Raw genomic sequence first — 438,560 nt, forward strand, 5'->3', positions numbered from 1 at the left:
AATTGAGTTAAACTGTAGAACACCCAGCTGGTGTCAGAGAATTGCTTGGTGTGGGGAAACCCCCCATACATCTGGTGACCAGAAATGTCAGAAGTGAAGTAGTCTGTGTGAATGTAAAGGAGAAAGACATAGGAAGAGAAAGACTCAGATGTTTCCAATATAGAGCATGCTAGTTTAGTGGGCTGTGAATTTATTTGGTGGATAAACCGGTAAAGTAGGTAATCATGGTGGGGAAGGAATGACAGAATGAAGGCATGCACATGTGGATGTATTTGATATATTCTATTGCCCACCCTGAGCCTAGCATCCTGCCTCGTACTGCCATCTTGGTCCTTAGCTCAGCTGTGGATGCACTACAGGTGGATACTATCGTCACCATTTTCCAGGGGTGGAAATCAAGGTCAGAAGAGATAAGAATCCTCCACGAATTAGTGGCAAAACTGCAACTGGACTCTAATGAGAGTTTCTTGGGGTTAAAATTTAAAAGAAACAAAAAGAAAGAAGAACACCATGGCTACAAAACAATGAGATGATTTTCTAGTTTGGCTCCATGAACTGGCTCTGCAGGTCACTTTAAACCAATGAATCTAAAAATGTTTTGAGAAATGGTAGCATCATCATAATAAAACTAAAGTTCCCAAGGAGACCAGTATGATGGGAACAAACACCTCCCTTGCCTGCCTCTGCATTATTTTTGTTTCACGTCAGAGAATTTCCTAGTCACACCTCCTTTAGAGAGTTCTTTACAGCTCTGTTCTTTAGAACCCAGGATCTTGGCACCAGAACAAACCCTGGAGACCTTCATCAGCACCCTCATTCCAGGCAGGTGGAGCTCGGCTCCAGAAATGGGGAGTTACTTGCTCAAGTTCACACGATGAACATGGGCAGAGCTTTGACTAACACTCTGGTGCTCAACAATGCAGAGGCGTCTCCTCACAGCACGCTGCTTCCTCCCCACTGAGCCCACCCCCACTGATACATCTGCCTAACGACAACAGTTAACATTAAAAAACAAACAAACAAAAACCAACCAACTCTCTGTGTCAGATACTAAAAGTGCATTATCTTATCAAGCCTTCAAGGAAACCTTATGGGTGAGAAGTATCATTTCCATTTCACAGAGTGTAAAACCAAAGCCCAGAGAAATTAAATAATAGGGTCAAGTTACAGAGTTAGGAAATAGAGGCCCCAGGATTTGAACCCAGGTCTGCCCTCCTCCAGGCTCCATGCATTTAACAACCCAGGCTTCTTTTGTCCCAGTTCCTTCTCCCTCTTCCTCTGGTGTCCCTCAGGAGCTTGTGATAAGGCACATTCCACTTAAACTCACCCTCCCTCCAGCTAGTCACTTCCCCTCTTTTAGTGTTTATCAACACACATAGCCAGTCCTCCTTGCACGTTTGTTTTGTTGGAGGCCTGCCTTATTCCCTGGGAACCCGGAGGAACAATGAGCTGTGGCCCAAGCCCTCTGGGGCACCGCCCCCATCCTGGACCACTTCCTCAACTTCCCCTGCTCACGTGTGACCCCAGCAGAGACTGCGTGGAGGCCCCTCCAACTTGTCTACCAAGTGCGTCAATCACTTGTTTACTTGCTTTTCCTGCCTGGCCCTGGGGGTTCCGCTGGCTATTTCTTCCCTCTGGAGGTTCTCCTGAGGTGAGCTTTGATCTTCAGAGGGGAAGGGGCAACAGGAAGATGGCAAGAGATGCTAAGAGTCTGTCAGCATCTGACTCATTCTGTGAGAAAAAAAAAAGCCCTCTTTTAAAGCAACTTGAGGATGCTGATGAGAACTGAGCATCCCTGCCAGTGTCTGGATGGAAGTCTTCCTTTTTTCTGGGACAGAGTTGGAAAAGGGATGAAAATTCCACAACTCAGAAGCAAATTCTCTCAGGCCTTTCTATACTTAGCTAGCAGTATAATTCACTGAATAATAAACCAGTGTGAAACCTTTCCACAAAAAGCCACAGCTGCAGACCACCCCCTCCCCCCACCCACCATTGGAGGGAGATGTTTTTAGTTGTGTAGCTTCCCTTGGACAAGACTGCTTGTAAAAACAACCTGCAACACAGTTTGATCTGAGAGCTGGCATGGAAACTCCTCTGGAATACTGCCTGAAATACAACCTATTAGACAGCGACTTATTTGGGCGTCTGAGGGCTTTTTTGGTCCTCAAAATCCATACTAACATGAAAATGTATCACTGGGCAGGGATGTCTACATATTAAAATATCAGTCAGTGTCCCAGCACAGAAGGGACGCTCAAAAAGGTTTAACTGAAGGTTACCAGTTAACTGAAGGTACGTGATTTCATTACTTTGCAGCGTGGCTTTGGTTGCTATGTAAATTTTTACCATCAAGTATATTATATGTATAGAAGAGTATTTTAAATATATAGTACATTTAACACCTATGCATTTAACACAAAAACTGAGAAGTAGAACATTAACTGGTACCTTACACGTTCTCCAAATTCTCCTCTCTAAATAAAACTTCCAACCTCTTCCTCAGAAGTAACCAGCATGTTGACTTTTGTGCTAATCATTCTCTTGATTTTTGTTATAGTTTTTACTACCTAGGTATATATTCCTAAACAATGTGTATTGAGTAGAAGCACAAATCTAGCTAGGGATGGCAGGGCAATGTTGCCCCTGTTTGATGAAGTGGTCTGGGAGAGAGATAAACTAAACAGAGTCTCTGGGTCAGTCTGGTTTCAGTTTCTCCAAGAGTTTACAAAAGCCCCTTCTGGGGAGGCAGGTGGACAAGGTCATGCATGGGTCTTGGGAAACCAGAGTTGGGCATCTGCAGACATCTGGTAGGGCTGCAGTGGGGGCCAGGCACTAAGTACCAGAAGAAATGTGGTCCAGAGAGTGGGCTGCTCTGGGTTTTCTGCTTCACTATAGCCTACCTTCAGTTCCAGAAATAGATTAAAGCAGAGCACTTCCATGGGGTGAAATGAGCATCCTTAGTTGATCTAGAAAACAGGATATGCTGCTGGAAAAGCACCAACCTCATCAGAAATTATTAAGGCAAGTCAAGAACAGATCATCTCAGCTAGACTCACCCAGGAATTCTGTCCTCAAGTTTAAAAAAAAAGGATCAATAGCAGTAGGGATCTGGTGATGACAGTTCTCAACCTATCTACCTTTTGAGGCATTCTAATCTGGACTTGTTGTCCTCTATGCCTGGTACACAACTGTCAATCTGAGATCACTGTTTACCATCCTTCTGGATATTTCTTTCACCCTTCTCCAGTGTTGGAGCTCATGTTTCCTGTATTTAATGCTTTTCTCTGTCTTGACTTACTTTTTGTGGTGCGTATACTCTAGTAACTCCCTGAGGAAGGATGCATAGGAAGAGAAATTTGTTGAGAATTTCTATACAGGTCGAGAAATGTTTTTATTCTATAGTCCTTGATTTATAGTTGGGCTGGGTATAGAATTCCAGGTGGGGGATGATTTTTCCTTCAGTATTTTGAGGGCATTTCTTCATTGTCGTTTTGCTTCACATATTGCTAGTAAGAAATCTAAAGCCATTCTGATTCCAGATCCTTGGCATGTAAGGCAAATTGTTGAAGGTTTGCCCCTTTTTTCCTTCATTTTGCAGCTGAGTAAACAATGACCACTGAAGATTAAATTACCTGACCTGAGGTCAGACAGCTATTAAGTGGCAGTGTTAGGATTCACACCCCAGTCCTCTGATTCCAAAGCTCTTTATTATTTTATTTTAAACGATATTTTTCAGAGTAAAGAAATACACGCTGTCATAGATATCTTAGAAAACATATAAAATTCCAATAAATAAAAAAAAAAATAAGGTCACCAAAACTCTGTGTACTATTCATAGGGACTCACCATAATTTATACTTTATAGTAATTTATCATTTATTTGTTTGTTTCTTAATTTGAATCATTTGGGTTGATAAACCTATTCTTTTTACACTACATGGCATCAGCCAAGGGCAGCAGGAATGGGTAGGAGTCAGAGTCTGAAAGGAGCAAGGTTCTAGGCATGTCCCTATGTAGAGAGCTGCTGTTCAGATTGATATGGTTCAGTACCCTGGAGAGCTCCACAGCAGGGACATCCGTTGGAGACTCAGCAGAACAGTGACTAGGAGTTCTTTAGGGTTTTGAACTCCTTTCCAAGACAGGAATGTTAAAAGAGACCATACACAGCTGGGATGGAGGTGAGGGATGGAGGTTTGTCTGATTCATCCTCACATCTCCCCAGTCCAATGAGTTTTGTGAGAGTAGGTCATTGTTCTCATCACTATGCCTTTTCTCAGGCTCTCCCCAGCTGAGAATGCCTTGCTAATTTCTACTCATCCTTTAATGTTCCATTTAATCATTAATTTCTCCAAAAAGTTTACTGAGCTCCCTCTGCCTTCCCCCTCAAAAAATTTCCCCCATTTCTTCCTCTGAATCTCTCTTGGTCATTACATATGCCACACTAGATTATAACTGTCTGTCCTCCTAACTAGACTATGAGCTCCTTGAGGACAGAGACTGTGTCTCAGTTATCTTTGGTCTTAGTAAATACTCAATAAATAATATTAAATACTTAATAAGTGAATAAATTTCCTGTTGGCCATAGGGAGCTGTTGAAGGTGTTTCTCAACAACTTTGCCCACCCCCACCCCCCACGAAGGACATTTGGCAATGTCTGGAAATAATTTTTGTTGTTGAAACTCGGGGGACAGGTGCTACTGGCATATAATAGGTAGAGACCATGGATGCTTCCCACATCCTAGTATGCACAGGACAGCCACCACAACAAAGAATAATCTGGCCCCAAATGCTATTCGTGCTGAGGTTGGGAAACCCTGTTTTAGAATAATGAAATGGATTTAATCAAACTCTTCTTTAATCAATTTAAGACTCTTCAGAGAGCAGTGAGTCCAACTGGCTCACTTTACAGATGAAAAACTGAGCTAGTTGGTTGTAGGGTAGGGCAAGACCTTGTACCATGGCACCCTTTCCATATGGTTGCACCTGGCTAACATTATTTTTTAGCTATTCAGTATTCTAAGTGGTAAAGGGATAGAATGGTTTTATTAATGTACCTTATCTGGGGCTCATCAATTAGGTCTGGGGGACAAGGATGAGATTGTTCAGACTGGAGAAAAGTTTTTGGCATCAGAGAACAGGTCCAGCCAGCCTCTTCCCACCCCATCCCCACATCAGCCTCTTTTTTCTAGAAAGATGTGCCACAAATCTAGGGCTGAATGAGAAGCGTTCTCTCAATGGCTCATTTCTGAACAATTCAATCTGCTCCGGGAAATGAGAGATTAGCCTGTGGAAGAGTGAATCCACTTTAAGCCACTCTACATTAGAACCAAATAAAGCTCTGGAGGTCCCAGCCTGCCACAGGAGAATTCACTCTGTTACAAACCGAGGGGATCCAGTATAATTTTCCTCCCATCAACAAATAATAGCATGTGGGGAGATGAACTCAATCTCCAAGGGAAGCTTTGAACCAAATGTGAGGTTATCTCCCTTTTCAAGTGCCTCAGATTTAGAAGGCTCTTGATCCCAGAGTGCCCCAATCATACCTCTCATGAGGCAAATCCGCCATTTTCCCAGCAGTAATCACAATGCCTGGATTTCTCCCATTCAGCTCAGCTGACTTAGAAAAGCCAGGTGATTCAGACACAATACACAGTGAATCAACAAAGAAAGGAAATGCAGAAAAAAAACCCCAATCTGTGTGTCATCTTGAATAAATGTGCCTTCCAATAAATTTGGTGAATTGTCTTCAAGGGAATCAGCTGAAAATGTGTTCACTTATTGTATATCATAACTGTCTGGTGCATATGTGATTAGCTGGAAATGATATTTGTGGGTCCACTGAGGCTCTGAAATGATGCAGAGGGGTAGCTTTTTTCTGCAGAAATAGCTCAATTTTGTTTGCTAAAGTTTGCCTTGGAGCATCAGAGGCTGTTCCTGTGTTGGCTGCTACTGGCATGAGAATGTGAAGGGGGGGGCACGGGGACAGAAAAGGACACTTGGCAGCAGGTCCCAACAAGAAAAAGCTGTCTCTCCACCTCTATTCCTTGTCCTCTTCCTCTGTCCTGCCCCCCGCCATACAGTGAACACCATGGGGAGGAGGAGTTCAGTAACTCAGAATTTGTACTCAGATCTAGGTTTGAATTCCAGTTCTACTTCTTTCCTGAGCCTTAGATTCTTCACCTATAAATTGGAACTAATAATGCTAATATACCCAGTTTGTCAAGGGGGTTTACATGAGATGATGTATATAAAGCATATGGCTCATGAAGGCACTAAAGAAGTGTTCTATTATCATCACTGGGCTCAGTCTCTGCCCAGGTAATTTTCTAAAAACAGAAAGTTTGGTCCAGGGGATTAGAGAGAAGAGAATAATGGGATATGGATGGTCAAGTGTAAGAAAACAAATCTCTATCAGGGGGCCACTGGAAGTTTTGCAGTCTAATGATTTTCCAAACCTCTTTACAAGATGTAAAATGGTTGGGTTTGTGGTTAACCAAACTTTTGATTTTTTGTTTTTTTTAAATATTATTTTATTTCTAGCTTATCATTCATTTCAACTACTCAAACTTTTGAATTGCTCAGCTCTGTGTTTAAGTTTCTATAGAATAGGTTTGGCACTGGGCAGGCTTGGAGAGTCCAAAACCTTTTGGACATTGCAATAATGTAGAGTTCAGAGTTTAGAGAGAATGTCAAATGAGAATCACCCTGCCATGGGTCCAAAGAGAGATCAATGCTTCTGCCATGAAAGAAAAAGGGATTCCGTTGGTGACTCTGCAGTTAGCATAAATATAGGGTGGTAATGGGTCTCTTAAGTGCAAAGGTGCCCACAAGCACCTCGTCAACAGAATAACTGGGGGAATACAGAGATTCCTGAGCCCACCTTGGAGAGTCAAGGGCCATGGAGGGGCTCAGGATCCTGTTTCTTTTCAGTTAAAGTGCCAAGGTGATTCTTTTTTTTTTTTTATAAATTTATTATTTTATTTATTTATTTATTTTTGGCTGTGTTAGGTCTTCGTTGCTGCACGTGGGCTTCCTCTAGCTGCGGCGAGCGGGGGCTACTCTTCGTTGCAGTGCGCGGGCTTCTCATTGCAGTGGCTTCTTTTGTTGTGGAGCATGGGCTCTAGGCACACAGGCTTCAGTAGTTGCGGCACGCGGGCTCAGTAGTTGTGGCTCACGGGCTCTAGAGCACTGATTCAGTAGTTGTGGTGCACGGGCTTAGTTGCTCAGCGGCATGTGGGATCTTCCCGGACCAGGGAACGAATCTGTGTCCCGTACACTGGCAGGCAGATTCTCAACCACTGCGCCACCAGGGAAGCCGTGCCAAGGTGATTGTGATGATCAGTCAGCTTTGGAAACAGTTCTGAAGGTGGATGGCTCAGGTTGTGGGCTCCTGTTTTAGAAGTGATTCACTGAGTATTAGCATCTCTACTCCATTTACCTTTGCAAAGATCTGACCCATGTCTCTTCAAAATGATGTAAGAAAGGTTTAGGAGAGTCGTAAGAGGCACTTAGAGATGACTCCCATTTCAGATGCTGTGGTTGTGGACTATGTGCCTGAGAAATGACACTATCTGACAACAATCATCAAATGTATTTTTTTTTTGTTTATAAATTTATTTATTTATTTTTGGCTGTGTTGGGTCTTCATTTCTGTGCGAGGGTTTTCTCCAGTTGCGGCGAGTGGGGTCCACTCTTCATCACGGTGCGCGGGCCTCTCATTATCGCGGCCTCTCCTGTTGCGGAGCACGGGCTCCAGACGCGCAGGCTCAGTAATTGTGGCTCACGGGCCTAGCCGCTCCGTGGCATGTGGGATCTTCCCAGACCAGGGCTCGAACCCGTGTCCCCTGCATTAGCAGGCAGATTCTCAACCACTGCACCACCAGGGAAGCCCTCAAATGTATTTTTGACATTCAAGTCTTGCACCATAAGACCCAACCTTCAAGATATCAACTCCTGGGACTTCCCTGGTGGTCCAGTGGTAAAGAATCCACCTTCCAATGCAGTGAATGCGGGTTCAATCCTTGGTCGGGGAACTAAGATCCCACATGCCATGGGGCAACTAAGCCTGCACACCACAACTACTGAGCCCCCGCACCTCAACGAGACAGCCCACGTGCCACAAACTACAGAGCCCATGCACCCTGGAGTCCATGTGCCACAACTAGAGAGAGAAATCCCACACGCCACAACTAGAGAGAAGCCAGAGCGTGGCAACAAAGAGCCCAGGCACTGCAACAAAAAAAATCCCTCATGCCTCAGTGAAGATCCCACATGCTGCAACTAAGACCTGATGCAGCCAAAAAAATAAATTAAATAAATAAATTAAATAAACAAATATTAAAAAAAAGATATCAACTCCCATCAATCCCTACCAGGCACTCAAAGTATCTCCCAATATACCTTGAACTTTTCTAACTTTTTCATATCTTCCTCCCCAATCAGCAACGAGCTCAGCTCCACTAATAGAGGCAGTATGACCTGGTGTTTAAGAGGCTGGCTTTGGAATAAGGCAGGTTGGAATTCTAGTGTGTTTGTGAGCCAACTTGCACTATGCTGGTCAACACCCTAGGGATGCAGAGCAATAAGATAGAAGGGGCCTGGGTCATTGCCCAATGGCACTCTCAAGTGATGCCTAAAAGGAAAACACAAACTTCTATCTTGTTCAAGCCACTATTATTTTTGGTCATTATTCAAAAATCTGAAACTACAGCCTACCAACCAGTAAACCAGCCACTGTAATACAGGTGATAAGGGTTGCTATAGGGGATGCACTTGGTGCTGCGAAAGCATACCTGAGGGAACCAAACCCTACCTGGGAGGCAAAGCCTAAGAGGCTTCCTAGCAAAGGAGATATTTAAGGGAAGTATGTAAGATGAGTGGCACTTAGGTAGGTGAGGAAGGGAGAAAAGGATGCCCCAGATAAAAAGAAAAAGTGTGAGCAAAGTTACAGAGGCAGGAAACAATACAGGATGTTTGGAAAGTTGTAGTTTAGCACAGCAAAGAGTAGGGTTTGAATGGGCAGTGGGAAGAAATGTGCTGGGGCTTGGGAGTGGATTTTGTATGGGAAAAGAAGATGGTGTGGTGACATGATGAAAATCCCAATCAGAGAATTCCTCACCATGGAATCTCTCTCTGTATTTAGCAGCTGCTGGTGAGAAAGGAGACTGAAAGTTAAAGATAAGTACTATATGGTTTCCCCTGTTACTAACTTCCTAATGGAGAGCCCAGATTCACAGAGGGGCTCAGTCCATTGTTCCTAACAGCTGGATTTCTTGTAAGGCAGACAGGAATCCCCAATGGCTCCTACAAACAGACTGTGGGAGGCTGGCTGATTGATAGGCCTGTCAACACCACCTCAAAGTGACCTCAAAGTGAGGTCAATGGCTGAGTAAATTTAACCCAAGCCTATCAAGGTAATGGCAGAAAGAGATTTATTTTGGTTCAAACAAGCTCTGGACAGTGACAGGAACCAGGAAGAAGGCAGGAGCAAAACTTGTGCGTCAGTGTTTGGATATGGAGACAATTTCAATTCAACCATCTCAGATGAATATTATCTTCCTTAGTCTAAGAACCTACTAAGGTATCAATTCTCCACATGCATTCCAATATGTCTGGGTTAGGAAGATCTTCTTTCCTTCCTCTGTTTCTTCCCAGGTCTTTGGTTACCCACTGAGTATGGACCATACTGGTTTCATATTCTTAGTTGCCCATGTTGACTAAGGGTCTACAATAAGCCAGGTACTGGTGGGCACTTCCTATCAGCTCACCTCATCTTGATATCTGCCTGTGAGATATTATCCCCATTTACAGATGATGAAGCAGAGGGACAAGTGCCTTGCCCAAGGCAAAATAAAAATTAGGAGCTAGGGGGTTTTGTTTGTTTTACTTCTACAGCTCAATGGATTATCACAGTAATTACTCATGGAACCACCACTAAAGTCAAGAGGGATCTTTGTCAACATCCATTACCCCTCAAATCACTACCTACTCCTTCCCTACTTCTCTGAAGCCTCTCCTGGTTCCAAACTTCTGCTTTCTCCCTGACTCCATACCCCTTCCCTTAGCCTTCTGGAGCAATAAAGAAAATGAGGGACTTTCCTATGATTGCACAGATGTCAGACCTGGGACTTGAACCCATGTGTTTGAAGTCCGCTATAGCTTGGTTGATTTCCTCCTCTCAGCTTACGTAAGTCCTTTCCACCTTTCAAGGCCGATCAAATGCCATGCTCCTCCATGGAGCCTTTTAGAACACTCCTGTCCTCTCTGGTCTTTTCCTCTACCTGGTGAGTTCCTGACTGTCTGTTCCACTGATAGGACACTTAGCAGATAGTGTCTGGCATTACTTAGCATTTCACATTCTTGTTTCATCTTCCCTATGAGTCTGTAAGCTTTTCTGGAGACTAGGGATCACAACTTACACCTGCTTTTGGTTTTTTTGGTTTTTTTGCAGGCAGTGTGCTAAGTTGTTTTTTTTTTTTTTTTATCATCTTTATTGGAGTATAATTGCTTTACAATGGTGTGTTAGTTTCTGCTTTAGAACAAAGTGAATCAGCTATACATAAACATATATCCCCATATGTCCTCCCTCTTGTGTCTCCCTCCCACCCTCCCTATCCCACCCCTCTAGGTAGTCAAAAAGCACCGAGCTGATCTCCCTGTGTTATGCGGCTGCTTCCCACTAGCTATCTATCTTACATTTTGTAGCATATATAAGTCCATGCCACTCTCTCACTTCGTCCCAGCTTGCCCTTCCTCCTCCCTGTGTCCTCAAGTCCATTCTCTACGTCTGCGTCTTTATTCCTGTCCTGCCCCTAGGTTCAACAGAACCATTTCTTTTTTTTTTTTAGATTCCATATATATGTGTTAGCTTACGGTATTTGTTTTTCTCTTTCTGACTTACTTCACTCTGTATGACAGTCTCTAGGTCCATCCACCCCACTACAAATAACTGAATTTCATTTCTTTTTATGGCTGAGTAATACTCCATTATATATATGTGCCACATCTTCTTTATCCATTCATCTGTCAATGGACACTTAGGTTGCTTCCATGTCCTGGCTATTGTAAATAGAGTTGCAATGAACATTGTGGTACATGTCTCTTTTGGAATTGTGGTTTTCTCTGGGTATATGCCCAGTAGTGGGATTGCTGGGTCATATAGTAGTTCTATTTTTAGTTTTTTAAGGAACCTCCATAATGTTCTCCATAGTGGCTGTATCAATTTACATTCCCACCAACAGTGCAAGAGGGTTCCCTTTTCTCCACACCCTCTCCAGCATTTATTGTTTGTAGATTTTTTGATGATGGCCATTCTGACTGGTTTACACCTATTTGTATTCATAGAACCTTGAAAGTGGTCTGCACGGAGGAGGAAGCAGAATAAGTGGATTCCTGGGCTTTGGAGTCAGACTCAGGTTCAAATCCTGGTCCTGCTAGTGGCTTGCTGTGTAACATTGAATTACTTAATCTCTGTCCCAATGCCTTCCTGAAGGGTTGTTGAGAAAATTAAAGTACATAATGATTTTCAGGGTGTAGCATAGTGCCTGGCACACATTAGTCATTCTGCAAAGGTGAACTATTATGGAACCCAACAAGTATTCATTGTCGATAATTATTCAACTGGTCCTCAAGGTTAAAAAAATTTTTTTAAAGAAAGAACTAAGATAGAAAATCTCTTTTCCATAGGATACAAGTCTAGAAAAGCAACACACAAGTTGGAAGGAGGCCGGATATTGGGTAGGAATAGCCTCACTTCCCCTCCATCACGTTCACTTACTACAGAAGCAATAATGGCTCCCCAGTGTGCAGAGCATTGAAATGACTAACAGCTGAGCGGTGACAGCCAAGCAGAGTCAGGGGCCCTGGCCGTGTTCCTGCTGCTAAGTCATGCAGAAGAGGCCAGCTTTACCTCCGAGCCTCAGCAGCAGCTTATGCTGTTAGGATGAAAGATGGGTCCATTTGGGCCCTAAAGTTTGGTGTTCAGGCACTCTAGAAGGTCAATGGCTGGAGAGAAAATACAAGGGCCGAAGCAGGAGTTTCCAGCGAAGAGGCTGAGCCGCTGTCAAGAATCAGGAAATATACCACTCTGGGTGCATGCAAAGTATGCATACTTTAACCAAACAGTCCATTTCTTCAAAGGACTTTAAAGGGCAAAAGCTTGCCTTCCTTCCAACTTTACTCCCATACATAACCACGCAGGAGACAGCTGATCTGAAACACAGCGCCTATTGCTTTCTTTATGCCCATTCTCAACTTGCAAAGAGATTCTTCTCCAAATACTTTCCGAAAATATTAAGGAGAGTTTTGGGGTGGGATTTACATACAGATTATCTTTTCTGTAATTCTGTGGGCTTTGTCTGATCATCTGTCCTGCAAGTCCGTAGGAGGCATTTCTCTGAGCATCAGTTCTAACCCAATAGAACTCAAAACGGAACAATGTAAGGCACGTCAGGTGGGTGGGAAACTGTGATAGCCTGAGATTTTGGAAGCTAAATGGAGTTAAGGAGATGCAGAGGAGGGTAATGAGGAAGCTTCAGATAATGGGATCAGGCAGGACTGACTCAAAAAACAGCAGAGACTGCTGGGCTCTTTTGGACCACAGGATCCCTGTCGTTGGGTGGGGGGTAGGGGGCACAAAAAGGCAAAACTCAAACCAGCAGTAGTTGTCAGGCCAAAGCAAGTCGTGACCTGTGATCACACTGTGACTTGTGATCAAGCCAAGAGTGGGTGGGGGCAAGGGGGTCAGGTGGCGATACTTTCCAGAGCAAATGCAAAAGATAGTGCTATAAAGGAATGAACTATCACCAGAAATATTCATTGTCTACAGCAATGCCCAGGAATTACATAACCTCATCAGCTTTCCTCCACTGGCCTCGGTCTCCCCATATTTAAATCCGAAGAAGTCGTACTACTCCCCAGTCTGAGTTAGTGACCCTCCTCTGCTCCCTCAGACCTCCATGTATAATTGTCTATTAGTGAGTCTGCCTCCCCAACTAAGCCTTAAATTCCTAAGGGCTGGGACTGTATTTTATTCCTCTCTGCGTCCTCAAAGCCTGGCACACGGCCTGGCTTATAGCAGGTGTTCAATCAACATTTACCAACTGAATGGTCTCTAAAGTCCTTGGAGGACAGAATCATAGACTGACTGGATTGGTTGTTCTGATTCTGTCCTCTACAGAGCTCAGCATAAAGTGTGGGCCAAACAGCCTCCCCAGGAGCTGTCCTGATCAGGCTGCTTCAGTTGAAGTACCGTGGCCTCTCCTCTCCTTCCTTTCTCTTTTCTTAACTTCTTTATTCCCATCTTCAAATATCATTCTCCTTGGACTGTACCACTCTAAAGCCATTGTGCTTGCTTCAAACTTCAAGACTGGGGGGTCTCTTAAATGTGAAATACCAACCAGCCCTCTCATTTACTTCCCCTTCTGCAACCAACTCCATAGACCTTCCTAAGGTCTTACCTAGGTCTGACCTTAGAGTCTCTTGGAAGAAGATCCTGAGATAATTTGAATGGAAGAGGCTTAACTGGGGAAGTGATTCCAGGGAGCACTGATAGTGGAGCAACGAAGGAAGTGAGACAGGAAAGGGAAGAAAGGTAATATAGGATGCTTTAATGAGCAGCTATTGCTGTGGGCAACTGAGGTTCACTCCTCCTGAAGACCCCTGGGAGAGTCTGTGGAATGCACCTCAGAGTCATCCCGATGAGGAGTGAGGGAGCTGGGGTATGTATCCACCAACTCCCATCCAAAATTGGTTGAAGGCTGTTAGAGGGTTAGGGGGAATAATCCCCCACCACTGCTAGTCTGCCTCATGCACTAGTTAAACACACTCCTGCAGTCAGAGAAAGCACCCAGGGGCTTGTAGAAACAAGCCATCAGCATGTACAGCAATAGTGAGATCTGAGGGGATCTGGGCAGGGGCACCAACACCTTATGCGACACATTCTAGACTGATGCCCCAAAGTCTTCCATCTTCTCATCCCAGTTTGCTCTACTATGGAGTAAAACATAAAGTTCTCCAGTTGGAAGAGACTTGGTAATCATCTACGTTAACCAAATCCCTCTTCAGTCCAGAATCCCCTCTACAACATTCCTGACAAGTGGTTGTCAGCCTCTGCTTGAATACTGCTAGTGTCAGGGAACTCACTGCACTGAAATTATTCCAGCAACTTGCTATTTCTGGAATAACGGAGTTGCTGAAAAATCCGCCCCCCACTTTTTTTCTTTTTTAAAGAGTCCACATTAGTCACCTTGTAATTTCCAACTGTTGGCCTTAGTTCTGCCTTTTGGAGCCACACAAAATGATTCTGCTCCTCCATTCACAATAGCCCTTTTAGTTAGTTTCTAAAACTAACTGGTATGTTTTCACCATGACTCTTCTTCTCCAGCCCAAATCATCCACTGCCTTTATTACTCTTACTAAGATATGGTCTTTAGACCAGTCATTCTCAACCAGGGGCAAATTTGCCTCCGAGGGGACAAATGTCTGGAGACATTTCTGGCTGTTATAACTACCAGGAAGCACTACTGGCAAGTATGGCTTGGGGTCAGGGATGTTGCTAAGAATCCTACAAGACACAGGAGAGCCCCCAAGACAAAGAATTATCTGGCCCCAAATGTCTAAAATACCAAGGCCAAGAAACCCTTTTCTAGAAACATCATTATCCAGGCCACTCTCCTTTGGACATTCCTACGGCTTGTCATATAAAGCACAGTGCTCAGAACTTGACACGTGGCGCCTGCAGGGACAGGACCAAAGAAAGCATGAGTATGGGCGTCCTCTCTCACTCTGACAATGGGACTGACTAGAGCAGCTGAAGCATCCACCATATACTCCCTTCCTCCCCGGTCTGGGGTCAGGAAAAAGCTCCAAGTCCTATTGAAACAAACTGCTCTCAAGCCAACAATTAGGAAATAAAAACAAAGCTATAAAAACATAAATGCAAATCTAGGAAGTAGCGTTCCCTCTGAGCATCTACACAACACTTTAATCATGACAGATTGAATCAAATTCGTTTTAGTTTTTTTTTTTTTTTTACCCGAAAGATATAACTGTAGATTTCTCTGTAAAATTTTTGTTACCTGAAAACATGATAAATTATCTTTTGTATTTTCATCCATGCCACTCCTAAAAACATCAGACAGGACAGACTGATGTTGATCCACTTCTTAACTCTTTTTGGGTAAGGCTGTGTTGACCAGCTATGAAGTCACTTAACTGTAGCTTGCATTTATTTATCTTATCTAAGAAAACACCAGGTCTAGATGGTTTTACTACTAAGTCTTATCAAACATTCAAGAACCAGTTAATTCTTATTTTATTCCAACTGTTCTAGAAAATGGGGGGGGTGGGTGGGAGGGAGATGGAGACTTCAGCTTATTTCAGAAAGCTAGCATAATCCTAAAGCCAAAACCTTTCAAGAACAGTGCATGAAAAAAATTTATAGGAAAATCTCATTAATGAACATAGATATAAACTTCCTTAAAGATTACCAAACTGGATCTAGCTTTGAATTTTATGTTTCATAAAGTGGCTCAGTTTTGTTTATTCCGGAAATGTAGGATGATTTAACAGAAAGTCTATTAATGTAACTTACTACATTAATAGATTAAAGTGGTGGGTAGGAGTCAGGAATGGACCACAGGCACACAGAGGAACGTTCTTTCTTTATTTTTTTTTAAGTAGCTTTTTCTGTGTTATAAAACCCACAAAATTTCTGTGATATAAAATAAACATTTATTTTTCATACATCTTGGGTAAGCCAGGGGCAACTATTTTGGGCTGGGCTCAACTGGTCAGTGAGTCAGCTGGGTGACAACATCCACAAAACTCTCATTATTCTTGGACCAGCTGGCTAGTTGTTGCAAGTTCATCTCATGGCAGGGCAGAGTATTAAGAGGGTGAACTCAACAGGACAAACACACTTCAAGCCCCCCTACTTGTATAATACCTGCCATCACCCATCTGGCAAAAACAACTTGCATGGCTGAGTTCAAAGTCAAAGAATGGGGAAGGTATATTCTCCATGGCATGGATACTAGGAGGGCATGTGGATATTTTATTACTTATAAGTTACAAATATGATATACATGTATACACATTATATATATGTTTACTATGTGTCCAATTTATATATATGAAATTTGGTATACACAAAGTATTTCATAATAAAGCTTAAATTCACACATTAAGTACACTTTGGGACCCTTCTTACTTACTAGTCTCATAATCTTATCCAAAAAGGAAAAGGAGTTAGTTTGGCATGAGGTGTTCTTCATGATCATCTCTTTCATCTTTACTTTTTCCCATTTTTTCAGCCTCTTCCAAAAAGAACTTAAAGAGGTTTACAAAGCACTGAGACAAAATAAATTTATCATCAGAAAACAAAGCAAAGGGAAAATAAGGTTACTGAAACAAAATGGAGCTAGAAATGCCATTAGCACTTGGCTGGATATTCTCTGTTTGCTCCCCTTATCCTCTTCCCACCTTTCTCTACCTGTTTAAGGGTTCCTTCGTCTCGGGCTTCTCCTATAGCTACAGGTCTCACTGAGTTCTGATGACCACTCTCTCCTCTTCTGCTTGAGGCCCAGAGGCTGGTAACATTTCCTGTGAACTTCCTTGCTGGCTCCCTTAATTTTGCCACATCTTTGTAACACGAAGCTCTCCTTACTTAACATTTTTGAAGGTGCCATATTTCCTGCCAGAGACCCTGATTGCAATAGCCCACACAAATCGTATGCCTTAAGTCTAAACGCCTACTAGAAGTAGATGATAGATACAGCTCTAAGGTCTCAGTGTGATTATCAAGTGGGAAAGACAATTGATAAAAGAGTCACCAGTCCCTCCAGAGAAGCAGATCTACTCTGGACGCCATGATGGGCAAGAAATTTTTTGTGCCTTCTCAATGACAGGTCATTGTGGTATAACACCCCCATGTCTTTTCTGTCTCACAGACCATCTCTAATTATTCAGGGCCCAGTCCTCATATATCCTCTTTTTATCCACACTCACTCCTTAGTTGATCTCATGGCTTTAAATATCACACACATGCTGATGACTCCCAATATGTAGCTCCAGTTCTCACTTTTCCCTGAACTCCAGTTTTCACTATCCAATTGCCTACGCTGTTTGTCCAATAGGCATCTCAAACTCTTGGCATGTCCAAAACAAAACTCGCCAAGTTTATCGAATAATCCTCTCTTCCTAGTCTTCCTCCATCTCAGTAGAGGGCCTTGGCATCCTTCACTTGGGTGCTCAGGTGTGTGGACTGGTGGGGAGGGGGCCTGGCGGAAATCCATCATCCTTGATTCCTTTTTCTCACACTCCACATCCAATCCAGCTGCACATTCTGTTGGCTCAGATATCCAAAAATATATTCAGAATCTGACCAATTTTCACCACCTGCATCACTTCCCACTCTAGCTCCAACTTCCCAGACTCTCTTATACCACTGTACTTGCTCCTAACTTGTTTCCCTCCTTCTATACTTGCCCTCTTCCAGGGTCCCACCTCCAGCAGCCAGTGTGATCCTTTAAAAATACATCAGATCATGTCATCTACTCAAAATCCTCCAGTCGCTTACCATCACACTCAGAATGTAGTATAAAGTCTCCACCATGGCCTGTAAGGCCGAACTGACCCTTGATGTTCTGTGAGCAGGTGAAGCATAGTACTTGAGGTCTTGGGACCTTTGCACTTGCTGTTTCCTCTGATTGAAACACTCTTCTCCAGATATCTACATGCCTCCACCACTCATTTCACTTAGGTCTCTGTTCAAATGACAACTCCTCAGAGAAGCCTTCCCTGGTCATTGGCTCAAAACAGCCCCACCATCCTTATTCCTTACTTTACTTTTCTTCACAGCACTAATCAGTACCTGACATTACATTAAATATAAATATGTAATTACGCATTAGTCTTCCCATTTAGAATGCTAAATGCTATGAAAACAAGGGTTTGTTTCCTTCACCCCAGCATCCCTGGTATGATACTTGACACGTAGAGGGCTCTCAATAAATATTTGCTAAGTGAATGAAAGACTCCATTCTAGGTCATCTGATTTCTTGACTCACACTCAGAAAGATCAAAGAAATATTTGAGCCTCAATTAAGTGAGTGGCACTTAGCTAGATGCTTAGAGCTTTAAAAAATCTAACAGTTCCTGACCCGAACTGTGACCTTCTGGGTGAGTAGTGATTGGGAGAGGACACAAGGGAGTCCTCAGGGTACTAGAAACGTTCTTTATCTGGGTAACAGTTATATAGGTGTACACCTAATTACAGATCTACTGAGCCAAACACTTCACATTTGTGTATTTTAAGTTGCACCCCAATAAAAGATTTGTTTTGTTTTGTTTTAAGTTTCTGGCCTATCTAGACACATCAACAGGTAGTTTCCAGCGCGGCAGACCAATGAGAGGTCTGCACAGACTGCCTGCCATATGATCAGTGAGAAAGCCACCCTCCAAAGTGCTAAGATTGGCAAACCGGCTAAAAGGAAAAGGTAGGCTGTATCCTGCCTTCCTTCTGACACCAGAACATCCCACAGATCACGGGCCTTCTTCAGTGCCCCAGGTCCACTTTCTCAATCTGATGCTCAACTGCTAGAAGATACGCCACCTGTTAGGGAGCAGATCCCTGAAGTGAGATGGAGCACGGCAGAGCTTAGACCGGGGCAAGAGAGAGGAACAGTATGGCAGCCTTTATGCTTTAGATTCTTAACCACATAGTTTGAGGACGTGAACACCGCGTCCACGCGTTTGGAGGGAACAACTAGCTGTACACTCGGCTCACCGAACGTCACAATCCCAGCGAACGCCCGGCCTGGGCCCCAGGCCCCCAACGCGCACGCGCGGCATACAGCCACCGCTACGCAGGCGCACTGCAGCCTTGTGCCGGGCAAAGCGGGGACAGGTGCCCCTGCGAGCGGGCGCGCGCGCGTTCTCGGGCGCGCGGGAAACGGGGTGCGCGCTATGGAGCAGCGGTTAGCTGAGTTCCGGGAGGTCCGGAAGCGAGCCGGGCTGGCGGCCGAACCCAGCACTTCGAGCCAGCGTGCACAAACCTCGGGAGAGAAGGCGGAAGCAGCTGCGACTCCAAAGGCAGCGCCAGGCTGGCTAAAACGGTTCCTGGTGTGGAAACTGAGGCCCGCGAGTGCCCAGGCCCAGCCCAGCCTCGCTCAGGTGAGAGGAACGAGGCCTCACCCCCGGGTCCCTGGCTTCTGAGCCGCGGACTTGGCCTCTCGGGCAGCTCCGCCGAGGCCCCGCCCCGCCACCACGTGGTGGCAACCCCCCAGCCCCCCACCTCGCCGCGTCAAGGAGCGGCCCGGCCCGCCAGCCAGGCTCCCTCCCCAGCTTTCCAGCCGGGCCTTCGGTGGCGGGGCGGGGCTGCTGGCGCCTCCCGCCAGCTCGGGGGCGGGCCCTTGCGTCTCCAGCCTCTCGCATGGGCCCTGATGAGTGGCTTCCACATTTTCCTTCCAGCCCGCGACGCACGCAGCTCCGACTCCAGGCTTGAAGCGAGGGTCTAGGATCCTGGAAGAAAGGACCTCTGCCCTTGTGTTATTCACAGCGAGTTGAGTTATCGTTGTGCCCCCGGTGGCTTTGGGAAACCTCTCCACAATGGTGTTGAGTCACAGCCCTCTGCTAATGGAGGGTAAAAGGTCTAATTGAATTGTGATAAAAAGTGGCAGTAATTAAAGCTTCATTTGATTTCGCACCTGGGCCACATGCAGCCAGTCGCCCAAATAGCCTGCGCTTTAGAAATGGCATTTGAATACAAAATTCGCAAAAGTGTGGTAACTGTAACTGCCCGTGGTGGCATGTACCTTTGTCTCACTATTGAACTAGCAAGCCCTATTCAAGTTTAACAATGAATGTTCAAGGCGAAGACAATATATAGATTAGTATGATATCCTTTTCACTCTGTGAGTCTTTGGTAATTTCCTATTCACGTCTCAGTATCTTCGTTTTCACTCATGAGTAAGGTGGCAAGGTGATGACTTGAGTGTGAGATTGGAGCATCTATGTGGGAATACAGGACAAAACATCAAGGGGATATCTGTGCTGTGAGGCAGTCTGTGACATGGCCTTTGTCCCTCCTAAGTGCAGTAACAGCCAAAAATTCCTTTTGAAAATTAAAATGTACCTTACTCCTCTTAAAATTACTTCAGTTCATCTATCATTGCACCACATCTGGTTTTAAGGAATTTTTAGGAGAGCATACTGTTACTCAGTTTGGATTAGATATTATTCTCCATGACACGCAGGGTTCCAACTGACTTGCAGAAAGAGAGTGCAGCAGGTTTCAAACAGTCCATTTCCTTGCATGCAGTTTGTCTCAGGATGACTTTATTGTTGATTAGAACTCACTGAGCACAACTGCTTAGGATTTTATTTATTTATTTATTTTTAAATAAATTTATTTTATTTTATTTATTTTATTTTTGGCTGTGTTGGGTCTTCGTTGCTGCGCACGGGCTTTCCCCTGTTGGGGCGAGCAGGGGCTACTCTTCGTGGCTTCTCCTTGCGGTGGCTTCTCCTGTTGTGGAGCACGGGCTCTAGGCACGTGGGCTCAGTAGTTGTGGCTTGCGGGCTCTCGAGCACAGGCTCAGCAGCTGTGACGCATGGGCTTAGTTGCTCCGTGGTATGTGGAATCTTCCCGGACCAGGGCTCGAACCCGTGTCACCTGAATTGGCAGGCGGATTCTTAACCACTGCGCCACCAGGGAAGTCCCTGGTTAGGATTTTAGAATCCATTTCCTCTACCTCTTTTCCTCTCCCAGTTACAAAATAGTATCTAGTCCACACAATGAGTTTTTGACTGTATGTCTCATTTCCAAAGGAATATGAGATCATTGAGTTGAATCTAGAGAAGCTGAACTTGGAGAAAGTTTTCATTATTAAAAACCCAAAAGCCGATGGCCTGACAAAGGGATGAGAGGAAATGCCGGACCTCCAGTGCTTCTTATTAATTACTCTGTTTTTCATAAGGAACTTTGAAGCTCATTTTCATTGGCTCAGCTACCATTCCTGGGTTTGTTCTGGTGTGAAATTCTCATTAAACTGCTTTTTTTCTCCCCTAATTTATAATCTATCTCTACCTAATAATTTAGGTGGCACACAGTGGCTTGTCAGAGATTTCTTTAACCTTCTGTTTCTAATTGCTCCTTTTTGCTGGCCATTGACAAGGAAGCATCCACCTCCTCCTTACCTCACTCTCGAATTTAGCTTGCAGAAAAGCAGTCCACTAAAATAAAATATTTCTTTCTGTGACAAGCGTCTACCACATTAGGACAGAAATGCCTGTAACTTTTAAAAACTCCTGCCAAGCCCCCCACCCCACCCCCGTCTCCCTCCCAGGCCCCCAGTGCACCATCTAGCCCCAAGGTCCATCGCCCACACTCATCCTGCAATTCCTCCCCTCCAAGCCTTGGCTCAGGTTGGCCCACTTCTCAAATGCTCTCCTTCTTTGGCGTCACCTGGCCAAGCACAGCCTTTGCATCACCCCCTCAATTCCAGGAGTCATCTTTTAACTTTTCCCTTTCCCCCATCAGCATTCATTGATTCAGTATAATCCTATCATGTGCCCACTGTGTTCCAGCTGCTTTCCTGTATCCCAGGAGACAGTGTGATAAAGACAAAGCCCTGCTCTCACAGAACTCGCCTTTGAGTTGAAAGAACAGAATGATGAATGCTACAAAAAGGTGGGGGGGACCCAGGGTGCTGTGATAGTGAATCGGGGGTGAGGGATGCAGAGTGCCACTTTAAATTGGGTGGGCAGGGAGGACTCACTGAGGAGGTGACCTCACCATTTTCATAAGAAGGAGCCACTTTTGCAGAAACCTGGGAGAGGCCAAGGGTCCATGTGGTGACATTTTTACTGAGGTTTGTAGAAGAGGGAGCCAGCCAGGTGGTGTGAGGGGAAGGGGCTTTCCTCTCAGCGGGAACCACAAGTGCAAAGGCCCTGAGGTGGGAAGCAGCTTGGTATTCAAGGAACGGAATTCCCGTCCCTAAACTGCACCATATGTGCTGTGGTGACTGTGGTGACCACAAACGCTTCCACACACAGCTTTTACAGCAGAAGGCACACTGGTTCTAAAACAAATGCCAAACGAGGCAGAGGAATTTCCTTATTCCCCCCTCTTTGTTCCCTTTGCCAGTTCATTTAACCCCCTACCCCACCTCATCTCCTTCTAGCTCTCTAACCCTTCCCCTTACCACCCCCCATAAAGGCCCTAATTAAGTAAAAAGGGCTTTGGAGGGAGATCATCCTAGGATGCTAGACCAAACTCATTTCTGCCTGTCACCAGCCGTGTGACTTTAGGGGAGTTGCTTACACCTCAGCGTTTTCTTATCAGTAAATTGGGAATAATAATACCTGCTTGCTGGATTACAGGAGATCAGGCATCTTGAAGGCACTCAATAAATGGTGGCCATAGCATTATTCTTGTTATACTCCTTCAATAATAAAATAAATTCAGTCTACTGTGAGTTTCAGGTCGTACACATTTAAGATGTATTCTGTAGCCATCATTTCTCTCCGTCTTCCATGTCACCACCCTAATCTCTGCCTGGTCCTGTCTTGCTGGGCCTCCTGCATGAGCTACTAACAATTTCCTTTCTTCTACTTTTGCAGCCCATTTTCTGCCTGGCAGCCAGAATAGTCTTAAATATTAATCAGATTGTGTTAGTTCCCTGCTTCAGTGATTTCCCTATTGTGCACACTGGTTAAATCTGAAAGGGACATTTATTTGTTTAATAAGTGTGTGTGTTTGTGGGTGGGGGTTTGTTGATTTTATGTTAAGAACCTTTCCAATCTAATTGAAAAGGTAATAATTACAATATTGATACTAAAAATCAAGGGTTTAACAATATAGAATTTCTGAAGCAACATAAATCAGATGACCTGTATTTTTAATCAGGATCAAATAATATTTGTGGTCCCTTTTAAATTGCCACGTGAAGAATAAGAGATATAATTGAATAAATGAACTAAAAGTCTACTATGTATTGAGAACTTATGTGTGGGGTACTGTGTTTGGCTCTGGAGACACCAGAAGATAATAAATGGTAGCTTGGGGCCTCGTGCAACAATCTAGGGACACATGTGACCTATATTAAAAGAGAGACACTTGAATGAGGAATAGTTTGGTGCTCAGTGAGAAACAGCCAGTCAGAGCTTTAGGTGGCAGAGGGGACACCCTCCTTGATGGCCCAGGAGGTCGGGGCATATACAGTTCACCATGCTTGCCTGGAGGAAGCAAGTTGCTGAAGAATGGAGAGGAAGCAGAGGCTATTCCTGGCCACAGAGGGACAATGTCTTTGGGTCGTAAGACCAGTTGAACTGGAGTAGAGGGTTCATTTATAGAGCAGTAGATGGTGGATCATGTTGTTCAGAAACTTTTTAGACCACTGTTTTACAGACTGCAAGTCATGACTCATTAGTGGGTGGTGAAATCAATTTAGAGGATCTAGTCCTCTGTTAAAACTAAATTTAAACAAATAGAATAGAAAATCAAAGCTTCATATGTAAGGAAGGTATTTGTTGATTTGTGACCTTTTTTCCCCCTGATATATGTATGCGGGGTTGCAGTACAAAATGTATTTTTTATTGTGGGTCATACCCAAAAAAGTTTGGAAAATACTGGACTGGAGATCAAGCACCCTAAAGCTCCTTAAGTACCTGTGTCTCCCATTAGCACACAGCGCAGGGGCCTGTGTACTGGCATTTCTGTCTGTTGAGTGAATGCAAGGCCTTGGATTCCAGCCCAAGGAGTTTAAATTTTAACCCGTAGGCAATAAAAATTTGTCAAAGGTTTGTGAGCAGGGGGTTGATGGGTGTTGTAGCAGATCCATTTAGCAGCTGTACATAGGATGGTTTGGGGAGGGAAGAGTTAGGAGGTGGGGAGTCCAGTTAGGAGATCCTGGGGGTGTGTAGGATGGTCACAGGGGATGGAAAGGTTGTGGCTATAACAGTGACTTTCTTTTTAATGTGTGGAAGGGATTTTTGTTTCCCGTTTCTGGTGTAGTCTTCATTTTAGAATCATGTCACTCAACAAAATTTTAGCTCCTCTAGACAAATCAGCAAACATATATTGATTCTGTGTGGGAAGCATGTGGTCACTGCCTTATCAATTACGGGGGAGTTTCTGTACCAGGCACAAATTAGCTCCTGTTAGCAACAGATTAATCTGAGGAAATGTCTGCCTCAGATGGATATCCCTCTGAACGCTGTAAGGATTTCATCGGGTCACATCTCACTGATCAGTTTTGATTCTGTTGGAGCAGAATGCATAGGAGCTCTTTGGAGATGGTTGTCCTAGAGAGCAGGGCAAGAAAATAGACACAGATGAGCCGGAAGCCTTTCCCGAGCAAGGACAGCTGTCTCTCCAGATCGGTTTTGATCCTCCCGGCCCCACTGCCTATTATTCTTACTTTGGTTTGTTTGTGTGTGTCCTAGGGAGCGGTTCGGCTTGGGGGCCGCGCGTCACAGCCACCGGGGAATCCAGCCGAGCCTCCGCCGGCCCCGCCCCCGCAGGACCAGTCTCTCCTGACCAACATCACCTTCTTGAAGGTGCTCCTCTGGTTGGTCCTGCTGGGACTGTTTGTGCAACTGGAATTTGGCCTGGCTTATTTTGTCCTGTCGCTCTTCTACTGGATGTATGTGGGGACACGAGGCCCCGAGGAGAAGACGGAGGGGGAGAAGAGCGCGTACTCCGTGTTCAACCCCGGCTGCGAGGCCATCCAGGGTACCCTGACTGCCGAGCAGCTGGAACGCGAGCTGCACTTGCGACCCCTGCAGGGGAGATAGGACCAGCCCTGCTGTCGGCTGGCCTCCCAAGGTCCTTCCACCCCTGGGGCACTGACTTGTGGGTTTGACTTAGGACAGCTTGCGGGTCAGTTCTGTGACCCCGCAGTTCCACACTCTTTCCCCGGTCTCCTGCTGCAGTTTTATATCAGAACTTCTTTTTGGTTTTGGTGAAACTCCCAGGAAGGCGCTCACTGTGGGTCTGATGCAATTTATAAAAATTACACGCTTAAGAAAGGAGACCTGTTTGTCTCTTTATTTGAGAGAGGTGATTTTTAGAGCACTAAGAGGGCATTGGGGAGATAACTGTTTAAAATATCCAGCTGTTTGTAGTAATCGTTTGGTACATCAAGACTGTATAAAGTAAATACTCTCTTTAAATCTTTTTTTAATTAATTTATTTTTCATTGAAGTATAGTTGATTTATAATGTTGTGTTAATTTCAGGTGTTCAGCAAAATGTTTCAGATATATATTCTTTTTCAGATTCGTTTCCGATATAGGTTATTATAAAATATTGAGTATAGTTCCCTGTACTACACAGTAGGTCCTTGTTGTTTATCTATTTTATATATAGTAGTATGTATCTGCTAATTCCAAATTCCTAATTTATCCCTCCCCCCCGACCTTTCCCCTTTGGTAACCATAAGTTTGTTTTCTATGTCTGTGAGTCTGTTTCTGTTTTGTAAATAAGTTCATTTGTATCATTTTTTAGATTCCACATATAAGTGGTAGCATATGGTATTTGTGTTTCTCTTTCTGACTTACTTCACTTAGTATGATAATCTCTAGGTCCATCCATCCATGTTGCTGCAAATGGCATTATTTCATTCTTTTTTATGGCTGAGTAGTATTCCATTGTGTGTATATATATCACATCTTCTTTATCCATTCCTCTGTTGATGGACAATTAGGTTGCTTCCATGTCTTGGCCATTGTAAATAGTGCTGCAGTGAAGAAGGGTGTTGTGCGTGTATCTTTTTTTTGTTGTTGTTTTTGTTTTGTTTTGTTTTGGTTTTTTTGAATTTTATTTTATTTTTTTATACAGCAGGTTCTTATTAGTTATCCATTTTATACATATTAGTGTATATATGTCAATCCCAATCTCCCAATTCATCACAGCACCACCACCGCTCCCCACCGCTTTCCCCCCTTGGTGTCCATACGTTTGTTCTCTACATCTGTGTCTCAGTTTCTGCCCTGCAAACCAGTTCATCTGTACCATTTTTCTAGGTTCCACATGTATGCATTAATATATGATATTGGTTTTTCTCTTTCTGACTTAACTTCACTCTGTATGACAGTCTCTAGATTCATCCACATCTCTACAAATGACCCAATTTCGTTCCATTTTTTTTAAATTAATTAATTAATTTATTTATGGCTGTGTTGTGTCTTCGTTTCTGTGCGAGGGCTTTCTCTAGTTTTGGCAAGCGGGGGCCACTCTTCATCGTGCTGCGTGGGCCTCTCACTATCGTGGCCTCTCTTGTTGCGGAGCACAGGCTCCAGGCACGCAGGCTCAGTAATTGTGGCTCACGGGCCCAGTTGCTCCACAGCATGTGGGATCTTCCCAGACCAGGGCTCTAACCCGTGTCCCCTGCATTGACAGGCGATTCTTAACCACTGTGCCACCAGGGAAGCCCCAATTTCGTTCCTTTTTATGGCTGAGTAATATTCCATTGTATATATGTACCACATCTTCTTTATCCATTCATCTGTCGATGGGCATTTAGGTTGCTTCCATGACCTGGCTATTGTAAATAGTGCTGCCATGAACATTGGGGTGCATGTGTCTTTTTTTTTTTTTTAGAAATTCACGTTCTTTTATTTATTTATTTATGACTGTGTTGAGTCTTCGTTTCTGTGCGAGGGCTTTCTCTAGTTGCGGCGAGCGGGGCCCACTCTTCATCGCGGTGCACGGGCCTCTCACCATCGCGGCCTCTCTTGTTGCAGAGCACAGGCTCCAGATGCGCAGGCTCAGTAATTGTGGCTCACGGGCCCAGTTGCTCCGTGGCATGTGGGATCTTCCCAGACCAGGGCTCGAACCCGTGTCCCCTGCACTGGCAGGCAGACTCTCAACCACTGTGCCACCAGGGAAGCCCGCATGTGTCTTTTTGAATTATGGTTTTCTCTGGGTATATGCCCAGCAGTGGGATTACTGGGTCATATGGTAATTCTATCTTTAGTTTTTTAAGGAACCTCCATACTGTTCTCCATAGTGGCTGTATCAATTTACATTCCCACCAACAGTGTAAGAGGGTTCCCTTTTCTCCACACTCTCTCCAGCATTTGTTGTATGTAGATTTTCTGATGATGCCCATTCTAACTGGTGTGAGGTGATACCTCATTGTAGTTTTGACTTGCATTTCTCTAATAATTAGTGATGTTGAGCAGTTTTTCATGTGCTTCTTGGCCATCTGTATGTCTTCTTTGGAGAAATGTCTATTTAGGTCTTCTGCCCGTTTTTTGATTGGGTTGTTTGTTTTTTTGATATTGAGCTGCATGAGCTGTTTATATATTTTGGAGATTAATCCTTTGTCCATTGATTTGTTTGCAAATATTTTCTCCCATTCTGAGGGTTGTCTTTTCGTCTTGTTTGTAGTTTGCTTTGCAGAAGCTTTTACGTTTCATTAGGTCCCATTGGTTTATTTTTGTTTTTATTTCCATTACTCTAGGAGGTGGATCAAAAAAGATCTTGCTGTGATTTATGTCAAAGAGTGTTCTTCTTGTGTTTTCCTCTAAGAGTTTTATAGTGTCCAGTCTTACATTTAGATCTCTAATCGCGTATATCTTTTTGAATTATTGTTTTCTCTGGGTATATGCCCAGGATTGGGATTGCAGGATCATATGGCAACTCTATTTTTAGTTTTTGAGGAACCTCTGTACTGTTTTCCACAGTGGCTGCACCAATTTACATTCCTAACAACAGTGTGGGAGGGTTCCCTTTCCTCCACACCCTCTCCAGCATTTATTATTTGTAGACTTTTTGATGATGGCTGTTCTGACTGGTGTGAGGGGATACCTCATTGTAGTGTTTTTTTTTTAATTTTATTTATTTATTTATTTATTTTTGGCTGTGTTGGGTCTTCGTTTCTGTGCGAGGGCTTTCTCTAGTTGTGGCAAGCGGGGGCCACTCTTCATCGCGGTGTGCGGGCCTCTCACTATCGTGGCCTCTTTTGTTGCGGAGCACAGGCTCCAGACACACAGGCTCAGTAGTTGTGGCTCACGAGCCTAGTTGCTCTGCGGCATGTGGGATCTTCCCAGACCAGGGCTCAAACCCATGTCCCCTGCATTAGCAGGCAGATTCTCAACCACTACGCCACCAGGGAAGCCCCGTCATTGTAGCTTTGATTTGCATTTCTCTAATAATTAGCGATGTGGAGCATCTCTTCATGTGCCTTTTGGCCATCTGTATGTCTTCTTTGGAGAAATGTCTTTTTAGATCCTCTGCCCATTTTTTGATTGGGTTTTTTTGATATTGAGCTGCATGAGCTGTTTGTATATTTTGCAGATTAATCCCTTGTCAGTTGCATCGTTTGCAAATATTTTCTCCCCTTCTGGAGGTTGTCTTTTTGTTTTGTTTATGGTTTCCTTTGCTGTGCAAAAGATTTTAAGTTTAATTAGGTCCTGTTTATTTCTGTTTTTATTTCCATTATTGTAGGAGATGGACCTAAAAAGATATTGCGATTTATGTCAGAGAGTGTCCTGCCTATGTTTTATTTTAGGAGATTTATAGTTTATATATCTGGTTTTACCTTTAGGTGTTTAATCCATTTTGAGTTTATTTTTGTGTATGGTGTTAGAGAATGTTTTAATTTCATTCTTTTACAGGTAGCTGTCCACTCTTCCCAGCACCACTTATTGAAGAGACTGTCTTCTCTGTTGTACATTCTTGCCTCCTTTGTCATAGATTAATTGACCATAGCTGTATGGATTTATTTCTGGGCTTTCTATCCTATTCCATTGAGCTATATTTCTGTTTTTGTGCCAGTACCATGCTCTTTTGATTACTGTAGCTGTGTAGTATAGTCTGAAGTCAGGGAGACTGATTCCTCCAGCTTTCTTTTTCTTTCTCAAGATTGCTTTGGTTTTTCGGGGTCTTTCGTGTTTCCATACAAATTTTATTTTATTTTTGTTCTAGTTCTGTGAAAAATGCCATTGGTAATTTGATAGGGATTGCATTGAATCTGTAGATTGCCATGGGTAGTATAGTCATTTTGACAGTATTGATTCTTCCAATCCAAGAACATGGTATATCTTTCCATTTGTTTGTGTCATCTTTGATTTCTTTCTTCAGTGTCTTATAGTTTTTGGAGTACAGGTCTTTTGTCTCCTTAGGTAGGTTTATTCCTAGGTATTTTATTCTTTTTGATGCAATGGTAAATGGGATTGTTTCCTTAATTTCTCTTTCTGATCTTTTGTTGTTAGGGATAGAAACGCAACAGATTTCTGTGTATTAATTTTGTATCCTACAACTTTACTGAATTCATTGATGAGCTCTAGTAGTTTTCTGGTAGCATCTTTAGGATTTTCTGTGTATAGTATCATGTCATTTGCAAACACTGACAGTTTTACTTCTTCTTTTCCACTTTGGATTGCTTTTATTTCTTTTTCTTCTCTGATTGCTGTGTCTAGGACTTCCAATACTATGTTGAACAAAAGTGGTGAGAGTGGGCATCCTTGTCTTGTTCCTGATCTTAGAGGAAATGTTTTCAGCTTTTCACCCTTGCGTATGATGTTAGCTGTGGGTTTGTCATCTATGACCTTTATTATGTTGAGGTAGTTTCCCTCTATGCCCACTTTCTGGAGAGGTTTTTTTGTTTTTTTTTAATCATAAATGGATGTTAAATTTTACCAAAAGCTTTTTCTGCATCTGTTGAGATGATCATATGGTTTTTATTCTTCAACTTGTTAATGTGGTGTATCACACTGATTGATTTGCGGATATTGAAAAATCCTTGCATCCCTGGGATAAATCCTACTTGATCATGGTGTATGATCCTTCTAATGTATTGTTGGACTCAGTTTGCTATTATTTTGTTGAGGATTTTTGCATCTGTGTTCATCAGTGATATTAGCCTGTAATTTTCTTTTTTTGTGGTATCTTTGTCTGGTTTTGGTATCAGGGTGATGGTGGCCTCATAGAATGAGTTTGGAAGTGTTCCTTTCTCCGTAATTTTTTAGAATAGTTCCAGAAGGATAGGTGTTAACTCTTCTCGAAGTGTTTGGTAGAATTCTCCTGTGAAGCCATCTGGTCCTGGACTTTTGTTTGTTGGGAGTTTTTAAATCACAGATTCAATTTCAGTACTTGTAATTGGTCTGTTCATATTTTCTGTTACTTCCTGGTTCAGTCTTGAGAGATTGTTCCTTTCTAAGAATTTTTCCATTTCTTCTAGGTTGTCCATTTTATTGGAATATAGTTGCCCATAGTGATCTCTTATTGTCCTTTGTATTTCTATGGTGTTGGTTGTAACTTCTCCTTTTTCATTTCTAATTTTATTAATTTGGGCCCTCTCCCGTTTTTTCTTGATGAGTCTTGCTAAAGGTTTATCAATTTTGTTTATCTTTTCAAAGAACCAGCTTTTAGTTTTATTGATCTTTTCTATTGTTTTTTTAGTCTCTACTTCATTTATTTCTGCTCTTATCTTTATGATTTATTCCCTTCTACTAACTTTGGGTTTTGTTTGTTCTTCTTTCCATCGTTGCTTTAGATGTAAGGTTAGGTTGTTTATTTGAGACTTGTTTCCTGAGGTAAGCTTGTATTGCTATAAACTTCCCTCTTAGAACTGCTTTTGCCGCATCCCATAGGTTTTGGATTGTTGTGTTTTCATTTTCATTTGTCTCTAGATATTTTTTGATTTCCTCTTTAATTTCTTCAGTGACCCATTGGTTATTTAGTAGCATATTTTTTAGCCTCCACATGTTCGTGTTTATTGCAGTTTTTTCCTTGTAGTTGATTTCTAATCTCATAGCATTGTGGTCGGAAAAGATGCTTGATATGATTTCAGTTTTCTTAAATTTACCGAGGCTTGCTTTGTGCCCAGCATGTGATCTATCCTGGAGAACGTTCCATGTGCACTTGAAAAGAATGTGTATTCTGCTGCTTTTGGATGGAACTCTCTATACATATCAATTAAGTCCATTTGCTCTAATGTGTCATTTAAGGCCTGGGTTTCCTTATTGCTTTTATATCTCGATGATCTGTCCATTGATGTAAGTGGGGTGTTAAAGTCTCCCAGAATTTCTTATATATGTTAACATTTGTCTTATATATTGCCATATATAATTTACACCTTATGTATTGAGGTGCCTTATATAATATATGCTTTATATGTTGAGGTGCTCCTATGTTGGGTGCATGTATATTTACAATTGTTATATCTTCTTCTTGGATTGATCCCTTTATTATTATGGAGAGTCCTTCTTTGTCTCTTGTAACAGTCTTTATTTTGAAGGCTCTTTTGTCTGATATGAGTATTGCTACTCTTTTGGTTTCCATTTGCGTGGAATACCTTTTTCCATCCCCTCACTTTCAGTCTGTATGTGTTTCTAGATCTGAAGCGGGTCTCTTGTAAACAGCATATATATGGGTCTTGTTTCTGTATCCATTCAGCCAGTCTATGTCTTTTGGTAGGAGCATTTAATCTGTGTACATTTAAGGTAATTATCGATATGTATGTTCTTATTGCCATTTTGTTAATTGCTTTGGACTTGTTTTTGTAGGTCTTTTTTCTCCCTTTCCTCTTTTGTTCTCTTGTGATTTGATAATTATTTTCAGTGTTGTGTTTGGATTCCTTTTTCTTTTTTGTGTGTATATTACAGATTTTTGGTTTGCAGTTACCATGAGGTTTTGATATAGAAGTCTATATAAATACATGATGTTTTAAGTTGCTGATCTCTTAATTTCAAATGCATTTCAAATATCCTGCATTTGTACTCTGTTCCTCTCATGATTACTGGCTTTGATATCATGTTTGTGTGTGGATGATTTCCTGCCTTTACTGTATGTTTGCCTTTACCAGTGAGCTTTCCCATTTCGTAATTTTCTTGTTTCCAGTTGTGGCCTTTTCTTTTCTACCTAGAGAAGTTCCTTTAGCATTTGTTTTAAAGCTGGTTTGGTGGTGCTGAATTCTTTTAGCTTTTGCTTATCTGTAAAGCTTTTGATTTCTCCATCAATCCAAATGAGAGCCTTGCTGGGTAGAGTATTCTTGGTTGTAGGTTTTTTCCTTTTATCACTTTAAATATATCGTGCCACTTCTTTCTGACCTGCAGAGATTCTGCTGAAAAATCAGCTGATAACCTCATGGGGATTCCTTTGTATGTTATTTGTTGCCTTTCCCTTATTGCTTTTATTATTTTCTCTTTGTCTTTAATTTTTGTCAGTTTGATTACTATGTGTCTCAGCATGTTCCTCCTTGGGTTAATCCTGCCTGGGACTCTCTGCACTTCCTGGACTTGATTGACTGTTGCCTTTCCCATGTTAGGGAAGTTTTCAGCTATTATCTCGTCAAGTATTTTCTCAGGCCCTTTCTATCTCTTTTCTTCTTCTGGGATCCCTATAATGTGAATGTTGGTATGTTTAATGTTGTCCCAGAGGTCTCTTAAACTGTGCTCATTTCTTTTCATTCTTTTTTCTTTCTTTTGTTCTGCGGCAGTGATTTCCCCCATTTTGTCTTCCAGCTCACTTATCTGTTCTTCTGCCTCATTTATTCTGCTGTTGACTCCTTCTAGTGTATTTTTCATTTCAGTTATTGTATTCTTCAACTCTCTTTGGTTCTTTATATTATCTAATTCTTTGTTAAAATTTTCTTGTAACTTCTCACACCATGCATCCATTCCTTTTCCAGGGTCTTGGATCATCTTTATGATAATTACTGTGAAGTCTTTCTCTGGTAGATTGCCTATCTCCACTTCACTTAGTTGTTCTTCTGGGGTTTTATCTTCTTCCCTCATCTGGAACATATTCCTCTGCCATCTTATTTTGTCTGAATTTCTGTGTTTGTGGACTCAGTTCAACAGGCTGCCAGATTGTAGTATTCTTTCTTCTGGTGTCTGCCCCCTGGTGGGTGAGGCTGGTCTAGAGGCTTGTGTAAGCTTCCTGGTGGAAGGGGCCGGTGCCTGCCCAATGGTGGGTAGAGCTGGGTCTTGGCCCTCTGGTGGGCAGGGCTGTGTCAAGGGGCATGTCTAGAGGTTGCTGTGGGTTCAAGAAGTCTTTAGGCAGCCTGTCTGCTGATGGGTGGAGCTGTGTTCCTGCCCTGTTGGTTGTTTGGCCTGAGGTGTCTCAGCACTGGAGCCTACAGGCTGTTGGGTGGGGTCAGGTCTTGGTGCCAAATGGTGGCTTCCAGGAGAGCTCACACTGATGAATAGTCCCTGGTACCTCCACCACCAGTGTCCTTGTTCTCACAGTGAGCCACAGCCACACCCTCCTACCCCACTTCTTCAGGAGACCTCCAAGACCAGCAGGTAGGTCTGGCCCAGGCTCCTATGAAGTCACTGCCTTTGCCCTGAGTCCCGGTATGACGAGACCTTTTATGCACCCTCCAAGAATGGAGTTTCTGTTTCTCCCAGTCCTGTGGAGCTCCCGCAATCAAGCCCCGCTGGCCTTCAAAGCCAAATGCTCTGGGGGCTCCTCCTCCCAATGCTTGACCTTTAGGCTGTGGAGCCTGGCATGGTGCTCAGAGCTCTCACGCCCACTGGAGAACTTCTGTGATATAATTATTCTCCAGTCTCTGGGTCGCCTTCCCGGGTGGTATGGGATTTGATTACATTGTGAGGGCGCCCCTCCTACCATCTCATGGTTTTTTCTTTATGTTTTGGATGTAGAACATCTTTTTTTGGTAGAATCCAGTCTTTTTTATCGATAGTTGTTCAGCAGTTAGTTGTGATTTTGGTATGCTTGTGAGAGGAGGTAAGCTCAAAGTCCTCCTCTGCCATCTTGTCCCTCTTTAAGTCTTTTCATATCATATTCATTTTTCCTGAAAAGTTTAAGTTGGAAGTGTCTGGGATTTTTGGTTTTTGGGTTTTTTTTTCTTTCTGCCGTAAGTCTTGCTTTTTTGGTCATCAGTGCTATTGAAACATCTGCTTTTCAGAAACAGGCCCCCATCGCCCATCACCATTTTTCCATGCTCCTCAGTTATTCTGCTGCTACACAGTGAAGGAAGATTAGAGAAGGCAGGGTTCTAAGTGACAAGTGTGGGGAGTAATTTCACAAAGTCAATATTTGTAGATATGGTAAGTGGCTATTAATGATGAATTCAGCAAGAAGAAATTCTTGAGTATGTACAAAGGGGAGCTCTGGAAGTGGAACTCCTGATTTTTGGCTGCTTGGGTTGTTTCTTATATTCTAAAGACTTTAGAGTGAGCAGTGCCTTTGACTGTGGGCCTCTGGTGGGAAATTATGTAAATAGTGGTAATCAGCCATGCTTTGTGTTCCTGCCTCTTCCAGTGTGAAGTTAGAGTTTGGGCTCATTAAAATTGGGCAAAGCAAACCATTGAATACTTTTTTTTTTTTTTTTTTTACTAGTCATACTGATTAGTAAGAGGACTCAAGCTTTAAAGCAATAGTTTTTTTTCCAAATTTCAGATTTTAAGAAATTAATGTCTCCTCAGTAGGTTTTCAGCTTCAGAATTCAGTTATTAATTCTTATATTGTGAAAGTAACTTTATTGTCTAGGAGATGTTACTAAATAATGGTGGTCTATTTTCTTTTTTTATTCTTGCCTGATTTACTTATAGTAAAATCTTAATTTAAATTTAACTTTTATTCATTGAATGCCAACACTCTGCTAGGTGCTTGAGATATAATAATAAAAAAAAGCAGGCATTTTCCCAGTTCTTGGAGCATATAGTCTAACTGGGAATGGGGTGGTGGACAAAATAAAACAAGCAATGCCAGTAATTGAGTGAGATGTTTTAGTTGTATCAATAGAAGGCCTGCAGAGCAGATGTTCTCATGAATCACACTTTGTAGACAACTAACCCCATGTGTTTCAGCCCATGTTGAAAATTTACATGCATTGCTCCTCTCTAGCCCCTTGCTGATTGGGAGTTTGACTGTCTTTCAGAGTCATCCCTTGAGCTGAAGTTTCCTTTAGCTCATAAAGAAGTCTTTTCTTCTGTGACTCCTGTGTGAACTGGACCTGTAGAAAGTATGGGAAACAGATGAATCCCTATTAAACATGCAAGTTTCTATTTTATTTGCAATATGTGATTTTGTCTCCTGATTTATTTTCTCAAGGCTTTCTCTATCTCCTTGATATTTCACTTGGACTTTTCCATTTCATAAAAGCCAGATACCAAGAAGAAATATCCTTCCCTGATCAAAGGTTCACTGCAAAGCCCAGGGCAATAAATACCGTTCTAGAAAAGAATTAATTTGTATTTTAAAAAATGTATAATTCAAACTTTTACCTAAAACGAAGTGCCCGTAACTCTGAATTAGGAACATTTGGTCCAATTATTAATCCCAGCAAAGTAGAGACTTCTCTTAAGGACAGAAGAGACTCAATTTAGGAGCGGCCCACTCTAGCATTCTTTGAAAATGTAGCCATTTATAACAAGATGGAGCCTGGATTGCCTTAAGCCCACCTTTCATGGGATTTTCTGTGAGTGATTTGTCAACTCTCCTTGCTCACCTCTTCCCAGAGGTTGCATGTAAGGACAGCATTGACTTCTAGGAAAAGTGGGGTGTGAACCACTTAAATGCCTGACAGGGAAGAAAGGAAAGGATGGTATGTATTTGCTCTTCTCATAAGCCCATTAAGCTTTAGGTGCAGTCTTGATATCCTGAATTTAGAAAGGCCTATTGATCTCAGAATTTCCACTCAGGGCCTGACCATTAGCCCAGCAAGCAGCTTCCATTAAAGGCTGCTTCTGTCATCAGGGAACAGAGACCCCAGAGATGCATTCAGTCTCTATGACAGCTGTGTGCACGGATGAGGTCATCTCTGTCTGAGTCTTTCAAGTAAACTGGTTTTTGCTTTTATTTACATTATCCCATCTTGCCTAATCACAGGGACTGTTAAATGAGCCTCTAACTACTTATAGGGCTAGAAGAGCCCCCAAAATGCCATCAAATGCACCCCCCCACCTTAGGCAGGTCTGCATTTATTTTTTTTCTTTTTGTTTTTGCCACACCATGTGGCATGTGGGATCATAGTTCCCTGAGCAGGGATCGAACCTGCACCCCCTGCATTGGAAGTGCATTATCTTAACCACTGGACCACCAGGGAAGTCCCTGCATTTATTGCTGACTAAAATTTTTTTCCCTAGTGATCCCTAAAGAAGAATCCAGGTACAAGGTTCAGGCACTTCTTAGGAAGTTCTTTACTGAAGGAACTCAAGCCACCCCAGGTTATTTTTTCTTATTCTAATCTCAGTGGACACAGAGCATCCTCTGGACTGGTAAACCGTTACTCAGTTCTCACTTAGTCCTCTCTGTTCTTCGGGCTAAATCATCCAATTGTACCTCTGAGACAATCACTTTCAAGCTAGCCCTGACCCATTCTGCAGGTGCAAGGTCTGGGTGGCAGTAAGTGTCCCAGTTGGTGGGTGCAGTGACTTTTCTCAAAATGTCTGGCTTTTTTTTTTTTTTTTAAAGAATTCCTTTATTTTTTAAAAATTATTTATTTATTTTTGGCTGTGTTGGGTCTTCGTTTCTGTGCGAGGGCTTTCTCTAGTTGCGGCAAGCGGGGGCCACTCTTCATCGCGGTGCGCGGGCCTCTCACTATCGCAGCCTCTCTTGTTGCGGAGCACAGGCTCCAGACGCGCAGGCTCAGTAGTTGTGGCTCACGGGCCCAGCTGCTCCGCGGCATGTGGGATCCTCCCAGACCAGGGCTCGAACCCGCGTCCCCTGCATTGGCAGGCAGACTCTCAACCACTGTGCCACCAGGGAAGCCCATCTCTGGCTTTTTACCAGTGATGATTTATGCATGTATATTTTGTGCTATTGGGATTGTGCTGTGAGTCTAGTGTTTTCCACATTTTCCTTTTGACTGATCTGTGCATTAAGATTAGGCTCACAGGCTCTGTGCTAAAAAAACAAAAAAACTAGGAAGTTACACAATTGGCAGAATCAGTGATCCTCAGTTGGGCACAAGAAAGTAAAATTCTAACTGTGTTTTTGTTTCCTGCTACTCACACTATTAACCTATTTATCAGCAAATATTTGTAGGCGCTCAGAGCCTGGTGCTGCTGGGGACACATACATGAGCCTCTCCAATCTGTGTCCACTGTAAGAGCCAGCATGCAGGGTGGAGCTGGGATGCCATGGAGCATCTTGCCACCAGGGGGTAGCATAGAGCTGCTGCTCTAAGTCAGTCCCTTTACCTCACAATTTATGTAATGTAGAAAACCCATTGGGATATTTATCTGAACCATTTGCACTGCTTTTTCAGACTTTCTTTTCACTTTAAGATTCACAGAGGAAGGGGCTCATCAGAGGTCCTGGGAAAGGCACAGAAAGCTATCAGAGTGATTTATATGCATACTTTAAAATAAAACATCCCCTCTCTACACTCAGCAGGCAGCACTGCAGTTGAGGGGGTCAGCGCTGGGCTTGTCCACATCTAAGCTTTGTAGGGGGAAGAAGACTAGGAACTTATACAGTTGGCAGAGAAACTTGATCCCTAAGCCAAAGGAAGTCAAATTTGAACTGTATGCTTTGGTTTCTGTCACACATACTTTTATTTCACAACATTGGAGCATTGGGTGGATAAAGACTTGGATCTCACTCTCAAAAAGCTAGAGAGAAGAAGACAAGGTGAGTACACAGAGAACCACATTATAAGGCATATAACATAATACAGATGTTTATAAAGGTATAAGTATGGGCATGTGTGTGTTGGGGGAATAGTCATCAAAAGGAGAGACCACTTTCAAATCTGACTTCTACACTACGTAGGACTGTCACTTTTTATGAAAAATACTACGTTTCCTCAAGTCATGAATGAATGTTTTGGAAAGTGTGGTTTGTGGACCACCTGTATTGGAATCTCCTGTGGTAATGTTAAAATGCAGATTCTAGGGCCCCAACCAGACTCATGACTCAATGTTTGGGGGTAGTACCCCAAGAATTTTCATTTCAACAGCCTCCCTGGGGTTATCTCCAGCTTACTAAAGATCAAGAGCCAATGATATAAATCATAAATGTTAAAATAGGAAGAAAACAGTGATTATTAGAACCAAGCAAAGACAGATGGGTGTGTATTAAAAGGGGGCAACAGGCTTGCCATTTTTTCGAACTGTTCATTGGAAAGCAAAACTAGAGAAAAACACACATACGGCTTTTAAACGATTAGGAATTAACTCCCAAGACTATATAATAATTAAAGGTGCTTTATATTTTGAAGTTTTAAAAACAGTTATTACAGAATGAAGCATATGCTTATTTTAGAACACTTTCGAAATATAAAAAGGAACAAAGTATTTAATTTTTGTACTTCTATGCATGTATTCCAGAATTCAAGAGGTCCACAGGATATACAATGAGAAAGCCTCCCTCGCTCCATCATGTTTGTTCTTTCTCAAGCCCACACTTGATAGCACACTCTACAAACGATTCTGCCCTTTGCTTTCCTTTTTAGGAGTTTGGGTTTTATTTACATGCATTTGAAGTTTTATGTAAGAGAATGGCATGATCCAATATCCATTTTTAAAAGGTCACCTGGGCTATCATGTGGAGACGGGATTTTCTGTGTCATTCATTCATTCATCCATCTGTCCACCTACTCGTCCATCCATCCATTCATTTATGGAGCACCTTATCTTTTTTTTTTTCCTATTGGTGAAAACATTTACATAATGTTTTATTCAGCCATCTTTTAAGATTTTCTTAACAAATATTGATGTTATGGCAAAATTATTGGCTTATGAAATATGTTCATACATTCTACTTTTTATGGTTAAGTGGAAGATTTTTTTTGAGATACATTTTATTGAGATACATTTTTTAAATTTCATTTTTTTTTTTAAGTGGAAGATTTAATTGGGGGAAACCAATAATATTAATGATCATGATAATTAAAAACTAAAGCGTAATATCCTAAAAGTCAACACAACAAAAATTACAAATATTTTAGAAAAGGAACCAAATACTATCAGTAACCATTTGTTTCTAGAACAGATGCACTTATGCATTCATCGATTTAACAGTTTTGGACAGCATTTTACTGAATAAAATTTAACAACCTACTAACCAGCACCTGCTTTTTCAACTTATATGAATCTATCATATCTCTGCTAATCTGTTTATCCATCTGTCCATCTGTCTACCTTCCATTTAGCTGTCTATCTGTCTTCGGGTTATGATTTCTTTTTTTAAAAAAATATTTATTTATTTATTTATTTATTTATTTATTTTTGGCTGTGTCAGGTCTTAGTTGCAGCATGCGTACGGGATCTTTCGTTGTGGCATGCAGGCTATTTCATTGTGGCGTGCAGGCTTCTCTCTGGTTGTGGTGTGCAGGCTCCAGAGTGCGTGGGCTCTGTAGTTGTGGGGGTCATGATTTCTTATGAAGAGAATCAAAAGCCTAACACAGTATCTGCTGTGGACTTTGATGGAATACCTTATCTTTGCAGGCCTGGTGCTGGGCTCTCAGCAAACAGAGAGATAATGCAGGCAAAGTTCCTTTTCTCAAGGAGCTCACAGTCAAAGGGGGGAGGCAGCCAATAATCAGACAGTTACAGTAATGCGTGGCGAGCCCTTTGAGGGTGTGCTATCTAAAGAAGGGCCAAAGCATAGAAAAGGGATATCAAAACACTTATGGGAGCAGGGAGGGCTTCCTGGAAGTGGTGACATGATGCTGAATTGGAAGGAGCATCAGGTACTCTGAAGGGAAAAAGGGAGGGGAAAGAGGTAGCATTTCAGTCACAGGAAACCACCTGGGAAAAAGGTGATACTCATAAAGGAGAATAGCATGCTTGGGAAAAAGTGATGCATCCTGAAGACTTCCATTATTTCTTCCAACTAGTTGTTACATAAGTATGAAAGCTATTGATTTTGGTCTATTAATTTTGTACCAGCTCTTGCCCTTTACTGAATTTTCTTACTAATTATAATAGTTTTTCAGTTGATTCTCCTGGACTTTCCACATAAATAGACAATTATTTTCTTTTCAGATAATGTAAAATTTAGCTCTTTTCCCAATTTTTATACTTGTTTTTTCTCTTTGTCTAATGACATTGGCTAGAACGTCCAGAAAAATGTTAAATCAGAATAAGAGTCAGTGATATCTTGTTCTTGACTTTAATGAGTATGCTTTAGTAGTTTCCCGTTAAACATACTGCTGGCTTTGGGGTAAGTGGATGCATGGATAGACAGACATATATCTTGAGGAATTATTCATCTGTACTTAGGTTGTTAATTTTTTTTTTCCTTAAAATAAGAATGGATGTTGGATTTTAAGAAATCCAGTATAGTAGACATTTGATTATGTGATTTTTCTCTTTGGTCAATTAATGTAATCAATTATGTTATAGATTTATTCATATTGAACCATCCCTTTATTCCTAGAATAATGTGCTGATAGGGTCTGTTGCTAATATTTTAATTTATATTTTTGTGAAATTTTCAATAATTTTCATGAGATTACAGTATTTTTGACCAAGTTTTGAGATTTTTGAGCAATTTTCTAAAATTCAGATTTTGGAACACATAAAAGCATACTTTTTAGGTCTTTAGTACAGATTGTCCCCTTTTACCATTATAAAAAGCCATCTTTGTTTTCTTTATTGATTTTTGCCTTGAATTCACCCTTATCTGATATTAAGACTGGCTCACCTGCTTTTTTGTTTGCATTTGCTAAGTATGCCTCTGTCCATACGTTGGTTTTCAGCCTGAGTTATTTTTAGTAGGTGTATTGCTTGTATATAGAGAATAATTGGGTTTTGCTTTATCATCCACTATGAGAATATTTTTCTTTTAATAGGTGAGTTTAGCTCATTCATATTTATTGAAATCTTATTTATCTTCTTACATGTATTGTTACACTTTCTGTTTATATTGCTTCTTTTACCATATGGCTTCTCTTTTTTGTGTGTGTTTCTTTGGCTAATTTGGAGAGTTTAAATATCTATTCCAAAGTTGTCTTTTAACTTTAAATTAATTACTTAATCCTTCATATTTGGGGGCAGTATTTATTAATATCCTATAAAAATTAAATGTAATAAGTTTTTGTTTTTTTCTTTTTATTTTGAATTTTATTTTTATACAGCAGGTTTCTATTAGGTATCCATTTTATACACATCAGTGTATACATGTCAATCCCAATCTCCCAATCCATCACACCACCACCCCCACCCCCTGCTGCTTCCCCCCCTTGGTGTCAATACGTTTGTTCTCTACATCTGTGTCTCTATTTCTGCCCTGCAAACTGGTTCATCTGTACCATTTTTCTAGGTTCCATATATATGTGTTATTATACGATATTTGTTTTTCTCTTTCTGGCTTACTTCACTCTGTATGACAGTCTCTAGATTCATCCACGTCTCTACAAATGACCCAATTTCGTTCCTTTTTATGCCTGAGTAATATTCCATTGTATGTATGTACCACATCTTCTTTATCCATTCGTCTGTCGATGGGCATTTAGGTTGCTTCCATGACCTGGCTATTGTAAGTAGCACAGCAGTGAACATTGGGGTGCATGTTTCTTTTTGAATTATGGTTTTCTCAGGGTATGTACCCAGTAGTGGGATTGCTGGGTCATATGGTAATTCTATTTTTAGTTTTTTAAGGAACCTCCATACTGTTCTCCATAGTGGCTGTATCAATTTACATTCCCACCAACAGTGCAAGAGGATTCCCTTTTCTCCACACCCTCTCCAGCATTTGTTGTTTGTAGATTTTCTGATGATGCCCATTCTAACCGGTGTGAGGTGATACCTCATTGTACTTTTGACTTGCATTTCTCTAATAATTAGTGATGTTGAGCAGCTTTTCATGTGCCTCTTGGCCATCTGTATGTCTTCTTTGGAGAAATGTCTATTTAGGTCTTCTGCCCGTTTATTGATTGGGTTGTTTGTTTTTTTAATATTGCATGAGCTGTTTATATATTTTAGAGATTAATCCTTTGTCCATTGATTCATTTGCAAATATTTTCTCCCATTCTGAGGGTTGTCTTTTCATCTTGATTATAGTTTCCTTTGCTGTGCAAAAGCTTTTAAGTTTCATTAGGTCCCATTTGTTTATTTTTGTTTTTATTTCATGACTCTAGGAGGTGGGTCAAAAAAGATCTTGCTGTGATTTATGTCAAAGAGTATTCTTCTTATGTTTTCCTCTAAGAGTTTTATAGTGTCCGGTCTTACATTTAGGTCTGAAATCCATTTTGAGTTTATTTTTGTGTATGGTGTTAGGGAGTGTTCTAATTTCATTCTTTTACATGTAGCTGTCCACTTTTCCCAGCACCACATATGACTGTCTTTTCTCCATTGTATATCCTTGCCTCCTTTGTCATAGATTAGTTGACCATAGGTGTGTGGGTTTATCTGTGGGCTTTCTGTCTTGTTCCATTGATCTATATTTCTGTTTTTGTGCCAGTACCATATTGTCTTGATTATTGTAGCTTTGTAGTATAGTCTGAAGTCAGGGAGTCTGATTCCTCCAGCTCCGTTTTTTCCCCTCAAGACTGCTTTGGCTATTTGGGGTCTTTTGTGTCTCCATACAAATTTTAAAATTTTTTGTCCTAGTTCTGTAAAAAATGCCATTGGTAATTTGTTAGGGATTGCATTGAATCGGTAGATTGCTTTGGGTAGTATAGTCATTTTCACAATATTGATTCTTCCAATCCAAGAACATGGTATATCTCTCCATCTGTTGGTATCATCTTTAATTTCTTTCATCAGTGTCTTATAGTTTTCTGCATACAGGTCTTTTGTATCCCTAGGTAGGTTTATTCCTGGGTATTTTATTCTTTTTGTTGCAGTGGTAAATGGGAGTGTTTCCATAATTTCTCTTTCAGATTTTTCATCGTTAGTGTATAGGAATGCAAGAGATTTCTGTGCATTAATTTTGTATCCTGCAACTTTACCAAATTCATTGATTAGCTCTAGTAGTTTTCTGGTGGCATCTTTAGGATTCTCTATGTATAGTATCATGTCATCTGCAAACAGTGACAGTTTTACTTCTTCTTTTCCAATTTGTATTCCTTTTATTTCCTTTTCTTCTCTGATTGCCGTGGCTAGGACTTCCAAAATGATGTTGAATAATAGTGGCAAGAGTGGACATCCTTGTCTTGTTGCTGATCTTAGAGGAAATGCTTTCAGTTTTTCACCATTGAGAATGATGTTTGCTGTGGGTTTGTCGTATATGGCCTTTATTATGTTGAGGTAGTTTCCCTCTGTGCCCACTTTCTGGAGAGTTTTTATCATAAATGGGTGTTGAATTTTGTCAAAAGCTTTTTCTGCATCTATTGAGATGATCATATGGTTTTTATTCTTCAGTTTGTTAATATGGTGTATCACATTGATTGATTTGCGTATATTGAAGAATCCTTGCATCCCTGCAATAAATCCCACTTGATTGTGGTGTATGATCCTTTTAATGTGTTGTTGGATTCTGTTTGCTAGTATTTTGTTGAGGATTTTTGCATCTATATTCATCAGTGATATTGGTCTGTAATTTTCCTTTTTTGTCGTGTCTTTGTCTGGTTTTGGTATCAGGGTGATGGTAGCCTCATAGAATGAGTTTGGGAGTGTTCCTTCCTCTGCAATTTTTTGGAAGAGTTTGAGAAGGATAGGTTTTAGCTCTTCTCTAAATGTTTGATAGAATTCACCTGTGAAGCCATCCGGTCCTGGTTTTTTGTTTGTTGGAAGATTTTTAATCACAATTTCAATTTCATTACTTGTGATTGGTCTGTTCGTATTTTCTATTTCTTCCTGGTTCAGTCTTGGAAGGTTGTACCTTTCTAAGAATTTGTCCCTTTCTTTCAGGTTGTCCATTTTATTGTCATAGAGTTGCTTGTAGTAGTCTCCTAGGATGCTTTGTATTTCTGTGGTGTCTGTTGTAACTTCTCCTTTTTCATTTCTAATTTTATTGATTTGAGTCCTCTCCCTCTTTTTCTTGATGAGTCTGGCTAATGGTTTATCAATTTTGTTTATCTTCTCAAGGAACCAGCTTTTAGTTTTATTGATATTTGCTATTGTTTTCTTTGTTTCTATTTCATTTATTTCTGCTCTGATCTTTATGAGTTCTTTCCTTCTGCTAACTTTGGTTTTCTTTGTTCTTCTTTCTGTAGTTCCTTTAGGTGTAAGGTTAGATTGTTTATTTGAGATTTTTCTTGTTTCTTGAGGTAGGCTTGTATAGCTATAAACTTTCCTCTTAGAACTGCTTTTGCTGCATCCCATAGGTTTTGGATCATCGTGTTTTCATTGTCATTTGTCTCTAGGTATTTTTTGATTTCCTCTTTGATTTCTTCAGTGATCTCTTGGTTATTTAGTAACATATTGTTTAGCCTCCCTGTGTTTTGTGTTTTTACATTTTTTTCCCTGTAATTGATTTCTAATCTCATAGCATTGTGGTCAGAAAAGATGCTTGATGTGATTTCAATTTTCTTAAATGTACTGAGGCTTGATTTGTGACCCAAGATGTGATCTATCCTGGAGAATGTTCCGTGCGCACTTGAGAAGAAAGTGTAATCTGCTGTTTTTGGATGGAATGTCCTATCAATATCAATTAAATCTATCTGGTCTATTGTGTCATTTACAGCTTGTGTTTCCTTGTTAATTTTCTGTTTGGATGATCTGTCCATTGGTGTAAGTGAGGTGTTAGAAGTCCCCCACTATTATTGTGTTACTGTCGATTTCCTCTTTTATAGCTGTTAGCAGTTGCCTTATGTATTGAAGTGCTCCTATGTTGGGTGCATATATATTTATAACTGTTATATCTTCTTCTTGGATTGATCCCTTGATCATTATGTAGTGTCCTTCCTTGTCACTTGTAACATTCTTTATTTTAAAGTCTGTTTTATCTGATATGAATATTGCTACTCCAGGTTTCTTTTGATTTCCATTTGCATGGAATATCTTTTTCCATCTCTTCACTTTCAGTCTGAATGTGTCTGTAGGTCTGAAGTGGGTCTCTTGTAGACAGCATATATATGGGTCTTGTTTTTGTATCCATTCAGCATATATATGGGTCTTGTTTTTGTATCCATTCAGCAAGCCTTGCTTTTGTATCCATTTTGTGTCTTTTGGTTGGAGCATTTAATCCATTCACATTTAAGGTAATTATCGATATGTATGTTCCTATGACCATTTTCTTAATTGTTTTGGGTTTGTTTTTGTAGGTCCTTTTCTTCTCTTGTGTTTCCCACTTAGAGAAGTTCTTTTAGCATTTGCTGTAGAGCTGGTTTGGTGGTGCTGAATTCTCTTAGCTTTTGCTTGTCTGTAAAGCTTTTGATTTCTCCATCGAATCTGAATGAGATCCTTGTCAGGTAGAGTAATCTTGGTTGTAGGTTCTTCCCCTTCATCACTTTAAGTATATCATGCCACTCCCTTCTGGCTTGTAGAGTTTCTGCTGAGAAATCAGCTGTTAACCTTATGGGAGTTCCCTTGTATGTTATTTGTCATTCTTCCCTTGCTGCTTTCAATAATTTTTCTTTGTCTTTAATTTTTGCCAATTTGCTTACTGTGTGTCTCAGCGTGTTTCTCATTGGGTTTATCCTGTATGGAACTCTCTGCACTTCCTGGACTTGGGTGGCTATTTCCTTTCCCATGTTAGGGAAGTTTTCGGCTATAATCTCTTCAGATATTTTCTCGGGTCCTTTCTCTCTCTCTTCTCCTTCTGGGACCCCTATAATGCGAATGTTTTTGTGTTTAATGTTTTCCCAGAGGTCTCTTAGTCTGTCTTCATTTCTTTTTATTGTTTTTTCTTTATTCTGTTCGGCAGCAGTGAATTCCACCATTCTGTCTTCCAGGTCACTTATCTGTTCTTCTGCCTCAGTTATTCTGCTATTGATTCCTTCTAGTGTATTTTGCATTTCAGTTATTGTGTGGTTCATCTCTGTTTGTTTGTTCTTTAATTCTTCTAGATCTTTGTTAAACATTTCTTGCATCTTCTCGATCTTTGCCTCCGTTCTTTTTCCGAGGTCCTGGATCATCTTCACTATCATTATTCTGAATTCTTTTTCTGGAAGTTTGCCTATCTCCACTTCATTTAGTTGTTGTTTTGGGGTTTTATCTTGTTCCTTCATCTGGTACATAGCCCTCTGCCTTTTCATCTTGTCTATCTTTCTGTGAATGTGGTTTTTGTTCCACAGGCTGCAGGATTCTAGTTCTTCTTGCTGCTGCTGTCTGCCCTCTGGTCTGGACTTGCTTAGTTCTGGTGACTGGGAAGTCCAAGATCAAGGCACCAGCAGATGTGGTGTCTGGTACCCACTTCCTAGTTCATGGAGGGAGAGCAAATGTAATAAGTTTATATTTCCACCTCTCCCTACTTCTTTTCATCCCTCAATAATCAAATTATATTGACAGATTGGTTGGTTGATTTTACATCTTTAAATATATTTATAACTTATTACTTGATTTATTACCCTTAAATGACATTTTTTACCTGTGGTTATGAAAGATGAGGAAATCATCAAACCAACACCTCTTTACTCCTCCTGTCCCTTTTCTTTTCTTTAGTTAAAATTTCTACATTTGATTTAGTATTAGTCCTACCTATAATTTTTTTTCTCTTAGTGATAAACTATGAATATAGTCTCATGTTGTTCTTCTATAGTATTGATTTTGACAGCTACATAATAGTTTTGTATGGATAAATGTATCATCATTTATTTAGCCAATCCCCTATTATTGAACATGTAAGTTGTATTCAGTTTTCACTAGTATGAATAGTATAAACCAGGCTAACCTCTTTGCAGTTTAAAACTCTGTATTTCTGGGCTTCCCTGGTGGCGCAGTGGTTGAGAGTCTGCCTGCAAATTCAGGGGACACAGGTTCGAGCCCTGGTCTGGGAAGATCCCACATGCCGCGGAGCAACTAGGCCCGTGAGCCACAACTACTGAGCCTGCACGTCTGGAGCCTGTGCTCCGCAACAAGAGAGGCCACGATAGTGAGAGGCCCGCGCACTGCGATGAAGAGTGGCCCCTGCTCGCCGCAACTAGAGAAAGCCCTTGCCCAGAAACGAAGACCCAACACAGCCAAAAATAAAAATAAATAAACAAATAAACAAATAAAAAACAAAACAAAACAAAAACTCTGTATTTCCAACTCTTGGAAAAGGGTAATTAGAGGCCAGTTCCTATCAGGACAGTGGTCTCAGACCTTAGTGACCATCCACGTCTCCTGGGGATCTTGTTAAATGCAGATTCAGATTCTGATTCTCAGGCTAGAGCCTGAGATTCTGCATTTCAAGCAAGCTCCCAGGTGATGCTGATGCTGTAGGTCTTCCGACCACACTTTGAGTAGCAAGATCTTTGAATACATTTTATATCTGTGGAATTTTGCTTGAATGAAAAAAGTGCTAGGAAACATACTCTGTAGCAGAGATTCTCATTGTTCACACACTGTAAAATATTAGGTTCATATCAGAGTAATTTGTAGCAAATCATCATTATCTGTGAATGTTCATTTGCAATTTTATTAGTGCAACTGCAAGGTTACCCTTATGCTGTAAATCTCCTCACTTGCTTGGGCCTATTGTGGATGTGTCCACAGGAGCCTCTCAGATATGCACATTGCTTTCACATGGGGAAAAAAAATTTGAGTACCTGGGGACCAGCAATTAAGCAGAAGTCAGATCCTACCCTGGGATGAATTGGTGAAGAGAAGCCTTTGAACCCCAATTTGTCAATGATATCTGCACTCCTAACCCTTGGAGACGTGTCTTTTGTTTGGTGGGTGGTTGTTTAGGTAGGTTTATCCTACCAGACCCTAAGTGATCTGGGCCCCTGCCTGCCTCTCCCAGTCACATTCACCTCCTTCATGTTCATTCTACATGGGGTTTGGCATACTTTTTCTGTAAAGGGCCAGACAGTAAATAGTCTTTGTTGGCGTACTGTCCCTGTCATGACTACTCAGCTTCGCCATTGTGGAGCAAAAGCAGCCATAGAATGATGTGAACAAATGAGTGTGCCAATAAAACTTTATTTATAAAACCAGGTAGTGGGCCATAGTTTACTGACTCCTGCTCTAACACACCAAATAGGCTTCTGCTTTAGGGTCTTTGCTTAGAACTCACTTCCCCAGATGATCCTAGGACTTGTTCCCCCACTCTGTTCAGGTGTCTCAGATATTATGTCATCAGAAAGCCCTTCCCTAACAACCCAATCTAAAACAGAACTCTGCTCCCATATCTCCATTTTTTCCCCTCCTCTCTCCTATGGTAAATACTTCATTTAGTTGCTTTACTAATAATATTGATCACATTTTGGTAACTCCTAGAGAAAAGCATATGTGTTTATAGACAGAATATTTTTTTATACATGTAGCAGTCCATTTACAGTGGACAATCTCTATGGACAGAAATAGCTTTATTATGCAGAGTTTGTTTTTATTGTATTCCTCTCATGACTTTTCCCCTGAGATTTAGACTGAGTTTGGCAGTGCCAAATGTATCATATGGTGAATTGGCACAGGGCGATATGAAAGAATTGCTTTGTTCTAGATCCCCATCAGTGAAAAAAATAATGTATTTGGCTCTTTTGGCTCTTCATATAGATTATAAGTTCTGCTCCATATGTAATTTTCAAAGAACTGTTTATGGAAAGAGAATTTCCTAGATGATTTGCCTGTTTCCCAGAAGCAGAGGAAGCCACAAGGCTGGTCAGTGCTGTTTCCCAGAAGCAGAGGAAGCCACAAGGCTGGTCAATGCAAGGCTGGGAATTGGGAGATGATCAGATAGGAAATTCATGATAGGATCTGATGGCTTTGGAGGATGCAGCCCCAGGGAGGAGAGAGAGGTCAGATCCTGAAGAGTTCACACCAGGTGTCCGTGACCTCCCTGCTGTAACCTTAGGAAATCTACATTAGTGCACCACTTTGAGTGCAGCTGAACAAGGTCTCTCTATGTGGGTGGCTGATGCAGAGAGTGTGTGCCACATGTCATGGCGATGACTCCAGTACTGGAATTTGGGTGGCGTGGCGTGTTCTCAAGGGGTCTACACCATGGATGCAAAGTATCTCAAGAGCTGTTGCATTTCTGATGTGAAGAGTGACACCAAAACTAACCCAGTGAAGGTGCCTGAAAGGCAAGGGACCCCTCCTGCTAGAAGAGGGGCTGTATGTGAGAAGCAGACGGAGTTCAAGACCGGGAGAATGTGAAAGAATTGCGGTTGCAGCTGATGCTAAGACTCTATGATGTGGCATCTTTTCTGGACTTGTGGCTCCATCATGCTGTGGTTGGCAGGTTTCATGATCTTTACCAGTTTCTAAAAGAAGGTGTTTTTGTAAATACCTTATGTAAAGTGTGGTGTTAAGGATGTTTTTCTTGATTGCTAAGAAATTATACTGAAGAATTATACTGTGTTCTTAATGTAACATGATTTGTTTATATAATATGAATGCACATATCTTTTCAACTGTACTTTTAACTATCTTTCCAAAGGATGTTGTTGGAAGGACATTGATTTAGCATAACCAGAGTGAGATGCCTTTACTTGGGTGTGTGTCTCCTGCGTTTTGGTTCTCTACTCTCTGCCTCATATACCAGGATTTGAAAGATGAAAGACCTTGAGGGTAATTTCATTGTAAAGTGACATCTAATTGGTGGGTACCAGTGGGGTTCAATAAAAATGTAAATTCAAGCTACTAGGAGTTTTGAAGGTTCTGAAACTTTCTGGAGGGCAAAATATATGGCATTAAAACACTTGTCTTTTTAAGCCAGAAATGTACGTAAATGGTTATAGATTGTTGAAGATTGGACCTAAAAGGCGGAGTAGCCATGGTCTTTTTGTTGTAGCTATTAAACTTGTGTAGTTATGTTTCCAAGTCCTGAACTGTGTTTCTAATTGCACCTTAGGTCATTGGCACTGAAAAGGCTTCTGTAAACATTATTTCAAGTCCTTGTTCTTTCACCCTAGAGATACGGAAAGTTAAAAAACAAAACAAAACAAAAAAACTGCTTACCAATCCCCTCCAGGTGTTACCAGCCTGCTTCAGCCCCAAAGAGCTTCCCATCCCTTGGCATGGGACTGCTCAGCATTTATAATTCTCAGCTATTGATTTTATTCTTGGAGGTTGTAACACCGATAAATTCTGAGGTCTATTGGTCCTACATGAGGAAGAGCCACAGTAATTCATTCTAACACTGGAGCCCTGTATCAGTGGGGAAAAATTTTTTTTATTGGATTTGCTCTAGGCTGTGAGTCTTATTCTCTTTCTAAAATCATTATGTTAGTTAAAATGAGCCTTTGTACCAAAGAAAATAATCTATCACAGCTTGGGATTAGAGAACTCTCCAGGGGAAGAGCTCAGATTTATGGAAGAAGGCGTTAATAACATTGACTAGAGACAGGCTCCCATCTTGGCCCGCTATGGCTCGCCACTTGTAATTCTCATTCTTTTTTCTACCTCTGCAATTTCCTCCCCTCTTTTACTACAGCTCTTTTCACATTTAAACAGCCTGCTGTTTTTCATTATTCACTTTGCTTATGTTCTGGCCTCTTCATCGTCTCTTTCCCACCTATCCTTCCCACCTTTGAGGACACTCAGTTTCTACTCCTTCCTTGTCCCCATATTGAATCTATTTTCCCATGTTCTCCAGCTCTCCGGCTACATTTGTCATCTATTCCAGTTTGTACTGCTGGGGTTTTTTCCCCCCACTATTTCTGGTAAGGGAGACCTGTTTTCAGTATTTCTCTGTAGAGAAATGTGTGTGTAAGAGAGAGAGAGAGAGAGGGAGGGAAGGAAGGAGGGTGGAGAGAGATTGAAAGATACTGAATAGCACATGTTCATGGCTTAGGCTTTTGAGAGGAGAGTGACTGAAGATTTTGGGTTGGGGGGAGATTCCGACCCCTTGGGAATGTCAACACACATGGCATATGAGTGCGATCCTTCACACCGGTGGGGCATCAGTCCCTGGAATGTGGCTTTACAACGCGTGTGAACATGGGTGGGTCTGGAGGCCAGCAATTCTCAGTTATTTCCTCCGTGGCTGGCCCTCAGTAGAGCAGGCAGCTCCGCTTGCCGTTTCTTCAAGCTGGGGCTAAGCCCCATTAAGCCGCAGTGCACCTTTTTCCCTGAGGTCGCCTCTATCTGACTCATCCGTTGTACAAACGTGGTGGTCGTTACTGGTTTGGGCAGGTGTTTTCCTGGAGGTGGGGAAGGGAGAAGAAACCTCCTGGCTCCGTCCTGCTCCTGCTGAGTGGCAGAATGAGGACCCAGAAAGGCGAGACTGTGGACAGGGGAGTGAATGAAGCTGAAAGCAGGATGGGTACCGACAAACCAAAATGCAGATGTTCCGTCTGCACGTCTCGGGAATCGGCTGTATTTGTAGTTTGCTCTCAGAGTAAGAATTACGATTCTTATGTCTGAAAGGAACAATTCCCACAGCTTGTCTAAAAAAGAGGTGTGGGCTTCCCTGGTGGCACAGTGGTTAAGAATCTGCCTGCCAGTGCAGGGGACACGGGTTCGAGCCCTGGTCTGGGAAGATCCCACATGCCGCGGAGCAACTAGGCCCGTGAGCCACAACTACTGAGCCTGCGCATCTGGAGCCTGTGCTCCGCAACGGGAGAGGCTGCGACAGTGAGAGGCCCGCGCACCGCGATGAAGAGTGGCCCCCACTCTCCACAGCTGGAGAAGGCCCTCGCACAGAAACGAAGACCCAACACAGCCAAAAATAAATAAATAAATTTATAAAAAAAAAAAAAAGAGGTGTGTTTAAGGAGACATTCAGGTAAGTACAGTACAGTGATCTTCAAACAGGGGTGACTGAAGTGGTGGGGGGACTAGGGAGAATCTGCAGTTCCTCTGCTCTTCCGTGAGAGTGAGTTGCAAATCCGGAGAGCGTGCGATTATTAAAACTGGAGAAAAGTTCATTTTTCTGAAGATGAATCTCTTAGTGGCAGCTCCATTCAAATTCTGTGGCTGCTTTGCACACAGGGTTCGTCCTTTTATAGCATTTTTTAAAAGATGGACTTAATGGACTGAGTTCAGTTAGACAGGAGATCAAATGAATGAGTGGAATTAAATACCCATCCATATGGCTTTCAGTCATTGTGTAAGCCACTCGACCACCTGACTTCCCTAATTAAATGACAGTGCGGTCCCTGCACAAAGGCTGCGATGGATAAATTAGTACTTGGTAAGTGCTTTGAAGATGAAAATGACGATATGAGTAATGAGCAAGGATTCTTCCCCACCTTGGGCTGGAAACGGCATCTTTTGTGTTTTCCCGCCGCACCATGAGTCACCTGGGCCAACACTGCGGAAAACCTCCTCCTCCCAAGGAAGGGCAGGAGAGACACAGTAACGACAGGCTTTTATTTGACTTACAAGGCAAATTAGGAGAGAGCCTGAATCCATTCACATCTGTACAAGGAATTATACACCATACACATTTGCTACCTATAGACGCAGGTCATATTTTACATGAATTTATACATTAAGAAATCACATGAAGATTATCTTGTTTAAACATTCGTGAAGCGCAGACATCCCCCGAGAGCACTGAAGATAAAATTCAGCTTTGTCCCTCCTGAGAGCTTGGCTCACATCTCTCTTGGTGCATCTAAGCTCTGCATCAACCCCCCTCCAAAACTAATGTTCCAGTTTATCTGCTCTGAGGGTGTGATTATTTTTAGTGGGAGGAGCTTAGAGGAACTGCAGATTTGGAAGTAAAGCGTGAACCATTTGGCAAGATCCAGCGCTGTCTGTCTGTCTGCTGCGAATCTTGCCCCTTCCTGACCACCCCCACTGGTTCCCCTTGCAGAAAAGCCTAGACCCTAACTTGTTATATGTTCCAAACTTTGCTGGGAGCTCTTTTTTTCCCACCAAATCCAAACACTTTCATTTATATATGTTTTTCTTCTCCTGGATTGCTCTGACACAGAGATAATTAGTCACGCTAGATTGTCGGGGCTGACTGACGACTGATAGTTTTGACAGGCCCTATCCGAAAGGTTGCATAACCCCTATGTAAGTTAGGATCCACGCTGCTGGCTGCAATGCTCCTCACTGTGCCGGAGTGTGGGATGTGGGGCATCACTTCAGCCCTGGCAACGCCTCACTCTCAGCTGCACCCCGAAATTGGTCACAGCCGAGAGCACGGCATTCCCAGCACAGCTGGCAGGGTCACCTCTTACTGAGGCAGCCGGGGGAGAAGTGTGGGAAGCTCACCTCAGGGATGGGAGGTGAGAGGGGGTAAATGTGGGGCTGGGGAGGAGGTCGGATGCCTCAGGGGAGAAATGCACCCCTGCTGGATGAGATCCCGAAAAACTGGTTGGAATGGGAGAAGGGGAAGAGAGAAAACTCTCTCCTCTGACAGATTCAGATATAGGCCAAGTCCAAAAGACTTTGGGGAGTTAATTGGAAAATGATTATGCTTATCTGCTTCCTGCCAATCTGTATCCACAGAGCAGAAATAATTATAGATACTGTGGACACACTGTGGCTTTAAGTGTTTGCAATTATACTGCTTAACAACGCTTCCTTGATATGGCCCTCGGCATGGGGCAGGAGAGCTGGTTTGAGACAGCAGGTGACACTGTAGGGACAAGGTGACGTTGTTTGCAGGAGTTTCTCACACTGGGTCATTTTTTTTCCCCCCAAGAAAATTCGCTGCAGCTGTGAAAAGGAAAAAAAAAGAGTTGATACTAATTTGGTTTCTGTTGAGTTTTAGCATGTCATTCACATAGCTGTCTTAGCAGAGTAAGCTGACATATTTTTTACAGAGTTTGGCTCTTTGGAGCCAAAAGCAGGGTCAGCACTGTAGATTATAATCAATTCAGTGGAGGGAAAATAACCCTTTGGAGTATATCTTGCCTTCCCTGAGCACGTCGCAGGCATTAGCAATAATGGGAGCCCTGTCTGCGCATGGAGAGGAAGCATCTATCGTTCAGGCTCCCACCCATCCTTGCCCCAGGCTGTGCGGTCCCCTGACCTTCACAGTGGGTGGGATGATTCTGGATTCATCATCTCCTAACTTTAAGCTGCTATGCACAGGACAACACACACACACACACACACATACACACACACACACACACACACACACACACACACACACACACACACACACACAGTGTTCTTTGCTTCTGGAAGAAACAGGAGGGAATGGGGACAGCAGCTGCTGAAACATGGCCCACACCGATGAGGGGACCAAGCCTTTTGGGACGTGGGTGTGAACTGTGTTTGCCCTCCGTGGAGGCTGTGCCATCTTTGCTAGGCTAAAGTTGCCCAGTTTGCTTGTCTTCTCCAACTTCAGGGAGTACTAGAGAGGCAAAGAAGAGGGTCAGGTTTTTAGGTTCTTTTTGTCCACTATGTGTGGCTATCAGTACAACTTCTCAAACAAGCACAGATCCATCAGAAAAACATTAAGCCAACCCATCAAAAGAGTGCTGGATTTGCTATCAAAAATGGCTCACCTGGATTAATCTCCAAAATATACAAGCAGCTCAGGCAGCTCAATATCAAAAAAACAAACAACCCAATCCAAAAATGGGCAGAAGATCTAAATAGACATTTCTGCCAAGAAGATATACAGATTGCCAACAAACATAGGAAAGGATGCTCAACATCACTAATTATTAGAGAAATGCAAATCAAAACTACAATGAGGTATCACCTCACACTGGTCAGAATGGCCATCATCAAAAAATCTACAAACAATAAATGCTGGAGAGGGTGTGGAGAAAAGGGAACCCTCTTGCACTGTTGGTGGGAATGTAAATTGATACAGCCACTATGGAGAACAGCATGGAGGTTCCTTAAAAAACTAAAAACAGATACCACATGACCCAGCAATCCCACTGCTGGGCATATACCCTGAGAAAACCGTAATTCAAAAATAGTCATGTAAAAAAAAAAAACATGTACCACAATGTTCATTTATATTGCGTAGCACAGGGAGATCAGCTCGGTGCTTTGTGACCACCTAGAGGGGTGGGATAGGGAGGGTGGGAGGGAGATGCAAGAGGGAGGGATATGGGGATATATATATATATATATATATATATATATATATATATATATATATACGTATAGCTGATTCACTTCGTTATACAGCAGCAACTAACACAACATTGTAAAGCAATTATACCTCAATAAAGATGTTAAAAAAAAAAAGCTCACTTGCTGTTTCTATGTATACATGTGCTCTGATGCATTTCATTTCTTAATTTTAAGACAAGGATGAATGAGGTACTAGAGTAGGTAGTAAAGCCCACCCTCCCCCTGTTCTCAGCTATATAAATCATTGAGGAGATGGCACCTGTGCCATCTGATTTGTCTATTTCTGCTGCTGTGTTTTCTCTTTAACTGAAACTCCAGATAGCAATGCCAACTTTCACTTAGAGTGTCTTGAATGGCCATTTATATTTTTCACCTATCCTTTCCAGAGGCTTCATTGGACTGGGAGGTGGAAGTTGGCCTGGGTCCTAGCCCAGCTCAGCCACCATCTAGCACTGTGACCTTGGGCAGATCACCTCTGCAAGCTACCCTCCTCAATTCTCTAGACCAGAGCAGAGAGAGCTCCAAGATCTTTCCCCGCTCTGAGTCTGAGAATTCCACTGCTATGGTCTTCAGCATAAATTGCATTGAGGCAATTGCAAATCAGGCCTGCAAATCAGGAAAGTTGTTTTAAAGGGAAGGCAACTTTGCATTGTAAGTGGTTTGTCTCAGTTCTGTGATTTAGTGGCTCCAAAGATTCATATGAAAAGATGAGTTGACATGATTTAAGCCCCTTGCAAGTTCAGGGGGGAGCTGGCCAGAGTGCTGAACTCAGCCTCTCTTCATGACAGTGATGCGACCTGACTGCACAACTCACAAAACACCTAATCCTGCTGGTCAGTGATAGTACCCCCAGGACAGAGGCAAGCAGGAGTGTTCTCAGCAAGCTCCAGACTTATGGCACCAGGCATGGAAACAGCTAGTGGAATTTCTGAGTACATTGCATTCGATAGTTCCCAGATCTGTTAGAGTGCTGTATTTAGCTTAGGAGAGTTTGGGAATAGCCTTGGAGGGAGTGCACTGCCACTCAAATGAATATTAATAGTGCAGGTCTTGGAGCAAAGAAAATATTTCTTCAATTCAGCATCTGGTATGTATCTGATAAGGAAACCGTTCCTCGGTGTTAAAAGGCTTGGGGCAGGGGGGTGTGATGAGCATTCTGAAACCAGGAATCAGTACCAATTGGAAAGAGAACTTACAGTGTAAACCAAATGGTCTGAGCGTCCCAAGCGCCTAACTAAGTACTTTCTCCCCACAATTCTTCCCCTCAAAAATTTATTTCTTGAAGATATCAATCGGTCTCTTTCTTTGTTGCTGTATAGCGTATTAATGATTCTCAAATGTCTTCAGTTTATCCCAAATGGAAACACTTGCACCAGAGCTGTGTTCCCCCCAATCAACCCACCAGCACTTTTCTCCCCCACCCCCCCCCGCCACTCGCCACTCCGAAGAGAAAAGCAAATGCGAGATGCCTATCAGGGAGTTTGCCCTTATTCTGGGGAAGCAGGACTGTCCCTGCCCCCACCTGTCTACATTTTCTCAGTCAAGGAGGCAGTCTGCACAAATCCTTTCTTTAGCCTGAGGTTCCACTTCCCTATTAACATAGACACAACACTTCACTGAAGCTGGAGTATAAGAAATTTTCTGCTTGATGTGTTTTACGTCCCATTATTATTTTCCCTGCACATCACATGCCTCTCTGAGGGGCAGAGGAGAATGTGTCTGGCACAAGGCTTTGGGGGAGGGTCCCCGCCACTCAAAAAGGAGGAGGGAAAGATCAATTCATAAAGGAATTCATCCAGAGAGTCTCCCTCTGCCCTCCCAGAAGGTCTGGACTCCCAAGAGTTCTCTTCTGCTCTGAGTTCCACATCCATGAACTCAATTGCCAGCCTCTGCGGTATGGCTGTTCCCCTTTTGTCTCGGTCTCTGCAGTGGTGCTACATGTCTGCTTTTCCCCTGTGGCTGGGGCAGGATTGCTAGGTTCTCCCCCTCTAGCCTCTCTGATGCTCATTATTTATGGGATGAGGCTGGAGGCAGGGCAAACATTCAGTAGCTCAAAGCATGGATGAGTCAAATCAATATCTACCCCACAACCCCAAGCAACATCAAAGCCACCACAGTGACTTAGTACTTAGTGATTTAGTATGTAGTGGGAGAAATCGGAGTTGCACATTTGCACGTACAGACTATTCACAGCAATAGAGAAAAATGAGCAAAGTACATACAAGCTCCCAAGTGGGGGAATTTCAAAGGGCAGGGGAAGCCCGCCTCCACGGTCACAGTGGGGACTGGTAGAGTCCCCAGAAGAGTCTCTTCTTGGTCACATCCCCTAAAGTTAAGAGGGTGCACCTAAACACCCATGCAAGATACATAATCTGTTCACAAGTAAAAAGCAGGCCCATGGAGAGGTGGAGGCAATCTCTCTCTGCCTTCCGGGTTCCCAACAGTAGCAAGTAGTCTACACCCCCAGCATGGACATTCCCAAAGTCCCCTAGATGAGCCCCACAGGATTCCTGAGCGTCTCTAGAATAGAATTCAGAGCTCATACCCAGGGCTGGACTCCTGGGCGGCGGGCCTGCCTTGGTTCCCTGGGCGTGGTGGGCGCAGGCACCAAGGCAACTCAAATATCCAGGGAAGAAGGAAGGACCAGAAAGGAAAACTTTCAGGCACCTTCTCAATGTTCATTCTCAACACCATCTGGTGGGGCAGTGGATGGTGAGATGAGGGCCCAGATGAGGGAAACGAGCAACCTGGACATGTGCCCAGGCTCCCTTAACGAGGAGGCAGGTCGGGGGTGGCTGGCGTTACCCAAGTTCCGTGCTTGGCTGAGGTTGCATCCGCCTCCTTCAGAGCCGCGTCCTCTTAGAAGCCCCAGTCCCGCTAATAAGCCATTGACCTTGAGTTTGAGTCCGGGGGAACCCCAGGGGCCTTGTGACTTAACAGGAAGAAATCCTCCTCGTTTCAGCAGCAATCACTTTTTCTTCTCCGCCTGCCACAGTGATCAAATTAACAGGCCGCTTCTCCTCGGAGAAAATGTGTCCACAGGTCCCAGGAGGCAATGCCCATTTCCCTGTCTGATGGGCTTAGGGAGGGAAAGCAGGGAAGTATGTGTGTGTGCATGTGTAGCTCCCCCTGCACCCCCTTCCCCCGTTCCCCGGGAGGGTCTCTCCCACCTGGGATGGCTGCCCAGCCGGCGGCGAGACCACAGGGAGGGCAGGTGCTGGAGTCTTAGCTGCAGGAGGCCTGGCAGGAGGCTGCGTACACACTGCTGCCCACTGTGCCCTCACAGCTCAGGCTGCTGGTGGGACACTTGAAGGGCTTCATGCTGCTGTCCCTCTGGATGTGCAGGTGCTCGAGCCGCCAGCGCTCCCAGCTCTTCCGAAACTCCATCTGGACCTTCCGTGGGAGAAGGAGGGAAGCAAAGGCCATCATGCAAACCAACTGCCCACAATACAGCCCCATTATTACATTAGTAGGGAAGGGAAAAAAATCCACCGCATTATATTAAGAGACACAAGTCAAGGCCTCCGGGCGCCTAAATTAATATCCCAATAAAATTGTTTATTGTTGTCTCCTATTTTCTGCTTCTTCTCGGGAAAGAGCCAGGCTTGATGATCTAATTGGTCTCTTCCATCTCTAAACTCTGTGACTCAGCTAAGTACCTTTTACAATCCATCACAGTATTATTTAACGGAAAAGAAGGAGTGACAGAGAGATGCGGGGAGACAGAAGATGGGAGAGAGAAGAAAAGGAAAAGAGAGAATCTGACTTCAGAGCAAGCACTCTGCCGATTTCAGCTTGGATGACTGAGAATAGGGACAGCCCTCCCTGCCCCTCATGGTGTCCACACCAGACCCTTCTAAACTCCCCGAGGGCTTGTATCCAGGCCCCAGTGCCTCGTGGGGGAGGAAGAGGAGACGGGGAGAATGAGGCTGGGACTAGTAGCGGCAGTGAAGAGGGGGCTGTGGACAAGGGCTTCTCAGCCTGGATTTGAACTAATACCATCCAGGAACCGGTCCCAACCCATGGTGGGTGCAGCCCAGGTGAGTTCAACCAACCAGAATCCCTGCTGTGCTGGGCTCAGCCTCCCCATCAGGAAAAGCCTTCTCAAGAGAGCTGATGCTTGGGGACCAGGTTGTGGGAGGAGAAGGATACAAATCCAAGTAACGCTGCAGAGCCCAAGTCACGTGAGGGCTTGTGGCAATGCCGTGGTTCCTTGTGATGGCCCATGATTCTGGTCCCCCAGACAGGCTGCTGGAACCTGCACAGCCAGCCCAGGGCACCTGGAGTGCCCTGCGAGGGGATGTGCCCTTATGTTTGCTTTCCAGAGCTTCTCTGATGCCCCCCCCCACCCCCCGCCGCCTTGCCACCAGGCCTCTCCACATCAGGATATCTGGGGCCTGGGCTCTCTCTCTCAGGCCCCAGCCACCAGGACGGCCAGCTGTCAGCAGCTGTGGGTAAGAGGCTCACTGCCAACACCCCGTCAGTCCCTGTGCAAACACCCCGCTTCTCTTCCTGCAGGGATGCCATCCATCTAGCTAAGCCCAGCAGGGTGCCTGGTTTGGCCGCATGCCATTCCTTAAAAGAACTTTCTCTGAACTGAGTGAAGCTGAGATGGCCCAGAGCCTGCCTGCCAGGATGGCCCCAGTATCCCGGCCAGCGTCACCGAGCCCAGGCTTGGGTGAGGGAGGGAGGCTGAGCAGACACCACCCATGGCCCCCCCTGCTCGGTGCCAGTTCGATACCCGGCTGAGTGTGTGACGCGTGTGTTGCCAGCTGGGGTGAGGATACCCGAGGCCAGTGGCGGCCTCTGCCTGTGCAGCAGCAGGCAGGCCAGTCTTGTGGCACAGCCCTTAACTGGGGAGGCGGGGAGAGAGATGGTAAACTGAGGCACACCCATGGGAAGCCACCTCGGGGACAGGAGAGGTCTCACGGATACCAGCAAGAAGTCGGACAGGACCAGGACTGTGTCGCCTTCCGCCTCCCTCTCCCTCAGCACTTTTCCTGAACCTCTGCTGTGGCCCCCGTAATGACAATTGTCATTAGAAACCATCATTCACGGGACGCTTACTATATGCCCAGCACTCTCCATAGATTATTAATTTTCACAGCAACACTGTGAGGCAGCTCCTGTTAGTCCCTGCTTAAAGGTAAGGAAGCTGAGGTGCAGAGATTTAAGTATTTCTCCCAATCCCAGCCAGGACCTGAACCTAGATCTGGGCTGACTCCAAAGCCGGTGTCCTAACCCTTGGTCTCCTGCCGTTCATGACTCTTTTTTTTTAACTTTTTTTTTGGCCACGCCCTGCGGCGGGTGGGATCTTAGCTCCCTGAACAGGGATCGAACCCACACACCTTGCACTGGAAGCACGGAGTCTTAACCACTGGACCGCCAGGGAAGTCCCCGCCCATGACTCTAGGCCACGCTTGTTTCTGGCTGTGTCTCCCCCAACACACACACACACACTTGGGAGGTGCACCATGACGGCCGGGACCCCACTTTCCTTCCTGGACCTCGCACAGTGCCCAGCATATATCAGGTACTCCCGATACATGTTTTTTTAAATGAGCCAAATGAATAAATGACTAACTAAACGAGCACCTGACATTGGGTTTCTTCTATTAAACTGAGCTCTCACAGTGAAACAACAAAGACGACAACATGAATCCTGGACCCCTGTCCTAGCACTCCCGTCAGCATGCCTCCTCACCCTCAGTTTACCCTCATTTCTGCCTCTGATGTCCTCGGGCCGGGCACCACGCCAGGCTCTGGGATTTGGGCTGAGCTGGTAAAGCTCATTCACCTGCATTTATACTTGGGGAGAGAAGCAGTGACTGCCCCGGTCACACAGCCGGGTAGGAGCAGAACTCAGGACCAGCACTTAGGCTCTTGAGTTACAAGAGCCACAGCAAAGCCACCCCCAGGCCTCCCCTCCCCTGTGCCCACTCCCCGCCCACTGGCAGCTGGCGCAGGCCTTGGCAGCCACGCAGGACCAATGCCAGGGCCATCTTTTCTCCTTGAGTCACAAGTACCCGGCATTGCCAAGGCAACCCTGGGTCTGGAGAACAGCTCTTATGGACAGAGGTCTCAGCCCAGGAGCCACGTGTGTTTTTGTGACCCAGTGATGGTGACACGTCTGTCCGTGGGCCTGGAGGAGCCAGGGCGTCTGCAGAGGGTTGAAAGGAACCAGGCAATGCGCCTGAACAAGGCAGGCTCTCTGGGCGCTCCGAGCGGGGTCTCCTGGGAGAGCCCGAGGGGAGAGGCCAGCTGGGGATCTGCTCAGCAAGAACCCCCGACCCCGACCCCAGCCACCAGGAAGCCACGGGAGGCACGCATCCCTTTCCTGTGGTGGACAGGGTCCTTGCCTGCACGCACAGAAGGGAGCTTTCTCCTTCCAGTCGGAATTCATTTCAATCCTGACTCTGCACTGTTTCCAGGCCAAACCTGGGGCGTGTCTCTGACTCTCTGATCTTCAACGTTCTCATGTGTGAGAAATGAGAATATCGACACCAGAATTTTAGCAGGGGTATTTTTTGCGGGGAGGCAGGGACAAGTAAATGAGATGGTGATTTTTAAAGCCCCAAGCATGTGACTTGTAACAGTCACCACCACTGGTTCACTCAAGACCCCCTTAACATGAGGCTGGGTCTTCCCCAAGTTCATAGATGGTTAGGGCATCCTGCACATGTATGTGTGTGTGTGAGAGAGAGAGAGAGAGAGATGGAGAGACCCAGGCACAGGAAACCATACAGGGACAAGGTGCCTCCTCCACTCCAGTGCCTCAGTGGGGTGAGTAGGGATTTCAGCTGAAAAGACTGAACAACCCCACTGCACAACCACAGGACAGCCAATGGTAGCAGCCCACCAGGGCTCCACGTCCCTCCGCAGGCCTTACCTCATTGTTGACAAAGCAGTACAAGATGGCCACCATCAGCCCCTGGAAGCAAGAGTCGTGTCAGCAGGAGGAAGGGGAGGGAGGCGCCCGGCAGGCAGGCCTAGTCTGAAGCTCCTTGGGGCTCTGCCCCAACATCCCCCTCCTTAGACTGGGCAGCCCAGTCAGGCCCAGAAATGGGGGCGGTGGGTTCCTTCTCCTTTCCTTTCTGGAGGAATGAGAAGACCCCTTGCTCAGAAACTGCCGAAGTTCTTCAACCACCAGCTCCTGGAGGAGGCCTGAGCTGAGAAAGTACATCTCTGACCACACGGAATTTTCCCTGCCTGGCCCTATTTGTTCACTCAGGAGCCCCGGTGCTCCAGGCCTGTGATCTATTTGTGTGTGTGCACATGTGTGTAAGTGCACACGCATGGACCCACGTGCTCGTGGCCATCCCATAAGACATTTGAGGAGCTGGGGCCAGTTTCTTACATTCCTACACCCCCATTGACATTCACACCCCCTCAGCATCATCTAATACTAGCGGAGAGGCTCAATTCTTGGCTTTGGAAACTATGTGACCTGGAAAATCTCATTTTAACATCTCTGAGCCTCAGTTTCCTCCTTTGGAAAATGGGATAATCCTGCACACCTGGGATTCTGCGAGGATTAGCTGCACAATGTATGTAAACACCTGGCAGGGTACCCGCCGCCAGCTAGCAGCCCAGTGGACAGCAGTTGCCATGCCAGGCTGGGTGCCCTCAGCGACATCCGGGAAGACTTCCTGTCCAATGTGCTCATACAGAAGACTGTCCCGGGTGTCAGCATACCTGGGGACTCTGGCTCTGCTCCAACCACATAACCTGGGTAAGGGCCACTTTCCCCCCGGGCCTCAGGCTGCCTATCTACATGATACAGGCTGGTCCCCGCCCCATCCCCACCCTGGGACTGCTCGAGGGAGGCGGTCACCTGGAAGGAGGTGAAGGAGAGCTCTGTGAACAGCTTGATGAAACGCAGCATCCCCCGGGCGTGCTCGTCCATCACGAAGGCGAAGATGACCTCGTGGGTCCCCAGCAGGGGGATGAGGGTCAGCGTGGACTTGGCCAGCCTGGGGGCAGGGTGGAGGTGGCATTCTGGACCTCTCCCGTGGACTCTCCTCCCTGTTCTGTGCCCCCAACCCCCGCCAAGCCCTGGTATCTCGGTCACAGACATCCTCCCCCACCGAATACACTGGGACAGGCTGCCTGGAGGGGAGGAAGTAGAGGTGGAGACCCCCAGAAGCCCAGGAGCTGCCAAGGTACAGGGGTGAGGGCAAGGCTTGGGGTCCCAGGCCAGGCCTGGGTGGAGGAAGAAAGATCACGTAGGGATCCAAGCTCAGCACCCCAGGATCTCTGACTCTGCCGGAAGGAAGGGCTGAGGGTGCCCAGCGAAGGCAGCTCAGTTACATCACCTGCACTTGGTGTCTGTCTTGCACATGAGATTGGCCTTCAGTTTGGACACCACAATGCAGATAACCCGGACAAAGATGAGGAAGTTCACCTGCAGGGCAGAGGGAAGGGCGGCTGGAGGCCCTCTCAAGACACCCTCTCTCCCCCCTCCTCCGCCCAGTGCCACCCGGGCCCACAGCAGCTCCCACTCCCACCCCACAGCGTCACTCACCCCGATGGCAAAGAGAATGGGCAGCCGGATGATGAGCCAGTAATTCATGTTGGAGTTCCTGGTCCAGCAGCTGCAGAGGAGAGACACACGGGCACCCGGTGGGACACACAGAGCCCCCAGCTCCCAGTGCAGGCACAGGGCACACAAAGACACGTGGGCATGCAAAGTGACACACACAGACCCACACAAACACTGCCATCAGGAGCTACCAGACAACCAGTCCCAGGACTCACACACACTCAGAGTCCTGAATACACATTCACACACAGAGATACGCACAGCCCCTTCATTAACCTACAGTCACACTCATGTGTGTACTCAGCATCAAACACAAAATAGCAGAAACGTTTCACTCACAGTTATTACAGAAGAACCTGCAGGGGGGTACCATGTACCCCACAGACCCAGCACTCTCGTCATCATACAATCCGGGGAGGGGGAGGGAGGGGAACTAGAGAACTAAATTCATAAATTTAGCTCCTGGTCCCTCAGTTTACCCTCCCAACAGGCAGCAGCTGCACACACCGGGGGCCAAGGAAACCCATGGGGTTTGAGGACAGGGACCTCAGCATACCCCTCACCCCCGTAGAGCAGGAAGGACACTCACCCCTCGTCCTCATAGAGGTACTTGACAATGCCCCAGGGGATAACAAACAGCAGGGGAACACCTAAGAGGAGAGAGGGAAAGAGAGAGGGGGGAGAGGGGCTGGCAGGCCAGAGCCACCGCTAGGCACACCCAGAGGCCTCTCCTACCAGGGCCTCTCCCGCCTCCAGCCCCTCTCCTTGCCTGGCCCCAAGCCACGCTTTCTGGCAGGTATGGAACTAGGCTGGTCTGGGTGCTTCGGAGAAGAGGCGGCAGGAACCACCCACCCCAACTCCCCAGACTCTTCCTTACAGGTCCCCACCACACTGGGGCTATGTCACAGTCCTCACAGCCCTCCCCCTCCCGTGGGCCAGGCACACTGTCAGGGCTGGCCCCCAGAGTCCTGGCTGAGACACAAGGACAAAGACACCCAAGTAGCGAGAGACGGGGCCAAAGAGTGGGGTAGGGAGGACATGCTGGACGAGGTGGGAACAGGCCAACTCTCTGATGCCACCCACCCCTGCATCGGTCCACCTGCCCATCTCAGTCAACTCCTCTGGGCACTGAAGCCCCTCCAGGCACCTGCCCCTACCCCCACGCCCCTGCACGTGGCTGGGCGGAAGCCTGGACAGGAGCCCTGTCCTTGACGCTGACAGCACAACTGACTGCACAGTGGCCACAGTAACAACAGCTACCACAACACTGCCCGCATGGCTGAGGCTGCATGGTGTGGTGGGCACCCTCTAGGATGGCCTCCAACCACCCCACCCCTGGTATTCCCACCCAGGTGCGGTCCACACTGTATCCAGATTGGTCGGTGTGACCAATAACGTACAGCAGAAGTGATGGCATGTCACTTCTGAGATTAGGCTATAAAAGACGGTCTTCAAAGGTTATAAAAGGCATGTCTTGGGCTCTTTCTCTCTTAATTTGATCACTTGCCCTGGGGGACACCAGTTGCTGTGTCATGAGGGCACTCAGAGATCCCCCTGTGGCAAGGGATGGAGGCCTCCAGCCAAAAGCCAGCCTGGACCTGAGCTTCCTGCCAACAACCTCGACAGTGAGCTTGGAAGTGGATTCTCCAAACTGTTAAGCCTTGAGATGACAGCTACCCTGGCTGACAGCTGAACTGCACCTCTCTTAGAGATCCTGAGCCCGAGGCACACATCTCAGTTGAACCCAGAATTCTGACCATAGAAACTGGGAGACATAATTGTTGTCTGAAGCAGCTAAATGTGGGGTCATTTGTTACACAGCATAGGTAACTAATACACTGGTTTCCAGTTCCTTGAGGACAAGGCCTCATTCATCTCCAGAGCCTCAGTGCTCATCTCATCTGGGAGTTCAGTATGTGTTTGTTGACTTAAAATTGGATTGTCCATCCTCGTGTGACAGATGAGAAGATGGATAGGCAGCTTAGGAGGACACAGGTGGGACTAGAACACAGGACTGCAATGCCACCACCCTCGATGGCATTCCGCACCAACTCTCTCCATGCCTGTCTCTATCGGTGCCTCTCAGGGATGGAGATGTGGGTGTCTGAGACTAGTAAGAGCGTGCATATTAAGGTGTGTGGACACGATGTGTGTGTGGTGGTAGGGGGTCCATGTGTATACATGTGTGGCTTCAGGGATCTCCCCCAGGAGCACATTTCCAGGGCAGAACCCAGTTAATTGCCTTTCCCATCACCATCACCCACATCCTCAGCACATGGATGTCCACTCAACATCAGCTACGGAGCAGCTCGTTCGCCTGGAGCTACTGTGCTTGACGGTGCAGACAGCTGGGGGAAGCAGAGCGGCTCACGACTGACCAGCGCTGTCATCAGATAGCTCTCTCCTTGGCCATTTATTTCTATATAATCCTGACCTCTCAGCATCCATGATGCTTTAGTAACAGGCCTTCATGAGACTGGACAAGAGGCAGATGGCCTCCAAAGGCTCTAGCACGTAGCGCAGAGCCTGCCACATAGAAGATGCCCAGTGAGAACGGAATGCATGACCCTGAGTGGGTCAGTGTATCAATGAGAGGAGGGAAGCTGTCCAGGCAAGAACATGCCAACACCCTGAGCCACCCACATGTCCGGAAACCTCCATCTTAGACACTCCCAGGCACCTGCTGGCCTTTCTCTGAGACCCCACTCCAGGACTGGGGAGCACACTCACGCTATCAGCCAGACCTGGTGAACTTCACTCATTCATCAGCATCTCCTTAACAAAGTCTTTAAAAATGCAGGTACAGGGAAGCCCTGGTGGCGCAGTGGTTAAGAATCCACCTGCCAATGCAGGGGACACGGGTTCAAGCCCTGGTCCGGGCAGATCCCACATGCCACGGAGCAGGTAAGCCCGTGCACCACAACTACCGAGCCTGTGCTCTAGTGCCCACGAGCCACAGCTACTGAGCCCACATGCCACAACTACTGAAGCCCGCGTGCCTAGAGTCCGTGCTCCACAACAAGAGAAGCCACCACAACGAGAAGCCCGCGCACCGCAACGAAGAGTAGTCCCCGCTCTCCACAACTAGAGAAAGCCTGCGTGCAGCAACGAGGACCCAACACAGCCAAAAATAAAATAATAAAAAAAAAATGCAGGCACAGCTCTGCCACCTGCAAAAATGACACACTCCCTGCTGGCTTCATCCTTCTCCTGTTTAGAAAATAAACAAGACAGGCTGGAGAAAAAAGCTTGAACTAAGACACACAGAACTGGCTCTGAGAAGTAATGATTCCCTCGTCCATCACTTGCCTCCCTCCTGTGCAGCCTCCTTGTGGTGGGTTATGGGGGCACCCGGCCGCCCGTGGACGGCAGCAGAAGCTGACATGCCTTTTGGGGGTTCCCCCAATGTGTCAGAGTCCTAATTTTAATTCTTACATTTGCATATGAAGCTAAAAGTTGTTTCCTGAGCATCCCAACTTGGGCCAAGCCTCTTGACATCACAACAGAGTTCTGGGCTCTCTGTGAGTCTCTCTCTCTGTCCTTCTGTCTTTGTCCCTGTGTCTCTCTCTGTATCTCCCCATCCCAATTCCTCAAGAAAAGGACATTATGATTGGGAAGTGGGGTGTCCCCTGGGTCCTGCCCTTTTGCCTCCTCAGACTCTTGAGCCCCCAGCTGGGGCGTGAAGTGGTGGGAAAGGACTGGCACCCCCTTTCCCATTTCCTACTCAGAGACCTCCAGGACACTGCGTCCCCCACCCCAAACCCTCCACCAACCACCCACATGCCTCTGCACACATCACACCATCCCTTTGATTGTTCCTGCCCTCAGGTCACCATGGTGACAGCACTACAGTGCTGATGCTGTTTCCCAGAATGGACAGACATGCCCCCACCCTGAGGACAGCCTACCCAGGGCTCCCTTCAGTGGCCTAACTCCGCCCCCACCCCTAGCTAGCTGCAGGGCTCTCCAGCTGCCCACTGCCTGTTTGACGGCCCTAGCAGGATGAAGAGGCCTGGGAGGGGAGGAAGGCCAAGCAGGGAAGGGCTGGGCCCTGGTGGAGGAGGGAGGAAGGGTAGGAGCAGAAAGCTGTGTGCAGAGGCCAGGCCCACCTGCCCACCTGTGCAGAGGCCTGAGATTGCTCGGCCAGGCCCTCAGGGGCTAAAGAGATGCAGTGCAGCCCAGAGAACCTTGTGTGACAGGCGATGGGGCCCAGGGCCTGGGAGTCAGGAGGCCTGGTTCCAATGCCTGCTCTGTCTGTAAGGCCCTGCCGTCAGGACACTGATCACGTTAAAGCCCCTTTCAAGGTACTCTCAGTGGGACCGTACAGAATGAAGTGGCCTAAGAGCGTCAGCAACAAGGGATGAAGTGTGAGGACAGGGACGGGGAGGCCGAGAGGGCCAGAGAGAGCACAGAGCCAGGGGCCAGGCAACCCGAGGCAGCTTCCCGAGGGGGTGGGCTTGACCGGGCACAGCCTTGCAGAGGCTCAGGGGCAGGAGGCGACATCAAGGGAGGAGCATGGAAGTCCCCAGAGGTCAGGGGGCAGCCCGAGGCAGGCAAGAGGAGTGAGTGAATGTGTGGCAAGCGGGAGGAGGAAGGCAGGTCCTGTGGTGTGGGAGGCCCAGAGACGGGCCCGCTCCTGGCTCCATCCTGGGTGGGCACCCGTGGGCCCCTCAAGAGGAAGCGCTGTTGCATCTGCTTCCGGGGTAGAGGGTGGAGGTGAGGGGCTGCTAGGGTGGGTGTCTCGGCTCTTGCCCCATCCTACCCCTGTTCTCATCGGAATCCCACATGGCGAGAGGCAGAAGCACAACCAGAAATGTTCCAGCAAAAAAAAAGACACAATGGTTCTTGGCAGACTTTTTCGGCTAGAACACTTCCAGCCGGGCTCCAGGCACATCCAGGGTCCACCCTTTCCTCAGCTGGCTTCCGGCCGACCCCCCTGCCTTACTCGGCTCTCCTCTGAGCCATCCTCTTCATCATCATGTGACAGAGTCATAGCCCCTCAGCCCGCACCCCCAGGGACCCCCCCCGCCCCGCCGTGAGGCTCAGGACCCTCCATTTCCCTCAGGGGCTGGGTTGCCCAGGACTGGATGTGGGGCTCTATCCCCAAAGAGTCTTGGGAGGGGGGGAAAATCGGGTGAAGGCCTCTGCTTCCTTTAAGGGAGGAGAGTCAGGCAAAGGCGTGGGAATGGGGGACAATGGCTTGACAGCCCCATGGGCAGCGAGTCCTGTGCCCAGGAGGGGGTTCTCCAGTGGGCCCCATACCTTGGCCCAGCAGTGTCTGCTGAGTACCAAGTTGGCCTCCTGGGGTAGCCTGAAGGCAGCAATTCCAAGAGGGCTCAGGGTCTCCCACCCCCCCATGCTCAGTCGGGGCGGGGGAGTGAAATGAATGACAGCTGGCCTTACCCCAGCCTATGCTCAGGTAGAGCCTGAAGATGCGCTGCTCGGAGAAGACGGAGAGGGCCAGCAGCGTGTACAGGTACACGCCCTCCACCAGGAGCCAGTAGTAGTTGGCCGCCACGCAGTACTGCATGAGCAGGAACACCAGGCGGCAGCCCAGAGAGTCCTGGGGGCAGAGGAAGGGTCCCCAGGGGACAACAGCTCTGCCCCTGCCTCTCTTGACCCCGCTCCCAGTCCTGCCCCAGCTGCAATCCTGCCGTGGTGAAGGCAGGATGACAGAGCTGACAACTTCCAGCCGGAGCCGGTGTTAAGAACTCGACCTGCTTTAGCTCATCGGATCCTCACTATCCTGGATGGAGGAAATTAATATTATCCCCATACAGGTGAGAAAAACTGGAGTCCAGAGAAGTTAAATCACTTGCCTAAAAATTAGCTAGTTAAGAGGCAGACCTGGAATTCAAACCCAGGTCTGTCTCCAAAAAACCACTCGCCTGAGTCAAACAGAACTCCCTAAGGGCAGGGCAGTGACTCCCGTCTTAGGCTGGGGGCTCCCCAGGGTGGACAGCCTCTCCCATCAGACTGGGGGCTCCCTGAGGACCAGGCCTGGGAAGCTCTTGCCTTTCTTTGTACCAGGCCTGGGTGGGGTGGGGGAGACCAACTTTCAGGGACTGTCCACCCCCTCCCCAGGCCCTCCATGGACACACCACACACCTGGTAGGAAAGGAGCCCATCCCACTGGTGCTGCTGGGCGGCCGTGCTGTACATCCACTTGAGGGCTGCATCCTTGACGAAGACGGACAGGGCTCGGAGGATGAAGGATGCAAACAGGTTCAGGTGGATGTAGTTCCGGGTACAGTGCAGGTGTCTGCAGGAGAAAGCAGGGCCCCCCCCCTGGCACAACGGCCAACAGTTCTGCTCCACAACCCCCGGTTCTCAGGCCAAAGCACACCTCAGGCATGTGTCCAGCTCTGGGACCATGCTCCTGTCTTTCTTCCTCTGGATGCCCTTCTTCCCCATAACCTTGAAAATCCTTTGGGTCCAACTCAAATCCTGCCTGGCCATGAAGTCTTCAGCTGTGTGGTTACTGCCACCCCCAACCCTGTCCACACCCTATCTTTTCTCTGCTGCATCTTCTCTTCTACAAAGTCACGTGTAACCCAAGTGATTTGTGTGAGGACCACTTTCCCCACCGGGGACTTGCTTGGCTTCTTGATGACAGCCCATGTCTAATATGCCTCCAGGCTGCCTTACAGAGGCAGAGTGGGGCTAAGCATATGGCAGGAATTCTAAAAGTATTGGATACAACTTCAACATCCTTTCAGGTAAAAACACATAGCAAACTGGAAATATGAGGGCATTTCTTAACCCAATAAGGGCTATCTAGCCAAACAAGGAGCAAACATCACTCTTACCTGAAAATTTTTAGAAAGATTCCCTTTAAAATCAGGAACAAAATTAGGATTATCTAGCTGTAAGATCTACTTACATCACATCTACTCAACTTTGTACTACAGATCCTAGCTACTGTAAGAAGGCCAGGAGAAAAATGCGTAAGAATTGGAAATAAAGACACAAAACTGTCATCATTTGTAGATGACAGACGATCTTCATAGGAAATCCAAGAGAATCAACACACAAATTATTAGAACTAATCAGAGTTCATTCAGTACAGTTGCTGATATGTATGTTTATGTATATCAGCAATAAACAATTAAAAAGTAAATTTAAAAAATTCATTTGCACTATTTTTAATTGGCTACCTAGAAATAAGTCTAACAGAAGAAGGCACGATTTCTATGGAGAATACAGTAAAACTTGCTTAAAATTATTAAAGAAGATGCAAATTAATGGAAGATTCACCAGATTCATGGATAGAAAGACTATCTTGAAAATGTCTATTCTCCTCACAATAACCAATAAATTCAATATAGCTGTAATAAAAATTCCAACAGTTTTTTGATGGAAATGTTAAAAACTTATAAAGAAGAGCCAAGGGCCAAGAATATTCCAGACACTCCTAAAGAACCACAATGTAGGGGCCCTTGCTATAAGAAAACCAAGTTGTTTTTGTTTTTTGGCCACACCGCACGACATGCAGGATCTTAGTTCCCGGACCAGGGTTTGAACCCACGCCCCCCTGCAGTGGAGGCGTGCAGTCTTAACCACTGGATCGCCAGGGAAGTCCCAAGAAAACCAAGGTTTTTGGTGAATCTGTAGTGGTTAAGGCACCATAGCATAGGCAAAGGGACAGGTAACTAGACCAATGGAAAACAATCCACATGACAGAGACCCACTCAGGCACACATGATGCTTGCTGCATGGCAGAGCAGGCATTGCCATCAGTAAGTGGTCCTGATGCAATTAACTATATGTATACATGGAAAAATGAAATTAAATCTCTTGTTTTCACTACAGACAAAAATAAATTCCAGGTTCACCAAACCGCCATAAGGGATGTGCAAAACTTATGACCCTGAGATAAGGAAAGCTTTCTTAAACAAGACCATAGAGAAATTTGGCCTTTGGGAAAAAAAATTAATAAAGTTTTTTTATCAATGGGAAAAATGAATTTTTATCAATTGATAACACTTACTGATAAATTTTGTTTATCAATAAAATCAGATACATTGATATATTTCATTCCATTAAAATTAAGGACTTCTGGGCTTCCCTGGTGGCGCAGTGGTTGAGAATCTGCCTGCCAATGCAGGGGACACGGGTTCGAGCCCTGGTCTGGGAAGATCCCACATGCCGCGGAGCAACTAGGCCCGTGAGCCACAACTACTGAGCCTGCGCGTCTGGAGCCCGTGCTCCGCAACAAGAGAGGCCGCGATAGTGAGAGGCCCGCGCACCGCGATGAAGAGTGGCCCCCGCTTGCCACAACTAGAGAAAGCCCTTGCATAGAAACGAAGACCCAACACAGCCAAAAATAAATAAATAAATAAATAAATAAAAATTAAGGACTTCTGTGCATAAAAGGCACCATAAAGCGAGTGAAAAAATAAACCACAGCCCGAGAGGATATATCCTGGATTACTATCCAGAATATACAAGGAATGCCTAAAATAAAAAAAAAGCCAAATAAGCCAATAAAAAAGTGAGCAAAGGATATGAACAAGCAATTCACAGAATGAAACATAAAAAGTATGCTAGATCTCTCTAGGAATCAGTGATATGAAAATTAAAATCATAGTGAGATATTTCACACACTTCAGATTACCAACAATTAGGTCTGAAAATAGGAAATATTGGTGAGGATGTGAAGCCAAGGGAACTCTCATGTATTACCAGTAGGAGGGCAAACTGGCATGACCACTTTGGAGAATAACTTCACAACGCCTGATAAACTTGCAACAGCACGCTGTATTCAGACCAGGCAATTCTACTCAGAGGCATGTGCCCCTGGAGAAATGCACAAGGGGTCATGAGTAAGAATGTTCATTGTAGCAAGGTTTATAATTCAGAGAAGAAAAAAAAGAGAAACACCTCAAATGTCCATTAAAAGGATAACAAATAAATAAACTGTAATATATCATACAATGGAGTGACACTTAAAATGAATGAAACAGAACTGCCTGTATCAATGTGAATGAACCTCACAAAAACATAATGTCAGGCCAAAAGTAACTGCTGAAGAATATGTCCAACATGCCATTAAAATATGCAAACCCCACACTATATATTTGTATAGATACTTAGAAATGTGGTAAAAGTATAGAGAGGTGCGTGGGAATTATAAGTGGCCCCTCAGGGGTTCCCTCTGGTGAGGAGGGAGCATTACTCGGGGAAGCTTAACCACGCGGTGGGCTTTAGTTCTTGGCCTGGATGGTGTGTGTGCACAGGTGATCATAGTATCAGCCACTGTATTTTCAGATCTCTGAACATTTCATAATAAAAGGGGAGAACATTCTCAGTGAGTGCATTTATTAAGCACTGACTGTGTGCCCAGCCGTGACTGTGCCAGAAGCCATGGGGACCACAGGAGGAATGTCACCTCTCCTGTTCCTGCTGGCTGGTGTCCTGAGCTCCCTACCCTCGGAATCCCTCCTGCCCTTGAACCCAGCCCTCCTGGCCCACCGCCATCAGTGCAGAGGGCATGGGAAGAGCCTGGTACTCTGGAGGGAATGGCTCATCTAGGTTAGACCTAGGAAAGAAATTTTCCATGGGAGCTGACAAGCTCCAAAGAGAGCAGAATCTCTAACCCCCTGAGGTCTTGTCTAAAATCACACTGAATTCCCAATGATTTGTTACATATGCTCACCAGAGAGGACCTCCCCTACTCTTATCACCCACTGTTAAGGTGTGGGGCATGTGCTTTGTGTGTGCATGTGTAGTGTTTGTTTTTCCTTTTTTGCAGTATTATACGCACACATTTACACAGTACAGATTAGACTAAGTACACAGTGTCGTAGCCTGTGTTTTCAGCCTCATAGTCTATGGTGTGGGTTCTCTGGACATCTCTTAGGAGAGGAACCTGCTGCATTGCTGCTTCGGCTTGGTGCCCCCTCTTCCATTTGGGGACTGAACAGCAGGTAAGGCTGAAGCAGCCCCCTTACCTGAAGCCCAGGAGGATGGCTGAGGCGATGACCAATGCAGAGAAGGAGAGTGCGTAGCCCACCGTGTAGATGATGTAAAGGGACAGGAGCTGCTGCTCCGGGGAGTTCTGTGTGCACACGGGGGACACAGTGTACAAGGGGTGGCCCACAACCCTCCTCTCCCACATTCTTCTTTCCCACAGGACAGGGGCAGAGGTGGGGCCCCAACTCAGCCCCACTGGGATCCTGGAACTAAGAAAGAGAATAACCTATGGTGATGGTCCTCGGATTTCTAGGGCCCTGTTCCAAGGCCGGAGAGGTGAATGCACACCACCTCTGTCCAGAAAGCATGGTGTGCAAAGCCCGAGAGGCAGGGGGATGGGCAGATGGCCACAGACCAACTCGCCAGATGCCCAGGTCCCTGCTCCCATGAAGCTGGCACCCTGCTGCCCACTAGTTCGCCGGCTCAACTCACTCGGTCCCCTCGCTTGGACTCCTCGCACTCAGACAGGTCCCTCCAGGGCAGGCTCGAGTTGTCCTTGTGCAGCCACAGGCCATCGGTGGTGCAGAACCGGTACACGTGACCCTGCAGCACTGGGGCGGAGACACGCAGGAGCTGAGCCTCGGCCCAAGGCCACCTGCCCCTCACCCCTCTCCACCCTGGGGGCCACCCCAGCTGCCCCAGAACTGACCCCTCTACACACACACACACACACACACACACACATACACACACACACACACACACACTCGGGCCTTCCTCTCCTGCCATGTGCCTGTTTGGCCCACCCTCAGCCTTTCCTCTCAGCCACCCTGGAATGCAGCTTGATGAATTCACACTATAGAGATGAGACCACGCTAGCCCATTTCCACACCCTTGCCTCAAATCGTGGTACGGACAAGGTTTGGTGCTGACGAGCAGTGGCCCCAACAGACCCACAGCCACCCTCTGAGACTGCTGATTCACAGAACTCAGGCCCCACCTTCTTGGGCAGAGCAGACCCCAGGAACAAAGTGGGCATAGAGCTCTTGAGAGAAAGAAGGAGACCCAGCCCCATCCTCAGGGAGCCCCGGTCTGAGGGGAGACACAGCCCTGCCCTTAAGAAGTTCTAACCTGATGGAGGAGACCCAGTCCTATTCTCAAAGATCACCTGATTTAAAAGGAATACATAGTCAATGGCAGAGACATAGCCCTTAGAGACCCTCTGTTCAAAGGGGTAGTGGTGGGGGGAGGGAAGACCAGCTCTTCCCTTCAAGTAGCTCCAAGTAGCTGGAGATGGAGACTGTCCTTGGAGACCTCCCAGTCTGAGAGTGGGGAGACATCCAGCCCCTGGCCTCAAGGAGCTCCCAGTCTGAAGGAGGAAGGAAGCACAGTCCCTGGCTTCAGAGAATCAAGACTCTCACAGAAAACAAAAACCAAAAAATGCAGAAAGGAATAACATAAATGCAAACCGAGAGAGATCAAACACAGGCCCAGCAGAGCTGGGGGTGGGATGTCCCTGTGTCCACTCACATCCCGCCTGGGCACCTGGCGCTGAGGCGACCACCCTGCCGTGCCTCACTCTCCACCTACCCAGGGAGGGGGGTGGCTTGTGGCCCCAAGTTTGCAGGGAGATCACAAGAGGGGACAGGGGATTACCTGTGTCTGAGAGGAAATGTAAGTCTGACCCCAGGGCCAGGAAACTGGGGACAAAAGTGGGGAGAGATTTAGCACAGGGGGATCAAGGAGGGGAGCTGGAGCCAGGACGAATTTTAAAAGATTTAAAAATTCCAAAGGGCAAAAGATTTTAAAGACCAGCCTCCCAGCTGTGGGAAGAAGGCTCAGCGTGAAGGAGGGAGCACGGAGAAGCCGCGAGGCCCTGGCTGGCAGTGGCTGCTCAGAAGTTTCCAGGTGGAGAGGCAGCAGTAAGGACAGGTCTGTGGCAGAGAATCATTAACATGAGCGCCTGACGGCAGCAGCATCAACCCCAGTGCCCACAGCACCAGGGCCGGGAACGGACGCACCATCTAGGACGGGGCTGTATTTCACAGATCACAAACCATCAGCCTGCCCACTGCTGCCATATGCCAGGACACCTTCACTCTAGGGGCCAGGGACAGCTCTCTGCCCGCACGGTCAGGCACCTGCAGGGCCTGCCAGTGGGACCCTTGTCCTCCCTGAGCCGGTCCCTGGCTCCCGGCTCACTCTCCCCTTTCTCCACTCCCTTTCAGAGACCCTGACCCGCTTCAGGAGACAGAAGTTATCTGGTAATACTGTGGGGTGAGTCAGCTTGCGGCATCACTGCTTCTAGAAGAAACTGCATTTTAAGAGACTTCCCCAGGAAGAGGAACAAAAGCCTGAAAATCTAATGATGGGACTTCGGGCAGCGGGAGGAGCAGTGTCCCAATAGCCCCCTGACGCATTTATGAACAAAATCAGGAAAGGCCAAAGGCAGAGAAGGGGAGGTACCAGGTCTGACTTAAGCAACTAGAAGGGCCCCCAAATGTCTCTCTTATCTGCTGCGTGGATGCCTGGAATTCTTCACCAGGGGTTGAGTCTTCTGATGTAAGAGCAAAACCAGACTTCAGGAGTCGATGACCCCAGAGCAGTGATGGGGATCTGGCCTGACTCCATGGAGAGTGAGACAGATATCAGAACCTTCTCTGGAAACCCGTTTAGATGGCAGGAAATGGGGAGAAAAGAGGAGGCAGAGGGGCCAGGGGGAAGGGAGAGGACATCGCAAAGGGGCCCAAACTGTCGAAGCACCATGTACCCAGGACGCAGCCCACAGCAGTGTGACCCTAGTAACAGCCACTTGCCACAGCTGGCACAGGGTCTGGCATACAGGAGGCACTCAAATTGATGTTTTCCTTCCTACATGCTCCTTTTGAACCCTCTCTGCAGGCTGCTCACTCACAGATATCAGGTTTTGAACACCTGCTGTATGCCTGACACCTTTGAACATCACGACCACCTTACAAGGTAGGCACAGCAAATCCCACTTTACAGATGAAGCAACTGAGCCTCTGAGAGGCCAAGTGACTTGCCCAAGGTCATCCAGCCAGGAAGCGGCAGAATCAAGATTGCAGCCCTCAGCTCTTGGCCTCCAGAGGCCAAAAGTCAGCAGCCAAATTCACTGCTAACAGTCCACAATGGCCATGTGCCATTTATCTGCCCTTCCTCCAGGCTTGGATTTGCCAACATTCAGCATCCTCCCAGCAGGTCCTCTTGCCAGTTTGGGCCCCCGGCACCCTGCCACTCCTGGGCCCTCTGCTCAGGGCAAGCTGGGAGGGTAAGGAGGCAATGTGTGCACAGATGTATGTGTTACTGGCACAGTGTCAAGAGATCACTGCGTCCCTACGAAGCTCAGTGAGCCTATGTGAGTGCGTCTGTCAATTATCCTTCATTAGCAGCAAATATGAAAAGCCAGGGCTGGTTCCTGGCCAGGTTGTGGTCCCCAGGTGCCCATCTTGGCTGGAGATGGGGTGGGTCTGGGCACAGCCCGGCTTATCAGCCCAGCTTTATCTGGCCCAGGTGCTGCTGATAAATCATAGCCAGAGGCTTGGTTCTGGTCTTGTCAACACCAGGAAGCAGCCGGCCGCATGCCAGGAGGCCTAGGGATATTTCATTAAGTCAGACCCTGGTGCTGGAACTAAAACCCCCAATTAAACACTTCCCCTCCCGGAAACCGCAGCGGCGTCTGTAATCAAGCTAACAGCCGCCCTTCCACGTGGACGCGGGCACACAGGGCTGTGGAGAGCCACTCATGAATCCATTAGCTCCTGCATCCTGGCAACAGCAATGGCCAGCACGGACTCCTGGGCCCCATCTCCTGGGCCGGGAAGCCAAGATTCAAAGCGGGCAGTCATAGGCCCTCCCCAGAGTGCTGGAATGAGGGTCAAAGGCAGGGCTCGAATTGAAGGTGTCCACTTGGAGTGGGGGTGAGGGGCAACGCATCACATCACGGCCTAGGAGAAGGAGCTCGGGTTCTGAACGACAGACTCAAGGTCAATCCTGGTTCTGCCCTCAACCAGCTATGGGACCTTGGGCAGACCTCCCCATGTCTCAGCTTCCTCATCTGTAAAATGGGAACCATATAACTTCCCAGGTCTGTGGTGTGAGGATTAGGAGATAAAGCATGTGAAGTGCCTGGTACCTGGTTGGTCTTCAAAACAGAGTCACAGTGAAAGACCTGCTGCCACCCCCCCGCCCCCACCAATTCCTCAAAAGAGTACCCCTTCACTGGGGGCGGGCTGGAGCTTAGGACACCACCTCAGCCGGAGCTCCTCCAGGGCCAAGCTGGGGCCTCAGTTTCCCTCTAGCAACCCCAGCCTGCTGTAAAAGCTCAAGGGAGGCACCTGTCAGAGTTTCCAAGAATTGTGAGTTATAGACAATTTTTAAAACATTTTATGACTCTCCTATAATTAGAACCAAGCTAACATGTAGGGATCAGGAGAGGGTGCAGCTAATGAGACTGGAATGATTTGTAATGAGCAGATCAGCTGTTTGTGGTTAAACAAGGCTGCTGGAGGGCCCTTGGGTGGCAACAGGCTCTCTGAAGCCACTCCAGCCTTCTGGTTTACAGAGAAAATCTTGTGGACGCAAGGCATCTCCTTTGAACACCTTCCTTCCTTGACTCACCTGTTCCCACCCTCCCTGTGCAATCCCCAATTCTGAATTAGAGGGGTCAGAATTCAAGGACTTGGCTGGCTTCCCTGGGACACTGTATAGTTCTGAGGCCTGGCCTGGCCCCATCTCTGAGTCTGACATCCTCCCTCCCTGGAGGGCACTCTTTCCCCCTTCTCCATCTGCCTGTTCTTCCAGGCCTGGCCCCGATATCACCTCCCTCTGGAAGCCTTCCTGGTGCCACACCCCAGGCAGAAGAGGTGGCTCTGACCTCCCTCAGCACCACTTCCCAGGCCCCTGAGCTGACCTCTTCAGCCCCATGGGGAAGGTCACCCCTTCTCCCCAACGCCCACATACTCACACACCCCTAAGGTCTCACTGACATCCCCAGCTCCTGACACAGACCTGCCCCGGGGAATTGTTCTGAATTTAATTCTTTCTCTAGTCACTCATTCCTCTGCCCTGCTCTGCACCCCAGAAGGCTGACCCCTGTGGACAGCATCGCTTGGGTGCTTTGCCCTCCGCTGGGTTTGGCCACTGGGAGGCACCAGCAGAAGGTAGGAGGGCGGAAGGAGAGAGAGGCTGGGGTATTTCTCCCTTGCTCCCTTCTTGCCTTGATTCTGAGGTTCTGGCAGTGGCTTTGCCCCTCTGTGGCCAAGGCCCTGACCTGCTGGTGGCCTCTCCATCACCACGACCTCCAGCTGTTCCTGCCCCACTTGGGTCTAGGGATGCTAAAGCACTTGGATCTAGGGACCACTGTTGTGGTCCTTGGCGCTTTATGTACCTTTTTGGCCCCTTAACCCTGCCCAGCCTCTGAAGTGGCCCCTCCATTAAATTCTTTACAGATTCCCAGCTGAGTGTGTTTTCTGCCAGGACCCTGCCTGAGACCTGTCCCCCTTGCTTCTCCCCACTTCAAACTCCCACTATGACGTTTTTCCACAGTCTACCCCCTTGATCAGCCCAAGAAAGTTCCAGAACTGTCCCCTTCCTGCTCCCCCATGCTCTGGGAGGGGGTGAGGGAAGCCCCTAGTGCCAGCTTCTGCCAAGGAGAACAGCCAGGACAGCCCAGAGACAGCAATTATGCTGCAGGAGCCCACGGTGGGTGTCTCTGCAGGTCCCTAACTCAGAGAGAGGGGAGAGGGAGGCAGAGTCTGTGATCCCATGTGTCAGCAAAGGGAGTGAATTAGCTTGGTGAGTCAGGGGAGGGGGGCGGGGGCTGGCAAGGGGCCTGCACAGTGGCCGTTATCTTCACGGAGAAAGCAATAAAACCGTGTTCGCTCATAAACGGGCACCACCAGGACCTATTTCCTGCTCAAATAAAATTAAAGGTGATGGATGGAGCCGCGAGCGGCAGGCAGAGCTGGGGGCAGCTTAGTGCTGAGTGATGGGCCCTGTCCTGCGCCTGGCTCCCTGGGGTCTAGAGGCCCGGCCCCAGCTGGACAGGCAGCCAGTCCCAAACCACTGGGGAGCAAGGAAAGTGTGCGTATTGCGGGAAGTGGGCGAGGTAAGTCAGGCAGGTGGAAGAAATTAACAGCAACCATTTTTCAAGAACCTACAATCCTCCCAACACCCCCATCACCTGGCTTTATCCCATCTCCCACACGGCAAGCTGAGGCACAGAGAGGTCTAGAAATTCACTCAAGCTCACACAGCCACTCAGAGCAGCCTCAGGCAGAACCATAAGATTGTACAACTCAAGTTTTTCAACTCCAGGGAGAGGGCAGGCAGCTCACTGCCCTCCCTCGGGGTGTGCCCAGCCAGCAGAGGCCCAGGCCACTCGCCTGTCCCCATGCCCAGAGCCACGTGCACAGGAACACACACACATGCACACATACGTGCCCGCACGCTGGAGGAAGCCTGGTGTTGCAGGGAAACATGCTTACTCTAAATCAGACTCCTCGGCTTATTCCTGGGTCTGCTACTCACTCGCTGTGTGAGCTTGGAAAAGTCACTTAGCATCTCTGTGCCTCAGTTTCCTCCTCTGTAAAAGGGGAGGGTCACCAGAGTGCTTGCCTCGCAGGGTTGTTGTGAGGATTAAATGAGCGTAGGTGTGTAAAGTGCTTACAGCTGGCCGCGGAAATGCTGCGTGAAGGGCACTGATCCGCTCTGTGTCTTACGCGGGTGCCTGCCTCTTTCCAGGCCCAGGCTCTCCCCGTGCACCTCAGGGTGGGGTGGGTATACTGGGAGGGAACAGCAGGAGAGAGTCTCCTCAGGACTCCTGCCTGGGCTTCATCTGACTCCAGTCCTGTGTTCTGAGGTGAAGCTCACACCGGGCCCTGCCAGGTGCCCTGATGTTCCACTAAGGGGCTGCCTCTCCCAGGAAGCCCTCTAGCTTCCCAGAGTATGACCTCAGTCTCACACTTGCTTCTGGGCCAGTTTCTGCTTGGTCTCAGGCCCCTTCAGTGCACTGTAATTAAGAGCACCAGCTGGCTTCAAATCCTGGCCCTGCCATTTACCACGTCATCTGGAGCGAGTGACTTAAACTTTCTGGGGCCTCAGTTTCCCTATCTGTACAAAACAAGCATACCCACGGGGCAGTTGTAAAGATTAAATGAATACTCGGCTTTTAGGGCAGGACTGGGCACATAGCAGGTACTTAACATCATTATTATAAAGCAGTACCCTTTCTCCCTTCCTGAGACTGTGGGCTCTTTGAGGCGAGGGCGCTTGTCTCCTGTTAGCCTCCCTGGTGCCTGGGACAGGTGGGTGGGTGTCGGGGGGCACATTAACTCCCCCTCCAGTCAGAGCTCCCCCTGCAGCCTCTGTAGATCTCTGTACTCCAAAGAGTTACACCTTCCCCAGTGCAGGCTGTCCCCTGCAGACAGGAGTGAGCCGGGGAGGGCTTGGGGGGCAACTTCACCAAGGCCCCGATCACTACTCCCTTCTGGGTTCATCTGAGCAGTGAATCCCTGAAGAGTCAGGAGGTGGCTACAGGCCACTACCAGGTGGGCGGCACCTACAAACACACACATTACACACACACACACACACACACACACACACACACGCACGCATCAGAGCAATGACACCTCTGAGTAACCCCACCCCACACTGAACCCCCAGGAACTGTTCCTACCTGACTCCTTTCCTGATGCAGGAGGGTGCGCTCATTTCTTTCTTAAGTCAGACGCCATGATTTCCCCGCAGACCCCACCTGCCAGGACGGGCCTCAGGCCCAGGTTACACCTGATGCCACCCCCTACTGCTCCCCACCCCCAAGGAAAGAAAGGCAGACCACCACGAGGAGGCCCAAAGACCTCCTGGAGCCGGGAGGCTGTGTCTCAGGGGAAAGGAGGCAGCACGAACCCCGCGCCAACTTCACTCCCACCCCGGGCGGGGCAGGGGACTCACCGCTGCTGGCCCAGGGCAGGTACCAGGGGCAGCTGACGTTCACGAAGGAGCCCGGCGGCCCATCCGGCCAGCAGGCATAGTCATCGAAGGTCCGGTTGCAGAACAGGCCTGGTGCAGCGGGACGATGGCATCTGAGTCCCAGGCTGGCCGGGGCACTTCCCCCCAAGTTCCCCACCAGAGAGGGTGCCCGGCAGAAACCTGTGCTCGGCTCACCTCCACTGAGGCTTCCTACCCACCCAGCATATTCTCACCCAGCAGGTGCCACTTATCAGCAGTGGGACTTGGAGCAAAGTACTTAAGTTCTCTGCTTTCTCACCTGGAAAATGGGGTTGATCCCCAGCCCACAGGGCTTTGTGGGGACAAACAGCACAGCTAGCATAGATAACTGAGCATAGTAAGTGCTCAATAAATGATCCTCGTGGGCCTGTTATTAAATTACACACCACGGATGAGGGGGACGGTAGCTCTCCAGGCTAAGATAACCCTCCTCAGGTGACTGGGTCATGACTGCAGCTCAGGACTGGAACACAGGCCTATCAATCCTCTGCTCTTTTTTTTTCTTTTTTTTAACATCTTTATTGGAGTATAATTGCTTTACAATGTTGTGTTAGTTTCTGCTGTATAACAAAGTGAATCAGCTATACGTATACATATATCCCCATATCCCCTCCCTCTTGCGTCTCCCTCCCACCCTCCCTATCCCACCCCTCTAGGTGGACACAAAGCACCGAGCTGATCTCCCTGTGCTATGCGGCTGCTTCCCACTAGCTATCTATTTTACATTTGGTAGTGTATATATGTCCACGCCACTCTCTCACTTCGTCCCAGCTTACCCTTCCCGCTCCCCGTGTCCTCAAGTCCATTCTCTATGTCACTCCCCCTAAACATTCATTACTCTAAGTACGTGGGTTGGGCCTCCTGCCCTGGCACAGGCCGGGAAGTGCTGAGGAGGAGGCAGAATAGAAAGGCCAGGTGTCTGCTCCTGAGGGGCCCCAGTCAGGGGCGAGGGGGGACACAGCAGCAACGAGGCCGCACCCCAAGGCATAGGGTGGATGAGGGGTCCTAGAGAGGCAAATGATGCCCAGCCAGGCGTGGGACCTCCCAGCGCCATGGGGAGCTGGTTGGGTGCACTCACCTGTGGCTGGGGGCGGAGCCTCGGTCAGGAAGCGCTGGCACTGGCGTCGGTATTCTCGCCATTTCTCCACTGTCTCCGAGAGGGACACGGTGGCACCCTGGGGAGAAGAAAGAAAAGGGGGCCCCTTAGGTCCAACCGACCTCTCTTTTATGCCCAATCCCCCCACACACACACTTGGTTTCTTGATCTCCAGGGGACCTTAGAGCCCCAAACTCCACAGGCTTTGGCCATCTCTGAAAGGGGGTGACAACACAAAGAGGGGCTCCAGGTGGATGTTTTTATATCTTTATCCCTCCCAGGGCATAGCCTGGGGTGTAGTAAATGTCCAGCCAGTGGCTACTGAAAGGACACTGTTGGGGGTGAGTGGGGGAAGGGCCACCGGCTGGGCGTGTGTCTCATTCATGGTTTCATCTGCCCTCACCCAGCAGAGAGAGTTCCTGAGGGCCCTGGGCTTTGTGACTGCCACGGGCTCCTTTCCAGCACCCAGTCAGCCTTCCTGCAAGGTTCTCACACTTTCGTCCACCTGTCTTGAAGGCAACACGCAGGCCCAGAGTGGGAGAGGGGCTCAGTCAAGGTCACACAGCACCCCAAGGAGCAGAGCTAAGGCTAGGACCTGGAGTCTCCCAGATCAGTGACTGTGACGGAGCAGTGGCAGGTGTGGGCTGAGGTGGGATTCAGTGCTGGTAATGCCGCCCACTAGCATCCCTCCTGCAAAATGCAGTCATGTTACCTGGGAGGTCAACATGACCCCCACCATCTCCTTGTAGCATAACAACACAGATCAAATATTCAGCTCTATCAACTGCAGGAGAAGTCCTGAGGACATGGGGTGAAGGGGTCAGAAAAGTTCCAGAACACAGAGATTGGGTCTGCAATGGGAGGGGTCCTCCTCTCTGTGAGTAGATAAGGTAACAGAACTGGCTTTTTAGCTGAGACCCAAGCAGATACACCCAAGTGAGAATTATCCATGTCCAGACATTTTAGTGTACTTCTTTAGATATGTCTGGGCACTATGTTTCCTTTTTATTTGTATTTTTTCCTGAACAGGCTTAAGATTATAAATATTCCTCCTTTAGAGCCTGCAGACACACAAATGACCAGGGAGCCCCTTGTACAAAATTTAGGACCTATACATAATTTAAAACAAAATTTCACTTTTTGAAATCACAAAAATATACATGCGTGCTGAAATTAAAACAGCTTCATTTTGGGAGCTTGCACCACCCTTGATGGGTGGTGCCCTAAGTACACTGGATCTGATTTCTGGGTAATTCTGCCCAGATTTAAGCTGCGTTGGGGCTTATAAGACACTTCCCATAAAGACACAGGTTGTCTTGGGCTCATCCCTGGTGGCACAGGAAGCCCTAGGGAGGGGACAAAGCTTGCTTGACAAGCAAGGGGACAGTCCTGGAGTGAGTGTGCTGAGGCCACAGGCAGAGCTACTTAAAAGACAGTGCTCTTCTGAGCGCAAAGGTCAAGTGTATTTTTTAAACAAATAAATAAGGAATCAAACCCAACAGCGAAGGCAGTCTCAGTTTTAGCTACAACTGAGGGGTCAGCACAGTTTTCACTAGCGCCAGTCCTGGTGGATCCACGCCCCCGACCCCTACCCGCTTTCCTTCTCCTCCACGGAATGCAGCAGCTGCTGGTGGTCAGGGCAGGGAGACCAGGGAGAAATCCCACCTGATCTCTCTAGGAGGAAAGCAGGCAGCAAGCAAGGTCGCTGCTGGGAACTGGGGCAGAAGGTGTGTCTGGGGCAGGGAGCGGGGACTGGGAAGCCCACGGGAACCAGAAGTCTCAGGGTGGGGATAAAGGCAAAGGACAGCACCAGGAGGGCCAGCCTGGCCAGCAGCACCCCAGAGAGCTTCGAGACAGAGGCAGCCCTGTCACCTGCTCGGAGCAGAGCCCCGGGCAAGAAACTATCTTCAGGGCTTCCCTGGTGGCGCAGTGGTTGAGAATCTGCCTGCTAATGCAGGGGACACGGGTTTGAGCCCTGGTCTGGGAAGATCCCACATGCCACGGAGCAACTGGGCCCGTGAGCCACAACTACTGAGCCTGCGCGTCTGGAGCCTGTGCTCCGCAACGGGAGAGGCCGCGACAGTGAGAGGCCCGCGCACCACGATGAAGAGTGGCCCCCGCTTGCCGCAGCTAGAGAAAGCCCTCGCACAGAAACGAAGACCCAACACAGCCAAATAAATAAATAAATAATAATTAAAGGTGCAAATAATTTAAAAAAAAAAGGTCAGGGCCTGATTGGTTTCATGCCCTTGCACCTGGCTCCCTAGATTAGGTATAATCTGTCTCCAAATCCAGAAAAAAAAAAAAAAAAAAAGAAACTATCTTCAGACGGGGGCTCCCTGAGGGCAGGGCTGTGTCGCCCTCAGGCTGGGGCTCCTTAAGAACAGGGGTTGTGTCCCCCCCTCAGATAGCTTCCTGACAATAGGGGTCCACCGTCTGCCTCCTGCCCCAGCTGAAGTTCTCCAAATACTGCTCACCGCACCCGCCTGCCCAAAGACACAAACTACCAGACCTCTGGCCTCTCCCCACCTGGCGTTTATGGAAGTAATACTGTGCCAGGCTCTGGGTGGGGGGACGGACTCGGGGGACATGGGGAGCGCAAAGATGAAGGCCAGAGCCCTGGCCTTAGAGAGTTCCCAGGCTACTCGGGGGTGGGGTGGGAGCAAATGCTCTTCAGGACACAGCAGAGAAGGCGGCGGTGAAAGTGCTCAGGGAACGGCTGGGGCAGGGCTCGGTGCAGACTTGAGAGCCCTGAGGGACGCCGGGGACTGGGAGCTGGGGTTGGCGGAGGGAAGGGGGGTAGGGAGAGACGGGGCCCAGCAAGGGCAGAGGGTGGGCATTTCAGCAGGAGGACCCAGCAGGAACGAAGGGGCAGAAGTGGGGACGTCGGTGCTCTGGTGAGCAAGCAGAAGACAGCCTTGCACTAATGTTCAGGAGAATTTTCTGGGCCAGGGAGAGAGCAGTAGGCAGGACCTGGGACAGATTTGAGGCTCCGGTCTGGAACAAGGCTGGGGTCACCCGGTGCAGCAGGGCCCAGGGGCTCAGGGGAACACAGTTACACAGAGAAGTTTGAATAGCCCTGGCTTTGGGCTCAGAGCCAGGCCTGATCCTGGCTCTCCCATAAATTAAGTTTGTGACCTTGTGCAAGAGTTTTAACTTCCAGCCTGAGCTCACACCTGCACAAATTGGGAATAACAATAGTCCCTACCTCCCCGTGAGCATTAAGTGAGTTAATGCTTAGAAGGGCGCCTGGCACGTGGAAAATCCACAGCCAACGGCAGCTGTCTTCGATTTCTGCTCTTGACAGGAGAGGACAGAGCAGACAGGGCAGCCAGACTTCCTGGGGAGTCCGGGTCCCACCCCTCCCTCATTTCTGGGATCAAAAAACTCCCAGCAGGAGGAAAGGAACATATTTTCCGGCCAAGGACCGATCATTCTGCTTAATTTGTGGCATCTTCCAGCTGCAACATAGCCATTAGCAAAGCCTCCATGCCCGAGGGCAAGGAACTGTGAGGAGGGGCAAGGCCCTGCCCACCAGCCTCCGCCCCATTTCATCCTCCTGTGACGTGAGTCCCCGCTCCAGGCCTGGTGAGGAGGGGCTGGGGGTGGTAAGTGGTGGGGAGGATGCAGTGGTGGAGGCCCCTGCCCCTCAGAGGCAGCAGAGCTGGCCGGGAGACCAGGGCAGCAGTGGGGGGCCCAGCGGACCAGGGTGAGGGCAGCTTGGCAGTTTTTAGAATCAGGACTCACCAGGCTTCATGGGAGTTCTCTGATGGGGGGGGTGAAGGCAAATGGGGACAATGCCTGGGGCGGAGTTTACAGTTAGGAGAGGGTGTCTCTCAGATTCAGGTGTTTGGGGAGGAAGCAGGAGGTGACAAAGAAGATGCCAGGAAGGAGTGGTGGGCAGGAGAGAGTACTGGACAGAGAGACACGTCCTTGGTTTAAATTCCAGCTCTGTCTGTTAACGTGGGACTGATGAGACAAATTTTAATCTTCTGGGACCTCAGTTTCCTTATCTGTAAAATGGGCATATCGTTCTTTTCAAAGAGTTCCTGTACAGATCCAGCAAGATAAAGTAGTGAAAACCTTTAGGAATTATCCAGCCCTGTACGAGTGAGCAATGTTCTAAGGAAGAAGAGCAGGAAGAGAAGGATGTGGAGAGGGTGAGGGGCTTTCCAACACCCTAGGACGGCACGCCTTCTCCAAACACTGGCTGCTAATGTGAAGAATTCCTCCGGCAGTTTCATTTCTCAGTGCATCAGATTCTTTCCTTTTCTGGGAACCTTTTTGATTGAGGGGAAGGAGGAAAGAGAGGCCACTAAGGTGGGAAAAATGGGAGAGGGCCTCCCCAAAGGAAAAAGAGGGCTCCAATGACAACTCTGGCGCCTCCCAACAGATGCAGCCCTGCATCTTCCCTGCAGCTCCTCCCAGGACCCCTGCCTCCTTCTTCTCTGCCCAACTTCCAGAGCCCAACCATCCCCGAGGCCCTCTGAGACCTGGAGGGATGGTGCTGCTGGACCCCGGGCTCTTGGCCTCATTTTTTTTCCTTATAGACTCCAGATACATGAGCAGAAGGGCAGGGAAAGGAAGACCACACACACATTCTCACGTGCACCAGACCCCTCCCATGGATACACTGTCACACACATTATCACACGTGTGTGGAGCACATGCTTACATACTAAGACATGACATGGAGTCTCTCTCCCACACATGAACACATAGACTGTCAGGTACACACACACACACACACACACCCCTTGACTGACATATACTCAAGTCACACTGTCACATGCATAGATACAGAGAAACAGACACACATTCTGTCACAAGCACACTTTTCTCATCCACACACAGAAACACACTGGCAGACACTCATTCACACACTAAGATGTCTCTCTCTCATACACACACAGACCTTCCCATAGATGCAGTATCACACTTGGAGTCACAAACACATACACACTGTCAGACACACAATGACATGCTGAGATGTTTCATACACGGGGACTCACAGGCAGGCTGTCACACAGAGGGTCACATACAAGTACAGAGGAGAAATAGGGGTTCATACAGCCCACACCCCTCTCCCCCTGGTCCCTCTCTCTCTGTCTCTCTCTCTACCTGTCTCAGTCCTGCATCTTTGTACCTCTGTATCGCTGTACCTCTCTATCTCACACGCACACAGAAGCATCTGTTCAGGGGCAGGCGCAGCTAAGGAGCAGCCTGCTTTTCCTCAGAGCAAGGCATCCAAGGGCAGGATGTGGTTTCTTGGTTGCTCCTGCCCTGGCACCCACCAGACTCCATATCTGTGAGGGAGCCCAGCTCAGGACAAAGTCCACGGTGACCGCCGCGCACCCTGGACTCCATCCACCCTTCACTAGAGTGCAGAGGCACGGGGCCTCCGACAGCCCCCCTCCCAGCCCTCTTCCACTGCCCTGGAGAAGGCTTCCAGATTCCCGAGGACAAGTGGGTCAGATCCCCCAAGCGACTAAAGCTGCCATTTCAGGGCGCCAGCGTCCCAATCCTCTCTGTTACCCCATGGGGCAGGGCTCGTGATCCCTATTTACAGATGAGGAAACAGAGGTTCCGGGTGGTCAGATGTCCTGCCCAAGATCACCAGCTAACGGCAGACCTGATATTTGAACCCAGTTTCGTCTGGTTCTAATTTGGAGTGTCAAAGTCTTGCCCGTCTCCTCAGTAGACCAGCTCCCTCACAGGGGTCTTGCGGAGGAAAATTATAGGCGAGGGGGTGGTCCTTCCCGGCAGCAATGAAGGAGTAGCCTAGGTCCCCTTCTTCAGAGGTCAGTTCTGCCACCCTCCTGCCTGCACCCCCTTCCAGCCTGGCCAGCCTGACTGTGGGCAGCTCACTCCATTTTCCCTTCAGTCCCACCTGGGTGAGCAGGTATTAGGCACCAGCCCAGCCCCGCACCCCTTTGTCCTCTCTGTTCCTGGACTGCTGGGTTCACCTTACACAGGGAACCCTCCTTTTCTGAGGTTTGTCCCCCCCCCGGCAGTGACAGGAAGGGAGCAACCTAGTCTTGCTGATCTCATGAACAGAAAATAGAAAACAGAATTCACCATTGTTGAGAGTCACACGCGGGCATGAGGTTGTGTCGCGATTACTGCAGTCTGACCTCAAAGCCTGTCACTCAGGTCTCCACGGGTCAGGGATGCTCACAGCAGGGCACCCCCCGACGCTCCCCCTCTCTGCTCAGAGCCTGGCTCATCCTGCCCTCCTCTGTCACCCCAGGACTGTTATGGCCCCAGGATATTGGGCTTTTGGCCCAGGGCTGAGGAACGAGGGGTGGGAAGAAAGGGCAGGTTCAAGGAGCCTCACTCCTCTGGGCAAAGGAACTCTGGGGAGAAGACAGGCAGCACCCAGAACCTCTCCTCTTCCCTTAATCCAAAGCCGGTCTGCAAATGGCCTGGAGCAGGATGGGACCAGGCAGCAGAGCCTTCCACCCCAACCCTGTCCCAGCCAGAGGAGGAGGTAAAAGTGAGCGAGAAGCAGGTAGTGGGTCTGCAGTTCTGGCTCCCAGAAGATCCCACGCACACCAGGGAAGCCAAAGTCTGGTTGAGCGTCGGGGGGACACTGCTGTGGAAGATGTCTCCTGCAGCTAGGGGCAGTAGCTGGGCTGGGGACACGGAGAGGGAGGGAATGAGTCTGGAAAAAAACGTGGGGGCTGAAGAAGGGCTGGCACCTTAGCTGGGAGGCACATCTGTCCACATCTGGATTCTCAGCCAGGGGTGGAGTCGGCCCTCATCAAAGACCCCTCCTCCCGCCTCCCACCTGCGCTGGGACAAATTTCAAGGCCTGTAAAGCCCCCTCCCCAAAGCTCTTCAGGTCTGGGGGTAAGAGCGGGAGGTCACGGGAAGACACGTCTCTCTGGCACAGGAAAGCCTGCACCTCCTCTCTGCTCAAGCATCTCTCAGCATCTCTGGACAACTCCTCTCTCCTAAAGCAGGCGCACCACAGCCCCCAGCCTAGGAGCCTGGAGGCAGGAAAGGCAGAGAGGGGCTGCAGGGGTCCACCTGTGGTCAGCCCTCCACGGGCATCCAGGAGGCCAAGGTGTCTCCACGTGTCCCAGTATGAGCTCTGGTGCATGTTGACCACGAAGGGGGTCAAAATGGGGGTGTGTCAGGCGAGTGTGTGAGGGGAGGCCTGCCTGCTTCTAGAGGAGCAGGGAGTCTTCTAGTGTTTGCCTTGGCGCGGGGCTGGGGACGGGGGTGGCTCTCGAGTTCCAGCTGGGAGGTCAGGGGGAAGGACAGAAAGCTGCCACCGCAGGGTCCCTGGGGCTATGAGTCAAAGGCTGTGCTGGGGGGCTGGTGGGGGGGCGGGTAGAGCTGGGGGTCCACACCCAGGCCTCTCCGCCTTCCCAGGGGGTCTTTGATAGTGAGCAGGGGACGGGTGAGGGCGCGGGCACGGCGGGGAGGGTTCTGGGGCACAGTGGAAAAGGGGAGGTCGGGGAGCTCGGGCTGTGGCCGGGCCGCTGGCACGGGTTTGCGGGAGACGGAGTTGGGAAAGTGGTCGGGCGGAGATGCGGCACAGAAGTCGGCGCAGGGCGGCCGCGGGACAGCCGGTGGCCCGGCAGAGGGGCCCGGGCGGCCAGGAAGGGGGCGCCTGGCCGGGGCTGAGGGAGGCGTCCGCCGTCCGAGCCCCCACCTCCGCCACCCAACTCTCCAGGTCCCACTCCCCGAGGCTTGGGTTCCCGCCGCCCGCGGTCGCGGAGTTTCGCTCAAGTCGCGGCCGCCGCTGCCCGGACGCCGCGCCCGCAACAGCCCACGCCGCCGCCTCCCCCGCCCCGGGACCCCCGGGTCTCACCTGGGGGCGGGGGCCGGCCCTGCCCACCGCCCCGAGCAGCAGCAGCGCCAGGCGGAGCGGCCCGGGGGCGCCGGCCATGGCGGGGCTCTCAGGACTGGGCCATCGCTGCCACCTGCGGCACCGCGCGCGCCACTGAGCCCGGGCGGCGCGGGCGCGGGGGAGGAGCCGGCGCGGGGCCGCCCCGCCCGCAGGAGGGGCCGGGTGGGTTCCGGCTTTCCGCCCCCGCCCGCGGAGGCCCCTGGGCCCGGCCACCTCCGGACCGGAGGTCCCCGGCCCTGCGCTCCGGGCTGGCGCCGCTCGGGTTCGGGCAGTGCAGGAGCGGGGCCGCCCCCACCCCACAGCTGGCCTTCCTCCCGGATCCCCCCGCTAAAGAAAGCCAAACCACCCCCCAGCTGTCCAGAATACCCCGTAGGGAACTGAGGCGGAGAAGCGCACGGGACTTGGCCAAGGTCACACCGCCAGTCAAACCCCTTCCGGAAAGTGTAACCCCAAGAGCTGCGAGTGGCTAGTAAGACAGATCCACCCGGCGGGGTTACCCCGTCCCCAAGTCCTCTCCTCATTCCCGGGTTCTGTCCCGAAGGCAGCCCTGGGACAACCAAGGGTGGGGGGGACAATGACAAATGGATCAATGGAACCCTGCCGGTGGGGAGGGTCTAGAAGGTCCCCCGACTCCCGCAGCCCCCATGGCCCCTGCTCTGAATCACTGGGCTCTTATAACCCCTGTATCCCTGGGATAACGTGTGCCCAAGGCTGTCCTCTGTGCCTCCTGCGTCTCTGTGTCCCTGCTTCGTGGAGGCTCCGTATTATACCTGCCTTTGTAACACCCCCTCACCCCCCAGCGCAGTGCAGGCCAGGGAGTAGGGTGGGACACAGGTTCACCCTCACCCAGGCTGTGGAAGACAGTGCTAAGAAGGCACTGACTTTCTGTTCCCTAAAGCCAGTGTGGAGTGCCAGTGGGAAAAGGGAATTACACCCCTCCCCCAAAAGAACTTTGATGTCACTATTAGGAAGGGGGGCGGCAGCAGCACTCAGCTTTGACCTACCATGGGGCATGTCTGGACCATTCCAAAGGGAAAGGGAGCAGCTGTTGGAGTAGCTGCTCCTCAGGGAGAGAACAGGACTTCTCAAATCCCAGAGCACGAGGAGGGGAGGGGGGGGGGAAGGGGGAGGGGGAAGGGGGGAGGAGGCCTCCAGTGGGAGGAACCAGGGGATCCCATTCGCCAAGAGACGTCTTCCTGTCCTGCAAGCTCCCTCTCACTACCTGAGAGTCATTTGTTCCCTCCTCTACCCAGAAGTCAGTCTAACAGTCACCTTATGTGCCACTTAGGCTGCGAGTGACAGAAAACCCCTAATAACAGTGGCATAACCAAGGGCTCTGTTATGTAAAGCAAGGCCAGAGGTTCAGCCCAGGGCTGGAGCAAAGGCTCCCTGACCATTAGGGTCTCCAGCTCTTTCAGTTTCCACCATTCTCATGGTTCAGGGCTTCAACCTAATGATCCAAGGTGGCTGCTCCAACTCTGGCCATGATATTCAAATTCCAGCCAGCAGGAAGGAGTAAAGGGAAGATGGGTGCACCTCCACCAGTAAGGACACATCCTGAAAGAGGCAGCCATCAACTCCACACCCCATGGTCCCCACTCAGACACATGGCACACTTAGCTTTGAAGGAGGCTGGGAGAGTACACTTAATTCCAAACAGTCACTGACAGGGTTAAATATTAGGGCTTTTATTATTCTAGAAGAAGGCAAGATAGATAGATAGATAGATAGATAGATAGATAGATAGATAGATAGATAGACAGACAGACAGACAGACAGACAGACAGACAGATAGGCAAACGACTTGCAGGCTCTGCTATATGAGGGCTGGGGGTTGGGGAGAAGAGGAGAGGAGAGAAGAAAATTAGGAGCTAGAACTGAGTCTTTACCATGAAATTATCAACCTCCAAATTACACTTAATAAATATCAGTTGAACACCTGCCATGAGCCACACACTGAACTAGGTCCTGGGAATAAAGTGGTGATGCAGTCTGTATCCTCAGAGGGATAGGAATGGAAGGGCTGGAATACCGCTCTCTAGACTAACACTAACCATGAACAAAAACAATAGCTATCAATACCACGTACTGAGTTCCCTCTCTGGGCCAGGTGCTGCCGAATTCTTAGTGTGCCCTGATCTCCTCAAGTCTGATGACCAAGTACTATTATACCTGTTTTATGGATGAGGAGACTGAGGCTCAGGGATAATAAATGAGCTTCCCAGAGAGCAATGCTGGCGTTCACCCCAGGTCCACCTGCCCCCAAGGCTGGTGCAGGAGAGGGGACAGGGTCCAGCTCTGCCAGCCCGTCTTGGGAGCACCTCCCCTGTGGATCCTTCCTCCTCAGCCCAGACCTCTGGGTCTGGCTCCTAACCCCTACGCCCAAAGCTTCTCCCATGACACTAAAGTGGGGTACCCTCAGCTTCCACTAAGAGAACTTGGTTTTCAGATTATTTTCAGAAATGGGAATGGGAGCAACTGATGTGTGCACCTGAAGAAAAGATGCTGTAAGGCCCTGGACCTGTGGAGATAGACCCCAGAGCAGGCCCCCCACCTCCTTTGCTCCTGGATGAGGGGACCCTCTCCTCAGTGGGAAGACCTGGCCAGTGGGCAGAAAGGAGTCTTTCACTTGGGGGAAGGTGAGGAGGGAGGGAGGGGCTAAGCAGAGGGAAAAAAGAGGGGGGGTGGGGAGAAAAGAAAGAACTGCTAAGAAGGACAGGTGTCTCTTGTCCATATAGTTCAGGTTCCTTTCCAAGCTCCAGGTTCCTAAGAAGCTTGTTTATTTTCCAGAGTTCAAGACCATATCCCCATTCTGGTGGATCAGATGAGGAAAGAGCCAAAATCTTCTAGCCTAGTATAAATACACATGCGCGCGCACACACACACACGCACACGCACACACACACCTACACACAGATCTTAGGCTCTGTCAGTCCTGGGTTCAAATCCAGCTCAATCACTCACTGAACATCTCTGAGCCTTGGTCTCACAGTCTGTAAAATGGGGATAATAATAAAGGCCAATGTTTACTGAGTACTTGCCTTGAGCCGGGCAGTGTTCCAGGAGCCTCGTGAGTGTTATTCCATTTAACGCTCACCATCGCCCTCAACCTAGTCATTGCCTGGAGAGTCTGAAGGTTTGCTAGGAGGAGACAGAGACCACAGGAGCAGGCCCAGGAATCTGTTCTGCCAGGAGCCAGGGGGACGTGGCTGTTGGCAGCTCCCGGAGTGAAGGAGAATGTCACCAAGGGATGCCCCGAGGCAAGGGCTCCACCCCTCCACTTCCTGCTTCTCTTCTTGCAACCCTGTCCTCTGCTCCCTGATCCGGTGCTTCTCGGAGCAACCCTGGGTTGTGAAGTGGGATCACTTTTGTCCCCATTTTACAACGGAGGACCCCAAAGCGCAAAGCAGTGGAGAAACTAACGCAAGATAGGTCAAGATAGCCTGAGAGAGCCTGGATGCGACCCACCCAGACCTCCCACACTGATTGCACAACCACAGTCACACCTCGCAGGATTGTTGGACGATCAGAAGCAGCACTTGCCCAGAATCCAGCACTCCTAAGTCCTCAGTAAATGGCAGTGTTAACACCGCCACCACTGTTATTCCCCATGGCCCTCCATCTTCCCAGTTGTCACTGCACCAGCTGAGCCAGGTCTCAGCAAGGCAGCAGGTACGGCTGCTAATGCCCAGGGCTCCAGCTCAGTCCATCCCTTCCCGGTCCAGGTGGCTACAGCCCAGTACCCCAGGTCTGGGGGAGGGAGGAGGCTAGCTGGACCCACGAGGCCCTTCCCCCTGTGCAGTGCCTCTATCACTGCCCCCCATCCTCCAGCCCAGCCGAGCCTCCCAGGTGCTGGGTCCTGTTCAGCTCTGGGCAGTCAGCTGGGGAGGATTTATAGCCTCTTGAGCTACAGTGATTATTGCTCTCTTGGGCGGATGCAGCACAAAGTATCACAGCATCGGTTTCCTAACTGACTCTTCTGTTGAGGGAGAAGTCAGTGTGATTGCTCCCACTTTACAGGGAGGGAAACTGAGTCCCACAAGAGTCAGGGGATTTGCTTGAGGTCACTTAGCAAGGTGCGGGCAGGGTTAGTGGAGCAAGGAAGAGAAAGCAATTGAGGTGAGAACAGCAAAATTCCTCTCTCTTCTCCACTTGGGGACTCCGGCCAGAAATGACTGGGGCTCCTTCTGTCTCCTCTGGGAGGGATTAGTGTCAGCAGTGGGGAGCAGGTGAGAAAAAACCCAGGGGAGGGAGAGGGTCATGGGGAGAGGGGCTTAGTGACAGTGGTAGAACCAGTGAGGGGGCAGGTGTTGCCCTAGGAGCCATCTGTCCCCTTCCTTTTAACAAGAAGCTTGCGTAGCAGAGCTGGCTGGACGCTCCCCAAATCTGGTGTGTGTTTGTTTCCTGGCGCTGCTATAACAAAGCACCACAAACTAGGTGGCTTAAACAATAGAAATGTATTGGCTCACAGTTCTGGAGGCTGGAAGTCTGAAATCAAGGTGTCGTCGGGGTTGGTTCCTTCTGAGAGTTCAGAGGGAGAATCTGCTCCAGGCCCCTCTCCCAGCTTCTGGTAGCCTCAGGCATCCTTGGCTTGTAGATGGCATTCTCCCCGTGTCTTCACATTGTCTCCCCTCTGTGTACATCTCTCTGCGTCCAAATTTCCCTTTTGTATAAGGATGCCGGTCATATTGGATTAGGGTCCACCTTAATGACCTCATTTTAACTTGATTACCTCTGTAAAGACCCTATTTCCAAACAAGGTCACATTCTAAGGTACTGAGCATTAGGACTTCGAGATACCTTTTGCGGGAGGGACACAATTCAAACTATAACACACGGAGACCACATTTCCCAGTCTCCCTTGGTGCTTAGTGCGGCCAGGGGATTGTGGAGGAAAGTGGTATAGGTTCTCTCCAGGCTTGGCCCATAAAACCTCCCACACGGTCCTCCACACCCTCTCCTCCCCCATCAACCAGCTGGACACAGAGGATCCAGTGGAGAATTCCAAGGCCCACAAGACAGAAGGAGCCTGGGTCCCTGGATGACTGCATGGAGCAGAGTTTCCTGCTGACCTGCCCTGGATTGCATGGTGTTAAGCCACTGAGATTGGGGAGCTGACTGTCACCGCACTTAATCTACCCCGACAGACACAGCCGGTGTGTGCCCCTGGGGGCAGGGCTGGTTAGTCCAGGCAGAGGCCTTGTGGAGGTCCCCTCTTTGTGGCTGTGAGTAGGTGAATGAGACCCCTCACTCTGGGCCCATCTCCTCCTCCCCTTCGTCAGTGGACGGCAGCATCGCAAAGGGGATTCTGGATGGTGTGGCCGTGGCTCCTATTTGTCTTATCCATCTGGCTCCTCTCTCTAGCCTTCGCCCACAGCTGTTCCCACCTGTTTGCCTTTTCTCCTGAGAGAAGGTGGTGGGGGGTAGGTTATGACAGAGCCCACACTGCCCCTTCACAGAATTAAAGCTCTGCAGGGAAAGAGGAAACGTGCCAAATTTCACACGTTTGGAAATCAAGTGAAAAGGAAGCATCACACAGGCCTTCTCACCGTAGCCTCTCAGCGCCTCGTCATGGCGTCATGGTGGAGAAACCCACTGTGACCAAAATGAGAAATGAAACTGTCAACCCAGGTCTAAAATAAGAGGTGTCCCCAGCTGACAGGCTACCTGGCCCACGGGCAACAGCCTCTTTCTTAGAAACTCTCCCCAGCTGGTCCCCTCCCATAGCATCCTTCAAACAAGCCAGTCACGGGTCTCAAAGACCGGGGCAGGAAATGCTCCGTGGAGGGACCTGCAGGCCCCAGAAGTTCTCTCTGAAAAGAATGGCTCCGAGCTGGGGTGGGGAAGCTGCCACTGGCTTTCAGGAGCCAGGATCACCTCCAGGGCTGAGTCAAGGTCACCGTAAATCCTGGCAGAGTCCCCCAAAGCAGGGAAGGACGGGCAAAGGCCCGACTCTTATCCGGAGCCTTCTGGATCGCACGCTCTCTGACACACTCATCGCCCTCAGTTTTGCATGATAGGAATGTGGTACCCACTCACGCCCTTCTCCTGAATAATAGAAAACAAATGCAAAAGGGAAAACCCAAAAGTCTCCGGGCCAGCTCCTCCCAGCAACCCGCACCACCACGCCTTGAGTCTCTGAGTGCCAACTTGGTGAGCACCTCTGCTGCCTCCTTGGACCTCACAGGTCACACCTGGGGTCCAGCTTGAAGTGGCTGCAGCCCCCTAGGCCTGCAGGACTGTAGGACCTCTGACCCTGCCGATGTCTCCTGCACCTCCGCAGGATCATAGCCCAGAAATTTCTGCTCCCATTACTGGTCGTTCCTCTTAGCTCTGTCTGACGAGTGACACGATAACACTTCAGGATTCGAGACTGGCCTATGGTTGGAGGAAGCTCACAGTCTCCCTCTGTTGTTGTGGCCTGATCTCTAGACCCGGCCTCAAGCGGACCTGCGACTTGACCCGGCAGGTGACATTTTCTGAGGACCCAGTCTATTTCATTTTTTCCCTCCCAAGGCCAAGAGTCACTTCCTTCCCTGTTCCAAAAGCTCTCACTCTCCATGCACTCAATCATGCTCTGGTTTCTGGCTCATTTGCTAAACGGGATGGCAAACAAAGCTGATGAGACGATCTGGCACCTAATGGCTCAGATGTCTAATCCTCCACCACCCAGGTGCTCTCAGGGGGAGCTCCTTGGGGTGGGGAGATGGGCTCACAGAATTAATTTCAAGCATGGCAGTTTTGCCATATAAAAAGGCACAAACACTTCTCCGAGACAAAAGCTGATGCCGGTGCTGCAGGAGGGGCTGGAGGGCCCAGGGGTCCTGGAACGGGAGGCTATGGGGGCTTTGGCAGCAGCTGGGCTGCGGTCTCAGTGTGGTCAACACCAGGGTTAAGGTCCCTGAGCCTGTGAAGGCAAATCGAAGACAAGGAGTGTGTCCGCATCATCAAGCCAGGTTGCCTGTGTCCAGGACACGAACATCAAGTCTCTTCTCTCTGTCCTTCGAGGAATTTGAGATCTTTGACACTTTTCTGGGGATGCCCCTCAAGAACAAGGTTCTAAAGATCATGCTTGTTCAAAAGCAGACCTAGGCTGGCCAGGAGACCATGTTCAAGGTGATTGTAACCATCAGGGACTACAGCAGTCCTGTCAGTCTGGATGTCAAGTGGCCCAAGAGGTACCCACTGCCATCCACAGGGCCTTCATTCTGACCACGGTTTTCGTAATCCTGGTGCGGTGGGACTGCTGGGGGAACGAGATCAGCAAGCCCCACACAGTGCCACGACACTGCGGCTGTGTGCTAATGAGCCTCATCCCCGCCCGCCCTGCTCCGCCCTGCTCCGCCCTGCCCTGGTCATTGTCTCGGCCCCTGTGTCCAGGAAGCTGCTTTTTGATGGCAGGTCTTTGCCAGCTCTGTCAGCTTTGTCGAGGCCACTTCAATATCACATCCAAGAGCCATAGCTGTGACCTCTGGAAAGAGACTGTTCCCTACGTCTCCCAATCAGGAACTCACTTACCCACACCAGAATATCCGGGGGTGGCCACCTCATGGTGCTTTTACACAAGAAAAATCAGTGAATTAAACCTGAAAGCAAACCAACAAACAAAAGTTCCACGAACGTACAGGACTGTCAGGTACTAAGGAGCAAGTTCTCTTGCAGGCTCCCTATTACTGCCTGGTTTAGGCGAAAAGCCCCGGTCAGGTGTGGGAAGTCCTGGGCTCTCACCCTGGTTCTTCTGCTATTTTCCTTTGTGCCCTAAAGCAGATGGCCTCAACTTTCTGCGTCTCAGTTCCTCATCTGTATAATCATCCCTGCCATTGCCCACCTACAGGACTGTTGCGAAGATCAGATGAGAGGATACATGTGTTAAGAGCATCGCAAACTGCAAAGCCTAGACATGAGGGAAATTCACGGTCATTCCCACAACGTTCTTGACCCTCCCTGGTCCCCCCAGCTGTCCTCAAGTGTCCTGTGCTGCAGCCAACCCGGATTTGTTGTCATGGCTGCTGTCACGTTGTCAGCCTGCCTTTATCCACATCTGGCCTTTGCTCCTTCTGTGCCCTTCCCCTAAAATGCTCTTCTATTTTATTTCCTTTGGCCAAATCCCATCCATCCTTCATGGCTCAGCCTAAATTCTACTTCCTCCAAGGGCCTTGCCCAACTCTTGACTTGAAAAGTCCAGTCTCCCTCCTCTGCGCTCCCACACCCACTCCACCTTTAACCATGATCACTCTCTGGCTGGCATCGTGACTGTTCCTGTGCAGAGTTTGTGTTCTCTGCTGCGGCACACACCTGGGGACAGGGTCCCTCTTGCATCTTAGCTGAGGGTTAGCGTGGAGCTTGTGTGCAAAAGGTGCTCAAAATCATCATATTAATTTGCAATGAGTTGAAACGGACCTCAAGAAGTAATCAATGTCTTTGGGGCCTGGATGCAGAAGATGAGTGGCCCGGCTCCAGGGAGCAGGTCCATAAACATCATTTGACAGAAAAGCCCAAAACTTTAAAGCCTAGCAATTTTAGATTATGTTTGCATGGAAGGCTTTTAAAATAGCAAAACTTTAGATGTATGTCTCCGCGAACAGATGTGGAAGGGAAAATCAGTTCCTCATAGGATTGGCTTACTTGTTTTTTTTATCGCAGTGCTAAATATTATGCACCAAGTGACAAATTAATACATAAATTGACCTAGAGACACACACTCTCACTCCCTTGGACGAGCATGGCGTGAGGACCTGCAGGACCTCCTCATGGCTGGACGTAGCGGATATCTGCACATCATGTGTCGGCCAAGTTGGAGTTTCCCAAAAAGATGCTGGAGGAAAAGACTGCTCTAATCAAGACAACTTTAAAAGAGTCCAGACTTTTCCTCAGAGGAGGGGAAACGCTCACAACATTTGTTTCGGGGGCACGTGGTATGGAAGGCTGCTGCCACCTTGCCATTGGCTCCGGAGCCTTTCTGGGGCTCTTAGAAGATGTCAGGAGAAGAGCCGGGCAGCACTCTGGCTCCTTCCCGCCCATGCCCTCCTCCAGGGTGAGAGGAAGAGACAGACCCGCGAGCGGTGCCCTCCCCTGGCATGACCCCCGGAGCAGGTAATGTGAGCAAAGCAGTGCGAGCACCACCTTCCTTCTAAGGTGTCAGTCCCCGCCCGCCAAGGAGCCTGGAAGGCAGAGCAGGCACGTGAGAGGCAAGGACAAGGCCAGATGAGGAAATGCATCTGCTCATCCCCCGGGCCAGCTGTCCCACAGGGTTCCGTGAGCAGGGCAGGGACCTGGGGGTGCTGTCGGATCCGGAATCCGCCAGGGGATGCCACTGGTTGTGCCAGCTGACTGCCGGCAGCCAAGGACGGGCTTGGGCTTCTGGAGAAAGCAGACTAGGCAGAAAGGGCAAGTCTATCCTCTAAAAAAATTCCATAAACATGGAAAAAAACTAAAAGTGACTGCTTTCCCCAAGAGAGGGAATGACACATAACAGGCAAAGCTTCTGACGTGGTCTAGCTAAATGCCTAACAGTTGGTTCTTAGCTCCGGAGAGAAAGCGGGAGAGAGAGAAAGAGAAAAAGAGGGAGGGAGAGGAGGACTATTAGGAGTATCTTCTATTTGTCTGGCAGCCTCTCATTCAGGTTCTCATCATGATGGACACTGGATGTCCTTTGCGGGGACAATAGGAGAGGAACAATAGAGAGAGGGAGCATTTGCATAATCAGGAAGGAATATGTGGAAACCACGAATGACAGACGGATATCCTGACCCCTCAGACCCGGGCTGAAGTCCCTGATCACATGTCTGGGTAGGGGGCTGGGGCCTCAGTGACAGAAACACCTGTGAATCTGTCATTTGGGAGACAGGAAGAGAGCCCCCCTTTCATAAACACCATCTTGAAGAGGCTGTGAAGGTGCCAGGAAATTAGAGGCTTAAGCATTGAATATTCTGCACTGGGTCAAGTGAGGATTTTGCCTGGAAATGAAGAGGAGGTGCTTTAATTAATCAGCCCCAGCCTGAGTGAAAGTGAGAGGAGAGGCAGCTTCTGTCTTGAAAGGCAGGGAGCTGCCAGCACGACATGTGTGAAGTGAAGAGGAATTTCCCTGCTCCCTGAGGACACCTGTTCAATTAAAACTGTTTATAAAGAAACAACTGTAACCCTGTCAGCCTGCCACATCCCACACTCCCAGGAAGGGTGGTTATACAAGCACCAGGGGATGGTGCAGTACGAGTCCCACTGTTCCCTGGCTCCTTTGGGGGGAAAAGGAACAGGTTGGGAGGATCTGCTATAAACCAACAGCTTCTAAGGAACTGGTATTGATTCAGGGTAGACGAAAAACATTTTCATTCTTGAGCATGACTCCAAAGTGTTTATATTCATCTCAGAATATTGTGTGTAAACCAAGACTTGAGCGTTCAAAGAATACAGTTCCTTTTTGCAGTCAAAGCCAGATGCCAGAAGATAGAAGCAATGGAGTGGACTTTTATCCATGTGCTTAAGGTACAAAAGTCATTTTTTTCTAAGACTGAATACAGTTCTCTCTTTCAAAAATTCTTAGAGGGACTTCCCTGGTGGCGCAGTGGTTAAGAATCCACCTGCCAATGCAAGGGACACGGGTTCGAGCTCTGGTCCAGGAAGATCCCACATGCTACGGAGCAACTAAGCCCGTGTGCCACAACTACTGAGCCTGTGCTCTAGAGCCCGCGAGCCACAACTACTGAGCCCGCGTGCCACAATTACTGAAGCCTGGGCACCTAGAGCCCGTGCCCTGAAACAAGAGAAGCCACTGCAATGAGAAGTCCGCGCACTGCGACGAAGAGTAGCCCCTGCTCGCCGCAACTAGAGAAAGCCCACGCACAACAACGAAGACCCAACGCAGCCAAAAAAAAAAAAAAAATCCTTAGAAATTTAAGGCTGTGAGCAAAATAGTCATGAAGAATTGATACTTTCAGATTTCAGTTGCTTTTTGTGTTTTGAGGGTTTTTCAATATCTGTCCGGTGGCTCCACTCAGCCCTGGGGGCTCCCTCAGGCAGGGACGCCCCTCTTCCCCAGCCACTCAGAAGGGATGGGAATCACACCCCCTCAGGTCTCCTTCTCACCACTCCAGGCACTCGGAAAGCTCCCTGCATTTCAGGGATGTGGAGTTGGCATGCAGATGTCAGAAATACTCTCACTGAAGTTGTTAAGATCCTCAGAGGAGAACATAAAGAGGAAGCCAGAGAAAACATGTTCATGATTTGTTTTCTAATCAAAGGAGGTAAAGAAAGAGGATGAGAGGAGAAAAGGAAGAGTGTGGAGGGAGAAAGGTAGTCCACGGATACCCCACGCCTCCCAGGTCCCACCCAAGTCCCAGGCTCTCCTCCCCCAGCTGCCAGGAGCGTAGGCTGCAAATACTTAATCTGCCCAGTCTCCTTGACCCCCCTGGCTCCTGTGCAGCTGCCTGCAGGGCCATCCCTGCTCCACAGTCCCCGTGGGGTGGCTGGGGCCTTTGCTGTGACCGCATCGCAGCCCAGTTTCTCCCTCTGCCCAATCCTGCCTCCTTCCCTCCCCCACAGATGCTGTTCCCAAGAGCTCTTCCCAGGAAACCTGCACTCAGATCTCTAGCTCAGAGTCTGTTTCCAGAGAACCTGACCTAAGACAGGGAGGGAGCAAAATGTTTAGTGTTTCTAACGGGTGGACATGTTTTTTTATCAAATGTAGAAAAGGTTCATAAGCCAATGTCTATACAGCCCTGGATAACCCGTGGTGGATTCCTTCTCCATTCAATATGAGGCATGTTTTGGGATGTACGCTACAGGTCCTAACTTTTCCCAGAATGCTGTCTTGTGACATCTTTTTATATCTAAAGCAGGATCATTTTTTAAAACCTTTATAAACGTTAGAGATTCCATTAGGCACCTAGGATTAAGTCATTGAGTTACTTTAACCGTGAGTGGCTTTTTGGCTAAAATGGAAAGGACCTCCATAGTTCCCTAATGTTTTTCATTTAGGATGGTGAATTATTTTTCATACTTTTGCTCTCTTTTACACTTTGCTGAACTGTGTTCTTTAAAATAACATCTTATGCTCAACATTGTTAACTATTAGAGAAATGCAAATCAAAACTAATCTCACAACAGTCTGAATGGCCATCATTAAAAAGTTTACAAATAACAAATGCTGGAGAGGGTGTGGAGAAGAGGGAACCCTCCTACACTGTTGGTGGGAAGGTAAGTTGGTGTAGCCACTATGGAGAACAGTATGGAGGTTCCTCAGAAAACTAAAAACAGAATTACCATATGATCCAGCAATCCCACTCCTGGGCATATATCCAGACAAAACTCTAATTCACAAGGATACATGCACCTCTATGTTCACAGCAACACTATTCACAATAGCCAGGACATGGAAACAACCTAAATGTCCATCGACAAATGAATGGATAAAGAAGATGTGGTACTTATATATGTAGAGAAATACTACTCAGCCATAAAAAAGAACGAAGTAATGCCTTTTGCAGCAACATGGATGCAACTAGAGATTATCATACTAAGTGAAGTAAGTCAGCAAGAGAAAGACAAATACCATATGATGTCACTTATATGTGGAATCTAAAATATGACATAAATGAACTTATCTATGAAGCAGAAAAAGACTCACAGACATAAAGATCAGACTTGTGGTTGCCAAGGAAGAGGGGAATGGGGGAGGGATGGACTGGGAGTTTGGAGTTAGTAGATGCAAACTATTACATATAGGATGGATAAACAACAAGGCCCTACTGTACAGCATAGGGAATTATATTCAATGTACTGGGATAAACCATAAAGGAAACAAATATAAAGAAGAATGTGTATGTGTCTCTGTGTGTGTGTGTGTGTGTGTGTGTGTGTGTGTGTATACACACACATACAAACATATCTGAATCACTTTGCTGTACAGCAGAAATTAACACAACATTGTAAATCATCTATTTCTATACTTCAATAAAAATAAAATAACGTCTTACTTTTTCTTCTTTTGCATGCGGACAAGGAAGCTGCCCTACAGGAGGCATGTGTCCCAGGACCGGACCTCGAGTCTTCTCACTTGGAATCTAGAGCTAATTCCTCCAGCTCCTTCCTGTTGACAATGCATCTGCTGGTCTAGAATGTTCAAGAAAGCCCAGAAAGAGCATGTTAAATGAACCTACTAATTGCCTTCAAAATTCCTGAATTTTAAATGTACCTTTGTTTGCACACCATACAAATGCTGTTATTTGCCTAATAGTCTCTCTCCTGTGCCCGTTATCCTTTCCAGCCAGACAATGAAAGCTGCTCAAATTAACAAGTCAGAGAAACATAGATGTTCTATTTTCTATGCACAATTATGAATTTTAGAGGTTTATGCCATTAGACTCTGGCTTCAAAAAAAAAAAAAATCCAATACTGCCTTGCAAAGTTCATCAGAGCATAGACTGGAACCATCCAGCCTGGATTCAAATCCCAGCTCTGTCACTTACTAGCTGGGAGAACTCGGGCAGATTATTTAGCTTCTCTGGTCCTCAGTTTCCTCATCTGTGAAATGGAGATGATAATATCAGACCTCATAGGGTTGATATAAAGGTTACATAAGTTAATTCATGTCAAGCGCTCAGACCAGTGCCTGGGACACAGTAACACGGTGTTATTAAGTCACAGACCTCATCGTAAGCAACAATGAGCACCCGGATCTTTGAGTCTTTCTTCAGAGACCCTGGCGGTTATTCATAAGGACTTGGCTAGGAAAACAGCTCTTTTCCCCAAATTGTAATGATAGAAGAAACATCCAACTAGACTCTCCAGGCTATAACCTGCTATGTCTTTCTTTTTTTTTCCATTATGGTTTATTACAGGATATTGAATATAGTTCCCTGTGCTATACACTAGGACCTTTTTGTTTATCCAGTCTGTACGTAATAGTTTGCATCTGATAATCCCAAACTCCCACTCCAACCCTCCCCTGCCCCCCTCCCCACTGGCAATCACAAGTCTGTTCTCTATGTCTGTGAGTCTGTTTCTGCTTCGTAGATAAGTTCACTTGTGTCATATTTTAGATTCCACATATAAGTGATATCGTATGGTATTTGTCTTTCTCTTTCTGACTTGCTTCACTTAGTATGGTCATGTCTAGGTCCATCCATGTAGCTGCAAATGGCATCATTTCATTCTTTTTTATGGCTGAGTAATATTCCATTGTATATATGTACCACATCTTCTTTATCCATTCATCTGTCAATGGACTTTTAGGTTTAAACTGCTATATATTTCAACCATCCCTGCTTACTGTTCATCTCATCAACTTAGTTTCTGAATGCCCCAATTTGGCCTCCATACCATCTTTCACATGACTTGTTTTACTTCCATTCTAATGGTCTCTCTTGTTCAATGCCCACTTCACCTTGTTGGGTGTAGGGCAACAGCCTCCCCACTTCCGTTCCTGTATCAGTCCAGAACCACCAGTGGTTCCCCACTGTCGTTCCATCATATTCCCAACATGCCCCCCTCCCTCGACATGCCCTCCTTTCCCATCATTTGCTTACACTTACCAGTCAAATGGGGTCACTTGCTGTTCATTCCTTCTTGCATTCAGTCAACACTTGCTGGGGTGCCAAAAGCCAGACTCTGCTTTCAATAAGCTTTCTATAGAATGAGGAGCCAGAGACACATGTTATTAATTCCCAGGGTGAAAATCCCTAAATTCAGTTTCAATCAAAGTGCAGAAGGAGCAGTAAATCCTACCTGGGGGAGTGGAGAGGGGTCACGAAGTCCTCACGGAGGATGAAGAAAGGATCAAGTGGTGTAGGGAGACCTTTTATTCACAGCTTTATTGAGGTATAATTGAGGTACAATAAACTACACACGTTCAAAGTGTACAGTTTGGCACATTTTGACACATGTGAAATCACCACCACCATCAAGAGAATGAACACATCTCTCACCCCCCAAAGTTTCCTCCTGCTCCTTTGCAATCTCTTTCTCCTGCCTTCGCCCCACTCCCTACCCCAGGCAACCACAGATCTGTTGTCACTATAGATCAGTTTGCATTCTCTAGAATTTTGTATGAAAATGGAACTATACATTATGCACTCTTCTTTTGTCTGGCTTTTTTCACTCAGCATAATTATCTTGAGATTTGTCTATGTTCATCCATGTCTGTTCGTCAACAGTTTGTTCTGCGTTACTGATCAGCAGTATTCTATAGAATGGGTGTACATAGTCTGTTTACCCATACAGCTGTGGATGGGCATTTGAGTTGTTTCCAGTTGTTGGCTATTACAAATAAAGTTTCTACGAACATTCATGGGTAAGTGTTTGTAGGCACAATGCTATTATTTCTCTTGGGTAAATGTCTAGGAGTGGAATGCCTGGGTCATGTGTTCAACTTTTAAGAAACTGTCCAACTGTTTTCCAAAATGGTTGTACCATCTTACATTTCCTCTAGCAGTATATGAAAGTTCTGGTTGTTCTGTATGGGAAAGTATTTCTTGATAAGGGAACAACATAAGGATGAAAATATGTGTGATGTTCAGGGAACATCAAATTGTCCTAATGGCAATTGAGCAAGTTGAGTGATGGGGTGGGCAACAGGCAGAAATTTTATTTTAGTCTAGCTCACGGAGGGCTTTGGTATTTGGAGTATACATTCCAGGAGACGGAAATTTTTTGAAGGCTCTTGAGGAGGACTTTACATGGTCTGGTCTCTGTCTCTGGACGTTCCATGTAGTTTCCCATCTTTATACTGTTTTTTTCCCCTCACACTGTTCCCTTCCTTAGAATATATCCATCTACTGTCTTGGTACCATCTTGGTACCATCTATGGAAAGACAAAGACCCAACTGAAATGCTAACTTGTCTTCAAGTTCATCCCTCATCCCTGAGTTTAACTATTCCTTTGTACTTCACCCATGGCCCTGAGTCACACCCATATCACAGGTGAGTCCCCTATTCACCTGAGGTTTCTTTGACAGAAGAGAGTGGGGCTTGTTCATGCAACGTCATCCTCAAGACTGGTCCCTTTCACAAGATGTATCTTGAGACACTTCTTTTTTGGTCTTATTTTTATGCAAAATCCAAACTAAAATAACATTTTAAATCAGCAAAGGTATAAATCTCATTGCTCATTTTGCCGAGACCAAAATAAGAATATGTGGACTGACTCCAAGGAGGACCAAAAATTACTTTTTTCTCTCTCCCAGCTTCAGTCGGTTTAACCACTTAGTCTCTGATCTCCTTTGCTCTTTTATGCTCACTAGGTCTCCCTCACTCAAGTGTGGAAATTATGTAATTAGTAAAAGAGTTAACAATTTTTCTGAGAAAATGGTTATGTGCTTATGCAAGTTCAATGGCTCAAAACATCTAAGGAAACCATTAAGCAAGCCTGGAGAAAGCAAGCAGATCTGGACCCCAGCCAGCTCTGCAGAACTAGGGAGAGCTGAGAGGTACCCACCGTGAGGAAGATCATTTTCTGAGGCACCGCTTGGAAGCCAGGTGCCCATCCCTGAGGAAGACTCAGCATTCATCTCTCTCGCCTCTGTGTTGACACACAACAAAATAATCAGCAACCACGGAGAGTTCCCAGGAAATGCGACGTGTGTAGCCTTAAACAGTCTGATCCATGATCTTTGCTAGATTCACATCCTTCCCGTCTCTTTCCCAAATTTTCCATAGGACATTCAAGTCATTAGAAAACATCAAACCTGATTGTTATTCTCTGAAAACCTACCACGACATCCAGGGGTTTAGACTATGCAATTTACCTTCAATAATTTTGGCAACTGGATAGGAATAGGAATAAAATATGTTTTATTTGGGAACCTGTAGTTTGGTTTGCTATAATGTGTTTTACTTCCACTCTGCTCACCCAGACAGGCAGTTGCTTCCAGATTCTAGCTTCCGTTCAGGACATTGTTTCCAGAGGATGCCATCTTTTCCTTTAGTGTGACTACAGGCTGAGGGAAGTGCCAAAACACTTGGGCCAGGGCCTCAGTTACTTGATTTTCTTTTCCCTTTTCCTTTTTTTTTTTTTTTTTGGCTGCACAGAGCAGCTTGCGGGATCTTAGTTTCCCACCCAGGGATTGAACCTGGGTCACCACAGTGAAAGCACCGAGTCCTAACCACTGAGCCACCAGGGAATTCCTCATTTACTTGATTTTTTAAACTGCCCTGGAGGGTTCTATGGCTTTGACATGAATCAGTATCAGAAGCACACCAGAGGCCACGGCTACAATTTGCATCCTATAATATATTTTCCACTGTTTGAAAATACACTAGACTATGGTGGAATTTCTTCTGGGTTCTTCCCTGGACACCTCTCTGGGCTATTGCTTGGCCGTCTCTGATCAGGGTGACACAAGGATGAGAGGGGAGCAAGGCAACTTGAAACACCCCCTTCCTTCAGAACAGACAGAGGGAACGAAGCTTGTGGATTTAGCTGGGGACAGGCAAGAGGATTCTGGATGGGAAAACCAGTAGAGACAATTCTTCACTATCCAGAAGCTGCATGAACATTCAATATGAGACCCCATCTGTTTTGTTAAATTGACAATTTCCTTCAGCAGGAAATAAAGGTTCATATCGAGTTTCAGACTAGCTACAGAGTAAGAAATGGCTTCACTTTTTAAAGACTTGGCTTTTTAAGGGATTCAGCATGTAACCTAATTTTATTTGATGGAGTTTGTTTTTCTTTCTCCATTCGCTGCCTAGAAATGTGTGCTTCGTTATCTCCTGCGGAGTTGAGGTTGGGAAGGGAGAGCTGGAGACTCAGAGTTCTCTGGGGCTCAAAAGCACTTAAAAAGATAATATTAAATAAAATTATAATAAATTGCAAGAGCAGCCATCCCAGTGGATTTTCTGTTTCAAATACTTCACACCACCAGCTATAACTCCTAAGGCGGTACCGACTGGACCCCTCCAGTTTCCATTTCACGAACACAGAGAGAAGACCAAACTCAAACGAGCAAAGGATAACACATTAGCATAAACTCACACATGGGTCCATTTTATTCAAGGGAAAAGTGGGTTTTATTTGAGAGAGACGATTGCATCTGCTAGACTCCTTTTAGGATGCAACAAATTAATACTTATAGTTTTTAAAAATTCAAACATTCTGAAGTGTTCTAACATGAAGATAGGAGTTTACCTAAAAATAATAATAATTATAATGGAATATGATTGCCTGGAATAAAAAACCTTACTTTAGAATTGTCTTTTTAAATATTGATATGAGGCTAAATGTCCATCGACAGATGAATGGATAAAGAAGATGTGGTACATATATACAATGGAATATTACTCAGCCATAAACAGGAACAAAATTGGGTCATTTGTAGACATGTGGATGGACCTAGAGTCTGTCATACAGAATGAAATAAGTCAGAAAGAGAAAAACAAATATCATATATCAATGCATATATGTGGAATCTAGAAAAATGGTACAGATGAATCTATTTGCAGGGCAGGGATAGAGACGCAGACGAAGAGAATGGATGGGTGGACACAGAGGGGGAAGGGGGGGGTGGGATGAATTGGGAGATTAGGATTGATGTATATACACTAACTACCATGTGTAAAATAGATAGCTAGTGGGAATCTGCTATAAAGCACAGGGAGCTCAGCTTGGTTCTCTGTGATGACCTAGATGGGTGGGATGGGGGGTGGGTGGGTGGGGGGGAAGTCCAAGAGGGAGGGGATATATGTATACATATAGCTGATTCACTTCGTTGTACAGCAGAAATGAACACAACATTATAAAGCAATTATACTCCAATAAAAAATAATAATAAATAAATATTGATATGAGGGAAAACACATACACACAAGCGATTGTAGGATATCAACTTTTTAATTTAGAAAGAGTAATCAAGCAATTATCAGGGAGAAAAGATATGCCTCCCCAAGTCTCTCAATAGCACTGGCCACCCACGTGGCTCCTCTGCCCTCAGCAAGTGGAAATGAACTTACTTGATGTCACACAAAAGGGCCACACCTCTCAAGATCCAGTGATCTGGGGACAGGACTGTTCGCAAATACACCACGGTGATGAAGGTCAAGTCAGTTCGCCTCGGTTTCTTGTAAATAGGGCACACATACAGCTTGGGGTCCTTGGGCGCTGTGGAATTCATGGCGAAGATGTGCAGCACGGGCAGCTGCGTGAAGAGCACCTTGGGGGTGGATTCCGTGAGCTTCCCGTTCCGTCTGTCCCAGGCTGCTCCATCCAAGTACAGCCCATAAATATACACACCTTCCTGGAAGAACCAAGCGTAAGGTAACATGAATTTTTTTTAAAAATTAGGTGCTGTGAGATGGGCATCCAATGCTGTAATAAAGGTTGTCAGTTTGGAAAGAAAATGTACACCAATCTTAAAACACTACCAGAAGAAGAAAACACCACTGGACGCATTCCGTTAGCGAAATACTGAGCCCAGTGTTCCCCTGTGGCATAGCCTGAGGCTATGAGCGCTGTTGAAATGTTCCTATTACTGGAGATTTGAGCCTGGGGGTGGCCTGCCTGGGACTGCGAACTTAGCCAGCAGCACCAAATCGCCTCTGCAGGGAGATGAAAGTCTCTGACAGGGGTGGTGGGAGCACAGAACAGGATTCAGAGCTGGATGCCACTCGGGATCTCAGCCTACGCTGGCCAAGCCAACATGTGGCTCTAATTTCATCTCGGTTGTCGGATCTAGTGAGACGAGCAGCCAGGTCTGACAAGCAGCCAGGTCTGGCCAGCAGGGGTTCGAGCAGGTGTGATGGAGAGAGCAGGTGTGATGGGCGGAGGGGGGTGGTGGTGAGGGCGGTGAGAATTGGTCCAAGGGTGGCTGACCTCATCCTTGTGTCTCTGTCATTCACACAGTAGGACCTGCCCTCAAGGGCCTCATCATTAAATCAGGAGACAAGACACACACACACGCACATACACACACACACACACACACAGAACAAAATGTAAAAGACATGACTTGAATACCAGCACATGCTTGTTAGAGGGGCTGCCTGATGAACAGCACTGACTGAGGCTAAGTGCAGTGACTTGAGGTGAAAGGACAGTAAGGGCTGGAATGCTCGGGGACCCTTGTGGAGGAGGTGGCCTTGAAGGGTGGGCTGCGTTTGGAAAGATAGAGGAGAAAGGGTGGGCATCCCAGGGAGGAGCAATACTACAAAGAAAGGATAGGCAGCAAAGCCCAAGCATTTTATAATATTTAGCAGCAGGTTCAATGGTTATGAAAAATAAGTTAGGGCTTAACTGTGGAAGAGTGTAGATGCCAGACTGAAGAGCTTGAACTTTATTCTTTATAGGCAGCAGGGAGCCATAGAACATGTACTCAGTAAGAAAAAAAGTCTAAAGGGAATCACGGTGGAGACTCCAATAATCACGTAAGATCATAAGATATACTTATGTAGAAGATGGTGACCATTTTTCCATTTCCAGTGAGGATAGGGTAAGGGGAAGTAAAGGTAGATTATAATAAAAGAGAGGGAGATTAGCTGCAAAGTGTTTTCTGGAATCCCTCATGTGAGCTAACAGTATAAGAACCATACTTTTTGAACCAAAACCTGAAGTACATGATTTGACAGTAAAACCATGGGCAATCCCAGAAAATCAGGACATATGATACCATCATTAAGTCAGTAGGTGACAATTACCACATGAAAATACAACCACTTAGGCATCATCCAATAGTAAACTGTATCCTTTTAGGCTCCTTTCACTCTAAGAACTTTACAAAGTCGTAGTTAGAAGGTGTTGTGGATTGAATAATCTCTTGCAAAAACTCATGTCCACCTAGAAGCTCAGCATGTGACTATTTGGAAATAGAGCCTTTGCAGATGTAATTAGTTAAGGTCATAGTGGACGAGTATATGACAGGAGTTCTTATAAGAAGAGGAGAAGATACACAGAGATACACACAGGGAAGGAGGCCGCATGATGAGGTAGGCAGGGGTTGGAGTGATGCAGCTACAAAGTCAAGGAGCACCAAGGTTTGCCAGCAGCCACCAGAAGCTAGGCGAGGGCCATGGAGCAGATTCTCCCTCAGAGCCTTTAGAAGAAACCAACCTTGCCAGTGTCTTGATTTTGGACTTCTGGCCTCCTGAACTCTGAGAAAATAAATTCCTGTTGTTTTAAGTCACCCAGTTTGTGGCACTTCGTTACAACAGCCTTAGGAAACTAATACAGATCTTGGTACCAGGAAACAGGATGCTGCTGTAACAAATACCTGAAAAAGCTGGAAGAATTTTGAAGGCATAGTTGAAAAACCCTGTTTCCTTGAATCTAGAGATTGTTGGTGGAAATATGGAGGTTAAAGGTGCTTCTTCTGGTGGGATCTCAGACAAAAATAAGGACCATGTTATTGGAAACTGGAAGAACGGTGATCCTTGTTATAAAGTGGCAAAAAAGGGCCAGAACTTGGAAATCATCTGGTCCAGCCCCCTGATTTGACAACCGAGGGAATAAGAATCAGAGAAAGGGAAAAAGGAACTAAGATTTACTGAATATCTATGTGGGGTCTGGAACCAAGCCTAAATGAGCCCATTGAAGTCTCACAGCTATCTTTACTGAGGTTGAATTATCATCCTCATTTTACAGATGACGAAGTTGAGGCTCAAAAGAGTTAAAGAACTAGCCCGAGTTCAAAGGGCAGGTAAGTGTCCCAGCAGTGGCTCCCAGGGGTGTCTGCTTATCTTAAGAGCCTCTGCCCTTCCCCCACCCAGGTGTCCTTCCACACAGGATCCTGCAGCTCTTGTCAATTCTGTGAGTACCCCACAGCAGTGGATGGAGACGGGTGGAAAATCCTTTTCAGTAAACACAAGTGTAACTTGTAATTACAAAGAAATGCAGTCTGGGGAGTTCCCAGTGCTTGTCGTTCATTCCCACTCTGGCAAATGCTGGAGGTGTTGGCATGGAGGTCTCCAGGTTACAACCGAGGAAACCCTCGCTGCAAAGCCAAAGGACTTAACGGAGACACTTATAGGTCAGTGTTCAGCAGAACTTGAACTTTGAGCTCCAGCTCCAAGACTGTCCCTGCTGTTGCCCATTGGCACCTACCGCCGGGGGTGACGTGATCTCCTCCTTGGTCTGCCGCAGAACTTCGTTGTGGATGGTCACGGAGTCCAGGGCCCAGCCTTTGTGGGCGCGGGTCACTTCTTGTCTCATTGCCGTGAGGAAGCCTTAAAAAAAGAGAAAGAAATGATTTTGATGCCTTGGTGCAGTCCACTCTAGAAACAAGAAGGGGGTCATGTTAGTTGCTTATCCATCTCCAGATGCGTGCCCACCCAAGAGGAGTTGAGATCAAACCTCAGGGGGGATATTTCTTTCAGTGTTTTGTTTCAATGAGCTAAATATGCCTTGCCAGCTGACAGCAGGAAAGCAGCACCTTCTCTGCCTCAGACAAGGTCTTGGTTTAAAATTCTCCTGGGATTTCAACCACTCAGGTCTGCTAAGGGTTGTAACCCAGTGCTAGCTTATAGTCTCTGTTTGAAGATCCAGTATCTAGGAATAAGACTGAAATGGTCAAATATTCTGAGAACAGCATTCCAATTAAAACTTGAATCAAACCATTATCAGCGTCTATTTGCTATCATGGAACAATTTCATTTAGTCTAAGGAAATAAGGCATAATGCCAAAATAGAAAGCCCGACTTTCAGTTTGATCAAACAAAGCAATCACAATGGAAAGGAAAGCTCCATGTTTTAATGTGCATAATACAGTTATTTTAAGACAATACATGGTTCTGTATATTGTGGCCTTTCTTTAAACTTAGTATTTGCAAATCATGCCATTCAATTCAATAAGAGAAGTCTATCTTGTAGAGCAGCATTTGATGTTTAAAAAGTATACCTTAAACTTCAACATGGACTTCAAAATCCTAGGAAAATTTATCTGTGACCTATATATTATATTTTGGCCTCCATGTTAATACTGGAAATCATGAGGCCCTTTACTCATAATCACGAGTAAATTTTGGAACCTGTGTGTCCCTACTACTCCTAGATTTGTGAACTCTGAGAACTTTAATGCACAAACCACCACATAAGTGATAATATTTTATCAGGTTTGAGTGGAGTGGAAAGAAGAGGGGAAGTTACAAGGCATAATGGCAGGCGGTGAGTTAATATCCCTTGGAATTAGAAAGAAAGAATAGGACCCTAGCCTGCTTAGTGAGAAAGTCAAGTTCTCTCCATTCTCAAGCCCCTCCCTCATTATTAAATTAGACACTTGGGGAGGAACTCATTCATTCATTCATTCATTTGTTAAATCTCTTAGGAGTGGCCACCATGTACCAGGTACTGCTCTAGGTGAGATGCCCACAATGATGAAGAGGCCATCCATGAACCCTGCATTCAAGGAGCTCAGTCTAGAGGGAATGTAGACATACAACACGATGTCGTTATGAGTAAAGAGGTGAGAACAACGTGGACCACTCGGGAAGACAGCTCAGGGAAGGCTGAATTGAGAAGATGAAGTTGAAGATGAGTCTTGAAAGGATACGTAGGAGTTTTCCAGATGGGACGATTCCAGTTAGAGGAACAGCACATGCAAAGGCATGCACGTCTAGGCTAAAGGTGAGGAAATGATGGCAGATGAGGTTAGACAAAGGTAGAGGCAGGATTTTTCAGGGTCAGAGTTTGAACTTGGTGACTTTGTGGATGGTGGGAAGCCACTGAATATTTGAAGCAGGCAAATAATTTGGTTGTATTTGCATCTTATAAAGTTTACTCAGACCCCTCACTAAAACAGGATTTGGGTGCTCAAGAAGAACCCTTGCATTAATCCAAAGGAAAAGTTGGTCAATCAACCAGAGTAGCTGATTGAAGGACTTTTATAAGTGATTCTTATAAGGTCGTAGTTTCATAAAACCAAGAGTGCCTAGTAGGAAAGGATGATTCTACGACACAAAATGTTAACTACAGGGAATAGGAAACATGGTGGAAGCTTGTCTGGCAGCAACTGCTGGTCAAGGCCTATCCGTTACTCTACGTGTGGAGTCAGTTGAGGTGATCTGATCAGTGTGATTATGTTGACTTCCATTTTAAATACTGGGGATCCCATTTTTTAGTAGTTAACATGTTGTGTGTTTGGTAGTCAGGTATATATGACCACAATAATAAAATCCAATTCTCCCTTCTAAGTGACTCTATGAAAATGTCATTTTCATCACTCAACATTAAGCTTGCATTCATGTGGAGTATCAGACACTGTGTATCCATGTAGAGTACCTGGAATTAAATTGACCCTATTTTATGATATTTTAAAATTCGTCACTGATCTATGAATCTATCAATACAAGGTCATAATGCACAAGGCATGAAACCTGGTCTTAACCATCCATCTGCACTAGTTGAATAACTGGATTTTTCTACTATATTTTAAGTTCCAAATAAATTGCAAATTTGACCTCACTCCACATGGCACTCAGGACAATGCCATAGGTGCCAGGGGAGGGATGAGAGGGATTCTCTCTTATGTAACACAGCCGAGACAAAGATTTCAGTCACTGACGGAGAGCTCTGAAAAACTCTAGTGTGATTAAGGAGAGACCATCTTCTCTCTTCTCCCTCCTGGGGAATATGCATGATGTTGCCTAGCTGACTTCAACAATAAGCCTCTTAATGTTTAGGAAGCACTCTTGCCATGTCAGTAGATGAAATCTAGAATACATATTACCTTGAGCTATTAAGAAAGGAAAATATTAAATAAATAATTTGAGGCCTGAGAGTGGAGGGTAGGAAACTGTTCCATGGGTCATTCCCACTCAGAACATGGAGAAGATACGTATTTTTTTCTCAAGTCTTGATAGCTATTTTTGGCCTCCTAAAAAGAAGAACATGATCTTGCAGAATTCAAACCGTAGTGAATCCACTGAATTGCTCTTTATTGAATTTAAAAAATGAATGACCATCTTTCTTGTAGACTGATATCAAGTCTAATGGAAACAAAATCTCTTGTTTTCTGAAGCCTATATAATTTTAAAAGACTATTGATATATTTTTCTTTATAAAAGCTTGAAAAGTGGTACTATTGTCTTGGCATTAATTTAATTTTAATAATTCTTAAAACAAACTTCAATCGTCAGTGGTGGAAAAGTGATTCAGATGTTCATGTGTTTGACTCAGAAGAGAGAAACAAAAAGTTGGGGAAAGTCCTTAACAAAAACAACATATTCTTTATGAGATTTAACCACCCACACGAAAATGGGTGATTTAACTATTCAAACATCTGAGTGACATGTGGGCTAACTGAGGTGCTTTAAAATTTTTTTTGCCTTCCAACTCATACAGCGTAATGAATTCTTGTCAAGCTTGTTCTTTTAAAAAAAACACTTTAGGGACTTCCCCGGTGGCGCAGTGGTTAAGACTCCGCACTCCCAATGCAGGGGACCCGGGTTCGATCCCTGACCAGGGAACTAGAGCCCACATGCATGCCGCAACTAAGAGTTTGCATGCCACACCTAAGGAGCCCGCTTGCCACAACTAAGGAGCCTGCCTGCTGCAACTAAGACCCGGCACAACCAAATAAATAAATAAATGAATAAATAAAACATCTTCCCAGCAATCAATAAAAAACATTAAAAATTTATATATATATAAAAAACACACTTTAAATCTTGGATCATACTTTGGAAACTCAGGTCTAAAATAACACTTGTTATGTCTTAATTCCTACAAGAGTCCTGACCCAACGTTTCAGCAAACACATTACTGTTGTTTGACATGTGCAATCAGTTGGCTTGAAGAAAGCCGTAGAAGGCTTTCGGTATCAATTCAAACAACGTCTTGGAAGAGACAAAAGAAATAACTAATCAGGAAGTTTGCTCTTCTCAATTTTACAAGGAGTTGGTTGGTATTCTGTAATGATGGTCCTACAGGCATCGCTTTTTTTTCTTTAATAAATGAACCAGTCCTTATGTAATGGGCTTATGGTTGTTCAGTATTTCCTGTCTTATCAGTTACTAAGCCTCCCATTAGCATCTTGGAAGATGAGGACAAATGTTGTTCCTGTCATAACTTTATGACAGGCAGTTTTTTTCCCTAAATGAGAGGCAAATGTGGTTCATCGGTAAGTTAAATAAAAGGTCAGAAATCATTAAACAAAGATGGGGATGATCCACCCAGTTGAATAAAAATGCCCCAGGGACCCTTCCTGACGCTTTGCTCGATGCTGTAAGGCAGGAATCTTAAACTTGGCTGAAAATGAGAAATATCTGGGAAGTCTTTAAAATTCCCGCTTCCCAAGCCATAGCCCGGATCAATAAAATCAGAATCTCTAGAGCTGGGACCAGGCTTCACTACTGTTTTAAGGCAGGGCTTCTCAAACTTTAATGTTCATACTTATCACCAGGGGAAGGAACACTTACTAAAACACTAGTTCTGATTTGGTAGGTAGGTCGAGGGTAGGTCCTGAGGTTCTGCATTTCTATCAAGCTCCCAGGTGATGTCGCTCCTGCTGGCTGGTGGACCACATATTGGGTGGCAATGGTCTAAGGCCCAGGTTCCTCACACATTAAAATGACCAAAGGAGCTTTTAAAATTAACTGTAAAGAGTCTAGAGGTCTTATCCCCAGAGGTTCTGCTGTTGTTGGTCTGGGGCCCCAGGGATTAGCATGTATTAAAAGCTCCCCAGTTGATTCTACTGTGCAGGCAGGGCTGAGAACCTCTGCTCTGTAAAAAGATCTGCATGACAGGACAATGAGAGATCACGGACCCGTATTTGTTTTCAGAACAAATTTGACAAGTGGGAAGAGGAATGCCCCATGATACAAGCAAAATATTAGGAAGGCTGTCAGTAATACGAGCCGACTCTTTCCAGAGTCCCCTGAGATGCATGTATTCTCTGAAATGTCGTTAATCCAGGACACAGTTGGCTCCGGCAAAACTTGAGTACAAGCCAGAGAGCTGGGGCTAATTCTCTTGGCCAGGTTGGGATCAGCTAACCCCGCCATGTCTCATGTGCCAAAATGTACTTCCCTGCACTGCTTTACCTTCTCCATCCCTTCTCTGCTACTTTATGCTTCCTCTCCCTCTACCCAACCTCAAACCTCTCCCCTCCCTCCCAACCTTTCCACTGTTCTCTCTGGAGTGGTTCTGTGGTTAACAGACTCTCCCATATTTTCCACCTCTTCACAGAACATTCTCTCCATCTTCTTGCCCTTACTGGAACCTGTCAACTCTGAAGACACTGTCCTCCCCAGTTGTCCCTCCACCTTTGATGAAAATCTTTGCAGCTTTAACAACCACACCCTCTGGCCCCATGCTCCTCCCCTCACTGTCCCTGCCAAGTGCCCATCTGCCCCCAGTCACTGAGCCTCCTGCCACCTTCTGGGTCTCTTCAGTATCCCACTCAGCATCCTGACCTCTCAGTTCCTTGACCTCATCATTTCTGAAGACCTCCTCAACTCCACCCCCTTTTCTTCACTTCCTTCCCTGTTTAGTCTAGACCCATCCCTTTCATCACTTGCTCAGCAAACCCCCAGTGCCAAATGAATCCAAATGTCCTCCTTCTTATACCTATTCCAGGCTGCTGAACAATACTGAGACCATCACACAGTTGCCACCATGGTTTAGCCATCACCAGCCTCGACGGGATTGTCAAAGTCACTGAGCAATCCATTCCTTAGCCCTCTTTCTCAAGTTTCTGCCACTCTGCTTAAATCTCTCCTCTAACACCTTCTTGCTCCTGAGGTCACTTTGCCTCCTTAGTCAAAGAGAAAATAGAAAGCATCAGATGGGAATTCCCTCAACTTCTTGCCACCAAACCAACAAACTCACTTGCATTCTTTCCTTGTTATCCTTATTACAATGGGTGAGGTGTCCCTCCTCCTGCTTGGAGTGCATCTCTCCACTTGGGAGCCATCCCCTCCTGCCTCTTTTACCCCTCTCTTGTATCCTTGTTCTCTCTCTCTCTCCTGGCTCCTTCCCACCAGTATTTGAATGGGCTCAAGCCTGTCCTATCATTAAAAGAAGACGGAAGAAAATGTTTTCTTCTTACAGCTGCTCCTCCAACTTGCTTCTCCTCTTCCAAGCCAAATTTCTTTTTATTTATTTATTTATTTATTTATTTATTTATTTATTTATGGCTGTGTTGGGTCTTCGTTTCTGTGCGAGGGCTTTCTCTAGTTGCGGCAAGCGGGGGCCACTCTTCATCGCGGTGCACGGGCCTCTCACTATCGCGGCCTCTCTTGTTGCGGAGCACAGGCTCCAGACGCGCAGGCTCAGTAATTGTGGTTCACGGGCCCAGTTGCTCCGCGGCATGTGGGATCCTCCCAGACCAGGGCTCGAACCCGTGTCCCCTGCATTGGCAGGCAGATTCTCAACCACTGCGCCACCAGGGAAGCCCCCCCCCCAAGCCAAATTTCTTGAGAGAATTACCCATGTTGTCCATCCTCGTTCTCTGTCTCTGCATTTCCTGGTCTCTCACTCACCCTGCAACCTCATTCCTCCACCTCCCCACCCACTCCACTGAGACTTCTCTTGCCAGTAGTCTCCTTGCTGATAAAGCCATCTGACCACTTTTGGCCCTATCTTACTTGACCTCTGGCAGCATCTGTCCTTCCTTCCTCCCCTCCCCTCTCATCTTGCACCACACTATGCATTCCTGGCTTCCCTCTTTCAAGCTGTTAGGATGTTAGGGGACTTGCTACACGAGTCAGGGTGATCTGGAGGGTGGTGATGCACAAGCACATATAGCAGAATCCTGGTGAGGATGGTTTGGGAGGAAGATGAACAGATGGTAGTACTGGTGAGGTTCACAGGAGGATGGAATATTCTACGATGGCAGTTGGAAGTAAGAATCAGAAGCTAACACTGGAACTTTCGATGAATCGGTCCATAAGTAGAGACAAATAGTTGCATCTATGCGAATGGCTGAGGTCATCAGTGAAGGGACCAGGGCCAAGGGCAGAACTTGCCTGAGAAAAGTCCACAAAGTGGGCTGAGAAGCAACCCCTTGAGAGGTAGGAGGAGAACCGAGGAAGGTGATGGATGGAAGCCAAGGTATGAAGTGAAGTTAGCAGGAAGGTCACTAGATTTGGTGGCCTTGGAGAGAGCAGTTTCAGTATAGTGATGAAGCTGGCCAGATTACAAGGGCCTAGAGGATTGGTAAGGAAAGTAACCGTGGGCAGAGACCAGAATTACAAGGGATGTGGTTGAGACTGAAGCCAGTGCATCTAAGTGTCTCCCCCACAAAGGCAAGAAGGATGGGTTGTCATTCACTTGGAGGCATTTCTAAGGTGTCCACAGTCCTTCTCTGGTTCTGGGATTCGGGGTCAGGGTGGTGACTGCTATCACCCAAATTGAGGTTTGGAGGCCTGAGAGGTCCCTTCAGACATTAGGGGCAGCTCTGGTTTGGCAAACGGCAGCTCGGGTACACACTTAGGATTGTTACAAGATTAGAAGAAATCCCCAGACCCTTCCAATCCTAAAGTTCTATTAATAACCCTGGTGCACTCTTCTGTCCAACAAACATCAGGCTTTTATAACTATCCTCAAGGCAAGCATTCAGAAATTGCTGGTAGCTGCCGATGTTGCCCCGAAAACAAATACACAGGCAAGAGGTTGTAGGTGATTTTTACAGGAACAAAAGATAACAGGACAAAAATTATCCATCTCCTTGCTTCAGTAAAATCTCCTCTAACTGAAAATCTTGATTTGTAGTAGTGAGTACTAAGTTGTCACTGATTTCTGCCGCAACAGACTGGCGTGGCTGGTCAAGACACTGAGGAACAAAACAAGAAAAACTAGCACAGTCTGGTATCCAAATGGCATCAAGCTCCACATTGAGTTAAACATTTGGAAAATAATGATATTGCACCGTTCAACCTAACATCGAGGTGTGAGGCCTCGAGAGCACATCCAGCCTCTGCCGCCCTTTCCTTAGCAGCGCCTGTGAGTCATGCGGAACATCGACCGGCAAAGCGAGGACACGGGGAGGGGGAAGGGTAAGCTGGGACAAAGTGAGAGAGCAGCATGGACATATATACACTACCAAACGTAAAATAGATAGCTAGTGGGAAGCAGCCGCATAGCACAGGGAGATCAGCTCGGTGCTTTGTGACCACCTAGAGGAGTGGGAGGGAGGGAGATGCAAGAGGGAAGAGATATGGGGATATATGTATATGTATAACTGATTCACTTTGTTATACAGCAGAAACTAACACACCACTGTAAAGCAATTATACTCCAATAAAGATGTCAAAAAAAAAAAAAAAGGGGTTCTGGAAGTGGAACGCAGGCAATCCCCTGGCTTGAAGTCAGGCTCATGACCACTCATAATCTTTAAGTTTAAACACATCCCTACCTATGACACAGACACACACACACACACACAAATCAGAATCTAAATCATGTGTGCATGATGCTCTGAAAAGGTACACCTGTGGGAACAAGAGACCACAGAAACCCTTTGAGAACCCTGAGCAGCACAGCCTTAAACAATATGTGAACGTGTGTGCCAGTGACTGCTGGGAAGCCCCAGTGGAGCACAGAGGTTCCCCTGGGCCTGAGTTATCCGCTGGGAGGCAAATCCATGCACTGCCCAAAGCTGTGCCATTGAACAGATGTCTCAGGGTCATGGGTACAGAGAGCTTGACCACTTTAATAATCAAATCTAACTGCCACCTGATTGAGCTCATCATCTGCTACAGAAATGATTGTGAAGGGGGCTGAACGTACCAGATTAGTTCCAGGGTGGCTGGCTGACTCAGTCTCTTCAGTATGACAAAATATCAGACTACCACAAGGCGACGGAGCAGGGCTACAAACAGCGTGAGCTCAGGCACAGACTAGGGGGCAAACAAGGCCTGCCACCTGTCCCTGCGGTGGTGTGGGCCTCAAAGTGACTTAGGCCTGGGGGCCACTCACCGGAGGCATGATGGGAAACACACATCAGATTGTATCGGATGCCACATAACATTATGAGAACACAAAACAAATGGTCATAAGTGAAAAAAACATTTTCAAGTGTTTTAAAGTCTAGGTAATTTTGACTATACATATTTGTGATGAAACTATGACCTCTTTGGAAACTGCATTGTGTTTTACTTAAATATGGTTTTTTTAAAATTAAATAATTTACTTAAATGTTTTGAGCCAAAAAAAAAAATTATTTCATTGAAGGGGACTGGATTAGAAGGTATAAAACCCAGGAGATACATCATACTGAGAAATCAATCACGGGTGTCAAAAGGTGATCAGAGAGGCTTGCTGTCATCTCTATGCTTTCCAGATTTGGCCAGGTGATATGGAACAGAAAGTGATTTGTCTCTCATGTCAAGAGAAGGAAGAGGAAGCAGAGAAGTGGTTAGTATGTAGGGAAATTTGACCTCCACTCTTCTGTGCTACAAACAGAAAGCAGTCACAGATAAGGGTATGTGTCGTGTGTAAAGATAGGATGCTTGAATAAGTCCAAGACTTTCCGAGACATGGAGAGCCATGAGAGAAAGAATCAGAGCTCAGTTTAAAAACAGAAATGAAGAAAAAAAAAAAAAGAGAAAGGATTAGTATTATTAACAAGTAAAGACAAATAAGAAAACTGATTTGTATTTATATTTCTTTAAATGTTGCTCTGGTTTGTAGTATTTCTTAAGAAATAGTAACAAAGATTAGTTCATATTAATACTTTGCTATTGAGAGTCACATTTCTAATGGAAAAAAGCAATCACTCAGAGAGATTGTGTGCTGTGATATACGACTTAGCTATGTCTATGGAAAGCCAGGGATGAATCAACCCCACTCCCTTGGCTTCTAAATATCAAAAATACACTTAATGATCTCACTTTTTAAAAAAATCACCGATCCTCACCCCTTTGCCAAACCCCAAGTCTGCCAACACACCTCCCCACCTGGATGTCCCACCAGCACAAGCTGACAAATCCAGAGCTCCCTGCCTTTCCTCCCAGCTGGCCCCTCTACCAATGCTCCCTATCTTGTACCTGGCCTTCAACCTCAGCCATTGCCACTCCCCGCGCTCTCAAAGGTCCCCATTTAATCACTCCAGCAAATCTGCCTCCTTCTCTGCACCTGGTTAAGGTCTCAGGCTCTCTCCCCTGGATCCGGTAAAAGTCTCACTGCTGTGGACATCTTTCTTTCAGTCTACACTCTGCCTCCACCTGGGGTTATCTTGTGATCTTTGGTGACTTGCTGTTGCCTTTATGATGCAGCCCAAACTCCCCTGGAAGACTTCACACCCCAGCCTCACTCCCCGACACCCCTGCTCCTGCTTCCCGAGCTTGGGCCACACTGGGCTTCTCTCCCTGGACGTGCCTTATCTCTGCTCGGGCCTCTGCCTGGGATGCTCTTGTCTCCAGTCCCTGCCTCTGCAGACTCTGCTCACTGCCTCCCGTGTGAAGCTCTTCTCAAGCCTTGCCTCGGCAGAATTGATCTCTCTCTCCTCTGTGCTGGTGTGGTGCTTCGTCCTCTCTGGGTGGAACATTTATCAAATTATGTTGCCCTTGCCCAGAAACAAAGACTCAGCACAGCCATAAATAAATAAATAAATAAATAAATAAATAAATAAATAAATAAATAAATAAATAAATAAATAAATAAATAAAATTATGTTGAAGTTGCTAATATTTCTGTCCTACCAACAAGATTATGGACTCCTTTAGGGCAGGAATTAGGTCTCAAATCTCTCTCTGTTGAAAGCACCTAGCAGAGGGGCTGGCAAATGAAAGGTGGTTGAACAATCCTAATTAAGTTAAATGCTATTTCTTCAGACTCCCAAGCCAGGAATTCCCTGGTGACAACTTACTCAAACTGAGGGCTGGTAAGGAGGAAAGAGACTCATAAGTAGACACACAAAATCTGAGAACCATAATAAAAAAATTTCCTCCCAAAATTCAATGGAAATTCTGGGAGAAAAAGAGATAAGTGAAATCTGGGGGCTGTCCTTCACAAATCTAAAGTCTTTCGACATAATAATATACCATGTATAATTTAAGTTCATAAAAACCACCATGGTTAGTGTTTTAAATTTAGAAAATGTTAAGGCATTTGAAAATGCATGAAGTGAATGAATGTATGTACACAGAGGACAAATAAATGTCTATTTATTGAAGTATTATTTATACAAAGAAAAGTGCACAAATCATAAGTATACAGCTCCATGAATTTTCACCAAGGGAATACAGCCCTGCAACCAAGATCCAGATCAAGAAGCAGAACATTTCCAAACACCCAAAAGCCCCCTAGTGCTCTTTTGCAATCACTGCCCTCTCCCACAAGGGGAACCATTATTCTTACTTTTAAGATCTGTTTTGCCTCTTTCGATTCCTTGTGTAAATGGAATCATACAATATGCGTACATTACAATGTATACCTATGTGTACACTGTATACATGCTTACAATGTGTTCTGTTTGACTTCCTTCACTTAATATTATTTTATGAGATTCAACCATACTGCTGTGAGTAACAATAATACACCCTAAATCTGTAAGTGTGAATGCTTCTTAAATTGTATAACTAATGGAGCTATAAGGTGCTGAACTGTAAGGAACCCAGCATCTCTTCATTCTAGCCAAGAACTACTTAAAAAAACTATCCATGTTGTAGTAAGACCAAAATTTATCATGTTTCTAAACTTTTATGAACTCTATGAGATCTAGTCAGAAACTTATTCAGTAAATATTTCTAGAATGGAATGAAGGAATACATGCAGTGGAATCACAAAGCACTTTTTCAGGGGAGAAAAAAAAAAAGCTGAGCAGGGACAGACTCCAGAAGTTCACTGAATAAAACTTTTGCCACATGATCATTTTTTAAATCAGTCAATTTTCTGAACTCTAGGCACATTTTTTTGCATATTTTGGTGCTTCATTTTTGTCATTTTCATAAACATTTAAAAACAGGTTTGAACAAAACTTTTCCACTATTTCACATTGTCCTAACCACGGACTTGCTTGCTGAAGTGGGTGAGAAAAAAAAATGGAGTTTTGCCCCCATATTGTAGAAGCAATATGGCAGAAAGAATTTCAGACTGAATTTGTAAAACAAATATAGCAGAATCATCTGTTGGTCTCCAACTCTGAAAGCACAGGTCCAGCATGCAGCAAGCTGTACCTCTATGTTGTTTTGTATAACATACATTTATCACACAGTGCTACTATACAACTATCCACAACTTCCAAGTTTGCCTACTCTCCTATGAGCACTTACCTTGGGGATTAAAGAAACCAGTCATCCAAAACACATTGGGCCTCCCTTCAAATATCCAGGTGGAAAACTGAGCATTTCTTTCCAGAAGTTCAGTAAACCAGAAGCCCAGTGTGGATGAATCCCAGGACACTCTTTTCCAGATCTGAGGTATACGAGCATCATACATATTGTCCAGAGCATCTCTCAGGTTCTGGAAAAAAGGTAAAGTTAAAATCCGAGAAAAAGAAAAATCAACAAAAGAGGGAAACAACTATTGAGACAATAATAGCTCACTTCACTCATAATGATTGTTCCTTCAATGGCCAATTTTAGATCACTCAGGCTACTGCGAAGTATTGAGATGACTTTTTGCATTCTGTCAATTTCTTGTCTGAGAAATATGTTCATTGAATTAAGATGTCCCATCTTCATCAAACGAGCTTTCACCTAACACAAAGCATACAACACAATGACAGAGATTTTTAAAACACCATCTGCCACTTCTTTTCCAATGACCTCTCCTTTCTCTATTCTTTTTCTTCCTCTGGATGTATCTCTACAAGCCCAAATGAACTCTAAAATATCTCTTGCAGCACCAAATTTGCCATTAAGTTCCCCATTTTCTGGGCTTCAAAAACTGCTGTTCAACTAAAATGATTTTTATTTCCTACTGATTGTACTTAGTTGATAATTGGAAATGTACTATGAAAAGCTGAAATAAAATTGTACCTTTTTTCCCTTTCAAATGATTAAGTACTAAGTTTCAATTAAATATCCTTTTGCAATCTAACCTTTATAAGAGCACAGTTTGGAATACTATTTTTTCATAGTGCCTGCAGAATTATTATCAGAAATGTCACAGACAGTTAACATAGCCAAAATCTTTACAGAACAGGTACCAATAAATATGACTGGCTGCAGTTTCCTAAGATCACTGTTGCCCTTGCTAGGGTGACTAAATGGAGTCTTTCCTAATCTAATCAATGAAAATATTTGACTTTGTGGGAGGGTCATTAAGCACCTGTTCCTTCTTGTATATAATTTATTGGCCATTTTGAAGAGATCAATATAAAAGCATCTGGTTGTGGGAACAATAAAATATAACAATTATTTGGAAATAAGCCAATATGTATACACATTTCAATTTAGTGACATATGCCCAAGAAAAGATTGACTACGAATACTGGCAAGAACTCATAAAGAGATCTGAACTTTCTGCTGGCCACAGTCGAAGAGATGCCAGAATAGGAAGGGTAAGGATAGACACACGGAGTGGGAGAAAATTTGGAGTGAGGTACCAGTCCACACAATCACCAGAAAGCCAGTAAACTGTAGCGTTCTCTGCTAGAGATGCCCACTGCCTCTTCTTGAGTCATGGAGTGTTAGAGACAGATGGGCTTCAGGCTCATCTGGACCATCCTCCTCATTTTACAGAACAGGTTTTCTGTCATGGTGCTGATGTTTCCTACTCAGCAATGGACACCACTGCTTGACTGCAGCTGGGCAACTTCTAGTGTGTGAGGGATGAGAGGGAAGCAGTGATGTAAAACTGAACACCTGGACGGGACTACCTGTGCAGGTAGAGCAAATGACCTTGAAATCCCAGTCAAACGTGCCAGTGGAGGGCCCTGACTCAGTCTGCCACACCAACCTTCAGGTATTCACCTAAATTCCTGATTCTAGAACTTACATTTTTGCAGGCTCCGCTGCCCTGTTCTCATCTTGAGCCCTCCAGTGGCTAAAGAGCCTATATATCATTCTCTTTAAATCAGGACTGCTTTGTGGAAATTCACACTTTAAGGAAAAGGGAAATTATGGAAACACTTTTGCAACCGGCATTAGAAATTAAGCCCAGGTGTTGGCTACACTATCAAATCAATAGCCCGGGTAGCTTTTAGTATGCTAACAGCCCCAAACAAATCTCCTTGCCCTACTTAGGGTTTTAAAAGAGAGGCTTCCCTTGCAATAGACACATGCTTAATGTGTCTTAAAACTTAGACTCTAGAAAATCTAATTTTAGTACTGATTTTACTTTGAGTATGCTTATTGTTCCAGCCTAAAATTGTCTTTCTATTAATAAGTGAAAGATTTGCTGTAGTCTTACTTAGAATTTTTATTATGTTTCTGAAACCAGGTAGTCTTTTCTACACTAATGTTTTTAAGTCAATAGTATAATTACATTTCAATTAACTAAATTCACTTTACAGCCACATTTTTAAAAACACATCTCTTCTGTAGAATAAAGGACACTAAAAAGTAAGTGATCCTGGAAGAGGAAGCTGTTTTAGATGTCTCTTGGTACAAACTCCCTCCCATCTAGCAATCCGCTCACACTCAGTTCCTGCTGGGATGTTGCCAGAACGGAGATCTTGGTGAAGTGGCCCCGACTAACCCTGAACAGCTCAAATTACCCCAAGGTCTTGAAATCCTCTTCTGGTAATACCAACCTGCAGTCTAGTCATAGAGAGTAAATTTTATCTCACTTTCACGTGCCGGTTTTTAAAATCTGTGAAGACAGGTATTATGCCTCATCTGTCTTCTGAAGATCATTTACAATGAACCACAAAAGTATGTGCTTACAATACCTATCCATTTAAAAAATATTTTCTCCCCTGACTATAAACGTCTCTATGTGAAGTCATTGATTTCAGTATCTTAGCCAAATCCTCGGTACCCATCTACACAACGGAAGCAAAAATTGTTTTAAGAAGCAAGAAAACGTTTTTTGTTGTTGGGGGCACTCACTGCAGGTGGGAGGGCTGTAGCCCAGGTAGCCTCGGGGCTCCCAGCTGATAAGTGCATTTCTCCCAGACTTGGCGATGCAGGACAGGGTAGACACAGGACCATAGTCATACCTGCATTAGGACATGAGCCTCTCACTTTTTGGTTGAAAAGCTAAACTTGCCTCAGCCCAGCCTAAGGCTCAGGTGAAGCTCTAACGCTCAGCAGTGAGGGGTAGAGGCTGAGAACAGGAGAGAGGGGGCCCTGGATGGCCAGAGGGCGCCACCCTGTTTTTCTTGCGTGAGGAAGGATGGTGTATTACAGAACTTTCAGACCGTCCAGAGATTTTACCACAATTAAAGATTTATTTAGATGAGTTCTCAAAGTGCGGCCTGGGACCCCGAAGGCCCCCAAGTTCCTTTTAGGTGGGGTCCACAAAGTTGAATTTTTTTCATAGTAATACTACGACATTATTTGACTTTTTACTCTCCTTCTCTGGGGAGTGTACAGTGGAGTTTTCCAGAGGCTACATGACCTGTGATACCACAACAGACTGGATGGAGAAGCAGATATGAGGATCCAGCCGTCTTCTATTAAAACCAGACATTAAAGAGATTTGCAAAAACGTAAAACAATCCCACTTTTCTCTTTAAGTGGTTTTGTTTTGGAAAATATACTTATTTTTAAAATATAAATGTTATGCTAACATGTGATGGGTTTATTAATGTTATTTCACAATAAATTAATAAATATTTTTGAAATTTTTTAGTTTACATTTCTAATATGTTAAATATCGCTAGTTACACTCCATATAAACAAGAGCTATTTGGGGTCCTCAATCATTTCGTAAAGGGGTCTTGAGATAAAAAAAAAATTTTTGAGAAAAACTGATGTTGACTAACAAGCAAACATCTGGGAGGTTCAAGAAGTAGAAAATTATTGCCATCCAAACTGGGTAGTGAATTCATGTAAATGGCTTGCTTTCCTATTACCTGGCTGAGTGGATTGAGAGAATGAAAAGTATGGAGGGCAAGAGACAGAAAAAAGGGCTAAATTTAAATAATGGACAAAGCAGGCTTGGGTAAGAGAGGTGGGGAGAGATTCCCAGTCCAGAGGATTAAGATATCTGGAGACCCAAAGACAGAGGAACCCAAAGATGGGGAAAGGGTACAGAAAAGGCAATTGAGAGAGAAAGTGGAGTAGAAAAGAAAAGTGCAGATTGTAATTTTGCAAGATGCTTGAGCAAGGGTAAGAAAGAGAAGACCAAAAGGTAAAAAAGAAGGATTGAGCAGAGAGAGGAAGGGACTGACTGAAACTTACTGTGCTCAGCCTTGTGGAACCCAAAGACAGCCCTGTGCGCCAGGCGGAAAGGGTACCTCACCTCATGTGGAATGTAATCAGGAGGCAGCTTGCTCAGCATATCTTCGGATAACCTATAAACAATGGCTTCCCGGGTCTCTCCCATGCCACCTCCACTCTCTTTGGGTTGAATGTTGGTAATTGTTTCAAGAACAGCAGAAGCAGTGTTACTCTGATACCTGACAAAAAGAACTGAACTGTTCAGAATGTGGCATGGAAACGTATCTTCAGAGATAATTATCAACGTGAAAATTAAATTATGAATAACTTAAATCAAATCCAGCCAAAAAAGGGGGAAAAAGGAAAACTTTACCATCAACATACAGGAAGGAAAAAACTAGAGGTCCATTCTACTTCCTCCTATTAGGACATCAAGAACATCACAGAAATGAAAGCTCTCCATCTTCAGGGAAAGATTCCATGAAAGTCCGTAATAATCCAAAGCAGTGCTAGCCAATCTTGCTTGTAGCTAACCTCACGCTGGACAAGGAGCCCACCTCCTTTTATTCTCCCCTGCTTATGGACTAGTCCTAAGAATCTGCCATTATATGACAATTTGTTAGCTTGAAGAGCACTGCTCATATTTCTTCACTGAATTATAAATTATTAAAATTTCCTTGGTCTTTTCTGTTTTGTTTTCTTACTTTCCCACTTGTTTTATGATTTCCAAAGTGTTCTATTGGCACCACTTATCTAAATGCAGCTACCCATCTTTAAAATTCACATATTCAATAAAGATTTACAATGCACCAGGCACTGAGCTAGGTGTTAGGATATGGTAGTGAATAGGTCCCTGACTTTGTCCCTTTCTTTAGTGGAGGAGGGGGACATTGGTCAATACCACTGTAATAATTGCTATGGAAAAGAAGAACAGGATGCTTTAAGATAGTACAGTCTCTCTCTCTCTCATTCTCACTCTCTAGCTCTTTTTTTGAATTGACCAGATGCTCTGAGGAGCCCGAACTTAGTTTTGGTCCCAAAGTTGCTGGGTCGACCAGCAGTCTGAATACACAGATTATGGGGTGTGTGTGTGTGCATGTGGTGGTTTACTCTAGAAGATCAGGGAGGTTCTCTCTTAAAATGTCACATGTAAGCTGAGGCCTGAAGAATAAGCAGGTCAGCCAGGCAAAACAGAGTGGAAGTGGGAGGCAAGAGAGGACATTCAGATAAGAGGTAAGGCTTGGAGGCGAGAAGGACTTCACTGCATTTGAGTAACAGAGACAAGGCCAGCGAGGCTGGAGCCAGTGAGTTAGAAGCAGAGATGAGGATGGAGATAAGGTCAGGGCCAGACCATGCAGGGTCACGTGGGCTGCTTTAGGCAACCACAGAAGACTTCCCAAGCAGGGGTTCAGCATGACCAGATTTAAATTTTTCTGTCTTTCTTGAACTCCTAATTTACCATCTATAAACATTTCACAGTTAAACTGTTTTGAGTTACCGTTTTGTTTTGTTTGTAAATTTTGTCTCTTGTTCAGATGTAAACCACATTTACATTTCCTTTTGTAGATGTTAGAGGCAAATTTAAAAGGAATCCAACAAATGCTTGAGATTAGTGATTTGTTTTTCTGTTTTATTTCCTTGGACATAAAATAAACCTTGGTAATATGGCTATATGTATAAAAATTTTAATGTGCTTACCTTTTAATCTAGCAATTCTATGCCTAAGAATCCATTCTAAAGAGAGAATCAGACATTTTAATTTCTGACAGTACAGTGCAATTGTTACCCTGAACAACTCTTGTGAAAACAGCTAAAAGTGCTGGATAAGATATGAAAAACATTACAGAACTGGCAAGAAACTAAGAAATCCAGAGGGTCAAACAAAATATACAATGAAAACTGGAATCCAGAAACATAAGCCAGATTTCACCAAGGGGGCATCAACTGAGCCCTGGTGTTCTTGCGTGTCTGTTGGGATGGTACAATGAGAGAATAGGTAAGCCATATGCCCAAGGAAGAAAGTCTAATAGGAAACTCCTACATAAATCTGGTACTTCATAGGGCTAATCACTTAGTATAAAAGTCAACTAGAAATAACCCACCTGTCAGAAGGGGATGGTAGGTAAATTGTTCTACCTAGCTTGGTGGGAAAAAAAAAAATCTTTCCTAAGAATTCTTAATTTGTGACAATAATTAACATTCATTCATTTACTTGTGTGATTTGAAAAAACTCAGCCAAAGATTTATTTTCAGGTGGTCCCAGGAAGACACAGGTGGCATCTGGCGGATGCAAACATGAATCTTTCATGGAACAATATGCTTTCGACCCAAGTCTCAAAGAATCCAACAGTTAATTTCCAATAAACATGAGCTCACAGTCAGGAGTTAAAAAACTCATAGAGGAACAGGCACTGTGAGCAAGAGCCAACTAAACAAAAGGAAGCAGAACCAGACCTGCAAAGATCTCAGATAGTGAATTTTCAGATGCACATTATGTTTTTACTATACTGAAGAATAAAAAGGTGATTGAAAATATAAGTATGAAACAGAAAACTATAAACGTGAATAGCATATTTGAAAAAGAGCCAGATAGAACTTATGAAAATTTTAAAAATTAAAACCTGCATTAGTTTTTTTTATTGATGCTGTAACAAATTACCACAAAATAAGTGGCTTAAAACAACATAAATGTGGGACTTCCCTGGTGGCGCAGCAGTTAAGAATCCGCCTGCCAATGCAGGGGACACGGGTTTGATCCCTGATCCGGGAAGGATCCCACAAGCTGTGGAGCAACTAAGCCCCTGCGCCACAACTACTGAAGCCCACGCGCTCTAGAGCCCGCGTGCTGCAACTACTGAAGTCTGTGTGCCTACACCTGGTGCTCCGTACAAGAGAAGCCACCACAATGAGAAGCCCGCGCACTGGAACAAAGAGTAGCCCCTGCGCGGCGCAACTAGAGAAAGCCCGCGCGCAGCAATGAAGACCCAGTGCAGCCAAAAAACCAAAAAACAACAAAAAAACCCCCACATAAATGTATTATTTCACAGTTCTGTAGTTAATAAATCTGATATAGGTCTCACTGGGCTAAAATTAAGGTGAGCAGGCTGGGTTCCTTTCTGTAGGCTGTTGGGAAAGACCCATTTCCTTGCTCATTTGAGTTGCTGACAGAATTCACTTTCTTGCAGTTGTTGGGACCATGGTCCCCAATGAGAGACCATTGCTAGAGGGTGCTGGCTGTCAGGTAAGGACCCTTCCTAGATTCTAGGGTCCATCTGCATTCCTTGGTTCATGGTCCCCTTCCTATATTTTAAAAGCCAGCAATGGCAGGTCAAGTCCCTCTCTTTGAATCTTTCCTCCTTGTACCATTTCATCTCTCTGACACACTCTTCTGCCTCCTTCTTCCACTAAGAGCTCATGTGATTAAATTGGGCCCACTTGGATAATCTAGGATAACATCCCCATCTCAAGGTCCTTAACCTTAATAATATCTACAAAGTCCTATTTGTCACATAAGGTAACATATTTACAGGTTCTGAGGTTAGGATGTGGACATCTTTGGGGGAGGTGTCTACCTAATAACAGTTAGTGATGGCTTAAACAGCAGATTAGATATAGCCAAGGAAATAATTAGAAAACTGGAAAATAGATCTGAAGACCTTATCTAGAATGCTGCAGAAGGGAAAATAAATGGGAAATATAAAGAAGCGGTTAAGAGGCATGTAGGCTAAAGTAGTAAGCTCTAACATACATCTCAAAAAAGTTTCAGAAAGATAGAAAAGGGAGAATAAAAAAGAGATAATAACTGATGAAATAATGGCTGAGAATTGATGAAAGATTTGAATCCTCAAGTTCAGGAAACTCAATGCATCCTAAACAGGAAAAACAAACAAATAAGTAAATAGAAATCCATATGTAGACATATCACCATGAAAATGTTGAACATCAAAAACAAAGACAGTATCTTAAAAGCAGTCAGAGAGAAAAACAAATTATCTAGAGGGAAATGACAATTAGACTGACAGCCAATTCCTCAGCAGCAGCAATGAAAACCAGAAGAAAACAGAGTAGTATATTCTGTGTGCTAGGATAAGATAACTGTAAATCTAGAATTGTATACCAAGCAAAATTATCTTTCATGAATTAGGGCAAGGCTAAAGATTTGAACATACATTTCACCAAACAAGGTAGCTATACTTATGGCCAATTGTACATGAAAAGATGCTCAACCTCATTATTTACTAGGAAAATGTAAACTAAAACCACAATGAGATACCACTTCACATTTACAAGAATGGTTATAATCAAAAAACAGATAATAACAAGTGTTGACAAGGATGTGGAGAAACTTAAGCCCTCATACATTGCTGGAGGGTACTGTAAAATGGTGCAGACTCTTTGGAAAACAATTTAGCACTTTCCTAAAATGTTAGGGGGATAGATTAATCATATGACCCAATAATTACATTCCTAGTTATCTATTCAAGAGAAATGAAAAGACATGTCCACACAAAATCTTGTCTGTGAATATTCCAACAGCATTATTCATGATAGCCAAAAGTGGAAACTACCCAAATGTCCATTAACTGGTGAATGGATAAACAAAATGTGTTATATTTGTATATTGGAATATTATTCAACAATCAAAAGCAATGAAGTACAGATACATGCTACAATGTGGATGAACTTCAAAAACATTATGCTAAGTTAAAGAATCCATACACAAAAGACCACATGCTGTATGATTCAAGTTATAGGAAATGTCCAGAAAAGGCAAATCTATAGAAACAGAAAGTAGATTAGTGGTGGCCTGAGGCTGGGGGTGAGAGTGTGAGTTTATTACAAATGGGCTCAGGAATTCTTTGGGAGTAATGGAAGTATTCTGAAATTAGAGAACTGTCTACTTAATATGAATGAATTTATGGTAGGCAAACTATATCTCAATAAAGCTGTTTTTCAAAAAAGGAGGGCAAAATAAGACATTTTCAGATAAAAACAAAAGAGTTTACAGTTAACAGGCCCTCAGTGAAGGAAATTCTAAAGTGTATATTTCAGACAGGAGGTTAAATATTCTGATGGAAGATTTGAGCTGTAGAAAAGATGCATCAATGCATGGGTAAACATTATGGTATAAAACAATAATTATATGCCTCATTGTGGGGTTAGAAAAGAAACAAGATAAAATTAAAACCCTAAAATTCCAGGAGAGGAGTAATATAGTTAAAGTTGCCTAAGAGTTTTAATTGAGAAGAGGGTAAAGATGTTCATTTTAGGTTTAATTAAAAATGGATGTTGGGACTTCCCTGGTGGCGCAGTGGTTGGGAATCCACCTGCCAGTGCAGGGGACATGGGCTTGAGCCCTGGTCCAGGAAGATCCCACATGCTGTGGAGCAACTAAGCCTGTGCACCACAACTACTGAGCCCACGTGCCACAACTACTGAAGCCCATGTGCCTAGAGCCCATGCTCCGCAACAAGAGAAGCCACTGCAATGAGAAGCCCGCACACTGCAACGAAGAGTAGCCCCCGCTCACCACAACTAGAGGAAACCCGCATGCAGCAACAAAGACCCAAGGCAGACAAAAATAAATAAATAAAAAATAAAATTAAAAAAAAAAAGGATGTTAAAATATCTAGAGTAACCAGTAAAAGAAGAGAAACACAGTACATAACTTCCAAAGTAGCCAAGGGGGAAAATTACAATGAGAAAAATTAATATTCAGCAAAAGTCAAAAAAGAGGAAGAAGAAACAAAACATAGAAATAGTGGTGCAAAAAAGGCAATGTTTTGTATTTATTCTTTGCATTTTACATGTTATAAATGCTCTTGTATTTATTCAACATTTAATAAATCAGTTTAAAAAATAATCAGACAAATATACAAAGATGTATGTACAAGACTGTTTATAACAGTATTTGTAATAATAAATCCTGAACAAGCTCTATAAAAATCTATACATCCAGGAAAAATGGTGATGTAGCTCTATATTAATTGATAAGGTAGAATTATTGAATTAAGATTATTCAATGAAATAGCATGGTACAAATCCATATAGTATAATCTAATTTTTTGTTAATAATATTGTATGTATAGTCATAGAAAAAAAGTCTAGAAGAGTATTTTCATTGTGGGAATTTGGTATGAGTTTTTGCTGTAATTATTACTTTTTGCTTTTCTATTTTCTGTATTGTTAATTTTTCTCAATGAAAAAGTATGATTTTTATAATAAAGAGTATTAAAACCATTTTCATTCTGAAAAACAGAAAAACAAAGAAGCCCCCAGATGCAAAGACCACCACAATTGTCAAGAACTCAACAGAGATGAATCAGTGAGAAATGTTTTACGTTCCTTGAAACACATCTTAAGAAACTCCTAGTAACATTTATGTCCCATAAAAAGGACCCCTTCTGCCTTTTCTTATAGCATATGGAATGAGAGTATTACACCTCTCTCTCTCTCTCTTTCTTCATCTCTAGGTGTGAATTAAACAAACTTTTGTGCAAACTGCCTTACTAACAGGCAGAATCTTAAGGAGTTACTGCTAAAATTATCCAGGCTTCTTTGCTTATGAAAAAACTGCATTTTGAGAACAGAGGGAAATCTATTCAACTGGCCTTTAATTAGTTCATTTAGGAAACCAGCTGAAGAATGTCGGAGATGCTTTTTTTTTTTTTTTAATATATTTGCTTTTTTTTAAAACATCTTTATTGGAGTATAATTGCTTTACAATGGTGTGTTAGTTTCTGCTGTACAACAAAGTGAATCAGCTATACGTATACATATATCCCCATATCCCCTCCCTCCCACCCTCCATATCCCAGCCCTCTAGATGGTCACAAAGCACCGAGCTGATCTCCCTGTGCTATGCAGCTGCTTCCCACTAGCTATCTATTTTACATTTTACATTTGGCAGTGTATATTTCACATTTGGTAGTGTATATATATCCATGCCACTCTCTCAGCTTACCCTTCCTCCTTCCCATGTCCTCAAGTCCATTCTCTACATCTGCATCTTTTTCCTGTCCTGCCCCTAGGTTCTTCAGAACCTTTTTTTTTTTTTTTAGATTCCATATATATGTGTTAGCATACGGTATTTGTTTTTCTCTTTCTGACTTACTTCACTCTGTATGACAGACTCTAGGTCCATCCACCTCACTACAAATAACTCAATTTCGTTTCTTCTTATGGCTGAGTACTATTCCATTGTATATATGTGCCACATCTTCTTTATCCATTCATCTGTCAATGGACACTTAGGTTGCTTCCATGTCCTGGCCATTGTAAATAGTGCTGCAATGTACATTGTGGTACATGACTCTTTTTGAATTATGGTTTTCTCAGGGTATATGCCCAGTAGTGGGATTGCTGGCTGAGTCATATGGTAGTTCTATTTTTAGTCTTTTAAGGAACCTCCATACTGTTCTCCATAGTGGCTGTATCAATTTACATTCCCACCAACAGTGCAAGAGGGTTCCCTTTTCTCCACACCCTCTCCAGCATTTATTGTTTGTAGATTTTTTGATGATGGTCATTCTGACTGGTGTGAGGTGATACCTCATCGTAGTTTTGATTTGCATTTCTCTAATGATTAGTGATGTTGAGCATCTTTTCATGTGTTTGTTGGCAATCTATACATCTTCTTTGGAGAAATGTCTGTTTAGGTCTTCTGCCGATTTTTGGATTAGGTTGTTTGTTTTTTTTGATATTGGGCTGCATGAGCTGCTTGTGTATTCTGGAGATTAATCCTTTGTCAGTTGCTTCGTTTGCAAATATTTTCTCCCATTCTGAGGGTTGTCTTTTCATCTAGTTTATGGTTTCCTTTGCTGTGCAAAAGCTTTTAACTTTTATTAGGTCCCATTTGTTTATTTTTGTTTTTATTTCCCTTTCTCTAGGAGGTGGGTCAAAAAGGATCTTGCTGTGATTTATGTCATACAGTGTTCTGCTTCTCTTTTCCTCTAAGAGATTTATAGTGTCTGGCCTTAGATTTAGGTCTTTAATTCATTTTGAGTTTATGTTTGTGTATGGTGTTAGGAAGTGTTCTGATTTCATTCTTTTACACGTAGCTGTCCAGTTTTCCCAGCACCATTCATTGAAGAGGCTGTCTTTTCTCCATTGTATATTCTTGCCTCCTTTATCAAAGATAAGGTGACCATATGTGCATGGGTTTATCTCTGGGCTTTCTATCCTGTTCCATTGATCTATATTTCTGTTTTTGTGCCAGTACCTATGTCTTGATTACTGTAGCTTTGAAGTATAGTCTGAAGTCCGGGAGCTTGATTCCTCCAGCTCCGTTTTTCTTTCTCAAGGTTATTTGGCTATTTGGGGTCTTTTGTGTTTCCATACAAATTGTGAGATTTTTTTGTTCTAGTTCGATGAAAGATGCCATTGGTAGTTTGATAGGGATTGCATTGAATCTGTAGATTGCTTTGGGTAGTATGGTCATTTTCACAATGTTGATTCTTCCAATCCAAGAACATGGTATATCTCTCCATCTGTTTGTATCATCTTTAATTTCTTTCATCAATGTCTTATAGTTTTCTGCATACAGGTCTTTTGTCTCCCTAGGTAGGTTTATTCCTAGGTATTTTATTCTTTTTGTTGCAATGGTAAATGGGAGTGTTTCCTTCATTTCTCTTTCAGATTTTTCATCATTAGTGTATAGGAATGCAAGAGATTTCTGTCCATTAATTTTGTATCCTGCAACTTTACCAAATTCATTGATTAGCTCTAGTAGTTTTCTGGTAACATCTTTAGGATTCTCTATGTATAGTATCATGTCATCTGCAAACAGTGACAGTTTTACTTCTCCTTTTCTGATTTGGATTCCTTTTATTTCTTTTACTTCTCTGATCACTGTGGCTAAAACTTCCAAAAGTATGTTGAATAATAGCAGTGAGAGTGGGCAACCTTGTCTTGTTCCTGATCTCAGCGGAAATTGTTTCAGTTTTTCACCATTGAGAATGATGTTTGCTGTGGGTTTGTCATATATGGCCTTTATTATGTTGAGGTAAGTTCCCTCTATGCCAACTTTCTGGAGGGTTTTTATCATAAATGGGTGTTGAATTCTGTTGAAAGCTTTTTCTGCATCTATAGAGATGATCATATGGTTTTTATCCTTCAGTTTGTTAATATGGTGTATCACATTGATTGATTTGCATATATTGAAGAATCCTTGCCTTCCTGGGATAAACCCCACTTGATCATGGTGTATGATCCTTTTAATGTGTTGGATTCTGTTTGCTAGTATTTTGTTGAGGATTTTTGCATCTGTGTTCACCAGTGATATTGGCCTGTAGTTTTCTTTTTTTGTGACACATTTGTCTGGTTTTGGTATCCAGGTGATGGTGGCCTCGTAGAATGAGTTTGGGCATGTTCCTCCCTTTGCTATATTTTGGAAGAGTTTGAGAAGGATAGGTGCTAGCTCTTCTCTAAATGTTTGATAGGATTTGCCTGTGAAGCCATCTCGTCCTGGGCTTTTGTTTGTTGGAAGATTTTTAATCACAGTTTCAATTTCAGTGATTGTGATCGGTCTGTTGATATTTTCTGTTTCTTTCTGGTTCAGTCTCAGAAGGTTGTGCTTTTCTAAGAATTTGTCCATTTCTTCCAGGTTGTCCATTTTTTTGGCATATAGTTGCTTGTAGTAATCTCTCACGATCTTTTTATTTCTGCAGTGTCAGTTGTTACTTCAACTTTTTCATTTCTAAATCTATTGATTTGAGTCTTTTCCCTTTTTTTCGTGATGAGCCTGGCTAATGGTTTATCAATTTTGTTTATCTTCTCAAAGAACCAGCTTTTAGATTTATTGATATTTGCTATCATTTTCTTCATTTCTTTTTCATTTATTTCTGATCTGATCTTTATGATTTCTTTCCTTCTGCTAGCTCTGTTTTTTTTGTTGTTTTTCTTCTTCTTTCTCTCTAATTGCTTTAGGTGTAAGGTTGGGTTGTTTGAGATTTTTCTTGTTTCTTGAGGTAGGATTGTGTTGCTATAAACTTCCCTCTTCAAACTGCTTTTGCTGCATCCCATAGGTTTTGGGTCATCGGGGTTTCATTGTCATTTGTTTCTAGGTATTTTTGATTTCCTCTTTGATTTCTTCAGTGTTCTCTTGGTTATTTCATAGTGTATTGTTTAGCCTCCATGTGTTTGTATTTTTTACAGTTTTTTTCCTGTATTTGATATCTAGTCTCATAACATTGTGGTCAGAAAATATACTTGATACAATTTCAATTTTCTTAAGTTTACCAAGGCTTGATTTGTGACACAAGATGTGACCTATCCTGGATAATGTTCCATGAGCACTTCAAAAGAAAGTGTATTCTGTTGTGTTTGGATGGAATGTCCTATAAATATCAATCAAGTCCATCTTGTTTAATGTGTCGCTTAAAGCTTGTGTTTCCTTATTTATTTTCATTTTGGATGATCTGTCCATTGGTGAGAGTGGGGTGTTAAAGTCCCCTACTATGATTGTGTTACTGTCAATTTCCCCTTTTATGGCTCTTAGCATTTGCCTTATGTATTGAGGTGCTCCTATGTCGGGTGCATAAATATTTACAATTGTTATATCCTCTTCTTGGATTGATCCCTTGATCATTATGTAGTGTCCTCCTTTGTCTCTTGTAATAGTCTTTATTTTAAAATCTATTTTGTCTGATATGAGAATTGCTACTCCAGCTTTCTTTTGATTTCCATTTGCATGGAATATCTTTTTCCATCCCCTCACTTTCAGTCTGTATGTGTCCCTAGGTCTGAAGTGGGTCTCTTGTAGACAGCATATATATGGGTCTTGTTTTTGTATCCATTCAGCCAGTCTGTGTCTTCTGGTTGGAGCATTTAATCCATTTACATTTAAGGTAATTATCGATATGTATGGTCCTATTACCATTTTCTTAATTGTTTTGTGCTTGTTATTTTAGGTCTTTTCCTTCTCTTGTGTTTCCTGCCTAGAGAAGTTCCTTTAGCATTTGCTGTAAAGCTGGTTTGGTGGTGCTGAATTCTCTTAGCTTTTGCTTATCTGTAAAGATTTCAATTTCTCCATCGAATCTGAATGAGATCCTTGCTGGGTAGAGTAATCTTGGTTGCAGGTCTTTCCCTTTCATCACTTTAAATCTGTCCTGCCACTCCCTTCTGGCTTGCAGAGTTTCTGCTGAAAGATCAGCTGTTAACCTTATGGGGATTCCCTTGTATGTTATTTGTTGTTTTTCCCTTGCTGCTTTTAATATTTTTTCTTTTTATTTAATTTTTGATAGTTTGATTAATATGTGTCTTTGTGTGTTTCTCCTTGGATTTATGCTGTATGGGACTCTCTGTGCTTCCTGGAGTTGACTGACTATTTCCTTTCCCATATTACGGAAGTTTTCAACTATAATCTCTTCAAATATTTTCTCAGTCCCTTTCTTTTTCTCTTCTTCTTCTGGGACCCCTATAATTCGAATGTTGATGTGTTTAATGTTGTCCCAGTGGTCTCTGAGACTGTCCTCAATTCTTTTCATTCTTTTTTCTTTATTCTGCTCTGTGTTCATTATTCCCACTGTTTTATCGTCCAGGTCACTTGTCCTTTCTTCTTCTTCAGTTATTCTGCTATTGATTTCTTCTAGAGAATTTTTAATTTCATTTATTCTGTTGTTCATCATTGTTTGTTTGCTCTTTAGTTCTTCTAGGTCCTTGTTAAACGTTTCTTGTATTTCCTCCATTCTATTTCCAAGATTTTGGATCATCTTTAGTATCATTACTCTGAATTCTTTTTCAGATAGACTGCCTATTTCCTCTTCATTTGTTTGGTCTGGTGGGCTTTTATCTTGCTCCTTCATCTGCTGTGTATTTCTCTGTCTTCTCATTTTGCTTAACTTACTTTGTTTGAGGTCTCCTTTTCCCAGGCTGCAGGTTCGTAGTTCCTATTGTTTTTGGTGTCTGCCCCCAGTGGGTAAGGTTGGTTCAGTGGGTTGTGTAGGTTTCCTGGTGGAGGGGACCGGTGCCTGTGTTCTGGTGGATGAGGCTGGATCTTTCTTTCTGGTGGGCAGGACCACATCTGGCGGTGTGTTTTGGGATGTCTGTGAAGTTAATATGATTTTAGGCAGCCTCTCTGCTAATGGGTGGGGTTGTGTTCCTTTTTTGCTAGTTGTTTGGCATGGGGTGTCCAGCACTGGAGCTTGCTGGTCATTGAGTGGAGCTGGGTCTTAGCGTTGAGATGGAGATCTCTGGGAGAGCTCTCGCTGATTGATATTATGAGGGGCTAGCAGGTCTCTGGTGGACCAATGTCCTGAACCCGGCTCTCCCACCTCAGAGGCTCAGGCCTGACACCCGGCCGAAGCACCAAGACCCTGTCAGCCACACAGCTTAGCCTTCTAAAAATGCATCAAGCATCCACTGCATAGAAGTCTGATTTTCTCCTGTTGTAATTCATTCAGGAAAGTTTCTAGAGATCCAGTGGTGTGGGCATGTCAAGCTCTCCCTTTTATAGCCATGAATAAGTTGCTGTATCTGGCCCTTCCTTTCCAGTCCTTGCAGACTGGCTCTATTAGGTCACTCTTCTGACGCTCAGCAAGGCTGCTTACCGCTGCAGTCAGCAGCTCATTTCCCACCTTCTCCTCTGCAGTCAGGATGCCTGGCACCTCACAGGGCAAAGCCTGCAGCCGTCCTTGTTTGCTTCGTCGTGGAACTGAAACACTAGCTCTTCTCCGTTCTCAAGCCGGCTGAGTTCCCAACCTGAGATGCTTCTGTCTTCAGCATTTTTATCGACTGATTGGCAGGTAGAATCATTTTTATTGATTGATTGGCATCGGGACTCAAACCTGCATGTCCAGACAACCGCATCCTTTCCAAAAGTCGTAGCTAAGGTAACTGCAACTGCCACCAGGCTTTACATGCTGGATTTTGGGTCGGATATGGTGATTATGAGGGTCCTGTGTCAGACCAGTAAATGTTTGTAACCCAACCAGAGTTGGGGTATTAACTCCACATGACCTTTAAACATATGAATTACACAATAAGGGCAACAAGATAAAAGGTGATTTTTAACAAATGAAAATTGATTTTGTGTAATTTTACATATAATTTTAATTTTTAAATTAATTTTTGGTGAGTAGCCTCTATTCAGATGTTGCAGTTTTAGAGTATCCCAAAAGACATTTATTTTAAAAGTTGAAAGATGAATATGTCAAGCACACACACAGTTGAACATATGAATAGAAAGCAAAACATTCTGGTAAAATGGCACCAAAGGCACTTGCAACCCATTCCTAACCCATTCCTGTTATCCCAGTTTTAAAAAGTCATACAAAGTATAAGAAAAATGCAAATAACTCTAAGCGGGGAAAATCCTATGAAAATAGCTGATGGGACAACAAAATGAAGTTATCAAAGGTGAAGGATCCACATGCTATTATATGCAATTTTCAGAAATCTAATTTCTATGTGATTCATAATATTCCATGATCTCATTGTAGCTTTAGATACAGTGAAGATAGAATATATGGGTGAATTGCTGTATTAGACAAGATGTAGGTGCCACCATCACTGACATCTTACTGAGTATCATGAAATACAACATTAAATCTCTGACTTTATCATGAACTCCACGTACCCACATTTCCATTGACTCCTAGGGCTCTCTGCTTCCTAAGTCAAACAAACCCCAAGTCTAACTCATTGTTTTAATTCTCTCTTTCCCTTCACCTGAACTGTTTCTTGCCCCATCTCCTTTAACAATGTCTTTGCCCAGCTGCCCAGCTTACGAATTCAGAGATAGCCTCCTCCTGATATCATATTCCCCAGCGCTGCTTGGTTTCCAAGTCCTACTTCCAAACCATTTCTAGCATCCATCTAGAAAATTTCAGCATCTTCATCCCACTGCCTTCAGAACTGCCCCAAACTCTTTCCCATGACACCCAAAATCTTCAAAAGCCAATCCCTGCATTTGCATCAGCCTCGAGGTCAGGTGACACCTCTCTTCAAGCCCCTCCCCCACCATGCTCTAGGCACATTGGACTCGGTTCCCCACACACATCATACACTTTTACATCCTCATACCCTTCCTTGGATTGGCCCTTTGTGTAGGTACCCTAATCTATGTCTTTTTTTCTCACTGAGCTTAATTGTTTTATTTATTTATTTTTAATTGTACATATTGCAGGTGTACAACTTGATGATTTGATATACGTACACATCCTTCCTGCTCATTATCTTCCTCTGTCCTTCTTGCTGCTGTTCCCCCACCCCCATACTGCAGTCACTTCCTCCCCACCCCTTCTCTAGCCTGAGAACTCCTGCACATCCTTTAAGGTACCACTCAGATGTGGACTGTCTCACTAGCTTAGTTTGATCCCTAAGCTGGAATTTATTACTCCTTTGCCTTTGCTCTCACAGCAGAGTGTATAATCCCTCCTGATTTTAGAGTTTACCGTATCGAATTGCACAACTATCTGTCACTCATCTATCTTCCCTAATAGACAATGAGCTCCAAGGGCAAGAACTGCCTCTTACTGATATTTGTATCCCCAAGCTGGCTAGAGAGTATGTTCTCAATAAATATTTGTTTATTGAATTGAGGCCAACTGGCTTGGATTTTATTAAACCTCAAATATAAAGGAGAGCAATTCTCCAATATTTAAAGGGCATGAAAATTTAATTATTTGTCCTTCTTATGGTAAAAGTATAGTATGTTATCATTACTATCCGTTTCCTGGCACCTTTCCACATACAAAGGGAAATATATACATATACTCCTCAAAACACAGGCGAATCGGATAGATATAATTTAAATATGATTATATTTAAACACAGATCTTTAAAGTTTAAAGAGAAAAAAACGACAGTAAATTTCCATTCATCCTAAGAAAATCCTAGCTCATTCTTCCTACCTGTTCTAGCTACAAATAAAAAAGGAGAAAGACCCCATATCTGGGATTCTCAGGAGCTCTCTCGGCTCACCTCCATCTTGAATCCTTTCTGGAAACACGCTCTGCACCAGTGACTGGGTGCCAACAGCGCACACCAGCATGGAAACGACCCGCTTGTTCTTGGCTGGCACTGACCACGTTCACCAGCGCTTCACGGAGGGGTTGATGGGTATGCTGCTGCTAGATTTCACCTAAGAAATCACTTTCATGAGGGTGATTTTATTTTTTATGAGGTGATCTGAAAACAGTCCTCAAGCTATGGATGGGGGCACGAAGCCCTGAAAAGCTGACCCATCTTGCATAAGAACTGGACAAGCTCTCCAGATCGTGTCTCCACCGCATATTTTATTAGGCACAGAATGCCAGGGCTGTACAGCTTACCTTTCTTTTTTCCACAAGGTGGTTTTCTGTTTGCAAAGATAGGAAAGGCAGAAGCCTAGTTAGCTAGCTATAACGGAAAATTGTGAATATCTCTATGTGCCTCAAAGCCCAAGGGCTTTCAAGAAAACAGTCCCCATAGACACTCTGAGATGAAGAACAGGAACTATAATACTCCATGAGCTTTGGTCCCGAGATACTTCTAGAAGAAAATCTCTCTTTGGAGTAAATATGGGAAGCGGCTCATATTGGACTTGCAGCTTTATGGTTCGGGGGAGATGTCTAAGTCATCTCTGTTGGGTGGGATAGTCGGGGTTAAGAATAATAAAATGCAAACTAACTAAAAAACAGAACGGTGTATAAAATAAACAATTAACCATCTAATGAGATATTAGTGCACTATCATATCCAAACCAGCCTAGATTTATATACCTCTTCACACATGAAATATCAATGAGCATAAATTTTTTAATAAAAATCTGAAGCTCAAAAGTCAGCTAATACTAAAAGGAATACAATTAAATTCATCCTGTATAGAAATGAATATAAAAGTTTAATAGGACACTTGCTAAATTTCAGAAGGTAGAAAAATATGCATAACTGCTAATGACCAAAAGTGAAAATAAATAACTATTTTCGACACTGAGGTAGTTGAATGTGCAGAGCCCTTGGTACCTTATAAATCTAGATAATAAAATGTGAATAAACTATGCATTTTTATGGTCCCTGTCACCAAGGCATCTAAGCTCTTGGGAGAGATTTTACTTATTTTAAAGCATTTATTCAGATGGATTTCCCCCCTCTACTTCATGGATTCTGCATTCTTAAGCAAGGATCGAGGAGAAGGACTTGTGGTCCCCTTCCCCAGATTCCCCTCCTCTCTCAAATTTATGGATGCTAACTTCAGAGTGCAGATTCCGATCAGCAGGAACAGAGGGTTCTCCACCACGGCCCAATTATAGCTGGTGGGCCTGATTGGAAGCCCCATTGTTGAATGGGGTGGACAGTCAGGGAAATTAAGGATTCTTCTAGCTGAGGACATTCATTCACACAGATTTAGCCAGTGAATCTTAGAGAGGTCACCCCCCTCTCTGGCTTCAACTCTTATCTCTGCACAAATGTGCTCAGACCTCTCACCTGGGCTCCAGTCCACGTGATGATACACTCTATCCCCACTCAGATACATCCCACTGTCTTTACCAACTCAACAACCCAAACGGGACTCTGTAATTCCCCCTCAAATGCACTCCTGTTCCCAACTCCTCCACCCTCCCAGCTTCCAGACCAGAAATAACAAGGAATCCTTTAGTTCTTTCATTTCACATAGAAGTTGGAGAGTCACTTCTCCCCGGCATGGGAAGGGTGTAGCTGGGAGGAGAGCAGGGGTAGGTTTTAGCTGGGAAACTTCGTCCGTTATTGCTTACTGCCTCCTGGTGGCTGGTGGGGGAACAGCGAGGCGCTGGAGCACAGCCCTCCGAGAAGCCAGGCTCAACTGCCAGGAACAGGGAGGCTAGGATTACAGTCATCACGTACTTGAGAGACCAGAGGAAAGAAGAATCAAACCTAGGACAAAACTCACTCAGAGGCCAAGAAAATGACCAAACATGGAGCTTCCGAACAAAGGCTACTACCTGAGCAGGAACCAGAAACAGGGCAAGGTCCCTGGAAAGAGGGGAACCCTCAGGAAGACCCTAGGACAGACCAAGGGGGAAGTTAAGAATGAAGAGAGATTAGAGGAAGGTCACAGGTCTTACAGGCCAGCTAGTTATTTCTAGCAGAAATAATCCTCATTTGAAGCAGAGGTACCACACTTTTTACTTGACCTCACTTGGTGTGATGAGAGATTGCAAGATCCCAACACTCTACTTTGGGAAAAGACAGCTTATGGCATCTGTAGCATGCCTGCCAGTGATAGCATGTAAGTCTTTGGACAGAGCTGTGAAGAGAGACTTGCCAAAGGACAAAGAAGGCTCGCTGTGCCCTCTCTATCCAGCAGGCAGCAACAACAAATAGATGAAAACCACAGAAGATTCTCAGCCATTGCTCTATATTCACTAAAGCCTATCAGTGCCCTTGTGGGACTGGTCCTGCAGTTTCACTCTAGCCTCTCCACCCCATCATCTTCCTTAGTCTCTGCCGGTATCATTGCACACCTGGGTTTATTCACAGGGTCTCCAAGATGGTATCTTAGTCCAAATAGTCCTTAAGTGTAGGAAAATGTGCTCAATTTCACTTAAAATAAGAGGAAATAAGTTAAAACTATGCCGAGATGCCATTTCTCACTTGTCATATTGGTGAAAAATAAGCTTCACCAACACTCTGTTGATGAGACCGTGAATCATATTGTTGATTGTGTGACACTGTGCGTGCCATATTGTTGGTGAGAGTGCAAAACAGCATAGCCTTCTGTAAGGGAAATTGAAAATATTCATTAATCCTTGATCTAGCAATCCCACCCATAGCAATTTACCCTGAAAAATACATCTCCAATAATATGAGAAACCACAAGCATGAGATTATTAATTGAGGAATTACTGGAGATAGCAAAATATTGGGAACAACCTACATGCCCACCCATGGGAGAATGGATGAATAAACTATGATGCATATGAACAATGGAAGAGCATGCAGCTGTAAAAAAAAAACATCCAGGCATACCTGTTTTATTGTGTTGCGGTTTACTGCACTTCAAAGATACTGCAGTTTTTACAAATTGAAGGTTTGTGGCAACCCTGTGTCAATCAAGTCTATTAGCGCCATTTTTTCCAAAAGCATTTGCTCATTTCATATCTCTGTGTCACATTTTGGTAATTCTCACAATATTTCTAACTTTTATTTATTATTATTATTATATTTGTTATGGTGATCTGTGATCAGTGACCTTTGATGTTACTACTATGACCTGCTGAAGGCTCAGATGATAGCATTTTTTAGCAACAAAGTATTTTAAATTAAGGTATGTACATTGTTTTTTAGACATAATGCTATTGCACACTTAATAGGCTTCAGCATAGTGTAAACATAACTTTTATATGCACTGGGAAACTAAAAAAATCATGTGGCTCGTTTTATTGCAATATTCTCTTTATAGTGGTAGTCTGCAACCAAACCAGTGATATCTCCGAGGCGTGCCTTTAATGAGGAAGATACTTATGAACATATAGATGATTATAGGATGCACTAAGTGAAAAAAGTGAGACACAAAATAATGTACATATATATATATATATACACACACACATATATATATGGTATGGTAATTTTGTATCAGAGAGAAAGGATAATAAGAATATACATGGTACTTACGTATGAGCAAAAAGAAACACAGGGGAGATAAACAAGAAACTAATGCATTTGGTTGCCTGTAAAGGAAGGGGAAGTGGGTTGGGAGGGCGTGAGACTTCTCTAAGAACCTTATTATCTAGTTGTGGCTTTTGAGCCATGATCATGTTTCACATACTTAAAACAATCGACAATTTTTTTTAAAAAAACCTAAAATGTAATACAAATAGAAACAAATGAATGTACCTATACATCAACGGATAGCATAACCTCCCAGATTTAAAACAATCTGAGTAACTTTTGAACATAGTGCTCTGTACAGCCTCAGTGGGATATATTCTAGGGACAAAAAGAATTGCAAAGAAATCTTGACCTCCACTTAGTACATTTGTTGTTGGTCATGGTATTGGTGGTGAAACGGAGCAGGACCCTAGGGTCTTTGCCCCCCATGTCCTCAGCTTGCCTTTTGTCTGTGGAAAAACTTTAGCCAAAGAATAAGTTTAATCAGAGAAGTGAGAGAATGCAAAAACAAAGCAAAACTGTCCAACTAGACTAAATAATAATAGTGTAGTCATTAAGCGTAGTCAAGGACCTTTAGCTCCTCCTCAAGGGCTGTAGATAATATTCTGAGCCGTATCCTGTGAGCTGTCTTATAGATACTGAAACCCCTACCAGGTGGAAGAAGTTAACTACATGATGATGAAACTGTGGCCATGATATAAGCTGCCACAATTCCGAGAAATGAAAACAAAACGACCCTGGAACTGAAGATTAGCCATACTTAGTCAAGATGACGCTGGTCAGACCACTACATGACCGATTTCAAGATGACTATCAGAGCTGACTGTGCTGTTTCTGCATGTAGCCCCCTCCCTCTGTCTATAAAAGCTCTTGCCCACTGATTGTCAGTGGGGGGAGTCGGCCTTTGGATAGGAGTCCGCCCTCCCCACTGGCTGCCAGCATCCGAAATAAAGCAAACTTTCCTTTCCACCCACTTGCCTCTTTACTGGCTTTTGAGAGGCGAGAAGCTGGACCCCACTTTCAGTAACAGCAGTGTAATTTGGAGCAAATGAGTAAACATATTGAAGCTGCTGGGAACCAGAGTTCTCCCAGAGGGAGAAAGGAGATCACAATATGAAATGAGGGAGGACAAGGAAGAACCCTGAGGTGTACACTTGGTATTGGAGTTACAGTATGAGCTCATAATGTTTTAAAAAATACGTATTTCCTAGCTCTGTCCACTCAGAGGGTCTATAAGCTCACACACACACACACACACAGAGAAATAGATGTGGTTATGTATGGATATAGCTGTAGATATATAAATATACAGAGATGTAAATATAGAACAAGAAAAAGCTAATGGAACAAAATGTTAACAATTGGTGAACAAAGGTGAAGGGTATATTGGTGTTCACTGTACTTGCAACTTTTCTGAGGGTTTATAATAGTTGAAGATAAAAATCAAGGGAAAAAAATAGTTTGTCTTTATCATTGCCTCCCATCTGGATTACAATTTGGTTGCCCTTCTCTGGACTTTTTCTAGCTCTGGTTTATCTCTCTTGAGAGCTGGTTACCAGAACTGCCTACAGTAATCCAGGCACAGGAATGCCAGCCCTGTAAGTCAGGGTGAGGTGCTTCCAACCTTGTTTCATATACTCCTTGGTAGGATCCTGTAGTACCAGACAGGATCAGATTCTCCAGGTACCAGCTATGGTGACTCCTTGGGCTCTTGCCAAGGATGGAATCAAAGTTTAGAGCCCTCATATGTGAACCACTCCAATTGCTAATTTACAAGTGCATTAAAACTTATTAGCCATTTTTCTGCCCACTCGCATGAACTCATGAGATCTTTCCACGGACTATCCCCATTTATTAGATTCTCCGCAGCCTAGGAGAATTTAGTATTGCTGATGCATTCAACAAATATTCCCCGAGTATCAGGCAACATTTAGCACTGGAGGTAAAGTAGTGAAAAAAGACAAAAGTTTCAGACATAATGGAGTTTATGTTAATGATGGTAGATAGATGATAGCAAATAAATAAGTAAAGAGTTGGTGATACAATCGATAGGAACAAAGCAGGCAAGGAGGATGGAGTCTGGGGTGGGGGTTAGGGAGTCGTTTGCAAGTTTTAAATAAGGTAGCCTGGGAAGGCGTCATTGAAAAGGTGACATTTAAGCAAAGACCGGAAGAGGTGAAAAGGTGAGCCACAGTGATACCTGGGGGAAGGATGTTCCAGGAAGTACAAGTATCCTGTGGTGGGAGCCGTCTGGCCTGAGTAACAGGAAGCTAGTGGAAGTTGGAGCTGAGTGGCGAGAGTGACGGAGAGGGCAGAAGGAGACCAGGCCATGAGGGGCGGGGCAGATGGTATTACCAGGCCTTGTAGGTCACCTGTAGGTCACTGTCAGCTTTTGCCCTTGACTTGAAGACAGGAGCCTCAGGAGGGTTCTGGGCAGAGAAGTGATGTGGTCTGACTCACATTTCTAAAGTCTTAGCTAAAGTAAAACTCCTTCTCTGTGTGTTCTCTTTCAGATAATGTTGATTCAAGAACGGATCTCTGAGGACGCCTTTTTATTTCTTCATTTCAAAAGTCTCCTGCTAACTGATGACAGCCTCTTCAAATAATAGCTAGAGCCGCCACCAAAGTGCCATCACGGTTCTGCCAAGGGGTCTGAAATGAGCGATGGCCATTCGTGGGTCTTTGGGGGTCACGCCCACATCTTTGAAGATGAAAAGAGGCGTGGGAGAGATTAGAGGCTATGAAAAGTGAGAATGAATGTGGGGGACAAAGAGGCCAGGAGGCCAAGCCTCGTGCTGGGGCAGGGAGCATGCTCGGGGTGGAGACACAATGCAATGGAAGCAAACAGGACTCTGATGTTGGGCGAGGGCAGAGAACTAGAGGGTGGAGATGTCCGTGCCCCATTGCAGCGCTGCTGAAATGGCCACAGCAGGTGAGTGGCCAGGAGAGAGGCACAGTGCACTACTCTCAGTTGTCACAGCTTAGAATCTACCACAGGAGTCTTGGTTTCTTCCATTTCCTGAAACCAGCCAGTCTGCTGGACATAAACTTTGTGGTCTTTGGCCAGTGAGCCCAAGGCATGACCATCCAGGGAGACTCTCAGCCGGGGTTTCTTGGAGCCCTCTCTGTGGAGCTGGCTGGTCTTGTGTTCAGGTAGGGGTCACTGGAGAGATGAGGGGTGAGATCTCATCCAAAGGACGGGTCTGAGAAGGGGCCTGGGACTTGGAGGCATGTCTTATCTCTTCCCTCACCGCCTCTTACCACAGTGACTGGAGCAGGGACATCACTTTGAGCCTTCCCTCCTGGGCTCTGTGTCTGTGTCCTGTGCTCCTGTGCTCGCTGCGTCGTGCCCTCCATGGGCAGGTACTTACAGAAGGATGCAGGTGAGCAAGTAAGGGGAGAGGGACCATCAAAGCAGAAATACAAGTCCTCCTCCTCCTCTCTCTACCCTCCTGGCCCTTTACGGTTCTGTTTATGACCATTATTTTTAATAGATTTTTTGATGTAAAAGGCAAAGAACTGGGACGCTACTGTCTTATCAGACCAGTGGCAGCAAGACCAATAACACCAACTGGTTTTATGACACGACAGAGGAGAAATAATCAATGCATAAATTAGAGCTTTTAACATTGTCATAAACTCTGGAGCAGCAGGATTTAGTGACCAGGAACAGGCCAAGATATGACAAAATTGTAATTGGGAGATAGGAAGTGACACTATTTTTCACAGTAAAATAAAAAGAAGGGAAAGGAGAAAATGAAATACACAGTCTTTGACAGGCTGGGTTACAAACGATCCTTTCAAATTAAAAAATGCCAGGAACTTACGTGATATCGGCATTAGGGTGAAGCCCAAAGACTTCGGGGTTATCTAGGGATGGCAATGACTGGATGTATTCAAAATACTGGTCCAAGGTTTTGCACACGGGGATTTTATATCCGGTATAAAAACAGAATGACGGTTCAAACATCTTCTCACTGAACCAGACCTATATGCGAGAGAAAACAGGAGAAATAAAATTGATGAACATCTAAATGAAAACCCAAAACTGCCACTATCAGGGAGATAGGGTCACCTTATTTCCATCTTAATCATTTTTTATATTGGGTTTGAAAGTACCTTAACAAAACCACTGATAGTATAATTAGACATAGATTAAGAAAAGAGAGAGGCCACAACACAAAAACAATGAAACCTGGTCTCTGTTTAACACCAAAGAAGATACTTTCTAAGGGTGAGGAGGAGAGAGCCAGCCTTGCAAGCCCACCCTCTGCTGAAGTAATTTGATGACCCTTGAGCTCACTTTAAAGAGACGTGAGAATGTATTGCAGAAGCAATAACCACACACACGAGAGAATATCTGGGCATTTTCACCGCCTCCTTTCTCCCCCCAGACAGGGCTCATGCTTGTGCTCAGCGTGGCTCACAGTGGCGCTGAGCACTGCACACGAGCAGGAAAACTTCTTACAAACGTCTCCCCTCCCACCCTGAGCTGGAGAGCTCCCTCTGTTAATTAAGTTATGTCCCTGGACACAAGAACCAAATATATCCAACCATCTTACTGTTTTCCTTTAGACATCCTTTTCTCATTCCATATGAACTGATTATCTGTAAGGTAACAGTGAGAGAACAGATATATACTTGGTGTGAATAGACTTATTCTGAAGAGGAAAAAAAAAATGCTGAATACCTGTGAGCCTCATTTGAGGCAATAACTTCTGTGTCTAACGGAGTGATTTTCCCAGTAGGGAGGGAAATAATGGGATGATGGGAGGAGCAGAAATGCAGGCAGGATGTCTGAATCACTCAGAGGACTCCACGTGAAAAGAGAGGGGGATTGTGCCTTCCTTCGGTTGCTCACACTTTCTCTAGTATCTTCCTCCATATCCTTCTTCTTCCAGCTCTTTTTAGGTCCAGTGATTGCTCTGAAATACCCTGTGTACTGGTTTTCTTCATTTTTTACTCATCACAGTTCTATCCTATTCAACTCCTGTCCACAAGGCCTTGAGCTTAGAAAAGGAACGGAATGCAAAGATGAGACACACACAGTCCTTTCCTTCAAGGAGCTTGTGACATAGTAGAGAGATAAGCCAGTTACATAATAACCACAAGATAAAGTGCACTAAGGTAAGAGACAGAGGAAATAAAAATAAGCAAAGTACTAAGGAGGCTTAAAGCCAAGAAGAAAGAATAGCCAGAAGGGGGCTTCCCTGGTGGCGCAGTGGTTGAGAATCTGCCTGCCAATGCAGGGGACACGGGTTCGAGCCCTGGTCTGGGAAAATCCCACATGCCGCGGAGCAGCTAGGCCCGTGAGCCACAACTACTGAGCCTGCACGTCTGGAGCTTGTGCTCCGCAACAGGAGAGGTCGCGATAGTGAGAGGACCGCGCACCGCGATGAAGAGTGGCCCCCTCTTGCCGCAACTAGAGAAAGCCCTCGCACAGAAACAAAGACCCAACACAGCCAAAAATAAATAAATAAATAAATAAATAAATAAACAAATAATAAAAATAAAGGAATTCCTTTAAAAAAAAAAAAGAATAGCCAGATGGATGTCAGGTAAAGCTTTATCTAGGAGGTGATTTTGGAGATAAGCCTTGAAGGATAGAATTTTGACAAAGGAACTTGTGATTGGGGAGAACACACACACAAAAAAACTGATGCAAAAATGTGAGGCAGGTTGGGTAAATGATGAAATCACTGTATTTACCCTAAGGTAAATATAATGCAGTGGTAAGAGATCAGACAGAAAAAGTGAAGTGAGGTCACATTGTGGATGACTATGGATATCAGGGTGAGGACTAGTGATTAACTTAAAAAATGGGGAGCAGTTGAAAAGTCATTAAAGAAAAACAGTGCTATGATTATGGTCATTATTTATAAAGATTAGGATTTTAGTGATGTGGATGACTAGGGGGGCAAAGGCCCTGGGGTCTTCAGCACACAGACAACAAATGACCACACTGAGTTTTGTGTTGCCAGATGACATATGTGTATAAAAGGAAAATGAAGTTTCCTCTTGTTTTCCCACTACTTTATTTATAAAGTACAAAAGTATAAATTGTAAATCCACAAATAGCTAGACTCAAAAACACAAAAGTAGTTGAGTTTTACCAAATTTGGAGGACGTTTTTGGTGTAATCAAAATACAGAGTATGAAGTCTACATGGAATTACTTTGGGAGACTCTAGAAGGTACCCTACAAAAATAAGCAGTCATCCTCCAAGGACAATGAATGAGGTTCTACAATTATTGGTTTTAAGGGAGACATACCATAAGATGCTGAGAACAGAGAAAACAAATAAGGGTTCAGAGATAAGCCCCAAATTGAAAGTCATAGGGACAGAGGATCCCATCTGAAGGCACTGGTTTACAATTGAAGTGATTTTCACTCAGGCAATTCTGGATAACATGGTCGGGGTAAAGTGGCAGCAGAGGACAGGTCTTTGCCTCCCTAGTCATTCACATTCTACGCCTATTTGAAGAAATTTATTAAGCTGAATGTTTATGCTTTTCTATACTGGGCTATCTTACATATTTTTTTAAAGTAAGTTAAAAAATGTTTTTTTTATTTATTAAGCAAATACTAAGTAAAGGTCAATTCCCTTTCCTCATCTTCCTTGACCTCTCTCAGTTGACATTTCTTCTTTCTCAATACATTAAAATACTCAGGGCCTTGTCCTTAGCTTCTTTTTTTTTTCCTTCCCTTTCTCTACACTTTCTTCTTAGATGATGATCTCATCTAATATCTTGACATTAAATGCCATCTGTATAAGACAAATTCCAAATCTTTTTCTCCAGCCCTGAGCTCTCTCCTGAGCTCCACACCTGTAAATCCAACTGCCTTGTTTATCTTCATTCATTCTCTTATTCAACAAATATTTACTGAGCGCCTACTATGTGAAAGATTCCATTCCAGGTTCTGGGAATTTGGCAGTGATGTAAACAAGCAAAGTGCCTGCCCTTATGGAGCTTACAGTCTTAGACAACTGCACTTGGGTGTCCAGTAGGCATCTCAAAATTTACATGATCAAAACAGAATTCCTAATTTCTACCCCCAGCCAATAAAACTCATTCTTTCCCGGCAGTTCTTTCCCTTCTCTGTAAATAGTCCCATTCTCCATCTAGTTGCTTAGGTCAAAACTAGGAGTGATCCTTGACCACCCCCCCTTCCTTCCCCCTTCCTTCCCCATCAGCATTCTGCTGGTAGTATCTGTACAATATATCCAGAATCTAACCGCCTCTCACAGTCTCCAGTGCCAAAACTCCAATTTTAGGTACTTGTACAGTTATTCTAACACAAAGTATGCTTACTAAGACATCTTTTTTTTTTTTCCTCTTTTGAACCTCAGATACAGAGGTGAGTTTATCATACTCCTGCATTTTATTATTCTCATGACTCTAGACCCTTTTTATTTTAGTTTTCCCCTCTTCAGCCCTGATATCCACTCCCAGTCTCCTTCCTTTTGAGGGCTTCTGTTTAAAGATATTGATGTACGTCCTTGAATTCGTGTATTTATCCTTGAGAAATATACACGTACCACTTTATAGATCTCATTTTATTTTTTAAAGCTCTGCGCTCAACACTATGTTCCTAAGATCTATGCATGATGTCATATGGATCATTTCTTCCAAGCGCTGCATTGTATTCCATGATAGGCATCTATAACATTTAACTCATCTATTCCTCTGTGACAGACTCCCAGGTTGCTTTCAACTTCCCACTATCCCAAACAATACTATGAATAATATCTTTGTACATGTCCACAGACTTGTCTGAGAATTCCTCTGGGACATACACTCAAGAGTGGGATTCTGGTTCAGAGGGTAGTCATATCATACAAGCTTCTTTTTTTTTTTTTTTTAATCTTAGTTTGGCCATGCCACACGGCATGTGGGATCTTAGTTCCCCGACCAGGGATCGAACCTGCTCCCACCCTGCAGTAGAAGCGTGGAATTTTAGCCACTGGACTGCCAGGGAAGTCCCCATACATGCTTGATATGACTAAGTGTCACCAGATTGCACCCTTGAAGGGTGTGCAGTTGTATTACATGTGCTCACCCACTACTGCTTATCTATTCTCTTAGGCTTCTTATCTATTCTTTTAGGCTTATTCAGCCTCTCAGTGGATGCTGTAATGCTCTACCAGATCCTTCTCCAGGACCTAGGCACTCACTCCCCCAGCTGTCTGGAGTACTGGCTACTGAGGGCTCACAACATTGTCCCTCCCAGGAATTGCCCTGGCAGAAGGGAGCTGCCTCAACCAAGATCATGCCCTGGGGGAAGGGATGACCCACAAGCAGATCTCCATCTCAGAGTCTGTTTCTGGAGAACCCAACCTATGATGGTCGCCTGCAGCTCCACACACAATATTGCCATGACATTTTTATACATATCCATTCATGGACTTTTTCTAGAAATGTTCTGGTATGTTTACCTAGGATACTTAGTTTCAGTAAGTTTTGCCCAATTGCTTCCCCAGAGATCTGTACCAGATCTGCCTCCATACATCCTTACCAACGCTTATCATCCACCTTTCTCCACATTCAGCTTTAAGAAAAACTTGCAAATATTAGTAAGGGTTGAAAAAAAATTCAGATTTCTGGTCAACCTCCAGTTTACCAAAATACCCTCAAAGCTTATGACTTGTTGTTGAGGTCTTAATTTTGTTAACAGGGAAAAAAAAATCAAAGAATTAACAACTTAGATCCTAATATAAAGAAATCAGATAACCGTAAAGTACTCCTATATCTGATTTTTTTCCGCTCAGGTAATGTATTTTGCTTCTTTAACGTGTAAAAGTTTTAGGAATAACTTGAATCTGGTAGATGTACTTATACTATTCACCCTTGATGTGAAAGCCAGAATTGCTAAGAATAATATTCTCTAGAAAATGTTTACCCACATGATATATGCAGATTTTACTGGGCACAGAGGAAAAAATGAACACTTCATCAATTTTCAATTGTCTGTCCTAATGGAAAGAGATGAGAAAACTCAAATTTTGGCTCGTTCTCCAATCACTTATCTTGGGGCTTCAAATTGCCCTGAAGACTTGCAATCAGAGGAAAAGGCAGAGATATCATGTCCAGTATTTTTATAGGAGGGGAAGTGGGGAGAGACCGTGGACATGAGCAGCTAATCTATACAGGAGAAGATTCATAGACCATTCAGAGTTGACCTTTGTTCTGTCCTGGACCACAAGTAGATTGTTAGTTGGTTTGGTTTTGGTTTGGTTTGGTTGGCTGATTCTTTTCAGCAGCTCTGCTCTATATATTTTTTTCCCTTTAAGTTTGGCTTACCTGCTACAAACAAAAAATATTCTGTTTAATAGGAAGATGCAATGAGATGTACATCCATGCTTTTTTTTTCTAAACTGACTTACTCTAGCAAAGCAATTAAGCAGACGTTTATCAAAGTCGTCCGTGACTCTGCCCCCATATTGTACTTCTCCGATCATGTACCGAACAGTACTCCATGACACGCCCTTTATTAAAAACAGAAAAGAATTATTCATTGTCAACCCAAACAAATAGTTCTAAACATTTTGGATCTTCCTCTAAAAGAAAGGTCTGGAAAAGGAAGCACAAGCTAGACTGCATTTAAAATTACTCATTATCTTATATTAATAACTCTTTTGCTCTTACATGACTGGAACTTCTATGGTTTGTTCACCAAAGAAAAATCTACAGTACTAAACGTTGGTGAATATATTGCTCATTGATTATTTAAAATAGGGGGAAAAGAAGACTATTTTTCAATCTGTGGATGTAATTACCTGTAATACTCATTATAGTAATGCCAAGCTGTTAGAGAAGAAAAAAGTCACGTTTAGTGAAGAAAGGAGAAAAATCAAGTAATCAATGCTTTAATATGCTTTGTTAGTAATATATTTTCTGAAACAGTATAAGAACAACTAGAACATTATTCACAAGATTTTTCTACAATGCAATCCTTTCCTGTTTCATTATGTGAGCTATGACTACATCAAAGTATTTATTAATTTCCATAGCACTCTTATACTAGCAATACATTTCAGATATTAATAGTTTTTTTATTTTAAAAAATGCTTCAATACATTTGGGGTAGGAGAAGTAAGGATGCTTAATTTTTATTTACTTTCTCTTGGTTAAAATTTTATTTTTCAGCTTCATTGCCTTTCAAAGCAACTATTTCAAGGTAACTGTCATTTGTATATACCAAAATGATAAACAGTACCAGAATATGAACCCATATGATATAATTTTTCATCAAAATGTCCTACTCAATTTAATATCCCTTTGTAATTTCTAAGAAAATTATGGTTTGATTCTAGATTTCCCCCCTACCCATGTAATAATTCATCATGGTTCACTGTCATCATACTGATACTGCAGAATGTATGATTATCTTCGAGATCTACTATGAGAAGGAAGAGAGGGAGAGTCGATAGGAAACTTGTATTTATTGAGCCCTGATTATGTACCATACACTGTGCTTTCACAAATGCTAACTCATTTATTCCTCACGGAAACCATGGCCGTTTTATAGATGAGGAAACAGGCTCTGAGAGGCTCATAAAATTCCTCAAGATCATGGAAAAAACAGATTTCCAACTCCTTGCAACACTTATGTGAAAGGACAACTGGGTTTGTGTTCTTAGCTCGGTGACCTGGAGGAAGTCCATTGTCTTCTCTTGTCTAGTACCTCATCAGTAAAATGGGAATCATAGTAACACCTTGGGTATCTACCTCACTGAGTTGTGAAAATAAAAATGAGACCCTGCACATGCGAGCACTTTGAAAACTGTGAAGTGTTACACAAGGACCAGTGACCATTATTCAAATCATTGTTATTTATCTGCATAAGCTTAAGCATCTGTTAAGATGTGACTTAAGGTACAAAAGAACTTTTACATGGGCTGGGAGATATTCTCATTTCTGAGGAAGCATGAGTGAGATAAAGGAAGAAAAGTCTGATTTAAGGTATACATTCTCTTGAAGTGCACTGCGGCACTTGGATGTGACATGAAGAAGGCTGTGGTGTTTCTCAACACAATGAGTTCCTTTGTCAGGGCTCTGCCTCTGTTGTGCATGAGCTCAAGAGAGAGAGAGATGGGGTGGAGGGGGACACAAGTGTGAGATGGAGAGTCCCAGTGCGCTCCTATGGGCAGTAGGGGTGTGAGTGGAAATGGCTGGACCAGTAAACAGGTGATTGGAATGATTGGTCCCCTTTGGGAGAGCTGGGGGGAACCTCAGCAGGGCCACTGCATATCCCAGACCGGGAATGTCTGTTGAACTTTGATTTAAGGATGGCAATGAAGACAGAAAAAAGAAACAATTTCACTCACTTTCTTAATATCGCATTCATCAAGGTGATTCTGAATAAACTGAACGCTGGCTGAAAAGTCAGCAGAATTGAATTCATAAGGAATATTCCATCCTAAGGGACCAAATTTGCGTCGCTCCTTAAAAACAACAGAGAAAAGTAAGTATTGAGAGAGCTTTAAATTGTATTGCAGCTGATACCTGTTTTTATTATTAAAACATAAAGTACAGTAAAAGTAAGGCATGATATTGAAATAAGTTGACATCATAAAAGAACAGTATATGATTTTGGATATAGTAACAATTAGAGATATTACTCCTTGGTTCTAGAAGGCTTACAAGAGCAAATCTCCAAATATTTGCCAAATTGGAGTTCTTGGGTTTAAAAAGTGTAGGTCTCCATTGTCAACTCAAAAAGTGCAGTAGGTGCTCAATAAATATCTGTTGAATGAATTAATTTATTCTAAACTGGACTGTTGAAAGTTTCAAATGTTAAATGCAAGGGTTTGAATTTTAGTTTTTTAAGGTGAATGACTTAAGCACTCAAGGGCATTTAGACTCCCTGCTAGTTTCACTTTGTAATCTTGCAGTTTCAGATTTTGAAAACTAAACATTTTCTATGGTAAAACATGACATCTCTCTCTTAAAACATTCATATTGCCTTCATTTGTTCTCTCCTGTGAAACAGCGGCTGTTTCAAGTCGCCAAATTACTCATAAATAATCAAATGGGGCTCAGGCCAAATGACTCAATTGCTTTGATATTCTAGAAACCATTTTAAAGGTATGTGAGTGTTAGAACTGATATTTCCAGGCCCTCATCACCTAGCAAACAACACGGATTAACTCAAACATTACCATACTATCAGCTTTCCCTGACTCAGCACACAATCAGTCTCTCTAAGAAAGGTCCAATTATTTATTCAGGTTAGCTCCTAGACCCTTGACCCTAGTGCCTCTCCAAATGGAGAGTAGAATTCTAATACATCTATGGGAAGATGTAATTCTACTTCTCTACCTCTAAATGTATACTAACTTTTCTCTCTTTTGCCTTCCCTAACCCAACACACACACACACACACACACACACACACACACACACACACATTGTTTTCACAAGCCATTCCAATACTTCTTCTTGCAGCTGTTCCATGCTTTAGATCTTGAATAACACTACCATTTAAAGGAATCTAAATGAATTGCAGTTTGGACATATTCATGGACAAGTCAGAAAAGAAATTGAGAATGTGCAAAGCTTTAATTACTGATTTTTTAGGATATGCTTTTAAGATTTTTTTATATAAATTTTATTTATTTATTTATTTATTTTTGGCTGCGTTGGGTCTTCATCGCTGCACACGGTCTTCCTCTAGTTGCGGTGAGCAGGGACTACTCTTCTTCCTTGCGGTGCACGGCCTTCTCATTGTGGTGGCTTCTCTTGTTGCGGAGCTTGGGCTCTAGAGCACAGGCTCAGTAGTTGTGGCACACGGGCTTTGTTGCTCCACGGCATGTGGGATCTTCCTGGACCAGGGCTCGAACCCATGTCCCCTGCATTCACAGGTGGATTCTTAACCACTGCGCCACCAGGAAGTCCTCTTTTAAGATATTAAATAAAACATCAAAATTAATCTGGGTCCAGATGTCCACCCTGGGAGGTCAGACTGAGGGCAAACAACCCTTAAAAATGTCAACTACTAGCGTTATTTCTAGAGCTGTTCTTCTTTAGGTTAGGCTGTCAGGTGTTAGACATTTGCATGGCGTGACTCCCTACTCCTTAGCTAATTAGACCAAAGGTGAATAACCAGCCTAAGAAGAGCCAGCACTGTCCCTTCTCCCAGGAATTTGGACTTAGAGTTCAGAACAGGTACTCAGAGTTTGTCCTAGTCAGAGCTTAAACTAGAGAGGTTTGTAAACTCGGGAGTTGTGAAGCACCATCTTCCACCTTGAACACAGAGAAGATGAGGAGGAGCCACGGGGTCGGGAGGAGGCCTTGACAGGAGGAGACATATCTCCCATTTTTGTCTCCCCTTTTGTACCTGCGCCTCGGGAGAAGGATCATGGTTGTCTAATAAACAAACATGTGAGTTGATTATTATCAGAATGAAAGGCACTCTCTCTCACTCTCCGGAGGGTCAATTAGGAAGCTGACATGTGGTTTTGAATTTCTTGCGTGGGTCCCAAAAAGCACTGAGGTGAGCCTCCTCCAGGTTGCTCTAGGAGCAAGGGGGGCCTGGAGGGTCTATGGGGTGCTAACATGAAAATGCATTCAGCTAACACTTGAGGCTCTGGGATTTCTTCCACCTTGAGGCCTTCAAAGAGAAGAATGCTAACCACTTACAAACCAAACACAAATGTTTTCCCATTGTTTAAAAAAAGAGAATCAACTCTAAAACAGTTTTACCTCTTTTGACTTAGTTTTTAAAATTTACTGTTCAATTAGGTAGGAGACTGAATGAAGAAAAATTCTTTCTTTCCAATTACTGAAGCTGCTTAAATTGGCTCTGTGGAAACACTCCCCTTTACATGCACTGAGCAATTACAATTCAGTTGCTCCTTAAAATGTGATCTTTGAAAATTGCCCTAATGCTGAGGTTTGCTTCATTTTATATTACTTACTATCAATTTTTATTTAAAATGTTCAGTTTTTAGGTTGGTTCACTAAAGTCATAAACTGTTTAACTCCTTTTAGAAAAAAAGACAAAATATGGTGTCTTTTCTTTCATAAATGAGGTCATTTCACTTTCTTGCTATTGTTTTTTTTTTTTACTCACTGACCCCTATAAGTGACAATAAAGAAAAAAACAACCCCTAAGTATGATCTTGGAATAATATCAGGGTAGACTCAAACCACTGGGACCTAAGAACTCATTTGGCAGCTCAAAAACAGAGGACTTTGCTAGAATTTGGAATATTTGGCATATTGAATCTCTCCAATCCAATTAGTATTTTTGAAACTATAGGATGAGTCTTATGTTTAGAAAAATATTAGGATGAGTCCAATAATAGAAAAATATTAGAATCAGTGTATTTTCAAGAAGTTTTAATCTAGTTGAGAAAATAAGACAAAACAGGAAAGGACAACACAGTAGTAAATATAATTAACTGTCAAATTTTCACAGGTGATAAGCTTGAAGAAGACATTCAATCAAGGGCTCCTGGGAAGAATGAAACTGAAGCTGGTCTTTGAAAAGAAGGGAGAAAAGAATCCCGGGTTTGGCAAATGTCATGAGCAAAGACAGGAATGCAAAGTTCACGATTCGTCCAGAAGGAGGCTGCAGGACTGTGCCACTGCAGCAGAGGACAACCTCTGGTGAGTAGCTGCAACTACATCCCCACGTGATGATTCAGGGATGAAACGTAGACAGATTTGATGTCAGGAGAAAGAGCTAAAACCTGACTCAACAGAAGGGTGTTATTATCTATTATTAAGTTGGAGAGTGATGATTTTAGGAAGACTAGTCTACTCCCTACTACATTGAACCAATAAGGTTCCTTCTTTTCATTCCAAAGAATATCTAAAACACAACTACTAGTGAAATATAGAAAACTTGGAATCCTCCTTAGAACACCGAAGAGAAGCTGTTCAATGGAGTCATCATTTTAATGATGTCAAAGCTATTTCCAGTTTTACGTTAGAATCTACCTCAGTCCAATGATCCCCCCCTCCCACAGTCCAGTGAAGATTCACTTCAGTCCCATCTTCAAAGCAAAGCTCTCTTTGGAGCATCACAACCTATTTATTTAATAACTGGAGTTAACATAAGATGAAAAATGCCATCTATACTAGACAATATAAGGGAAACTTGAATAGGTAAAAATAATTAACAGAAATGGTCAGAACCACTGGGAAACACTACAGAGGTACGTGTAAAAGATCTTTTCAAAAATCTGTATCATGTTACTGTAATTATTTTGAAGAGATCTGCACTAAGAACTTTATAATCACGCCTCCCCAAAGGGAGAACTGGTATACACAGTATTAAATTTGAGGGGAGTGTTTGTCAAGGCTTAAACCTAAAAAATATGTCAGAGAAGTGAACACTTTTCTGAATAAGGAACTGTTAACAGTGGTACTCTCTGAGCCCCATAGATATGGCCATTTTTATTAAATATTAAACAAATATTTTAAGAGCCATGGGAAAATTTCCAAGTTTGCAACTGCCATTGCAGGCCCTTAGAGCTCCTAATCAAAGATTCTTGCAGTAAACCTCACAAAGTTGTGTATAAGCCATAAGAAAAGTCCCAAATGTGGGCTTCAATGTGGGTGAGCCAAGGTGCGGGGGAGAAATAGCCAAACCATGAAAAGGTCATAAAAATGACTAAAGACTCCTCCCTGAAGGGCAGTGGCTCTCTGGGAGTTATTCTCCACTCTCATTGCATATTAGCATCACTTGGGAAGTTTTTAAATGGTCTGAGCTCTTCACCCTGATGCCTCCTCCAGGGGATTCTGGGGCCCAGGCAATGGCTGAGGACCACTGCTTAAGATGCTCACGGGTCCAATGTGCTGCACTACAAGGGACAGTACATTGACTATCAATAGGAACAAAACAGGAAATGTTATCGTGACCTGCAGGAGGTGTTGGGAGGAGACTACAAATGGAATTGTTGAAGAAGAATTGTTGAATTTCAGAAGACCAAGACTTTGGAGGAAGGTATATTTAAAATTAAAATCCTGAAGGGTGAGTGTGGGCTTGCTCTGAAGGCCAGAACAGTGCTACACTGGAGTTTCTGGCAAAATGTAGAGAGAGAATATTGAGGCCAGAGGGAAGTTTCCCCCTAGAGTCATCTTCAAGAGGATGCAGGAGGACTTCCCTGGTGGTGCAGCGGTTGAGAATCCACCTGCCAATGCAGGGGACATGGGTTCGAGCCCTGGTCTGGGAGGATCCCGCATGCCGCAGAGCAACTGGGCCTGTGAGCCACAGTTACTGAGCCTGTGCTCTAGAGCCCGTGAGCCACAACTACTGAGCCCATGTGCCACAGCTGCTGAAGCCCACGCACCTAGAGCCCGTGCTCCACAACAAGAGAAGCTGCCGTGGTGAGAGGCCCGCACACTGCAGAGAAGAGTGGGCCCTGCTCGCTGCAACTAGAGAGGGCCTGCACACAGCAGCGAAGACCCAACACAGCCATAAATAAATAAATAAATAAATAAATAAATAAATAAAAGAGGATGCGGGAAACGTTCTCAGGAAGTAGTGGCCAAATAAGCGGAGGCATGCCCCATGGTGCTGGGGGTGAAAGGCTCCCATGGGGAGGGCAGGAGGGCTGGCTGGCTGAGACAGAGACATCAGCCGACTGCAGCAAGAGCGGCTGCTGCCGCAGTAACCTCCTGGCCAACGTGGATGTCAAGTTCCTGGAGGAGAGGGGAGGAAAGCCAGGGGGAGTAGGAAGCAAGCAGAGCTTAGTGCAGAAGTGGCTGGTGCAACTATGCAGGTTCCCATGGCAGCACCCAGCGCACCCCCTCCTACTGGGTAATCCTGCTCCCATCCCAAGACACCCTCCACCACTCTCCTACCCAAGAAAGTTGTCCTTGACCAGCCAAATCTATTTCCCCTTCTTATAGGAGAGGAGGGATGCTCACTTTGTCCTCTGCAACAAGAGTAGGGTCCACATAACACGTGATGCTCTTGAGCTAGGGTGAGTTGATGGCATGATGCCAAACTTTGATTCAGTAAGAGAAACACATTGGAGGGCAGGCAGGGGTTGGCTATTTTACCACTAGATCCTGCATTCTCATGTGTTATGGATTCCAGCATGAACCCCTTGTAACAGAGCAGGAACCTCTGAGGCCTTCCCAGGATAGAACACCCCACCCATGTCCTCCGCCTGCCTATTGTCTGTAGAAAAACTTCAGTCAAAGAATAAACTTAATCAGAGAGGTGAGAAAATACAAAAAGAAAAGAAAAAACAAGACAAAATAATAATGCTTTAGTCATTAAACAAAGTCAAGGACCTTTAGTTCTTCCTCAAGGACTATAGATAATATTCTGAGCCATGTCCTTTGAGCTGTCTTATAGATACTGAAACCCCCACCAGGTGGAATAGGTTAACTGTATTCTGCCCACAAGCACATAGACCCCAGACCAGCTGGAACCAAACGATTGATGATGCTGACTCCCAATTACCTCACCACCAACCAATCAGAAGAATGCCCATGAGCTGACCACGCCCTGTTCCTTGAACACTATAAGACTCCTCACTACCCCCTCCAGGGTGGTACACACAGTTTTGAGGGCATTAGCCTGCTGTGATCCCCTCTGCCTGACAAAGCAATAAAGCTATTCTTTTCTACTTCACCCAAAACTCTGTCTCCACATTTCTACTCAGCAAGAGTGAACAGAGGCTGAGTTTCAGCAACACTCTCCCCAGCCCAGAAGCTTCATATTATGTGCCATGAACCAATTTCCTCTTCTTTTTTTCAATCTCTGCAAGGAAAAAAGTATATACATCGTGTTTGTATAAATCAAGGGATATCCAGGTAAATTTGGAGGAATCAATTCATCGATTAACAAATCAGGAAAAGACCTGTATGCAGAAAACTATAAGACACTGATGAAAGAAATTAAAGATGATACAAACAGATGGAGAGATATACCATATTCTTGGATTGGAAGAATCAACATTGTGAAAACGACTATACTACCCAAAGCAATCTACAGATTCAATGCAATCCCTATCAAACTACAAATGGCATTTTTCACAGAACTGGAACAAAGAATTTCACAATTTGTATGGAAACACAAAAGACCCCGAATAGCCAAAGCAATCTTGAGAAAGAAAAACAGAGGTGGAGGAATCAGGCTCCCTGACTTCAGACTATACTACAAAGCTACAGTAATCAAGACAGTATGGTACTGGCACAAAAATAGACATATAGATCAATGGAACAGGATAGAAAGCCCAGAGACAAACCCACCTTATCTTTGATAAAGGAGGCAAGAATATACAATGGAGAAAAGACAGCCTCTTCAATAAGTGGTGCTGGGAAAACTGGACAGCTACATGTAAAAGAATTAAATTAGAACACTTCCTAACATCATACAAAAAATAAACTCAAAATGGATTAAAGACCTAAATGTAAGGTCAGACACTATAAAACTCTTAGAGGAAAACATAGGCAGAACGCTCTATGACATAAGTCACAGCAAGATCCTTTTTGACCCGTCTCCTAGAGAAATGGAAATAAAAACCAAAATAAACAAATGGGACCTAATGAAACTTACAAGCTTTTGCACAGCAAAGGAAACCATAAACAAGACGAAAAGACAACCCTCAGAATGGGAGAAAATATTTGCAAATGAAGCACCTGACAAAGGATTAATCTCTAAAATATACAAGCAGCTCAGACAGCTCAATATCAAAAAAACAAACAACCCAATCCAAAAATGGGCAGAAGACCTAAACAGACATTTCTCCAAAGAAGATATACAGATTGCCAACAAACACATGAAAGGATGCTCAACATCACTAATCATTAGAGAAATGCAAATCAAAACTACAATGAGATATCACCTCACAACGGTCAGAATGGCCATCATCCAAAAATCTACAAACAATAAATGCTGGAGAGGGTGTGGAGAAAAGGGAACCCTCTTGCACTGTTGGTGGGAATGTAAATTGATACAGCCACTATGGAGAACAGTATGGAGGCTCCTTAAAAAACTAAAAATAGAACTACCATACGACCCAGCAATCCCACTACTGGGCATATACCCTGAGAAAACCATAATTCAAAAAGAGTCATGTACCACAATGTTCATTGCAGCACTATTTACAATAGCCAGGACATGGAAGCAACCTAAATGTCCAACAACAGATGAATGGATAAAGAAGATGTGGCACATATATACAATGGAATATTACTCAGCCATAAAAAGAAACAAAACTGAGTTATTTATAGTGAGGTGGATGGACCTAGAGACTGTCATACAGAGTGAAGTCAGAAAGAGAAAAACAAATACTGTACACTAACACATATATATGGAATCTAAAAAAAAAACCAAAGGAAAGTTCTGAAGAACCTAGGGGCAGGACAGGAATAAAGACGCAGACATAGAGAATGGACTTGAGAACACGGGGAGTAGGAAGGGTAAGCTGGGACGAAGTGAGAGAGTGGCATGGACATATATACACTACCAAATGTAAAATAGATAGCTAGTGGGAAGCAGCCGCATAGCACAGGGAGATTAGCTTGGTGCTTTGTGTCCATCTAGAGGGGTGGGATAGGGAGGGTGGGAGGGAGATGCAAGAGGGAGGGGATATGGCGATATATGTATAGGTATAGCTGATTCACTTTGTTATACAGAAGAAACTAACACACCATTGTAAAGCAATTATACTCCAATAAAGGTGTTAAAAAAAAATCAGGTACTTGACTATTATATCCAACACTAGAAACATATAAGCCACAATCTGTCTATTCAGAACAGTCCTTCCTGTAACAGTTGTGTGTTAAACTCTAATGTGCACACGAATCACTTGGGCCTCTTATTACAACGCAGATTCTGATTCAGTAGTTCTGGGTGGGGCCTGAAATTCATCTCTTACAAGTCCCCAGGTGATGCAGATGGTGCTGACCCAGGACCACAAGCCCCTAAAGAATTCTGGATTTTTCTATCAAGCTGGCTTTATCCTAACCAAGAAAAGAATATGTTTAGGCAATATCACAGTAAACATTTCTGAAATTGATAAAACTAGAACCAAGGGAAAAATGTTTGAATTATTTGCACTCCTTGTATAGTTATAGAACTGGACAACAGAATGTTAGAAATGGGAAAAATCTTGAAAGATCACCTCCTTCTGCCTCTAAACACACAGATGGGGAAACAGAAGCCTCAAGAGGGACGTAACTTGACCAACCTTACGTAGCTTATTGATGTCACAACAGGTCTAAAGTCAGGCTTCCTGACTGTCCATGAAGTGCTCTTTCTAACACACTATGATTGGATTTTAAGAGATCTTCACAACCTTCTTTTTCATAGACATGCCACTGTTAGCTTCACGGCCTTAGCAGTCGAGAATTTTTTCTGTTTTAACCCAAATACAAGCCACGTTAAGTGTAAGCACACTTCGGCCCCATGACCGGCCCGTGGTCCTGTTCTTCTTTTTAGCCCTTGGATAATGGCCACTAAAAACACAGGTTGCCATGTTGACCATATGGAAAATACCCCCCAGTCATCTGTCTGTGATAAGCACAGTGGAAGAGTTGAATCATCACTACTAGGAAAAGAATCATAAAATTTATTATTTGTGAATTGGGCTTTAAATAACAGAGTTTAAAGCAATATTTGTATTAGAGTGTGATAAGGTCTAGCAAACCCAACAATTCCCAGATAAGAATATATGAAATCGGCTTCAGTGACTTTAAAGCTGTAATTTACCATCAATCCAAAGGCCACAATGGAACTTAGCAAAAATAACCACCCGCAAAGCGTTTAACCTGATTTTAAGTCTCTCAGAGTTGGGGGACAGATAAACACCAGCTGTCCCCTCTAAACAGCCCTCTCTGTTGGGCAGCATGAAACCTGGTAAAGTGGTGGCGACAAGGAACCTACGGGTAAACAAGCCCAGTATTTTCTGGGGTGGGCACCAAATTCCCCTCCACCTTTGGGCAGGGTGGGGAGAGATGAGGCCAAGCTGTGCCGGCCGCTGTGCACAGCTGAACCATGACTCCTGGTTTAAGCCAGTTGATTCATTTTGTCCTCACTCCAACCTCAGGGAAAGAAGAAACGTAAGAAAGAGTTAAAGGAGTCCCTTTATCTCTCTGTGAAATCAAGGAGTGAATCAAGTACATTAAAATTATACAGCTTTCGAATACAGAACAAAATACAAAATTCAAATATAGAACAAAGCAACAACAAAATGAAGATAATCCCATAGAGATGTTGCTGGGCAGCCATAAAATTATTAAATGACTATATAAGTACACAGTAAAAGCAAAGAGCAGACAACCTGAAGAAGACAGGTGACCCTTGTGACTCCTCTTCCCAACACCACCACTACTGTCACCGGTGGGAGGAGGGTTGAAACATACTTGTATCCAGGGCAGGCAGCATGGGGCTTGACTCCTAGATCTACTGTTTAGGAAGGAACTTAACCTCTCTGAGTCTCAATTTCCTCACTTGTAAGATGGTGATAAATCCTACATTGAAAGGTGGCTGTTAGTATTACATGAGATGGTGTACGTAACATTCCTGGCCAGCACAGGCACTTTCAAGACCAAGCTCCTATCACAGTAATCCGTTTGTTCATCCCACAGATATTTATTGAGCTCTGGCAATGCCCCAGCTGCTGCTGTCACAGGGGGAGACCCAGCAGTTACAAAAGAACAAAGTCATTGCCCTGGAGAATCTTATATTCTAGGGGCCAAGGCGGTGGGGTGGTCCGGAGGACACATAAATACATGAACAAATATGCATGTCCTGTGCCAGGTGGGGAAAAGTGCCATGAAGGAAAAAGAAAGCAAGGTGAGGCGAGCAGACAGTGCAGCAGAGAGGCAAACATGACATCATTAGCATCCTCTAAATGTGCAAACTGCTCTCAGAAGTTACCTGCACAGTGGAGTGTAAAAATGCTACAGTGTAAAGCATTGGCTTCCACATGGGTAAATTACTGATATCCAGAAGGTCTTGATTAATTCCAGCAAATGTTCTTTTCAAACCTGCGCGAACACCTTGGGGTGGCTCATTAGTGAATTTGAGAGAAGTCTGTCGTAAAAAGCAAATAGTAGTTTTGTTTCTATAAATTACTGTGAAGAATAAAATAGAAATTACAACACATCAGCCAACAATATGCTTATGGTACATAAATGAGCACCGTGTAAGCTACTTACATTGATCAGAGCTAAAACCCAATAAATTAATACTGAGTCTTATAACTCTTCTGTGGGAATCTTTACCATATAATCTTGATAATTATAGTCAAGATTTTGACGATAATGGCATAAGATTTTGCAACGCAGCCTCTACTGGACCAGAAAGCCCTGTTATGTTTGCCATCTTTCCATAACCATAACTGTGCCATCTTTATTTGTATAGCTCTCAAGGAAAAGACACTTATCTCACAGTAACAAACCTGAAGCAATGTAATGGGAAACCGATTGTGGGGCTCGGTAGTTATCCACACTCGGAAAGTATCATCGCTGGCTTCAGCGGTAGTTAATGTCTCTAGCAATTCTTCCATGAATTCTAGGCCAAGGTGACAATTCTGCAGTAATACCCAGCCACCCTGTATTCAAAAATGATTTCATATTAATTCCTTATAACTTTTTTGCTATCATTTTAATAAAACAAAACGTACAAGCAAATTTTTTAAAACTTTTGCTCAGGGCATAAGAATACTCTGTTTTGAGCACATATATTTTAATGAAATTGTTATATGTCAATACAATCTTCTTTTTTCTGTTAGTTGTAAAGCTGGTTACTTGGAATCAAGTGGGTTCAAAATGATTGTATCCTGCCACCCCTGGTTTAGAAGGGAACAAAAGTTAAAATTTGAAGTCAGACTTGTTTAAGTACAGTGTGTGCACCATCTAATGGTGGGAATGGGTATTTTGGAACTTGTAACTTAAATTGTCCTGCCTAAGGTAAATCAGAAGGGACTCACCCCGAAACCAAGTCGTCCACTGTCACAAAGAGAGATACACATTACCTCATGAAAGTTGGAGGTGTTGACGAAAATTCATTAACAATCAAGTTAGGAAGAAAAGAGAGAATTTTATTTGAGACAACTGAGGATTATAGCCTGGGAGACAGAAGCTCTGAGAACTGTCTTGCCTGTTAGAAGTCAAAGGCAGAGCCATATACATTTTCGAGACAAAGGATCATACATCAAAATGACATGCTGACAAAAATGACATGCTGACATTACACATGGGGTTCACCAAAGATACAAAGCCAGCAACAAGTCACCATGACTCCCTGCAGAGTTGGAAAAGCATGCTAATCTTTTAAGAAGTTACCTGGCTAGCGTCAGAAGAAAGGGAAAAAAAATTGATCTTTGCATTTGAGCAGGCATTCCCACCTTTGAGGAGGTCTGGTTAATGCGTGATGCAGATGCACACTGTACACTAAAAGGGGAGGGAGGAGGCCCAAATGAGCAGAGAGAGAGAATTTTATGCTTCAGTTTTCTTCTCCTGACTTAAAATACAAATTTTATTTCACCAGAGGCAATAAAATACATTTGGTGACATTTGCTACCATAATATTAATGGTATTATTATTTGTCATCACTCCTCCCAGATATTCCTGAAACCACAAAACTTTCTAAGCACTATCTAAATACTTGTTAAAACCTTCTTTAACAATGTAAGTCACATGACCGTCACAGTTCTATAAGAACACAGTTTATTAGCCAGACAATATCTTGATATACTTATATAATGAGATCAGATAAATACAGCTACAAATTATTGAGCTTAGTGCATATATAGTAAGGCCTGTATATACGCCTTCTACTGCAAGAGAAAACAGAACTCAGACTGGCTTAAGCAGCAGAGGGGACTTGTTGGTCTAGACAACTGGGGTGTCTAGACCAAGATGGACTTCATGGTTGGTTTGTGTCATCGTGGATCCAGTTACTCTCTGATTCCCTGCTCTGCATTCCACAGTGTCAGCTTTATCCTAAATCTTTCAAGTGGCAGTGTGGCTGTACCTATTCATGGGTTATTGTTATTGTTTGTTTGTTTGTTTGATAATGCCATTATTATCAATATTTATCCTACCTTAAGACACAGAACATGGAAGTTATAAAAGCTAATATTCCAAAGAAGGTTAATGTGAATGCTGTACCAAATTTAGAAGTTTCTCACTCGTGGAAACTAAAGAAATTATTTAAGGCCCAAAGTCAAACTGTCAAATCACTCAATAGAGTGAATCACTTGATCTGACTAAAAATAATTATATAAAATTTCTTCGATATATATAAATTAAATACAATATATTATTGAATTTAATTAAGCGGTAAAGATTAAGGCTTGGCGCACTTGAGAATTAATGACTAGCCTGAAACTTTGATGAACCAAGCAGAGTTTTAGCCCATTAACCCTCTCCAGTCATTAATTCCCAGGGAAAAGCTGCACCAAAGTTGCTACAGACGTTATGAGGTCAAAAGCTTAAAAATAAACCGAGATCTTATTTTATTTTTATAAATGGTGCAATTTCTTATTGCTGCTGAAATTGCTATCTACCATTTCTAGAAAATTAATGACCTGTGTATTTATTAGGTGTGATGAAAAATAGTTCTCAACATTCCATCCAGCTTGCAATTTTCAATAAAAACCATTATCAATATTTAAACATAACACCCTCAAATATTTCTTATTTGCCTGAAACTATCCATTAATGAAAAATGAGTCTCACTTTAACTGAAAATTGAAATTTGACTGTCTAAATCTGTCACTTCTTAAGCACTATCTATTAATATTGAACATGACATTCCAAGACTGCTAGAGCTGCATCCTTTAGGAACCAGAAAGTGTGGCTGCCAAATTATCAAAAAATATTTAGTGAAAATAAAATGGAGCATATACTATAGAAAATGGAACAAGTATTTTGTGGGGACGTCAGGAGCAAACTAGCTGGAGGTTTAAAATTTGTAGGAAATCAAAGGTTGATTCTATATACATAAATAAAAATGAAAAATAATGATTGAGCATCACAGGCAGAACGCTTTACCCATCACTGTGGTGGTCCTAAGTAGACCAGATGGCCAGAGGAATAATATCAAGAATGTTGCATGAAGAGTAGTTGTCCATTGCTACATACCTGCTGCATTGACATCTGAATCAGCTTTCGAGCATGTACTTCTTGTCCTTGCCCCATTGAGATAGTTCTGCATTCTGTAACATAGAAGGATCACTATGATAAAACATAAATTTTATAACAGGATTGGGACAAAAAGTTAATTCCTGAATGGTCATAGCCTCCCTCCCTCCGTGGCTTCTAAGGAGACTTTGTTATACAAACAAGTCTGGCTTTCAGTTGTGTTGATGAGAGAAATGAGTGGAGCAGAAACTGGAAAGGGAAGGACAAGGAAAGAGAGACAAAAGGCACACGGCAGGTCTTTTAGAGAGTTCTGGGGTCTTTGGAGATAACGAGGAGATAGATTGATGGGGGAGAGGCAGCTATAATGCTATCATAGGCATTAAGAGGGAAAGAGGATTTTTGAGTTTTGCTAAATTTTTTAATTAAATTTTATTGGAGTATAGTTGCTTTACAATGTTGTGTTTCTGCTGCACAGCAAAGTGAATCAGTTATACATATACATATACCCACTCTTTTTTAGATTTCCTTCCCATTTAGGTCACCACAGAGCACTGAGTAGAGTTCCCTGTTCTATGTTTTGATTAGAATATTTTTTCGGTGTTTTATCAGATGCTTCAGTAAAGATTTAGTTGGCTTTTTATTCTTTTACAATGTCAAGTATGCAGTGTTTTGTCTGTCTGTCCGTTTGGGTTTTGTTTGCATATTTTTCCATTTTCCAAGATGGAACTTGTGGCAGCCCATGAGGGCTACATTCAGGGATAACTGCTCCTCAGGATTAAATCACCATCTTGTAACTGAGCATGAAGAAAAAGTGGAGACTGCTCCAAGATTAGAGGTGTGATTATAATTCAGCAGAATATACACTATTTAGGCTCATTAGTGAATTTGATGTCCCAGGCAGAGAACCACACTTGTGCCTGTCACATGAATTCACTAAATTGCAGAAGTCTCTAAATCATGCTTGTGAAACTGGAATTGTAAATTAACTTTTAAGCAAGTCTTTGTGGACCCAGGTCTTCTTGAATTTTAGAGGCATGATCTCTAGATCTCTAGAGGCACAGGGAAAGGAGGTCAATGGAGACATTGTGAAGCAGTGTATGCTTTTGCCCTACTCTACTGGAGGAGCCTGAATCCTCAGAAAAAAGGGCTGCTGTAGCTGGGCGAACAATGAGGCTGATTTGGAAACTCCTGGTAGAAGGTACAGAGGATGAGAGAAATTCACAGGGTGGAGTTAGAAGTATGTCAGGAACCAGAGAAGAAGTTGCCAGGGCACACCATTTAAAATATAGCACCATGGGGTTAATGACCAGAGATTCTGTGAGGGTTCGCAGGGTGCAGCATTAGGATTATTTGTGGACTCAGGGTCACAGGGTGAAACTCTGCAGTGGGTGCCTGAGAGAGGATGGCAGAGCACTGTTTGAAAAACTGGGAACTGCAATTGTCCAAAGGTCACTGAACAAAGCTGGATTTTCCCACCAAAGCCCTCATGAATGTCTCCTGCTCAAGGGGAACCAGGCACTGCTCCCAGGGCATCTGAGAAGAATCCACACACCCTATAATAGGAGAAGGAAGGAGAGGTGGAACTTGAAAGGGAGGAGCCTCCAAACTGTACAAAGAGATAGAGCCCCTCTTGTTTCAGGAGAACCCACAAATGTTAGGTAGGTCAATGGAGGAAAGTTTGATAGGGACAAAAAGTATTAACATGTGAGCATGAGCCACAATCTATCTCCCCTGTCCTTCCAACTCTTCTGAAATACACCTTTTAAAAGGAAGAACTGGTTTTTGTTGAGGTGGACTGAGTTTCTTATCTTGACCTGGGTAAGTGGTCAAGAGGAGACTTAGAGGCATTCCTTCAAAACAAACCCAGAAACTGACCACTTCTGGACATCTACACTTTTATTCTCCGGTCCATCACCTCTTGCCTGTATTCTTGCAGTAGCCTACTAACTGGTTACCTCTCTCCCACTCTTTTTCTCTACTAGTTAGTCTTCCCATGGCAGACAGAGGAATTCTGTCGAATCCTAAATCAGATTCCGTCCATCCTCTGCTCAGAAACATCCGATGGCTTCTCATTTCATCCTGCACAAAATCCAGAATCCAGTTCAAATTCTTACCTCTAAGACCCTACACAATTGGCTCCCATTGCTGCCGCACTCTACACACACACACACACACACACACACACACACACACACACACACACTTTTCAGGATCTCACCACCACTCATTCACACTTCTCCAGCCACGCTGGCCTCCTCCCTCCTCCCCAGGCACACTCCAGCCTCACCTCTATTCCCTCTGCCTGAAATGTGTCTCCTCAAACACTCCACTGACTTAATTCCTTACATCGCAGGTCTTCCTCGCCTTCTCAACAAGGTCTTCCTCACCTTCTCAACAAGGCCTTCCCTGACCATCTGATCTAGTACAGCATACCTATCCCCGTCACTCTGCCCCTTACCCTACTTTTTCTTAGCATATTATATACTTTTTGGCATATTATTTACTCACTTGTTAATTAATTACTGTCTGTTTTCCCCCGACACTAGAACATCAGCTCCACAAGGGACTTATATCACAGTGGCTTATCCAGCACCTAGACAGTGCATAGCACTCAGTAGATACTCAATAAATATTTTCTCAAACTTTAAAAACAGATATAATTCACATATCATAAAACTTACCCCTTTAAAGTCTACAATTCAATGTTTTTTTAGTATATTCATAGAGTTGTGGAACCATTACTACTGTCCAATTTCAGATCATTTTCATCAACCCAAAAAGAAACTCCACATCCATTAGCAGTCCCCATCACCCTCTCCCACTCTAGCAACCACTAATCTACTTTCTATCTCTATTCTAGATATTTCATATAAATGGAATTATACAATATGTGACCTTTTGTGTCTGTCTTCTTTTACTTAGCATAATATTTTCAAGGTTCATCCATATTGTAGCATGCATCACAACTTCATTCCTTTCTATGGCTGAGTAGTAGTCCATTGTACAGATGTACTATATTTTGTTTATCCATTCATCAGCTGATGGACATTTGGGTTGTTTCCACTTTTTGGCTAGTATGAATAATGCTGCTATGAACATTCATGTATAAGCCTTTGTGTGGACATGTTGTCAATTCTCTTAGGTATAGACTTAGGAGTAGAATTGTTGGGTCACTGCAATTCTATGCTTAACTTTTTGAGGAACTGCCAGGCTGTTTTCCAAAGCAGCTGCACCACTTTACAGTTCCATCAGCAATGTATAAAAGTTCTAATTTTTCCACATCCTTCTCAACACTTGCTATTGTCCATTTTTTTGATTATAGCCATCTTGAAATGAAGTGGTATCACACTGTAGTTTTGATATCCATTTCCCTAATGATTAATGGTGTTGAGTAACTTTTCATGTGCTTACTGGCCATATGTATATCTTCTTTGGAGAAATGTCTATTCAAATCCATGGCTCGTTTTTTAACCGGGTTATTTGACTATTTTTGCATTGTAAGAAGTTCTTTTTACATTCTGTATACCAGATCCTTATCAGATATATTATTTGCAAATATTCTCTCTCATATTGTATTAATAGGTTGTCTTTTTCACTTTCTTGATGGTATTCATTGAAGGACAAAAGTTTTCAATTTTGTTTAAGTCCAATTTATCTATTTTATCTTTTGTTTCCCATGTTTTAAGTGTCATATCTAGAAAATTACTGCCTAATCCAGTCACAAAGATTTATTCCTACATTTTCTACTAAGAGTTTGATAGTTTTAGCTCTTACATTTATATCTCTGATAATTTTGAGTTAATTTTTGTATATGGTGTCAAATAAAGGTCAAACTTTATTCTTTTGGAAGTATTAATAGATATTAGTTTTTCCAGCATGGTTTGTTGAAGAGGCTGTCCTTTCTCCATTGAAGGGTCTGGCACCCTTGTTGAGAAGCAACTGACCATAAATGAGGGTTATTTCTGGACCCCCAATTCTATTCCATTGATATATATGTCTATCCTTATGCCAGTACCATTCTGTCTGATTACTGTAGCTTTGTAGTAGGTTTTAAAAATCAGGAAGTGTGAGTCCTACACCTTTGTTCTTCTTTTACAAGGTTGTTTTGGCTATTCTGGGTTCCATGTATTTCCATATGAATTTTAGGATCAGCTTGTCAATTTCCACCAAAAAAAGGCAGCTGTGATTTTGATGGGAGTTGCTTTAAAGCTGTTAGATCAATTTGGAGAGTGCTGTCATCTTATCAATTTAAAGTCTTCCAGGAATTCCCTGGCAGTCCAGTGGTTAGGACTCAACACTTTCACTGCCGTGGCCCAGTTTCAATCGCTGGTCAGGGAAGTAAAATCCCACAAGTTGGGCAGCACGGCCAAAATAATAATAATAATAACAACAATAACAGTAAAAAATAAAGTCTTTCTATCCATGAACATGGGATGTCTTTCTATTTTTATCATCATTATCATTATTATATCTTCTTTAATTTTTCAACTATGTTTTGTAGTTTTCAACACACAAGCTTTGCACTTCTTTGTTAAATTTATTACTAAGTATCTTTTATGATATTGTAAATGAAATTGTATTTATAATTATATAAATTTTTGGTTTGTTTATATATTAATTTTTGGTTTGTTCTTGCTAGTGTGTAGAAAAACAATGGATTTTCGAATAGGATCTTGTGTTCTGCAATCTTGTTGAACTTGTTTATTAGCCCTAGTACTCTTTTGGTGGATTACTTAGGATTTTCTATATACAAAATCATGGCATCTTCAAATTGAGATGGTTTTACTTCTTCTTTTCCAGTGTGAATGCCATTTATTTCTTCTTCTGGTCTGACTAAAACCTCCAATACAGTGCTGAGTAGAAGTACAAGTAGACATTCTTCTCTTGCTCCTGATGTTTGGGGGAAAATATTCAGTCTTTCAACATTAAGTAGGATGTTAGCTGTGGGGTTTTGTACGTGCCCTCATCAGGTTGAAGAAGTTCCCTTTTATTCCTAGTTTGTTGAGCACTTTCATCATGAAAGACTGTTGGATTTTTTCAATGCTTTTTCTGCAACTATTAAGATAACCATGTGGTTTTTGTTCTGTATTCTATTAACATGGTGTATTACATTGATTAATTTCCATATGTTTAACCAACCTTGCATTCTTGGGATAAATCCCCTTGGTCATGGTGTATAATCCTTTTTATATGGTGCTGGATTTGGTTTGATAGATTTTGTTGAGAATTTTTGCTTCTATATTCAAAAAGGATATTGGTTTCCTTCTAATCTCTTTGTCTAGAATTGGTGTCAGAGTAATATGGTCTCATAGAATGAGTTGGGAGGTATTCTCTTTTATTTTTTGGAAAGATTTGTGAAGAATTGGTGTTATTCATTAAACATTCAGTAGAATTCACCCATGAAGGCATCTAGTCCTGGTATTTCTTTTGTTGGGAAGTTTTTCATTACTAAATCAATCATTTTACTTCTTTTTATTTTTGAATTTTTGAATTTTATTTCATTTTTTTTATACAGCACGTTCTTATTAGTTATCCATTTTATACATATTAGTGTATATATGTCAATCCCAATCTCCCAATTCATCACACCACCACCACCACCACCCCCACACCACTTTCCCCCCTTGGTGTCCATAGGTTTGTTTTCTACATCTGTGTCTCTATTTCTGTCCTGCAAACCAGTTCATTTGTACCATTTTTCTAGGTTCCACATATATGCATTAATATACGATATTTGTTTTTCTCTTTCTGACTTACTTCACTCTGTATGACAGTCTCTAGATCCATCTATGTCTTTACAAATAACCCAATTTCGTTCCTTTTTATGGCTGAGCAATATTCCATTGTATATATGTACCACATCTTCTTTATCCATTCATCTGTTGATGGGCGTTTAGGTTGTTCCATGACCTGTCTATTGTAAATAGTGCTGCAATGAACATTGGGGTGCATATGTCTTTTTGAATTATGGTTTTCTCTGGGTATATGCCCAGTAGTGGGATTGCTGGGTCATATGGTAATTCTATTTTTAGTTTTTTAAGGAACCTCCATACTGTTCTCCATAGTGGCTGTATCAATTTACATTCCTACCAACAGTGCAAGACGGTTCCCTTTTCTCCACACCCTCTCCAGCATTTATTGTTTGTAGATTTTCTGATGATGCCCATTCTAACTGGTGTGAGGCGATACCTCATTGTAGTTTTGATTTGCATTTCTCTTATAATTAGTGATGTTGAGCAGCTTTTCATGTGCTCCTTGGCCATCTGTATGTCTTCTTTGGAGAAATGTCCATTTAGGTCTTCTGCCCATGTTTTGATTGGGTTGTTTGTTTTTTTTAAATTGAGCTGCATGAGCTGTTTATATATTTTGGAGATTAATCCTTTGTCCGTTGATTCATTTGCAAATATTTTCTCTGATCTGAGGGTTGTATTTTTGTCTTGTTTGTAGTTTCCTTTGTTTTGTAAAAACTTTTAAGTTTCATTAGGTCCTAATTGTTTATTTTTGTTTTTATTTCCATTACTCTAGGAGGTGGATCAAAAAAGATCTTGCTGTGATTTATGTCAGAGAGTGTTCTTTCTATGTTTTCCTCTAAGAGTTTTATAGTGTCCAGTCTTAAATTTAGGTCTCTAATCCATTTTGAGTTTACTTTTGTGTATGGTGTTAGGGAGTGTTCTAATTTAATTCTTTTACATGTAGCTGTCCAGTTTTCCCAGCACCACTTATTGAAGAGTCTGTCTTTTCTCCATTGTATATCCTTGCCTCCTTTGTCATAGATTAGTTGACCATAGGTCCGTGGGTTTAACTCTGGGCTTTCTATCCTGTTCCATTGATCTATATTTCTGTTTTTGTGCCAGTACCATATTGTCTTGATTACTGTAGCTTTGTAGCATAGTCTGAAGTCAGGGAGTCTGATTCCTCCAGCTCCGTTTGTTTCCCTCAAGACTGCGTTGGCTATTCGGGGTCTTTGTGTCTCCATACAAATTTTAAGATTTTTTTGTTCTAGTTCTGTAAAAAATGCCATTGGTGATTTGATAGGGATTGCATTGAATCTGTAGATTGCTTTGGGTTGTATAGTCGTTTTCACAATGTTGATTCTTCTAATCCAAGAACATGGTATATCTCTCCATCTGTTTGTATCATCTTTAATTTCTTTCATCAGTGTCTTATAGTTTTCTGCATACAGGTCTTTTGTCTCCTAGGTAGGTTTATTCCTAGGTATTTTATTCTTTTTCTTGCAGTTGTAAATAGGACTCTTTCCTTAATTTCTTTCACATTTTTCATCATTAGTGTATAGGAATGCAAGAGATATCTGTGCATTAATTTTGTATACTGCAACTTTAACAAATTCATTGATTAGCTCTAGTAGTTTTCTGGTGGCATCTTTAGGATTCTCTATGCATAGTATCATGTCATCTGCAAACAGTGACAGTTTTACTTCTTCTTTTCCAATTTATATTCCTTTTATTTCTTTTTCTTCTCTGATTGCCATGGCTAGGACTTCCAAAACGATGTTGAATAATAGTGGCGAGAGTGGACATCCTTGTCTTGTTCCTGATCTTAGAGGAAATGCTTTCAGCTTTTCACCATTGAGAATGATGTTTGCTGTGGGTTTGTCATATATGGCCTATATTATGCTGAGGTAGGTTCCCTCTATGCCCACTTTCTGAAGAGTTTTTATCATAAATGGTGTTGAATTTTGTTGAAAGCTTTTTCTGCATCTATTGAGATGATCATATGGTTTTTATTCTTCACTTTGTTAATATGGTGTGTCACATTGATTGATTTGCATATATTGAAGAATCCTTGCATCCCTGGGATAAACCCCACTTGACCATGGTGTATGATCCTTTTAATGTGCTGTTGGATTCTGTTTTCTAGTATTTTGTTGAGGATTTTTGCATGTATATTCATCAGTGATATTGGTCTGTAATTTTCTTTTTTTTGTAGTATCTTTGTCTGGTTTTGGTATCAGGGTGATGGTGGCCTCGTAGAATGAGTTTGGGAATGTTCCTCCCTCTGCTATATTTTGGAAGAGTTTGAGAAGGATGGGTATTAGCTCTTCTCTAAATGTTTGATAGAATTCACCTGTGAAGCCATCTGGTCCTGGTTTTTTGTTTGTTGGAAGATTTTTAATCACAGTTTCAATTTCATTACTTGTGATTGGTCTGTTCATATTTTCTATTTCTTCCTGGTTCAGTCTTCGAAGGTTGTACCTTTCTAAGAATTTGTCCATTTCTTCCAAGTTGTCCATTTCATTGGCATAGATTTGCTTGTAGTAGTCTCTTAGGATGCTTTGTATTTCTGTGGTGTCTGTTGTAACTTCTCCTTTTTCATTTCTAATTTTATTGATTTGAGTCCTCTCCCTCTTTTTCTTGATGAGTCTGGCTAGTGGTTTATCTTTTCAAAGAACAAGATTTTAGTTTTATTATCTTTGCTATTGTTTTGTTTCTATTTCATTTATTTCTGCTCTGATCTTTATGATTTCTTTCCTTCTACTAACTTTGGATTTTGTTTGTTTTTCTTTCTCTACTTCCTTTAGGTGTAAGATTAGATTGTTTGACATTTTTCTTGTTTCTGGAGGTAGACTTGTATTGCTATAAACTTCCCTCTTAGAACTGCTTTTCCTGCATCCCATAGGTTTTGGATCGTTGTGTTTTCATTGTCAATTGTGTCTAGGTAATTTTTGATTTCCTCTTTGATTTCTTCAGTGATCTCTTGGTTATTTAGTAACATATTGTGTAGCCTCCATGTGTTTGTGTTTTTTACGTTTTTTTCCCTATAATTGATTTCTAATCTCATAACGTTGTAGTCAGAAAAGATGCTTGATGTGATTTCAATTTTCTTAAATTTACTGAGGCTTGATTTGTGACCCAAGATGTGATTTATCCTGGAGAACGTTCCATGTGCACTTGAGATGAAAGTGTAATCTGCTGTTTTTGGATGGAATGTCCTATGAATATCACTTAAATCTATCTGGTCTATTGTATCATTTAAAGCTGGTGTTTCCTTGTTAATTTTCTGTTTGGATGATCTGTCCATTGGTGTAAGTGAGGTGTTAAAGTCCCCCACTATTATTGTGTTACTGTCGATTTCCTCTTTTATAGCTGTTAGAAGTGGCCTTATGTATTGAGGTGCTCCTATGTTGGGTGCATATATATTTATAATTGTTATATCTTCTTCTTGGATTGATCCCTTGATCATTATGTAGTGTCCCTCCTTGTCTCTTGCAACATTCTTTGTTTTAAGTCTAGTTTATCTGATATGAGTGTTGCTACTCCAGCTTTCTTTTGATTTCCATTTGCATGGAATATCTTTTTCCATCCCCTCACTTCCAGTCTGTATGTGTCCCTAGGTCTGAAGTGGGTCTCTTGTATACAGCATATATATGGGTCTTGTTTTTGTATCCATTCAGTGAGCCTGTGTCTTTTGGTTGGAGCATTTAATCCATTCACGTTTAAGGCAATTATTGATATGTATGTTCTTATTACCATTTTCTTAATTGTTATGGGTTTGTTTTTGTAGGTCTTCTTCTTCCCTTGTGTTTCCCACTTAGAGGAGTTCCTTTAGCATTTGTTGTAGAGCTGGTTTGGTGGTGCTGAATTCTCTTAGTTTTTGCTTGTCTGTAAATGTTTTGATTTCTCTGTCGAATGTGAATGAGATCCTTGCCAGGTAGAGTAATCTGGGTTGTAGGTTCTTCCCTTTCATCACTTTAAATATATCATGCCACTCCCTTCCAGCTTGTAGATTTTCTGCTGAGAGATCAGGTGTTAACCTTATGGGAGTTCCTTTTTATGTTATTTGTTGTTTTTTCCTTGTTGCTTTCAATAATTTTTCTTTGTCTTTAATTTTTGTCAATTTGATTACCATGTGTCTCAGCGTGTTTCTTCTTGGGACTCTCTGCGCTTCCTGGACTTGGGTGGCTATTTCCTTTCCCATGTTAGGGAAGTTTTTGACTATAATCTCTTCAAATATTACTCGGGTCCTTTCTCTCTCTCTTCTCCTTCTGGGACCCCTATAATATGAATGTTGTTGTGTTTAATATTGTCCCAGAGGTCTCCTAGGCTGTCTTCACTTCTTTTAATTCTTTTTTCTTTCTTTTTACTTCTTATAGATGTATTCGGGTTTTCTATTTCTTCTTGAGTCATTTTCAGTAGTTGTCTCTTTCTAATGATTTGTCCATTTCATCTAGGTTATCTAATTTGTTGCATAAGTGTTCATAATATTACGTTATGATCTTTTTAATTTTTGTCAGGTCAACAGAGATGTCTCTTGATAAAAGAAAATTTCACATATTGAGATATGGCAATGTCATTCTGGCTTATACATGAGTTTACTTGAATGTTATGCTAACTAAAACAGCCTGTTTGTGGCCTATCAAACATACATTGTACATCTGCCCTAATTATCAGAGAGAAGGACAAATTGACCAGAATTAAAGAATGTCTATGTTAAAAATAAAGATTTTATAAATGCCTCCCTTCCTGGGATGCCAATGCTTGTACTCCTTTGATGATAAGACTCCCTTCCCAGGTGCCAAGGCCACACTGACTCACGATGTACTTGCTGATCTGTTTTTCTTGAAACCTTGAAGGAATGTATCTCTGACTTGTTTGGTGTTCTTCGCTCTGACAAGACACAAAACTGTGCTGAAAGCCATGTTTCTCCAGAGCGGGTCCTCTGAGTTATCTGAGAGGCTATTCTGGCTTTAGTCCTCAGTTTGACTCAAATAAAACTCTTTTCTATTCTTATTATAGATTGTTTATTGATTATTTTCATTGATACCCCTCTTTCATTCCTGATTTTAGTTATCTTAGTCTTCTCTCCTTTATTCTTCGTCAGTCAAAACAAAAGTTTGCCAATTTTGTTGATCTTTTCAAAGAAGATACTTTTGGTTGGATGACTCTCTATTGTCTTTTAATTCCTTCTTGCATTTTTTTCCACTCAAATATTTATTATTTCCTTCCTTTTGATTGTTTTGGGTTTGCTCTTCTTTTCCTAGTTGCTTAAGGTGGAAGGTTAAGTTCTTAATCTGCAATCTTTCTTCATTTTTAACATAGGTTGATAAATATTTGATAAATTTCTGAATAGTCTGGAAACACTAGATTGATTGATATTGGAAAAGTGAGGAAGCTTAGTACTTAAGGAAGGAAAGAATCCCAAAGGACAGAGGCCAGTGAGATAAGAGGCAGTGCAGGCTGAATTTCCAGAGGGGGTGGGAAAAGCTGCCAGAACATCATGATGGGGACTACCAAGAGAAGGAAGGATGCAGAGGGTGTTGTAGGAATTATTTTGCAGGTAATGCAGCATGATTATTCTTTGGTGGTATGGGATTTGGGGGGGTTTTGTGTGTGTGTGTGTGTGGTTTAGGGGTTTTTTGTTTGTTTGTTTGGCTGGTTGGTTATATTTCAGAGACTTTAGTAAGATTTCAACTGCCTTTCTATATCTTCCCAAAATTAGGCTTGAGTGTCTTTCACTTTTCCTCTTTCTTTTTAAAACTTTAAAAAATCTAATTAAATAATATAGGCTTATAGTGAAAGCTTTGTAAAATATAGTAGACTATAAAGAAGAAAACAAAAATCACCAATTTCCTTCCATAGAGACCTTCATTCTAATCTTTTTAGTATGCACAGTCCACAACCACTTACCCTCATTTCACAATTCAAAACAATCTGAAAACTGACAGTTTTGCCACAAAATCACTTTGGTGGCAAAAGCTGACCTGAATGGATATGAGCCTATTTATAGTCTTTATTTATCGCTATCTTTATGAATATTAATACTTTCATCTGCAATGTATTATATAATATATGAAATACTACCTTTCTAAAAGGTGGAAAATTCTGATTTCTTCAATGTGTCTGACCCCAAGGGATTTGAATAAGAGATTGTAGACCTATCTATATGAAAAATTATATATACATATTATAATACATATATATGTCATTTTATATCTCTACTTTTTAACAGTACATTGTATTTTATTGTCATTAAATATTATTGGGAAACAGTTTTTAATGGCGGCACAATGTTCCATCATGTTGATGCATTCTTGTCAATTCAGCCACTATCCTTTTGTGTATTTAAGACACTTTCAATTTTTCAATACTATAAATAGCACTAGATTAAACATCCTTGTATATGAATCTTGATGTGTATCTTTCAGTTTGTTTTTATGATAAATTAGTACATGTAGACTAGTTGGGACAAAGCATACAAACATTTTTTAAAGATTTATGATATATATAAAAAAAGGACTGCCAGTGTCTCCAGCTGAAATAAGAATGCTGTGATTCCCAACCCACACTTCTATCTTTTTTTTGAAACCAAACAGATAACAGAAGCCTTTCTGTGTCCCCCATTTCTTGTCTGTAGGAAAAATGCTTCAGTCTTCTAGACCTTCCCTGAGTTCCAAAGGGCAGATTCCAACAGTTAATTAAGGAAGTGAGGGAATGCAGAAACAAAAGAAAAGCAGTCAGGAAACAGTAGTGCAGAGGGGGCAGAGTCAACATGGCATACTAGGAGGATGCGGAATTCACGTCTCCTCACAACTAGGGCACCTACCAGGCACCGGTGGGGGACCACGGACACCTAAGGAGATGGGAGGAACCCCCAGTGACTGGTAGGATGCAGGGCTTGGGGGGAGTGAAGGGGGAGGAGAAGTGGAGGTGGGACAGGACTGGCACCCCTGAGGGGCGGCTGGGGAAGGGGAAGGGATCCCACGCACGAAGGGGGAAATTGGGGAACCATTGGGAAGGCAAAGGATCAAAAGGGAGCATGGCCAGGTTTCCCCTGCCCGCTTGGGCCCCCAGGAACCTGCTGAGATCCTGGGCCTGATCCTCTGCCCATTGAGGCCCCCTCTAGCCATGTGGATCCTGAGGTAGTGGGAGGGAGGAAAGGGGGAGCAAAAGTAAAGGCCAGACCTACAGGACCAGCACCCCTGAGGGGTGGCTGGGGGAGGGGAGGAGTTCCTACACCCAGAGGGACCAACCCACGGTTAGGGGTCCAGCGGCGACAAGTGAGACCCTAGGGGGGACAGTGGGGAAGGGTGCAAAGAAACAGAAGGGAACGCAGCCAGTGCTTTCCCTGTCCACTTAGGCACCAGGGAGCCTGTTGGGCTCCTGGGCCTAATCCTCTGCCCTTGGAGCCTCCCTCCTGCCATGCAGAGCCCAAGCCCCGCCCCTACACCCTCACCCAGGGCCCTACCTCTACACTCGGAGACTCCCTCCAACATGCTGGGCCTAAACACCACCCACACACCCTCACTCAGGGCCCTACCTCCAAACTCCGGAATTCCATACTCCAGAGGCCCTCCTTTCCACGTGCTGCCTCTCCCTTTCCCCGCAGGTCCTAAGCAGAGGCCCCACCCCACTCTTGAATATCGCCTGCCTAGGCCCCACCCCAAGACCTTTTCTGGCTACATGGATCCTGAGCCTAGGCCACGCCACACACAAAAACATTACCCCCTCCACTCGCCTAGGTCCGACCCCACCCGAAACCCCACCCCTGCCTAAGTTCCACCCCCACCTAAACTCTGCCCCTATAGCCAAGGCTTTTATATTTTTATTTATTTTTTTTTCTTTTTTCCCCTTTTAGATTGGGGTTCTGTTTTACCTTGTTGATTCATTGTTGTTGATTTTTTTATATTTTTATTTTTCCTAATAAATCTTTTATTTTTCTAATTTTATTTTATTCTTTATACTTTGTTATTGTTCTCTCCTTTTGGCTTGTTCTGCCCACCCACATCATTTTTTTTCTTTTTTCTGTTGTAGTTTTATTTTACCTTGTTGCAGTTGTTTCAATTATACTTTTATTTTCCTAATATATTTATTATCTTTCTAATTTTATTTTGTTTCTTATTCTTTGATATTGTACTGCTCCTTTTTCTCTTTCTTTTCCTTTTTTTTAACCACACCACAAAGCTTGTGGGATTTTGGTTCCCAGGCTGGATGTCGGGCCTGAGCTCCTGTGGTGGGACCTCCAAGTCCAAACCGCTGGACTAACAGAGAACCTCAGACCCCAGGGAATACCAGTCAGAGTGAGGCCTCCCTGAGGTCCTCATCTCAGCACCAAGCCCAAGCTCTATCTAACTGCCTGCAAACTCCAGTGCTGAACGTCTCAGGCCAAACAACCAGTAAGACAGGAATACAGCACCACCCATCAAAAAAAAAAAAAAAATGAAACGACAAAAAATATGTTACAGATGAAGAAGCAAGGTAAAAACCTACAAGACCAAATAAATGAAGATGAAATAGACAACCTACCTGAAAACAATTCAGAGTAATAACAGTAAACATGATCTAAAATCTTGGAAACAGAATGGAGAAAATACAAGAAACATTTAACAAGGATCTAGAAGAACTAAAGAGCAAACAAACAGTGATGAACAACACAATTACTGAAATTAAAAATACTCTAGAAGGAATCAATAGCAGAATAACTGAGGCAGAAGAACGGATAAATGAGCTGGAAGATAAAATGGTGGAAATAACTGCCAGGGAACAAAATAAAGAAAAAAGAATGAAAAGAGGACAGTCTCAGAGACCTCTGGGACAACATTAAACACACCAACATTTGAATTACAGGGGTCCCAGAAGAAGAAGAGAAAAAGAAAGGAACTGAGAAAATATTTGAAGAGATTATAGTCAAAAACTTCCCTAACATGGGAAAGGAAATAGTTAATCAAGTCCAGGAAGCACAGAGAGTACCATAAAGGATAAACCCAAAGAGAAAAACGCCAAGACACGCATTAACCAAACTATCAAAAATTAAATACAGGGGATCTTCAAGATGGTGGAGGAGTAAGACGTGGAGACCACCTTTCTCCCCACAAGTACATGAAAAATACATCTATTTGTGGAATAACTCCTACAGAACACATACTGAACGCAGGCAGAAGACCTCAGACTTCCCAAAAGGCAAGAAACTCCCCACGTACCTGGGTTGGGCAAAAGAAAAAAGAAAAAACAGAGACAAAAGAATAGGGATGGGACCTGTACCTCTGGGAGGGAGATGTGAAGGAGGAAATGTTTCCACATACTAGGAAGACCCTTCACTGGCAGAGACAGGGGATGGGTGGGAGGGGAAGCTTTGGAGCCACGGAGGAGAGCGCAGCAACAAGGGTCCAGAGGGCAAAGCAGAGAGATTCCTGCACAGAGGATCAGCACCAACCAGCACTCACCAGCCTGAGAGGCTTCTCTGCTCACCCACCTGGGCAGGTGTGGGCTGGGAGCTGAGACTCAGGCTTCCAAGTTCAGAACCGGGGAGAGGACTGGGGTTGGATACATGAACACAGCCTGAAGGGGGCTAGTGTGCCACAGTTAGCCAGAGGGAGTCCAGGAAAATGTCTGGAACTGCCTAACAGGCAAGAGAACATTGTTTCAGGGTGCACAAGGAGAGGGGACTCAGAGCACTGCCTAAACGAGCTCCAGAGACAGGAGCGAGCCGTGGCTATCAGTGTGGACACCAGAGATGGGCATGAAACGCTAAGGCTGCTGCTGCAGGCATCAAGAAGCCTGTGTGCAAGCACAGGTCACTATCCACACCTCCCCTCCCAGGAGCCTGTGCAGCCCGCCACTGCCAGGGTCCCGTGATCCACGGACAACTTCCCCGGGAGAACGCATGGAGCACCTCAGGCTGTTGCAATGTTATGCCGGCCTCTGCCGCCACAGGTTCACCCCACATTTTCTACTTCTCCCTCACCCCAGCCCAAGTGAGCCAGAGCTCCCTAATCTGCTGTTACTTTAACCCCGTCCTTTCTGGGCAGGGAACACATGCCCTCAGGTGACCTACATGCAGAGGCGGGGCCAAATCCAAAGCTGAACCCCACGAGCTGTGAGAACAAAGAAGAGAAAGGGAAATTTCTCCCAGCAGCCTCAGGAGTAGCAAATTAAATCTCCACAATCAACGTGATGTACCCTGCATCTGTGGAATACCTAAATAGAAAACAAATCATCCCAAAATTGAGGTGGTGGACTTTGGGAGCAACTGTAGACTTGGGGTTTGCTTTCTGCATCTAACTTGTTTCTGGTTTTATATTTATCTTAGCTTAGTATTTAGAGCTTATTACCCTTGGTAGATTTGTTTATTGATTTGGTTGCTCTCTTCTGTTTCTTTTTATATACGTATATGTATATATTTTTCCTTTTCCTCTTTTTGTGAATGTGTATGTGTATGCTTTTTTGTGTGATTTTGTCTGTATAGCTTTGCTTTTACCATTTGTCCTAGGGTTCTGTCTGTCCTTTTTCTTTTTTTAGTATAGTTTTTAGCGCTTGTTATTATTTGAGGATTTGTTTTGTGGTTTGGTTGCTCTCTTCTTTCTTTTTTTTAAATTACTTTTAATTTTTTTATTATTAATAATATTTTTTAATTTTAATAACTTTATTTTTTTCTTTCTTTCTTCGTTTCCCTTTCTTTCTTTCCTTCCTTTCTTTCTTTTCCTTCTTCCTTTCTTTCTTTCTTTCTCTCCCGTTCCTTCTGAGCCATGTGGCTGACAGGGTCTTCATGCTCTGGCTGGGTGTCATATCTGAGCCTCTGAGGTGGGAGACCCGAGTTCAGGACATTAGTCCACCAGAGACCTCCTGGCCCCACATAATATCAAATGACAAAAGCTCTCCCAGAGATCTCCATCTCAACGCTAAGACCCAGCTCCATTCAACGATTGGCAAGCTACAGTGCTGAACACCCCATGCCAAACAACTAGCAAGACAGGAACACAAACCCACCCATTAGCAGAGAGACTGCCTAAAATCATAATAAGTTCACAGACACCCCAAAACACACCAGCAGACGTGATCCTGCCCACCAGAAAGACAAGATCCAGCCTCATCCACCAGAACAAAGGCACCAGTCCCCTCCACCAGGAAACCTACACAACCCACTGAACCAACCTTACCCACTGGCACAGACACCAAAAACAATGGGAACTACGAACCTGAAGCTTGGGAAAAGGAGACCCCAAACAAAGTAAGTTAAGCAAAATGAGAAGACAGAGAAATACACAGCAGATGAAGGAGCAAGGTTAAAACCCATCAGACCAAACAAATGAAGAGGAAATAGACAGTCTACCTGAAAAAGAATTCAGAGTAATGATAGTAAAGATGATCCAAAATCTTGGAAATAGAATGGAGAAAATAAAAAAAACTTTCAACGCGGACCTAGAAGAACTAAAGAGCAAACAAAAAATGATGAAGAACACAATAAATGAAATTTACAACTGTCTAGAAGGAATCAATAGCAGAATAACTGAGGCAGAAGAACGGATAAGTGACCTGGAAGATAAAATAGTGGAAATAACTACCACAGAGAAGAATAAAGAAAAAAGAATGAAAAGAGTTGAGGACAGTCTCAGAGACCTCTGGGACAACATGAAACGCACCAACATTTGAATTATAGGGGTCCAAGAAGAAGAAGAGAAAAAGAAAGGGAATGAGAAAATATTTGAAGAGATTTTGGTCGAAAACTTCCCTAATGTGGGACAGGAAATAGTCAATCAAGTCCAGGAAGCACAGAGAGTCCCATACAGAATAAATCCAAGGAGAAACATGCTGAGACACATTAATCAAACTATCAAAAATTAAATGCAAAGAAAAAATATTAAAAGCAACAAGGGAAAAGCAACAAATAACATACAATAGAATCCCCATAATGTTAACAGCTGATCTTTCAGCAGAAACTCTGCAAGCCAGAAGGGAGTGGCAGGACATATTTAAAGTGATGAAAGGGAAAAACCTACAACCAAGATTACTCTACCCAGCAAGGATCTCATTCAGATTTGATGGAGAAATCAAAACCTTTACAGATAAGCGAAAGCTAAGAGAATTCAGCACCACCAAACCAGGTCTACAACAAATGCTAAAGGAAGTTCTCTAGGGAGGAAACACAAGAGAAGGAAAAGACCTACAATAAAAAACCCAAAACAATTAAGAAAATGGTAATAGGAACATACATATCGATAATAACTTTAAATTTAAATGGATTAAATGCTCCAACCAAAAGACATAGACTGGCTGAATGGATACAAAAACAAGACCCATATATATGCTGTCTACAAGAGACCCACTTTAGACCTAGAGACACATACAGACTGAAAGTGAGGGGATGGAAAAAGATATTCCATGCAAATGGGAATGAAAAGAAAGCTGGAGTAGCAATTCTCATATCAGACAAAATAGACTTTAAAATAAAGACTATTACAAGACACAAAGAAGCACACTACATAATGATCAAGGGATCAATCCAAGAAGAAGATATAACAACTGTAAATATTTATGCACCCAACATAGGAGCACCTCAATACAAAAGGCAAATGCTAACAGCCATAAAAGGGGAAATCGACAGTAACACAATCATAGTAGACGACTTTAACACCCCACTTTCACCAATGGACAGATCATACAAAATGAAAATAAATAAGGAAACACAAGCTTTAAGTGACACATTAAACAAGATGGACTTGATTGATATTTATAGGACATTCCATCCAAAAACAACAGAATACACTTTCTTCTCAAGTGCTCATAGAACATTCTCCAGGATAGGTCATATTTTGTGTCACAAATCAAGCCTTGGTAAACTTAAGAAAATTGAAATTGTATCAAGTATCTTATCTGACCACAACGTTATGAGACTAGCTATCAAATACAGGGAAAAAACTGTAAAAAATACAAACACATGGAGGCTAAACAATACACTATGAAATAACCAAGAGAACACTGAAGAAATCAAAGAGGAAATCAAAATTACCTAGAAATAAATGACAATGAAAACACAATGACCCAAAACCTATGGGATGCTGCAAAAGCAGTTCTAAGAGGGAAGTTTATAGCAATACAAGCCTACCTCAAGAAACAAGAAAAATCTCAAATAAACAACCTAACCTACACCTAAAGCAATTAGAGAAAGAAAAACAAAAAAAAAAAACCCAAAGTTAGCAGAAGGAAAGAAATCATAAAGATCAGAAATAAATGAAAAAGAGATGAAGGAAACTATAGCAAAGATCAATAAAACTAAAAGCTGGTTCCTTGAGAAGATAAACAAAATTGATAAACCATTAGTCAGACTCATCAAGAAAAAAAGGGAGAAGACTCAAATCAATAGAATTAGAAATGAAAACGGAGAAGTAACAACTGACACTGCAGAAATTAAAAGGATCATGAGAGATTACTTCAAGCAACTATATGCCAATAAAATGGACAACCTGGAAGAAATGGACAAATTCTTAGAAAAGCACAACCTTCTGAGACTGAACCAAGAAGAAATAGAAAATATCAACAGACCAACCACAAGCACTGAAATTGAAACTGTGATTAAAAATCTTCCAACAAGCAAAAGCCCAGGACCAGATGGTTTCACAGGCAAATTCTATCAAACATTTAGAGAAGAGCTAACACCTATCCTTCTCAAACTCTTCCAAAATATAACAAAGGGAGGAACATGCCCAAACTCATTCTACGAGGCCACCATCACCCTGGTGCCAAAACCAGACAAAGATGTCACAAAAAAAGAAAACTACAGGCCAATATCTCTGATGAACATAGATGCAAAAATCCTCAACAAAATACTAGCAAATAGAATCCAACAGCACGTTAAAAGGATCATACACCATGATCATGTGGGGTTTATCCCAGGAAGGGATGGATTCTTCGATATACGCATATCAATCAACATGATACACCATATTAACAAACTGAAGGATAAAAACCATATGATAATCTCAATAGATGCAGAAAAGGCTTTCGACAGAATTCAACACCCATTTATGATAAAAACCCTCTAGAATATAGGCATAGAGGGAACTTACCTCAACATAATAAAGGCCATTTACGACAAACCCACAGCCAACGTCATTCTCAATGGTGAAAAGCTGAAACCATTTCCACTGAGATCAGGAACAAGGCAAGGTTTCCCACTCTCACCGCTATTTTTCAATATACTTTTGGAAGTTTTAGTCACAGCAAGCAGAGAAGAAAAAGAAATAAAAGGAATCCAAATCGGAAAAGAACTAAAACTGTCACTGTTTGCAGATGACATGTTACTATACATAGAGAATCCTAAAGATGCTACCAGAAAACTACTAGAGCTAATCAATGAATTGGGTAGAGTAGCAGGATACAAAATTAATGCACAGAAATCTCTTGCATTCCTATACACTAATGATGAAAAATCTGAAAGAGAAATTATGGAAACACTCCCATTTACCATTGCAACAAAAGGAATAAAATACCTAGGAATAAACCTACCTCAGGAGACAAAAGACCTGTATGCAGAAAACTATAAGACACTGATGAAAGAAATTAAAGATGATACAAACAGATGGAGAGATATACCATATTCCTGGATTGGAAGAATCAACATTGTGAAAATGACTATACTACCCAAAGCAATCTACAGATTCAATGCAATCCCTATCAAACAACCAATAGCATTTTTCATAGAACTGAAACAAAAAATTTCACAATTTGTATGGAAACACAAAAGACCCCGAATAGCTAAAGCAATCTTGAGAAAGAAAAACGGAGCTGGAGGAATCAGGCTCCCTGACTTCAGACTATACTACAAAGCTACAGTAACCAAGACAGTATGGCACTGGCACAAAAACAGAAATATAGATCAATGGAACAGGATAGAAAGCCCAGAGATAAACCCACGCACCTATGGTCACCTTATCTTTGATAAAGGAGGCAAGAGTATACAATGGAGAAAAGGCAGCCTCTTCAATAAGTGATTCTGGGAAAACTGGACAGCTACAGGTAAAAGAATTAAATTAGAACACTTCCTAACACCATACACAAAAATAAACTCAAAATTGATTAAAGACCTAATGTAAGGCCCGACACTATACAATTCTTAGAGGAAAACATAGGCAGAACACTCTATGATATGAATCACAGCAAGATCCTTTTTGACTCACCTCCTAGAGAAATGGAAATAAAGACAAAAATAAACAAATGGGACCTAATGAAACTTACAAGCTTTTGCACAGCAAAGGAAACCATAAACAAGAAGAAAAGACAACCCTCAGAATGGGAGAAAATATTTGCAAACGAAGCAGCTGAGAAAAGATTTATCTGCAAAATATACAAGCAACTCAATATCAAAAAAACAAACAACCCAATCCAAAACTGGGCAGAAGACCTAAATAGACGTTTCTCCAAAGAAGATATACAGATTGCCAACAAACACATGAAAGGATGCTCAACATCACTAATCATTAGAGAAATGCAAATCAAAACTACAATGAGATATCACCTCACACTGGTCAGAATGGCCATCATCAAAAAATCTAGAAACAATAAATGCTGGAGAGGGTGTGGAGAAAAGGGAACCCTCTTGCACTGTTTATGGGAATGTAAATTGATACAGCCACTATGGAGAACAGTATGGAGGTTCCTTAAAGAACTAAAAATAGAACTACCATACGACCCAGCAATCCCACTACTGGGGATTTACCCTGAGAAAACCGTAATTCAAAAAGAGACATGTACCACTATGTTCATTGCAGCACTATTTACAATAGCCAGGACATGGAAGCAACCTAAGTGTCCATCGACAGATGAATGGGTAAAGAAGATGTGGCACATATATACAATGGAATATTACTCAGCCATAAAAAGAAATGAAATGGAGGTATTTGTAGTGAGGTGGATGGAGTTAGAGTCTGTCATACAGAGTGAACTAAGTCAGAAAGAGATAAACAAAACCGTATGCTAACACATATATATGGAATGTAAAAAAAAAAAAGGTTCTGAAGAACCTAGGGGCAGGACAGGAATAAAGATGCAGATATTGAGAATGGACTTGAGGACCTGTGGAGGGGGAAGGGTAAGCTGGGACCAAGTGAGAGAGTAACACTGACATATATACACTACCAAATGTAAAATAGACAGCTACTGGGAAGCAGCTGCATAGCGCAGGGAGATCAGCTCAGTGCTTTGCGACCACCTAGAGAGGTGGGATAAGGAGGATGGGAGGGAGACACAAGAGGCAGGGGATATGGGGATATACGTATGCATATAGCTGATTCACTTTGTTATACAGCAGAAACTAACACAACATTGTAAAGAAATTATACTCCAATAAAGATGTTAAAAAAGAAAAAAAAGGAAAAGAAACAATAGTGCAGTGATAAAGTGTCCTAGTTCCTCCTAAAGGGATATACATAACAATATATCTTTGAGTTCTTCTTATAGGAACTAATGCCCCCACCTAAGTGGAGGATGGTAACTTCAGGCTAAGTACCTGATTCTTGGAACACCACCCTGTTACCTCACCACTAACCAATCAGAAGAAAATCCCACACCCTGCAGCCCTCACCCCAAGTTTTGCCTTTAAAAACTCTTCTTCAAAAACTATCAGGATGTTTGGGTCATTTGAGCATGAGCCTCCCCATACTCCTTGTTTGGTCCTTGCAATAAACCTTTCTCTGCTCCAAACTCCAACATTTCAGTTTGTTTGGCCTCACTGTGCATTGGGCACACAAGCTTGGATTTGACGGCAATTTGTGTTTTAATTTTATTTATGACATACAGAAGTTTTAAAACTTCATCCAGTCAGACTATCTTTTCCTCTGGTTTGGGATTCTGGTATTATGATTAAGAAAATCTTAGCCACCCCAATAGTATCAATATATTCTTTTTATTCTTTTATAGTTTAAACCATTTAAAACCTTAATCAACCTAGAATGTACTTTAGTTTTATGTGAGGTAAAATTCTTTCTTTCTTCTGAAGTTAACCTGCAATGCCAACACTCTTTATTGACTAATTCATTTTCCTTCCACTGATTTAAAATGTGAATCTTATCACAGTCTTATCACAAGCTATTGTATATACTAGAGTCTAATTTGGGGCCTTTCATTTTGCTCTATTGATCTGTTTATCTCCTCTGAGCCAGTTCTACACTGATTAAGTTATTGTCATTTGATAAATTTTTAAAAATCTGATTGGGCTTGTTCCACATTATTCTTTTTCCTTTTCAAGCTTTCTTGGCTATTTTTGTCCATTTATTGCTCTGGATGATCTACGATCCCTCTACTATCCAATTAGGGGAAAAAATGCTATTGGAATTTCAATTAGACTTGCATTCAATTTATAGATTAATTTAGAGACTACTGACATCTTTACAATATTGAATCTTTATACTGGGAATGTGGTTTAACTCTCCATTTATTCTAGTCTACTTTCATGTCTCTAAGAAAGTTTTATAGTTTTCTTCTAATAGGTATTTTAAAGATCATTTCTCAGTTTTATTTTTATTGAGAGAGTGAATGGGATTTTTACATTTTATTTTACAAGAATGCTCCATTGATTTTTAAAATATATTTATTTTGCGACCAGCCACCTTACTGAACTATCCTGTTAAATCTAATAGTTTTCCAGTTGATTCATTTGTGTTCCTTAGTTAGACAATTATACTATCTGAGAATAATGATGATTTTTGTCCCTCTTTTCCAGTAGTTATATCTTTTATTTATGATTCTTACAATACATTAGCTATATCCTCCATAGCAATACTAAATGAAAGTTGTGATAGCAGACATCTTTATCTTGTTCCTGACTTTAACGGGCATGTCTCTAGTTGTTCACCAAAAAGCATGAAGTTGTTTGAAGTTCATATTCATTGTCATATTATTACAATATTCTTCTATTCCCATTTATTTATTTATTTTTGGTTCAATTGGGTCCTCATTGCTGCACACAGGCTTTCTCTAGTTGTGGCGAGCAGGGGCTACTCTTCATTGTGGTGTGTGGGCTTCTCATTGCAGTGGCTTCTCTTGTTGCAGAGCACAGGCTATAGGCATGTGGGCTTCAGTAGTTGTGGCACGTGGGCTCAGTAGTTGTGGCTCGTGGACTCTAGAGCACAGGCTCAGTAGTTGTGGTGCACAGGCCTAGTTGCTCTGCTGCATGTGGGATCTTCCCGGAGCAGGGCTTGAACCCATGTCCCCTGCATAGGCAGGCAGATTCTTAACCACTGCACCACCAGGGAAGTCCCTATTCCCATTTTTTAAAAACCAAATACGAATGTTGAATTTTTATAAAATGCCTTTTTAGCATTTATCAAGGTAATAATATGATAACTTAAGGAAAAGTCATTCACTTATTCCTGTGATGAGATTTCTTAATACTGTATCTTTCTCAGATTTGTCTATGCATCCTACTTGGTCAAGGCACATTATTAATTTCTGCATGTTATTTTAATGTTACACAGAATTCTTACTGCTTGCCTTTTGGTTAAGGTCCTTACATTTATACTGATAAGTAGGATTAATCTGTGGTTTTCTTTTTTTTATACAGTGAGTATCTTGGTCTGTTTTTGATATCAGGATAATGCTATTCCCTTAAAATAAAGAGGAAAATGTATCCTCTTTTTCTGTGTATGGAATGGAATATAGCAGTCAAAGTTTTAAAGGACTTAGCAAAAAATCATCCAAGCCTAGTGTCTTTGCTGAGGTAATAATTTTAAAACTTCTAATATTTTTCATCTTGATTATTCATCTATTCAGGTTTTTCAACCTTTTCTGAGAAAATTTTTTAAATTTATATTTTTCTACAAATGTCCATTTTAATGAGATTTTAAAACTTTATTACCATAATTATATACCATTATTTAACTTTTTTCATCTGTATACTTTGTTATACCCATTTTCTCATTCCTACTTTTATATATTTGTGGGTTTATATTTTATTTGTTTGTTCTTTTTCATTCATGTTTGGATTCTATTTTCAAATCCATCCTTCCTTGGGACCCAAGCTCCTAGTATGATTTTCTAATGCTAAATCCATCTGTTTTCTCCCTCTTTCCCAGGCACCCAGTGCTTTTGTGCAGACTTTATCTTCTCTGAATCGCTCACCACAGAGCCTGACAGGTTCCACAGTGAGAAGTTTTCCTTCTTCTCTTTTCTACAAAAACCTATTTGATTTGGTCCCATCCCTCAAATTGCTGTCGGGTAACTGTTTAGTTCATCCACTAAAGGCAGTGAGAGGGAATAAAAGAGAAAGACCACTGAAGTGGAATTTGGAAGCCCAGAGATTAAGTCCTGAATCGGATATGCCACCAACTAGCTCTTTGGCCTTATCTCCAGACCTGACTTTCCCCAGCTGTAAAATAAGGTACTTTGATTTCAGGATTTCCAGAATCCTATTCACTTTGAAAATTCTATGATTATCTATTATCCAGTTATCCAAATAAAATATCTCTAGTTGAGATGAGATTAATATGTCATTCTGTCTACATAATACTTTCATTTTCACAGCTATTTGGGGGATGTTTTAACCCAAAGCAGTGAACAGCATGATGCTTCCTAACATTCCTTAAAAATGAGTGAAGAGTTCTTTATAAAATTCACTGGATCCTTCAGTGTCAAAATTAAATCTACTGTGCTTCCTAACAAAGCAACCAATAGAAGCTTGAACAATTTCTGGAAAAACTAAAGTAGTACCAAGAAATGGAATCACCACATTGCCAAGCAAAGCAGTATGATAACATATAATAATACTAGGTGATTGATAGCACCATTCTGGCCTTATGTATTTATTTAAAGTTATAGTTATAGTTATAATTTCTCCCAAAGGACACCTTGAGTTAATTTCTTAATTCTGTTCTTAAACCCTTGTCCTAGACAACAGCATTATTTTGAGGTAAACTTGAAAGGGTAACCCTAGTGGGAACTGCCCTTCTTCTATGAACAGTATCCCATTTTAAGAAGTGTCCTCCACACTAGCTCCATATATGTGGTTCTTGCTATGAACTCATTTACACAGCAGCAGTTCACTGATTGGCCCAGAAAGGAGGCATGACCAAAGCAAAACCAATGAACTTCTTCCTTGGATATTTGGACCTGGGACCAAGAGTAAGGGGAATTTCCCTGGTGAAACCAAGCAGGACCCCATGGGGCCATCCCAGGTACAAAAGCCCCTCTGCATTCCCTGTTTTTTGAAAAATGCTTTAGTCTCATAGGCCTTCCCTGAGTTCCAAAACACAGACTCAGGCAGTTACTAATTAGGGAAGTGAGGGATACAGAAACAAAGGAAAAGCAGTTAAGCAAGAAAAATAACGACAGCTTAAACAACAGTCAGTGATAAAACAAAGTCCTAGGTCCTCCTCAAGGAATATACATAACAAGGTCTGATGCATATCTTTGAGTTATTAGGAAGAAACTAAGACCCCCATCCAGATGGCGAATGGTGACTACATGAAGACCACAAGCATGGAGACCCCAGCCTGGCTGGAACCAGAGGTTGATGATTAAGATTTCCGAAACACCACCCTGTTACCTCACTATCAACCAATCAGAAGAAAGTCATGCATCCTGCAGCTCTCACTCCAAATGTCACCTTTAAAAACCCTTCCCTGAAAGCCTTTGAGCATGAACTGCCTATTCTCCTTGTTTGGAACCTGCAATAAACATTGTACTTTCCTTCACCACAACCTGGGTCAGTAAATTGGCCTTGCTGTGTGGTGGGTGAGTGGACCCAAGTTTGGTTCGGTAACACTGGGAGTGCTGAACGTACTGAACATTTAGGTAGTGAAGCTCATGAGCCAACAGAAGCCATGAGTTCTGTCACATGGAGATGGGTTGTGGCAAGACAGAAAAAAGGAATCTATATGCAGAGAGAAGTGGGGCATAGAAGCAACTGGACAAAGATCCATGGAGGAGTCGATCTCAGAGAGATTTGCAAACTCCAAGGCTATGAGAGAAACACCACTCTTAGACTAATGCAGATGATTGGCAGACTGCAGTGAATATCAGAGCAAAACAGCCTACTTTAAAGGTGGTTAATGAGACTTAACCATGAGTACTTGCCAACAGAACATTGGAGCTCTCTGCACTGGGTGTCAGTGTTCAGACAGAAGAAAGCGGCCATTCAAATATGGATCCATATAGAACATAGAACAGTGTGGTGCCAATGAACAGAGCAAAGTCAGATGAGTAAAGAAGGGGTGAACACAGACCATGCTACCATAAGCTAACAGTTTACAGTAACTTCTTAGTGAAGAGGGACATGTGGCAACTACTTAAAGATGACTAAATTAAATTTGTATCATGTTTACATTAACTAGATAATAAGTTCAAGGTTTTATTTCATACAGTAGATTTAGGGATTCATAATCAATCACTTTGATAATCTTTATAAAGACATAAATGAATTAACCCTACAAGGTATAGTTATAGCGAGCTGAACCTGGACAATCCCAAATGGCAATTCCAACAACATTCAGATTTTCAGCACATTAAGAATAAACTGCCCAATTCTATCAAACACTGAGAAAAGAGCTAACACCTATCCTTCTCCAATTCTTTCAAAATATAGCAAAGGGAGGAACACTCCCAAACTCATTCTACAAGGCCACCATCACCCTGATACCAAAACCAGACAAAGATGTCACAAAAAGGAAAACTACAGGCCAATGTCACTGATGAACAATGATGCAAAAATCCTCAACAAAATACTAGCAAACAGAATCCAACAGCACATTAAAAGGATCATACACCATGACCAAGTGGGATTTATCCCAGGAATGCAAGGATTCTTCAATATACGCAAATCAATCAATGTGATATGCCACATTAACAAATTGAAGGAGAAAAACCACTGACATATATACACTACCAAATGTAAAGTAGATAGCTAGTGGGAAGCAGCTGCATCGCACAGGAAGATCAGCTCGGTGCTTTGTGACCACCTAGAGGGATGGGATAGGGAGTATGGGAGGGAGACCCAAGAGGGAGGGTTTTGGGGATATATGTATACGTATAGCTGATTCACTTTGTTATACAGCAGAAAGTAACACACCATCTTAAAGCAATTATACTCCAATAAAGATGTTTTAAAAAATTAAAAAAATAAACCTCCCGCCTATATACAGCCATCCCAGAGGAAGATGGTTCATTCTTGATAAGACGTGCTCTGCATCACTCAGGTCCTTGTTCTTTAGTCCTGCTGACTCACAACTTATGGGTTTATAACTCCTTGCCCTACCTCCTCCCCCTGGAATAACTTTCCTTCTCTCCACCACCACCTCCCAATTTTTATCTATTTTTTAGATACTACTCAAAATATCATCAATATGATGCTTTCCTCTATACCCCATGCAGTCTGGCTAGGTCTGGATCTTATAATCAGGCATGTCTATATAACTTTGTTACAACAGTTTGTCAAATTGTCTTCTATTACCTTTTTACACATCTGTCTTTCCCAGCTATGTTGTATTCATCTCTGTACTCCCTGAATCTAGCACACTGCCCCTACTAAGGGGTTACTGAATGAAAGCATGAATGAATGAATCCCTAAATTACTATGCATTACAATAAAATGGTTACAGTTTTTCAATTTGTGATAAAACAGGCGTTGTTATAAATCCATATAGACATGGCAGTAAAACTTGCTCCTGAATGTTCATTCTTGCTACTCAGTTATCCATGTAGTATGGATATCTGCTTACAACTTAAAAGAAAACCAGAGGGCCGCCTTCAAGATGGCAGAGAAGTAAGACATGGAGATCACCTTCCTCCCACAAATACATCAAAACTACATCCACATGTGGAACAACTCTTACAGAACACCCACTGAATGCTGGCGGAAGACCTCAGACTTCCGAGAAGGGTCTTGATGCTCTGGCCAGGTGTTAGGCCTGAGCCTCTGAGGTGGGCGAGCCGAGTTCAGGACACTGGTCCACCAGAGACCTCCTGGCCCCAGGTAATATCAAATGGCGAAAGCTCTCCCAGAGATCTCCATCTCAATGCTAAGACCTAGCTCCACTCAACGACCAGCAAGCCACAGTGCTGGTCACCCTATGCCAAACAACTAGCAAGACAGGAACACAAGCCCACCCATGAGCAGAGAGGCTGCCTAAAATCATAATAAGTTCACAGACACCCCAAAACACACCACTGGATGTGGTCCTGCCCACCAGAAAGACGAGATCCAGCCTCATCCACCAGAACAAAGGCACCAGTCCCCTCCACCAGGAAACCTACACAACCCACTGAACCAACCTTACCCACTGGGGGCAGACACCAAAAACAACAGGAACTACGAACCTGCAGCCTGCGAAATGGAGACCCCAAACAAAGTAAGTTAAGCAAAATGAGAAGACAGAGAAATACACAGCAGATGAAGGACCAGGGTAAAAACCCACCAGACCAAACAAATGAAGAGGAAATAGGCAGTCTACCTGAAAAAGAATTCAGAGTAATGACAGTAAAGATGATCCAAAATCTTGGAAATAGAATGGAGAAAATACAAGAAATGTTTAACAAGGACCAAGAAAAACTAAAGAGCAAACAAACAATGATGAACAACACAATAAATGAAATTAAAAATTCTCCGGAAGGAATCAATAGCAGAATGACTGAGGCAAAAGAACGGATAAGTGACCTAGAAGATAACACAGTGGAAATAACTACTGCAGAGCAGAATAAAGAAAAAAGAATGAAAAGAATTGAGGACAGTCTCAGAGACCTCTGGGACAACATGAAACGCACCAACATTTGAACTATAGGGGTCCAAGAAGAAGAAGGGAAAAAAAGGGGGGCTGAGAAAATATTTGAAGAGATTATAGTTGAAAATTTCCCTAATATGGGAAAGGAAATATTCAATCAAGTCCAGAAAGCACAGAGAGTCCCATACAGGATAAATCCAAGGAGAAACATGCCAAGACACATATTAATCAAACTATCAAAAATTAAATAGAAAGAAAAAATATTAAAAGCAGCAAGGGAAAAGCAACAAATAGCATACAATAGAATCCCCATAATGTTAACAGCTGATCTTTCAGCAGAAACTCTGCAAACCAGAAGGGAGTGGCAGGACATATTTAAAGTGATGAAAGGGAAAACCTACAAACAAGATTATTCTACCCAGCAAGGATCTCATTCAGATTCGATGGAGAAGTTAAAACCTTTACAGGTAAGCAAAAGCTAAGAGAATTCAGCACCACCAAACCAGCTCTACAACAAATGCTAAAGGAACTATTCTAGGCAGGAAACACAAGAGAAGGAAAAGACCTACAATAACAAACACGAAACAATTAAGAAAATGGTAACAGGAACATACATATCGATAATTACCTTAAATGTAAATGGATTCAATGATCCAACCAAAAGACATAGACTGGCTGAATGGATACAAAAACAAGACCTGTACATATGCTGTCTACAAGAGACCCACTTCAGACCTAGGGACACATACAGACTGAAAGTAAGGGGATGGAAAAAGATATTCCATGCAAATTGGAATCAAAAGAAAGCTGGAGTAGCAATTCTCATATCAGACAAAATAGACTTTAAAATAAAGACTATTACAAGAGAAAAAGGAGGACACTACATAATGATCAAGGGATCAATCCAAGGAGAAGAAATAACAATTGTAAATATTTATGCACCCAACATAGGAGCACCTCAATACATAAGGCAAATGCTAAGAGCCATAAAAAGGGAAACTGACAGTAACACAATAATAGTAGGGGACTTTAACACCTCACTTTCACCAATGGACAGATTATCCAAAATGAAAATAAATAAAGAAACACAAGCTTTAAATGATACATTAAACAAGATGGACTTAATTGATATTTATAGCACATTCCATCCAAAAATAGCAGATTACACTTTCTTCTCAAGTGCTCATGGAACATTCTCTAGGACAGATCATATCTTGGGTCACAAATCAAGCCTTGGTAAATTTAAGAAAATTGAAATCGTATCAAGTATCTTTTCCGACCACAATGCTATGAGACTAGATATCAATTACAGGAAAAAATCTGTAACAAATACAAACACATGGAGGCTAAACAATACACTACTAAATAACCAAGAGATCACTGAAGAAATCAAAAAATACCTAGAAACAAATGACAATGAAAACACGATGACCCAAAACCTATGGGATGCTGCAAAAGCAGTTCTAAGAGGGAAGTTTGTAGCAATACAATCCTACATCAAGAAACAAGAAAAACCTCAAATAAATAACCTAACCTACACCTAAAGCAATTAGAGAAAGAAGAAAAACAAAAAAACCCAAAGTTAGCAGAAGGAAAGAAATCATAAAGATCAGATCAGAAATAAATGAAAAAGAAATGAAGGAAATGATAGCAAAGATCAATAAAACTAAAAGCTGGTTCCTTGAGAAGATAAACAAAATTGATAAACCATTAACCAGACTCATCAAGAAAAAAAGGGAGAAGACTCAAATCAGTAGAATTAGAAATGAACAAGGAGAAGTAACAACTGACACTGCAGAAATTAAAAGGATCATGAGAGATTACTAGAAGCAACTATATGCCAATAAAATGGACAACCTGGAAGAAATGGACAAATTCTTAGAAAAGCACAACCTTCTGAGACTGAACCAAGAAGAAATAGAAAATATCAACAGACCAATCACAAGCACTGAAATTGAAACTGTGATTAAAAATCTTCCAATAGGGCTTCCCTGGTGGTGCAGTGGTTGAGAATCCGCCTGCCAATGCAGGGGACACGGGTTCGAGCCCTGGCCTGGGAAGATCCCACATGCCACGGAGCAACTGGACCCATGAGCCACAACTACTGAGCCTGCGCATCTGGAACCTGTGCTCCGCAACAAGAGAGGCCGCGATAGTGAGAGGCCTGCGCACCACAATGAAGAGTGGCCCCCGCTTGCCGCAACTAGAGAAAGCCCTCGCACAGAAACGAAGACCCAACACAGCCAAAAATAAAAATAAATAAATAAATAATAAAAATCTTCCAATAAACAAAAGCCCAGGACCAGATGGCTTCACAGGCGAATTCTATCAAACATTCAGAGAAGAGCTAACACCTATCTTTCTCAAACTCTTCCAAAATATAGCAGAGGGAGGAACACTCCCAAACTCATTCTGCAAGGCCACCATCACCCTGGTACCAAAACCAGACAAAGAGGTCACAAAGAAAGAAAATTACAGGCCAATCTCACTGATGAACACAGATGCAGAAATCCTCAACAAAATACTAGTAAACAGAATCCAACAACACAATAAAAGGATCATACACCATGATCAAGTGGGATTTATCCCAGGGATGCAAGGATTCTTCAATATACGCAAATCAATCAATGTGATACACCACATTAACAAAGTGAAGAATAAAAACCATATGATCATCTCAATAGATGCAGAAAAAGCTTTCGACAAAATTCACCACCCATTTATATAAAAACCCTCCAGAAAGTAGGCATAGAGGGAACTCAACTCAACATAACAAAGGCCATATATGACAAACCCACAGCCAACATCATTCTCAATGGTGAAAAACTGAAACCGTTTCCTCTAAGATCAGGAACAAGACAAAGTTTCCCACTCTCACCACTATTATTCAACATAGTTTTGGAAGTTTTAGTCACAGTAATCAGAGAAGAAAAAGAAATAAAAGTCATCCAAATTGGAAAAGAAGAAGTAAAGCTGTCACTGTTTGCAGATGACAGGGTACTATACATAGAGAATCCTAAAGATGCCACCAGGAAACTACTAGAGCTTATCAATGAGTTTGTTAAAGTAGCAGGATACAAAATTAATGCACAGAAATCTCTTGCATGCCTATACACTAATGATGAAAAATCTGGAAGAGAAATAAAGAAAACACTCCCATTTACCATTGCAACAAAAAGAGTAAAATACCTAGGAATAACCTACCTAAGGAGACAAAAGACCTGTATGCAGAGAACTATAAGACACTGATGAAAGAAATTAAAGATGATACAAACAGGTGGCGAGATATACCATGCAGACGTAGAGAATGGACTTGAGGACATGGGGAGGGGGAAGGGTAAGCTGGGACAAAGTGAGAGAGTGGCATGGACATACATGCACTACCAAATGTAAAATAGCTAGCTAGTGGGAAGCAGCCGCATAGCACAGGGAGATCAGCTTGGTGCTTTGTGACCACCTAGAGGCGTGGGATAGGGAGGGTGGGAGGGAGATGCAAGAGGGAGGAGATATGGGGATGTATGTATATGTATAGCTGATTCACTTTGTTATACAGCAGAAACTAACACACCATTGTAAAGCAATTATACTCCAATAAAGATGTTAAAAAAAAATCAGTATGTGGTAGATGAGTGTGTTCCTCTCTGCACAAAGGTATCTGTATCACACACTCACTCCAGGAGATCTGAAAGGGGAGGAAAGAAGGAGTTTAATAGTGTTCTAATATTTATGAATTTTATCAATGTATTTATAAGACTACACTATAAAATTATGAAAGGCAAAATTGGAGGCAACAATATGGAGGTTTTGCTAAATTTCATAGGTTGCTGATCATACCCAGCTTCAGTTTCTTGGCCAATGCGTCAACTTGAACTGTGGGATCAGATCCCATGGACAGAAAACATATCAGAGGTGTTCGTGTATCACTTTCTTCCCAAGTTTTCTCCAGATTTAAGATAACTGGTTCTGTGTACTTTTCCTCCAAAGAATCTGCAATATACTTTCTTGCTTGAAAAACAGTACGGTCTGGGCACCAAGACCTAGAAATGCACACATGTTAGAGGAAATAAATTCAGGTTTTTAAAATTCTATCTAATGCTAAACACATAAAGAACACATAGTTAGTTAGCAAAAGGATAATGAGCTAATCTTCCCTTATGCAGATATGTGTAAGATGGATGGCAAGGTTTTCTATCCTTGAATGAATGCAAGTTTATTCATGTAGTTTTGATGCTAGGCATTGGCAAGGAGTAGGTCAGAGCCAGTTCTGTTGCCAGTCTAGAAGAGAACTTAGAAGTCAATTGATCCAAACATCTCATTTTCAGAGGAAACAGCAACTACTCTGAAGCTTTAGTTATTTTCTTTTTAAAACACATCAGTGATTATCCCTAGTAACTAAGCTATCAGCTTCAGGTAAGCAATTCCTCATTCAAACTAATACACAGGAGCACATTCATTCTTTGACAAATATTTATGGAGTGAATACTATACATCAGGCCCTGGTCTTGGTGCCAGGGACTCAGCAGGGATGCAAGGGGAGGTGTTCTCTGCCAGGTCCAGTACATGATGGGGGCTGGCCTGCTGCATACTCGAGGTTCTGCAGTCTTCAGAGGGAGATAATGTGTCAACGGTGTTAGAAGTAGCTTGATCAGCAAGCATTTATTTAATACCATCTGTGTAGCCTACACTGTAGCAGGTTCTACACACAATGACACATTAAATAAATATCATTTGATATTTTTAGATCACAGACAAGCTCTATGGATTCTTATTTGTTAGTAGATTGCATTATTCATTTGACATAGATTCAATTTTAAAATGATGGATATAAGACACATCTATTCTAATAAAAACAAATAGCCCTTTTGCAGTCTGCAGGTCCTTAGGTCATCACTGCTGACAGCTCTAATCACTCTCAAAGAGTGACAACAACCAGGAAACAACTTTTCTAAGAAAACTCAGGGATATAACATTAGGAAAGACAAAAACAACTCCAACATAATCCGACATCTTTTTGTTATTCTCTTGGTGGTTTCATCTCCCCCAACTCTACCCTTCTGTCTTGCCCACCACACACACACCCCGCCACACACACACACACATCTTCCAATATAGAAGCCTTCTTTGAGCTACTGCATGTTGAGAAAACATGAAAAGTGAGAAAGAAAAGGAAGAATATTCTTCCTCAACATCACTTTCAAACTTTTGCTTCCATTTTAATAGCCAAAACAGCATTTAGATGTTTCAATAGCACAATATTCTTGGTTTTAGCTTAAAATCTAATTGCCTTGTAACTCTGTGAGATCTATTCTTTTACAGAAGTAAATTCAACAATAAACGATTCACTCAATGGTAAATGATGACCAAAGTGAATAGTAAGAACATATTTTTCATACGTGTTTTGCTAAAAGCACTATCATTAACACGTTATCAAAATATACCTTTCACCATTTTATTTGCCATCCCAAACTTCAGTTTGGAAGCACATACATCTATTACAGTAACTAGTGGGACATAGTGAAGTAAGCTCACTGAGGTGGGATCTGTAATTTGACACTATAAAGTGATGCTCTAGGTCTGATAATACCTATTCTCACCTGATAAGTAAAAGCTTGTGGCAGGTATCTAGTGAGTCATTATATCCATCAGGGATGATTTCCTCCTCTGGAGCATCTTTATCAAACCAGATTTTCCATCCCTTCTCATTACGAGATATCTAAAGTAAATAAGCTGATTAGCAAGCCCCAGGAATATACGCAATTAAAATTGAATAACCTGAGAAGGTCATTCTTTATAGGCAGCTAATTTTTTAAACATAACCACACTGTTTACATTTTTCTTCAGAACCAGTGACTCAGATAGATTGGATATTATCATTCCCTTTCAGTTTTTCCATTGCTCTTCTACGTTATTTGCTAAAATTAGGACTCTGTATCAATTACACTAAACGACCGGGCAGGAAGAAACATAGACCAGGGTTTCTCAACCTCCGCACTATGGGCATTCAGGGCCAGATTAATTTAGTGTTGAGAGAGGCTGTCTTGTGCATTTTACGTTGTTTAGCTGCATCCCTGGCTCTATCCACTAGTCACCAGGAGCACCTCTGCCCCTGATGTGTGGCAATAAAAAAGGTCTCCAGAATTGTCAATGCACTCTGGGGTGTGGCACCAGGTTGCCCTTGGATGAGAACCACTGACATAGACCACTTTGATACCCAAACCTCTACATGTGGACCTCGACTTAAACTAGTGATAGATGACAAAATCAAAACTTTTATTTTCCTAGTCATCCCCCCACCTTGAGACCTTAAACCTAAGAATGGATGAAGTCTCTCCAACAGCTGGTCTCAAACACCTGTTCTTTCAGAAGCATGGAGAGAACCACAGGTTTTCAGAGGTATTAAAGGATGCTCCCTGAAGTCCGAGTGATGTCAAAACCAATTACAGAAACTATAGATCGGTGAGCCTGACGCAGCTCCTCAGCAACAATCAGGCTGGATTATTTAGACAGTGTCTGAAGCATGTTTTAAAAGCCATGGCAAGCACTAATAGCAAATATTTATATAGCAGATACTATGTGCCAGACCCAAGGACTGTACTTTTACTTCTCTTATCCCCACTTTTGACTGAGGCACAGAGAGGTTAAATAACCGCCCGAAGTCCACACCATACAAGCAATTCATCATCTAGGATACAGACAGGGTGCAAGTTAATAACAAAACAATCGCTCTGTAAATCAGTTGCTCCAACTTTGTCCCCGGGACACTAAAAGATGGAGGAGAATTTCTGAAATGTTTCACAGCTGCCATCTTTCTCTGAAGATTGCAGCGGCTCTCCCTAGTTGGCTGCTGCCAAAAGAATCTGCCTGGCAGAGGGCTTGGAGGGCCTGGGTGCTGCTGCAGCCCCACCCTACTGCACTGGTACCTGTGCTCTGCTACCCAGAGCGCCCCCTGCAGGTCTCCTCCACACTGGCTGCTAAAGAGAAGGAGTTCCAAGAAGAAACAGGGTGCGTATTCTCAACCTACTGGCCTTCCATCTGCTAATTTTGACTCTACCATATAAAGCTTTCAGGGCGAGCTGCATCTGTGATGGGATAACTCCCAGCCCCTTGCTCCTGCATTTCCCATTCCTGGCCCTCGCTGCTAGCAAAACCACCTCCAGGTGTTAAACAGTTTGGCCTGGGATGCCAAGGCAGGGCAGCTGCTGTTTGAGGCTATTTTTGTTTCAATTTCTGACACCCACTCAGCTGGGAGATTGATCTCCTGTTTCCTCCCTTCCTCCCACAGACAGGCCAAACTCTTGGCCATCTGATGGCAGGTCCCCCTGACGGCAAACTTCTGCAAGTTTCCGGAGAACAACTCTTCCTCTTCCCTTCTGGCCCATCCAATGGTGTAAAAGAAGTTGGACAGAAATAACTCATGGTGTCATGAGCATGGGGTCAAATTACAGCTTTACCATTTATGGGCTATGTGGCCTTGGGCAAGTGCTTAACCTCTTTGAATCTCAGTTATCTCATCCATAAATCGTGTCAATAATACTTCCCTTGCACAGTTATTATTGTTGCAAAGTACCTACCCATAGTAAGCAGTAGTAGCCACCAGATTCTACACCAAGGGTACTTAAAATCTAACTGACCGAGGCAAATGATACTGTATATTCTTATATTAATATAACCCGTCAGCAGAGGGGTGATTTTTTCCAGTGGTACTTGAAGGCTGCCTTTACCCAGTCTCGGACCAGACCCAGACCACTTTTTTTTTTCAAAGTATTTGTTTGGGCTTGGAAGACTCAACTGTGGCTGTAGTAAAAAACAAAGCTTACTGTCCACCACAGATATAGTCCAGGGACTTTATCCAGTTGACTCTGACCCAACCATGGTGAATGGGTAAAGAATACAATATGTTCCAGAAGTACCCCTAAACAGACACACCTAGTGTACTCTTGGGTGGGGGAATAGGATGTCTGTGGAGGGGAGGGAATCACATGGTAACAGTGTGAGGCTTCTGCCATCCTCAGCCTAGGGGTAAGGCTACCAATCACTCACTTTGTCCATCACCAGCAACCGCAAAAAAAGATGATTATCAGCATTTGACACTGGGAAACTGCAGGCCCTCCATTGGTGACACACAGTTGTAACCAACAGACCTCAGTAATAAACAACTGTCTTTATTCTGAGTTGCATAATTGTTTTCCGGTGAGAGCTGAATCAACAACTAATCCACAACAACCAATTTACATTTTCAGATAAGAAAAACGGGTAAATCGGGGTCTGTTTCACCATTTTCACGATTATAATGTCACCATTTTATAAATACTTTCACCATTGAAATGACTGATTTTTTTAAAAAGGACCTCAACCTCTTCACTTGCCTCAAATTCAAATTTGCACAAATTATTTAATCATAGGCAGTGAAAACATCGAGTCTACAATAAAAGGGTCCACCCACCCAGAATAAAAGCGTTCTGATTCTGACAGCAACTCAAGCAGGTTATAAATGATCCATGCCCACCACACAGAAGTAAAGGCAGTTGCCTGCACCTGTGAAAAGGTTCCTTGGGCTATCCTTCTGTCCACCGCCCCCAACCCCCCAGGAGAGCCACAGCGCCTTAAAGCTACACAAGTGTGTTGACTCCTCTGGGTGAAGCGTTTGTCACCAGGAGGCCCCAGTTTAAATGGCCCAGGTGTGTTTGGGTTTACAGATCTCTACTTTTTTCCAACCCTTTATTACCTGGTTCATAATTTCTGCAAATTGCGGGAGTTTACTCAGTTCCACAAGATTCAGCCAGGTCATATCAAGGATCCAGCGAAACGGTTTGGGAGGGCAGGCTTTCAGATCTAGAGCTGCTCCCCCTGGGGAAAGGTGTCAGTGGGAATCAGGTCAGCTTGTGCTCTATTTTTAAGAAATTTATTTTCCAAATAATAAAAAATGAGATAACCATATCACACACAAAAATGGGAAAATTGGAAAATAATCACGTTATAGAAAATGTGGTTACCTTTTTTTGGTACAGTTCCTTCAAGTGTTAGTGATGTATACCATCTTATACAGATAGCAACTCCCTGTCATTTTTCCCTGCAAAGAATTTTTCTCAGGTGGTAGCAGATGTTTGCCTTTTTATTGTTTTTTAACTATCTGAAATTTATAATTTTGATATCAATGAATCGGTTGATCTTTTCATGTGTGATTTTAAAAGTCATTTCTTAGTCATCACTCCTCCAGAAGTTTGATATTCAATACTACTGAAATATTTTTTATCAGGTCAAAAAGATGGATAAATGGATAGATGAAGGGATGGAGGGAAAGAGAAGAGAGGAGTATAATACATCTGTGGGTTTTTAAGGTTTTTAAGGGGGTAATTAATGTTCAAATCATTTATTCATTCATTTATTCAACAAACATTCACTGAGCCACCGCTATGTATCCGGCATATTCCAGGCACTGGGGATAAAGCAGAGGAAACCCAACAGGGCTCCTGCTCTCACCGAGTCGAGTGGAGAATGTGAGTGATAGCACTGGATTGTATTTTGAAGCAAATCACACGTCAAATGAGCACATTCAGTGTGACAATCTCCACCAAGATGTGTGATTATATCTGCACTTTCAAAATTCCTCTATTGCATGTCTTTAGCAATGTTTTATCATAATAATTCCAGCTCTGTTGTTTAATTCAGATGTATGCCAAACAGTGGTTCTTGAACTTTTAAATTCTATAACCCTCCTGAAGAACTCATCAAATCCCTCCACTTCACTTATCAACCCGGGGACAAAAACAGGGGACGTGGCGGGTGGAGGGGACTACAGGTCTCTGTTCTCCCCTCCAGCATCTTCCTGAGAAGGTGAATGAGCTGAAGTACTTCTTTCGTGTAAGTCCCTTTGCTCCACCGTGGAGTCAGGGGCTCTGAGTGCCACTACACCTTTAGAACCTGTAAACCTTCCTCCCACACGCCCCCACCCCCCGCAGCGACCAGGTGAAAGAGGAGACCTTATTCTAGCACCATTTCTGCTAACACTGAGTTTACCATAGGAGAAGCAAGCCCTAGAGAAAGTCACCTGCAGATTTAAGGGATTCTCTCCTCTAACACGGAGGTAGACGTGTACCTTTTCTTCTTGGTTGTTTCCCCCTCACAGTGATTTCATGTAAACATATACCTCAAAGACATCAGGAGAAGATATTTAAGCTACATCAGTGTTTCCAACATACCATGCACCTAAACTAACCCAGAACCATCACAGCCCATCCTATTCCCCCAAATATCCTGGCTCTGCCACTTGCTAGCTGCATAAACTTGGACAAAAACTCAGTTTCTCTCAGTTCTCTCTTCTGCCAAATGAGTGTAATAATAGAATCCATCAGATGGATTGCTGTGAAGATTAAATAAATGAATGTATGCAGAAAGCCAACAACAGTCATGGCCCAGAGTAAGATCTATGTAATCATTAGCTGTTATTTTGACATTAACTCTCTGTTTTGGAAGGCTCAGGTCCAATCCAACCTGGAAGGCAAGAGAAGACCCTCTAATGTGTCTTTCTGCCCATGGTTTACAACAAAAGAAAGATGATATCTTTCTAAAATAACCAGGCAGCAGAAACAGGTATATCAATTACTCTACAGTGCAGGATTGCCCCTGGTATCCATTTCATTTTTCAAAGTGTTCTGACATTCTCGGTTGAAGAAGAAAAGTCAAAGGCACCTTCCAAATATTGCAGAAAACTAGTAGGAATTAATACAAAGGGAAATCAAACATTTCTGCTATGACAAATAAGTCTTTCTTCTTTCCCCCTTAAGTACTGAGTTCAAAATGATAAAAAAATATCAATGATCTAAGGGCCATATTTGTTAACTTTGTAAAAAAACATTAAAAACAAAGTCCTACCATCTTTTAAAAAATAATTTGGTCAAACTGTAAGCCAGTTCAAAACTAATACAAACTGTACAATAAACCAGTTTTGATTTTTTTTTGAACTCTTTTACTGTGTTGTGCTGACTGTACTGATAATCCACCCGTCATAAAATCCCAAATTAATCTTCTAAAGCATTGCTCATACTACTCCCCTGCTCATAAAACATTCGATGGCTCCCTATCGCCAACTCAAATAAATCCAAACTCCCCTCACTGACTCTCCTGATCCTATACAACCCGGTTCTCCCTGACTCTCCAGTTTCATGAAATGGGGTCACAGATGTGCTCTAACCACAGCTGAGATGTGCAGCCTTCTTTATTTTTCTGTGACAAATCAAATCCTCCTCACAAATTCCCTCCCCACTGTGTTGCTGCGTTTCTCGGTCTCCTCGGATTTAAAGACTTTCCAAGAATCCAGTCTCTTTCAAGGAATAGCTCTGGCTTGGCTGGGTGTGCTGGGTAGGGAGAGGTGAGGTGGGGTGGGTTTGTGTCTTGATGGGGAGGATACCTCAGATCTACATGCTGCCCCCTAGGCTTCACTTGTTCCAGTCACAGGCTGGGATCCTCTGAGCCACGACAAATCCTGTCTGACCTATGGGGGCATTAGGCTGCAGTCCACAGAGGCTGGTACTTTGTCGCTACTTATAAAGTCCCCCTGTCCTTCAACTTCTTGGTTTGAACCCCAGACCCTCACTGTGCACCAGCCCTCTCCGCATTTCCACGTCCACACTCCCGCCTGCCGAACCTTAGGCTTATCCATCTATCCACTACCCTCCACCAAAGCTGTGATGCAGCTTCCATGTTGGATGTGGCTCTGGGGCACTTCCCTGCTCTCTTTGAATTTAGATGTGGCCATGCATCTTACTTTGGCTAATGAAATATGAGTGTGACGTGTGTCACTTGTGGGGTAACCTTTAAGAGCCAGCACACAATTTGCCACATCCTGTCCCTCTTCCATAGTAATTATGGAAGCAATTTGGATTCCTGGGCGACCATGACAAGCATGTCAGATAGAGAGTAAAGGAGAAGTATACTTTTGTTGTGTTGAAATTTGAGGATTGTTTTTATGGCCACAAAACCTGGCCTATCCTGACTAAAACTAGGTCCCAAAATCACTTTCATTATGCCCCCACTCTGACATTTCTCAAAGTAGCTCTTCTTTCAACCATCCAGACCAGAAATCTTTGCACAGAGCAGAAATCTTAGACTCATTTCTGACCCTCTCTTGGCTCTTACACCCAGTCCTTTGTCATTTTACTTTCATGATCTCTCATATTTGTGTCTTCCTTTATATTCCCATTGTCTTCACCCTAGGATGGGAATGCATTTCCTGTGGTTGGGAAGATATAACAGACTCCCTTAAACCACTTTTCTCTAATCTACACATGTCTGCCAGAGTAACCTTCCTAAAGAACAATAAAAGGATCACATCACTACCTTATACAACTCCTTATTTCTTATCAGATCAAGAAATCTTTCCTCTAGGAACCAAGGCTCACCAATGTACATACTCCACTCATTTCTTTTTCCATGCTGTTCTGTCTTAGCATGGAAGTTTTCTTCATTTCTACCTATCATCCATGGTCCATTTCAAATGTCACTTTCTTCTTTTGGGGGAGAAGGGCTGCCAGAAAATGATTTATTAAACTACTTATAAAGATAAAAAAAAAATAAGAAAAAGATTGGACCATTTTCCCCAGGTATCAAATAACCTGGAAAATTCATGGCTTAACCTGCAAAGGCATATTTTCCAAGGAGCTTCTCTTGATCTCACCAACCACATGTAATCTCTCCCTCCTTTTAGATATAACACTTTGTTTTTAGCTCTCTTATAACACAGGTTATTCTGCCTTATTTTGCAGGGGTTTTTTTCAATTATCCTTATTTGAATTATGAGACTTTATTTCTTTTAAAGCAATGTCTGGTTTTTCCTTGTATCCCAAACACCAGTATGGCAGGTTTGCATAGTATATGCTCAATAAATACTTGTTTAACTGAATTGAGTGAAAATACCACTCTTTTGTCTCCTTAATTATACTTTTAACATGGAGATAAGCAATGAGCAGGGTCCTCTTCAAATATAAAATACAAGTGTGCTTTTTGTTACAGTCTTAAACATCATTATAACCCCTTGCTTAAGGAATTGATCTCTTGCAGTAGAAAGCTCACTATTCTCCCCTTTGGCGTTTGGGTCTCCTAATCATAAGCAACAATGCTCAAACTTAATTAAGTAACTAAAAACTGCAGAGTTAACACAGACCTGAAATCAATCATCTTGAGTAACCAGAGTAAAATGAATGGAAATCGGCGTGGGTCGGGGGGGACGTGGGGGAAGAGGTATACATAAAGAACTTCACTTCCATTAGAACTTAATTCCTCTGGGTATTACAAGAATGGGTCTACAGGACATCAAAGAGCATTCCTAAAGCAATCTCCTTTACATAGCACATCCATATCCCAAACCCTTCACCTTTAATGAGAGCCTGAAACTCTCTGTGCTTCACTGTTCCTCTCTGAAGATCGATTTTTAAGGTCATGAGGAGTACAAAGAGGAACTTGTGGTTCTCGTACAAGCCTCTGACAGAATATGTAAAAACTTCATAGGTCAGATATTCAATAATATTTGTAATTCTCTTTTGAGGCAGTGGAGACTTCTCAGACCTGCAATATGTTTCAAAAATCAAAGAGGTAAAAATCCATTTCTAAGAGAGTAGGTAGGAATACACACAAAATTTGGGGGGCAAGGTAGTGAGGCCCCACCTGGCCATGGACTGGTCAAATAACTTCAAGAACTGGGCCAGCGAGGTCTGGTACATGATGTTGACCATGCTCATCTCTGTGATGAGAAAGTAGAGGATGCTGCCTCGGGTGGCCGCGGGCCGGAACTCCTCCTGGGCCGTGTTAATCTTGATCTCTGTTTCCGCGGCCACGTGTAGTTTTTCACTTACTTCAGCTGCTGTCTGCTTGGTGGTGTGGAGGACACCGATGAGAGATTCGTCATCTACCAAGGAACCTAAAAACCAAACAGGAAAGCTGTGGAACACAAGAAGGGAAAGCCGCGGAAACGAGATGCATCACTTCTGAAATCACCGCGTTAATTTTCAACTTGACTTCTTCAAAGCCCACAGGATGGAAGGGCAGAATCTTAAGACAGTGAAAGCCTTCCAGTCTAACCAGGCATCCGACGCCTGAATCCGTTCTAAACATTCCTGCCTAGGGTTTGTCCCCCACTCTGCCTGAAAATCTGCAAAAGGCAATTCTCAAGGCAGCCCACAAATCTGGTCTTCAAACGTCTGAAGAAAATTCACATCTCCCTCCAGTCCCAGTGGTTTCAGCTGTTCCTGTGATGTGGCTTTCACCTCCATTATCATCTTGATGGTTCCCCTCACAGTATCACGGGCTTTTCCTTCCCACTTGTCTCACAGTGTGAGTTACACACCAGCTTGCAGGTGAATCGTACTTTCTCTACTCCTGCTTTAGTTCAACAGTCCTTGACATTGAGAACTCTGGTCCTTCTACGTCTCTAACGAGTTAGGAGATAGTGGAAGTGTCTAACCAGGAAGAAAAATCCTGATTTTATTTTTAGTTTTACTCTTCATTATTGTTTTTAACAGACATAACATGTCTATGACGATAAACATAAAAATAAAAATATCTCAATTTTAGGACACAGAAAGGTGCTCTGGAGGTGCTGAGATAATGGTCACGATATCTGCAGAGAGTGGTGCTCTGGCCTACCTAGAAGCAGGTGGGTGCTTCTGGAAGGTGCTGAGTTACTTGCTCTGATGGGCACGCTAGGTCTGCTAGGGAAGTCCAAATTGTGACTAACCTCACACTCTTGGCTGGATCCTCAGTCAGTCCTCCTTGGTAATATTTACAATGCCCAGAGGCATCAAATGGCTGGGAGATGTCATGGACCAAGAGACAGACAGCTTCGTCGGCACAAGCAGTGCAATGAAGGCAGATAAAAGGCCTTTTCCATGAGGTCACCTTAAAGTGCGCGAGACTGCTGTGAGAGTAACACTTAATGTACTTCTTGGAGGTTAAGTTTTTTTGTTTTTTTGTTTTTAAATCCAAGGGTTAAAGTGCTTTTGGGAAATATTCATCATTAGATTGCTAATGAATGGTAGAATTTAGGTTGCTGTAATTTGCCTACTACAGAACAATATATCCCAGGGGGTGGTACAATGATCTGACTGCCCAGAGGAGAACCTATCCCTGACTTCTAAGTGGGAGGTCAAGTCCAGAGTGACTGAGCCTGGGCTGCTCAAATGTCTCTGACAACATTACACACATCATAACCCACTGTGGCAATTGCATTTCAACTCCAAATGAAAGAGTCAATCTAAAAAACACAAAATAGATTGAGCACATTAGTTTCCTTTCGGCAAGCAAATTAGCCTATTGTGAGTTACCTAGCTCTATTGGGAGCCCTTATTTTTCTCATGAGAGAGCAATTATATCAAGAAAACTGTGTTATTATCAAATGCTCAGACGCCGGTTGCTAATTCAGATATCAGATTCTCTGCAGTCCCTCTGTAATGTCTAGATGGAAATTGCCTCGCTTGTTTTTGTGTGGATAACTCAATGTTTCCTAACATCTGTAATCATGAGAGCATTGAAAAGAGGGTACAAGAAATCCTTATTCACAATCCATTATGTGATTATTTCTTAATAACACAATACCTTTTGTAGCACTTAATTTGTAGAGAAGGTTATCTTCAAGTTCTTTCATCTTCCGCTTATTAAAAGTCACATCCTCCAAAAGTTTAACCCTCTCAGACTCTAACTCCTGTTATTAAAAAAAAAAAAAAAATCAGAACTGTAATTACCAGTTATTATGGCAAATGCAAACTACTAGTGTTTATTATTCATTTTTAAAAGTTTAAACCAAAGTGCCATTCAAATGACACTATCGTTAGTCAAATCTATCTATTTGTATTTTTGTTTCTCTGGACAGTTTTTTAAAGATTCTGCCACTAGCATTAAGTTTCCATAGCACTTACACTGGCATGCATGAGATAAACCTGCTAAAATAATTTTGCTCAGCTCTCTTCCTAGCTTTAAGTTTTTTTTAATTTAGAGTGTCCCATTCTCTTGGCCCTGTTCCCACATACCGCCTCAGTGAGAAATGCTAACTTCATTTGCATTCAGAAGGGGTAGAAACAAAGAAGCATTAATACCAAGTAACCAAGAGGCTACTCAAGCCAAATGGAGCTCCTGATCTGGGACCTGACTATAGGAACACCAGGTACCTGCTTTGACATAGCCAGCTGCCAATACAAATCCATTTTCCATTTTTTTGCATATTCTACCAGAGGGGCTAAATTGGATGTCTGGAAGGTATATTCTTTCCTACATAAATAATATAGTTTTAAAATTATACTTTAAAAAAATTTCAAACTTTCAGAAAAGTTACAAGACTGGTACAATGAACTCTCATATACCCTTCACCTAGATTCCTCAAATAACATTTTGCTTTATCACTATTTCTATATAATACTTTTTATCATTACTGTTATTATTATTGCTGAACTGTTTGCATGTGTCATGATACTTTATCTGTAAAAACTTTAACACATCTCCTAGGCAACAGAACATTCTCTTATACAACCATAGTGCAATTTTCAAATTCAGAATATTTAACATGGATATAATACTCTTGCTAAATATAGAGTAAATTAAATTGTCTCAAAAGCATTCTTTATAGCATTTTTTGTAATATTACTTTTAAAAAAAATTTTTATTTATTTTTGGCTGCATTGGGTCTTCATTGCTTCACGCAGGCTTTCTCTAGTTGTGGCGAGGGGGGGCTACTCTTCGTTGCGGTGCGCGGGCCTCTCATTGTGGTGTCTTCTCTGGTTGCAGAGCACAGGCTATAGGTGCGTGGGCTTCAGTAGTTGTGGCACGTGGGCTCAGTAGTTGTGGCTCACGGGCTCTAAAGCACAGGCTCAATAGTCGTGGCACACGGACTTAGTTGCTCCGCGGCATGTGGTATCTTCCCGGACCAGGGCTCAAACCCGTGTCCCCTGCACTGGCAGGCAGATTCTCAACCACTGCGCCACCAGCGAAGCCCTGTAGCACTCTTTTTTGATCTTATACAGAATCACACACTGTACTTAGAATTGCATTAAAAATGTGTTTTTAAACTACTTATTTGAGAAAGTTTCTTGAAAAACTGCTACAGAAATACCACCACTTTCAGAAAGTCTTCCTAAACCAGTTTGTCAGTTAAAACCCACAGCCCAGCATTCCTCTGTACATCTGCTATGGCTTGCGTCACAATCTATGTGTCGGCTGTATCCCTCCAACTAGATTCTGTGCATCTAGAGGGCAGGAACTTGTCCTATTCATTTTTAAAAATTGAAGTATAGTTGATTTACAATGTTGTGTTAATTACTGCTGTACAGCAAAGTGATTCAGTTATATATATATATATATATATACACATACATATATATACACGTATATATATATATATTCTTTTTTTATATTCTTTTCCATTATGGTTTATCATAGGGTATTGAATATAGTTCTCTGTGCTATACAGTAGGACCTTGGTGTTTATCCCCTATTCATTTTTGTATTCTTGACAGCACTTATCTTGATGCTTTGCAGAGAAGTGACTCAACCTAATAAATATTCATTAAATTGAAGTGTACTGAATTTAGTTCAACAACTTTATTTTACATCTGGGGAAACTGAGGACCCAGAAATATTAACTCCAAATAACATGGCAATATAATAGACACAGCTAGTTACTAGCAGGGATGAGCCTAATATCCTTGTCCCCCAACTCCAAGACTAGTATACTGCCATTGTACTAGTGGCTTGCGGTATTTGATGGGGTGGTGATGAAGATCATGGCTGTATTTGCAGAGAATAGCTAATGAATTGTCGTCATTAAAGCAGTCATCCCAACAGTGGCAGTATAGAAATATGTGGACAAAATGAAATCATGTTAGTGTCCTTTTCAGTGTGATATGGAAAAACAAGCATCACGGTACAGTGGACAACTTGTGAGTTTTACAGCATGACCTGTAGAGCTTATCTACGAGGCTTGGCAGAGTGGAAAGTCTACATGCTCTTACGGGTTAAGACCTTATTCTCCTTGGTCTCCATTTGTTCATCTGTAAAATGGGGGTGTAAGAGCAGGATTGTTAGGAGGGTTAAACATCACAGTTAGGATGTCCTCCTGCAGATTAAGTGTGCACTTTGTTTTTTCCAGCAAGGCTGGCGTTAGCATCCTAGCGCATCTCTTGAAGAGGAAGCTAAGGCCTGGAAGAGTGGGCATGGGGCGCTCTGGGGACGTGCAGTGTACCTTAGATGGTGGTGTGGGCTGCTTTACAGAAGTTAGTGTAGCCTGCATGGGGTATCTGGACCAATGAGGCACCATCTCAGAACAGACCAACAGCACCAGGTAGACCAAGAAGGAAGGACTAATTTTCAACAGTTGACACCACGTGGCCCTAAGAGGTGATCGAGGCAGTGAACTGAGGGGTCCATGCTCTCTGCCAGACTGTGAAAGTGAGACGATTCCCTTTCTAGATTGCATAAGCCCTGGGCAGTTTCTTGGAAACTAAGATCAAACAGCTAATGAGGGGGGACTTCCCTAATGGTCCAGTGGGTAAGACTCCATGCTCCCAATACAGGGGGCCCAGGTTCAATCCCTGGTCAGGGAACTAGATCCCGCATGCATGCCACAACTAAGAAGTCTGCATGCCGCAACTAAAAATCCCGTGTGCCGCAACGAAGATCCTGCATGCCCGCAACTAAGACCTGGTGCAGCCAAGATAAATAAATAAATACATAAATATTAAAAGAAAAAAAAACAGCTAATGAGAGTGGAAGCTGGAACTGGGCTCCTTTTACTCCACCAGACTGTCCGCCTTTCAAGGGCCTGCCCCGAGTTAGCCATTTCTTATTAACCAGGTAGGATTTTACTTCTCTTTTTACTGAGCCCTCTATTTCTTTGGTGTCAGTATCATTTCTCTTTTCCTTTTTGAATCTTCCTCTGTATTTGTAGCCATCTGTTCATATCACTTCCTTTCCTCCTTTCCTTAAGTCTTCTTCTGCCATTCTTTCTCTCACCCTCCCATTTTATGCATCTCTGGTCTTATTATTTCTAACCTTGCCTTTTCCTTGAAACCTTAATACTAACGTTAATTATATTTTAGCAAATATAAACTTTCTCAGATTTTATGGAAATATATGTTATACAATACAAATATATAAAATTATATTTTATACATAACATTTAATGTTTTCTGAGCTTTATCTTAAAACTGAGTTTAATCTATCAGTCTCTTAAAATCTTCCAGCCTTAACGTTTTCTTTGTTTTATCAGAACCCTCAATTATACTTAATTTCTCTGCTTCAGTGCAAGTTTCATTTAATTAAGATAAAAGTATGGCTCTCTAGATCATTAGATTATTAGATTGTGGTGTTATCAATTACAATCAAGTACTATCAATTACTATTGCAGTGTAGTAGTTGAAACTACTATAGTGGTAACAATACTCTTTCAGAGCAAGTTCTTCTTTTCCATTATTTTATTGAATTTTCCAGGTGTATCCAAGACTATTCATCCATAGGGCGATAGATATGAAAGTCAACATACCCAAACCTTTAAAGTCAGAAGTAGAAGGAGTGGTGTGTGTGTGCACGTGTGCTTTTGGTATTGGAGGAGAGGTGAGTCACATGATTTCTCAACAGGACTTGAGACTACAAAACAAATACTTATGCTAACAAAGGTAACTATGATTTGCTCAATTTTTTCTTTTCCATATACTCAACAATTTCCCAATACATTTAAAACGTTTATTATAATTTATTATAAGTAGAAGTTCTTTACCTTGAGAAATTATTACCTGTTTCTCTGTTAGAATTACCCTCCTTAGTAACTGGTTCTCAAGTCCTTTCATGGTAACAGTAAAATCAATGACTGACGTTTTAGCATTGATCTCAGGGGTAAAGGCAGGGTTTGGTAACTTTGTTGTAATATAAAGTTTAAATGTATCCATGATATCACATTCCTTATCTCCGACTTTCACCTACATCAATTCAAATATTAAATTACAAACAGCTTAAAGGACAAGACAAGAAATTTGGGTTCAATTTAGGAGAGAGTTTATCAAAAGTCAGTGCAGTGAAACGAATGAATTACAAAAATCAGTTGTAAAATTTTAATCAGTGATCTTAAATAATAAAGCCTATTCCTTTAGAATAATTTAGACTTGTGGTCCTGCCTGAAAATGTTTTTAGCCATGACACCAAGCAAATTAAATAAAAAATTTGTCCAAAACAAATGCTGAATAAAGGAAAACTCAGACATGCCTCATATTTGACTGTTTTTTCCCACCTGAGGAAATTGTTTCCTGCTATGGAAATTTGTTGTGTTTATAAGAAGTGTTATTTCTTTTTTCATTTCACAGTCATATCTGAAGCATATTTGACAAGAGAAAGGGTTAATGAAATTTTCAGAGGAAAAAAATGCCAACTTTTTTTTCCCAGAAAGATAACACTTATCTTAAACACCACAATTTTCAGTGTATTAAAAACAACTGGGTTTGCTACCTAAAACTCAGGTGGAAATTATAACATTTTAAAATGACAAATTTTTAATTAATCTTAATACTTCATGTGATTGAAAACCACATTGCTAAGGCACTAATTCTTAGGCATCATGACCTTCACATTGCAGATAAGAATCTGGGTCTTTTAAAAGGCCTTCAGGAATGGACATACTACAACCTCTTTTAGCATATTAAATATGGCATATAAAAGAATTATGAAGAAAATTTTTCTGAATAAATCTGTCTTTGTTTAATGAGAAAATTGGCATTCTTATTCACTGATATTCATGAAATTAAGTTGTCCAAAGCAAAAAATCTCAGTCAGAAATGCTGTCATTCAATAAAACCACAGAAGCCTAAAAGTAAAGAATGAAACCAATTAAAAAAGAAACACTTGTATTGAAAACAATTCATGTTATCACCAATGATCAGGAACCATATTCCACTGCTTCCAGCAAAGTCTGTGAGTTTGGATTGCAAGTTAATAAAGAGAGAAATAAAATCGTTGTCCATAGACTTAACTAAAAATGCCATTTTATCCAGTGAGGAAACACAGGCTTTATTGTATAGATGTATACATGGCTTGAAAACCAACTTTCTCAGAGCTGCTAAAATGTACATATTTTGTGTGTAACACTAATATATTATTATTATGACAAGATGCCTTTCCTTAATACGTTAGTTTTGGATAAATGGCTATTGTTACCAAGATATTGTTCTCCCCTTGTATTTTTTATATACTATTTTTTAAAAAAGGAACACTGAATATGAGTTTGGAAATAATTTTTTCCAGTGTGTCAAATAGTACCACCTGAAGGAAATTGTCTTCACTGCTATGCTCAAAAAGATAAGTAGATGTCACCATTGTTCTTTTCTTCTTTTCCTTTTCTTTTTTTTTTCTTTTTTTTTCCTTTTTTCGAAGCTCACCTTGAAAGTGGTGCCTGATTTAATGAAATTCTTTTCTAATACGTTATCCAGGGCTGGATCCAGCTCTTCACGAATGTCCTCAATGAGAAGGGGTCGGCCCAAGGAAAGACTGTCCTCCAAATGCGTGCGGAAATACTTATGGTTCAGAGAGGTTACCTACAAATAAAGAGTTCATTGCTATATAAACGTTACAAAGAATGTGCCTGTTCCTGAGTGGAAACCAGAGATATGTTGGATAAGTGACTAAGAATTCTAAGGACTGTATAGGAAGCCTTACTTATAAAAATAAAAGGAACAAACAAAAATTAATTTTCAAAACTTGATGGGTCATGACTTTGTGGAAGCCCTGGGTGCGTAATGGGGGTCTCTCAGATCAAAAGAGGAGAATCAAGTGGCATTCCTTAGATGGAAGGTCAGAGCTCTGTTCCAACAGATGGAAGAGAAGTGATCAAGGATTAATCCTTTAAACTTACATAGCTACAATCATTCAGAGAAAGCAAACTAACTTGCATTTTTGTGATATTCACTTATCTTCTCAGGACACCTATGAGATGAATAAGTGATTAAAAAATAAGCATGGAAATGTCAAAAATGATACACTGAGTCAAACTAAGGGTCCATCCATGTATTCTGTCTCTAAGAGTGACATAACATAAGAATATGATACTTTGCATAAAATCAACCTGAAAGACTTATACATTCACTTTTTATATTTTTACATTAAAAAAAAATTAGAATTCTGAATGCCTGGTGGGGTCCCCCAATTTTAGATCAATGTTTGTTATTAGTTAAAATAGACACACTGGGCTGGTTGATCTTTGCATTAGCCAATTGGCTTTGAACTCTTTACTTCTCCAGTGATCCCTCCCCCTGCCTAAGTGTGAGGATTCCCAAAGGTTCAGTCCTCATCTCTCTACCTTCTTATACGCTATCCTCTGAATTCAACTATTGCCTTTATGCTACTGTGAGTGCTGATCCTAAGACGCAAGGAAGATCCACTGGGACAGCAGGTGATTAGGAGAGTGAAATTAAAAAATATTATCTCCCACTTGCAACGAAGAAAGGTGTGGAATTGAAAAATTAAATAAGTCTATCTTTGTCCTGTTTTGGTTAAAAAGGAAATAACTAAAACAAAATATCCTGCACACGAAGGCATTTTTTCCCCCAGACGGATAGCTTTATTTATATAAATGATGTGCTGTGAAAGACCTTACTATGAGTTGATAAGGTAAATGAATCTAAACAAAGAGCTTTAACTAGTTTACTTAAACAAGATGAAACAAGGTCCCAGGAAGACTAAACGTAATTGTCCTACTCTATTCCCCAAGACGCAAACTCTATTTTTGTGATGTCCTTCCCAAGTGTGATGGTTAATTTTATGTGTCAACTTGACTGGGCTAAGGGATGCCCAGATAGCTGGCAAACATCTTTTCAAGGTGTGTTTGTGAGGTTGTTTCTGGAAGAGATTAGCATTTGAGTCGGTAGACTAAGAAAAGAAGATGGCCCTCATCCATGTAGGTGGGCATCATCCAACCCATTAAGGGCCTGAATAGAACAAAAAGGTGGAGGAAGGGCCAATTTGCTCTCTGCTTAGGCTGGGACATCCATCTTCTCCTGCCCTTGGGACTTCAGACCCGGACTGAGGCTTACACCATTGACTCCCATGGTTCTCAGGCCTTCTAGGGTTTGCACTGGAACGACACCACTGGCTTTCCTGGGGCTCTAGCTTGTAGATAGCAGATCTAGGACTTCTCAGCCTCCATAATCCCATAAGCCAATCCCTCATAATAAAACTCTTTCTATATATCTATACCTAGATATCCTTTCAGTTCTGTTTCTCTGGAAAACCCTGACTAATATACCAAGTAAAAAAATAATTTTCAAATTGTCAGTTTATTAAAGATTACCTTTAACCACCTTCAATATCTTTTGTAAACTTGAAATAATATCTTAGAGTCATAATTACAGGTTTAATTCACTTGATTTTTCTCATGGAGGAATGCTTGTGGTAGCCACGACAAGAGCCTGTATCTCCTGCACGGATACTCTGGCATTCGGGCTTTACAAAGTAGTCAGTGAATTCTTTATAGGGGAATTAAGTGAATACATTCTCTTTCCAGAGGTCAGAGCTGTAGGTGCTGGAGATGGCATTGAAGATGGCCTTGATGCAGCCCTGGACATATAAAATATGTTTTGTTTTTCATTTATAAAGTGTTTCATTTTTCATTTTGCCTTCCTTCCCAAGCACAGAAATAATAGTTTTCTTTCATTTTGTTTTATTTTATTTGTGTTTGTGCATGTGCTTATCCACATATTCAGAAAAATAATGTTTTCTGAGTAAAAAGGATGCAGTTCAATTTGCTTACATCCTAGCAGTTGATGGTTTTTAAAATAAGGAAGTGTCTCTGGCATATTTCTGTTACTTCCTCAAGAAGCTTCTTGGGACAGGGTTGCATCAGGAAGGACATGACTGAAGGCTATCAATGAGTTTAATGCCGAAATGGAGAGATAAAGACACAATCAGGAAAAATAAGAATAAGATGAGCAGGGAGATCAACAGCCAAGGGAGACAAGAGGAGTGAGGAGGGGAGCAAGGGACAAGTTATAGCTGAGGTGGATCCAGGGAGCTAAGTTCAGGAGCAGGAGTGCTCCAGTACACGCCACTCATGCACTTCTGTGTATATAGCTCCTCAGGAACTGCATTCTCATCAACCCCATTTCCCTTAACTCTTCCCTTCCACTTATGCTCACTTCCCAGGATTTTTCTGGGTTTTCTAAGTAAACATAGAGTGGAGTCTTAAAGAGGTGGGAGTATCTTGAGGTGATCTATAGTGCCGAACAGTGTCCACGTGCCTGCAAAGCCCTGATCTCAGAAGGAAATCTTTCAATATTTCACCATTAAATATGGTGTTTCTTGTAGGCTTTTTGTAAATACTCTTTATCTGATTAAGGAAGATCTCTCCTAATCTTAGTTTGCTGGAAGTTTTATCATGAATAGCTGTTAAGTTTTACCAACTGCTTCGTCTGCATTTATCAAGATGACCACATGATTTTTCTGGGTTTGTTTTCCTGTAATGATGACATACTTTGATTAATTCATTTAATTCAATAAATATCAGAATTACTACCCTATATAAAGAGCTGTGCAGAAAATACAAAGATGGTGTAAAACCATAAGCCTTGCTAACAAAAAGTTTATGGTACATTAGAGATAAAAGACAAACGTGCAAAGAACAAAAATTTAAGGCAGGCTCCTAGTCCATAACAGAAATACAAGATGCGTGAGGAGTCAGGACAGGCTATATTAAGCTGGGGACTCAGGCAAGTTTGGGTAAAAGTAGCATTGGATGTGGACTTTGAATAATGTTTAAGATTTTTATCTGGGATGTAAGTAAAGTGGGCAGTTGGGTGGAGAAGACATTCTGTTAGCAGACACAGTACAAGCAAAACTATGCATCCAGAAGGCTTGGAGCTAGGAACAGTGTTGAGGAAACAATGAATAGTCCATATTGTAATACTGAATTGAAACATCAATGTAACAAGATCTCCAAAGGAGCCAGGAATGTTGGAATCCTGCCCTTGTCTACCTCTACCTTAGGATTAACACCTTGGTAGAATCCAACTCCAATACTGGACTCTAGCATGCTATGTGGTACTACCAAGTGCCTGAGCTAGGTTGGAGGAAATGGCCTTAAACTGAGGAATCACAAGTCTTATTTTTGTCATTTTCTTATAAGCCCAAACTCAAGGCCCAGAATAAAGGCCACATCCAACATGGGCAAAAGCAATTGAGCCAGAGAAATGGACAGAGAGAAGGAGAGTGAGCTCAAGAGAGAGCACAAAAGAGAAAATAATCAGAGCATTTGCCCCAAATCACTGTTACAAAACTCAAGGGTGTAAAGTAGCAAACAATTATCATCATAGAGATGACAACTTTATGACTGACAGGTTCAACTGAAATTGTGGGAAAACACCATGATTTCAAGATTACTTTCCCATGCACCAAATGGTACATACCTGCAAGTCATTTTCTTTTTCCTTTGATTTAATCCAAGTTTTGCCTTGAGTTTGTGGGTCTATGAGGAGTGGGTATCTGGTGGCCTTTGTCACAATGATGCCGTTCTGAATGGAGAGGTCATCTCCTGGTAATCCCTGCAGCCCCCACTCACCAATCTGAATAACAGGAAATGGATGTGGCCATTCAAAGGAACACAGGAAGGCTTTCGTTAGTGATTAACAGTGCCACGATATAAAAGAATTTAAAATTTGGACATATTTTTCCCATTGAGACTATGCAACAAGTACCTAGAAATAAACCAAACTCGTAAATGTGAACCAAACAACATCAAATTAAAACAAACAGATTTATCATCTAATAAATCCTTTCTCTAGTAACCCAAGACTAGGTTTAGTCCTTTATATTGTGTTTTCATACTTATGAGGAAATATTGTAAATTGATTGCATATTAAACCTGATTTGGGGATTCTGAAGCATGGTTGCTGAACATTCAGAGAACAGCAGGGACTTGAAATATGGTGAGACTGGGCGGGTGGTGGGATCCAGATGGGCTGGAGGTGGCGGAGATAATGAATATTCTGAGACCTCAGAGTAGGTAAGCCCTAAGGGTTAAGTCTCTGAAACTTCCCCTTCCTGCCCTCTGGTGCTGCTTACATGGGGGAAGGGACATTGCATAGCTGGAGGCAGAGAAATTAGGGGAGATGAAATATTATATTGGTAGGAACTCATTAATGATGTTTTTCTTAATATTTCCTTTCAAAATCAAGAGGGAATTGCCAGTCTGGCTCCACGTGGTCAACAAAATCATCCAAGATCCAATGAGCCAACCAGCCTCCACATTCGTTAGATTATCCCAGCTCCACCAAAAGCCACAATCGACAAAGAATATCCTGGCCCACTTCACCTCACCTGTGCCCAGTGCGTCTCCAATACATTACTCTTCCCTGTAAGGACTAGTTGAACACTGTTTGAATTGAAAAAGATTATTTTTTGACTTTTAAATAGAGGTAACTTGAAATTAATAGTTTGGCTTTCCTAGGGAAACTGCAACTGGGGAACATATTTACAAATCAAAAAGCAGCTCATGAATACAGATTGCCTGGAAAGCATTTCATACCACAGGAGCTCCAACAGGTATACTAAAAATTGACGGTGGAATCAAATTCCCAGCAAGGAAGGTTAGTACAGCAGTGCATGCTATTACTCAGTGATGGCAGATCATGCTATTGTATTATACTGTTGGACATTATAAAAAGATGGTTAATGACCAAAAGAAAGTTAATACCAGTACTTACGGCCAGCTAACACCTACATTTTCCTAGAATGTTTGTAAGAAAATGTGATTTAATAGGGCTGGTGTAAATAATGGAGGGTTATTAGAAGAGCTCAGTATTAGCAAGCCTATAACTCACAAATGATCTTTTCACTCATAGCAGTGCAATTGGTATTAATTTGAAAGCAAGATTTCTTAAAATGCAAAGGAACTTTTGTATCACAAAGGAAAAAAATTTTTGTAACACTTTAGCATTTTCAAAACAATCTTTTCAATTAAATGCAAAAAGAAAAAATTAGGTGTACCTTAATTTCGTAGTGAGTAGGAAATAAAATGAAATTCAAATAATGCTGTAAGGAAAGTAACACTTACTGTTGGAGGATCCACCAACATTGAAATAAGATTCAGATTTTCAGTGAAAGGAATCTTCCGTGCTTTCAACTCTGCCTCCCATCGATCTTTAAGCAAATAGTTCCTAAATATCTGATTGAAAGGACCAAGATAGGAAAGGAATCCAGTGCACAGCAGAATATCACCTACAAGTCTGTTAAGAAAAAACAAAGTGAATCACTAACACATTTTAAGTTCTCCCAGTAAGGAGTCTGAAAGGCCACCAGGCAGTTTTGTTACTAGGTGAAGTCCTTCTTTGCTCCCAGTTTAACACTTGGCAGCCAGACATGGAGAGACCATGCAAAAAGGAGCCTAAAGGCACAAAACAGGGTAGGGGTGGCCTCATTCGGAGTAAGTCAGGGAGCAAGAAAGAAGGCTCCTTTCTGAAGCCTACAGGTCCTGAAGCTTGACTTCCAGATGAGGAAAGCATCCTTTTCCCATCCCATGCCCTGGTCTTGTTCAGATTCAATCTTGATTTAACCACTACTTCTTCTTCATCCTCTTTTTTTTTTTTTGCCATTCTCCTACTCCCCTCTCATTCCCTCTCTTTCAGTCTTCAGAAGACACCAGCCCAAGGTACCTTTCCATTTAGAACAAACTGTTGATCCACACTTTCAAAATCCTTGAGGTGAACAGTATAGAACTGGAACCAGTAACTAGATTGTTCTGGCAAATCCAGACAATATTAGAAGCATTCTCACACCGAAAGCCCACATTGTTGAACCAAAATTGAGGTTAAAAATATTTCACCAAGTTTTCGTCCTTCTCCGTTTTACTGAGAGTGTGGGACTCAAGGTCTAAGCACTTTCTTAGATGATGGGATTCTGAGATGGGGATATGGAAACAGAGGAGAAAAGCACTTCAAGGAATGAGACTTTATGTTCCCCCATGCCACAAAGAGGTGGCCTTTGGGGTGATGATGACTAAGAAGGAAAGCAATTATATCAAAGACCAAAATTTATACCTATTAATCTGAGCTTTGAACTCTTTGCTTTGCTGAGTCCATCGGACTTTTTCTCCACTCAATCCATCGATGAGGGTGGAAGCTGCCTGCATCTTTTTCCGGCACATGTCAGCATCATTAAGCAAATCCTACATTCATAAAGGGAGAATGTCTCAAAGAGCTTCTTAAATTGCTTAATCAAACGTCCATTATATTCACACATAAAAATACATGGAGGAATTTCTTAATTTGTAAAATAAATATAATCTAAAAATATAGTGTCAGCAAAATTTTACATATTAAATTCTTGTAATTCATTCATAATATAGTTATTTTACCATATGAAATTTCAAGAAGAGCCATTTTGTAAGAGAGAATCCAAATCACATAACTTAAACAGTATTTCTATTAAATATTCTCAAAACAATAAATATACCTTTTTCTTGGATTTAATAATAATTCTGAGTCCTTTGCAGTTTACAAAGGATTTTTTTCCCCAGAAAAATCCTACACGACAATAGTATGCTGAAGCCAGCTTGTATCAGCTCAAAAGAGTCAGCTGTCACATTTTTCAGAAAATTTGTGAGCTGGTGTTAAACACAGCCATTATTAAAAATTAAATTACAGTATTAAATTAAATTACATAGCTCACAACTAAATTACATAAACTTATGTTAAAGGTAATAAATAATCAAAATTCATCAATTCCTAGTTATTTACTACATTTTCATATTATCTATACTCTTGAGGTTAAGTTCATTGAATCTGCATGGTGGAAATAGTATATAATGGCATGCTGCATCTTTTCCCATACCTGCGTCGTCTTGTCACATTGACGGCTTAAAATGGACAGTGGCAGGGGGTACCTAGACCACAGAAATCAGCAAACACTGCAAATCAAGGCTTTCTTCTCCCCCTAGCCTCCACCCCGACAAGCTGATTGTTGAACGTTTACCAGACCACCACTGCTTACAACCTATACCATGAGGCTGTAGCTTTATCTGTATTTAACAGATAAAGTTAGTCAATCACCCCCAAGTGCACAATTCATCAGTGACTGAACTGGATATCAAACCTAGTTTTCTGACTCCGAAGTCAATGCTCTTAGGTATGATATCACAGCTTCTTCTTATAGAAAATAATTACTAAAAACAGAAAAAAGAATGTGGAGTGTTGAAAATCCAAAATAAGTAGACATAGCCAGTGAGTAAGGGCATTCAGGTAAATATTTTTTCAGTGTAAACATTTGCCTGATTTCTAAACACAACACGTACTTGTGTAACATTTCAGTACGTCATATTAGTAATTTCTGTGTATTTAATCTCACCATTTTCTCATTCACTGCAGCATCAAATTTGGCTTGCACTTTATCCAGCTCAGCTTGTTTCTCATCCAACAGTGCCTGGGCCTTCCCCAGTTCAGCGTTGGCAACTGCTAAACGGCCCTCCTGCTTGGCCAAGTTAGCCTTAAAAGGAAGAAGATGTGATTAGTGTAGAGGTGTATTAGTGCTACAAAACATTCGTGCTTTTAATTGGTAAATGATAGCATAAGTTACTACATAATTTTTGCCCTATTTGGAAGTCATCTGTTTCATTGTCTTCAGCTGGGGAAGCAGAGAAATTTCATTAAAGTTCATTTTTTTCCTTTTAATTATTAATGTTCAGTATGGAAATCGCAGAAATGTATGGGAAGGAGAAAAAAAAATTACTCATGATTTTACCCAGAAAGAGTCTGTGAGTATTGTGTCAAGAAGTGGATAACTAGCATTTTGATTTTTTTTTTTTCACTTAGAGTAATATAATTTCCTCACATCCTTAAACACTTTTTCATGAACATTAGTTATATGACTACATAATATCCCACAATTTGGATATATCATAATTTACTTAACTTTTGCCTTACTTTTAGACATGTCTTTCTCCCCTCCTCCCCATTTTTTTATTATTATTATTTTTAATTTATTTTTGGTTGCATTGGGTCTTCATTGCTGCATGCGGGCTTTCTCTAGTTGCGGCGAGCAGGGGTTACTCCTCGTTGTGGTGCGTGGACTTCTCACTGCGATGGCTTCTCTTGTTGCAGAGCACAGGCTCTAGGCATGCGGGCTTCAGTAGTTGCAGCACACAGGCTCAGTAGTTGTGGCACATGGGCTTAGTTGCTCCACGGTATGTGGGATCTTCCCGGACCAGGGCTCGAATCCCAGTCCCCTGCATTGGCAGACGGATTCTTAACCACTGCGCCACCTGGGAAGTTTTCTGCCCATTTTAAACTATTATAAATAATGCTGTGATGAATACTATTGGGTATGTAAACATTTAGGATTGTTTTCTTGGTAAAGATTTTTTGAAGTGAAATTACTATAATAGTAGTTTTTCCTCTTTCTCTAAGTCCTATAGCATGATAATTATGTTTCTTATAAATTTAAAGTAATTAATCAGTAAAGTAATATAGCCCTAGAGCTTTCTGGGATTGAAGTTCCTTTGTAACTTTCTTATTTTCTTTCTCAATATTTGGTTTTTTGAAATTAGCTCTTTTTCTCAGGAAATTTTAAGTTCATTTAGATTTTCTAATATATTTACAAATAACTTTAAATTCTGCTTTTTAATTATTTAAATCTATAATCTGTAATTATATGGATTTATCTTTTATATTCATTACGTAGCTCATATATATATTTTTTGCAAAGCACCAATTCTTTAATTTTACTACTTTTTTCTAATTTTTAATGTTTTTTTATTAGCTCTTTCTACTTTCCTTAAATTGTCTGTGTGTGTGTCTATGCTTTTAAGTGATTTTATATATATATATATATATATATATATATATATATATATATATATACTGGAGTGTTTAGTTTCTTTGATTCACTTAAAGGCTAAGAAGGTAGCATTTTGGCTGCATCACAAAAGCTTTGGTAACTAGCTTTTTGTAATCATTTTCTAAATAGAAGTGACTAGCTTTTTTTAAAAAAACAAGCATTTTATTTTTATTGTTATAGTCAGAGAATGAGGTCTCAAAAATTTATGCTTTTGGGAATTGAATCAAAGTCTTCTTCTAGAATGGAATATCATCAATTTTTGTAAATGTTTCTTGGACACTGGAAATAATTTGATATTCTTTGTTCATATGAAGAAAGTTCAATGTAGCTATTCAACCTTAAAAATAATATAGTGTAAAATCTCTATATAATTATTAATTTATGCCTACTCAGGACTGGCTACATAAAAGTGCAAAATGAAAATGCAGAGCCCCTTGTTTAAAAATTAAGAGGGTGATAGCAGAGCATTAAGCCAAGCACGGGCCCTTCTAAAGCTGGCCCTCTGCCTACCAGACCTGTTGTGGATTGATAGTGTATGCCACAATATCAAATTACAGGATTTTCTTTTTTGTTAAAAAACTCCACTTAAACTATTAATGGGTTTTGCCTTATGTAACTTGATGCTATTTTATTTATCGCATAAAGCATTACTACAATTAAGTCTCACTGTGGATCATAATTTTTATCAATAAAAATAGCTGTTCTTCTAAGTGCTTTTTTTTTCTTGAATTCTACATTTATAGTAACATTTCTCTCTTGGTATCTTTTTGTTTGGGTGTGTTTGCTATATTTGCTCATCATTTCCCTTTGTTAAAACTTTATTTTCTCAAAGCTACCTATGTGCAGAATTTAAAGAGGCAGCCATTTCTATAAGGCTTGTTAGAAAACAGTAACCCTCTGCCGCCTGCCCGCTCACCACTTCCCATGCCACTTTCAACAAAGTGGAAAGAGCAACCACTTTCAACCCTTTTAGCTTTATGGGACAGGCTGGGGGGCGGGGGTTGGGGGTAGTGTGTGTCTGGGTGATATATTTTATGATCCTTTGTACTCCTGAGAATGTATTTCTGTTCTCTCAGACATAAAGGACAATCTGGCCCAGTATAGATGGGGTGTGTGTTTGTGTGTGTGTGTGTGTGTGAAAGAGACAGAGAGAGTGTGTGTTTATCCCTCAACACTTAAATCGCATCCTTAAGAATGTCTTTTTGTCTTTTGTTCCCATTAAGGGCAGCTTGGCCAGCGACTGAATTCTTGGGCCCCAGTAATTTCCTCCTCAGTACTCTGCATGTGTTTTCCATTATTTTCTAGGATTTAGTGTTGTGGCAAGTCTGTGCACATCCTGATCTCTCCTCTTTTGCAAGCAACCTTTTAAATTTTGTTTCTTAGATGCCTATAAGGTTCTCTTCCTGTCTTCCAAATTTAAAACATTTCTAGGTGTTGATCTTAATTTTCATAAATTTTGTTTGGAATATCGTAATCAAATTCAGTCTCCAAACCTAATCTCCAAACTTTAAAGATATGGCCAGTTTTCTTTCATGATAGCTCAATTATTATTCCCAATAAGTTCACTTCTAGTTTAAGTTAACAAGTTGAGTTTGGTTTCTTGTCTGCAAGGCCAAGAAACATGTAACAGATATAAAAAGAATGAGAACTTGTGAGAGGACATACAGAGAAAAAGAAAAATTTGGTAACGGAGAAACCTACCTTTATTAGACTACATTATGCTTTGTCTATTAATGGCAGCAATAACGATGAATGATTTTATTAAGAATTGATTTACTGGGAGAAGAAGGGAAACTTTTACCTTCAGAGGCAACACTTCTCTGTTGACACCATAAAATGTTGCCATAGCAAGTGTCCAAGACAGCAGACCAGCCACATTCCCACAGACTTTTTTGGCACTTTCAAAAGTGTAATCATCCATGTTAAAATATGGCTGTAGTAACTCAACAGTCTCTTCATTTATTGTATCCTTGGGGAACTGCTGAAGGCTCCACAGGAATCCCGTCGCACTCATCAACTGAAAAATAGTATTACAGCCTGTAAGCTCTGGAAGAAAATGTATACTTTCTTCCTGAGTTAGTACGTACTTCTAAATTGAATTTTTTTCAAAGAAGTAATAATTGATTTGCTCTAAACATACAAATTAAGACTATGGCAGTAGTCAACCTAAAGCTGTAAATTGCAGGTTGTCTTCCCGTTTCTATAGTGAAGAGTAAAGAAGAAAAACAATGTAAGTTTCCCATCTAGTGAGTGCATCTAAATGCCACCAACCACACAAACCCCCCTTTGGAGACTGGGTTGGGATGACATCAAGACTGTGCCAATACTACCTACAGGTTCTGGACAGATTTTATAAAAAGAGGGCATTCAGCTTTAAAATCTTTCCCCACTTACATTTTTGGAGATGCAGTTTAAGATAAACTCTTCAGTACACAATGATTGATTATTGTCTGCCAGTGTGTCTGGTCTATATTGAGTGTCCTGGGATGTGGACATCTGGTACACCTCATAGGACTTACAGAGATAGATTTTACTTACTTTTAATGACTCTCCCCATGATGGCTTGCAGCAAGGTTTTTCTGGATCCATAGTGACAGGGTCAATTTTCTTTTGAAATAATAACAGAACACAGTCCATGATTCTCATAATAAGATGAGGGGGCTTTGCAAGTTTCCTGACTGTGGCAATATCATTTGGCTTGATAGTCTGTATTTGGGGTTAGGGATCAGAATAGTTTTTGTTAAGTAGTATTCTTAGTCATGTGGAAATCCCATACTTTTAAATAATTAAAGTGGAAAACTTTAAAACATATTTTCTCCCCAATCCCTGACATTATCTCCTCAAGGGTTTGCATTCCAAGATAATGGCTCTTTCATTGTTTAAATTGGGGTTTCTGTTTCTTTGTTTTCATTTTTATCCCCTGTAGCCCTCAATGAATTGCTTTAGAATATCACTACCATTCATTGCCCACAACCCCAGACCTCTGTTAGCAACAACTATCATTAATGTGTAACATTTAGATAATTTGCATCTTCAAAGCACAGAATCTATATTATATGGATATTAAAAGAGGGGCAAGGTCCTGAATATCAGAAACCTCACCTTCAGCTTTCATTTTGAGGGCTGCCCTGTCCATGGAAGGGAGAGGAATTCGAAGGAGACAAGAAAAGTTATTGTAACATATGGCTCATAAAAATATTTTTGGAAGTTCTATCTGTGAGCTGGGTTTGAAATAAGATATTACCTGACATTCAAGTCAAGAAGGACTGGGACATCATATGATCAATAAAAAACTCGTAAGACTTGTTTGATCCCGTGATTAGCCTCTTGTGTGTTATCATAGGACCCACAAAAGGAGTGAGGGTGGAGAATGTGTCCTGGTCATTGTCATGATTTTATTAAATGATGATCCTAAATCTATTCATTTATTTAACAACTACAAGCATTCTCCCATATAAAACAAAAGCAAACCAAAAACAGCCCTGTCCTCAGAATCCTCCAAGGAAAAGACAGAGAAAACACAATTACCCTAAACTATGATTATTTGCCATGATAGAAGTATAGGAGTGACAGGAAAACAAAGGAGGTCCAGAAGAATTGAAAACTTTCTGGAAGGGGTGAGATCTCAGTTTGGTCTTGAAGACTGACTCTTACTAGTTAGTGAAAGTTAGGAAAAGTAGAAAGCGTTCCTGGCAGAGGGAGAGACCCATTTAAAGGTAACAGACCATGATTACTGCAGAAGCCTGTAGCTGTTTCTGTATGGCTGGATCATACTGTGTGCAGGGACAAAATGAGAAGAGATAAAATTGAAGGGGTAGACAAGGAGCCAGGTTATCACAGCAGTAGCACTAATATTTATTGAGTACTTCCTATGTGCCCAGCAAACTATTCATTACTTTTAATGCTTACATTGATCCTTCAAGGATCAATGCAGAATTAGAATCCTGATTGAGACCCAAGAGAGTTAAGTAAATTTTAAGCCAGATGATCTATCATGTGGTCATGAGAGGCAAATGGAGATCTTCTTGCCTCACAGCTGTGGATATCTAGCTCGGGACTTTAATCCTAAGAGCAATGGGAACCACAAGGGGATTTTTTTAAAGGTTAAAGGCTGCAAGACATAGGCTAGTTGGGATGCTGAAGGAACTGAGAAGGCTCTCTAAATAATCTGAATCCCTTAGGCTACAGTTTAAGCCAATAATCACTAGCACTATTCCTCGGTTCTCTTGGAAAGCTGATTTGAGAATGAAAATAAGTTATGGGAAGTAAAGATTTAAAAAAGGTAGAACTAAGGATATGTAATCAACAGAAACACTTGTTTCAAGACTCAGAAATTATAAATCACATGAAGAATTCAATTCAGTTTTCTGATTACAAAAATTCCACAGTTAATTTCATGTAACAAAACATGGTGCCTGCTAGGACTTGTGTTGGGAGAGGTAACAATGCACTGCTCACATTCAGGGCTGCTTCTGCTTCTTCCAGCGCAGGTCTAGCCGCCTCGAGCTTGGTCTCAGCTATTACTTTTTCACTATCAATTTCATCCACTATTTTTTGGGCTTTGTCTTTTACTTCCTGCACTTCATTTTTCACTTTGGCTGAAGCCTGAGCACTTACTGTGACTTCTGCTAATACCTGTTAAATTGAGAAAACATATGAGGGTAAATAGAAACCTTTCCAGCACAATTTACAGATTTGAGTAGTGAGAGAATATTTATTCAATATAATGTAAAACAAGAATAAGAGCAAATTTATTCCCCATCTAAGTTGTCTATATTTTAAGGTGTATTAAAGTAACTCCTTTGAGCAGTCTTGCAGTCTTCTATTTCCTAAGCTTCTCTCAGGCATGAACTATATAAATAAATATTTTAAGCTTTCAGAAAAATGATATTTCTACTCTATGTAATTTCTAGAAATTTAAAACTATTTAACGTCAGTGCAATAGAATAAGGTCAGAAGTCATATTAAGCCTCGTGTAATAACAAAAAAAATAGCTAATATTTATTGAGTGCCTACCATATGTCATATGCTAAATGTCTCTCCTATGCTATCTCTCTCATTTCAGTAACTGGCTAAGGGTCAAGACTTAAGTATCCATTCTTAACTGACTCTCAGTGAAAGCTGAAAGCGGTCTGAGACTAGGGGGAGGAGTTGTAGATAAAGGAGCAGCGCACATATATCCCTATCACCTTGGGAGGAGTATCTTTAAAAAAACAAACAAACTCAACCAACTCTTCTTTTTATCCTTTTCCTTCCTCGACACAAACTTCAGATGGGACTTGGGTTATCCCAGAAACCTAGAGCATGCAGGGAACTTAAAGAGAAGACCAAATATAACTTGCAGTCAAGCAGAAATTTCCTAAACAGATGACAGAAAGCAAGAGAGACAGACAGAACCAGGGAAGAAAAAAATAGTCTTAGACCAAGTAGAGGATATAATAGTTTAGGTATGTCTTGTTATAAGTTAAACAAAAATATATGGGCTTCCCTGGTGGCTCACTGGTTGAGAATCTGCCTGCTAATGCAGGGGACATGGGTTCGAGCCCTGGTCTGGGAAGATCCCACATGCCGCGGAGCAACTAGGCCCGTGAGCCACAACTACTGAGCCTACGCATCTGGAGCGTGTGCTCCGCAACAAGAGAGGCCGCGATAGTGAAGAGGCCCGCGCACCGCGATGAAGAGTGGCCCCCGCTTGCCGCAACTAGAGAAAGCCCTTGCACAGAAACAAAGACCTAACACAGCCAAAACTTTAAAAATTTAAAAAAAAAAAAACTAATGGTCTTTGTAAACATTATCTTACCAGAAATAGTCTGTAGGCTTATACCCTGTTTACTTTTTAATAACGTTTTTAAACAATGTTTTTTTTTAATATGGAAAAATATTCCTCACAGTAGTGATAAAATAAGTGCCAACTCACTTCATCTGCTTTTACAGATGCCACTGCCAATTCCTTCTCCTTGACTGCAAGATCCTGAGAGAGTTTTGCAACAGATTCACTTGCCTCCATCAGCTTATCAAGACCTTTACAAACACACACATATACACTGAGTATATGACTATCCCCTCATCAAACATTTATTCAATATTTACTACTTATAAGGCACCATAATTTGTACTATAACAAACACAAAATAATCATGGACAAAATGCTTTAAAAATATACATATTTTAGGAGCAACAATACTGACCATATTTCTGAGAGTTTCATCAGGAAATGAAGAAAATAGCTCTGACTGAAGAATATCATCTAGTTACATTTAAGGGAAAGTCACATTGCTATAATGAGTAAGCTGAATTTAGCCAGGGAACTTATTTGACAAACTTATGCTTTCCTTGGCTTTGTAACTATCATTGTTTTGCCTTTGAATCATATTGCAGCTGACATGACAAATGAGACAGATAATATATTAACGTTTTTTGTGGTTCTCTGCTATAAAAATGAAAATAACTGCTAAAACTTCTGCAACTGGCTCTGAGAATCTCAGTGCTCTAGTGAAAAATAACTGGTTAACTAAATTCTCACATTCCGACTGGGCTCTAGATGGAGGTGTGTTGGTAAACATTTAGCATCAGGGTCTGGGGTTAGGGCACTTATTTGTATGGTTTCCAGTTTCTGTGGTGTAAATACTCCCACCATGTCTGATTTCAAGCTACCAAGAGGTTCTCAGTAACACACCATTATATAATATTTCTACCACACAGATAGAATAGAAATAATAATGTTCCTCAAGAACATTAATAAGACTAAAATAAAGTAAAAATAACTAAGAAGTAATGAGTTTTGAGTATTTATTGCCCTCACTTTTAACATAATTAATTTAATTGTAAGTTAATTAATTTTTAATAAAGCCTGCGTTAGCAACCAGATCATAAAATTCCTAATTTAATCATCAGTTCTCATGAGCCAGTGCCAAGTAGCTTCAGCACACCCCTGAGTCTAGAGCATCATATAGACAAGCTTCAAGAAGGTGAGCCATTAGAAAAACAACAGCAGAAAGTTTCTCTCATAGGGTTCTTATCACCATAACTTCACAGACCTTTATGCTTTGTGACCACGTTCTGTGTAGACGTGAAAAGACAGCACTAAGGTGTTTTGGATTATTTGGGCCAAATGCTTTCTGGACATAAAATCGGTCCCCATTTACACTTTTCCTGCTTATGCTACATATAGTAGACACTCATAAAATCATTGCTCACGTAAACTCTCTTTTTGTTTTTATTTATTCATTTTTGTTTCTGTTTTGTCTTTTTCTTTGTTAGAAATTTGAGAAGCATTAACACGGCAAAGTTTACACAAATTGAGAGAAATTGTAATGAAACCAAAAACTGAAATTGTGGTGTTCCCAAGAGCTGGCTTTTCCCCATCTGCAAGCAGCAACTCAGCGACTGTGGTGACTCGCTGACCAACAGGGTGGACCCAAAGTTGAAGGAGTTGAATAAAATGGTTCTGGAAGAAAAACAGCCCACCTCTATCACAGCAGCCATAAATAAAATGTGTTAACTATAATATAGAGAACTGTCTTCCCTTATAGCTGGTGAAATTAGTTTTACTACTTTACAGTCAGTGTCATTTGTATTTGTGTGTACACAGTGGTCACATACATGGTATATACGAACAGAACAGATTCTTTTTTTTTTAATTTTTATTTTATATTGGAGTATAGTTGATTTACAATGTTGTGCTAGTTTCAGTAGTACAGCAAAGTGATTTAGTTATACATATACATATATCTATTCTTTTGCAGATTCTTTTCCCATAAAGGTTATTACAGAGTATTGAGTAGAGTTCCCTGTGCTATATACAGTAGGTCCTTGTTGATCATTTTATATCTAGTAGTGTGTATATGTTAATCCCAACCTCCTAATTTATCCCTCCCCTCCATCTCTTTCCCCTTTGGTGACCGTAGGTTTGTTTTCTAAATCTGTGAGTCTGTTTCTGTTTTGTAAATAGGTTCATTTGTATCATTTTTTAGAGTCCACATGTAAGTGATATTATATGATATTTTTCTTTCTCTGTCTGACTTGCTTCGCTTTGTATGATAGTCTCTAGGTCCATCCATGTTGCTGCAAAAGGCATTATTTCGTTCTTTTTTTATGGCTGAATATAGATTCTTTTTTTAAAATTATCATGTAACATTATATTAGTTTACGGTGGACATCATAATGATTTGATATATGTATGTATTGCAAAATGATCACCTCAATAAATTTAGTTAACAGCCATTAAAAAAAAAAAAATCCCACCTCTGTTTAGATTTTTTCTGCCCAGAGTTTCTTGACAGGTCAAAAGACCCATAAGGGTAGCCCTCAAAATAATCTATTACTAACAAGAAAATCAATATTTTGTTTTCAAATACAACAATATCCACCAAACAAAATATTGGGATCCCTATCAGACAAGCCCTAAAAGATAAGATTCTGTTCCACTTACCAATATTCATACGTTCAGCTTGTTCATTAATATATTTCACCTTTTCAGCATAAATGTTTTTATAACCATTTATAAATGAGAGGTAAGACTTGGGAGTCACGTGTGCTCTTCGGCGGTATCTGAAAGTAGAAAAGAAAAAAGATCTTCACCTCTATCATTCTGACATACTCTCCTAAAATGTCAATAGAGACGCTCTTCTCACTGTGAAATCAGTGTAATTCTGGAGAGTGATTCACTAGCAAGAGGGCAGGAATTGTGAATGGAAACCTAGAGGTGAGGCGGAAAGAATACTAAATCTCTAACTGATGTTTTGACTTGACCCTATGCCCATTCTGGGCTTCTGTTTCCTCATCTGGAAAACTGAGAAAAGAATCACTGCCCTACACCTCCCAGAATTTTGTGAAAATCAAAAAATAAAACAGCTTATGTAAACACACTTTGTAAACTTTAAAATTCTGTACAAATATTAGGGATAAGTGGTTGAAATGAACTTGTGCTGAGATCCGTTTTCATTCACCTGGTATTTGCTACACACCTCTTCTCTGCTAGAAACCCAGCTGAATAGGCTTACAAAGGTGAAAACCAATCTCTCCCCTAAATCGCTGGATAGTCCTTGAAATCAGGCACACTCGATTCAAACATTCAACTCACTATGGGCTTTAGTATAATAATTACATTTAACAATAGAAGTAAATAAAAGGAATAATTTTATACAGGAGAAACTCAAGTCAAAGAAGAGATCTTCACATACTATAAAATTATATTTTTATATTAAATTAAATTTATTTTATATTAAAATTTCACTTTTGGAGTTCTGAGGATTTTTAACATTAAAAAAATTTTTAAGGACTTTGGCATATATACGACTATTTTTAAAGCATTATATAAATATTGCTTTCAGAATAAACTTCTACAACCTAAGAGGATATGAAAACTTTGGAAAATACACCAAAATTTAAAAAAATAAAGATGTAGGTTTTTGTAGCTCCACAGTTGATGGTAGTAGGGGTGGAGTTCAAGTTAAGTAGAAAGAAAATCTTCCCAGCAGAGAGGATTAATACACACGGATTTACCAAGAGAATCTGGGAGATTATCTAGAATTATTTAAGAGGATGGTCCAAGTATGGATTTAAATAAAGAAAACGATACAGGATAAACAAACTTGTGAGATAGGAACCCCCGCCCCCCTGGAAAATCGATTAAAGTGTTACCCAGACTCTCTATGCAGAAAAATAGGCCTAGTCTTTCTGGGAGGTTCTGCACTCCCTAAAGCCTCTGCATTAACCCTAAGGAAGAAGCCCACTGTTCTAGAGACCCAGGGTGGCCCATCTTTATTCAGAGCAATAGTACGCAGTGACTATCACACTTTGGGAAAAAATGCTATATTCTTAAACTGCCAACACCAGCTTTCACATCATGAACACCATTTCTGCTTTTAGGGACTGGACTCTTCTGCAGTCAATTAAAATTTAGCTTCATAATTATTTCGCATGAAAACATGGATAAGATTAAATGATGCAAACACAAAACCTAAATGTTCTTAGCATAAGGCAATAATGAAACTTTAGAAGAGTGGACTTCTTTAATCAAAATAAATAATGCACTTGAATAAGAAACTAATTTTAAACAGTTTATAATGAATTATTTTCAGTCATTTCCAAAAAAAATTAAATTAAGCAAATGAAATAAAATGATTCATTAAGCGTCTGTTACTTTGCGGTCTGGAGGGAAAGAGATACAAGTTAATTTTTAAATCTCACTTACTTATCATCGTTTCTATACATAATCACTAGACCATCAAAGCAAGGAAAAATATCTAAGTGCAGCTGGGATTTTGTGCTCAATCACTATGACGAGTCTCTTACATTTAATTCCTCTTTGGAGTGAACTTTGTGTTTCTGTAGTTATCGTGCTTATGTAATGTCACTTACCTTTGGAAGTAACTTTCACAGCTCTCTGAAACCATGTCGTGAAAGAGGCCCATTGTTTCTACAACTTGTCTTTTGGTGTCACTAGAGCAGACGATACTATAGCCTGAAATGAAATAGGAGGACACCGCAACCAGAGCCTCCTTCGGCCAGCGACTGAACCAGTCCATGGTGCAGCCTGATATCAAGCCAGGAAATTTCAAAGAGCGAGCACGGAACTTCTCACCAACCTATCGACAGAAAAGTCAAAAAGCATTAGAAACACGAAAGGATTGTAAGTCAGCCAGAGGGACATTTATATATTCTGAGCCAATAGTATATGACACCACAAAATTTTTTCCACTCACCTTCTTGGGCTGCATTAATATGTAAATTAAGTGTCCAGATGAAAGGAAGTAATATTTCCAGACCATGAAAGGCCTGGACACTAGGGCACATGAGAACAGCAGAAGGAACGGGAGGTGTTTGGTCTAAAAAGGAAACGACTTAGGGAGTCTGCAAAAACTTTCTCCAAATATCTGAAGAGCTGTATGTGGGAGAGGGATCGGGTTCATTTTATAGGACAAATAGAATCACAGGGAAGGGACTTCCTTGGTTAAGAATCCACCTGCCAACGCAGGGGACATGGGTTTGAGCCCTGGTCCGGGAAGATCCACATGCCACGGAGCAACTAAGCACATGCGCCACAACTACTGAGCCTGCGCTCTAGAGCCCGCGAGCCACAACTGAGCCCACATGCCACAGCTACCGAAGCCCGGGCGCCTAGAGCCCGCACTGCACAACAAGAGAAGCCACCGCAATGAGAAGCCTGCGCACCGCAACGAAGAGTAGCCCCTGCTCGCCACAACTAGAGAAAGCCCAGGCACAGTAGCAACAAAGACCCAATGCAGCCAAAAATAAGTAAATAAATTAATAAAAAAAAAAAAAAAAAAGAAGAAGAATCACAGGGGAAAAGACAAAGACAAAATTCCACTGTTTGTAAAGAAGAACTTTCTGGCTATCAGACTATCTAAAAATTAAGCAAGTTGCCCTATAAGTTAGTGAGATACCTTCCCTTCCCCCCAAGAGCAGAGCTGCCCAATAGAACTTTCTGTGATGATGGAAATGTTCTATATGTGTGCTTTCCAGTATGGTAGCCACTAGCCACAGGTAGCTATTGAGCACTTGAAATGCAGCTAGTGGGACTGAGAAATTGGATTTTTATTTTTACTTTATTTTAACTGAGCACAATTTAAATGGATAGACATGGCTAATGGTTACTATAGTGGACAGCACAGTGAGACAGAGACATTCAATCCTACATCAGGGACATTCTAGACGGTATGTCTATATTGGAGGTAGAGCTGAACAAGACTACATCACCAAATCCCTTACAAATCAAATAATCTCTGTCTCTAGGTAATGAAAGTTCTAGGCTAGGCAATAATCACTGATAAGATGAATATTTTAAATTTTCACACTTTGGCATGAGATTTTGGTCAGTGAAGATTGGTGTTAGTAAAGAGTTGATTTTAATTCAATGTAACAAGTGTTCAGTTCTGACAAATCTCATCAGAGAAAGTACATCCAAAGAACTAAGTACATTCAAAGAAGTAACTCCTCCTACATAGAAATAAATAAAATAAAAACTCACTGGAGAAAAGCAGAGAACAACATGCAAGTTCTTCCTTGATCTTGAAATGAAGTATTCATACAGATTATCAAAGGTGGGAGGATGGCGAGGTAGCTCCCTCTTCATCACTGATATCAGCCCTTGGGTGATTTCATCCATTTCATCTCGTGCAAACAAACTGGAGATCTTTGAGGAATAGACAAGAGAGTGTTCAGTATTTTAAGAGTTCCCAACAGCCAATGCACTGCTGAAGTCTGGTCCTTCCGCTCCCCTACCCTCACATGTCACCTCTTTTCATATTTTTTCCTGCATCTCCTCAATCAAATCCCTAGTTTGCCAGCAATTACAAGAGAGCAACTTTTTATTCAGCAGCTCAATCAGGAGCAAATTATGTTTCCTTTGGCTCAAACAGCTATTACCAAAAAGCCATCTCCTCTACCATTCCAATCATCTCTTTAAATGTCCAGTGATGCCCTCTGTTCTGACTCACAGTCAGTCTCAACTCTGGTTCCAAAGTAGTTAACTAGATCATGCACCAGTAAGCATCAATACACACCACTGTGAAAGGAAGAGAGTTCACACGGCAGGTCTGATCTTGAGAAGAGTGTGCTTGCAGGGCTGGCCCTTGCCTGGCATCTGGGAACTGGGTTTTTGGAATGTCTCCTCCAGTACTAATTGATAAGGTTGTTCCACTGTACCTAGACTATTTATACAAACATTGGGATAGATGGTGAACATCTGCTTTCCTTCTGGGAGTCTGGAATTTTGGCAGTTGTGGCTAGGCAGAGAATGACTACACAACCACCTCCCGAGAAGACCTTGAATTCAGAGTCTCATATGGGCTTCCCAAAACAGAAACAGCACATGTGTTTCTGCACTTCTCTTCATGTGAACAGAAAACACATTCTGTATGGACCCTTTAGTGAGAACATAGTAAGCGTGCACATGGATTTCCCCAGACTCCCCCGATGTGTCTTTTTCTTTACTGATCCAGCTGTGAATCCTTACTGTGTTGCTGTAATAAATCTTAGCCATAAGTCCAACTATGCTGAGTCCTGTGCATACTACTAATGAAGTACCAGCATGTGGGTGGTCACAGAAGTGCTGATACAAGTGGTGTCAGCAGTGGTGACACAAACATCTACTTACTTACAGTTAGTGGAACTCTTTCAACCATTCTATACTCCTGATTATTAGATAGATAGATAGATAACTTTGCTTCTCCTAAAATAAATTATAGGATCAAACTGAAGATTGAAGCAACAAATAAGGAACCATATTTAAAATGGAAGAAAGCATATAAAATATCTGGAGATGAACAGCATTAATTTCAGAGAAACTTCAAAAAATCTATTGAACCTTATACGTTAATCATTTCTAAAATGAAAAATGTGTGCTAAATGGCCTCACTTCCGAAGGGTTGCTGCTTTTTCTATTCGGATTTACATTTTTAAAATACAAGCTCTTTCTCTACTTTTGAGACATACCTCCCCTGAAGACAGCAGGTTGTTGAGATATTCTAGAAATGCCTCATCTTTTATTTCATTGTCAGTAAAGATAAAAGTGATGCCTTTGCCATCAGCACCAGCAACTTTGTACAAAGTTTTTAAATCCTCTGTTAGGTTACTCACATTATAAGACCTAAAAAGAGAAGTGGCAGGAAGTTTTAAATTAAATATATATATATATATATAAAATCATAATTTATTTCAAAACACAATATAATCCATGATAATTAGGGCATAATCTGCACCTGCTCCAATAGATACTAAGTAACAGTGCCTGCTAGAAAACACAGAGCTAAATAGCTATATGTTACCACTCTACATAAACAGGTTTTATTTAGTTTGAGAAGTGAGAAATGGGGAATTTACCAGAAGTGGCTCAGGAACAATAACTGGGAACAGGGAAATGAACTTTTATTCTCTACAACTGGACAGTCCTCAGTAACAGACTTTTTTGCCCAAGTGAATATATGTATAATATTTGAAACTAATCTGAAATTTCGGTGAGCTTAGACTGGTGAGAAAATCAAGATAAATTACAAATAAAATTAATGATGAATTACATAAAGTGGTAATTTGCACATCTTACTAAATGGCTAGATTCAGAGAAAGCCTTCAGAAAAAGATGCATCATGCAATGTGATATAAATAATAGAAGTGTTACAATTATGTGGTTACAGATTATGAAAAGAGAAGATCTTGGTCTTTTGTTTTTTTTTGTTTACTCTGTTTCCTGCAAAAGGAATGTGTTACCAGAAACGATGCAATGTGTAAAAATAAAGCAGACATTTTCTTAAGTGTTGCATATAAAGCCCTGTGGGTAGATCGATGAAAGGGATTATAAAGACACCCTTATTTGAAGGAGGTTTCACAGTGCAGGTAATAGGGAGTTTTGTGTAAGCCATAGGGTCTAGTGGAAAGATTATGGGCATTGAAACCAGAAAGACCAGGGTTCAAATCCCTGCTCTGCAGCTTTAGAAAAGTTCCTTCACGTTTGTCAGCTTGTTTCCTCATTTGCAAAATGAAGATAATTACCTATTTGCAAAGGTTTTTGTGGGCATTAGACATGATGTAGCATACGTACATTTAAATGAATAAATAGCCTATTTTTAAACTAGGAGTGCCTTAGAAGTCCTTCTGGGTGGCACTTTAGTTAAAAACCTTGTAGACCTTGGCAAAAGGAATGCCATCAAAAAGAGACCATATGTCCTGTCAAATAATTCCCGAGGGGGAGAATTCATTGAAATGGGAAACTGGTAAGTTAATTTGCTGGGAAGTAGCTGCACCTACGAGAGCAACACAGCCCACATCCTTCCTCAGAGGTGGTGTGGTCTGGTGCTGTTAGGGTTACCCTCTCACTGACCAGTCAGTTAAGTCACAGCCATTTTGCTCATTTTTAAAAATTAAACTGACTGTTAGGTAATTGCTTTTGCAATATATAGACACAGTCACAGCACACCCCTCTCTAGGTCCTGACCTCTCTCACTTCTTTCTTTCATAGCTAAGCTTCTTGAGGAGTTTCTAAACTTATTATCTCTGCTTCTTCACCTCCTTAATGCAACGTGGCTTCTGCCCCCATCCAATGCACTGAAAGTTTTGAAACATTAGTTGCCACTTTTCATGCTTTAATTGAATCCACAGTTTCAGGCTAATTCTCTACTTCCTGGGTTTCTGGAAACCACTCCAGGTTTCCTCCTCTGTCTTGTCTCCTCACTCACTCCCCCTTGCATTATTATACCCAGCACTTCTATCTCTAGGAGTATACTCAGATATGTACAAAAATATTCATAACAGCTATATTTGCAAAAAGAAAACCACACAAATGTTTATCAACAGTATAATGGATAAACAAATTGTGGTAATATGTGGTAAAATGGAAGGTTCCACAGCAATAAAAATGAACAAACTAGTGCTACATGCAGCATCATGGATGAATCTCACAAACAGGGCAAGCAACAGAAACTGGACACAAAAGAGTAAATCCCATATGATTTGACTGACATAAAGCTAAAAAATAGGCAAAATCGATCAATGGGCTTAGAAATCAGAATATTGTTCCCGTTGGGAGGGTAGTGACTGGGACAGGACCCTGAGGGGTGCTTCTGGGTGCTAGTGATGTTTTATTTCTTTATCTGTGAGCTAACTACATAGGTGTACTTACTTTTTGACACCCATGATTTGTGTACATTTCTTTATGTATGTTACACTCAAATACAAAGTTTACTTGAAAAAGAAATACACCGAATTGTAAATTTTTAAGTAAACATTTTACTCCAGTGAAATTAACCATAGATAAAAACATACCGGCGTGTTTCATTTTATCTTACCTGGTTAATGTTATCTGGAATATTTGATACCCAGCTATAAAAGAAGCCAATCTTGAAAGACTTTGTTTTCCTGAACCACCGACGCCCACCAGCAATGCATTTCCACATGATGTTCGGATTATTCGTGAAATCTGTTTTGAAACAAAATAGTATATATTCGAAAATAGAATTCAACTGTTTACATTTGCTTGCACTAAATGGGTCCAAGGTTTGACCACATGCTTCTAGACTACATTAGACTTTTTCCTTTAATGCAAAAGGTTTCATATTGATTTATTCAATTCCAGTTCTTTCCTTGCCCATCTATATTTACATCATGAAAAAGAGAACAAATTGGCTTTCCCATCTCCTATTTCAAAACTATTTTCCCTGTGTGTGTGTGTGTGTGTGTGTGTGTGTGTGTAATTTTATTATTTTCAGACTCAGTGGATAATGGAACTGCTCTTCCCAATCTGTAGAAAGAAGTTTAGAATTGTTTGCTTATTATCATCAGTCTAACACGCTGACTTATGTAGACACCTAGCTCTACAACAAATACTACCTCTATCATATCTCTGCCAATGAAAAATTTTTTAAAGTACCAAAATTCTACTTAAAATGGGGAAGGAAGACATTTGTAGAAAAAAAACTTAGGGAAACAGACTTTAGCCTTGTGTTGCTTTTCTATGGTTGATTCCTTCAGGGAGGATAAGGCTCAAATTGTGGCTCGAATCTTATGCAGGCCAATTGGAGACATTGCTAAAAAGCTGCCTTTTACATTAATGTCACTGATTAGGAAGAAAGTCTAGACAGATTACTAAATTCATTATCACTAGTACACAGAATTTTTTTTAATTCAAGTTTTACAGATGGCAGACACCTTGGTATGTATCAATTCTATTATATTTTAAATATGTTAATCACTTATGTGGTTTTACACCTAGAACAGGGTTCCAGGCCCCCAAGATCTAGCCACAGTGGGTACTCGATAATTACTTGCTGAATAGATGAATGTGAAACAATCCTAGAGCACCTGGAAATTCACTAGTTTTGTAGAAGATGATTCTGTAATAAACACAGAGTTAACTGTCTCCTCTTCATGAAACCTCCCTATCCTACTTTGCTGGAGAAACTCCTTTTTTGATCTACAAATTATACAAATAAACAACTCCTTTCTGCAGCCCTTCAGACTTGGATCAAGCCATGCTCCTTTTCTGGTGCTGCCTCTAGTTGGTTTCTATTTTTTATCAGTCCTATACACCCATCCACCTTTCCCCTTTCCCCATCAGTTTGCCCATAATCTGTAAGCCAATCATGAAATTGACATTTTTTAAAGCATCAACTTTTCCTCCATGGGGAACAGGATTCCCATCACATCAAAATGTAATTTGAGGAGGGAATATTTTTTTCATAGGGTTCTCCAGGTTACTGTCTAGGAAAGTAAAACTCTTTGACTCAGCGAGTCAAAAGCTCTGAACACAAAACCCATCAGTTTGCCCTTGAAAAACATTTGCTTTCATGTAGGCGGATTCAAATAAGCGGTTTCTGATTAAGCCATTGTTTTGTGAGACAGTGAACTGACTCAACCTATAGACTCTCTTCTATACACTACCCGATACTATATATTTATTCTCTGAAACAGTTTATCTGTGAAATTTACCAAGCTTTTATATGATCTATTTATATCAGTAAACAGTCAATAGTTAGAACCTTAATAAGATGAGTCATTGCATCTTTAAAAAACACCAGATCAAGAGATGTTCCTCTAATGATATCATTGAACTGTCTCTGGTAAAACTGGAGTTTTTCAGACAGAAATTCAAAGGATGGTACCTATGGGTGGGGGGGAGAGAGAAAAAAATAATATTTAAGATGCAAAATTTAGGAAAGCAGCAATTGTAAAGACATTCAAAAGTAATTCTAAAAAAAAATGTTTTAAACCTTACAGATTTCCAAAAATTTGTCATGGAGTAGTCGACTTTTAGTTATTTCCATTTTCAGAGATCTGAAACCTAACTGGTTGGTTTCCAGTATGAAGTCATTCCTGACCTCTTCCTTCAAGAACCCTAGCACTTGGGAAAACTGGACAGCTACATGTGAAAGAATGAAATTAGAACACTTCCTAACACCATACACAAAAATAAACTCAAAATGGGTTAAAGACCTAAATGTAAGGCCAGACACTATAAAACTCTTAGAGGAAAACATAGGCAGAACACTCTATGACATAAATCACAGCAAGATTCTTTTTGACCCACCTCCTAGAGAAATGGAAATAAAAACAAAAATAAACAATTGGGACCTAATGAAACTCTTTTGCACAGCAAAGGAAACCATAAACAAGATGAAAAGATGAAAAGACAACCCTCAGAATGGGAGAAAATATTTGCAAATGAAGCAACTGACAAAGGATCAATCTCCAAAATATACAAGCAGCTCATGTAGCTCAATATCAAAAAAACAAACAACCCAATCCAAAAATGGGCAGAAGACCTAAATAGAAGATATACAGATTGCCAACAAACACATGAAAGGATGCTCAACATCACTAATCATTAGAGAAATGCAAATCAAAACTACAATGAGGTATCACCTCACACCAGTCAGAATGGCCATCATCAAAAAATCTACAAACAATAAATGCTTTAGAGGGTGTGGAGAAAAGGGAACCCTCTTGCACTGTTGGTGGGAATGTAAATTGATACAGCCACTATGGAGAACAGTATGGAGGTTCCTTAAAAAACTAAAAATAGAACTACCATACGACCCAGCAATCCCACTACTGGGCATATACCCTGACAAAACCATAATTCAAAAAGAGTCATGTACCACAATGTTCATTGCAGCACTATTTACAATAGCCAGGACATGGAAGCAACCTAAGTGTCCATCGACAGATGAATGGATAAAGAAGATGTGGCACTTATATACAATGGAATATTACTCAGCCATGAAAAGAAATGAAACTGAGTTATTTGTAGTGAGGTGGATGGACCTAGAGTCTGTCATACAGAGTGAAGTAAATCAGAAAGAGAAAAGCAGTAGTATGTTAACACATATATATGGAATCTAAAAAAAAAAAAAAAAAGGTTCTGATGAACCTAGGGGCAGGACAGGAATAAATATGCAGACGTAGAGAATGGACTTGAGGACACGTGGAGGGGGAAGGGTAAGCTGAGACAAAGTGAGAGAGTAGCATTGACATATACACACTACCAAATGTAAAGTAGATAGCTAGTGGGAAGCAGCTGCATAGCACAGGCAGATCAGCTGGTGCTTTGTGACCACCTGGAGGGGTGGAATAGGGAGGGTGGAGGGAGGCACAAGAGGGAGGGATATAGGGATATATGTATACATATAGCTGATCCGCCTTATTATACGGCAGAAACTAACGCAACATTGCAAAGCAATTATACTCCAATAAAAATGTTATTAATTAATTAATTAATTAATTTTAAAAAATTAAAATTAAAAAAGAACCCTAGCACTAACTCCGATCTGTGGTAATTAAGGTTGTAATATAACAAATATATTTCTCAGTTTTTATTTGCTTCTTAATATTGCTTATGGAGCTTTAAAAATGGATAGAACTTTTACATTGTTTATGTAGTCAAATTATTCTGAAGTCAATATTCACGTATTTGTTTTGTAAATTGTTTCTCTCCATTTAATTCTTTGACCTACATGCACTTCAGAATTACTGTGTTATGTGACCCTGTTTAAAAAAATCTCTTTGGAGTCTTGTTTCAAGCTTCATTAAACCTATACGTTAATTTAGGGAAAACAATGTGTTGCCATTTAACCAAGTAAAGTTTTATCACGTTTATTCCTAGATATTTTATATATTTGTTGCTGTTGAATGAAATACTTTTATGTTGTATCTCCTGTCTTGAGATTGTTTGGCAAGAGATGGCAGCCTTTTTCTGTAAAGGGCTAATTATAATATAATTTATTTTATATATAATTTTCATGTCACACAATATTATTATTCTTTTATTCTTCTTTTTATTCTTTTTTTATTTTATTCTTTTATCTTTTTAATTATTATTATTCTTTTCATGTTACACAATATTATTATTCTTTTGATTTTTTTCTACCCATTTAAAAATATAAAAACCCTTCTTAGCTCATGAATCTAACAAAAAACCAGCGGTAGGCTGGATTTGGACCACTGGCTGTGATTTGCCAACCTCTGATATAGACGATAGTTACGCAGTTTTATATTTATATCATACTTGGTCATCTAGCTGAACTCTTAGTAGTTGAAACAGATTTTAAATTCTCTTGGATTATATTAAGAGATAATCATATCATCTGCAAATAAGGATATTTTGTTTTTTCCTATATGATAATTACATCTATTTTCTTTTTTGTCATTTTTGTTGCACTGCCTAGAACTTTCAAAGCAATATTAAATAACTGTGATAATTGTATGCGTACTTGTCTTATATCTGACTTTAATGGGATTGCTGTTAAATTTCATTGAAATTAATATTTTACTTGGTGTATGATAACACGAATCATAACATATAACTATCGTACAAGTTATGGCAAACATCTGGTTAGGTGAGTGATCCAAAAAGCTGAAAATAAATACCAATTCATAGATTCTGGGCACTTCAAACACAGTGTCTTCAGGTTCATCTCCAGTTGGTTCAGGAATCTCACAGAGAAAATCTACAAAGTATGGTTCAGGAAGAATATATGATCCCACATCTGGGCTAACATTTTCTTCAACTGCACGAATAAGATGTGCATTAAACCACTGCTCATCATCAGGAGTTATAAATCTGAAACAAAAATACAGGAGTAAAAATGCAAAATAGGAAGGCATCTTTTCTAACTGAACATTGTTTCAACCCCTCTCCACCTCCTCTCAGCCCCCATCCTGTATCTCCATTACCTCAGAACAGGGAAACAATATGTTCTGCCTTCTGACCAGAGGCAGATGTAACCCCAACCAAGAGAGCTATAACATTGATAGTATCACTTATAGAAAATACTGACAGAGTCTCTCCTTGGCCAAACTTAGGCTCCTCTGAATCCTCTTCCCTATTAAGCCCCAATTTTGGACTTCCATGTCCTTCTTTGCACCATCTAATTTTAGCAAGAATCCTGTTAAATCTGTTTAGCCAGAATCCTCCCAGACACCCCTTATTTCCTCTTAGAACTTTTGCATCCAACAAACTCCTCCATCCTGTTCCTCAGTTATAAATTCCCACTTTTTCCTTGTTGTATTTGGAGTTGAGCCCAATTTCTCACCCCTACTGCAAAACCTCACTGTATAGGCCCTATACCTATCACGATAGTCTTGAATAAATTATGAGAGTCTTACTGTTTCAACAAGTATCACAAATAACTTTTTTCTTTAACAATATAGATGAGTCCCGTGGGTGAGGTTCAGGGTCCCTAAAACTTGCAATAGAAGCATAGAATTGACAGTCAGTAGTGGGTGAGCATCTTCTTTCTAGGTTTGTGGGCACACAGTGTATGAAGGTCCTTTTCAGACTTATAACTTCAGAGGGGTAAGGCAGGAAGGAGTGGGACTAACATCTGACAGATACCACCTACGTGGGACATTGTGGTAGGCCCTTTACAGCTTTGTAAGACCAGCATTGTCATCTGTATTTTATAGAGGAGGGAACAGAGGCTCAGAAAGATGACTAAGCTTATGTACTAGATGTCACCACGCAGCAGAGCTCTCACTAGACAGACCTCAAACTTTTTAGAAACTATACATAACAAAATTTTCCTTTGAATGTTATCAACGTTCTGATAATGCGGTTATTTTTTAAAATGTCCTGTTGAAATAACACTCAAGGAACTTAGCAGAGCATTTTCCCACCAGCAGGTGGGAAATGACATCCATGCTTCACAAGCCCCAGAGCAATTTAAGATAATACTCCTTTATTCTACTTATTTGAGCAGATAATGCAGGAATTTTTTTATTAGTATATACTTATATAGTACATTTAAACTCAAGCGCTGTAATATACACCTGTCTGCAATTACTCTGTTGCACTCATGTTTGAAAAGTGACAGGAGAACAGGAATTGAATCACACTCCTCGGCTTTTATGGTTAACATTCCTTGCCAAATTCTGGAAAGATCTCGCAGATTGAAAATGTAATGAAATTTAGAAGGAGTAGGCAGCATCTTCACCTAGAGTTGGGGAAAAAAATGTAATACTCTCAATTTACTTCTCAGATAAAATTAAAAGCACAAGAATGGCCACCATCAAAAAATCTACAAACAATAAATGCTGGAGAGGGTGTGGAGAAAAGGGAACCCTCTTGCACTATTGGTGGGAATGTAAATTGATACAGCCACTATGGAGAATAGTATGGAGGTTCCTTAAAAAACTAAAAATAGAACTACCATATGACCCAGCAATCCCACTACTGGGCATATACCCTGACAAAACCATAATTCAAAAAGAGTCATGTACCACAATGTTCATTGCAGCACTATTTGCAATAGCCAGGACATGGAAGCAACCTAAGTGTCCATCGACAGATGAATGGATAAAGAAGATGTGGCACATATATACAATGGAATATTACTCAGCCATAAAAAGAAACGAAACTGAGTTATTGGACCTAGAGTCTGTCATACAGAGTGAAGTAAGTCAGAAAGAGGAAAACAAATACCGTATGCTAACACATATATATGGAATCTAAAAAAAAAAAAAATGGTTCTGAAGAACCTAGGGGCAGGACAGGAATAAAGATGCAGACATAGAGAATGGACTTGAGGACACGGGGAGCGGGAAGGGTAAGCTGGGATGAAGTGAGAGAGTGACATGGACATATATACACCACCAGTTGTAAAATAGATAGCTAGTGGGAAGCAGCTGCATAGCACAGGGAGATCAGCTCGGTGCTTTGTGACCACCTAGAGGGGTGGGATAGGGAGGGTGGGAGGGAGACGCAAGAGGGAGGAGATATGGGTATATATGTATATGTATAGCTGATTCACTTTGTTATAAAGCAGAAACTAACACACCATTGTAAAGCAATTATATTCCAATAAAGATGTTTAAATAGTTAATTAATTAATTAATTAATTTTTAAAAAAACCTAAAAGCACAACTGCTTTTAGAATGATTTTATTTCACAGTTCCTATTTCAAATAAAATAGGCTGAGTAAATAAACTAAAATTAAGTTTATATTTTTGTCACAGCATTGATGGGGAAAAAAAAACACATCATAAATAAACCAGCACAGAATTTAAAAGACCCTAAGACCTTGAATAGGATGGACTGAAGAATAATGCACTGGATGCAGATTCCAACTCTTTTGTTCTACCACCATGAGTAGGCTTTGAACAAGCCACTGTCCCCTGAGTTCTTAAAGATGATGTGAATTGTAGGAATAAGCATTCCTAATCATTATTAACCTTATTAGTGTGTATACGGAAATACGTCATAACAAAAAACTGAGTGTGAGCTGGCTGTCATTCAGTTAAGAATAATGAATGTTCACGTCTAAAGTCAATAATGATCATCTTCTATAGATGGCTTTGATTAAGGTCCTGAGTGCATCTGGATTTCCACAAATACATTCGTTTATCATAATCTAGATTTCACTTATGGATCCAAACTCAGTCAACATGCTTTCATATATCTGTATATCTGCAAGAAATGGGCAGGCAATTCTGACATACTGCTGTAATTACTTGGTGGTTTTTGTGAGTTTTGCTTGTTTGTTTGAACACAGTTTACTTATTATTTCTACCCACTTCTAGAATCCAAATAGGCAAAGCTATAACATGACACAGTCCACATTCTTATAAAGAGAGGTACCAGTTAAGGGATAAATTTGAGGTGTTAGGTGTGGGAAGTATTGCTGGCCAAGTGTAAAGATTGTAATTGATACCATCAGCATCATTTTTGAAAGTGAAACAATGATAACTCTGGAGATACAAAGCAGACTCCCTACATGACTAATTCAGGAAAGCAAATGCTTTCTTTAGTACCTATTCATGGAATATGTCCTTTCTATATGGAAAAAGTACCCTATTGAGTTTGTAGAGTAATTTCTACAGGCTAATTCACAGTGTAAGTTAAAACAGCAGGTAGCAAGAGGAGTTATAGACTAAAGAGAAGTGTTATGTTAGCAATCACCTTTCAATTTCCCTCTTTGCTCTCAGTTCCATTCCAAGCCAAAAAGTTCATTCTACTCACCAAAATGTAAAGCATGCACTTATATTACAAATATGCAAAAATAAAGGGATGAGGCTATGTGAATATTGCTTTTTTTTCTTTCCTGTAAAAGACTGCAGCTAAGATGGCAGCTGTTGGCAACTGAAGCAATTATTCAGGAGAACTAAATAAAGTCCTTTCTTTCCCTTTTCTTCTCATTTATTAACCTGCTTCTTTCCTTATCTTCTAACATTTCCTTTTAACTTTTGTCAGCTTCTTTCTTTTCTCACCTGCTTCTGCTTTAAAGCTATGTAAAGTAATATAAAGTGATATACAAGGCATGAGTGGATTAAAGGAGTGCTTTGTGAAAATGAGAAATTTGAAGAAAAGATACAAAGAAGGCTGCTTATTTGGGGTTGGGGAGAGGAGGAAGATTCATTCATTTTTTGAGTGAATGACTGTTTTTGAGCACTTCCCACTACCCTTACAAAGATACCATGGTAAATAGCACAGCTAAATCTGCTGCCATCAGGAACCTTCTATTCGAGTGGGAGAGCCTGACAATAAATAAGAAACAAATATATTGATAAACAGATAGGCAAATAATAATGATAAAAGTCATGGTTAGAAGAAATGAAGTAGAGTCAGGAGACAGATAATGCCTGTGATGGGGTCGTGGACAGTTATTTTAGAGAGAATGATCCGAGAAACCCCCTCTGAAGGTAAAAATGATGAGAAAGAGTCAAACGAAGTATAATGGCCCAGAGGCATGAAAAACTTGAGGTGTTCAAGGAACAGTGAGAAGGGCAGCATGGCTGGAGCAAAACGATGGAAGGGAAGAGGAGTAAGCAGGGGCCAACTCAGGGTGAGTTTCACAGGCCAGAGCTAGGCACTGTGTTTCACTGCAAGTGTAACTGGGAATCTACTGGTGGTTTTAAGAAGGAATGATGATCTCTGATGTGCTTTTTAAAAAACATTTTAGGACTGTGTAAAGAACAGATTCTAGGAGGGCAAGAAGAATACAAGGAGACTGGTTAGGAAGTCGCGACATGGTCCAGAGGGCAGGCGATGGACCATGCAGGGTGATCACAGTGAGATGGCAATAAGTGCTCAGCTTCTGTATATATTTTGAAAGCCTGGTTACTTAGACTTGCTGATGGATTGGATGTAGGGAAGAAGAGAGACAAATCAAGGATGGAATCCTGTATTTTAGCCTGAGAAGCAGGATAATTAAGATACAAAATTCTGAGGGAGGATCATACTTAAGAACATGTTAACTTTGCGATGGTTATTAGACATCGAAGCGGTGGTGTCTACTAAGCTGTTAGAAACAAGTCGGGGGACTTCCCAGACTTGGGTCCAGTGGTTAAGACTCTGCACTTCCAATGCAGGGGGCGCAGGTTCGATCCCTGGTCAGGGAACTAAGATCCCACATACTGCGCAGTGAGGCTAAAAAATTTTTTAAAAAAGAAAGAAACAAGTCTGGAGCCGGGCAAAGAGGCCTGGGATGGAAGTGCTGATTTTGAAGTCATCAGCACAGAGATGGTGTTTAAAGCCATGAAGCTGGATGAGGTTACCTGAGTACAAATGGAGGTAGAGATGAGGTCCCAACATGGAGATCAGGTGCACTCCAGTATTTAGAGGAGGAGAAAGAGTGGGGACTTAGAAAAGGTAGCCAGTGAGGTAGGAAGAAAACCAAGAGCAAGAGGCCCTTCTGAAGCCAAGTGAAGAAAGTGTTTAGAGGGATCCTTTACGTCAAATGCTGCTAAAGAGTCAGGTCAGAGGAAGAAGAAACCAACCCTTGGATTTGGCAAGACTGAGGAATTTGGTGACCTTGATGAGAGCAGTGGAAATGAAAACTCGTACAAAACGGGTTAAAGAGGTAAAGAAATGTGAGGAAGTGAAGCTGATAAACATTCATAAAACAAAAGAAGATTTGATGGAAAGATACCAGGAAGGCCAAAGCTTTCCAGAAAAATATGTGTATGGGCACATTAAATTGAACAATAGCCCCACTGGAAAATAGATGGACCTTACCACAGAAAATTATCTCAGACACTCAGACCTTCTGAAACTCCATGCTGGAGCTTCCCCAGGACGTAAGCTTCTGCCCAGATGGTGTGTAAGTGGCCAAATGAATGTAGAGTGAACTATGACAATTAATCCTCATCTCCTTCACCAACTTTTTTTAGCAAATATATCAACCTTGTTTTGTTTTTTTTTTTTCAAATCTCAGACCTACCCTTAATTGCTTTTTCATGAGTCTGCCTTCAGACATCTGGTGACAGCCTCAATGCTTACTGAGTTTTACTTAGGGCATTGACCTCTGTATTAAAATCTAGACTATTTTGTTGAGTACATTCCATCCATTTACTAATTCATGCTCCACCTCAGAGAAATCCACAAGTTGGACTTTAAGTCTTGGTTAGCTAAGAATATCTGGAAATCCATGTATTCCCTCAGTCAGTGAACATCTGAGTATCTGACACAGTTTGGTTGTTGGCAGCAGGTAGGGAAGACAGACATACAAAGAGTTACAAATCAGAGTAACAAGTGGAAAAGCAGTGTTCTCATTTCAGCAAAACTCTACTTTATCCTGGATGCCATGTCTGGTTTACAGTAATATCTCATACATATGGAAAGCATCATTTAGTCAGAATATTTGCTCCCTGGAAGGAAAAGGTGTCATAAATCTACTTCAGCACCTAATTTGTCTTTTCCAGAAAAACACTACTACCCATGATGTGATGATAACTTCATGAGCCATGAAGTCAGAACTAGGCTGAATAATTGTTGACTTTTTTTTTCTGATTATTGACAACGGATGATTCTGTACCTTAGTCCACTGCCACAGCACTCTGCTCGCTGAAACCAAATTCACAATCATCTCACATATTTTGGGTTTGAACTTTCTGCAAGGATCAAAATACCCGCAGCCAATAACTCCTGAAAAATAAACAAGATTGAAGGTACGAGCTTACTATAAGATCACAAGGTACATGTTTATCCCAGTGAATAAATCATTACAAGATGACTAAGCTAGGTGATGTGAAGAATTTCCCTCAAGGAATCCGCTAAGACTGGCAGTCAGCAGTGGGGCTAGCAAAGCTTAGTATGCAGTGATAAGCATTTTATATGTATTAACTCCTTTAATCCTCCCAACATCCTATGAGAAAGAATCTGAGGTAGATATTACTATTATTCCCGTTTTTTTATATTTTTATTGAAGTATAGTCGACATATAATATTTTGGTATTTTCAGGTGTACAACATAGTGATTCAAATTTAAAACATCACACTGGTCAGAATGGCCATCATCAAAAAGTCTACAAATAATAAATGCTGGAGAGGGTGTGGAGGAAAAGGAATGCTCCTACACTGTTGGTGGGAATGTAAATTGGTGCAGCCACTATAGTGAACAGTATGGAGGTTCCTTTAAAAACTAAAAATAGAGTTACCATATGATCCATCAATCCCACTCCTGTGCATTTATCCAGGGAAAACCACAATTCGAAAAGATACATGCACCCCAATGTTCATAGCAGCACTATTTATAATAGCCAAGACATGGAAGCAATCTAAGTGTCTACTGACAGATGAATAATAAAGAAGATGTGGTATGTATATACAATGGAATATTACTCAGCCATCAAAAAGAATGAAATAATGCCATTTGCAGCAACACAGATGGAACTAGAGATCACCATACTCAGTGAAGCAAGCCAGGCAAAGACAAATAACATATGATATTGCTTATATTGGAATCTAAGAAACATGATACAAATGAACTTATATGCAAAACAGAAATAGACCCACACACACAGAAAACAAACTTAAGGTTACCAGGGGGGAAATGGGGGGGAGGGATAAATTGGGAGACTTGGATTGACATATACACACTATTATATATAAAATAGATAACTAATAAGGACCTACTGTATAGCATAGGGAACTATACTCAACATTTTGTAATAACTATACTCAACAGTTTGAAAAGAAATAGAAAAAAATAGATACATATGTATGTATAACTGAATCACTTTGCTGTACACCTGAAACTAACACAACATTGCAAATCAACTATACCTCAATTAAAGAAATGATCACCACAGTAAGTCTAGTAGCCATCTGTCACTGTACAAAATTATTACTATATTATTGACTATATTCCTAATTCTGTATATTATATCCCTGTGACTTATTTATTTTATAACTGGAAGTTTATACCTCTGAATCCCCTTCACCTATTTCACTCAATTTTCCCATTCTCCTCCCCTCTGGCAACCACCAGTTTGTTCTCTGTATCTACGAGTCTGTTTCTGTTTTGTTTTGTTTGTTCATTTGTTTTGTTTTCCAGATTCCATGTATAAGTGAGACCATAGGTATTTGTCTTTCTCTGTCTGACATGACTTGCCATTTGTGACAACACAGATGGACCTAGAGGTTATTATTATTCCCATTTTAATATGAGTTTAGTAACTTGCCCAAGGTCACCCACCTTGTGTGTGGGTGAATCTGAGGTTTGAACCCAGGAAACCTGGCTCTGGAACCTGTAAAACAGCCCTCAGTCTGAAGAGTAGAAGAGCTGGAAAAGAACTTAGAGACTACTTCCTCATCTTACAGATAAGGAGACCAGGCACAGACAAGTAAAGCAAACTGTTCAAGTTCACACAGATTGGTTGTTGACAGAAGTGAAATCAGGATCCCCATATCTCCTGACCTGCAGTCAGTCAACACCCTGGCCTGGGTGGTGATGTAATGGTTCCTAGGAAACACCCAACACAGCGACAATCTGACATAATCACCCTCAGGAACTACTGTGTTATAGACTGTTCCTGAAGTCCCAAAATGTGTTTGGTGTTAGACTGCAAAAACAGATTTAACTCTACTTCGTCCCTGTGAGACTATATGTTGAGCAGTATGTTCAGTTCTGAGCATGGTATTTTCAGAGGAAAATGAATACGAATATCTGCTCAGAGACACATAGCAGGTTTATGAAGGGTGGGTCAGCTAAAGAAACTGGGCTTCATTCACATAGACCAAAGAAGAGCAGCCTTGAGGGAACGTGAAATTGTCCAACGTCATGGTTGGTTGTGCTAGATGCCTGTAAGGCCTTTTTGCTTCCTGAAATCCTATGATTCTAGACCTCCAGCTTCCTGTGGCACAAATGTGTTATATATGAAGCATGGGATGTGGAATCAGAAAACAGAATCAGCATCACACGTTTGCCATGCACTAGTTATATGGCCTTATTTGGGCAGTTATTTTACTTCTCTGAGCCTCAGTTTCTGGTTTGTTTCCATGTCTCATTTTCAATATTAATCATATCAAACAGTGTATAAAAGTTTAACAAATAAGCAAACACTCACGTACAGCCACTAGACTGAAGAATACAACATTGTCCTAGCACATTAGAAGCCTCTTGTGTCCAATTCCTCCTCCTTCCAGAGGTAGACAGGGCTCTGACTTGGTGAGAATCAGTAACTTGCTTTTCCAAAGAAAAGCTTTGGCACTTACGTTCTTGAACTTTAACCTTTTCCTTTTAACTTTAATTTTTGAAATTTAATTTAATGGAATCATGTTATATGCTCCTCTGTGATGCTTTTTTTCCCTTAACATTGTATTTCTGGGCTTCATCCATGTCGAAGCATGTAGCTGTGTTTGTTCACATTCACTGCTCTAGAGCATTACACCATGCACCCACGCCACAATGTATTTATCCGACTTTACTGTCAATACATAATTGGGTTACTTCAAGGTTTTTGCTGTCAGGAACACTGTTCTATGAACCATCTTGTGTAAGTCTTTTGGTGCACATGTGAAAAATCAACTACAGATGGGTTAAGGACTCAAATACGGAAAGCAAAACTATATAACGTTTGGAAGGAAACATAGGCAAATACCTGTATGACCTCTGGGTAGGAAAGGACTTCTTAAATGAGACTCATAAAGCACAACCATAAAGGAAGAAAATGGTGAAAGTGGAATGGCGGAGGGTGTGCACATGTTCTACTACCAGTAATAATGTCCAGTCATTATCAAGGGCTCGTAGCAATTTATACTCCCACCAGCAGGGGAGAGAGTCTCAGTTGCTTTACATTTTCACCAATGCCTGATTTTTTGTCAGAATTTTTCAATTTTGCAAATCTAGTGGTTATAAAATGGTTTTTTCCTGGTGTTTTAAATTTCCATATTCCTGAATTTTAATGTTTATCATCTTTACCTTTGTTTATTAGTCATATGGTTTCCTCTTCTTAAAGTTCCTGGCTGTTGGTCCATGTTTATATTAGGATGTTTGCTTTTTATCTGATTGATTCTTTGGATTTCTTGAAGTATTCAGATTACTGAGTTTTTTGCTTTGTTACATGTGTTGAAATTTTTTTTCTTCCACTTTGCAACTTGTCTTTTTTCTACTCTTTTAATGTTGCTTTTTTAAAATATAAATTTATTTATTTTATTTATTTTTGTCTGCGTTGGGTCCTCATTGCTGTGTGCAGGCCTTCTCTAGTTGTGGCGAGCGGGGGCCACACTTTGCCATGGTGTGTGGGCCTCTCATCACGGTGGCCTCTCTTGTTGCGGAGCACAGGCTCCAGGCACGCGGGCCTCAGCAGTCATGGCACGTGGGCTCGGTAGTTGTGGCTTGCAGGCTCTAGAGTGCAGGCTCAGTAGTTGTGGCACACGGGCTTAGTTGCTCTGCAGCATGTGGGATCTTCCCGGACCAGGGCTCGAACCCATGTCCCCTGCATTGGCAGGCAGAGTCCCCAACCACTGCACCACCAGGGAAGCCCTAATGTTGCTTTTTAACTGAACAAAAGCTCTTAATTTTAATCTAGTCAAATTTATCATTTTCTTCCTTTATGGTCTATGCTTTCTGAGTTTCATTTGAGAGGTTCTTTCCTACCCAGAGATCATTCCAATATTTTCCCATATTTTCTTCCATTGTTTTACAGCTTTGCCTTCCATATTTAAATCTTTAATCCTTCTGTATTGATTTTATGCTTGGTGTGAGGTAGGGGTCCAATTTCAATTATTTTCACATAAGAATTACTAAATATCCCAGTACCATTTCTTGAAAGTTTGCCTTTCTCTTCTGATCTACAGTACTTGCTATGTCAAATAATTAATGACCACATATGTATGGGTCAGTTTCTCTTATATGTCTTCATGTACATAATTTTGATGGAATGGTTTATGTGAGCCTAAATTTGGTGTCAAAATATCATTTTCATTAACATAGCAAAGTGCTACATTTGACTTAGTATATTATGTTGTCAACCTCTGATCAATGGGCTATCATTCATTAGCCCAAATTTGTCTGATTAATCGTGTCAAGAAAACCAAAACACAAAGGTTTGCTTACCTCTAAAGCCAACCTTCAACAAGGCTATTTCTAAATATCCCTGAGTCTTACAATAAGCTATAAACATGAGTCTTCTTAGTATTTAGTCCCTGGTATTTAGCTCTCCATTTCGGATACTTAATCCCTACTTCAGACAGGGCCTTTTTATCTCTTAAATAAGGTTTTGCATGGTTTTATGTCCATTATGTAATGCAATAAAAAATTAAACACCAAGAATAGTCGTACCAAAAATTTTGTCTATTGAAGCATTTGAAGGCAATGTGCAATTAAACACAGTAAACTGTCTTTTCAAACGTTGTGGAATATCATTTCGACCGCCTCCAGGGTGGATCATTGCTGCTATGAGCTGTACGTCAACAATAGTAGTGAAATCTCCAGGCTTATCCAAGCTGTACATTCCTTGCATTTCCATCATTTGTCGCACAATCTCGTTAGTTATCTGGAATTTTATATAGTAACATTTTAGTAACACATCGTTATCATTTCCTCCAAAGCTCCTATAAAATAGTACAGATGAGATCAGAAGAAAACGCTCAACTTTTATCAATGAAGTGTTTGTGAATGTTGCCTTCAAGGCAATTTGACTTAAATGATACCACCCATAAACCCTAAACTGTAAGTTGAATATGCCTGGTGCAAATGCAATGTACTCTTTACCACGCTGATAAATCTAGATAGGAGAGTTACAGAATATTTGGTACAATTACAAGAGTTCTCAGAGTTACAAGTTTTACTATAGTTTTATATCTGTCACACTCCACATTCAACTGTTTAAAATACCTTAAATCAGAAAATGGGATAGTTTTACTCCTGAATGTTTTGGTATTGGATTTTACATCCTTATCTTTCTTCTCTGTAGCCTCTACCACTGCTAACATTCCCTCCGTATTGAAATTTTTTCCTCTCTTGTTTTTAGAGGCTCAGTTCTTTCCAGGCTCATCTTGAGACCTTGGATCGCTTCCCAAGCCATTCTTTCTCCATTCATCCCTCAAATGTAACTCTTCTACAGGGTTCCATCCTTGGCTCTTTTCTATTTCAGGGAATGCCATCTCAACCCTATATCTTAAAGAATCTCAACTCTGTAACTCTAGCTTCAGATTCTCTTCTAAACTCCACACCTGTATATCCAAATTCCTATTGGGCATCTTTGAGTGGAAGACACACAAGCCCCTGTAATATGAAACTCTTTCATTCAAGAAACATTTAATGAATCACTACTCTGTGTCTGGCTCTGTTGTAACATAGACAAAAATCCCTGTCTTCATGGAGCATACGTTCTTGCAGTGGGAGACAAAATGTACACGTGCATGCCTGTATGTATGTATGTGTGTAAATAAAATGGTGTAAGTCCTTTGGAGAAAATAAAGCAGAGAAAGGAAATAGGCAGTGCTCAGGGATGCAACTGAATATGGAAGCAGGAAAGGCTTCACCTCACATGACATATAACCAAAGACTTGAAGGAAGTGAGAAAGCAAACCACTCAGATATCTAGGAGAAAAGCATTCCAGGCAGAGGAAACAGCAAATGAAGAGGCTCTTAGTGAACGTTATACCCAGTGTGTACAAGGATCAGTAAATGTGGTTGGAGAATCATGGGGAGATAAGATCAAACAGTGTAGGGTCTTTAGACCTCAGGAAGGATTTTGGCATTTATATGCTACATGTCTCACGGGAGGATTTTGAGCAGAGGAGTGTGACACACCATTTGACACATTTATTGTTTGTTTGTTTGTTTTGGCTGTGTTGGGTCTTTGTTGCTGCGCATGGGCTTTCTCTAGTTGCGGCGAGCAGGGGCTACTCTTTGTTGCAGTGCGCAGGCTTCTCATTGTGGTGGCTTCTCTTGTTGCGGAGAATGGGCTCTAGGCGCGCGGGCTTCAGTAGTTGCAGCATGCAGGCTCAGTAGTTGTGGCTCGTGGGCTCTAGAGCACAGGCTCAGTAGCTGTGGCACACGGGATTAGTTGCTCTGCGGCATGTGGGATCTTCCCGGACCAGAGATCAAACCCGCATCCCCTGCATTGGCAGGTGGATAAATCACTGTGTCACGAGGGAAGTCCCCCGACACATGTTTTAACTGGTTGCTGATATGAGGATAGATTGAGAGGGGCAAGGGAAATGGGGAGACAATGAGGAGGCATGTGTAATGATCAAGAAGACAGATGGCGGCTCACACCAGGTGTTAGCAATGGAGTGATGAGCAGCAGTCAAATCTTGGATATAGTTTGAAGATGGAGCCGACATGATTTCCTAACAGGCTGAATGTGGAGTTGCTATTTCTTGAGATGGAGAAGACTGTTGGAGGAGCAGGTTTAGGGAGTAACAGGAATTTAGTTTTGGACATATTAAGTTTGAGATCCAACAAGACATCCTTAATTGGATTAAAAAAGTCTGAATTCAGGAGCTTTTCATCTTATAGATGATATCAAATATGCCTCCTCTCTCCTCACCTTACAGGAACTGCTGAGAGGTCTATCTGCCCTGGATCCCTGATGAATGGGAGAGGAAAAGGGAAAGAAAAAAGATAAAGAAGCCTTCCCTGGGAGGTTGTAGCCTCAGAATGACACTTGCACAGACTTGCACCATGGGTATGCATAGCCTAAGTGGGCCAGAGACTTTCAAATATTAACCTTGCTTTGAGATGATCCTGACTGAATAAGCGCTTAAGGATCTGACAGAAGAAAACTCAAACCTGTCTGGTTGAGGACACATTCATCCTAGGCTTTAGGAAACAGCCATAGGTAATTTTTTAAGGGCAATGACCTGGCAAGCAGTCAAAGGTACTTACAGAAAACAAGACAGTTTGAACGTGAACAAGAACTGTTAAAACAACAGAGAGCAGAAGCAGACCCATATAGACTTCAGATGCTGAAATTAACAGACATAGACTTTAAAACAACTATGCTCAACATGTTTAAAGAAATAGACAATGATTTGAAAATACATGCAAGGAATAAAAATGACAACGCACTTGAAAGAAAATAAGAATCAAATAGCAACTGAAATTAAAACTCAATGGATGAATTTGACAGCAGATTGGACAAAGCAGAGAAAAAAATTAGTGAGATGGATGACAGGAGAGGAGAAATTATCTAGACTAAGTATTGGAGACAGAAAAAGTTGGGAAGTATAGAAAAGGAGGACAGAAACATAGAGGGCAAAGAAGAAAGTCTAATATACATTTGGAGTTTGATAAGAAGGGAAAGAAAGTGAGGCAGAGACAATATTTGTAGAGATAAGAACTGGGAATTTTCTAGAACTGACATGAGACCAAACCACAGATTCATAAGTCCCAGTGAATCCCAAGCAAATAAATACAAATAAATCTACACCAAGGAACATAATTCAAAAAAGAAAAAATCACAGGAAATTAAGGCAACAAGTGAGAAAATGCAGATTAATTTCAGAGGTGCAATGACTAAGTGGTAGTTGACTTCTCAACAGCAACAAGGAAAACAGAAGACAGGAATCAGATATTTAAAGTGATGAAAGAAAATAACTGCCAACCTACATTTTTCTATCCAGCAATGTCTTTCAAATAAAGAGGATGAAATAAAGACTTCTGCAGACCAAACAAACAAACAAAAAAACTAAGAGTTTGTCACTAATAGATTTTCTCCTAAGGAAGTTCTAAGAATGAATAAAGAGTAAAAAAAAGTGGTAAAGAAGTATGTAATGCAACCAAAGAGTGAATATATAAAACAGTAAAAATAATGCCTCATGGGAGTTCACTTTAAAAACAGAGATATATTGGGCTTCCCTGGTGGCGCAGTGGTTGAGAATCTGCCTGCCAATGCAGGGGACACGGGTTCAAGCCCTGGTCTGGGAAGATCCCACATGCCACGGAGCAACTGGGCCCGTGAGCCACAACTACTGAGCCTGCGCATCTGGAGCCTGTGCTCCGCAACAAGAGAGGCCGCGATAGGGAGAGGCCCGTGCACCGCGATGAAGAGTGGCCCCCACTTGCCGCAACTAGAGAAAGCCCTCGCACAGAAACGAAGACCCAACACAGCCAAAAATAATAAATAAATAAATAAAATATTAAAAAAAAAAATAGAGATATAGATGACCAAAAAGCACATGAAAAGATGCTCAACATCATTGATTATTAGAGAAATGAAAATCAAAACTACAATGAGGTATCACCTCACACTGGTCAGAATGGCCATCCTCAAAAAAAATCTACAAACAATAAATGCTGGAGAGGGTGTGGAGAAAGGGGGAACCCTCCTACACTGTTGGTGGGAATGTAAATTGGTACAGCCACTATGGAGAACAGTATGGAGGTTCCTTAAAAAACTAAAAATAGAGCTACCATATGATCCTGCAATCCCACTCCTGGGCATATATCTGAAGAAAACCATAATTTGAAAAGACACATGCACCCCAGTGTTTATTGCAGCACTATTTACAATAACCAGGACATGGAAGCAACCTAATTGTCCATCAGCAGAGGAATGGATAAAGAAGATGTGGTACATATATACAATGGAATATTACTCAACCATAAAAGAGAACAAAATGATGCCATTTGCAGTTACACGGATGGACCGAGAGGTATCATACTGAGTGAAGTAAGTCAGACAGAGAAAGACAAATATCATGATATTGCTTATATGCAGAATCTAAAAAAATGATACAAAAAACTTATTTACAAAACAGAAATAGAGTCACAGACGTAGAAAACAAACTTATGGCTACCAGAGGGGAAATGGGGGGAGGGATAAATTGGGAGATTGGGATTGACATGTACATACTACTATATATAAAATAGATAACTAATAAGGACCTACTGTATAGCACAAGGAACTCTACTCAATACTCTGTAACAACCTCTATGGGATAAGAATCTAAAAAAGAGTGGATATATGTATATGTATAACTGATTCACTTTGCTGTACACCTGAAAGTAACACAACATTGTAAATCAACTATAATCCAATAAAAAATCTTTTAAAAATAAATAAAACTGGCATAACACAATATAAAGGTGAATAATATAATTTATGCTAATAAAAAATAAAAATAGAGACATAAAATACAAGTCAACAATAAAATTATAAATCAGGAGAAAGATAAAGGAAATTAAAGTGTTCAAAGGTCACTGGATATACAAAATGGGAAAGAAGTGTTAGATTATCTTTATTTTTGATTATGTATGTAGGATGTACTGTCTAGGGTAACCACTAGAACACAGAAATTGACTGCAGTAAATGGATAGTAAGAAAAGGAAAAAGGAAAAAAAAATCAATCAATGTCTTCAGTGGAATAGGAAGAAGGCTGTAGCACTTCATGCTCAGCTGGGGGCAAGGAAATGAAGGTGTCCAAGGTCTGAGAAAAAGATGGTGTGAAAGGAACCTGAATGTAAATGCAGGATAGGAATAGACAGGATAAAGATAAATAACACAAAACATGCAGTATAATTGCTGGGTAGTATTATGAGCTCAGTTGAGGTCCATAATCATGATTTTAAAGTGATTTTAAGCAGTATTGTGTGTTTTTCTCCAGCCAAGTTTGGCTGCATAGGTGCAGGTGGCTGGTGAGCAAAGAGGCTTAACAAGGATTTAATGTGGTTAAGGCTTTCACAGATGAGTAGAGGGTGCATGCTACCGTGATTATAATGATGGATTATGGAATTTTAGCTGGAAAGGAAGGAAGCGAGGAAATGAGAAAAAATGAAGGAGAATTTAATGATGGTAGGAACAATGGCTGGTAGCTCCATCTGTAGTCTGGGTAGTAGAGGGAATGAGCTACAGAGTGTGGACATGGTGATCAGAGAATAAAACGCTTGAAACTGAGATAATGAAGGGATCACAGTTACTGATAATGACAAGGTGTAGGGTACGACTGCATGAATGAGTAATTTCAGAAGGAGTGGAAGACATGATCATTGGAGGAGTTGAGGTCAAGGAACTAAGAGGTCAAGATCATGTATGTAGATATTGTTTGGCATCACTGAGAATTATGACAGGCAGGACTGGCTGCATAATTTGTGAGGCTCAGGACAAAATGAAAATTCAAGCGTCTTTATTCAAAAATCATTATTAGGAATTTCAAGACAGTGACAGCAGAGCATTAAACCACGTGCAAGTTCCTCTGAAGTGTGAATCCCTCTGCAATGGCACACTGGCACACTGTGCACACCATGAAGCTGGCCCTGGAGACTGGGACAGCCCTGGAGAGAGTAACAGTCAGAAATCTTCGGGGAGGGACGGGTGTGACCCAAGGGTCCAAGATGACTGCAACAACATGTGGGTGTGAGGTCAGAGTGATAGGTTTTCAGGGAAGAGGGCAATGAGAAAGGAGAAGGACATCTCCCTCACCTCCAGGTGAGAAGTCTGCAGGGAAAGCAGCATCCTGGGTTTCCATTAGAGCCAGAAGGTGAGGGAAAAGCTCAGAGAAGAAGCTGAATTTACAGGGGATTTTGTGGATGAACCATGGCTGCCAAGGGCACACAGAAAGCTTTCAGGAGTGGGGAAAGTAGGAGATGAGGCCAGACAAGGGCCAAGCAGAACTGTTGGGGATTAGTGTCAGGATGAGCACGGACAGACCTGGGAGTCCTGACATCCTGGTGATGGCTGAGGTGAACCAGGATAAAGGGTGGAAGGGATGTGACGGGTCCTGGTGGGCTCTAGATGGATGGTGTTGATGAGGCAGTAGACGGTGGTGGGAGGACGTGTTGGGGATCCCACCAGGAACAGGCAGAACCCTGGCAGCAACTGTGAGGTCCTCTAAGGGGAGTGAGTCTGGGGATGACAGACGATCACAAGTAGGACAGTGGTGCATGGCAGAGTTTTGGGGTTTTTTTTTTTAATTGTTTTCTGGGAATTCCCTGGTGGTCCAGTGGTGAGGACTCTGTGCTTCTACTGCAGGGGCACAGGTTCAATCCCTGGTCAGGGAACTAAGATCCCGCCTACCACGCGGCGCAGCTAAAAAAAAAAAAAAAAAGTGTTTTCTAAACTTCAGGTACTCCTGGGAGAGAGTATATAGAGTGGGAAATCAGAGACCAAAGATAAAACCCTGGGGAAAGGAAGAAAGAAGCCAGAAAGCACATTGAAATCAAGCAGCCAGAGAGGCAGAAGGGAGTGTTGGGGGAAAGCATATAGGGATTTCAAGAAGGAAGAATGTCATCTATAACCAAGAAGCCAAAGAAGACTGAGAATTGTTACTAGGCTTAATAAAGTGACAGTTATTGATCTTTTCATATATAACTAAGAATACTGATTAAATATAATCTACATGAGGTATTTTAGTCCTACCTGATCTCCCCATTCATTAATCACGGGCATATTAATATCATCAATAAATATAGTCATTTTTCTGCCTCCGGGCGGCCCATATGTGCTTCCCATCCTCTTATCCACATAGCTTTCAATTGTTCTCTAGAGAAAAGGAAATGGTCTGTCTTATGCATTACATTTCAATCTATTTCTAAAAGTGATGAACATGCTTTTCAGAGTAGAATACAATTGACTTATTTGTTTAATATGTGTAAATATTGTTATTAAAATAAATATTGCAAACTTTAAAAAATAAGTTGGAATATTAATCATTAATTTATATTAAAAGACACTCCAATGCTCAGCTTCAGCTTCAGTATTAGGCCAAAACATGCTATTTGGATTTGGCCTCCGTGTCAGCCTTAGGAAGGTTAAACAGCTGAATGCCAACTTCAACACCAATTCTTTTGATATATATATATATACAGTCAGCCCTTCATATCCATGGCTTCCACATCCTTGGATTCAACCAACTTCCATCAAAAGTATTTGGGAAAAAAAATCCCAGCAAGTTCCAAAAAGCAAAACTTGAATTTGTCTCACACTGGAAACTATTTACATAGCACTTACATTGCATTTACAACTATTTACATAGAATTTACACTGTACTAGGTATTGTAAGGAATCTAGAGATTATTTTGGAGTATACGGAAGGATGTGCACAGGTTATATGCAGACACTACCCATTTTATGTAAGGGACTAGAGCATCCACAGATTTTGATACCAGCAGGGATACTGGCACTAATCCCCCATGGATACTGGGGGGCAACTATATATATATATATATCAATGTTTTATTTGCATACAGATTTTATTGTATAACCACTTAATATATTTAATACGATAATGACTACAGCAAGTGATGGGTTTTACCTGAAACATCATTGGTTCTGTGGCAGATGAAAAGTTTAGACTTTTAGATAACTGTATTTCAGGGTCATATTTTTTCAAATAGGCCTTAATCATTACAGTTTTTGCAGTTCCCTGCTCCCCCGTGAGTAAAACAGCCTGCAATCGTAGGATAATCATGTTGAAAGGTGTTATAAGATGTTTAGTTTTAAATATATTAAGGTTCTAGTAGCCATTCTTTCATTCTATAAACTAATACAACTAATTTTTGATTACTTTTAAGAATTAGACCTACATCAAAATAAATCCTAGTGGAATTAAAGATTTAAATGTAACATATATGCTATAAAAATGCTGGAAGAAAGCGTGGGTGAGCAGTCACTTAACCATGGGAAGGACTTTGTAAGCAGATACCCACTTTCCTTAGCACGCTGGAAGTCAGCATTTCAGGGAAGATTGAGTTGGAGTGAATCTTGGGACCTGGAGTTCATTTACCAAACAGGTTTCCCTGAAATGACACCACCTCTGGCCCCTTGTACTTTAATTTTTCCACCAATAGTTGTAAAAAGGGATGTGTTTCTTACATGGTTTGCAATCATCTAAGAAACTGAAAACTAAAATATTGCCTGCCATATCAGTAAACGAGGATGTTGCAGCCATCAAGCCATTACATTACAGCCACCCAGACAGTGCACCCTGAGGAGACTCAGGAAGAGAAAACACAGGATACTGGCCCCAGATAGCTGAGGTGCGTACCAAAGGGATGATTTCAGTGAGCCCAGACTCTTGCATCTTCCCATACCCAGAAAAGCGCTAAATTCCATAACTTGAGATATCTGGGCTTTTTTTCATTAACAGTAATTCTTTGATGTTCCATCTACCTGGTCTTCTGTTGCAAAAACTTCTGTATATTCTGGCTTCCCCCCACCCGCCTTGTCTCTTTGGAACATTTTTCTGAGTGCTATCTGAGATGCTGTGTCCCAGGCTTGAAGTCCTAAGAATGTCCACCAAATAAAACATAACTCTCAACTTTTAGGTTGTGCATTTTTTTTTCAGTCGACAAAACTATCAAACTTACTTTATGCTGTTTTGCAATGGTGTCTACCAAAAAATTTGTTCTAACATTGTCAACATTTGGAACCAAAATTGATGAATATTCCGGAACACTGTCAGTTGGATAATAATATGGCTGAAGTTTCTTACTCCAATGCTCCCAATCACCTATACAATAATTAAAACTGATCTTAATAAAACTGCATTCTTCAGAAGTTATCTCAATACAAAACACAAGTGCTATAACCAATTAACAGAAATATATAAACATTTAAAACATTTTTGTAAAACACGTTAACATATCTGCTTATCTAATGTATGTGGCATTTGATAATTTAAGTTTGTTTTTGCCTCTTTACAAAGTCAGCTTTAAATTGCTAATTATTTATCTAGAGAGCTCTTGGTCTGAAATGGAATTACAACCAATGATATGTTTAGTATCTAGTAGGAAAACCACATTAACTAAAAGGATGGGAAAGACCAAAAAAGGGATTGTAGATTACTGGACATAGGATGTTTGCCATGAGAAATGGGAAAAAATAAACCTGGCCCTAAAACTAGTGTTAATAATGTGCCCAAATTCCTGACTTATAGTCACTGCTAATTTACTGACTGATATTATTGTTATAATAATTATTGTAAGTGCATTTCATCCATTCTAAGAAAAATATTTTATTTACATTTTATCATCTCTGGAACCTCCTTTCAATCTATTATGTCAGAATCGCTGCTGGCTATGCAAACTTGATGAGAGATGTTCATACTGTTGCCATTTAAATTGAATGACTTGCATTGTTGGTATTGCATTCTCGAATTTAACTGCCATTTTAAAGATATTCCAAAAGATACCATGATTCAGAATTGTACCAAAAAAGTTACTGTGTATACAGAATGCATGGAAAGAGAGCAGAGGAGCACACATTTGATAGTAGCAAAGCAAACATTCATCATTGGGGGAATAACCTCAATTTCAACTTTCCTTGCAAATTATGGAGTTCTATGGTTAAGTGCATGTTTAACTTCTAAGAAACTGCCAAAGTGTTTTTCAAAGTGGCTGTATATTGTGTACCATTGTGTAGTTAGCAAAGTGGATATACTACTGGATGTGAGAGCTCCACTTGTTCCACATTCTCTCCGATATTTGGTATTATTAACCTTTTAATTTTAGCCATTAAATTAATTAGACTTTAGTCATTCTACTGGCTGTGTAATGATTTGCATTTCCCTGATGACCAGTCATGTTGAATATCTTTTCATGTGCTTTTTTCACCATTCATAAATCTTCTTTGGTGTAGCATCTATTTAAAATTATTGCCTATTTAAGAAATTTGGATTTGCTGTCCACTTATTATTGAATTGCAAGAGTTCTTTATGTATTCTGGATAAAATTCTTTTATCAGATATATATTTTTCAAACATTTCTTCCCATTCTGTGGCTGGAATGGGAATTTTATTTTCATAGTGACTTTAAAATAGATTTTAATTTTAATTTTAATGAAATCAGGATGTATGAGTGCTCCAACTTTGTTTTTTAAAAATTGATTTGGTTATCCTAAATCCTTTGCATTTCCATAAAATTTTATAATTCAGTTATAAATTTCAACCAAAAAAAGTCTATTGGGATTTTCACTATGATTGCACAGAATCTATAGATCAATTTGGAGAGAAATAACATCTTAACAATACTGAGTTTTCTGATTTGTAAACGTGATTTATCTTTCCATTTATTTAGGACTTCTTTAATTTCTCTCAGCAATTTTGTGGTTTTCAGTATACAAATCTTACACATATTTTGTTAAATTTATCCCTATATATTTCATTTTTTAATGCTATTTTAAATGGTATATTAAAATTTCAATTTCCAATATGTTGTGAGCATGTAGAAATACAAATTATTATTATATATTGTTCTTTCATTCTGTGACCTTGATAAACTCATTTACTAGTTCTAATTTTTTCAAGGATGGTTATATTATTTGCAAATAACGAGAGATTTACTTGTTCTTTTCCAATCTATAGGTATTTCATTTGTTTGTTCATGTTTATTTATTTACTGCCTTATTGCACTGGCTAGAACCTTTACTACAATGTCTAATAGAAGTGGTGAGAAAGGAATATTCTTGTCTTGTTCCTGATCTTGGGAAGAAAGTATTCAGTCTTTCACCATTAAGTATAATGTTAGCTTTTTTGCAGATGTTCTTTATCAGAATGATAAAGTTTCTATTCCTAGTGTACTGTTTTATCATGGAAGGATGTTAAATTTCATCAAATGCTTTTTTTAAAAAATATTTATTTATTTATTTATTTTGGCCATGCCAGGTCTTAGTTGCGGCATGTGGGATCTTCGTTGTGGCATGCGAGCTACTTAGTTGCGACATGCAGACTCTTAGTTGTGGCATGTGGACTCTTAGTTACGACAGGCATGTGGGCTCTAGTTCCCCAACCAGGGATCAAACCCAGGCCCCCTGCATTGGGAGTACAGAGTCTTACCACTGGACCACCAGGGAAGTCCCCAAGTGCTCTTTCTGCAATGATTCAGAGGACTATATAATTTGTTTGGTTTTTAGTCTATTAATATAGTGAATTACATTGACTGGTTTTTAAATGCTAATCCAACCTTCCATCCCTAGAATAAATACCCACTGGAACTCAATATGTTATCCTTTTATATACTATTGAATTTCATTTCTTAAAATTGTATTAAAAAAGGTGTGTCAATATTCCTGAGGGATAATGGTCTATAGTTTTCTTTTCTTGTAATGTCTTTCTCTGTTTTTGGTATCAGGACAGCACTTACAAACCCTTATAAAGTGGGATGGGAAGTGTTTCTTCCTTACATTTTCTATATTTTGGAAGAGTTTATGTAGAATGAATTGGTATTATTTCTTCCTTAAGAATTTGATGTACTTCACCAGTGAAGTCATCTGGGCCTGCAGTTTTCTCTGTGGGAAGGTTTTTAACTATAAATCAAAAAATTTTAGTAGATATAGGGATATTTAGGATATCTATTTCTTCTTGATGAGGTTTGGTCGTTTGTGTCTTTCAGAGAATTTATCCATTTCATTTACATTGTCAAATGTATTTTCATAACGTTGTTTCTAATATTCACTTATTTTTTAATATCTTTAGGGCTTGTAGTAATGTTCCCTCTTTCATTCTGAATCATGGTAATTTATGTCTTCTCTTTTTTTTTCCCTGATATCTCTGGTAAGAGATTTACGAATTTTATCTATCTTTTCAAAGAACCATCTTTGGATTGGCTCTAGATTCTAAGAGAGTTCATAGCTAGATTTAAGGGTGCATTTAATTGTTAGTTTCTTTTAGGGAGAGGTGAGCTGGGCCCTACCACACACAGGAGGCTAGGGGGCTGAGGTGACAGCACTGGACTTTGCCGAGTCTGCTACGTGTAAGTAGGATCCCATCTGCTTGGTTCATTCTCTGCTTATTCTGACATTTCCAACAGAGAAGTTCTAAGACTGATCTCTCACGAGCATTACTATGCTCTACAACATGAAGAATCTGTGTTCTCTATACGGCTACCCTTCCTCTTCAAGCAAGAGAAAATAGATGCTGTAAGAAGTGTTGCTAACTTATTTATGTTAGATTTCACTGAGACCACTGCAAAAGAAGCAGAAGTCAAGAGCCTCTATAACTGTTCCCAGCCTGGCCCATATGCAAAATCCTACTGTTCCTTGCATATATGCCCTTTAAAAATGGTATTAGCAATTATGTTATTCATGATTGGTTTAATATTTCCCCACAGAAGAGTTTATGGAGTTTATCTTTTTTCCATTAAAAAAAATGTCATTTTATTTCAGGTATAAGTCACTGTGCTTACCATAATCAGTAACATAAAACTCATACATGGTTTGATTCGTGCCCTTAGGTATTTCTGGTAAGTCTAACTTGCTTTCATGATTTCGTAAAAAGGCTTCAAGCTTGTCTCTGCTTTCCAATTCCAGAAGGGCTCCTAAACTCCACATTACAGCAAACACAAATAATTTATGAAGATGCTCGACACATGAAATGCCACCTTCTTCTTTGGAGGGAATTAAACCTTCCAGAAGATTGAGAGACTGAAAATATTTAAAATACAATAAAATAAAGTTTTATATTTAGATATTTTAAATAAACATTTTTAAATGATAATAAATTTAAAAGGAGAGAAAGAGAGAAGAAAACAAATATATCTCCAGATATTGCTTGATCAGTGTCCTACAGCTAGCAGCATTTAGAAGAAAGGCCATTCTGCTTTAGGCAGACTGCATGATCTAGCAGAAAGGACACCAAACTGGGAATCTGGAGGTGCCCCAGCTCACGCCACTAACATCTCTGAGTCTCAGTTTCCTGATCTAAAAAGCAAAAGGCCTAGACTAGATGTTTCCTAAGGTAGTTTCTGGTTCTAAAGTTTGGTTATTCCAAATTTTATAGATCAAAGATTTTATTTATTTTAACATGTTGTAAGGCTCAGCAAATTGTGCCCCAGGGGCCAGCCACCTGTTTGGCAAATAAAGTTTTACTGAAACCAGTCACACTTGTTCATTGTGTCTGGCTGCTTTTGCAATGCAACAGCAGAGCTGAGGGGCTGAGACAGAAAGTCGTGCAAAGTCTAAAACACTTATTTGCCCCTTTAATAAAAAGTGTGCCAAACCCCATATGGCATCAGAAAGAAATGTATCTACAGTAAGACATCCTTTGTCTTTCATAACAAAATTATTTCAAGATAAGATTTGCACTTACATTTGGGCCTCATGTATCAGTTCTAAGCTACCCACCCTCCCTGACTGACGTCCCTCACACTAAGAGAGAATCAAAGCACTAGAACGGGATAATGAGAGATCACCTATGGACTAGAATCAGGAGAGCCTCTGAAAAATCTATGATTAGTTCTGTTTCTTCCAAAGACTAATAAGAAAAACTGAGAAGAGGGGGAAAAACATAATTCTACAAACTACTTGGAGATTGTTCAAAGGTTTTCCCTATCTAATATATATAGTAAATTTGCAAAGCCAAGACTGCCACCCAAATTTTCCTTCCTGCCACCAGCTCATTGTTGTGCTTTTCTGTAGAACTTCCAGCTTTATTTATTTAGTCTACTCTCATTTTTGGACACTCTTTCTGGGAAGGTTATACTAAGCTTGACGGTGGGAAAGACAGTTCATTCCTCTTCCCCTGACAATACCCCCCTAGGAAGTGAAACTCATGAAGAGATGGCAGTAAGAGCATCAATAAGATCTTTAATAGGAATCAAACTTCTCAGAGTCTTCACCTCCACATCACAAAAAGATTTTGATGGGACTGTGTGAATTTTCCATTTCAGATACGTCTAAACTGCAACTGAGTGGTAGGGGTGGGGGGGAATCTCACATCTAAGTAGTGAATGTACAAAGAAAAATACTTACTTGCACAATATAGTTGCACTCTAAGAGTTGCATTTTCGGATTGAGGTTCAGTTTCATAAATGTATATATATCCTCAAATATTTTATCATACAGGCTTAGGAATACAGAAGCTTCCTGTGTAGTACGCTTCTTCAACCACGCCTGCAGCAAAAAAACAGAGTCTCTGTTTATAAGAGAGTGAGACGTGGAAATACACTGAACGCGCTTCTGCGGGTCTGTCGTCCCCACCTGCAGTATTGGCCTCCAGCTGAGAGCAGAGCTGCTGATGTAGACCATGCCCATCCTAGAAACCGTGGCCGGAGAGGCGTTCTCAATATTGTGGACTTCAAACAAAAGCTTACAGTTAGGGGCCATGGGGATGCGATCGCCATTGGCCAGTGTGAGGGTTTTGTTGTCATCCAACACGGAATTTAAGTTCTCGATCCAGATGGCATCAACAGGGCCGTCTAAAATGAGGAAAATGTTTTCACCTGCCAGTAATGAAAACAGAAAATCACTTTTCACCTGCAGATAATCAAAACAGAAAATTAAACCAATACTGTGTTATTGATAAACTGGCAGGGGGAAAGAATGATCACCAGAAAAGAGTTTATGTGTACCTTTTTTAGCTTTTAACGTTTTTCTCCACAGAGTAGAAAAAATCCCATCTGTCCAGTCATTGGTCGCCGTGTCCAGTCTGCCAAACATCTGAGGAGCCGTAATAGCTTTTGGATTCATTCGCATTTCTCTATGAGGCCTTCCGCATTCTGTTAGTGCCTTCATCAGGATTGTTATAACGGTTGTCTTCCCAGAACCACTGGGCCCAAGAGTCATCAAACCATGGCGTACCAGAGACGTCTCATATAACTACACAATGAGATAATCAATTGAAAGATGTGACTTATGAGTCTCTTGCTGACATTCATAGAAGTTGTGTGCAGAAATTTTAAAAGCTTTAAATAGGTTTTTCATTAAAGTAACTTGTTCACTATTTAAAAGAAGAGAATATGCCCCCCAAAAATGTTTTTTTTGTTTTACTAGAGGTGGATAGCAAATGAGGGGCACGTTATAAAACGATATAAGTGATAAAGTAATGACAATGTGGAACTTTAATTACATTTTGGAAATAATTAATTCAGGATCTAGTTTTGGGGTCTCAATCTACTGTTCCTTGTGATTTTAGTTTGCTGATGCATAAGAAGCAGTTTGTGTGGTGATATTGCCCCCCGGTGGTGGAAAGCAGCAATACAAACCAACTCAACCAAGACCCAAGTTAAACACGCACCAGCCTTCTGGTTCCCCAGAAGCACAGCTCGAGGTGAGGGTTCCTGTGCAAGTGAGTGTTCACCAGGGAAACTTTTAATGGAGTAAAGGAAGCAGGAAAAAATGGGGAGAGGTCAAACAAGGTGTGATTGAGGACAAAATCCTGTAGCAGGGAGACTTAAGACTGGCCCTGCGGGGCACTCTGGAACATAAGTTACACCTCTGTGTTTGTTCCATCTGGAAGCAGGAGAGCTTGACTTTCCTACTGCATCAACCACAAGTCCTTAACTAAAGAAGGTTGTTTCGGGAGCAGGCGAAAATAAACTCCCATGCACTGCCTGCGCTTTGTGCCTGCCAAAAAATGTGGGGTTGGTGAACCCTCCTGCAGAGAGTGGTATATTTATGTGGGATTGGAATCACAGTGTTAGAAGCCGGGGAAGGGGCGCATGGATATGGTAAAAGAGATTCAAGGAGACATAGTAAGAACATGGACGGTGTCTATTACAATATCCTGTCTATCTTTTCTTTTAATAAAAATAACAATTCAAAGGTCTCACAGCTGATCAGAGGTAAAATTTGAGTTATTCTCCTAACATTTTAGGTAGAAATGTATTACCTCTGTAATCCATAGTTTAAAAGCAGCAGAGGCACTGGCCATATTATACTCAACAGTAATGTGTTTGACATTAAACAAAAACACAATATTCTAGTGCCCCACCAACTGAGGTGACTAAGATTTCAGTACTCAATATACTGTATACATATCACATGTAAAATGATGTCTTCCCAGAAATTTTAAAAAAATGTTTAATGGTTTCCAAAACATAGATGATGAAAAATACTTCGATTTTTTTTCCCTATATATTTCCTTGTAAGATTTGGATCTGTCTCATACACTTGAACTGCTTACGATGTGGCAAGAAGAGTAAGTTAAAAAAAGAATCGCTCTTTTTCAAATGCAGTTTTTAACACTCTCCACAATTTCGGCACCTTCATTTTCCAAAAGGCCTGGAAAATACCCCCAATGCATCAAGCTCATGGGGATTTAATTCAGCGTCTCTGCTACAGCTTCTTGGCTCTGCTTGGTAAAATCATTGGTAGGTTGTCACAAGGATGAAATGTTAGGGACAGAAACACACCAAGAGACACAGGCAAAGGATTGAGTTTAGGTGTGAACATGCCCACACACAAAGCAGGAGCAAAGTACCACCCCCAGATTCCTCAGGCTCCATGCCCTATGAAGGCCCCCAGCTATGGGAGATGCTGCCCGACTGGCACAAGAGCCAGCTGGGTCATTCCATCTCCCTGCGTTTTTATAACCTACTATCCCCTCCCAACTGTTCTCGAGATTCTGGTTACCACCTAACCTAACCTCATCAGGTGTAAGTAACTTCAGTAACTGCTTGATTAGTATAAATCTACACTAACACCCCTGGGACCAACACCTCTCACTGAGGACTCTTCTTGCAATGATGTGTTTTAATTTAGTTTCAACGTTTACATTAAGTAAGACTAATTTCACAAGTTCTTCTCTTCAAATGACAGTCTTTAACAACTCCCACTGCGCATCATACTGATAACAGATTAAAAATGTTTTACCTGCACAAGTTTGAGATTCCAGGGTGGGTGGTTAATCAAACCTTCCAGTTGAACCTGGTTGGTTATTGCAGCTTGCAGTTCCACGTAAGTATTACTATCTAGTTGTAATCCTGGAAACAGGTCATTGATTAAGCTGAGGAACAGGGGTTCATCTTCATCAATCTAAGGTGGCAGAGAACAAATTTACTCACTCAGTCAACAATGAAGCTTGTAGCAGAAGCTCACAGCACTTATCACTTCATGCCCAAAGAACCATTTTATTACTCTCCTAGCCACATGTGTGTGCTCTAGTACTTTCTTCCAAACACCACCACGGAATCCACGTTACCTACGGCATTGCACCCAAAGTTCCCTGGCATTCAAGGTCTTCTCCAGTCTACTGCTCCAAGGTCTGATCTCATTTCTTTATCCTATGAATGTTCTGCTTCCCACAGACAGGTATATGCACTAACCTTAAAAACATGCAAGTAATAGTCCCAATCCCATGAGAAGAGAGTATTAATACTTCACTTAAATTAGGAAAAGATCTGTAACCCTGCATGTTACAGGGTTACATCTGGCTCATCCAACACTGGCTGGAAAACTGCATCAGAGCAGCGTTCTGTCTCTCTTGAAAGCAGCAGGTTGGAATAAATGGACTCCAATCCTTATTTACCACATCTTTAATACCGAGATAACCCCATGCCCAACTGCTGACCCCCTCTGCATTTTTCCTTATTCTCTGGTGGAGGAGGGTCTCTGGATGCTTTCTGGAACTCTCGTCTAGAAGTTTCAGGAGTACCATTATTAATGGAGGCAGTGAGCTATACTCTGGGGGCAGCAGAGGATTTAGCCATCAGAAAGTCTCGTGGACTTTTGTTCCAGCTTATCAACTGACTGTGATTATGGGTGAGTCCTACACATGTGCCTCTCCCATAAGGAAAATGGCAATAAGCAAGATAGCCGCCCATATCCCCCAGAGTGGCTGTAAGACTCAAACAAGACAATACCCCTGAATAGGTTTTGTAATCGTCATGAACTACACGGATGTTAGTTGTTAGTTTTGTAACTAGAATGCGAGCTCCTAAGATCCATTTCTTTCTCAACCTTGTACTCCCAGGGCATGGACATGATACGTAGCATATAGAAGCCCCTGAATAAAAGCCACATGAACCTGTCCGTCAACCAGTTTAAAACAACCTGGCTGTAATTGTGACAAGCATGAAATCGGTGAAATAATTATTATACTCTCTACAGCAAACTTTTAATGCATATTTGGAAAACAGAAATGGTGTTGGTGTTTTGGGAGAGACATAGCTAGCTAAGCTAGTCACATACAGAGAAAGCAAAAAAAGCTTTCATGGTTCCCTATGAATCCAGATTTTCATATTTAGAATCTGTGTTACGTTATGAATAATGGACTGACATTTGGGGGCTGGAGCCCACTGATGAAGCCTGTTTCATGGCACACAACTGATAAAAGGATGCATTTGCAGCCCATGTGGGTCATACAAAGCCATGGGGTTTTTTTGTGGGGGAGGGGGGTTGCCTTCCTCTGAAAGCTCAGCTCAGTGGTAACTTCCCTGCAGTTTTTTTTTTTCTTTCCACGCCCACACGGCATGTGGCATCTTAGTCCCCAACCAGGGACTGAACCTGTGCCCCCTGCAGTGGAAGCGTGGAGTCCTAACCACTGGACTGCCAGGAAAGTCCCACTTCCCTGCAATTTTTAATGTTAACAGCTTCACATGAGCCAACCCCCACTTGTCAGCCAGGTCAAAATCCTGAAAGAGAAATTAATTCAGAGAAGAAAGATACCAATTTAGAAAGGTTCATATCTCTTAGTCCTCTCATGACGGTGCTTAATTCACTATCTTCTGGTCTGGCTCTTTTTTGAGATCCAAGTGTCCTCAGTACAGATAGAATATTTCTCAACCCAAAGTCATAATGAACCTAAGATGAGAAAAGAAAGAAAAAAGATTATTCAATTGAAAAATTCTAAATGTAGACTCACTATGTATTACATATAGGTAGATATTCTGATACTTATATACTATAGTTTTGGAGTGGCTGAGTGGCAAAGTTTTATTAGCTCAATTCTCCCGCCTTTCCTTTGACTGAAAAATGATCACTCCACTGGAAAGATCAAGCTGTATGATACAGTGTTCACACCTTAAATATCTTTTGAGAACAATACAGTCTGATAGTCTGAGTGGCAACCATTTAAAATGCATGACCAACAGGTTACATACTATGTGATTCCCTTTATGTAATATTCTTGAAATAACAAAATTATAGAGATGTAGAAAAGATTAGGGCTACAAGGGGCTATAGGGATTTGGGAGAGAGGTGAGTGTGGCTATAAAGGGGTAGCAGGAGGGAACCTTGTGGTGATAAACAGTTGTGTATGTTAACTGTGATGGTGGTTACATGAATCTACACATGTTTGCATAGGACTACACACACACAAACACACACACACACGAGTGCATGAAAAATTGGTGAAGTCTTAGTAATTTCTGTTTATTGTACCAATGTCGATCTTCTGGTTTGGTTATTGTACTATAGTTATAAGATGTCAACACTGTGAGAAGCAGGGTGAAGAGTGCACAGGACCTCTTGTACACTTCTTTGCAACTTCCTGTGAATCTATAATTATTTCAAATTAAGAAAGTTTTAAAAATACGTAATTAGGGGGCTTCTCTGGTGGCGCAGTGGCTGAGAATCCACCTGCCAATGCAGGGGACACGGGTTCGAGCCCTGGTCCGGGAAGATCCCACACGTCGCAAAGCAACTAAGCCCGTGCGCCACAACTACTGAGCCTGCGCTCTAGAGCCTGCGAGCCACAACTATTGAAGCACACGCACCCTAGAGCCCATGCTCCACAACAAGAGAAGCCACCGCAATGAGAAGCCTGTGCACTGCAACGAAGAGTAGCCCCTGCTCGCCACAACTAGAGAAAGCCGGTGCACAGCAAAGAAGGCCCAATGCAGCCAAAAATAAACTAAATAAATAAATTTTTTTTAAAAAAATAAAATAAAAATACGTAATTAATAGGTCAAATTAATTATAAATATACTTTAGAAAAGAGTCAAGGAATTTTTTAACTCCCTAATTAGCATGTATCAAGGTAAAATTGCAAAGTTAAAAAACAAGTTTTCAGCTAGGGGGAAAATAGATATACAAAGTTACCTGTTTAGTAAGTTGCTCTTCACAGAGTTTGTAAAGTACATAAAACTTTTGAGCCAAGATAACATTTTCAAGAAAACCACAGCTTGCAAGTTTAACTCGCATAATGATCTGAAAATTAATACAGTGAGATTTTTCAACTTTAGTGAAAAACAGGTAAAGAACATAAACTGTATTATGCTTTTAAATCCTGATGCATACCTGTCTATCAGGAACCATCATAGCAACAGTTCTAAATTGAATTTTTAAGTTCTCTGGTAGTTCCTGGCGCCCAGCATATCCAGGGTTCTAAAAATTAAAATTATTTAATTTTAATTGTTGATATAATTTTCATTTCATGAATACAAATACATTTCAAATCCCTAAGTCAGATTCTAAGAGGGTATTGAAAAACATTAGATTCGTAAAATGTCCCTATTTTCACAAAAATGTGTACTGGATCATCCGTATTTATTAATGTCACATCACTCCCTCTTACATAGTTCCATTTTCGTTATACTAATAAAGTCACACACATGCACACACACACACACACACACACACACCACTCTGTGTAGCAAAAATTAAGTATCTGTGTATCTATTTATTAAGAAAATAGAAAAGGAAATAGAAAAGAAAACTGAATAAATACTGGGGTAATTATGATCTAAAATATGTTATCGAAAGAGAAGGAAAATTCAGGATTTCATACTAATCAGTTTACTTAGGTAATTTTTATTTCATCTCTTCAATTATCCTTTGCAGTCAGAATTATAGAGTTCTGTGGCTGACAAAGTACCATTTAAAAAAAAAAAAAAAACATGGGGAGGAAGGGAAATAAAGACAGGAATGTTGAGAAAAACATTGAAAAGGACAAAAGTAGAGGTGGAAAGGAAGCTAATAAGTAGCAAAAGTCTGAGGACAGGTCAGAACCAAAAGTCCCAAGGGAAAGGTTAGAGGGTTCAAAGGCAAGTAAGGCAAAGAGGAGGCAGTTATTTTAGGAAAGTGCAAGAAGAAACCTTCAGTCCCTGAGCATTTACTGGACACTGTCAATAGGCCAGATAACTTGCTAGGTGCTGGGAATACAAAGATTACTGGCTGCCTCTCAATACTCCTTTTTTTCATCCTTAGGCACAGAACCCCAGTTGCAAGCTGGGTGCATCACCACCCAGGTTTAAAACCACATTTCCCAGCCTGCCTTGCAGCTGGTGTGATTAAATTCTACACTGTGAGTCACAAAGGGACACAGTGTATGAAATATCCTTGATGTCTGTTTGAAGGCAGTTGATTCAATCAACTGGCTGCAACAGAGATGCTTCTGTAGCATCTTGGATTATGAGGTGGCCTTGAAGATGGAAACCATGATGGTGTAGAAATACTGAAGGATCTTAAGAGAATACATCCTTAGATGTTAAGCCATTATTTTTCATGTCTCAGTTATTCACAGCCTAATGCAATTATCTAATTGATATTTCCAATAGTATTCTTAATCCAAAGGGAACATTAAGATTATTTTAAATTCTTCTGAGCCACAGCATCACACTGAGTAAACTTCTTCATCTAATTTCCTGAGTTATAACTGATCACGTCAGGATTATTAATATTTACCCCCAACTGCTTAACTGGCAGAAATTAGAAAATCTCTTGATTTTTCTTCCTATAATTTATCTTTATCCACTCAGGACACTTAAAACTCAGAGTACTTGTATTATCTTGCGACTTAGAGACTTAACAGAATAGAGATCATTTAAAAGCATTAAGTAAAACCAGTTCAACATTAACTTCACTTCTCCAATTTATAAACACCTCTATTTATTCATGCCTTTGGTCTTCTGTCTTTACAACATTGTATCACAGAGCTCTGCCCTCAATCACACGGTAACTGAATTTGTTACAATTCTTTGGTATAGGACCTTGTTGAATTATTTTGGAAATTTTAAATCATTTCCATCATCCTTTATTAAGTGTCAGAGAAAAGCCAAGTGTAGAGGTTAAGTAGTCAGGTTTTTTTTTTTTTTTTTTAATTTTTATTTATTTGTTTATTTATTTATGGCTGTGTTGGGTCTTCGTTTCTGTGCGAGGGCTTTCTCTAGTTGCGGCAAGCGGGGGCCACTCTTCATCGCGGTGCGCGGACCTCCGTGGCCTCTCTTGTTGCGGAGCACAGGCTCCAGACACGCAGGCTCAGTAATTGTGGCTCACGGGCCTAGTTGCTCCGCGGCATGTGGGATCTTCCCAGACCAGGGCTCAAACCCGTGTCCCCTGCATTGGCAGGCAGATTCTCAACCACTGCGCCACCAGGGAAGCCCAGTAGTCAGGTTTTGATGTTAGACAGACAATAACATCTTTCTCTAACTAGCTGTGTGACTTGAGCAAGTTTTTTTAATTTCCCTGAGCCTCGGGTGTCTTGGTTATAAAATATCCGCCATACAAAATACTACGGGACTATACCTCACTGACCCTTCAAAGTTAGGTGTGGCCAAGTAAATTGTTTTAACCAATGGTTGTGACCTGTGTCACTTCTGGACAGAAACCCTAAGAACCAGAGCATAATTCTTCTTGTTCTCTTTTTCCTTTGCTACCACAACCAGTAACGATTGAGACAGTACCAGAGTAAGGACGTGTAAAGCATCCCCTGCCCTCCCCACCCTGACACCGTCAACCCAAAGTGGACATGGGGCATGAGAGAATAATAAATCCTTGAGGTTTTAAACCACTAAAATTTGGGGGATTGTTATTGTAGCTTTCCCCTGTCTGATACAATATACAAAATATTTAGCCCATCCCCTTACACAAAATTAGTGCTCAATAAACAGTATCTATTTTTATCTTTAACATATCACTATTTTATCTTCTGTCTGGACTATTTTTACCACTCAAAAAAAAAATCATATAACAGGGACTATACTCTGACCCCTGGATTGTCAGTCATTTACCCACTAATATATGCTTACTTTTATTTGAGTCTATAACAATTAAACCAATAAATTGCATTTAAAACCTATGTTCTTCAATCCCTTTTAAAATCGCATCAAAAAGTATAAAATACTTAGGAATAAACCTGACCAAGGAGGTGAAAAGAATGAAATAATGCTGTTTGCAGCAACATGGATGGGCCTAGAGATTATCATACTAAGTGAAGTAAATCAGACAGAGAAAGACAAATATCATATGCTATCACTTATATGTGGAATCTAAAATATGATACAAATGAACTTATTTACAAAACAAAAACATACTCACACAGACACAGAAAATAAATTTATGGTTACCAAAGGGGAAAGGGGGTGGGGGAGGGATAAATTAGGAGTTTGGGATTAGAGATACAAACTACTATATATAAAATAGATAAAAACAAGGTCCTAGTATATCACAGGGAACTATATTCAATATCTTATAATAAGCTATAATGGAAAAGAATATGAAAAAGAATATATACATATATAAAACTGAATCACTTTGCTGTACACCAGAAAGTAATACAACATTGTAAATCAACTATACTACTTCAATAAAAAATTTAAAAATATATAAAACCTATGTTCTCACCATTGTTAAGAAGATTCCAAATTCTGGATTTAAATCAACGCAATCACCATCAGAAAAAATGAACTGTTTTTTTCTCTCTTTTCTTGCTGTCAAAACAATGTAAATTTGTTGGGCTGCTACTGATAATACAGGCAATTCAATTCTGTTAAACTCATCAAAACAGCCCCAAGAACCAGACTGTGCAAGACCTGGTATGAAAAACAGTTAATCTGATAAGTTTTACTTTGTAATATACCTTCTTGATGGCAATCATTTCTCCAAAGCACTCTCAAACAATTTTATATTGAAATACAATTTATGTAAATTTCATACCTGGCTGTTTACAAAGACTTAGTTAATTCCAGTGATATACAAAGGTTTAATTATTTGTACATCATCACCAAAACAATGAAAACAGTACACTGCCAAAATGAAAGTATAGACACATCATTACACCAGGGATGCTGAAGGGTGACAAAATTTGATTCAGTCTGGATGTGCCACCTCCAGTGGGGATGGGGGTGAAGCAGCCATAATATTTGGGGAAACTAACAAAATAACGGATGCCCCGTCTGGGTCAGACCACTCTGTTCCTTTCTTGTTGCAATGAGAGAAATGCCAGGAAGCTAGGTGAGACAGGGAATGGTCAAAAGGATGTTTATTTATTTCTTACAAAACCCAGCATGAAGGAAGACCTGGATATTGGGAACATTGCTCCTGTCTATTCTCTAAGGATGAAAACCTTCATTATCTTCAACTGCATGAAATGCTCTTCTTTCTTTTATTATTGCTTCCCCCCACCTACCACCCCCCCAAAACACACACTTTTTCTTCTCTCTCCTTTGGGAATTTCCATTACGTGGATATTGGAACTTATATATCTATCCCTATGGCCCTTAAATTTTTCTTTCAAACTTTCCATTTCTTTTTGCAATGTACTCTCTTGGCTATATATTCCAACTCAAGAGAGGTTTTTTGTTTCTGTTTTTTCTCAATTTTTATTTTCAAATTCTGATTAGTCCAATTGTTATTCTTTTCATAGCAGCTTATTTTTTCTTTAATTGGTTGTATGTGGTAAATTCTTGAATCTCTCTGAAGCCATTAATTTTAGTTACTTTTGCATTTTCTTTGGTTTCCTCTATTAATCAGTTAAGTGGTCAGTAGGTCTCTTTGCTGTTTGTGAGTGCCTCCTTAATGCCTTCAAATATTTTATGATACTTGGTTATCTCTTCATATGTGTGTATTTCCTCATTCCAAATGCAAATTCCTGTTTGCAGGATGCATGGCTGCCTCTGGTGATGTGGGGGAAGGGATGAGAGAGGCAGGAGAGCTTACCCTCTGGGTCTGGAGCATGAGGTCTGACCTGGTGCAGGGCTTGCCTCTCTGGCACAAGCCTCCACCTGGCACTGATCTTTGTCAGGACTCCCACTTCAGACCTTTTACATGGAGGAAAAATACTGGAGACAGCCACTTCCTTTTCTTTTTCTCTGCTTTCTGCTATAGTTTTGGCATTCTAGGATTTACCTTGTGCTCTAGTCTGCTTCTCTCAACCATCTTCAACCCTTAAGCCAGGAGTGATCCACAGAAGAACTTTCTCTTTGATTAAAAAGTGATTCTTTGGGTTTAATTTTTTTTAAAGGACAGGCAATTATAATGAATAATATAATGAATACCCATGTACCCACCTATCAAACCTTAACAATTTTGCTTCAGATTTCATCCTAAAGAATAAAATATTAGAACTACGGTTCAAGTCCATGTATGTCTCTCTTGGATCCACACTCCCTCCTTCTCCAGAGGTAACTTCTATCCTGAATTTGATGTCAATGGTTCCTATGCATGTTTTTAAACTACTGCTCTTATGCATGTATTCACAAACGCTACGTACTTTGCTCGTCCAAAATTTGTTGTGTGTGTATCTATTTTTCTATATATCTATAAAATACTATACATATACAGTATAGATACATACAGTATATAATCAAATTAATAAATTTGATTTATTTGCTGTTCTCTGAAGCAGTGCTACCAACTTACACACACAGAAGAAGTACCAAGGGTTAGTTTCTACACACCCTTACCAACAGTGGTTTGTCAGACTTGTCCATTCTTACCAATTGGCAAGAGTGAGAATGCTATCCCATCATTGTTTTGTATTTCTTAATGATTTGAAGAAAATCCTTCTTTCTTTTTCTTTCTTTTTTTTTGTTTTTGTTTTTTGGTCACGCCATGCGGCATGAGGGATCTTAGTTCCCCAACCAGGGATTGAATTGAACCCCGGTCCCCTGCAGTGCAAGCGCAGAGCCTTAACCACTGGACCGCCAGGGAAGTCCGAAGAAAATCTTTCTTAATGCTGGATATTAATCTTTTGTCAGCTATACATGTTAAAATATCTTCCCTCAGTCTGTAGCTTATTTTTTTCTCCTTCTTAGAGATGTATCACAAAAGACTGTAAAATTATATATATATGTATATACACACAACACACGCACAACTGACCCTTGAACAATGCAGGGGTTAGGGGCATGGACATTCCACACAGTCAAAAATCGATATATAACTTTGCAGTCAGCCCTCCCATATCCATAGTTCCACATCTAGGTATTCAACCAACCTGAGATCGTGTAGTACTGTAGTATGTATTTAGTTTAAAAAAATCTGTGTAGGGTTTCCCTGGTGGTGCAGTGGTTAAGAACCCGCCTGCCAATGCAGGGCACGCAGGTTTGAGCCCTGGTCCAGGAAGATCCCACATGCCGCAGACTAAGCCCATGCACCACAACTACTGAGCCTGTGCTCTAGAGCCCAAGAGCCACAACTACTGAGCCCGAGGGCCACAACTACTGAAGCCCGGACGCCTAGAGCCCGTGCTCTGCAAGAGAAGCCACCCAATGAGAAGCCCGTACACGGCAAGGAAAAGTAGCCTCCACTCGCTACAACTAGAGAAAAGCACGTGCACAGCAAAAAAGACCCAGTGCAGCCAAAAAATAAATTAAAAAAAAAAAATCTGTGTATAAGTGGACCTGCTCAGTTCAAATCTGAATTGTACAATGTATGTATATCCAACAGGCAGGTAATTAAAGATAGGAGCTGGATGAACAATCCCATGGTATCTATTAAAGGGATATTCTCTTACCCTGTTTAAATGTATCAATCTTTTCTCTATAGTTTGTAATTTTTGTATAAAAAGTCCCTTTCTACTCTGAGAACAAAGATATTTGCCTTTATTACCTTCTAAAAGCCATATATGTTTTGCCTATCACATTTAAGCATTTAATCCCCAGAACTGATTTTTATACATGTTATAGGGATCCAATTTTTATATACATAGGGATCCAATTTCCCTTGTTAAATATTAATCATCTATTGTACCAGAATGACTTATTGCAAAGTCTATCTCTTCATCTGGTTTTCAATACCACCTTTTTCCATATGTCAAGTGTCCCTGGCCTATTTCTGCATTCTCTACCATATTCCACTGGTCTATTTATCAACCCCTACCACACTCTCTTAATTATGTGCTAAATGATATCTTTCTGAAATTTTCATTTTCTTTTTTTTTTGTGCGTGGTTAATTAAAATAAAATTTATTTTGTGTATTGACTTCATATTCAAGTAAACTTGCTAAATTCGACTTTCTATAGTTTTGTTGAATTTTCTTTACTGTCTACCAAATCATTTGTAAATAACTATATTTTATATTTCTTTCTTTCCAGTCTTTGTATTTTTGTTGTCGCTATTGTTGTTGTTCCTTACTGCAACTGGGCAGGATACATAATACAGTGATAAGTAGAACTAATAGTAATGGAACTCCTCATCTTATATCTCATCTCAAAGAAAATGCTTTCAAATTTTCAATAGTGTGATGTTTGCTGGGGATGCCCTTTATCAAGTGAGCTATGTGGATGGATATCTGGGGGAAGAATATCAGGAATAGCAATCATATGGAGGAGGGAGTGTACTTCAGGATGTTTGGGAAACATCACAAAGGTCAAAGTGGCTGTAGTAGAGAGAGTGAGGGGACAGTATCGGGAGATGAGGTCAGAAGGTCACAGCCATGCAATGGGGAAGGAGCAGGTGTGACTGTATAAAACAATACAGGACCATCATAAGGATTTCGGCTCTTATTTTCAGTGAGGCCAGTGCCCAGCTTTCAGCAGAAGAGTGTCATGATCTGACTTACAATTGGAAGGAACCAGTTTTGAGATTAGAATGGAGAGCACAAGGGTAAACTCAGGGAGACCAATTAGGAGGCTTATTGGAGTAGCACTGGTGAGAGATGATGATTGGCATGAACTAGGATGACAGCAGTGGGGATAATAGAAGGTGGCTGGTGTTGGATGTATTTTGAAGGTAGAGCTAATAGTGTTTGCTGACAGTTGGATGTGAGTATGAGAGAAAGAGAGCTGTAAAGGATAAGTCAAAGATTTGTGTGTAAGTATCTGGAAGAATGGAGTGGGTGTTTAGTGTGTCAGGAAAGGCTGAGGAAGAAGTAGATACAGGGAGGGAAGACCAGGAGTTTGGTTTTGGATACAGTGAATCGGGACCAGTTAGATATTTAAGTGGTGATGTCAAGGAGTAGATATCAGTTGTATTATGTGAATCCAGAGTTTCAAGGGTAAGTCTGAGCTAAAGACGTAAATTTGATCATTTAGATAGTATTTAAAGTTTGGGTCTGCATGCGATCACCAAAAGAAGACCACAGAGCACTGAGTTCTGAGACTAAAGTGCTCTCTAATCTTTTTTCTTTGTCCATCTGAAACCACCTGCTATCTATCTTTCCAGATATTCTCAAAATGTCCCATCTGCTGGTGCCCCCCCTTCTTGTTTTCTAGTGTTACCATCCTTTTTAAAAATCTTTCAGGAATTCCCTGGTGGTCCAGTGGTTAGGATTCCATGCTCTCACTGCAGAGGGCCCGGGTTCGATCCCTGGTAGGGGAACTAAAATCCCATAAGCCACACAGCGTGGCCAAAAATAAGTAGATAAATAAATTTTAAAAATCTTTCATTTCAATGGGATTTAATGCAGGAAGGGAAGTCACATGTGTAATCAGTTTGCTATCCTGATCTTATCTCCTCCACCATTGTTTCAGGCAGTAATAAATTGATTCCATTTTCATAATCCAATACACATTCAACTCATGGACTGTAATGCCAGCAATAGTACTGAACAATATTAAACTGATGATATCCAGCCATTCTGACCCAGAAAAATGGCAATATCATATGCATCAACCTATATTAATTTTAGTTATGTGGGACACTATCATTTTAGACTTCTATCAGAAAATAACATTTAATTGCAATAAAAATAAATTCACCAAAAATAAGTGTTTGACACTTGCCTTTAAAAATCCTTCCTAGCCCCCTGAAATCCATTTGATCTGAGCAGTTAAACACGACCACATATTTTCCCAAGCATCTTCCCATGTCTTTCGTAGTTTCTGTTTTGCCAGTGCCCGCAGGTCCTGCTGGAGCCCCTCCCATGTTCATTCCCAAAGCCTGTGCCAAAGTGATATAACATCTGCGAAAGTGAATGAAATAAAACATTGTGAATATGGGATAACACATGTTACAGTAAAGCACAAGCAAAAGTCCAGTGTGATTGGAATGAGCTTGTTTGTTTTAGAATTTGAGCAGCCCACATAAGAGACAGGCAACCAAACAAAGCTGGAGTATCTGATATTCATTATAAGTAATACAGTGTTTGCAAAAACACTCAACTCTGACGTAAAAAACCTGCAGGGCTTCCTTCCATTGTAGTCACAATAAATCCCAAGTCAGAGAACCAAGTAAGCAGCAGTGTACTGGCAGATGTTTAACAATGGGCTCTCCAGGAACAAAAAAAAAATCTGATTTTTTTTTTGGCCATGCCACATGTCATGTGGGATTCTAGTTCCCTGACCAGGGATCGAACCCGTGCCCTCTGCAGTGGAAGCATGGAGTCCTACCACTGGACCGCCAGGGAATTCCTTAAATCTGATTTTTATGTCCGCTGATTTCTGTGGCATAAATACTTCCACCATGGCTGATAACAAGCTACCAATGTGATAGCACAAAACTGGGAAGAGATGCATGATGTTGGCTCTTGCAAGCTGGTACAAGCCAGCTCCAGCACACCACTGCAAGTAAATCGTTTTACTATGAAATGTTTCACTCATTTAGCCACTTGTAAAGAACAATTTAATGAATCTCCTTGTATCCCTAATCCAGCTTCAGTTATATTTACTTCAGATATAAGCAAACTTAGTAAAGCTTCGTAAGACATGAAGCTTTACATGTAAACATCGATTGAAGGGAAAACACCCTGAAAAATTTACGTTGCGATGGGACTGGGCATATAAAGGGAGGTTGGATGAGTCTAGAGGAGATTGAAGATATAATTTGGCTGTATCATAATTTTACCTGGAGGCAGCCCTATTTAAAGTAACAGCAGAATTCATTGTTCTATGACCCAATTTAAGTCAATTCTACAAACGTGTATTGTCTTCTATGCACAGCATATGGGACCAGGTAATTGCGGGACATATAAAGATGAAAAAAACCCAGCTCTTGTCTAGTGTCCTATATTGGAAAGAATGGTGAGGGGATCTGCCGTTGACTGATTATTCAGACCTGGCCAAGAAACATCACTTTAGGTATTAATTTCCACATTGGAAAAACCAGGAGACTAAACTAGACCACCTCCAAGGTCCTTTCCTTCTTTGCAATTCTAATGACCCCCTTTATGGTTCTAGAGACATTTGTCCATCTTGCAATCTAAACTTCATTACTAAATTACTCATAGTCAACATTCAAGCGTCCTTTTATTCTTTTATCTTTTTCTATTTCATAAAAATGTAATGTATATGTGCATTTAACTAACAATGATGGTTGTTTCATTGTTAGACTTTGATGAGCTAGCACGGACCCCACACGACAGCAATGCTTTTGTTAACATTTCAAATGCAATTTTTTTAATTAATTAATTTATTTATGGTTGCCTTGGCTCTTCGTTGCTGTGCCCAGGCTTTCTCTAGTTGCGGCGAGCGGGGGCTGCTCTTCGTTGCGGTGTGCGGGCTTCTTATTGCGGTGGCTTCTCTTGTTGCACAGCACGGGCTCTAGGCGAGCGGGCCTCAGTAGTTGTGGCTCGCGGGCTCTACAGTGCAGGCTCAGTAGTTGTGGTGCACAGGCTTAACTGCTCAGTGGCATGTGGGATCTTCCCGGACCAAGGCTCAAACCCGTGTCCCCTGCATTGGCAGGCAGATTCTTAACCACTGTGCCACCAGGGAAGTCCCTCAAATGCAATTTTAAAACAATTTTAAGCACATGACTTAATTACAGAAATGGAATAATAAAAATGGAGTTTTCTACCTATCTGTTAATGGAGTGATAACAAGACGATCAGTGCATCCCAGAAATTCATTCTGGTAAATAAAATCGACATCTGTAATAGACACCACTGTTTGATCCAAATCTTCCTTAAAGTAAAATCTACTCTGTTTTAGCCATTCAAAATCAGTAACTGATTTGATATGCATTTTTACCTTAAAAACATGAAATACAGAGATTAGTACTGAACTGCAGTAGCATAAAACACAAGCATATGGGCAGTTTTTATTCACTCATTCACAAATTGATTCTCATTCATTTAATATATATTTACTGAGTCCCTCCTTGGGCCTGACACTGTGCTGGGTGAACAAAGACAGACATGGTTCCTGCCTTCTGGAGCTGACAGAAGAGGACAAAAGACAATCAGATAAACAAGTAGTTGCAATAAACTAGGAAAAGAAACTCAGGGTAATGAAATTATGTAGCAAGAAGACCTCACCTAGTCTAGAAGGTCTGAGGGGGATACTTGGAGAATGAAACATCTAAACTAAACCCTGCAAAAAATAGTAGGAATTAGCCAGGGAAATAAAACAGCAGGGGTGATGGAGGTATGGGAGGGCAAAACTTTCTAGATGAAGACCCAGAAGATCTGACTGGCATGTTCAAGAACCTGAAAGAAGTTCAGTACAGCTGAGGCATCCAGGACTCTGGAGAAAGAGTGAGAGCTGAGGTTTCACAGGGCAGAGGATAGAGGTTGGGCATTGTTCTCATGGCAATGGGAAGCCATGAGAAATGGGAAGGGATTAAGCAGAGAAATGCATGGTCATATATGCACACATGACTTCTTGCACCAGCATTGTGGCCAAACCAATCAATCTGCCCAGTCATCAGCTTATACCCATGGGGCAAGAGGTACCGGGCTCCCACCACCATGGATGCAAGAGATAGAAACCGGGTGAGCACGTTTAGGAACAACATCCCACCGCCACCACAGTGCTTCATGACTTTGCATCAGCAAACCTGGAGAAACCCCAGTCCTGCCCACTCAGGGGAACCAACATAGGAAGTGGCAAGTGGTCCCCTTCACTGCTCCGCAACCCAGGGCCCACTTCCGGGTCATTCGACACTAAAAACAGGACTCTGGCAACTGTACAATGCTCAGTTCTCCATCTAATCAAGTCTTCATGCTATTTACCATCTTGCATTTTGTTGTTGTTTCATTGTTTATGATCTTGCTTCTCCCTCCAGTTAAGAATTCCTATCTTCCCTCTTAAAATACAGTTTGCATTCATCATCTTAAAAGAGCTGCTTTCAGGTAACATAGTCCAGTACCACCCCCAGGGGCTCTGTTCTCTAACACAGGACCCTCAGCCATGGAGATGCGGTCAGCTAGCTACTTTCAACAATCCATAAGGTGGTAAAGAGGGGGTGGAGGAGGAAAAAGTAAAGAAGAATAGCTAATATTTACTGAGTTGTTACTGTACATCAGTCTATTCTAAGCATTATACATGGAAAAATAATATGCTGGCCATGAGATCTCATTTTACTTGGAATGCAAACTGACCATGAGTTCAGTAGCAATTAAGACAAAAAGAAAACAGTTTCATAGTCTTAATTGTGTGTATATTTTCTTTTAAAAAATCCATTCTGTATAGAAAGTAAAGATGTGCTGAGCATTTTGATTTTAACAAGAAATTTCTTCCATGAAACTTCAGCTTTAAGAGTCAGTGAGAGATGTATAGATATCCTCAATAGTACATTCACAGCAGGTATAGTAATGGATTCCATATGAACGTTTCTTGAAGTGGACTTCAAGGAAAGCCAAAGTATAATGGTAATTGCAATTCAGTGAAAGCAAATCTGTAGAAGGCCAAAGCAATATGGTCTAAGTATGCGGCTTTTTGATGGTTAGCTTGAACCAGAGAAATCCAAGAACAATGTTTCCTGAACTTTAATACACATATGAATCACCTGGAAATCGTATTGAAATGCAGATTATGGTTCAGTAGGTCTGGTGGGGGGTCTGAAGATTCTGCTTTTCTAACAAGCTCCTAGGTGAGGCCCAATGCAACTGATTGTCATACAACACTTTGAGAGAGAAGGATCTAGATTACAGGGGAATAGGAGGACTACATGTCCTTCAATCTTCAATAAATACAACTTATCTGATCAGAACTTTTGCTACAAATTTGGAACAGGTAGCCTGGGATCATAGTCTCTAAAAAGGCACCCCAAGTTGCATGAATTATGTGTCTCTGATGAAGGAAAAAGATGCCTAAAAGATAGATAAAATCAAATAGAATAAAGCAGTGGTAGTTGAAGACAAAACTAGTCAAATGGTGCAATATCAAAGCCACCTGGGGCCCCTACCCCATAATAGATAACTACTGCTCAAGACCACTGGTTAGGGTTCTATTTCCAAAGGGAATTCAAATATCATCCCTCTTACTCCCACCCTGCAGAACTTTGCCCAAAGCAAGCCCATGATGCCCTGTTGGACACTATCAATTGAACAGCCATGAGAGTTCCCTGAAGCTTGGTTCTATTCCATCTGGACTTCTTTCACAGTTGGCTCATCTGTTGGAAGAGGTAATCTAGAAGACATGACCGCAGGTTGACCCACGAGCTGGATAGACAGGCAATTGGAGGCTCCTCATCCCCTTCCCTGTCCTTAGAATGGGCATTCTGCCCACTGTTCCCACAGTGGGGTTGTTTTCAAGGACGCAGCCTTGAGAGAGCAATGTGTTGTTGAGATCATCTGGATGGTATATGTGACAGTTAAGGCCTCTATATAAACTTAGAAAATTTTGGCAGACAAATGCAGAGATCTTCTCCTCTGTGGCTGCCCAAGACAAGCCTCATGAGTAAACTTCCTGGCTTATTAAAACTTCCACCTACCAACCTGGAGTAACATGCCTCTCTCTTCAGGCTCTCCTTGCCCTCTCTGTACAGGGGCCAAGTTATGAACTAACATCATCATAACTCATGACCAAGCCCACCTAAATTATATCACATCCCTGGTTATTGGTTTAATGAAACAATTAGTTCAAATCACATCAGTTGATTCCAGACTTTCAGAATGCCAAAGGTGAATATACACATATGATTGTTAAAACTTCCAAATATAGATATTTGTAGACATTGTATAGTTGTCTACAACTATACAACTATACTGGATAGTTGTGAAAAAGGACCAAGCAGATGGAAGGTTCATATAAGTTAAGAAATACGTATAATACTTAACTGTTCATTATTAGAAGCACTAACTTATTAATTAGAATACTAAATTATTTTAAATTAAGAAAAAAATACTTTACCAAGTCATCAAAAATATCTCTCTGATGCACATGGATGGTAATTAGAGTTTCAAATTTCACTCTATCAAACTTGCTCAGGTCATGTGTTGTCTGACCAATTAGAGTATTTAGAATATCCAAAAATTTCTGATTGGTCACTTGCATGATTTTCCTGTCATCTTTTGCATTATTTAAAGCCTCTTCTGAATCATGTGTCCACAACATCTGAAGTCCCAGAAGCCCAACCTACAAATCCAGAAGACAAATAAATTTACCAAATATTTAAAGCACATCTGCAATAAAATTTAGTGGTCACTTAGTCACATAAAGGTGAACAGTCTTACTGATTTTAAACTAAAAATGGGACATGCATTTCTCTACTCACAAAGGGTAAAAACATTTAAAGTTCAAACTACTGATTATTTAATTATTTCAATGTCGATAGATAAATAATAATTTGAACAATTGCTATGATTTATGGAATTATATGTGCGTTAATGGAAGATGCTTGGGAAATTTTTCTACAGAGGGCCTGAGACCCATATACCTTCACACAGTGATTTTTCTTTCTCAAGAAAAGAAATGGAATTAATAGACTACTGTGTATTATTATACAGCAGGGTTTTGCAAAGGTTTCTTTGCATCTTCTAAAAAGGATATGCTGCCTATCTCTTTTCTTAATCTTACACTCTCTCTAATATCCATATCTTTATCTACATCTACTTCTCTGTCTATATATTTATCTATGAGAGAGAGAGAGAGACAGAAAGTGAGAAGGGGAAAAGCTTGTCCTTTGTCTCCTGATGAAGGCATAAGGAAACTGTGAGTGGACTGTCACCTTACCTACAATTTCTGCTGCAGAAAAGGAAATAAAAGTGGTCAGAACATGCCGTACCCTCACCCCCTCACTGCAACAATTGTCCCTTTGGGAGCTTTTGTTCATCCTCAGAGTCAAGCAACAGATCCAAGATCATTTAGACCAAAAAGGAATTCCACATCTGGTAGGGGAAGGAAATTCTGTGAGGGCATGTGGGTACTGCAGGCATGGCATTCGATGTAGGTAAAGCAGGAATAAAACCCTTTCCTTATCCCTGCTTCCTCTGGAACTTCAATAATTTTACTGCTAGAGTAGTGGCCAATCCTGGGGTTTGTAGGTAAAGATAAATGAAGCACCTGGCTGAGAGGAGTAATGGGATGCAGAGGAAATAGCTGCTGTCAGGAAGCTCCCAAGAGCAAGCAGATTCTCTTTGCACAAAGCAAAGAGAAACAATACAGAAACAGTAGTGTAAGGCTTTCTTGATTTAAAGACCAAACAGACCTGCAGACCCTGCAAAATCACTACATAGAGGTACATTCTAAAAACTGATCTTTAAAATGATAACTATCCTGATATCTTTTGCACCCGTGGCCGCTGGCTTCCCTGCGCATTTGGTACTGCTGGGGCTCCCGCAACCCAAGCAGCCGTACCACCTCTGCACCCTGTCCTCACTGGGGCAGACCCAAGTGCTTTAGGGCAGCCCCAGGAGCAGACTCCTGTGGATGGCCCACACACAGAGGTGGGATAAAACCAAAGCTGAACCCCAGGGGTGGGGCGGCCAAGGAAGAGGATCGAAAATCTTCCCATTAGCTGCACAAGCTGCAGATTAAATCCCCGTGATCAGCTAGGTAGAACCTGCGTCCATGGAATATTTGAGTAGACAATGAGAGTTCCCACATATGAAAACGGTCTAGCTCTGGCAGCTGTGGACTTTGGGGGCAGCACATGCAGGAAATGGGCCAGAACAGAGTCTGAGTGGTCCCCACAGGGCACACAACAGGTCCAGAGAACAGCCCAGAGGTAGTGGAGGGCCTCTTGGGGACGCGGAGGTGGGCTGTGGCTCACAGCGGGAGCAAGGACACTGACAGCTTAGATAACATTATTATTGCTATTATTTTTATTATGTTTTGATTCATTCTGTTTTTGGTTCTTTTTTTGGTTGTTGTTCTTGTTTTGTTGTTATTAGTCTTATTTAGTCTTTTGGGATTTTCTTGTTTTTTAACATATCTTTTATCTTTTATTAATTTTTTTATATATTTCTATTTTTACTTTGCTTTTCAGTTGTTCTGTGTTCTTTTCCCTTTTATTCTTCTTTTTCTTTAACGTATTTTTTATTTTTTATATTTCTATTTCTACTTTGCTTTTCCTTTGTTCTGTGTTTTTTCCCTTTTTCTTTTTAAATCATTTTTGTCAGTTTTTGTTTCTTTGCTTTATTCTTCAGTTGGCACTCTGCTCTGGCTTTGTTTTGGGGCTTTTTGTTTCTGTTAGTTTTGTTTTTAATTGTTTGATTTTATTTTCAGGTTCTTTTATTTGTCTGGTTGTTCTCTTCCTTTTTGTTTTATTTTGTTTTGTTTTTGTTTCTTTTGTATGTGTGTGTTTCCCTGTTTCTGTTTGTTTGATTTTGCTTTTACCATTTGTCTGGGGTTTCATTTGTCTTTTTTATCTTTTTTTTTTTTTTAATCCCCTTTATTGGCATAATGAGCAACTTCCAGTGTCTTATTTCCCTGACTGGAAGTCGGCCTGAGCCTCTGGGGAGGGAGCGCTGAGTCCAGGACGCTGGACCACCAGAGAATTCCCAGTCCCAGGGAATGTTAAGCGGTGAGAGCTCTCCAGGAGGCCTCTATCTGAATACAAGACTCCATTCAACTGCCTGCAGCTCCCAGTGCTGGTCACCTCAGACCAAACAACAAACAAGACAGGGACACAAACCCACCCATCAGCAGACAGGCTACCTAAAGTCATACTAAGTTCACAGACACCCCAAAACACACCACCTGACATGGCCCTTCCCATCAGAGGGAAAAGACTCAGCTCCACCCACCAGAATGCAGGCACCAGTCCCTCCCATCAGGAAGCCTACACAAGTTACTGGACCAACCTCAGCATCAGGGGCAGAGAACAGAAGCAAGAGTAACTTACGATCCTGCAGCCTAGGGAAAGGAGACCTCAAACACAGTAAATCAGACAAAATGAGAAGACAGAGAATTATCTTGCAGACAAAGGAGCAAGATAAAAACCCACAAGACCAAAAAATGAAGAGGAAATAGGCAAACTACCTGAAAAACAATTCAGAGTAATGATAGTAAAGATGATCCAAAATCTCAGAAATAGAATAAAGGCATGGATCAAGAAGATACAAGAAATGTTTAACAGGGACCTAAAAGAACTAAAGAACAGACAATCAATGGTGAAATGAAAGTACACTAGAAGGAATCAATAACAGAATAACAGAGGCAGAAGAAGGGATAAGGGAGCCGGAAGATAGAATGGTGGAAATAACTGCAGCAGAGCAGAATAAAGAAAAAAGAATGAAAAGAAATGAGGACAGCCTCAGAGACCTCTGGGACATTAAGCACACCAACATTTAAATTATAGGGCTCCCAGAAGAAGAAGAGAAAAAGAAAGGGACTGAGAAAATATTTGAAGAGATTACGGTTGAAAACTTCCATAACATGGGAAAAGAAATGGTCAGTCAAGTCCAGGAAGCCCAGAGAGTCCCATACAGGATAAATCCAAGGAGAAACATGCCAAGACACAAATTAATCAAACTATCAAAAATTAAACAAAAAGAAAAAATATTAAAATCAGTAAGGAAAAAACAACAAACAACATACAAGTTAATCCCCATAAGGTTAACAGCTGATCTTTCAGCAGAAACTGCAAGCCAGAGGGAGTGGCAGGACATATTTAAAGCGATGAAAGGGAAAAACCTACAACCAAGATTACTCTACCCAGCAAGGATCTCATTCAGATTCGACAGAGAAATCAAAAGATTTACAGACAAGCAAAAGTTAAGAGACTTCAGCACCACCAAACCAGCTTTATAACAAATGCTAAAGAACTTCTCTAGGCACGAAACAGAAGAGAAGGAAAAGACCTATAAAAACAAATCCAAAACAATTAAGAAAATGGTTATAGGAGCATACATATCAATAATCACCTTAAATGTAAATGGATTAGGGACTTCCCTGGTGGCGCAGTGGTTAAGAATCCACCTGCCAATGCAGGGGACACGGGTTTGATCCCTGGTCCAGGAACATCCCACATGCCACGGAGCAACTAAGCCCGTGTGCCACAACTACTGAGCCTGTGCTCTAGAGCCCACAAGCCACAACTACTGAGCCCACATGCAACAACTACTGAAGGCCATGTGCCTGAAGCCCGTGCTCCACAACAAGAGAAGCCACTGCAATGAGAAGCCCGCACACCACAATGAAGACCCAATGCAGCCAAAAATAAATAAATAAATAAATAATTTTTAAAAAATGTAAATGGATTAAATGCTCCAAACAAAGGACACAGACTGGCTGAATGGATACAAAAACAAGACCCATATATATGCTGTCTACAAGAGACCCACTTCAGACCTAGGGACACATACAGACTGAAAGTAAGGGGATGGAAAAAGATATTCCATGCAAATGGAAATCAAAAGAAAGCAGGAGTAAGCAATACTCATATCAGACAAAATAGACTTTAAAATAAAGACTATTACAAGAGACAAGGAAGGACACTACATAATGATCAAGGGATCAATCCAAGAGCAAGATATAACAATTGTAAATATTTATGCACCCAACATAGGAGCACCTCAATACATAAGGCAAAGGCTAACAGCCACAACAGGGGAAATCAACGCTAACACAGTAATAGAGGGAGACTTTAATGCCTTACTTACACCAATGGACAGATCATCCAGACAGAAAATTAATAAGGAAACACAAGCCTTAAATGACACATTAGACCAGATGAACTTAATTGATACTTATAGAACATTCCATCCAAAAACAGAATACACTTTCTTCTCAAGTGCTCATGGAACATTCTCCAGGATAGATCACATCTTGGGTCACAAATCAAGGCTCGGTAAATTTAAGAAAATTGAAATCGTATCAAGCATCTTTTCCGACCACAACACTATGAAACTAGGTATCAAATACAGGAAAAAAACTGTAAAAGAAAAAAAAAAAACCATGGAGGCTAAACAATACGCTACTAAACAACCAAGAGATCACTGAGGAAATGAAAGAATACCTAAAAGCAAATGATAATGAAAACACGATGACCCAAAACCTATGGGATGTAGAAAAGCAGTTCTAAGAGGGAAGTTTATAGCAATACAATCCTACATCAAGAAACAAGAAAAATCTCAAATAAACAACCTAACCTTACACCTAAAGCAATTAGAGAAAGAAAAACAAAAAAAAAACCCCAAAATTAGTAGAAGGAAAGAAATCATAAAAATCAGATCAGAAATAAATGAAAAAGAAATGAAGGAAACAATAGCAAAGATCAATAAAACTAAAAGGTGGTTCTTTGAGAAGATAAACAAAACTGATAAACCATTAGCCAGACTCATCAAGAAAAAAAGGGAGAAGACTCAAATCAACAGAATTAGAAATGAGCAAGGAGAAGTAACAACTGACACTGCAGAAATACAAAGGATCATGAGAGATTACTACAAGCAACTATATGCCAATAAAATGGACAACCTGGAAGAAATGGACAAATTCTTAGAAAAGTACAATCTTCCAAGCCTGAACCAAGAAGAGGTAGAAACTATGACCAGACCAATCACAAGCACTGAAATTGAAACTGTAATTAAAAATCTTCCAACAAACAAAAGCCTGGGCCCAGATGGCTTCACAGGCGAATTCTATCAAACATTTAGAGAAGAGCTAACACCTATCCTTCTCAAACTCTTCCAAAATATAGCAGAGGGAGGAACACTCCCAAACTCATTCAACGAGGCCACCATCACCCTAATACCAAAACCAGACAAAGATAACACAAAAAAAGAAAATTGCAGGCCAATATCACTGTTGAACATAGATGCAAAAATCCTCAACAAAATACTAGCAAACAGAATCCAACAACACATTAAACAGATCATACACCAGGATCAAGTGGGGTTTATCCCAGAAATGCAAGGATGCTTCAATATATGCAAATCAATCAATGTGATACACCATATTAACAAACTGACCGATAAAAACCATAGAATAATCTCAATAGATGCAGAAAAAATTTCTGACAAAATTCAACACCCATTTATGATAAAAACTTTCCAGAAAGTGGGCATAGAAGCAACCTACCTCAACATAACAAAGGCCATATATGACAAACCGACAACAAACAACGTTCTCAGTGGTGAAAAACTGAAACCATTTCCTCTAAGGTCAGAAGCAAGAGAAGGGTGCCCACTCTCACCACTATTTTTCAGCATACTTTTGGAAGTCATAGCCATGGCAATCAGAGAAGAAAAAGATGTAAAAGGAATCCAAATGTCAAAAGAAGAAGTAAAATTGGCACTGTTTGCAGATGACATGATACTATACATAGAAAATCCAAAGGTGCCACCAGAAAACTACTAGAGCTAATCAACAAATTTAGTAAAGTCATAAGATACAAAATTAATACACAGAAATCTCTTGCATTCCTGTACACTAACAATGAAATTTCAGAAAGAGATACTAAGGAAACAATCCCATTTACCACTGCAACAAAAAGAATAAAATACCTAGGAATAAACCTACCTATGAAGACAAAAGACCTGTATACAGAAAACTATAAGACACTGATGAAAGAAATCAAAGATGATATAAACAGATGGAGAGATATACCATATTCTTGGATTGGAAGAATCAACATTGTGGAAATGACTATACTACCCAAAGCAGTCTACAAATTCAGTGCAATCCCTGTCAAATCACCAATGGTATTTTTCACAGAACTAGAACAAAAGATTTTACAATATGTATGGAAACACAAAAGACCCCGAATAGCTAAAGCAATCTTGAGAAAGAAAAACGGAGCTGGAGGAATCAGGCTCCCTGACTTCAGACTATACCACAAAACTACAGTAATCAAGACAGTATGGTATAGACAGAAAAACAGAAATACAGATCAATGGAACAGGATAGAAAGCCCAGCGATAAACCCACGCACCTATGGTCACCTTATCTTTGACAAAGGAGGCAAGAATCTACAATGGAGAAAAGACAGCCTCTTCAATAGTGGTGCTGGGAAAACAGGACAGCTACATGTAAAAGAATGAAATTAGAACACTTCTTAACACAATACACAAAAATAAAGTCAAAATGGATTTAAAGACCTAAATCTAAGGACAGACTATATAAAACTCTTAAAGGAAAAAAGAGGTGGAACACTCCTTGACATAAATCACAGCAAGATCCTTTTTGGCCCACCTCCTAAAGAAATGGAAATAAAAACAAAAATAAATAAATGGGACCTAATGAAACTTAAAAGCTTTTGCACAGCAAGGGAAACCATAAACAAAACAAAAAGACAGCCTACGTACAGACTGGGAGAAAATATTTGCAAATTATGCGACCAACAGGGCTTAATTTCCAAATATACAAACAGCTCATACAGCTCAATAACAGAAAAAGCAAACAACCCACTCAAAAAATGGGCAGAAGACCTAAATAGACATTTCTCCAAAGAAAACATACAGATGGCCAATAGACACATGAAAGGATGCTCAACATCACTAATCATTAGAGAAATGCAAATGAAAACTCCAATGAGGTATCACCTCACACCAGTCAGAATAGCCATCATCAAAAAATCTACAAACAATAAATGCTGGAGAGGGTGTGGAGAAAAGGGAACCCTCTTGCACTGATAGTGGGAATGTATATTGATACAGCCACTATGGAGAACAGTATGGAGGTTCCTTACAAAACTAAAAATAGAACTACCATATGACCCAGCAATCCCACTACTGGGCATATACCTTAAGAAAACCATAATTCAAAAAGAGTCATGTACCACAATGCTCATTGCAACACTATTTACAATAGCCAGGACATGGAAGCAACCTAAATGTCCATCAACAGATGAATGGATAAAGATGATGTGGTACATATATACAATGGAATCAGCCATAAAAAGGAACGAAACTGAGTCATTGTTAGTGATGTGGATGGACCCAGAGTCCGTCATGCAGAGTGAAGTAAGTCAGAAAGAAAAACCAAATACCATATATTAACACATATATATGGAATCTAGAAAAATGGTACTGATGAACCTAGTGGCAGGGCAGGAATAGAGACGCAGACGTAGAGGACAGACTTGTGGACACAGAGGAGGAAGGGGAGGGTGGGACGAATTGAGAAAGTAGCATTGACATATATACATTACCAAGTGTAAAATAGATAGTTAGTGGGAAGCTGCTGTATAGCACAGGGAGATCAGCTCGGTGCTTTGTGACGACCTAGAGGGGTGGGATGGGGAGGGTGGGAGGGAGGCCCAAGAAGGAGGGGATATGCAGATATATGTATACATATAACTGATTCACTTTGTTGTACAGCATAAACTAACACAACATTGTACAGCAATTATAATCTAATAATGATGAAAAAATAAAATGAAATGACTATCCTAAGTCACCAAGAAAAGTTTAAATTATGTTTTTCACTAGGTTAAGAAGGCAGCAGACTTCACGGTGAAAACTGGAGGATATTTCATTACAATAAAAAACAAAATAAGAATGCTCATTCTCATCAATATTATTTGATGCCTATAATAAGCATATTAAAAAATACTGGAAGGGAACACATGAAAATATTAAGTCATCATTTCCAAGTGGTGGAAAAACGGGAAATTTTTATTTTCACTTTCATATTCTTCAAATTTTCCCCAATTTTTGCAACAAGGATCCATTGTGTTCATAATCTTAAAAACGTGTTTGAGAAGAAAACAGAGGTGAAATTTTAGATAAAAAATTAACATTGTAATAGGCAAATTTATTTGGGAAACCTGCTTTTTAAAATGCAATTTAGGGACTTTCCTGGTGGCACAGTGGTTAAGAATCTGCCTGCCAATGCACAGGACACAGGTTTGATCCCTGGTCCAGGAATATCCCACATGCCACGGAACAACGAAGCTCATGGGCCACAACTACTGAGCCTGAGCTCTAGAGCCCATGAGCCACAACTACTGAGCCCGTGTGCCACAGTTACTGAAGCCCGTATGCCTAGAGCCTGTGCTCCATAACAAAAGAAGCCACCGCAATGAGAAGCCCACGCACAGCAATGAAGAACAGCCCCTGCTCGCTGCAACTAGAGAAAACCCGCACGCAGCAATGAAGACCCAACACAGCCAAAAATAAACAAGTAAATAAATAAATAAATATTTATTTTAAAAATAAATAAATTAAATTAAATGCAATTTAAAGAGTAATATATATATTGAATGAACATATTGACTATATATTGAATGAATATAGAATGAATGAATATATTTATGCATTCATTACTCTTTAAAGCAATTTTTCCAGAAAACTGAAATTTGCCCACTACAACGTTAAGATTTTTATCTAAAAATCGTTGTGTGTGTGTGTATATATATATGTATATATACACACATTAAACAAAGTCCTAAAAGTTAATCAACTTTCCTACTATATCCTGTTCAACTTCACTGCTACTTTAAATTTGCTTTTCAACTTTTCCAACTTTAATCCTATATCTCCTTCAGAGTAAAAAGGGTGATCAAGCTTTCCTGAGAGAGGGGAAAGTATGTTGATTTAGTCTAAGGAGCTATTTTTCTCAGCTTATCAAATAAAGTATTTTATAAAGCTTTATCACAAATGCTAATAAGAATATTAAAGTTTACCAAGGATATTATACAATACAAAAACAATATTAAAATATTCTCTCCAGTGAAGGTTGATTTTATGTCTGTACTTCTGTCATTTGAATAATTTCATATCATTTCAGCTGCCTCAACTGTGTGTGCAGTAACACAGGATTTGGAGTTCAGGTTGGGAGGAGCAGCTGGGGAAGCAAAACCTGCCTATATTTTCCTTGGCGAGCTCTTGCCTTCTATCCCACACTATCTCTGACCCCGATCACAAATCATCACTTTTCATTTATCTTGGCTGAAAATGTAATGGAACTGTTAGCTCTTCATTTTCTGTGTCCCATTTTAATAATACCTGGCACCTGACAATGCACTTCTAAGAGCCAAAGGGCAGGAGAGTTGTTCAAGAGAACACCTGCTCCAGCCTCTTCAAGGTATTCTCTCTTTAAAAACTTGGGCACATTTAACGTGGGACTTCCCTGGTGGCCCATTGCTTAAGAATCTGCCTTCCAAAGCAGGGGACGCAGGTTTGATCCCTGGTTGGGGAGCTAAGATCCCACATGCCACGGGGCAACTAAGCCCGTGCACCACAACTACCGAGCCCACGCACTCTGGAGCCTGTGCGCCACAACTAGAGAGAAGCCAGCGCGCCACAATGAAAAATCCCACCTGCCGCAACGAAGATCCCACATGCCACAACTTAGACCCGACACAGCCAAATAAATTAATTAATTTAATTAAATATTTTAAAAAACCTTAGTCGTATTTAACAAATTATGCCAATTTTTAATTATTTGAAGGCAAAATAAACAAAAGGCAAGGTGGATTTCATTTCAGGAAAAGATATGCTCCTTCCTTTTATATATGTCCATATCCATATCTATATCTGTGTCTATATTTATGTATGAATAGATATAGATAGATGGTTTTTATTCATAGATAGGTGTCGTTTACACATAAGATGAAATTTCTCGTTAGTGCTTTAGTCTCAGTGTATATCCTCAATGATGGAAGAATAGTCGCAAATCCTCTTCTCGGGGATGGGATGGGTTGGCCTAGAATGGTGCAGGTGGACAAGCAAGTGGTCAGGCAGGTGGTTGGGGGCTGAGGGTGGGTGGGCCTCTCTTACTGGTTCTAAGCTAGAACAGCCTCCACATCATCAGGCTAACTGCCTCCTGAATATCTTTCCCCCTTATTTCGCTATTTAAATGTCATGTATTCTCACCTGTGCTGGAAAGTGATTGAGGAAAGGTAAGAGCTGAAATCCTGAATCACTGATTTGATAGAATGCAGATCTAATTATATTATGTAAGGACGACATCTGCATTTTTAACAGGTCCAGAAGCCAAATCTCCACGGGACCTTTGGCCATAACAGGATTATCCAACTAAAAGATATATTACAAATATATTACAAGTTGATAATAATTTGGTATTTTTACAAATGTCATAAATCAAAGTACCTCAGGCAAAGCAAACCATTTCACACAAAATATTTAAAACATGAGTAAAATCAACTAATACTGTATGTGGAAAGAACTATAAAGATCATCTGGTCTAAAACTTTCATTGTGTAGATGATAAAATGAGCCTCAGAGAAGTTAAATGAGTTATCCAAACTAGGCTGTTACAAAGCCAGGGCTACAGAACTAAAACCCGACTCCACTCCCCTCCCTTTCTTTCATAAGAGAATTGCATTCTCCTCAAATCTAAATTTTTAAAGAAATCCTAATAAAATTTTAACCAAGTTAAATTACAATAATTTTTTCTCCTTCTCTTGATATGACAGCCATGATACGATCATAGTCTTTTGCGTGAAAGGTCACCTCATTTATGTTGTCAGACACTGCAGGGAGATGTGGCTATAAGAAAGCACAAGACAGAGCAAACACATCATACATGAGGTTAAACACAAAAGTCACTGAGATGTTTTTAAAAGCTTTACTATTTTTTATATTTGTAAGAGATTAAGAATGTACTTCATTGTCTCCAAAAAAAAAAAAGACTCTTCTTTGACCCTTGACTGACTTGGAAGCCCACTTTTTAAAATCCAGCCCTACAGAATGTTTCCTCCAAGACCTACAAATGCCCCTCTTACGTTATGGAGATTCGACTAGTAACTGTCATCTTCCTCCCGATGGACACTGAACCACATGGTCCCTGGCCTCTTCCCTCCCAGGGACAGCTCAGTCCTTCTCTCTTGGCTCTATGTCTGCCTTACACAGCTTCTACTTCCGTCCTTTCCTTTCTCATCCCCGCAACTCCCTGGAAACCAACAAGGAAGGTATTACTAGCTGTTTCCCAGATTCCCAAACCAGAAATGGTCCTGGGATGGGTGTTCCAGTGCCTGTCACACCCAGTTCTCTGTAGTTTTCTCTTCCTCCTGGAAGTATTGCCCTTGGAAATGGCAATAAAAACATTTGAGAAGCACTTGGGACAAAAAAAGGACAAATCCAAACCACAATCCCTGTTTGATCTAAGAATATTTAGATTAAAATACTCATAACAATGAATTACATTTAGTGAGCACATACTGTGTGTCCAGAACTTTTCAATGAATTATCTTGTGTAATCCTTATGACAATCCCATGAGGTGGAAATGATTAATATCCTGATTTTACAGACAAGGAAATTGAGGCACAGGAAAATTAAGAAGCTGGCCAAGGTCACCCAGCTGGTGAGTTGCATAATCGGTGACCCTTGCCTCAGGCTGATGGGCTCCGAATACAAAGAAAATAAGACATTTTATAACCAACATAATTTTTAATACTCTTCTTTCCTGACTGCACTTTTAAGACATTAACTTCATTTTTATTTTTTAATACATAGGCTGTGGAAAAAAAAGGATTTAGGTAACAGATATTTACATACTTGTATGGTATGGGAATCACTGGCTTGTCCAAGAATTTCCAGGAGAACTGGATCAGATACAAAGAAGAATCTTGGAAATAGTAATCGCTTCTTCTCCAAATACCTTTAAATAAAGTCACATTACCAAATAATTTTTTCTGAATTATTAATTTTTGGGTTTTTTAGCCAAGACGCAATCACTAATATCAATAAGATAGTAGCAAACACCTACAGTCATTTCCCATTTGCCTCTGAAATGTTTGGTTAGAAAGAAAGTCCTGCTGCACCGTGGATGGCACTTGGGAAAACAAGTGGAAATAAGAAAGTGATTCAGAGCAAGCCTGCCCCATCCTATCTTCTTTCTCATCAAGAGCCCTCCTGCAACCTTTCTAAGAGTACTGTGAACCTCGCGGCTTAAACCCAGGGAGAACACATAATTTATCTCCAAGCCAAGATATTTTGAGAGTGAACGGGGGGACAAATAGCCATTCAGCCAGGACAGAGGCATAAATTTGGACAAACCAAGATATATCGTTACCCTATTTCAAATAGAAATTGAGAATGAACTGCCTTTTAAGAAAACTGTCTGTGAGTTTGTCTGGTTAATTGTTCTCTGAGTGCACATCTCTACTCCATGCCTGTAGTGTGTTGACTGGTAGCTCCAAAAAGATATGTCCACGTCCTATTCTCCGGAATCTGTGAATGTGGCCTCATTTGCAAAAAGGGTCTTTGCAAATGTACTGAAGTTAAGGATCTCGAGAAGAGATAATCTTGGATTATCCAGATGAGCCCTAAATCCAATGACAAGTGTCCTCATAAGAGACACACAGGAAGAAGAAGAGAAGGACATATAAAGACAGAGACAGAGATTGGAATTATATAGCCACAAGCCAAGAGCCACCAGAACCTGGAAGAGGCAAGGAAAGATTCTCCCTAGAGCCCTCAGAAGGTGCTGCTAACTTGATTTCAGACTTCTGGCCTCCAGAACTGTAAGAAAATAAACTTCAGTTGTCTTAAGCCACCCAGTTTATGGTAATTTGTTACAGCAGCCCTACAAAACTAATACAATGCTGTAAGTCACCCACCCTCAACTTGAAGGTGTCTTTTTTTGCAGAGAAATTAAATTTATGTGAAATGCTAAATTCCTAACACCACCTCAACCATCACTACCAAACCAAAAATGCAGTCAATTCTATTAACTTGTTTGGGATAAAACACCGTCACATATAAAATGATAGGTAATTTAAAAATTAAACTCTTACCCTGTAAGTGACTTCTGACATACTTCTAATTGTTCATGTAAATGAGGTAAAAGCTGCCCCATAGTTTCATCTCCAACACAGCAACTAATCACATTGGGATTCTCACGAGCTCGCTGCATTATCTTTATCCATGACTTGTCAATATTCTGAAAACGTTTTGCTTCCTAAAAACAAAAGTAAAAGTTGGCATGTGGATAATCGAATGAAGCCAAGTCTTCACTTTGGCATCTCCTATAGTTCCTCAAACCAGCCTATTAGTCTCCAGCTACATAATTTAAAGGGGCAACTTTTTTTTCATCTGAATTAACTCTGGAACAAGAGAACTGCTTATTGAAATGCTGTTCTATCACAATGAGGTTTATCACTGATTTTTTTCCTTACATTTAATACATTTTTCAAAGTGCCACATGATTAATTTGCAGAGCTATCAACTTAAATCGCAAATCTAGTCTTTCAGTACTCCAGGTGTTTTGGTTTGATGAGCAAACTGAAGAAGCATGAAAATAATTTGATCTCAGTATTTTGGAATAATTAAATCTTAATAGTACCCCAGGAAAAAGAAAAAGAAAACAGTAAAAATCCAAAACAAAGCTTCATTTACATTTTTGCAAATGAAAACTTTCTGTTTACCATGGATGATATTAAGCTTTGCATTCAATTTTTTAAAATGCTTTTAGAAATTGGCATAATCTTGCCTCTATTAAAACTTTTAAGTGCACTTTTAAAAAATAAAACTTTCTGATTAAAAATGAAAGATTTAGGTTTTAAAAATGTGTTACAAAGGGAAACCAGCTATTTTCAAAATGCTTTATCCTTGATTTTTAATCAATAGTGATGCCATAGGTATGGAAATTCAAAAGAGTAGGCTTAGGGGACTTCCCTGGTGGTCCAGTGATAAAGAATCTACCTTCCAATGCAGGGGACGCGGGTTCGATCCCTGGTCGGGGAACTAAGATCCCACATGCCGCGGGGCAACTAAGCCCACGCGCCACAACTACTGCGCTCACACACCTCAACGAGCGAGCCCGCGTGCCGCAAACTACAGAGCCCACACACCCTGGAGCCCCTATGCCACAACTAAAGAGAAGCCCCGCGCCACAACAAAGAGGCCCCGCGCCGGCAAAGAAAGATCCCGCACGCCTCAACAAAGACCCCACGTGCTGCAAATTAAGACCCGATGCAGCCAAAAAAAATAAATGTTAAAAAAAAAAAGAGTAGGCCTAATTTTATAAGAGGAAAATTACCTTCATAGAATAATTATTAGTAAGTTACTGGCATTCATTTAAAAGGTCCCCATAAAGCTGTTTTGAAGAATTTGTTACAGGTTTCTAAGGCTCAGTTTCCTTGCCTCATGTTTCTGATCTACTATTAGTTAACTTACTGACAGTTAATTTGTGTTTACAGAATACAGATTATTTTAACTTCTACTCTCAGAGGAATAAGTCTAATTCTAAGAAGAGATGAACTATTATAATTTAATAGTATCATATTCAAATGTACCTCACCTCTTCAGACAACCCCAGATTTGAAAATTATGTGAGTTTCTTGTTTCTACTAATGTAAATCAAAGGTCAGCACTTTTTAAAATAAACTTCTTTGTAAAGGGCAAGATACTAAATATTTTAGGCTTTGTAGGCCATATGGTCTCTGTTACAACTACTCAACTCTGCCATTGTAATGCTAAAGCAGCCATAGACAGAACATAAATGAATGGACATGGCTGTATTCCAATAAAACTGTATTTACAAAAACAGGTGGGACTTCCCTGGTGGCACAGTGGTTAAGAATCCGCCTGCCAATGCAGGAGACACGGGTTTGATCCGTGGTCTGGGAAGATCCCACATGCCGCGGAGCAACTAAGCCCGTGCGCCACAACTACTGAGCCTGCACCCGAGAGCCCATGCTCCACAACAAGAGAAGCCACAGCAGTGAGAAGCCCGTGCACCTCAACAAAGAGTAGCCCCAGCTTGCCGCAACTAGAGAAAGACCGCGCACAGCAACGAAGATCCAACACAGCCAAAAATAAAATTAAAAAAACAAAACAAAACAGGTGAGTTGGCCATAGTTTGCAAACCCCTGGTGCAAATAATCAAGACATGACTATATGTCTTTCTGAAGACTTTTACAGAGACATATAAACAACATACACTAAATTATTCTATCCGCAGTTACAAAAACCATATTTACCTGAGGTAGCTGTTTGGCAATATCCCCACCTACAAAGACAGCTTCAAGATAAACCCAAAGGTTCTGGACTACTAGCCACTCTTCAATTATATCTGAGGAAGTGGACAATTTATACACCCAATTCTGGATATTTTTTTTAAATGGAGCATTATATCTAAAAAGTAAGAATGGAAAGATATTACATTTTAAGGAAGATTCAGAAAATAGTATGGCTTATAGCAAATAATAGGAGAAACATTCCTTTGACACTGAACATTTTTTCCTAAAAAAAAGGCAGCTCCTATTAAATTTCATACAGTTAATGAGATGTTTGCATTTTTATGAATGAAACATATAATTATAGTGATTTCACTTAATGTTCCCATGTATCAGTGATAAACTAAGAAGTTCACCAAGTTTTAAGCCACAGAGGTCCAGTAAAGGAATTGTGCTGGTTGCTCCTCTGAGTAAAGGGAAAACAAGGAATAAGATGGCTTTCCAAGTCTTTTGTGAACCAAATCCAAGTGGAAAATCACACAGAGGGTACTGTTGTTACTGGTCTATGGAACTACAACCACAAGGCCAGGGTCAAGCTTGAGGTTTGATGTCTACTACAGATGTGCTCTTCCCACCCACACTCTGCTAATTCCACCAGGCACTACGCCTAGATTCTGCAGCGTTAACGATCCAGAATTGCTATCCCCCAAAAGCCTGGTTCCTGTGTTTTCACCATCAGGGCTAGCTGAAGTGTTTCTGGACACCTGAGAATACAAGGTGTCCAAAAAGCTGGGCACAACTAAGAAAGACAAGAAATAGAGTGGATGCTATGAGGAAGTGATGGGAAGATACTGGGGAAAGACCTAATTAACTACAGTTGAATTAAGAAGCTGACTTCAGTTTGCGGCAATGGCAAGTAGCTTTGAAGTTGTGTAGTGGAATTTCCCAGTGAGTGGCATTTGTTGAGTACAGTCTTAAAACTTTTCTTGATCCAGGACAGGATGACTTGAAGGGGCTCACATGAAGAATGGGGTTCTTCTGGGAATAGTCTGATGCCTAAGTGTAACCCTTCACTTCTATGGAAGACTATGTTATACATGGAGGTATAAAGGGGTTGTACAAAAACTGCCCCAAGGAGGTAGATGAGTTGATCTGGCAGTAAGAGGCATTTTTCTCAACTCCCAATTTATAGTGTCCATCTGGCCATCAGTCTAGAGCTGAAAGGCAGTCAATATGCCAAAAAACCCCTTCAAGATCAATACACACAGACCAAGATGGTATGGAAGGGCATTTCAGGGAGTTGAAGCACTTAGATATTTGGAGCCAAAAATAATTTTGCACAGAATAAAAAAAAATCATCTTTGATGGTATGTAACTTCCCAACAAGAAAAAGGGAGATTTGAAATAAAATCACTAATGACCAGTTTTTGTCGTTTGGTCAGGTACTTGCATTGCACAGCTTTGTGGAACCTGTTCACAACAGGTAGGAAGGCCCTTGGAATGCCAGGGAATCAGGCACCCACCAGGAAAGTGTCACAATCCAGGGAATCCAGCTGAGTGAAGCCTCACCCATGAAGATACACAATTTCCTTCTCACATCCAGGTAGCCCTAGAGATCCAGCTGGTACTGCCTTCTATGAGATCAGTCTGTGGTTGGCTCTAGAAGAGGTTTTCTGGATCCACTTGATGCTGCAAAGTTCTCTAGGAGGACAATCTACTGAAGTGTTGTGACTTCTTAGATATCCTTATACTCCTTCTAGCAGGGCCTCAACATTGAGTTTACTAGTACCATAAATAAGTACTATAATATTCAGGTTATATGCAAGTTAAGAATGAAATTAAGAAAGGCTTCAAGTCCTGAATTCTTGGGCTACACACCAGGTTCAGGTGAATCTACAGCCCTTCTTCAAGAGGTCATCATTCAGGAAATCAAGATGGTAAAATTTGCAATGAACCATGGGGAAGTAGCAGCCTGTGAAGTCTAGGAACCACTGAATTGCCTATGGTCACCTTTGCCAGGTTATTCAGATTCCCTGAAAGCAGAGGACATACCCTAGGAGTTTAACCCCAGCAACTTCAACCCAGAATTAGGAGCTTTGTGAGTTAGTACATTACCCAAATACAAGCCTGCCTCTGAGCCAGAGGTCATTCAGGATGTTATTCATTAAACAGCAGTCCCAACCTGGAGGTAGGGTATTAGAATCCCCATGGACACTGACCTCTGTTAATGACCTCTAAGATAATGTGACATATTTCTTAGGTGTGTTAGGGTGAAGACCAGTTAAGAATTACTGGATAGTCAGCTAGGGGATTAGAGGTTGCTAATGCCAAGACAGTGTACTTAATCTGGGTACCATTTCCTAAAGCTGCTTTTGAGATAACAGTCACTTTCAAGTGGTTCAGTAGTCCAGTGATGGACATGTTGCCTCGTTTAGGCTGCAGTGGACCCAGCACAGATATGGCCACTTTTCACCATAAAAAATCCAAGTGTGTAAGTGTCAAGCCCTTCACTATATTCCTTCATGTGTTGACAGCATACTTTTCCTGGGCCATTGGTTGAACACTTGAGCAGGTTTAGCCAAGGAGGGCCATGATGAAAAATCAGAGAATGAAAAGAGAAAGGAGATAAAATGAAGATGTCATCTTGGTGGGGAGTCCAGATGTTCAGGAGATAAGCTGTCAATTTGAGGGAGAATAATTATGATGGGGCCCATCAGGAAACACAGGAAGGGGAGGTGAGTACCATAGAAGAGATGGAGGCCATGATTAGTAGGCAAAATAGATAGTTCATGTAAGGACAGACAAGAGTCAACACTTTAGGTCAGAATCTTGTGTTGTGCCACAGCTACAAAACTGGGCTTTTATCTCAAATTATATAACCCTAAATACCAAATCAAAACCTTCCCCTGAAAATTATAAAATTACCTGTTGCTTAGTAAGGAACCTAAGACCATTAAACTATCCTCCATCAAGGTGATAATCTCTCCCGATTCAGTTCCTTTGAGCAGCAGCTCTCCCTTTCCCTTAAATGCTGCAAAACTCAGGTTCTGGTTGGTCCAATTCTCAATCACCTGAGTCAGCTTGGCTTCAATATCCTTCTCCTTAATGGCAGATATGCAAACATCCTTCAGAAGGAAATCAAAGAATATGTCATGACATTTTCAATTACAAATTAAGTGCATTTAAAATCAGAATCTTTTAGCTTGGCCCTAGAAGTCATTGGGTCATTTTACGGCCAAGAAAACCAAGGATCAAGATGATTGTGTTGCAAGTTCAAACCAGAACCTTCTGACACTCTGACTACTAATTATTTTATTGTACCACCTACATGAGATAATGGAACTTAAATCATCATGTTCTTATTTATATTTTTAGTTGGTGTTTTTCAGCCAAAATGGATATAATCACAGCTGCTCTATCTCAGCAACTTGCTATGAGAAGCAAATGAGAATATATGTGAGACTCTTTTGAACACTTTAAAGTAACATATAAACATTGCTATATTCCTGCCTGTTCTGGCCCTAATATGAATATCTCACTTGATTAAAAGTTAATTCTATTTTTAATGGGTTTTTCTGTTTTTTCTGAGAATCTTCGATATGAAAGTTTCACAAGGGAAAATAAAAGTAAGGTATTTTCTGCAACATGCCTCAATTAATTTTCATAATTAGAATCACAGAATCTCAGAGATGGGAAGGAATATAAAGGTGCAAGGAATTTCCACAAATGATTATATTACAAATTAGTGTGTAGTAAGTGTAATAAGAGTGGTGTGAACTGTTGTGAGTTCTGAGGAGGAGAAATGACTTTTGCCTGCAGCAAGGAGGAAAGGCTTCATTGAGGAGGGAGCATCTGAGAATAAGTGGAATTCCAACAGGGGGAGGGAGAAGACATTTTACAGGAAGGGAAAAGGCTTCCTTTAGAGGCCATGAATGAAGTAACAGTAAGAATCCAGCTTGGCTAATAGAAGGGCATATGGGGTAAATAAAACAGAATATACCAGTGTAGACAACACTGAGAGTCTGTTTTGGGGTAAGAATAGTTAATAACTGAATCCCAGAATCCCTTGGACTTGCAAAATCAAGTTTTCAAAGCACAGCCTATGAATAGCTATACTCTTAAGTGTAAAAACCTACTTATATAAGAATGAGGTGGTCACCAAAGTTTTTTAAAACTCTTTATTTCCCTCAGTAGTATCTGAATGGCATTTATAAATAGGACAAAAATGCTTTGAAAACAAAACTTGTGGCGTGCATGTTGCTAAAAAGAGGCAAGGAGGCGGCAGAAAACTCAAAACCATACATTTAGGGGATATTTCTGGTCATGGGGTGCAGTTTTCACCTCCAAAAACATAGAATAATGTACAAAACACAAAAAGAGAAGGTAACAGTAAGACTTAAAAACAAGGTAAACATCTCCATGAACTAGAAGTGAAAAAGACATGCAAACCAGGAGGTGGAGGTGAAGCCCAGGCCTGAGGGCTCTGGTCAATGGGTACCAACCCCTTGGCTCCTGTGGGACAGAGGAGACTAAAAGTGGCCTGTATGAAAGGGACCATCAGGACTGTGGTCTAGATCCCTCCACTGTGGAAGGAGGCTGCCTGTAGCTGCCATCTGGTCATCTAGAGTAAATGAACCTAGGGATGTGGCAGATTGGGTGACAGATCCAAGTCCACAACCAGGACCTAAGACAGGTCAGCTCTGCCTGGATCTGCCCCACCACAGCAGAATAGGGGATGTAAACCACTATTGTAACAGCTGGCTCTGGACTTGAGGAGATGGGGGATGCAGGAAGAAGCCACAAAACCACTAGACTCCTAAGGAAGGCTAAAATGCAGAAGGAGAAAAACAATTTTAACAAATTATAAAAGCCACATTTTTTAAAGCTCGCCACTCAAAATGAGTCCTCTAAAAAATAAAAATTGCAAAACCCTTGGCAGTTCCCTGCCAGCTGTGGTTAGGACTCCACGCTTTCACTGCCAAGGGCCCAGGTTCAATCCCTGGTTGGGGAACTAAGATCTTGCAAGCCGTGTGGTGCAGTTGAAAAAAAAAGTGAAAAAAAAAATTGCAAAACCCATGAAAAGAGATCCGATACTCAGAGAGATAGCCAAAATAAAAAACAATCAGAGTAAAACTCAGTCCAGGTGAAATTAATTTTATAGAAAAATCTGAAAAATAATCTTTAATTATGGTTAATCTGGGGGTCTTGGAGTATGGGAGGTAGAGATGAACTTATATTGGCCATGAGGTGATAATTTTGGAAGCAGGAGGATCTCTACTTTTCTTTGAAATTTTCCATAATAAAAAATTTTAAAATAATTATGTTTAGCATGCTCAAAGAGATAAATGAAGAATTCTAAAGATTTGAGATTTATAGGCTTGAGAATATATAAAATATTTGAGAATATATGTAAATTTAATAATCTATAGATCTAAGAATCTATAAAAAGGACAGAAAAAAATGTAGAAATGAAAAAAGAACAGGTGGTCACAAAAGAAAAAGAACTAAGTTCTAGTTCAAGATGGTGACATAGGAGGATACTGAACTCACCTCCTCCCATGGACACACCAAACCTACAGCTACATATGGAACTGAAAGAAACCCAAAAACTAGTTGAGCAACTCTTACACATTAGGTGAACAAGGAAAAACTCACATCAAAACTGGTAGGGGAAGCTGAGACAGAATCTCATGTTCAGCCCCACCCCTGGCACAGGGACCCACAATCGGGAAGGAACCCACAGACCAGAGGTTCTCCCTGAGGAGCAAACGATTTGAACTCCACATCGGGCACCCCAACTTTTAACACCTGTACCTGAGAGGCGAGCACCCCAAAATTCAGGGCTTATGTCCATGAGACCCACAAGGCCATAGTAAACTGAGAAATAGTTCTTAAATGGCTTGTTTGTACTCACCCAACCCAGGGCCCAGCACAGAGACAGCTGACTAAAAAGCACCTAGTCCTTCTGTGAAAAAAAAGGCCCATTTGCTTAATACGCAGATATACCCAAAGAGACTCACAACAAAACACGTAATTAAAGTGTCAAAAGTTAAAGACAAGGAGAGATCTTAAAAACAGCAAGAGAAAGACAACTTGTTACATACAAGGGCACCCCATGAGACTATCAGCAGATTTTTCAGCAGAAACTTTGCAGGACAAAAGGGAGTGGCACAATATACTCAAAGTGCTAAAAGAAAAAAAATGCCACCAAGAATACTGTACATGGTGAAGTTGTCCTTCAGAACTGAAGGAGAGATCAAGAGTTTTTCAGACAAGCAAAAGCCTAAAGGAGTTCATCACCACTATATGAGTCTTACAAGAAATGTTAAAGGGACTTCTTTAGGCTAAAATGAAAGGATGCTAATTGGTAACAGGAAAATATATGAAAGTATAACTCTCACTGGTAAAGGGAAATAAATAGTAAAGTTCAGAATAGTCTAGCCTCAGGCCGGCAGGTTGCAAGTCTCCAGGAACGGGCAGCCAGTGTGTGTAGGAGTGAATCTGCGAGTTTGCCAAGCTGATTGGCAGAAAAAGCAAGCCTGCACCCTCCAAGCTGCACTATTACAATTGGGAGACAAGCCTCAACCATAAGTCCCTGAAGAAATTCTACAAAAGCCATGTGGCTGACAGGGTCTTGGTGCTCCGGCTGGGTGTCAGGCCTGAGCCTCTGAGGTGGGAGAGCCGAGTTCAGGACATTGGTCCCCCAGAGACTTCCCAGCTCCACGTAATATCAAATGGTGAAAGCTCTCCCAGACATCTCCATCTCAATGCTAAGACCCAGCTCCACTCAACGACCAGCAAGCTACAGTGCTGGACACCCTATGCCAAACAACTAGCAAGACAGGAACACAACCCCACCCATTAGCAGAGAGGCTGCCTAAAATCATAATAAGGTCACAGACACCCCAAAACACACCACCGGATGCGGTCCTGCCCACCAGAAAGACAAGATCCAGCCTTATCCACCAGAACACAAGCACTAGTCCCCTCCACCAGGAAGCTTACACAAGCCACTGAACCAACCTTAGCCACTGGGGGCAGACACCAAAAACAATGGGAACTACAAACCTGCAGCCTGCAAAAAGGAGACCACAAACACAGTAAGTTAAGCAAAATGAGAAGACAGAGAAGCACACGGCAGATGAAGAAGCAAGGTAAAAACCCACCAGACCAAACAAATGAAGAGGAAATAGGCAGTCTACCTGAAAAAGAATTCAGAGTAATGATAGTAAAGACGATCCAAAATCTTGGAAATAGAATGGAGAAAATACAAAAAACTTTCAACAAGGACCTAGAAGAACTAAAGAGCAACAAACAATGATGAACAACACAATTGCTGAAACTAAAAATTCTCTAGAAGGAATCAATAGCAGAATAACTGAGGCAGAAGAACGGATAAGTGACCTGGAAGATAAAATAGTGGAAATAACTACCACAGAGGAGAATAAAGAAAAAAGAATGAAAAACAATTGAGGACGGTCTCAGAGATCTCTGGGACAACATTAAATGTACCAATATTTGAATTATAAGAGTCCCAGAAGAAGAAGAGAAAAAGAAAGGGACCGAGAAAATATGTGAAGAGATTATACTTGAAAACTTCCCTAATATGGGAAAGGAAATACTCAATCAAGTCCAGGAACCACAGAGAGTCCCATACAGGATAAATCCAAGGAGAAACACACCAAGACACATATTAATCAAACTATCAAAAATTAAACACAAAGAAAAAATATTAAAAGCAGCAAGAGAAAAGCAACAAATAACATACAAGGGAATCCCCATAAGGTTAACAGCTGATCTTACAGAAGAAACTCTGCAAGCCAGAAGGGAGTGGCAGGACATATTTAAAGTGATGAAAGGGAAAAACCTACAACCAAGATTACTCTACCCAGCAAGGATCTCATTCAGATTCGACGAAGAAATTAAAGCTTTTACAAAAAAGCAAAAGCTAAGAGAATTCAGCACCACCAAACCAGCTTTAGAACAAATGCTAAAGGAACTACTCTAGGCAGGAAACACAGAGAAGGAAAAGACCTACAATAAAGAACCCAAAACAATTAAGAAAATGGTAATAGGAACATACATATCGATAATTACCTTAAATGTAAATGGATTCAGTGATCCAACCAAAAGACATAGACTGGTTGAATGGATACAAAAACAAGACCCATATATATGCTGTTCAACAAGAGACCCACTTCAGACCTAGGGACACATACAGACTGAAAGTGAGGGGATGGAAAAAGATATTCCATGCAAATGGAAATCAAAAGAAACCTGGAGTAGAAATTCTCATATCAGCCAAAATGGACTTTAAAATAAAGACCATTACAAGACACAAAGAAGGACACTACCTAATGATCAAGGGATCAATCCAAGAAGATGATATAACAATTGTAAATACTGATGCACCTGACACAGGAGCACCTCAATACATGAGGCAAATGCTAACAGCCATAAAAGGGGAAATCGACAGCAACACAGTCATAGTAGGGGACTTTAACACCCCACTTTCACCAATGGGCATATCATCCAAAATGAAAATAAATAAGGAAACACAAGCTTTAAATGATACATTAAACAAGATGAACTTAATTGATATTTTTTATAGGACATTCCATCCAAAAACAACAGAATACACTTTCTTCTCAAGAGCTAATGGAACATTCTCTAGGATAGATCACATCTTGGGTCACAAATCAAGCCTCGATAAATTTAAGAAAATTGAAATCGTATCAAGTATCTTTTCTGGCCACAACGCTATGAGACTAGATATCAATTACAGGAAAAATATCTGTAAAAACTACAAACACCTGGAGGCTAAACAATACACTACTTAATAACCAAGAGATCATTGAAGACATCAAAGAGGAAATTAAAAAATACCTAGAAACAAATGACAATGAAAACATGATGACCCAAAACCTATGGGATGCAGCAAAAGCGGTTCTAAGAGAGAAGTTTATAGCAATACAATCCTACTTCAAGAAACAAGAAACATCTCAAATAAACAGCCTAACCTTACACCTAAAGCAATTAGAGAAAGAAGAACAAAAAAACCCCCCAAAGTTAGCAGAAGAAAAGAAATCATAAAGATCAGATCAGAAATAAACAAAAAAGAAATGAAGGGGGGCTTCCCTGGTGGCGCAGTGGTTAGAGTCTGCCTGCCAATGCAGGGGACACGGGTTTGGGCCCTGGTCTGGGAGGATCCCACATGCCGCGGAGCAACTAGGCCCGTGAGCCACAATTGCTGAGCCTGCGCGTCTGGAGCCTGTGCTCCGCGACGGGAGAGGCTGCGATAGTGAGAGGCCAGCGCACCGCGTTGAAGAGTGGCCCCCACTCGCCGCAACTAGAGAAAGCCCTGGCACAGAAACGAAGACCCAACACAGCCAAAAATAAATTAATTAATTAATTTAAAAAAAAAATCAATAGGACTAGGTGACAGGGATGCCTGGAACCAGTCCTCTAAAAAAAAAAAAAAAAAGAAATGAAGGAAGCAATAGCATAGATCAATAAAACCAAGAGGTGGTTCTTTGAGAAGATAAACAAAATTGATAAACCATTAGCCAGACTCATCAAGAAAAAAAGAGAGAAGACTCAAATCAGTAGAATTAGAAATGAAAAACAAGAAGTAACAACTGACACTGCAGAAATACAAAGGATTATGAGAGATTACTACAAGCAATTATATGCCAATAAAATGGACAACCTGGAAGAAATGGACAAATTCTTAGAAAAGCACAACCTTCCGAGCCTGAACCAGGAAGAAATAGAAAATATCAACAGACCAATCACAAGCAGTGAAATTGAGACTGTGATTAAAAATCTTCCAACAACAAAAGCCCAGGACCAGACGGCTTCACAGGCGAATTCTATCAAACATTTAGAGAAGAGCTAACACCTATCCTTCTCAAACTCTTCCAAAATATAGCAGAGGGAGGGGAGGAACACTTGCAAACTCATTCTACAAGACCACCATCACCCTGATACCAAAACCAGACAAAGATGTCACAAAGAAAGAAAACTACAGGCCAATATCACTGATGAACATAGATGCAAAAATACTCAACAGTGTCTGGAGCCTGTGCTCGGCAACGAGAGGCCGCGATAGTGAGAGGCCCGCGCACCGCGATGAAGAGTGGCCCCCGCTTGCCACAACTAGAGAAAGCCCTCGCACAGAAACGAAGACCCAACACAGCCATATATACACACATACATACATACATACATACATAAAAAGAATGTAAGCAGACAAGAATAGCATTAAAAAAATAAAAAATAAAAAAAAATTAAAAAAAAACAAAAAACAAAAAAACAAAAATACTCAACAAAATAATAGCAAACAGAATCCAACAGCACATTAAAAGGATCATACACCATGATCAAGTGGGGTTTATCCCAGGAATGCAAGGATTCTTCAATATACACAAATCAATCAATGTGATACACCATATTAACAAATTGAAGGATAAAAACCATATGATCATCTCAATAGATGCAGAAAAAGCTTGCGACAAAATTCAACACCTATTTATGATGAAAACCCTCCAGTAAGTAGGCATAGAGGGAACTTACCTCAACATAATAAAGGCCATATATGACAAACCCACAGCCAACATAGTTCTCAATGGTGAAAAACTGAAACCATTTCCACTAAGATCAGGAACAAGACGACGTTGCCCACGCTCACCACTATTATTCAACATAGTTTTGGAAGTTTTAGCCATAGCAATCAGAGAAGAAAAAGAAATAAAAGGAATCCAAATCGGAAAAGAAGAAGTAAAGCTGTCACTGTTTGCAGATGACGTGATACTATACATAGAGAATCCTAACGACGCTACCAGAAAACCACTAGAACTAACCAATAAAGTTGGTAAAGTAGCAGTATACAAAATTAATGCACAGAAATCTCTTGCATTCCTATACACTAATGATGTAAAACCTGAAAGAGAAATTAAGGAAACATTCCCATTTACCACTGCAAACACAAGAATAAAATACCTAGGAATAAACCTACCTAAGGAGACAAAAGACGTGTATGCAGAAAACTGTAAGACACTGATGAAAGAAATTAAAGACAATACAAACAGATGGAGAGATATACCACGTACTTGGATTGGAAGAAACAACATTGTGAAAACGACTATACTACCCAAAGCAATCTACAGATTCAATGCAATCTCTATCAAACTGCCAATGGCATTTTTCACAGAACTAGAGCAAAAAAATTGCACAATATTTATGGAAACACAGAAGACCCCGAATAGCCAAAGCAATCTTGAGAAAGAAAAACGGAGCTGGAGGAATCAGGTTCCCTGACTTCAGACTATACTACAAAGCTACAGTAATCAAGACAGTATGGCACTGGCACAAAGATAGAAATATAGATCAATGGAACAGGATAGAAAGCCCAGAGATAAACCCACACACCTATGATCACCTTATCTTTCACAAAGGAGGCAAGAATATACGATGGAGAAAAGACAGCCTCTTCAATAAGTGGTGCTTGGAAAACTGGACAGCTACATGTAAAAGAATTAAATTAGAACACTCCCTAACACCATACACAAAAATAAACTAAAATGGATTAAAGACCTAAATGTAAGGCCAGACACTATAAAACTCCTAGAGGAAAACATAGGCAGAACACTCTATGACATAAATCACAGCAAGACCTTTTTGCCCACCTCCTAGAGAAATGGAAATAAAAACAAAAATAAATAAATGGGACCTAATGAAACATAAAAGCTTTTGCACAGCAAAGGAAACCATAAATGAGACGAAAAGACAACCCTCAGAACGGGAGAAAATATTTGCAAATGAAGTAACTGACAAAGGATTAATCTCCAAAATATATAAGCAGCTCATACAGCTCAATATCAAAAAAACAACCCAATCCAAAAATGGGCAGAGGACCTAAATAGACATTTCTCTAAAGAGGATATACAGATTGCCAACAAATACATGAAAGGATGCTCAACATCACTAATCATTAGAGAAATGCAAATCAAAACTCCAATGAGGTATCACCTCACACCAGTCAGAATGGCCATCATCAAAAAATCTACAAACAATAAATGCTGGAGACGGTGTGGAGAAAAGGGAACCCTCTTGCACTGTTGGTGGGAATGTAAATTGATACAGCCACTATGGAGAACAGTATGGAGGTTCCTTACCAAACTAAAAATAGAACTACCATACGACCCAGCAATCCCACTGCTGGGCATATAGCCTGAAAAACCATAATTCAAAAAGAGTCATGTACCACAATGTTCATTGCAGCTCTATTTACAATAGCCAGGACATGGAGGCAACGCTAGTGTCCATCAACAGATGAATGGATAAAGAAGATGTGGCATATATATACAATGGAATATTACTCAGCCATAAAAAGAAATGAAATTGAACTATTTGTAGTGAACTATGGACCTAGAGTCTGTCATACAGAGGGAAGTAAGTCAGAAAGAGAAAAACAAATGCCGTATGCTAACACATACATATAGAATCTAAAAAATAAATGGTTCTGAAGAACCTAGGGGCAGGACAGGAATAATGACGCAGACGTAGAGAATGGACTTGAGGACACGGGGTGGGGGGAAGGGTAAGCTGGGAAGAAGTGAGAGAGTGGCATGGACTTAGATATACACTACCAAATGTAAAATAGATAGCTAGTGGGAAGCAGCCGCATAGCACAGGGAGATCAGCTCAGTGCTTTGTGACCACCTAGAGGGGTGAGATAGGGAGGGTGGGAGGGAGACGCAAGAGGGAGTAGATATGGGGATATATGTATACGTATAGCTGATTCACTTTGTTATACAGCAGAAACTAACACACCATTGTAAAGCAATTATACTCCAATAAAGATGTTAAAGGGGCTTCCCTGGTGGCGCAGTGGTTGAGAATCCGCCTGCCAGTGCAGGGGACGCGGGTTCGAGCCCTGGTCTGGGAAGATCCCACATGCCGCGGAGCAACTGGGCCCATGAGCCACAACTACTGAGCCTGCGTGTCTGGAGCCTGTGCTCCGCAACAAGAGAGGCCACGATAGTGAGAGGCCCGCGCACTGCGATGAAGAGTGGCCCCCACTTGCCACAACTAGAGAAAGCCCTCGCACAGAAACGAAGACCCAACACAGCCAAAAACAAACAAATAAATAAATAAATAAATAAATAAATAAATAAATAAATAAATTTAAAAAAAAAAAAGATGTTAAAAAAAAAAAGAATAGTCTAATGTTGTAAAAAGTGGTGGGTTAATCACTTATAAATCTAGTATGAAGGTTAAAAGACCAAATTAGTAAACATAACTAAAGCTATAGTAATTTGTTAATGGATACCTCAGATAAAAAGATGTAAACTGTGACACCAAAAACAAACTGTGATGGGGGGAGTAAAAATGTAGAGATTTAGGATGCATTCCAACTTCAGTAGTTAGCAACTTAAAATAGACTGTTATAGGAACTTCCCTGGTGGCACAGTGGTTAAGAATCAGCCTGCCAATGCAGGGGACATGGGTTCGATTCCTGGTCCGGGAAGACCCCACCTGCCGCAGAGCAACTAAGCCCGTGCACCACAACTGCTGAGCCTGTGCTCTAGAGCCCGTGCTCCACAACAAGAGAAGCCACCACAATGAGAAGCTCACGCACCGCAATGAAGAGTAGCCCCCGCTCGCTGCAACTAGAGAAAGCCCATGCACAGCAACGAAGACCCAATGCAGCCAAATAAATAAATAAATTAAAATTTTAAAAAAATAGACTGTTTTAAGTTTTTATATGTAAGCCTTATGGTAACCACAAAGCAAACCCCTATAATAGATAGTAGATACCCAAAAGATGAAGAGAAAGGGATCTAAGCATACCACTACGGAAAAATCATCAAATAACAAAGGAAGAGCGCAAGAGAAGAAGAAAGAAAGAAAGGAATTACAAACAGCCAGAAAATAATTAGCAAAATGACAAGTACATAACTATAATAATTATTGTAAATGTAAATTGACTAAATTCTCCAATCAAAAGACAGAGAGTGGCTAAATGGATAAAAAAACAAGACCCATCTATCTGCTGCCTTCAAGAGACTCACTTCAGATGTGGGACACACATAGACTGAAAGTGAAGGGATGGCAAGAGATATACCATGCAAATGGAAACCAAAAGAAAGCTGGAGTAACTACACTTATATCAGACAAAACAGACTTTAAGACAAAAACTATAGTAAGAGACAAAGAAGATCATTATGTAACAATAAAAGGGTCAATCCAAGAAGAGGCTGTAACATTTGTAAACATTTATGCACCCAACATAGGAGAACTCAAATATATAAAACAAATATTAACAGACCTAAAGGAAGAAATAGATGGCAATGAAATAACAGTAGGGGACTTTAATGCCCCACTTTCATCAATGGATAGATCACCCAGACAGAAAATCAATATGGAAACATTGGCCTTAAACAAGTTAGATCTGATGAGCTTAACAGACGTATACAAAACAGTCTGTCGAAATGCAACAGAATACACATTCTTCTCAAGTGCACATTAAGCATTCTCCAGACAGAGCATGTTAGGCCACAAAACAAGTGCTAATAAATTTAAGAAAACTGAAATCACGTCAAGTATCTTTTCTGACCACAGTGGTATGAAACTAGAAATCAATTATAAGAAGAAAACTGACATATTCACAAATATGTAAAGATTAACCACATATTTGGTTATAAACAACCAAAGAGTTGTTCATATTGAACAGCCAATGGTTCAAAGAAGAAATCAAAAGAGAAATCAAAAAATACCTTGGGACAGATAAAAATGGAAATACAGCATACCAAAACTTAAAGGGATGCAGCAAGAGCAATTCTAAAAAGGAAGTTCATAAAGATAAACCTTACATTAAGAAATAAGAGGGATCTCAAATAAACAACCTAACTTTATACTTCAAAGAATTAGAAAAAGAAGAACAAACAAAGCCCTAAGTTAGTAGATGGAAGGACATAACAAAGACCAGAGTGGAAATAAATGAAGTACAGACTAAAAAGACAATAGAAAAAATCAAGGAAACTAAGAGCTGGTGTTTTAAAGGATAAACAAAATAGACAAAACTTTAGCCAGACTCACCAAGAAAAAGTGAGGGAGAACTCAAATAAAATCAGAAACCAAAGAGGAGGCATTACAATTGATACCATACAAATACAAAGGATCATAAAAGACTACTATGAACAATTATACACACACGAATTTGACAATCTAGAAGAAATGAATAAGTTCCTAGAAACATGCCACCCACCAAGACTGAATTATGAAAAAATAGAAAATCTCAACAGACTTATTAGTAGTAAGGAGATTGAATCAGTAACCAAAAACCTGCCCCAAAAACAAAAGACCAGGATCAGATGGCTTCACTGGTGAATTCTACCAAACATTTAAAGAAGAATTACTACCAGTCTTCTCAAACTCTTCCAAAAAAAAGAGAGAGCACTTCTTATTTTATGAGGCCAGCATTACCCTCATACCAAAACCAGACAAGGACACCACAAGAAAAGAAAATTACAGGTCAGTATCCCTGATGAACATAGATGCAAAGATTCTCAACAAAATATTAGCAAGCTGAATTCAACAATACGTTAAAATCATACACCATGATCAAGTGGGATTTATTCCATGAATGCAAGAATGGTTCAATATCCACAAACTAATCAATGTGATGTACCACATTAACACAATGAAGCATAAAAATCATATGATCATCTCAATAGATGCAGAAAAAGCTTTTGACAAAATTCAACATCCACTCATGATAAAACCTCTCAACAAAGCAGTTGTAGAAGAAACATACCTCAACATAGTAAAGGTCATATATGACAAACCTACGGCTAACATCATACTCAATGGTGAAAAGATGAAAGCTTTTCCTCTAAGATCAGGAACAAGACAAGGATGCCCACTCTCACCACGTTTATTCAACATGGTATCTAAAGACCTAACCAGAGCAATTAGGCAAGAAAGAAATAAAAGGCATCCAAATTGGAAAGGAAGAAGTAAAACTATCCCTATTTGCAGATGGCATGATATTACATATAGAAAACCCTAAAGATGCCACCAAAAACTGTTAGAACTAAAAATTCAGTAAAGTTTCAGGATATAAAATCAATATACAAAAATCAGTTGCATTTTTATGCACTAATAATGAACTACCAGAAAGAGAAATTGAGAAAACTATCCCATTTACAATTGCGTCAAAAAGAATAAAATACCTAGGAATAAATTTAACAAAAAGGTAAAAGACCTGTACACTGAAAACTATGATACATTGATGAAAGAAATTGAAGAAGCCACAAGTAAATGGAAAGATAGTCCATGTTCATGGGTTGGAAGAATTAATATCATTAAAATGTCTACATTACTCAAAGCAATCTACAGTTTCAAAGCAATACCTATCAAAATTCTAACGGCATTTTTCAAGAAATAGAACAAAAACTCCTAAAAATTTTATGAAACCACAAAAGACCCCATAGAGCCAAAGAAATCTTGAGAAAAAGGAACAAAGCTGGAGGCATAATGTTTCCTGATTTCAAACTATATCAAAGTTATAGTAATCAAAAATGTATGGTATTGGCATAAAAACAGAGACAATGCAACAGAATAAACCCACATATATATTTAATTAATTTATGAGAAAGGAGCTGGGAATATACAATGAGGGAAGGACAGTCTCTTCAACATATGATGCTGGGAAAACTGGATAACCACATGCAAAAGAATGAAACTGGACCACTATCTTCTTATACCATACAAAAAATTAACTCAAAATGGACTAAAGACTTGAACATAAGACCTGAAACCATAAAACTCCTGGAAGACAACAGAGTTGGTAAGTTCCTTGAAATCAGTTTTGGCAATGATTTTTTTGGACTTAACACCAAAAGCCAAGGTAACAAAAGCAAAAATAAACAAGTGGGACAGCATCAAACTAAAAAGCTTCTTACAGCAAAGGAAACCATATACAAAATGAAAAGGTAACCTACTAAACAGGAGAAAATATTTGCAAATCGTAACTCTGATAAGGGGTTAATATCTAATATATATAAAAAACTCTTACAACTCAATAGCAAAAACAACCAATTTGATTTTAAAATGAGCAGAGGATCTGAATAGGCATTTTTCCAAAAAAAGACATACAAAGAGCCAACAGGTACATGAAAAGGTGCTCAACATCACTTATCACCAGGGAAATGCGAATCAAAACCACAATTAAATATCACCTCACATCTGTTGGAATACCTATCATCACAAAGACAAAACTTAGCGTTGGTGAGGATGTGGAGAAAAAGGAACCCTTGCATGGAAATGTAAACTGGTGCAGCCACTATGGAAGACAGTATGGAGGATCCTCAAAAAATTAAAAATAAAACTACCATGTGATCCAGTAATTCCACTTCTGGATATTTATCTGAAGAAAACAAAAACACTAACTTGAAAAGATATATGCATACCCATGTTCATTGTAGCATTATTTGCAAGAGCTAAGATGTGAAAACAACCTAAGTATCCATCAATGGGTGAATGGATAAAGAAAATGTGGTATATTTATATAAAAGGAATATTATTTAGAAGTTAAAAGAAGGAAATCCTGCCATTTGTGACAACATGGATGAACGGACTTTGAGGGCATTATGCTAAGTGAAATGAGTCAGACAGAAAAAGACAAATACCATATGATCTCATTTATATGCAGAATCTAAACAAAAACAAAAAACCAGAAACATAGATATATAGAACAGACTGGTCATTGCCAAACAGAGTGGGTAAAATGGGTGAAGGTGATTAAAGAGTACAAACATCCAGTTATAAAATGAATAAGTTCTGGGGATGTAATGTATAGCATAGTGACTATAGTTAATAATACTGTATTGTATTTAAAAGCTGCTAAGAGAGTAGATCCTAAAATTTCTCATCATAGGAAAAAAATTGTAACTATATGTGGTGATGGATGTTAACTAGACATATTTTTGTGATCATTTCACAATATATACATATACTGAGTCATTATGTTGTACACCTGAAACTAATATGGTATAGATTATACCTCATTTTAAAAAAAGGATTTGATGCAAACACTAAGCATAGAAAAAGGAAAAGAACCAATTAAAAATCTTGAAAAGGAAAAATATAATAATTTAAAATATTTAATAGACTAATAGTAAAAAAGCATAGAATTAGAAGTTTGAAAAATGTTCTGACGAATTCACCAAGAACACAATACAGAAATAAACAGAATTTTTTAAATGGCGGTTTAGTTAAGGGACAAGAAGGATAGACTGAGGAGCTCCAAAACCAAAATATTTCAAATAATCATATTATCTTCTTGAGTTACAGCATTATTTTGCAAAATCAAGGAATGTTCAGGATCATTTCAAATTTTGAGGGTGCATTATATAGGGCAATCAATACACCCTCGAATAACATGTTTATTTGTACAGTTTTCAGAAAAGAAAAAGGAAAGATTCTTTAATAAATCATTTGTAAGACCTTATAATCTTATGTACCTCAATGTCATCCTTATTTTTAAGGAGTGGTGCTTCCATAATATTTCTAAGACAAAAAGAATCCGATTCCACATCAAATGGGGTTCCAGTTAACTCAGAGATTCGATCCCAGTGTCTCTGTTTCATTGCCTTATTGGTCATCATTTCTAGTAGAGGACATGACTCACTGAAATCATCAATTCTTTTTTTCAGATCCAAAAAAGCTTGCCAATCTTTAAGTCCTTTTGGCAGTTTACGACATCTTTCAGAAAAAAAAAGAAAAAATTATTTCATCTACACATTTCTTTGAAGAAGGTGTTATGAATATACAGCAATATATCAGAGGATAAATTCATTTGTGAAATACCTATGGGATCCTAAGATAGGCACTATAAACAGTTAAGTTTAATTCAATTGAAACTCACCTGTTTTGAAACTCCTGCAGTTCTGCATTAATTTTTTCAATGTCTACATCTCCCCAAAGTATTTCATAATAACCACTAATATTTCCCATTACAGTATCGTATAGTCCATATAGCTTCTGCAGCAAGTTGAGTTCCTTTCTGGAAACCAAATAATTAATTCATTACATAACATATATTTAAAGAATAAATTCCATTATTGGATAGGCAGAATTCACCTAGTCAAATTATTTCACATATTATGTGTATCATATCTTATATACACCAACACGCATACACTCCTGTCAGTTTCCAAACACTTTATTAAAAGCTCCGTCAATTAAAGTTTATAGCTTTCAAATATTCCAAATTATACTATGACATGACATTAACAAATGGTTTGATTATTACAACCATACCAATCATTGCAAACAATCTGACCAAAATTTGTTAACGTGATCAAAGCTAAGGCTAAGGTTTTATTTGACTTTTTTCTTTCAAACGCAAGCTAGATTTTTATGATTATGTCTGCCTTTTAAGTCTGACTTTAAACATCACTTTCCTATCAAAAGCTTTCCCTCATGTGCCCAGATGGAGTTATATCCAAAACAAGAATAAAAGGAGGGATTCTGGGTCCAAGTAAAGGAAAATTTCTTCAGTGTGTAAAACACCAAAAATTGACCACTCAACAGAGTTTGTGGATTCTCCTAGGAATTCCTCAACCCTTAGCATACCATGAGGGTCCATTGAATCCAGTTTTAGTTTTTTTATTTCTTGAGTAGTTCTAATTTTTTGTAAGGATTGAGAGTTACAACATTTATTATTTATTATAGATAATCAGCAACCAAAGATAAATTTGCTTATGTTTTTGATGGAGTAAAACTCATTCTATCTTGTGTTGACCTAAAACAAATAGATTGCCAGTTATTTCTCCAGAAAAAATGTGTTTACTCAGGATCAGTAGAAAATTGCAGTTCTGGGTCTGCAACCATGTTGAGCCATGTGCAAGTCCCCAAATGGCAAGGGAAGGAGAATTCTTTTATAGAGGGGAATAGGAAGTTGGATGGCTAGAGTAAACAGAGTCCATGGGTTTTCACCGGCTGAGTTGTTGCCAGGAGAGAAGAGTCTTTCCTCTTGTTGGGCTCTGCTAATGTTGCAGAGCATGAAAGCTCCCCCTTCTTGTCTCCTGACTCTATTTAATTGAGGTTTCTGTTTATTAATTTTTTATTCTTGCAATTACCAAGGTGCACAGGACCTTTTTACAAATCTAAGATACATTCTGGAATCTTAGTTTTTTTTTTTTTCAGTTCTTGTTTCATTTTTCTAATTCATCATCCTAGAAATTATTTCATTATTAATCACTGATTATTCCCAATTAAACTAAAAATGACTAAAATAATAAGAAAAATGTATGATGAAATCTCTTATAAAGAGATGATGCAACAGTGAAAAACTAATCACTACTGCATCGTCCTTCAAATTTCTTATTGTGTTGCTAAAACATTGCATCATCTTTCAAGAAAGTATAAAAAGGAACTCTGGAGACACCATTTTTGTAGTCTTTTGATTTTTGTTTATTTAGCTTTCACTTAATACAGTTAAGAATTCAGTACTTTTCATTTTCTACCTAAAACAGCAAAAGAATAAAATCGACAAAGGAAGGTGCTTCCCAAGTATTGAACAGAAAAGAGACAGAAAGCAATGCTCTAGACTCTAATTTTGACAGTGAAACTGATTGTGTAAGTGAAATCTCAGACTTTTGCGTCTTTAGATGATAACCTAGATGGATTTTTTTAAAATTCAATAATGTATGAGTGAAAGATATATTTCAATAGGGGCAAGGGCTGTATCATGCAGTATTTTGCACCAAGAACCTAGAGCATCCCATTTTGTGAAAGATAAGTGACAGTGTTCTTTCATTATTTATATGTTTACATAAATTTTATTTGATATATTCCACAAGAAGAAAAATGTTGAAAGGAGATATGTATTCAAAGGAAATAGATGATGCAGAAATGAAAAAGTTAATTGATCATTCAAATTTAAAAGTAAAGATTTTTGTATTTATAGTGCAAAAAAGATGTTGAACAAAATTATGACTGTATGAGTTTTCAACAGTTTTGAGTTTTAACCATGCAAGTGCAAGAAAAAACATAAGTAATGAGAAGCTAGAAGTTATTGAAGATGGATTTGAAACCTGGAATCACTGTTTACAGGATGGATATGCTCCAGGTTCATGCATGACAGCTAATGAGCTGCATTCAAAAGTTGGTCTCCATTTCGTGTACATACGTCTTTAAACCAGGACATTATGGAGTAAAAGTTTGGGTTTTCTCTGCTTAAATTCTTATTAAATTTTCTAATAAAACTACTTTTCACCATTCCTTTGTTCTTACTTCTGAAAAGTATTCATAATTACTTAAAAACATAAAAAATTAAAAGGGTCCATTGGTCCAGAAGGTAAATGAGAATGATTAGTTTTCCTAGAATACTGCAGGTCAAAATAAAACACTGATTCTCAGACTGAGTGTGCAAAAGAATTAACTAGAGAGTTTAGAAAAATGCAGAATTGCTAGGACCCCATCCCGGAGATTCTTATTTAATGTCAGGGGAAAGGACCAGACATCGGCAATTCTAACACAATTAGTAATTGGGTTAAGCTTAGCAAAAGCCTATTTTTAGAAAAAAAAATACAAACCATCTTCCCTAAATGGCTGAGGAATTCATTTATCTTCAGACAATCTTAGGTACCTTGTGCCATGACATTTTCATGCTAGGACTTTGAAACAAGTCAGCATAAAGTTCTAAAGCCAAGATCCTAATAAGCTAATACCACTGTTTTAATTTTGCCTTTGAAGAAAGTTATATTTAACATTCTACCAAAATATACTTGGTTAAATCCTAGATCCACTGTTTAAAAGCAACTGTTACTCTTTAAAATCATTTAAGTTCCTTGGCCTTCAATCTCAATGAATTCTATGCCTACCCAACGGGGAAAAGCACTTAGCATAAATGCAGTAAGCAGGAAGCAAGAGCTGAGGACGGCTATTTCTCTAAGCAAACAAAAGTTATCCGAAGTTGCAATGCTTCTGCACAATTATTGACACTATTCAAAATCACGAAAAGGAAAAAATAAAGCACAGGCTAAATATAGGCCATTAACGCCCAGAATTTTTGCAATGTATTTTCTACTCCCCTAGAACATTTATTTTGTATATGGAGACTGTGCATCCAATGGGTCAGGAATAGCCAGGAATGAGGGGACTATTTAGGAGTTTGCCAAGCCAGACTCTTCTCTGCATGATGAAGGATTTAATGATGACATGATTCTTCTAATGGACAGTTAATTATTTATAATAAACTTGTCCAGTTTCTAAACTTACCTAATTTTGTGTAAAACCTCATAGTCAGTCACAGGCAACCCAAAAAGTTGTTCACCAGATGAATATGTAACGAATTTCCTCCACAGATCATCAAAATTGGCCTATAAAAGGTTTTAAAATTATAGTAAGATGTAATAAATTCAGAGCCCATTAAAGTAGAATTCATTATAATCGGAATAAAAGCTACATTGAAGTTTATTGAATATTATCTATGAAACAAGGATTTGTGAAGCAAATTTATGCTGATAACAAGCTATCAGAGGAAAAGTTAAGCACTTAGGAAAATTAACTTTCAAGCATTCTGAAAGTAATCATTTTATGTAAAATTATTTCCTTAATAAATTAAGTGGTCCCCAGACTTACATTTCAAGTTCCCATAAATACATCTGAAAGTAATGAAACTGCATTTTAAAAATTCTATAATTCAGACTTTTCTATTATTTTAGCCTGGTCATCTCTCCTACACGGTTCAAACGAGTGAAGCATTGGTATAATCCATTCAACCTTCCTTTCTCTACAAGCAAGTCTATAAAATAAAGGATTCCATTTTAACACCATTTGAAATAACTCTAAATTTAAATCAGCAAAGTTAATGTTCAGGTCTTTTGAACTGGAATTTGAATCTCCTATACTTAGAATGCTAAGTATTAACAGTGTTAAAAGCACAAAAGCAAACAGAAATAATTCACTTGTGACAAGATATGTGTGCTCTACATAAATGGTATAACATATCAGTAAGGATCCTAAATTCCCAGTCCTGGAAACTGTCTGGCATCAGACCTCACAGTGCTCAGATAATGATACAGATCTGACAGATACATTAGCACATCTTACAGGAGCCAAATCAGGAAGGTGTGAAGATGCAGGAGGAACTCCAACGAATTCTTCGTTCCTAGAGAGGAAGAGGCATTTTGCACTTTTTATATTCCTTGGTGGTTAGTATGGTGGTTACTCAATAAATGTACTGAACGAAAAGTCCATGGGACTATGTGGACATTAGGAAAGGAGAAACGAAAACTTCAAAGTTACCATACACTTAAAGGATGACATTTCAAATCTTGGGGTTTTCTTCGTGTTTTTTAAAAAATTTATTTATTTATTTTTGGCTGCATTGGGTCTTTGTTGCTGCGTGCGGGCTTTCTCTGTTTGCAGTGAGCTGGGGCTAGTCTTCTTTGCGGTGTGCAGGCTTCTCATTGCAGTGGCTTCTCTTGTTGCGGAGCACAGGTTCTAGTCGCGTGGACTTCAGTAGTTGTGGCACGTGGGCCCAGTAGTCGTGGCGCACGGGCTTAGTTGCTCCGCGGCATGTGGGATCTTCCCGGACCAGGACTTGAACCCACGTCCCCCACACTGGCAGGCAGATTCCTAACCACCGTGCCACCAGGGAAGTCCCTAAAATCTTGTTAATGTGATGAAGACTACTGATGAATGCCAATCCCTCACTCCTTTTTCCACTCAGGTCCGAAATAATATAAAAAGCACCAGCCAAACAGGAAACAAAATGTCAGCTTTGTCAGCAGCCAAGTACCCAGTAACTCCTCAAATCAGAGTAAAGTTGCATCAGAAAACACCACTGGGACCTGAGATGAGGCTCCTGCTTCTTCCCCAGATCTAGATCTTGGGTACCTGCTTTGGAGGGGGGGAGGGAGAACACCTGTTTTTGAGAAGCGTTAGGTCTGCAAATCTGACCCCCAGCCAAATATCCAGCCAGATCCTCAGCAAACAGGCTGCTCAGCTTACAAGCCCAGGCACAGGCAGAAAGAAGGTACAAGGAGGCAAAAGATGGGCCCTACATTGCCTTTTCAACGAAGTGAACACACCCCTAGTAAAAGGGTGGCTCATTAAAGTCCCAGTTGTTGACTGATACATTGATAACTCCCGAGGGAAAGACAAGGAAGGGGGGCGTCTATCTTCAGAATATACCCAGGCTCCAACCACTTTTCATCAACTCCAATGTCACCACTCTGGTCCAAGTTACTATCACCCCTCCCCTGGAATATTGCAATAGCCTCCTAATTAGTCTCCCTGCTTTTAGCCTTAACTTCCAATAATCTATTCTCAACGCAGTAGACAGGCTGGCCCATGAAAACATAAGATCATGTCACTCATCTCACTCAGAGTCAAAGCCAGTGCCCCTCAGGGGCTGGCAAGGCTTCTAACAGTCTGTCCTCTCCTTAGCTCTCTGGACTTAGTGCTACAACTATCTCCTTGCTCATTCTGTTCCAGCCATACTAATCTCCCGTTGCTTCTCTTACATGCTCTTACTCAGGCCTTTTGTACTGCTCTTCCCCTGCCTGGAAAACTGCTCCTCCAGATCATCTGCCTGGCTCATTCTCTCACTTCCCCAGGTCTCTACTCAAATGTCACCTCTCAGGGAGGCCTTCCCTGAAGACCCTATTTTAAATTTCACCTCTACTTTACATACACACAGCCTAGCACTTTATGCCCCTTCCCTGCCTTTTCCCTTTTCCCTTGGCACTTATCACCATCCAACATTACTACCTATTGCTTTTACTGCTGAGAGGTTCTTGGCTCAGCAGGCAGCCACCACATCAGTCTTAGTCCTGGCTCCTCCAGAGAGGAAGGCCTCTCCCTGGGACCCTGGCTCCAAATCTGAGGACTTCAGGTAGTAAAGGATCAGAGTTTCCTCCAGGGTCCAGCATAAAGAGCTGGCAAGGGTGATGGGAGGAGCTGGTTTTAGTCAAAGAGTGACGGCCATAGTTCTGGAGAACCCCAACAATCACATGGGACTAGCCTTTTTATCTGAGGAGAACATATCTAGGTGAAAGGCTTGTGCCTGCTGCATCCCACGAAAACCCTTGCCGGCACAAGGGTTATCTTACAGAAATCTGCTGGGCCAGACCTACCCTCCTGCAACCAGGCAGCAGACAGATGGGCTCAGGACAGATGATTTTGTCTACTTTGCATAAGTTTATTCCACTAGGGACCAGCTGCAATTCCTGCTTGTTCCAATGATCCTGAAGAAACACTTTTCTTATCAGGGTATGGCTTTTCTGTTTTAAAACACTCAAATCAAGGGAGATACTTGAAAATTAGATGTCATATGAAAAATTCCAGTTGGTTATGATGGAAAAAGCCTGAACGACCCCTACCAATCTCAGGAGAACCTGCAATTTAAGAGGTTTCATCCAAACTGACTGAACCTTTCTGGCAAAAGTGTGCACGGAACCAAGCTGAACCATCCATGGACCCTACATACAAAGCAACAAAAACAAGATTACTTGTTACTCCATTGGTTTGGTTTGGGGTGCAAAACCCAATCATCGAGTGATATGAAGTAACCTCCGACATAGGTAAAGGAATATTTAGAAATATCTACCCAGTATGTGGCAAAACTAAAGCATAAATTACAGAAAGCCTTCATATGGCTAGATTTGCTGCAAAACTTGCGTAATCCTAGTAAAGAAAACACTGGTTTTTGGACAACAGCTCTATATTTCCTGGTGGGATGACCGTGGAAGCCACCTAAGTATAAATGCAGGGAATGTAAATGTAACCAAAAAAATGTAGTTTTACCTGAAATATCTGTAACCTGTTGCTAGCTTCTTGGGGTGGTATATTTGGAACCATGGGTCCTTCCTGTAATGAATAACATAATCTGCATTTTAATTCCTAATCACATGTATTTATCTACTTATTAGGTTTATCTATTGTTTCCTTTTAAACAAATAAACATGATTTTTAATTTACATGATCTACTTTTGTCCTGTACATGAAGTTTTCATTTATTTTTTGCAACAGTTTTATTGAGATATAATTCACATATTATACAATCAACTCATTTAAAATGTACAATTCAGCTCGGTGCTTTGTGACCACCTAGAGGGGTGGGATGGGGAGGGTGGGAGGGAGGGAGATGCAAGAGGGAAGAGAAATGGGAACAAATTGTATATGTATAACTGATTCACTTTGTTGTGGGGCAGAAGCTAACACACCATTGTAAGGCAATTATACTTCAATAAAGATGTTTAAAAAATAATAATAATAAAATAAAATAAAATAAAATGTACAATTCAACGGTTTTTATTATATTCACAGACTATGATAACACTCAGTTTTAGTATATTTGCATCACTGTAACTTCCATTCATTTTTTAAAGGACCTTGACACAGCTAATAAAAAATGTGATTAAATTACATCCTATATGAAGTTCGTAACACAAGAGCTCTGTTTCATTTCATTTATGATTATAAATGATGATGCTGTGGTTGTGCATTAGAATAACTGAGAAAGGGCTCTGAGAACAACCTCCTTTCACGAAGAGTCCAGCCCAATATGGAAACAGAGACACACATAAGGTTGAATACTTGGAAGAAGCAGAAGGCGGTCTCTGGTGGCCATGAGCCAGAAAACAGTTGCAAAAAAGATCCCAAAGGGTCTGTACAATCATGAATATTATGGATATGCTAAATAATATGCCAGATTGCCAGTGTAATAGAATAATAGAGCAATAAAATGTTGACTAATCAAACCTAAAAGAGATGTTTAGTACACGTTAAAAAAAAGTGTTATAAAAGTAGTGCCAAGGGCTTAAATTATCTTATGATTTCAGATCTACTGTGACCACTAAAAGAAAGTAGAATATTTTAGGGGACTATATCCAACTTATGAGTTTAACTTCAAAGAGGTCGACCATTAATCAGTCATTATACCAGGTTGAATAGTCTGTGGGACTGACCAAGGATGACATTTATTATTTATGTTCAGTGACCCTTTTGGTTCTCTAAGAGTTAGTGGGAAAAAAATCAGTTGCATAACCCTGGCATTAGGGCATTTATAGTTTCTTACAGCCTTCCAACAACTGTATTACATTTTTAGTTATGAGTATTCTGGTCTTGAGAAAGGACAAAAGCAGACTTTTTTCCTTCCCCAATTTCCAAAGTTGTTGCTCCTTTTAGCAGTTAAATCTTCTCTCTTTCTACATGAAACATGCTTAAAGGAAGAGCTATCCCCCCTTTTTAATAGCTGCAAATATGCAAAGATAGCCTCTTACGTACAATGTACAAATCACAGTGTATTTCTCAGGGTTCTTTACTTTCATCTCATATAAACATACCACCAAACAACTTAACATACAGCATGCAACACTTCAATTACCGTCTCATATGCTTCTGCAAAATTCATTACATCCTCACGAAAAACTTCCACGGATTCAAGTAGATTACGTTTAAACTTTGGCTGCACTTGAACTAGTTCATCTTGTACGGAAACCTGGAATAAAAAAGAATATTCAATGTGAGAGTGAAAGTAATGTATTTAAATGAAAACTACAATTTTACTCCAGCAAGTTTGTTATCTCACAGATGTACTGTATGAACAAGGATGTCTCTGCAATGTTATTTGTTAAAAAAAAGAAAAACACAGAAATAAACAATCCAAATGCACCATCAAGAGACTCAAATCATTCTAGTTCATGACCCAAGAGGCAAAGCCATCTAACTGCAGTTAGGAAAACATTTTCTGGCTGACCCAGTTCAGGCCAAGGAAACAGTTACTACTATGGGCCCAGTCTGAGTCACATGCTGTCTCTGGGACCAGGCCACAGTCTGGGATTAACAATTTCTAGTAGGTTCACATGGTTCCAGTAATTGGAGCAGTTCCCTCTAAGAAAATGATATTACTCTAGGCTTAAAAAAAATGCAAATGTCTTCCACAATGGTCTTCAAAGCTTCTGCTTAAACCTGCAATCATAATAGTTAGCACTTAATTCATGCTTTCTCTCTGCCAGGCTCTTTACATATGTTAACTCATTTAATGCTCACAACCATCCTGCGTGGTAAATACTAATATTATGCCCATTTTACAAGTGAGAAAACCAAGGCCCACAGAGACTAACTTCCTCAACGTCCTAGCACCAGTATGGGACAAGGTCAAGATTCAAAACCTGGCAGTGTGGTTCCAGGGCTCTTGCTCTTAACTGCTCTCAACAATAGCATCTTTCTGGGTTGGAACATATACTGCTTTAAGCTTAATGGTGACTGTAGTAAAGACTGGGTCAGTAGGTTTAACACTAACAGAGAGATGGCAGAAAAACCCAAATGAATCTGTTAAATTGAACAATAATAGAAAACTGGGCTTCACTAAATCTCAACAGAGGGCTCCCCATTTCCTTCCTAAGACTCACTGTCTAGACTAACCAGCAAGCACTTTTCAAAATAAGTGATTAGTCAATAATGAACTTAAATAGAAATAAGTATTGAAAAAGTATTTTATGTACATCATCTCAAGCCTCATAACTGCATTTTTAAAAGCTTCTAAAATATTCCTAAAGGACCACATGAAGAAACTGAGAAACAAAGGTTATTAACTTGCATAAGATCACCCAACTGGCTGGTGGCAGAGCCAGAATCACAAGTCATGACCCCAAATTCAGCTCTGTGTCCTTGCTACTGTGCCTTGCTTCAATCTCAGTGACAAATCTTTCCATAAACAGGAAATTTTAAGCCAACATTAATTAATTAATATTCAATAAAATTTTTTAGTATAATTAAAGAATCTGGACCCTCCCTTGGGGTTTACTTTTAATGGCTAAATATTTACCAACTTCAAAAATGCTTAGAGAGAGATTTATAGCTATAAATGCCAACATTAAAAGAAAAAAGACCTCAAATCAGTAAGCTAACCATCCACCTTAACAAACTAGACAAAGAAGAACAAACTAAACCCAAAGCAAGCAAAAGGAAGAAAATAATTTAAAAAGAGCACAAATAAATGATACAGAGAATAAGAAAATAGAGAAAATCAACAAACTAAAAGTTTCTTCTTTGAAAAGAGCAACAGAAGTGACAAAACTTTACCTAGTCTAACCTAGAATAAAGAAGAAAGGACTCAAATTACTAAAATTAGGAAAGAAAGAAGGGACATCACTACTTACTTTATAGAAATAAAAAGGATTATAAAGATACAATCAACAGAGTGAACAGTCACCCTATAGAATGGGAGAAAATATTTGCTAATCATATGTCTGATAAGAAGTTAATATCCAGAACATATAAAGAACTTCCACCACCCAACAGCAACAAAAAACAAACAACCCAACTTAAAACTAGGCAAGATATACAAATGGCCAACAAGCATATGAAAAGATGCTCAACATCACTTTTCATTAGGGAAATGCAAATCAAAACCACAATGAGATACCACCTCACCCATTAGGATGCCTACTATCAAGGACACAGAAAATAACAAGTGTTGGTGAGCATGTGGAGAAATTGGAACCCTTGTGCACTGTTGCTGGGAATGTAAAATGGTGCAGCTGCTATGGAACACAGTACGGCAGTTATAAAAAAGTGAAAATAGAATTACTATATGATCCAGGAATTCTATTCCTGGGTGTATCCAAAAGAACTGAAAGCAGGTCTCAAAGAGATTTCTGTACACCCATGTCCATAGTAGCATTATTCACAACAGCCAAAAGGTGGGAGAAACACAAGTGCCCATTGATGCATGAATGAATAAACAAAATGTGGTATATGCTGCATATGAGGGAATATTCTTCAGCATTGTAAAGGAAGGAAATTCTGACATACGCTACAACACGGATGAATCTTGAGGACATTATGCTAACTGAAATAAGTCAGTTACAAAAAGAAAAATATTGTATGATTTCACTTATATGAGGAAACTGAAGTAGTCAAATTCATAAAGACAAAGTAGAATGGTAGTTTCCAGGAACTGGGGAAAGGGTGAAATGGGGAATTGTTGTTTAATGGGTAGTTTCAGTTTTGCAATATGAAAAAGTTCTGGAGATTGGTTGCACAACAATGTGAACACACTTAACACTACTGAACTCTACACTTAAAAATGATTAAGATGGTAAATTTTAGGTTATGTGTATTTTACCACAATTTTTTTAACCTTAGTACAAAGCTACTATAATCAAGACTGGCATAGGGGTAGACATATGGATCAACAGAATAGAATTGACAGTCCAGAAATAAACCCTTACATTTATGGTTAATTGATTTTCTCCAGGGTGCCAAGACAATTCATTGGTGAAAGGATAGTCTTTACAACAAATGGCACTGAGACAACAGGATATCCACATGCTTTTACATGATGTTGGACCCCTAACTCACGCCATATACAAAAATTAACTCAAAATGTATCAAAGACCTAAATGTAAGGGTGAAATTATAAAACTCTCATAAGAAAACACAGTAGTGACCCTTCATGACCCTGGATTAGGCAATGGTTTCCTACATACAGTACCAAAACACAAGCAATGGAAGAAAAAATAGACAAATTGGACTTTATCAAAATTTAAAATTTTTGTACTTCAAAGGACACCATCAAGAAAGTGAAAAAACCCAACAAATGAGAGAAAATGTTTGCAAATCCTTTGATTAAGGGACTTACATCCAGAATATATAAAGAACTCTTACAACTCAAAGAGACAACCCAATTTAAAAAATAAGGAAAGGATTTAAATTCACCTTTCTTCAAAGAAGATATACAAATGGCTGATAAGTACATGTAAAGATGCTAAGAATTATTAGACATTAGGAAAATGAAGTACTGGTACGTGAGACAATATGGATAAACCTTGACGACATTATTGTAAGTGAAAGAAGCCAGTCACAAAAGACTACATAGTATATGATTCTATCTATATTAAGTGTCCAGAAAAAGCAAATCCATAGAGACAAAAAGTAATGGCTGCCAGGGGCTAGGGTAAGGAGGAAAATGAGGAGTGATTACTAATGGGTATGGGGTTGCTTTTGGGGTGAAGAAAATATTCTAAAATTAGATAATGAAGATTGTCATGCAACTCTGTGCATATATTAACAATCACAGTATTGTATACTTTGAAATGGTAAATGTTATAGTACGTGGATTATATCTCAATAAAGCTTTTAAGGTAATATATATTGAGCTTTTTAAAGGTTTGAAATGTATTTTTTTCTGGAGATAGTGACTTAATAAAAAAGTAAGAATTGGGACTTCCCTGGTGGTCCAGTGGTAAAGAATCGCCTTCCAACGCAGGGGACGCGGGTTCGATCCCTGGTCAGGGAACTAAGATCCCACATGCGGGGCAACCAATGCCACGCACCACAACTACTCAGCTCTCCCGCCTCAGCGAGAGAGCCTGCATGCTGCAAACTACAGAGCTCACGTGCTCTGGAGCCCACACACCGCAACTAGAGAAGAGAAAACCCGCACGCACGCCACAACTAGAGAGAAGCCCATGCGTCACAGTGAAGAGCCAGCATACCGTAACTAAGACCCAACACAGCAATAAAAAAAAAAAGTAAGAATTAAATTTGTACTTACAGCTTTACTCTGCAATTTGTTGAAAGAATATCTCAAGGTATCAACTGCTTCTGATTCTTCTTTGGTTACTTCAACTTCAAATCTGTTTAAAATAGCATAGGCTTCCTGTGGGGTGGGGGCAGAGTTCAGAAACATCACAAGGAATATAATTGCCAAATGACTTAGATGCCTTCTAAAGACACATTCTTATGTCTTCAAAGACTAGAAGAATGGGTCCCAAAATTAAACGTGTATAAAAAGGTCCTTTAGATTATCACTTACATCAGATATTGACTCTAGATCCCAGGCCCTGAAATCTGAACCTAATAAGCACCAAGGTGATTCTGGTGGAGAGTAGGCAAATCGCTTTGAGATACTATCCTAGGAAAAACTCCCTGGAATAATTTTCTGCCTCTCTCCTCCTTGATCTTGTGACAACACCATGCAAAATGTTTTCTCATACTCTATTGAAATATGGGTTGGCTATATAAGGAATGGAATGAAATGACGATGTGGGGGATATTCTGAAGAACAGAAACTAATGAACAAACAAAACAAAACAAAAACAAATTCATAGATACAGAGAATAGATTGGTGGGTAACTAGAGAGGAAGGGGATTGGAGGACGGTGAAATGGGTGAAGGGGATCAACTGTATGGTGATAGATGGTAACAAGACTTACAGTGGTGATCACTTTATAGTGCATACAAATATTGAATTATAATGTTGTACACCTGAAATTTGTATAATTTTATATACCAATTTTGCCTAAATTTTTTAAAGTGATGAGTTGGCAATTGGCTTTACCAAAAGAATTTATGCTGAAAAACTGAGCTTCGGCAGTCAGGAAAAAATGATATGATAATTTGTTAAATCTTGAGAAGCGAGTGGTCAGCATTCAAAATACCCAAATACTAAGATTTAAAGAAGTAGTAAAGGTATGAATTTCATTAGCCCCCAAAATGTATAAACTCTAAATGGGTTCAAGAAAGCAATGCACAGTCATGAACACTGGGTACCAAAAGGAGTCAGGGGGAGTGCCAATTCCCCAGGTTTGCAGGCAATAAGGGAGTGCGTTGTCCACAGAGAATTTAAAAAACAGTAATAAAACGAACTGAGTCTGATTTTTATTATCACCATGAGCCAGAAATTCTAAATATTAGTCATAAGTACTTGTGAGAGACAGAATAACAGCCTCCCCAATGTTATCCACACCCTAATCTCCAGAATCTGTGGATATGTCACCTTATGTGGCAAAATGGACTTTGCAGATATGATTAGTAAAAGAATTTGACATGGGGAGATTATCCTGTATTAGCCATGTGGGCCCAATGTAATCACAGAGGTCCATTTAAGGGAAAGAGGGAGGCAGGAGATTCAGAGTCAGAGACATGGTGACAGAAGCAGGGGTAGGAGTGATGGCACTGCTGGAAGGGAGCCAGGAGCCAAAGAATGCAAGCAGCCTCTAGAAGCTGGACAAAGCAAGGAAAGGATTCTTCCCTACAGCCCCTGCTGACATGTTGATTTTAGCCCCGTAAGACCCATTTTCATACTTCTGACCTCTACAACTATAAAAAAATTTGTTTTAAGCCATTAAGTTTACGGTAATTTGTTATAGGAGCAACAGGAACTAAAACAGTACTCTTCCCTAAAAACATCTCTTGTTGATATAAATTCCAACAATTTACTATTGAGCCTAAGTGGACCACTCCCACCACCTGCCCATGGTATGCCACTGGTCATAGGTGAGACACATAACTGGTTTCTAAGGAAAGCCAAAGATATTTGGGGAACTTGCCTAACATGTCAGGACTGAAGTGAGAGAATACCACCATTCTTTTCTGTAAAATGTAAGTGCCAGCATAAAAAAAATGAACACTGTCTAGACCAGTACATCATTATGAATATATTAATATTCCTTCGTATATTGTTCACTGTTGATAATTGTCAAAATCCCTCCAAGGACATCAACATCAGAGAGGAAAAATAGGCAGACTGTGCCATAAAATAGATGAAGAAATCAACTTTTTAGTGTTTCTCTATTTTTTAAAAAAAATGCCATTTCAAGAAAGAAAAATGCAATCATTTCTTACTTCAATTGGTCCCAAAGTCATGTCCATTTGAATTTCATTATCACGGATACAAGACAAGGCTTCCATTGCAAACCTGACATCATCTAAATCACGAATAGGTCTAGATAACTTTTTCAAGTATTCATTGATAAATGCTATCATGTCTGACATTTTCTTTTTGTATTCTTCATTCAAATATCGACAGAGTAGCATCTTCCATGCCTTAGCCTCAACTGATAAGGCCAATTTCATTGGCTCTGGTGAAGACAAGAAAAGGTCAAAATAAAATACAACTGACATTCTGAAACAATTCACTTTATGTGTAATCTGAGCATCTATAACTGCACTGTCCATTTGATGTCCACTAGCCACACTGAGCACTTGAAATGTAGTTAGTCTGTAGTTCATCTGAATTAAATGTTCTGTAAGGATTTTGAAGACTTAATTCCTATCCTGGTGGAGTATATTAAGCCATTCATGAGAAAGACACTGAAGTCGATGGAGAATTTTGGAAATTAGTTCTAGCACTATCCAATGTGAACCTTGCTCTGTTTCTGGCCATCCCATTAGAAGCCTTCACTCATTTCCCCAATTTCCTCTAGGTAACCCCTATATGAGACCAGCAGCCTACACTGTTGAGAACACTGTGCCTGTCTAATACAGCTCTCCCTCACTACAGTTAGCAGTAGAGTCAGCTTGGGCTTTTGATTTCAGACATTAAGTGGTTGTCTCATAATCCTCTGATACTCTAACCCCAACTGGACTAACTTCTCAGGAGACCTCAAACTGTTTTGACTCTTATCCCATGTACACAATCCCCTCCTCGCAGTAACCTGTAGTTCCCCCTGTAGTTTTAGTTGTTTGAGTGCCAATTTAGTATCAAGTACATTAAGTCACTTTGGTATAATATTATATATACGTAATATATGACAATATATAATATATATAGCATATATATGAACAATATTGGTGGTCCAGAAATACTTAATATTTATAATATTGTACCAAGGTAGCTTAATAACTGCTTTCTAAATGAAGTAACATTTCATGTGAAAATACAGACACTTTACATAATATTTATAAAATACCTGTATGCAATTCAAGTGCTCCTACAACTATAATAGGCTTCAACTCATCAATCTCCTGCTCAAAAGTAGCATAGTGTAGAATTTCGGATCTGATTTCAGTCAGAGAGGGGTTGTTAGCCAAAAACTCCTGTAGCAAGGAAAGAATCAACATTTTCTTTGGCTTTTTGACAATGTAAATCTTACGCCTCTAATAGTTGAATTAGAAAACTGCATCTGCTTATATATTTTTCCTCTTGTATGTGCTATCAGGCCAGTGGCTCGGTAGAGAAAGGGATGAACAGTTAGCACTGAAAGAGAAAGCCATGTGAGGGAATTTCACATTTCTGAATGGTAATTCAGAGTTCTAAACTTTCCTTGAATCTCTAACCAAATATACAGCTGAGCCTATGTAAGCTGGACACACCCTTGAATACCCGGCCTCTGGGCATGTCTGGAACATAATTAGTACTCAAATGTTTAAGCAAATTAAACAAAATCTGCCTGAACCTCATTATTATCAACTGCCCCAGTGTCAATGTGAGAATTATGCAAGACATGATGTGTTAGGTGTGTGGCATTTACAGGTTCTCGGCCTCTGTTCTTGAGTTCTCATCATTATCACTGATGTTTTCTTGGTCCTCCCACAGGAGTTAGAGATAAACAATACAGAGTGAAGTAAGTCAGAAAGAGAAAAACAAATATTGTATGCTAACACATATATATGGAATCTAAAAAAAAAAAAAAATGGTTCTGAAGAACCTAGGGGCAGGACAGGAATAAAGATGCAGACATAGAGAACGGACTTGAGGACACGGGGAGGGGGAAGGGTAAGCTGGGACGACGTGAGAGAGTGGCATGGACATATATACACTACCAAATGTAAAATAGATAGCTAGTGGGAAGCAGCTGCATAGCACAGGGAGATCAGCTCGGTGCTTTGTGACCACCTAGAGGGGTGGGAAGGAGACACAAGAGGGAGGGGATATGGGGATATATGTATACATATAGCTGATTCACTTTGTTATGCAGCAGAAACTAACACAACATTGTAGTGCAATTATACTCTAATAAAGGTGTTAAAAAAAACACCAAACTGCATCACAAGTAGCGGAAACATACCTTCACTTTCACGTCTCGGTCCTCTGTCCAGAGCGTCTTGTACTTTTGAAAGTCCTGCAGGGCCTCATGAGCCACCTTTCTGAGAGAATTCACAGAGGAAGAAAGGAGGAGGACCAGCTTGGAAATATCTTTGTGCTCTGCCACACCTGGATAAAAATTCTTCAGCTTCCGTGCGGGGATAATTTCTTCAAAAGATTCTGAAAACAGACATTTTTATCCTATAGATAACTCCTATATTCAACTTTAAATACTATCAATTGTAATATTTATAGACTTTTTAAACTTTATTTTCTTAAAGACCCCCCCCCCACCCCGTTCCAAGTAATTAAGAGCTATTCTCTCGCTAGCTTCACTTACTCGTATTAAACTACTGTGTCAGATTTTGAGGTCTAGGTTTCTTTAAAATGGGGAAACTGTTATTCAGAGGAGAGAACTGAAAGACACTGATTAACCACTCCCCCAAAACAAAACGTCCTCCAAGGAAAGATCAGAAGAGTTGAAATTGCTACCCTACAGAACAGGCTTGTGGTTAAAGGAGAGCCACTACGTTTACTACCCAAATGACCTTAAGCCAATTATTTAATCTTCATGGAAATACTTGTGAGGATTAAATGAGACAACATATGCTTGTCTTCAACTCAGCATCTGGTATATAAAGATCACACAACCACCATAAACATCTCTTGCCGAAACCTAGTCATGTCACAGCCTTGACTGAAACTCTAAAGTATTCTCCATCAAGCAGAGACCATATGGATACTTTTGTTTGCCCAAACAATTCCTTACTTTTTTAAAGCAGTTGTTAACAATTAAAAAATCATGAGATTTCATGAAAAATTCCAGATTGCCACCTTCTCTTTTAAAATGGTTTAATCTGGTATTCTTGCATGGCAACAGTTAGCTGAAGTATCAATAAATGATACTTACTTGGGGTGGGGTGGAAGAAAAGTGGAGATGTTGATCAAAGGGTACAAACTTTCACTAATATGATGACTAAATTCTAGAAACATAATGTGTAGTATGGTGACTATAGTTAATAATAATGTATACTTGAAATTTGCTAAGAGAGTTGACCTCAAGTGTTCTCACCACACACACAAAAAATGGTTAACTATGGGAGGTGATGAATATGTTATTTACTTTGATTGTGGTAACCACTTCACAAAGGTATACGTACATCAGAACATCATGCAGTACACCTCAAATATGTATAACTTTTGTCAAAAATAAATAAATAAAAATGTTAATGTGGCAGAACAGCAAAAAAGAAAAAAAGAATTTGGCTTCCTATACAAGAAAGTATCCAAAAATGTCCATGGAATTTTGGGTCAGTGTCATATCACACTCATAATTATTTAAGGGAATAGCTTATATATATTTCATGTACAAAGAACACATGACCCAGATTTTCTAAGCACCAAGTTCTAGCAAACTAAGTTTATCAGATCAAATACAATGCTGAAAATAGAATTAGTTCTAAGGTTTATTTTCATTTTTAACTTTGAATCTGAGACTATGGTAGTAGAACAGTGATAAATATCCTTGTTCACCCATGATCAAAATCTGAAATGTCTGCATGCTATGTTTAAGATGGAAGATGGAGAACACTAGTTTTTTTTAATGTAAAATTTAACCAATCCACATATAAAAATGAGTTTAAAAATACTTATAGGCTGTCATACCCAGGAAGAATCAGAAAGAGCATTTACTAACTGTTATAGTTCTAAGACTCTATTCATCTGAGATTTGTTTTAACATTCTTACTGTCTTCCTTCTTCAACTGCTTTCCTGTGCTCGGATGGGTCCCATCAGTAGTGGTATGGGAGGGGCTGCTAATGACAGTCTTGATGTGACGGGTCTGCTGTTGCCCCCAGTGAGCCACTCCTCTGCTGACCTCCAGGGTTAACTGGATCATACGGTTAATGGCTTGTTGAATGTCATCCAAACTAGGAACCATTACCTGTGGAAAGAAGAAACAAATTCCTGGTGCTGCCGACACATACAAATCCATCCCTCTGATTCTCACCACACCTGTTCCCCACTGAGTGGGGAAAGCCTCTGCTGGCCCAGTGGAAGGCTGCTTCGAGGAGAGGGATGGTAGAGGGAGGTAGGCTGCAGACTTTACTGATCTTCAAGCTTTCCTATTCTACCAATTCCTGCAGGCAGAAAGGTCAAACATAGTACTTGCCATCCTGTGAGGGTGGCTGGATGCAGCCAAATATTGTGGGCAGGTGTTGGATGTCCATGAAGCAGAGTAACTGAAGAAACTATACTGCGAAGATTTTGACCTCAGTTCTTTGAAATGCACCAAATAAGCCAAGAAGTTGTCCTCCAGGAGGCCAGACTGTGTAGATGTGGTGTCAGGTGAGCCATAGATTGTCCCTGCCTGGCCTTAACCCTTGGCTCGTCACAGAATGCACCTCAGTCATCCTGTATGGCTTGGTGTTCCAGATGCCAATAAGCAGCCAGAGGGGTGGTAGAGAAAAGTGCCCTAAGAAGGCACAAGGGACCCATGAACTCAGGGCACAGGTTCTCTCTTTCTTTCTTTGTTTCTATTCTGCCATGGGTTGTCTTACAGTTGGGTGTTCAGTATAGGGATTTGGACTTCTGAGATGGCCTTATTTAGATAATTTAATGTCTGAAGTAAGAAAAAGCAAGATGATTTGTAGGGTACTTGCTAACTGATAGCCCAACAGATACTTAACTCTAACAGCAACCTTCAACACACCATGAGCTCTGCAGAAGTAATTTTTATAATAGATATAAATGATACACTTTTATTTTTGTTAAATACAGAGGTGAAGTCAAAAAGCACAGAGGACCAAGAGATTAAATAAAAGTCCAGTTCTAATGCTATACTTCTTAAATACATTAGCAAAATATCACTGTATTAACCTGAATATTTAATACTTACCACATTAGGAATCACAAGATGTACTTCAGATTTTAGAAAGGAAATAACATCTTCTGACCGCTTTCGTCCATAAGGGCTGTAATAAGATGGACATTTAACTTATAAACCTTAACCAAAAATTTCATAAATAGCTTGGTTATGCTACAAGTTTCAATTCTAAAAAAATAAAGACAATTTTCAAAATACTGAATTAATGAAGAGAATGTTATTTACAATGGAACCATAAATTTCATAAACTAGTTCGTAAATTAAGAACACTGAATGATTTAATATTCTTTGAAGTGAAATACTAGTCTCCTACCCATTTTCTAGTATTTTAACGTTGCTTTCTCTCAGTAAAGTACCACCTAATAATGTTTACTAAAAGCACTCCTTTTTCCCAGCCCCACAACGGATGCTGAAAATCACCAACAAAAAGCATATGACTTCATATACTTTATTTTTTTGTGTGTACAAGATTAAACAGGAGGTTTCTAGTCAAAACCTTCTAAAAACTGCCTTTTTAAACAATATCAGTTATGCTCAGACAGAAGTACAGACACACAGACAGACACATGAGTGCAATTAATGAATGACACATATCAGCGCTGCAAATTAGTTTGGTTATCTCCCTCTGCCTGATCTCTGTCCCTATCCCAGACAAAATTATAATAAATGTAAACTTTCCATAGCAAGAAATGTTATCATTACTGAAAAACTACACCTCCATTCATAACTACAAGCAGACTGGGGGGAAAAATAATCACAAGAAACATAAAGCCTCCACATTCACAGTGGAGACCCAACTTTAGCATTCAGGGTCAATGGTTCCCAGATAAACATATTATTGCAAGGAACTCTTTGAACTAAAAGCAAGCAAGCGGAGGAGAGCTTAAAGATGGCGGAAGAGGAAGACGCGGAGATCACCTTCCTCCCCACAAATACATCAGAAATACATCTACATGTGGAATTGCTCCTATAGAACACCTACTGAACGCTGGCAGAAGACCTCAGACTTCCCAAAAGGCAAGAAACTCCCCAAGTACCTGGGTAGGGCAAAAGAAAAAAGAAAAAACAGAGACAAAGAATAGGGACAGGACCTGCACCAGTGGGAGGGAGCTGTGAAGGAGGAAAGGTTTCCACACACTAGGAAGGCCATTCGCGGGCAGAGACTGCAGGTGGTGGAGGGGGGAGCTTCGGAGCCGCGGAGGAGAGCGCAGCAACAGGAGTGCGGAGGGCAAAGCGGAGAGATTTTTTCCACCCGCACAGAGGAATGGTGCCGACCAGCACTCACCAGCCCAAGAGGCTTGTCTGCTCACCGGCCAGGGCGGGCGGGGGCTGGGAGCTGAGGCTCGGGCTTCGGTCGGATCCCAGGGAGAGATGGCAGGGTTGGCGGCGTGAACACAGACTGAAGGGGGCTAGTGCGCCACAGCTAGCCAGGAGGGAGGCCGGGAAAAAGTCTGGAGCTGCCGAAGAGGCAAGAGACTTTTTCTTCCCTCTTTGTTTCCTGGTGCGCGAGGAGAGGGGATTAAGAGCGCCGCTTAAAGGAGCTCCAGAGACGGGTGCGAGCCGTGGCTATCAGCGCGGACCCCAGAGATGGGCATGAGACGCTCAGGCTGCTGCTGCCGCCACCAAGAAGCCTGTGAGCAAGCACAGGTCACTCTCCACACCGCCCCTCCCAGGAGCCTGTGCAGCCCGCCACTGCCAGGGTCCCGTGATCCAGGGACAACTTCCCCTGGAGATCGCACGGCGCGCATCAGGCTGGTGCAATGTCACGCTGGCCTCTGCCGCCACAGGCTCGCCCCGCGTGCGTACCCCTCCCTCCCCACGCCCTGAGTGAGCCAGAGCCCCCGAAGCAGCTGCTCCTTTAACCCCGTTCTGTCTGAGCGAAGAACAGACGCCCTCAGGCGACCTACACGCAGAGGCGGGGCCAAATCCAAAGCTGAACCCCGGGAGATGTGGGAACAAAGAAGAGAAAGGGAAATTTCTCCCAGCATCCTCAGGAGCAGCGTATTAAAGCTCCACAATCAACTTGATGCACCCTCCATGTGTGGAATATCTGAATAGACAACGAATCATCCCAAATTGAGGAAGTGGACTTTGGGAGCAAAGATATACTTTTTCCCCCTTTTTCTCTTTTTCTTAGTGTGTATGCTTCTGTGTGTGATTTTGCCTGTATAGCTTTGCTTTTACCATCTGTCCTAGGGTTCGGTCAGTCCGTTATTTTTTTTTGTTTTTTTACTTTTAAAAATTTTTGAAATTATTTTTTATTTTAATAACTTTATATTATTTTATTTTACTTTATTTTATTTTATCCTCTTTCTTTCTTTCTTTCTTTCTATTTTTTCTCCCTTTTATTCTGAGCCGTGTGGATGAAAGGATCTTGGTGTTCCAGCCAAGAGTCAGTGCTGTGCCTCTGAGGTGGGAGAGCCAACTTCAGGACACTGGTCCACAAGAGAATTCCCAGCTCCACGTAATATCAAACGGCGAAAATCTCCCAGAGATCTCCATCTCAATGCCAAGACCCAGCTTCACTCAACAACCAGCAAGCTACAGTGCTGGACACCCTATGTGACACAACTAGCAAGACAGGAACACAGCCCCATCCATTAGCAGAGAGGCTGCCTAAAATCATAATAAAGCCACAGACACCCCAAAACACACCACCAGACATGGACCTGCCCACCAGAAAGACAAGATCCAGCCTCATCCACCAGAACACAAGCAATAGTCCCCTCCACCAGGAAGCCTACACAACCCACTGAACCAACCTTAGACACTGGGGACAGACAACAAAAACAACGGGAACTACGAACCTGCAGCCTGGGAAAAGGAGACCCCAAACAAAGTAAGTTAAGCAAAATGAGAAGACAGAGAAATACACAGCAGATGAAGGAGCAAGATAAAAGCCCACCAGACCAAACAAATGAAGAGGAAATAGGCAGTCTACCTGAAAAAGAATTCAGAGTAATGATACTAAAGATGATCCAAAATCTTGGAAATAGTATGGAGGAAATACAAGAAACGTTTAACAAGGACCTAGAAGAACTAAAGAGCAAACAAACAATGATGAACAACACAATAAGTGAAATTAAAAATTCTCTAGAAGGGATCAATAGCAGAATAACTGAGGCAGAAGAACGGATAAGTGACCTGGAAGATAAAATAGTGGAAATAACTACTTCAGAGCAGAATAAAGAAAAAAGAATGAAAAGAACTGAGGACAGTCTCAGAGACCTCTGGGACAACATTACATGCACCAACATTCGAATTATAGGGGTCCCAGAAGAAGAAGAGAAAAAGAAAGGGACTGAGAAAATATTTGAAGAGATTATAGTTGAAAACTTCCCTGATATGGGAAAGGAAAGAGTTAATCAAGTCCTGGAAGCACAGAGAGTCCCATACAGGATAAATCCAAGGAGAAACATGCCAAGACACATATTAATCAAACTATCAAAAATTAAATACAAAGAAAACATATTAAAAGCAGCAAGGGAAAAACAACAAATAACACACAAGGGAATTCCCATAAGGTTAACAGCTAATCTTTCAGCAGAAACTCTGCAAGCCAGAAGGGAGTGGCAGGACATATTTAAAGTGATGAAGGAGAAAAAACTACAACCAAGATTACTCTACCCAGCAAGGATCTCATTCAGCTTTGATGGAGAAATTAAAAACTTTACAGACAAGCAAAAGCTGAGAGAGTTCAGCACCACGAAACCAGCTTTATAACAAATGCTAAAGGAACTTCTCTAGGCAGGAAACACAAGAGAAGGGAAACACCTACAATAACAAACCCAAAACAATTAAGAAAATGGTAATACGAACATACATATCGATATTTACCTTAAATGTAAATGGATTCAATGATCCAACCAAAAGACATAGACTAGTTGAATGGATACAAAAACAAGACCCATATATATGCTGTCTACAAGAGACCCACTTCAGACCTAGGGACACATACAGACTGAAAGTGAGGGGATGGAAAATGATATTCCATGCAAATGGAAATCAAAAGAAGGCTGGAGTAGCAATTCTCATATCAGACAAAATAGACTTTAAAATAAAGACTATTACAAGACACAAAGAAGGACACTACATAATGATCAAGGTATCAATCCAAGAAGAAGATATAACAATTGTAAATATTTATGCACCCAACATAGGAGCACCTCAATACATAAGGCAAATACTAACAGCCATAAAAGGGGAAATTGACAGTAACACAATCATAGTAGGGGACTTTAACACCCCACTTTCACCAAAGGACAGATCATCCAAAATGAAAATAAATAAGGAAACACAAGCTTTACACATTAATCTTGAGAAAGAAAAACGGAGCTGGAGGAATCAGGCTCCCTGACTTCAGACTATACTACAAAGCTACAGTAATCAAGACTGTATGGTGCTGGCACAAATACAGAAATATAGATCAATGGAACAGGATAAATGGCCCAGAGATAAACCCACGCACATATGGTCACCTTATCTTTCACAAAGGAGGCAACAATATACGATGGAGAAAAGACAGCCTCTTCAATAAGTGGTGCTGGGAAAACTGGACAGCTACATGTAAAAGAATTAAATTAGAACACTTCCTAACACCATACACAAAAATAAACTCAAAATGGATTAAAGACCTAAATGTAAGGCCAGACACTATAAAGCTCTTAGAGGAAAACATAGGAAGAACACTCTTTGACATAAATCACAGCAAGATCCTTTTTGACCCATCTCCTAGAGAAATGGAAATAAAAACAAAAATAAACAATTGGGACCTAATGAAACTTACAAGCGTCTGCCCAGCAAAGGAAACCATAAACAGGACCAAAAGACAACCCTCAGAATGGGAGAAAATATTTGCAAATGAAGCAACTGACAAAGGATTAATCTCCAAAACATACAAGCAGCTCATGCAGCCCAATATCAAAAATCAAACAACCCAATGGGCAGAAGACCTAAACAGACATTTCTCCAAAGAAGACATACAGATTGCCAACAAACACATGAAAGAATGCTCAACATCACTAATCATTAGAGAAATGCAAATCAAAACTCCAATGAGGTATCACCTCACACCAGTCAGAATGGCCATCATCAAAAAATCTACAAACAATAAATGCTGGAGAGGATGTGGAGAAAAGGGAACCCTCTTGCACTGTTGGTGGGAATGTAAATTGATACAGTCACTATGGAGAACAGTATGGAGGTTACTTAAAAAACTAAAAATAGAACTACCATACGACCCAGCAATCCCACTACTGGGCATATACCCTGAGAAAACCATAATTCGAAAAGAGTCACGTACCACAATGTTCATTGCAGCACTGTTTACAGTAGCCAGGACGTGGAAGCAACCTAAGTGTCCATCAACAGATGAATGGATAAAGAAGATGTGGCACATATATACAATGGAATATTACTCAGCCACAAAAAGAAACGAAATTGAGTTATTTATAGTGAGTTGTATGGACCTAGAGTCTGTTACAGAGTGAAGTAAGTCAGAAAGAGAAAAACAAATGCCGTATGCTAACACATATATATGGAATCTAAAAAAAAAAAAATGCTTCTGATGAACCTAGGGGCAGGACAGTATTAAAGATGCAGACGTAGAGAATGGACTTGGGGACACGGGGAAGGGGACGAGTAAGCTGGGATGAAGTGAGAGAGTGGCATTGACATATATACACTGCCAAATGTAAAACAGATAGCTAGTGAGAAGCAGCTGCATAGCACAGGGAGATCAGCTCAGTGCTTTGTGACCACCTAGAAGGGTGGGATAGGGAGGGTGGGAGGGAGATGCAAGAGGGAGGGGATATGGGGATATATGTATACATATAACTGATTCACTTTGTGATACAGCAGAAAGTAACACAACATTGTAAAGCAATTATACTCCAATAAAGATGTTAAATAAGTAAATAAATAAAAGAATGAGAAAGTAGATAGACTTCATGCCAAGGCCCTTGTAGTTAGAAATGAGAAAACTGAAAAAACTATACACAGTATTTTTTTTTAATAGAGCTAAATATATGTATTCTATATTTGAAGGTAACTACTGAAAGAACTTAAGTATAGGAAGGAGAATAAAAGGGGAAAATTATCCATTCCAAAGATAACAGATAATAAATGAACCGAAGAAAAAGGATAGTAAGAAACCACAAAATAAAATGTCATAAATTAAGTGTAACTATATTAAAAAATCACAAAAATGTAAGCAGATTAAACTCTTTAAAAGGCAGAAATAATCAGATTAAATAAAAATATCAGGTATAAGACTCATAGACATAGAGAACAGACTTGTGGTTGCCAAGGGTGAGGGAGGGAGGGAGAGGGATGGACTGGGAGTTTGGGGTTGGTAGATGCAAACTACTACATTTAGAATGGATAAACAACAGGTCCTAATGCATAGCACAGAGAACTATACTCAACATCCTGTGATAAACCATAATAGAAAAGAACATAAAAGAAGAATGTATCTATATATATGTGTATAACTGAGTCACTCTGCTGTACAGCAGAGATTGGCACAACGTTGTAAATCAACTCTATGTCAATAATAAAATATATCAGGTATATTATGCTTTTAAAAGGTAAAACAAAAAAGCTTCACAGAAAAAATTAAATGAAGGGATAGAAAAGGTATACCAAAAAATCTGGGAAAGTATAATTAATGACAGACTAAAAAGAATTTGAGAAATCAAGATTAATATGGATAAAGAGGCTCATCAAATAAAAATAAAATAAACAGTGTTCTAGGCAGACTTAACTATACGACATCACATGCACCTAACAACATAGCCTTAAAAGATTTAAAACAACAACTGAAAGAGAAGGAAAATTTGACAACTTCACTATCACATTGGGAGATTTTAATAGTGCAATTAAATTAAAATTCAGCAATGAATAACCAAGGAATAAACCTAACAAAAATGTACAAGACTTTTACACAGGGAATTACAAAACTTCATTGAGAAATAATAAAAAAGACAAATAAATGGAGAGGTAATCCATGACTCTGAATGGAAGACTCAGTACTGTAAGGATGTTAATTCTCTCCAAATTTACCTATAGATTCAGTGTAATTTAAATAACCATTCCAAAAGAAAAATTAATTTTCTTTTAACCAATTAACCATATGGAAAAAAATATACTGGTCTCCTACCTCACACTAAACACAAAATAAATACCATGTGGATTAAACCCCTAACTGTAAAAGATAAAACTTTAAAACTTTTAGAAGATATTACGAAGTACAGAAAGATTTCTTTTAAAAGACATAAAAATCACAAACTACTAAAGAAAAGATTGATAGATTTGAATATTTTTAAACGCAGCAAAGAATATCATAAATAGAAGTTTAAAAATATCATCAACAAAATAATATATTGAGACCATCCATGAATAAATCCAATCCAATAGAAAAACAGGCAGAAGGAAGGAAGAAACAAGGGAGGGAAAGAGGAGGAGGGAGGGAGGGAGGGGGAAGAGAGGGGGAAAGAAAGGGAAGGGAAGGCAAATTTTTAAAAAGAGAAAGCACAAATGGCTCGTAAACATGAAAATATGTTTAACCTCATCAGTAACCAGGAAAATGATTTAAATCCCAGTGAGACGCCATTTCACACCCTATATGCTGGCAATAATTTTTTAATTGAACGACATTAACTGTGTGCAAGGATGAGGCTCTATGGGCACTCTCATGCTAGGCACTGCCTGGTAAATTGAGGCATGCACACACCCCAGGGCCCAGCCATTCCACTCTTAGCAGGTGCAGCAGGAGACATGCACAAGAATGTTCACAATAGCCCAAACTGGAAACAACCCAAACAACCACCAACAGTAGAAGTGATAAAACAGAATGTGTATACTCGAGCTGTACAGCAGTGAAAATAAAATATATCAGCATAGATGTATCTCAAAAACAATACTGAACACAGTTCAAATACAGGCAAAATTAAATGATACAAACATGGGGTAAACTGTCAGGCAAACCAAGACACTGATAAACATCAAGTTCAGGATAGTGGTTACCTTTGGGTGAGCAGAGGAAGGACCAGTAAGGGAACTGGTAGTGTTCAGTGTTCTTTGTCTTGGCCTGGGTGCTAGGAACATGGTTGTTCATTTATCACTGTTCTTGCAGTATTACACGCTTGTTTTCATACAGTCTTTTCATAAATGCCATGTTTTAAATTTTACAATTATTAAAATTAATTAATAAAAATAAAGTGCTTTAGCATTATGTTGTGATAGTATTACCAGACATATTTAGCATATTTTCAACTTGCCTGCCAACAAATATTCTTCTTTTCATTGTGTCCAAAGATAACCGTGTAGCTTTTTGAAGACTGTCTAGTAATTGATGAGAGAAAAAAGCGTAGACCTCTTTACATTCCTGTAATGAGAAATCATATTAAATTTGGTACAAAAAATAAAAACTCTTAACACCCCCAAAACAATAATACAATATTAGAAGTGACATGCGAAAGATGAAAAATAATAAACTATACAACTTCAATTATATTGTAGAAATAAATTCAATCCTAAATTACTTGTTTTTAAAAACAAATAAGAATATATGAAAAGTGTGCTTTCATAAACACCCTAGCAAATTATAAGGCCTTACTCAAAAGCCAAAATTCAAAACCAGCTAATTGAAAATAATCCTGGTTTGCTCAATATTCAATAATTCAATCAACAAAACTGAAGCACTTAAGTGTGGTACACTTTTCAATGCTTAGAGGTGTGGGCACAAAAGGATATGTAGTCTCCAACCTCAAAAATCTCAGCTTGGTGGATAAACATATTTTAAAATGTATGATACCAAAATATATGGGACGAAACTTCCACCGTCCTGGCACCATGGTTTGTCCCTCTCTGGAAGCCCTTCTTTCCCACCAGAGAAGAAGTAGCCGCATTTATTGGTCAGAGCACAGAATAAATATTGAGCCTGGGCAGGAATCTGGGCACTATGTCTTGCTTGCACAGTGATTCACACATCCGGAGCCAGGCTCTGGCCACACTGTTCCTCTCCACCCTACACCCTGACCCTCTGAGTCTGGGTGGGCCAGTCAGGTTGAGTCGGGTCAGAAGGGAGGCTTATCGGGTGTGAACAAAGAGGAATATGATCGGGTTGGTCAACTACCAGGCTAAAGTGCAGGCATGACATAATCAGATGTTTACGTTAGACCACTGTGGAAGCGATGTGGAAGATGGATTTGAGAGGCAGAGGCTGTTTAGGAGATGTCTGCACTGATGCAGCTCTAAGTGATCCCCCATTTTGAGAGTCTCCGATGGTACTCAGTCTTGCTCTAAGGACCCCAGCCAGTGTTAAAGGGAATGCAGTTGGACGTGAAGAACTCTCCTGCTGACCCCCACCAACTGATAGTGGCTGCCTGGTGCATGGTACTGAGAAGCAATCTACAGCTAAAATCTAGACTCAGCGGGAAAGTGTTTCCCAATCAATTAGTGATAGCATCCTTAAGCCAGAAGGTGAAAGTGAAACAAATGTGTGCTGTTTATTTCCAAGACTGTGTTAGGGTGTGGGTTAGAGAGTGTAAAAGAATGTAAAATGGAGAAAGAATGAAAAGATGAGTACGGAGGATTAAAAGAAAACTGATGGGAGCAGGAGAAAGCAGAAATTAGTACAAATGTGGGAGTGGCATTTAGAGTTGATGCACAACCAGAAGGCCTAAGAAGGCCTAAGAAGGGTGAAGAATCCCCATGTCTCCTTCTCAACTTTCATTCTCAACACAGCTCAGCTAATGTGAGAATCTGCCCACCTGGGGTTTCTCCTGCAGGAGAGTCCACAGTGTTAATAAAAAATGCAGATCCCTGGACCCCAAGTGAATCAAAATCCAGTCTTGCAATACAGGTAATTCTATTAAAAAGAATAAATGAGAACAAAGTTCTCCACTTTGAGTCAAATGGATTGGCACTACAATCCCAGGTGTGACATTTACTACATAAGAAAACACGGTCAGTCACAATAGGGGGAGATAACTATAGAAACTGTAATTGACAGAATAGCATTAAAAGTTGACAGTGCTGGGGAAAACTGTAAGGATTGCTGTATCTTGTCAGATGCTACAGTATAGAATTGAAAATTTTATTTTCTGGATTTTGTTATAAATCCAATTGGTAATAAATCCACACAGACTGCTTGCAGAACTGCCTGGGGAAAAAAAAACCACCATTTGGGATTATCTACAATCCTATGAGTCATAATTCTGTGAAATTGCACAAGGTTGTTTTACAATAAATACCTTTTTAAATTCATCTTCTTTATCATTAACATCAACCTCAGGCACAATATTAGTCTCATAATCAGCACTTTCACCCTCTTCTGTTTCACTTCCAAAAATAACATGTTTTCTCTGTTCTATAGATAAAAGATAAAACAAAAATATAACAGTTAATACTTGGCATTTGGTTTATTCTATATAACCAAACCTTCTTAGGAAGCTCCTTCTTAAAAAAATTCTTAATTTAAAAAGTAAGGGGCTTCCCTGGTGGTGCAGTTGTTAAGAATCCGCCTGCCAATGCAGGCGACACGGGTTCAAGCCCTGGTCTGGGAAGATTCCACATGCTGCAGAGCAACTAAGCCCGTGAGCCACAACTACTGAGCCTGCGCATCTGGAGCCTGTGCTCCGCAACGGGAGAGGCCGCGACAGTGAGAGGCCTGCTCACTGCGATGAAGAGTGGCCCCCGCTCGCCACAAGTGGAGAAAGCCCTCGCACAGAAACGAAGACCCAACACAGCCAAAAATAAATAAATAAATAAATTTATTAAAAAAAAAAAAAAAAAAAAAAAATTAGGGCTTCCCTGGTGGCGCAGTGGTTGAGAATCTGCCTGCTAATGCAGGGGACACGGGTTCGAGCCCTGGTCTGGGAAGATCCCACATGCCACGGAGCAGCTGGGCCCGTGAGCCACAACTACTGAGCTTGCACGTCTGGAGCCTGTGCCCCGCAACGGGAGGGGCCGCGATAGTGAAAGGCCCGCGCACCGCGATGAAGAGCGGTCCCCACACCGCGATGAGTGGCCCCCACTTGCCGCAACTAGAGAAAGCCCTCGCACGAACCGAAGACCCAGCACAGCCAAAAATAAATAAATAAATAAAAATAAAAAAGTAGCTATAGAAACGAAGACCCAACACAGCCATAAATAAATAAATAAATAAACTAAAAAAAAAATATTAAAAAAAAAAAAATTAAAAATTTGTTGCTGGGGGAAATCACCCTTGAATTCAATTTAAATCACCCATCTCAACAGAATTGACATTCTATTAAGAAATACACTCTTTAAATATACTGTACTGTGTATTAGTACCTAGAATTAAGAAACATTTAAAGAGGGGTGTTTTTACAGGCTCTCTTTCTAAAATACCTGTTCACCTTTTGGGTTTGCCATCTTAAGCTGACATGTTCGTGTTTTTGATACTTCTGATGAAAACTACTTAAACTAAGTGGAAAACCTCTCAGAGAAAGAAGAGATGCGGCGAACACTTGTTTAAGCTTGGGGTTTCTCAACCTCAGCACTACTGACGTGCTTTGTTGTTGCGGCTGTCCTATGCCATGGAGGATATTCAGAAGCATCCCTGGCCTCTACTCACTAGATGCCGTCCCCACACAGTGTGACAGCCAGCATGGTAGAATGCTGTACCAAAAAAAAAGTTAACATAGCAGGCCAGAGACTGCTATCCATGGAAAGGCCTGCTTGCAAGGCTGGTCCCCAGTAAGTATCTATGAACTTGGATTTCAGAGGGGTGCCCACCATTCCCTAATTCATAAAAAGGGCTCACTGTGCCTAAACTGCAAACGGTGTGGTTTATGCTGAACATCTGCTCTCCTTCTGGGAGTGTGGAATTTTGGTGCCTGCCAAGCACAAGGTGCCTACTTGAGAACGTATCTGTAACAACTTGTGATTCAAACATTGTAACCAGCCACATTACCTGGTAACTGTTTTGCTGTTTTCCCACTGTATTTAACTTCATAAATAGTCTCAAATATTGATAAAAGTTCTTTGACAGCTTCTTCCACATGCTTACTTTTGTGGTTTAGAACCTCAGCCCATTCTTTTGTGTATGTCTATTAAATAAAGAAATGACTATTAATTTCCAGATACTTAAAACTACTGTGAAAGTTATTAATATGACTTCAATTTATCAAACTCTAATGCCATTTGAAAATACCTAGAGAGAGTGGCCAATAGCATAATGTTTCAGACCCCAAAGTGTCAATGGCTAAAAGCAGCTTGAGATAGCTGCTAAGTCTCAAGCAAAGAAAAGGAGAAAGAAGAAAAATTTAAAGTTTTTTTCTTTTTTTTTTTGCCGCACCACGTGGCATGCGGGATCTTAGTTCCCCGACCAGGGATCGAACCTGCGGCCCTGTAGTGGAAGCGTGGAGTTTTAACCACTGGACTGCCAGGGAAGTCCCAAATTCAAAGTTTTTGACCTTACCTGACTCATTCACACACAGAGATCTACACTCCCATTCATATGGGCAAAAAGAAAGAAGCCTGAAGGCCTAGGAGATGAAGATGTCAAAGTTGAAAATGAGAAATGGTTTTTAAAAAGGACAATCCAGGGACTTCCCTGGTGGCTCAGTGGTTAAGAATCAGCCTGCCAATGCAGGGGACACGGGTTCGAGCCCTGGTCCAGGAAGATCCCACATGCCATGGAGTAACGAAGCCCGTGCGCCACAACTACTGAGCCTGCGCTCTAGAGCCCATGAGTCACAACTACTGAGCCTGCGTGCCAAAACTACCGAAGCCTGTGCACCTAGAGCCTGTGCTCTGACACAAGAGAAGCCAACACAATGAGAAACCTGTGCACCACAACGAAGAGTAGCCCCTGCTCGCTGCAACTAGAGAAAGCCCCAATGCAGCAATAAAAGACCCAATGCAGCCAAATAAATAAATAAATAAACTTATTAAAAAAAAAAAAAGAAGAAAAAGAATGAAAAGGACAATCCAAAGTGTCGTTTTGAGATTCAAATGTGATGAGGTTTTTAAATGAGCATGATGTTGTATGCCAGGCATCAATTTAAGAGCTTTATGTGTATGAACTCATTTAGCTAAACGACAACCTCTTGGGATAGGTAATATTATTGTACCCATTTCACAGATGAGAAAACTGACTCTCAGAAAGAATTAAAAATTTGCCCAAGGTCACACAGTAGGTGGTAACAATAGGGGTTTGAAACCAGCTTTGTGTGATTCTAAAAGCCTGTGCTTTTTGCCTTTTGAACTTTTCTAATAGTCAGCAAAGGCTTTAGGAAGAAGTGGAGAACTAAATTCAGAAAAGAAAACTGGATTATAAAATTGAATAGGTCCTTTGACATACAATGTCCATGCGTCTTAGGAAAGAGAAAAGTAAATGGTAGCAGCCAACTTGGGCCTTCAAAATCACCTCTGCAAAGGAACCCGAGCCTATCTATGCAACCTCTCCCCAGATAAGTCTTGGGAGATCCCATATTCCCTCTGTACTGCCTTCACGTGTTCCTTTCTTGGCTACTAGATTGAGAGAGAGAGACTTGCAAGTTTGTCCCCCCGATTTACACAACCTCATCTGTATCTGAACCCATCTTCATCTTTTCTCAGTCTCAGGGGAAACGGTGTTCCTCCTCCCACCTGAAGACACTCTCTGATCCTCCCCACCCCCACGAACTCTTCAGATTTTGCTCCATCATTCGCTCATTCCACCCTTTCTAATTTATTCAGCACAGTGTTAAACTTTGGAATGACAATGGTGGTTGAGAGCCACTTCAGTCTAGCAAGGAAAACAAGTGTTAAGCAAGTGGACACTCACAGATGATCATGGAAGATTGGACACACGTGTCTATTTACACACCCCCTCCACTTGCTTTGAAATCCCCTAAGAAAGAAACCAGACTACTAGTCAAACATGACAGATTAAACACATATGTTTATCTTGGTACTCCCATGATATCTCTGGAAACCTCGACAAAATAACATAAAGTCAGCTTTTATGTTAAAAGAACAGGGTCACAGGAATAAGTGGGAAGATGCCACATAAATTCTTCTGTATGTTTCCGATACTGTATAATAATAAAGTTAATGGAATTTGATAATTGGTGCCAGGACCACTGAATATCCACTTGCAAAATAATGAAACTAGATCCTTAGACCATATACAAAAACTAACTTAAAATGAAGCATAGATCTAAATGTAAGGGCGAGGGACTTCCCTGGTGGCACAGTGGTTAAGAATCCGCCTGCCAATGCAGGGGACACGGGTTCGATCCCTGGTCCAGGAAGATCCCACATGCCGCAGAGCAACTAAGCCCTTGCGCCACAGCTACTGAGCCTGTGCTCTAGAGTCTGCGAGCCGCAGCTACTGAAGCCCGTGCACCTAGAGCCCGAGCTCCACAACAAGAGAAGCCACCGCAATAAGAAGCCCACGCACCACAAAGAGCAGCCCCCACTCGCCACAACTAGAGAAAGCCCGCGTGCAGCAATGAAGACCCAAAGCAGCCAAAAATAAATAAATATTTTTTAAAAATAAATAAATGTAAGGGCAAAAACTATAAAACTCTTCAAAAAAACATAAGCATGGATCTTCATGATCTTGGATTAGGCAAATTTTTCTTAGATATGACACCAAAGCAAAGCAACAGCAAAAAAATATATAGATGAATTGGACATCATCAAAATTTAAAACTTTGGGGCTTCAAAGGACACCATCGAGAAAGTAAAAAGACAACCCACAGACTGGGAGAAAAATTTTGCAATCTGATACGGGACTAGTATCTAGAACATATAAAGAACTATCACAACTAAAACATAAAAAGACAGATCATCCAATTTTAAAATGAGCAAAGGATTTGAATAGACATTTCTAAAAGAAGGTACATAAAAGGTTAATAAGCACATGAAAAAGTGTTCGACATCACTAGCCATTAGGGAAATACAAACTTAAGCCACAATGAGATACCACTTTACTCCACTAGGAAGGCTATAATCAAAAAGACAAATAACAAGTGTTGGCAAGGATGCAGAGAACTTGGAACCCTCATACACTGCTGGTGGGAATGTAAAATAATGCAGCCACTTTGGAGAAGTCTGCCAGTTCTTCAAAGGGTTAAACTTGGAGTTAACATATGACCCAACAATTCCACTCCTAAATATACACCCAAGAGAAATGTCCTTGCAAAAACTTGTACATTTATGTTCACAGCAGCATTATTCATAATGGCCAAAAAGTGGAAACAACCTATATGTCTATCAACTGATGAATGGATAACTAAAATGTGGTCCATCCATACAATGCACTATTATTCAGCAGTAAAAAGAAATGTAGTACTGATACATGGGACAATATGAATGAACTTTGAAGACACTGTGCTAAGTGAAAAAAGCACCAGCCACAAAATACCACATACTATATGATTCCCTTTGTATGAAATGCCTACAATAAGCAAATCTGTCGAGGCAGAAAGTAGATTAGTGGCTGCCCAGGGCTAGAAGGGTTGAGAGGAAATTGGTAATGACTGCTAGTGAGTATGGTATTTCTTTGGGGGTGATGAACAGTTCTAAAATTGACTGTGGTGATAGCTGCACAACTCTGTGAGTATACTAAAACCACTGAATTGTACACTTTAAGTAGGTGAATTATATGGTATGTGAATTATATCTCAATAAAGTTGTCAAAAATAATAGCTAGTACCAGAAATAATTTGAAGCAGGAACTGGGGGGGAAATGGAGCAGGGAAATGAGAGATGGGAAAGTGAAAGCAGCATGTGTGAGCATTTGGAGAAGTTTAGTTGTGAATGAGAAATGAAGAAGATATGCAAAGGTTTTTGTTTGTTGGTGAGGAAAAGGGGAGAGTATATTAGACTACTGGTGGGAGGGGTCTCGTAGAGAGGACAAAGCTGAAGACCTAGAAGAGGAAGAAAGACTGGTGGAATAAGGTTGCCAAGACAGCAAAAAGGCATGGAATCTAGAGCCTGTGTGTGAAGGACCTCAATTTTGAAAAGAGGCGGGAACTTCCTCCATGGAACCAGAAGGAAAGAAGAGTTGGATGCAGAAGCAGTCAGCAATGTACCAAGAGCTCTGGCTGTGCAAGCTATTTACATGACTTTAATTCAGAAAACTATAAATAATCCCTGCAACTCTGTCAAGGCCATCTTGCCAGGCACTCCAGGTGCTGGTTGTTCTCCGTTTGCCCCCTGCAACCCATTCTCAGCTCTTCTCTGCCCTGCTCTGTGCAGAGGGAAGCTGCCTCCTGGGGCTCCTTTATTCTCTGACTTCCAGTTGGGCTTGACCCAACGGGAAGCACTAGCAGAAGATTGGAGAGCTGTAGGGCGGGTAACTCTCACTCCCTCCTTGGTAGAGGACAGTAGGGCTGCATCTCTGGTAGAGGCTGTGTCTCTTCACAAACTCAGCTCCTACGGGATGAGCCCTTCCATACGGTTCCCACTTTTACTGGCTTCTGAAAGCACTGTTTCCTTCTTTGGTACCTTCAGCCCCAGCAGTGCTGATGACTCTCTCCCTTGCAATTCCTGAGGCGTCTCACCTTGCTGGGACCTTCACTGGCACTGTCGCATATACAACATTCCCAGCTCCATCCTAGTACCTGAACCCTGATCAAAGAACTCACATTTGGTCCTTGGTGAATTAGATCATCTCAGATAACCATGACAACTCACACTGCCATAAAAGCCAGGAGTAAGAAACTTAGTTGTACACATTCCACTGCAAAGAAATTTCCTGTCTCAGTTGGTGACCCAGTGGCCCAGCCATCCTCTTTTGTTTAACAAGTGGCAAAATAATGCCATGGCACAACAGACTGCAAAAACTGCCTCTATATGGTGCCACTACCAGCTGGGGCCACACAAAGTAAAGCATCTCTTCTTGGGAAGACCCCATCTCTTCTTGGGAAGACTAACTAGTCATTGAAGATTAATAAGACCATTCTTACAAGTCAGTGAAGAACAGACTGCAACGCCGAGGAGCAGGCCGGGGATGGACCGGAAGGCAGCCAAACTGATTTTATGGGTGGGGAGGGGGTGTTCTTATTTTTAAAAATTGAGATATAATTCATATAACACAGATTTACCCTTGTAAAGTGCACAATTCATTGGTTTTTAGTATCTTCACAGAGCTGGGCAACCATCACTGCTATCTAATTCCAGAACATTTTCATCACCCCAAAAGAATCCCCATACCCATTAGTCACTCCCCACTCCCCCATCTCCACCGCCCTGGCAACCACTAATCTACTTTCTGTCTCCATGGAGCCAGGGTGATTTTGCTGATAGAATTTTTAATACCTTTTCATGTATTTCCTGGTGTTTTCCTCTCATAACTTGGATCATAATATTTCCCTGAGTTTTCTATTCCATTTGTATATCTACCAATATACAGGTATGTTAATCAGGGTCCAATAAGGAAAACAGATGCCACACCAGCTATTTTAACAGACAGAATGAGAGAATTTAATATAAAAAAATTGGTTAAACAACTATTAAAGGACCAAAAAGGCAAAAAGGGACACAGAGGTCACAGAGAGACAGTAACCGCAGGAAGCAGTGCCCGTTCCGGGGTGCGGGGGAGCCCACGGAGGAGGGTGCAGTTACTGGAACGTGGAACTGGGAAGTGAGGGAGGTGCCTGCCTAGCGCTGCTGGCCCAGAAGCTCAGAGAGGGACCTCCTGAAACTGGTACATCTGAGAGGCACACAAGGTGGATTCCGGAAAGGCTGGAAAAAGCTAGGGCCTGGAACTAATGGCCACTGCCAGGGTGAAGAGCTATAGCTCATGTAAAAGTGTCAGCAACAAGAGGCAAAACAGGAAAGAGCAAGCCCATTCTCTCTTGTCCAGCCTCCTATCGCCCACACTGCAAAGCATAAAAGGGAGCCAGCTGGCCAAGGATAAATGTAATTTGCAGAGTCCCATCCTCAGCATCATAGAGTAGAAGGACAGATTTGAAGCTAACACAAGGTAGCTTTTTAATAATTAACATAATCTGCCCTACAACCACAATTAGGTGCTCCAAGATAAGGAGGACTTGCCATTACTGCAAATAGCCCTGGTTCCCAGTATTGTCTGAAACCACTGGTTAGTGCAAACTAAACTTGTCCCCCAAAATTAGCATTATATATAGCATGTTTCCAAAACTGATTTCTGCCCAAAGTGTTATCCAACTTGCTTTGTCATTACAAATGTTTTTCTGTCTTCACTGTAATGGTCCACCTAGTGATAGGCTTGTGGGAAGGCAGCCCATGTGTTACTAGATCTTAGATCCCTCTAGGGCAAGTGACTGGGGCATACTGATTGACAAAGGTGCTCGTCAAAGGTCCACTTCCTGTATTTTGACTTGTGCCATCAATGTAACCACCACATTCACAATCAGTCGCCTTTAATCTATCCTAATTTGCCTTGTTTATGTGATTTATTTCTTTTTCTATGCACGTGAACGTTTTTTGTTCGTATGTTCAAAGTAAATTTTCTTTGGTAGTGTGAATTTCACCCCACTGAGCAGTGGATAGTGTCAGAAGTTATGTGCACATACCAATAGAAATGATTTTCATTGTAAAGGGGACAAAATGAAGGAAACCAATGTAGAAATTTCCCTACTCCTTCATACGCTGTTCGTTTATAAGTAAGACCTGGTATGAAGTATATACAGTCAGATTCTAGAATGAGTGAGAAGAAAATGACAAGGAGGAAATTACCCTTCATCCCCAGGCAGGAAACAGGAGACTTTTTGGAAAATTTCAATTGGTGAAAAAAGACCCATACAGCATTTGAAGGGCTCTCCCGCCTAGAATAACACGGAGCCCAGGAAATAGGGCAGACTCTATTTGCCAACTCAAGAAATAGTACCCCAAGTATATTAGTTAGAGATGCAGAAATAATACTATAAGAATAGCTAAAAGTTAACAATGAGTGCTTTTCCTAGCACCTAGGTTGTGATCTCCAAATATCATTTTCCACAAGTAACACTGAAAGGAATGAGGGCTGACTGGAAAAATGAGTAATACCAGATCTGGGGCAGGAAATGTGCAAGATAAGCCTAAGATTTCCTACGGTTCCAGGAAGCAAGAAAGCTTTCAAAGACTACTGGAGTCATATCAAAAACATAGAAGCCAGCCTTTAGAATTCCACTGGACAAAGATGAGAAAATTTAAACCTAAAAAAGAATAATGACTGCAATGGACTGAATCCCTCAAATATATAATAATCCATATATTCATAAAGATCTTTAAATAATTTAAACCACAATGGGTATTTTAGAAGTTGCTAGTGAGCCAACTCATTATTTTGAAAACTGGTATATAAAATAAGAACTGAAGCACTGAACTTGACTTTTCTGTACAAACATTATTTCACAGTAACCAACCAGATAATGAGGGAAATTTCTTCTTTATAGAAATATTTCATCCATAAATGCTAAAATTAGAAAATCAACATTTTGCAATCTCTAGGCAACAATAATGGCTCTAGGCAATAATAATCAAAGGCTGCTAAACTCTTCAGGTGAAAGGTTGGTGGGAAACTTTATAATAATGGATAAAGCTGACTGCACCTCAGCCCACTAATTAATCTTAATATCACGAAAAGGGAAACAGCCTGATAAAATGTGCCTCCTGATGTGATGCAATAGGAAGTACACAGTGTCACCTGTGAACTCTTCAGTCAGGAAAAGAAAAAGTAATTGAACCTGAACTGAATCAATCCTCCAGAGCTAATTAAAATATACAGGAAACTCAGGGGATAGAAGAATATGTTAATATGTTAAATCATACTATTAGGATATGATCAGCAAAATTTAGAACATGGAAAATTCTATAGGACAAATGACCCCATTTATTCAACAAATGAAGAGCATTGAAAGAAGGAAGATGGCAAAAACAAAACAAAACAAAACAAAACTTGAATAGACATTTCCGCAAAGAAATATACAAATGGCCAATAAACACATGAAAAGATGCTCAGCATCAGTAGTCATTAGGAAAAGGCGAATCAAAACCACAATGAGACTTCATACCCATTCAGATTATTATGAAAAATGCTTTAATTTTTAAAAATGGAAAATAACAACTGTCAGCAAGCAGGTGGAGAAATTGGAACCCTTGTTGTGCATTGCTGGTGGGAAGGTAAAATGGTATGGCCACCGTGGAAAAATATCTGGTGATTTCTCAAAAGCTAAACATAGAATTACCATGTGATCCAGTAATTCCACTCTGAGTATATACCCAAAAGAATTGAAAGTAGGGACTCAGATAATTATACACTAGTGCTCATAATAGCTTAATTCACAATAGCTAACCCAAACGTCTACCAACAGATGAATGGATAAACACAATGTGGCATATTTATACAATGGAATATTATCCAGCTCTAAAAAGGAATCAAATTCTGATACATGCTACAATATGGATTAACCTTGTGCTAAGTGAAATAAGGCAGACACAAAAGGACAATGTTGTATGATTTCACTTACATGACATACATAGAATAGGCAAATTCATCAAGATAGCAAGTAGAATAGAGGTTACCACGGTTTGGGGTGGAGGGGAGGGAAATGGGAAATTATTGTTTAATAGGTACAGAGTTCCTGTGTAGATGATAATAAAAAGTTCTGGAAGCAGATGGTGGTAATGGTTACAGAACACTGTGAATGTACTTACTGCCACTGAACTGTACACTAAAAAAATGGTTAAAATTATAAATTTTGTGTTATGTATATTTTACTGCAATAAAAAAGGTACAAGCAAAGAAAGGGGAGATGATAAAAAGAAACTTAAGAGGTATATGAATCAAATGCAATGTGTGAACCTGTTTGGTTCCTAATTCAAACACATCAACTCTAAAAAGAAAGTTTCTACGAAAGTTAAATATATTCATGATCTATGACTATGACCCAGCAATTTCACTTATGGGAATATACCCACCAAAATAGGTGTTTAGGTTCACAAAAAAAAACCATGTACAAGAATGCTCAGTGTAAAATCAAAAGCTATGAACTATCCAAATGCCTCCAACAGTAGAACAGATACATAAATTGTAATAAACTCAGAAATTTAAATACTAGTCAGCAATGAATGAGAATGAAAGAACCCACTATTGCACACAACTACACAGATGAATCTCACAGACCCTGAGCAAAATAAGCCAGACATAAAGAATATGTGTGGGACTTCCCTGGCAGTCCCGTAGTAACGACTTGCCTTCCAGTGCAGGGGGTGCAGGTTCGATCCCTGGTCGGGGAAGCTAAGATCCCACATGCCTCGTGGGCAAAAAACCAAAACATAAAATAGAAGCAATATTACAACAAATTCAATAAAGGCTTTAAAAATGGTCCACATCAAAAAAAAGAAAATAAAACTTTGGAAAAAAAGAATATATGTTGCATGATTCCATTTATGTGAAGTTCAAAAACAGGTAAAGCTAATATACAGTGACAGAAGCCAAAATGGTGATTACTTTGGGGTGGAGGCTGTTTGTTGCCTGGAATGGAGCAGGAGGGAATCATTTGCAGTGACGGAAATGTTCAATATCTTGCTCTCGGATTGGGACTTCCCTGGTGGCCCAATGGTAAAGAATCTGCCTTACAATGCAGGGGATGCGGGTTCGAACCCTGGTCAGGGAACTAGGATCCCACATGCCATGGGGCAACTAAGCCCACGCACCACAACTACTGAGCTCGTGCACCTCAACTAGAGAAGAGAAAACCCACATGCCACAACTAGAGAGAAGCCTGCGCGCCGCATGCCTCAACGAAGATCTGTGTGCCACAACTAAGACCTGACGCAGCCAAAAGTAAATAAATTAATAATAAATAAATCTTTAAAAAAAAATATCTTGCTCTTGGAGAAGGTTACAAGGGTGTGTCATATGTAAACATTCACTGAATAGTGCACTTAAGATTTGTGCAATCTGCTGTATACACATTATATCTCAAAAAAAAAAAAAAAGACATAGGCCTAAAATGAAAAGTAAGCTGAAGCTATAACTTTTGTAGGTTTTTTTCCCATAACCAAAAAACCACATGAGGCCTTGGATCCCTTCACAAGGGTAGGAGGTTGGAACCCTTCCCCTCCCCCCACATGTCATCAGGCAAATCAAGGGGTGCGGTCTCAAGCACAGTTAGCGATCTTGGTTGAGGCTCTGGGGTAGACGGACAACGTCTCCCTTGGAAATTTACAACCACTAGCTCACCTCACACAGGTTTAGGATTTGAGATTATATCTATACTACCTTGGAGTTTTGGAAATTCTATCGTCTGAGAAACTAACTCAAACTATCGACTGAGTTGGTAAAACTCCTAGGTACCACACAGGAGCAAATAAAAAGAGACAGGTTCTCAACTAAACAGACATGTGCAAATTAGCTCACAATCCAAAATATTAAAAACATGAAGACACAAGCCATCCTGAGCAAGATTTGACAGAGACAGCAAAGAGCAGAATTAGACCTCCAATTTCTTCAGATAATGGGACTGTTATAAAATATATTTTAAATATCTAAATGAAGAAGTAGAATTTAAAAAAGAGAAAGGAAGAAGATTATATAAAAGACCACATATATTTGAAAAAGAATAAAGAGTAACTTCAAGAAACAGATAAGTAAATTTGGGTAAATAGAAAATTCAAAGTAAGAGGGTAGAGAGTAGAAGTATACCCAAATATATTGATAGGATAAATGTGAATAGACTAAAATTACCAATTTTTTAAAAACAGAGATTTTTCAGAGTAGATTAAAAACAAAATCCAGCTAAATGTTCTTTACAAGAGAAAACCTAAAATAGGAGAACCCAGAAAGGTTGAAAATAACAGAATACAGAAAGATATATCTGGATAATAATAACCAAAAAGAGCTGGTGTAACTACACTGATAACAAACAAAATAGACTTTAAGGATAAAAAGCTTAACAATGATAAAAGAGAAAAATGGCCAGGAAGATATAATCATTTTAAACTTGCATACTCTGAACACAAGGTGTTAAAATTGGTCATTTAGTGCTCTCTCCATTACAGCCAAGGCCCCAATGCTGAGAATAAATTCTTTTAAGATCCTACACATTATGAAAAAGGCAGTTTATCCAAAGGTAGCAGGGGAGGTAACCCTCAGCACATTGCCCACCTTGAGGTTATAGAAGGGAAGTCTGATCATTGATAGAGATTTGGTAGAAATAAGTGAAGGGAACTTCAAAAGAGCTACTCAGAGACCTTGATCCATGACCTCTACAATCGGGGAATAGAGGGGCTTCCCCATGCCTAAGTAGTCCTGAAACAAGAGGCTGGCTGGCTGCCCAAAAGGCACAGAAAGGTGTCCTGGGAAGAAGAAGCTGCATTTCCATAGAAAGAGAGGCAAAGGCACCTGTTTCCCATGGGTCAGGTTAGATCCCTTGAGATGGAGCCATCCTTGGTTGTCTTGAAAAGGACATTAGCAAGGTGACCCAAACCAGCAAGGTGGGTGTAGCTGAAGCACAAGGCAGGCAAGAAAGAAAAATGCCTTCGCTTTATGTTTTGAACAAAACATAAAGTGAGTGCTTTTGAGAAAGGCTATGTGCCAGGCCTCAAAAATGATTAGACAGGGTTCCTGTCTTTGTGCTTTTGAGCCAATGGAGGATAAATGGGTAATCCAATAAGATCACTATAATGTGATGCTGAGGAGGTTAGGTGGGTGCCACTGCCATTGAAGGATTTAAGCTGGGGAGTTTCCACAATCAGCTTTGGTGGCAAGGTGGAGGATGATGGATATGACGGGGCCAAATATGGGGGCAGAGAAACCAGTAGAAACAACATCACATGCTAAACTCAAATGAGCATTAAAAGCCTGATCTGGAGTTCAGGTTTTCTGAGCATGAGCTACACGTTCTCCTTGCATGGCCCTTGCGATAAACCTTTCTCTGCTCAAAAAATAAATAAATAAAAGCATGACCTAAGAAAAGGCTAGTAGGTATGGAAAAGAAGAGGCAATTCAAGCAGAATCTTAGTAAGAGGCAACACCTGACTAAGCCCTAAAAGACTGACTGGGTTTGGGGATGGAAGTGAGGAAAGGAGGCCGGATGACGCCCAGGTGTACGGGTGACTTAAGGGGAAAGGATGTGGTGGTTAAAACCATGAGTGTAGATGATATTGCCCTGGGAGCATGCACAGAGGAAGAAGAGCAGTGAGCACAGACAGGACCCAAGGGGACTCCAGCATGAGGCTGAGGACATTTTTAAGATAATGTCTAAGGTGTGACCCTGGGCTTGAGCTGTTGATACCTTATATGTCTCTGGAGCTGAGGATGTCCAAAAAGCCCCCAGAATGTCTAAATGCCATGGACAGAGATTTCTACTTGTAGACTGCAAATTCACATTTTAGGTTTATGAGCCAATACTTCTATGAATAAAATATAACACATAAATGCATACCTCATTGAGTGTCAACATATCTTCTACTTTGGTAGCACCGCTTTCCGGCAGGGAAATTAACACCGTTTTGGCTATCTCCTTTAGAACTGTATCAATATGCATTTCACACAAGTCATTGATCTACCAATGAGAAAACACACATAGAAGAAAACTCCTCTTTCATCCAAAATGCCCTTGAGTTATAAATTGATTTAGAGGGCTATATCTGGAAACTTGCATCCTGAGCCAAGCATAATTTGGTGGGAATTTTAGGAGTACATCTGTGCTTGACATGGAACTGAAGTTTAATTGAGCAGCAACATGTGCCATAACCTCATATGCGTTATCTCCTTCAGTCCTCATTCCAGCCCATGAATCATTACTATCCCAGTTTTACAGCTAGAGAAACCAAGGCTCAGAGAAGTCAAGTAACCCAGGGAGGAACACAAGCTGGTGAAAGTCGAAGAATCCTACTTCGGTTTATCTGACTCCCAAGCCTCTGGGTTTTGTCTATAACACTATGCTGCCGCCACAGACAGACTAGCACATCTAAAAAGATATGCATGTTTCATGTAGCAAACATATCAGAAATCAATAGACAGTCTCCAACTGGATGACTACCTCATCTACTTAACATTAGATGCCTTAAAATGTAAGCACTCCATCCTGCCATCTTCCACAGTCTACAACTATTCGATTTTCTAAACTACCCTGTGGAGTTGAACCATCATTTTAACATATTAAAGGCAAGGTAATTCGGGAACAAGAACAAGGCAACCCTAAATGAAAAGGTCCCAAATCAGTTAAAGAAACATAAAGCTTTTTTTTTAACATAATGAATGTCCTTTTAGTTAAAAGTCACACCCTTTAAAGAGCTTTCATAGATAATCAAACCATTACTTACAGCCTGAGTATTAATGTATGTAGTTTTTAAAAATGTATCCATCATACCTTCTTTAAGAGTTGATTGAACATATCCAAAACTGAGTCAACTTCTTGAAAAAAGCTTTCTAGTGTTAAAGATGACCATGTCAATATTGTGAGCCCTTGTCTCAACACAGATTCCACCTAGAAAAAGAGAAAAACAGTTTCCATTATTAAAAAGGAGCATCTGCATTTATAAAAAAGGCTGGCTTTTATTACCTGGAAATATTATAGGCTGTATTTCCTTAATTCTATTTCCCCTCCATTATACCTAGTAAAGGTGACTTTTTGTTTTTAATCATCTTTGGCTGTCCATAAAGCAATCATGGATTCTTAGAAAGCGCTCATTATTTAGATTGATTTGTTTTTCAAAGGCAACAAAACTTAGACAAGAAATCATCCTGTAGGGAAAATAGAGCTATAAAGTTGAACTAGAAAGAGGGTTTTGGCAAGAATAGATGTTCTAAAATCCATAATCTATAGAACTGGAATCTAATTTTAAACGACAGGGAAGTCAATATAAACCTTCAATATTACCAACCTTTTTCACTTTAGGGGTCATCAGATTGACAAACACAGGAGGCACTTCCTGACATAACTCATCATAATACTGCAGAAGACCCTGTTAAAAGTCAAAATGGCATGTTTTACTTTATTTTAAAACAACAGTCATATTTTGATTCATACCCGGAAGGTTTCATTTTACCTGTTTCCTCATAGCCCTGAAAGATGGAGGCTGACTATTTGTACTAATTTGCTGTACTTTTTCCTCACCTGTAAATTACCTGAGCATCCCCTTTAAACAGTAAGTCTTTGGAGATTCCTAGATTTACATTTTTCATAATTATTATTTGTCTTTCTAGATTTATGCCATTTTAAATGGTTTGGACAATTAGTTTTTCATTATGTCTGTCATTACACATTTTCACCCTTTCTGTTGCCTGTCTTCTGACATATTACAGCATACTTATCACTGATGCCACACTTGTTTTCTTGAATCAGAATAAATGTACACACAAAGCTATTCTATTTTCTTTTAGATATTTTTTACAGATGAACCATGATGATCAATTTTTTACCATTTTGTAACTTATTGCACTGTGATGGGAGATGTGGTTTCAAGTTAATTCTTCCCCAAATTAATAATATTAAACTGTAGCAATGATTACTTAATAGTTTCAAAGTTATTAATTCCTTTCCTCCTTTTCTCTTACTTGTAGTTGAACTTTTATTTGCACTTGACACTTGGCAAAGGACTTTGACTTTCATAATATTATTCAATACTAAGTAAAATCCTGTAAGATTCAATGCACGTGATATTAACCTCAGTTTATAAACAGTACTTTGACATTCAGTCATGTAAAGTTGCAACTAACCAGTACGAAAACCTAGGGCTTTTGATGCTGAAGCCAAGTTTTCACAATGCCAACGTTCCCCTGAGGTTTTTTAAAGGAACATTTATTTATTTATTTACTGGCTGCATTGGGTCTTCCTTGCTGCACGTGGGCTTTCTCTAGTTGTGGTGAGCAGGGGCTACTCTTCATTATCGTGCACAGGCTTCTCATTGAGGTGGCTTCTCTTGTTGCAGAGCATGGGCTCTAGGCGCGTGGTTTCAGTAGTTGTGGCTCACGGGTTCCACAGCGCAGGCTCAGTAGTTGTGGCGCATGGACTTAGCTGATCCGCAGCATGTGGGATCTTCCTGGACCAGGGATCGAACCCGTGTCCCCTGCATTGGCAGGCGGATTCTTAACCACTACGCCACCAGGGAAGTCCAGGTTTTTAAATATATATATATGTGTGTGTATATATATGTATATAATATTTTGGTAAGAGCTAAAACTATTAAACTCCTAGAACAAAGCATATGCATACATCTTTGTAACCTTGGATTCGGCAATGATTTCTTAGAAATGACACTAAAATCACAAGGGACAAAAGATAAAGTAGATAAATTGGACTTCATCAAAATTTTAAAATGTTTGTGCTTCAAAGGATACTATCAAGAAAATGAAAAGAGGGGACTTCCCTGGTAGCTCAGTGGGTAAGACTCTGTGCTCCCAATGCAGGGGGCCCAGGTTTGATCCCTGGTCGGAGAACTAGATCCCGCATGTAGGCTGCAACTAAGAGTTCACATGCCACAATTAAGGAGTCTGCGTACCACAGCTAAGAAGCTGGCAAGCTGCAACTAAAGAGCCAGTGAGCCACAACTAAGGAGCCCTGGAGCCACAACTAAGGAGCCCGCCTGCTGCAACTAAAACCCAGTGTAACCAAATAAATAAATAAATATTTTTTTAAAAAACCATTCTTAATTTGCTTGGCTTATAAAAAAAAAAAAAAAGAAAGAAATGGGGGCTTCCCTGGTGGTGCAGTGGTTGAGAGTCTGCCTGCCAATGCAGGGGACACGGGTTTGAGCCCTGGTCCGGGAAGATCCCACATGCCGCGGAGCAACTAGGCCCGTGAGCCACAATTACTGAGCCTGCGCGTCTGGAGCCTGTGCTCCGCAACAAGAGAGGCCGCGATAATGAGAGACCCGCGCACTGCGATGAAGAGTGGCCCCCGCTTGCCGCAACTGGAGAAAGCCCTCGCACAGAAACAAAGACCCAACACAGCCATAAATAAATAAATAAATAAATAAATAAAATTTTTTTTAAAAAAAAGAAAGAAATGAAAAAACCCACAGAACAGAAGAAAATATCTGCAAATCATATATCTGATAAAGGATTTGAATGTATAATGAATTCTCACAACTCAATAATAAAAAAAACAACTCAATTTTTAAATGGGTAGCAATTCGAATAGACACTCCGCCAAAGATCTACAAATGGCCAATATGCACATGAAAACATCCTCAACATCAACAGCCATGAAGAAATGCAAATCAAAACCACATGGAAATACCACTTCACATCCAAATGATGTTTAAACGAAAAAGACAGATAGTAACAAGTGTTGGAGAAAGTGGAACCATCATCCACTGCTGGTGCACATATAAAATAATGCATGCAGCCTTTTTGGAAAACAGAGTGTGTCAGTTATTCAAAAGGTTAAACATAGAGTTACGAAGTTAATGAAACCCAGCAATTTCACTCCTAGTTTATATTCCTAAGAGAATGAAAACATATGTCAACCCAAAAGCTTGTATACAAATGTTCACAGCAGCATAACTCATAATGCAAAAAAGTGAAAACAACCCAGATGTCCATCAACTGATGAACAGATGCCTAAAATGTGGTATAACCACACAATGGAATATTATTTAGCCATAAAAAAGAATGAGGTACTGACCCATGGAACAATATGAATGAACTTTGAAAATATTGTGCTAGGTTAAAGAAGTGAATCACAAAACACCACATATTGAGTGATTCCATTTGTATGAAATGCCCAGAATAGGCAAACCATAGAGACAGTAAGTAGATTAGTCGTTGCCAGGGGAAGATGTAGAAAGAGTTGGGGGAACATGGGGAATGACTGCTAATGGATATGGGGTTTCTTTTGGGAATGATGAAAATGTTCTAAAATTGATGATGATTGTGCAAGTGTGTGAATATACTAACACCATTAAATTGTACACTTAAAATGGATAAATTGTATGGTATGTGAATTATATCTCAATAAGCTTGTTATTTTTAAAAAATGGTTTTGAGAATCTCTATTCTAATACTCTGATCTTTTTTGTCGTTGCTCCATTTTACTCCACAATGTTGAAAATCATTTTCCACTCATGTAATTTTACAGTCATCCTACTTCATTAATTTATATCTTACTAGTATCATTAAACATATTATAAAATATAATGCACTTAATCTATAAAATTATAATATTAAGAATTTTTTAAACTCACTATTCATCATTGTTGTTATCCAGAAGTCTAAATCTGATTCCTGATAATCCTTTCACTTCCTTCCCTTTTGTTTGCATGTCAGTATTTTAATGCTATCAAGAATCAACAATGGAACAGAATAGAGCCCAGAAATAAACCCATGCATATATGGTCAATTCATTTACAAACAACCAAGAGTATACTAAGAAGTCAAAAATATTCAATGGTGAAAGGATAATCTCTTCAGTAAATGATACTGGGAAAACTGGACAGCCACATGCAAAAGAATGAAACTGGACCACTATCTTATACTGTACACAAAAATAAACTCAAAATGGATTAAAGCCTTAAATTTAAGACCCAAAACCATAAAACTCCTAGAAGTAAACATAGGGGGTAAACTTCTTGACATCAGTCTTGGCCATGATTATTTTGGATTTAACACCAAAAGCACAAGCAGCAAAAGCAAAAACAAATAAGTGAGACTACATCAAACTAAAAACCTTCCTCATTTTGTTTTCATCAACTAAATGAAAAGACAACCTATGGTAAAATACTTACAAATCATATATGTGATAAGGGGTTAATATCCAAAATACGTAAAGAACTCACAAAACTCAATAGCAAACAATCCAGTTAAAACATGGGCAAAGGAACTGAATAGACATTTTTCTGAAGAAGACATAAAAATGGCCAATAGGAACATTAAAAATTGTTCACCTTCACTAATCCCCAGGGAAATGCAAATCAAAACCATAGTGAGATACCACCTCACAACTATCAGAATAGCTATTATCAAAAAAAGATAACAAAAAAACAAATGCTGGTGAGGATGTGGAGAGTAAGGAACCCTCAGGCACTGTTGGCAGGAATGTAAATTGGTGCAACCATTATGGAAAATAGTATGGAGGTTCCTCATAAAACTAAAGTAGAACTACCATATGATCCAGCAATTCCACCTCTGGGATTTTATCCAAAGAATATAAAAATACTAATTTGAAAATATATATGCACTCCAATGTTCATTGCAGCATTATTCACAATAGCCAAAATATGGAAACAACCATCCATCAGTGGATGAAGGGATAAAGAGGTGATATATACACAACGGAATATTATTCAACCACGAGAAAGAAGGACATCCTGCCATTTGTGCAACATGGATGGACCTTGAGGGCATTGCGCTAAGTGAAATAAGTCAGACAGAGGAAGACAAACTGTATATTATCACTTATATGTGGAATCTAAAAAATCCAACACAGAGTAGAAAAGTAGTTGTCAAGGGTAGGGGAAATAGGGAGGTATTAGTAAAAAGGTACAAACTTTCAGCTATAAGACAAATAAGGTATGAGAATCTAATGTATAACATGGTGACTAGTTGATAACACCGTTATCGTAAAATTGAAATCTGCTAAGAGAGTAGAACTTAAATGTTCTCACCAATATATATATAGTGATGGATGTGTTAGTTAACTGACTAGATGGAAGGAATCCTTTCACAACATATATGTATATCAAATCATCACGATGTACACTTTAATTATCTTACAGTTTTATTTGTCAATTAACCCTCAATAAAGCTGAAAAAATTAAAAGAATCAACATAATAACAAATTTCTCCCCAATGCTGCGTTAGCACAACTGCAAAGGTATCTTTTTCTTTAAAAAAAAAAATACAAAATACAAAAAAAAAAAAAAACCTCTTTCAAAATAACTAGAAAATAGAATCCATCTTACCTGCAAGTACAATTTATCTCCTTTCAATTTACTTTCCAGTTTTAGCAATCTCTTTGCCTGTTCTGGTACATCCAGCTTCATTTTTATCATGCATTTAGTTTCCCGAACAACTTCCAAAATTTTGGGATCAAAATTAACCAGCAACTTCCCTGTTTCTGGATGTCGCACAAAAAGTGTGGCTTGCAAAGCTACAAATAAACAATTATTGACATAACTTATTCTAGATTTCTGCTTCCAGCCCTGTTTACATGCCTGTCTTCACCATTGAACTACTGACTTCTTAAGAATAGAACAATAGTTTTGGATATCCCAGGTGCTAAGGCACAGTATCTGATACACAGTCAGTCCTCAAAACTTAGATAAACGAATGCAGAGTATCTGCAAACTATAAAATCAGATCCAGAGAGGTAAAAATGGACCAAGAATGGTTAGCCTTTGTGGTATGAACTGCGATACTTTTCTGAGTGGGTCTAAAAGGGCTATAATACAATGTCAGTTTATTTTTATGGATTGTGATTTAACCTCTGGGAGAGAGATCTGGAAGATGTGCCCAACTACAAAATATGACACACTTCATAGATTTCAAACTCTTTTCTACACCTAACTCCAAAGTGGCTTCTTTAAGGAGGTTTATCTGACTTAAATCGATAACTAGGCTCAATATCAGTAAGAAATATTTATTAAACACCATTGAGTTGTGAACTCCTAGAATGTAGAGGAAGATATTTTTTAGCCTACATCTGAGTTACTACATGAACATCATTCATACAAATAGGCACTTTCAGATATGTTTTTTACTGAGAATTGAAATACATAATCCCAAATGGTTCATGCTGAATAGCCTTAGATCATTTGTTATCCTAACATGAATTACTTCTAGAGGCATAATAATAACATACTTATAGACTAGAATGTGCCAGCTTGAGTTGCATTTTATATTAACAAACACTGCTAACATGAGAATTTGACATGTATCTTCCAAGCCTCACATTACTTCACAGACTATGGCTGCATCAAATTTCTAGTAAAACAAAATAGACTGTATATCCCTTTGAAGTTAGTTGACTTTTACTCAACAAATAAAATTAGTCTTGATATGATTCTTAACAATGCTGGTTTCATGAAGATTTCAACTAAAAACTTTACCCAATTCATTTGGAATCTTTTAAAAATTTGGCTAGAAATCATTTATCCTCCCTAGTAAATTCCAAAATAATGTTGGGACATTCCAGTAATGAAACTTGTGTTCCTCAAGGCAGTACTGAGCTTTCTTGACAGGACAAAACGGTCAGCAAGACCACTAATAATAATGACAGCCAGGAAGTCTGCTCCGGGACTGAGTGAACATTCTATGTGAATCATGATTAGAGAAACTTTATACAGCAAATCAAAAGGAGGCCAATACTAGTTCTCCAATTATTATTCCAAGTTTCTATATGGTTAAGTATAGTTACATCAATATAACAACAAGAAGCCTTCCGGAGCAATTCATTTCCACTAGCCTGTGTTCACATGAAAGGCATGTTTGAATCCTGGCCCTGCCACTTCCTAGCTCTGTGATCTTGGGCAAGTTACTTAACTTCTCAGTATCTCAGTTTCCTCATCTGTAAAATGAGGATAATAATAATTCCTCAGAGGGTTGTCATGAGAATCAAAGGAGGTTGTATATGTAAAGTGCTTAGACACAGCCTGGCATATGATAAATATTATATAAATGTTAACTATGACTGTTATTGAAAGGACACAAAGATGCAACAGACACAGAGAGTATTCCTGGAATGTGTAGGGGAGATAAGACAGATCTATAAAGCAACAAATGTCATGATAAAGTGTGGGGGGGCCTCTGGAGGAGGAAGACATTATTATCAGCCAGGAAGAATAAAGAAGGGCTTTATAGGTCAGGGGATTGTTGAACTTTTTATGGAATGTGTGCAGATAAGAGGAAAAATCAGCAGGACAAAAACAATTTAGAAAAGTGCATAGTATTGTAGAAGCAAAACAGTACATGCTCCATATTTCAATTGCTAAAAATGTTCTTTGTTCTCTTCTATAATGTGAATTTTAACCTTCTTTTAATGCTCCTTTGAGATCGTTGCTCCATTAGCAGGTTTTCATTAGGCTCCATAGGGACCTACCATGTGCATTACCCAGAAACAGCTCGCCTGATAGAAGTGATGTATTTAAGGCTTAACTAAGGTGCCAGTTGGGAAGACATCCTGCAGGGTTGAAGCCCTGTCCTCCAGGATACAGTCATGCAGTGGATCAATGGCCTGTATATAGTGCTGTGTCCCCAACAGCTAAAGTACATGGGTCTGGAACCAAGAGTCAGAACTAGGAGTGGCCCCTCTCACCATCACTCCCAGTGACCCGACCTCCGAATTTGTGCTTCCTATGCCTGCAATTCTGTGTTCTGCTGAAGTGGAGATCCTGGTGTGGGAGGGAGAAACTTTCCTACCAGGGGACACAGTCAGGGTTCCACCAAGGTTACGAATAAGAGATTAAGGTAAACATGAGACAAAGCAGGAACTTGAACTGACCAACAACTGAGCCCACACAATAACAACAACATCCCAGGTGATGCCAGCATAGACGGATGATGGCTTAAAACCATCCATCCCCCGCCTCACACTTAACTCTTCCCAACACCTTGGCACCCCTCAGAGGTCCTTGAACACTGCCCTAATACTCTTAATTTAATGGAGATCAGAACTGAAGTTAAATTCAGTTACAGGAAGAGAAAGAAAGGGAGGGAGGGAGGAAGAGAGGAGGGGAAAAAAGGAAGGGAGGAAGGGAGGAAAGGACGAGAGAGGGAGAAAGGAAGGAAGACAAGCAAGCTGCAATTCCTTCTCCTCTGATTAGGACTGTGATTTGAATCTATAGCATGATAAAACTGGATAGGAAAACCTTCCCAAATATATGGAGAAATATCAATAAGGAGTCTTGTTATTTACTTTTAAATACTGTTTTTCAGGAGAAAGTCATAATCTTAGTATATCAACTTTAAGCTCATGACAATTTCTGCTTATAAAATCAGAATATTATTAACTGTAAAGAAATAATTGTATCCTCCCCAAATCTAAGTTTAACCATCATACAGTTATATAAAAAGGATGTAAAAATTCTCCAGACCCACAAACTCATTCAAAATCTCCTCACACCCGCTCTGTAGTGTCACGGCAGTCGTACACACACCGTACTGTAACTGCGAGATCTCTTTGATCCAGGCCGTATGATAGACCACCTCAAATTCCACCAGGACGTAGGAAATTTTATTATACTGACGAATGACAGCTTTGCCTTCCGCACTTGACAAAATTTCCGAGTTTTTCTGTTTTTTAAGGGAAAAACAAAGATTTATTTTTAAAAGTCTGCTGACTGTTTTCTTACCCAAACCGTAAAGCTATTTACATTTTAAATGACATCAAATAATGACACTACCCATTTAGGTTTTACCTCAGACAAAAATCAGAGATGAGGAAGGCCAGACAAGCTAGAGATGGAAGTAGGGAAACCTGATCAGTAGAAAGGGGAAACTGGAAAAGGAAATAAAGGATTTAAAAAGACAGGTCTCTAGGCCTACAGCCGGTCCCAGGCACTGAAAGTCTCCACCTCCAATTCTCTGTTCCCTCCCCACTTTTCTGGGCAAGATACAATGAACTGATTTTCCTTGAACTGTGAATATCAGGGCAAATTCCTAAATTCCAGTACCAAAAAAAAAAAGTAAGTATAGATTCCCTCCCTCCCTCCCTCTCCCTCCCTCCCCGCCAAATTAAAAAAAAAAAAAAAAAGTAAATGTATATCAAAGAACAGAAACCAAATTTCTTTATGAAGAAATTGAACATTTTTTTGTTTTGATTCACACATTATCAAAAACAGGACAATCTCTGCTCTGTCACTATAAAGTCAATAAACAATTGAGTCCCCATCCTGGCCTCTTGTCTTAAGGTCACCGTTTTAATTTTTTTTTAATATTGAGAACAATAAAATAAATGATAGCAGCCAAACGGAAACAACAAAAACTTAATATTTGATAATGCTTAAATAATAAAATTATTTGCAGGACTACTGTTTTGTAGCTATTTTGTTCCATGTTTAGGCCTAAGACATAACACCAGGCAAACCAACTCTGCTTTGCTACTCTGTCTTTTTAAAAAACAAAGCAAAAAAAGCAAAACAAACAGAAAACAACAACAACAACAAAAAACAAAGAGAAGACAAACTGGCAATTTCAGAATGCCAACAAGGCTTAAGACTATCCTGGTGTTTTTCAGAAATCTAATAGTCTTAAGGACACAGAGGATGAATGTACTCTATTATACTCTGCTCTTGGTCTCGGTCCAATACACAGGAATATACTCTGAGTGCATCCTAACCTTCACTAATATATATCAGTGACCTATTCGTCCACACATAGAAGTAAGTTTCAGTACTAGGCCTGTGTTCTATTATTTTCAAAACAATTATTTTACAAAAGAGAGTGTCCTGTTTATTAAGCGTCATAAATTTTTAAGATTCGTCCCCTTAGAGATTAACTATAATTAAATGGGATTATCTACCAAGCATGAAAGAATTGGCTTAGTCTCTCTCAAGCATATTTGTAAACTAAATTTCCTTTGCCCAGTAAAAGAATTAGCTCTAGCTACTTTACTGGACACAAATGTTACAGGATAAAATATATTTCTTGTATTAAAACCCACCATGATCCACATACTGTAAATTTAACTATTGGCTTACAAAAAAATAGTTGATGGGCTCACTTATCCGGCGATAGAGCTGCCTCACCCAAAGGATCTTTCCTGCTATAGGAGGCATGTTGCGAGCAAGAGGTGGGTCATCTTTTTGAGAATGATAAAGCTGTAATTAAAGGTCTGGCATTAACGTTTGAAATTCAGTACAATGGAAAAGGCAAAAATATATACAGCTATATTTGTATTGATGTTTTACTATTATTCACATGTTTTATACACAAGACGTAGTCAATAAATACGTAAATGCACTCCAGAGATATCAACCTGAGGCTCAAAAACTACGATGATTACAATATATGACACTTAATTCTCTCTTAACCCTTACTTCCCATTACATGCATACTTTTTTTCTGCCTTTTATCCCCAATTTTAAGGATGTATTCAAAAGCTGGAGCTTGGGGTTGACATATACACACTACTATACATAAAATAGATAACTAATAAGAACCTGCTGTATAGCACAGGGAACTCTACTCAGTACTCTGTAGTGGCCTATATGGGAAGAGAATCAAGAAAAAAAAAGAGTGGATATATGTATATGTATAACTGTTTCACTTTGCTGTACACCTGAAACTAATACAACATTGTAAATAAACTATACCCCAATAAAAAAAAATTTTTTTAAAGTAAAATTTTAAAAAAAATGAGGAAGAAGGTGGTCTTCTCCCCCTCCCAACTTTTCCTTTAATTATAAAACTGTTGCCCACTAAGTTCTCTGTGCGCGGCACCCTCTGGCCCGCCCACCTGTAAGCCTCACAAGTGTCCTATTCTAATAAATCACTTCTTTTCTTTTTTATAAATTTATTTATTTTATTTTTGGCTGTGTTGGGTCTTCGTTGCTGCGCGCGGGCTTTCTCTAGTGGCGGTGAGTGGGGGCTACTCTTCGCTGTGGTGCGCGGGCTTCTCATTGCAGTGGCTTCTCTTGCTGTGGAGCACGGGCTCTAGGCGCGCGGGCTTCAGTAGTTGTGGCACGTGGGCGCAGTAGTTGTGGCTCACGGGCCCTAGAGCACAGGCTCAGTAGTTGTGGCACACAGGCTTAGTTGCATGCGTGATCCGCGGCATGTGGGATCTCCCCGGACCAGGGCTCGAACCCGTGTCCCCTGCACTGGCAGGCGGATTCTTAACCACCGCACCACGAGGGACGCTCTAATAAATCACTTCTTATCTTAAAGAAAAATTAAAAAATAAAGCAGGAGCACACAGCTACATTATATCTGTCATAATATTCTCCAGAGCCCATATTTTGATACCCAAAAATATTAACTTAAATGGGCTTTCCCATGCATACATGAATGCTGTCATAAAAAGACAGTTCTTAAGAGCAAAGGGGTGTGATCTGGCTGTCCAGGGACACACACTGTCAGCACCTTCTCCCATAGAGAGAGGAGCATCAAAGATACTCAGCAGTGAGAGGATTTGTCTGATAAGCTTGGCACAAGATAATGATGGCAAATACTTCCAGAATATTTTTTCTTTTTGTACTGAAGTACCATTCTATTTATAAACATGATACTTGCCTTCTTAGTAGCTTCAAGTTCAGCCACATAATACTGAAGAATAAGCTCAATGGTGTGGTTTATTTCTAATTGAAGACAGGGAATGTTCAGTTTTTGGAATCTAAAAGCAATTGAGGGTGAGTAATTTAAAAATAAATGAGAAACACACTTAAGAATTGCTGCAATCCTAAAAATCCATTCACTCATTTGACAAATATTCACACCAGGCCTCATGCGTTGCCCTAGGTTACAGTGATGGACAAGACAGGTGTGGTTCCAGCCCTCTTGGAGCCAATGATTACCTTACAGAAAAGGTAGAGATCGGTCAGGAGTGACATAAATAATTATTTAAATTACAAGGGTGCCAGAAATGCATGTAACAGGGGAACCCAGCCAAGTCTGGGAAGTCAAGAAAGACTTCCCTGAAAAAGTGACATCTGAACTGAGATTAAAGAGATGAGCGGGGAGCTGGCTTAGCAAAGATGGAGGGGAGCTCATTGACTGTCCCCCTGCCAATATTACTGCTCACGTCATCCCAAATAGGCATAATGATATAATGATTTTGTCAGCCAAATGTCACTTCCACTAAGAGACTAAGTTATGAATAGGAAGTACTAGAACCATAACTTTCTGATAATAAAATGAGTTGACACCAGCATACCATAGGTAAAAAGAGAGAGACAGAGACAGATAAATCGCCAAGAAAATGGTACTGCCATCTGTTTGTACAGTACTGTCACTCATCAAAATCATTTTATGTCTGTTTCGACTCTTATGATGGTCTCATGAGGTAAGGTTTCACAGGTATGATCCAGCATTAGAGAGGTGGGAAAGTCAGACCCAAACCCAAAGTCAGACCCAAACCCAGATCCACTGGCTCTCAGGGGAGAATTTCAAAACGGTCCCTAACATGGGTAGTGAACCCTCCCTGAGCTGCAAGAAAGCTTCTGGTCCAGCCCATCCTTCTAATCCAGGCTTTCCTGCCCTTTAGGGGAGCACCGCTGTCAGGACTAGAAGGAAAGGAAGCTGCAGAAGCACTCAGGAGGGAAAACAGAAAGTTTGAGGACCTACTGTTCTTAGATAATTTCACTGTTAGAAATCCTTTCAGTATGCAGAATTAAACATAATTTGTTCCCTTTCCAATAACACTTACGAAATTAACCTTAACATATTACATAGCTGGGGGAAAATGTGAAATCATTTCCTTATTGAAAGACTTTACCCTACAGAAAAATGCAATGAAAAATGAAAATGAAAATGAAAAGTATCATACTATATTTCAATTTTCACCAGTCTATTTAATGGTAATTGGAAGATTACTGTTTATAAGTTTTAAAGTTTACATAGGAGAGATTTCCAAAATTTTATTGAAATTGTTATTTTCAGATATAAAGTTATCCCACCTAGAAAATATATTGCTTAATGCATTATAAATACCTTTGAAGCAGCTGAAGAGCCTGCTGAGAAGACAAAATTTTTCCAAAAGTACTGCTCATAAATGCCTGTATTTGTACCTGAAATGCAATAGTAATGTTTGAATGATTTTTTGAGTTAAGGAGAAGATTAGTTTTGTTTAACAACAATGAATGATTCTCCTACAGAATTAAAATACGAGCCTTAAATACATCTACCATCTAAGCATCTAGAACTGCACTGTCTGGTATGGTGGCCACTGGCCACATGTTTCTACTGAGCACTTAAAACGTCACTACTTCTAAGTGAGGTGTGCTATAAATGTAAAATACACACAAAACTTCAAAGACAGTATGAAAAAAGAATATAAAATATCTCATAATGGTTTTTATTAGTGACGTGTTAAAATGATAATATTTTGAATATGTTGGGTTGAATAAAGTATATCATTAAAATTAACATCACCTATTTCTTTTTACTTTTATGTACGTGGCTACTAAAAAATTAAAATTATATATGTGGTTTGCATTTGCCGCTCATTATTTATTGGATGTTGACCTAGAGAATTTATGAAAGGAGTGAAAGTCCCTTACGAAGTACATTTTTTTGGGAGATTTAGGATTTCTTAGCATGTCGGTAGAGCAGTGTAATGACACTAGAGACACCCAGGGTGAACAGGTGTCATTTTCTAACACTGCTGCTCTCAGAAACCTCTTTGTCATGCTAAGGAAGAATAAGAAGCCGAAAATGTTCTTCCAAGACTCCCACCATCCCGAGCAGTGAACTCCAAACTCCTGGTGCCCAACTGATGGAACTGAAGCACTCCGCAAATTACTTTCACTTATAGATTATATTGGTACTGCCTACAAATACATACTACACCCATTAATCAAACATTGGAAAAGGAAGAAAAGTTAAAACACTGACATATCTTTTTAAATACTAAAAACTTAATATGGCCTCTAAATTTACTGAAAGCTAAACTTGTATCTAAGACCACAGTAAAGGCTTTATAACATATAATCTTATTAATGAATCATAAAAATAATTTAAGCAATACGTTTTTTAAAAAACACAAATTCCCACCGCTATCAAGATATAACTCCCAAAACCAAACACTAAAAGTAAAAAGTAAAATATATCTTCCTATCAGAGTCTAACTTTCAAAAACTGAAAGGAAATCTGTGTCCAAAAGAAAAAGTGTTGTTGCTAGAATTTTAGGATCTTTTTAATTTGTATTGCACAAATTACATGTAATATAGTTTTTAGAGAGTCTTTAAAAAAAATAAATGAGAAAAAATACATCATTCTCCTCACCTTCTTGGCAAGGATTTAAGACTCAGGAAGTGGACAGGGTATATTCTTGTCCCTCTCTGTGTCTCCAAGACATTCTGCAGCAAAGAGGAGACCATTCCCTGGGGCTACACCTGGGTTAACAGTTTTCAGTAAGAGAGTAACTGAGGTCATATTAACCCAAAAGGTGAGAAAGAAACCTGTTACAGTCTCATGCCTCTGGTGTCCCTTCAGCTACGACAGACAGGAGGAGGGTCTCTTCAGAGTCGTCCTCTAAGCTGCAGAGAGAATGTGGCCATAAAGTGCAGTGCCAAAGGAAGAGTGTTCCATCATCCTAATCTGCTCTCAAATCTTCTCACACTGAACAAAGAACAAGGCCTATGAATTCTCTCTTACACTGGAAAAGTGACACTAGTCCTTGGCACAACAAAAATCGAATATATTTTTTAATGCACATTAAAAATAAACCCAACTACAATAAGCCCTTTGGGCTTCTGGTTAGTTACTGATATCTTTTATTGAATAAGCTCATTTTTCATTTTAAAAAAAAAAAGATAGAAAACATTGTGTGGACTGGTTAGAAAATTATTCACACTGGCAAATATTTTTGATCAATTTGCAAGAGTAATTTGTAATAAATAATAAATATGTGAATTTCAGTACTATTGATTACATTTCAGCTTTACTAAATCAAAAGTATGTATAATTATTTACCTCTAAAGCCTTGATTTTTGCCGTGAAATCTAAGAAATCCATGTCAAATTCTGTCCTTCTTGGATCCAAAATATCATACTGCTTTTTCTTAACCCCTTGATATATATTTTTGAATTTTATTGCCATAATGTCTATTCCTTCTATGGGAGAATTGCTCAAGGCTGAATATGTTTGCACAATAGTTATCATTTCTGTAATCTTAAAAAGAAAAGTGTTACTTTAGTTTAAAAGTTAGAAATTAGCACCCTTCCCTAGAATTAACTCTTAATGAATCAATGATTTTTAAAAAACAAGCCAATAAACAGGCTTTAGAATTATTTAAGGTAAAACCAACCAGAGGAGATAAAACAGAAGACAAATCTCTGTTCCAGTCATTACTACTCTTAGGCTATTTAAGACAGAAGATGTTCTGCCATAAGTAGAGAGAGTTTAGAGCCTTTCTCAGAATCTGATCACCTTGTCTTCCAAGAGGAGGTGGGGTGGTGAGGGATAGTGAGTAAAAGCCTTTGCAGATGTCTAAATAGTTTCAGCTTTTTGTCCTTGAGAATGTTCTGAAAATCGTTTCACTGGATCACTGGATTCAAAAGTGTTACCATTTTTCTGGCCCTCACCATAGTTCTGATATGTAACACTAGCATAATTCCACATTCAGGTAAAGGAAAGGTCCCACAATCCTGAAAGATGACCGCAGTCACTTCTGACCCCTAAAGAACCCTGGAAAATCCTCACAGTGAACTTTATTTCAGAAACAGCTGGCTCCATCTCAACGTACCAACACCACCTACTTCACCAAAAAAAAAAGTCTTTCATGTCCACAGGCTACTCAGTTCCTTAATATTCATCAGTGATTCCCCATTTTGATTCCTGCTCTGGAAAACAATACTCAAAGCTTCCCACTCCTTCGCTTCTCTCCCACAAATGTTCAGGGTGAGAAGAAAACTAAAGACAGAGCTCTGGGAAGCCAAATTCATCAATATTGGGAAACCAATATTCACCAAAATTTACATGGCAGGAACAGGAAGAAGAAATAAGGGATATTATACACACTTAATTCTGGTTCTTTAGGGCAGACTAATACTCAATGCACCAAGTCTCCACCTACCAAAAAAGATGAATTTCAGGCACCCTAAGCTGACACACTAGCACTTTCCTCCTCACTTGTTCCTTAAAGAACCCCAACATCTCTGCCCAACTCTGAGGTCTTGGTTCTCCAACACCAAGCTCAATCCTAATTGTCCTTTGACTTTCGCACTTGGTCATCCTGACATCTGAATCTGAGCTTTCCCTAACAGGCTCTGGCTTAGCCTGCCCTTCTGTCTCTCCTCTTCAACTATTTAAGAGCTCATAGGGGTGGTCCAACAGTGGTCCCTGCTGTGCCCACTCAGCAAGGGAAGCCCACCAAGGCAGTTCAGTAACTATCTCTAGAGGATTATAAAAATTCTGGCCACATTTCAGGGTAACCCCATCTTTATGAATCTGGACACCAACATCCACCAATTACACCTGGGAGAGATGCCAGTCAGCCAAGGAATTCTTAGCACAGGGGAGTTGGAATAACCTAGTAACCAGGATGCACTTCAAGTAAGGCCCCTAGGGAGTGCTGCGTTGGCTCTGATTGCTGAACCTTTGTGGCATGAAGTTGTATCCTTAAGACTACAGGCAGGGCTTCTCCAGAGGTAAGGCAGGGGGAGTAGCTAATGTAGCTGGCCATTATTACCCACTCCCTCTAGCATCAGGAATGCTTGGGCTGCTGCTTTACAGATGGATGTTCATTATGCCCAGCATTAGACCTGCCACCAAAGATCTTTACTGCACACGGGCTAATAATTAAGGTCCAGCCCGGAAACTCTACCAAATGTAAAACTGCACCCAAGTTAGCAAGGGCCCTCACTCCTGGAAAAATTAACAGTAACCAGGACCCACCTCCAGGTTTACATTCTAATGGTTTCAGAAATGTTAAACATTTCTGTGGAACAGGTCCTGACCAATGGGGCTTATTATTCATTTGACCTATGCCAATATCATTCTAATTGGACATTTGTCCCCAAGAAATCCTCACTGTTCACAAAACAGCCTCACACAACATCTTCCCAGATGCGTCACCAAAAGCACAAGCAACAAAAGAAATACTTGATAAATTGGACTTCATCAAAATGTAAAACTTCCTGCTTCATGGAATTCCCTGGCGGTCCAGTGGGCAAGACTCCTCCCTCCCAATGCGGGGGGCCCAGGTTCAATCCCTGGTTGGGGAACTAGATCCCGCATGTATGCCACAACTAAGAAGTCCGTATGCTGCAACTAAGAGCCAGCATGCTGCAATGAAGATCCCACGGGCTGCAACTAAGACTCAGTGCAGCCAAAATAAATAAATAAATATTAAAACAAAACAAAACAAAACTTCCTGCTTCAAAGAACACAATCAAGAAAGTGAAAAGATAACCTGTAGAAAGAGAGAAAATATTTGAAAATCATATCTGATAAGGGACTTAAGACCCAGAATGTATAAAGAACTCTTATAAACTGAACTACGAAAATACAAATAACTAAATTTAAAATGTGCAAAGAATTTAAATAGAAATTTCTCCAAAGAAGAAATACGAATGGACAATAAGCATTTAAAAAGATGCTCAACACCATTAGTCATCAGGGAAATGCAAATCAAAACGACAATGAGATGTCACTTCACACCCACTAGGATGGCTAAATTCAAAAAGACAGGTAATAAGTGTTACAAGGATGCAGGGAAATTGGTACCCTCATACATTGCTTATGAGACTATAAAATGATGCAACTACTTTGAAAAACAGTTTGGCACTTCCTCAATAAAGGTAAACATGGGGGCTTCCCTGGTGGCGCAGTGGTTGAGAATCTGCCTGCCAATGCAGGGGACACGGGTTCGAGCCCTGGTCTGGGAGGATCCCACATGCCGCGGAGCAGCTGGGCCCGTGAGCCACAATTACTGAGCCTGCGCGTCTGGAGCCTGTGCTCCGCAACAGGAGAGGCCACGATGGTGAGAGGCCCGCGCACCGTGATAAAGAGTGGCCTCCACTTGCCACAACTGGAGAAAGCCCTCGCACAGAGACGAAGACCCAACACAGCCATAAATAAATAAAAATTTTTTTAAAAAAAGGTAAACATGGAGTTATTATCTGACCCAGCAATTCCACTCCTACGCATATACTCAAAAGAAATGACAACATATGTTCACACAAAAACACATACAGATATATTCATAGCAGCATTAGTCATAATAGCCAAAAGTAGAAAAACCCAAATGTCCACCAACTAATGAATGGATAAGGAAAATATGGTACATCCAAATGATGGAATATTATTCAGCAATAAAAAGGAATACTACAACATAGATGAACCCTGAAAATATTATACTAAGTGAAAGAAGCCAGTCACAAAAGACCACACATTATATGATTCCGTTTATATGAAATGTCGAGCATAGGTAAATCTATAGAACAGAAAGTAGATTAGCAGTTGCTTAGGGCTGGGTAGAGGGGAGAATGGGGTATCACTGCTAATGGGCACAGTGTTTCTTTTAGTGGGAATGAAAATGTTCTAAAATTAGATGGTGGTATGGTTGCACAATCCTGTGAATATATTGGAAAATATTGACTTGTACACTTTAAATGAATACATTATATGGTATGTGAATTATATCTCAGTAAAGCTGTTAAAGAAACAAACAAAAAACAGCCCCACTCAGTAACTTGGTTTTGTTCATCACCCATATTTTCCTATCCTGGCATGTATAGGAAATGCCCTTCAACTTGTGAAATGCCCCCCACCAATTTCCAACAAATGGTGAGCAGACTCCTAACTGTTATCAGGACCTAGGGAGTTGGCAGAATGGTGGGGCCGTAGGGAGGGTGGTACCTAGATGATATCTTTGTAGGCTTTGCAAAGGTTGACTAGAAGAAGCCTCTGATATGGGCTGCCTTGTATCCCCTGGAAAAACATCACTCCTCTCCAGCCAGTCCTAATCAATGAATGAATCAAAGGTGCTGAAGTTTCTAACCCATATCCGCCCAGCAAAGACATCACCCATACAATGTCTATGTTTAGACCATATATACTGGCCTAGAAAGAGAAGGTGCTCACACATCCAGATATGACACAACTACTGGGTTCTGCCAGATGTTGCAGATATGTCACCTCACACCTTTACTCAGCCTGATACAATGGTTAAGAGCAGAGGCTTTAAGTTCAAGTTCTATAGGTAAAGATAGAATTGAGGTCTCAAGAGAAGTGAAAGTCTGCAATAGCTTTTGTGCGACTGGCAAAAGATAGTAATTAGGAATGAAAAAATAAGTTATAATAAAATGCAGTAATCTATGAGTAATATTGGATGAGTCAGATCAATAGTAAGACAAGAGATCTGGAAAAATAATTCTCAATGATGCTACATAAAGTATGAAATAACTGGAAAGGTATGGTTGGTGGTGGCAACTGTGGCTGCACGACGCTTACCTTCTCCAGTCTTTTGCAGAAAGCTTCAAATTTTCCAAATATATACATTTCTGAAACCTCAAAAGATTTTTCCCCTGAGGATTCTAAAATCTGTTTCCTTGTTTTGTGAAAAGATGTCTGATATTCCTTGAATAGAAAAATGCAGTCCTACGAGAGATTTAAAAGGGGTATATAATACATAGTGAGACACTTGTTTATGAGTGAAAAATTCAAAAATTCTATCCTCACACAAAACTGATCACATCAACTCCTCAATAGGGGCTGCTGCTGTTAACATTAAAAATTCAAGTTCTCTGCCCACACATTGAAAGGCCTGTGAAAATCAACACAGTTTTTTTTTTCTATTTTACAATATAGTCTCATCTTCTTTATTCTCATTATTATTTCCCCTTAACTCTTATCCTTATCAAAGTTACCACATACACTATTTGTTGTCATGTTTTCATGGCTAATCAGAGCTCCCAGGAGGCCAAAAATTATGTATCAATTCTGTCTATTTTCAATTATCTATCTAGTCAGTTGGCATCTTTTAATCAGCATTATTCACATACAGGTATAAAAAACATTAAGACTGTGCAATACTTATTTATCATCCAACTGTCATTTCTCCACGAGGAGATCATAAAGTCTTTGATGGGTGCATTGCTGAAATCCTAACATTTGACTACAGCTATACCAGGTCAGTTCAACCAGGCTAAAAAAAGAGGACATTGTCACTAGGCTCCAGTAGGAACTCACTGTCATGTCCAGCTAACCAAACCATCTTAAAAAAAAATAATGTTAAACTTTTTCAAAGCCACCAATGGCCAGTCAAATCTTTAACATAATGCCAGCTCCCTGGTTCTGACTCTTCCATCTCCCTCTTCACTCTATAAGGACCTTTGTGATTACATTGGTCCCACTTAGATAATCCAGGATAATCTCCCCATCCTTAATTCCTCCTGTAACCTTAATTCCCCCTTGACATTTAATATAACATATTCACAAATTCCAAGGATTAGGATGTGGACATCTTTATTCTGCCCACCTCAGCCACTAAATTAGAATTTCTGTGAGTAAGACTCAGGAATCCATATTTTCAACCAGTTTCCCAGGTGATTCCTATAAACATTCAGGCTTATATAACTAGTCTCATACCTACTTCTAGCTATGATACACCTCCCCACCTCTCAATCTCTAAAACAAAATCATTACTCTCTTTGAGGTCACTGATTATTTTTCACTTATTAAACAAAAATTTAAGGACTTCCCCGGTGGTTAAGACTCCAGGCTCCCAATGCAGGGGGCCCAGGTTTGATCCCTGGTCAAGGAACTAGATCCTGCATGCCGCGACTAAAAAGATCCAGCATGCCACGATGAAGATCTCGCATGTGCCAACAAAGATGCCAGCGCAGCCAAATAAACAAATAAATAAATATTTTTTAAAAAAGAAAGTTTATTGGTGCCTACCATATGTTAGGAACTCCTTGAGATGCTAGGAGTACAGATAAGATCCCTACCCTCCTGGAATATGCCATCTAATAGGAATTACTTTCTATTACTTCTTCTTCACCAACCAATTCCTTCCTGTTGGACAGATAACATCCTGAATAACAATTCTTCTCATTGCTTCCTCCAACTCATCTGAAAATTATTCCCCAAAACTATACAGTAAAAGTTTCCTGGAAAAATTTCAGATGTAGTAGAAAGCAGGTTAAACTAGAATGCAGAAAACTAAGCTTTCATTTCTAATTCAGTAAGTAAATGGCTAGTGACTTGAAGCATATTAAAACAATTATGAGAATAAATTGCTAAGTTCTATGTCAAGAGTCCTGGTTTCTGCCAATTGGTCAATTTGGGGGGAATGATTTCTCACTCCCACTCCCAAAATTAACCCTGGAGAAACTGTAGAGGGAAACATGGAATCCAGCAAATAACAATAACAACAAAAACAGAAGTGATAAACTCCTGGGAGGAGGATGGGTTGTTCTGAATCTGAGGATTGAGTGAGCAAGAATGAGGAAGAAAACAGAGAAGATAAGTAATATTGTTAATGAATAAGGGGACATACTACATAACAAGGCAAAGATTAGTAAGAGAATATTATCAGCATTATGCCAATAAATTACAAATTTTAGAAAAATTGAAGAAATTCCTCAAAAATATAAACTTACAAAAACTGTCTCAAGAAGAAACAGAAAGAACAGTCAAATAACTAGTTTTTTTAAATGAAGCAATATGTATTTATAAAGCATATATATAAGGGATTAATATCTAGACTATATAAAGAACTCCTCCAACTCAACAAAAACAGAACCCAGTTCAAAAATGAGTACAGGATTTGAATAGACATGTCTCCAAAGAAGATATACAAATGGCCAATAAGCACATGAAAAGATGCTCAACCATCACTAGCCATTAGGGACATGCAAATCAAAACACAATAAGATACCATTTCATATGCATTAGGATACCTATTACCAAAAAAAGAGAAAATAACAAGTATTGGCACAGTGTGGAGAAACTGGAATGCTTGTGCATTGCTGGTGAGAATGTGAAATGGAAGAGCTGCTAGGGAAAACAGTTTGGTGGTTCCACAAAAAGTTAAAAACAACTGCCATATGATCCAGCAATTTCACTTCTAGGTATATACCCAAAATAATTGAAAGCAGAGACTCAAAGAGATCATTAAACAGCAATGTTCATAGCAGCATTATTCGCAATAGTCGGAAGGTGGTAACAATCCAAATGTCTATCAAAAGATGAATGGATAAACAAAATGTGGTATATCCATGCAATGGAATATTACTCAGCCATAACGAAATGAAATTCTGATACATGCTACATCTTTCAGGTATATTTACTGGATACATTTTCAAAGCTCATTCCAAAAGCTTCTGTTCTTCTGTTGTCAAGAGGTGAAATCTGCACATGGATTTTCAAATTGTTCTGAGGTGTTATATTGACAGTTTGAGGCTCTACTCCACACAGTATGTCATCTTTTTGATAAGGGCCAAGTTTTGGGAGACGGTTCTTTGCCAATAAAATCTTTGGCAGTTCTTTTGACTTCCAGAAGTAGAATGTGTGTTCATGTACTTGGCAATAACTTCCCATCTTGAATTTGTCCCAGCAAGAAAGAGGCTCACAGTTTTAATTAGCAACTGCAGATCAATTCTCTTCTGACCAATTTTTACTGCCATTTCCACCTTCAACAGTTGATGTCTCTGCATTCTTAGATACTTGGCACACACAAGCCTCAATGTCCTCTTTCTCTTTTCTAATTTGCTCATTAATTTCTTCTGTTTTGGCAGAGCAGCAATTCTTATTTCTTTTGTAGGTGATGTGAATGTTTCATTTAAGTACAGTAAGCTTGCAAGTTCAAGCCTACCACAAAGTTTTTCCACTTCTTCCATCATTTTAACCAGCTTTATCTCATCATCAGGAAAGTAATTCCAGGTCTTCCATGAACTTTGAAGTTTTTGCTACCTTTCTCTTTTCTTATATAATTGACATATAACATTATATTAGTTTCAGGTGTACAACATAATGATTTGATATTGCCTTTCCCTCTTAATGGCTTTTTTTCCTGGTTATCCTTTTTCTTCTTTGCCAGTAATACCTTTTGTCTAACTTCCTTTTTCTCTTTAGCTATCCAAGCAGCTCCTAATTCACCTCATCTCTGTTTTTCTTTAGTTTCTTTCTTCTTCAATTTTCCTTCTGCTTTTGCTTTTTTCTCTGTTTCTTTCTTGGCTTTTTCTTTTTCTTTGAATTTTTAAAATTCTTGCATCACAGTTATATGCATTATCAACTAACATTCAGTTTATTTCTTCTTTTTTCTTTGTGCCCGTGTTGCTCTGTTCTGCTTTTCAATCCCTCTCCTTTCATCATGACATTCTGCTTTTTTTCCTTCATTTAAATAAGAAAATTCTCTCCAATAATAAAAATTATGCCAGCAGGAATAAAATGCTTCTGCATCGTCAAATGATAAATTCATATCACCAAGTTTAGGAACTTTTTCTTTTTTACCACCTGTAACGCATTTCAAACACTTGGGAAAACACTTAGAAGAAACTGTCCTTTGCTTCACTTTTCAAAGGAACTGAGTTATCAAAAGCAAGATCTACACTGTTAATTTCTCCTCTTTTCACTGACTCAGACATTTCATAAGTTTTAGTTATGCAAGTGAAGTTGTCATTATCTCCTTCTTTAACTGATTCACCAGCTGCTTTTGGTATTGTTTAGAACCACTGCTTTATGTGCTGCTTTGGTCTCTCTCTGCATAACTTTGTATTTTACATGAACAAATCCAAGAACTGCATAATGATTCTGGTTCTTCCAGTCGTTGAGATCAAGTGTTTTCAGGAAGAGAAACTATCCTAACTGCAATTCCTCATCTTCTGTTTCCTCTGACAACTCTTTCTTATCCTCCAGTTCCAGAGGTCAGAGAGTGGTGATGAGAGCGCTCAGGGCCAACCCTGCGAGCACGGCAGTTCACGTCCTAGGTGGAGGGCACTGAGCATCCTTTCTTGCTCTACCTCAACAGTCCCAGCCTCCCACCTAGGCTCTACAAAGCCCAGGAACCAGCACATGAAGAAAGCCAATAACCACTTCCAGATGGAGACTTGCTGGTATGGCCATTTCTTTCAGACTTTCAAAATAACAGATTGCTTTGATTTTCTACAAACTCTTCTAGAGGCCAGAAAAGAGGGGAGTACTTCCTTCCCCTCCTCCAGTCATACTCATTCTGAGACCTTAGTGCCAGAAACACTGACAAGGACACTATGCGAAAGGAAAAATTACAGGCTATCTCTCTCATGAATATAGTTGCAAAAAACCCTAAAGAAAATTGTAGCAAAGTGAATTTAAGAATGTTTTTAAAAAGATAATTACACCATGACTAAGTTGAGTTTATCCTAGGGATATTAGAATAGTTTCATTTTAGAAAACCTAAAAATGTCATCTATAACATTAATAGATTGAGGAGAAAAATCTTGTAAGCTCCTCAAAAAATATGTGCTGAAAAATTTTTTCAAAACCCATTCATAACTTTTAATAATATCTCCTAGTACTAAAACTAGGAATAAAACTTCCTTGAATCTAATCAATGATGTATTAAAGCATCAAACTAAATGGGGAAATGTTAGAAGCATTTTCTTCCAAAAGAAGATCAGAATCAGATGCCAACTATCACCAGGTCTATTTAAGGATACATGGCAATACTAACAAATGCAAAAAGGCAAGAAAATGAAATTAACAGGGGCTGGAGTAAAAGATGGGGGCCAGAGCATATGAAATGGCACATGAGAGGTGTCTGATACAGGCAGCCATGGACAAGATGAGGATTAAATTATGCCCTAACAGGAGCACTAAGCATAAAGGGAAGTAGATAATTTTAATGAAGTTCTTTTTATATGCTCATGCTACTCTGTACAATGTTTTTTCAAAGTTAACATGCTTTGTCAATGAAAAAAGTAAGCAAAATTGGGCCAGATGGTAAAAGCTTTACTTTATGAAAATAAAAATACTTATACAAACCTGAATTTTCTTTAGTACGACTGGTATTTCCTGATCCCATACATGGTTAGTTCCCCCATCAGTAATATATGCTTTACATGCTGTCACCATTTGATTTGTTACCTAAAATAAATATAAGTCCAAAATAACTATAGGTAGAGAAAGAAATAAAACTTAAGTTTTTTAAATCACAAGCATAAAAATATGATAAATAGAAACCTTACGGAATGAATTAATTACAGAATATAAAATACAAAGAAATATACATTCCAGGTAAAACAAAGAAAACCCAAAGTCACATTTACCTACTGTATTTAAGTCTACGTCACTGAGGCCATCAATTTCAAAGTCAACTATATTTTCTCTTTGTCTAGTTCTCCTCTAATTAGGTCTTGATCCAGTCCAACTGTGATTCTTCTCCATCCTTCAACATGCAAACTAAATATTAAGTTAACCACCTCTCACATCCCCCAAAATAAAGAAGGAAAAAAAAAAGCAAGACAGCCATTTAAATGGTCTGGAAGTTAAACCAAGATGGCAGGCTGACACACAGAAATTTTGGAGAATTCCTAAAATATGGAAAGCACACAGTACCAAATCTACAGAGAAAAAAAAAAAAGACTAGAGAAAGCCAGAACCCGGTTCTGGAGAAGGTTACTTGAAGGTAGAACAGTTATGGAAATTTTTCAAGATGGGAGACAATGTGAGGTAACCTTCAGTTGTAACCCTGAACACCGAATTTAGAGTAACTTGTACAGCAGGCAACAGTGACATATGCTGAAAGGAAAAAGGTATGAGTGTGGACCACAGTCTTCGAGAAGTGTGGCCTAGGTAGCTACTGCACCCCCAGGAGGACATATCAGAGAAAAAACTATTCCCATTCCCCTCCCAACAGTAAGTTATGCTCCTTACTCACAAGAGACAGACAAAATAAACAGAACAGGGAGGCAAATCAGGAGTCTCAAACACAAAGATGGGCAGACAACCAAGAATCACCAAGCAATTGAAGAAAACAAACATGGTAACAGAAGCATTAAATTCAACAAAGAGAGAAAGTACAGAAAAGATATATGTAAAATCTTTTAAAATATCTTTTATTAACTAAGTTTATAAGAAAGATATGAGAGGATTTTTACATCATGAAAGAAAACAACTAAAGAACTCGGAAATTAAAATTTTTTTTGATGCACCGACCAGCAATTGAGACATAAATGAACAGTCAATGAGTGAGCTGAAAGGTCAAAGGACAAAGATGGACCAAAAAAAAAAAAAAAAGTTAAGGAACATGGATTTTAGATTCAAGGGGAGAGAATAAATTGAATAGGTGGATAAGAAATAATCAGAGGTAAACAGAAAAACTTCCCAGGAATGAAGAGAGAGGAACGTCTTGGGAATGAAACAACCCAGCAAGTATAGAACAAGATAAATGTAAAAAGAACCACATCACTTTGAAATTTTAGGAGTTCAAGAATGAAGAAAAAATCCTAAAAGCTTCCTGGGAGAATAAAATGGTTTCCCACAAAGGAAAAACAATCAGATTAGCATCAAATTTCTTATCAACAATTGTATATAGTATACAACAGTATGTTCACAGTTCCAGGAAAAAATTAAATTGAACTTAAGAATCTCACACTAACGTTTGAGTGCTAAGACAAAATGAAGTGATTTTCAGACATGCAGGAATTCAGCGGGTTCACCACAGAACTACTGAAGAATTTTTTTCAGCAAAAGAAATAATAAATCCAAGGCAGAGGAAGATGTGGAAATCAGAAAACAGAGTTGATCAAAAAAGCTAGCAATACTTAGATTTTAGTCTGATCACTTGTTGATTCATAACATTGAAAACACAGTAACAATAATACTGAACTAGAAATCTCAATGTGGAACATGTAGCAAGGAGGAAGACAAGTGACAGGGAAGAATCCTAAGGTTCTTGCCTTGCTTGGGCATAGACAATGATTAAATCTATTCTTTGACCTAAAAGAAAGTTGAAATGTGACTGTTATGTTCTGCTTGAATCATTTATAAGTAAATTCTACTCCTGTGTTTCTTGGATGATTTTTCCAATTATTTAAAATAATTAATCATATGGCACTAAATGGGAAGATTTTACATAAACCACCATGTGGGTGGGAGTAGCTAAAGAAGCATTATTTTTCCCTTGATCATTATGTAGCGTCCTTCTTTGTTTCTTGTAACAGTCTAGGCACAATTCTTAGCTCTTATGCAAAACTATTTGGAACAAATAAATTAGAAAATCATCAGTTACTTTTAAACAAAAACCTGGGGGTTTACCTCTGACAAACAAAAGGCCCCCCTTCAATTAAGTACAACTGACTCCAGGCATGCCTTTCTTTTCTTTTCCACGAAGTATGAAAATCCAGAACTCTGAGAGGCACCCAAAGTTCCCAATTCCCTTCCCTGGCTCAGACGGAAAGCATTGTTAACTTTTTCACAGGGTTACAATGTGATTTCTTCCCTTGGAAACTTACCTTGATAAACAGTGAGGTCATTCTCTCCGAAGTATTATAATACCTTGACACACTGTGAATCATTTTGATGGCATTTATCAAATTTTGTATTCCATGTGCCATGGAAACCTAAAATTGAAATATATTAAGCATACATTTATATTTTTAATAATCCATATCCTATAATATTCAAAACTCTAAACATACATAAAACAGTGTAACATTTTAATCTTAAAAGTCAAATTTTACTAAAAGCAATGTGGTATCCTTGACTGGATACTGAAACAGAGAAAGGACATGAGTTTTGACAAATGTACCAAGGTAATGCAAGATGTTAACAAGAGAAATTAGATGAAAAGAATTCTGTACTATCACTGCAACTTTTCTGTACATGTAAACTTAAAATTTTATTTAAAGATAAAATTTTGGAGGTGAAAGTGATTTTAAGTATTAATAGCTTAACTTGCTCTTTTTAAGGATGAAGAAACTGATATCTTAAAGGGTAAAGTGACTAATGTATGGCCAGAAAGCTAATTAGAAACAGAGATCAGACTAGAACTCACTTCCTCATTATTCAACTCAATTCACCTTTCAGCAAACCTACTAAGTACCATGAAGTTCTGAGAATATTGGGAGAATTCCAAATATAAGGAAACTATCCTGGAGGAGGTCAAGGCAGGGTGGAAATGACACACACAAAGAAGTGAAACAAGTAGAACAGCCTAGAGCCATCAAGTAGAACAGCATAGAGCAAGCAGAGCAAGTGCATCCGAGATATCAAACTATTGCTAATGTATATTGAATGATTACTATGCGCCAGGCACAAGGTAAGAGCTTCACATATTATCTTAATTTATGTTGATAATGACCATTTTTTAAAATATTTACTTATTTATTTGGTTGCACTGGGTCTTAGTTGCAGCATGTGAACTCTTAGTTGCAGCATGCATGTGGGATCTAGTTCCCTGACCAGGAATCGAACCCCAGCCCCTGCATTGGGAGCGTGGAGTCTTATCCACTGCACTACCAGGGAAGTCCCAACAATGACCATTTAAGGTAGGTTTGATTTCATCAGATCTAAAACATCACTGATTCTACTGAGGAAGGGAAAAAAATGCTCAAGATGGGGAGTCTAACTCCTACAAAAAACTAAGCCACCAAACTATGCATGAAATTAGCAAGCCATGGAGAAAAAGACAGGAACAAAGCCTACCTGTCCCAATCCTGCTCCTTGGGGAGGGATAGAAAATAAAATATCCTGAGAATCTGTTCCACAAGCTGGTGCTCACTCACTGTAGTCTGAATTCACACCCATGGTACCAAAAACAAAACAAACATTAGTTCTTTCCTTCCCCCACAAGGAAAGAACTAATAATCTCAGATGGTGTCAAGTCACGTTCACAATGATTCATAAAATCTGACTGACTGTAAGTTGTGCTCTGAATACAGAGATGTTAAAATGTGAAAAAAAAGAGTCTTAGAATCTATAAAATAAAGTGTTAAGATTATTCCCATTTTCCAAATGAGAAAATACAGATGTAGAGAAGTTAAGTACCTTGTCCAAGGTCCTAGAGCTGTAGCATAACCACAGCTATGTGCCTGAGATTTTGAGATCCTGCTTTTAACCTTGATGTAAATCATAAATCACTATGGAAGAACAACAGAAGGTCAATGGCATTCCCACCCTCAAGGAGCTAGCCTTTTAATTGCTAGGACAATTTAAAATATATAAAAAGATTTTTTAATAGTGGTGGAATAAATAAGCCAGGAAGAACAACTACTGATGAGTGTACTATATGTCCTAGGTATGAGGTGTAACCATGACATAATGAAATCAATTTTATGTGGCTTATGGAAATTAGTATCGTCACTTTGTAGTTAACCCTGTATGTCAGAATTCATATTGTATGTGTTATCTGTAGACCAAAAAGATTCTAATAAAAATACGTCTAGAAGGAGTCCCTTCCACCCTCAATAAGGCAACTCTACAAAGAATGAAAAAGGCTTGGGGACAGTATCAAATGGGCCCACCGGGGAAATGCCCTTCATCTGAATTTTAAACATCATTATTTATAATAGTAGCTCCTTGAGTGCACAGTTCTTATCTATACATAGTGTTTGGACATTTTATGCATAAAATATATTAGTTGATATGCCTACAGCACAATACCAAGATGATAAAATGAAACATGAAACACAAAATTCATAAAATTTTATCAACAAGAAATGGAAGCATGAGTCCTCTACACTTTTCCTGCTCAACTGACAGTTACAAACTAAACAGCAACTTCTGGTTTATTTTAAGGAGAATAAAGAAAATGAGAAAAAAAGAATTTTTGAAACTACAGAAATAGTTGGTATATGAGGGGGAAGAAATTATAAGACTTAATACTAACAGTACTTCTCTAATTTCAAAAGATAATGTTAGAAACATTCCTACATCAGAGAATGTAAAAAGCTCAGTGATAACAATAATAATAAAGTACACGCATCGCTAGAGGAATTGAACAAAGTTTTTTAAATTACTAGGATGAAAAGAACTAAAACCAAAACTAAAAGATTTGAAAATTATATGAATTTAAATAAGTCTTTTGAATCAAGAAGTTGAAATCAGTATACCTTAAAACTTATAGCTCTTGGTAACAGCAAAAAGCATTATATCTTTCTTCCAAGTTTACTTTTTATAGTGAAAAGCTTTAAATATATTTTAAAAGTACAGAGATGTTATAATATTCATATACATTCTCTTTTTTGCATGTTTATTTATACAATTTTTAAAGGATATGTATTCTTTATTATGTTGAGGTACATTCCTTCTATACTCAATTTATTGAGAGCTTTTATCATGAAAGGATGTTGTATTTTGTCAAATGCTTTTTCTGCATCTATTGAAATAATCATATGATTTTTATCTTTCATTCTATTAATGTGGTGTATCACATTTATCCATTTGCATATGTTGAACCATCTTTGCATCCCAGGAATAAATTCCCCTTGATCTTAGTGTGTGATCCTTTTAATGTGCCGTGGAATTTGGTCTGCCACTGTTTTGTTGAGAATTTCTGCGTCTATATTCATCAGGAATATTGACCTGTAATTTTATTTTCTTGAGGTGTTTTTATCTGGCTTTGGTATCAGCGTAATGCTAGTTGGGCACTTTCTCTTGCTCACTCCTGGGTCACTCACTCTAGGGGAAGCGAGTTGTCCTGTGCAAAGGTCCATGTGGTGTGCAATAGAAGTGGACCCTCCCCAGTCAGCCTCCCCTTCAGAAGAGACCACATCCCAAGACAGCAGCTTGACTGCAGCCTCATGAGAGACCCTGAAGCAGAGGTACTCAGCTACGCCGTCCCTGAATTCCTGACCTACAAAAACTGTGATATAATAAATGCTTATTGTTTTAAGCCACTCGGTTCTGGGGTAATTTGTTATGAAGCAATGAATAACTAATATATTTGTCTTCCTCAATTCACAAATGAGGTCATAGTTATGATAATGCTATATATTTAAATGTAGGTTAAAATAATAAATATAGTTTATAATTCATTACAGATATATAATAGGAAAAGATATCTTTTAAATAACTTTTCTGCAATATGTTTTTCCCAATACACACATATTAAATTGATTTTATGTGCTAATTTTTATTTTATTTTATTTTTTTAACATCTTTATTGGAGTATAATTGCTTTACAATGGTGTGTTAGTTTCTGCTTTATAACAAAGTGTATGCGTTAATCTTTTAAACTACACTTTAAAAAGAATACTTACTAGGTCATAGTTATAGAGAGGCTGACATACTTTTTCTAGAGTGTACAAATATCTGACATTATCTTTTGACTCATTTGCTGTATCTGTGATTCTTGCATCCAAATCACGCCAATTCTAAGAAAAGAAAGTATAAGAGTCCTATGAAACATCCAAATATATCACTGTGCTAAGGTTTCATCATGAAATTCAAGCTGTCTTCCCTAATCATACATATACTAAAAGAGTAGATACTTAAATGTGATTGATATATCTTTTTCTTAGATTATTTAAGACTTAAAGTTATTATAAAAACCTTAAGTGACTTACTAAAACTGAAGACTCATTCTGTTTGTAATTAACATTCTGTCTGTTGGCTTAAACCAGACCTGCTTCTACCTGGAGTGACTTTTCTAGGTTAGAAAAGTGACATTACATTATTCTGGGTCTTCAGGAAAGAAAATATTCCCATCAGCAAAGTGTACTTTTCATATCCAGCAATAATGTGCAGAGATGCTCAGGGACCATGGCGGTTTGCCTCATCCACCATATATAACAATTGATTAATAGCCATAGTAATAAAGGACTACTAGAATCAGAACAAAACAATATCTGAAACTTTCTGAATGAGGGAAAGATATAAACAAACAATTCACAGGAGAATAAATGCAAATAGCAAATAAACTTTAAAAGATGCTCAACTTCATTATTAATAAGGAAAAGGCAAAATGCAACAAGCCATTTTCCACATGTTGGACAGGCAAACAAAAATTTTTAACTGATAATAAGTATTAACAAAGTTGTGGAGTATACACCCTAGGGAAATACTCGCTTGTAGGCACGCAGAGGCTTTAACTGTAGTAATGTTTGTGAACATATAGAAAAGGAACAATTTTCCTCAAAAAGTTAAACACAGAGTTACCATTTGAGCCAGAAATTCCACTCCCAGGTATATACAAGAAAAATGACAACATATGTCCACACAAGAACTTGTACAAGAATGTTCACAGCAGCATTATTCATAATAGCCAAAAAGTAGAGATAATGCAAATATCCATAAACTGATAAACAAAATGTGGTGTTATCTATAAAATGGAATATTATTCAGCTGCGAAAAGGAATAATTACTGATACATACTACAACATGGATAAACCTTGAAAACATTATGCCAAGTGAAAGAAACCAGTAACAAAAGACCACATATTATATGATTCCATTTATATGAAATGTCCAAAACAAGCAACTCTATAGAGATAAAAAGTGGATTGGTGGTTACTTAGGGCTAGAATGAGGGGAAGGAGACAGATGGAGATGCGAGGTGATAGCTAAAGAGTACAGGGTTTCTTTTTGAGGTGATAAAATGTTCTAAAATTGATTGTGGTGATGGTTGCACAACTCTGTGAATGTACTAAAAACCACTGAATTTTGCTCCTTAAATGGCAGAAATGAGTAATATGTGAATTATATCTCAAGACTGTTGAAAAAAAGAAAGGAAACAATTTGTCTAAAAACAAGAAAATGATTAAATAAAACCTGATGCATTAACATTATGGAAAACGAAAGAGCCTGATCTGATAGGTATAACTCTCCAAGATATGCTGTTGGGGGGACCAGGGAGTTAAAGAAAAATAGAGTATGATGCCATGTAATTTTAAAAATTTAGAAACACAAAACAAATATATATATATATATATTTTTGTTTGTTTGTTTGTTTGTTTTTAGGAAGAAACAGAAAAGGACCTGGAGAGAATCAAGCTCAACTGTTAATAAATATGACCTCTAGGAAAGGAGATGGAATAGTGGGGATGAGATGTAAGATAGAGGACATTTTTGCTTTTGACTTTCTATATAGTTCTCTAATTCAATAAGCCTCTATTGATTTACAATTTCAAAAACAATTTAAAAATAAATAGCAATCACCCTATAGTAGTACTGTCAAAATTGGTGTGTGAAATATTGAGAAATAAATTTTCATTTCTATACTCCCTTTTCCTCTTCTGGAAGTAACGATGGTACATGAGAAAGCCTTACTCAAAGTTTTAACACTTCTAAATACATGATGCGAAGTATATGATGCAAAGAAGCAGTTCAAGAAGGGTAATTTTCCAGTTCATTGTTCTGAAGTAAACTTTAAAATACAAGGTCTTTTACCTTTAAGAGTTTGGAGTGTGCAACATTAAGCACATTTATAACAGCTTTACAACTTGGCCCTTTAATCTGTTCAATGATATAATTGAATTTGGCTGACACGCGTTTCCAGTGTTCCAATTCAGTGAGAGGACCTGAGTCATCAGCTTCTTTTCTCATCTGCTCACTCTCAATAAGTACCTGCAATCAGAAAAGTTCACAGAGTATAGAAACGTTACTTTCTTCTTTTAGAACCTCATTATTTGCACCTTTTCAAAGAAAGTTAAAAGTACAAATAACATTCAACACTGAATAGTATTAAGAACTCTCAGCAAACTAAGACTAGAAGAGAATTTCTTTACCATGATAATTATACCTGCCAAAGGTCTGCAGCAAACATCATACTTTTTTTTATAGGTATATTATAATTTTTTAAACATCTTTATGGGAGTATAAATGCTTTACAATGGTGTGTTAGTTTCTGCTGTATAACAAAGTGAATCAGCTATACATATACATATATCCCCATATCTCCTCCCTCTTGTGTCTCCCTCCCACCCTCCCTATCCCACCCCTCTAGGTGGTCACAAAGCACCGAGCTGAGCTCCCTGTGCTATGTGGCTGCTTCCCACTAGCTATTTTACATTTGGTAGTGTATATATACATGCCACTCTCTCACTTCGCCCCAGCTTACCCTGCCCCCTCCCCATGTCCTCAAGTCAATTCTCTATGTCGGCGTCTTTATTCCTGTCCTGACCTTAGGTTCTTCAGAACCTTTTTTCTTTTTTAGATTCCACATATATGTGTTAGCATACGGTATTTGTTTTTCTCTTTCTGACTTACTTCACTCTGTATGACAGACTCTAGGTCCATCCACCTCACTACAAATAACTCAGTTTCGTTTCTTTTTATGGCTGGGTAATATTCCATTGTATATATGTATCACATCTTCTTTATCCATTCATCTGTCGATGGACACTTAGGTTGCTTCCATGTCCTGGCTATTGTAAACAGAGCTACAATGAACATTGTGGTACATGACTCATTTTGAATTATGGTTTTCTCAGGGTATATGCCCAGTAGTGGGATTGCTGGGTCGTATGGTAGTTCTATTTTTAGTTTTTTTAAGGAACCTCCATAATGTTCTCCATAGTGGCTGTATCAATTTACATTCCCACCAACAGTGCAAGAGGGTTCCCTTTTCTCCACACCCTCTCCAGCATTTATTGTTTGTAGATTTTTTGATGATGGCCATTCTGACTGGTGTGAGGTGATACCTCATTGTAGTTTTGATTTGCATTTCTCTAATGATTAGTGATGTTGAGCATCCTTTCATGTGTTTGTTGGCAATCTGTATACCTTCTTGGGAGAAATGTCTATTTAGGTCTTCTGCCCATTTTTGGATTGGGTTGTTTGTTTTTTTGATATTGAGCTGCATGAGCTGCTTGTAAATTTTGGAGATTAATCCTTTGTCAGTTGCTTCATTTGCAAATATTTTCTCCCATTCTGAGGATTGTCTTTTCATCTTGTTTATGGTTTCCTTTGCTGTGCAAAAGCTTTTAAGTTTCATTAGGTCCCATTTGCTTATTTTTGTTTTTATTTCCATTTCTCTAGGAGATGGGTCAAAAAGGATTTTGCTGTGATTTAAAACATCATACTTAAAAATGAAATTTTAGAAAATACCACTTTAAAACCAAAGACAATACAATTTTGCCACTATCACCACCCACTTCTATTCAACCTGGTCATGGAGATCATAGAACAAGATAAGGAAAGTAAACAAAAGGTATAAGAATTGGAAATAAAAAAACAATGGCATTATCACGGAGGGAATGGTTGGCCACATTTTAAAAATTCAAGAATATCTAACAACAAACTTTTACAATTAATAAAAGTGAATAATTCAGTAAGGTTTTGGGCTGTATATATAAATATCAGTAGCATTTCTTTACAAGCCATCTAGCAATCTGAAAATGTAATTTCTAAAATGATAGTTTGCTATAACAAATAATAACAATTAAGATATCTAGAGATTAACAAAAAATGTGCAAGACCTTTTTGGAGAAAATTAGAAAACTTACTTTCAGCACACAAAAGAAGACCTAAATAAGTGGAGAAATATACCACGTTCATGGATGGAAAAATTCAACAATATAAAGATGGAAATTTTCTCTAAATTAATGAAATGAAATTTATTTCATTCAATGAAATTTCCAATCAAAATCTCAACAAGGTTTTCTTTTCATGATACTTAACAAACTAGTCTTAAAATTAATTTGGAAGAACAATCAACCAGAAATAATCAATGCAATTTTGAAGAAAAATAATGAAAGGGACTTGCCATACCAAACGTTAATTTAGTAAAAAGCAACATAAATTAAAGCAGTATGGTATGAGTGCAAAGAACAAATAAGTAGACAGGTGGGATAGATAAAGGGGTCTAGAAACTTGATAGATATTACAAATTTGCTGGTAAAGAATGAACTACTAAATACACTTCTGAGACAATTGGCTAACCATATCGAAAAAGACAAAATTAGATTCCTACCTCACATTATACACACACAAAAATAATTCCAGATAGATTAAAAGCCTAAATGTTAAGAACAAAATGGTAAAACATTTAAAGAAAATATAGGAGATGGGGGTAAAACTATAAAGAAAAGCATGGAACTGAACATCATAATTGCCAAGAAAATGGTTACCACTAGGGAGAAGAAAAGGGAGTTAAAATTGGGAAGAAAAATGCATGGAGATTGCAAGGTGCTGGTAATGCTCTATTTCTTGTGCGAAAGTTACACAGGTGTTAATTTTACAATAATTTGTTTATTTTATTTTTATTCATTTGTTGTTCATTTCTGTATATTTCAGGATTTAAAATAAATAAATAATTTAGGAGAATATCTTCACAACACTGAAGTAGGAAAGTGTTTCCAAAATACAAAAAGCACAAAGCTTCTAGTCACTGGAGGTAGCTGAATTGAGGCTGGATTACCATTTTTAACTAACATATTTACATTAAAATGTAAAACTTCCACATGACTAAAGACACCCATACCAAATGAAAATGCAGGACACAATGGGGACCAACAAAAAATTAACAGCCGGAAAATATTATTCAAACTCCAACAATTCAGTTAAGATATCATCAAGCAATCTGAAAGAAAACTAGGTAAAGGATATGAACAGGCAGTTCAACAAGGAGGAAATCTAAATAGCCATTAAACGTGCACAGCCTCAACAGTGTTCAGGGTAATGCAAAATAAATCAAGATACCATTTCACATCCAACATACTGGCATCCATTAAAAATCCAACAGTCCCAAGTGTAACGAAAGATATGAAGACATAGGAACTCCCATTTACTTCTGTAAAAAAATATAAGTTAATATAACCACTATTTGGAGGGCTTTGTAGTACCCAATAAAAAATCCATACTACTTCTCTCAGCCATTCCCTGGGAAACTCTTGAACATGTGCAAACGAGACCGGAATAAAGATATTCATTGAAGATGTATTATTATTGTTTGTAACAGGAAAAAAAGTAGAAACAACTGCTTTCTGAGGGAATAGGTGAGTTCTCTACCTCCTTAAACAGAGGATACTAGACATAATTTGAATGTCTCCTAAATGTCTGGAAATCTACAGAATAAACGGATTCTTTCATAGAGGAATACCAGACAATAGTTAAGTGAATGAATTAAATTTACTTGTACCAACATGGATGAAAGAGAATGTTAAATAAGAAAAACAAAACTGTAAAAGGATACCATTTATGTAAAGATTTTAAACACAAATATATATTCTGTATTTTCATATATATAATTTATTTATATATAATATAAAGCTTATAAATATGCAAATGCAATAAAAGTATAAAACTTTCAGGGGAATGGAGGAGACAATAACATCAGAATGGTGGTAATATACACGGAGGGAGAGGAAAGGGTTGGAGGATTTATTGAAAATAAGAGATCTGAAGCAAAAATAGCAAATGGTTAGTATCTTTTTAATCTCAGTGGTACTTACAGGGGTGTTTCTTATTTTCTGTACCTTTTTTATGCTTATAACTTTTCATAACTACAATCGTGATGGAATTAAGAATACAAACGAGGCAAAATACACAGTTGATTTTTCAAACCTATGAAGCTTCTCTCTTTAATCCATGAAATGCCTTTAATTTTTACCATGGTTTATGGAACTCTTTCCTAATCTTATTATAAGTTTCTCCACCTCCTTAAATAGAGGATACTAGACATAATTTAAACTTTTCTTAGTGGCTGAAAGTCTATATAATTTGAATCACTGAATTAAAGAATGAAAATGGACCTTAAAATTAACTAAATCAAGCAATACTTTTGATGTTTAATTCCTGCTATAACATTATTCATAGATGATAATCCAACCTCAAATCGGATACTTTCAAGGATACAAAACATTCCATTTTCGGGGGGGGGGAGGAATTCTGTGAGAAAGTGATCCTAATAAAATCTCCCTCCTTATAACCATCACGCTCTGCTCTTAATTCTGCCTGTTAGGGCCATTACAGTACAAGTTTAAGTCCACATGAAATACCATCAAATATTTGAAGACATCACGTCACTCCTAGGTCCCCTTCTTTTCCCAGGTCAAACATGTCCATGTACTTCCTTTGAATGACATTGTTCATATCCTTGGCCAAGTTTTCTCTGAAATGCCCGTTTCTTAATGATTTATAGACGTTCTTTACATATTATGGATACTAACTCTGTTACATATGCTGATAATATTTTCTCCCAGAAGGTCAATTATCTTCTAATGTTGCTTACAGTGATTTCTGCCATATGGATCTTACTTTAATTTTTTTATATAGTCACATATGTCAGGTTTTTCTTTCATGGCTTCTGGGTTTTGTATCTTAATAAGATATTAATATAGTTCTACATTATGTTCTGATTCAAGTATATTTTTTGTTCTATTTTTCACATTACTTTTTTAAGGCTGGATTCGTTCACTCAACATGTTTTTGAGATTCATCCGTTGTTGTTGCATGTATCTCTTTTTTTAGTTTTAGCTTTCATATTTATGTCTATGATCCATCTTGAATTAATTTTTGTGTATGACAAGAGGTCAAGGTTTATTTTAGATGTAATTTTTTTAAAGAAGTCTCCCACTTCTTGCACTGATTCTGCTTAACTGGAGACCGTTTGCTACAATTGCCCAACATGATTTTCCTTTTTTTTTTTTTTTTTTTTTTTAGCTGCGCGGCTTACAGGATTGCGAGATCTTAGTTCCTAGTTCCCCAACCAAGGATTGAACCCATGCCCTCAGGAGTGAAAGCGCAGAGTCCTAATCACTGGACCACCAGGGAATTCCCCCCAACTTTTCTTATTTCAAGTTGCCTAATCTTCTTATGTTAACCTATTTCTTTTGCTTGCTCACTTTTATAAAAGAAGATCTATTTTGATTGATCATGATAATTGGAGGAGATCTCCTCAGCCACTGTGTAGGACACAGCTTGAATTCCACAATGGCTTACAACTCCCTCTTCCTATGCCTACTGGCATAATAGGCAGGTGCAGGAGTCCTTGGTGGACAATTACTTCGAGTACCTAGTGACACCTGGGAGCAAATTTTGTGGCCAGCACTCCAGGCCCTGATGGAGTTTCCAAAGTCCTCCAATTTTTCCACTCCAACTACACCTCCCTCCTTCTAACAGTTCTAAGAGAGGTAAAATCGGAAATGCTTTTCTCTAACTCTTGCTTGCTCAAGATTTTTCTCCCCTAGTCCTCGTTCAACTGAAGATTTTCTTCTCCAGTTTCACTGTCCTGTGCTCATGAACGAGAGATCTGTGAGTTGACTTCTAGAGTCCTCTTTCTGTTTAGAGCAATTACCTAATATTTGGTTGTGGGCAACGTTTGTAGTGTAAGTTGGCACCTCTCAGAATGTTGACATATACCCTGTTCCCATCACTGCTTTTCTTACTGTCAGAGAAAATGTATTTGGCCAGAGAGCTGCAGACTTGCCACTGCAGTACTGATAGGAATGAGCCTAGTTTGAACCTCTCTGTCAACACAGACAATTCCATTGATCAACCAAGAGGTATTTATTAAGTGTCTAGCATTGTGGCTATAGTCTCTTCACTGTGTACTTTTCCTCTCTCTCTAATGAAGAGCATAAACAATACATAAAATATTGGAGATAAATACTGGCTATTTCTGTTTCTTCATTATTCCATTCTCAAGCCATAATGTTATGGTTTCCTCCTTAAAGTGGGAAATATCTTAAAGTTGATATTAAGTGGTCCAAAGAGAACAATGATTTTGCACTAGAATCAAAAATAGGCTGAATTTCATAGTAGAATCTGGAAGGCTCCTCTTCCCTTTACTTTTAGGGACAAAATGCAGTGACTAGGACACAGATAAGAACTATGACTCATATCTGGTGAAATCACTCAGGTCAGCTCACCTGTTCAATCTGTCTGTACCATATCATCAGCACGTCCTCTAGCTGACGAACAGTTTCTGAGTTGCTCGCTGCGAGTGTCACTTCTTCAAAGGTATGCAGTTTGGACAAATCAACATTGCCTATCTTCTTTAACTTAACTGTTCCCTCAATACTTATTCTAGCACCTAAAAGGGAAAAAATAATATTGACAAGAGGTGTTTAATGTCAATCTGTTAAATGCCAATGTGTGGTTTCAAGCTGTAATTACTAAAATGTTAGAGATCTAACACTTTATAGAAATATAATTCTAGTTGATCATTAGATTGTGACTATGATTTATTAATAAAATTGCATATTTTAACAATATGAAATAATATAATTTATATTTTAAAAAGAGTTCATAATAATGTATAATTTTTAAATATGGTAAAAATTTTCTCAAATAATATAGGAAGAGAATCCTCCTTCTACAATGGGAGATATAAAAGAAAATGTATCTTACGCCTTCAGAGATCCATGGAAAGAGAAGTTCTAATGATTTGATATCTTATCTCTAGGTCTCATAATTACTTTGATTAACATCTTCTTTTAAGATGGAAATGTTTTCTCTAATGCTTATTTTTAATAACATATCTTATAGTTAATTTGCTCATTTGTAGTAACTGATTAAACATTAAATATTATACTTACCATCTAAAAATGAAAGGTATCTGTTGATGGTTTCAGTGAAAATGTGTTTTTCAGATTCTCCTTGCTGGGACTGGTTTAAAGCACCCCAATTATTTGTCGCAAGAATAGCTGGTAGAAATATATTTGCCAGCATATTCCTAATCCCAACTAGGAGTCCTTCTGATACATCCAGAAAAGTAAATAGCACTTCCTAAAAGGGTAGTGTTCAAATGTTATTTTACATGCTGATCCCATTAAAGAACTGAAAATCATAACCTATTTTACATTACAATAAGTATAGACAATATATCTTATAAACTATTAGGAAAACTTAAGTGGTGAATATTAAGGTTCTAAAATCAACAAACTTATATTCTGCCCGCATTTAACCATTCACATACTTGCTCATCAAGTAAACACCTTCCCTGGTGCTTTAATTTCTGCATAGGGAAGGAGATATGGCCTGGAGTCCATACAATGTGAGGAAAATGAAACTGAGCCTCCTACATAAAGAAAGTTCTAGGTGGACAGTTGCCCTGTCCATGAAAAGGGGACAAGAAAAACTCTGTCAGTTGAGGTAAAAAGTAATGAAACTAGCCCTCTGCCCAGAAATTTGGATGGAAAAAACATTGGTCAAAGGGTACAAACTTCCAGTTATAAGATGAATAAGTTCTGGGGATCTAACGTACAGCATGGTGACTGTAGTTAACGATACTGTATTGTATACTTAAAAGTTGCTAAAGGAGTAGATCTTAAATGTCATTACCAAAAAAGAAAAAAAAAGGTAATTATGTGAGGCAATGGAGGTGTTAGCTAATGCTATGGTGGTAATCATTGCACAATGTGTTAAATCAATTCTTTGTATACCTTAAACTTACATAATGTTATATGTCAATTATATCTCAATAAAGCTGGCAAAAATGCTTAACCATATATTTGAAAAAAACATAAACATACTTCATGAATATTTTTAGTATTTATAGGGACATCATTGCGACAGCGAACAAAAACTACACACACTCCTTTTAGTTTCTCTGGGGCTGCGTTGTCTATATACAATCTCATCATTTTTGCCCCTTTGGTTGCTCCAGCAATAGTTCGACCACATTCTGAAAACAAAAGTCAAGAACTTAGCATACGATCACATGACTGATCAAATGTGATAAATTACTGTGGATCTTACACCCTTGTTCCTTGCTTTACTTTAAGAAGTTTTCAATATAATTATGGAATAAAATTTTTTGTCTACAAAAAGATGTAATTGCAAATCTTAAATTGCAGCCTCCTTGGGTGCCTTTCACTGAGTTCTGCACTTTGCTCCTTTTGGCCTGGCCTCAGGCAGGACTTTCACGCAAACCCTTCTCTTATCCCATTCTCAACCCTTTGCCTCCTTAATCCTTGCTAATCTTTCGTATCTCAGCCAAAATGCCACCTCTCAGGTAAACTTTCACTGACTCCCCCAAGAAGATCCTGTCCCCCACTAAATACACTCATAGCACCCAACTTATATTAAATCCTTCCTTGAATTAATTTCAATGAAAATGTATCATTAGAAATCTTTCTTCGATGTTTAAAACTATTAAAAACATGAGAATTCTGTTAGATAGCTGGCTGTAATATTTTTTTTCTTTATTTTAAAAAAAACTTTTTTTGGCTGCGTCGGGTCTTAGTTGCGGCACACAGGATCTTCGTTGAGGCACGTGGGATCTTTTCTTTGCGGCGTGTGGGCTTCTCTCTAGTTGTGGTCTGAGGGTTTTCTCTCTCTAGTTGTGGCATGCGGGCTCCAGAGCACGTGGGCTCTGTAGTTTGCAGCACGCAGGCTCTCTCACTGAGGCGTGTGAGCTCAGTGGTTGTGGCATACGGGCTTAGTTGTGGGATCTTAGTTCTCCGACCAGGGATCGAACCCACATTCCCTGCATTGGAAGGTGGGCTCTTTACCACTGGTACCACCAGGGAAGTCCCTGGTTGCAATATTAATAAGCAAAAAATCAACAGTCTTCCTGTTCACAACCATAACCAATTTGAAATATGATCTAAGAAAATTTTACATCCCTATCACAAAACCATAAACATCTTTTGTCTGCCCAGCCCTCTTTCCTTTGGGTTTGGGGAATTTCTCCCATCCTGTGATTCTGGAGGACACCAGTCTCAGAGCCCTGCAGGGGTACACATGTGAAAACTATAGTAATTAGACTCTCTGCAAGACTGTAAATCTTGAATGCAGAGACACAAAGATAAAAAGGGATCTGAGCAAGGTCAATCTACTGATGAATCCAAAGAAACTGCCCTGAAATCCATGGAAATGCTCTATTCCTATTTTTCCCAAGGTCTGATTGTTCAGCTAGTTCTAAATTTTGTGAACTACTCAAATGTTTTAATTTTTTTACTTACCTAAGCCAGAGTCTGCATCTTGCTTGCAGCCAAAGAACCCTGAGACATGATATGCAGCAATGTAGAGCTCAAATGCTCATTCATGGAGGTTGGCAGAATTACCTTTACCCTTAATATTCTCCCTTTTTTCCTTGAAAAGTGAACCTGAATTTGTCCCATTTAGCAATCTGTACATACTTAGGAAGACAACTGCTTTCTCAGCCTCCCTAGCCCCTCGGGTAGTCATGTGACATAAGAAGCTTGGGCTTTCCTGATAAAGGGGAGAGGTGTGACTAGTAGGTCCCTTTCCTACATGATGAAAACCTGTACATAATGTCTAGAGCTTCATCTTGCAACCATGTGGAACAAATATGAACACAAAGCAATGTGTTAAGAAGGGCAGAATAGGGGACTTGCCTGGTGGCACAGTGGTTAAGAATCCATCTGCCAATGCAGGGGACACCGGTTCGATCCCTGGTCTGGGAAGATCCCACATGCCGTGGAGCAAATAAGCCGTGTGCCACATATACTGAGCCTGCGCTCTAGAGCCGGTGCTCTAAAGCAAGAGAAGCCACCACAGTGAGAAGCCCGTGCACCACAACAAAAAGTAGCTCATGCTCGCGGCAACTAGAGAAAAGCCCGCACACAGCAACAAAGACCCAATGCAGCCAAATAAATAAATTAATTGAATTAAAAAAAAAAAAGAATGGCAGAACAGAAATAAAATAAGAATCTGGGTTTCTGATGGCGTTACTGAGCACTTGAACCACTGCTAGCCACTGCCTACCCAGTTATGAGAGAAAAATAGACTCCTTATTTGTTTAAGCTACTATTAGGATTTCCATTACTCACAGCTGAACATATTCCTGGCTTCTAAAAATCCAAATGCAGCTACACTATAGAATACTATACAGCATCTTTTAAATTAGATAAATCTACATTTAATAACATAAAAAATGTCTAGGTTATACTGTCAAGTCCAAAAAGTAAGTCAAGAATAAAACATGTTACATGATCATATTTTTTAAATGATAATAAGTGTCTACATGTTAGCACATGCATATAAGAAAGACATGTAGAGGAATACTTACCAAGCTGATAAATGTATCATTTTTGGAAATAGCAAAAATAATAATTAAAAGTGTGTCTACCCTTTCTTCTGGCAGTTCTCCTGAGAATTCTTCCTAAAAAGTCTTCCTAATCCACGTAAAATTAGCTTCAATGATATTCATTGAGGCATTGTTTAAAGGAGAAAAAAGTTGTGAACAACATAAATTCTAATAATAAGTTTTGAACCTGATAGTTGTATCAGCCTAATGAAGTACAATGCAACTGTTTAAAATTTAATTGTGGAAATGTATCAGTGGCATGGAGAAGACAATATTATCAATTTTTAAAAGCTACCATAGAATAATATAAAGAGTTGGATCCCATTTTTATAAAGCATCTATAAATTGGTTTTTATTAGTTCAATTAAACTGAAAAAAAAAAAAAAAGGAAGCATATCTTGGGTGACATGGTCCCCAAACAGGAAATGCAATCTTTTTGAAAATAATTAAGAGAAGGCTGAACTAACTCTCATGGCTACTGAGTTCCTTTTTCTTTCTGAGACTGGACTATAATCTTGGAGGACAAGACTTTTTTTAGGGAGTGAGGCAAAGTTTACATGGCACTTGCCCTGAGCCCAGCATACACCACGGTCCTCCCAATCCCATGAGGTGAGTTCCATCACTGTTCCCATTTTACAGATGAGAAAACCAAGGCCTGGAGAGGTGAAATAACTTTCCCAGTGTGACCCAGCGAGTAAAGAGTGGAACTTGTCTTCACCACCTCACTTCTGACCCTCTCCAGAACCGACCTTTAAACCAGTGTGCCAAACAGTATCTATCTGTGATCCCCTCCTCCCTGCAAGCCCAGGGGTCTGCACACCGTCAATGGAGGGTGTGATAAGCTCTGCATTTTAAGAAAACAACATCTGGTCTGGGATACTCTCACCCATATACCAGGACACACAGGATAACCTGTGTAGAAGAAATGGAAAGTTTCGCACTGTTGGCACTGACTTGAAATCCACCCTGAGCTCCAAAGTTTGGACCAAGGCTCTTTAGAAAGATAATTGTTAGGGCAGAGGGGGTCTTAGAATCCAGCAGGGCACTGAGTATGGGGAAAGTGGCTTCCTTCTCAGTCCCACCTTGGCCCCTTACACTCTCATCCAGTACCCGCCTACTCCCCATCAAGCTTTGCCTCCTCAGGACCCACAGGGCTGGTGGTCTGAGTGAACAAGGCGTAGGCATAGGCGCTGTCTGGAGGAACAAGTCATTGGGCTGCTGAAGTTTGCAGTGACCAGCGCGATCCAAGGATGGGCAGCAGTTTGTAGTTACTTGGTCACTCTTCCAGCTGAAGAATGCACGTCCCCCTTCTCATCTGTCTTGTACTTTCATAAATTTTGACAAAGAACGACCCAAAGCACCAGAGTGGGTACAAGGTCAGCAAACCACAAAGCATTCCCAGCCTCCAGCACATTTGGAATAAGTGAGATGCTACTTGTGAGCCATAAAAGAGGTGATTACTTTCCTGGTTAAAGGCAGCAAGAATGCCGTAGGCTGTGGAAAGGTGGAGGCACAGAGAGCCCGTCTCAAACTTACCTTGTCATCCAGAAGCATCTTGGGGAGCTCTGTCTGTCTGGTGTTGTAATCTTGGCACAAAAGTAATATTCTCACTAGCTCTACATTCTTGTTTTGGCCCAATATGTTTGAAAATGACACTTTTTTTTTTTTTTTTCTGCTGAAAGCTTGAGAGTTTCATTATTATTATTTATACTATACTCTTCCAAAGAAGGTTTGAGGCAATATACAATAACAATAAATGCTATGGACTGAATGTGTCCCCCCAAATATATATATGTATAGCAATATATATATATATATACTGCAAAATAGGATCCAACTCTACATATTATATATGCAACTCTGGATGTCAAGGAGTCAATGAACTGTGAATATGTCTTAGACTTGCAGCAATACTTATAATTTGGGTTGTTAAAAACATCTAAATTAGTGATCAGAAGATAAAACTAGCAGAAGATAAAACTATATACATAGTGGTATATATACTGTGTGTATATATATGTACATACCTCATACATACTGTACATATACATATCAAAATACATAGAGAGAGGGAAATACACACACACACACACACACACACACACACATATATATATACCAAAGAAGTTACAGAAGGAAACTCATCAAGGAGTTAACTTGATTATTCCAAGTGAGTGGGAATCTGGGTGGTAGTTTTAATTTTTCTTCTAATTGTAGTTATTTTCTCACCTTTCTATATTTTCAGCTATTGTTTTAATTTGTAATGAATTATGAAAATTTGGACCTTACAGTAATGTCCCAGCATAAGAATTGTGAGAGACAGAAGATCAATAGAGCAGACATAGTCACTAATCATGAATCTACATATTTTGTTGGTGAAGAAAGACTTATATATATTAAACAATTAGATGAAAACAGAAGAACATGATCAAGTGGTGTATTTTACAATGCAAACTTTAAGAGACAGGCGTTTGGAGGATAGTGATGGATGTGGTTTGGAACACTCTGGGAAGGCTCTGAAGTAAAGAGAATGCCTGAGGCGATCCGGAAGAGGGGTAGGATTTGGCTGGGTGGAGACACTTAGGGGGTGGAGAAAAGGGCACGGAAATGACTGGTGTGGACAGACAACCATGAAGACTGGCTTAGAGAGAGCAGCAAGTTCATGTTTGGCAGAATAGGAAATCAGACTAAACAAGTACTGTGTGTCCAGGTTATGACAGGCCTTAGTGGAATAAATGAAGAGTTTGGACTCAATCCAACAGCAGGACAATGAAAGATTTACTTGGCAGGAATAAGTAGTATGGATTTCAGAGAGGAAATCTGATAACAGAGATACTGGTTTTCAATCTGGAATACTGGGGCAGGCATGAGATAGGAGCCTAGCTTAAAGGCAGCAGAGGAGGAAAGCAAGAAAGAACCAACAGAGGGGACACGGTAAAATCAACAAGATTTATAAGATAAGTAATCTAAAACCAAAGGATGATCCGTGTACCTAGTTATTAAGACAAAAGTTTAACGACCTGGTAAAGTATCAGTTCTTTTTGGAAAAACGTGAAAAGTAGGGAAAGCCAGATATTCCACTGCCAGCTGCAGCAAACACAAGATGCTGACCCAGGACCACAGGGAGTGACTGCTGTGCTTTCGGGTGGTTTCATGACTATTTCTAGTCATCTGACAACACGTGTACAAAATGGCTCTGCCTGTTTCAAGGAAAAGGCAATGAAATTCTAGTGAAAATGTGTATTCCCAGGAGAGGTCAATGACTTCTATAAGGATGCTTTCTTCTTCAATCATTATAGCAATCTTGTAAGCTCCTGGTAAATTTTCTTTATAAATATAGGATTGTCTATGTATAAGAGAAAAGATATGCTGCACTTTAACATTCATTCATGAATAGCTGGCACCTTACCATTGCAAAACATCCTTACCAAGACCAGGTACATCTCCTTCCTGGTACAAAAACTTCAATGTCTTACAACCATCTTTCATAAAAAAAAGAGTAAATGCTTCCAGCTGTTAAACAAAAGAGAAAATGATAATCAATAAAATGACTAAGAAACTATAATCAAATGAACCAAGTCCTGTGCTAGGCATTTTACATACCTTAGTCCTCATAGTTTTGTAAATAAAGAAAATGAGGCTAAAAGAGTTTATTCAAGGTACACAGAAGCAGGTACATCAGAGGCAGGATTAGAATCCGAACTAATTTAACTCCAAAATTATCACGGAATATAGGGTGAATTCTATTTCCAAACCTACATTACTGATCTACATATATAAGTGGGCCTCCACTTACTTAACCCTGCCTCACAGCATCTTATAGGGGTAAATAGGTGAGTCCAGCTGGAGGTAAACATAAAGAATTATTATTAAGAGAAACTACTCTTTTTTTTTTTGGTTGCACTGGGTGGCTTGCAGGATCTTAGTTCCCTGACCAGGGATTGAACCTGCGCCCTTGGCAGTGAAAGCACGGAGTCCTAACCACTGAACCGCCAGGGAATTCCCAAGAGAAACTATTCTTAAAAGTTGATTTGTGGAACAGTGAAACTTGCCTTATTAACTAACTGTTTTGTTTGACCAGTTATTTGAGTAATTACATTTTCAGCAATTATAATTTGACCTATATTGTAGCCAAACTAATATAAAACAAATTAATATAATGTCTTCCATATTTATTAGCATGAATTTAATTACTTATGAGTCAGTATAATTATCTTAGTAAGTAGATATCTAGGTCACATAAACAAAAACTCTCACACATCATTAGGGAAACACAAGTTTACTGACCCCCCTTCACCTAGTCCCACTGATTTCATACATAAGTGTCTCTCTTGGGCAGTGGGTTTCTCTTCACTTACTGACCAATTCCTGTAGGAAGTATCTCAGGTCTGGCAAAGCCTCTCACCCTTGGACAATGGTTCTCAAACTTTTGTGTGCATCAGAGAAGCAACTAGGGGACGTCTTAAGAATACAGAATGCTGGGCCTGAGGATTTGCATTTCTAAAAAGTTCCAGGCGATGCTGCTGGTGGTCCTGGGACCACATTTGGGAACCACCACCCTGGGAGATGAAATGGAGCCACGGAGATGCGCAAAATTCTAGCCCTTCATCTTCTACTCTTCCATCTCACACGTAAACTTGGCTCTCTTGCATAATTACCACCTAAAAGGTACAGAAGCTGTCAGCATAGCTATTCTTGCCCAGTTCCACACTTTCATGCTGTATGTGACTTCTATGACCCATCAGCTTTGAATGCATCCAAACTCTCAAAAGTAGACCACATGACTGTGATAAAAAAAAAACTCAATATCAAGGATAATGAATTCTTGTTTTTTAGACATGTTGTACTCCTGAGGCCAGCAGAGTGAAAACCGTCATGGGCCAAAATCATGACTGTGGTTAAAAATTCACTTATAATAGGTAATATTTTACAAATACTTCATCTGAGCTTCACCACAACCTTGCACTAGGTAAGGCGGCATTATTATGCCCCTCTTGCAGAAAAGAAAATTAAAGCTAAAAATAATTTGAGGGGACTTCCCTGGTGGCACAGTGGTTAAGAATCCGCCTGCCAATGCAGGGGACACGGGTTCGAGCCCTGGTCCAGGAAGACCCCACATGCCGCGGAGCAACTAAGCCCGTGCGCCACAACTACTGAGCCTGCACTCTAGAGCCCGCGAGCCACAACCACTGAGCCCATGTGCCACAACTACTGAAGCCCGCGTGCCTAGAGCCTGTGCTCCGCAACAAGAGAAGCCACCGCAATGAGAAGCCCGCGCACCACAACGAAGAGTAACCCCTGCTCGCCGCAACTAGAGAAAGCCCACACAGCAACAAAGACCCAACGCAGCCAAAAATAAATTAATTAATTAAAAAAAAAGAATTTGAGGACTTCCCTGGTGGTCCAGTGGTTAAGACTCTGTGCTTCCACTGCAGGGGGCACAGGTTCGATCCCTGGTCAGGGAACTAAGATCCCATGTGCTGTGCGGCCCAGCCAAAAAAATAATAATAAATTAAAAATAAATAAAAATAAAAAGAATTTGAGTGAAGGACCCAAAGACACATAACCACAAGTGCAGAACCAGGAACTCCAGATCTGCTCTCTTTCCACAGAACTGTGCTGCTGCTGTCTTGACTTTGGAAAACACTATCATGTAAGCCAGGAAAGTAATGTCTGTGACTATCATGAGCAGCGCTGAATGAAAGTAGCAGGAACACATGAAGTAGCAAAGGCTTGAATGCCAATGCAGCAGAAACCTCTGTATTGGTTAGGGTCCTGGCAAGCAAAGGAGTCATAACAAAGAGGTTCTGAAGAAACCTTATAATAAAGAGGCTACTTCCAGAGGCCAGAGCAGGGTGAGGGAAGCTGTGGCACTAGCAGCAATACAGGACTAGCAACAGAGGAAAACCAGTACCACCTCAAGGCCTGGAAGGGAGGGCGCTGGGGGGAATGGGGTAGCGGGAAGCAGGCTGAGAGCTGGAGCTGGGGGAAAGGGACTGCTCGGGAGGACACTGGCAGAAACGTGGCCAAGTGGGGAGGGATCAGGCTTCTTTCTCTTCCGCCCGCCAGTCTCCTGCTGGTGGCTCCCAGAAGCCGAGCCACGTGGAAACCAGAGGATGAGGGAGCCCATGTGGTAGATTCAGGAGAGGTCAGCCTTCCAGGCCACAGAGCAGGGTGGAGCACAGTTGGGAATGGATCTGAAGGCAAACAAAATAACCACCACATCTTCCGTTGTCTACCCTTTTGCGGAGCCTTTAACGAACTGTTTTCACTCTGGATTGTCCAACAGGCCTCACATAAAAGAAAAACTTTTCCGTACACCCAGTTACCTAAACAACAACAACAAAACATACCACCCCTTGCTCCAACTTCTTACTCACCCATCCATTAATCATGATGCCAATTTACTACATGTTCTTGCTTTGTCCATGTAATCAAATGAGCACTCTAATCTCTCCCAGATTTTGACACTGGTTTCCATCCTAGATGTACTTACTATCTTCCCTCCACTGTGGCTTTGCAATTCACCAGCAACTCTTAAGGAAACACCTTTCCTGGCTTGATTCTTCCCTTAATCCCAGATTTCCCATTCCTTGCAGCCTAAGCAGTGTCTGGCCTGGTCCATGATAGCCTTAAAGGAAGAAGCTAACCACAAAGACCCAAAGTCCAAGACACGCCCCAGGAATGACAAGTGGAAGGGTTTGCAGGCATTGGGCACTCCCACTTCCTGGTCAGCATGCTAGCCAGTGAGAGAGACTTCCTCCAAGTAGAGAATGCCAGCCCAGAAAACCAGGTGGCAAATATTTAAGGGTGATAATACCACCTCTGTAGATACCCATCTCCCCAACTTAGTCCTAGCAGCAGTCTTCCTCTGAAGGCACTGCCCAGTCCCCACGTCTATGCCTAAATCTTTTGCAGAGCTAGTGGGATTCCGATTGTGAAGTTAGCCAAATATGTGGCCTTGAAATTTTCAGGTGCAACAACATTGATTACCTATATGGTTTCTTCCCTAACCAAGCACAGGAATGGTCCTTGGGACAGGCCTGAAGCCTGGGCCTACTGAGAATCACATTTTTTAGAAATTGGCCTTCCCTTCATCTCTTGGTCATCTGCTCAGTGATGTGTGCAAGGTTGTTTTGCATCACTTTCTTCTACCTAGAGAATAGGCAGACACATAACCAGAGGTACCAGAGGAGCCAAAATAGTAGAGAAGAGAGGCCAGGAGAGATGAAAACAAATGAAAGAACAATACAAACAAACAAAAACAACTTGAGAGTGGCAAAGAGAATCCTGTTGCCATTGGGTGGTATCATCCATAGCCAGGACAGGTTACAGAATTTGTGAGGCCCAGTGAAAAATGAAAATTCAGAACCACTTCTTTAGAAATTCTTAATCATTTTAAGATGTCAAAAGGAGATCATTTATCCAAGGGCAGGGCCCTTCAGCACAAGGTCCTACTCAACTAATAGCCCACATGCCCGTGAAGCCATCCTTAGCCACACACACATTCCCACAGGGAACTTTGGTGACCTGGGAAACCATCCTACTTCCAGTTGCTTGCTGTGGCACCTCTTGTTTTATGTACACATCTCCAAGTTTGTCTATCCTTTGCCATTACAATAGCTCAGAGCTATTGATCTCTCCGCATCAATCACATGCCCATGTCACTGTAACACACTAAGGGAACGAGAAAATGATCAATCCCATTCAACTGTCAGGGGCCTGCCAGTTCTAAAGCTTTATAAGGGTCCTGGAAGAAATGAAGGGCAGACAACTTCCAGAACTTGGCAACATACTGCATCAAGCAAGGGAGAGGCTCTTTTAGGAAACATTCCACAGACTCTTCGCTCCTAGAGCAAGCTAAAGAGTTTTGCCCAAGTTCACTGGGCAAGAACAGGGAGTATGGACCCTGATAATGGCAACCTCACCACAGTGCCGCCCCCAATGCAACTCTCTCACCCTTGCATTCAGTGGGACAATCGGCTCACCACCAGCATGTACCTGCTCACTGGTCTTGTAGAAGCTCCAGCCCAGGTCACTCCTAGACTTGATAAAAAGCTCAAGCAGCTAAGAGTAATTTTGTTGAAAATTTAGAACCTGAGCTATAAGGAAGCTATGACAGTGCTTCCAGGAGCTGCTATGAAAGTCACAGTTTATCATATATTACTATAATTAAGGTGACCATATAAATTCATCATCCAAAACTGGGACCCTTTTAGGAGAGAAAGGAGGAACTGTTAATAATTATGCTAGAAAAGTAGGCATAATCCAGGGCTGTCCCTGGCACGCAGAGACACATGGTAATCACCTCGTTGTTTTCGACTATATTCATGCAGTAGTCACCTAGTACCCTAGCTCTATTTCTGCAGTTTGTTTTTCGACCCAAATGATTTGCATGTGTAGTTTATATAACCTGTACTTTTAAAATATCACTCTACCTGTGCTTGACTATCCCTCTAACTTCTGAAGCCATTTTGAGTTAGAATCTTAGCTCAGTTCTAGTTGCCAACTCTTTTTTTCCCTTCCTCCACAATAGTAGGCCAAACTAGAAATATCATCCAATTGGCTATTAACTATGTAAAATAAAGCTTCTTCTCTATTCAGTTAAATCCCAACCGTCTCTTTCTAAATGCTTTGTTGTTCACAACGATTCAAGTTTCTTCAACCAATCACTTCTCAAAGAGTAATTAAAAAATAATAATAAGACTTAAACTTACAGATGGGCAATCCAAAATTAATTCTTCAACAGTTGTTATGTCCAGGCCAAGCTTTTCTGATAGAATTTCAAATATATATTTGTATGAAGGGTCAATTTTCATTTTTCGGTTTTCTCTTGCATCTCTAAATCTTGCCTAAAGAATGAAAACCATGTGTAAAAATTGTAATTATGAAGAAAAATCACCAAAATATTTCATTTCAGATAAAAGTGACACTTAATAAAAATGGTATTATAAGCAAAACCTGTCTCTCTTTTAATGTTTCCTGTAGATTTGAAAAGCCACTCATACTTCGGAGATATTTGGATGATCTGCGGGAAGACTGAGAGAGCACATCAGAAGGCATTGATTGAACCATTCGGGGCGCAGGCCTAGGTCGAACCCTTCTCGGATCCGGGTCATCTTCGTCTGGCATAACTATCCTTTCATCAGAAGGAATGAGATTCATATAATCACTTAAAGAGGAAGTAGGACCTTTTTCGGAAAGAGAGACAGTATCTTCTTCAGATGCCTCTTCTGGGAGGGGCGGGGCCTCTTCACTGGAAGGAGGAAGAGCCTCTTCTTCCGGAGGCGGGGGAGCCTCATCTCCTGGATCCGGAGGGGCAACATCTTCTGAGCTAGGAGGGGCTTCTTCTTCCGGAGGGGGTGGGTCACCTTCTTCAGCGCTCATGTTCTCCACTCCTTCCACCTGCAGAGCACCTTAAAACTTCAAAACCTAGGATTATAAAATTTTTTTTTAAACTGTTCAATAAATTGAGTATGATGTATTCATTTATCCCTCCCATTGAAGCTAGACAGGTAGCAAAATTATCTGTTTCTCCCATACTGCGTTATCTAAAGAAACTAAGTTTACGGGGCTAGAGAGAGAATTTTTTTTTAAGTGGGACAGCGCGTGCACACGCGCACACACACACACACCCCTACACCTACACACCTCTAGGGTCTTTTTCAAACTATAAGTGGTTTGAAACTTACTTACTATAAGTAACCACTGCAATTGATGGGAGGACACCTGTCCTCAGGTATGGAAAAAGGGCTGAAAAAAGAGTGAGAGCGACGGTACTGAAAGACCAACTGGTGATCAACACCAGGATACTTATCCAAGAGATCAAGCAAAGAACTACATGGACTGAAATGTTCCTTGCTTGGGGGAACTCTGCTACTATACAATTCACCAATCAGACACTCAACTGTCCAGCCATCTCATCTATATGAGCATAACCAGGACCACCCAAAAAGCATAAAACATAGTCTCGGAAGCCAAAATGAATATCCCAAGTCCAAACATAAAATTCATGCTAAAATGCGATTGTGACTATTTACTGAAGCAACGATATCATAAAAAGTATAAATCCAACCTACCCAATCAGAAAAGCTCCAATTATAAAGGAGTGTGTAAGTTATCATGAGCACATAACAAGGAAAATTAGGGGGCACCAGCGGAATGGGACAAAACGTTACTTACAGAAAAAAAAAATCATATTTAGGACAATAATCAAGCCACCATCAAAATAAATAGGAGTTTGGGATATGGCTAAGATCCAGAAACCAGTATAACAGTAAATACCTGAAGAACAAAAGAACAAATTCCAAAGCAGATATTTCAAAAGAAGATGATAAAGAGGCTTTCTAGTGAGAAATTCTGAGGACACTGGTGCAGACCTGGCCTAAGTAAGATGGTGCTTTGTATGAAGGGACACCAGCAGCCCTCCATCAGACACAGAGATACCCTGTAACCTGCACCTGACATCTGCCCTGGCCAGGTTTTCCAAAGGACCCATAAACAGCTGAAATTGTTTTCTTTGATATGCTAGGTTGGCCTATTCAAGAACAGAAAGACCCAAACTGACCTTTTAGTTGCCAGCTAACCAGTTTACCTACCCACACCCAAGATGTCAAACAAGGACCAATGTTCTCAAACTGTCTGAAGTATTTTTTTTTCTCATCCCTCTCTCCTCTCTCTTTTATAAATCCTGGTTTTTGTCTTTGACTCTTGGCCACAATCTAATGTCTAGCTTTTTCACGCAAGAGTAAATTTGCTTGGATAGTAACTAATTAAACATCTCTTGAGTTATTATTGGACACAACAAAGATCTACAATACCCAGGAGTTGCATGTGCATTACATTCTTACACTTGAAACTGGCCTAGAGGAGTTGGTTGTGCCATCTATAATAACTCAAGAACAGTTATGATGATACACATTAGTGAAGTCATATCAACTACCTGTCACTCTGCTCAAATTTATGCTTTTGAATTCTGCAAAACAATTTACTCCATTAAGAGAATCGTGCCTTCTCTCAAAGGATATCAACAGGCATTGTTTTCTGGTTTCTGAAACGAAAGCAAAATTTACTTTAATTTCAATAAATGGTGAAACACATGTACTGATTGAGCTCAGTAGGGCCGGAGAGCTTCTCCATAGGCAGTAAATGCTCTTTCTAGAGACACACAGTTATTTAAGCCAGTATAGAGCCACTATAATTTAAGCCATCAAGGAAAGATTAAAGTTGAATCATGACATTTTGTTTAAGAAATCAAGGAAGTATACAATAAATCTTAATGAGTTTTCCATCTAAAAATGACAACTATTTAAGTGTTGGCACAGATTCACAGATTAAATTTTCACAAAATGTTATTACCCAACACAATTAATTCCCTGGAGATTCAAGATAGTTAAGATTCATGGCACATAATTTCAGAACTAGAAAATAAACCTTAGAAATCACCTAGTTTAACTCTCCCTTTCTACTGATATTGAAACTAAGATCCAGAGAAGTCACAGATCTTATCCAACTACACACCCAATTGATCTTTCTAAACTTCAGATCATATCATATCACGGCCCTATTTAGTTTTGCCCCCTTGTTCACCTAGCTATTTGTAATCTTGCAATGAAAGGATACTAAAAGCTAAAAAAGCTTAAGGTAGTCCTGAATAACATCAGTTAGGTTAAACAAAATCTATGACTAAGGTCAGGCTGAATCGATAGGCTTAGAGAAGGAAAATTGAAAGCAAGTAAAAAGGAATGGGAAAGAAGGAAAGAAAGCTGAAAATAAGACAAATAGAGTGTAAAGAGAAGAAAAAAAACCCCCAAATCCTCTCCCTCCGTTTCTGTGCCACAGTTGCCATCATTCAAAGGGGTGTGAGTAACTGAAACATGCCCAAAGGCATGACACTCACTCCTGGAGAAAGAAAACAAGACAAGATTCTTGTCCTCCAGCATTCACAATCTCATTGGGGAGATAAAGTAATCTTTGCAAATCAACCAAGAGTGTAAAATTGTAGAGTTCTACCAGAAAAGGAAATTAGAAAAGGAAAAAATTAGTGTGGACAAAATAGACAAAGATGATTTCATGCAGGATTTGGACATAAGTTGGCCTTGAAGGATAAGAAGGATTCAATCAGAAGCGGAAAGAAAAAAATCTAGATAAAGAAGTAAAGAGGTAAAGCTACGAAAAATTATGAAGAGGTCAGAGGGGGGAGAATTTAGCTGGGAAAAAAAAGTGCTTAGAATTATGCAATATCATATTTATTCTTCCAAAAGACCACAAATAGCAAGGATTCAGAATCAGTTAAAATAAAGAACAAAATGTGGTTTTCATACAAACACAGATTCTTAATGTTAACATGTTAGGGAACAGGCTCAGTTCTACTCAGACCTTTTTTTCTAGCACTCCTAGGTCATGTTTGAAAATCTCCTAATCAAGAATTCCCCAAGTTTATAATAAAATACACTGAAAGAGGTCATTGTGAGTTACTCTGCTCCTATGGTAATCTAATAAACATAGTCTATAGCCTCAATTCAGGTAAACATATTTAAATATAACATACATATACTTTCCACCTCTATGTGTGTCTCCTTACCTCAGTTTCCTTGGGATTTATGTGAAGCTGTTTTAAGGGGGTGGTGGTGGGGAAACAGCATTTAATTTCTAAAACTTATTAGAATACTCCTCTCAGAATATATGTTTTATGTAAAGAGTTCAATTTGCGCTCTGTGAATTGAGTGCTGACATATATATCTCAAGCTAAGGACAGGGTAAGCTCTTATTTTGTGAACATAAAGAGTCTTTATGGTCAGTAGTCTGTACACAACGGCAATACGGAAAATGATAACAAGGTATTAATTGCTATCATGACTGAGAAACAAGTAGTTTCTAAATAATTTGTTACAGTTTACATTTTTAAAGTAAATCATATACCTCAGACTCTCAAAATAAATAAATTACTACTGCCATTTTGGGGAGATTTTGCTTAAGGAAGCTGTAGAATTCTTCCTCTGATGAAATCATTTGAGATGCTTTTCCTACATGGTTTTCAAATGTCAAATCATACTTGGCATGTAATGAACTCTAAATATAAAATGTCAGTTTACCACTCCCAAAGACTGGTGTAATTATTTAACTGTAACTTAGAAAATGTACACAGCTGTTTTATATAGAAGAATTCCTAAAAACTGTAGCAAAAATTTTAATAGATTACATAGTTGAAATGGAAAAAGTTTTAGTAAATATAAATTAGCTTACTATATATACACATTCACATGTTTGTATATATGCAACATGTTTGCAACAGCAAAAAGAAGCAAGAAAACAAATACACTTCCTGGAAACAACCAAAATGTTCCTTAATAAAGGATGCATTAATTATACCATAGTACTCTGTTCAATAAAGTTTTAATTTGACATTAGCAATAAAAATAATGAGGTAAAGCTATATATACAGATATAGAAACATCTCAATCACATATTGTTACATGGAGAAAAAAACCAAGGTAGTACTGTGCATTGTATATCAATTGTATAAATTTTTTAAAGTGTATGTAGGCATATACATGGTATTTCATCTATTCTAAGATGCACACTTTTAAGAAGGTTTAACTGGCAACCTTTTTTCCTTTCCTCACATCTTTTTCCTTTATGCTGTTACATATAATATGTAGTTTTCATCTATGTAATTGCATAAAATTATAATCAGTAACAGTTTAGATTTAATAAAATGCATTAGAAGCTTTCCAGGAAAGATACACAATGAATTATGAACAATGATTACCTTGAGTAAAAAAGGCCAGATAAGAGAAGCAGAGGAAGAGCTGTACGTTTCAATTTGATAACTTTATGGTTTTTTAAAAATTATAATCATGTGCATATTTTACTTGTATAATATGTGTTTATATCATATACAATAACACACAATATGTGTTTATATTTTTCTCCTATATATCTTAGGACTTAAAATTTAGAACCTAAATTTCCCTCTGAATTTTAGAATTTAGCAAGATTACTTCGGCAACAAAGGGGCGGGCCTTTACTCCAAGTATTCACGCTTTGCTGGCCATAAGAGCACAGAGGGGATGCGGGATAAACACCTTTTCGTCTTCTCCTCCTCCTCCTCCTCCTCCCCGTGTCCTCCCCAGACAACTTGCTGCCAAATACAATCATTTTATATTCCCACCACCCCTTCTCTTTAAGTTCAATTTTGGAGGTTCATTGGACGTCCACAAAATCATTCCTAGTCATTTCCAGGAGCAAGTTTCCATTTCAACCACACCCCTTTCTCTTGTGCCCATCTCTGTACCCCTATCCCTTCATGATGACTAAGGGGTCTCTGCGTGCTTGGCCGCTGGGACGACATACACAACCGAGAAGCCCCTCCAAAGCAAAGCGCACAAACGGAGGTGGGGGTGGGTGGGGGAGAGGGCAGACTGTTAAACACACACAGGGTGGTCAACGTCAAGAAAAGGTGAATGAACAAAGGGCTGAAAGAGACTAGAAGGGAAAGAAACTTCTGGAAAAAAACGACAGAGATGATGACATTTGACTTGGGTCTGAAGAGCTGTCAGGAGAGGACGGGAGAGGGGACTATCCTAGCAAGAGAGCAGGGAAAGGCTCAGCTTACTTAGGAGAAGTGGCAAATTTAGTGATGAGATTTTCGTGGTGTAGGGGAGTGAGGAGGAGCGAGGGCAGAAGATTAGCCTGAATGGCTAGACCTTCTGTTTGTATTACTTTTGAATTCTTAAAAGGGGGAGCGGAGTGTGGAGTCTGTCAGACGTCCAACGAAGAGACTGGGATTCACCAAGGGCAGGGGCTCGCTGCGGGTTGTAGTGGGGTGGGAACTGGACAGGTTGGGGGCATTAGCGGGGAGCTGGGGGGCAGAGGGAGGCAGTAGGCCGGATCTCAGCGGGGCGGGGAATCCGGCTCTGCGCGAGTCTCCGAGGCGCACTCACCCGCCGCTCAGCTCAGCCTGGCGGCCCCGAGCGTCCGCGCAGCCCCGGGAGCTGCTCCTGCTCGGTATCCGCGGCCACCGAGGCTCGGCCGTTGGGAGTCCGAGGTCCGCTCCCTCCCCGGCGCCCCGCGCGGGCTCCGCCGGGCTCTGCTCCCTGCGGGGCGCGGGGGCGCGGGCTTTCCCCACCCCGTGCCGCCCTCCGCGCGCTCGCGGGCCAGGACAATCACCCCACGAGCCTGAGAAGTGAAAAACTGTTTAGGGGCCCTTGGGCCGCCGCGGCAGGAGCAGCTGCCTAGAGATTTAATATTTCAGGGGGTGGGGACTTGGGAGGATTCCAAGGTAGGCTTTGAGGGGATTGGTACGGAAATGCCTTGATATATAAAACAGCGTTTTCTATGACTTTTACGTTTTCTGAAGTTACTTCGTGTCTCACTAGAGAACATTAAATGTTTTCTTTTGAATTTGTTTGCTCAGAAACCTATGACTGGTAATATAGAGTAGAAAGACTGAAGAAAACTGACTACTTTTCAAAGTTTACCCCCCCTCGGCCCTTTCCAGTACATTTCTGCTTTTACCCCTGACGAGGCGTGATGGGTCTCCATTTTAATTAGGTGTTAAATATATATGTGTGTATATATATATATATATATATATATATATATATATATATATATATATATATATATATATATATATATATATATATATATATTCTGTGCTACCCAGTAACTCAATTAGTTCTGAAACTCAGATTGTGAACATGCTGTAGTCCTGGGTGTCCTCATTTATAAAATAAAATGCAGGAGATAAGATGATCTCTAAGTTCCCTTCTTGTTCCAAAAATCTATAACTCCATGATGTTTGGTTTCAAGCCTCAATGACTGAAAGATGATACTATGGACAGAAATAAAAACATCAAGACAACCCACTGGAAATGTCTAAATGTTGTAGGGAATGTACAATTAAAGTACACAGATTATCAATATTTGTTGTTATAATTGTCCTAACATAGCCACATGATCTTATTATTAAATAACAATTTAAGTAGCCAGCCATTCAAGTAAAATATATATAAAATATATATAAATATGTATAAATATTGAGTAACTATCCACAGTTCATTCTTTGAGCTTTTCTTTATGGCTGAAACTGCACACCTATACCCTGTTTAGTTGTCCATCCTATTTAGTTTGAAAAAAAAAACA

General features: G+C 40.8%; 3 protein-coding genes, 1 long non-coding RNA gene and 2 pseudogenes across 6 annotated transcripts; 2 read left to right on the forward strand and 4 right to left on the reverse strand.

The window, feature by feature from the left end:
- The first annotated feature begins 18,719 nt into the window (after positions 1-18,719).
- Positions 18,720-25,459, forward strand: SAYSD1 (SAYSVFN motif domain containing 1). Its single transcript, XM_082412557.1, has 2 exons — positions 18,720-19,173; positions 24,448-25,459. Exons 1-2 carry the CDS (start codon positions 18,967-18,969, stop codon positions 24,796-24,798), a joined length of 558 nt encoding a protein of 185 aa, XP_082268683.1. The 5' UTR covers positions 18,720-18,966; the 3' UTR covers positions 24,799-25,459.
- A 1,133-nt stretch (positions 25,460-26,592) lies between these two features.
- LOC309637648 lies at positions 26,593-54,796 on the forward strand. The gene is made up of 2 exons (XR_014250721.1): positions 26,593-37,554; positions 49,339-54,796. It is a non-coding gene; the product is annotated as an uncharacterized lncRNA (long non-coding RNA).
- Positions 54,797-57,857: 3,061 nt separating this feature from the next.
- On the reverse strand, positions 57,858-90,425 carry GLP1R (glucagon like peptide 1 receptor). The gene is made up of 14 exons (XM_082412548.1): positions 90,309-90,425; positions 82,469-82,565; positions 81,334-81,441; positions 73,852-73,970; positions 73,398-73,504; positions 69,553-69,706; positions 68,848-69,007; positions 64,034-64,094; positions 63,427-63,496; positions 63,218-63,306; positions 62,737-62,875; positions 61,792-61,833; positions 58,073-58,295; positions 57,858-57,981 (listed from the first exon to the last, which is right to left on the reverse strand). Exons 1-13 carry the CDS (start codon positions 90,384-90,386, stop codon positions 58,128-58,130), a joined length of 1,392 nt encoding a protein of 463 aa, XP_082268674.1. The 5' UTR covers positions 90,387-90,425; the 3' UTR covers positions 57,858-57,981; positions 58,073-58,127.
- A 12,850-nt stretch (positions 90,426-103,275) lies between these two features.
- On the reverse strand, positions 103,276-437,253 carry DNAH8 (dynein axonemal heavy chain 8). Its single transcript, XM_082412562.1, has 92 exons — positions 431,373-437,253; positions 431,129-431,263; positions 425,840-425,924; positions 419,890-420,041; positions 418,954-419,143; positions 418,285-418,448; positions 411,863-412,039; positions 409,735-409,848; positions 405,988-406,095; positions 403,517-403,618; positions 398,003-398,149; positions 393,521-393,718; positions 391,538-391,614; positions 390,122-390,221; positions 388,591-388,710; positions 387,049-387,184; positions 383,857-384,044; positions 378,838-378,918; positions 378,324-378,440; positions 377,394-377,513; positions 364,958-365,093; positions 363,273-363,388; positions 361,296-361,402; positions 353,029-353,104; positions 351,879-352,074; positions 350,115-350,311; positions 349,017-349,143; positions 347,950-348,185; positions 345,878-345,982; positions 341,702-341,815; positions 340,120-340,182; positions 336,586-336,686; positions 333,227-333,364; positions 332,823-333,063; positions 317,218-317,417; positions 314,317-314,470; positions 312,130-312,293; positions 310,889-310,991; positions 309,775-309,879; positions 309,244-309,405; positions 298,394-298,618; positions 295,116-295,288; positions 293,108-293,286; positions 287,787-287,974; positions 284,463-284,549; positions 284,265-284,372; positions 282,891-283,025; positions 281,097-281,258; positions 278,855-279,101; positions 278,484-278,725; positions 278,256-278,396; positions 276,692-276,929; positions 272,879-273,021; positions 271,825-271,959; positions 270,930-271,052; positions 263,903-264,116; positions 259,154-259,263; positions 254,172-254,335; positions 252,771-252,963; positions 249,884-250,006; positions 248,195-248,325; positions 245,850-246,003; positions 244,384-244,548; positions 242,754-242,980; positions 240,823-240,941; positions 238,309-238,412; positions 236,850-237,026; positions 234,930-235,097; positions 234,193-234,408; positions 230,904-231,041; positions 229,598-229,725; positions 228,616-228,787; positions 226,970-227,125; positions 222,953-223,108; positions 221,321-221,503; positions 217,137-217,242; positions 215,211-215,463; positions 214,921-215,111; positions 210,277-210,398; positions 207,146-207,264; positions 205,386-205,588; positions 172,115-172,188; positions 169,425-169,577; positions 168,902-169,057; positions 158,379-158,495; positions 156,435-156,536; positions 150,877-151,037; positions 128,560-128,716; positions 124,752-124,904; positions 124,479-124,668; positions 112,372-112,493; positions 103,276-109,573 (listed from the first exon to the last, which is right to left on the reverse strand). Exons 1-92 carry the CDS (start codon positions 431,796-431,798, stop codon positions 109,286-109,288), a joined length of 14,169 nt encoding a protein of 4,722 aa, XP_082268688.1. The 5' UTR covers positions 431,799-437,253; the 3' UTR covers positions 103,276-109,285.
- On the reverse strand, positions 400,295-401,460 carry LOC309638135 (dnaJ homolog subfamily C member 2 pseudogene; annotated as a pseudogene). The gene has a single exon. The product of its transcript is annotated as a dnaJ homolog subfamily C member 2 pseudogene (transcript).
- On the reverse strand, positions 401,512-402,421 carry LOC309638136 (dnaJ homolog subfamily C member 2 pseudogene; annotated as a pseudogene). The gene has a single exon. The product of its transcript is annotated as a dnaJ homolog subfamily C member 2 pseudogene (transcript).
- Positions 437,254-438,560: the final 1,307 nt, after the last annotated feature.

The sequence above is a fragment of the Balaenoptera physalus genome, assembly GCF_965194825.1.
Source record: "Balaenoptera physalus genome assembly, chromosome: 11".
In the NCBI taxonomy this organism is placed as follows: domain Eukaryota; kingdom Metazoa; phylum Chordata; class Mammalia; order Artiodactyla; family Balaenopteridae; genus Balaenoptera; species Balaenoptera physalus.

Excerpts from the sequence above, each read along its gene's own strand:
- SAYSD1 (XM_082412557.1), top strand. The coding sequence starts at position 18,967 with ATGGAGCAGCGGTTAGCTGAGTTCCGGGAGGTCCGGAAGCGAGCCGGG. Across the intron at positions 19,174-24,447 it reads CCCAGCCCAGCCTCGCTCAG|GGAGCGGTTCGGCTTGGGGG; the intron begins GTGAGAGGAACG and ends TGTGTGTCCTAG.
- GLP1R (XM_082412548.1), bottom strand. The coding sequence starts at position 90,386 with ATGGCCGGCGCCCCCGGGCCGCTCCGCCTGGCGCTGCTGCTGCTCGGG. Across the intron at positions 81,442-82,468 it reads GGCTCCGCCCCCAGCCACAG|GCCTGTTCTGCAACCGGACC; the intron begins GTGAGTGCACCC and ends CCGCTGCACCAG. Across the intron at positions 58,296-61,791 it reads ACTGCTTTGTCAACAATGAG|GTCCAGATGGAGTTTCGGAA; the intron begins GTAAGGCCTGCG and ends CTCCCACGGAAG.
- DNAH8 (XM_082412562.1), bottom strand. The coding sequence starts at position 431,798 with ATGAGCGCTGAAGAAGGTGACCCACCCCCTCCGGAAGAAGAAGCCCCT. Across the intron at positions 418,449-418,953 it reads ATACCTTTCATTTTTAGATG|GTGCTAGAATAAGTATTGAG; the intron begins GTAAGTATAATA and ends TTTCCCTTTTAG. Across the intron at positions 235,098-236,849 it reads AAGCAGAAGCAGCCCTGAAT|ACTATCAAGCCAAATGATAT; the intron begins GTGAGCAGTGCA and ends CCCCAAATACAG.